General features: G+C 38.5%; 79 protein-coding genes, 2 long non-coding RNA genes, 1 other non-coding gene and 1 pseudogene across 141 annotated transcripts; 41 read left to right on the top strand and 42 right to left on the bottom strand.

Annotated features, from left to right (window-relative positions):
- The first annotated feature begins 12483 nt into the window (after nucleotides 1–12483).
- On the top strand, nucleotides 12484–23590 carry LOC110852548. 17 transcript variants are annotated; one of them, XM_035853549.1, is made up of 8 exons: nucleotides 12486–13234; nucleotides 13844–13958; nucleotides 18145–18216; nucleotides 18851–18936; nucleotides 19026–19108; nucleotides 19214–19285; nucleotides 19358–19443; nucleotides 19511–23590. In XM_035853549.1, exons 5-8 carry the CDS (start codon nucleotides 19045–19047, stop codon nucleotides 23297–23299), a joined length of 4011 nt encoding a protein of 1336 aa, XP_035709442.1. In that variant the 5' UTR covers nucleotides 12486–13234; nucleotides 13844–13958; nucleotides 18145–18216; nucleotides 18851–18936; nucleotides 19026–19044; the 3' UTR covers nucleotides 23300–23590. The 17 variants fall into 17 exon arrangements, with proteins under 17 accessions (XP_035709457.1, XP_035709455.1, XP_035709452.1 ...); XM_035853564.1 differs by having other exon boundaries at nucleotides 12484–13958; nucleotides 18145–18188; nucleotides 18933–18936; XM_035853562.1 differs by having other exon boundaries at nucleotides 12485–13958; nucleotides 18145–18175; nucleotides 18890–18936.
- On the bottom strand, nucleotides 23579–25506 carry LOC110852514. The gene is made up of 4 exons (XM_022100604.2): nucleotides 25011–25506; nucleotides 24747–24929; nucleotides 24210–24547; nucleotides 23579–24137 (listed from the first exon to the last, which is right to left on the bottom strand). The coding sequence occupies exons 1-4, from the start codon at nucleotides 25084–25086 to the stop codon at nucleotides 23616–23618; spliced, it is 1119 nt and encodes a 372-aa protein (XP_021956296.1). The 5' UTR covers nucleotides 25087–25506; the 3' UTR covers nucleotides 23579–23615.
- Nucleotides 25507–25649: 143 nt separating this feature from the next.
- Nucleotides 25650–29199, top strand: LOC110851699 (phosphoglucomutase-1). Of its 2 annotated transcripts, none has more exons than XM_035853566.1 (9): nucleotides 25650–26129; nucleotides 26805–26957; nucleotides 27071–27361; nucleotides 27433–27574; nucleotides 27665–27892; nucleotides 28036–28166; nucleotides 28244–28362; nucleotides 28438–28930; nucleotides 29001–29199. In XM_035853566.1, the coding sequence occupies exons 1-9, from the start codon at nucleotides 25989–25991 to the stop codon at nucleotides 29088–29090; spliced, it is 1788 nt and encodes a 595-aa protein (XP_035709459.1). In that variant the 5' UTR covers nucleotides 25650–25988; the 3' UTR covers nucleotides 29091–29199. The 2 variants fall into 2 exon arrangements, with proteins under 2 accessions (XP_035709459.1, XP_021955268.1); XM_022099576.2 differs by having other exon boundaries at nucleotides 25651–26087.
- A 3373-nt stretch (nucleotides 29200–32572) lies between these two features.
- On the top strand, nucleotides 32573–35128 carry LOC110852367 (G-protein coupled receptor Mth). 6 transcript variants are annotated; one of them, XM_035854078.1, is made up of 7 exons: nucleotides 32573–32959; nucleotides 33159–33276; nucleotides 33365–33584; nucleotides 33658–33736; nucleotides 33800–34216; nucleotides 34296–34516; nucleotides 34580–35128. In XM_035854078.1, the coding sequence occupies exons 2-7, from the start codon at nucleotides 33193–33195 to the stop codon at nucleotides 34822–34824; spliced, it is 1266 nt and encodes a 421-aa protein (XP_035709971.1). In that variant the 5' UTR covers nucleotides 32573–32959; nucleotides 33159–33192; the 3' UTR covers nucleotides 34825–35128. The 6 variants fall into 6 exon arrangements, with proteins under 6 accessions (XP_035709971.1, XP_035709970.1, XP_035709968.1 ...); XM_035854077.1 differs by having other exon boundaries at nucleotides 32574–32959; nucleotides 33062–33276; XM_035854075.1 differs by having other exon boundaries at nucleotides 32574–32959; nucleotides 33045–33276.
- A 1902-nt stretch (nucleotides 35129–37030) lies between these two features.
- Nucleotides 37031–39557, top strand: LOC110851986. Its single transcript, XM_022099938.2, has 3 exons — nucleotides 37031–37613; nucleotides 37737–38763; nucleotides 38834–39557. The coding sequence occupies exons 1-3, from the start codon at nucleotides 37361–37363 to the stop codon at nucleotides 39285–39287; spliced, it is 1734 nt and encodes a 577-aa protein (XP_021955630.1). The 5' UTR covers nucleotides 37031–37360; the 3' UTR covers nucleotides 39288–39557.
- A 200-nt stretch (nucleotides 39558–39757) lies between these two features.
- Nucleotides 39758–40293, bottom strand: LOC110851989 (histone H3). The gene has a single exon (XM_022099941.2). The coding sequence runs from the start codon at nucleotides 40222–40224 to the stop codon at nucleotides 39814–39816; it is 411 nt and encodes a 136-aa protein (XP_021955633.1). The 5' UTR covers nucleotides 40225–40293; the 3' UTR covers nucleotides 39758–39813.
- Nucleotides 40294–40445: 152 nt separating this feature from the next.
- On the top strand, nucleotides 40446–40953 carry LOC110851993 (histone H2A). Its single transcript, XM_022099946.2, has one exon. The coding sequence runs from the start codon at nucleotides 40528–40530 to the stop codon at nucleotides 40903–40905; it is 378 nt and encodes a 125-aa protein (XP_021955638.1). The 5' UTR covers nucleotides 40446–40527; the 3' UTR covers nucleotides 40906–40953.
- Nucleotides 40954–41710: 757 nt separating this feature from the next.
- On the bottom strand, nucleotides 41711–42205 carry LOC110851991 (histone H2B.3-like). Its single transcript, XM_022099944.2, has one exon. The coding sequence runs from the start codon at nucleotides 42143–42145 to the stop codon at nucleotides 41768–41770; it is 378 nt and encodes a 125-aa protein (XP_021955636.1). The 5' UTR covers nucleotides 42146–42205; the 3' UTR covers nucleotides 41711–41767.
- Nucleotides 42206–42467: 262 nt separating this feature from the next.
- On the top strand, nucleotides 42468–42923 carry LOC110851997 (annotated as a pseudogene).
- Nucleotides 42924–43826: 903 nt separating this feature from the next.
- Nucleotides 43827–44663, top strand: LOC110851988 (histone H1). Its single transcript, XM_022099940.2, has one exon. It carries the CDS (start codon nucleotides 43910–43912, stop codon nucleotides 44597–44599), a length of 690 nt encoding a protein of 229 aa, XP_021955632.1. The 5' UTR covers nucleotides 43827–43909; the 3' UTR covers nucleotides 44600–44663.
- A 722-nt stretch (nucleotides 44664–45385) lies between these two features.
- Nucleotides 45386–45843, bottom strand: LOC110851996 (histone H4). The gene has a single exon (XM_022099948.2). It carries the CDS (start codon nucleotides 45767–45769, stop codon nucleotides 45458–45460), a length of 312 nt encoding a protein of 103 aa, XP_021955640.1. The 5' UTR covers nucleotides 45770–45843; the 3' UTR covers nucleotides 45386–45457.
- Nucleotides 45844–46104: 261 nt separating this feature from the next.
- LOC110851992 (histone H2B.3-like) lies at nucleotides 46105–46599 on the top strand. The gene has a single exon (XM_022099945.2). The coding sequence runs from the start codon at nucleotides 46165–46167 to the stop codon at nucleotides 46540–46542; it is 378 nt and encodes a 125-aa protein (XP_021955637.1). The 5' UTR covers nucleotides 46105–46164; the 3' UTR covers nucleotides 46543–46599.
- A 757-nt stretch (nucleotides 46600–47356) lies between these two features.
- LOC110851994 (histone H2A) lies at nucleotides 47357–47863 on the bottom strand. The gene has a single exon (XM_022099947.2). It carries the CDS (start codon nucleotides 47780–47782, stop codon nucleotides 47405–47407), a length of 378 nt encoding a protein of 125 aa, XP_021955639.1. The 5' UTR covers nucleotides 47783–47863; the 3' UTR covers nucleotides 47357–47404.
- A 152-nt stretch (nucleotides 47864–48015) lies between these two features.
- Nucleotides 48016–48552, top strand: LOC110851990 (histone H3). Its single transcript, XM_022099942.2, has one exon. It carries the CDS (start codon nucleotides 48086–48088, stop codon nucleotides 48494–48496), a length of 411 nt encoding a protein of 136 aa, XP_021955634.1. The 5' UTR covers nucleotides 48016–48085; the 3' UTR covers nucleotides 48497–48552.
- A 1527-nt stretch (nucleotides 48553–50079) lies between these two features.
- On the bottom strand, nucleotides 50080–50806 carry LOC110852504 (histone H1A, sperm). The gene has a single exon (XM_022100594.2). The coding sequence runs from the start codon at nucleotides 50738–50740 to the stop codon at nucleotides 50150–50152; it is 591 nt and encodes a 196-aa protein (XP_021956286.1). The 5' UTR covers nucleotides 50741–50806; the 3' UTR covers nucleotides 50080–50149.
- Nucleotides 50807–51743: 937 nt separating this feature from the next.
- On the top strand, nucleotides 51744–55072 carry LOC110852103 (angiotensin-converting enzyme). Its single transcript, XM_035854166.1, has 10 exons — nucleotides 51744–52150; nucleotides 52209–52367; nucleotides 52463–52559; nucleotides 52622–52765; nucleotides 52850–53059; nucleotides 53241–53514; nucleotides 53845–53954; nucleotides 54088–54457; nucleotides 54546–54668; nucleotides 54757–55072. The coding sequence occupies exons 1-10, from the start codon at nucleotides 51947–51949 to the stop codon at nucleotides 55064–55066; spliced, it is 2001 nt and encodes a 666-aa protein (XP_035710059.1). The 5' UTR covers nucleotides 51744–51946; the 3' UTR covers nucleotides 55067–55072.
- A 1938-nt stretch (nucleotides 55073–57010) lies between these two features.
- LOC118436196 (probable serine/threonine-protein kinase DDB_G0277165) lies at nucleotides 57011–64450 on the bottom strand. Of its 2 annotated transcripts, none has more exons than XM_035853722.1 (15): nucleotides 63392–64450; nucleotides 63043–63313; nucleotides 62651–62869; nucleotides 62171–62195; nucleotides 61960–62073; nucleotides 61835–61859; nucleotides 61714–61751; nucleotides 61352–61369; nucleotides 61224–61269; nucleotides 60872–60962; nucleotides 60654–60791; nucleotides 60398–60552; nucleotides 60072–60319; nucleotides 59892–59956; nucleotides 57011–59807 (listed from the first exon to the last, which is right to left on the bottom strand). In XM_035853722.1, exons 2-15 carry the CDS (start codon nucleotides 63216–63218, stop codon nucleotides 57482–57484), a joined length of 3684 nt encoding a protein of 1227 aa, XP_035709615.1. In that variant the 5' UTR covers nucleotides 63219–63313; nucleotides 63392–64450; the 3' UTR covers nucleotides 57011–57481. The 2 variants fall into 2 exon arrangements, with proteins under 2 accessions (XP_035709615.1, XP_035709614.1); XM_035853721.1 differs by having other exon boundaries at nucleotides 63043–63722; nucleotides 63818–64450.
- A 12630-nt stretch (nucleotides 64451–77080) lies between these two features.
- On the bottom strand, nucleotides 77081–79098 carry LOC110851830 (mitochondrial cardiolipin hydrolase). The gene is made up of 3 exons (XM_022099742.2): nucleotides 78703–79098; nucleotides 78249–78588; nucleotides 77081–78140 (listed from the first exon to the last, which is right to left on the bottom strand). Exons 1-3 carry the CDS (start codon nucleotides 78903–78905, stop codon nucleotides 77994–77996), a joined length of 690 nt encoding a protein of 229 aa, XP_021955434.1. The 5' UTR covers nucleotides 78906–79098; the 3' UTR covers nucleotides 77081–77993.
- A 1411-nt stretch (nucleotides 79099–80509) lies between these two features.
- On the bottom strand, nucleotides 80510–82360 carry LOC118436236. Its single transcript, XM_035853847.1, has 2 exons — nucleotides 82229–82360; nucleotides 80510–82152 (listed from the first exon to the last, which is right to left on the bottom strand). The coding sequence occupies exons 1-2, from the start codon at nucleotides 82293–82295 to the stop codon at nucleotides 80690–80692; spliced, it is 1530 nt and encodes a 509-aa protein (XP_035709740.1). The 5' UTR covers nucleotides 82296–82360; the 3' UTR covers nucleotides 80510–80689.
- An 861-nt stretch (nucleotides 82361–83221) lies between these two features.
- LOC110852102 (sodium-dependent nutrient amino acid transporter 1) lies at nucleotides 83222–88016 on the top strand. Of its 2 annotated transcripts, none has more exons than XM_035854160.1 (18): nucleotides 83222–83505; nucleotides 83590–83734; nucleotides 83807–83956; nucleotides 84024–84207; nucleotides 84317–84537; nucleotides 84605–84654; nucleotides 84742–84754; nucleotides 84824–84914; nucleotides 85022–85159; nucleotides 85231–85373; nucleotides 85492–85574; nucleotides 85654–85930; nucleotides 86137–86231; nucleotides 86331–86996; nucleotides 87066–87200; nucleotides 87284–87364; nucleotides 87453–87559; nucleotides 87649–88016. In XM_035854160.1, the coding sequence occupies exons 1-14, from the start codon at nucleotides 83416–83418 to the stop codon at nucleotides 86442–86444; spliced, it is 1794 nt and encodes a 597-aa protein (XP_035710053.1). In that variant the 5' UTR covers nucleotides 83222–83415; the 3' UTR covers nucleotides 86445–86996; nucleotides 87066–87200; nucleotides 87284–87364; nucleotides 87453–87559; nucleotides 87649–88016. The 2 variants fall into 2 exon arrangements, with proteins under 2 accessions (XP_035710053.1, XP_035710054.1); XM_035854161.1 differs by having other exon boundaries at nucleotides 87055–87200.
- Nucleotides 87861–88862, bottom strand: LOC118436333. Of its 3 annotated transcripts, none has more exons than XR_004835375.1 (3): nucleotides 88767–88862; nucleotides 88365–88489; nucleotides 87861–88305 (listed from the first exon to the last, which is right to left on the bottom strand). It is a non-coding gene; the product is annotated as an uncharacterized LOC118436333 (long non-coding RNA). The 3 variants fall into 3 exon arrangements; XR_004835374.1 differs by lacking the exon at nucleotides 88767–88862 and having other exon boundaries at nucleotides 87861–88174; nucleotides 88280–88305; nucleotides 88365–88506; XR_004835373.1 differs by lacking the exon at nucleotides 88767–88862 and having other exon boundaries at nucleotides 88365–88506.
- On the top strand, nucleotides 88503–90426 carry LOC110852364. Of its 2 annotated transcripts, none has more exons than XM_022100416.2 (5): nucleotides 88503–88640; nucleotides 89227–89296; nucleotides 89397–89627; nucleotides 89698–89838; nucleotides 89949–90426. In XM_022100416.2, exons 2-5 carry the CDS (start codon nucleotides 89237–89239, stop codon nucleotides 90063–90065), a joined length of 549 nt encoding a protein of 182 aa, XP_021956108.1. In that variant the 5' UTR covers nucleotides 88503–88640; nucleotides 89227–89236; the 3' UTR covers nucleotides 90066–90426. The 2 variants fall into 2 exon arrangements, with proteins under 2 accessions (XP_021956108.1, XP_021956106.1); XM_022100414.2 differs by lacking the exon at nucleotides 88503–88640 and adding an exon at nucleotides 88782–89040.
- Nucleotides 90427–91183: 757 nt separating this feature from the next.
- Nucleotides 91184–96338, bottom strand: LOC110852255. The gene is made up of 10 exons (XM_022100271.2): nucleotides 95323–96338; nucleotides 93944–95094; nucleotides 93372–93850; nucleotides 93137–93233; nucleotides 92917–93050; nucleotides 92721–92835; nucleotides 92424–92650; nucleotides 92210–92348; nucleotides 91681–92102; nucleotides 91184–91600 (listed from the first exon to the last, which is right to left on the bottom strand). Exons 2-10 carry the CDS (start codon nucleotides 94845–94847, stop codon nucleotides 91484–91486), a joined length of 2634 nt encoding a protein of 877 aa, XP_021955963.1. The 5' UTR covers nucleotides 94848–95094; nucleotides 95323–96338; the 3' UTR covers nucleotides 91184–91483.
- Nucleotides 96339–97073: 735 nt separating this feature from the next.
- Nucleotides 97074–100370, bottom strand: LOC110851832. Of its 3 annotated transcripts, none has more exons than XM_022099746.2 (8): nucleotides 99955–100370; nucleotides 99586–99827; nucleotides 98687–99492; nucleotides 98418–98511; nucleotides 98212–98337; nucleotides 97772–98116; nucleotides 97611–97675; nucleotides 97074–97522 (listed from the first exon to the last, which is right to left on the bottom strand). In XM_022099746.2, the coding sequence occupies exons 2-8, from the start codon at nucleotides 99668–99670 to the stop codon at nucleotides 97445–97447; spliced, it is 1599 nt and encodes a 532-aa protein (XP_021955438.1). In that variant the 5' UTR covers nucleotides 99671–99827; nucleotides 99955–100370; the 3' UTR covers nucleotides 97074–97444. The 3 variants fall into 3 exon arrangements, with proteins under 3 accessions (XP_021955438.1, XP_021955436.1, XP_021955437.1); XM_022099744.2 differs by having other exon boundaries at nucleotides 99960–100370; XM_022099745.2 differs by having other exon boundaries at nucleotides 98212–98334; nucleotides 99960–100370.
- Nucleotides 100371–100523: 153 nt separating this feature from the next.
- On the top strand, nucleotides 100524–102006 carry LOC110852334. Its single transcript, XM_022100373.2, has 4 exons — nucleotides 100524–100875; nucleotides 100958–101074; nucleotides 101141–101391; nucleotides 101489–102006. The coding sequence occupies exons 1-4, from the start codon at nucleotides 100783–100785 to the stop codon at nucleotides 101898–101900; spliced, it is 873 nt and encodes a 290-aa protein (XP_021956065.1). The 5' UTR covers nucleotides 100524–100782; the 3' UTR covers nucleotides 101901–102006.
- A 1793-nt stretch (nucleotides 102007–103799) lies between these two features.
- LOC110852468 (dopamine N-acetyltransferase) lies at nucleotides 103800–107441 on the top strand. 3 transcript variants are annotated; one of them, XM_022100549.2, is made up of 5 exons: nucleotides 103800–104231; nucleotides 104568–105194; nucleotides 105419–105508; nucleotides 106246–106541; nucleotides 106691–107441. In XM_022100549.2, the coding sequence occupies exons 2-5, from the start codon at nucleotides 104838–104840 to the stop codon at nucleotides 106824–106826; spliced, it is 879 nt and encodes a 292-aa protein (XP_021956241.2). In that variant the 5' UTR covers nucleotides 103800–104231; nucleotides 104568–104837; the 3' UTR covers nucleotides 106827–107441. The 3 variants fall into 3 exon arrangements, with proteins under 3 accessions (XP_021956241.2, XP_035710056.1, XP_035710055.1); XM_035854163.1 differs by having other exon boundaries at nucleotides 104565–105194; XM_035854162.1 differs by having other exon boundaries at nucleotides 104497–105194.
- Nucleotides 107442–108586: 1145 nt separating this feature from the next.
- On the top strand, nucleotides 108587–109758 carry LOC110851776 (alpha-crystallin B chain). The gene is made up of 2 exons (XM_022099670.2): nucleotides 108587–109196; nucleotides 109321–109758. The coding sequence occupies exons 1-2, from the start codon at nucleotides 108744–108746 to the stop codon at nucleotides 109615–109617; spliced, it is 750 nt and encodes a 249-aa protein (XP_021955362.1). The 5' UTR covers nucleotides 108587–108743; the 3' UTR covers nucleotides 109618–109758.
- A 521-nt stretch (nucleotides 109759–110279) lies between these two features.
- On the top strand, nucleotides 110280–111004 carry LOC118436187. The gene is made up of 4 exons (XM_035853708.1): nucleotides 110280–110492; nucleotides 110592–110710; nucleotides 110778–110916; nucleotides 110981–111004. Exons 1-4 carry the CDS (start codon nucleotides 110400–110402, stop codon nucleotides 111002–111004), a joined length of 375 nt encoding a protein of 124 aa, XP_035709601.1. The 5' UTR covers nucleotides 110280–110399.
- On the top strand, nucleotides 110972–112312 carry LOC110852101 (probable glutamate receptor). 2 transcript variants are annotated; one of them, XM_035854177.1, is made up of 3 exons: nucleotides 110972–111528; nucleotides 111712–111977; nucleotides 112053–112312. In XM_035854177.1, the coding sequence occupies exons 1-3, from the start codon at nucleotides 111046–111048 to the stop codon at nucleotides 112294–112296; spliced, it is 993 nt and encodes a 330-aa protein (XP_035710070.1). In that variant the 5' UTR covers nucleotides 110972–111045; the 3' UTR covers nucleotides 112297–112312. The 2 variants fall into 2 exon arrangements, with proteins under 2 accessions (XP_035710070.1, XP_035710069.1); XM_035854176.1 differs by having other exon boundaries at nucleotides 111712–112312.
- Nucleotides 112313–113063: 751 nt separating this feature from the next.
- On the top strand, nucleotides 113064–114629 carry LOC110852285. The gene is made up of 6 exons (XM_022100308.2): nucleotides 113064–113612; nucleotides 113685–113891; nucleotides 114005–114040; nucleotides 114121–114238; nucleotides 114312–114388; nucleotides 114459–114629. Exons 1-6 carry the CDS (start codon nucleotides 113568–113570, stop codon nucleotides 114618–114620), a joined length of 645 nt encoding a protein of 214 aa, XP_021956000.1. The 5' UTR covers nucleotides 113064–113567; the 3' UTR covers nucleotides 114621–114629.
- Nucleotides 114630–115044: 415 nt separating this feature from the next.
- Nucleotides 115045–116229, top strand: LOC118436338. Its single transcript, XM_035854178.1, has 2 exons — nucleotides 115045–115877; nucleotides 115949–116229. Exons 1-2 carry the CDS (start codon nucleotides 115175–115177, stop codon nucleotides 116116–116118), a joined length of 873 nt encoding a protein of 290 aa, XP_035710071.1. The 5' UTR covers nucleotides 115045–115174; the 3' UTR covers nucleotides 116119–116229.
- LOC110852415 (GTP-binding protein 2) lies at nucleotides 116157–120051 on the bottom strand. Of its 3 annotated transcripts, XM_022100484.2 has the most exons (13): nucleotides 119884–120048; nucleotides 119727–119796; nucleotides 119382–119646; nucleotides 119057–119268; nucleotides 118935–118979; nucleotides 118513–118861; nucleotides 118227–118273; nucleotides 117910–118131; nucleotides 117532–117822; nucleotides 117328–117439; nucleotides 117120–117259; nucleotides 116951–116998; nucleotides 116157–116876 (listed from the first exon to the last, which is right to left on the bottom strand). In XM_022100484.2, exons 4-13 carry the CDS (start codon nucleotides 119258–119260, stop codon nucleotides 116604–116606), a joined length of 1731 nt encoding a protein of 576 aa, XP_021956176.1. In that variant the 5' UTR covers nucleotides 119261–119268; nucleotides 119382–119646; nucleotides 119727–119796; nucleotides 119884–120048; the 3' UTR covers nucleotides 116157–116603. The 3 variants fall into 3 exon arrangements, with proteins under 3 accessions (XP_021956176.1, XP_035710068.1, XP_021956175.1); XM_035854175.1 differs by having other exon boundaries at nucleotides 119370–119646; nucleotides 119727–120051; XM_022100483.2 differs by having other exon boundaries at nucleotides 119727–120048.
- A 1045-nt stretch (nucleotides 120052–121096) lies between these two features.
- On the bottom strand, nucleotides 121097–121925 carry LOC110852422. The gene is made up of 2 exons (XM_022100490.2): nucleotides 121442–121925; nucleotides 121097–121373 (listed from the first exon to the last, which is right to left on the bottom strand). Exons 1-2 carry the CDS (start codon nucleotides 121862–121864, stop codon nucleotides 121176–121178), a joined length of 621 nt encoding a protein of 206 aa, XP_021956182.1. The 5' UTR covers nucleotides 121865–121925; the 3' UTR covers nucleotides 121097–121175.
- Nucleotides 121926–122352: 427 nt separating this feature from the next.
- On the top strand, nucleotides 122353–124504 carry LOC110852499. Its single transcript, XM_022100586.2, has 8 exons — nucleotides 122353–122775; nucleotides 122884–123123; nucleotides 123202–123317; nucleotides 123378–123467; nucleotides 123539–123654; nucleotides 123729–123879; nucleotides 123980–124128; nucleotides 124200–124504. Exons 1-8 carry the CDS (start codon nucleotides 122588–122590, stop codon nucleotides 124299–124301), a joined length of 1152 nt encoding a protein of 383 aa, XP_021956278.1. The 5' UTR covers nucleotides 122353–122587; the 3' UTR covers nucleotides 124302–124504.
- A 91-nt stretch (nucleotides 124505–124595) lies between these two features.
- Nucleotides 124596–125638, top strand: LOC110852500 (UPF0538 protein C2orf76 homolog). Its single transcript, XM_022100588.2, has 2 exons — nucleotides 124596–124905; nucleotides 124967–125638. The coding sequence occupies exons 1-2, from the start codon at nucleotides 124696–124698 to the stop codon at nucleotides 125153–125155; spliced, it is 399 nt and encodes a 132-aa protein (XP_021956280.1). The 5' UTR covers nucleotides 124596–124695; the 3' UTR covers nucleotides 125156–125638.
- Nucleotides 125639–127048: 1410 nt separating this feature from the next.
- Nucleotides 127049–131079, top strand: LOC110852200 (uncharacterized protein DDB_G0283357). Of its 2 annotated transcripts, XM_035853767.1 has the most exons (5): nucleotides 127049–127819; nucleotides 127913–128048; nucleotides 128638–128729; nucleotides 128873–129949; nucleotides 130051–131079. In XM_035853767.1, the coding sequence occupies exons 4-5, from the start codon at nucleotides 129713–129715 to the stop codon at nucleotides 130924–130926; spliced, it is 1113 nt and encodes a 370-aa protein (XP_035709660.1). In that variant the 5' UTR covers nucleotides 127049–127819; nucleotides 127913–128048; nucleotides 128638–128729; nucleotides 128873–129712; the 3' UTR covers nucleotides 130927–131079. The 2 variants fall into 2 exon arrangements, with proteins under 2 accessions (XP_035709660.1, XP_021955887.1); XM_022100195.2 differs by lacking the exon at nucleotides 130051–131079 and having other exon boundaries at nucleotides 127093–127819; nucleotides 128873–129345.
- A 71-nt stretch (nucleotides 131080–131150) lies between these two features.
- Nucleotides 131151–137741, bottom strand: LOC110852097 (multidrug resistance-associated protein 4). 2 transcript variants are annotated; one of them, XM_035853766.1, is made up of 20 exons: nucleotides 137471–137741; nucleotides 137101–137394; nucleotides 136838–137036; nucleotides 136475–136697; nucleotides 136290–136398; nucleotides 136165–136212; nucleotides 135842–136091; nucleotides 135552–135764; nucleotides 134766–135460; nucleotides 134520–134687; nucleotides 133973–134289; nucleotides 133791–133870; nucleotides 133561–133711; nucleotides 133267–133497; nucleotides 133100–133169; nucleotides 132935–133029; nucleotides 132720–132847; nucleotides 132035–132589; nucleotides 131810–131957; nucleotides 131151–131678 (listed from the first exon to the last, which is right to left on the bottom strand). In XM_035853766.1, exons 1-19 carry the CDS (start codon nucleotides 137542–137544, stop codon nucleotides 131823–131825), a joined length of 4035 nt encoding a protein of 1344 aa, XP_035709659.1. In that variant the 5' UTR covers nucleotides 137545–137741; the 3' UTR covers nucleotides 131151–131678; nucleotides 131810–131822. The 2 variants fall into 2 exon arrangements, with proteins under 2 accessions (XP_035709659.1, XP_021955767.1); XM_022100075.2 differs by lacking the exon at nucleotides 131151–131678 and having other exon boundaries at nucleotides 131724–131957.
- Nucleotides 137742–138951: 1210 nt separating this feature from the next.
- On the bottom strand, nucleotides 138952–140091 carry LOC118436201. The gene is made up of 2 exons (XM_035853734.1): nucleotides 139552–140091; nucleotides 138952–139482 (listed from the first exon to the last, which is right to left on the bottom strand). The coding sequence occupies exons 1-2, from the start codon at nucleotides 139988–139990 to the stop codon at nucleotides 139187–139189; spliced, it is 735 nt and encodes a 244-aa protein (XP_035709627.1). The 5' UTR covers nucleotides 139991–140091; the 3' UTR covers nucleotides 138952–139186.
- A 112-nt stretch (nucleotides 140092–140203) lies between these two features.
- Nucleotides 140204–142242, bottom strand: LOC110852270. Of its 2 annotated transcripts, none has more exons than XM_035853732.1 (6): nucleotides 141932–142242; nucleotides 141642–141837; nucleotides 141433–141574; nucleotides 141289–141355; nucleotides 141076–141215; nucleotides 140204–140986 (listed from the first exon to the last, which is right to left on the bottom strand). In XM_035853732.1, exons 1-6 carry the CDS (start codon nucleotides 141984–141986, stop codon nucleotides 140543–140545), a joined length of 1044 nt encoding a protein of 347 aa, XP_035709625.1. In that variant the 5' UTR covers nucleotides 141987–142242; the 3' UTR covers nucleotides 140204–140542. The 2 variants fall into 2 exon arrangements, with proteins under 2 accessions (XP_035709625.1, XP_021955981.1); XM_022100289.2 differs by having other exon boundaries at nucleotides 141289–141358; nucleotides 141932–142238.
- LOC110852793 (transmembrane protein 249-like) lies at nucleotides 141986–146340 on the bottom strand. The gene is made up of 7 exons (XM_035853733.1): nucleotides 143861–146340; nucleotides 143710–143740; nucleotides 143451–143619; nucleotides 143246–143353; nucleotides 143131–143156; nucleotides 142942–143062; nucleotides 141986–142841 (listed from the first exon to the last, which is right to left on the bottom strand). Exons 1-7 carry the CDS (start codon nucleotides 143976–143978, stop codon nucleotides 142485–142487), a joined length of 930 nt encoding a protein of 309 aa, XP_035709626.1. The 5' UTR covers nucleotides 143979–146340; the 3' UTR covers nucleotides 141986–142484.
- Nucleotides 146341–146504: 164 nt separating this feature from the next.
- LOC110851687 lies at nucleotides 146505–180144 on the top strand. Of its 2 annotated transcripts, XM_035853727.1 has the most exons (36): nucleotides 146505–147472; nucleotides 147558–147609; nucleotides 159838–160189; nucleotides 160658–160910; nucleotides 161942–162055; nucleotides 166229–166393; nucleotides 167696–167808; nucleotides 168513–168814; nucleotides 170187–170514; nucleotides 171371–171494; nucleotides 171562–171602; nucleotides 173007–173160; nucleotides 173233–173337; nucleotides 173428–173503; nucleotides 173620–173704; nucleotides 173803–173867; nucleotides 173956–174033; nucleotides 174145–174300; nucleotides 174375–174466; nucleotides 174551–174628; nucleotides 174714–174818; nucleotides 175022–175231; nucleotides 175949–176109; nucleotides 176193–176227; nucleotides 176352–176379; nucleotides 176590–176666; nucleotides 176742–176808; nucleotides 176930–177083; nucleotides 177155–177226; nucleotides 177362–177402; nucleotides 177488–177576; nucleotides 177667–177706; nucleotides 177793–177809; nucleotides 177998–178059; nucleotides 178170–178282; nucleotides 178370–180144. In XM_035853727.1, the coding sequence occupies exons 3-36, from the start codon at nucleotides 160087–160089 to the stop codon at nucleotides 178675–178677; spliced, it is 4011 nt and encodes a 1336-aa protein (XP_035709620.1). In that variant the 5' UTR covers nucleotides 146505–147472; nucleotides 147558–147609; nucleotides 159838–160086; the 3' UTR covers nucleotides 178678–180144. The 2 variants fall into 2 exon arrangements, with proteins under 2 accessions (XP_035709620.1, XP_021955250.2); XM_022099558.2 differs by having other exon boundaries at nucleotides 146505–147609.
- On the bottom strand, nucleotides 179859–184016 carry LOC110852096 (glucose dehydrogenase [FAD, quinone]). Of its 2 annotated transcripts, XM_035853731.1 has the most exons (14): nucleotides 183221–184016; nucleotides 183106–183123; nucleotides 182836–183017; nucleotides 182562–182748; nucleotides 182314–182451; nucleotides 182121–182242; nucleotides 181829–181999; nucleotides 181724–181765; nucleotides 181471–181582; nucleotides 180991–181326; nucleotides 180724–180901; nucleotides 180567–180614; nucleotides 180371–180470; nucleotides 179859–180311 (listed from the first exon to the last, which is right to left on the bottom strand). In XM_035853731.1, exons 1-14 carry the CDS (start codon nucleotides 183453–183455, stop codon nucleotides 180168–180170), a joined length of 2013 nt encoding a protein of 670 aa, XP_035709624.1. In that variant the 5' UTR covers nucleotides 183456–184016; the 3' UTR covers nucleotides 179859–180167. The 2 variants fall into 2 exon arrangements, with proteins under 2 accessions (XP_035709624.1, XP_035709623.1); XM_035853730.1 differs by having other exon boundaries at nucleotides 180991–181582.
- A 106-nt stretch (nucleotides 184017–184122) lies between these two features.
- Nucleotides 184123–186599, bottom strand: LOC110852305 (solute carrier family 22 member 15-like). Its single transcript, XM_022100340.2, has 8 exons — nucleotides 186298–186599; nucleotides 186113–186225; nucleotides 185925–186028; nucleotides 185720–185847; nucleotides 185427–185619; nucleotides 184982–185353; nucleotides 184609–184892; nucleotides 184123–184506 (listed from the first exon to the last, which is right to left on the bottom strand). The coding sequence occupies exons 1-8, from the start codon at nucleotides 186461–186463 to the stop codon at nucleotides 184310–184312; spliced, it is 1557 nt and encodes a 518-aa protein (XP_021956032.1). The 5' UTR covers nucleotides 186464–186599; the 3' UTR covers nucleotides 184123–184309.
- A 238-nt stretch (nucleotides 186600–186837) lies between these two features.
- LOC110851857 (plasminogen activator inhibitor 1 RNA-binding protein) lies at nucleotides 186838–189431 on the bottom strand. Its single transcript, XM_022099772.2, has 9 exons — nucleotides 189256–189431; nucleotides 188907–189162; nucleotides 188462–188834; nucleotides 188319–188390; nucleotides 188133–188246; nucleotides 187921–188059; nucleotides 187647–187824; nucleotides 187288–187502; nucleotides 186838–187217 (listed from the first exon to the last, which is right to left on the bottom strand). Exons 2-9 carry the CDS (start codon nucleotides 189148–189150, stop codon nucleotides 187149–187151), a joined length of 1404 nt encoding a protein of 467 aa, XP_021955464.1. The 5' UTR covers nucleotides 189151–189162; nucleotides 189256–189431; the 3' UTR covers nucleotides 186838–187148.
- LOC110852095 (putative serine protease F56F10.1) lies at nucleotides 189255–194673 on the bottom strand. Of its 2 annotated transcripts, XM_035853729.1 has the most exons (9): nucleotides 193339–194673; nucleotides 191568–193252; nucleotides 191314–191501; nucleotides 191132–191234; nucleotides 190915–191050; nucleotides 190670–190817; nucleotides 190154–190585; nucleotides 189897–190072; nucleotides 189255–189834 (listed from the first exon to the last, which is right to left on the bottom strand). In XM_035853729.1, exons 2-9 carry the CDS (start codon nucleotides 191697–191699, stop codon nucleotides 189650–189652), a joined length of 1500 nt encoding a protein of 499 aa, XP_035709622.1. In that variant the 5' UTR covers nucleotides 191700–193252; nucleotides 193339–194673; the 3' UTR covers nucleotides 189255–189649. The 2 variants fall into 2 exon arrangements, with proteins under 2 accessions (XP_035709622.1, XP_035709621.1); XM_035853728.1 differs by lacking the exons at nucleotides 189255–189834; nucleotides 189897–190072; nucleotides 190154–190585; ... (2 more) ...; nucleotides 191132–191234; nucleotides 191314–191501 and having other exon boundaries at nucleotides 191709–193252.
- Nucleotides 194674–195627: 954 nt separating this feature from the next.
- LOC110852538 lies at nucleotides 195628–196366 on the top strand. Of its 2 annotated transcripts, none has more exons than XM_022100640.2 (3): nucleotides 195628–195807; nucleotides 195916–196006; nucleotides 196092–196317. In XM_022100640.2, exons 1-3 carry the CDS (start codon nucleotides 195709–195711, stop codon nucleotides 196241–196243), a joined length of 342 nt encoding a protein of 113 aa, XP_021956332.1. In that variant the 5' UTR covers nucleotides 195628–195708; the 3' UTR covers nucleotides 196244–196317. The 2 variants fall into 2 exon arrangements, with proteins under 2 accessions (XP_021956332.1, XP_021956334.1); XM_022100642.2 differs by having other exon boundaries at nucleotides 195630–195807; nucleotides 195916–196032; nucleotides 196092–196366.
- Nucleotides 196367–196535: 169 nt separating this feature from the next.
- LOC110851881 (60S ribosomal protein L18a) lies at nucleotides 196536–197890 on the bottom strand. Its single transcript, XM_022099808.2, has 5 exons — nucleotides 197757–197890; nucleotides 197408–197451; nucleotides 197160–197339; nucleotides 196848–197024; nucleotides 196536–196775 (listed from the first exon to the last, which is right to left on the bottom strand). Exons 2-5 carry the CDS (start codon nucleotides 197423–197425, stop codon nucleotides 196617–196619), a joined length of 534 nt encoding a protein of 177 aa, XP_021955500.1. The 5' UTR covers nucleotides 197426–197451; nucleotides 197757–197890; the 3' UTR covers nucleotides 196536–196616.
- Nucleotides 197891–198105: 215 nt separating this feature from the next.
- LOC110851614 (mediator of RNA polymerase II transcription subunit 1-like) lies at nucleotides 198106–204643 on the top strand. Its single transcript, XM_022099468.2, has 7 exons — nucleotides 198106–198242; nucleotides 198396–198737; nucleotides 198811–199080; nucleotides 199158–199603; nucleotides 199692–200101; nucleotides 200182–200386; nucleotides 200471–204643. The coding sequence occupies exons 2-7, from the start codon at nucleotides 198420–198422 to the stop codon at nucleotides 204162–204164; spliced, it is 5343 nt and encodes a 1780-aa protein (XP_021955160.1). The 5' UTR covers nucleotides 198106–198242; nucleotides 198396–198419; the 3' UTR covers nucleotides 204165–204643.
- An 820-nt stretch (nucleotides 204644–205463) lies between these two features.
- LOC110851615 lies at nucleotides 205464–218917 on the bottom strand. The gene is made up of 15 exons (XM_022099469.2): nucleotides 217802–218917; nucleotides 216282–216647; nucleotides 216147–216205; nucleotides 215934–216075; nucleotides 215684–215847; nucleotides 214941–215591; nucleotides 214220–214433; nucleotides 210511–211377; nucleotides 210158–210348; nucleotides 206939–207580; nucleotides 206667–206807; nucleotides 206384–206576; nucleotides 206134–206282; nucleotides 205711–205860; nucleotides 205464–205629 (listed from the first exon to the last, which is right to left on the bottom strand). Exons 1-15 carry the CDS (start codon nucleotides 218789–218791, stop codon nucleotides 205500–205502), a joined length of 5049 nt encoding a protein of 1682 aa, XP_021955161.2. The 5' UTR covers nucleotides 218792–218917; the 3' UTR covers nucleotides 205464–205499.
- Nucleotides 218918–220053: 1136 nt separating this feature from the next.
- Nucleotides 220054–223285, bottom strand: LOC110852558 (DNA topoisomerase 1). Of its 4 annotated transcripts, none has more exons than XM_035853711.1 (10): nucleotides 222741–223285; nucleotides 222553–222624; nucleotides 222434–222493; nucleotides 222266–222337; nucleotides 222056–222163; nucleotides 221941–221992; nucleotides 221702–221870; nucleotides 221114–221598; nucleotides 220550–221034; nucleotides 220054–220482 (listed from the first exon to the last, which is right to left on the bottom strand). In XM_035853711.1, the coding sequence occupies exons 1-9, from the start codon at nucleotides 222830–222832 to the stop codon at nucleotides 220642–220644; spliced, it is 1503 nt and encodes a 500-aa protein (XP_035709604.1). In that variant the 5' UTR covers nucleotides 222833–223285; the 3' UTR covers nucleotides 220054–220482; nucleotides 220550–220641. The 4 variants fall into 4 exon arrangements, with proteins under 4 accessions (XP_035709604.1, XP_035709605.1, XP_035709603.1 ...); XM_035853712.1 differs by having other exon boundaries at nucleotides 220566–221034; nucleotides 222553–222621; XM_035853710.1 differs by having other exon boundaries at nucleotides 220566–221034; nucleotides 222741–223284.
- A 995-nt stretch (nucleotides 223286–224280) lies between these two features.
- LOC110852344 (prodigiosin synthesizing transferase PigC) lies at nucleotides 224281–231206 on the bottom strand. The gene is made up of 25 exons (XM_022100385.2): nucleotides 230596–231206; nucleotides 230344–230513; nucleotides 230137–230266; nucleotides 229959–230070; nucleotides 229817–229870; nucleotides 229625–229735; nucleotides 229339–229550; nucleotides 228890–229012; nucleotides 228488–228798; nucleotides 228297–228418; nucleotides 227943–228209; nucleotides 227726–227873; nucleotides 227333–227638; nucleotides 227119–227249; nucleotides 226791–227019; nucleotides 226696–226710; nucleotides 226386–226619; nucleotides 226228–226312; nucleotides 225862–226138; nucleotides 225589–225741; nucleotides 225223–225456; nucleotides 225082–225160; nucleotides 224791–225016; nucleotides 224689–224701; nucleotides 224281–224562 (listed from the first exon to the last, which is right to left on the bottom strand). Exons 1-25 carry the CDS (start codon nucleotides 230684–230686, stop codon nucleotides 224445–224447), a joined length of 3951 nt encoding a protein of 1316 aa, XP_021956077.1. The 5' UTR covers nucleotides 230687–231206; the 3' UTR covers nucleotides 224281–224444.
- An 899-nt stretch (nucleotides 231207–232105) lies between these two features.
- Nucleotides 232106–232179, top strand: Trnai-aau. Its single transcript has one exon. It is a non-coding gene; the product is annotated as a tRNA-Ile (tRNA).
- A 360-nt stretch (nucleotides 232180–232539) lies between these two features.
- On the bottom strand, nucleotides 232540–234647 carry LOC118436189. Its single transcript, XM_035853713.1, has 6 exons — nucleotides 234163–234647; nucleotides 234053–234097; nucleotides 233756–233983; nucleotides 233526–233675; nucleotides 233207–233445; nucleotides 232540–233122 (listed from the first exon to the last, which is right to left on the bottom strand). Exons 1-6 carry the CDS (start codon nucleotides 234366–234368, stop codon nucleotides 232608–232610), a joined length of 1383 nt encoding a protein of 460 aa, XP_035709606.1. The 5' UTR covers nucleotides 234369–234647; the 3' UTR covers nucleotides 232540–232607.
- A 179-nt stretch (nucleotides 234648–234826) lies between these two features.
- On the bottom strand, nucleotides 234827–239228 carry LOC110852287. Of its 2 annotated transcripts, XM_022100311.2 has the most exons (6): nucleotides 239052–239228; nucleotides 238619–238971; nucleotides 238213–238542; nucleotides 237795–238138; nucleotides 237558–237725; nucleotides 234827–235347 (listed from the first exon to the last, which is right to left on the bottom strand). In XM_022100311.2, exons 1-6 carry the CDS (start codon nucleotides 239195–239197, stop codon nucleotides 235231–235233), a joined length of 1458 nt encoding a protein of 485 aa, XP_021956003.1. In that variant the 5' UTR covers nucleotides 239198–239228; the 3' UTR covers nucleotides 234827–235230. The 2 variants fall into 2 exon arrangements, with proteins under 2 accessions (XP_021956003.1, XP_021956002.1); XM_022100310.2 differs by lacking the exon at nucleotides 234827–235347 and having other exon boundaries at nucleotides 237160–237725.
- Nucleotides 239229–239430: 202 nt separating this feature from the next.
- LOC110852091 (transmembrane protease serine 9) lies at nucleotides 239431–242880 on the top strand. Of its 2 annotated transcripts, none has more exons than XM_035853468.1 (20): nucleotides 239431–239565; nucleotides 239633–239686; nucleotides 239769–239953; nucleotides 240040–240099; nucleotides 240201–240245; nucleotides 240320–240435; nucleotides 240514–240541; nucleotides 240617–240637; nucleotides 240736–240855; nucleotides 240982–241047; nucleotides 241129–241416; nucleotides 241501–241565; nucleotides 241635–241675; nucleotides 241766–241918; nucleotides 241989–242014; nucleotides 242094–242198; nucleotides 242271–242386; nucleotides 242448–242482; nucleotides 242558–242587; nucleotides 242653–242880. In XM_035853468.1, the coding sequence occupies exons 1-20, from the start codon at nucleotides 239489–239491 to the stop codon at nucleotides 242810–242812; spliced, it is 1791 nt and encodes a 596-aa protein (XP_035709361.1). In that variant the 5' UTR covers nucleotides 239431–239488; the 3' UTR covers nucleotides 242813–242880. The 2 variants fall into 2 exon arrangements, with proteins under 2 accessions (XP_035709361.1, XP_035709360.1); XM_035853467.1 differs by having other exon boundaries at nucleotides 242268–242386.
- LOC110852090 (L-gulonolactone oxidase 5-like) lies at nucleotides 242831–245391 on the bottom strand. The gene is made up of 4 exons (XM_035853466.1): nucleotides 244863–245391; nucleotides 244467–244783; nucleotides 243454–244376; nucleotides 242831–243393 (listed from the first exon to the last, which is right to left on the bottom strand). The coding sequence occupies exons 1-4, from the start codon at nucleotides 245003–245005 to the stop codon at nucleotides 242947–242949; spliced, it is 1830 nt and encodes a 609-aa protein (XP_035709359.1). The 5' UTR covers nucleotides 245006–245391; the 3' UTR covers nucleotides 242831–242946.
- Nucleotides 245392–245758: 367 nt separating this feature from the next.
- On the bottom strand, nucleotides 245759–252505 carry LOC110852758. The gene is made up of 19 exons (XM_035853707.1): nucleotides 252348–252505; nucleotides 252137–252266; nucleotides 251957–252067; nucleotides 251719–251866; nucleotides 251442–251653; nucleotides 251164–251368; nucleotides 250780–251022; nucleotides 250163–250701; nucleotides 249433–250081; nucleotides 249249–249346; nucleotides 248922–249163; nucleotides 248653–248810; nucleotides 248371–248531; nucleotides 248111–248290; nucleotides 247821–247994; nucleotides 247665–247751; nucleotides 246501–247583; nucleotides 246130–246361; nucleotides 245759–246016 (listed from the first exon to the last, which is right to left on the bottom strand). Exons 1-17 carry the CDS (start codon nucleotides 252503–252505, stop codon nucleotides 247371–247373), a joined length of 3708 nt encoding a protein of 1235 aa, XP_035709600.1. The 3' UTR covers nucleotides 245759–246016; nucleotides 246130–246361; nucleotides 246501–247370.
- Nucleotides 246001–246603, bottom strand: LOC110852217 (glycine-rich protein 5). The gene is made up of 3 exons (XM_022100222.2): nucleotides 246501–246603; nucleotides 246130–246361; nucleotides 246001–246016 (listed from the first exon to the last, which is right to left on the bottom strand). The coding sequence occupies exons 1-3, from the start codon at nucleotides 246601–246603 to the stop codon at nucleotides 246001–246003; spliced, it is 351 nt and encodes a 116-aa protein (XP_021955914.1).
- A 1924-nt stretch (nucleotides 252506–254429) lies between the features above and the next one.
- LOC110852552 (speckle-type POZ protein B) lies at nucleotides 254430–256622 on the bottom strand. Its single transcript, XM_022100653.2, has 6 exons — nucleotides 256402–256622; nucleotides 256146–256303; nucleotides 255790–256064; nucleotides 255536–255703; nucleotides 255136–255460; nucleotides 254430–255033 (listed from the first exon to the last, which is right to left on the bottom strand). Exons 1-6 carry the CDS (start codon nucleotides 256441–256443, stop codon nucleotides 254943–254945), a joined length of 1059 nt encoding a protein of 352 aa, XP_021956345.1. The 5' UTR covers nucleotides 256444–256622; the 3' UTR covers nucleotides 254430–254942.
- Nucleotides 256623–257597: 975 nt separating this feature from the next.
- LOC110852384 (thymidylate synthase) lies at nucleotides 257598–261492 on the bottom strand. 2 transcript variants are annotated; one of them, XM_022100447.2, is made up of 5 exons: nucleotides 261350–261492; nucleotides 260854–261256; nucleotides 260741–260788; nucleotides 260198–260662; nucleotides 257598–258230 (listed from the first exon to the last, which is right to left on the bottom strand). In XM_022100447.2, exons 2-5 carry the CDS (start codon nucleotides 261227–261229, stop codon nucleotides 257953–257955), a joined length of 1167 nt encoding a protein of 388 aa, XP_021956139.1. In that variant the 5' UTR covers nucleotides 261230–261256; nucleotides 261350–261492; the 3' UTR covers nucleotides 257598–257952. The 2 variants fall into 2 exon arrangements, with proteins under 2 accessions (XP_021956139.1, XP_021956140.1); XM_022100448.2 differs by having other exon boundaries at nucleotides 261342–261476.
- LOC118436283 (CLIP domain-containing serine protease 14D-like) lies at nucleotides 258229–259939 on the top strand. The gene is made up of 7 exons (XM_035854005.1): nucleotides 258229–258463; nucleotides 258550–258786; nucleotides 258845–258950; nucleotides 259023–259195; nucleotides 259295–259393; nucleotides 259479–259603; nucleotides 259675–259939. Exons 1-7 carry the CDS (start codon nucleotides 258409–258411, stop codon nucleotides 259894–259896), a joined length of 1017 nt encoding a protein of 338 aa, XP_035709898.1. The 5' UTR covers nucleotides 258229–258408; the 3' UTR covers nucleotides 259897–259939.
- Nucleotides 261493–261584: 92 nt separating the features above from the next.
- LOC110851770 (coiled-coil domain-containing protein 22) lies at nucleotides 261585–264866 on the top strand. Its single transcript, XM_022099663.2, has 9 exons — nucleotides 261585–261998; nucleotides 262089–262254; nucleotides 262354–262446; nucleotides 262521–262695; nucleotides 262784–263415; nucleotides 263512–263651; nucleotides 263765–263930; nucleotides 264019–264089; nucleotides 264275–264866. The coding sequence occupies exons 1-9, from the start codon at nucleotides 261949–261951 to the stop codon at nucleotides 264471–264473; spliced, it is 1692 nt and encodes a 563-aa protein (XP_021955355.1). The 5' UTR covers nucleotides 261585–261948; the 3' UTR covers nucleotides 264474–264866.
- Nucleotides 264867–265009: 143 nt separating this feature from the next.
- LOC110851708 (cell cycle control protein 50A) lies at nucleotides 265010–272780 on the top strand. Of its 7 annotated transcripts, none has more exons than XM_022099590.2 (13): nucleotides 267101–267549; nucleotides 268955–269022; nucleotides 269114–269167; nucleotides 269240–269286; nucleotides 269443–269613; nucleotides 269687–269825; nucleotides 269901–270116; nucleotides 270203–270353; nucleotides 270482–270525; nucleotides 270609–270699; nucleotides 271980–272014; nucleotides 272169–272208; nucleotides 272281–272780. In XM_022099590.2, exons 2-13 carry the CDS (start codon nucleotides 268956–268958, stop codon nucleotides 272321–272323), a joined length of 1098 nt encoding a protein of 365 aa, XP_021955282.1. In that variant the 5' UTR covers nucleotides 267101–267549; nucleotide 268955; the 3' UTR covers nucleotides 272324–272780. The 7 variants fall into 7 exon arrangements, 4 of the variants coding, with proteins under 4 accessions (XP_021955282.1, XP_021955281.1, XP_021955280.1 ...); XM_022099589.2 differs by having other exon boundaries at nucleotides 268873–269022; XM_022099588.2 differs by having other exon boundaries at nucleotides 268837–269022.
- Nucleotides 272754–275696, bottom strand: LOC110851707 (U3 small nucleolar ribonucleoprotein protein MPP10). Its single transcript, XM_022099585.2, has 6 exons — nucleotides 275417–275696; nucleotides 274285–275324; nucleotides 273892–274076; nucleotides 273536–273682; nucleotides 273235–273343; nucleotides 272754–273146 (listed from the first exon to the last, which is right to left on the bottom strand). Exons 1-6 carry the CDS (start codon nucleotides 275491–275493, stop codon nucleotides 272794–272796), a joined length of 1911 nt encoding a protein of 636 aa, XP_021955277.1. The 5' UTR covers nucleotides 275494–275696; the 3' UTR covers nucleotides 272754–272793.
- Nucleotides 275697–275763: 67 nt separating this feature from the next.
- On the top strand, nucleotides 275764–277990 carry LOC110851882 (snurportin-1). Its single transcript, XM_022099809.2, has 6 exons — nucleotides 275764–275924; nucleotides 276070–276517; nucleotides 276600–276807; nucleotides 276886–277102; nucleotides 277185–277303; nucleotides 277410–277990. Exons 2-6 carry the CDS (start codon nucleotides 276141–276143, stop codon nucleotides 277773–277775), a joined length of 1287 nt encoding a protein of 428 aa, XP_021955501.1. The 5' UTR covers nucleotides 275764–275924; nucleotides 276070–276140; the 3' UTR covers nucleotides 277776–277990.
- Nucleotides 277991–280164: 2174 nt separating this feature from the next.
- Nucleotides 280165–288524, top strand: LOC110852324 (protein Wnt-1). The gene is made up of 14 exons (XM_022100362.2): nucleotides 280165–280598; nucleotides 283638–283791; nucleotides 284092–284125; nucleotides 284265–284351; nucleotides 285623–285688; nucleotides 285761–285801; nucleotides 285949–286002; nucleotides 286407–286489; nucleotides 286573–286597; nucleotides 286890–286938; nucleotides 287007–287090; nucleotides 287245–287303; nucleotides 287430–287524; nucleotides 287622–288524. Exons 1-14 carry the CDS (start codon nucleotides 280492–280494, stop codon nucleotides 287821–287823), a joined length of 1140 nt encoding a protein of 379 aa, XP_021956054.1. The 5' UTR covers nucleotides 280165–280491; the 3' UTR covers nucleotides 287824–288524.
- A 558-nt stretch (nucleotides 288525–289082) lies between these two features.
- Nucleotides 289083–291495, top strand: LOC110852569 (protein FAM166B). Its single transcript, XM_022100668.2, has 9 exons — nucleotides 289083–289508; nucleotides 289593–289683; nucleotides 289781–289828; nucleotides 289888–290060; nucleotides 290165–290198; nucleotides 290290–290319; nucleotides 290402–290546; nucleotides 290943–291174; nucleotides 291268–291495. Exons 1-9 carry the CDS (start codon nucleotides 289426–289428, stop codon nucleotides 291449–291451), a joined length of 1020 nt encoding a protein of 339 aa, XP_021956360.1. The 5' UTR covers nucleotides 289083–289425; the 3' UTR covers nucleotides 291452–291495.
- Nucleotides 291496–292343: 848 nt separating this feature from the next.
- On the top strand, nucleotides 292344–300183 carry LOC110851893. Of its 2 annotated transcripts, none has more exons than XM_022099825.2 (3): nucleotides 292344–292537; nucleotides 296469–297796; nucleotides 299268–300183. In XM_022099825.2, the coding sequence occupies exons 2-3, from the start codon at nucleotides 296687–296689 to the stop codon at nucleotides 299484–299486; spliced, it is 1329 nt and encodes a 442-aa protein (XP_021955517.1). In that variant the 5' UTR covers nucleotides 292344–292537; nucleotides 296469–296686; the 3' UTR covers nucleotides 299487–300183. The 2 variants fall into 2 exon arrangements, with proteins under 2 accessions (XP_021955517.1, XP_021955516.1); XM_022099824.2 differs by lacking the exon at nucleotides 292344–292537 and adding an exon at nucleotides 293736–294035.
- Nucleotides 300184–300541: 358 nt separating this feature from the next.
- LOC110851779 (protein transport protein Sec24C) lies at nucleotides 300542–306247 on the bottom strand. 2 transcript variants are annotated; one of them, XM_022099674.2, is made up of 17 exons: nucleotides 305670–306246; nucleotides 305487–305597; nucleotides 305252–305374; nucleotides 304848–305162; nucleotides 304743–304766; nucleotides 304480–304659; nucleotides 304101–304388; nucleotides 303850–304011; nucleotides 303502–303729; nucleotides 303103–303399; nucleotides 302928–303024; nucleotides 302595–302768; nucleotides 302340–302508; nucleotides 302029–302183; nucleotides 301798–301968; nucleotides 301516–301715; nucleotides 300542–301419 (listed from the first exon to the last, which is right to left on the bottom strand). In XM_022099674.2, the coding sequence occupies exons 1-17, from the start codon at nucleotides 305880–305882 to the stop codon at nucleotides 301276–301278; spliced, it is 3051 nt and encodes a 1016-aa protein (XP_021955366.1). In that variant the 5' UTR covers nucleotides 305883–306246; the 3' UTR covers nucleotides 300542–301275. The 2 variants fall into 2 exon arrangements, with proteins under 2 accessions (XP_021955366.1, XP_035709471.1); XM_035853578.1 differs by lacking the exons at nucleotides 305252–305374; nucleotides 305487–305597 and having other exon boundaries at nucleotides 305670–306247.
- Nucleotides 306248–306786: 539 nt separating this feature from the next.
- LOC110852064 (S-formylglutathione hydrolase) lies at nucleotides 306787–309619 on the bottom strand. The gene is made up of 5 exons (XM_035853640.1): nucleotides 308974–309619; nucleotides 308832–308913; nucleotides 307901–308311; nucleotides 307435–307838; nucleotides 306787–307322 (listed from the first exon to the last, which is right to left on the bottom strand). Exons 2-5 carry the CDS (start codon nucleotides 308890–308892, stop codon nucleotides 307128–307130), a joined length of 1071 nt encoding a protein of 356 aa, XP_035709533.1. The 5' UTR covers nucleotides 308893–308913; nucleotides 308974–309619; the 3' UTR covers nucleotides 306787–307127.
- A 385-nt stretch (nucleotides 309620–310004) lies between these two features.
- On the bottom strand, nucleotides 310005–325945 carry LOC118436167. Of its 2 annotated transcripts, none has more exons than XM_035853639.1 (4): nucleotides 324738–325945; nucleotides 319630–319798; nucleotides 317010–317296; nucleotides 310005–314406 (listed from the first exon to the last, which is right to left on the bottom strand). In XM_035853639.1, the coding sequence occupies exons 1-4, from the start codon at nucleotides 324771–324773 to the stop codon at nucleotides 310441–310443; spliced, it is 4458 nt and encodes a 1485-aa protein (XP_035709532.1). In that variant the 5' UTR covers nucleotides 324774–325945; the 3' UTR covers nucleotides 310005–310440. The 2 variants fall into 2 exon arrangements, with proteins under 2 accessions (XP_035709532.1, XP_035709531.1); XM_035853638.1 differs by lacking the exon at nucleotides 324738–325945 and adding an exon at nucleotides 321445–323095.
- An 11718-nt stretch (nucleotides 325946–337663) lies between these two features.
- On the top strand, nucleotides 337664–350470 carry LOC110852085 (innexin inx2). 2 transcript variants are annotated; one of them, XM_035854006.1, is made up of 13 exons: nucleotides 337664–339400; nucleotides 339474–339602; nucleotides 340173–340224; nucleotides 340300–340328; nucleotides 344769–344797; nucleotides 345396–345463; nucleotides 345624–345638; nucleotides 345736–345786; nucleotides 345976–346389; nucleotides 346471–346502; nucleotides 348284–348382; nucleotides 348742–348778; nucleotides 348875–350470. In XM_035854006.1, exons 1-13 carry the CDS (start codon nucleotides 339384–339386, stop codon nucleotides 349007–349009), a joined length of 1107 nt encoding a protein of 368 aa, XP_035709899.1. In that variant the 5' UTR covers nucleotides 337664–339383; the 3' UTR covers nucleotides 349010–350470. The 2 variants fall into 2 exon arrangements, with proteins under 2 accessions (XP_035709899.1, XP_035709900.1); XM_035854007.1 differs by lacking the exon at nucleotides 344769–344797 and having other exon boundaries at nucleotides 337667–339400; nucleotides 340283–340328.
- Nucleotides 342125–344214, bottom strand: LOC118436284. Its single transcript, XM_035854008.1, has 4 exons — nucleotides 343484–344214; nucleotides 343235–343400; nucleotides 343045–343154; nucleotides 342125–342966 (listed from the first exon to the last, which is right to left on the bottom strand). Exons 1-4 carry the CDS (start codon nucleotides 343545–343547, stop codon nucleotides 342320–342322), a joined length of 987 nt encoding a protein of 328 aa, XP_035709901.1. The 5' UTR covers nucleotides 343548–344214; the 3' UTR covers nucleotides 342125–342319.
- Nucleotides 350471–358506: 8036 nt separating the features above from the next.
- LOC110852408 (sodium-independent sulfate anion transporter) lies at nucleotides 358507–363463 on the top strand. Of its 2 annotated transcripts, XM_035853791.1 has the most exons (16): nucleotides 358507–358699; nucleotides 358804–359511; nucleotides 359637–359755; nucleotides 359848–359945; nucleotides 360028–360163; nucleotides 360507–360679; nucleotides 360785–360832; nucleotides 361535–361688; nucleotides 361777–361912; nucleotides 362007–362034; nucleotides 362126–362294; nucleotides 362365–362438; nucleotides 362523–362589; nucleotides 362659–362804; nucleotides 362912–363085; nucleotides 363191–363463. In XM_035853791.1, exons 2-16 carry the CDS (start codon nucleotides 359324–359326, stop codon nucleotides 363431–363433), a joined length of 1953 nt encoding a protein of 650 aa, XP_035709684.1. In that variant the 5' UTR covers nucleotides 358507–358699; nucleotides 358804–359323; the 3' UTR covers nucleotides 363434–363463. The 2 variants fall into 2 exon arrangements, with proteins under 2 accessions (XP_035709684.1, XP_021956171.1); XM_022100479.2 differs by having other exon boundaries at nucleotides 358507–359511.
- On the bottom strand, nucleotides 363279–366079 carry LOC110852082. 2 transcript variants are annotated; one of them, XM_035853793.1, is made up of 4 exons: nucleotides 365725–366079; nucleotides 364217–365661; nucleotides 363990–364120; nucleotides 363279–363909 (listed from the first exon to the last, which is right to left on the bottom strand). In XM_035853793.1, the coding sequence occupies exons 1-4, from the start codon at nucleotides 365781–365783 to the stop codon at nucleotides 363682–363684; spliced, it is 1863 nt and encodes a 620-aa protein (XP_035709686.1). In that variant the 5' UTR covers nucleotides 365784–366079; the 3' UTR covers nucleotides 363279–363681. The 2 variants fall into 2 exon arrangements, with proteins under 2 accessions (XP_035709686.1, XP_035709685.1); XM_035853792.1 differs by having other exon boundaries at nucleotides 364217–365648.
- A 65-nt stretch (nucleotides 366080–366144) lies between these two features.
- LOC110852744 lies at nucleotides 366145–366741 on the top strand. The gene is made up of 2 exons (XR_002548155.1): nucleotides 366145–366279; nucleotides 366417–366741. It is a non-coding gene; the product is annotated as an uncharacterized LOC110852744 (long non-coding RNA).
- A 1716-nt stretch (nucleotides 366742–368457) lies between these two features.
- LOC110852080 (aldehyde dehydrogenase family 3 member B1) lies at nucleotides 368458–371235 on the bottom strand. The gene is made up of 13 exons (XM_022100056.2): nucleotides 371101–371235; nucleotides 370848–371035; nucleotides 370630–370747; nucleotides 370511–370565; nucleotides 370385–370426; nucleotides 370235–370315; nucleotides 370034–370150; nucleotides 369953–369977; nucleotides 369551–369876; nucleotides 369358–369466; nucleotides 369172–369287; nucleotides 369071–369104; nucleotides 368458–369005 (listed from the first exon to the last, which is right to left on the bottom strand). The coding sequence occupies exons 1-13, from the start codon at nucleotides 371137–371139 to the stop codon at nucleotides 368720–368722; spliced, it is 1536 nt and encodes a 511-aa protein (XP_021955748.1). The 5' UTR covers nucleotides 371140–371235; the 3' UTR covers nucleotides 368458–368719.
- Nucleotides 371236–372226: 991 nt separating this feature from the next.
- Nucleotides 372227–375490, top strand: LOC118436337. Its single transcript, XM_035854173.1, has 12 exons — nucleotides 372227–372617; nucleotides 372683–372890; nucleotides 373018–373163; nucleotides 373255–373366; nucleotides 373453–373518; nucleotides 373601–373803; nucleotides 373881–374049; nucleotides 374129–374350; nucleotides 374438–374581; nucleotides 374654–374787; nucleotides 374854–375013; nucleotides 375102–375490. Exons 1-12 carry the CDS (start codon nucleotides 372324–372326, stop codon nucleotides 375266–375268), a joined length of 2025 nt encoding a protein of 674 aa, XP_035710066.1. The 5' UTR covers nucleotides 372227–372323; the 3' UTR covers nucleotides 375269–375490.
- Nucleotides 375491–375905: 415 nt separating this feature from the next.
- On the top strand, nucleotides 375906–377314 carry LOC110852078 (glutamate-gated chloride channel). Its single transcript, XM_035854174.1, has 4 exons — nucleotides 375906–376275; nucleotides 376369–376706; nucleotides 376783–376982; nucleotides 377066–377314. The coding sequence occupies exons 1-4, from the start codon at nucleotides 376003–376005 to the stop codon at nucleotides 377236–377238; spliced, it is 984 nt and encodes a 327-aa protein (XP_035710067.1). The 5' UTR covers nucleotides 375906–376002; the 3' UTR covers nucleotides 377239–377314.
- Nucleotides 377315–378677: 1363 nt separating this feature from the next.
- LOC110852370 (probable nuclear transport factor 2) lies at nucleotides 378678–379818 on the top strand. The gene is made up of 5 exons (XM_022100425.2): nucleotides 378678–378880; nucleotides 378958–379088; nucleotides 379182–379253; nucleotides 379334–379432; nucleotides 379509–379818. Exons 2-5 carry the CDS (start codon nucleotides 378978–378980, stop codon nucleotides 379617–379619), a joined length of 393 nt encoding a protein of 130 aa, XP_021956117.1. The 5' UTR covers nucleotides 378678–378880; nucleotides 378958–378977; the 3' UTR covers nucleotides 379620–379818.
- Nucleotides 379819–379839: 21 nt separating this feature from the next.
- LOC110852369 (chitinase 4) lies at nucleotides 379840–382369 on the bottom strand. Its single transcript, XM_022100423.2, has 9 exons — nucleotides 382226–382369; nucleotides 381070–381284; nucleotides 380826–380993; nucleotides 380733–380746; nucleotides 380582–380663; nucleotides 380377–380504; nucleotides 380238–380311; nucleotides 380126–380171; nucleotides 379840–380039 (listed from the first exon to the last, which is right to left on the bottom strand). The coding sequence occupies exons 1-9, from the start codon at nucleotides 382291–382293 to the stop codon at nucleotides 379953–379955; spliced, it is 882 nt and encodes a 293-aa protein (XP_021956115.1). The 5' UTR covers nucleotides 382294–382369; the 3' UTR covers nucleotides 379840–379952.
- Nucleotides 382370–382887: 518 nt separating this feature from the next.
- Nucleotides 382888–386186, bottom strand: LOC110852251 (aldehyde dehydrogenase family 3 member B1). Its single transcript, XM_022100268.2, has 9 exons — nucleotides 385956–386186; nucleotides 385244–385336; nucleotides 384870–385172; nucleotides 384612–384792; nucleotides 384186–384327; nucleotides 383760–384085; nucleotides 383580–383688; nucleotides 383388–383503; nucleotides 382888–383300 (listed from the first exon to the last, which is right to left on the bottom strand). Exons 2-9 carry the CDS (start codon nucleotides 385259–385261, stop codon nucleotides 382975–382977), a joined length of 1521 nt encoding a protein of 506 aa, XP_021955960.1. The 5' UTR covers nucleotides 385262–385336; nucleotides 385956–386186; the 3' UTR covers nucleotides 382888–382974.
- Nucleotides 386187–388394: 2208 nt separating this feature from the next.
- LOC110852076 (sodium-independent sulfate anion transporter) lies at nucleotides 388395–391928 on the top strand. The gene is made up of 11 exons (XM_022100051.2): nucleotides 388395–388660; nucleotides 388730–388872; nucleotides 388942–389151; nucleotides 389253–389425; nucleotides 389614–389767; nucleotides 389847–390154; nucleotides 390244–390409; nucleotides 390710–390855; nucleotides 390972–391145; nucleotides 391233–391395; nucleotides 391497–391928. The coding sequence occupies exons 1-11, from the start codon at nucleotides 388395–388397 to the stop codon at nucleotides 391643–391645; spliced, it is 2052 nt and encodes a 683-aa protein (XP_021955743.1). The 3' UTR covers nucleotides 391646–391928.
- The last annotated feature ends 12596 nt before the right edge of the window (nucleotides 391929–404524 follow it).

The raw sequence follows: 404524 nt of genomic DNA, 5'->3' as shown, positions 1-404524 counted from the left end.
GTCATTCACCTCAGCTTTTGCGACATCGTCCCCTGTTCCCACGCACCATATTCTCCTCCCAGAGTCTTATCGGTAGATATGCATAATATGTACATCTCCATGTACATATGCGCATAGTGAACAAGTACACATGTATGAAATCAGTAGTACTTATAAGACGATGCTAATTTCCTTTCCTTTGCTAAGACTTCCATTCACGATGATGTCTCATGCCGTTAATGCGTCCAGAACGTTCGATATTTTATGTACGTCGTACTAAATAAATATAATCCCCACGTTAATGGCCTCCGATGCGAATATTCAATTAAAAGCACCATGTACAGTGAAAAACCGTTGTATGGAGATTATTTGCAAAGGTCCTCATTAAAGAGGGTACAATGCTTTGAGTGATTGTGCAACCAACATGGCAAGTTTCTTAAAATTATACTAGTTACGGTTTAATGGTTAGAATTACAGCCATTAACTGAGAGAGAGAGAGAGGGAGAAAAGACATAAACTTATAATGAAGACTTTAAAGTTCACATAAAACAGTTTAAAATAATAATGTTTTCTTGCAGAATATCTGCTAGCGAATTAACCCCGTTAAAAAGTTGCGTTATTATAAACTTTTTGAAAGAAAGTTGTGTTAGAAGTTGTTATAATGTGTTGTTATATATCTTGTGTGTACGTAACTGGCACTGATTGCCCGTCTAATTCGCTACAACTTTCTCAAGTTTTGCATCATTGGACGTGGGATGAAAGTAGAGTAAATTGGCAGTTATGAGTTTTGAGCTGCCTATGTACTTTCAACTTTGTCATCGTTTTTGTTGTATGTAATGTGCCTACTGCTTACACCATCCATCTTGTAATACAAATACTGCGTATTAAATATATACGGTTTGTATCAATTGACATTTATTATTACATGCCATACGTACATACGTACATTCGCTGAGCTCGTTATATCACCACGCTGTCCGCAACTCGAGTGGCAACATTCCTCTCTTGCATATTATTAAAATCCACTCGAGTGAGAGGAAGGGTTGTTCATAATGAAACTGGTGGGTGAAAGGGAGCTGGAGTTGAGGAGAAAGTGTGTCACGTTCTCACATCTCTCTACTTTCGAGTGAATTCTACTCAATCATCTCACATTACGGAAAGTATGCAGAAATGTGTAATTATATCTGACAACGGTAATAAAGTGGAACTTATTGTGTGCCAATACATATGTTACTCTGCAGGTTATGACGGATTGCAATAAGTCTTTGAGCACATCGATGAAGGGTTTTTATTGTCTGTTGTTGATAAAAGTATCAGAAGCTGGTCACGGAAAAGATTCGGATTGTGGTGAAGGTCAGCAGGTGGAGAAGGGGGTGGTAAGACGTGGATGGTCCCAAAGAAACTGTTGCTTCATCATCACACTCCTCGCTCCTTGGTTGGTTTCGTGGGCTTGTTGTTGGGTTGCTGCTGCCAACTTTCTTCTGTATTTAACAGAGAGAGAGAGCGAGGGAACACACTTTCTCCGGCGAAACGGTTGTCAGTAGTCTTCAAGAGTTTCTCTGTCCTGGTGATGGAATAAGCAACAGTTGGTCCCTTGAACTGGTTCACAACTTTCTCCAGTTTTGGCTGATCCTCCCCTTTTAAGCTGCTTACCAAAGTATTCGAAAATCCCCTGCAAAAGCTTTAACTCGACGATAACAACTCTTAAATCCGACCTAATTTCTATACATCCTCCAAGCTTTGGGGTAACGCTATTGGTCCGGTAAGCATAAATCTCCTTTCAAACGTACTAATAATTCAAAGGGAAGTTCTATTTGTGTATTTCGCATATTCATGTCATAATCAGATTGTGTGCACAATATAACATGCAAATATTTGCTACTTGTTGGACTCTGTATTTGTTACTCGGAAAATCTTCAGCCAAACTTTCAATTTGTAATCGGTTGGGGCGAATAAGAACAAACAAAGGAATGTTCATGTGTCATTGTTCGGGTTTATCATTAATTCATGAGCCTCTTGAACAAGCACACACCTGGTCGACATCATAAAAATAACGTTGCTATTATTTGCAGTAAAATAGTACAGGTCAAGTATGTTGATACTGGCGAATAGGAAAGTCTTGTCGTTTGATAAATTTTACACTTGCACGACACACACAACGCCTCTAAACAAAAGAAACCAATTTTGTCCCGATAATTATTGATTCTCATTGCGTGATATTCTCTGTGAACCAGGTCTATCATGCACCCTTGTTGTGCAACCTATGTTGCAAATCCCCCCTAAAATATGTTGATATGGGAAGATATGTTCACATGTACGCTAAACAGCGACAATTTCGTACTCCACACATTAGTTTTTGATAAAATAGGAAGGAAAATATCTGCAATTATTGTGCCGATTTATTATGTAGGCAACCGAGTATAAAAGTGAACATCAAAGGTGCAAATGGTGTAATGGAAGCTTGGCTTTGATGGTGGGGAAAATGTTCAAAAATCAACATCCATTGAGTAACAGCCAATTAGAGGTCTAGTTTGCATAACAATATCACTCATGCTCACTTTCCTTTGAAACAGGAGAAAGTTTTTGGATTCAGCAAACGTATTCGATTGTCACTTTTACCCGTTACTTTGTTGTAAATATTAGTATCTGCATCAGTCAGCGTATGTAATGTCACAAGTAAAATACTACGCAGTAGGCAGCGAGGTTTCCTAATTGAAGCAAGAAATAAATGTTCAATGTTAGTTAATTAGACAAAAAGAAAGAATCTTTCCTGGAACGAAAAAATAAATCATTTTAGAAAAAAACACGTAAAATGTAACTGCTGGTTGTGTATAAATTGGTGATGCGAGCTCTTTTTGTTGCTGTTCTCGTTCCTCTTAATTATTTCAGTTATTTGAACACATATCTAGATGTACAGGATCTATGTTTGAACATGAGCATCATCGGGTTCAGGAGAGCAGCATCAGCTAATAAGGAAAGTCACCTTTGCTGCTTCTTCTATCAATATTTTGAGCTTGTGACATATCTTTTGCCAGTTAGCAGTACGTAGGACTTCATGAGAGTAAACATTGACTAGTCTGAAAATGGGGTTTAGCCAGTTTCACAAAATGTCCGTGTTTACTTTCTTCTACAAATACAAATATTTCATGAAAAGCAAAACCTGGCTTGCAGTGCGGAATTATTAAAACTCAAATTAACGTGACGATGAAGATGTGCGTACATATTTAGACTTATTCCTTGTCAAACTGGAGCACGTTGGCTTAATTACGTCTCATTTTACTGTTTTCCAAACGGGGATTTCCAATTATATAGCCAATTTAATTATTAAATTGAATCGTATGGTTATGGAAGACAACCAAACGTTATGACCTAAATTGCAACTTATGGAGAATCATCAATTATCATGCATAATATGCATGCATGTATTTAGAAGCAGGGTTTGTAAGCAGACGCATATTTTAAATGAGGGTATTCATTATTTCTTCGTATCCTTAGTATTCTTCGTATCGTAAAATAACTTACGAAGCTTACGAGATTTTTTAACCTTATAAAAACTAATTAATTTTGACCTGGATACCATTTAAAAACGGAATTAAAAATGGTTTCTATTGCATTTGGAGGCGGATTTACTGGGGGGCAGAATACCATTGAGACCGACTTGTGGGGCGGTGATAAAATCAGTTGGGGACTGAATTAATGCAAACCGATTTTGAATATTCTACTGATGCAGTTATGATTTATTCGAGACCTGGAACTGATTCGACAACAAAAATTAGAACATAATACATTTTTAACATGAAATTGCAACTGAACCAAATGAACACACGATATTAATTTTGATAAAAAGATCGGATTTGATTTTGATAGTACTACAAAAATAAACTAAACGAATAAATCGTCATCATTCATGTCATCAATTTGATGACACTGATTTTGGGATGCATTTTATATTTTAAACAAGTTATTAGCTATAATTTTGTCCTTCAGTGTTCTGTGACTTGTTCCGATCGGTGGTGACACTATTGCGAATATATTAGCTAAAGAGAACGTTGTGATAATTTTAAAAAAATATGAACTGTATCATATTTACAACATGATACAGGTCAGAGGTCAACGCCGACCAATTTATTAGCGGCGCCAATGTTGGATAATTTTTCGGGGGCGCGGCGTGACCTCTGATGCACTTCCTCCGAGTTCCTCCCCCCACTACAACTACAACTCTAAACTCTAAAAAAATTAGTTCAGGCTTGAAGAAAAACCAACGACAAATAAGGAGGAAAGAATGGAACTGAGAAAATTTTCTCGGTCATTTTATTTTTATTTTTTCCTACACCTTATTGATGTAGCCCGGTCTCAACGGAATTCTGTAACCATACACCTTATTGGTGGAATCCGTCGCCAACGAGAAAAAGTTGGCCTACACCTTATTGGTGTAGTCCGTCGCTAAGGCGAAAAATTTGGCCTACACCTTATTGGTGTAGTCCGTCGCCAAGAGATCGAAATCGCCCTCCACCTTATTGGTGGAATCCGTTTTTAAAAGGTTAAGCGTCGTAAGATTTTGTCATCGAAAATCACGTTACTACGCTTACGATTTTTACGAAACCTGACCCTTGTTTTATCTTCGTAAACTATTTTACGATACGATGGATACGAAGAAATAACGAATACCCTCAATATAAATTTGTTAGCAACAATTTATTTTAATCACTGACGTGCAATAAGGTGAGAATGAGTGTGTTGGTATTGATTACTGTGTTAATCCATGATAATAGTAATCTCTTGATTTTCAAACCGATGTAATTTACATAGATCTGCCTCGACCCAGTAAATTAACATGTCAATAAGGGTGCTATCATCATGATCGGGGAGGGAACAATGAGAAAATGTTTAATTAAGGAATAGGAAGAAACCCTTCTAATAAAAAATTAAGGACGGTTAGAACTTGATAAATAACAAAGTTTGTCTCCTGCCCTCCTCTCATGCTTAGGATTAGGAGCATACTTCATTGACACTGGAGTTTTACTTTCCAAATTATATGTTCCCCTTCCAAACCTACGTCAGCGAGTAGAGAGGTCGAATATCGGGTTGTATAATTTATTTTTTCTGTACAGGATTGATTTGTCGTCTGATTTGATTGAATATTAAATTGAAAATTGACAGAATTCTAAAAAATTCTCAATTTATTTTTTGCTTTGTCAATCTATGTATGGTGGATTTTGTGAGAAATTGAATCATTATTTGCACTGTAACATTTATCCTGCAAACTACATTTCAATTTTGTTTCCAATATTCTTTCGTCATTGCAAAGTTACTGCGATTTACGACAAGAAAACCAACTGCGTCAGAGAGAATAGAGTTTTTTGTAGACTCAGGATTCCAGGTAGTAATGAAACAATTTTCTCCCGTAGAGCTTTCAATTTTTCAATTTCCATTTGTGACAAAACAAAAAAATCACGAACAGATCTCATGCCAGAGATCAAATGTCTAACTCAATTGGAACTGCCAATATTTTGTGACATGAAGTTGGTGCATGGCATGTGATCCCGTACAGCTAGGATTTTAGGTGCACCAATCAATTCCTATAATACATGCAGCTGAAAAACAAATTATCTCGCCACTTCTTCACAATTTTTTCTCTCAATTTTCCAATAGGAAGCCCCGAAATATTGGAGTAACGATGTTCTCATCCCCACAGAAAAGTGGTAGCCAAATGTAAATTCGTGAGGTTTACGTTCAAGCACAGAGGAGGAAGAAAACTATCTCGGCGACCGTGTCAAAAGCGAGAGAAATGAGCAAAGGCGTCACGTTGACAAGAAGTGAAAGCTGCGTTGTTGATGATTTTGATTTGAGGTGCGATGAGAAGGTGAAAGTTTCTGAACCACATTAATCGGAACACACATTTTCCAAGTCAGAAAGCAGTTGCTCAAATACATCTCAGGGCAAATATTGGCGTCGTCGAACAAACGCCAACACGACGGCAACAACAACAAACTCGTATAAGACGCTAACCACCTCGTCTAGTAGTTAATAAACCTGGTTTGTAATTGCATGGTGACTTTCCTGACGATCATCAACTGAGCTGTTTCCATTTTTGTTGTTTTCTTTATATTTCTGTGTTTCCAACAACATCATCCCCCAGAAATCTTGGATTGAGTCAAGTCATAATACGTTGTTGTTTTTTTGTACGGGGGTAAGTAAAGCAAAGTAAACTTTCCCATATTGTAAATGTAGCCATATATATGCACTTCTAACAGCGTAATTGAATACATACATTCACGTCCAGACGTAGCCTTCAATTAGGACAAAGGTAATAATAACCCAGAGTGAATTCGGCTTCCAAAATGTGGGGAAAGTGGATGTCCAGGGCGGCCAGACTGGTGAAAACAACAGGTCGTTGTATGGCAAAGGCTTTCTCTAAAGGTTTTGGAATCACGAACAAAAGCGAGGAGAACAATAACAGGGTCGACCAGAGTGGAACTGCCGAAAAGGGGGCAAAGAAGAAAAAACGCACCACCATCATCTCTCGTCTTCTGTCAATCAAAACAGGCGCAGCTCAGGTAATTAATCAGCTTGAGAGAACCATCCTTCAAAATCGTTTATCTCGAGATTCACATAATTGGGATGCAAGACGCTTTTTGGCAACATGTTTACAGGTAGATATGGAAGAGAAGTTACGTTGAATGCTTATTTTTAGTTAGAAATACTCCATAAAACCTTTGTCGCCAGCTAGCCAATCACTGAAACTGGAAATAATGGCTTCTCATACATAATAGTAGAGCTTAGTAGGTCTCGCTTACACCACTATCAGAAACCTTAGAATGCCAGGTTTTCGTTCTTTCCTGTTCTGGCACAGAAATCATGCCCGGATTTGTTCTGAGTAATAATGGCGTGAGAACAAAGTTTTAATTTAGTTAGTACGTATAATATAATGCTCTTAATAAAGGAAGCGCTTGTCTGGCTACACCCAGCACTATTTAGTAGAGCTACTATTTACTACATACGTACGTACTTATATAACCTGTCGGATCCAAATGTTATACGGGTTAGGTAACAAAGTACTTATTTATAAAACACATTAGGAAATGTTTATTATTTTGTATTATATGTTGGAGGCTGAAAACTTGTAATTTGATAACGAAGAAGGAAGTTGAGGATTGCAAAAATGTTGAACTTTACAAATTGCAATACTTTTGTTGAACAAGATCATTGACGTAAATATTTACCCTGAATCTGAAATCCTACTTGTCCTCGTCGACTTGATGTCATCTCCTGTAGGCCGACGTTCTCATTAGCAAGATTCTTTGAATTTCAACGTATAGTATGAGATTTTAGAAAAAGAGGAAGCATCGTTTGTTAATCACCAATTAACTACATAACATAAGTAAAAGTTCACCCATTCAGTTAGAGTCTAATTTTCTCCAACATAACACTATTTAGTATACGTCTGCAATAGCAAATCAAAAATTTTTGAATGAAATTACATCGACACTGAGATTTCTAAGTATGTAAATTGGGTAATTCTATAAATTACAGAAGCTCAGAAAGCTGGTGCGACTCATTCTGAAAAAAAGGTCGAAAGTGCCGGTTAAGCGATTTTACAAGTCGGCCAACGCACAACGCGGACAACAGGCTTCCCTTCGAATGCAAATTCAACTATTTGCAGTCGTGATGATCATTATGGTTCCAGAGTATTCCGAGCATCTCCACTTCACTTTCACCCAAGGCATCTTGTCCCAACGTTGTCAGATTCACCACTTTCAGTTCTGGGTGATTGTTTTGAACCTCTAAGTCAACGCGATTGATAACACGTCCACGTCTCATTTGAATACATGAACTAAACTAACAAAAAACTTTGGAATGATAACTTTACGAAAGTGGATTTATAGCAGTAGTTCATAACCTTTACAAAGATGATTCAAATGTTCGCATCGTGTGCAAAGTATTCCCCAAAGTCAAATTGTAGCTCAAGGGCAGCATATTTGTCCTGCATTCTGCGTACTTCCAAATGAAATCTGATGCTCCAACAACAACAACCCCCTGTCATTATGGCCCAAGTTATTCCTTCCTCTGAGAAGCCAGAAGTTGGAGAAAGTGGGGAGAATGAGAAAAGAGACGCAGCAGGAGGCGAGTCAGGCAAGGAAGGTCTGTCCGGGGAATGTGACACATCCACAACCAAGCTCCTTGGAGGAGGAAAGGTGTTATCCCCCGGATCCAAAGATCATCATCATGACAATCCCGAGATGACGAGAGACTGCCCCGTCGTCGCAAACTGTGACGGCTACGACAGCGACTGTCTCGTAATTGTGGAAGATGCCGTCCTTGCGAATAAGGATGACCACAATAATGTCACCTCCACCAGTCAAAGCCCAATGTCAGCATCGATAGTTTGCCAAACGCCAGAAGTAGATTGCACAATGAAAGGTGAAGCTTATGACATCAAAAGCCATACCCTTGAGACACTACACAGTCTGCCAATCCATGATTTGAAACGGAAATTAGCATTTTGTTCCGTGTGCCATACTCAATACCAAAATCACAAGCAAGCAAATCTGTGTCTCTCGAAACATGGAAAACGCCAATGCTGGTTGTGCCTCGAAGTCATGCCCAATACGAAGGACTCGTACTTTCAGCATTGTCAACGTAACCACGCCATCGGCCAGTCGAATGATATTGTGGGGTAAGAAGCTCATCCAGTAAAATATTATGCACAGGCTTCCAATTTCCATGAATAAATTAATGATTTTTTTCATGCGTATACTTATTTTTTTTACATGTGTACATATGTAAGGATTTATGTACGTATAGATGTTCATATATAGACTACCAAATTTTTTAGGTGTCCCTACTGCCAAAAGTTTTTCGACTTTCGCCAAGGCTTCAACCAGCACATTGTCAAGGTGCACTTCTCCGAAGACGTGTCATACGTGAGTACAACCGCTTGTCTCAGTCCCAAAAGTCTTGTCGACATATTCACAGGTCAACCACGAGGAAAGGAGCTCCAAGATTTGCAGGAACAGTCCGATAGAGAGGAAAACCTACTCAATGCCAATACGAACGAAGTCTCAACCACCACCACGACCAATTTGTCTCATAATTTGTCTGACAATCCTTTCGCACGAATGACTCCATCAACCAATTCATCGCAAGGAGAGGCATTCCTGAAAACAGCCAGAGTCCAAATTACCCAACCAAGTCCTACCGACCCTCAAAACGACTCCATCTCAACAGCAACATCCAACACCCACACTCGCGTGTCGATCAAAGATATTTCGAAATTACAGGAGCCAGAGTTCATCTGCAGGAACCCACCACGAATTGGGTTTGGCATGGACGGGAGCCATTCTCATAAGAGAAGTGCACTTGGGGTAACCCGGGAGAGTGTCATTCGACAAACACCTCAATGTAATTTGACATCGATCATCCGAACCGACGACGACATGCCCGAAATCCCCTCCTTCCTCCATTTCCAGCAAATCCAACCACCTCAAGCGAGCGGTGTTGAGTTGAGGGAGCAAGGAGATATTTCCACCTCCAAATCATTCCACTTTTATGGAAGATCTAATAAAATGTACCAACAAAAAATACCTTCGGCCGGAGCAGCAGCGTCAACTTACCCTCCAAACTCTCCACAATTATTGTCTCAAAATCCCAACCAGTCTCAACTAGCCATCGTCTCACCAAACCCCGGCAGCAACAATCGGTCCTCTTTAACATACGACTTTGACAGGATGGAAAATGTCAGATCTGATACGCCAGATGTAAGGTCAAGACATTGGAACGACCACCAGTACTACCAACGCAGAAACCAGTACGGTCAAGGCCAAATAGATCCCGCAACTCAGTTTAATTATCGTCGTCCAAATTCCGAATGGAGCTATCGAGGAGCTTCTTTTCTCGACGGCACACCACATGGCATTCTGCAGCAACAACTTTCTCCATCGTCCATGGACTCGACTTGCCCCCAGCCACCTTCGTCACCCTGCTTGATGGAAATGGCGAAATTAGTTCACACCACCCCAGTTCATCTCCAGTACTTCAACTCTGTGAATTCCATGCTTCGCACGGTGGCTGAGTGCAACCCAGCTGCCTCCTTCTCCCCAACCCCACTTTCTTCTTCTTCCTCGTCCTACCCTCCTTCTTCCACGTCTCACCATTTACAACTCGCCCCAAACTATTCAGACTTTAAGCCTCCAGCCACCCCCTCGATGATGTCACCGACGGACACGATGACGAACTCACGTCAACATCCCGTCGTCGAAAGACGGTCTTCTTCTTCGGATTCCGACACTTTCAAGGTGCCGTGCAACGGTGGAGTCAAGCGACGAATACTCACAAAATGGGATGGTCATCACCAAGAGCCCAAAAGTGGACTTGTTGATGTAGGAGGGGGTAAAGTGGTCTATTCTAGCGTGGTACCGTCCCCAACCACTCCCGGCATGGAGTTTGCACATTTGTTGGACCAGTCTCAAGTTGAAATTCGTACCGATCTCAATCCCATGAATTACAATCAAAATAGACGACGTAACGCGATGGGCGAGGACGCAAACTTTTGGGAGCAGATCCTCAAGGAATCGAATTCTATGCACAGAAGTCAGGGATCAATGGTTCACATTTATGATAACGCCATGACTGGACCTAACTTTGAGGCGTTGGGAGGAGGAGGAGAGGTTCAGTTGCGAGGAGGTGCTACTCTGACACCCTATTCGCACCTCCACCAGCAATACCAACAGCCACCCATGGCCGAGGTGAGCGTGACTCATGTCGTGGGCGGTGGGGGTGGCAACGACGGCGGCCAAAAGCCACGTCCAACGACAACCACACAGACCAACTATCAAAACACGACGTATCCTAGAATTATGGCAAGAGTTGACCCCAGCGGGCGACCTGTTGGCATTTTCACTGCGGATGGTCAACCCTGTTTGGTGTCGGCTTATGAGCAGGAACAACCCCAGTTGCTGACGGCTTGCGATGTTACTACTCCGAATACATGTGTTACTGAGCTGGCCGAGAGTCACTTGCAATATCAGCACAGAATTATAAGACAGATTTCCACCGAAGGGTCAAGGAACAGACAGCAACCGGGCTTTCTCCCCCAACAACAACAACAGCCCAACATGTCTCTTCGACGGAGAAAGTCCTCAATTCCTGTTCGCATCTTGCCCACAGATTCTGACAGCGTCGTTGTTCAAAATCCTTTCGAGGAGGAGGACTCGTCCTCGAACAGTAAACGCAGCCAGATTCAAGCAGGTGGGGATTTTGCAAAGATAGCAGCGAAATTATGTCATGGTCCGATTGTGCATCCAACTAGTAGAGACTCATTCGGGCAGCACACAACCTTGACAAACATTCACCACCAGTTCCACTCAGCTCAGAGCTACCATGTTCAACAGAGATTTATTGGCAAGGCTGGGCATTTCATGAATTGTCAGCCAAAATTCACTTCTGGTGGACGGATAACCGATTTTTCGGGTAGGAATCCTTGTAGCACTGGAAAAGGCAGTGGTGCCAAGAATTTCAACGTTGAGTCAAATTTTGCAAATAGATCCACACCCACTCCCAGCAGTAGCATTGGCAGTGGTAGCAGCAACATAGAAATGCAACATCAAATTGATGCCGAGTATCATGGCAATGAGCGACGTCCAGGGGTCTCAACTACAGGACCAGGGTCAACGAATTGGCCTCCGTTTGCCGTTTGTCAGAGGTATTACGAGACAACTCAAAACATTAGGACTCGACTCAAGAATCTCAATAAGCAGAGAAAGGGGCATCGTCCGTCAGAGTAGAATTGTATGGAAAAGTTTATTTTAAAAAGTGTACAAATTGTTAATACGTATGTAATGTTTAGATTTCTGAATAATTTCACCTGCACATTAGATTTTAGATTGGCGCACTTGTCAGAATTTACATACATACATAAATATTAGTGCAAGTACTTATTTAATTCAACTGAACAAGTTGTATTTTTGGGGAAAATATAAATGCTGACCAATGTAGCTTTCTTTCTAGAAGTGAACTTTCTCTGTTTACGAGTTGTCTTTATTTGTGAAACAGAGAGTCACGCACATTGGAAAGATTGCTTGTACATACATAATACATACACTAGATTATTAGACCATCATATTTGCTTAACGTGGATAATTATCTTCTTTCATCCGAATTTACATAGGGTTGTCTTTGAAGTATTTTATTCTATTCTCATTGTGGTACAGACAAATTGTTGTGCCAAAGGTCAGTTTTCGACCAGTTTGTACGTATGTTACCATACTTGTTTATGATAAATATTATTAATACCAATTTATTCTCAAATCGCAATCAGTAATAATGCGTCCAATTCGTGTACAAAGCTAACATTGTGCGAATTAAACCTTACCAATTGTTGAGTTGATTGTGCAAGGTAAGTTGTACATTTGCTATACCATAGCTTTTACTTCTATTCAGATGTGTTTCTCTCCCTAATGGATGTCTATAAATGTGTATCTAAGTACATATGAATATTGAAAATAGAGATAAGCTGGTCGACAAATCCTTTGAGATTGTTGGTGTTCATGTGGCCAAAGCAAGCTATGTTACCTTAAAAGCTCCCTCACGATGAAACGTTTACCTATGTACGATTCCCACTGCATGAGTTTTGATCTATGTATTTTATGCAAATGGGTAAAATCTACATCAAAAGGGGAAACTTTTATTTGGGAAGCTAATACGATAATAAAATGCGGTTTACTTACATATAGATCTTGTTCCATACATAGTTGAAATTATATAAGCTCATATTTTAAATTTTGGTGTCGTCTACTACTTATAATCGTGTGTACATTTAAAAATATGCAAAATATTGTCCGTCAATGGTTGCCAAAAGTAATGTAAATTTGCAATTGTTCATCCATGAAGAATTCTATGAAAATTTTCAATGAGTATCGTTCAATTTAATTGTTGGGACTCAAGCACGAAATATTTACATGCAGCTTTAACAGACCAACTAAACTATACGCTGACCAAACTGCACAACATTGTACTTATGTACACGAAGGTAAACATGTTTGTAAATAGTTCTCGCAATTTATTTTAAACTCTAAAAACTTATAAACTTACAAAATTACTCTACAAAAAAATATGCAAAAGTATTTTCTGCATGTTGTGAAATCTAAATGTAATTGGGAAATTAAATAAAGTATAATAATTTATCGTGACTTGACGTTCACCTGAATATTTTACTCCACGCTATTGAATGGCAGTTAAGATAAGCTAATTATCGGATGTAACACCAAAAACTCCCCAAGCCTAATAATTTATATTTATCATTTTGTGTCGGATTTTAGAGTTCTACAGCTTAAATTAATCTTAATGAGATAAGATTGATGGAATGAGACAGGAAATTCGTGAGGAAATAATCTTTGAAAAAATGTGAGCATAATGAGAATGAATATTGGACACAAATTCCTATATTTTGTTTAATTCAATTCCTTAATTCATTCATTTAATCATTCATAAATCTTCAAAAGCATTTACATTCAGTTAAGATCAAAACATATTAAAGATAAGATGAAAGAGGTGTCTATGGAGGGAAAATATTTTGCGATAAATAAGGAACGAGAAGTTTCTGGACATTTCAACGTCCATGACTCTCACAGGACAATGTTATCTGATGCTCAAAAATGTGAAAAGTTCTCAGGAAGAAGTACGTAGGCGTTTCCCTCAAAATATTTGGCACCTTAGACAATAATATTTGAAGAAACCTCCTGAATCGCTGCAATCATTGGAAGTTGCATTATTGTGATGGTCACTTTCCAAGGCAATCTATTAGCTTCAACTTTGAATCATACTCTAAAACTGGACATAAAACGGCGAAGATATTTAATTTTAGGAGTGCGAAGTTTTTCGTGTTACAGACGATGCATAACGTGTATGTGACTAAAATACATATGCAATCATCATAACACCACGAAAAAAGCAGCACCATGGTCAACGCAGATACAAAGAAGGTAAGCTCATTCCCTGCATGTAAGTTTATTTCATATTACGGTTTCTAAAAACGTGCAAAGAAAATCCATGACTGTTTTTATCCAACATAGAGGTTCCTAAAAATTTGTATAATAGCCGAATAATTTACTATTCTTTTAGCGCTGGTGGGAAGCATTTCTATATTTCTCTTGATAATAGCAATTGACGAGTTAAAAACTATCTTCTTTATTTCTCAGGTGCTTGTAATGTTTGCAAAGTGTAGGGCAATAAATGTATTCATACTTTTGTATTTCGGCGTTCCAATCAATATTTGTGTTACGATTGTCCATGTACACTTGATCGCATGCAATTATTTAATCGAAATTGGAATGTTTGCTTAAACCAGTAACAAAGGAATCAGCAAAGCACCGAAACCGATTTTTATTGACCAATGACTATTTCTCATATATGCCATGCACAACCCCAATTTAATTAATTAGAAAAATACTTAGTTTGGCTTAGCATAACTCAGGAAGGACAATTTTTAAAGAGAAACGACCTAAATTCTCATAAACTTAAATTTCAGATACATTTACAGGCACATGGGCAAGTTAAAAAATTCAATTCAAGCGTGCCCTTTTTAGGTTTTAGTCACTTGTACGAATTGTTGTCGTATATTTATACGAACTTAAGATTTCCGGTTCCTGTGCAGCATACATATTAGACTAATTCCGTAGTTTGCAGCACCACTTACCGAGAATGAAATTGGACCTGTTGAATCATTCGGGACTAACAAACTGTTGATACATATATACGTATCTAGGTACATACATATAACTTATACAGGATGAGTAATTGCAAGTATTAGACAAAAGCAATGGTAAAGTATTATAAAAAAATATTTCTGCTCAGGTAGAAATTGGGAATTGGGACTCAAAGTGGTCTGAAAAATTAATGATAAAAGTTGCGTGAATGTCAATATTCAAACATTCGAGTCAAATTGGCTGTGCGTATGTACATATGGATATGAATGCATAATGTGTCCAAGGAAGACGGGAGTACCAGAACCTTTCGCAAATCAATTGTAAGCCGTGCATAGACAAAGATAAGATATTGCATAATTAAAGAAAGGGAGGCCGTCCTAAACAAGAGGAGGAATAGTTTGGCCAGATAGGAACGTACACGTACACGGACTTTCCACAGTTTCACCACCACCATCACCAGAACTTAGGGCTCAAAAAGACAAAATTCACATTTTATTATCGAGTTGAACTGCTGAACACTTGACATTATTAAATATTTCTCCGCGCTCATTCGCACACATCAAAAAAGAAAAGGGAAGAAATTGCTGGATCATGAAACTAGTGAAACTTTTAGATAAGTGAACAGGAGAAAGTGAGGAAAGTGAAGTGGATCGCAACCGTTGACTTGGCTTCAAATTGGAGGAGGATAATTGAGTTTGCTCCACTTTGGATGAGCTCGGATGTCCCCCCTTTCAAATCTGAAAGTATGACGCAGTTCGTAACGCAGAGGGGTCGAAGCTCTGATATTGGAAATTTGCAAAAGGGGGAATGTTTCTCGGAAATCAGGATTTTTGAGTTCCAGAATTCATGGACGACGCAAAATCATTTCATATAAATATTCAATACATAGACAAAATGTTCAGAGGGAACTAAATATTCACCCGGATATAATATCACACAGTTCGCACAGTGTATGCAAAATAAGTTTAACAAAGATCCAGTACAAGTTACTTCTCTATGTATGTACTAATATTTTTTTATCCAATTCGCCCTCCTGATCCAATCCAACCTTCCTAAAATCACTTTGAATTTATGCCAAATCAAAGTCAGGGTAGTAGATATTTTGCACTTTAGAATATTTCACACCTTCATGTGTATTTTGTCGAGATCAAAGTATTTTGCCAACCTCTGGTAATTACATTACCACGTGGGAAAGGGGTGGTCTCTCTACTCGACTCTTTACCACGTGGAGACAATAGGACATATTTGCAAGAAAAAGCTACCTAATATAACCAGAATGATATGGAAGTAAAATTGTGTGCTACCCTATTCGTATTTCCTGTATTACACATGAACGATACAATGGGAGGGGTGAAAAACTTTGTTTGCACATAATGTGTTTTTAAAACAACATTTTGTAATTTTCATCTAGACTTTTAGCGAATTTGAGCAGTGGTCACTTTGCTATCCAATATAAAGAGTCAGTCCTACCGAGCAGGGTACTTTTGTCCTCTAAGCCTTCTCCTCCTGGATAATGCTTCCCTTTTTGTCCTTGAAGACCACACGCCTTGAAGCCACATTATTCATACCTGTTTGCGTCAGGCAGGACATGCGCCGGCGGATGCAAATGCTCAGGATTGACACGTCGCACAAACTAAACAAATCATCCAAGCAATGAAAGTACTTTCTCTTTCCTATTAGTGACATTATTGTAGTTGAGTGGCAAATATTTTCCTATGAACGAGCAGGTCGTTGGCTGGCTGGTTGGCAGGTATTTTCCTGAACCATGCATGAAGTTCCAATGCCATGTGCTAAAGTGTGTGTGGGAATTTACTTTCACTTTGTCAAAGGATTAATTCAGTTTGCTACGGGTTGTCATCTGCAAAATCGGGACGACAGACTTTCACTACATCATCGTCGTGGTCGTGTTTGTGAATAACAACAACATCAGCCATCACCTGTGAGGTAACAAGCTTATGATGGGTTTGTTTGAACAATACGTTTTTTCACACGCTCATTCGGTCCACAAATATGTAGCTAAAATAAATACATCAACCTTTCTTTCCTTGTCGAGCTTATTTCTAGAATGTAATTCACCTTAAGTCATAGCCACAAATGAGTAATTTCTGTTAACTGGGCTACAATCTGGTCATTTCATGCTTATTGAATTAATCCTAAATTTGTATGTACCACTGTACGCTACTCATTTTTCACCACTTGACATACGAAATTAGTAGGATTATAATTAAAACTTCATAAAATATAATTAGGCACATAATAACTTATCTCATCAACTAAATCAGCTTATCTACGCATTACTCAGTTTTCAGTATTCCTTTCTTGAATAGTAACTACGGCCTTTGAAAAGCTTGTTTGACACGTCTGATTTCTATTGCAAATAATGTTCACAATCTGGCCAATGTCGTATTTAGGAGGCATGAGAATCAGTGATGGAATAAGAAAGAGAAAGAGCGAAAATTTCGTTCAACTGACAAGAGACAGAAAGGTGAGACTGAGACACTAATAACTCCCATCTAAATTTATCACCCAGCTCGCATTCAACGCAATAACACTGTTCGTGCTAGTTCATTAATCATTATCGAAGATGAGAGAAAAGATGAATTTGTGAACAAAGTCTTAGCAAATAAAGGGCTCCCTTTGAGTAGAATTGCCACTTGGAAAACCTCCCCAAAAAACTCTGCAACCACATCATTGAGCTTTCTTTCTCACTCTCAATCACTTCCAACTTTATTACCACCTCGTCAAGTATGAATCTATTACGCCTAGTTCAAGATGAACAAGGAGGCGAGTAAATGTTGACCGAATAAAAAGATCGCCATTGTTACTCCCGCCCGTATCGAATGTAAGTAAATGCTATTTATTCCTCGCACGGTAACCTTCATTCAATGTGAAAATATATGGAGCTACTAATCGTAAGACAAGAAATGTTGTGCACATATTTACAAAATATTACGGAGCGTCATACGATATCGCCTTTCAATGTCCTCAACGAGGATGTTTTTGTTGGATATTTACTCACAGAAAATTGAGACTGGATCCAGCTTGTCCAGAGGAGAAAGGCTGGACCTTGGCAAACGTGGAGAACCCGAGTTTGGAAGTGCGAAGTGCAGAGTCCTCATAACTTTCCCCCATTCACTCTAATTTCAAAGCAGAGTTTATAACCTCAGAGAAATAAGTATATAGAATTAACGTAGTTTAATCTGACAACTGTTCCTATCAATTCAAATACGAATTAAGGTTGAAATACTCAACTTGTCAATAGTGAGAGTATTTAGTAGTCTACTTCCAATTCATATTTGATACTTAATTCGATATTCTAAATGCATTGACTCAAACTCGATTTACGACAGTTTTTTTTGACAAACTATTAGTTGCTATTCTTTGTGAATTGAAAATTGGATAGGAGGCCCCAATTCTAATGTGAAGGACCAATAAATAAATAGGGTATTTATCTATTTTGCAGATTCTTCAACTCTGATGACGATGGCAAATTAGTACATTCAAAATGTAAATACTTAGGAGGGGAGCTTGCGAGGTTGATAATAACAGATCTCGATGCCCTTTGGATATATGATAGGGTCTCATGAGTGTACTAAAACCCTGAAGTGGTTTGACTCCATGGCCACATTTGCGCCCGCCACACCCACTCAAAAATGCCCAAAAAACGCTTTCACTCCAGTTTTCACTCACTCAAATCCACACAAGAAATCCAATTTTACTCGGATTTTGAAATTTCTTTCACCATTACGCTCCCAGATAGTTTCTTTCTTCAATTCCATATCAAACTCAATTTTGCTGATGATTATTTCGCAGGCGTAATTTGAGTTGTTGATTACTACAACAATCCTCATTCAGAATTTCAAATTTTAAAAATACTAAAAATTTCGAAAAAATTGGGTTTGATATTGGATTGAAGAAAGCAACTATCTGGGAGTGTAATGATGAAAGAAATTTCAAAATCCGAGTAAAATTGGATTTTTGACGTGGATTTGAGTGAGTGAAAACTGGAGTGGAAGCGTTTTTTGGGCATTTTTGAGTGGGTGTGGCGGGCGCAAATGTGGCCATGGAGTCAAACCACTTCAGGGTTTTAGTACACTCATGAGACCCTACCACATATGCAAAGGGCATCAAGATCTGTTATTATCAACCTCGCAAGCTCCCCTCCTTAGATGTAGACGTATACTTTCAAACATTTGGAAATTTCACAGAATCTGAGAAAGATTCTCAATACATCTCATTGACTTTTGTCAGATAGGTAACTCGATAACTGTTCACATATCGTGTACATAATCATAATGCAAAGTTGGAAAGTTACAAGTCTTTTTGCTTATAAAATATGGGCAGTGATGACTGAGATGTGGAAATGAGAAAGAGGAGGACAAAAGTAAAAAAAATCCCAACGCAAAAGTTGCACACACCTAACAAAAGTAAGCCAACAGTCAGTTAAAAAAATCACCTTTGCTTGACTCTAAATAAATTCATAAAAATGTTATTCTATGATAATTGAAAGTCTCATATTTTTTTCAACGAAGGAAAACCTAGCCCTTGCAAAGATTCAATCATGGAACGTGATGCCCCACTAACGACTCGTCCCACTGCCACAGGTATGTGTATTGTATCAAAAACTATTTCCACATGTATTATTTTTTATACTAGACTATGTCGTATACAAACAGAAAACGCGAGCAATGAGACCACCATAAATGATTCACCCCGAAATTTTGCACCACCTGCTGCCTGCTCTGAAAAACTGAATTCCCCGGTAATTGAAATATGCATAATTGCGACTGGATTATGGAAATTATTGTTAACAGTGGCTTAAAATATAGGGAACTGGCACACCCCCAATGTCACCGACCGAGCTGCAATCGTCTCCTTCTTCTCCACTTGACACTGACCATGAAATTTCATATCCAGTGGTGCTAGAAGACTGCGATGAATACCAAGATTTCCTTGTCCGAAATGTTGGCACTGATCCGTACAACAGCGACTCTGATTCAGATAGCATAGAAATTATTTATGAAAATATATCTCGAAAATCTCGTTCATCAAGTTTATCATTGCACAAAGATGGCCCAATTCGCTCCTCTCCGCAATTGGACACCACCACGAATAACGATTCAACAGGCACCTGCTCAACCACCACTGACATGCTGGACGAAGGTAGTAAAGAATCAGAAGATACTCATCAGGCAGGCGTCAATGACGACGTGTTAGCTGGAGAAGAAACGGAAATCAAGATGTCAGACCAGACTAATTTGTCATCAAATGACCCGCCCTGCACTTTTCTGAGTGATGACAATGCTATATCCCCCATCAAAAGTGGATTTGTGCCAAAAGAAGACTCCTCGGAGGACATTGGGACGGAAGCAAAGGAAATGATGCCACCTTCTGGCTCTGTACAACTGATTGATCCCACACAACAACCCGAAGTAACTCTGCACACGAATGAGATTTGGGATTTGGATGATCAAAGCACTTTCTTCGAATTACCGGAAGGTTGGGAGGTAATAGGGGTCGTTGAATCTGCATTAACGGAGGACAGCGTGGTGGGAAATGACATCTCTTCAAATTCACTCACATCAGAGGAACACGGGTCGTCGTCCATTGGGGAAAAGGTGAACACATTTTTGGACAGTCTACTTTCTCCCGAGCATCAAAATGGTACACAAATAGCTGTCCTGCGAGATATCAATTCGGAGCACGTGGATTCAGACCTAATAACTCTTGAACATATTCACCCTCAACTTGAATTATTATCCACCGTGCATAATTCTAATTCTGCCGGGGTTGGGTGGGCCGAGACTTTAAATAGTTTGGACTTGGGAACAATGAAGGGTTTACAAGGCAATGATGGAAATAAACTCTCGTCCTGGAGTGATTCAGATTTCATATCTCAGACAATAGATCATGAAGAAGTGATACCTGCGGCAGGAACGGAGTGCAGGAATTCAGACAATGGGGAAAATGAGATTCCAATTATTAAAAAGTATACCAAGCGTCTGTGTCGTAAATCCCGTAAACAGAGGGACAGAGAACATTCTGCAGTACATTTACACATTCACAACTTTGGTGGGGAATTAGTCCACCCAAGACCACGCCAGAACTCGGTGGCCAGAGCTTTGAAATTAATTCGTCAGAGCAAACACAAATATCAGAATATAAAAATTGTAAGGATGACAAGAAAACGACGTCGTAAAAAACGTTGGGCTAAAACAACAAATCAAAATGCAAGGAAAAGCCCGGACATGCCCACAATAAGAAATATTTTATCAGACGAGGATTCTGAAATCAGTGTGCAAAAGGAACAGCCGGAGGATCTGAGTTCCGCAGAGTTTTGGAGATTGGAATGGACAAGGTCAAGAGAATTATACTCGAATATCTCGGAGGTTTCTTCGCCACAGTCAAGTGCCAATACTCCTCCCCCGTCTGAAGTTGGCGAGGCAGAAGAGGCGCAGGTTCAACCTGACCAAGTTTCTCCAAATATGGATTCAACTGGTGGACCCTATTCTACGACTTTGCAAACAAGACTAGAAACTCTGCCTGAAGAGCAACAAGTGAGCACAGCTTTGTTAGATAGACATGCAATGAGTTCCAGTGATGGAAGAATGAGATATGCTGAGAACTCGAAGGATAGCACACATCACGAGGAAATTCGTCCACCTGCAACTGTGACACTACACTATCCACACGAGCCCATAATTGATGACCCATTACCATCTAATCACCCACCACCATTGCAAATTTGGCAACAAACAGCCCACCGCCCTGTTGACTCCCCACCGCGACCCCATGCATACACGCCGAATGATAATGAAATATTGCAGCAACACATTACCGAATACCGAAAAAAGTTGTCCCAGTGTAACGTATGCATGAAGAGCTATTCCTTTCCGAGTGTGGCATCATTGTGTCTCCGAACCCACGGCAAATCCAAATGCTGGATCTGCTTCATGTTGATTTCTTTTAGAAAAGGGTCATTTGCGAAGCACAACAAAGCCTTTCACCCTTTTGGCGAGAAGTGTGGGTTTTGTCCACATGTGGATGTGGTTCTTGAAATTAATCTAGGATTCCGACAACATATGGAACGTGACCATTTTTACATTCCGGACGGTCTTTGGAGTGTAGATTTGAAGGAAAAACTGAAGTCAAAAAGAGGTCGCAAAATTACGAAAAATCATCGCACCCCTTCAGCAGGCGGTGACCAGAATAACGAGAATGAGGAAAATAAGGCTTCGGAATCCTGCTCACTGAACCAGCCTCTGGAGGTACAAATTGAGACTGGTGCACAACAACAACAATCAGAACCAGGCCAAAACTTTGAAAATATTATAATTTCGCATCGACGAAATAGCAAAGAACAAATGAGTTGTATGCCACCCATCAAACCTGGTGGACAGAATAATGGAGATCTAATTAATTTGATTCAAAATCACCCGCAATCAGGTCGAGCATCAGAATGTGTGGAAAACGACAACCCAAAAGTCTCCACGACTTCTACAAACTTAAATTCTCAAACCAATTGCACTAATAAATATTGGACATCGTCGACCCCGTCACAAGCTAGATTACCCGAGCTGTTAGACGACCCGAGACAAGGATACATCTCCGTCATCGTGCCAAATACTAGACAGCAAGAAAGTACTTGCAATGCAGCCTCTACCAGTAAGGGCAATGAAGCAGCAGCGACAAGCATGAATAACTATCATGCTAACCAAAGCATGAATATCAATAATTACAACCAGAATGATAACGATACAAATGAGGATGACCAGGAGCGTGAGATAATAGATTCTCATGCCACCTCTTATTCGACCAACTGCCAAAACTCGGGGGACGCTTTGAATGATCGACGGCATCAGTATCCTGGTGCCAGTTATCACGACTATAATCGCCACGGTCCATACCAAGAGAACAACTACCCCCAGGGGCCCACGTCACAGGATAATAACTACAACCAACAACATCGCTATGGCACGCCGGTCAGGTTTATCAGTCAAAATCAGGCCCAAGTGGGTGGTCCCGATATTTTTATATCCAATGCACATTACCCATATCAAATCTGCACTCGTGATTCGTCCCCCTATTTCTGTCCACCCATCTTAAACAATGGGAACAGGTTTCGAAATAATCAAGAGGTCCAACTTGAACAAGATTGGAATCTGGGACTGGAAATTTCGAGAGGAAATGTTGTTGTCGATCCGTCAAGCAGGCTTCGCATTTCAATGCAGCGACCATTTGAAACTTATCCCTCATTTCATGCAACTGCACAAAACAGAGCTCCCCCAGTTGTTGGTCAGGCCCCACCTGGTTCGACCGCATCCAACTATAATTGTGCCAACAAGTTTGTGGGACGATGCAAACCTGTACTCGAGGCAATTCTTAACGGAGCAAAAGTGCCAATTTTACTGACCCCGCTTGAAATAAATACCGTCAGCTCCGCCATTTCGACCTGGTTTTCCACAATCACTCGAGGACAATTCTTAAAGTTGAAGCAAGTTGGACCCACTGTTTGTGCGTTCATCATGTCTTCTGCAAATCTGCCAAGATCTCAGGAGCAACCCTTGTCAAATGATTTCTGGGAGTGTCTCCACACTCTCAACAATTGGTTACAATAATTACAATGGATATGACATTTTTAGGTTACTTAATGGTAAAAAAATATGATATGGAACGCTTAACAAAAATATCACAGCGTTCATTTTTAAGCGAATTTAGAGAATAATTTATCATTTGTCATTTTACATATCTATGTAAAATGCATGCGTTATTTGTATCAACATATTCTTTCATGAAATATAGCTGTAAGTTAATGATTATAGATCGTAGCGATTATAGATTGATTATAGATTGTATCCCAGATTGTAGCGAGAAAGACCAAAAAGTGAAGATAAAGGTTCCAAGATGATTATTTTTGTGATGATTTATTCTGGTTTATTCAATAATGGCCAATGCAATTTTCGAGTCTGCCGTCCCATAGTAGAGGTACCACGAGCCATTGAATGAGACCAGGCCTTGGAGAAACACAACGTTGTTGACCTGTCCGATAACCTCGTAATCTTTCTCCGGAGTAAAAAAGTAGTTTTCCAACCGGCTGAGCACTTGAATGGGATTGGTTGCATTGAGTAGCACTTGCCCGGCAGAGTATGTCCCCCTTGGTAAATTGGAGTCACCTCCCGATAAGGGATCCAGATTTCTACTGTTGTACACAAAGACGATTCCACGTTCTGTAAGAATAGCTGGAGGTCCAGGTTCTACAATATCGCTGTCAAATTTCCCTTCACGTGGTTCAAATATGGCCGTGAGATTGAATTCGTTTTCCGTTCCGTTTGGATCAGTGACAGGAATCCAGTTGACGAGATCATCCGAAGTGGCTGCAAAGATGCTCGTCTCTCCCCAGTACATCCAAAATACTCCATTAAGCCGCACGGCTTCTTGCTTTCCCTTTTCAGAGACCTTGACAAATAGAAAGTACAAATTTATAAGGTCACTACATCTACGGCACAAATAATAGCTGCGTCATATCACCCGTGTCACAATGGAGCCAGATTTAGACCACATTTCTACAAATTGGCCACCCTCGGCCTCAGCAAAGACGGAACCGTGTTTGGTCCAGGTTATCAAGTCCGTTGAAGTTGCAACCATCAATCTTGCCAAGTCCCCATCATATCCCGTGTAAGTCATGACATATGTTGAATTGAATTCCACAATGCGTGGGTCCTCACAACCACCCTCCCACTCATGAATGGCGAAAGAATCATTTTGTGGATAAAACACGGGCAGAGGGTATCGCTGGAAATTCACCCCATCCATGCTAATGGCCAACCCAATACGGGAAGTTCCATTGTAGAGTCCCACGTCGTCCTCTGAAGACGAAAAGAAGCCATGCAACTTTTGTAAATGCAAAATACTTATGATATTCAAAACAAACGGTACGAAAATCGATAATCATGTAAATATTTTTTGAAAGTTATTTAACTTGTTCAATAACATTTTAAACAGTTTTCGCTGGGTTGAATAATTATCGTAGCCTATGGTTGGTTAAAAACGCCAATAACTAAATACCTGCACGGTACAATATGTGGACTTTTCCATCCTTAAGAATAGCTCCAGGATTGAAAATGTCCTTCTTTTCCCAATTCACGGCTTCTTGTCGAATAGGGCAGAAGAATGTGGTATAGTTTAAGGGACCCATTATTGGATTCACCGCATCTTGTTTCACAAATGGTCCAAGCTGCCAACTTTCATCTGAAAAGGAATGCAAAATTAAAACATAGAAAATAAAAAATACTGGATTTTTAACATGCAATAATAAGCACTTTTGTATACCTTGTCCTGATATGCTCGAAGCACAAAAAATTGCATAGACCAAAGCCAGGGAGAGCACATGAGGAATTTTAGACATTTTGCAGGAAAGTGTGTACACTATGATGACTGTACAACTATGGAGGCCACAGATTTTTAAACTCAATTCGTTCCTTTAATTTACAATTATTGATCGTGTGTGATAGTTGGGAGGTCCATAACTATTTAATTTTCAAGTTATCTTTTAATCGTGTCATGCCATCATTTTATCATCAGCTTATCAGCATTACAAATAATATCAGATATAAGACAATGGATACAAAATGTTATGATTTCATAATGGCATGCGGTACAAATACCCTGGAGTCACCGAATTCATAACGTTGTATGCACTCTAGTATATTTATTTAGTAGAATTCGTTAGTTTCATCAAATGGAAAATGATACAAGTTGATGTAGGTATATTATCTTGTAAAATCACATTGCATATACACGATTACACATCCATCGTGCATTTTGCCCACAATATGCTTTGTTTCCAACCCTTTTTTGCATGTTGGTTAACACAACTTCAGATCACAATGCAAATGGTTTCGGGCATATTCGTTATAGGTTTCGGTATATGAAAAGCAATATACACTTACACCCGCCAAATACACCCGGTCTGTGGTTGTTATTCTACAGAGTGAAGGTCATCCTTAATATAACACGGAATTAAAGTTCAAGCAGCTTATCTACAGGGTGTTAAGTTAGTGTTGTTATTACTACTGCAGCCACGTGATATATACATAATTAAGGAGTTAACCTAACTTTACATACTCAAAATTGGGTCTCCAATCCTATTGCATGTATTTTGTATCAGTTCTCTACATATATGCAATCTCAGCAATCAGCTCTCTGAATCAGCATAGCGCAGCGATTAACACTTTTGCATCAATCAAATTAAGCCTTCCTTCATAGTTAAGAAACATTGAGCTATTATTTTGAGCAAATTATTTCGAAATGGTGAAATACTCTGCCCCTACCGTCGTAAAGACGGCTGCATATCAAGACCAAAAGCCAGGGACTTCGGGATTACGAAAACCCACGAAAATTTTCTTGGTAGTTTTTTTTACTCAAATTAAGAAGTTTAAGAAAATTAAGGTACCACAAGAGAGTTGGCAAGGAATTATACCACTCAGTTTGATTGTAATTTTCTCAGAAATTATAGTAGGTAGAAATTTGGTTCAAATACAAATTTTGTAAAAAAATTACTACTCTAAATTTTGGTAAATGTCCCCTTCTGCTGTTACTTATACTTACGTATTTATATCCAAAATAGTCGACCATGATGAATTTTTTTTAAAACGTCCTAGCGTCATACGGAGCACAAACCATACGGAGCACAAACGTGGGACGACTCCCACATCGTGCGAAATAGTTTTACTTGGGGAGCATAATGGGTCTCATTTCCATATTGTCTTCCATACTTTTCGAAATAGCATTTCTATACTTGCCCCTCCATATTATTTTATGTTTCTGAGGACAAAAATGGTTCACATCTCTTTACCAGACACAAATGAGCCCACAAACCGATTATACACCCTGCAGAAATATATAATGATTCCAAATAACAACCATTATGACCTTAAAGTCCATCCCCTCCATCTCGGGGAGCTCTTAAAAATGCCCCAATGCCCTTGTTGTTATGCGGAGCCGTACTTCATGTCTTGACTCATTTTCTCTAAAAAATCATGTTGCTAAGTCCAGAAAAAATTGAAATATTCAACCTCTTGTGGTACCTTAAGGATTAATAATTTATTAGTAATTTAACTCCAGGAGAAGGAAAATTACACTGCCAACTTTGTGCAGTCCATCATTTCTGCATTGCCATTGGAGAGGAAGGGGAAGGTGTTGATTGTGGGTGGGGATGGGCGATTTTATGGCCCCGAAGCTGTGGACCTCATCGTGCGAATCGCCATCGCCAATGGGGTAAAATCTCCGTCGACATCATGATGTTGCTTATTTTGCTAACTTGCTGTCCACTTTCACTTATGCAACATGTCATACAATATTTTTATGCCCATTATTTTGTGGATATTTAGGTGACAAATTTGACCATTGGGCAGCACTCAATCTTATCCACTCCAGCCGTGTCAAACCTTATTCGTCGAAGGGCCCCCAATTGTCTTGGAGGTATAATTCTTACTGCGAGCCATAATCCTGGTGGTCCTGATGGGGATTTTGGCATCAAATTTAACATCCCGAACGGAGGCCCTGCTCCAGACGCTGTTACCAATAATATTTACGAGATTAGCAAGCAACTTGGCGAGTACAAAATTTGTCAAGATGTCCCCACGATAGACCTCGCGAATGTGGGAGTCACCGAATTCGAGGTGACAACAATGAACATACAAAAGTTGTATGCATTCTTTGCTAATAAAATTGAATTTGTGCGTGAATTTAGGTGGACACCATTGGCCCAGTTCGTGTCGATGTTATTGACTCTGTTGAAGATTACGTTCAACTAATGAAGGAGATTTTTGATTTTAATTTGCTCAGAGATTTTCTCTCATCGTTTCCAGTCGTCATCAATGCAATGCATGGTGGTAAGCGGAACTTGTTTAAGGATATGTAACCTTAAGCAGATTGGGTTTGCGAGTTCTTATCCAAATTACGGTAAACACAAATTTGTTTAGTGACTGGACCCTATGTTAAAAGGATTTTTCAACAAGAACTGGCCCAAACTACTCCCAATCCAAATTCTCTATACCTCAACACTGTGCCACTCCCCGATTTTGGAGGTCATCATCCAGACCCTAACCAAACATATGCAGCCGACTTGGTCAAAATCCTTAAAGACAATCCAACCAAGTATGGATTTGGTGCTGCCTACGACGGGGACGGTGATCGAAATATGCTTCTGGGTGAGTAATGTAGAACTTGCGTAATAACTACTCACATGTACGTGCTTATAAATACGCACACTATAGAAGGCACGCAAACCACTCACGAACGATCAGTGGATTTATAAGTGACGACAAATTAAAATGTTCCTGATTTGTTTCAGGTGCTGGAGGATTTTTTGTTACGCCGAGTGATTCCCTGGCTGTGCTGGCAGCCAACTTGAATGCTATCCCATACTTTAACAAACCCAATGGGATCAAAGGTTTGGCTAGATCTATGCCGACAAGTGGAGCGGTATGCTATTAGAGTTATCAACAACAAAGGAGTCCATAACTCAACGTATGTATGAGTTTTCTGATTAATCTATAAAGGTGGACCGGGTGGGAAAAAAGCTTGGATTCACCGTGTACGAAGTTCCAACCGGATGGAAATATTTTGGAAATCTAATGGATGCTGGACAACTGTCGCTCTGTGGTGAAGAAAGTTTTGGGTACCTTAAATTTACAATTCCATTTTTAAATGTCAACTGTATTCTCATTTTAAACAAACCACGGATTTCTTGTAGAACTGGGTCTGACCATATTCGTGAAAAGGACGGGATTTGGGCATCTCTTGCATTTTTAACAGTTCTGGCTTCAAAGAAAACGTCAGTTAAGGATCTTTTAGAAAATCATTGGAAGGAATTTGGTCGCAACTACTTTCTCCGGTTGGATTATGAAAATGTGGATGGGACAAAGGCAAACCAGATGATTGGGGAGTTGGAGAAGAAAATTATGTCAACGCCAAAGGAGCAATTGACTAAAGAAATTATTGATGCCGTCAAAACGTCATCAATCAAAGATCCAAGTTTGGAGAAATATAAAGTGGACGCAACCGACAATTTCGAGTTTACAGATCTAATTGATGGGTCAGTTGCAAAAGGTCAAGGTTTAAGAATAATGTTTGCAAATGGCTTTGGAAGGATGGTGTGGCGATTGAGTGGAACAGGTTCAAGCGGTGCTACAATTCGAGTCTACTTGGAAAAATGTGATGATGAACATGTTACTGGAGACGCTTTGGTATTCAAATTTGTGTTTCTTAATTATTTAACCCAGTAAAGTTATAAAGGAAATTATTTTGTCCTTTCAGGTTGTGCTGGATGATTTGGTGAAAGCTAGTTTAGCCATTAGTCGATTACAAGCTGTCGTCGGGGTAGATACGCCTACGGTCATTACATAGCCAAATAAGAATATATATTTACATATATGCATGGGTCTAACTAACAGTGCTAAAATTATAGTCGAAAACGGTTTGTATATGTAATAAACTCGATCACTTATTGAGATTATGCATTATGTACATTATTTTTATATGCATCTATTACTTCTATATGCATAATACATTGTCACACACACATTACGCTTTGAATTTTACAGAATTCTCAACTTATTGCTTCCAAAAAAAAAGAAAAAATGGGTCAGACCGACTTCCCAAAACATCATGTAAAATGTTTAAAGCATCCGTAAATTCTGCGAATATTTTAAAAACTGTAGGTATATCTAGAGCTAGTTACTTTCTCCGATAGATTTTCAGTGACAATTTGTCACACAGCGTGTGTTACTATCTTGGGACTCCCTGACTAATGTTTTACAGGCATATTTCTATTGTGCATCAATTGTTCATGTTTTCAGCATGCAGAGTTTTAATATTTTCGATCAATCAGTGTAGATCACCCACTTCATGTAAATAACTTCAATTTAAGTGGACCCTGCCTGAACGCCTTTGACACCCTTGAACAAAAGTGGTTCGACTGCTAGATTGTAAGACAGTCGGCGGCCGCATATGACCGTTTCAAAAGAAAATTGTTCTTCAATTGTTATTCCTTTTGATAAGACATGGCCACCATAGTAATTGTTCTGGTTCAAGGAGACTTTAGACTGTCAATTGGAAATCTAAGCAAGGTTTCATAAAATTTGTAGGGCACTGTATAAGCCACAAAATTAAAACTATTCTGAATCGGATTGAACAAACTATGGCTTTCAGTAATGATCATAATGCGGAGCAAGATTCGTCAGGCTACACTGACCCTCCAGTAATTCTGGTTAATGATCTTGAAGTTGTAACATTTGAAACTCAGGATGATCAACTTGCCTCGGAAAATAATCCCGAAAACTGTATTGGGCTGAATAATTTGATCAGTGAGGTATTTATTATCCACATAACCCAAACTTTTTGGGCCAAAATTTTTCATTAGACATGATTCAAATCTGATTCAGCAATTTGTAAGCATTTTGCAATTTGTAATAAGTTTCATCTAAACTTAACAGGAACTTGTCAAGATTTTTTCATTCCTGAGTCAAGAAGAAAGACAAAAACTTCGCACGGTTTGTCGGAAATGGCAAAATGTCGTGGATATTGTTTTTGGCATGAAAATACGCGTAAAGAACTCGACCAGCGACTTGGTGAAAGTCTGTCCTCACGCAGTAGAAGTAGAGTTGAACAGCATGACGCAGCCGTTTGAAAGCGGGATCGCTTTTGCTCAAACTGTTCGCAAGCTGATGTTGACCAATATCGTGGTCACATACAATCTGGTCTCCTTCCTCAACGCATGCGCCAACATTACGCACCTGGGTTTCACCAATGTCATTCTTGATCTTCCCATAAACGACCCATGGTCGCAATTCGGAAAGGACAGCACCAACATCCCCTTGGACTCTCTGGAATCACTGGAAATTAAGTGCTTTACGTTCACCGAGGGAGTTGTAGAAATTATGAACTTTCTACATGATAAAGTATCCTTTAAGCGGCTCAAGGATGTCATCATCAATGTCCAGAATCCTCCTGTAATTCCGTATCAAGTCATGTTCCAAAGGAACATTAACCCAGCCACGACTCACCCGTTGGTCAAACTGCTCGTGAAACTGCGACCAACGCTGCGGAAATTTTTGATCGGAAGACCCAATATGCCCACCATTTTGAAATTCCAGTATCCAGAAAAGGACGAATTTCCTCCACAGTTGGAGCACTTAGAAATTCATCCCTATTTCCGAGAAGAATGGAGTCCCATCCTACGAGAGCAGAACGGGTTGAAAATCATGAATCTTGGGAGTTGTAACGTTAGTCGATGGAACGAAATTCAAGGTGCAGTCATGACCAACGCTTCGTGCCTCGAGTCATTCACAATCGGGGGGCTGAGCTTTGGGCAAATTTGGGACTGTGCCGTTTTCCAGACATGTTCACTCCTAAGAAACCTTTCTATCGAAATATCCCACAGTAATAAAGTCAACTTGGCCATGCTTCCTCTGCAACTCAAAAACTTGCACGTTTTCGGTCCCGTGCCCAAGTACGAAATTACAGCCGTTGCAGAAACTCTGGTGGGGTTAGAGTCCCTGAAATTTACGCACTTGGGAAGAATTGCTGAATTTAACAATGCAGAGGAAGACAAAGTTAATCTGGATGTGTTTAAAGCTCTCTTACAACTTCCAAATCTCAAGAGTTTGATGTTCGTCACTTGCTCAACGATAAGCATTGATTGGGACATGATTTCCTTGTGGTGCACGAGTGTGGCTGGAACTCATGGGTTTAGCTTCTCAGAAAAATACTTTCAAACCCATGGGGAATATTTTCGAAATGGGATTTCTGTGGAACTGACGGACGAGTTCAAGAGGGACGCCTTCGACTGGAGCAGCGTCCCCATGCTCGCCATCTCCGACACGGTCGACATGTCCACGCCAGACCCCTTCGCCTCCTCCATTGTCTTCCACGTTCAACACTTGGACCCTCCCGCCGTTCCCGAAGATGATGTTTAAACAACCTGATTTACTTAATTGATAATGCATATACACGAAAATTCTAGTGAAATTTAGCACAATAAATAAGAATCCAGTTGGAAAAAATTTGTTGCAATTCGTTATGAAAAGTTATGAGAACCACCAAGACAGATATATTGGAAGAAAGTGTCGCGAAAAATTATGGGAATGCAAAGCAGGTAAATGTATTTATGTGTCTGTATGCATACATTTTGTTCATAATTTGATTAAACTAATGGATTATATTGTACCCCAATATCCAATGTGTATAATATTCAGAAAACGTTTCATGCAAATGCAGTTTGAAGCTTGTGACATTTCAAGGATATGATTTCAACTCACTTCTAGGAAATCTGGAATCTGTTGAATGGGATTGTGTGTAGAAAAACAGATGCACTCAAACAAAACAAGGTTTGGTGCACATCTTGTGGTAATCGCAAGTTCGTTGGTGTTGACTGTTCGTGACAAAAGGCTAAATACGAGTCGCAGAATAGCGTAATCCCACGGCGGATTGCACTATTTACTCTAAATTACAGGTCTATGTACATACACAATTTCCGCATTTCCAGAGGATGGATGGAGTAGTCGCACAATAAAGTATAAAGCCATACCCCGTGATGTCTCCACGCGAAATGAACAACGTCCAATTAGACCTCATCTAATCCTATGTTTATTACAAGACAGGATATATATTTAATCACACTTTTTGCTCTCGGTGCTTTCGTCCAATTTCTGTATCTAGAAATTCCCAGTTGGCCATCAAATATTGAGCATTCTTTCATCCGAGTTTATGTATATCGGTTCTTTTGTCACGAGGTTAGGAAATATTTGAGTATGTTGACATTGATCTCATCCAAGCCATCGCTTAAGCTAACGTTTACACTATGATAGCAATAAATAATGAAGCAAAGTGGTAAACAAACAAAACAAAAGGCCACATCCAGTAAAAAACATAAGCGTCTGTTGTGCTCACTGCCAGTTGGACAATGGCATATGCAATAACATTTATGGAGAATTGTAGTGTATTTCGCAACACAATGGTCACTCATCCATCAGTAATGTTTAGCAGGAGTAGTGCAGAGGACGCAGGGAAATTAACATTGGACATGTAACGTCCTCCACCTCCAGGAATAGATATAAATAAAACAAAATATTTGATATATTTTGAACAACGAAACTTGCCATGCGCTGCAATGTCGAGCTTTCTAAAGGATTTCTTAAGTGTTTCAATCTTCACAAGTTGCAAGTCGAACTTTGGTTCATTAGAGTTTATGATGTGCAAACAAGCGAATCTTTCAGGTGAGTAATGCATGTGAGCCTGGAATATGTGTTCTCATTCTCATTCCATTCTCGTCTTTTGAGCGTGTGTGTATCATCTTAATAGCTCATCACGTTTTGCAGTTGACAAAACTTAAACTTAAACAATACGAACGTTTTGCAAGTTTTGCATAAAGGGCTGCTACGAGTGCTACAAAGTGATTCTCATTTTTGCTGGTAGTTGACGTTTACGCACAAGGAAAATAGTAAGCGAAATGAATTTCACTGAAAACTTGTTGACATCACGGCATTCGGAAAACAGTATTACCGGATTTGATCCCCAAGTTCCCATTACTAATGTGAGAAAATAAAATGACCTCAGTTTCACCATGTTTTTATTTAAGTATAGGTAAATAAATTTACATACAAGTGTGTGCCTTTTTATAGGAAAACTGGAAGTTATTTGTAACCTTAATCGTCTTGTCCACCGTGTTCCTGGGGATCGCTGTTACTCTGTACATTATTTTATCAGAGCGACAAAATTTGCACGGGTGGACGCAATTCTCATATCTCGTTGCATTTCTCCTGTTCAACATTGTTTTTATACCCGCACTTTGCCCAGGAATTGCTGATGGATTTCAAGCTAATTCCTCCTGCTTTGCCTTAGGTATTCATTTAACTGCACCTTTTAATTTTAATTGTTGAACTTGATAACATAATAAATATGCGGATTTACACAGCCGTGGCAAACCAATATTTCTTTATTGCGTCGAAAACGTGGCTGCTTATAATTGGGTTTGACATTTTATGGAATCTCTGGTAGGGCTCGATTTACTGGACATTTGTAATTATTTGTTAACCTATATTTTCTAATCAATACAGGAAGTTTGAGTATGTGATTGATACTGGAAAGCACAGGAAAAGGTTCGTCATTTACTCCATGCTTGGGTGGACCTTCCCACTCGGAATGGTGTGCTACGGAGTTGTTCTGAACATGCGAAATCAGTTAGACTTTAATAATAGGGATGATAATCGATGTTTATATATTTTTAATGGTTATCATCTTTTTAGTGAAGAGATTTTTGGCTCGAGCTATTCAGATGGTAGCCTCTGGGTTCGGGTGCCCGATTATGGACGCCGACATTGTCGTGTTCCAAGCTGGAACGTTTGGGAAATATTTGTATTTTCCAACTGCATCATCCACCTTCTTATGTTTCTGGTCATAATTCTGCTAATTATGAAACACCGATGCGCAGTGCAAAAAACTCTTGCCGAGAGGAGAGAAAAAAGTTATCAGTCGTACGCAATACAAATATGTTGGATAATGAATGATCAAGCGAAATATATTTTATTGACAATTTGGACTTTATTTATTTAGATTTCTCATTTTCCTCAAACTCTTTATCGTCGTGGGACTGAGTTGGAGCTACATCGCTCTTCAAGATCTGCTGAAGGCTGGTAACATCAACACCCAGCAGGGATTGGAATGGCAAATATTTCGAGTAATTTACTTCATGCAAGGAATTTTCATCTCGATCGTGTATGTGGGCAATGTCAAAACTTTCCGGCAGCTACAAGAAAAATTTCCTCGATTTAAAGGTATTATTTAGTGTTAATGACCAATATTCAGCATTATTTAAGAATTATCATCCATTTTTACAGCGCTTGTCGTTAGATGTCAAGAGAACGCGTCATGCTGTGGTCAACAGCAAGCAAGACAAACTTCAATCTCTTCAAGTTTTTCCATTCCCACATACAAGTCCAAGTGTTGTACAATTACGATGGTGGACGATAATATTCACAAAGGACACACCTTCACTTTCAGAAACATTCCTTCCATCTCCTCCGTAAACGTTGTACAGTTGTCCAATTCGAAAGAAAAACAAACCTCGGGTGAAATTGAATGATTTTAAAAATATATTTCAAACTCGCTCACGATCTTGAGTAGCCATATTAATTTCTAACAAAATATAAAGCAATTTAGTATTTATCTGTCTCATGCACTGCTTGCACATATGTGAAGCATAAATCTAGAACACGTTCACACACGCGTTGCGATTTTAAAACAATGTTTCTGTATGAGAATTGACGAACCTCTTTTGTTTGCATTTGTACCTAAGTCCTGTAAAAATAAACCAATTAACTTCTGGATAATCTAGAAGTCTGTGCTTCAGGTGCATTTTGATGAAATAAAATTAGTCCCCAGCAAAATTAGAGTTATTTATTTTAAATATTTGTAAGCACAAGTGTAATTTTATTTTTAAAAACCTACAGTGTGCAGTGTTTATATAGCCCGAGTCAGGGACAGAGTCCTCTTCCAAATGTTTGTCAAGTGACCGGTACAAACCAACTACTAATAGTAGTTGGTACCGGTCATTATGGGGAAATTTTTGTCGATTGCGAATTATTCGCAATCGTCGCTGCAAAATTGCAGCTTCTTTAACCAATTCCAAAAACCCCACTGGGTCCTCCTGGCAAAAAAATCTTAAAGTTTACTTTACATTTATTAAGCTAATCTAACCCTGCAGGACCACGCCAACTTATAGTCGTCTACGCCCGTTTTCCAAACCAATGGGGGTGACCAGTGTGTGCAAAAAGTCAGCCTTGTTGCTATTTGTTCCTATTTGCCTATTTGCCTTTTTGCGTGCCTTTTTGAACTGTATAGAAAACGCAATGAATAGCTTTCACTTTAATTTTATTTCTTCTCATCTCGCCAATTCAAGTATGACCAATTTCTCGAATATCAGTTACCAATTTTTAAAATAGCTACTTTTAGAAACGGTATGGGTCACCCCCTAGGCTACTCTGGTTCCACTTTGTTCGCTTTTAACTTGATATACTTCCATACGAGACCATTAAGTATCACCATACCGAATTTCATCTTTTTAAGACAATTTATAAAAATCGGTATGGGCCACCCCCTAGGATCGCTCCACATAAAAATTTTACTAATTTAACTTCATATTATTTCATTAGGAGCTATTAGAAACGTCAATGGTAAATTTCAGCTCAATTAAATGATTTTCAAAAATCGATATGGGTCACCCCCTCGGGTCCCTCCAGATAAAAAATTTGACCAATTTCATTTAATGTTCTTCCTTAAACCCCATACGCAACCTATCTACCAAATTTCAACTCGATATGACGATTTTGACAAATCAGTATGGGTCACCCCCTAGGGTCTTTCAAAATAAAATTTTTTCCAACTTAAATTCATACTCTTTCATTAGACACCATTAGCAACCTCAGTGCCAAATTTCTGCCTTCTATGACAATTTTGAAATTTTGATGCATAATACCCCATCCACCTATATGACCCCCACTGGTCAACCACTTGACCGATTTCGCCCATCTTCGAACTTAACTCCTCATTTGCCCCATACTACATGTGTAGCAAATTTCAAGTCGATAGGATGAGTTTAACGAGAGTTATCGTAAGACGGACAGACGGACGGACGGACGGACGGACATGATGGTTCCATAAGCCCTGACTCGGGCTAAAAACCTGTAGGGCAACTTAAGCCTCAATATTTCTAGACGTGGCATTTTATTGGATATCAATCTCCCAATATATTAACCTTGAAACAATTTTGGTGTTGGGTTCATGCATTCTGTATATTAAGTTGGGTGCATCTAAAAAATCTACAAATTTACTCTGATATGTCCGGACGCCTTCAGGTTCCACGCCACTTTATAAAACTCGGTGATATTTACACCCACCAACCACAAGACCGATTAGATTCATCTTCGAACTTATCCAAGGCAAGCCCTTGCAGTCAAACGCATTTTAAGTTGGTCAAAATAAGTCGGGCTTAGCTTCACGAGATTGTCAGCAGGCGGACATGACAATTCCATGAGCCTCGGTCAGGGTAATGTACGTAGGTAGTGCACAGCCACTATTAATTAATTAACAACTGTCAATTAATGCAGGAGCCCTAATATTCTGTTTATGACGATACTAATCGACAAGAAATTTTGCGTAAAAAGTCCACAGATTCAATAATAACAGCCCCAGCACTTTTGCATTAGATTTTCCATGCATTTCTCCTGACTATGTTGCGTTCCATACACAGGTGTATCTCTCTCTATGATCCCATACGATTAGAAAGCAGTGCCCCACACACACACCGCCAGAAATCTCTACTCTAGCAAGACTGTGTTTTTCAGGGAATGGGGAACTGAAAATTCAATATTGAAAAATTACAACAATATTAAGTTATTATTTGAAATTTAAATATTCAGAAGTTGAAACGCCAGTAAAACATGCTGGAAATTCTAACGCTTTGTGGTATTAATTGACCGTCGTGTGACAAAATAATAGTGGAAAGTTGACATTTATTTTCTGTCTACCTACAATCTGCAAGGTTCATATTAGTGTTATGTGCATAGGAACTACAATTAGTTAATTTCTAGGCGCATCTTGTATTCGGTATTCATACAACTATGGAGGGTGCAGATAACAATCGGCAAGAAAGAGACGCAAATGGGACTAATCTCACCTTTTGTTCAATTATGAAAGTGGAGAAAGTGGAGCAATATGAAGAGCAGGAATTACTATATGACTCTGTAGATTTTCCATTTGTCCATTTTCTGGATTACCCGGTGGGCAGTGCAGATGAAGTCGCTAACACCATGGACGAAGGATCATCCCATCAATGTTTGGACGTCAAGGAAGAAGCTGATGACTACAACGACGGTTAGAAAGTTGATTTATGATGACTGAGAATTAAAAATGACAGTTGATAATCAGTATTTATATACTAGAATATTGTATCTGCGAGCTTAATTAAAAATGACATCACATGCTTGTTTCCTTCAGAAACCACAAATTACTGGCCATCCCTTCTTGGAAACTACATGAAATCTGAACCACAATCTGAAAATGATTCTGATGGTGAGTTTGATGTCGGGACGTCGTCAATCGATTCAGAAAGTAGCAGCGATTTAGATTGGGATTTGGAACATGAGAAGCTTGCTAGAAAACGGAAGTGCAATGAAAGACCTGTTGGCTGCATACAAAAGAAAAAATCTGTGAACATTAAGAAAGTTCGTTGTGCACCTGTGCTGAGACAGGTCGACAAAACTGATTCTGACCGTGTGCAAAATGCCTTCAAAATGATAACTGACAGTTTGAATTTGGGAGAAAGAAATAATAAAAAACCGTTCCAAAAAATGCCAATGTCGATGATGGGGACACAAAATGACACAAAACCTAGAATAGCAAAAGACTTTAAAACTACTACTAACAACAAAGAACAGAATGAATCAATCATCCCCTCAACTGACATTTGTCCTCCAAATCTCACAATAATGTCCATCCTCTCTCTCTCTTCTCCAGACACTAAATCCTCATTGGCCAATATACCAGCAAAGCCAAATAAAACTGTAAAAGTTGTATCTCTGGATAATGGTGGCAAGCTTCCCAAAACATCGAAACGTATCAATAATAGACGAGTCAAATGTGTATTTTGTTCCCAAGTTTTTACCGTAGATTGTTTAAAGAACCATCTCAAAAACTATTTCAAACAATTCCAATGTTCAGTGTGTCTTTTCACATCGTACCAGAAGAAGACGTGTGTCATCCATGTGAAAACATCTCCCAAATGTAGTAAGGCTGATGTGCTCGTCGGCACTTTCTTTGTTTCGAAAGATCGCAGTAACAAAATAAGCAAATGCAGCAATGGAAAAAAGTGCGATAAATCAATTTCTGCTTCTAATTATTATTATCAGTGTAGTCAGTGTGAAACATTAATGAAAACAGAATACCAATTGATAAATCATTATCGACAAGTTCACCAGCATATTTATAATAACGTTGTTACACTAGAAAATCCATTATCTATGGGGTATGAGCTTTAACAAAATATATAACTCAAATGTATTGATAAGAGAAATGACAAAACATTTTCTTTGCAGATCAATTATCAAAATGAAAAAGAAGAGCTCGTGGAGTGTAAAATTGAAGTTGAAAGAATGTTCAATTAAGTTAACCAGGATGAATGAGAACGAAGTAGTAGAGAAGCCTGAGGAACTAAAAAAAGGACAACTTTCCAATCAGTTTCTTTCCATTTTTAGTCGAGTCATTCAATCGGAAGAGAGAAATAATGTCACCCTGACCTGTGGGTTTTGCTTAAAAACCTACGCCACACGTCATGGATATAAAATGCACTTGCTACGCATACACAATCAAACAGCGTCATCATCATCGGCTATGCATTCCGCTACGAGTAGTAGCGAAATTCCTCCTAGTCACTCAATAAAGTTATTCCCAGCGAAAGAAACGGGGGATTCGGTCAAGCTTGAACTGGACAACAGTTCAGCAGCAATCTGGCCCCCTCTAAGTCATGAGATAAAGATGGAAGTGTTGTGATTAGATTGCAACCACGCATTTGGACGCAAGGACCTTGATTTGTAATGCAGAAACAAAAGACGAAACATAGATCATCGTATTCTCGTATTGACATCCGGCAGTCAACACCAAGAAATAATTGAGCATTTTGATTCTGATTGATTTTTTTTCACGTTCTTTTCTTATGCTAAGCCGTTGGTGTATCGTAATATTTTTGTCAACGGATAAAACCGATAATGTGGAATCCCTGTTGTATGTATAATAAACCAGTGCTCTTTGTAGAAAGTGGTAGCCCTGCCGTTGGATTGGAAGTCTTATGCTTTATTTGACTAATAGAGACTGGCCCCATTTAATTAGCCAGGCTTTGTTACTTGTCATTCCTGCGAAATTAGTTTTAAATAGAAATAGTCGCCTGTTTTGCACTTAAAAGATTAGATAATCATTTCTCATAGTCATGGAACAGCGAGTTCAAAAATTGCTCTTTGGAGAAATTGGTGGCCCTTAAAAGGGCCGTTGGGTTGTGGTGTTTATTTTGTGTGACGACTGTTTAGGCACGTTCTCCACGGATTCGGCGAGCAAGTTGGATGTCCTTGGGCATGATGGTGACTCGCTTGGCGTGGATGGCGCACAAGTTGGTGTCCTCAAAGAGACCAACCAAGTAGGCCTCGGACGCCTCCTGCAAAGCCATGACAGCAGAGGATTGGAATCGGAGATCCGTCTTGAAATCCTGGGCGATTTCTCTCACGAGTCGTTGGAAGGGGAGCTTGCGGATGAGAAGTTCCGTGCTCTTCTGGTAACGACGGATTTCTCGGAGGGCGACGGTTCCGGGCCTGTAACGATGGGGTTTCTTGACACCTCCGGTCGCAGGGGCGCTCTTCCTGGCAGCCTTGGTGGCGAGCTGCTTGCGGGGGGCTTTCCCTCCAGTAGATTTACGAGCCGTTTGCTTCGTACGAGCCATTGTTATTCTTGGTTTGTAGATTGAGTTGTTCTCAAGAGAAAGGTGAGACAGCGAGTGATGACTGTTTCATTACGTGTTGCAGGTTTTATAGAGAAGGGCTGAGTTCTGAGCGAGAAAGAGGATTGACTGTTAGTAAGCAGTGAAAGCCCGCTCGCTCCTCAGAACTCAAGAGGTCTGCTCCGCAACTCAGCCAGATGGTATAAATTCAAGCTCGATTCCAACAAAGTCCATCACAAGCTGCTGATATCTCACTCCGAGAACATCTCTCTCTCTCCAAGTTTCAACAACAACCAACTCATCATCATGTCTGGCCGTGGCAAGGGAGGAAAGGTGAAGGGAAAGGCAAAGTCTCGATCCAGCCGTGCAGGGCTCCAGTTCCCAGTGGGTCGTATCCATCGTCTTTTGAGGAAGGGGAACTACGCCGAGCGAGTGGGTGCGGGTGCCCCCGTCTACTTGGCTGCCGTTATGGAGTACTTGGCCGCTGAAGTCCTCGAGTTGGCTGGAAACGCTGCCCGAGACAACAAAAAGACCAGGATCATCCCCCGTCACCTCCAACTCGCCATCCGAAATGACGAAGAGTTGAACAAGCTGCTCTCCGGGGTCACCATCGCTCAAGGAGGTGTCCTTCCCAACATCCAAGCCGTCCTTCTCCCCAAGAAGACGGAAAAGAAGTCCGCCTAATCACAAATCTACACGCTCAAAACCCAACGGCCCTTTTAAGGGCCACCACATTATCCAAAGAGCTCAAAAAATGCATAATTATGACCATGCGCTTTATTCGTTCATCATGCTCAACTTGGCATCATCAAAGTCAAGTTTCATTTTTTAGAAATTATTGGCAACAAAATAACGCAATTAGTACTAATGATGCACAAAAAGATGAAACGGTCATTATTTTTCCTTGTTCATTTCCAGAGCATTTACTGTTACAAATGAAATCAGTAATTTCATCCTCCTCCTTTATACGATAGTAAATATTTACTATCGTATAAGTTATTTTTTTATTTAAAAATAATAATACGCTCCTTCATAGTACTCGTTCATGTTTTATACAGGATTTTTAGCATTCTACCAATTCATGCAAATTCATGGGTGTTGTCTGCGCAGGCTCTCGTCAAAATTTCATATAAATATTTGTGTTCATTGGGTAGCAGACAAAAATTGAAACGTTGATAAAATTATAATGTTAAATTGGTTAACGGAACGGATGAAGAATTATATATTTTCAGCTTATTTAGACAGTAATCGAGTCAAAATGCAATCTCACTCTGCCTCAATTTTAGCAGTTGAATAATAAAGTGATTGCATAATCATAATAATCCAATTCGACTGCATTTTAGTGTTTAGCAGTGTTACAACATGATCTCAATTTTGTATGTGAATGACATCGACGTGAGTCAGTTCAACAATGAATAAATAAATCGACGAAAATGAAAATACATGCGATTATAGATGCGAGTATCATTTTTTAGCTCTTTGGAAAAAGTGGTGGCCCTTAAAAGGGCCGTTGGGTATTTTTTTGTGGAAGTTGTGGGTCAGTCATCTACTTGGAAGAGGTATATTTGGTGACAGCCTTGGTGCCCTCAGACACGGCGTGCTTGGCGAGTTCTCCTGGGAGGAGGAGTCGGACGGCCGTCTGGATTTCCCGAGAGGTGATGGTCGACCTCTTGTTGTAATGGGCCAGGCGGGAGGACTCGGAGGCGATCCGCTCGAAAATGTCGTTGACGAAAGAGTTCATGATGGACATGGCCTTGGAGGAGACGCCAGTGTCGGGGTGGACCTGCTTGAGGACCTTGTAGATGTACACGGCGTAGGACTCCTTCCTCTTGCGGTGTCGCTTCTTCCCGTCCCCCTTTGGTAAGTTCTTGGACTTGGACACGGCCTTCTTCCCCGCAGCTTTTCCTCCGGTTTTTGGTGGCATCTTGCAAAGTTATAGTTTGAGATCTTCTTTTGGTGAATTCAGAAAGTAGAATGATGATGGGACGGAGACACGACGAAGCTTTTATATGAGGAGGCTGAGTTGTGAGCTGAGTTGCGGAGAACTCAACAGAGTTGTGGAGAATGCATGGAACAGCAATCCGTACAAGATATGTGGAGAATGGAGGGAAAATTTTGGGTTGAGTTGCCGAGAAACTTCCTGAGTTCTCACTTGCGAGGGAACTCGAGTGGAGGGGAGAGAGAGGAGGAAAGTCTACCCGGTTCACCAACGTCCGCTCTCGAGGTGTATATAATCAATCTCATTTCAGTCAGTTTGTATCACTCGTCAACTTTGTAACTTTCATAAGTTCAATCTACTTCTCACTCAAGTAATTCAAAATGACTGGTCGTGGAAAGGGAGGAAAGGGACTCGGCAAAGGGGGCGCCAAGAGACATCGTAAAGTCCTGCGTGATAACATCCAAGGAATCACCAAGCCTGCCATCCGTCGTCTCGCTCGTCGTGGAGGTGTCAAGCGAATCTCTGGCCTTATCTACGAAGAGACCCGTGGAGTCCTCAAGGTCTTTCTTGAAAACGTCATCCGAGACGCTGTCACCTACACTGAGCAGCCAAGAGGAAGACGGTCACCGCCATGGACGTCGTCTATGCCCTCAAGCGACAAGGCCGCACCCTCTACGGATTCGGCGGTTAAACTGATCTCGTCCCTTCATCAAGCCCACCTTATCAACATCTTATAACCCAACGGCCCTTTTAAGGGCCACCACATTTTCCAAAGAGCTAAATATATCTACTAAATATATCTAATTAATGTCAATTTATGACATTAATTATAATGCGAGATTTTATCAGGGGCTCATGAATTCGTCAGCATCAATGGCACACTTCATTTTATACTAATTAATCCAGGAATCTTGGTTTAGGTGCGAGACCCATTAAGAGTTTATGTCGGCGTATAGATAAAGTACCAATCACATTAAATTGAAATTAATATGGCAATCAATGGAAACTATGCAATGATTCTCTCATAATGATATCCGACTAGATGCGAGTCGGGTGTGATGTGGAAATCTGTACAAAAATCACAGATTTTTTATGACATTGTGCTATTGGCAAGCTTCTATTCATCTCGAAGTAGATTAAGCTGAAGACGGATCAACGTGTCATGCAGGCTGTTTCACCTATATATGAGATAACTTTGACTTGAGCAAAAGGCCGTACGTCGTTTCTTTTTAGATGATCCGGCCCCTTCCTCAAGTCAAAGTTATCTCATATATAGGTGAAACAGTCTGGGGTCATGTACAAATATTGATGCACCAAACTAAACATTTAAAATAATTTACATTAAGGGGTTATTTTAATTTAGCTTAATGAGGCATGCGTTCAAAGAGAGTTGTATTAACTGCAAAGTAAATCCGATGGGAGTTTAACTGAAGTACCAATTCAATTCGTAAAACCAAAGTTCGATATTCATAAAAACATAAAAGAAATCACGAGGGAATCCATCCGCTACATGATAAAATCGCTCCATAAAGTTCTCACTTTTTCCCTCCATACAGGAAATCTTGCTCACAACTCAACCGCCACTCTGGCAACTCAGGAGGGAAAGTAGCTGCCCCGAGTACGTCGGCACTCTCGTATCCCCATCCCCTTATAAATTGAGTCTCAATCTCAAACTTGCCTCATCCTGCGTCAAATTCTGCTGTCTCTCTCACTGAAAGAAAAAGCATCAAAAACAACAAACTGATCATCATGTCCGAAGAAGCTGCGACTGCCGCCCCAGCGGCCACTCCCGCTCCTGCGAAGAAAGGCAAGAGCCCCAAGAAAGCTGGCGCTGCAAAGCCAAAGGGGGCGAAGGCAGCTGCTTCTCACCCACCCACTACTCAAATGGTCATCAACGCGGTCAAGTCCCTTAAGGAAAGGAATGGCTCTTCGCTGCAAGCAGTGAAGAAGTTCATCGCCGACACCTACAAGGTTGACACCACCAAGCAAGCCACCTTCATTCGTAAAGCCATCACCAAGTTGGTTGAGACTGGAAAACTGACCCAAACCAAGGGAACTGGGGCAAGTGGATCCTTCAAAATTCCAGTTGCTGCTAAGGCTGCTGCTGGCGAGAAGAAGGCCAAGTCTCCAAAAAAGAAGACCACCAAACCCAAGAAAGCTGCTTCCCCAAAGAAGAAGGCCGCCCCCAAGGCGAAGAAAGCTGCGTCTCCAAAAAAGAAGGCAGCTGCCAAGCCGAAGAAAGCTAAGGCCGCAGCACCTGCCGCCGCGCCCAGTGCCCCAGCGGCAGCATCTTCTCCAGCCGCACCCAAACCTGCTGCTGCTAAGCCCAAGAAGTCTCCAAAAGCCAAGGCACCAAAGGTCAAGCTTCCCAAGGCGAAGAAAGCAAAGTCCCCCAAGAAGGCGAAGCCAGCAAAGAAAGCTGCCCCCAAAAAGGCTTAAACATCATCCTCTCTTCTACCAACCAACTTTAACCCAAACCCAACGGCCCTTTTAAGGGCCACCACTTTTTCCAAAGAGCTATGGTCTAACTATTGTCCTATTTTTCATAATTTTCAGCTAATAGCTAGAGATGAATCGAGCACAATTGAAATATTTTGCTTAAAACTTAATTTACTTTCAATTGGTAGCAAAACAGCTATTCATTCAAAACATTGCTTGTTAAACCATTCGACAATTATTAATGATGACAAATGAGCTGTGTGATTGCGACAACGGTCACCAACAAGCCTCCACTATACGCCCGTTTGCAAAAATCCTTGTACCCACAAATATGTATATATGCGCGATCTTGTAAGAATTGCTATTCCATGACAAATATGATGCTTTCCCTCCAACCTCTTCGTTCGGATGACAAAATCGCCATTGCCATAATATTTAAATGCATAATCATCAATGACTCAATCTTATAGTCATGTATACAAAATTTATTAGATTTTCATCATTTACATCACAGCAATGTAATTTTGATAACCATTTCAGTTTGTATTTATTTTTCATACAAATTTTAATTTTATGTCGTTCTTTCGTCCATTTAACCATCAACCGACACAAAGCCATGATTCGTAAATTAAATCAATCCGTGCAAACTTTAACAGCATGCAGTGTGATTGTGTGATCACTAAATCGCATAAATCTCTTATTATAAGACCAACGCAATAATAACTAAACATATCTTCATATCATGTATGTATTACTACGTAGATATATTTAGCTCTTTGGAAAATGTGGTGGCCCTTAAAAGGGCCGTTGGGTTATAAGATGTTGATAAGGTGGGCTTGATGAAGGGACGAGATCAGTTTAACCGCCGAATCCGTAGAGGGTGCGGCCTTGTCGCTTGAGGGCATAGACGACGTCCATGGCGGTGACCGTCTTCCTCTTGGCATGCTCAGTGTAGGTGACAGCGTCTCGGATGACGTTTTCAAGAAAGACCTTGAGGACTCCACGGGTCTCTTCGTAGATAAGGCCAGAGATTCGCTTGACACCTCCACGACGAGCGAGACGACGGATGGCAGGCTTGGTGATTCCTTGGATGTTATCACGCAGGACTTTACGATGTCTCTTGGCGCCCCCTTTGCCGAGTCCCTTTCCTCCCTTTCCACGACCAGTCATTTTGAATTACTTGAGTGAGAAGTAGATTGAACTTATGAAAGTTACAAAGTTGACGAGTGATACAAACTGACTGAAATGAGATTGATTATATACACCTCGAGAGCGGACGTTGGTGAACCGGGTAGACTTTCCTCCTCTCTCTCCCCTCCACTCGAGTTCCCTCGCAAGTGAGAACTCAGGAAGTTTCTCGGCAACTCAACCCAAAATTTTCCCTCCATTCTCCACATATCTTGTACGGATTGCTGTTCCATGCATTCTCCACAACTCTGTTGAGTTCTCCGCAACTCAGCTCACAACTCAGCCTCCTCATATAAAAGCTTCGTCGTGTCTCCGTCCCATCATCATTCTACTTTCTGAATTCACCAAAAGAAGATCTCAAACTATAACTTTGCAAGATGCCACCAAAAACCGGAGGAAAAGCTGCGGGGAAGAAGGCCGTGTCCAAGTCCAAGAACTTACCAAAGGGGGACGGGAAGAAGCGACACCGCAAGAGGAAGGAGTCCTACGCCGTGTACATCTACAAGGTCCTCAAGCAGGTCCACCCCGACACTGGCGTCTCCTCCAAGGCCATGTCCATCATGAACTCTTTCGTCAACGACATTTTCGAGCGGATCGCCTCCGAGTCCTCCCGCCTGGCCCATTACAACAAGAGGTCGACCATCACCTCTCGGGAAATCCAGACGGCCGTCCGACTCCTCCTCCCAGGAGAACTCGCCAAGCACGCCGTGTCTGAGGGCACCAAGGCTGTCACCAAATATACCTCTTCCAAGTAGATGACTGACCCACAACTTCCACAAAAAAATACCCAACGGCCCTTTTAAGGGCCACCACTTTTTCCAAAGAGCTAAAAAATGATACTCGCATCTATAATCGCATGTATTTTCATTTTCGTCGATTTATTTATTCATTGTTGAACTGACTCACGTCGATGTCATTCACATACAAAATTGAGATCATGTTGTAACACTGCTAAACACTAAAATGCAGTCGAATTGGATTATTATGATTATGCAATCACTTTATTATTCAACTGCTAAAATTGAGGCAGAGTGAGATTGCATTTTGACTCGATTACTGTCTAAATAAGCTGAAAATATATAATTCTTCATCCGTTCCGTTAACCAATTTAACATTATAATTTTATCAACGTTTCAATTTTTGTCTGCTACCCAATGAACACAAATATTTATATGAAATTTTGACGAGAGCCTGCGCAGACAACACCCATGAATTTGCATGAATTGGTAGAATGCTAAAAATCCTGTATAAAACATGAACGAGTACTATGAAGGAGCGTATTATTATTTTTAAATAAAAAAATAACTTATACGATAGTAAATATTTACTATCGTATAAAGGAGGAGGATGAAATTACTGATTTCATTTGTAACAGTAAATGCTCTGGAAATGAACAAGGAAAAATAATGACCGTTTCATCTTTTTGTGCATCATTAGTACTAATTGCGTTATTTTGTTGCCAATAATTTCTAAAAAATGAAACTTGACTTTGATGATGCCAAGTTGAGCATGATGAACGAATAAAGCGCATGGTCATAATTATGCATTTTTTGAGCTCTTTGGATAATGTGGTGGCCCTTAAAAGGGCCGTTGGGTTTTGAGCGTGTAGATTTGTGATTAGGCGGACTTCTTTTCCGTCTTCTTGGGGAGAAGGACGGCTTGGATGTTGGGAAGGACACCTCCTTGAGCGATGGTGACCCCGGAGAGCAGCTTGTTCAACTCTTCGTCATTTCGGATGGCGAGTTGGAGGTGACGGGGGATGATCCTGGTCTTTTTGTTGTCTCGGGCAGCGTTTCCAGCCAACTCGAGGACTTCAGCGGCCAAGTACTCCATAACGGCAGCCAAGTAGACGGGGGCACCCGCACCCACTCGCTCGGCGTAGTTCCCCTTCCTCAAAAGACGATGGATACGACCCACTGGGAACTGGAGCCCTGCACGGCTGGATCGAGACTTTGCCTTTCCCTTCACCTTTCCTCCCTTGCCACGGCCAGACATGATGATGAGTTGGTTGTTGTTGAAACTTGGAGAGAGAGAGATGTTCTCGGAGTGAGATATCAGCAGCTTGTGATGGACTTTGTTGGAATCGAGCTTGAATTTATACCATCTGGCTGAGTTGCGGAGCAGACCTCTTGAGTTCTGAGGAGCGAGCGGGCTTTCACTGCTTACTAACAGTCAATCCTCTTTCTCGCTCAGAACTCAGCCCTTCTCTATAAAACCTGCAACACGTAATGAAACAGTCATCACTCGCTGTCTCACCTTTCTCTTGAGAACAACTCAATCTACAAACCAAGAATAACAATGGCTCGTACGAAGCAAACGGCTCGTAAATCTACTGGAGGGAAAGCCCCCCGCAAGCAGCTCGCCACCAAGGCTGCCAGGAAGAGCGCCCCTGCGACCGGAGGTGTCAAGAAACCCCATCGTTACAGGCCCGGAACCGTCGCCCTCCGAGAAATCCGTCGTTACCAGAAGAGCACGGAACTTCTCATCCGCAAGCTCCCCTTCCAACGACTCGTGAGAGAAATCGCCCAGGATTTCAAGACGGATCTCCGATTCCAATCCTCTGCTGTCATGGCTTTGCAGGAGGCGTCCGAGGCCTACTTGGTTGGTCTCTTTGAGGACACCAACTTGTGCGCCATCCACGCCAAGCGAGTCACCATCATGCCCAAGGACATCCAACTTGCTCGCCGAATCCGTGGAGAACGTGCCTAAACAGTCGTCACACAAAATAAACACCACAACCCAACGGCCCTTTTAAGGGCCACCAATTTCTCCAAAGAGCGTTGGTGTAGACATGATGATATTCAATTATTCAGAACAGCCAAAATTATTAATGAATTTTTTCTTCATGAAAATTTCAGTTACTGAACGAAGGGTAACTAATGTCATGCATGATATGCGTTGAAGAAAACATGCAAACATCATGAATGTTATGTGAAATTATGCGACGGCGGATGAATTTCAATGAATATGCATTGCAGCTGCTTAAAGTATGCGAAACTAGTATGTATTAACGAACTGCATAGTGCATAGTACTGCAGGTGATATAGAGGGTGTTCCGAAAGTAATGCAACTTTGGTAAAATGCATATATCCAAGGGTATCAATTTGCCCCAAATTCGAAATAGGGTGAATATTGTAGTCCATACGTTTATCTAGTAGAATCCGAAAACCAGAAGTGATATCTCTATCCGTTCCAAAATAAGGTCAAATACCACCGAGCAACTCGCAACCATCGTCTGCCACTATAACGAAAAAGTGGTTACGCGCTCCAAGAAATTGAGCTGTGTTCACTATAAAAAAGAACAAATTTCAAAAGTGACAATTTGCTGTGTACTACTAAGGTATGAGCTGCAAAAAACTACTAATCGCAAAAAAATATCTGGTCGGCCCATTCGTGTGGCAGCCCCGAAAGTAATAAACTTCGTGAAAACAGAAATTTGCAATGTCGGAGCGAAATTCGCTGAAGTACTTGAAGTTGTCACCTAACACCATACATTATTTTAAAGCTTAGAAGTTGGACATCAAATCCTAGAAGGTTATATAAGCTTATAAATATAGTGAAGAGTAAAATAAAAGTAGCAAGCAGGAGGCCAGAAAAAATCCTTGACCTGAAGTAATCAAAATTAATCAAAATTGATCGTCCTGTACAAGACGATTTACTGCTCAGATTATCAGAATGCTTTTATTTGCACATAGTACAACTCTCCCACCTTCAAGAAAACCATTTATGCAAAACTGGGAAATAAATCTAAGCCAAAGTATCCCGTTCCGCCTTAAAACGGATCAAATGCAATTAACATGGGAGAGGTGAACAACGTTCCCAAATTTGTCAAATACAAGACCTATTGAACAATTTTAGTTTTTATCCAAGAAAGAATATTGTAATCGAAAAACTTCAGTCAAAAATTTGAACTTATTTCACCACATGTTGTCAAAAATCCCAAAAAAGGTAACCAGAAACAGTGGCGAAGCACGAATGGGAAGCACCCGACAAAAGCTTCCCCAAATTGGGCGGGAGGAGATGTATGGACCATTCGAAACAAAAAGTAATTAGCTTTAACCTTTGTATATTTCTGACCAAAATTTCGCCTAAACTAATGCATTGCTTCAGTTTATATGTGCATTTGACCAAAGTTGCATTACTTCCGGAACACCCTCTACGCTATGCACTACTCATTCAATAGTTTCACATCCACAAGTCAACGGTGTTTGAAGTGACTTCATGATCTGGTTTCATTTAACAAATTTATTCCGAATATGTGCTACGACTGCTCTCAGGATAATTTGGTGGCCCTTAAAAGGGCCGTTGGGTTATGAAAGAAAGTATAGAAAAGTTGACGAAGAAGAAATACAATGGACGTATTTACTTCTTTTTGGGCGCTGCTTTCTTGGAAGCAACCTTTGGTTTTGCTTGAGCCTTGACCTTCATGGTCTTCGGCTTCTTGGGGGTGGCTGCCTTTTTCGCCGCTGGCTTAGTCTTCTTGGGAGACTTTGGAGTTTTGGCAACTTTCACCTTCTTCGGTGCTGCTGGTTTCTTAGGTGCCTTTGTTTTTGGAGACCCCGCTACTTTCTTCTTTTTGGGGGAGGCAGTTTTCTTGGGGTTTTTGGTGTTTTTTTTCGGTGACTTGGCCTTCTTCTCTCCGGCTGCAGCAGTCTTCTTAACAGCCAACTTGAAGGACCCACTCGCACCGGACCCCTTGGTCTGGGTTAATTTACCAGCCTCCACCTGCTTCTTCAGAGCCTTTCGGATGAAGGGAGCCAATTTTTCGACGTCCACGGTGTAAAATCCACCAATGAATTTTTTTATGGCGGCGAGGGAAGACCCTTTCTTCTCGTTCAGCTTGCTCACGGCTTCCACTACCATGACATTCGCTGGGGGATGAGAAGCCAGTTTGACCTTCTTGACCTTCTTTACAACCGGAGTTGCAGCAACTGGAGCAGCGGCAGCAGACATCGTTGCAATTCGAGTGTGAATTTACTTTGATGATTTTAGCTTGGGAAAGTTGAGACAACTTGGATGACGTTAGAAACAGTTATGTAATGAGCGAGGTTTTTACTGGGGAAGGTGGAGAAGGGTCGGACGTTATGGGGCAGGGTTAAAGGCAGCTGCAGGCAATTACGCTGGTTCGCTCCATCATGGTCCGTTGGTGCATTTTATTCTGTTTCCCCTCCTAAAGTTGTCGTTATTCATTTCCTGTTTCATTCCTTCATATCTGGGAAAGACGTGGGAAAAGCTCATACTTTCCTCCAATCGTATCACTTCCCTCCTCAAATGATTTGATTTCCCTGCTTTCTACGTTAATTTATATTTGCAATGTGTTATACATTATTTTGTCTAACAAAGGAAATTAGACAAAATAATGTCTAACAAACAAGGGAAACAGAATTAGCATTCTATTCGTATTGGCTAGTGATAAAGTTATGCATTGATGAACTGTATCTGTCTAAACATGAAACCTGGTTTACTTCCACACCTATGTACAAAGTGTAAAGGTGAAGGTTGCTTAAAAAATTAAATGCCACATTAATTCATGACTGATGAAACTTTCTGAACTGTTTGTCTGTCTCTGTTTTGTGTACTACTCCTTCTTATTGATATGAACTTCGGTTTCTAGATATAGATATTACAGAATAGATATCAAAAGCTATAGTGTGACAAAATTTCACCCTGTAAATCATGACCTCCAACATCAGTAGAGAGGTCGTCAAATTTTGAGTATCACACACAATCACAATTTCTCAGATGGACGTCTTTGTAAGAAGGAAAACTCTATTTCGAATGGTACAACTTGGTGTCGCTACGTTCTTGCATCTGTTTACGAATAGAGTTTCTTGTGCTATTATGCGTGCGAGATACTTCACTCAAATCTGGAAAATATTAAGCCTGATATTAATGCAGACTCACACTTCGAGATTCACAATGTTTCGCTGTTTCATGCAATGCTTCGCTCAAAAAGCATCTCCACCAAGATTAACGCCAATAAGTGCCAATTAAAACAACCACAACTTGAAATAAGTGGCTCAATCGAATTTACATGAAATATAGCATAGCCACACACACACGGATACACACACTACTTGCACTGTGCTAATAAATCCGTACATATTCGCATTGTAGAATAATCAGCTCTTTCTCTCAACAGTTCTCCCGAAAGTGAGAATGGCCAATTGGACAGTAATGAATTTATTGTTGTTTGCACTTGTTGCAATTCCTTTGTGTACAAAAATAGCCTGTTTGGAGGAAGCGTTGGCAAAAAACTTCCTCCTCAAATTGGAGACCGAAGTGCGCCCAGTGTGCCATCAACGAGCTCTCAGCGAATGGAACTTTCACACCAATCTCACTGACTCCAACCGCAAGAAATCCGTAAAAGGTTCATGTTTATAAGACAATTGTATAAATAACTAATTTACACAAAAAATAGCTGGAGTCATCCATTGAGTATTCCAAGTTTTGGAGGAGAATGTGGGAGGAGGCGTCTCATTTTGATTGGAGATCTTTTAAAGATCCAGATACACGGAGGCAATTTAGCATGATGACAACTTTGGGGGTTGCCATTCTTCCGGACGATCTCCTCAAACGAGTGGGTGCTGATCACGTTAACTGAATATACATATGCAGAAATATGATGCGGTTCAACTGTTATAATTGCGAAACTTTGTTGTTTGTTGCATTTAGTACAATATGCTAAAACAGAATATGGAGAGCGAGTATGGAAAGGCAACTGTTTGTGATTTCTATAATCAGTCAAAATGTGACTTGGCCTTAGAACCTGGTACTCTAAATTTGTTAAGACTCTATCTGGGATGTTCACCACCAAATGACGTAATGTTTCAGATATTACCGAAATCTTTCTTACCTCTCGAAACCCAGCGGAATTGAAGTTTATTTGGCTTCAATGGAGGAATGTGACTGGGGCAGCTTTCAAACAAAATTATACTGACTTTATATCTCTAATGCAGACAGTGGCTCAGATGAATAGTAAGGAAATTGCGAAGTTTGGTAGTTTGGTTCAAGAAACTAATTTTAGTCCTCTTACATGCAATCATTTATAATTTTGCGTAGACTTTTCATCCCCGACAGAGTACGAGTTAAGGTCATACGAAACAGAGGAGTTGACGATTCGCGATTTTCGTGAGCAAATTGACTCTTTATGGAGTACGTTGAGCCCATTCTACAAAGAATTGCACGCGTACGTCCGCTTTAAACTCCGGAACTTTTATGGGGATGAAGTTTTCCAAGAAAGTGAAGGGCGAATTCCTTCTCATCTACTGGGTAAGGAAATGGTAAACTATATATTACAGACTTATGTAAATTACAAACAACCATGTGCATGTATGTAAAATGTACATAATATGTACATACATATTATTTACCTACAAAGTATTATGTAGGTAAATAATAACGGCTAATTATACACGAGGATTTCTTAGAAATTGTTTGCCATATTCCATAGGAAATATGTGGGCGGAAACGTGGGAAAGTATTGAAGACATTGTTTTGCCATTTACCAATAAGCAGAGTTTTAACATCACCCAAAGGATGCAGGAATTGAAAATGACCCCGATCGATATGGCCAAATTAGGAGAAACTTTTTTTGTGTCGTTGGGCCTTCCAAAGCTAAACGAACTATTTTGGAAAAACTCAATATTTGAAAAACCCCCGGATAGTGACTTAAAAATGATTTGTCATCCGTCTGCGTGGGACCTCTGCGATCAACAAGATTTCAGGTATGCATTCTACAATATGTATGTGTAAATCTTCACTTCGCACGTGAGAATCGTAAGCAGTATGGGAACGCATCGTGACTAACAAAACCCAGTGCATATTGCTGAACATTTTTTTGTTTGTGATCTCGAACTCAAGAGTTGAGTCAGGTCAGAATTTAAATTCGATATGTTCATAAAAGCACATATAACAATGTTATTTTTTACCTGGAACTCCTCATGATCCCCGAATTATTATGAATATGCTCCTTTAGGATTTAAGAGATGCAAAATTTTTCCTTCCTCATAAAACCTTCTATTATAATCATTTTTCTGATTTACTTATTGTTTCAGAATCAAACAATGCACAACGATTAGCGAGACGGATTTACTTACTTTGCATCATGAACTGGGCCACATATATTACCAAATGAGTTACAATCAGTTACCGAAAATTTACAGGGGTATAATTTGAAGAGAGGATTTATTATTTTATTTCTATTTATATCAATTAAATTAAACATTAAAATATTTCAAAAAGAGATTCATGCTTGGACGAAAATTACAATCTTAATAGATCATTTGTGTTTGGTAAAGATGGTGCAAATCCTGGATTCCATGAAGCGATTGGAGACCTAATTGCGTTGTCTGTCCAAACCATGACACACATGGAATCGATTGGTTTAATTCAGCATTTCGAGTACGATAAAGAGACAGAAATAAATTACCTATTGCGGATTGCACTTACAAAAATAGCATTTCTCCCGTATGGCTACATTTTGGATAAATGGAAATGGGAAGTAGCCTACGCCAAGAGTCCGGATATGAAGAAATCCTTAAATTGCAAGTGGTGGGAGTTGAGGGAGGAGTTTCAGGGCGTTGGCAAACCGCACAATATAAATTATGGAGAAGAATTTCTAGATCCAGCCTCGAAATATCATGTCATATCAAATGTGCCGTACGTGAGGTAATAACCTATTAGCCTATTACACCATTGTTACAGGAATATGAAGTAAGGAGTGAGTGACGAAATACATTAAACTTTATTTTTTCAGGTACTTTATATCAATGATCCTTCAATTCCAACTCCACGAATCTTTATGCAAAGAAGCGAAGAACACGAAGCCTCTCCATTTATGTGACATTTACAACAGTAAACGAGCTGGATTAAAGTTGAAGTATGCAGGGTTCATTTACATCACCACAAATATCGTGTTTATGATTCGCAAATTACGAATTAGTTACTCATGGCTATTTTACATTCAGGAAACTACTATCTCTCGGAGCCTCTAAGCCATGGCCTGTCGTGCTGGCGACGGTTACCGATACTCAAAAGTTATCTTCGAAATCAATCCTCAAATATTTCGAACCTCTGTACAAATGGTTGAAAGAGGAGAACGTGAGAAATAACCAAACTCCAGGATGGAGAACTACCACAACATGCAATGATCGCCCACTTACAAAAATCAAGTCGTCCAAAGGTTATTTAACTAGATGTTGTAATGCCTTAAACTATTGCCTTTTAACTATTTTTGTAGTAACATATCCTTTGTGGCAAATATACTTGAAACTATAATAGCAATTTTTAATTAAGTATAACTTCATTAAACTTATTTAAATACTTTGTATGGATGATTATCTATGCAAAGTTTCACGAATTAACACATTTTGCAATATGGACTATCGTACTGAAACTAATATTGTTACACGAGTGCGAGGTCTCCTCCTCGCTAAATCTGCTGTCCTGGGTTTTGCTGGGTGACATTGGCACACTATTTGTGACAATAAAGCATGAAGATTCCATGCTTTGGGACCCATTCACTTGTAGTATAGGTCATTATGGAATAAATGATCGTAGGATATTTTCGCGCAAAAATCACGTGCCCACTTGATTACATTGGGAGCGGGGTGAAATTCAATTTAAACCTGCGATCAGTTATTCCTTACTGCCCAATAGAAGCTCTGCCATCGACGTTTGTCAAGGAAGGATGTTGAGAAGTTGGATTATCCTATGCACTTTATGGGACAAAGGAGCAACAAGGCCTATGACACTGGGTCAGAGTGGTGGTGGAAGTAGAGGTCATTACATGTCGTGCTTGTTGCTGTTGGAGTTGATCGACTAACGTACGTCTTCCTCCAAAATGTAAATGTCCTGGCATCAAAATTTCACGTGCTGAGTGTTTGAATTCCTCTAACAAACAAGGTTGATTCATCGCAGATAAGGTAGTGGTAGTGTCTTGGTTGGTCGGTATTTCAAGGTTGGTCTTTGGAATGATTCGCTCAACGTATCTTTTTACACGACCGTCTAGTCCGACCATTTGTTTCTCAACATCACCGCTATCGCTTGGCTGCAATATGTTTGATATTAAATTCTTAACTGAAATATATTATAATTGGGAGGGAGGAAGAGGATGAGTACCTCCGATGATGATAAAGTAACGTCACTTTCTGAATAGCTTCCTGGGCAGAAAATTTTTTTCAAAATATCGTATGACGCGAGGACGAGTGGTGAGAGGATGAGAGACGCTAAGATGATGATGCCCACTAAAAGAATGCTGTCCCCTTGTCCCCCGTCTCCGCGGAAAAGATGCGTCTGCTTGCTCATTGTCGTTCGATTTCGATCCATTCGATCTCATTTCATAATCTGCTTGTTTCATGCGTACGGCTGAGTTTGGGATGGGATTGAAATCGAATCGTGCTGTTTTTGTGGTTCTATGTATAGAAGGTTATTCGTAACCCATTTTAATGGATGGAGGTGGATATAGGCGAGAAGAATTGTCGCACTCTAAAAGTATTTGCCAAACTCTTAAAGAACTAAATCCAAAGTGTGAAAGCATCTGCACGATACTTTTATTTTGTAATTTTTAGTGAAATATCTGCAAAAGAGGGAAGGAAACTCCTTACGACTTGTTCACAAATTATTGTCTGTGCAGAACAAGCTTATCACTGAAGAGTGTTTGAAACGAGGGGAGTAATTTGACTACAAGCTGAAAGAAGTTCGAGAAGCCGAAAATTCGTCTGAAATATATGTCGAATTGTATACTGCAAATTGTAGTAGAGTACTGACAAACAGAGACTGGGTACTGGCAGAGATCAGGAAGCGACGATGACATTTCTAGGAATGGATTCGAGTTTTTATGTTTTGACGAAATGAGACGACGAATGAAATGGATATGATTAGAAATACAAGAGCTCAGGATTAGGAGAGATATGTGCGAGATGAAAGGTATGCAAAATAGCAAGTGTTTTTTAGGAGATTTCATTTTGCGTGCTTGTGTTTTTGTGCCTTGTGTATTAAAGGTGAAAGCTTGTTAATCGACAAAATTTGATTCAGAATTATGTAGGAAACAATTATAAGAATGCATCTTTTAGAGATATTAGTTTAAAAAACCTACAGCGCAGACTTACAGCATTGAATCATGCATATGAATGTAATAGCAAAATTAGTTTTCAAAGAGTAATGAGCCAGATAAGTAAAAGATTTTTCGTAGCTTGCGTAGACGAGTCTACTGCATGGGCGGATGACATCAATAATTTGTTTATTTTCCAGTTTGATCACAATCTCCTATCGTTGGGCTTTTAATAATAAGTATTACATTTAGATTAATTTGAGTCCTTCAGTAGTAAATACTTACATATGTGTAATACCATCTTTAAATCTAAAGTGCTTTAATAATAATTACATGCAGTTTGTAAAATGATAATAATAATAATTTGATCTTAATTATGCCTCATAATAACGAGAGAAATTTATACAAACTGTGAAAGTAACAAAGAAAAATTACTCATTAGAATTATGCACCATACTTCTTAGCATATTATGTAGCACAATTACGTAATAATATTGAAACTATCTGCAATTTTGTCAGGTACATTTAGCACTTATGCGACAGAACTTAATACATTACACAAAAGGGACGAATCGTGTAATTCATACGTATATATCTATTTAACTCGAGTATTTGGTATCCCTGTGGACATACTTTGCTAGTCAGAAATCAGGGACACTGCCACGTCTCAACTTTTTTCCCTTAATCGCCCCAGTTTCGAATCGTTCCATGGCTCTGCCGATCGATCCAGTGCAAACTCCTCCCCACGTGAACTTATCAAACTTATCTGCCGTCTTATCCGGACTGCTAACCGTGGAAGACTCAGATTTGCCCTTTCTTCTTGCCTCTGGGGACTTGCTTTCTAAATTGACACTGTTGTTATTGATCGTCAAGAAATTCAGAGGGTTGTTATTATTCTTATTGCAACTGGGAGACCTATTCCCACCGTTGTTGTTGTTGCTATCACTATTCTCTTCCAGACTTTGTGACTGAGAGAGGCTGCCCTTTGCGAGGACTGATTTGGGAACAATGGCTGGATCAGGAGGAAATATCTTAATGGCAACAGCAGCCGGCTCAAAACTTATTGGTTCCGACTTGACCTTTGAGGATTTTGTTGGCATTTTGTTGCAATTTATTTCATCAGATGATGATAATAACGATGATGAGAGAGTGTTTGTGGAACTTTTTGTCGACGTCACTTCAGAAGGCATATGAAGAATTTTATTTGGGGCGATGTGCAGCGTCACGCTGGGAACTCGGTCCACTGTCACGCCAGATTTATTGGGAATTCGTTTCTGCAAAATTTGTTCTCTGATCGATGTTCTAGGTTTTGGGGGAGCTCTTGGAGTTGGCGGATTGTTGGCGATCTTGGCCCTCGTTGATGCTGCAGTCGTTCTATTGTTGGTGGCGGTGGTATTGTTCCTCTGCTGAATGGGTTGTTGTGGGGTTATTTTTCGTACCGGAGAAGGTTGGCTTGGCTTTCGGACTTTTGGGTTCACATCGTGAAGGAGAATAAAGGATGGGCGTTCTCGTGGAGAAAGTCCTTTGGGAATCACCTTTCCCTTATTCCCCACCGCCGCCGCTCGCGCTGAAGTGTTTGTACTGCCCCCTCCTCCGTTGGAGTCTGGCGTTGCTGTCGATCCTCCATTATTGGCGGGGTCAGATTTTGTAGTGCGATCTAAATCGGTGGAAGCAACAGGAGAAGACGAGCAAGTTACTTTAGTGGCGCCCACAATAATATTCTCCGGTGATTTCGAGTTGGAACGTTCTCCACTCGATTTTCTGTGAAAAGCTGAAGGATTTGTTGTGTCAATTGTGGGACTTTTAGCATTTAATTTCATTTCGTTGTTCTGAGAATTTTTCAATATCGACTTTTTGGGTACTTTCGCCAAAGAAGAGATTGTGTGTCTTGTGCAATTTCCGGGAATGCTTCCTCGTCGCGATGACGGAGCGGAAGGAGGAGCAGGCAGAATGAGATTTGTATTTAGTTGGTAATTAAGATTGTGATGTTGGCTACTAAAATTGGGTAGTGACGAATAATCCATATTGCTATTGCTCGTATTATTATTGATGTGATGAGTTGTTGGAGTTGCAGACTTTTTGAGAATGCCTTTTAATCGAGGACCGCTTCCATTTTCAACCCCACGCAATTTGGGAGGAGAACCACTGTCCCTTCGACCACTTTGAGGAGTGGGCCCTTGAGTATCGCTAGTTGCTCCATGTCTTGCACTCACTCTCGCTGCCCTCATTTCATCCCTGATTTGCTGTGAAGACCGTGAAACTCGCTTGTTGACCACGTCACAGTCGGACTTTGACCTGACGGACGAGGATGACTCTTGCTCATTGGATGATGAAGAGTTCATTGAAAAGTGGCCAGATTCTGCAGACTTTGGTTCCTTGGTGGTGGGGATGATACTGCTCACACCACTCGTGCTGTTGTTATCAGAACAGTCGCCGAGTGAAATTGTCGTCTCCTCACTCCCATCAACTTCCAGAATGGGTTCAAACTGGTTCTTTAAGTCCAGCTTTTTCCCATTTGCACTATTTACATTTGGAACTCGGCCACCAAAGGTCATGATGAGTTCTGCCACAGATTTTTGAGATTCTAGCTCCACGGCGGTGAGTCCTGACGATGAGCCATTTTGTACATCATCATCAACATCCTCGCTATTTGTGACCAGTGATGGATAGCCTGAAGCAGGAAGCAGGGTAGATCCTGCAGAGTCAAGACTTCCAGCCATGTTCATATGGTTTACAGGTGCGGACAAGTCGAAATTAGGGATGGGAGGAGTGTTTGGCACTGAGATTGATGGCGCCAGGGGGTTGTTTGGAACGACAAAGTCATCCATCATGCATTGTTGGTTCCAGTCAAGTTCATACTGGGTCGTCGTAGCGGCAGCAGAAGTGCAAGTGGACACCACACTTATTACGGATTCTTGGCTGGTGGCTGATTTCATGCCCAGGTCCAGACTGGGAAAGTTGGCGACACTGCATGTTGATATCGTTTCATTTATAAAGTTTCTGGGTAAGTCTATAGTTTTTACATATCATAAACTATTGCAAGTTGCTTACCTGGCCCAACGAGCCGACCCTGGCAAGTTATTGTTGATTTTTTCACAACTCTTGGAAAGTTGAATCTGTATGAAGTGATCATAAAAAAAATATTTCGTCAGCCTTCAGTCAATTTTCTTGTACATAAATAATCGAAGCAATAAAAAGTAATCTATGTATATTCAAGCCGTCTGTACGCACTTTACTCTCCCAAAGTTGTTCTCTGCTTTTGCTTAAATTTTTCCTCAGCTTCCAGTTGCCTCCGACACTGTTGTCACCCGAAGCCATTTTCATTTTCTCAATGAGAGCCTCCCTGGACTTGGTCTTTCCTCCCATTTTGTTCAAATCATACGCAGATTTGCACGCTCTGAGGATGGATCGTGCGGATGGGCGTCGCCCGGCCGCCGAAGCCGTGCTCATCCCTGCTAACGCCATCGTCTTCCTTGGAGCTGAAATCGATTAATTGTTACGTAATATTCATTCTCAGCACAAGTATTATCATAAAAATTTAGTCGTGTCCTATTTACATCGTTTCTTTGGACCACTGTGGTTGATTGAACTGAAGTGTTGCGCCACTTCCGGCTCCAGTTCAGGTTCACAGGGCGGAGTTGGTGGGAGGACTTCGGGAATAAAGGACGTCAACCAGTCATGTTCCTCCATTTCGACAGGGGTAGGCCGCAACCTGCACATTTACATATATTGATTATTGATGCAGCACAGTTCACATGCAAATTGAGGAGACAGAAGATAGAGGTAAGAATAGTGTCCAATATGTGAACTCACTTTGCATTTTTTACGGCCAATTTAAGAATGAAGTCAATGGCGGAGGGACTGATGTCTTCAAAGAGCTCTTCAGGAAAGTCAATTGGTTCGTGTACGATGTTTCTGAATGTTTCTTGATCCGTGTCACCTCCAAATGGGCTTTTATAAATGCAAGATCAGATAGATGCCAAAGGGGAGACGAGATGAGATGTATTTATTTATACTGTATTTATGCATACCTAAATCCTGTGAGAAGGACGTAACAAAGTATCCCGACGCTCCACATGTCAGCCGATGTGGATAATGGTTCATACAGCAGGATTTCAGGGGCTAAAACAAAAGTCTTTATCAAAAACTTTGTGCATATTACAGTTAGGAAAATAGGCAATGGTCACTTATTGTTAGTTATTCGTAATTCTACTTTTCATCATTGGACATCATTCGAAATGCATATTCATGTTAAGCACGATTTATGTTATAACAATATTTTAAGCACATTAGGCATTTAAGGTACGTTCTGATTCCAATTAGTTCCTCAATTTGGTGAGACACACGTAAAAATGTAATACTTAAGATAATCCGTTTACTGACCCACGTATTCTGGCGTCCCAATAATCTCTTTGACTTCCTTTCCGGGCTTAATTGCAAAAAGAGAAAAATAAAATAAAGTCTATTCGTGGCTTGTTCCTGGTTTTTAGCCTTCCGTTGTGTTAGCTTACCTTAATTACTCGAGAAATCTTTGGTGATTAATCACGACACATGAAATGAAAAGAAATACAACGTTAATGATAATGTAAAGATCACATCATAAATTGTCACACTTTGCTAGTTTTTGTTGCTATCATTTCAACCGTGATAAGCAGACCCATGGGTTAACGAATCTCAATAAATTGCATGCAAAGTGAAACTATGAATACATACACGCTGGAGGTATGCACAAGTACTTAATTTTAATTCTGATGACCTATATATCAATACTGACGTTTGATCTCCGCATGTTCAATTGACAGAGACGATACATTTAAAAAACGACACTTGTTTGTTCACATATTCCTTAATTTTTAATGAATTAAAGACGTACCTCGAAATCACAGAGTTTTATTTCACAAGTGGGAAATTCTGTGAGTAAATTATTACACATTAGTTAGCATAGTCATGTTTTTCTAAGAAAAAATCAATTCCATTTCTAGAATCACACTTACCTCCCATGAGTAAAAGATTTTGCGGCTGTAATCAAAAATTCATTTTAATATCCACGCGGTCATCTCATAACAATTTGAAACCCATGATTATGTCAATGACTATGACTTAAATATGCTTATGCTACCTTAATATCCAAATGAGCAATGTTCCTTTCATGGAGGTATTTTAGAGCCTCCAAAAGTTGAAAAATATATCGCGAAGCATCCTTCTCCAAAAGCACCAAATCTGCATCAATTACCTAATTCGCAAATAATAACAGAAATTGTATGTATTCATGTATGACCTCATTGGCCTTCCAGTTCAACATTCATAGCCTAATACCCTATTTTACTTACCGTTTGGAGATCACCACCGGGGGCACTGCGGGAAAAAATTATCATAAATTATAAGTCGGCAGGCAGACTGGTCAACATATATATTCGTCGCCATAATATTTGTATCAACTACATTAATATCCAATAAAAACAAGGCTCTTCTGAATGTGATCTTAATACGTATGTAGCGTGCACTAGTCAAGCATCACAAAATTCAGAAGGATGAGAATAATCTACTGGAATTGTATTGTACATACATGTATGTACTACTGACTCAGAATTACTTCACCAAAAATTTGATTCCCGCTTCGTACCCCTACCATACTAATAGCATGGGAAGGATACCAGCGCGGGATGGAAAAGAAAAACTGAGTTGATATTAGTTAGGGTTTATGTAACTAGACTATTGACTGTTCAAGGAGATGAAGAAATCCGTAAACAACAATCAGGGAACGATAAATAAATAATTGGTAGCTGATGATTTGGGTGTGTTGAACTTACAGTTCCATGATGGTGACGGCACAGTCTTCCAAAATGAAGGCATCAATAAACGAAATGATGTAAGGATGCTTCAATTGACTTAATAGAGCGATTTCGTGAAGATTTTCGATGCACTCTTCATCGAGGGATTGTCCAGGACGTTTTCTGGGACAGAATTTTGCGGCGTAATATGAACTGGTGATCAGACTTTTGCATCGCTTCACTTGGGCATACAATCCTCTACAAACAAAGACGAGAATTAATTGTGGTTCACCATTTTCCGTTTGAACAAAACCGTGAATAGGAGGATCCAATGGACACATTCAAATTAAAATAAGTTGATTTATGTACATGCATAAGAATTGGGAAGAGAGAAATTGAAGAAATATGCAAAATGAAAAGGGTCTGCTTACGTGGCGAACGGAGCACCTTTGTCCATTCTGTACAAACTGTTAATGTCGCCCTTGTTGATCACTGCCTCCTGATTCAAGAGCAGCATCCCACGACTGTCGCAACTTGTAAAACATTTTGGACTGGAGTCCGCCTGAGATTCCAGCTTACCAAAACCACACTTATTTACGACGACCATTGTTATTTATCAATTGTTATTTTGATGGGTTCATCCAACACAAAGCATCACTTATTTAAATAACTGGGGTGAATCCATAGGAGCAATAACATTATCTGAAAGTATGAAAGTGAACCCATTATAATATTTCCACTCGTCTTTCAGCACTGGAAACACTGTTTAGCGATTCCAACCATTAAGTAATTGCATAAATCCAATCCTCAAATGTGACAGAAGTAATTACTGCGTAGATATCGGAATTTATTTTCAGAATTTAAACGCACGAGCAGAACTCTGAGATGTGTAGTCTATTGGAAATGTGTTCCATTGCGTTCCAATCCAAGTTCTCGTGTGATGAGAGTGGTAAAAAGTTGAACAATTGAGAATTTGTAATGATGTCTCCAATGAATGAATGAATCAAAGATCAATGAAAAGGTGTGGGCGATGATTTGCAGATGTACTTGTGATTTGCCTCAGTCAGCACTTCTTGTATAGTCATGAAGCCTTCTTGGAAATGGTAAAAATCTGCAGTGATAAATCTCGTGTGAACTTGTAATATTTTTATGTGAACAACTTTGTTACATATACGACATGAGTATTTTTTATGTTTTTAAACTCACAATCGCACTACTACAAATGTGTATGAAGATACTTCAAGACGTGCATTTGTTATTTTCACTGTAAAATTGCAAGTCATTTCTGAGCTCAAGTGTTTAAGAACAACAAAAATGGAGACACTTTTTAGACTAGAGACACAACTACATACATAACTTGAAAACTGCTTATTGTCGTTTTGTCACGTAATAATTAACTCCAGTTAATTTGGCAAGAATGAGCGTAAGCCAACATGGCGTTTGGTTTTCTTGACTGGTTGGCTTATGTAAAAGTTGTGTCCAGCTCGTAGCCTTGTGCGTCTGGTCTGTATATTTTATAAATATGTAAATCCACGGAACTTAATCGGAGGAGTCTTTTTCAATTTTAAAAGTAATTCTAGTCACAGTTTCACTGACACGAGAGATGAGTCTCATCTCATCACAGTGTGTATTTCCTACTAGTCATTGATGTTTTTTAAATTGATGCAGAAAATCCAATAAATATTTCCTCGAAATGTTAAATTGCGTAATGTATGACCAATAAATTCACTAAAGTCTAAAGAAAATGATCTTGGTCGTGCGTGGTCACTGCGCGATAGGACCAGAACAAGTCCACAACTGACTGAGGTCCAAAGCTCATGATGCAGCCAAAGAGCCAACCCCAACTCTGCCGACCATTCCAAGTTTGTAACAACTCACTGGTCGTTTGCATGGGTAATTTTGTGTTTGTACCTCTACAATATTTTTATTCTTTCAGACAGTCCACAGAGATTTGCTATGCTCGCGAAGAAGCATAATTAGGGAACGATCGTGCTATATTTACAAAGGTTTCGTAGATTTGTGCACCAGAGGTTTGAGACAATCGGGATTTTACCAACTGCTCAAAATCGTGTGCATGCTCATGAATGATCACTTGTAAATGTCTGGAATATTTGATCACGGAATATGTGAATGTTTTGAAATCAACTACGCGTAGGTAAGTATGCAGCAAGTGGTGGTAATGAAGCAGAGAGATAGATTTAACATTTGGCCTAGGCAACAGGGCAGGTAAGCCTGACTTGGCTTTGGTTGTCGTCCTTGCCAAGTCCATTTTTGGAGATTCTTCTTTCCAAGTTCTCCCTCGAGCCTTCATTTATTTCACTTCAAATTATTCTCTCGATGCTAAACTGTGGAGTTTCATATGTGGCAGTGGACACATGCATGCTCTGACACTGGCAAAAATTCCTTTATAATTTTATAATCAGCAACATTCAACATCAAGTAAGTAGTGGATGCGACTGCATGCATATGTATGTACTTACAACAATCGTCCTCCGCTCTCGTCAGTCATCGTCATCGTCAAATCTGTAATAAGCTCGGTCAATTTTACGTAGGTTGACTCAAACGCCAAGTCAAAAGTATCAACTACGTATGTACATATGCACGTAAATTACTATGTACAAGTAGGCTGGTTGGTTGTGGGTTATTTGCTAAAGATTATTATTGTTGTTGTTGTTGTCGTTGTAATATTCTACAGAACTGCATAATATGTTAGAAGCAATTGTCAACCTTTGCGGCTTACTTTGACAAGAAGAAGTGTTCTAAGGTTGCATTGTGTCATTGTAGGTTTGGTGCTAATTTTAATTCGCAATTCTAATATGATTGCGATCTCTACGGAAGTCGTCGTCTGTTCATTTCATTCGTATAAATTAAAAAATGACAATAATTATATGCCACACATATGTATTCTCTCACCTTATAAAATTACATGCATGACGAGTCCAAGAAATTGATTGAAACTGACATCGGACTCGTCAATGTGTGTTGAAAAAAATCGAACCAATCGTGCTGAAAGGTTAACAAAACATTCTATGCATTTTGAACCCAGCGACACAGGTCAAGCCACAAAGGGTTTGCCTCGTAGATGTGCACATATCTAAATAAATAGATGATAATCAAACCCAATAAAGTAATCGATGAATTTGCATAGAAAATACGATAGCCAAATATACAAAAGTGAATTTGGCAATAAAAATAAGAAAATAAATGATAAAATACGATTAGTCCGCTTTTTTATTCGCATGTTGAAACTTTTCTGCTTGCTACATACAGTTGAACTTGTCCTGCATTGAATCATTTATGCGAGAACAGGCGTTCACAGGAGGAAGCGAATTTAAATTCTGTTCAGGTTTCTTTTGTCGAATTGTTTCTCTGCCCACCTGAACCAGCGATTAGCTCGGCAACATGTCCTGAATCGGGTTTGGCATTTTCAACCACCACCAGCCTTCAGTTCTTCCATAAAATATAATCATCGCCACTGAACGAGTCCTGAAAACTTTCGAAACTTTGCTGCTACGGATTTGTCTCTTGCTTGAATAATTCCCAAGCCGATCATCACCGCCTTTTCCCTCATTAGGAGCATGGATTTTGGATTCACGTTCTGTTAACTAAATGGATTACTCTTTGCCGATTTCGGTATTGTTCATGAATCACTCTCATATTTTTGAACTCCATATTTCAATATTCCTGTTTGGCTATCGTGCCAAAATCAGGAGTTGCAGCAGCAGGATCACACAGAGCGCACGACGAATGTAATCTCGACCAACCTTTTTTATATTGATGCACATGCAATAAAGGTTTCTTTTCTTGTAAACAAATGTGACACAAATGGATTATCATCCTGAATTATTCCGCCTTGATGCTTCAACATGCTGAAGCTACACAGCATGCATAATCTTTTCTTATGTATTTGCATTGTCCACCATTATCCTCGACCCTTAGACAATGCACAAGCCATTGAGGAAAAGCGAACCAAAATCCTGGTTCAAGTTGTCACAAGTTGTGCACTGATTAAGGCATTAAATTGTTTCGGGCCACTCGCTATACACAAGATGAACTAAGGATCGACTAAAAATCGACCATGTTTCCAACTTTGGGAGGATGATGTTTTCAATTGGGTTCAATTTTACTGAAACTGATGTAAAATTATCATAAAATGCAAATTCTGTTAAGACTCAAAGTAATAAATTATTCGAAGCAATGTGGGTTGAAGAACAAACATGTCGCCTGGTTGACGGCGAGCACCAAGCGGACCTTATTATTTGCTGGCAACAGGTGAGGATGTCGACATTACATGGTCGATACTCCATAATGACGACAATTATAGTAACACAGCACCAATCGTTAGATATACGTGTTCAGACGTTATTTACAGTGAGTGGGGGTGGATAATCCGTCGTTGTCGCCGCCGTCGTCTGCGCATCGGTAACTTATTGGAATTTCCTTCACAATGGAATATTTATTATTCGCACAATACAGTGTGTAATGGAGTATGTAATAATCGTACTGTTTCTAAGTGTTAACTGCTAAAGTGTTAATTGTCCTTGTTTGTTTGTTTTTGATGATGCTTGGAGAATAGACCTTGTGGTTTTTAGCAAGTTTTATTCCTTCCCATTTTTGCCTAGCTCAGGGTGAATTTGACTAAATTTGAGATGACCGACGACGGCTTGCTTGACAGCCGTACATTGCATATTATCCTTTTATTATGGTTAAATCTGAAAAAATGCAATGTCCATGGTCATGTTCACGTCCACCCGCTTTTAAATATTTTACCACATTGCCAAATTAAAAAAATAGTAAGTCTAAAGTACTAGCTTAACTTGCAACATGTTGACCAAAGATTATTTTGAAATTGGAAACTGCAGTGAAACAAGTAATCTCATCTATAATGAATGTATGTACATGCACTAATCTATGTGTGTCACCGCAACATTCACAAGTCCAAAAGTGCCAAGTTGTCTGCACTCTTCACGCCCCGACCAGTCTGAAATGGGTGTGGTGTAGGTCAAGTTATGCGTGACCTGCACACGAAAAGCTATTACCCACCCGCAAATGCCCTGCATCCATCCACACAAAGGGTAAACTTTTCAATGGTTATAGCTCAGAAATTCCAAACGGAAGTAATGAGGCTGAAGAATTTGCAATGTGCATCTTTGGTAGTCAGTTGGAGTTTCAAATGCAATTTAAGTGATTACAATTGTCCCATGAACGGTCATTTCGATATGAGACCGTTATTTTTAGAGTGGGAACAAAGACTCGTAAGTGGCGTTGTCCTTACTGCGTGGTCAGCAGTTAGCGAGAACTAAAAAAGATTCAAATGGATTCAATTTTCTACAAGCAGAGAATAAAAATTAGACGATTTTTCACTTTGAACAACAAAGCAGATTCGTCGTCAGTCATCATCCATGCCCGTTTTTGGAGCAGTTAATCTTTCAACAATTATTCAAGATGGAAATACAATTCCCATTCACCATCAAAGCAGAACACGTACGTATTTACGTGGCAAAGTGGCTTATTGTTGTGGGCCAAAGCAACCATTTACATGAACACTAATTAATTAACCCCCTCGAACACAATTCTCAATTTGCTGAAGAGGTCATCACAATGAAGAAAATTTATGGAAATAGTACAGTTGAAAGATGTGCATATATGCATGTGTAGATCCTGTGAGTGAAATATTTATATTGAAACCAACGCCAATCTGATATTCGCATCTCGAAATCATTTATCCAAAACTATCAATTTGGAGAAAGTCAATAAAACTGTAAATAATTCAGTCGTGAATCATGGAAATTATGGCAAATAATTCTGGTCAATCAGGTTCGTCGTAGCAGAACACATACGTAGAGAATATGTAGTTGAGATTAGTTTGGTAATCTTATTATGGTTGCTTAAATGATCCTCCTCCATTATTTTGCCGTTGTCTCAATGAAAATAATTGTATGTTCTGAAATCTTTTAAATCGAAAAATCCATTTGCGGAAAGTGGTTAGATCTACAAATCAAAGTATAAGGAAATTAAATCTGCAATTGCTTTTCGTAAGTATTGGGATATTTGTGTGTACCCCCAGGCACGGTTGTGATGCTGATCCAACTTTATCGGGACTTTTTATGGTCTGGGTATCATCAACTCATCATCATCAGAATTTTATCGGCTTATCATATCACATCTCTGCAATCAAACTTGTCGAAATGAGACACTGCCACCGCCAACACCACCAGACAAATATGCAAATGAGATGTGCGTGATTCAATTTACAATGTGTTGTCTATATTACACTTTTTCATACTTTCAATTTGTGGGTGTTTTCTTGCACATTAGTTTTTGTCGTGAAAGCAGACAGTTTTTCAACACCATTGACGTGTATGTGTACAGATGAGACCTGCGAGGGGTGTAGCTTGAAGTATGTACAACGCCGTTATTTATTTGCTCCACGTTACACGTTTTGAATGAGCTGAATGTTTTTAATTCTGTCGGAATTAAACAAAAAAAGCATGATACCCGAGCAATTTGATACGCAATTTGTATGCAGAAATACGAACGATATCAAATCACTCGTTAATTGTTAATGGAGAATTTGTAATAAAAATATGCAAAAATTGTCCATGTGAACCTTTATGTATGTAACGAATACTTACAATTTTAAGCAGAATACAATTACGAGGGTGTAATACATAACACAGAGAAATCTAAATGGCATCCGTCTGCTTCCAAATAAAGAATACCGAAACTTCAATGTCTTAATGGCGGTTGGGCATGGTTAGCATATTCATTTTTGGACACTTTTACATCTCAAGTATTCGCCGTTAAATGTTGGAGTTGTTATCTTTTAGCTGTGTTGGTGTCGGATCACTCATCACTCGCATGTGCCTTGAACTAATAAAATCCCATTATGCATGACGTACACCTTCTTTTATTTATTTAAAGCTGTAAGCATTCTCATCTTTTGGTGAGGTTCAGGGCGATTTCGCTGTCTTGTCATATCATGCAAATGCTTACCACCTCTGCGCCATATAAGTTATGGCCATTTTCATAAATTTGCAGCCCCAGGGACAATTAATGAATTTTTGCAATAAATTTCAAACTGATCGAATATCAGTGATCATATAGATTTCTAATCAGCACAATATGAATTTGTACATGTCTCGGGGGACAATATTTAAATATGGTACATTGATTTTAATATTATGATCACTCATTTCTGCGGTTTTCGGGGATTATTTCTTGATTTTATTGTTGAAAATTGCTAGCTTTCAATGAACTACTGTCATTTTCATCAGGCAAGAATACAAAGATATCGGATACAAATCTAAACAATACATTCCTTTGACAAGTGAAAAATGGGAATTAATTGTCAGTAAATGTTACTTAGTCACAGTTAAATTATAAAAAATTCAGTAGTGTTGAGGACCAGATTGGGTTGATGTTGACTCCGCTGGATATGTTAATTTTGCTCGTTAACTTTTTAATGTGCAGGGCTTCTTTAAACTTTCTGAAGAATTTTCTGTTTTCTGGGACAACGAGTTTAAAGGAATTTGGGTCCAGTTGGTGGTCGTTTTCTATCATATGAGCTGCTACAGGCGAGGTTGTACTTTCTCTTCTGATGTCATTCTGATGTTCGGCAATTCTGACCATAAAATCTCGTTCTGTTTCACCGATATAAACAGCAGGACACGAATTGCATTGTATACTGTAAACTCCTGCTCTTGGCTTTTGCAATTTCTGTTTGGCGTTACAAACAATTGATCCAATTTTCGGACCAGGAAAGTAGCCAATATCTACATCCATTTTGTTTCTTAAATATGAAGCGATTTTAGATGTTACGTCTCCAGCCCAGGGAAGAATAATTCTTTTTTTGATTTCTTCATCTTTTTTGTTGTTGGGAGGTTGTAATAACTTAATTTTCACTCTTCTTAATCTGTCATTGATTAGTGATGGGGGATACTCATTTTTCATAAGAATGATTTTGGTCAACTCAATTTCCTCTTTCACATGGTCGTCATCCGAAAGTCTGATGGCTCGAGTCAATAAGGTGTCAATTACTCCGATTTTGTGTGCACGTGGATGAAATGACCGGAAGTTGAGGTACTGACACGTTTGGGTTGGTTTTCTGTATACGTAATGACCTAAGGAGGAATCATTTTTAGAGTATATGGTTATATCTAGAAAAGGTATTTTTCCGTCAATTTCTTCTTCTACTGTGAATTGAATAGAAGGATGAAAACTATTAATATCTCTTAGTATTTTATCTTGATTTCTTCCTCTGGCTATACACAGTACGTCATCCACGTAGCGTCTCCAAAAGTAGATAAGCCGGTTATTCTTAATTTTGGTTAACTCCAGTTTTTGTAGAAAAAATTCTGCTATTATTGGAGATAGTGGTGATCCCATCGCAGTACCATAGTTCTGCTTGTAGTATTGGTTTTGGAACTGGAAATATGAAGAGGTTGTGCATAATTCTAGGAGAGACATGATATCATTGATGGGTAATGAGGTCAATTTTTTTAGATCTGGATATTCTTCTAATCTCTGTTTGATGTATTCAAGAGTCTCTGGAATTGGAACCATTGTAAACAGTGAAGTGACATCGAAAGATACTTTCTTATCTCCAGGTCGAGATCTCGTTTTCTTTAGTTCTTCAACAAATTCTGTCGAGTTTTTTATGGAGAACTCATGTTTGGAAGCGACTTTTGTTAGAATGTTTGCTAGGTATTTAGACAATTTGTAGGTTGGAGAGTTTCGGTAATCAACAACTGGACGTAAAGGGATGTCTTTCTTGTGAACCTTTGGGGCTCCATAGATGATTGGTGACCTTGGGGTTTTTCCAATAGATGTTCTGGGAGAAGTTTGAGTTCCGTCAGTTTGTGGCACTTTTCAGCTACTAATTTGGCATATAGTGGAGTTGGATTTTAATATTGTTCACGGCATTCAGTACACATTCAATATTCTTATTTTGGATTGTGGATTAGCAATGTAAATAATTTTCAGACTTGTAAAACTTGCAAAATATCATATAGACACACTATTTCAGAACTCCATCATTAAAAACACCTACAAACAATAAAATAATGAATATGTAATTGTTTGTTTGCTAGTACGATAATTAAATGCATGTATAACATCCATTTGCAGGAGGAGTAAAGTGTTATAAAGACAAAACTGTTTAATCTTCTCGAAATCTTGTTTCAAAAATGGAAGTAGTAAAAAATCAAGTGTATGTAAGTAGCGTTGTAAAACCAAATCGCAGGGGATGAAGACCTGGGACAACTGCAGAAAAGTGAGGACTGGTGGTCGAGCTTTGTGAAAAAGAGTGAACAGTTATCTTATTCAATCTTTTTGGACATCTCATCAATTCACCTCTACGCACAAAACAGAAGGCATCTTGACAGTAGTAACCACTGAGGTGAAATAATTCCCGATTGTACTTATATAGAAGCTGCCTAGTTAGCACCAACCGTCGTCGTCACATGTGAGTTACGTTGTCTGTGTCCTAAAACACGGCCACTGGCGCCACACACATGTCCAACATTAAGCCTATTAAAGCCTAATCCTACAGATTTGTTATTTCTTTCACACCAGAATCCAAGTCAGAATATCAATTCAGTTCGTAAATGTCAACCTTTGGACATAACAATTCACTCGAATATGTAAATAACGACACAAGGTACCAAAATTATGCCAAGAATGTGTTTCCTCTTTATGGCGTCAAATATTTAAAAGTCGTTAAATGAGTACAATGCTGACATCCTTAATTATCCATCAACTTCTCCAACTCGAAGTGCAAGTCTTGTCGGGTGACGAATTCCTTTTTCAGATTGGCTGATTGCTGGTCACTTGAGTGATTCGTGTCCATTCAAATTCTGGTTTGCAGATTACACAGAGAACAACAAAAAGAAAGTAGCATAAGATTATCGACGTACAATTAGATGTACAATTTTACTCATGATGATTATGCCACTGATACTGGGAACAGGTTTAGCATGCATGTAAATTAATATGTATGTAGTTCCATTGCTAGGAAAACGATTCATCTTCAGTTTCAATTATTGTGAGACGTGGATTAGTGGATTAGTGCTGACTATTTTTTTTATTATCAAAGACTTCCACTAACAACAGCCTGATTATAAGCTTGTCCAACGGTGCGAGAAGCTTCCGGTCCCATATTTGGCAATATCACATAAACATGTACATACATTTGTACGATACATTCATGGTGGTATATGGTAACTGGAAAATAAGAATGATAATAAAATGATGGTGATGACCATCGATTGCCATTTCCAATAAATAATTATTGGTTCTGTGCCTTTGCAATTATTATTCATTTGCTTCAAGCCCATAATAATTTGCTCATTATTTATTTGTAATGTCCAGTAACCTCCTCTTAAGGGCTATCCATCCTTCAAGAAGATATTGTGGAGTACAATTTACCATAAGAATCCCTCAAAAGTCCTAAAAAAAGTTGGCAGGAGAAGACGTATAATTTTAATAGTTTGGCTTGAGCACAACTATGCTGTTCGGAAAGTGATGGGATTTTTTAGCAAAATATGTAGTATGACATTTATGACTCGATACACCTCCAATTAATATAGGAAACGAGTAACTCAGGATATTCTATAACTAGTAATCTACTTTGTACCTTTTACTGTGCATATTATGGTGATTGATCGCCCCAACTTTTTGCTAATTATTAAGGGGTGAAAACCCCTTTATGGAAATGTCTTGTCTGTCTGTCTGTCCGTCTGTCCGTCTGTCTGTCCGTCTGTCCGTATCCACGATAACTTTAGAACGGATTCGAATTTCGGCATCCGGTTTTCGCCAACGTGTTTCTAATTTTTGGGGACGGGATGAGTTCGAAGATGGGCGTTGTAGGTCGTAAGGTCACGGCGTCACGATGACGACTCCAACGGTCAAAGGTGTCGAATTTTTTGTTTCCACCGTTTTAGACGTATTTTTGGACGGGGATTTCAGAAATCGCCATCATTTCGACGTGCGACGACTCCATGACCGTGTGGAAGGTGTCGAATGTCGAAAAATGACTTTTGTCATGTGGGGTGTCTATTGAAAGGTATGGTCGTGTACGTTAGAAGTACGCGGGTGGGGTGTCAAAGCGGGGCAAAATGAGACGTGGGGTAATGTGAGACAATGACGGGAAAGTGCTGAAAGACGTTGTGGGTGTGCCACGAAGACAATTCCGTGTGTTTTCACCCCTTTGCTACATTTCGTTTGCAACGGTTTATTATATCCCAAGAACTGTACCGTAACCGTGCTAAATCAGATTGAACCTACTGGATGACTTGAAGTATCCTTTTGTACCAGCATGCATACACTCTGTGCAATTAATAATATTGTGCAATTAATTACTTCCCTGACGTTTTTAATTGCAATTAATACCATCAGAGTCTCAGAAGTCATTCAGCTCATTGTTATTTAATCCGGCACAAATGCGTATGGTGTTTATTTGCCGCTGATTGTCGCTGTATTAATGGTGTTGTATTCTTACTTACTAAATTTTCTATGCCTATTATCATTATTCAGTATCGTAATTATTGGCATTATTATAAGGAGTCAGTAACACTCTGGCTTCGCGATTGCGAATATTTGTGATGCGGATATTGTGCTATTTACATATCTACGTACGAGGGATCAATAGCAGTGCCATCGACTCTCTCAGGAAGCAACCTTCCCCTTCTACACTTGTGCCTCCGACCACGAATTTGTGTGGAGTACATGACCACTTGCCTGCGACGCCTGAAGAGATAGTGTCAAAATGATAATAGAATTATGAGAATGGCGAGTGCCCTTTACTCACAATTGCCGAGTCTCCTAACCGCTTTTTATGGGCATGGCTGACTGACGCGTTTTTGTTTATTATTTTATCAATACGCTGGATCGATAAGTTGCTGAAGCCAGCGCTAACAAAACATGTATAACAAATGCAAATCCAACACAATTAAAAACAAACTCAAAATTCTCAAGTTGACAGCAACGTTTGTATGGTCGAAGGAATCCATTTCCAAATAAGTACAAGAAGGAAGGAACTTGGCAAAATGACTAAGCCGTCGAGATTGACTTGTTGTTTTTTTCTGCAAATCTTGAGAATGAATTCAGAGGTTAAGGTCGTTTTATTGCCAGCATTATTCGTCGATGTACATAAATGATATGTGTGTGATACATTGTTATAGTTTGCAGAATGCGAACTAATTAATTTATTGGTTTCGTTTGCCATGGTCTATTATGGCTTGTGGCGAAGTCTACTTGTGCGTTACAGGAAAATGCGATACGTGTGGCAGCGAGCGACTCTCGTTAAAATTATGATTTGACTAGCATCGTCTTATTTGGCAAATATTTTTGGAATGATATTGTCACATATTAAATTGCGTTCAATTAGCCTGCACATAATTTATCCAGAGCACATGAATGATGCTCTTGAACCATTTCCTTGTTTTTTTCAGATGTATCTACTACACATTTTGTAACAGACAACAAAAAAGAACTTGGCGTTTAACTCAGTGATCAGACATTAATTATGATTATTAGCAATATATATTTGGTCGTCTTACCTAATTTGAAATGATCGAGTTCAAGCACTACAAATTATCGTTTCCTTCATGCCTTATACATATTCTCCGTCTTTTCAAAGTTCAAAAAAACTGAACATCACGAATTACACATGCATGAGATAGAAATAAATGTAATAAAATATGGATAGTAGATACGTGATTAGGCCATCCATCATCATTAGTTGGTCATGGATAGAAAGGACCAACAAAAAACTGCTAAATTCAAAAATAAAAATTATTTGTCTTTAAATAACACGCTGCTAGAAGTTAGAACTTCTAACTTAGAAGAATAGAAGCTAAAGATTCTGGTAAAAAACTGAAACTCACACCGCGATGAGATGCCAAGAATCAGGGCTCATATATTTTTGAGAGTTAATGTGAGATGCAAATGACTTGGTACATACATCGTGTATTTATTTGGTCAGGTCTCTCATGTCAAGAGCAAAATTGAGATTTGGTTTGTGGGTGAACGTATGTATGAGATGCAGGGCGTAAACTGTTAGAGATGCTGAAATGTTGAATCCCCTTTCCAATAAAACAGTCAAAACAGACTCATTATTAGCGCAATTAGAGCCCACGCATGGCAGACGGATTTGCATAAAATTATGCGTCTTTAAATTGATTTGCGACAAAAATAAAGAGCACGAGCAATAAACGCGCTACGTTTGGTCAAAGGTATCACAATTAAAAGTTACACTTGGCACCTTGCTGACTCTTCATTACTAAATATTATTCCAGAGCGAGAAAAAGTAGTTTTAGGCATGTTTAGCGACGACTGCATGGCGACTCCTCTGGCTGCTGTGGCTGGAGAACATTAATTTTCTTCTGTCATCAGACTCTTCTGACTGGCTCATTTTTAATTATGCCCACTGCCTGCATTGTGCAAGAAGATGGGCATGTTATAAATTGGAACTTCCAAATTATCTGTATTATGCATAAAAGAAATGAATTGTAAGAAGGGAGGGATCCCATTATGCAAACTTGTGGTCAAATTCATCATTGTCAAAATATGTATGTTGTCCAGCCCAAAAGCCTGCGAAAGAGAGAGAGATGGGATCAAGGCTTGGCTACTTGGGCTTCATCAGATATCCAGATTTAGATTCCACACAGGCTGGCTTCAATGTGACACAAGGTATAAGAGGATATGTATATGGACCTTAGGATTAGTGTTGCACGAGGTGAAGGTGAAGGAGATTCATGACTAAAATGCATTATGAAATGACCATTATTGGAAGAATCAAGACAAGAATCATCTTTAAAATGATTGATGTGCAGCACAGCCCACCTTTATCATTCCACTTACACAAAAACTGAATTCGCGACAGTTTTTATCAAAATTGAAGCAGAAAAAACTACGCTAGCTGAAGCATCTTTATACCTGCTGCATCATAATAATCCCGTGATACAAATACACAGAGGATTAAATGGAGTTTCCAAAGAAGGGAATAAAAAAATTGTGGTTTTGTCTCGTTTTAATGAGAAATATGTCCAAATACAGTTTACCAGTTTTCACACCACTGCACCACCAAAGCATATAAAACACTTCTTCTAGCCCAGAATGATTTCAACTTTGGCACGTATCCATCTCCTCTGTCACCAAACGACTGCGTCAATGCCTTGACAGTTAGGAAAGGCAGAGCTTGTATGCATGTTTGATTGACCGTTGCGGTCGGTGACTAATAAAGTATAGTAAATGGGCGATTGTAATTTTTGTTGCATTGTTCAATTCCATATTTGAGAGATGAGTGCATTCTGCAGTCAGAAGAGGATTCTTCTTTAGGCAAAATCTTACCACACCAAAAGTCAAATGCATAGCGACATTAATATTATAAATACCACCAGGCAAAAACAAAAGCATTTCATAATACAAAGTACTCAACAATCATTATGTCAATTCAAACAACCAAAATTGTTCTTAATGTAGAATATTTAATAACTCATTTAACAATATGTGATTAATTGAACATTTAAATTTGAATGAACGTATTTGTATTATAATTAAATCAGGAGACAGATCATTGATTTCGGAGATACGAAGAAAGAAATATAGTGCTACAGTACTATATTTGCTTAAATAACTGGATGGTGGTTCGAGGTACTACCAAGTATATGTCGGATGACGCAAAAATTACTTACATGGAGCTCGAAGGTGTGGAGCTTTAACCATATTCAATAAACAAAATAAGAGATTTTTATCATAATTATGATACGAGTAAGAAACTTGGAACTCCAAAAACGTAATTGATCGAATAAAGTAATATGCAACTTAAAAAAAACCTTTACCTCAAGATAAGAATAGTGCTTGATTATACTTTTATATATTTAGGAATCATGATTGATAAATTCCAAAAACAATTTCTCTAAATTATGCACCATCCGAGGTGTATCTGTATTATGCATTGCTGGTAACTATTATAAACTTTAGAGGAATATCTCAGTCTGACTTTTCCGGTTTGCCATGTTTCCTCCTCTGTTATTCTTGCTAATATACATTATACATATGTAAATATGTATATCATTTTCTTTAGATACTTTCTAAAAGGTTCTGTCTGTATCATAAATTTGAAGAGAAAAATGCAAGTCTGAGAAAACTGTATTTTTTAACCATACCACATATTACAAACTACTCAGGTTGGTTTTTTAGAGAAGACAATTATAGTCCAGTTCCAATTCAAATGGAATTATATTAATTATGTACAGAAGGATATCCTGTAAAAGGAGTCAGGCATTCAGGTAAAATGTTATCATAATTGAGTAAGTCTCAAATAAATTAAGGTGATCCACTTTAACTCTGCCCGTAGAAAGTTTACAAGGGAATGATTTTAATCGGCGAATACATTAGACGAGGAATACGTTACGCTTTTCGCATCCTCACATTCCTTCATTAATTTGTAAAACTCTCGAAGATATTTTTTGATGTGACGCTGGTCCGTGGAGATAACAACATTTTCCCTGTTGGCTGTTATACCCTGCAAAAAAAACAGGTATCACCATGTTTAGAACGTACTTCACACACTGCATCCGAAAAAGTTGTCAGTGAATCGCAAATGGTTATTCAAAGTATTGAAATGTCTTACGTCAAGAGTCCAATTAAGAGATCCCGTCATTACTGCTTCACTATCGAAAATTACGAATTTGTGATGCATTAAGTATTCTGCGTCGATTGCAGGGTACACTCCGACCTTGATGCCGTGTTCCCGGAACGGAGCCGCTGTGCGTTCGTTTCCAGCGACCACTTCGACCAACAGGCCCTCTCGAAATTTTTCAAAGATAACCTCCTCTAACTCTTTCAAAGAAGAGTTATAAATGCAAATTTGAATGCTAATCTTCGCCTCCTGAAAATACCACAACAATTGCGCCGTTTTGGAATTAGGATCCTTTGCCTTGTAGTCGGGAAAGAAGATGGCCGTGTTCCATCTGTAAGAAAAGAACAAACCCACAAAGTTATCAATATTAATGTAGATTGATAATCAAGTCAGTACATTAAATTATTTCGATATATATTGCATTCAAAGATATAGGTTGTCTTACAACTGGGGTGGTTTTCTCAAGTCCACGGTGTTCCTTCGTCGCTCCAAGTGGCGCCCCTTGGTTTGACCTTTGCCCCACTTGTAGATGAGGTAGCTCGTTCCTCCAAGAAGGGCTAGAGCGCTGGATACGTACAAAAAGTACTTGCCGGATTGTGGCAACTTTTCAAGAAACGACGCTGCCGTGTCAGAAACAGACGTAACCATTGTGTGTTGTGATGAACTGATGAACCAGCCATGAATAAATTTACTTCATTATTAAGTATTTTATTTTATGGCTTTACTCCATTCAGTTAAAAACTGAGGGACTTGATTAATTAAAATAATCAATTTAATGTGAAATGACACTTCACACTTCACCACCTGGTTCAGCTGACTGAGCTGACTAGAGATTCCAGTCCAGCAACATGCTTTCTCTGCTTCCATGTACACGTAAATACCAGGGTTGGCCAAAATACTATTTGAAATACAAAATACAAATTACAAAATACAAAATACTATTTTGTATTTTGTATTTTGAGGGCCATGGTTCAGATGAAAGTATTTTGTATTTTGTATTTTGAAGCTAGCCGGGTATTTTGCATTTTGTATTTTCTATTTTCTAATTTTTCGGTCGATCAATGTATTTTAAATACAAAAATACTTTACAAAATACATTTGGCAAATATGAGACGAACTCATGAGAAGAACAAGAGTTGGTCCATGCAATATATCTATTCCTAAACAGGATCTCATGGATTATTTTCAGTTTTTGGACTCTTGGCTGTGCCAGAAAACTACATAAACTATTTTATGTTTATGCAGATGATTAATTTGTTTATTTTCAAATTTCTCTCAAGTGTTAGGATGGTTATTAAAACTTATTTTTACTTCATTATCGACACTTTGCAGTGCGAGAAAGATAAAAATTAGTTAGATTGAAATTATAGCGGGCTTATCATCTTATCTTCATATTATTTTCTAGATAAGATATGACCTCACACATGCTCAGAAACATAATTACTAAATTCCCAATACCGCTGTGAAATAAAATAAGTTAGCAAAACTTTTGAAATTTGGGCTTGACTTGAATTTTCAGGGTCAAATCTGGAATTTGTATTTTGTATTTTGAAATGTATTTTAAATACGTATTTTGTATTTTGTATTTTGAAATTTCGACGATTTTGGGCAAAAGTATTTTGTATTTTGTATTTTGATGAGATTCGAGTATTTTGTATTTTGTAATTGTATTTTGAAGGTTCACACTATTGTATTTTCATTTTGTATTTTGTATTTTGAAACCCATGTATTTTGCCCAACCCTGGTAAATACTCTTACTCTTGTGTCCATTTAATCTAATACCGAATACGCAATACGCATACTGTATGCGGCATACATACACATTTTTAGTTTATTTACTACTATTTAGACTATTTGTACGTACTCTTTTTCGGTATAGTTTATTGATACAGACACCTTATAATAATGAATCGTTAGCGAAATAATTACATCTACATTGATTGATGTTATTCTGCCCAGGGTGGAATAGACTTTGGAATCCAAAGTTTGGATTAGTTATATACCAATGATACATGATTTATGGTTACATATTTAAAATATGATATTTTAGAGTTAACAAGTTTTAAAGTGATAAAATGAGTACATAAAATTAAATATTTTTTTATTTTAAAAGAAATTGGAGGAAAGGAATGCTGGATATATAAAGCATATGCAATTATTTTGTACACATGCATAATATGCATTTACGTAAGTGAGCAACATGATGGCAACATGTGAGCAACTCAAATGCATATTGCATAAGTGTACGCTTATTTAGTATAACAAGTTAATCCCATTTAATAAAATTTCAACATTGGACTTTAACAATAAGTCATAAAATTGATTAATTTCTGCTGCATGTTTTATCAGGAAAAAATGCAGTAATAAACTTTATACCCCACACGCCCCAAAATTAAGATAATCTTTAAAACTGGAATAAGAGATTTATTTTATTACTGAATATGTTTGGTCACTTGCAATCTCGGCATATTTTCATTAATCAAATTTTCATTTAGAAGCTCTTCCACAGTAAATCCAGTCATTTCCAGCCAACAAGAAATTTTCGAGCGAAAATCATGAACGTTGGTTTCTTTGCAAACAATTTCCATGATGTGCAACTTATTTTGTTTTAAAGTAAAATTTAACAGCTCGTCTGATACGTTTGGGGGCATTTGAAATCCTTTCCACGTTTCGCTGAGAAAAGTATGCAGTTTGTCCCGTTGAGATGCATGGCTTAGAGTAAAAATGTGTTGCCTCTTCTGGTAAAAGTAGTTGAGAAAGTTTTGCAAGGGTTGGGAAAAGTGATGAAGAGGAAGAGCGTTGGCTGAGCCATGAACGGGATCAAAGTTTCCATTCAGCTTGAGCTTGAACTTCTTTCTTTGTTTGTTGACCCATTTCTCCATTTTAATTGATGACTCGACAACCAGAGATCTACTCTTCTTTAAACTTTTGGACCAACGAAGGCGAGTATCATGGTTTTCATCCAATAAAAGATTTTCCACGCTGAGCATCCCATCCTGGAATTGTACATATTTGAAGAACATTTGAGACTCGGTGTACTTTTTCGGCCAGTCTGCCATGTACAATCGAACGCAGCGTTGATTTCCTGCAGTAAATTTTTGAAACCATTCCACAATTCCCTGAATACTGTGACTACTAAATAGACGGTGGGGCCAGCCTATTTTATGCCCATCCATGCAAATATTTATGGCGTACAACGTTCCGACGTGCTCGTTGCAGATATTAATGATATTTGGGTAGCAAACGTATGAAATGATATCCAGGCGTTTGATGACGTGGCTAAAGTCAGCGGGGGAAAGAGATTGCAGGGAATGGCAAGAAGTGCTTAACGATATCATTTGCAAGGATGTTGAAATCTTTGAATTTTTACCATCAGTGTCATCTTTCTCGTCGAAAGTCTCGTCGGTCTCATTCTTTTGAGAAATAAGTTGTGAAGGATGCCAGCAAATAGACTTCATAGACTGAAGGGACCCAGGGCTTTCAAACGTCACTGCATGGACATTACAATAGTCTAGCATCACGGTGGAAAAATAGACGGATAGCTCAGCTAGAAATGCTCCTAGTGAATGACCCGTGAAGGACAATGAATAACCGTTACGACTAATTTTGATTTTTTGTACAATGAGATCCACGACGAGAAAGGCCTCCGTTTTTTGGCGAGTGCATTTATTTCTTAAAACTCCAAGATAATCTTCAACAACGTCCAAGACATTGTTTGTCCCCCGATGTACAACCACATACTGCTTCGCCTCCTCGCACTCGTAAACAGCACCAAAGTACCCACAGTAGAAGGGAGCACTTACAAAACAAATTGTCCATTGATGAAATTCGGTGGAAAATTGTGTGCCAACTTCAAGGGTCGTGTCTTCAACTGTGTAGACATGTTTGCTCAGGCCTAGAAAAAGTAAAATTGTACATACTTTAAACTACATAAATTTTATTTTATTTAAGAGTAAGTTTTATTAGTTTACAAGCATATTCGTAATCTGTTGGCCTGTTGTCTCCCCTGATGACATTATTACGCGAATTTAAACTCATGTTAAAACCTTGTTTTATGCCAACTAAAACAAGCAGATTGAATAAGTAGTTGCTGAAGTCCACCACGAAAGACAAAAGTTTAATGAAATTCTATATAATTCTTTGCTGACATTTATATATGTGCGGAAAATTATTTACTCATGCATTACTACGAATGTACATTCATACATATGACATAAATATCTATCTGCAATGTGTAGTGGACTTTCCCTTTCCACACAACTCGGCACCGCAAACAAACTTCCTGTACCTTCCTGAAAATGTACGCGGTTTGGGGAACATTTTAAGGTGACGTACATTGTAAAATCTGTTTTGATATTAATTATCGTCCACTCCACTAAAAAATCCAAGACCAATGACTGTAGACATTGGCATACATGTAGGTATAATAAAGATGCATATCTAACTGTTAATTTCGCAACTATTATTTAATAGCTGCATAGTTCATTAATTTGCAAATGAGCTCATATAAAATATAATCCATGCCATTAAACACACCTCTCTGTACACTTTTCCAGACTCATGACGGTTGGTTGTTAATGTAAATTGTATACGGAATTATGTACATACGTGAATAATCTCACGTATAAAATGTCCAGATCCACTTGAAAGCAATTACCCTTCCAATTACACATACTCAAGCTTGCAAGTTAGCACTACTGCTAAATTCGGAACAATAAATTGATTAAAGCAAAACCCAACTCTGAAAGCCGCCGTGACGATTTCTTGTACCTATTGATGCCTGCATTGATGATCCTTTTTATTGCATGAGAGGAGCACATGGTTTGAAATACGCAACACGTCCGAGATCTGATGTCACTAATAAGAGCCTTGCAAATTGATAGCGAATTTTACTCGTATGTATGACCTAATAACAAATAGATATAACGACTTATTCCCATATTAAATCATTCAATACTGGTCAGTCTGGCCTGAGAAAGCAGGTGAAATTCATTGTCATCGCACATGCATATGTACATGCATACATACGTCAATACTAAATACGCTGTTTATACAATCATTTGCATGGACGCCATTCACCTAAAGTTTTTGATAGTACTCAGTTTTAGAAATATCAATAATTGCTTGAAAAACTTATAAAATAAAATAGGTACAAAAAATGGGAAGTGCACACAAAAAAGTGGGATTGAGTGAAGTAAATAATTTTCAGCACCTTCCTCTGATCTCTGTGCACCAGAATGACCAAAAGGTTCATCATAATTATAAATTCGCAATATCAATCTAGGTCTACGTCCCTTCTGTCTCAAATCACCGTATGCTTTTCCTTCCTCAGAATTGTTTAAAAGAAGCAAGTGCAGAAGAAAGTCCGGACCCCGTCTCGAGAAATCGTGCTGAGTGGTCGAATCCTGTGGAATTTCTTTTCTCATGCATTGCCTTATCTGTGGGCCTTGGCAATGTGTGGCGGTTCCCATTTACAGGTATAATAGTAGATCTAATTCGTATGATTATTACTCTATACATATTTCATGGTATAATTGAATTTCCACAAGCCTACAAGAACGGAGGTGGTGCATTCCTACTGCCATATTTTGTTGTGCTGTTTTTGATTGGAAAGCCCTTGTATTTTATGGAGCTGTCGTGGGGACAGTTTTCCTCGTATGGACAAGTGAAAGCTTGGGGTGCAGTTCCTCTGTTGAAAGGTAACGCAGCTATTAGGTAATCGATATTTTAAACCACTTGAGGTCTAAATTTATAAAATATTTTCAGGCGTAGGTTATGGAGAATTAATTGCGAGCATATGCGGTGGTTCGTACTATTGCGCTATAATGGCAATTACTGTGTATTATTTGTTGCAATCTTTTAAATCTGTCCTCCCCTGGACTGTCTGTGCTGACGAGTGGCAAGAGTGCGGAGAAAACATGACAGAAAGTATTCCAGAGCTTTACTTAAAGTAAGAATGTGTTTGCCTCTAAGAATTATATGAGTGTTACATAATATTGTAATTATTGTGGGTATGTATTTAGTACTAAATATGTATGCCCATGTATTTATGTACGTAGAAAGGAAGTTACAATGGAGCTTGAAAACATAGAAAATGGAGTTGGTGTTCCAGAATTGAAACTTGCAATTTGTCTCTTTGTCGTCTGGACTCTGGTGTTTCTCACAGTTTTTAAAGGAATCAAAAGCTCGGGAAAAGCCTCCTACTTTTTGGCTATATTTCCTTACTTTGTCTTAGTTATTCTGTTGATAAGAGGGTTAACGTTACCGGGTTCGTGGGAAGGTGTGTAACAGTTTGGACTCCATCAAAGTAATTTCTGAAGTCTTTGCTAAAGTTTATTTTTCCTAAGGTGTGTGGTACTTTATTAAACCACAATGGGACAAAATATTAGAGCCAAGGGTAATGATAAGGCTAATTTAAAAATGGAAATCTATGTACGTGTGTAATGGGAACTAAGTTTTTGGTGTTTTCATACACAACCTACAGGTGTGGTATGCAGGTAAAATCGTTAACATGTATATTAATGAATTTTCACCGTTTTCTTATTTGTTTATTTTTAAAAATGCAGCAATTACCCAGTGTCTGTTCTCGCTCTCTACCGGATTTGGTGCCACCATAATGAACGCTTCCTATAATTCTTTTACTCATAATATCTACAGGTTGGTTAAAGATCATGCACCGATTTACACATATCAAACGTATTCTAAATGGTGTGCAATAACGTAGGTCGGGCTATATGTCTAATTCAATTTGACACGTTTTCCAGAGATGCGTTTATTATCAACATTTTGGACGTATTTACGAGTCTCCTGGCCGGCTTGACAGTTTTTGCGACTTGTGGAAATCTAGCTGTTGAACTGAACGTTGAAATTTCTGATGTGGTAAAAAGTGGACCTGGACTAGCGTGAGTCATAGAACTCAGTAGTGAGTATTAATAAAGAGAATGCCCACGGTTGACGGTAAATTTCTTTCCAGATTCATTTCTTACCCTGACGCGATCTCAAAAATTAAAATCGTGCCTCAATTGCACGCAATTCTATTTTTTTCAATGCTCCTTACACTGGGAATTGGTACGGCAATATCGATTGCTAATGGGATCATTACAGTGATTTGTGACGGTAATTTCATTTATATTTATCTTAGCTCAAAAAATGCATGCTCCTGCATGAAAAAACAGCACATAAAGTAGCCTAGAGCTAATTAATAATAATAATTTTTATTTGTTCATTGTTGAAGAGTTTCCTGGCTTAAAACGCCTTGTTGTCACAAGTATCGTATGTCTTGGCGGATTTAGTGTCGGCCTGATTTATGTTACACCGGTGAGACATATATTTACATAAACCTTTTTGCATATACACAATATGCAACACAATGTACAACGGATGAATTGTTAAACAGGGTGGTCAGTTTTTGATAACTCTTGTGGATTATTATGGTGCCGGTTTTGTAATTTTTGTGATGTCAACACTGGAAATTATTGGGATTGCTTGGATATATGGAGTTGGTAACTTTTGTACGGATCTGGAGTTTATGCTGAATAGAAAGATTGGGTGGTTTTGGAAAATTTGTTGGGCATTTATTATCCCCGTTGCGTTCATCACCATTTTGCTGTACACTTTGCTAACCTCGACGACGCTGACTCATGGTGGAGTCCCATTTCCAACAATTGCGTTAAGTAAGTCTCACATGCCACACAATCCATCCATGCATTATTCTTAATTATGTAGTTTCTCCGATTTCTTTTACATATCTTATGTCATGTTCATTATTGGATATTCTGCATTTATAACATATCTATGTATATGCATGCGTCTGACAATATGCAATCTATCTTATGCGTACAATATGTATATATATATATGTTTTTCTACTTAATTTCAGTGTTTGGCAGGGGACTTGCGATTTGTGCTGTGTCAATTGTTCCTATATTTGCAATTCAAGTGATCTACAAAACTCCTGGCTCAAATCTATGGAAGGTCAGCGTGTCCATACATACTAATAAATGTTATTGTATTACGTATTATGTTTACAAGATTATCGCGTAATTCAAAAATTAACACATAATGTCACAACAGAAATTCACCAATGCCATCAAGCCTTCGTCGGACTGGGGCCCACGAAATCGGAAAACACGAGACGACTGGCTAAATTATAAACTAAATAAACAAACTCTGAATCCTGCGAAATGATAAAGAGTCAAATTTTAAGAAATGGAACTTTCATATCTAAACTAAAGTTACTTGCACATAAAACTGTCATAACTAATGACCCAAAGTCCATTATCTCTTTGACTTCATACACGTTGGTTGAACTATGAATGATTACTCATGCTATCAGACTTGACTTGAACGTAGAGAATGGTGAATAGTAAACATAGGGACTGAATTGGTTGTTCAATGCGCCATCACATACAGAACACACAATGATGTTATTTTTCCGTCCTGGATAATGCAATAAATAAGATTAGGTTATTAAGATAAGCTGCAATCCAGCCTCCACAATCCACAGCCTTGTACGCACTCCATTTAGTATATTATACATATACATAGATTTTATTCTGGTTCGATTTTATTCAGTTGAGCATTCTTACATATTCTCCCGCAAGTTAAAACCAAAAATATTCAAAGTATCATAAAAATGAGTGTTAAAGGACATCACCGCAACTATAGCACGCGATCGTCCACAGTAATTCGCGATCAAAATTTGCCTACCCAGAGGCAGTTGGACGGCTTAGAAATAAGGTAAGTCCTACATAGATATTCCATAAATTTGTTGACATGTATAACTTTCTTGAATAAGTAATATTACAGATTTAACAATTGCGTCATAACTTACAAACTACCACACATCGAGACGCAGGCCAGCAAATATCGATGGCGAAAAGTTGGAAAATCTTTGGGATATATTTTCCCATCTTTGCGAGTAAACTTTTCCGAAAGCAGCATGTATGAGATAATTAGTCTACTTAAACTAATCATTATTTGTGACAGGAACATTGTTAATAATTAAGTCTTCTACAATTAAATAGGTTTCGCAACTGCTTGTTCAATCCGTCAGATCGTTCAATTGTACATGAGCACCTGAAAAACCTGGAGACGCCAACAATTCGGTAATAATTTACCAAAATTAGGGAATTTAACAATATTTTGCCCAATACTTGGATGCCGTTAAAGACTAATGAAGGAATATAATTATAGATTTATTAACTGCAAATTTCTGAGGAGAGACTGCCGTTTTTCTGAAGCTTTAGTGAGATCTTGGAGGCGCTACAGAGGAGAATTGGTCAAGTTCGTTGGAAAAAGAGGTAACACAATACATACACTTAAGTGCGTCAAACATGTATGCAGAATTTGCATTGTAGGAGAAATCTGTAAAATTTCACCTAAATTGCAGGTTTTGCGGACGTAGATGGCGAAATAATAAGACTGAAGGATCTTCCCAAAACCATTGAATACATTATCGTCCATGGGAAAGACGTTGTCGCATAATATTTGCACAAATTTTACATTAATAACAAACTCACAAACATACGCAGCTCAAAAACAATAGACGTGTAGCTATAATATTAATATTAGTATTAAATATATGTAAGCATCTCCTGATTCTTTATTTTACAATTTTATATCAAAATACTTACAATTGTTAGCTATGCAATTGTTTCATAGTTTATATGAATTTTAGTTTTTATGTTTTGAAAAACTGAGGAACAATTAGTTTTATGTGACCTTTGGACAATATAAATACAATTTTGATATATGTTACTGGAGTTTGATCAATTTGGAATTCAATTCATTTGATTCTATCGCTTAGTGTGGTTGACTATGTTGTTTTACTTGAGATAGGACAGGACATCACTGCATAAATGAAATCGGTACCATTCTTGAGTGCCGAGGGCAGTAAATATTTGCTGTGGATATTGCTACAAATGGAGTAATATGTAGATTCAGTCAGTGGTTATGTTGATTTCATTGTTGTGCACGTAATCCTTTGCAAAAAATATCCACTAGGTAGAGGTTACCTTTACCTTGTACAAAGTGGCTATTGCCTGATCTGCAAAAATAGCAAGCGAATGATCAGACCGGTTACATTTGGTTGGCACCAGACAATACCGGATTTCGCCAAAACTGCATTTGTAGAAAGAAGCAGAAGATCGCTATCCTGGCGCATGCAATGTTGGACCTTACACATACATACTCCCATTTTGCTATATCATGGTCAGTAAGCTGGAGGCAATCTGTCAGTGACAAAGTCAAACTTTACATGGAGCATTCAAATTAGAATTTCTCGTGTACAGCGTATCAAAAAGGAATTGGCTCAATTTGATTGATTGACGCGAGATATTAACGACTCAGGGCCTTCACCATCTGGACCGATCTTATAATTAGGTAACTCATCCTAGGTTTTCTAACCAAATGAGAAATTAGACCAGGGACAATTGGAATTTTCTCAGTTTGTTTAGACAACGCACACGCACTGTATACTTGTTGTGGACATGATACATAGATACGTACTTGTATAACACCACTAAATGTCACAGATCACATAGAATTCATAGAAAACGCAAGTCGTATTATACAGGACGTCCAATCTCACGTGTTTATTTCAATGTCACAGTCGAATATCAAATGTCCAGTTACTCAATAATTTTATTGTGACAAATTGACAGCAGAATCAATCAGCGAGGTTGTCCTGCTACATATACATACTGATAAATGTATTGATAAATAATCACAATAATATATAGTAAATAACGGTGAATGGAAATTCAGAACATATTATCTCAGGGTAAATTTCTTTGATAGCTTTGTCTGATTTGGATAAAATTCCACTCATACAAATCCATAAAACAAAATCGAACGCTACTTACATATGTACTTACAACATGCACACAAACGCATTTTAATTGCTAAACTAATCCATTATTATCCTGTTAGTTTAAATTTTGCATTAAAAAAATTCTTCTACTTATAGAATCGATAACATGACGTCAAACTATGGATATATTAAAATCCTTCCTGGACAATTGAAATTACTCACAATCGTAAGTGCCCATCTTCGAAACATATTGGTATTTATTATATCCTGTCGTAGTTGCATAAATGATTGCAAAATAATTATGAATTGTGTACATAAATATGCAGACACTGGCAGGGATTATTATGGCCATGAGCTACTCGGCCTATTTTCTCTCGGATTACACCCACAATCGAGACCAGCATCGGGACAAATTTACGGACAATGAGCTACGAAGTTTGTGGCGTGAGCTGTATTTGATGGGAGTTAGCACAGTTTGCTTTATTCTTTCCAGTCTGAACCTCTGGCTGTATTGTCACAGCGTCGAATTTTACTGGAAAACAAGGAATGCGATTTACGTAATAAGCTCACATTTTTGCGACTTTTCGGTTTGTACTTTGTATACATGACGAAAATTGTTCATTACAGGACTTTCTCTATCACTCTTTTGCGGCCTTGCTCCTGGCGACATCTGGAATATTGTTCATTGTTTCAGGAGTAAAAATTTTTCAATTTAACTGCACTGGTGAAAATGGATGCCAATTATTCGAACTTAAGTTGGGGGCAGGGGTAAGTTATTTCTGTAATCAGTCACTAATCGACTACATAATATGCAGCATTTGTATGTGTATTGTGTATCATAAGCGGGTAAACGCATGTCATGCCTAATTGTTGCACAGGGTTTGGCGATGTTGACCTCTGTCATATTCGGTGCTGTGGGGTCGGTCATTCTGACAAACCGGAAGGATGTCGAGAGAGAGGCACTGATGGCTGATAAAAAATCCAACTCGATATAAAAATGGCAGTACAAAATTATCGGTTCGTGTTGTTTGTGATGACCCAATTTGTGTTTATTTCTGATACAAACTTGACAAAATTTAAAGAAAGTATTAGTTAAAGTTATCAACGTATTGTAGAAAGTGACAAAAGTGTGTACGAACAAGTTATGAATGCAACATGCTTTAAATATTAATTCAACCAGATTATACTCATTATTAAGTAGTGTCTTAAATATGTACATAGTTGATATGTTATGCAAAATTATTTTATCAATGTCCATTAACTCTATTCTTCAGGTTAAAAGTTTCAATTATCTATGATGAGACTGATGAGAGGTTGGAAATGATTTATTTAATAAACTAATGCTCCATAATCCAACATTAAAGTTTCAGCTATTTTGGTTAATTTGAAAAACCAGTACGGGTCACCCTGGAGAGTCCCTCTCGAAAAAGTATTCTTATACTTTACGTCGTTTCATTGAATTTTATTTTTTTAAACTAATTTCAAAAAGCAGCGTGAGTCGTCCAGTTCTATCTCCCGGTCAAAAAAATGGAAATTTATTTCATATTTGAATGCACCATGCTGACATACAAAATTTCAGCTTCCTATGACCATTTTAGTAAATCAGTAGGGGTCACCCTACTGGTCCCCAAAAAACTACGTACTTCAATCGTTAGTAACGATTCGTTATCCACCCTCTGGTCTACCATTTGACCGATTTTGCTCATCTTCAAACTTAACTCCTAGTTTACCCATACTGTGGATATGTTTACCAAATTTCAGGTCGAGGAATGAGTTTAAAGAGTTATCGCAAGCCAGACAGACAAATAATGGTTCCATAAGCCCTGCCTCCGGCTAAAAAATTAAATAATCTTTTACTAGCTCATTACCGAATTCACTAAACAGAAAATTTTACAAACAAATATAATTGCATAGTGCATGATGCATGGACTTTTATGCTGCTGATTGCGTGACCTTGATACTCATAATTTAGACTTCCATGCGATCAAAGTGCAAAACTTTTAATGGGGGACTCGACGGATACATCGGTGATTGTAATATTTATAAAATGTGCCTTTAAAATATTTACATTGTTCAGATTATTGTGCATAATTGATTGTAGATATGCAGCAGATTAAGGGTGTAGTAATTTGTATTTGTTTGTACTCGTAAACTTTTTGGTTTACATATTTAAGTTTGCATATGCGTATTTTGAAATCAATCAATGGTTAAACCTGGTTTATTTCAAAGGGTAAATATAAGTAACCAATGATTAAAACTTATAAGTTCGATACATAAGCGTAGGAGTATGTAAAGTGGACAAACATAATTAGGTATCAAAAGTTTCGTAGAAAATTAAAAATATAATCTCGACATTTCTCGTTGTATGGCCATAAGTAAATAAGTAGCGATCTTATAATAACTTAACTATTGACTAATCGGATGAGTCGATATCATATAGCTCTTCGTCTGGATAATTGTATGTCACAGTCGTTTCAAGTTGAGAGAATAAGTGAAGCATTTCCCATTGAACATCAATATCTTTCTGACCCTGTAAATTGAAAGCAACGTTCTTTGTTCAGAATAATTCCCAACATTTATATCGCTATGAAAGGATACATTAAATCTCACCCTAGTCAACGTCAACTTTAAGATGGTGACGGCTGCTTCCTCGAGAGAGCATTGTGTAAATTTGGCAAACACGAGCACCCTGGACCAATTCTTAAGTATTTTCTCCCTGAATGCGTCCACGGCGCAAATCCAACCAGGATCATTCTTCTCAGGATACATCCCAATCACGAAATCATCTTCCCATTCACTAAAGTACGTTGTCTGAGTGGGAGTAAAGGGATTGTTGGTTTCAAGTGCTTCAGCTAAATTCATACATTCGAACTCCAATGCTTGTTGTATACCCGACCCGGATGCGGCAAAGAGTAATAGGATCTGAACAATGACAGATTTACGCTCGGTGAGAATGCCTTTAATTTCTTGACACGTTATCTTCTTAATCGCGGCTAATTTTTGTCGACTAGTCATCAATTTCACATTGTTTCCTGTAATAATATGAAGCATTATTAAGATAGCAGATTGTATTGTTACTGTGGCCGAGTTTTCATAAAACAAGTGGAGAAACAGACAACTTTACGGCATAATTCGTTACCTGGGTGGTATTGTTCCTCCTGTTCATCAAAGTCGTAATTTTTTGAAGCATATCCATCATTATTTCCGGTCAACACTGATGGGGAATTATTCTGATAGCCATATGAAGAACCAGCTTTCCTTTGTTTTGCAAACCAAGCCTAGCATGGTAAATGGTACAAACTTAACAAATATATTTGAACAGAAAATTAACTCTGAATTAATCATCAGCATACCGTAACACCACTTGTTGAAAGACCTGTTTTCTGGGACAAGTGAATTACATCTAATACAGCAGGTTTTGGAGTTTTCTTGAAAGCTTCCATCATAATCGACTGCAAACCGCTCGAAAGCTCTGAGAAACTTTGAACTGGTTTTATTGTTGATTTGTTGTTGATGGTTCTTCCTTCTTCCATAGAAGAGTGTGAGCTCACCTCATCATCATTATCATCGTCCACTGAATCTATTTGCCAAATCGGAGAATGTACATAGTTAAATTGTCCTCTGCTTATGCATTGCTATATAAATATTACCTTCATCTAACAGTTGATTACTTGTCGAGGGAGATGCGCTTCTTACAGGAGGTTGAACTTTCTTATGCTGGTGCTCACGACTTAGGATCTTGCTTCTTGAAATTTGAAACCAATGCTGAAAAAATAGTGAAATCTCTGTTAAACTATTTGCACTATACTATTTGTTCAAGCAATGTGGAAACACCGATTAACTCACATTAATATCACGACTTCTAAGTTTAGTTTTCCTGGCCAAAGAAGATACCTCGATGGTTGAGGGATGCATATTTTTCTTGAAGAAAGTAGTCAATATGGTTATGTTCTGTGCAGAGTACTTAACACTAGTGATTCCTGAGTTAAAATTTTAAAAATTAACTATAACTGGGAGTAATTAACAATGATTATGAATGCCAGTTGTGTCGTAAATTGTAATTTACCAGATTGTGATTTATTTGCATTTCGTATGGAATGTGAAGAAGTAGCAGGTGCCGTTCCATCCAAATTCATGCGATAACGCTTTCTTTCAAACCATTCCTGTAAGTAAGACAGTAAACCATTTACAGTCGATTTAGCAGCACCAAGAATATCAAGTAAGATGTTAGATACTAATGTATATAACATATGCACTCAAAATCATCAAAATTAATTTTATCGAGAGAAGTAAAATAATACCTTAACTTGAGCATATATCAATCCTGTTTGCTTGGATAACAGCGTTAGCTGTTTTGGTGCGGGAAATTGTTCGGTTAGAAAAAAATCTTCCAACTCTTCTTCCTGTTCCTTGCTGTAAGTTGATTGAGAATTTGACTGCGGATTCCTTTGAACGTGAGAAGACTTGCCAATACTACTGGCCCCCGCAGTCAGTTTAACATCGCTATCCTTGGGTACATCTGCCTTGGTAGTAATCTCGTTATTCTGTTCTTCCACATTATTCGTGACCTCAACTGCTGCCTCTTTTTGTGCTTTATTTAAGGCTGCTTCTTTTGCTAATCTGTTTGAGCGGTCCATGATGATGCAACTGATGCTGTGCCTCAATAAGCCAGTTACATTGAAGTGGCGAATTGTTCTATTGCAGACTAAACACTTTCGTTTCCGAAAATTGGTCATATTGGCAAGGACTGGGTTGCACAGGACTATGTGGGTTTCATAATCTACAAAAATACACAGCAGCAAAAATAAATAAATTATGATACGATTTCTCAGGAGCTAATCGTGTATAATCTGAAAGCACGAGATTCATTTACCTTCATTTTTCTTGAAACTTGCAGGACAAAAAATACAAAATTGTGGCAGTGTGCCTATGGGCATCTCAATGGGGGGATTAGGATTCGCATGCTCAACGGTTGATCTTGTGTCTGATGCGATTGGTCGTTTTTGATTTCTTACGGTAGCAGCACCAGAAGGAGCAAGGTCACGATGCGTACCTTGCACATTACTGACAGGTATAGGTGGACTCAGCACGGGTTTGCAATTACCTTCATTTTCCACAAGGCGTTGTAGCGGCATTTCCTCCTCCTCCTCAGCTCTTGGCACCACTTCTGCCAGTACGACTAGCTTGTCGTTCAATTTCAGAGCGTCTGAGCTGTTGATGGATTGATTCTTGTCTTGGGACAACCCTTCGTCTGTATGCATTGTCTCATCTGATTTATGTTCAAGAGTAACATCTCCAACTGCTGCACTAGCTGCTGTAGATGAACTTGTTTCAATTTCTTTTGCATCCCCATCAGCACCGTCATTCTCTAATGTTTGCCTATTATTTCCACCGCCATCATCAATTTCCATCTCACCAGAATCAGACTCATAATTTGCAACTGACGATGTCAAAGTAATTGGAGATCGATTTTCATGTTGACTAGTAGTAGTGGCAATAGTAGTAGCAGCATTCGAAACAGGAGTGTCTTTCACCAAACAATTCGCTTCAGCAAGAATATTAGGATGGACACTGTCATTTATGGGGTTTTCACCCTCACTTGTACTTCTGGGATTTGGGTCATTACTATCCAAAGGGAGGGGAATATTTTCGCGACTGGGGTCATTACTATTCAAGGGGAGGGAAATATTTTCGCGACTGGGGTCGTTACTATTCAGGGGGATGTGGTTATTTTCATGGTCTTGTAATTGGTGTTGATCTGGAACGATACCCGTCATAGTAGTGACTTGAGGGTTGGGTGTTGGCACACTGTTGTCATTATCCTGGCGATAATTTCGAAGACGACAGTCGAGTTTCAACAACGAGAGTCGTTGAAACCCATCAAAAGAAAACTTTTGCGAATCCAGTTTGATAATTTACAAACCCAGAAACAGTAATATTCCAATTCCTAGGCAGACACTGAAAGTTGAAACAGAACAGATTGCTCTGACGGGCGACTCTCATGAACCCGGAAGGGAAGAAGTGCTGAGATTGCAAAAACAAATATAATTGTATTATATAGTTTATAATTATAAATTATAACTTCAAAGTTACAACTAGGATAAAAACAACATGAACAATAATTACTCATTGCATTGATTTTACACGTATAGTTTCAGAATCTTAAATTCAGATTTCAGTCATAACTCATAATTTTGAACAATTCTGTTTACATGTAGCAAAACAACTCATATCCAACAAATTGAAATTTACCTTGTGCTTCAACAATCGATAACCTTGAAACTAATCAGCAGCAAAGTTGAACTTTTTGCATCTTTATTTCAAAAGAAACTTGTAAGGTCAGCCAACAGAAAAAAACAATATCGTGAATTGTCAACGTGGACGATGTAGGAGTATAAACTTTCCCTCCTCGGACAAACTCTCAAACTTTCCGTGGCAGGATACGTACATCGATAAATAATAAAATGTCACATAATATTTAACGTTGTTGGTATTAAAGATGCTGGGATGACTTATATAATTATAATCACTTATCACATCACCCAGATTGGATCCTTCGCTCACTCATGTCAAGATATACGTTATTTATAAATGGTAATTAGCTGTCATACTTCATACAGCAACATCACACATTCACAAAAAAGGTTTTCCACTGATATCCTACTTACATGATTACGTACATTACATGTGCACGAGAATAAGTATGGTTTGTTTTCGCAGATTTAGCATTAATTTTGCACTTCACACTTGAGCTTGATTTGGATGCCACGGTCATTGAATCATCTAGACAAAGACGAGCACTGTATTTACATGTAAGGTACAAAACGGTAGCGAAAACTGAAATATGTATTGATAAATAGTCTAATTGAATTGAGATAACTCGAGTTAAAATTAAGCAGCAGTGGTTTTAAAGTCTCAATGACCAAAGTTGGAAAATGAGACAAAACTACACTAAAAGTTTGGGTGCACTTCGCTTACAACAACCACAAAGCGAATGCTCCGAGTAAAATCAACCATGCAGATTATTCAGAACAGTATTCAAGTTACCGATGAAGATATTATTGATTGATAGCCATCCATAATGTCGCTCTGGACAATAGCTGGGGAATAGGCATGACAAACAACGAGCTATAAAAAGTAAATGAGGACAGCCGTATCAATACTTTCCATACACAGATATTTACGCTGTTGTTGGTTTCTATCTGTTGGATTGGATTCGGAGTCTTCCTTCTGTAATAACGAGCTAAAACCATACGTACATAAGTAAGTCTACTAAATATGGTTAAAACCTCTTATGCTGATTGTGAGTAGCAGGAATAGATTTGATATGAATAATACAACAGCGTTGGTACAAAATCAACTCGGCTTTGTCTACAAGTCGAAAAGATAAGTGCTGTTGGTTGTAGTGATATGGATGCCTTCGGACTATGAAGGAAACGGCATAGGCATATAATATGTAGTGGTTGAACTGTCCACACAGTGTGATATGCAAAATATTTAATCTAATCTAATGTCCCTACTACACTGACACAAACGATTATAGAAGAAGCTATGCCCATATTATGCAAAGTACTATTTGTGCAGGGGAGCGTGTTTTGGTTGATCATTCCTGTTCCTTCCTTTGAATTATAAACTCACCGGTATAGTCGAATTCGAATTTTCTCCCCCTTGAACTGATGTGCCTTTTGCTGATTGGCTTAAAAAATTGCATAATTTATTCCTGTTGATTTGAAACTCAGGAGGAATAATCCTAAACTTTAATATTTAGATGGACTGTAGTGACAGAATAGGAAGTCATATAAACCCAAACAACAAAAATGTACAACCTTTTATTCGTTTGTTATCCTCATAAATTATAAAATCCACTACGCATACTACATACGGTTGTCTTGTCAGATAATTTATTAGAATGATGTGAACTCCTGGAAGTACAGGAATAAATATAAGCCGAAATGACAAATGACTATAATAATAAATTAAATTATGTAAAAAGCTGATAAGAATATTCGAAGAATGTATTTAAAGTTTTGAGTATTTATTAATTTTGAATATTTAATAATATTAGGTAAGACAATGTACTTGATTACAGTTACATTAAATGTATATAAATAGGTTGGTACAAAAATATACTAAAATAATTATATCTTTTGTAAGTTGCTAGAAAATACAATCAGATTAATTAATTAATTAATTACAATCATAAAATAAGATTGCACTTTGTTCCATATATATGCAAATACTTCTATATTTTTTCCATCAACTGTGTAAATCATGTCTTACTTATAGCTAAACATTTGTCAGTTTTTTATAGTAAAAGTATTATATGTTCATACAGCTTTTCTCTTATCGCTATGCAATTCGTGTACGGTTTCGTTCAATGGTCTCCAGAATTTCTGCAGTAAATCTGAAGAAAGCGAGGCGTAATATATTCTTCCGTCTTTGGCGAAAAAAGCTATAATCAAAAGAAAGTTTATTCATTCATCATATAATAATTCCACAAAACATTAGTCTAGTACTTTAATTTTTAAAAAATTTCTTACACGATGGCGGGATTGAAAAGTGAAATCTCGAACTGTTTCTTTCAAAGAAACGTTCAATATCCTCCCTGTATTAACGAAAGAATTGCTCAAATATAATTATCAAGATGTTAATGTTGTTTAATATATACGTTTAATACAGTTAATACCCAAAAACCTATTACCGTAAACAAGTAAGGGTACCCACACCGAAAGGATGTTACTGTCGGCAGAATCAAGTCGTTCAGCAATGTCTGGAGCCTCGTTTTTCTTTATTTGCTCTATAAACTTTGCCCTCCAGTTTTTCATGCATGATTTTTGAATGTCATTGAAAACGTAGCGCATCGATTTTTCCTTGATCCGAGTGGTTTCGCTTAAAAGTTTTTTCTTGAAGTCCAACTTTTCTTCCATAAACAAGCGAATCAATGTGGATGATCGAGCTTTACGATTCTCAAGTGCCGCCAGTATTTCGGATTGTGAAAAGGTTAAAATTTTCTCTACTCTGGACTCAATCTTTAAAGCAATTTGTTCTGTATATACACATAAAGAATTGTGAGATAAAGATGATTTAAAAACAAAACATGTTGCCACAAATCACAATTTATAATAGTGTTCTTTAATTTACCTGGTGTTTGTGATTTCTCTGTTCGCTGAGTTTTCAGGGCGTGGTTATCCTTTTCGTAAGGTGCTGGAACATTACGCGCCTCTTGTTCTGAATTTGTACGTGTTTCTTGCTTCGAAGACCCTGCTACTGATCAAAGTTATATTATGGATTACAATCATGCTTAGCGATTATTTATGCAAGTCTATCTATAATAACATATACATTACCTTCTGGAGGACTCTGAGATTGAGTTGTAGCATTATTTCTCGCACCCGTTACGCCTCCTGCACTTTCCAACTTTCTCTGTTTAACATACCATCCCTAAACATAATGTGTATATTAGGTCTTTATTCCCCCAACCAACAACTGTGAACTGAGTCTATTCTCGTGCTAATATTTACTAATCAGTATCAATACCTTGTTAATAGTTAACTGGTTTCAATTTCATTTCACAAATTTTTATACATGAAGTTGACACTTGAATGTGATACCATACCTGAATTTTAGTTTTTTCAAGCCCAGTCTGATTAATGAGTTCCATGGTTGTGAGTGCATTCAATTTGTTACAATTTCGAAAGGCTTGTCTTAGAATGCCAAGTTGATCTTCTGTAAATTGAGATCTTTGTTTTCTTCTTTTCTTGGGCGGTGGTGGCTCGGTCCTTCCTCCTATAAGAAGATCTCGAACCACCGGATCAGGAACCAATTTATCCATCATAGAATGGATTATCGGCATTTGTTGATGTTCACCAATCGAAGGATTTATCTGGTTTGGGAATGGTTCAAACGCATCCATTACAAGGAGGGGTGGAGGTGGGGTAGATCTGTCATCGCTATGCAAACTTTTCTCAATCTCAGGCGACACTAGAACCAATTCTTCATTTTTAGTTCGTATTCCCTCGTAAACTGAAGGATCATGATGAGTCTGGCTCGATCCATGATGATTTTTGTCTTCGTTCTCGTTGTCATTATCAGATTCCATTGAAATAATTTCATCTTCATCTTGTTTTAGCAAATTAGCAATGTTAGTAGCTTCATCATCGGAAGAAGCAGCCCCATCGTTTACATTTGTAATATTCCCAGAAATAGTAGGTGGGGACGAGTCTGCAATACGTTTTGTATTCCATTCACAATCAGATTGCCCATCCAATTGGGTAACGATCTTTGACGATGATATAGATGGTTGTACGTCGACTTCACCCTCATCATCTGTATCTGAGGTCAGGTCAATTAAATCGGGAGCGGGACGTTTGCTAATGCCCTTTACTTTTACAGGAGGGTTGTTAGCTGTTACTTGATCTGTCTCTGAAATATTTAATTCAGTAATCATATAGTTTTTGGGAGTTGTATTGTGACATAAATAAAAATAGTTTAAATATATGATATAAAACTACACACCAAATGTTTGCGGATGTTGATATGTGACTGAGCTGTCGTCTTGTGGGATTTTTACGAGGTTACCGCATCTGACAAGGTTCTCCATCTCGTCCTCAATAGTAAGCAAACTTACTCGATCCCCAATTTTGCTGTTAAGCACACAACGTACTACAGATTTTCGATCTACGGTACAACTTTGTTGGGACAGAATCTCAATTGCGTTAAATATGCTTCGACGAAGCTGGTTTACAATGTTTTTGTCCCTGTAAAAATTGATAATATAAATAATTAAACGTTCAAGACATAGAACTCGTACTCGGTGGTAATTAATTTGACTTTTAATTTGATGTTAATTATTTTTAATTTATATAATATGGTTTAAAGGCGAACCTTACATAATATTACTTGTCCACTTATGATGACTCGTGTAAGGACCTCAAGACGACAAGGAGTCTCGAATGCTAAAATGTCACATTACGTTGAACTCGTACTCCAAACTGTGGAGAAAAAACGTGAAATTTAATCAATCAATTGATTTTATTAATAGTTACAAAAAAATAAAAACAAACAAGGACGATTATATGCCCTCCCGCGAGGAGGAACACGGTAACCGAGTAAAAGGAGAGAGTAACGTCGGGGCAGGCCAATATCTACAGATTTATGGGACATGCTCTGCTCTGACGACATCCAAGGCATGCAAATTGCAAAACATCCACTTTTGTTTATTATTAAATTATAAATGCTGATCTTTTACACGTGGTATGCCGTGGTTCTTTAGTTATGCAACGATATTAATGCATAAGATTCTTGGACTGCTGAACAGTGCTTGTGGCCAAGCCTGTCAATTGAAAACGTAATCTTACTAACTGCTTTACTAATCTGCGATATACTGGTTGCGGGGCACTATTGGATAACTCTGTTCAATTAATCGTTCTTTTCTGGAACGGGCAGATTACACAATTAAACTTGTGTCTGCTTTAATCAAGCGAATATACATACGAGTATGTACATGCTTATGTTCGTACACAATATTATGCATATCACATATCACATGCGTTATTTTTCGTTTGCCTGCTTTCTATTATCAATTGCGGACTGCCGTCGATTAAGCAATCCATTTGTGCATTGAATACATTCAAACACTGAAAATAGAAATTTGCTGAACATACTTGAAAACATAAATCGTAAAAAATTAGAGTATAAGTTAATATTATCATAATGACCGACACCGCATCCTTTCCCTTCGTGAGGGTGGAAGACCCATCAGTATTGATCCCAGTTTTAGAAAAGCGACTTCCAAAGTCTGCCCTGGTAATGACATGGTCACATATTTTTAAACAAATATTCATTACCCAACCCTGTGCGTAATTGAAAGGTTGATTTACATGAACAGGTTTATAATTCGGCAAAAATGTACGGGCGAGTATTCGACAAAAGTCAAGTGTCGTTTTACACACTTTACGGAGATGTCGATGAGACATCGTGGATTATTTATCTACATTTCAGAGAAGTAAAAGTTAAGAACTTTATTTAAACCGTTTGTTGATTATGGTCTCACGTTCTACACATTTTCAAGGACTACGGTCAGGACTATCTAATTTCTGCTGATGAAGAAAAGTCCAAAATTTCACGAGATGAAGCCACTGGAATACTTTCTTCCTGTTCCTTGTTCAAGTGGGACGAACCATTTTTCTTTGCGGCTGTGGAAAAATGGATCTCTTCCATCATCCTCGACATCAGTGTCAGCATCAAAGGAAACATCACCATGATCCATCCTACCTACATGTTCTATAAAGATATCGAGGAATGTCTCACGTTGGATGTCAGGTTGAGAATAATACGTATTTTGTTTTATCTACTGTGGTAATTTTGCTGGGAATAATTTTATTGGTTAATGAATTACATGGTTGATTGATTAACTTAGTATCAACGACCATACTAAGAACGTGCAAGTCCAACGCCTTGATCCGGAGCTAGGATTGAAATTCATTCTTGACACTTGGAAATACGCTACAAAGGATTCTGATATTGTTGTTCGAAGGGCGATTGAGCTGAACAAGTCTGGAGGGGTGTACGTGGACGGGAAACCAGTTTGTGGGGTGATTACACAAGGTTTTGGTATCCTATCAGCGCTTTACACTTTACAAGAACATCGGAAAAAAGGTTACGCCAATGCGTGTATGAATTTTGCTTACAAGGAGTTGGCAAAGGAAGGTTTGATACCAACATCAACCGTAGAAATTCGAAATGAAGCCTCAATTGCGTTTCATAAAAAACTAGGATGCAAAATTGGGTACAAGGCGGATTATATATTTTTCATGAACGATGAATTTTGACAGAGTTAGAGAATTATTGTACTTCTAGGCGAAATTATTGTAGTAAAATACATCACATCTCAATAAAACTCAGCGACCGAGTGAAGCTGTCCAAATTTTGCTAACGGAACAGATCGATTTGTCCATTTGTATCATCTGAAACGTGCACAACGTATGAAGCCCAGATTGAAAAAAATTGAAGGACTCTCTCTTTCTCCCCACTCCAATTCGTGTGTCTCTTTATTCTCAATATTCCCAATTTCGTTTGTCAATACACAGCAGAAGGGAGCACAATTGTGTAGAAAACATCTTAGTTCCACCCATCGATCTTATCCACACAACACTCTGTTTGTATGAGACCCAGCATCCTCATCCATCCACGTGTGTGTTACCAATTCCGCAAAAAAAGACAGCTCGAGTAAATTCATATTTGGGAGAGTCATATTACGTATAATGTCCTCAGGGAAAGGCATAAGGACAGATACATTTATGTATTAGCTCTGAAGTTTTCCTCCCATCGAGGGATTCAATTGAGCATAGAAGCTTAAATGAAAGATACAAAAAACGAAGGTCGCGTTGTGTACAAATGTTGGGCGTCGTAGTCGTCGCCATTGGCTGGCCTATGTGGAATCGATGTGTATGTAACTATGAACTGTTGGTCCCTTCACCGTCTGTTCTCTTGGCCTTGCACCAAGTAAGTGCAGAGAAAGAGAGGAAATAAGCTGCTGGTCTTGGATGAAGGAGAACGACGCCAAGAGCTCATCATTCTCTCGCCTCGTGTAAGTTTACTACTATTTGAATTGTAAAAAGGTTTCATTTGCCCTCCTTCCGACCTCCTCGATTCGATCACCAACAGCTACTCGAGCTACCTGCTCTTTATTTCGGCCAAACCTATACAGCTTCCACGCCTATGGAGCGAAACTTATTTTCTCCATGCTTATTTTCTCCAGCGCTCTCTGCGTGGTTGGTTGCTACCTCGTATTGTTGATGTAGGCCATGCATCCGTAGGAGAGTCAACCGCAACAGCCAGTTTTTGGAGACAGCATGCAGTAAAATAATCCATCAATAAAATAGCATTAAACCCAGCAGGTTTTTACGTATCCCATATTGATTATTTTTTACCCTAGTCCATGTTGCACTTTGGAAGCAGCAGCAGGAGACGGACGTGTACAAGATGATGAAAAGAAAGCAATCACGTTTACAGGCAGGATGCTAAAGACAACTTTGACGAGAGAGTCGATTGCTTGTTTTAGTTCATTTCATGAAACGAGTACCCGTTTTATTACTGAAGAGCAAGAAGAAGACGACTCAACAAGTATCTCACTGCTCTCATTAGTAGCGCTTTCTTGGTACGATTATTCTAGCCTTTTGGCAGAGTTCTGCAACGTATCATATTCCATACACTCTGGTCTTACACCAGAAAGTGAAGGGGATTCAGACCTGAGAGAGAAGCATGAGATTTAATTAGTTCACAACTCGTGCAGAAATATTGGACTTGATGAAAAACGAAATTCTCAGCATTCTCAACCCTCATCACTTTGACCATGCATCACACGCTCAACTACGTACGAATGAAAATGTATGCACAGATTTGGCACGTACATATAGAATATCTGGTGAAACATGAGGGAGAATTTGTGAAATTAGACTCATTGAATCCTTCTCAGCATTGTTGCAATTTCCAACAGGCTGAGCCGATGGGATTGCTTTCCTCTTCTCTGTCCTTGATGGGTGCGAGTGGATACCCAGTCTAGTCTTCAGAGAGAAAGCCAGATACCAGGTTTCGCATTCGATCCCATTTCATGCAGAGAATCTCTCCCAGCCTCCTACCGTCTTCTCATCGTCAATGCCACCCACCCAGCGAGAGTGCTGATGCGAGACTCCTGACTCGCCAGCTTATATAAAAGGACCACCCGACGCTGCTTTCTCTCCAGTGTGGCGATGAACTCTGACTTCTCTTGACACGGCTGCTCACGAGTCGAGTCGAGGCTTTTCTCATCTGACTCTGAAAGTGAAAGTAGGAAACTTTCCGAATTTCCTGAACATCACCGTCGCCTCCGTCTGCGGAAATTCCGATCCCAATTATTAGCCCAGTTTACTACCACGACTCTCACTGTTTGCATTCCCTTCTGATCGTCCCACTAATATTATTTCAGGCACCAACTACGTACATGAGCATTCTGCACCAAACAATAATACCCACTAATAAAATAGCACGCCTGGAGGAAGGCTTTTGCTAGCCGAATTTCATCCAAGTCACAAAGAGAAAACTTTTTATCAGTCTCCTTTCTTTCGGCATATGCAAAATTCGCCTATTGGAGAAAGTTGTGTTGCACCAGACCCGTTTCACATGTAAGAATTTCAATTTCATCGTATTTTCTATATTAATCTTTTAGTTTCCTTCTTCGGTTCAGTTTAAGTTCGAAAGTTTCTTTCACTTGATAAATATAATGCTTTTAGTATATTAAATAAAGGTAAGAGATTACACTTGCATTATATGGACTTTCACTGCGTTCATCTCTCAATCTCTGATGTACGTGATAAATTAGTAAGAGCGAGAGATTGTTGGTTTGTCTCTCAGGATTTCACTCCACAGTTTTCTTCTCCTATTTCGTAGCGTCTGTCCTCCAAACCTGATGTATCCATCCAAGCAAAGCATTATGATGAGTTTCTAACATCTTTCAGCAGGATTCCGAGTAAATAGCTCTAGTATTTGCCACCTCATTTAAGATAGAAAAACTTTCTTCAAACAGAGCCAAGTTTACTCGATCGATTTTTCTTATCGCCAAGTCCAGCATTATTGAAGTACGAGCAAGGGACGCAACAATTTAAAACTTGTATTTACAAGTTTGTTGCTGGGTGGCTGGGAGGAACTTTAATTGGACACGGACACACTCTAAGCTTCCTTTGAAAAGCGATTCTCGAACCAGTTCAAGTGTAAAACATCCTTCGAGGATTATGGCACAAACTGCGGAAGCTTTGGTACACATGGATTCCGGGTGTTGTACAAATTCCAGTTTCGATGCAGAGTTGGAAGCAAAAAGTCGCACCGAGAGCTGCTCATCGTCTAGCGTGATGGATTCTGAGGATGTCGCGGCCACGGCGACGACAATGGCGACGACCGCTGCTGGAAATACGACACGCAGCACCAAGTCCTCCACCTCCTCCTACTCCTCCTGCAACGATATGGCAGACGAAGTATGGAACAATTTTATATTTAAACCCGTGCAGACAGAGGACTATCCAAGGGTCTTGGCGCACATGAGGGAAGCCTTTTATCGAGATGAACCACTGAATGCGATCACAGGATACTCAGTGAGTAAACCAATATTACAAATACTCAAATATGAGCAAAACCAGTATGTGAGTCCGCATCTCAGTCTTTCGATTTTCTTATCCGTTCAAGGGGGGGTCCTTTACGATATTATAATCCCCACTAATTACACTTTTGGGTTCTATATCTATTATGATTAAGTTGAAAATAATGCCCAGCTGGTCAACTAGCGTCTCTTTTCATAATGTTATTTTTAATTATTTAGGAGGAGAAAGCCCAAGATATGGATCAAATGATCACGTCATATTTCAAGGACGGGCTCAGTACTATAGTTCTGGACAAAGACACCAACAAAGTGAGCTTTCACTATTTTCTGCATAATTATGTCTGCATGATTATGATCCATGTAATAGCATCTCTTGTTGATTTCTCGAAAAGTTATTTCACGTCAGGGATTCATGTAACATCAGAGCATATGATCTTAAAATCTTATGATGAAGTAAATGTACCGACATATTTAGGACCGTTAGGAGATCATGCATAAATATATGATGGGCTACCGTCTAGCATTAGCAAATGCAAATCTTGTCGTGCATCAAATAATTGAACATGCGAGCAGGAGAGTCTCAAGCACCACACAAACTGAGACGGATTTATATTTTATCTCACAAATTGGGTCTCACTCACTGTCGTCGCATCGTCGCATCGTCGTATGGTTGCTATTACAGAAAAAAAGAAATTCATTCGAACTCGTTGTTCGAGTTCTCATTTTCCAAAGTGCACTTCATGCCACAAAAACAGCCAATTAATTTCCGCTCTAGCCTCATTTCTCTCCTCTTTTCTAAACAGAAAACAAGTGTTGGCTTTCTCTCGCTCGCTCGCTCGCTTTCAGAATTACTCAACGCGTACAAATTCTAAAGTATACCAAAGTTCTCTAGCTCTGCATGAGTTCTTTGTAGTGCTGACACCATCATAAAATTCCTAATGATACACGACGACTCGTTATGTACTGATTCGTTGCATATCTAATGAAGCAATCAAGGTCCCGGATATGTGGGACATTGCTACAATATGTTTCGTCTAAATTTTCAGGTTGCAGGTGCCAGAATAATTGCCATTTACCGACGCAATGAAACGCATAGTCGCTTGAAACTAAAGTCGCCAGAAATGTGCAAAATCATGCCGTTTCTCGACAAAGTGGACGAAGAGGCGGGGATATTCAGCCATTATCCCGACTTGGACGAGTACGCCGAGTTGTTTATGGCCTCTGTTCACCCAGAATTTAGAGGTCAAGGTTTGGCTGGGGAGATGTACCGAGGAGCCATTCGTCTTCTTCAGGCGAGAGGATTAAAACTCCTCAAAAGCTGCTTCACTTCTCCCTTCACCAGGTAAACTCCAAGTTGAGACATGTGTATCTGTACACCAAATGCCCAATAGCCTCTTGTGTTGTTTGCGCTTTCTCCGCCAAAAATAATTACAGATATCTCCTGAAATGATTGTCTAATGAAATGAAATGTCTGCGTACGACTAATTGCAGGAAAATAGGAGAAAAAATGAACTTTCGTGAGCTAGCCGAGGCCAAATTCAACGAGTATCGGGATGACGACGGGGAAATCGTTTTTCCAACCGCGAGGGACGACGAATGCGCTGTCATTGGAGTGCTGGAAATTTGATTATGTAGCTCCGTCACTGCTGGCCTGAGTGGATTACCAAAGTTCAGAATGCCATGATCATTATTCCTCTTAGAAAATCAAGGTCGAGTAAGTATTTGCTAGTAGGATTGGCAATGGTAGTTGTGGTATGGGTAGTGCTGATATTAGTGATATTAGTCTATGCAGTTGTTTTTAGCGTTTATTCGTTAATTTGTAAAGAAAATGTAATCGTGTGTCGACGCGGTGATATGAATGTTCTTCTCATACGACTTCCACATACAACAGTACCTACCATACCATTATTACCTCTGACAATTATTGTGAGTAGTAGTCCTATCTCAATTTAATACACAGAGTAGAAAGATAAATATGTAATTTTTGTAGTAAGAGTTTACGTGAATACATATGTATAACCTACAATTGGGAAACTATTTAATCTCACAATATTATTGATTTTTATGGAAAATATAACCTACTAATTTTATTCAAGTTACTAAACTAAAATTGAAATATCTCTCTTTATTATGTACTTCCAAATTATTACGTAATACGTGTATGCATTTTGTCTACCTGGAAAACAATCCTAGAATTAAAAGCGTTGAAGGTGCATAAATAAATTAAAGTTTTGGTATTGTACATTTAAATAGTTCGTTCTAATTTGTTGTTCACACAACCACACGGCATGATGCAAAGTGATAAAAATTAATGGTGTATAGAACTTCTGGAAACTTCTCGCAAAAGATGATCTCATCCAACAGTGAATCTAATGCTCAATTAAGTGGGGCACCTTTAATCCATAATTTAATTTACAACCGACTGAGAAACGTCCTAACAAGGACAAGCGCCCAAATTTGGCAATATTTACATACGTCGTCGTTCAGTTTCTCTACCACCAGATTTTTTCCCCGTCCACAAACACATAAACCTGTCTAAACTTTGTTAACCATTTAACTTCGCGTTCAACTACATTTCATGAAAGATATTTTAGAGTATGCATCACATCCCATTTTGCGATCCATAAAACCCCACGACATTCGCCCAAAATACATACTTTTTGAATGTCAGAATAAGTATGATTACATATGACGACAGATTAAGGATTAAATTCTGCTTTTGAATCAATGAGACACACCAAAAATGCTCGAATGTCTGATATTATCCCTGAACTTGATAATTGACACGCTTCTAGAATCTGCTCAATGAGCCATCAAAAGTTGACACCACAAAAACTTTTCGCATTTTGTTAATGTCATTCCCCACAAAATAAATATATTTTTGGTGCTGTTCCAAAACCTTTGTGACTCTCCTTGATGACATCCTCTGACTCATGCTGAGTATGAAAATCTATGAAAATGCCACCCACATCACGGGAGAGAAATTAATCACACAAGTATTTACAAATTAGACACATGAGTAAGCCACGCTTATTAAGCAACAAGTCAATAATGGTGATTGGGGATTAACAAATAAAAGCTAAAATGTATATAACCAGCAACAAGTCTGTTTCTAAAGTGAAATTGCATCCACCTTTTCATTCCAAAGCAAAACAAGCTCATGATGATACGAAATTGCAGCGTGGGTGTCATATCGTCACCACCAATATTAACACTTTATGCATGACACCATGCACCTACCTACACAAGTACGATGCTCAAGATCCGATCTACCCAATTTTAGACAACATGTTTTTAAACTGGCATGTTCTGTATATTGATTACATCACCGTTGTTGCTGTCCCGAAAGAGGCGAGCGAGGGTATATAACTAACCGTTTGACTTTGGTCAAAATCAGTTTCACACACAATTCCAAACTCGTCGTATATACCTCACAGTAGAGAAACATTTAGTTTTTTTGTAATTTTTGTCCAATAATTTTTTATAACTTCCTAATTTGATAACAGTGAACGTTTCTCAAATACATAAGATAACTAAAATCATCATGATCATCCCAATTCAAAGAGAAGGAAGCAACTCCGTCCCACTGAGCCACCCAACTTCCTTCAAAACTACTTCCGCCCACACATCCAAAAAATCTGTCAGAATCACTCCAAAAATTACAGAAATTGAAATGCGACCCCAGACTCGACCTGTGGTCGTCCAGCCGAAGCAGCAGGAAAATTTTAAACCTGTCAGTATTCTGTCATCATCAAAGTCTCACGACTGGAGTGACATGTCAAACTCTGCCCTCAAGATGTTTGAAGCCAGCAACAAGAGATGGGCGGCAGAGAATAACGTTGAGAACAACTTTCTCGTCCCTTCTTTCAACACTTCTACGCAAAGTTTGTTCAAGGACAACAAGTTTGACAACTTTTCTAATCGGATCATGACGCCCATGTTTCAGGATCATCCCATCAAAATTGAGACCTTTGTCACAGAATCGGATCGATACGTGGTAGGTAGCAAAATAAAAACTCTCCCATTCATTTCATATAGGACTGCTCTCGAGTATAAATACTTGATAAACAAAAATATGTACATATGAACAGGAATAAAGTAGTTGTTCTTTGAATACATAGTTAACGCTGGATGTGAGACAGTTTAAGGCGGAGGAGATTCAGGTGAAGGTGGCTGATGAGACAATCAGCGTTTCGGGGAAGCACGAGGAGAAGCAGGACGAGGGAAACTTCAGTTATCAGGAGTATTCCAGGAAGCACTCACTGCCTCCCGGCGTCAGAGCGTCCGACGTCAAGTGCGTCCTAAGTTCGGACGGGATTCTCACCATCACCGCTCCCAGAAAGGAACAACCAGCACTTCAACAAAGCGAAAGGACGATTGCAATCAAACACTCTGGACTGCCGGCCATCCGTGTTTAGCACCACTTTTTTTTCGTTTTTCTGAAAACTTATGTATTAAACAATTTCGCAATGTATATATCTCCTGTAATACTTTTTAATGCACGGAAGAGATAAATAAACTGGTACACATTACGCATTCACCAAAAGTCTTCAATAAAATAGCGACTTTACTATTTATTTATTAAATGTAACAATTTATTAGTACTCACTCATTAGTAAGTGCATTAGTACTTTTTGGCATACAAGTAGTTGTCTATATCAAGTGGATTATTAGTAAACTTGCCAATGTCGACGAACCATATTATTAACGCGAATGGAGTAACATAAATGGTGTACTTTGAACGACGAAATATGTCATGCGTCAAAAAGATGAATGAGAAAGCAGCGACATTTTTCTGACATTCTTTGACCGGTAATCAATCTGATATATTATTATGTGTCATCGTTAAAGAAATTGTAAACCCAAGAAGCCAGAGATGCATTGTCACTTGGCCAGTTCTGCATACAATGGGACTCACCGCTAAGAATGGGAAAACGTTGCAGCCGCTACTTTCCCATCAATTTTGTCACATACACCAGAAATATCCTGGTAATCCATGCCACTTGCTGGTGCTTTCGTGGTCATGAATATAAAGAATAAGGTGTCTACATATATGCACATGATACTGTGGTCTTTTCACTAACTTTTAATACGCCGGTTTGAAATATTTTACCTGTTTTCCGAGGCTCTTATTCAGAGTGGATTCAACTATTTTTGTAACTATTTTACAGCTACTCTCAGAAGGTCGTGTCGTCTTGAGATGACAAACACAACTCTTCTGTTGCGTCTTTCAGAAATCTCAGAATTGGCCAGGTCTAATTTGCATGGCCAGCCATTACGAGTTGCTGCTGTGGTTTGTACAATTTATTTTTGACTAAATTATATATTTTATTTTGAAAAACATGCCCAAAGACGTGTGAAAATAGTTTGTTTGTATATTTGCTATTCTTAGATGAGCGATGAGTACGCGTACGATACTGACGTTGTGCAAAATCTCGACGGAACAGTCAGTTTTAAGGAAAGTTTCGCTGTGGAGCTACTTCGAGCTTTGGAAATTACAATGAACTTCACGTAATTATTTTAACTTTAGAAATATGTGTTTTGTGCATTGCTGATCAATTCTTCTATTGATACGCAGGACAATACCTGTGATTACAAAGTTTTGGGGGCACTTGCTTCCAAACAATACTTGGGTTGGGATGATAGCGCTGTTATTGGACAATAAAACGGATCTCGGACTTTCATCCATTGCTGATCGGCCATTTCGAAGAGCAGTTGTGGATTTCAACATCCCCACGAATGAAATCCGACTCGCTGCATACTTTCAACGTCCGCCCGCAGTCTCTTCTCATTTCAGTGCCTTAATCAAGCCCTTCCAACCAATTTGCTGGTATGCAGTTCTTTGCATGGTCCTTGGCATGACCTTTACAGCAATCATTGTGAACAACGTGCTGTTGGACCAAGACCACAATCCTGACATCCCAGACTCTCTCCAATTTGAAAGCTCAAGCCAGAAGAAAATCGAATTAAACTGTAGCCAAACAATGACGAGCTGGATAAAAGCCTGGGCCGTGAGTTCAAGAAAAGGGAGGAATAAGCTGAGTAGTGCAGGCATTGGGAGAGATCACTGGAACGTGTCTGACTGCTTTATGTGGTCCATGACCGCAATGTCCCTTCGCGGATTCTACAAGCTACCAATAGAAAGTTCCCTAAGAATTGTCATGATAGTTGGGAGTTTGGCAGGAATTGTACTATTTGCAGCATACTCTGGGACCTTGGTCTCTTTCCTGTCAGTTGTGATTGATCCAATCAATAACATTGGACAACTGTTGGCGACGGATTTTACATTTGTCGTCGTTGATTACGAGTTGCCCTTAAAGTTTTTGTCAGTAAGTGTCACTTTTAATATTACAATGCACAGGCACATATAATATGTACAAATACATATGCATGTACATGGTTCGGTGGCTGAGAAAGCTTTCTGGACTGGACTTTAATTTTTTGCTCTCTTGAGAACGAGTGATGGTTTTTGGGCGCATTACTGGTTCACATCACATGAATTTTGATTGCAGGAGTCACCGGATGCGAAGGGTGTCATGTTGTTCAAACGGAGACGGACGGATAAGAGTTACCCTTCCATGAAGGAGGCGAGAGAGGAAATGAACAGAGGCCGCTTTGTCTTTGTGACTGACCATGCCGGAGCTTACGAGAGTCTCACGACCGACTTTTCAACGCTGGAGGCATGTCGAATACGAGAGATTGAGGTTGAAAATGGCAGACAAAAGCAGGGAACCTTGGTTCAGAGAAACTCTCCCTACAAAAGAATTATTGATTACCAGTATGTTTACAAAAATGCATTGCATACAACATTCTACCCATGCTTGCAATTTCGTAATTCTCTCCTCATTTTCAGAATTTTGAAAACTGTACAGTTTGGCCTTGTGAGTCGGTGGAGCAAAAAATTTCTCAAAAAGAAGTCAGTGTGCGAAGATGCATCCGAGTATGAAGGGGTGGAAATTGGGAGTTCTTCTTTAGCATTCAGCATCCTGCTTGGCTTTGGATGGATAGCTGGATGGGCTGGCCTTTTATTTGAAGTTTGGTCACGCAGGAGAATCAATCAATCGAATAATTGTGCCAATGAAGGATTCGTTTTGTAACTTATATATTGCTAACTTTTGGTATACACGTATCCAATAAAAATCTTATACATAAATGCATAGATAAAAAAATCCTCAGCCCATCGCCGTTCGCATCCACAAACTTAACGTGATTAGACAAACTTGAACAGCCATTGGTGTTTCATCTTGCAATAAATTTAATTACGGAGCCTGGGATCTGAGAGATACAAAACCAATCAATCAATATCATCATTGACAACCTTAATTGGTTGGGTATTGATTCGATTTATATAGATACATATTAACCTCGACTTGTTTGCTGGAATCGGTGACTTTGGCGTATGCAACGTAAATAATCAATGTTATTATAATATTTTTACAACGAGATACGACTTTGTTCAAAATATTTAACTAAAAATCGCTAGCTAATAAAAGTTGATAAGCGAATTAACATAAGGATTTCTTGTCCTCCAGTTGCGCAAAATTTTTGCTTGGTACGCATAATGCAGAATGCAGAAGGAGTAGTTCTGATGGCAAAGTTGTTAACGATATAATATGTAACTGTAAAATAAATATGTATTAACGTAACGACATACATATGTACACCATGTTGCGAGCTATATGGTTCTTGAGCGTCTGTTTACATTTCTCAACTAAAAGGTCTCGTCTCATCACAACAAGAGATCTTCTTATTCCTCTCTCTCTCATGAATCTGGACATGTCGATTTAACCGTGGATTTATATAAGAGCAAGCAAGAACGGCTTTTGGATGCTCAAATCTTTTATCTCTGAAAGTTGTGAGAGTTGTTTAAAATCACTCAAACTTGACCGATCTTTCAAACAGATTTCTTCTCTCATTCTCTCCATCATCATATTTATCATACAGTAACCAACCATGTCTGCCTAATGCATACGTGCATCGCCTGGAAAAAGGCTGCTTTTTACTTACTAAAGCATACTTGCTCCACACTTGACTAAATTCCCTATCAAATTACACAACTTGACGTAACAGAGGCTGAACCATAATATTATAGTTCCTTGGTTGGTTTTGCTTCTTCTGATCTTCATGCTGGGCTTTATTCAATATTTTCATCATCGTATCCCATCCCTCACACAGGAAGACTTCCTGTCGAACATTAGTACATGAAAGCACTGCACATGAAAGAAGTGCAGCTCGTTGTGTAAGTACATGAAACAGGCCCGGAAACCTTATTCTAGACTGACTTGTAGGTAGCTTTACCCCTGAAATTAAGAGTATTGATTGGACTCTGCTGGTAAATTGTGAATTAGTTATTAATTAAATCATCATCATGAAGCTACTAATAATTTTCACAGTTTTAATGGCTTCACTATTGGTAAGTTTCCCAAATCTTTTACCTCCTCGTGGTTATTTAGAGTGATTTTAAAAATGTTATCGTGGAGCATAGACAACAGACGCCAGAAAAAGTGGGAAGCAGAGGGGAGGTAAGAACTCGGAGGGGAATTCTACAACAATGGAATGTCTTGGACAGCATCTTCCCGAAGCCAAATTAACTTTTGGGATGACAGAATGCACCGAAGAGATTGCGATTAATCCAAGAGACCAAGTTGATAAGCCCCGAGGGAAGAAGAAAGCTATGAAGAAAAATCACATGGTTCGTTGCATATCTTTCATCCAAAAGTATAATATTTCTTTGCAAATGTTGCAAAGAGTTCAAAATATGCAAAATGAATATGCCAAAATGTGTTCACGTATCTTTCCCTGCAGTGCATTAAACTTTGTCAGAGGAAGAAGCAAGGAATTGTAAGGGCAAATACTAAGTCTCAACCCTTGGGTTCATGTCCATGAGCTTAATTTACACTTTACCCACATTTACTTTACAGTTAGATTCGAACGGGAAGCTGTCCGAGTCTGGATCAAACCGCTTCATAGAGGATTTATTCCCTCAAAAGGCACGACCCAGGATTCAGCGAGGGTTTAACAGATGTGCAGAGGATCACGGTACCTAATTATAATACAACGATGTGAAAAGCATAGGCTTGTTTGAGTTTCATGGAGTGCTATGCATGTGCAGGTGATGGATTCTCGGTTGCCAATAATTGCAAAGAATACAAACGATTCGAGAAATGCATGACCCGGATCATATCCAAGGTACACATGTCTTCACCATGTATTCTAAAAATGACTGATAAACCACTATGTACATATGACGATGGAATAGGCATGTGGGCTGAAAAACGACGGCAGAGTAAATGGCGGAGGACGCGGTGGCAAGAATGCGGCGAGACGAAACGGAAATAAAGGGAAGAACAAGGGGAACAATCGGAGGCAACAATCCGAAGACCACGTCGAGGACGATGAGGACAGTGAAGTTGAAGAGTAATAAAAAAAACTCTGTGACACCTCATGCTGCGTGGCTAACCCAACTTCCAATATTTCATGGAAAACTTTTCATTTTCCAAGATTGTTTTTTTATGTTGTTATTACTTAATTAGTTGAATCAAGTTGAATGTGTACATACGTGCAGCAGATTTGCACAGTTAATAATTTAGTAATGAGGAATGCAATGATTTTTCTGTAAAAATAAAATTTTATGAGTACGATAATTATGTAATTAACGAAATCACGTTAATTCATCGCCCGGATTCGTTGTCCAATACAAATTAGTAATATGGAGAGACATACATACGTAGATACATACACACAGCCAAATGCTTGTAACGGAACCTTCATAATGCAAACCTTGGGAAACCCAATAAAAGCCCTTACGTTCTTAATTTAGTATCAGTGCACTGCATGCTCATCATCGACGAAGCGTAATGTTGGCTGATGGTGACTTTAGACAGCAGTTTAGAGTGAATTTTAAAGTGGATTAGTGAAAAGTATGTAATGATGAACAGAAAACAGTAAAATTGTTTAAAAAATATTTTCAGAAGAATGAAATGCATTCTTTTGTTTGAAGTGTTTATCTTGTTGACTTTTGTGATACGAGGTTCAAAATCTCGAGGACCAGATAAGTATGGATTTCGAAGTTCGCGACATCGACCACCCCCGCCAAACCGATCGAGTTCTCGACCAACACCCTCGAGACATCCATCTAAACCTAGTCAGCATTACAATCAGTATTCCGGCTCACAGAGCAATAATGATGAGAACCAGTACTATCAGCATGGTCATAGACGAAAATTTCGAGAGGATAAACCCCTCCTTGACCACGGTGATGATGACGAGTTGAATTCTGGTCAAGTCTATTTGACTACTGGGACAAGGTCTAACAGCTATTATAACACGAGACGCCACCAGTCTCCACGTGAAAACCAAAGACTCCACCGGATAGGTTATTCAGAACGAGGCACGAAATTAGCACATAAAAACAGTCATTCTGAGAGAAAACGATACGACGATGATTTCAACTCTTGGAATCAGCAGTACCACGGCTACCCGTATATTGATGAGAACGAGGAGTACCATCAAATTCCCCCCCGCAAAAAAAATTGGACACAACAATTCGACGAATACGCCGCAGTCGACATCACTAACGTTCCCCCACCAACCATCACGCCTGATCGAGAACCGTTTGATGTTTCCGATATTAAAGTGTCGACATCAATCTTACGAATTGAGTACATGATTTCATTCGGTGATTACCTTAACCATTTTATAACGCATTAAAAAATTGTTCATTCTAATTACATTTTTAACCAATTTTAGCATTTCTGGGACTAATGTACGGACTTGGTTTTTTGGTCTTGTTTCAAAGTCTATGTGTACCAACAGCAAAAATTGCAGTTTATCTGGTGTACTATGCCCTTGTACGAACTGGACGAGTTAGACCATATACCATTCAGGATGCTTTGGAACAAGTCCCTCCACAAAAATGATGTGCTCTTAAGTGTGAGATTATTACTTTGAAGTTCAATTGACTTAAAACGAGTATATTTATATTTTATATATACAACGAGGCGTGTGTACGTTAATAATTGTCATCCTAACAGTAAAACTATCATTCTTTGGGCATTACTGTTGGAATTGGATATTGGATGAACACCAGTTTCATACATATGTAGATATCCAATTCCAACTTGACTAAACATTTCAAAGAAAGAAAATTAAACTACACAAGTACTAAAGTACTATGTTAAACTCATTTATCCTAAATTACTTATTAATTAAGGGAGGTAAAACAGATCTCTTATTTCACTGCACTACTTTTTCATTCAAATTTTACAAGGTATGTAGGTAGATTTCAAGCAATTTCACTCACAAAAATAAATAATTCCTTACTCCAATCACGGACAAATATACAAGTGAATGATATAATTTCAAGTTTTACTGAACTTGGCAGTCATTGATGGGCAGTTCGCTCTTATGGCAGTGATGCTATTTCGATGGGGAATACGTCAGTTACGGTTCCGAGACCCTTGGTACTTCCGTCCCTAAATAAGAGTTGAGAGCCGACTTGAATGAATTCAGGGTGCTTTATGAAACGGAACAGAACAACAGCCCGATCGTTTGTGGCAATTCTGGATACTGATAATATTTCTTCAATTTTTGTAGTTTGTCTCACATTGCCAATGTGAACGGTTGTTTGGAACCCCTTGGAGATAGCAGTTGAATGGAAGAGTACAGAAATACTCGCCTATACAAGAAACAACAGAACAAATAAATACGTCAAACACAAGAAGATATCAAGTAAATGTTCTAATAAGCTACCTGGAAGTAGTACGTAGCTTTTGGCATCAACTGAGGGCTCACCAACACCTGCGAATATATTGTAACTATAAGATAACTTTACATAATTTCTTCTTAAATGGAGGACTGGAATTTTCTTTAAAATTCAAAAAAATATGTTTTTGTAAAAATATTGGTTTTCTTTTCTCACCATTCCTTTTCTAAGACCTTTGATATCTGTTCCCAAACTCAAGGAAATACTTTGACCTGCCTTTGCGATCAAACAGGGTGTTTTATGGCGTCTAATGGTGCTGATGCACACAGGAAGGAAGGTACCGTCGTAAAATGGGCCTACAAGTATGTAAATTTTATTGAGCACCCGTGTTCGTATAAAGTTTTTTAAAAATATGTTTATATACCTAACAATAAAGGTGTCCTCTCCTTGATAACCCCTTGCTTTAAAAGACCTCCCAGAATTATTCGTTTTTGTGGAATACTAAATATTTCATCAATTTGAAAAACTGGTAGCTCCTGCGGATCGTGTTGATAATTTAATAATCATATACTTGCATTACAATCAAATGAAAACTTAATCCATGTAAATGGGCACAAGAATGTAATACCTTTTCCATACGTTCCCGATCGTTGGGGGTTAAGCCAGGCTGCATAAAGTGCAAAAGCTTGGTGACTACATCCAGTCCGGCGCCAGTGACACTGGATAAGCACAAAACTGGCACATCGTTCTCATTTGAATGTTGATTCCTAACAAAATTGATAACGTCATCCTCGTTTCCTATTCTGTAAGCTTCTTTGTGACATATCCCGCAAAGGTACTCCATCACATTTTCAACTGTGGCGTCCAATTTTTCTTCAGACACCAGGTCCATTTTCGTAATAACAACAACTAATGAGATCTGTAATCAATGAACGAATGAATTACTTGAAGTACTAATACAATAATAAATAAAAACAATTCGCACACATTAATTTCAAACTTGTACCTGCAGAGCAGCTGCAAGAGCGAGGTGATCCATTGTCACTTTTGTAAACCCTTGAGATGCACTAATTACGAAGAATATATAATGTGGAGAGTATCCAGTAATTCCATGTAGTGTAGTCCTTAAATATTTTGAGTGCCCAGCTAAATCAATCAAGGTCACAACTTTACTCGACATTTCACAAATTGTGTCTGGACTTCCTTCTTGATAATTGATAATCCGGCCCTACATAAAAAATCAAACACAAAAAAATGTATAAAAAATCATATAATATACCGCACATTAATAAAGATGCATATTAAATGATACATGCAATGTACCTCAGTGTCAAAGCCAATCATTTCATGACTAATTGAAGACGTTCTACCTGTTTAGAAACATAATTGTATTTGTTATAGATAATATGTTATATTATTTTTTTGATGGTTTAGGGATATGCTAATTATGAATTCCGCCAAATGCGAGAATTCCATTTCAGTCGTACAAATATATAACAGTAATGCTTGTAGTTATGTAACAATTAACGTATGTGTGTATGTATGTCATGCTTCGAGGAGATGCAGCAAATTCCATTAAGTTCTATTTTTAGAATGAAATTTAAAATACCAGTTTGAATTTCGTGGAGGTGTCGAAACATATTTAGCCTTGCCATTCCATGACCATCGTCCAGTTCACCTTGAGTCAAAACCCCAAGCATGGTTGATTTTCCGCTGTTCTCCATACCCATCACGGCCACACGTAGTTCTAAGCTGGGTTGGTCATCAGGTACCTTCCTTATTAACACTTCCGCCACCACCCTCGTACTTCGTTTTGTAACCCCTGAATTAACAACCGACTCCCGAAGTACCGATACTGTGGCGCCCAACTTTTTCCCCATCTCGTTGAGTGTCTTAAGGCTGGATGCCATGTCTTCTACTGAAATTCCTTTAAGCCGACCGCAGTCTTCCACCCCTAACTGAGAAGTTTAGTTTAAACATGATCAAATAAACATGATCCTGCAGAAAGAAGTATTGTTCCTCTCAAATTACCTCGTATATTGCTTCACCTTGACCTTCACGTAACCTCCAGTTCATCTATATAACATGTATAAATCCACATAAACACCAGAGTCGGCTTACAACACATCGAATTATTGTTGGATGAGACTGACCTGAGTCACTAAATGCTCGAAACGTTGGCGAGAAGGATTGACTAGTTTGAGTTTGTACTCAATATTTCCAAGTTGGGGCTCGGGAGGTAGGTCATGAATCATTTCTCCTAGTCCTTCATTGTTATTGTTGTTGTCTTCCTCAAAAGTGGATGCCCCTGGCTCATCCGAAGTTCCAGGATCAAATAAACTGATGAAAGAGTCCATAATAATGGCTAAACAGAAATCATAATATTCAAATTTGTCAGTCTAATCACAATTTGCGACATTGCGACTCACAAATAACTCAGTAGTTACAATGTAAATTTTACATTACAATTTACAATACCTCTTGAGTCTAAGTGTTAGAGCTCAACAATCCAGAAAACTTAACTTCCTTCCGGTTCCAATTCATCAACTGGGAGAATCAGTGCTTTTATACTCTGATGGTCATTTCTCCAATTAGTTTGCTTCTGTCGTCAGTGCGTAATACAAAACGTTGTCAAACTTTTGTAAATAATGACGCAACTTTTAACAACGTTTCTGTATTAACTCCCTCCAATAACAAACTGTAATCACTCTCACTCTCGATCCCAACTTCATTCTTGACTTTACTGTCGGAAGTAGAAAAGTCAAGTTATCAAGTTCAGCCTCAAACAAAATTGTTACTTTACTAATGATATTTAATATTTACCAGCAACAAAGTTTACAGGTTTGTGCTGCTGCAATCCTGTCTCGTTCGACGGGGAAGGGGGCGAAGGGAGCTGCAGTAATTATCGTATTAAATGTAACGAGTTACGCAATGACATTCCACGTTGATATAATTATTGCAGAGAGAGAAAGTGAATTACTTTTGATCAGCTCAATCTCAGGTTGCAAAGTATAAGTAAAATATACACGTTTACTTTGGCTGAGCTAAAGCTGAAATGAGGCTTTTTGCTGGTTTGTGTTGTTCGGATCTGCAATTCTTTGCCAGAAAGTGTGTCCCATCCAAGCAAGACGTCAACCGGAGAGGTCCTTATTACGATAATTACATTTGGGTGAATTTTGTACAATAACAGACCCAACAAAATTATTATTCACGAAAAGAAACAACATTGCATATTCTGTTCATTATGGATGACCGTCTAGTATTTTTTAGCAATGCGAATTGCGAATTGTAAATTGCAAGCCGTACACCCTTTTACTTTACTGCAGGATTACATAACAATTGAGTTGGTATATCACATTTAATTGTGCCGTGCTGCTGACGAAAATTATCCTCATAAAGCATGAGATGGTTCAGTTTATTCGTTGACGCTGTTGGCTGGTTATACTATTCTGATTTATATTTATTTTGTAAGTGAATGCATGTAACATGGATAGATTACAATGTTGCATACTGTCTGCCAAAATCGTCTTATGATGTTTTGTGTTCATGTACGCAAGCAAGATCAAAGTTATTTTAAGCCAGCAAGTGACACGAGTCGTCGATGTTTGTATTATGAGTCCAAGTTCGAGAGCCTGATATATATTTACCAACAAGAGGTGAATTTAATTCTGTGAATGCTGCTGCTGAGCCGATGAATAATATGTATGGGGTTATCAATGATATCACCATACATATTATTCATCGCCACCAATTTCATGCAATTAAAAATTGCATGGTAAGGGGTATAAGGTGTGGTCAATGGCCAACTATGGCTGATTAGTTACTTATCAATCATTATGTGAAATAAAATACAAGTATAGTTTTGTTTTGTGACTATTTGGCTGCCAACAACATATACGGTTTAGTTCATTGCTTGTACTTACAAGTTCAAGGTGATGCTACAATTCCATTTGTCCTTGCAAATTGCACTTCACATTTTACAATCACCTATTTATTTGGCATATATACACGCAAGCTTCGCTCGTACTGAATTCATAAGAGTGAGTGTGTATAATAATACGTGTACATATATGTATGCAACGCAAACAGAAATAATCGGATGGAAAGTTTTTTAATCTGAATACGCTCATGTAATCACACACGTATTCACGCAAAAAAATATATCCAGCAAAATATGGCAAAACAAAACCAAGTTTAGTCTGTGTGCAATTTTTATTTTTCAGCCTGCCATGTAAAAACCATATAAAAACCTTAAATCTATACGGCTTTTCATCAAATAATGTGAAGTTTGATTTGTCTGCAGATCGCAATGTTCCTTTCGTCCTTTTCATTCACACTAACAAGTCGAACTCTAATAATGGTTGACAAGGGAGGGATTTCTTTAGGAATTTCACTGATTATATGAGAATGTACAATTCCCTTTTCTTGAGGACAAGTAATGTTGAAAAATTGTCGACAAGCTCCAAATTCCTTAATAAAACACATTATCTCATTAATCGGATAGATTTATGCCTATGTGAAACAAGGGGAAAACTTACGGGCCACAGGGCTGTTTCGAATCCAAAATGTTTATCCACCAAGTGAACCCGAACCCGAAATTGTTGGTTGTAATTTTTTGTGGCAAATTTTGAAACGAGGGTAAAATTTTGATACTTTCTGATTCCACAGTGTCCAGTTTTAGTTTCTTCGCAGGGTGGAAGCATATTCAAATACATGAGTTCTGCAAAATCTACCTGGTTCGTAGCATCTTTCGTGTCACACGGTTCCACGGGGAGGTTTCCCAACCCCCAGTCACTGGAATTTGTCACAGCAGCCTCACTTCCCCAAAATGATCCACTTTTCTCCGAAGAAATATTTTTCGTATCCGATTTGATATTTTGAATGTCCTCCTGATCAAGGCTCAGGGACTGGCTAAAGACGACGCAGGCCAACAATATGACGATTGCGTTAATATGTTTCATCTTGACTAAGCCACTTGCTAATACTTATTCTAATTATGCCTCTATCCATCTACCGTGCTCTTATTTTATAGAACAATTATTGTATTGGTGACGTTATTTTTTCATGTTTTTATTGAGAGCCAGACTTGCATCATTATAATTCATTAATTGCCTTGATATCATTCCAAAAATATTGTGCATTTGCATAAATAATCAAGGTTCGAAATTCGACCTTAACACAAGCAGTGCATTAATAATTATATAAGTAGTTTCCTATGTTTTAATTACATATTGGAAGATTTTAATTTATTTAACCATAAATTGCTATGAATTCCTTCAAAAAGTGGGGACGAAAGTATTGCTACATTTTTACAACAATTTGAAAGAACATGAATAATAGACAGAAAGAACGCTTATGAATTGAAACGAGTGAAGGGGACGAAGAGGGGGTGAAGTGAGACAGCGAAATCGAGTATGTGGAGGCTTGTTGAATTTGTGCCCTCGTATTTCTGCTGTGTGTTTCTACTTACGAATTTTTTACTATCTCTCTCTCGGCAGATTTGCTTTTCGTTTTATTAAATTAGAATTTTTAAATAGTAAACAAATAACGTACAATACAAATTTAATAGTTAGCATTTCACTTTTACACGGAGTGAATTGCATTTCTATACAGTAAATAGCTGAAATATATCACTTGTTTGTGTACCAATTAACACATTGTGTTGTTTTTTAATACTGCTTGTCATGTCGAATTATTACGGGGGAGAGACCAGAGGTATGGGTGGTGGGTACGGAATGGGCCGTGGAGTTGGGCGTGGTTACGGACCTCAAAGTGGAGGGGGTCAAGGTTATCCAATGAGAGGAGGTCGAGGGGGTGGCGGCGAAGGAATGTATCCTCAACAGCATGGTCCACCGGCAATGGGAATGAGAGGGTAATTATAATAATAATAAATAGATTTGTATACTTCAATGAGATGTTGCTCAATTATGGATGTGAGTATTATATATATTTGTTTCGTTGTTTTATGTTGTATTGTCAGAGGGCCGAGTTATGACAATCGAGGTGGAGGAGGATATAGTGAGCAGTCATGGGAGGATCCTGTTGTATTACCTAATTCTAGAATGGTCCCCCCTCCAGCTGGTCGGATGTCCGATGAAATGATGCCTCCCTCCCATCATCAACAGAGACCCACCCACGCACAACCAGTCCAAGAAGGTGGTCCCCCCGGTGTGAAATATGCAAATGATTGCGAAATCATTGTAACAGCAAAAGCTCAACAGTAATGCTGCACTCATATTTACTTATTGTCGTTAATTTAAATTTTAACTATGTGTGTCTATCCATGCAATTTTTACAGACAATACGCAGAAATGATTGAGAAAGCCATTAAGGAGTTTCACTTGAAAGTAGATATCATGTTTCCAAAGCCAGATGTAAAATTGGCAGCGTTTATAGAAAATATCGCATCTACGGGTAAGCATTTTAACATCTAATGCTTTTCGAAACGTCTTGATTTGAATAATATTTTATTAGGAACAATTTTTGCTGTTGTAATCCGACCTGATAATGAAACACACAGAAGTGTGAGTGTCCATGTCCTTCGTGGATGTGTGAAAGCAGAAGGTATATGAGAATTCATTTGATATGCAAACAGGATCAGCAACATTGTTAATGTTTTATGGTGTGACTAATAGAACATCGGAATATGCCTTTATCTGCTGCGTACACGTTAATCAGGGAACGATATTTGAAGATCAAACGGAAAGAAGTTGGAAGCATTCCTGAAAATATGCGACTCGTCCTGAGGAGTGTAAGCGAAAAATACCATATGTTCATTAGATTAGATTATTGTTTTCTAATGATATTTCACTGTCACCTGTTTAGTTAATTGACGAGAAGGCATTAACTGATAAAGAATATTCTCTGCTCATCACTTTCCTTCAAGATCATAGGAGAAAACTTAAAGCATTCGAGAACAGAACGAATAATATAATCACAGAGGGCAAACAAGATGATGATCTTTTGAATAATCCTGGTATGAATGAACCTGTGCATATATATATATATATATTTATAAATGTAAATCCTCCCTACTCTTAAAATGAATTTTAATCTGAATTGAAAACACAATTTAGACGCAGATGAGCTAAAACAACGGATACTGGCAGTTTTGAATGGGAAGGATGCTGATGGAGAAAGAGTCGGCAATTTGGTTGTTCCTAGGCCGAAAGAACCGCTGGGTTCCCTTGCAGAATCTGTCCCTTTGAATTCCTTACCTCATCCTGTAAGATTCGCTGAATTAATTAATATGCCAAACTGCGAGTTAACTGTAATGATAATTTTGTCTATTTCTAGGGTGCATCGCATTTTCACCAAATGCCAGGTACAGGTATGCCACCACGTGGTTCAAACGGTGGAATGGGTCGAGGTCAAAGTTTTGGTCATGGAAATTACTGAACAGCTATATGAAGGAAAACGCCATAACTATAATTATTGTGAACGTACATCGTATGTTATTAGTTTTAAGTCGGTTATTAATCTAGTAATAAAGCCGGGATTTTGTATTTTGCATGCTTGCGGTATTACCTAAATGCTTGGAAAGACTTACGAACTCAATTTGCACAACACTTGAGAATAAAATCAATTTTAGAAACTCTTAATACTGTTAAGTGTTCAGAAGCTCGTTATTTCGTTAATTTGCTTGGGCAATCTGGGTCAGTTTTCATTCATGTAACCATCTGTTTTCACCGGCTTTTTTAATACAAACATTCTACTTGTGTAATACAAGTTGCATTGTTCTGATTTAAAGTTTCGTATTGTAGACTCAATTCCTATCCAGAGGATAATAAAAATGGAAATTGACAAGGACAAAAAGGAAGCAACGTTAACAATTCGTCTAATTCGTAGTTTCGTGCACACAAATTGGAAACCTTTCGTTATTCACAAAATTGATCTAAATTTAGTTACGACGGAGGACTTGTTCAAAATAATATATGCATCCTTGCCGCATGCCAAATTACCACCGCCATTCCTCAGCTATAAAGGATTCGATACATTAAAGGTGAAAAAAATTACAAAAAAATTATTCTGGTTAATGATTATCCTCTTATTTTTGCATTTAGGTTGAGACGCATCGCTTTGGACACAAGACGAATGATCCTTTGATAAACTGTCACGATGATGAAAAACTGCTCTTAAAGCCGGGGATGAACTTATCAAGTCAGGGGGTGGATCATGAGACTGAAATTTCATTTTTCAATATGAAGGATTACATAGCATATAAAGAAAGCAAAGGATCAACATTAGAATAGCGATAATACATATTAATTATGAAAGGAAAGTAATGAATTTTTTTTATGACTAAAATTTTGAGATAAATTGCACTTTGCAAACAACGAAAAAGAAAAATAACTGGCTTCAGTCTTATTACTGGCGTCATTTATGCATATTTGTAGATTAAGAATTTATGTAATATGCTACATATTGTGCTTCATAGTGAAAGTAACTTTTGGTAAAAAAATTCTCTAATTGTTTCGTCTAAAAAAATTTTGTATAGATTTTGCTGCACATTAAGTACATATGATATTGATAACATTGGTATTTTTCTGCATTCCAGTATTTCCAATTGATCCTAATATAAATATCCGCTTTCACTCAAGGACATCCACATTCTTATGAAGAAAAAATGCGAACAGGTTCAGGAATTTTGCACACGAGTAAAACCCGTATCTTTTATATTACTATATATCTCATTGAATAAAACAAACAAACAACTTGGATTATTTAACACGTAATTATTAGCAATTTTTGAAATGCTTCATTTGTGACATCACATCATCGGTGCTTTTCGATTTTTTGCCCTACATACTCTACGTACTTTGACTATACTAAATAATATAAGTGTACAAACAAATTCAGAAATGAGGATGAGATGAGACCAAATATATCCGGATACCTACAGAGGATGAGGCATTTTGAGATAAGTTATTACTAACGTGTGTCCTAACTAAGGTTTAAAAGTTCTAAGTAAATATGAGACCGGATATTGTTAATTTGCTCTGATAGTGATCAAAATAGTACAACAATGACTAGTAATCCAAGCCATAATTACTAAACAAGTAGATAAGCTGTTTTCAGGCCATAAGTTTGTAAAACAGTATAACCATTGCATGAAAAATATTTTAAACATATTCAATTTCTAAATTAAATGAGATATGCCATATCAATCAACACCAATGCACCCGATTTAAGGGAGATATTCCTTATTTGTCGGTACTCTCGGTACAGCTGAATCATCGTTTTATTTTTATATCATTACAAAACTAGAAACTGAAACCACAGTTGACACATGGATAGTAATTTACATCAACGACAATATACTACACGTATTCGTATGTACATATATGTACCTAACGTACTCTACAAAGCATACAAACACTAATAAATTTAAAAGCGTTTTAAATGCTGGATTTATGTACATACAAGTACACTCCCAACATCCATTTGTAGGATATTATAGATGTACCTACATATGTGCTCATGTAGATCAGGTATTAAATGCAAAAAGCAATATTACGAAGATGCGACGGCGGTATATGCTTTCGATTATGGTAATAAATCACATTAAACAGTTATAATTAAGGGGTGAAACCAATTCCTCATACTCTTTTTCTAATTCGAATAGAAAACATGCATATCTCTCAAAAACAAACTCGTATTACTTCACTTTTGGCCACACCCTCTGGGTCTAGGAGTGATCACAAGTCGTGTGTTTTAAGCGACCCTGCACCCCTTCACTATATAAGCATTTCTGGCATAATCTGATGTTTATGAGGATGTGGCCTACAAAGCTGGGTAAAGAACTTGTCACACATGCTAACAGTATAAAAACAAGTACAAGACTTTTAACGTTCGAAAGTGGACGGACGGACATAGCGTCTCATAAAGTGGCATCACCTCTTATTAATAAATATGTATGTATACACCACCACCATGACTGACAGCAATGAAATTGAAATGGAACGACATGAGATTGACTCACGTGTATTTTTGAAACCACATTATGCATATGTACCTTATTAAGCAAAACAAAAAAAACAATGGGCAAAAGCTAGACACAGAGTTAGCAGCACGATTAGCACAATGCGATACGATTGCTTCTTTATACGTATGCAAGTTGGTCATCATGAATGTCTGCATATAACAACCATCAACCGCACGACGGCACGACGACGTAAATCTTTAGATGGTTATTTTATTAGCATTAAAGTGAATTTGTGTGTAGGAAGTTATTTCTTCGCTCCAACGTTACTGGTGCATGCAAATTCATTCGCAATAACTCGTGCAGCGCAATAGTGCTGGTTGCAAAATTCTTTGCAGGAAAGAATAAGTGCGTGCTCTTGTTAGTGCGCATGTTATCTGCTAGCTAAATATTAGTTTTATACAATACATGCATAAGCATTGTCAGATAAGCATGTTAGTGCACAGACTTATTGTAGTTATGCATTTGCACTTTGCGGATTTGATAACAAACAGATCACGCAGATAAGTTAAACTCAGGATCAGTGTCAGCGAGTGACTTGTTTTTATTCTTATTGCACATTTTTATTTGTCATATCTGTACGATTTGTCGTACTATACGAATTGTTTTTGGATCTACTACAATTTAGTCATTGCCAGTGTTGAATAACTAAACTTTTAATAATGTCGGCAGGATATTCAAACAATCGTCAGTGTTTGTTTACGTGAAGAATCAACTTTTAATTTACGACGTGCAATGTGTCAATTAAGTGGAAATGTAAATATTATCTGCGTACCTCCAATTATACATACAACCAGAAATTATGACAAAAATAAATGTCACGACTCGCAGATTTAATCAGAAATTTAATCTAATCACTCAAACAAACTCTTGAACAATGTTGAGTACAGGATTTTTCAGAAAAGGATCTCAAGTAATTGCAACGACCGACATTGTAAGAAAAATTGGCAAATATTTCCATGTCTCGCAAATACTAGTTCATCCGTCCTAGTTGGTGAAGAATTGACATGATTATTACTTATTTCAGGTCGCCTCGGTATTATCGTTCATATCCATATTTTTCCTAGTTTTCTTGACCATAACTCACGGAGACCGTTTGGAAGCAAAAGTACATAAAAATGAGGATGAACATCCAGAACTTGCGGCTTTATTTGCCCTTGGACGTAAGGACATTTCACTCATTAAACCCTTGTCGCTAACAATGGCTCCTCGGCAGCTTTACGCTTTACGGCATCGTTAGCTCGTTTTTTGTGATTCTTTACTCGCATTACGTATGTACATATGTACATATATCACATCACACAGTTAGCACTCATTCTTCGTTGTACTTACTTTGCAGTTCTTTATATGCAGTTGTTAATAAATTATATTTGCATCATGTGCGGAGGTTGTACATAATAATACTTAAACGTACTTAAACTTATAAGCACAATTCCGTCTGTGAATTCAGTTCAGCACCCAATGCTCAAGTTCCTGATGAACAAAGAATGTGCGAAAACTTCCATGAGTTTGACTACAATGATTTCTTATTTAGTTAGAGTTAGTTGATAGTAATAGTAATTTTGCTACTCACTTTCTACTCACAAATTACATTAATCTCTGCACGCTAGAAATATAATTATGGATTCGAGTTAATTGCACATTTTTAAATGAATTTACATAGATAATTTTCAATTTGAGCCAACCCCATTTCATAATTAATACTTAGTTAAGAGCTAATACGACAAATATCAAGAATATTTTGTTTTGCAGGAGGACCATTTGTTCTGATAATGCTGATTCTAATGCTCATCTGCGTGTTGTACTTTTTCCTCGCGAGGTTCCTTCTATACGCTGCTCAAGAGGTGGGTCAAGTATCAAGTATTTATATGTTGAGAATTTTTGTGTATCCCTCACAATACAAACGTTTTAAAATGTTCGTGTTGGATTGGATCCATTGGATGAGACAAGGGCGTACATGATAATAAATACAATAATACGATTTCAGCGATCTCATCAAAAAATTCGCCGCTGGTGCACGATAAGCCTAGTCATCATTATCATTCGAGCAGCATTTTTCATTACGGCAGTATTTTTCACGGCCGACCGAGCATTTGTGTCTTCCTTTGGCGTGGTCGGCTTTCTCTACCAAATATTTGGCCTCTGGTTTGTACGACTTTATCAAGATCGCCTCAAAGAAGACCAGGATACCAAGATTCAGTTTATCGAGGAACTTAGTCGTGTAGAAATTCAAAATATTGGTCAATTTGAAATGTTTCCATACTCTTCCAATGCCATTCTTTATGACAAATAATTAGCCCGTTTATATAACCCATATTACATGTAAGATATTTATTTTTCAGTATTATTTTTTTAAAGTCACAAATACTCAAGTGTGTTATACAATTGTGATTGTTTATGTATGTCTCAATTAACAGTCAATAAAGTATTAAGCAAATGTTTACACTTATTATCCGGAACTGGATATTAGTTAAATATTAATTAGTAGAAAATAGTTTCTCAACAAATACATATGATGTGATCCTTAAGAGATACATATTTATTATACAGACGCCATTGCTTATTTTCAGCAATGATTGCTGCACAAACTAAATCAAGATTTGATTTAAAGAGTGTTTATATGTATTTACTTCCTTTAATGTATGCAAAATTAAGTTTTGATTCGCAGAGTTATCGTATGCATGTCAACTATCTATCTTTGCGCTATTGTACTACTGTATGGTTCGATAACTTTGATTTTGATGCGATTGTCTTTGCACACAGAGGCAATTCTATTCTCGTAGTTTAGCAAGAATTGTCTAACTCACAGACAGAGGTTATAAATGTCATGTGCCAATTTGGGAGACCTTATTCGTCATATTGGCTTTGCCAGAGACGACCAATCCCAAAAATGGGATTTCTTTTGGAAACCAATGGTGGAAGTGAGGGTCCACCACTATTCGCACTGTTTATCGCCAGTGCTGTCCTCATAATAAAATCAGAACCAACTCCCGGATTCGGTTTTCCACTTCCGTACTACTCCCTGCCCTTCCCACCAGTCGCGTATAACCACATTTTCAACCCGGTAATACATCTATATTCATTTTTCGATAGTAATTTAGCAGACGAAATATGCTGACATTTTTGGAAATTTACTCTATTCTTATTTACGATCCTTGAACCCAGATACCAAGTAATTTCATCGCATCTCAGCATTTCCAACCACTTCAAACCCCTCAACAATTTCCTCAAAACCCGACCAACCCAACACCTGCAGCAGCCACAACGAGCCAAAACCAGGGTCAGGAACAAAACACCAACAGCAAAGCGTTTCAAGACCCACAAATTGCAGATATAAGAGCACGCTTACTGCAACAACGGCAACAACAAACAATGAAACCTAGTACTGCAAACCAGGCTCTCAACAGTGGCAACAGTAATGATAATAATAGTGGCAATAATAGAAACACCAATATTGCGCCGCCCATCAATAGACAGAGAACAACGCAATTTCTCCAAAGGTCCAATGTGAACAACGCCATAACGCCCAACAATAATGGCTTCAACAACGGTTTCAACAATGGTTTCAGCAATGGGTTTAGCAATGGCTTTAACAATGGCTTCAGTAATGCAAATAATAATGAAATCATTCAGCAAAATAGTCCGAACGGCCCAGGGAACTATTTTGGACAAGACCAACAGCAGCGGACTGAGCAACCAGGTCTGGTGACAAATTCGGTTGTGCCCAACGCATGGGCTAATCCCAACTTTGGGTGGGGTTGGTCTAACGATATCGTGGGCTGGGGCTACAACACACCGTCGCCACAAACTCCCTCAGGAATGGGAGGGGACAGTTCTCCCCCCGTGATGATGGATGAGCAGGGTGTGACGACCAGGCAAAGAAATTCGACTGCGAATTCACTAGTAGAAAACGCGACAATAACTCCCAATAATTTTTCGAGCAATTCCACTGCAGTAAACTCGCTGAGTGATGCCGTGGCCAAATTTCGACGCATTGTAACACAAATAAGAGAAATCACAAGGAGAGAATTAGGAAGTTAGTACATAATATTTTTATAGCAAGCTAATGTTTAGTAATGGCTCGATTTATACGTAATTATTAATACAATAATCGTACAATTAATTTATAAATTTAGGCGAATAAAATGGACAATATATAAATTATTTTTAATTAAAAATAAGTTAACAAAGAAACTGTGAATGCAAGTTTGTCATGCTTTTTTTCACTTCGTGAATGGATTCTGTACTTACATTTACATATTTACGTCGTCTCATCGTCCGTGTTGGGAAGCCTTCGTCATTCGTGCACTGCTAGAGAATTAGTGAGTAATGGAGATTTTTTCTAATTTTCCATGTACACTGTATTTCATGAAAAAATAAAACTTTCATGGAGAAATACAATCAATGGACGATACTCAAACAAAACATAGAAGTCTATGCAATAAATTGGGGCTGTTAACCAACGAAATACTGGTATCTAAAAATCATTCTGCATTTCCAACCACTCATTTCTATTTAATGATAATGCTATGTTATATTTGTTCCTATTAGACGAGAAATAATAATGCAGACGGTGGAAAATTTACAAATGTCTTCAGATTTTCTAGGCACCGTTGTTGTCAAACAATCCGAAAATGGTGCACAACAACACGATGACGATAGAGATCAAGAAAATGATGGGTTCAAGTGTCCTTGCAGTAGTAAAGTCATGATAGCTCTGCACGTCACTATATCAGTTCTTCTAATGATTGGCCTCTGCATTGGAATATATTTCCTAGTGGAATCCAGACGTGCTAAAGATCAGGAATTTCGAAAGCAACAGATTGATAAGACAAATGCTCGCTAAAATTAAGACTTCTTTTATTTACAGTACCTACTTAACAATAATTTAGTCAAAAATAATTTGTCAAATAAAAAATATTACATTGATCACGTCTTCATCGAGCATGTAAGCTCGACCTTTCCTGAGCGATCCTCATCAACTCTTGCGCCATATCTCTTCCCGTTTCTTGAACAAAGTGGAAAAATGCACCCGATGTGTTTTGCAACAACTTGTAAGGTTCATCAAATTCCTAAAATCAAAAACAAGTAATCATTCATTTTTAGATACTCAAGATTGCATACACTATTCTATTGATAAATGCGTTACCTTAATTTCCCCTGCTTCCAGTACCATGATTCTGTCAGAGTCGATTACTGTGTGCAATCTATGTGCAACAGCAATTATTGTGCAATGCTTTTCAAACTTTTCTCGAATAGTGTTTTGAATCAATACATCCGTTTCATTGTCAACAGACGCAGTGGCTTCGTCTAGTATTAAAATTTTGTTTTTTCTTAAAATCGCCCGGCCCATGCATATTAATTGCCTTTGCCCAACGCTAAAGTTCGATCCACCTTCGTTAACGGCTGCGTCGAGACCAGAGTGGAAATCCTTTGCAACTTCAAACAAATTGACATCACGAAGAACGTCCCAAATTTCAGAGTCTGCGTACTCATCAAAAGGGTCGAGATTCTTTCTGAGGGTGCCCACAAACAGCATTGGATCTTGTGGAATGATGGCAATTTGCGAACGTAGATCGTGGAGTCCGATTTGTAAAACATTTACACCATCAATGATTATGTTGCCAGAGGAGGGTTCCGTGAGTCGAAATAGGGCAGAGATCAACGAGGTCTTTCCACTTCCGGTCCTCCCTATTATTCCGACCTGTCGAATTAATTGTTAAAACACGCAAACATAATGCAAATTAGTATGGTTTTGATTTTCTACTTAAATGACAATTAAGAATTAACTCTATTCGTATGCATTTTTTTGTATCTAAATATGTTTGTGGTACCTTTTCGCAAGGTCGAATCGTACAACAGATATTCTTTAGAAAGGGTTCTTCTTCAGATCCATACTTGACATACACGTTCTGAAATTCAATCTCACCTTTCAGTGGCCAATTCTTTTGAGGTTTTCGTTCTGCCCAGGAAATTAGATAAATAAGTTCCATGTCAATTAGTATATATTTTTAATTACACTTGTCTTTTACTAATCAAATTAGGATACCTGGGAATGATTCTAACGGTGCTTCGGATATAATGTCGGCGTATTCAACCACACGTTCAACTGCCACCAATTGATTTTCGCATTCAGCAGACTGCCTATTGCATAAGTTGAAAATTTTGTATCTTTAGTTTATCAAAGTGTAAAAAGCTATTACATTTATGTTACCTGACACCCCATTGAAACCAACTTGTTAAGGTCATGGCACTAGAAATCGCCAAACCCGCAGAAGGTCCGTCTGCATATGCACACAAGCGATATTTTTATTACAATGTGTGAAAACACGAAAATCCTCAGTCTCAACATAAGGTTCCGATGTAGAAATAAACATTTACCAAGTCCCAACACTATGACTCCATATGTGACACACGTAATGTAGAGGATTGATATCCAATCGACAACAATTCCTAGCCAGCGAGCAGATGCATTAAATAAATAAAATACTGCAGTGTGAAGATCCAAATGTGCATTGAAATCCTTTCGAAATTGATCTTGAGTTTGGAATGCTCGAATTGTTGTGAGTCCATTTAACGAGGTGCTCAAGTGACTGAATACGGGACTCCGTGCTATGAAAATGAATAATTCAGCATCTATATGATCATATCATTTTCAAAAAAGTATTTGCATACCACTTCCTTCTAGCCGTTTTAGATTTCTTGCTGTTATTTGAAAATGGTTGCGAATAAAGTAGAAAAGGATTGCAATTATTGTTGAGGGAATAAGAAATACTGCGTCAATGATGCTGACGACTACGATCACCCCAAGTACTTGCAGTCCTACCTATAAATACACATATTTTAATTCATGCATATTTATAGGAAAATTTAAGACCTAGAGTTCAGATGATTTTAAAATATACCTCAAGAGTATCAAAAAAGGTAAATGGAAGCAACTCATCTATTGTCCCAATGTCCTTCACAAAGCGATTCAAAATTCTGCCTAATCGTTAAACCAATATAAATAATAAATGCTAAATTACAAGTATTCAAACGCATCAATTGAAAATATTTGATAAATATGCAAGTGTTATGGATAACTCACCTACAGGGTTCAACTCAAAAAATAGCATGGGGGCTCTTAAAACACCGTAAAATAATTGCAAATGTAAGGCTATTGAAGATCTCATGCAAATCTTAAAAAATCCGATCGTCCGAACCAGCGTCATCAGAAAAAGAGCAATAATTAAAAATGTGTAAATTGAGATTTGTTCCGATCTTGTCAAGTCCAACCCAGCCTCAGGATTCGTAATATTTATCGAATTGTTGAGCGAGGACGTAAAATCAGTCGTTGATGAATTAAATACTTCCAAAAGTTCAAAGAATTGATTTTCCTTCTCAATTTCCTGCTCAGCTTTTATCCTACGAATTTTGAAAACTTTATTAAAATAAAATCATATTTGCATCATGCAAATTGCATGTAATAGGCAGGCCCATTTTAATGTGCTCTCTAGCCCGAGTCAGGGGTTATGTAATCGTATGTCCGTCATACGACTACCGGAGTGGTAATAGTTTGGTCGCGTGACGCAAATTTAGAAGCCAATGTGTCCCTAACTCGGGCTAAATCAAGTCGCACTGTAGGTTTTAATTACCAAAATTGGAGCCAAAAATCAGATCCAGAGTATAGAGCTTGGGTTAGTAGATTTGAAAATAGAATAAAGGAAAGGAGGCATAAATTGGAACCGATCCTCAAGTATTTCCAGTACGTACTAAATCCGATGGACCCAGACATCCTTGTTTCGTCTCCTTCTTTCTCAACTCTAAATATATCGCATATTCAACAATTCATTAATAAGTAACAATTGGACATTTATAACGAGTACTGCATAATAACGTACAGAGTTTGGTCGTCAACACTGATAAGACTTTCTTTACGATTTCTACAGCCATTATTGACGGACACAAGTGACCCGCTTAGGCTGGGACCAACGCTTGATGTCCTTTCCTCGCTTTTTAGAATATTCTCAGCGGATCCAACAGAATTTTTCTCTTCAAGTATTTGAGAAAAATTAACATCGCGTTTCTTTAAACTCCAAAAATCACCTCTTGCGACGATGCTCCCATTGTTCAGTAGTAAAATTTCATCTGCTTTAGTCAAGTGTTGCAGTTGGTGGGTGACGAGGACACAAATTTTATTACGAAGCAGATTCCCAATACAGCTTTGGAACAGGTGTCTTCCAACTTCTGTGTCCACTGCACTAAGAATATCGTCTAGGACATAGACGTCAGCATTTGCATAGATTGCTCTTGCCAAGCTTATCCGCGCCCTTTGACCTCCACTTAAAGTCATGCCTTTGTCTCCCACCGCAGTCTTATCACCAAATGTCATCAGTGCAAAATCGCTTCGAAGTGCACAAGCATCAACAACAGTCTGGTACCAAGTTGCGTTATATTTCTGCCCAAATAAAATATTCTCACGGACAGTCCCACTGAAAACCCAAGCTTCTTGAGATGCATATCCGATGCGTCCTTTCACCGTTATTGCACCAGAAAAGATTGGTAGTTCACCCAAAATGGCTTGCAGCAGGGAACTCTGTTACATAAAGGAATACCAAATTGCTCATCCCGAGGTGTTATCGTGTAATTACATATGTTGGACACATAGACACAAATAGAGTTTTAACCTTCCCCGAACCCACTGGCCCTACTACAGCAACTAACTTTCCCTTGGGTGCCGTCAAATCAATCTTGTTGAGCGTAAGATCCGAGTTTTCGCTCCACTTGGCACTCACGTTCGTCATTTCCAGACAAATTTCATTGTCACCGTCACTTTCTCCGGCGGATGTCTTGCACCCACTTCTATTAGGTGGCACATAGTCTTGAAGTAACAAGAAATTCTAAAGGCGAACAAAAAGATTTTCATTTATATGTGATTTAAATTTCTTTCCATCTGTCACTCTGCGGTTTTACTCACCTCAATTCGTTTGAGGGAAACTTTGGTTTCTGCCAAAAAACTGATTCCCCAAGGAAAGAAGATTGTCATTAGCAGGCGTACATTCTGATATAAGGCCATTGCTACGAACACTTTCTCCGCCGTCAAGTAGTTTCCCGTCAGAACATAGGCCACCAGCGTAAGAAATATTATCAGTTTCGACGAGACGTAGTAGAGTCCCAAGTTTAGAGCTCGCAGCGACATTTGTCTTCCGATCGATTTTATTTCGTCCCTAATAAGAACAAAGAACACCGTTACAATTATAATCACACTTTCGTAGATGTGTCTGATAATGTTAATCTTACTCTCTGGATTCAGCAACTATTTTGGAGAAAGGAATTTCCCAAGCGTACCTTTATTTGCAAAAATAACGACTTACTTATTAAGAATCATTCATGCAACAACTTTTCCCTATACAAATTTTGCATACATTTTAATGACACGAATGCCATTAATGATTTCATTCATGATTCGGACTCTCCTATCCGTTTTTCCAGCTACTTTCAACCGAAGTTTACTAAAAAGATGTCCCATCACACCTGAAAGTTGTTGAGACAAAGAAATGGGTGAGAGTAGGCAAAGATTTGTATCCCTTAATTCGTGGTGTTGGCCTACTTTGAAACGGTGTAAATAACAAGAGGAAGATGACCCCAGAGAAGCAAGTTGGTCCGAAGTAACCCCACAAAATCCATACTGAAAGAAGTAACTGCACCGGTCCAATCCAGAGATAGTGCACAAAATTCAGACAGAAGTCGAATCGAGCAACATCACTGGACAAGAGGTTGACCACCTGCCCAACCGTCGTCTTTGATAACGCTGCCTGACTGAGCTTTAGTGTCTACATAATTAAATGGCACGCATAAATAATCAATTATGAGAAATTGATTTAGATAATTAATTCTGATTATATGTAAGTAAATTATGTTACACCACGAAGGTGCAAGATTCATACTATCCACAAGTATTTATCAGTGATACCTTATAATATATTAATCCAGAGCAGGCAACCCTAATTTTCATGTTGAGGTGGACAATAGAAAAGAATGAAGGATGATGAGAAATTGTATAGTACATCACAGACAGGAGAACACCAGTAGCAAAGAAATATCCTTGTTTCTCGTCAAACTCTCCATTAAAGTATCGCAGCAGGTATCCCAAGAAAATTGGTTGTGCAATTCTACAAATTATGTGGATTAGATTAATTACATAATTATAATTATTTTGCTGCAAGGATCTCTTACTTTGCGAGGCATTCTTCTAAAAACAAGAAGATTCCGACAATCACCCACTCTTTTGCAAACATTCGGACCAACGCCTTGAACAAACTTGGTTTGCTTGGAACAAACTTGCCCTTCGAATTTTTAGGCTCACTTTCTTTTGATTCAGAAATGGATGCTGCTGCACCCATTTCCTTTTCCCATTCCAGCATCAACCGTTCTCCCAGCAAAGTGGCTTCGTCCTCCGGAAGTGTATTGTACAAATCTTCATATTCCAAATCCTTTTTTGCCCCCACGTTAAAAAGTGGATACAACCAACTAAGGAAAATTTCCAGGTATATGAATGTACACGTACTTTCACCACCTGAAGAAAATATACGTATAGTGAACTTACATAAAGAACATTTTGGAGAATAACGAGGCTGAAATCCGTGGGGAAGTTGCGAGTCCTTTACTGGTTGTCGCCATGATTGCGCTGGCTGGTTGACCGCTGCTCGCAGAAGTGCCTACGTGACTGATGGTCAACTGGATCCTCTTTGAACTATTATCACATCCAAATTCCACATCTTGCTAGTTAAGCAGTCTCCATTTTAATGACACGTAGACGACATGCGAGTAAACTGGTTAGGCAGACACCCGTGCGAATCTCTAAGAAATATTTTCAAACGACGACCACGTGTAGGGCAGTAGAGAAACGTTGCCTGGAACACCCGGCCCGATTGCAGTTTTCCGAGTTTTTCGCAAGCATTCGGCATTCCCACAATCCATACTTACTCAGCCGCCCCTGACCCTGGTTCGTTGCTCAATTTTTGCAACGATATTACTTACGTTTTAAGCAAGCACTTGATATTCAAAGGCGATCCTGGCTGAAATTAAGTGTATTGAAAGGATACTTGAAACTAAAGGCAAATGGATAAAAGAAACGAGGCAGTCGAAACGAGTCTATCTAATGTTCTAAAGCCTTCTCAAATTTCAATAGCAATTAGCTCGAAATAAAATAGAGAAAATAAACATGACACTCATATTTCAATATTAAATTCATAGACAAAACTTTACAGAGAGTTGAGCGTTGCGTTGCATTGCATTCCAGACTTTAACAAAGAAAAAATTCTTGCTACTTTAGCTACTGATACTCACAAAAAGCCAGTCATAAATATAACTCTGCTGGATGTATATGTACTGAACATAGATGTATATCATGTATCCTACTTCACCATACAGTTCAAAGCCATCAAACTAAACGACTCTTTGAGGCATGAACTCTCGGAATGCGCTTAACTTTCCGCTCCTTGAGCGTACACTTTTCTGTCTCGTGGAACGTAAGAAGGGTCGGTCCTTTGGATGGGTTGCTACTAAACCTGGGGAAAGCAAATCCTTGGAGCAAAAATTTTAATCCTATGCATCGTACCATTTGAGCTCCTGACTTCCAACTTTCTCCTTCAACACAATGCCCATGCATTTAAATGAGACACATTCTCACTTTGAACCCCTGCTGTGAATTAGTATGAATTGAAAGAGGAGGACAGTAGTGAACGATGAACGAACCAAAATGAACCCAATATAATACGAATGCGACCTTTATCATGAAGAAGTGAGGGCCTGTGGATGCATGCCGTTTATAATGCTCATGCTGCTGCTGCGTAGTTTCGCCAACAGTCCGATAAAAGGGAAACCAACTTTCACCATAAGTCACAAAGGATAAAACCATGTAGCTCTAGTCCTCGTACTAACCTGATTCAAACGGAAAACGTTTGATGCTACTTAACCTCTATGCATGGTTGGAGTTTTTGATTTTATGTATTGACCCTTTTGCATATGTATAAAAAATATAAATGGATAGTAGTCGAGATATTTTTTACCATTGGTTTACTTATTTATTTGAAATTTTGTAAAAATTTGGGACAATAACTCGTAACGGGTACACAAAACTGGGCTATAGTTTATGAAACAGGGATAACAAAACTATAACTTTTTGAGCGACATTAAAAAAATGGAAGAAAGTGAACCAATAATGTGGAATATTCACCAATAATGTATAACAGAAAAGGATACTTTTGCCATTTTTGACATGACCTACTCTAAATTAATTAATCGATTTAACCACTATAATTTACTCCATTTTGTTCATCACAGCTACTTTGCACCATTTTCTTCTCCCCGACTCGGCTTTGTGTTGAAGGTTTCGATTGGGTTCAAGTGCCACAGTTAACGCCTGAATTTGTTGCTGATACTCGTGTCGCAGTTTTGCCACTTCTTTCAGACCTTCCTTCTGTACTTTTGCCAATTCTTGCTGATACTCTTCCTTCCATCTCTCCATCCCGGCTCGGTACCCCACTGTAAATCCTGTCTTCAAGTGATTATACTGGTTTAATGACATCGAGACAAGCACACCCACAGCAGTTTCTTCTACAAAAGAAGAAAATATAATTAAGACGAGGATCCATCAAAAATAAGCATTATGGATTGTAAACTTACGTCTGATAATTGACATTGGACATTCTAAACGCAGTTTAACGAGATTCTCAAGATCGACTGGTTCCCTGCACATGGGGCACTCATTATTTGGCGACGTGAGGGCTTGCATCCAGGAAGAAATGCAGGCTAGGTGGAAAACGTGGCCGCAACATTTGGTGGCGACAGGAGCTGTCTCATGCAGTGGCTTATTCTTGCAGACGGTGGTGCGTACGTCAGTCACGAGTGGTTCGGGTTCAACTTCAACCCTCCTCGCCGGGCGTAGAAAGGGTGGAAAACAGCAAAGTCCTGGGTCATTTGAAGTCTGAGTTGCTGAATCAGGCTCCTGGGAAAGTTTACCCGACGACGACGTAGTCAGACACTGGAATGGTAAACGGTCCTCCTCCACGTAGGGGGTTTGGCTAAAATCCATGTAGGTCTCAAGACAAATGGCGCAAGTCATGTTTTTCTGACCTTCTTAATCAATTTGGTTGACACTACTAAATAATACGTAATTAATTATATGACAAGTCCAAAGAATTAGAGAAGTGAATAAGGGAATAAATAATAACATGAAAGTTCAAATGAAGAAAATTTCGTTGTCTGTCTGGTTCAACCCGTCGCTGTGCAGAGTGCAATGCACTTTTTGCCAATGAAAAAAAAACATGGAAAATAGTTTATCAGTAGAAAAGTTTGAATTTATTATTATTTTTAAAATGTTTAATTTAGCCAATAAAATTGTTCACAACTTACGACACAAAAATAGTACAAATTCTTTTCGCCTGTATGTACATTTGATATAACATGATTAAGAAATATCTAATAGTCAAGTTGTCACTATTTGTTATTGCATTAAAACTGTGTAGTGTTAATAGAGTAAGTAATTGGCCAAATGTAAACGAAGATACTTAATGATATCTCAAGTTTTTTTTAATTTTAAAAGCAAATTTTTTTTATTTTCCTTAACCAAAAGTTAAGGAAAACCAACTTGAAATGAAGATAATTATAATTTCACTTATTCGTTTTTAATTATGACATCAATGCTGTCTTCTCGTTCGAGGTCCTCTAAATCTTTTATAAGGCTGTCGAGAATTAAAATCTCGCCATCGCGCATCAGCTTGATGTCTGAAGGATTGAAGTCCATCTCACTTGCATATTTGTCCCGGACCATTCTCACCGTCGACGACTTTTTTGCATATATGTAGCAATTCTGTCGACCTCTCCTATCTCCTGTTTGCATTTTGAACTGCACGACCGTTTCTGATTCTTCATTAAACAATTCTTGGTCAGTTTTCTCCAACATGAACGCGTCAATATTGCAACACATCAAAATTCCACTTTCCTTAATAGTTTTGGTATCCTCAAGAATCGTATTCTCGAAAAACATTTGTAAGGACTCGGGGTCAGCTATTTTAGCTTTATGCGCAATTTTTTTCCTCAGGTCACTTACGAATTCACTCTACAAAAAAAAACAAATAATTAAGTATATAGATGACTTTTCTATAATAAAGAGTGTGTATAATATAATAATAGTAGATATTTACATACTTCATACATCATTACACTAATCTGTGCACCACCCAATGATACTGAAAATCCGAGCATTACTCCCAGGTAAGACTGCGAGTCATCAAGATTGATTACTGTATTAGAACCGCTAGCATCATCGTCCAGAATAGCATTGTTTTCTATATAACAAGAGAACGGTATTAATAATTTTCAAGCAAGTGTTTAAAAATATACTTGGTTTATAAAATTTACCATCTTCATCGTCACCCAGATCAATTTCCACTGTAGACACCAAATCGGTCGGCGGCGAATTAAGTTTCTTCTATTAAAAAACCTCTGATCAGACAACAATTAATAAATACCAGAGTCATATTAATTTAGATATTAATTTAATACTCGATTTGTTTTGTTGCACGGCAGGTGAAATTTTAAATCAGTGCTGGGAGTGGAATTCTTTCGCCCATGTTCAGAATGTAATTCGTCATCATTACCAATACCAAGCAATCTGCTATGCTCTTTTAAGAATTCGTCTACGTCACTATGATAAAATCAAACCGTTAAAAAAGTTTTATGATCGTTCATGAATCATGATATTAAATTATTACTCATAAGCACTGGTGGTTAGATCCTTATCAGGTTTTAGTACTTTTGGAGGACTCGTTTTCTTCTTGGTCTTCTTTTTTGGATTTGTTTTACCTGATTTAGCCTTACCAAATTTCTTACTTTCTTGATCTACCTTTTTGAAATCCGCTTCGGTAAAGGCCGACATGCCAAACATGTTTTGACCAATTTTAAAAACAGCTGAATGACAAAACAAAAAAAATTGTTCATGCAACTGAGTGCAAATTGCATTATACAATTAAGAATAGTTTAATAATAGCTAGCTGTAGCTAACATGCTATTCCTGCAGCCGTTCCTCGTTCTGGGGCACCTTCATCGCTGTTGTTCATTTCTAAATTGTCCAAGTAAGTTTTTCCCAAACGCAAATGAAGGACAAATGTAATTCTCCACGATAACTGATTTATTCCAAATCTATTCGCTTCAATAGCACCCAATAAAGTCGGTCAAGACTTACAGATAAAAACGTTAATACGTAGGTGCTAATAAGAATTAGAATTAAAAGTTGTGCATATCGTTTTACAAATAGCTAGAACAAATATTACGTAATTTGGGTAAAAAAGATGCTTCTTTCCGAAGTAAATAATAATATTGCTAAGACGAATAAAAAGTCCGGTTCAGCAAGCATTCTCACCCGCGTCCACCAGCCCGCTCTCGTCTCAATTGGGCTCCTCGTTTCATGAAAATTCTAAAAAATCCTTCTGTCCCTGGCTTATAATTCTCAAATGTTGTAGATCTATGCTTATTGCACTATATTTTCAACAGACTTTTTCTCCATACATAAACTGGCATAAACTTTTCATGGGTTTAAATTAGACTTGGTCGCACGGTTATTTAGTCGTATTAACAGTCAAGTTTGACGGAATATCCTTGGGATGTGCTGAGGTTGGGGGGGTCTTTGATTGCCGTTCTTGGTCCAGAGTGAGCAGGGTGGCTAAGGTCTTGCTCCTGGGCTTATCCTCCACGTGTGAGGGGCGTCGGTTGATTTTGGGAGATTGGCCGTAATTTTCTAGGATGCGTTTCACAATGGTCCCTGGTGTTTTGGAGTAGTCTTCTGTCATGTCCTCCTGTCGTGCCATGTCGACATCCTTGTTGGTCAAACCGTGGAGGGCGAGGAATTTGGTGGTGTCAGTTTCCGGAGGGGAAAGTATACTTCGATCCGCATAGTGATAGATTTTGTGCATGGTCTGCTCAGAAAGCGTGTTTCAAAAGGGACGATAAGAACTTAGCTTCTCTATAATACTTTTAATTGGATGATGAATGGTGTGACTAATGAGTTATAATTACAGAGTTATTGTCCACGTCGAAGAAATTAATGCCCATTCTGGCTGCAACTCCACCTCCAAGAATCCTCAAGGGGCCGTCTTTCATGCAAAACCCAGTGAGACGAATGTCATCAAGTCGGTATCTGCAAAAGAGTGCATTCAAAAGTTCACAAATACTGAACCGAATATATTAATTGAAAGAGATCATTACCCTCCCAAGATCAGGTAGTAATGTGGCTACAGATTGACAAAGCAATGCTAAAATCAATGTACGACACAACTGCAAATTATAGGTCATAGAATATGCTCCTGCATTATTTATTTACCAAAAGATTCGTGTCGAATTTTCGTTGCAGTTTTATGTAAATGTTGTTAATCGGCTCCTCCACCACTATCTTCTCATTTCCTTTGATTCGTAGTATATATCCGGCGTGCTAAATCATTAAAATTATATTACATGAAATGCATAGCGGATTTGTGTGGACAAATAACGAAATCGGGAGTAATATGCAACTGTATGGAGAGACTCACCCTGTTGATGATGAGTTCTTTTGGTGAAACATTCCCATAAAGACAAAAGACTCCGTAGCCCAAAACCATTAGAAAAAGTATGAGGGGAAAACTAAAATAGCCGATGATGATGGTGAATAAGGTGAAACATATTATCGCAATAATGATAAGTACTATTCCAAACGCAAATCTAAAATGCAAAATAGAAATATTTTGTGGCATCGTACATATGTACATACAGATCAGGCTTTCTGTATTTTATGTACTCAACAAAACTTACTTGTCAGACCGAATTAAAATGTAGTAAAAGCCTGAAATGTGGAATTAGGAAATCAATAACTGTGATTACTGAGCTCAATTTCAATTGAATTGGCATTTTCTATTAAGTAAAAGCTGATACGATATGTGCATATGTAGATATTTAGCCTTACCATCACCCAAATCCTGAAATGGGAAAGTATTATTGTCTTTAAGCTCAAAATAGTATCTTTCAACTGCACCCAATTTCCAAAACTTCCATTTCTTCTTTAAACGATGTATAATTTTCATAATGATTATTTTAGTTCATGGCTAATAATCCATTGCATGATAATAATCACGTTTCTAAGCTTTACTAGACTACCAAAGTTACCAGAGACACATAATGTGCTTTTGTGTGCCGGCTATTAATAAAATACTATTAAAAATCCAGCGTATCCAATGTGAGGCAGAGGTAGAAAACGGGCAACTAAATACATATAAATATGAGCTTTTGTACGTATTGTTTATCTGCACAATGACAACAAATCTATAAATTCCAATGTACTCTGCTCCTGTGTAAAATTATGTAATATTTTACTGTAGACAATGAATGCAATAATGCAATATTATAGAGTTTTCCGGAATGTCTGTGTCGCTTAACTCATGCTTATGTCACCTTAAGTTTCACATTTTTATTTACATACGTCTTTATTTTCATATTGATTCGCACGTACGCAATGCTTACAATTTAGCATGGAAAAACGCCACATTTAGCCACATGTTGTAATTGGATTAGAATATAATCTAAGAAAACGTCTGCTTATAATAATGCTGCATCTTTCCTATCATAAATCATAAATCAAGAAACAAGGAATGTTGGCTGGAGTAGTAGGGAAATAATATCTGGGGAATACAATAGAATTAGATCCCTTCTTTATCCACCAAGTTAAGACTTCCTTTTTTTGTGAATCAAACCTATGCATTTGACACCGACGGAAAAATAGAGAAATCTGTAGGATGAAGAGCCTTGATCTTTCTTTATCCACCAATATGAACTCATTACTCAACCATAAAAATAAAGGTCTCAAGCTGCGAGAGAGTGTAAAAGAACGGAGAAAGTAAACTTCGGATCAACTTCTCATTTGTTATTTCTTCTTAATTTTTCCTAGCGTGCCAAAACCTCATCACTATTATTTTGAACAAAAATTCATGAAATCTATCGTGAGTTCGATTTGTGTATTTTTTTCGGGAAGAAAATCCCGGAAAATTCCCATAAAGACCGTAAAAAAGGGGGTGTGGCCCTCCTCTTTCCCAGCAAACGCGTTTGCATGTTTGCATCACAAATCGAACTCAAAATAGATTTAATCTATTTTGAGTGACTGAAATGTTCAGGCATCCTCCACAAATATTGAGGACGAGAGGGAACCAAATTGCGTGACGCTATGTGACAAGATGGGGGTCTCACTGGTCTAAAGGTAACGTACACCCTGGGGAAAGTAGATTTTTCTTGAGTTTGAGAATGGATTTGAGGTAGATAACTTATTTATTCGCTCCACTCACTTTTCACCTTTCACCAACGAACGATGTGTTGATTTTTAGCCGTTGGTAACTTATTCAGATGTGGCGAATAATTCATGAAATACGTAGAATACGCATAGCAAGCAGCTACATTCATATCTACATTGTAGTCAATACAACGCGATTTCATCCTCGTGCCTCTCAAACCACCACAATATTTACTGTGTGACCATACATACGTATAACTATCCTGTTACAGAAACATCAATGGCTGCGTATTTTCGTGATGTTGATAAATAAATTTGATACATATACGAAGGATCATTTTCTGACAAAAACAAAGATATGATTGCAGAAGTCCAGAAATGAATACTGCATTTCGGGCTGTATGTATATAAACTTTTCCCGTAATATTTGGAAGATACGGACAGAGGAATATTTATGCTGCCATTCTACCACTGCAGTGCACTCTTAAGGGCGAGAGAGTTGGAACCCTAATACGCAAAATGTTTCTGCTCACATGTACTGCAAAAGAAGTACTCGTAGCAGGTCCCGGAAGTTCGCGTGCGTAGTATTAATAGAAAGAACTCCAAATTCGCGAAAAGTATAAACAAGTCTACCTAATAATATTGTGGAAAACAATAAAAGTCAACGTGAATCGCCTGGAGCTATTATTGAGAGTGCATAGCAGACAAACTTGGTGTACCAAACAAAAGTTATGTAACATTACAAGGAGAAACACAATATGAACATGCCACCCCTCTCATTTTTATCCATACATACGTACAGCTAAATATGGTTCTTAACGTTGGTATAGGCCATGTTTTACGATGCACGACGGTCTGCAAGCAAAGGTCCGTGCTGGAAGATCTCGCAAAATGTGAGGGCAAAAATCAAGACGGGAATACCAAACTCACAAAGGGCTAGCACAGTCTGGTCAATACGAAATATTCTCCCTGATGGCTGCCTGGATTTCACTACGAAATTCCCTTAAAATCCTCAGCGACCCTTTGCCTCAACTGCTTCAAACGCATCTTGGTTCTGCGTCGAAGGAGTTTCATTCTAAGGGTGCTTATTTGGAGTCCATATACGCATATCCATCCAGCCAACAAAGATAACAGTGCTGTTGGGAAATGAATCTCTACAAAGCTAAAAGTGGTTTATTCCTCCAAAATACTGGAGGAATTCAGTGCACGTTGCAGCAGGTTTTACCAGCCTCATTCAATAGCGTGGAGATAGCAGAAGCAGTGGGGTTGCTGGTTATATAACCACGCGATGAAGAGAACTTCGCTTCAGTCTTGCCCGAGTAGCGAAACTAACTCCGTAATTCTGTGTACCACAGCACAACGACTAAAGTGGAGCGCATCTTGGCTCCATGCCAAGCAGTAGCAGTGACACATTTTGCATTTATATTTATCATTTATATACAAAGTCCAACGCCATTAACTCCTTCGAACAGCGACAAACAGTTTTTTCACTTCATTTGATTCGCGGACAGAAATAGATCACAATCGAATCTAGCCAGGCTGCAAGCGTGAACGCCGATCTATCATCATCGGGGTCAATTCGTGGAGCTTGTTGACGCTTCCGCGCAGCCCCTTGACTTCCGTCCACTGAAGAAAGTGACAGATTTTCAACCTCGCGTGATGATCTGATCAAGATACGTATTTATGCACTCAATTCAGCACCAGTGTCTGTTATTGACAGCTTATTTAGCAAGTGACGGTGGAGAAGGGAATGGGTTTCAATTCCAGACGATATAAATTACATTTTCGCAAAACAGGACAAGCCAGCATGCAGTTATCGTGTATAATTCAGCACGACAGGAAATATATATCTCCGGAGTATATGTTGTACGGTGACTGAATTTATTATGCGATTCATGAACAGTGAACCATTAAGCGAAACCCAACTGGAGAACACCTTCTGCACAACGAGGACTCCATTCACAATCTGTCACTCAAAGGACGGATTGCAGTCAGTAAACTAGTCAAGAGACGCCGATGCTGATGTGGTTAATTTGGGTCATTGTTCAAACTACATACTCGTTAATATTGTGTTAATATTATTCCATCGTTTGTATTATTCGGTGGTGTGTAATACGTTTTAAAAACAAAAAGAACTATTTTAACAGTCACTCACTAAACGTGCACAGAATTGTAAAAAGTTGTCAAATCAAGGCGTTCTTGTGGCATATCAAATCTACAAAAGGGTCGACGACGTGTTGAAACAAACTAGCTGCACGTGAAGAGTGCAGCATGGAAAGTGGGCAATAACACGTGCAGGTGCATGCACTTAAATATTATTGTGCGTTTGTTCATACGTACGTACATGTGTACATTTCAATGCAAAAAGGGTGATATTTTGCAGCTATAGTGCATCAGAAATTGAACTGGACCACGCAGTTGTGGGTGGATGCAAAGTAAGTGTGAAAAAGTTCTGATTTCGTGGATATGCATTTTGTGCTCGTGAAGCTTTCAATGCAACTCGCGTATATCACAATTTCAACACAAAGCATAAACTTCAAACCTTTATTACGACACGATAAATCACGAAACTCATCATCTCATTTTTGTGGGTCCACCTCATCTTTCGCTAGTTCGGTGTACATTGAGGGAATGTACATCTTGAAGTGCAGAGCAAGTATTATATTTTATGTCGGTTTTACTGGTAACAAATGCAAATTATGCTACCGCAAAGGTTATTTGATACTTGACATGTTACACAGAGATACGTTTGTACCGGTGGTATCGAAATCTGTACCGAGTTCTCCGTCCCATCATCCGTCCTAGGCATCATGTTATGCGTTAAATAATTATAATATTGCAGTTGGCTCACCTTGACCTTAATCTATCCTTCTTCGTTATGAATGACGCCCCACTTGAATGAATGAACATAATGCAGCCATTTATATGCATTTGCAGAATAAATGTTGGCTTAACAAAATTTTAATGGCCTCCTCAGGAAGCTAAATTGGTGAATACATGACTTATAAATATTTGCATAAAGTCAAAGAATATTATTTGCTTTGAATTTTGTGTAATTGGTTGATAATACACTGTGTAAAATCTGATTTATATTTTCTTGAAATTTATTAATCTAAATGGTGCAACTTGAGACAGCGTTTGTTTAGGTGGTGGTCACCTTCTAGTAAACAAATAAATGGTCGTAAACTTAGGCAAGGACGAATAGCAACACAAAAAATATTACACGAGTCGCGAAGAAGCAGACTCGACATGACATTGAAACAATAGGTAGCTGACCGACTCGATGACTCAATGTCAAGTGGTTTCGATAGGATAATCTCATGGTGCAATAATAATATTGCTAACTAGATAATCAACGGAAGGAGGATTGATGATCACAATTACAAAATAATCAGCCACAACTGAAATATGTGAAAAACATAATTGCATGCTTGCTTGTCCGCATAATATCCATTTATGCAACTGCACTATATACTTGCAAGCGTACATACATATGTGCATATGTAGTACAAGAGCTTAGTTGTACGTGTACGTAGTTTAGTTGTTATTACGACGATACTATAGTACTTAGGTTAATTGTTCCATTATAATAATTAATTATTTATATTGTTTATGAGCATGTGCTGGGTTCACGCTTAGTTTTATGTGCGGTTACTATAATTTGAGCTATGAAATGAAGCATAATTTATCGGACGGTTGTTGTGTATTATAAATACGATCCAGTTTGCGTTATGGTAAATTTAACGGATATTGGACAGACCTCATAAAGTGAGATTTAAAACTGGTGAGGTTTGTCCAAAGTTTGCACGTTATTATCCTAATATAATTTCATACACGTCTTGATCAAGTACATATGTACAAATTTGTACAAATTTGTACGTGTGATATAATTGAGTCGAACCTCGTGTAAATAGAAATGAGAATTCGATAACTTCAAAAGACACGCAATAATGAAATTGCTCAGTCAATTGGTGCAAATTAATTGCACCGTCGAACCCATTTTGAGTGGTGGGTGAGTCAATGAGAGTGGAAGGGATTCCTTGGTGTTGACATTGTTTAATTGCTTTCACTTCTCCGAAAAGTGGTCCTATTGAGCGGAAACGATCCTACATCTTACCATCCACTCGCTCTTTTGTTACACGTGCTGAATATTTTTCGATGTCATCATCACCACGTTGCTTGTCTCGGGTCAGACAGTGACGCTATGATTCGGATACTTTTACTGAAACTATAAATTCATCAATTTTGTCAACTTCTCAATGATTTGAATGGATACGTCCGTGACCCTCCTCCAACTAATAAATAATTGACTCGACAATATGGGAACAACGCAGAATATTTTTTTTACCCTGGAACTGGCTGCGAGAAGTAAGTGGCGTCGCGTAACAAAGCGTATGTATTTCTTTAGCTGTCCTTGAAATTTTGGCAAGGAGTCTGCATCCACTGCAAGTACCATTACCACCAGTTGTTGTTCGTATGTGTGTAGTACCACTCCTCGTAGACACCTCTGAATAAGAGGAAGAGATGACTACGTAACCCACAATTTTGCATATGATACACTTTGTCTGAATTCATTCCAACGCAATAAGGAAGTGTGTACCGTGTTGATCTATTGAAGGAAAAATTAATAATCTGGAACAATAAAAAAATCTGCTATAAAAATGATATCTTAGTTCTGCGTAAATATCAACCGATTGTTAAACAATCGGTACGAATGTCCGTAAATTCTATTAACGGTTCTATTAACGGTATAAAAATCTAGCAGGGTATGCAACTTTGTATCACAAAATCAATTTAGGAAATGTGTGTATGTATTTCACAGGATAGAATAAATTATGGTTTACTCAGGCTTGACTTGTGTAGGAAAGGGCACCAATAAAAATAAATTCGCTCTTACGTAAATACTTTTTTCGTCTGATATCAGAATGTCGAAGTCATGCGGGGTTATCGAAGCAAGTCTGATTTGGTTCTCAGATTAGTTATTGTAAGTCTATAATCCATATCCTTCTCGTGGTAGAAAATGCCATTTGTTTTTAGATCAAAGTTTTAAATGAAATACAGCGGGCTGTTATAAAATGAATATAATTTAAGCTGCATGATTTAAGCCGTATTTCAACAGCATATTCCACAGGGAGGTGAAATAAATTAAATAGTATCCCCATATCCCATTGAATGATACGATACGATACGATACGGGGTATGTAAATATGATAGAGCGGGACTTGGTTGATCAGGGATTGCATGGAAAGGCGAACGACTTTGCGATAACTTATCTTGCATATTATACGATGTACACTATGTGCACGCAATATTCACGAAAACCATTTCCGAATTCTATTGAACCCTCTTCGTACATGTATATCTCTCTATAATAAGAATTTGAAATCGGCAAATGCTCGACTTGGTATTTCTGAACTCTAAATTCGTCTGCGAGTGTCCTTCGTTTTAATTTCAGACGGAAGAAAAGTAGACAGTTGTCGGGCTATCTGCCATGTCGATCCGGTTCGACTACGTGCATTAAGAAGCTACACACTATGTACGACTTGAGTGAAAATGAATGAGTTCAGATCTGCTGTGTTAGCGAAATACATATTGCAAATCATCATCCAAGCTGCACTAATAAAAAACATATTTGAGATAAGCACATCATTTCTCTGCAATTTTTATGCAATGTAGCCAGTGAGGCAAAATCGTGTCATTCGTCTTTTTTTAGCGTCCCTCGTCCATCTCCAGGGTCTCGAAATACTTGAAATTGTCCAATATTGTTCCAGTTGTACTTTCTCGTATTCTCCACCATTCAATTTCGATCATCGAAAATCGATGATCACACAATCCTTTGGAATTCTGTAGAATTTTACTTCTTTGGGACATTTCAGGGTTTTCGAGGGTTCTATTGTGAGATCTGAAACAAAAGGTTATTGTCATTTTAGAATGTCCCGTGAAAATTCTCGACGCATTAAGACAACCTTGATGAGATTGCAACACACAATTTTTGTTGTTCAACGGTTGAAACAAAGATAACAGTTAAGCCGTAGCTCGACTGTCGTCGGAGAGATGTGTCTGCCGTCTTGATTATAATTATGGTTTAACTTATTTCCCTTCCTTGTACTAGATCAGCAACACAACAAATGCTAATTTGTATGTGTGCCAGTTGGAGACAATCTGTGTGAGGATGTTCACATTTATTTGCTGTATGCTTTGATTGATATGTAAATATGTAAGCGAAGCCTTGCGTCGCAACAAACCGAATAAACACAACATATGCAATTAGAGGATTAACTTGAGATGACGAAGTCTTAGCTGGGAGAATCTGTCAGAAACGCTCTATATTACATGTACGCCATTCAGTGATGAAACCGAATGAAAAATAATACCCTCAATTTTATGTCGAAAGTGTAAGCAACAAAAAACCTGCGTATCTTTCTTTATTATTAAATGTGTTTACGTATTTTATATCGATGCTTCTGGGTTGGTAGTGGAATAAATTAGTATCATTAAAATGTACTACCATTACAATTTTTTCGTAAATCATGAATTGATGGTGTATGTAAAATGCCCAGTATTCGCAATAGTCGACTATCTCTCTGCTCTCTCATCAAAAACTTGGCAGGGTATAATGCTCATCTGTATCAACGTAAATAGGTAAAAGCACCGGTCTGAGATTGTTGATTTTTTTCGGTGTTGTTCATAAGTTGTTGCCATTCTGGGTTCGAAATATGTAATTCAAGCTCGTACGGCGAGAGGCTAAATTTATTCTGTAGCTACGATTCTGGATACAACGTGTTTCCATATGCAATTATATGAACAGAAAATAGAAACTACAGCATGGCACAGAATAGTTTAATTCGTTCTCCTCTCCGTTAGCTATGTAATAGTCTCGTAATAGGTGCATGCCAAAGTAGTAAACAAATGTTTCAGAATGTTCATATGTATATTCTCATTCTGAGAAATTCCGACGCCACGGTTAATATTTGCCTCTCAAAAAAACTGTGAAAAGTCCTCGAGCCAATCTTTCTTTTAGACCCAAAGTAATGAAAATAAGGTGACACGGTGCACGCCACGCGCCTCACACTCATTCATGTGACACCCACATAAAATTATAATTTTATTGCTACAAGATAATCCCTACGCTGATAATTTCAAATGTTTTGGATTGCATTTGCATAATTTACAATAACATGCATATCGCATTTCCTTTTAACCTGCATCACTTCGTGAAATTGTTTAACGTTTAATTTAATAAACATGCTTAGATATAAAACAAACACCAAGGAAAAACACTTTAGAAATTTGAACTAGCAGCATTGATGACATCAACACGGGATGAAAATCGATATGACTTGGTGGTTAAAATTGATTTTCTAATTGGAAGAAGAGTTGACAAAAGCACGGACTTTGGTCGAAGAAAGAAGTGAATGGAATAAGATATTGCACTTAATGCTACAGATATTTGAGTAGTTTTATCAAATTCGTACCTTTCATCTGCTTAGCATCTACTTGGATACAATCAGAACAAAAGGTGCATACTTACAATCAGATGATGTGACATGGATAGAACATTGTTATCGAGCAAGGAAAATCGGTAGTACTTGACAACATACCAAAGAACAAAGATATCACTGCATGATTTCAATGAAGCATCATGGTACACATAAAAGGATGAACATACTTTTACATTATATGCGCTGATAGACTTATTTGTCTCCATACACAGAAGTCCGTGTACGCAGTTACAGTATTTAATATGCAGTGAAATCTAAGACTAATTAAGACTGTATGCTGATTGTTATATATGGTGATTGAATGACTCTTGCGAGTCTATGAGGAGTGCATGTGGTGGTGTTTTTTGGTCTAATTGCATGTTTATGCAATGCTTTTTGCATGCATACAACGTATTTATTATGTGTCTTCATTTTTTGCGAAGCTGTGTTGATTGGAGGCGGAGAGATAGTTTTGGACGAGACTTTGGGTACATTTGAGGAGGCTGAATGTGGGTGTGATTTACGGTGATAATACACTTCACCAGTGTAGCTCGCATATTTTCAACGTACAAAAATATGATGCGTATCAGCAAAAATACTACGGGCACAATTATAATTTGGCAAATTATTTGATTATGTCGTCGTCGTGAGTGCGAGGAGGTTTGCATGCCTGCGTGAGACAGATACGTGCAACATTATTTGCTTTTCTGCGTTGCAGATGAATTTCATATCCGTTTACATATTTACCTAGCTTATTTGCTGAATGGACTTCACAACATGTAGGTACCCGTCCGCACATAATTGGCTCACTTGGCGAAGGATGGAAGGAGGTGGTATTATTTTGCCGCAGTGGTTTTCCACATAAAAATCCTTGATTAGTATGCAAACTCTCCCCTTTACGCACGAACGACATACAAACTATGTGCAGCACATTATATGGCGTGCAGAAATAATAAAGAATTGACTTGATCAAATTTTCATGACCAGTCGCAACTTTGTTTATGAGCGTCGGGCTGTTGATTGCGTTGTGTTGTTTTCGTAGTCAGCCAATGTTGACCACAATTTAGAAGTATTCAATCCAATCCAGCGTTGAAGTCCGTCCATGCTCAGAATAGGCTTCTTTGCTATATTTTCATCATCGTGAACGGGTTTTGTTGAATGTGGTCTGTTTTCGCACTGCTTTTACTCTTCGTACTTAAGAATTGGTTTGGGTTCACTAAGTTGACTGCTGCTTGTTAAATAACAATACTTTGTTTGCTGAATATAGAGAGCCGATGACCGATTAAGTGAGTATCAGGTTCATGGTTACCGCACCACCGTGCTAGTCTTGTGTCCAGAGAGTCCAGACCTGTTTGTTGTACACCGGCGTCATGGTCAGGGCGGTGTTCACTACACCACTTTCGTGCAAAACTTAATTATATTTACCAACACTTTTGTCTTTACGGTTGCACAAATTAAGCATGATTAGCGTGAAACGGTGATTGAATTTCATTAGGTATTAATTGTAGTATGCTAGTATGAGGGACTATATTACTCCGTTAATTTCTGTATGTATGTATGCATCATTACCGAGTCATGCCTTGTTTAGTATTTATTTTGCAAAGCCTCACGCCTCCCACGCCTACAGTCCAAAAGGCGTAAAAACCTGGGCTAAAAATTACCAATTAATGTTTTTCTAAATTCATATGAATTTATACCCTTACACCCCAAAGGAATCTAAAAATACTTCAAAATTCCCTTTTGCATAAGGTAGTTTTTTTTATTCATTCAACCCACTCAGGAGCTTGTTGGCAACTCTGCTCCCACGGGGAACGTTACGGTTATATTTAACTAACCTGCATAAATCAAATGTTTGAGGTTAATAAAACTCCCGATTCAGGGCTGCCAGTTGCTACACATCACTGTAATCGAATACAAAAACAAAGAAATACAGCAAAATCCTGCACGTGTGTATAGCTTTATTTGGTTTCTAGATTTATATGTTTTGTCATGTGTCACCCTTCCCAGCTACTTCTTGTTTATGTTGGCTTTGAATTGAAAACATAGTTTTTTCGCAGCTCAGGATCAGTTTGTTTTTGCCTTGTTTATGCGATTTATTGTTTCCAGATCTAGAAGATCTACGTCTGGACGTCTTATCCGCTGAATTTTTACTTCATGGTGCATTAACCGGAAGAGGAAACACATTTTTTCATATAAATGAGACTTCAAAAAGCTTTTAGAATCAGACATATGTTTTCACTTTCAAAAATACTTGTGAGCAGAGGAATGTGTAGTTTCTAAACACGTATTTCTTAATTTCTTGCAAATCAATCAAACTTTGAGATCCATTAATTAAAAGAAGTAAAATAACTTTCCTGCTTTGTTTTTGTCGTGTATTACACACTCGTGCATATTTTTAAAGATAAGTACATTGGAATATTGCGAATTTATCTTACTTATTTCTCAGACAGTTGGGTATTGTTTTTTTACATTTCATACATACAGACGCCATCCCTCGTGTGCAATCACGTTATATAATTCATATCATTCGTTCACACATTCCAAGTTGTAGATAGAAAGGATGTACGTAAAATAAGTATGTATGTATATATGCACAAAGTATATTTTTATAGGACCGCTAATCCGCACACTGCTCTTCTTAATAATTCACTGGAAAGGAAATGTTGTCCATTTTTTACGATGCCACGAACTTCAGCAAGCTGTGTATCAAGACTTTGCCAACTTTGATTTCGCAATGCTGTAGTATACATACAACAGCTTAATTAATTTCTTAAGTTCTAGTGAGCTTTGGTAATAACTTCATGTTGTGATTTCACGATACGAAACAAGTTGAGCTACTACTCTCGTGAGTACGAGTACCGATTGATGTGGCTGCTTAGCTTTCATATCTGATTTAATATGAGCTGAGAAAGCTTGCGAAAATTTTTAACGCTGTTTCTCACTCGCCATGATGCGATGATACCGAGACAAGGTCATCATTTGTTTTTCCCCTGTTTCACAAATTGCGACCATTATTTGTGCATGATAATATTGCAAAAACGTTATTCTTATCAATGCAACTGTTGAAATTGAAAATTTGCATGTTTCTTTGTGTATCTGGAATCTCGAAAAGCTTTGCTAGACAATTGTGTGAAACATTGTATTCAATAGTAAATTACAAAATGTTTCATTTGTAGTTGACTACACGGAACAGAAACTCTAAATTCTTATCTTTGATTATCTTTGAGAGAGCATCATAATTTTACTTGAAGGTAGTTGCATATACTTATTTATTTATAAAGTTAGAGACCGATTCCTGAAATGAATATTATAAAATATTCCAACCAAGAAATTGCTGGAATCTCTATGCTCTGGAGATTTCTGCTCCTTTTCTGCAATTACGTATCACATCAGTTCGGGATTGTGATCATGCAACAGATTAAATAACTTTTTTGCTTCTTGATTATTAATCTTTCATTATGTTGGCTGTTCAGTGTGCCATGTAACATGGCAGTTAATCACCCAATGTTATTATATATTCGCAAATATAAGACACGTAGATTATGCCTTGATTTATATCTGGAGACTTCCAATGTCCATGAACACAATGCCATCAGTTATTTTGTTCTGTACGATTCCACTCGTCACGAGAATGCTCCAAAATAGATATCCTTAATTTTCCTGTCAAGATTTCTAAAAAAAACATTTCGGCGCGACTAGAATGTAATTTATTGTTGACCCTGCGCCGGGTGATAACCTCAGTTATGATATTTGAGGAGCTGCGTGTCCTCTGAATGTTCATATTTTGAGAGAATTGAGAACGGAATGATTCTCATATTTCTCATTTGAATGGGGAAAGTTCATGGACTGGAAGTTGGCCGTGGACATTAAGAGCCGAGAAAATTACGGGGTGCCCTTTCTCCCAAATACGTAGTGCTCTGTGTCATGTGATAAGACACAAGCTGGCGGAGTCTCATTCCTGGCGAATCCCATGTCTGATGGTACTAAATCTTATGTAGAAGAGGGCGAAGCTCTAATAAAACTTGGAGTTGGTATGAGATTCACCTCAATCGTCCCGTCTCCTCCTCATCATCTTCCGCCTGGATTTGTTTAAAGAGTCAGTCGAGCTTATCTTTTATTCAAAGAACAGCCGAGGAACATTATTTTTTGAGTCCATAATAGTTCAAGGATTCCGTAGAAATTGAAGGCGGTGGAACTGACGGTTATTTATCTTTGCCTCGTTTTGTGTTCCATGAAACGGGATCCTCTCCCATTTTTCTGCACTTTCTCCACATATTGAAGGCCCACCTATTGTGCATACATGGTTTCACTCATTAGGTGAGAACGCCTTGTGTGTTTTTCATGTAACTCCCACTCTTCGCACCCACATACGCTACATAACGTCACTGTAATTAATCCGAAGCTTGTTTACACTTTGAAGAGATTTTTAACAACGGTTTAGTAGAAATAAATGTATGATGTACTTACGTATATATGTAGGTTATTAGTTGAAAGAATAAACCATCAGCAATTTACCCAGTTTGCCCCCGTAGTCTTATAAATAGGTTGACAATTTAGCCTAAAAGTAATGATTTACGATCTTTTTCAACCCTAAGCGCGTGTAAAAATTATGTATTTGTATGTATAAACTAATTTATTTGCAGTGGATAAGAATTTTCTCCTTACTTGTTCATAAATATTTCACAGATAACTTTATGTCTTCAACTGAAACAAAACTATTGTTCGAGACGCCGATTGTTATCAAAAGTCCTTTGCTTAAGTAGTAGCAACTCATTTTGTGAATGGTCGTTTTAGGGTAAGCTTAGGGGTTGAAATCGGGCAAAATTTTGCTCAAGACTGCAGATTTCTTGGATTAAGTAAGTAAAAGATTATTTTATTTGTATATTTTTGTTTAATAAGAGTCTCACTCTTATTATACTCGTAAAACATAAGTACCCAGAGATTTTGGGCATCTTCTTTGGAATACGCTATACGCAAATAGACGATGTTCTTATGTATGTCAAATTCTGTATATCTGCATTATGTGCACTTCCCAAAATTAATTCCAAAGGTCAGCATTAGAGATATCAGTTTTCAATACACTTACGATAATAAGTACGTCATGAAGTACAAGATTAACGGTGCAGACTGCAGAACTTTAGATTATGTAAACTTATGCAATTATTTATTTATGAGCTCCACATGCCGTATTTCTGTAAATAAATTTTCCAGCTCAATAAATTAGACAGGGAGAGAGAAGGAATTTCACATTTGCACAATCAGAATGCTCGACGATATTGAATTATTCGTCTCATACGATTCATACGGTCAATTTGCACACACAGTGCCCTTTGCCACTATCTTGAATTGAAAGGAAGTTGCATGTTGCGTAGAGTAAATTCACTTTGGTCCATAAGACTCCATACAAGAGTTATGTACGTATTTCTTGCGGTTTGCGCAGTACACGAATTACATACATACGTCTCATCGTGACATCATTGGGCTGAGAAAAGAGTGCAGGAAATGAGATTGTGTGTTGTTCGTCAAATGACCCAAAAGAGTCGCATTTGTGGCATCTCCATCAATCCCGCAATCAAGAGTATTATATGAGCAAAAGAAAACAAATACGTAATCCACAGACTATTTATCTCATAAAATAAGCCGTTGCATTCTTGGTTCTCGAAAATAACCATTATCTTCGCACAGACTTTGAGACTTGGTCGACGTTAGAGGAAGGAAAATGAGAGATTTACTACGGAGAAACAGTCCCCCAAAATGAGTCACATGTTGAAACTTTTTTATATTAGATCGACACCGGCATCATCATCATTCGTCACAAATGATGATCTACTTGTGAAAACAATCTTTTGAGAGACTTTATTATCTGGAGAGGTTGAGTTCAGTAGAAAATTGAGCAGAATATCAAGGTTGGACCACTTCATTTCCGTGTAAATACATAGTTTCCTCCTCCAACTACTCATTAGGATTTGGTGATCAGTAATGCTTGTAGCGTAATGAGCTCCAAGTTTCTCATCTCTCTCTATTTCCACCTAAATTGACAAAGTTCAGAAAATGGAACGAGATTTGCATACAAAATTATTAGTTTTCTCATACAATGTTCTCTCACTGACTTCTACATACATCAGCGGTCTAATAATTAAACTGGGAAATAACGCGTGGGAGGATTTGGCTACAGAGTCAGTTTGAGCTTTTTATGTGGAAGGTGACGAGAAAAAAACGAGTTTGATCGTTTTATATAATTCGGTTGCATTTATAAAACGCTGCATAGGCAACTGTTGACTAAACAACATTATGGAAGTCTTCAATTAATAAGTGAATGTTGTCTATAGCACGTTATGTAAGGAGGTAAACCATAATAATGAAATGAGGAGCCATCGTAAAACCATGTCGAGTACACCATTCAAGTCCTGAGAAGTTGACCTACGGACATGGTTCGAATACATTTTGCGGTGATATGCATACTTAATTTATTTGTGGGATTGTACGCTACTGCGGTTCTAACTATGGCCACGTAATCTGGATTTTGGAGGATAAACGTTGGGCAATTAAAATTAATGGGTTCATTCATAAAGTTGACAGAAAGTTTTTGTCAGAAATGTGTGGCTTCGTTAAATTGGTCAAGACATATTCCATTCGATTTCTCCAACCCTCCTCATTGTCACATTTCCCAATACAGACACGAGTATGCACTATGCTCTTTATGTCTATAAGGGCACCAATATCGTTTCTTGGAGCCAGTAATGAAATTGTACACGCATATCTGAATCTGTCCTGCATATATCGTAGACACACGGATCTATCTCCAGCCAAGGAAGACAATTTACAGCTGTATGTTGATCAACTTGCTGCTTATTGCAAATTTTAAGTGCTTATCAGTATACTGAAGTAAGAATGCGTGTAGCTAATCCTAAGTATATACTGCATGTATAAGATCGAAGCATCGTAAACTTATGTTTAATCACCATCACTCAATGATATTAACGTCAGCTCAGATCACGACGTCGTATATTATTATGCATGCATAAGTATGGTACTCTACTCCGTAGAGTAATGTTAGATTAGCTCCAGTGGATGAGGAGGGCCAAGTCGAAAATGACTTATTTAAATGCAAATTTTAGAACATGACTCCTCAGTGATATTTATTTATCAAATCTGTAATCAAAATATATTCGCAAATTACAGTTTCATCTGAGTCCGAAGATTCTCAATGCTGTTGGAGTGAATATGATCCAGCAAACCTTACACTTTGGACACCTTTGAAGTGAAGCTGGAGACATGTGGTCCGTGATTATTGCAGCAGACTTGCTCCAACTGCCCGACTACAAACCTAGTACATCACCATCGTCACTCCCTTTGTAATTCTTGGTTCGAAATCTCACCCACCAAAGCAATTAGTTCCCCAGTCGAGGTAGAGCAAGAAGTGTGGACATCATGTTGTTCAGGAACCACAGTCTTTTGAATCTCCTCCACCTAATCACCATTCTGTCAGGAATGGTGGCCCATGTCACCCCCAAGTGTTTGGAGCATATCAAAGGTACGTTTGATTGCGAATATCACTCTAACTTACTAATCGTCAGAGTACTATATTCGTATGCACAGGGGGCACCCTGTGCATACGAACCTGTTATATATGCAAATTGTGCCATTTTCATTCCTATTTTCGCTCACACTGGAAGGCATGAACTATAAAAGAGTTCTATCTTTGAGCATATATCGAACTATTCACAGCGTACATACTTTCTTTCTTAAAAGGCAACATTTTATGAGCAAAGTTTTTTCTTGCCGTTCTTTCGCGTCGTAATAATCGCAATAGTGTTCAAAACCAGTTTTCCACTTGTGCCGTGAGATTTTTTTCAATTTAACGGAGTTCACTTCACTGTAATGTCTATAATAGGAGCATTATGCCTGGTCTTATAAGTATATGCTAAGATGTGTAAGGTGATATTACCACTACCAAATGTGTATATATATGCAATTAAATATTCTCCTCCAATTATTTCAGATGTCACTCCGAAGAGATTTTTCCAAATAGAAAATGATATTCTCAACATTACGCTCGAAACTTCTTCCGATATTGGTCACCAACTGGTGACACAAGCTTTTGCCATATTTTTACGAGAGGTGTTAAAGTATGATTCAGTCAATATTGTCACATACACGGATCACTTCAACATCAACTCCTCCTCCCAAATTTTGCAACGACTTTCTGGGATGGACCTCCTCGACAACGGAGCTGCCCTGCTCTCCAACAGTCGGTAAGACTGATTTTATGGCTTTTCTTAATCAACCATTTATTGTCTTGGCCCAACTTGCTTGAAAACTATTGCATACGTGTGTGACATGTCATTTGGTAGAAGGTTTTGGACGAGATAACGTGCTTCTCAGGTTTCAGGTGCTCTTAAATGAATGGGTTTTATGGCTAGCTGACAACTCCAGTAAAAGAAATCCAATTACGTTTGACTGCACATTATGTGCTTATCATCTGGCATTACTGCCCTAATTTGGAATTTTGCAACGCAGTCTGAAATAAATGCAATATTGCAGCGACAAATGTCACCAAGCCACGCTTTAAAATCGCTTGGATTTTTGTGCAAGAAATATCGTCTCGCCAACTTGGTTGAACGAGTCAGTAAATTTGATATGCAGATGTGATATCTGAGACTAGCGAATAAAAATAATGGGCAGACAGATGCATGCATCAATGCCTGACTTTTAAACCTCGGGCAATGCTGATTATTATCTCCTAGGACAAACTTTTGTTTTTGACGTATCGTATTACACATACTACGTTCAACGTTTACAGATAAATGAGCAACGCTGTAGGGTCTAACGCAGAGGCGTTAGATGAAAGCAAAACAAAGCAAAATCATTTAAAATAATGTCAACAGATCGATGATTTACTTGCCCACTTATTAAGTGACCTTCAATTGTATGCACGTAGTGATGCGCTAAAAATATTAGGGACTAACATGATTGATATATAAATTATTATGTCGAGAGAGACGTTGGTTGAGGAGTTGAAGCTAGGTTATCATTCACCACAAGACGCCACTTGGTTTGCTAAACTAGGATGCAATCAATTTGGTAGCATCGTTATCTACGCATTTATGGCGTATTCCACAATTTCGCCATAATTAGCTTCATAAAAAAGCAGATATACTTTCATAGCGATAGAAATCTCATTATGTTTGGTTACCGAATTTCTTTGGAAAGCGTTGTGGGCAGTAAAGATCCACGTCAAGATTTCTATTAATAGTGATGTAATTACCTATTTGTTCATCTGCAGAGCTCCAGAGTCGCAGATTAATCTGGGAGTTTGGTTCCCTTCAGAGTGGGAGTTGGAGCGATGGAATTCTCCAGGCCTCTTGGAAAACTGCGGCCAACTTGGATTCCAAGGAAGGTAAGTATCGCCAAAAACGTGTGTTCTAACGTCATTCGTGAATTGCATGAAACTAAAATAAGTAAATTAGAGAGTTCATTTATCCATTTTGCTCGCACAAGGAAAGTGTAAAATATTCTCACTCAAAGAGGAATGTTTTTCGATATAGGGCTGCATAATCTATTAATATTACCGTAAGTTACGGTATTTCAATCGTCGAATAAAATGTGGACTTGTGTTGCAATTTTCCCCCACTGCGTTCTTGCGAGAGTGGTTTGGTATGCTGATCATGCTTGTTGTCTAGAACTAAAATAAGTTTGAAATGGGGAAATTCAAAGCATTTATAAAATTCATAATGGTTCCATAAATAATGACCAATCGGAACAATGGACTCAAATTTATTGACATCAGAAAACTCAAGCACTTGCATTATATCAATGCTTAGATATGGAGCACATATATTTATTATCTGGGTTAAGGTCATGCAACACTATTATGAAGACAACAATGGGATCCACCACCCTCTAGCTATATATTTTATTGGGTGGATATTTTTTTTGTCAGAATTGTTCAAATTCAGCAAATAGCCGATTTCCCAAAGTGGTCCATAGCTTGATCAGTCATGAAGATTATTGCAGCAGATGATGTTGCAACATGTGCGGATGCTCCGGGGTTCAATTAAATGGCGAGCAAACAAACACCCATCGTTTTCACATGGAGCCATGGAGGTTCTGGGTTATGTGAACTTTGAACCTGTCGCTATCTTTCGTTATCAATTGAAGCGTTACCCCAGAAGGATGTGGATTTATTGCTATTACAAGGTTGAGGTGAACGTGAGTGGTGAATGGGAATGACGAAGGTGACGACGACGGCTGGCTGGGTGCTACTTTTAGAACGGGAAAATTGGTGGATGAACATAAGCAAATATTTGTTTTGTGTATTGGCAATTGTCCCTTTCACTTACTTTCACCCATTATGAGAAGGTTGTTCCCATGCAATTTATATCCCTCCGCCATGCAACCTCCTCGTGCAGTTAATGAGGCATGGCTAGACAGAATGGCTCCGTCTTATTAGCCAGGAACTCCGCTTACAAAGAACATGACACAATGTGTCTCAAAAAAATAATGAAAGAAGCAGACGGAATTGATTAGGAAGGTTGTGGAAATGCTTATTTTGGGCCAATACCAACGTGAAGACGGCGTGACGTGGATAGAAAGGAAACAAGTTTCTGTTCGGATGAAGAGTCTGACGGATTCTGTCTTCCTTATGCTCAGGTATTTCGAAATTGGAACTTTTAATGAGGGTGCATTCTGTCAGTTTATACATTTTAAACTGAATTAAGTTGCATGCCCGTTGAGCGATGGACAGACATAAATGGTACGGATTTTTGGTGAAGCTTTCCTCCTACGAGGATTTTATGTGTGAACATGATTTTCGCAAGTTTCAACACGTTGTGACGGGTTATTGATAGATTTCAGAGGAAACTTCATTCGAAATCCTTTATAATCCTCAATTAATCCCGGATAGTCCTATCGTGCACACATCAACTCGATGAGTTTTGATCATCCTTCAAAGTATGGACAGCATGACGCATGGGGTTCCCAACAGAATTTTCCGAAATTACATATTCCCATAAAAAACGACTCCCAAGTTCGGAATTTCTCAACATAATCAAATAAACAATATTTCATGTTGAGTTTGATTCATGACAAACCACAAAATTTTGATATTCGCACCTTGAATTTGAAATCCGAATAAAAGTGACAAACCAATATGTGTGTCTGGGTTATGGAAATTGAATGAAAATTCTGCGATTTATTTCTGATGGGATGCAGAGTTGTTCAAGCTTTTGCGTTCTGCCTCGCCGAGGACCAAATTGTTTTTTCCTTGTTGTCGTTGCATTCAGTTATTCCCACCACACACGCCGTCGGATGGAATAATACCCAAGGGAGAAAGTCATCCTGTGTATGGAATGATGTGCTTCACGAAAAGTCTTTCCGCACAGGCAAAGCTCACACACAGGAAGCAAATGAATGATTTCAAGCCTTCGCATTTCTGGAATTTCATTACGTCCTGTTTTGGCCCATTTGGTGGGTGGCTGGATGGATGAAACCGGAGAAAGTTTCAGGTTTTTACCAACTGAATGCATTTAAATTCATGGGTAGCATCAGCCTGAGGCAAATGACTCCTGTTGTTGTTTTCTCCTTTCTCCTGTGTGAGTTGACGTCAAGAGCTCAATCTTGAAGGTTATACAATGCATGTGATGAAACAATCATCAGAATGCTGCCCCCTCATCCGTTCCACACTGCTTCCTTCCATCCACCATTTCGTGGATCTGGCAGAAATTCTATTCACCAAAATGACACATCATTTCTTCACCCAATAGCATTCGCAAAATATTACACGCCCAAGGGATTTTTGAAGTAATACAGAATGAGGTGAAAGTCGGCCTCAACCTGTGTCACATAAATACATTTCTGAAAGTTTCTGAAAGCCGCATAGGTTCCAAAGTATGCATAAAGTTTCGCATACTCAGGTTGACATTCGGAAAAAAGAAATTGCAATTGCAATATATTGCAGTTTTTACTCAAGTTTATCATCTAACGCTTGTCCGCAACCAGAATTATTTGCAGGAAGGACAACTTTTTGGAGCCTGTATAAGTTTGTTCTGATCTTATTAGACTTTATCAACACGCTGACAATGTATTTAATCAATGGTGGTTAAATTAGAGGTTGTACAGAAAAGGAATGAAGAGTTCTGGTCCCGATGGGCTACCAGCAAAGTGCACTACTTAAGATTGCCTTAATATGTGAGTGCAAAGTGAAAGTTGAGGGGGCTCGGCCACCGTGTGGTGCATATGCATTATCCTCGTTCTATAAGGCCAGGAATTTGAACACGTCGTTCGTTGGTATTAACACGCATTGGCTTAAAAATGAAAAAGGTGGGTGGTAACGAGTCTTCTCGTAAGTTAGCCGTAAGTGAAACCCTGTGCTTTCTCTTTCTCGGTGTCACGCTAATAGAGAAAAATATTCCATTTGCAAGATTTTGTTTTTTACGTGATTCAGTGCACAAGCATGATGTGTGACATCCACTTTTCTTGTATCGGTTCTGGCCATGAATTTTCATTGGTGTGGGTGTGCTCCGGGTGTGGTCATAAAGAACGCGTTCTTGTTGCTGTATTAAGTGGGCAAGGTTTTCATTAGGGCGAAGAGTAGGCCGATTCCCTGCGGACTCTCCATCTACTCCGCCACAAAGTGGACTTTGGTGGATACTTTCTTAACTTGATTTGTCACTGTCCTCCTTTCTTCCTCCTACCAACCTACCAATCCTTCTCTGCTGAACCTCGAGAAAAAGGCTTGGATAAAATACTCAACAAAAACGTTGATTCGCTTAGGACTCAAAGACAAGACACCAGAACGGTCCGGTTTTTCTTTTGGTTCTTTTCACATAAACTAAAGCTGTGGTCTAATAACTACTCTCCGTACGTATGTAACAGCACATGTTGGGAGGAGGACACAGACATCGAATCCTTTAGACCACTGTCTTGTCCCATTTATAGATATGTATGCATTCTGAAACTTGTAGTGGAACTGCCCTTCGTCATCTTTCACGAACAAATATTGTGGCCACATGAGCACTATGTAATAGTTACATACGCCTTCATTCTTTCCGTTCCGGTAGTCAGGTCATTTGCCTGTCCGAAAGTGTAACCTTCAAACTTTCTCGAATTCATTGATATCGGACAGACTTGTTTAAGTCTGACGTGCGAAGAAAGTCCAGCAGCGAAAGTCCGGCGAATAGCCTGTAGATTCTTGGAAAAAACTACATCTTGGGAGATGGAACCGGACAAATCGAGAACTTGGGTTAATATTTACCTTCGTTAGACTAAAGTATGCTTGTCTTTGTGACATCTTCTGTCTTGCCCTTGTCTGGAATTCGGAGCCATGATTCTTTACAATGTGAATATAAGAGACAGCACAACCTTGAAATTTCCCTGACAAAAAGTCATTGGATAAAAATAAAGTCTTATCTTTATTACTTTCAAACGACCACTCCCGTTTCATAAAATTCTTAATGACACAATTTATCTAATAATATTTCACCGGTTATGCATGCTGAACAACCCGGTTGCAAATATTTTTTAATTAATTTACGTAACCGAGTAAATGTTAATTGAATTGTGTCCCGAATAGGTTTGGGTGGTATATTCCGCGGATGAGTGTGGTGGACGAGAATCCCATGTTGGATTATTGGAGGACATTTAAAAGCAATGACAACCTGATTGACCTGTTTTCCCTGGACGACGAGGACTACACGACGGCCACCACACACCACGCCTGGAACGCACAAACCGAACGGTGAGACTATTTATGGATTAATCCTTGGAGGGCTACCCAATTTATGATAATGAAATACAATGAAAATGAATGAGACCGTGTATCGCAGGATGAAGAGTATCAATCAGTATTCATTAGACCGAGGACGAGTCCTAGATATTTCGTCAATCATTATTATACAGTCTTTTCCCATGAGATGCTCAATAATGACGCAATGGGATCCGAATTATGCTCCCTATTCTTAATTTTTCTTTGTGCCGACCTTCAAACTTTTCTAATATATCATCATTTATTAGACCAAAATTAGAATTATCTGGCAAGATCATGATTAGCACAACTCTTGTTATCAACTTTTTATCTTATGCTCACTATTATCATCAGATCTCTTTCTAGTAATATTTTTAGATGGAATACAAAAACATATGCCAACAGCAGTTGAGCAATGTCTTGTCTAATTCGTAGATTTAGGGGAGCATGAAATTAGCCGTTTGCTTTCACCATCTCAACTCGATACAATTCAATGAATATTGCAGAGAGCACTTGAACAAATTTGTTTGCGTTGTTTGTTTAGGATGAGAAATCCATCGCATAGCTTGAGATCAAATCTTGCGCAAGCTTCTGGAAACTCAAGTCTAATTTGCGTCAATTTTCCAAACGTAACCATCCGTGAAGTTACCCAACATACATGACTGGAGAATTAATGCAGATAGACGCAGCCAGCTTTAAGTAGATTCTGAAATTAGATTGAGACTCATGTTTAAAACTTGGAGCAATTGCATATAATTTAAGTTGACAAGGGAGGAAGTTTCATACCCGACGTCACAAAGGAGCATCATTATTTTATCAACAATAATAAATCGGTTGATTTGAGATGACAGGAAATAAATCTGCAAGAGCACTAACCACTTATCCAAAAGTGTCTGCCGGTTCGTGCTGACAAGGACAACACGATTACTTTATAGTCGGACTATTAACTTCAGTGCGCCTTCTTATCAGGGGGCAGCCTTGAAATTAGGACCATGCATCAGGTCATATCGCGTCACTCCTGATGGGACATAAAATTATAATACATGGGAGGAAACTGCACTTAGCTGTACCTGTGATCTTGAGCATTTACGAGAAAAAATAAAATAAATGATGTGCTCTACTTGAAGTCGCAGGCTTAACGAGACGATGACGACGAGTTTCATAACAAGCGTTGTCGCATCATTACACGAATACTGTGTGGGCCAGCGTATTGTTGGCCGTTGTTTGTGTATGGTTTCGCCAACTTATAATGGCTTGCTTAACTTAACTTTTCTTTCTTCACTTTCTCCGACACAGGTTTTTCTGCCAAGAATCGTTCTGCACTAATGGAATGTTCACTCCACCAAACCTGTGCCAAGAAGGGCGCAGAGGAGGACGAAAATGTGCAATTTTGTTGGCCTCGTACCCAGGTAAGTAATTTGACCCGTCACTCACCTTATTTGTTTTGACAAGTCTCCGCCGCAAATTTACACACGCAGTCGGTCAGTGGATCTTATTATGATGACATGCGCTAAGAAAAGAACCCGCTCATTCATGAGTGTGACATATTATTTAGTTTATGACACTTTTTGTATAGGCTGCTAACTTTTGTGCAGTAGTTTTGTTGTCCTATTATTATACATACACATGTATATGCACAAGAACCCAAGTTTTCCCTGGGTGTGTGCATTCCATTGTTCCCAAATGCTAAAGTTTTATGAATGAGCTTCTTCATCACAACTTACCACTTGAGGTTTCTACTAGTATTTCACAGAGAAATGATGATTCGTATAAACAAGACAAATGTATAGGGCAACTTTTTCTTTTGAATTAACAACCAACAATAATATTCTGTGAGGAAAAGTTTTACACAAAGCATTTATAATCCAATTTACCATTTCGTGAATTAAGTAAGAAATCACAGAGCCTGTAAGTCAAGATTAGTTATGTTTCTTACCAAACATCTTATTTCTCATTCCCTGTGTGCATGGTCCACCCACATAAAGTGAAAGTCTCTGAAATTGGAGAGGACTGGTTTGCGGGCGTGTTAAATAAGTTTCAAAAGAGGACGACCAACTATTCTTTTTTGCGAATTCCTTTTGAGAGCACATTTTTATTGACGTTGTGTTTCCAGAGTCGTCAATGTTCCTCCCCGAGCAAATCACGCAGCTTGGCCTTCGTGTTCAAGTGTTGTGGCTCGGACCCAACTTGGACTTCTTTGTGAAGAGTTTGGTGGCAAAGTACGAGTTAAGATCTGGGAACCGGAGACGAGCGGTGATGTTTTTTAGCTGGAAGCCGATGGTACTCACGCTGGAATTCGACACCATTAGCGTAGCCTTTCCACCCTGTGACCATGACCAGTTTTGCTACGAGTCTCGGAGTCTGGAGAAAGTCGTGAGCTCCAAGTTGAAAGAGGGTGCCAAAACTGCATACGAAGTAAGTAAACATTGGATAACATCCGACAGCGACGTTTACAGAGCAGAAACCTCATTTAAAACTCGGCTGGGTTTCCTTGCTTGAGTAACCTCACCGTCGGATTTTATGTACATGTGATGATGATGATAAGCCCGGCGAAGCGAATGCATCTATGTCCAACTAGAAAAAAAACTTGGTGTCATAAGAAATAGCCAAGGTTTTTGTCGTGCAAGTTTGTTTGCTCTGATTTTGCAAGGTATGAACATGCATGCAAGGCTGGTTGAATTGCATTATTCGCCATACATAATCTCCTGCATGCTTGGCATCTTAATCTTGCTCTTGTGCCATTGTAGACTTTTGCTCATCTGAATTATGGCAGTCTAGCATAATAATAAGTATCAAGTTGTGTGCCGAATCAGGAATTTAAATTTTTCGCCATTCAGAACTTTGGCCAGACAATGTTATGCATGCAGATTTCCGCCCGGGAGAGGATTAGAAACAAAACAAAGGCACTTGTACATACATAGTTTATCTTTCTTTATCGGTCCCATTGAGATTTAGAGTAAACTTTTGGGGGTGGTAATTGTACGGAAATTTGCATAAACACGGACGCGCATACTAAACTTGCCGGTGGAGAATATAATGAGGAATAATTTATTCTCTCCCTTTTGCATCCTCAAAGTAATTACGCCTCTTAATGCATTGTGGGAGGCATGAGCTGTATCAACACCTGAACAAAATGTGGCATATTTCCCTTGCCAGCATTCTCGAATATTTTGTAATAAAAATGTAGCACTTTTAATGATATTTGAAAAGTTTATGAAACTCTGTGGAATTTTATTGTTTGTTAAACCAAACGCTTATGCATACGTACACACATGAATACGTGAGTTCATATCTTTTTCATTGTTATGAGATTGTGCTACCGAAGCAGTCCAAATTCAAAATTCTCTTACGACACACGTCCGCTGAATACTAATTAAGTATTTTACATTACAAATAGTCTGTTTCTGTCACCACCATGGGTGAAATCAACACTTGTACTATGTAGCTGCATATGGTTGTTATTATACATGTGCATAGTAAATTGCAGTCATACGATATTCTGTGCTTCTGCACGTATGAACATATATATGTGGGTATGAATGCATTGAAAAAACAGTCTGAAATGCTTTTGATACACCGATGCAGATAGATAAGCAAATTGGAAAGTGGTGAAAGTAATTAAATGATAACAATCCAACGCAGACGAATGTATGCAGCTCAGTAGTTTGCGTAAAATCCGTCTTTTAATCCATTTATCTGTAATAATCCAAAAACAATCAGAGAATGAGGAAACTTCGTGTGTTTGTCGGGGAAAAGATAAAATGCAATATGTGCTCTATTTTTTCAGGCCGTTCACCGACTGTCCTTTTCTTATGAAGAGTACACCCAGCTTCTCAAGTTCTACATGGACAAGACAGCTCGGGACAATGAAAACTTCGTTATTGAAACGGGTGGAGGAAGCGTCATGGGAGAAGGGATTAGTCCAAATCCCACTGATGTTAGCTTGCGAAGAGACCCTCAACTCGCAGCGGAACAAGTGGCTTGTGCTTGGATGAAAATTAGCGAACATATTTGGGAAGCCTGGAAGCCAAAGGAAGGAAATGGCAAAATCCCTCTCTTCATCGGTGGCATCTTCCCCATTACGGGAACCTATACTGCGAGGGGGATTCTTATAGGTACGTAGAAAAATAAGGAAGGGCTTTAATCTGCCGATTGAAGAATTTCATTGTCACATTTTTTTTACTCCTCGGGGACTTGGGTATTTCTCAAAGTTGGAAAATTCAATTAAGTTCTAAGCCCAATTAAGTATTTGCTCCAGTGAGCAATTCCATATTTTTACAATTGACCAAGTGTCGTGAGGCTTGAGAGCCAAAGTTCCCAGCAATGGTTTCTTTTTGCAAAAAGTAAAAGGTAAAGTTTGTCGGTATGAGAAAATTGAGCAGCAGCAGCAGGTTCACAAACGATGGCCATTTTCCACCCAAACACACACGGTGAACAAATTGTGCCTATTTTCCTTGTATATTTTGCAAGAGGTTGTTTGAAATGGTATACGACAAGTAGCACATTTATCCAAAAATCAACCAACCGGGACATGACACAATTTAGAGAGACGTGGAGAATTTATTACGGGGCCAATTTTATTGTTGTTTGGAGCTGGAAAAAAACACTATGCTCAAAATTGGATTGCTCAGAGTAGTGCAATCTTCACATAAATTGAACGTCCTGCGTTTGTACGATGATGCTCAGAGATACTGTTGTGAGTGAAAGTTGAATTTCTTCTCATGCACAGTGAGACTATTTACCCTGGTATTGCTTCCTACTCCAGTCATTATTACTATTTTCCTCTTCTTATCCTCTTGAGCATGGGATTTGTAACGATCTAAAATTCTTGTTTTTAGTCTGCATAATAAGCCTCAGATCCAGGCTAGAATAAAATGTGTGCATAAAATGAACAGTGATATTTTCATGTCACGTTCCATCTGTTTCTTTTTCTTGATTGATATTAATTTGGTATTTTTGTATATATTTCAGCTGCCCAAATGGCTGCTCAAGCTATCAACAGAAACAACAGCGTCTTAAGTGACTATGATCTCAGAATGCATGTTTATGACGGCCAGTGTCGAACTGATAAAGTTATGAAGAGCTTCATTGACTAGTAAGTATTATGGCGGAGAAAGTTTTTTTCACGGACGTTGCAATCTTCAAACGTTGAATTTTTTTAGCATTCGACTCAGCAGTTTTCCGCATATGGCAGGGATTCTTGGTAAGTTGAATGTAGCATAGCAGATAAATAAGGGAGAAGGGACTTTTCGCGAAATGTGACCTGAGTAACGTGACTGAAATATGCACATATTTACGCACTATAGCCCATCCTAAACTTTTAATTAGCATCATTTGACATTAACCGTATTCATACATTACTCGCTTTAGTATTCTACTACTTACTTTAGCACATCTACGTAACTGGTCGACCTACATTCAACTTTAGAAATAATTATATAAGTTCGAGCAGCTATATTTAGTTCAATACGCGACATAACAAGAAAGGTGTGAGCGAGCACAGAAGATATTAATAATTATGTAACGTTTCCCATTATCGTCAGAACTTACAGCAGGGCAAAAAGTAGAAAGTCAAAACGTCGAAACTCTAGAAGTGCTGACGAAGGAATTCGTTAAGTTGGTACGTCTTGAGAAAAATGCCTAACTTAATATATCTTGCTCAATAAATAAGGCTGTGCAGATAGAGAGACGGGAGAAAGAGAAAGAGAGAGAATTGCACCAGGCCCGTCCTGGCAGGAGAACGTGGGTGACTTCAGCTTGGCAAATTTGGAGAAAGCAAAAGTACGATTCGCGATGTGGAGCACATTTCGAGCTTCATTCTACGCATTGAGACTCTCACGACCACAGTCTCCTCTGCACTAGGAATTATGTATATTCGAGGCTCTGCATGTGCCATAAGTTGAGAGAAAGTGGTGCATAATTCCCTTTAATGCCATATTTCAAATAGGTATGCGTGCCATGCTCTCCACGTTAAACAGTTGCCAAGTTGTCCTTCGTTTTTGAGAGATGTAAAGTAGTGTGTGGGCCCAGGAATGGTAACTCTTATCTTGCTGTACATGGATCTATGTACGAATGCCAAGATATACAAATTTTATTTAGTTCGGAGCTATTTTCTGATGGAATTTTGGTCACTAACGACCAGTTCCCACGCACTCCTTTATCATGGCATGGAATTCGTAAGTAGTAGTTTGTTATTCTGCTTGATGTGGCCGTTCGTGAATGGCCGACCGTAATTGGTAAAGTACTGAAATGATAGAAATTGTGCATCCTTAACACTGATTCCAGGAAGACTGATCTCTATGGGCTTTTGTCTCTAGCCCACACACTTGCTTGTGAGAGAATTAGCGAATCTCATTAAGGAGATTACGCACGCACTCCACTTCTACTTTTAGACATTCAATAGCGAACATATTTCCATTGAATTAGTTCAGTTCTTCACAAATTGTTGTCTTTGTTAGCTTCCCGAACCTCATCCTCAAGTATTCATGGGCTAAATAGATTATGATCACTTATTACATTGGCCTGTCACAACCAGACACAGTCATTTAACGACACTAGTTTTGTTTTAAAAAAGTTTATGTATGCCAATCGTATTGGTTTTCCGTAGGTCCTGCTTGCAGCGACACCGCTGAACCATTGGCAGGTGTTGCAACTCATTTTAAAACTGTGGTGATAAGTTACTCTGCTGAAGGGTCCAGCTTTTCGGATCGAGAAAAGTATCCATATTTTTTCAGAACGATTGGAGAGAACAAGCAGTATCAGTAAGTTCAACATTGTGTGATGTCGAAATTAGTGGGTTTGAGTTGCTGAAATTTTTACGTCACTCTTGACAGATTTGTGTACCTTTTGTTGTTTCAACACTTGGGCTGGACACGGGTCGCTTCGTTGACAGAAGAAGGTCAAAAGTATGCTGAATACGTGTCCCACCTTCAAGACTTGTAAGCGGTTACGTAAAATATTTACCATTTACACATTCACGATTACGTTTTTAAAATGCGTTACATCGACGATATTTTTAAACTTTTCAGACTTCAAGAACATAAAATTGCATTTGTGGCAAATAGAAAATTTCCAAAGGACCGACCCGCATTGAACATGTCACAGGTATTTTTTGGATTATTTTACTCGATTAAGAATACATAAGCCTGTCTACGTGCATAAATATCTGCAAACTTAAAAGATGTCGGGAATAACCAAACGTTATTTTGTACATTTTCTAGTATTTACAAGATCTGAAAAGCAAAAAAGCCAAAATTATTATTGGAGACTTTTATGATCACGCTGCCCGAGCTGTTATGTGCGAAGGTAAGTCAGCATTATTTTCAAGTACGTAGTAGGCACACGCACGAGTGTGTGTTTATATACAAAACACTATAGCTTACTCATGTTAACTTTATGCGAAGCTTATCATCAAAAAATGACGGCAAAAGAGGGATTTGTCTGGTTCCTTCCGGTCTGGTTTATGCGGGTGAGCATTTCTATTTTTCCTTCCTGTACATAAAAGTCGTGGACATGTTGTCTAATTTGTAAATTAATTTCAATGTTCGACCGGTCAGGATTGGTATGATACCGATAAACACAACTTTCAAACTGACAAGGAACCAATTCCCTGCACAACAGCAGAAATGATTCAGGTAAAAAATATCCGGATTTTGGTGCTTCTGATAAAATCACTTGACCTGAATACAAGCACAAACTATTTGACGAAAATCCGATTATTTTTTAAATCATGGTTCCAATTTCAGGCCATCAATGGGCATTTGTCTCTTCAGTACGCATATTACGCTCCAGAGAACCAAGTTATGCAGGAAAACATCACTGTTTCAGCTTGGAAGACGAAATATGAACACAATTGTGAACAGAAAAACGTAGACTTTTCGGATTACGCTGGGTTTGCATATGTAAGTTTGATTGACTGTATATATACTAAATAAAGTCAACTTTATTTAGTGTTGCGATTAATTAAAATTCCCAGGATGCGATGTGGACGTATGCTTTTGCATTGGAAAAATTGCTCAAGCAGAACCATTCTCACATAACGAACCTTCACTCTGAAAAGACAACCAAGTGCGAAAGTCATTTGTTATGCGAGTATTTATGTAAATAAATACCATGAATAGTTTTTTAATGCACCATAATTTTTTACCACAGCACATTTGTCAAAATTATAAATGAGACGGACTTTTATGGTGTTTCTGGTCACATACGATTCATAGGAGGACCATCCCGGTAAGTGCATTTTTTGTACTGCGTGCACAATAAACATTGTCACTTTGCTAATGGGATGGGATCATTTTGCCACATAAATTTGCAGGGTATCCACCATTAACATTGTTCAGTGGTTGGATCGAAAAACGAATCTTGTCGGTTATTTCAATCCAAATACGTCTTCAGCCTCAAATACCATCGTTGGTGGAGTGTAAGTTCTTAAAAAATCTTAGCTTATGCATGTTTTCTGCTGAACCTTCTATGCATAATTGCATATACATGAATACGCACAGTCATCTGGACATGCCTCATAAATTATGGAGGCTGCGAACATTTTGCAGCATTGCACAAAAAATTTGATGAATGGGTTTGGACGAGCGAAACAATTGTTATATAACAAAATGTCATTGGCAGGTTGGAACTCAATGCATCTGCAATAAAATGGTTCACCCCGGACGGGAACGTTCCCCCCGATGGTTCAGAACCCCCGCCTCAGTGCGTCCTCGAAACCTTGGCGAACGCTCTGGACGTAACTTGCGAAGTGGCCATCGTCATAGCCAACATTATTGGTTTCACGATTCTAGGATTTGTGTTGGTCGTATGCTTTGTCATCATAAAGAGGCGGTTAGTACATTGCCCGTTTTTGCTACAATTTTATTCCTCTACCAACACAGTACTACAATCATTTCAATTTGCTTATGTAAGTGAAATGTAGTTACATTGGCAAATTAGCTACCATGAAAAAAATTATAAGTACGATAAGCATATAATTTCTTCTGTAATGGTTTTTCTTGCGGAGATTTGTCATTTTACCCCATTTTAAGTGTGATGCTACAATTCGTTAGGGAGCGTCCATAAATCACGTGATCGATTAGAGGGGGGTGGGGGTCTGAAATTTGTCACCAATTATCACGGGGGGGGGGGGGGGTAGATGGTCAGATGTCACGTGACATGGGTAAAGTTTTTTTAACTTTTGTATATGCCAATAAATGTCATGAGAGTTACATATATATAAACTCTCTTGGCATACCAGGCGCACGTTATATAAATTTGATTTTCATTTTGCATATTTGGAAACTTGCTTCGACTTAAATGCTTATGTCCGACTGGCGTATTAAATAGTTATTTACAAATGTGTGTAGTGTAGCTCTAATTTGATTAATGATTTAAAAAAATATTGTTATTCCGGACAACATGATTTAATTTGAGCATCATCTTCTGTCACGTGACCGGTGGGGGGGGGTAGCGAAATTATCACCACCGGTCACCAAGGGGGGGAGGGGGTCAAAATTGTCCAAAAATCGATCACGTGATTTATGGACGCTCCCTACATGTTTTTAGGTATGACAAAAAGGTTCAGATGACTGAAGACTATTTCAAAGCTCTGGGCATCGACATTCTCTCGGCCACCAGCGTATTTGCCCTGGACAAGTGGGAAATTCCGCGAGATCGGGTTGTCATAAACAGAAAGCTGGGCGAAGGGTGTTTTGGAACCGTTTACGGTAAAATATAAATTTGGGTTGTCTCTGCCTCTGCTTTTCATGAGGCTGCGAGTTTCTAAAGTCTTTTTCCTCCCATGTCCCAGGTGGCGAATGTTTCTTTGATGACAATGGCGGATGGGTATGTTATTTTTGTTGACCTTGTGTCGCATAATGTCTGTTTGATCTATGAGTGCGCAACGAAATGTGTGACACTGGATAGTTTAAGAACTTGTAATCTAATAAAAATGAATGATGCCACGCAGGTTGCTGTTGCTGTGAAGACTCTGAAAGGTAAACTCCACTTTACGTCTCACTTTTCCACCACGTTACATAAGTACAAAGTAGACATATTTAGATATAAATATATAAATATGTACATAGAAGTCTCATATTATACAATCAAACAGCTAAAATATTGTTTCATAATTTTCACATTTCGCAACTAAAGACTAATGTTTACCTAGAAAGATTCCAGTCTTAACAAAAATTTAAATTTTCCAGTGGGGTCAACATGCGAGCAAAAATTAGACTTCCTTTCGGAGGCGGAAGTAATGAAGAGATTTGAGCACAAAAATATTGTGAGTGTAATTTGAATTGTAGGTTAGAAATTATTAAATACTTTCACCACAACACATTTTTGATTTACGCACAAGGTGAAACTTTTGGGCGTTTGTACTAAAAATGAACCCGTGTACACGGTGATGGAATTCATGCTGTACGGTAAGGACAAACATTATTATGCTCCCTACAACTTTGGATTCATGCACAAATGCCGCATACCAATGACGATATGACGTTATGAAAAAATGAGTTGACCTTTGCTTTCACTTTGTCCGAATAGGCGATTTGAAAACGTATCTCCTTGCCCGTCGGCATCTAGTCAATGAGAAGAATTGCGAAGAATCTGATGAGATTTCTAGTCGAAGGTTGACTTCAATGGCTCTCGACGTCGCGAGAGCCCTGAGCTACCTGGCTGAACTTAAATATGTTCACAGGTTCGATTCTGCTACATATTTTCCACTCTCTCATTACATATCTAAGCATATGTATAAACTATTGCATTCAGGGATGTTGCATGTCGCAACTGTCTTGTAAACGCCAGCCGTGTCGTGAAATTGGGTGACTTTGGAATGACAAGGTAAGCTTGTCGTAATTGTGATAGGGAACATATCGGTCTTGAGACCAGTATTTTGCCTCATTTAAAATTTCCCTGGCGTTATTGCTAAAAACTTGAGAGTATTTGTAACTGGGGTGAATTTTTTTACATTGACAGGGCGATGTATGAAAATGATTACTACCGATTTAACCGAAAAGGCAAGTCAGTCAGATTAGTCGTTTTTATAAAATATTTGGCTGCAAAATAAGGAAAAATACACAACTAATAGCATATTTATCTCAGGAATGTTGCCTGTAAGATGGATGAGTCCAGAATCCTTGGCTTTGGGTATTTTCACTCCTGCTTCAGATGTTTGGTCGTATGGAATTCTGGTACATACTTGATACATATTTACTTTATCTGATTGCTTAAAAAAGTTCGACGGATCCATGAAGTTTTGTTTCTATTCTTATAACTTGCAGATTTACGAGATACTCAGTTTTGGCAGTTTCCCTTTCCAAGGTATAGATAAAACTCAGGCTAAAACTAAAACTCACGAGTATCTGTAAATGTACCACCGAACTAAACTGATTTGCTTGAATTTTTAGGGAAATCCAACAACGAGGTGAGAATACCGACATGAGAGTAATTTTAATGATATTCGCCCATGTATATCATGTTTCAAAGGAGCATACTTGCATACTTGCACCCACGCGTGGTCCACTGCGAGACATGTTGTCCTGTGATATGCTGTCACATTATGTTTATCCAGTGCTGTGAAAAAAGTATTCATTTTGTGTACATTTGTCAAAGGTACTGGAATTTGTGAAATCGGGGAACACTGTTACCATTCCCACCGGAGTTGGTGCAAAGCTGTAAGTTGAAGAACATCAGTAAATAATTGTCTGCTTCCATCAGGAGAAAAGTTCCTAAGCAAACGTTGCTGACGATGATATCAAGCAACGTCTTCTTGTATATCTTTCAGGGAGCAGTTGTTAAAAAGTTGTTGGCAGTTGGATGCCCAAAAACGACCACACAGCGCAGAAATTGTTGAATTTCTGGCGAATAATCCTAGAATAGTGTCACCTTGTTTGGATAGTACGTGAACCATCCATCATCCATGTTGTCGGATCGTATTACATATTCCTTGCTAACAATATTATTTCTTTTCTGCACATTTTCTAGTTCCATTGGCTTCAGTTCAGTTGGAAGGAACGGGTCAACTTGAGATTTCGATGCCCCACAGACCCAAGCCTACCAGCAATGGTGGAGCGACGCGGAGCAGTAACGGTGGAAATAGAGTCGCCAAAACTGTCCGAACCGGAGGTGACAGAGATCCGACAGGAAATAATAGTCGCCACTTATTCGAAGAGAACATTCCATTGACAACGCCCAAAAATTCCAGTCACAACAGTAGTAATCACAACAGCAACAGTAGTGCTTACGTCTCTTTGCACCATGATCCAAAGGCACTAGATGGAGAACTGATTTGAAAACAAACTCGTCAATTTGAAACTGTTTCTACTATTAATACACGCATCGTGTATGGTTGGGTTGAGGGAGCTAGATAGTGGAGGTAGGCGTGTGAAACTTGCAAGAAAAGCATAAGTCAACGGAAATAGATGGAATTGCCGAACAGTGACATGGATCACCTAATGTGACATTATTGACATGGGTGAAGTAATCTCAGTGATATTATTATTATATACGTAATACGAACTCAACGAACTAAGTCCCAAAACCATTTTGTTACATACGTTTACGTATACACTACAATTACTTAAACATGAAACGCGAGATGCGTCTTCACAAATGGGTAGCGTGGTAATAATTGTTAAAAAACCATGTGCTTATGTTTGTATTTAAAATACACGTATTTACAATCACGTTATGAGACAATTGGAGAACAGGTCATATTCATTCGGAGGATTGGATAGAAGTGGGGTTAACCAAATTTCATACCCATTTTCTATGTGTATACATTTTCTGTAATTATTTCCTAAAAGTTGAGCAACAACTTGAGGTACCTTTGAGCAGTGATCTTGTTATTTAATGAGCTTTTTGTAACTTTGTAACTGTTGCAGTGAAGGACATACTTGTCCCACAGAAACTGAACATGTGTAATCTGCGTAGTCATGTCTTACGTAGTCTTAGGTATTCTTCTTATCCACATATTTGTGCAGAGTTTAGCCAGTGCGGAATGGTGATATTTTCACATTAAAAGAGGGGTTTAATAGTAGAGAAGTGTTTGATACATATGTACGTTTAGGTCAAGGGTGAACTGTACTCCTTACTCAATCTCAAACATATAGAACTTTGTGTATCCTTAGTCATTAGTCTGATAGATAAATGGATGTGAGCCAGAGATACGCATACCAAAGGTTAAAAGTTAAGCTGTTTATCGTCAGTAATCATCCTTGATTGAAGTATAAAGAGGCAAAATACGTATCCAGACCGTGATCATATTATATGTTTGAGTGAACCTATATTTAAGTGATACATTTTGAATCCAATCCATCCTTCAGTACGTACCTTTCACAAAGGTTTTAACGACTCGTTTTATTTCCAAACTAGGTGTTTCACTTTACAAGAAATAAGTATAAACAAATGTCTTACATAAACTATTCAGAATACGTACATATTTATATTTACAGATATATATTTCCAGTGTGTGTCAGTGTCTGTGTATTGTTTGCTTATATATTTATATTTGTTAACTTTTGGAGTCAAACTTATGTATGGCACATACTCAACAAACAACAATACGTACCTTAATTATCTCAAAGTTATATACTCCTCTTCTGGTACTACTACAAATATGTCATACTAGCAGGTGGCTACATTGTTGCCAAAAATGACATTATTTTGATAACATGATGATCTGAAAATAAGTTTTGAATTCTGCAACTCACTGTATTTAATTAATACTAAGAAATATATATTGGAGCAAATGTAAGCTACAACGTGTGGGAGGTTGTTGCAATTATTTCCTCGGGTCTACTGAGTAAACGGGTTTCTCAACGGTGGAGTCTGACACATCGTCATCCAGTGATGATGAGGGTTGGCTTTCACCACCACCACTGCTTTCTCCCCTGCTTTCCCAATAACTTAGAACCATTTCAGCACCCTGCGATTTAAAAAAAACAGGTAAAGCTTGGACACAACAAGCAGTACTATTTTCCTGACCTTTTCTCCAATCATCATTGTGGGTGCGTTGAGGTTTCCATTTGTTATGTGTGGGATCACTGAAGCATCTATGACTCGAAGGTTTGTGGTGTTGACGACTCTGTTTGTCAGTTTGTATATTAGATGTGCTAACGCATTAATTAGTGTTGTCTCTCAATGCTCCACACACAAAACTATGCCAAATATTTATAAGTACCTCAGTTGAGAGTTGACCACAGAAGAGCTTTTCCCTTCCATCCCCATGCTTCGTGTTTCAACATAATTTAGCCAAGTGGGAATTAACCATGCATATTAATCAAAGAAACCGAATGAAATACAGCATATCAATTATTGGGTCACTCCATATTACGTACCTGCAAGTGCCACAGGGATGATATACTGTCAACGTATAACTTCGGACGAAGCACTCCCAATACTCGTCACTCCGAAACTCAAATGCTTCACATAAAGGAAATTTGTTGGGAGCCAATTTAGCACCCAGTTTTTTGTAGGTGGTTGTGTTTTCATAAATGTTCAGGGCAGCCTTGACTCCTGGTAATGTAAAGTTTACGTTATATTCGTCGTAAATATTTAAGGTGATTGTTGCATTTAAGTTAGTTCAGAAATCTGACTTTGCATACCCTCGACCATGACTCTGACATCATCCGGGTGGCTCAAGTACTTGGGGTCGATGTGTGGGTAGACTAATGGATTGCTGCTCTGGAGCTTAATTTCACCAACACTTTTCGTTTTGCCCAAATTCACAGAAGCAAAGTAAGCATCTTTTCCAATGTGCGGGGCGTAATATTTTTCCATTGTGTTGGAAGAAAATCCAAACACTTGATCCATCTCTTTACCAAGGCTGGCATGAACTCCGACTCCAACGGGATTAATATAAATGTCGGGATAGTTGTTCTCCGAAATGGAACTGGAGAACAATCCCAGGCCCGACACGCCAGAAACCGAGACAATTGGACCTACATACGCACGTAGAAATTGAATATACAAATTAAATGGAGATACAAAATCTAAAATAAACAATTCGACTCCTTGTTCAGCATCCAGTGACTGGATAAGTTTGAGTAAGCATGAAAATAAATATGATATAGCCAAAAATGTACCTGACCCATTAAAAAGAAAGTCTGAAAACGTCTTGAGGTTTGTATCCCTGTCTAACACGAAGGATTCCTGTTTGTTGAGCAAAAATGGGCCAACGACGCTAAAAATGTGATCCTAAAAATGGAAAAAATGTGTGTCGTGCTTTAGTGGAAAAGTGGAATAAACAATTCTCAACTCAAGTTCTAAATAAATAAATCCACCGACTGGTGTTGAGAGCACGTTTTTATTGTTCCGTTCTTATTTTACGATACGAACCTGTAAATTCTTGCCAACTGGTAAATCGACAAGCGTCTCAATCTAAAATAATGTGAATTTTTATTACATTCGCAACTTGTGAATCTTGGAATTTAAATTCCTAACCCCAATTTCAGTAAGATGATCCCGTGGTCCAATCCCTGACAACATGAGAAGTTTGGGCGAGTTTATGGAACCAGCACTCAAAATAACTTCCTTTGACACTTTTGCTTCCCTTGTAACACCGTGTCTCATGTAAGTAACGCCAGTGGCTGTGTTCGTGTGGTCCAAGTGAATCTGCATAACAGTAATATGCACGTCATCCTCTCAAAAATCCTGAGGTTCATGTTTGTACTCGTAACCCAGCCCTTAAAATGAAATTTGATAACCTATCAGAGTAGTAAATATGGGTCAGTACCTTTGTAACCTCAGCGTATCTGTAGATCTTTAGATTTCTTCTATCCAGAATGGGTTTGATGTAGCCGGAATATGTGCTAAATCTCCGACCGTTTTTCATCGTAACATCCATTCCCCCAAACCCTGAACGGTGTATAAACGACATGGTAAGAAATCCTAGTTAAAAGTGATGCAAAAATATCGTAAAATATTACCCACGCGTTGATACCCATTCGCATCAATTTGGTCGTAGCCCAACTCTTTGCCAGCCTCCAACCAATGCTCAAGGCCGGGAGCAAAGCGGAGTTTCTCAATATGCATAGGACCTCCTTTTCCGTGATATTTCGCAGATTCTATCAGCACATCCAACATGGTCTCACTTTAGCAGTCACCCCATTCAAGTCGAATGTCGAAGGTGGTATGGACGTTAGCAAATGTATGCATGTAGTTTAGTTGAGTATACCTGGAGTCTCGTATCCGTGATAATCCTCCAGCTTTTTAAAGAAGGGAATCACGTTTTCATAGCTCCAACTGTCATCTCCCGTCATTTCCGCCCACTGGTTAAAGTCCTCAGGGTTTCCTCGCAAGTAAAGCATAATATTCTGAACCGAACTTCCTCCCAAAGCCTTCCCCCTCGGCCAGTTGCATACCTGCGAGTAATGCAAAATTCAGTATGTTTCCAGCATGTTTGATATGTTGACATGTGACAGGATTATCTAAGCTTTGCACTCATGTACCTTGTTCCTTAAGGCGAAGCAGGCATGTTTCTGAGGCACTGTTTTATACCCCCAGTCAATGATGGGAAGGTTAAGGGTCACAAGGGAGGTCGTGGGGAAGTAGGAGAAGGGGTGCGGATCCCCCCCAGCTTCGAGGAGCAGGACCGAATATTTGGCAGACAAACGATTAGCAACGATTGCACCTAAGTACCAAAAAGAACAATATTTCCTTCATTGTGGGTAGCTTGTGGGTACTTTTGAGTACGTCGAGATAAGCATAAGTACACTTACCTGCAGAGCCTCCCCCAACTGCGATGCATAGCATTACATAAAATCAGATTTATTGAGATTGATTAGAATAGCACAGAGTGGAGCCCTTACCAAATTATGAATCTGCCTGACTTACCAACAATAAAATCAAAGAGGTCGACCCCATTATCATTCCGAAAGTAGTCAGAACTTGTACTTTTTATGAAATCCACATAGTAAGAACTGGCAGCAAGAAATAATACCAACAATGGGATGACTGTAGAGGTAAACCACGCTGTCAGAATAGGAAAAGGGAGCCGGTGAGTAAATATTCTTTGCAATAGTAAACCAAACAAGCTTCTTGACTGAAGTGTCCGAATTTGTGGGGGCATATTGCACTGGCAACAAGTTGTTCCCTGTTTTGATTGTACAATAAAGAAAAATTTCAGTTTACAGATACATTATTATTTGATGGCGGTATACGTAAGCAAGTAAGTAGGTGCACATATCTGCATTTACTGATGCAGACATGTCTCAAATTGTTACTAACAATTAAGTTAACTATGAAACTATGAATAATACTTACTAATAATCACATACATATGTACATGCATACTATTTACGATTAGACAATCATTCATGAAATTGATGAGAGATCATTGGCAGTGATACATGACTCGTAGTGGAAAAAGTTCACCTATTGGCCTTAACTTTGTTGGCTACTATCAACTATTACATAATATAGAATTATTTGTAGTAAATGCACACATTTAATTGCAATCAGAACTGTTTGTCTATTTCTCGTCCCCAAATTACTGGTTGTGCACTTTTACCTATCAAAAGCATAGTTTGGCCTTATAATCAAATCATCAATTGCTCAGTACAAACTATATGGCGTAATTTCTGCTTCAACTGGTTTGACGAACTGACCATGTTTCACACGATCTCTATCCATTCTTTAACAGGACACAATTGCAGTGAGGAGGATTGAAGTGAATACACCTCTTCACTACAATCGTTTAACTTGAGCAATAATAAAACAATACAATGAGGTGAATATTGATGATCAAAAAATGAATTTTTATTATAACCACAACAGATAGAAAATGATGGAAAATTACTCAATTCTCAAATATATTATGACATTAGATTATGCATCTTCATGCGTGGATCAAGTTCACGGAAAAAGTAGTAAAAACGTTCACTGTCTGTACGAATTGTACGATACATGTCTGCAATTTTTTAGTCAGTGTTTTAGATCACCACCACCAGTGCTCAAACGTCGAAGGTTGGCAGCAACAATTGAAATTATGCTGAGTTTACGTCCTGGTTTATTGATCTCTTCTATCATGGGTTGACCTTTGGTTTCCTTTAACAAAAACGATATACTTGCCCCAAGTAGAGAGCAAGCTGCAAAGGCAAAAAGGGGGACAGATGGCCAGCCTATGAAAGACATATAAATTGATACACATAATAGTCCCACACATTTAATTGTCTGATTACATTTCAATTAGTAAATAACTTAAGAATAATTGGTCAACGTACGTGATCCAAGATATGCCAACTGCGGTGCAACGAGACCAACGAGCGAAGCAGACACCCCCACCATTCCGAACCCCATATTTCTAATTGACGTTGGAAATGATTCTCCAGTTAGCGTTCGAGCTGACGCACGAGCCGCTGCAGCAAAGAGTTTGCCGGTCAAACACAGAGCTAAAACTATCGTCGGTTCTTGCGACAAGTCCAAAAATAGCTGCAAAATTGCAAGAGCGCAGAGAAAAACTGCGGCTCCGGTCATAAATCCGGCTAATGACTTTTTCCTTGAACACCTGTCGATGGAATTATTAGGAGATATTAAACATATGTCGTAAATACGTAGATGGGCATTGAAATTGAATAATTTCGGTATTTGACTTGCATAGAATTGACGAAATAGGAGCATGGGTATCCCACAGCATCGCTGAGCCCCATAAAAATCATGTTGAGATATATTTTGGACCCAATGTTTTTAATGTTGTAACCAATCCCAAAATACATAACTGCCCATGCACTCCAAATCGCCATTAAACAGAGTGTTGTAAATCTGGTATCCTTATTTTTGAAAAATTGCACGTAGCTAATTTTTTTGACGTTTTGGTCCCCCGAGTTGCCGTCAAGGTCAGCAACTTTGTACAATGTTTCAATGGTCACTGGACTGGTTTGGTTTATTCGAGCAATGTAGCTGAAAACTTTATGGGCTTCTTCAACTTTCTTGGTTCGTAACAACCACCTTGGGCTCTCTGGAAGCAATCTATGAAAATTTATGTACGTATTATACATAGCTTTTCATATCAGCATTTTTACATGAGTTTAATTAATTTTACGGAAAAATGATGAAGATGAGAGAGTATGGAATGGCAGAAACAAGCAAAAGTGTTCTCCAGGAGTCCTGAAAATAATATCCGAGTACGCCAAGGAGCATAATTCCTTCGCCGAAGGGTCCCACACTGGAACATATACTTCGCCAGTCCGGAGTCATGAACTCCATTGCATACGTCATCGACAAAAAGATATACCCTACAAAACAGTTATTCCGAGTCAGGTAGAGTTTATATCTAATGTCATTTTTCAACTAAAGTGCATAAAATTCAAAAAGCATTAAAAAAAGTTGATGTACCTGAGAATCCAATACCGCAAATAAGTCTTGCAACTGCATACATGAATACATTCGTGGAAACAGCGGACATAATTGTCCCGAATGATAACACGCAGACGTTACCCAGAAGTGTCCAACGCCTTCCATACCTGTTGTACATAAGCACAATGTAAGTGATTTATAATATTATTAGTTTAACTACAATTCAATCATTGCATATATGTACCAATCTGCACATTGCCCAGTCAAAACGTTGCCAAAAAACATTCCCAACATTTGCAGGGTTGTGATAAAATCAGAGACCCAGCCAAGGTCACAAATCAAGTTCCACTACAAATATATTAAGCTCCAGATATATAAATCGGACGACATTTTGCAAATAAATTCATATTATTAACCCAGAATATGTACTACCTCTGAAACAATGGTGGAATGGTGTGAAGTTAGTGAGCAATTGTAACTACAAAATTCAGGATCACTTTTAAGAATGGTTTCATTTCCACACTGCCACTCCGTCGGTGTCCCTCCTAACATGCAATTAATAAGCATTATGTATTTTCAAGTTTATATGCATGGGGAAATTAAGTACTTGAAGTTACCAGTGAATACTGGAGAGAAAACTAAAAATGCTGCTGGGACTTCGAGCGAGAGTAACAAAATTAAAATGAAAACTTGAAACTTCCCGAAACCTCCAACCATTTCGAAAATATCGTCCACATTTTTAATTTCGTTTAAAGTACTCGTGACAGTGAAACTTTTAGCCATGATCTTTGAATGCCAGGTGCATTTACTGTGTAATACAGTGAAAACAAAGTGCAATGTGGCAAGGTCGGATTATGAGTACAGTAAAACCGAGCACGACGACAATCTTTTCCTCATGGCACCGAGACAAGAGTTATAAATACGTTCTTCCTGTTTATAAAGAAAACCCGAATCTCGTGGCCTGCCTTAACTTTTCTCGTGATGGAAAATTTGCATCGTTCTTGAATCATATGACATGATCTGAAGATAGGAACAGTAGATTGAATGACAAGAGGCTGATGATGGTGATGAAGTGTGAATGGGTTTCCAGCATGATAATTACATTGTGGTAAAACAATGCGAGACAAGATGTCAAACATCAAAGAAAAATCTCAACGTTTTGTTTTGTATTGATCTGATTTATTGTTGAAGTTAATAAATCTACACTACTGTTGTTCATTGAAGTGTATAAAATCTAACTGCTAACGAGAGATAATGACAACTTGTTTCTATAAATGAATTTAACCATGTAAAAATGGTTGGGCAAAGTAGAATTATTTATGGGTTGGACATAGTTTAGAGCTTCAATCGAATAAATTATAGATATATATGTTTCAAAACATTTTATATAGTTGGTTATTGCAATTAGGAAAATTTTTAGTTAAGATAATCTAAGCACAAATGTTGCAGTTAGCACAAGAGATTTCATTCAACATATTAAACTTGGCCATTCACGTAGGTCATCAGTTCGTGGGACATCACGTGGTCCTTGCTGCTCCTAAAATACAGATTGATTAATAGGATCGTGTAAGGAATTAGTTAAATCATAATCAAGAAGAACAACTTACTCTACCACCACGGAATCCTCCTCGAGACCCGCCACGGCCCCCACGACCGCCACGACCTCGCCCACGGTATCCAGTACCTCGAGCAGACGGTTCTGAATCCCCGTCTCCATTTGCACTACGCTCACGGGATTCTTTGTAACCCCCACCGCCCCTACCACGGAAAATTCGCTTTTCTTCTCGGTCCTCTCGAGCAAAATGAAATCCAACATCAGCACCTACATATGATAATGATATGGTGTAAATATATGCAGAATTATAAATAAGTATATGACATTCATTTCATTCATAATTTATGTTAGCTATACTCTTAAATAACAAGATCCTACATTTACTCAATAAATAATTAGCCAATTTCTTACCCGTGATTAGTTTCTGCCGTCCTGCTCGTTGAGGAACCCAAATATCCTCCTCTTCATAGATCACTTCATCACTGTCATCAAGATTTTCTTTCTTCTTCAGAACCAAGTTCTTCCATTTCGTAGGATCCTCTCCTTCATTAGGTTGACGGATGTTGAAGCTTGGAGATGGCTTTGGTTGCTGATACAGTATAAAAAATATAATTAGAATTATCTTTCGCAAGTTGATCGTTAAACGAGTACACTCAAAGAAAATATAAGGAAGCACATTTTTTACCTGCATCGCTTTCCATTCGTCAAGAGTAATCGTTTTGGGCTCTTCTTCTTCCTTGTCTTCAAACTCCAGCCCATGCATATCCAAATCATTTTCAGTTGATGGTTGAGTCCAACTTTCAGTTTCAGTTGTTTCAGTATTCCTGTTAACCAAAACCATAATCAAAACTGATAACTGAGACTAGTTGGATACGTCTTATGCAATAAAATACACACGTTCCATTGTTGTTTAGTCCAGCATTGTCCCCTTGACCATTTTCCGTTGAAAATGGGTCCACCTCTCCTTCACCATTTAAATTCAGTTCGTCGGACTGAGGCTGTGGAACATTGCTAATAAAACAAAACAAAATATTTCCCATTCGTATTTGTTACATCGTTGTTTAAAAATAGTAAAATAATTACCACATTTCATCCTTGTATGTTCCCCAATTGTGAGCCCCAGCACCATTTCGCTTATCCATTGACTTGACACCACTTTGTAGACAAAAACCAATGTTAAAAAACATTTCACAAAAGCGTATGTTCAAGTCTTTATCTATTCTTGCCTTCTGTCTGATCCTGAAGTACGATCAAAATCTCGTCGGCGAGTGAATCCATAGTTGTTACTGCCCCCACGTCCAAATCCACGACCACCACCACGGCCCCCTCGACCACCTCCATACCCATATTCTCGGTGTGGCTCAGTAGTAGTGGGACCACCCTCGCCCCAATCGTCTCCAAGCATTGAAGTTTGTCCAGCAGGGTACCCATACCCACCCCGGCCACCTCGATTTCCACCTCCTCCACGATGGTAATTTCCCCGAGAATCCCCTTCGTAATTTTCCTTATCCCGGTCGCCATCTCCCCGAGCATTGCGATTTCCTCGAAAAAAGATACGAGTACCTCTATCGTAAAATCGACGTGGAGAGTTGTTGCGCCCTGTGGATATAAATAAAATAACATTAAACAACGTTCAACGTTATAAAAGCTTAGCTTTAAAATTTTGCGTACCTTCGGTTTGAGGGGGGACACCTGCTACGGCTTTCTTGTCCACCTCTTTTTCCTTCGGGTTCTCCTTTGGAGGAGGGAGCTTATCAACCTTCTTGTTGTTGTTATTACTCTTATCCAGAACTTTCTTTTTGTTTTTCACCGATGGAACGACGGCAGGAGCCGGCTTCTTCCGCTCCACGACAATGTCGGCGACATCATCATCCAAAAAGGCGTACCGGTTCGTAATCCCAATACCGTACTCCATCGTGTCTTTTTCCTGTTAAATGTTAACATGTCATAATTTAAAACTGTATCCGTTCACTTCTATATAAGTTTAAGTTTTAAATAACTGAATCATTTAAAAAATTACCAAGCAATTCCTCAACACAACACCAACAACACCCAACGAGTAGTTACGGTTAATTATTTATGGGTGCTGCCGTGTTAGTTATGCCCGCATGGCAAAGTCAATTAAACACAAAGTCAGTTAGTATATGATATTTAATGTTGATAAATTAAAATAAACTACAATTTCGATTTTTATAAGTCAGAGAGAGAGCGAGAGCAGAAAGCGAGCGAAAAAAAAGATCGCAGCCGAATGCGAATGACAAGCAGAATCTACTTTCTTTCGTAGATGGCGACCAAGGTACCTCTGTGGACTCCTCGTTCGAGTGAGATTTTTAGTTTTTAGTGAGACTGATCAACGATCAACCACAAAGTATTCACGACAGGAAATGAGATTTATTAGGATTTCTTTAGATACATTAAAATAGGTCAAAGATTTTTGAAGGATTTTCATAAAACTCTTTGACTTGAGGGAGGCAACAGTTTCCGCTGGATAACCATGACCCAATTATTGACCCAATCTCCAATTGGCTCATTCGAAGTGCGGGTGGATAAGACATTCCTTCAGGCTTAATTTCTCCCGTATTCTTAGCAAATGAGGCTCCTGCAAAATGCAGACTAGTCAATATTCTTCTTTACGATGCTTATCTATACGGTTTACCATACCTGGAATCAAATAAGCTCGGTTGCAATTACCAACTTCAGACTGTGTTGTAACAGAAACATTTTGAAACAAATCATCCGATCCGGTGACAAAAACTGCACATTTAGAAGGAAGGCGTCGACTCCCGTGAAGTTGGTTGACCTCTTGAGAATTATGTTTCATTTGTTCAGATGAAATACTATAAATTATGATGGAAAAGTTAATTATTAGCAATTAGGAATACAAATGGGTGTTTGTTCATTCTAATTATAGCTCCTACTTAAATAGTCGATTACACATTTCTTCAATCGTGGTCACTATGAATTGTCCATTGTCTGACATGCGGAACCCAACGGGTGTTCTTATCATTGCAGTTTGAGAACATCGCAGCCACATCGTTTGTCTTTGTCCACTAAGTACTGCTGGAGAGTCCCAACTTGAGTTGTGCAATGCCCCAATGACCTTGTCGAATCTGGCTTCTACACAGGGTTGTTTTGAGAAGGAGCTTATCTTTCGTACCTCCAAAGCCGAACGTTCAAAATGGGTGAGGTTTGTGCTGTTGTCTTCCAACGCACGACACATCTTTTCCGTGTTGTATGAAGCATTTGGGTCTGGATCGTTTGTGGACATTACGGTTGCAATAGTTCGGAGAGACAAAAGTCGCAGGGTGGAGATATCCAACGCGTTTTCTTGATCAATGTCGCCACATAAGCTGCAATAATCAATAAGCATCATTCACATGAAATAAATAGCACAACTATGCACAAGTACATAAAAGTACATCTTAAATAATTACTTGAACATGTTTTTCAAATCCTTGAAAACATGACCTTGACATTCTTCTCCTTTCGAAAGTCTTTCAAAGCATATCAACGTATCATGTATGGAATCGTAACATTCTGGGTGCGAAGTATTCAAAAGTTCAACCATTTTTTCGACGTACTCTGTAAATATGTATTATGTAGAATTCAAGGTTCATTGTTAATACATTTTTCGTTCATTTTAGATTCTCAATAATAAAGGAGCAATAATAATGCACACCTGGGACTTCATAACGATACTCAACCGGTGCTGAGGAGATGACGCCAATGTCAACGACACCGTCGGAATAGGTGTTCATCACGTCGAGCACTAAAGAGCCGATTAGGCCTGAACCGAACCCCACAATTTTAGAATTCTGTGCACATATATAATCCAGACAATTTAATAATTGCATGGTATTCTTTATATCATTTTTATTAATGCATAGGTTTTGCACCGTAAAATCGGGTTGTCTTTTAAGCCAACGAACAAATTCTGCATAGTCTTCTCTTTTTTGCTTCAGACTTAAATATCTGCGGAGGTTTTCCTCTGAAAGATCTCTGACGAAGTTGAGAAAAAGTGAGGTTGTTTCCATTTTCATAAAAATTTCTCATCTGAATAGTCGATTTTAGTTCTTACAAAGTTGGGCGACTCCGTCCGTAGTACCTCGATTCCAGGGCCACGAGGTTCGCACCTTGTTCCTTGGCGTAGGTGGTCATGGATCCAGTTTGTAAAACTGTAGGGCTAAATGGACTGTGGGTGGGGCCTCCGTAGTACACGAAAATTGGTCCTCCAGGTTTGAAGAATTGGCGATTCTCAAGATATCTCTAGCAAATTTAATAATTACACATACATATACTATGCACACTAAATACTAATCTTTGTATACTTACCTGTCGCCAAGTAGTGGTGCTGCTACTATTTTCGTGATCCAATTTTTGTTCGAAAATTTTTTCCTCAATATTTTCCTGTGCTACCACAACATGTAATATTACCAATAAACTGACAACATTTTGGAAAATCATTTTAAATATCGAAATTTTTAAATACTGCTTTTAAGCATAAGACAAAATGAGTTTTATTCTGGTCCTATTCGCTAGTCGACACTATACGAGCATTTTTATACGAGCTAAGATTTTAATAAAGACGGAAAAATTTGGAGTAATTTTAATTGGGTAAAATAACAATTGCGAGGAAATACAGATAGTTCACTAACGATGTACAACTCCATCAATTGGAGGTATAGTGTATGTAAATAGTTATTAGAGTGGCAGTCAAGCGTATCTTCCTTGAGATCTGTGTGCATGTATGTGCATATTCTCACAGTAAATGCCAACTCAGAAATTACAAATATACTTATCAATAAACCTTGGTGCTTCTATTTGGAATTAATTGTTGGTTGCTAAAAACTTTACTATGCCTTTTTCATGTAAAACTCATAAAACACAAATACTCCAGCATTTCCTACAATTCTGGACGCGTGGACAAGCTGCTTGATACTAAATGTATAATAATATTTGAATATTTTCTTGGAAAATTGCTGCTATTATTTAATTACTACCACACTATCGGGTAATCAATGTAACCATCCATGATTCTCAACCTTGCGCGAACTCGTCTCAAAACTAGTGTGCAGAAATTCTTACAGTTCCTTAAAAATCGCCTCGTTATAAGTCTACCTGATCCTCCAGCTAAGATCTCAATCAAAAATACCAGAAAAGAAACAAGTATTTGAGGTGCCAGCCCAATTATCGTTGCAATTACATCGTGAGCTACAAACATTGAGTAGAATTCGCCGATTTGACGTCCATTCAGGCTGTCCTTCCGTTTCTCCAAATGATTCCTTGACATTTTTTGTTTCAGGAACTTGGCCATTTCTGTTTCATTCATCTCATGAATTTTTATTAAACTTCCATCCTCTCTAAATTTGGTCGATGGCATCTCTTTCCAATAATTGTAAATTCCAGACTCCACAAGTTGAGATACTTTTCTACTAAAAATATCCAGGAAGGGGAAATCTTGGTGAAAAACCAGGCTCATGAATCGCATTGCTCCAAGTTGCCTAACTTCCAAGCCATGGTCAGCAAATCCTTGGATGGAAGTTGCACCCGAGTTCAAGCTCTTGGGGAAGAACCCTGACACACAGATGTAATAAGTGTCCAAATCCTTCCGACTTGGCTTTTCAAAACATTCTCGGGGTAATTTAGTATTCTCCATTTCAGATTTCAGTACTTCCAAACCTTTTTGGTCCTCTTGGTTGTGGCTCAAGTTTCTCCAAAACTCTACGTCCACCATGTTCAGGATTCGTATTTTCTTTACTTTCCCATCCGCAAGCATTCCCGATTTTGAAAGTCTTACTATGTCAGAAAGCTGCCGAAGCTCTACAAAATTTTTGGAAATAATCATTTCTGACAAAGGAATTATCTTGAAGTGCCAAATTAAAGTGATTGCGATGCAGCACAAGGAAATTAGCATCAAAGAAGCCGACTGATTTTTATTATGCGATTTCCAATGTGGTAGGAATCGTTGTTGAAAAAACGTTGGTGCCATTTTCCAAGTTGTGTTCCACACCTTCAACCTGAACAATATGATTATTATTACTTGCTAATTTAAAATCTACTCGTCATTATTGATTGATGGTAATAATATTCTATTTTTTTTTACCAAATTTGAAATATTCTTGTATGCAGGCTCATCTGAGATGGTGCAGTAACAATATTAATAGTCGTTCGTTGTGGAAAGAAGGTCTTTTTACGTAACGACTGTCGAAAAATAGTATACGCCGCAGTCGCAAATGCCAAGCTAAGCAATACTTTGATGGGTAATTCAAGCCTTTGTGTCACCGTTGCCCTCTGGTCTTCGAGGGCAACTCTGCGATACATGAAAATCCCAGTTTCATGCGTGTAATAGCTGGAAAGTTGTAAGCCCCAAGTGGCAACGGGGTCAGAGGTCAGGCATCCAGAACCAAGGGTTAGCAGATTGCGACTGAGATGACAGTTCATCCTCGCGTGAAATGAGACCCCCTCCGAATCCTTGCTCAGCAATGACACAAACGAGCTCTTGTTCAGATTATAAGTGAAATTTAGGGCCGAAAGCACTTCTCGCAGAAATGGGATCACGGGATATCTGACGAGCTTTATATAACTTATTGTCGATGTATTAACACCGGATTTGGTGAAGGTTTGAGTAAGAACCGTGTTCATGAAGGCCTGATGAAAGTTTCTGGGCATGGCACCAAAAAATAAAGGCTGGTACTTCCTGAACCCTTCCTTCGGGTGAAAGCCTCGACTTAGGACGATATCTCCTGGGTGTGGGCAGTACTCACAGTAACTGAACAGTAAAACCCTTCTCGACCTAAGATCGTGATGGCGAGGAGGACCGTTTGCCGAACAGAGGACCATTTCCATTTTGTATGGAATGAGGTTAAGAGGTGGCAAAGTGAGGATCGTATTATGCTTCTGCTGACTTTCAGATCGAGGTAACAGATTTAAGAATATTACTTTTGCACTGTGCAGTGGTTTTGGAGAAATTTGGGATCGAATAACATTCAATATTTGTGGCATGACACACTTTTTTGTTATCTCGACGATGAATAGGTTACAGTCGCTGTCTAAGAATTTAAGGGGAATCATTCTTAATGAAAGCGTCCTGGTGCTGGCTAATTGTTGAACGGGTATTTCAAAGCCGGAAAAGTGGTCAATCGGATATTGGGAGAAAGATTCATTCTTATTCCTTTCTGGAGAAAGGACCGTCAGAGTGCACCGTGCAAAATTTTCTGAGATCAAAGTGTGTGCCATGGAGTACAATTGCTGCAAAGGTGACGCTTGATCTAATGATTCGCACCTGCCGGCAGTAAAGATCAAAGTTACCAACAGATATATATTGATGCCAAACATTATAGCAAATTGCTTTATTGACTAGCTGATTGGCACGTCCATCTACCTACAGTTCGTTTCGTACACTGATTAATGACCAAAGTCTTCATGATGACTGCCTGAAGGTGAGTTTATTTGATCATGCAGGGTGTGTCTGAAGTTTCAAATTCCAAAGGATTTTTCTCATTTTTTTTATAAATTGAATTTCAAATCAATAGCCTCTAACCATATGACAAATTTCTCAGCCTATGGTACATATATGTACATACGTATATATGCCTGGAGCAATTGTTCTTGATTGATTAGATTACTGATGTGATTGATTAATTTATTACCGTGAGACAAAATACTTGACAATTCATCCATTGCCTTTACAGCATACAGTCAAAAACTTCATGGGGTTTTTATTGTTTTTATGAAATGTATCTCCCGTCCCAAGCATAAATAATTAATGACCATATATGAAATTAGATGGCTGGACAGATGAACCAATTCACATACTTTTAATTCCCTTTTTGAATGACACACTTTTTATTGCATCCATCTGATAATTGAGGAACATCGTCACTGCTGAGGCATGCACGTCGTCATGCGTCCTCAAGCGACAGGCCGCACCCACTACGGATTCGGGGGCTCATTATGTACAGATAAAAGTAGGACGACAACAAAAAAAAACAGTAAACGATCCTTCTTTCTCCAAACAACATTGATTGGTGCTGGCTATATATATGAAACATTAGGATGAATTCTAAAAATCCGTTAGACCAGAAGACGATTTGAAGATCAAATGAGTACAGTGTTGATGGTTAAAATTAGCACCTACAACAGGAATAAGTCTCTCCTACATAAATGAACCCAATGTATTTTAATTTGTACAATCAGCTCGGTTGTAATGCAATGAAATGAAATACAAACATTTGCACATCAAATCTTCATGAAAAGTAGGTCTTTCACCATTCGCAGTAGTTCGCAATAGTCTTCATCCCTCACCTACACCTTGTTATTTCGAAGATTAAGTGCTCAATAGCAATTAAATCCACCAACCAGAATAAAATAAAATAATGTCCCACTTTTATAAAGGGGAGAGAAAGTCAGCTTCGGTGACATTCGCATTTCGGAGCACATCAATCATTCACGCAGAACTGAAGGCTGAGACAAAATGACTTGGACTCGTGCATTTCCAGAAATTTTGCTGGTGGTCATGTTGATTGTGGTGTCATCGTCGCCACATGGCTGTTTATCCGCTGCTGTAATTCCGGTAATCAGTTGGTCATTTTATTTAAGTTGCATATAAAGTTTATACAACTTCTTAATTTTAGTTTTTATCAATAATACTTGAATTTTTTTTATATAAAATACAATACAGAGCGAGACGAGATTAACAGCTCACAGTTTTCTCCAACCAACAGCAGATAACATTTCTCCCAACAGTGTGAGAACTCCGAGGAGAATGATGGGTCAGAACAATGAGAACAACCACGTTGTACATATTTACTCGTCGGCTCAATTTTGCAAATATTTTATATTTTTTATATTTTGCAGAGTCGATGAGTAGGCTGATGGAGTATTTCCGGAACACCAACATTTTCGCCAGCATCCGCGCCATGCTCGACAACAACAATGGAGTGCGGAAGGAGTGGGTACCGCTGGGAAGCCTCATGTTCAACAGACCCCTTGGACAGAGAACCAAATAGATAATGAAAAATTTGTGAAACGTGAACAACAATTTACAATAAAATTATAATTTAAGTGAAACTGTTCAAAACCATTTGCTCATAAATAGAATGTAGTATAGTAAACTGTAAAATAGTTATGCACGCCGTTTGAACTCCTGGATGAATTAATTGCATATATATTCATGATTTTGAGTTCTAAAAGAAACCCTTTCGTCGTTTAGTCATTTCAACAGTATTCCCTCATCCATTCACATTAATTCGCAGGAGCGAGATAAGCATAGTAAATGAGGTGTCGAGAACACAATAGGAATTCAACAAGACCACCTTTATTACCCTCCTCAAATGATAGGTGACAATTAAAATACGAAACAAGTTTAAATCATTCCAGGAGTTACATAAAGTAAGTCTTAGGTCGGACATAGGAGAATTTGGGTAATGTGTGCTTTTGTTCGATCCTCTTGGGCAAGGGGAATCGAAGCTTGGCGTCGTGGAATTGTTTCACAATTGGGCGTCTGCATTTCGAAGCCTGGACTTCTTCTACTCGGATGATCTGTAGAAAGATTTCAAAATTACTTATTAGTTAATTGACGTCCTCTACCGAAATTACAAATACGATAAATACCTGGATTGAGTGAGCACGGGCACGATGACGAGCACCCATATCTCTATAACAAGCAGTTACAGCTGCGGTTGTGCTCAGCTCTCGGTACTCGCGGTACATGTTATGAGTTCCGGATCTGGAATCATATCGCAACCAGATTCCAAAGTTCTTAACTCGAGTTGGTGAGGTTTCAGGGATCTGTAAGCAACAAGCAATACATGTTGTATTAGTATGTAAGATGTGATAATAATGCAGTTATACTACACTAGTCCATCATGGTAGAAAATACTAAACATTTTTTTAAATCATAAATATTAAATGAAAATGAAATACCTGTTTAACAGAAACAATTTCACCCGTCATCTTCTTGAACTTTCGAAGTTGCCGTAAAAAGTACCAGAATCTAGACTTTGCAACGATCCTTTCTGGGGCGAAAATCCTCATCTTGTACAAAGGAGGATTCTTTTCCTTCTCAGAAGGCAACTTTCTCCCGATGACTTCATACTGCTTCAACTATAGAAATCACACGCAACAATTTTACTCAATCATCAAGTATGAATATCATATTACTGTGAGCATACCTCTCCTTGGGCCTTCATTGCTTACAAAGATCGGCCTGACAATCCTGTAAAACGGGTAACGATTTAGAAATGTGACCAAAGCAAATCATGCTTATTAACCACAAATTATTCTTCATCTTGTAAAAAAATAATGATTCACACAATTTGGAAACGTATGTAGTGTCCATTAATTTGCAAGGAAATTCTTAGTTATAAGATAACTTACAATTTGCAACTATATAAAACAAAATAAACCAATAAAATGAACACTTTTCGCTTTAAAATTAATGTCACCCTGCCAAAAACCTTTAAAACTCCCATTACATAAAATCACGACTTGTTTGAAATTTGGAAATTTCAGAAAACTTACCAATTTTCCTAAATAATGGGGGACCAGTTTGTCAGTCAGCGTGAGAGAGTGGTGGATGGATGCGGCGTGGCGAAAGAACCAAAGTTTTCCACTCTCGTGCAAATCCTTACCCAAGCGCAGACTTTAGATCCTCTCAGGATCAGAACTTGGACCACCTTATCAATTACCACCAGAAGCAGGCTAAAATTGAAATAAAAAAAATATTTCGTCATATACACACATACGTTATGATGACCTATGGCTATTACAACGTCAATCCCTCGTACTCAGTTTAATTTCGCCAATTTTAGGTCAATGCATGAAGCTATGCATCAAATGAGACGTTATTTTGTCAAATTGACCATGTCAGAATGCCCCACGGAGGATGTGGACGTGGCGCATCTGCTCAGACTCTGCTATTTCGGTCGATCAACCCATAAATACAAATTTACGAAGAGAAAGCTCGAAATTAAAAAAGTGCAACTTTGAATTTCACACATTTATTTGGTAAGCTTTAATTAATAGAAATGTTGTACTTTAATTTCTACATGCAATTTAATAAGTTTCCGTTTAATTCCATTGAATTTGCTATTGTTTTACTGAATAGATTCGCATTATCTAAACTTTTTTTAAATATTCAATTTATGTAATTCCCCATAGGTTTCCAACGTGGTGGGTGGGACGATGGAGGTAGGGCAGGTTACAACAACGGCCAACTCGTCCCGGTCAATTACTTCGATGGACACATCAACGTCAAGTGCAGCATGTACAACAACAAACGCAATAACTAACGGTTCTTCCCCTCCTGGAATATCCCTTGCGTCCTTACTGGGGTCCTCGACTGTTGGCCCCAGTAGTAATTGTAACAGTAGTAGTAGTGGCAAGGAGGGGGAAAAACCTCCAAAATGGCAGCTGGATTTGCTGATGGAGAAATTGAGGCAAAAATCAGTCCAGTTGAAACCTTTGGTGGACACATCAAAAAACATTCGTCAAGCACTTATGGTAAAATCAATTTAGACTTTGTATGCATTTTAAATAGTTTGTAAATGAGTATCTATTTTCACTGACACAATAGGAGAGGAGGTGTATAATTGATCAAAATGACAAAGGAAATCTTCAAAAGTCTTTGGACTCGTTGCAACAGTCTCTCCGAGTGAATTCGCTGCAGAGCATGGTGGAGAGGCTGGAAATGGTTGCAAGACAGTTGGGTCTACGGTTTACCCCTGGGGGAACCGGCCACGAGTGGTTCATTCATTCCGATATGTTTTACTTGGAACTCTTGATTGACTCTAATGGAATGGTCGAAGATGTTAAAATTCAACATGAAGGAAAAACTGAACAACAGGTTTGTGTCTGTTTGTCCATGTTTGGTTTGTACTATTTTGTACTTTAGTCGACTTATTTTGTTGTATTTTGTTGTAGAGTTGCCCGGAAATTGTGGAAAGTCTGAAGAAAACAAACTTTCAAGATTTTACAGCACATTTGGAAGGACTAGTTTCGATATATCAGCTTACTGCGGATAAGAAAATCAAAAGCAAGGCTTATATTGCCCTTCAGTGCCTCGAAGCCGACTTGGCTTCAATATCAACCACGTATTCACACATCAACGAAGCGGATACTGTTATTATGAAATGTTTGCTGGGTCTACTTCAACCAAGGAAAGGTGGGCACCCTGTGAAACTTGTATATTTCATTTCACCTTACGAGTTTTTGGACGTTACCACAAAATCTATGCTTTCAAATGATGTTAACACCGTAATAAGCAACAAACTTGGGAGTTCTGCCACCATTCACATTCAAGCTTCATCATCCCACAAGCTTCAAATGAGTACAACCGTTAACTTGACCCGAACACCAGATGGGAAAACGTATGTAACAAACATTAAAATAAAACCAAAATTAATGATAATTACTTACTATAAATGACGAGTCTTCACAAGTTTAATTTTTTTTCAGCATACCGAGGTATGGAGTTCTCAATGCCACAAACAGCACGGTTCTGCCTGCCTGCTTTGTCTTGAACTTTGGAAAGCCTATGCCGATATGCATAGATCTACTTAAAGCAATTCATGCAACAACTGAAATTGAATCGTTTGATTTGACCGACACCCAGCCAATTTTAAATCTGGTGACTCACCAGCTATCAGACGGAGCTTTGAACTGTTCAGAGCAAGGCTTGTTTGTCGCTTTACCAGATCAAGTTCACTGCTATTTCATGACAGATACTACATGTTTGGAAGGAGTCATGGTGTCCTCAATTTGCTTTACATTGGCTTCTCAGCTACCACAAGTGGTGGCTATTTTGCGCCAACAATCAGCTTTTAATACCCTCGTGGGGAGCTGTGTTAGAGTTGGTAGTAAACCAGGTTAGTCAGTAAATCTACCAAATCTTCATATTATTAATTTTGGTGATTTTTTAAAGTAAATTTTGGCTTGTTTTAAACAGAATTGGATCACATCGTGTTTGAAGTGAGCGCCTTGTCCCACCAGAAGCTGTCAGTTTCGTTTCAACATCCTTTGGACGACTCCCTGGTCACGCTAGAATTTGATTTAAGAGATGTTACTCATCCTCATTGTCATCTTCATGCGGTGGCCAATGTTACTGATATCATCCCAACTCTGGAAGAACATGCTTGCAAAGTTGTAAAAAGGTAAATACGTGTACCGCAACTATTCCATTAACAATACGATTGTGCTACTTAAATTAACAATTTGATGATTATGTTTTCTTGCAGGAGCATGTCAATACCAATTACTCTTCGAGCTGTCATCCGACGTTGGCAGAGTATGAAAGCAAAAGCGGATCCTCCAAATCCCGACTTCAGCGTGGCTGTTGGAGGAAATGGATTAGGCAACTTGGATGTTACCCGAATAAACGACAGGTCTTGCGGAGCAGAATCGGCTGACCGTAAATCAAATGCGAGCCATCAAAACGTTATGGTTCCCCCTGGGATAATGAACTTCAACAATGTAGCAGCAGGAAATGCCACCAACAAGCCTCCACCGCCACCACCACTATCTGCCTCGTCATCCTACAGTATTTCACCGGTTGGCAATTATGCGAGCCAATCTCCACAGAGTCCAATGGATATTCTTTCGTATATGAATCCATATCTGAACCAGATGAACCTAGCGGCTGGGGGTCCTCCATTTCCAAATATCACTCAGAATATGGCCATTCAAATGATTGCTTCGCAGATGGGACAGAATCCTGCAACTCCGTCTCAAATGCTGATGGGTTTACTAGATCAAGTCGGTCAGACACAGAAAAGACGAAAGCGAAAGAACACGACGGACAATTTGCCATCCCCTAAAGTTAGTCCGCAATCGATTCGACCAAGCCAGTCTCCCTCTAGACCTCCTCACAGTCCTATGCGACGCCAAAGTGACAGCTCGGATGGGAGTGGAGCTGCTGTTGACAAATCATCAGCCATAAATATGCTAATGACTGAATTGGGCATGGACCAACTTCCTGACTCTCGATGGAATATTGACATTACACCTGTGAACACGTCATCGGAAAGCATAGATGACTTGGATTCCTTCAAGAAACAAATGGCTATTAAAAAGACAACTCCCAAACGAAGCTTATCATTAGATTCACACTCTTCTGAGGACATATCCAGCATTCAAAGTCTTATTGAGGGACAAGACTTTAAACCACTGGTTACCCCAAGCCTCAGTATTACACCAGTCTCAACAACCAGTAGTAGCGTCACCTCACTCTTAGCATCCATTCGACCAGGCATCGAAATAATTCCTCTTCCTCATAACAATCCAGTTTCTATTCCAACATCTTTGACAGTAACTCCAATCATGTCAAGTGCAAAGTCCAATAACAACAGCAATAACAACAACGAGAAACAGGATAAGCCCAAGAAGCCAAAAGATCGGACAGTTCCTGGGAAAAGAAAGTTTGATCCTTCAGCAGGAGGAAGCGAAGGAGATGGTCGACCAACAAAGCTCCCATTTCTGGACAACAGAGGCAGAATATCTCCAAATATCAACTTTACAAAAAAACCTACTTCGCCCAACTTGCTTCTTAACAGTCCCTCTAAACCAAGTGTCCCAACCAGTCAAGGCAAACCAAGTGTTTCTACACTTAAATCAGTCTCATCGTCATCAACACCAAACTCTCCGAAACTCGGAGAAAACAGTGCAGTTAAGCAAAAGATAAAGAAGCCCAACACAAAAGGACTTAAAAGCTTTATGGGAATGGGTAACATACCGCAGCTGAAGGCACTCTCGCCCGCTGCAGTTGCGGTACCCTCATCCCCAGTTAAGCAGCAAGGGACGGGAGGGGACAGCAATAACCAGCTAATTGGTGGAATGGAGGGTTCAAGAATGACGACCACAGATGCCAAGTTAATGAGTCAAGCAAATCAAGCCGCAGTTACTGCATTACAACAAGCTGCTGCCACCTTGGTTGCCAATGCTGCTCAGAAACCTCATGCTGCTACCAACATTGCCAAGAAAGGTGGTCTGGCTGCTGTAATTGATAAGTTAAAATCCGTTCACTCCTCCACAGAAGTACCAAGCATTGGTGGACCTCCTTCCTCATCATCATCTTCTTCTTCCTTGGACAAGAAGGAATCCTCCGCATCTTCTGCTGCAGCAACAACCATGAGTGCGAAGGACTACTTGAAAGTATCCTCTGCCATTACCAATGATGTAATGCAGCAAAAGAAAGCTCTCACAGCAAATTCGACTGTGCCCGGACAGGAGTACATGGTAAAGGGAGGTCAAGGGTTGAAACTGACCATAAATAAGGCCAAGCTGAAGGATCCAACAAAATCCCCAAAACCTGGTGGCCTCGGACTTAAAAGCCCACTCAGCGGTGTTATAAAAAAAGGTATTCCTGGTATGAAACCCTTGTCCCACTTGTCCGCCTTGTCTGCAAAATTGGCCATTGTCACTAAAAAGTCGACCCCGATCAACAAGGATCTGATGAAAGATTTATCATCATTGAAACCTGGAAACACGCCGTCCTCTAAAGTAAAGGATGGTAAACCACCCAGATTGGAATCTGAAGATTTGACCAAAAAGCTGTTTCTTCCTGGTTCCGTCAAAAGCTTGGAATCGGGAACTTTCGCATCCGCTCCAATTTTTGATCCAAACAAATTCCAAATCCCGAAAAAGTCTCGAGGTGCAAGTAACGCATATGAAAATAATAGCAACTCCAACAAGACGACCAGCAGCAGCAGCAGTATAGAAAAAGATATATCTTCTTCTTCGTCAACTTTGACTAGCAAATCTGGCAAATCGACTCCACCTCCATCTCTCACGTCCAACTTTATGGACTTTAGTTTGGCTAAAGAAAAGGCTTCAACATCATCTACTGTGCCAGCAGCATCTCTTGTTGGAGCATCGAGCTCAATGGAAATGGATACGACGGCCCCACCAGAGTTGGTTTCTGAAATATGTTCCACCGCCACTAGCTCGGATGGCTCGTGGCGTTCAGAGCCTCCGGCCCTCATTGAAGTTAACAGTATAGCACCTTCAGTCCCTTTGTTCATGGAGAAATCAAAATCTGAGGATTCTGCCATCATGTTTACTCAACCCCAAGCGCCGCAAGCAGTAGAACAAGCCAAAGGTTTATTGGCCTCGACGTCACCACCACTGGGTCACGGCATAAACAGGAATAATAATTCAGGAACCAATGAGGTTTCCAGTATGGATTTTACTTCCCCTGAATCTCCTGACCCCGTTAACCTTGTAGTGAACAGTAGCAGTGCTCCACAAACAATTCCTACGAATCCCGTTAGTAGCCCAGGCACCCCTCTTAACGCAGATGGTCCAAATGCCGTTCAGGCGCCAAGTGGAATGAATGTGACTCCACCCCCAGAAACAGCAACTCAACAGCAGCAACAGTCTCCTGCTCGCATTCCAACTCCTCCGCAGATAATGAATCTGCAGACACAGCCACCCCCTCAAATCCCACCTGAAGACGTAGACGAAGATCGACTTATTATTGATGATGGGCATGCTAACAGCAATTATACCTCTGCAGTACCAATATTAAAAGAAATTGAAACTGTCCCTCCAAACTCAGCAACAAGTGTATCATCGGAAACTGTTGAAAAATGTGTCGAAGAGAAATCAAAGTCTCCAGAAATGCCTCCACCCCCAGCTCCAGTTGATCTTTCCAGTTCATCAAGTAATTCGTCTTTTGCTTCTCCACAGACAGTTGTCTTTGCTCCTCCGGCGTCACCGAAGGGAGTGCCAAGTCCCTTGGGAGGGGTTGGAGGAGGTGGTGCGACCATGTCCATCGCGTCAGTGCATATCGTCCACTCGCCTCAACCTAACTCGCCCTCACCTGCTCTGCTACGGAGTCCTCTGGTTCAGATGTCTGCCTCCCCTGCTGCGTCGCCTTACCAAATTGATGACGACTTAATGGACGAAGCCCTAATTGGGGGCAGTTCAAAATAAGTTTTGTACTACTATTATTTATCTACGACTAATTTGTACAACTATCATGATTTTATTTCCTATGGATGAATTTTAAAACTATTTATTGTGTATTCCTCCAATATTAATAATTATGTTTGTAATGTGTAGGTCTTTTTTATTGCATTGATATCGTGTATGCATCGTAGTATGGAGGGGTTTAAGTAAAGATTATCCTGTTTTAACAACACAACATATTTTGCAATTTCTCTCATGATTGTTTCATGCCAATGTAAAACTTTCCACTGCTATTTATAATTATGCTAAAAGGAGAGATCTGGGTTGGGAATGGTAATTTACCGCAAAATATGTAAGTTAACCGCATAATTATGTAATCCCTTTAGATTAGATAGTGTCGGTATATGACAATAAAAGCAGTTTATAATTTAACAATCCAAACCAATCTGCAAGAGATTTAGCGCATAAAATTCAATAAACACAGAAAATGCTTCCCAATGTCATTTTATAAATGCATACACATCGTTATTTGCACTTGTACTGTGTACTCCTGCTCAATAATAATTATCGTTTTGCAATGCGAAATTCGCATACAATCGAATACACTTTAAACTAATAATTACTGCATTAAAATAAAATTGAATCAAATCACTACATTTGCATATTGAAAAATTCGTTTGCCCAACCAACCCGACTTTTATAAAATGCCCGTGATTAACCTCAAGTAAGTTTTAATTAATCTTTTATGCGATAAAGAAAAGGTTTAAATCAGTGGTGCCCTTAGAATGCGATCAAGCAAGGGGATGGAATGGTGGGTAGTGGTTAGTGGTATGCCGCAAAACCATGTTGATAAGCTGCAAACATTGAAACCTCAATCCAACACAATTAGTACTTATGATTATCGACCAGTGGACAGATTCTTGGGTTCCGGGGTGCAGACGTACGTCACTTTAACTTGGAGTGAGCTTAGCACAGGTTACACAGAATTACAACTTACATAAATACATAGTTAATATATAGTTGCAGTTAGAAAAGAGGCATTAATTTTAAGTAAATTTTGTTGTTGAAGACACGACTGCACCGGTGGTCAACCTGAACCCTGTTTTTAACTTATTCGACGATTTGGGATATCGTGTGGTGGCAAGTAATGCAATGGGGGCTGATGCAAAAAGTGGAGATTTCAAGTTTCTCGTGTGGACTTTTCAAAAATAAGAAGCAAGAGACTTTACATGTCACACACCAAGTAATAGATAATTTTGTCAGCTTTGTAAAAAATCACATCTTTCAACAAGAAAGTGATGTAAAAAGAGTGAACTCAGTCAGTATTCAAAAAATGTCTACGTAGTTTATTCTCAGATATTAAAATTTTTGAAGGGCATCAATATTTTTTTGTGCATGACGAAGAATATCCACAGGTACATGACGTCTCAGCAGCACGTGGAAAGATGGCTGCGTCATCAGCATAGACATTGCAGTTTTAGCCGAAGTCCTGCACGAGACAAAATTTGTTAAAAAGTTAACAGTTTCTTTTTAAGTACATACAATCGACGGTTTAGCAAGGATCCAATACCTCGTTTCCAAACTGCCCTCTTGCAATAGTTTGCATAACATTGGCAACAATCTCTCCGACAGCTCACCAAGACATCGCTCCGGTCCCACCGTGCTCACCAACTTTGCAGTCAATTTCGATGCCATACATCGCACAACTGGGTTTCGATGTCTGAAAGTAATCAACCCATAATTACTTGAAGGTCCAAGGTCATGTCCATGATAATATAATTGTCTTTTATGAGTACATACATATGTATGTTAGCATATACAGATGCATAGCATAAATATACGTAAGTGCTAGCATATTACTGGCAAAAAAATATTGCAGCAATTATGATGGAGTAGAAGTAGTAGGAAATGGGGAAAGTTTATTCTGAATAAACTTTGGCATTGCATGGGCCCAAGTGATTTGTATTTTGTGAGCTCAAGGAATGGGAATTACCTCGTTCCGAACAAATCCAAACAAGTTAATCCTTTCAGCGGAGTCACATTTATCATCATGGCCTCCAATGCCCTTCCCGACGCTTCTCGAATAAATTTGTTGGTATCTGCCGACTTGTCCAAAAGTTTTTCGGCGATTTTTTCACAATCCTGAAGAAAACAAATTAAATAAACTCACTTGAATCTATATTTAATCCACCCGCATAAACAAGAATACGCCAATATTTATATGTAAGTATGTAAGTACGTACCATTTCCATTGACCTTCCCAAGTGGGTAAATAACTCTTCAAAAAATAGGATTGCCGATCTGCAAACTTGTGAGCGAAGATTAGACAAGTGCTTGATTCCAGAAAGGTTGATATTGTGGAGGTCATTTCTAATGGCGTCTTGATCGAAACGAACCATTCGAACCATTTGACGAAAACCGTCCACATTTGTTTCCCTAATGAAATTGGATGATTAACTTTCCCGTCCTCAATAATGGGCGCAATTACCTTATCCATAATGACACATATTACCCATATTTACTTACCAATCTGATGACTCTAACTGGCCTAGTGCTGTAGGTAGAGCGTGCTTGGGAGATGTGACTGGCTTCAAATCTGAGGGGAAAATTTCGTTTCGGGTGGAACCGTTGGACGCAGCCTTTTTACTATTTATTTCCCGGAACGATCTAAATAAAAAATTTACAAAACACATTCGTAGATACACGAATTACTAATTTGTTAATGTAATTAAAAATCCTATCCATACAACACAACAGGAAATTACGACAGAGGTTTTTATAAGTATTAAATAAATTACCCTTTGTAGACTTTCGTGGGTACAATTCTTCCCGTGGTAGCTTTCGAAACAGGGTTTCTTCTGCTTGGTAGCGTGGTTGCTCCTTGATCGATATCGTCATCAATGGAAGCTCTCACGTCGCCAAAGGGTCCTTCACGACGTGACGACAGCCGCACTGTTCTTGGACCCTCGTCCTCTCCAACCTCGAAATATGTAGACTTGGAGGCCGGGATTCGTGACCTAATAACGTCCGTGTCTCGTGTTAAATTCCCAGTGGAGACGGAGTTTCTCAGTTCGGGAGGAGACAGGGATGAAGATTTGGAGTAGGAATTATCCACTTGGTAGGAGTAGACGACATTGTTATTTTGGATGTAATGACCCCCATCTTCATCATCATCCAAATGATCACCTGACCCATTTCTGTCGAATGGCTTTCTCCCCTCATGGTCTCGGACCGAGTTTCCAGAGAACTTGTTCATGCGGGGCAGGGAAGACTGCTCATGCTCGCCGTTGACTTGGGAGGACGACGTTCTGGTCACAGACTGACCTCGTCTCGCCAAAACGGGTTTCCTGTGGACGGGCATGCTCTCCTCACTCGCGGACACTTGGGCTGGTTTTGGGATCTGGGTTTTGATGCGACTGGAACTGCCTGACCGATTTCGCCTGCGAATTAGTTCAAATGAAGTATTTAAAATAAATGAATCCTCATCGTGAAGTTTAGTTTAGCTTAAGTTAGCTAATTTTGGCACTCAATGTGCATCACAATTATGCAAATGATGAACGGAGCTTAGACTTGTATGGAATCTACTCTCTCGATCATCAACAAGTGAGAGTTAGCACGGTTAGAAGGTAAATGTTTATTCATCAAGTTAGCACATTTATGGATTTAGAGTGCACCTTGTTAAGTTGTTGGCATACACGGTTTTAGATCTCACGAGTAAACAATTAATGATGATCATGACTCTGAGAATCAGTTAAGAGGTGAAATATTTGCATATGTAAGCTTCTTCACATCGCTGATGAGGTCATACATTCTGAGGACTTAATTATCAGATAGGGTTCTAGTAACATAATGAACTTCTAATTTCCTATATTTTATGAGATATCACTCGTAAAGTCCTAACGTTTGTCCAAGCATTGTATATTTGGTATACCTCGATTATTATTCAATAATTGTATTCTTAACTCTAATAATTTCTAATTGGACGTATTTTTAAATTTTCCATAAGTCTTAAGTAGATTACTATCAATTTAATGATTGATTAAGGAGGGAGAAAATAATTGAATCCACAATTCCTGGTTGACACTAATCAAAATTGTCACAAGAGAAAAAAAGTTTGGCCTTCATACTGACATTCATTAATAGTCTAGTCATTACCATAAAGAATGAAGCATCGTGAATGACGCATGTCCACCAAGAAACTAATAAACCATGTTTGAACTGCTTTGTTCCTCCAACACTCCAACTGACGATGAGAAACATGATTTACAATATGTAGTTTATGCATTGACAGCCCTTGAGTCATTTAGGAGACGACCATGATGACGACGGTTGTCCGAGTGAAAGTAAATCATAATGTGGAGAAAGCAGCTCTACGTCTGGACTGCGTATTCTGTGGAGCAATAGGAGACCAGGTTTTCTCGTGTCGAGTGTGTGCATAATATGTAATGCCATTGAATTTTATTAAATCGATCACCTTTTTTGCGACGCAACGACTGAACCATAATATAAAAGTGGATTTGCAAGGTTGAATATTATGCACATGGATGAGAAGAGCAAATAATGGGAAATATATTACTAGATGGAATACGTTTGAGGAATAAATCAATGCGATTGTTTGGTATCTCGTCCAAAAACTATGCTCTCGTACATATGAATATTAAACCTTATCAACACCTTTTCATTTCTTGATTGCCTCTTCTCTACTACAATAGCTCAACATGCCCAGGTGTTTGTGGAAATGGGTAAAACATTCATCAAAGAGCAAGAAAGTAGTCCAACTGGCTTATCGATCTCAGCGGAAAGAGTGTGCTCCACAATCAGCATGAGAACACGCCAACGCCAAAATTAGCCCCCACGAACACAAGCTGTTGTGTATTGGCAAATCTATATAATAGTTTTTGCGAATTTATTGTTTCCTTTATGTGCATTGCATTCACAAAATAAATATGTGCTTGCGACTTATGTACATATTTCGTTGACATATATCTTCATGACCAAGATCATTAGCAACGTCGCAGTATTGAGGATATTGTAGCTCGGACTAATAATTATCTTAAATGCCATTTAATCTGTCTATGTGTATTGAGATTTGTCATTAGTCGTCCATGTACCTGGGTATTCTGCGCGGTGATACATCCGTGATCGAGTCGCTGATCTGTTTACTGCTTAATGACGACGGTGCTTCTGAAGGATGCGATACAACGAGTAATAATTTCTTTGCGAAAAGCCTTTCTTTTTCACTAATTGGATGAAATTCTAGCACTGGGGTGCTCACTTTCACCAGATCATTAGCAATGTTACTGCCTTTGCTCCAAAGCTTCTGGAGCCCAACACAGGTCCCAAAACAGCACATTTCGATGGTTTGTAATTAGTTTCGAAACAAGTAACGAAATATGTAATGTCGTGAAACTGAGTCGTAGTGCCTTGTCCAAATTGGCTGGATTACACCATTATTTTGTTACTACCGATTTTTTTAACCTAATAAAAAATCTGCAGAGAACAGGAGGTTCACATGACGTGCGGAAGTGTAGAAAACATACTGACTTTCATTTCAACTATTTCACCCATCGCCTGACAAATTCACCGGGGACGTTCACTCTCGGCATCAATTTATAACGCTCCTGAAGAAAGAAAGTCGTTAATAAGCTGTGAAACGATATTCTCAAACACAACTGCATACGACGGCTTATTTCCCTGCCTACCTTGTCATACGTGGCTGTCAGTTTTCCAATAAAACGTGCATCTTTTTTCAATAACGGCTTTTATGGGTGGGTAGGTACATAGGCGACATTTCATATATATTTACTAATATTCTGCCTGTCAAAACAGCCATGCACCAGCCCGTCTTTTAAAGAGTAGGTTTTGCAAATAGCATAAAAGCCATTGTCAATTCTGTGTAATAACTAAGTTTTTTTTTAGAATTTTGCATATTTTTGTGACGCACATTTTTGTGAACAAGTTAAAACTATTGATCGTGGGATTATTAGAAATTAATGCTAATTTCTGGCTCAACTTACTGCAATGTCTCCAAATTCCTCTCAGCGTTGGTTTCGAGTGGGACATCCGGCGTACTTTGCCAATTTCTATTCAACTGCTGCGTCCTGGCGTCATGTACCGCAGCCTGTTCCCGCTGTGCCGCCGAGCTGTTTCTTTGACTAAGGGATGGGTTTTTGTGATGAGTGGGAGGCGTGTTGTGAACAGAGGGTGGCTGAAATCCATAAAACAATCATTTCATAATTACTAAGAGACTGATACAGAGCTAGCGAATAAAACTTGCATGCAAGCAATTAAAGCATCCGTACGGCGTAGTATACATGCATATGTACTTTCTTCGATTGTCTGTTGCACAACAGGCTTTGCGTTGACTTACCGTTTTGGAACCACCACCAACACTTCCCACACTGACACCGGAATCTCTTGTGTGATTAGACCCAGCGCTGTCCGCATCTCCTCGTTTGACCATGGGCGGTAAAGATGACCCCAGAGGAGCGATGGGGGAACGTGCTGCTGCTGCTGGGTCAATTTCGACCCTGGAATTATAAACATGATACTCTCGACTCACTCCACCGTGGATCAACGTTTCAGTCTGTCGCCTCACGGACACCTCGTCGTCTTGCGAGGTCACCCCGTCACGCTTGTTGCCCTTGCTGATGTTGTCAGCATGAAGGTTGGTTGGGGGGACCATGGGTCTGGGGGCAATGGGAGGTTTTCTCGACTCTTGGTTAACATTTTGGTTCCGTTGTTTCGGGGGAGCAGGTTTCGCTGCTGGTTTTATGTGTTGGGATTCAGTCTTCTCATGCTCAGGTTCCGACTCTTCTTCAGTCGCCCCAGATTGTTGGGAGTCCGACCGAAGCGTCTCATTTCTCCTCGCCGACTCGAAAAACTTTTCACGCAGACTTTGAATGGGTTCGAGGGGTTTGGGTTTCAAATTTATTTTAGAAAGACTTCCCAAGTCCGAGTGCCAACTTCCTGTCGTCCCCACTGAGCTATCACTGTAAGCATTGGACACATATGGGTTGTCGTACGCGCCTGGAAGTAGAACGTGAGGGGAAACTAGGTCGTGACCGCCTCCCCGATATTGATTAGTGTTTCTCATAACTGTGTACTTGCTGGGTAACAAATTGTACGAGGACTTTGACGAGAATCGACTGCTGAGGGGATCAGAAGTATTCAACACGGCACGAGGCGATACAATGTGACTCGTGGGAGGGTAGTAGTAACGACCCAGGACGGGCTCCTGCAACCAAATACAAACCGCAATGTTGTACTTTTCTCATTTGTCGATATCGAGTAGATCTGCTATCTTAATAAGTACAGAGCCAATATATTGTATTTTCGCGTGTTTCTTCAACCCACGCATTAAAAAAATACTTGTAGACGTGTTTGAATTACTAGGAATGCCTCGAGTAATGACGAAGACAGAATCTTTATTCCTAACTTGGGGTATATTAATTCTAAGAAAGAATATTTCCAAAATTATGCCATTTACATCTGCGTATTTAAGCAAACATGCATGCATCCCCTACGCTTCATCAGTCAATACCTTTCTTTCTCCGCTAGATTATAATTAAAATTCCATTAACAATATTAAATGTTTAACCTGTGAGTTGGCGATGTCTGGATGAATGTATTTAAATTCCTGATTCCAAGACATAATCGGCGGAAGTTTATCGCCGTGATTATTGGACTGATCACTCGTATAATTTGGAATTTCGTCAAGATCACTTGACCCCACGAGCAGCGTGTCGCTTACCAGATGCCCCTGTTTCAAAGGAGGATATCGAGGATGTCGACCGTAGCAGCCCCAAGGGTGGTACATTTGCGAATACATCATTATGCTCATACAAGCTCAACTTTCACCAATTTCACGCACCGAATACCCCATTTGGGATAGATTCACGTGTCAAGCGACCAATTTATTTCAGTATCGTCGAACTTACACTGACAGAGAAAGTACTGTTCATTTGATGTCATAAACCGCTAAAGATGATTACACAATTATCCGCACCTTGCGCGACTCTAATTATTGCAACACAGAGGAAAACGACAAATTATTCAATGGAAGAGTTGTTCTATGTAGCACCAAATCAGAACTAAACCCAGAATGAATGCATACGACGCAAATGGTTGATCAATGACGGTAAGGTTGACCTTCCAGTTTACGAGAAGGTGTTTCAAGCCCAATCAGAGTCCTGATAGATGAAGAAAAGGAAACGCAATGGGGAAACTATGAGACGATTAAGTTGCTGGTCTCGACTTGTATCAAACGGAGCAGAGTTGGACGCAGAAGGAGAAAGTTGTTCTTTCATGCAAAACCAAATGTCCAATGGTCAGCGTGTGTACGAGAGTTAACTATTTGCTCTGCTTTGCATATAGCTCACCATGTCGATAGAATGTGTGGCTCAGCTCGCGTGCAATTGCAACATACGTAACTGTAACGTACATGTTGTATGAATGTGTAACGGGGGGTAACACGGGAAAGGACACCTGAACTAAACACAAAGCAGAACTTTCTTATTCCACTGTGGTCAAGCAAATCTACGTGGAAAACACAACTGTATTTTTCTTTCCTCCCAAAGACACCAGTAATGCTCCTTCCAGCAGAATTTCCCACTAACATGGAAAGGTAGTGAATTGACGCTTTGTTTGCTTTCGAGTAATGTTCGTAATATGGAGCAGGAGGAGTCGTCGAGTCATAAATTCTACTGCAAACATACGTACACGATCATGCTCTACTATCACATGGCGATTAGCACAGTATCAAATATTTCTTTGCTATGTATCTACGTCTTCTGAGACTGACTTAATGATTGAGAAAACCAAACCAGACCAGCGATATTTCACGAGATAGTCTTTGAAAGACTAACGAACGCTCCATCCATATTTATCAGTTTGACACACAATTTGTACAATTGGAAAGTCAACGTTCTGTGAAATGATGAGGACTGGAGTGGAATAAAACCAACTATTCGTCAAACAAAAATAATAAAAGTAGTGCACCCTCTTTCCTTTGAAGAGAGAAAAAGAATTGATTATCTGTATTGCTCCTCTGTCAACCTAGATAATTCTACAAGTATTCTCTTAAAAATTTCCCCTTTCTCTATTGAGTTCACATTCTGACATGTGCATGTACACATTAACGTACGTATTTTCTCTGCTTTCTTTTTTTTGTGCCTGAAATTACTCTGGATTGGGTTGTTAAGAGGGAAATGTGGAACAAATGCTTGAAATGAAACAAGAGCACTACAAAAAACTCTTTCATCGTAATTTGTGTGGACATTATTCCTCACATGTCGGAATCGGAGCAAGTTATTATGCGCCCAAGCATATTTGTCCCATCGTAATGTCCAGCCAGCATTTTTACTTTGTACGCGTTTTAAGTGGGTGGTTTTATACCAAGGCTCAAATTGCTTAGGCACAAGCATCGAGTAAGTGTTGTGTCCATTTCCTAACAATTCTCTGTGGTGGCTGAAATGGAGTGCTGGTAAAATATTTGATTGTAATATGCATGACCCGACCCAGAAGTATTGGCCTGGATGAAAAGCGCTGTTAATAAAGCAGGCGTAATAATAGTATTGCGTTATGTATTATTCGTGTGAGTTCAAAATCGAGGTGTTCCAGTTTCTCCACATTTGCTCGCTCACTTGCTGCTTTCACCGGGATGGAAAGGGGAGCAGCGGAACCAGCGGTTTGACAGTCATTTGGGTCAAGTGAACCGTGTCGTGCTCTCCTTCCTCCGAATAAAACTTAATACAAAACACTGTTCCCTCATGCAATCATAATCCAATAAAATATTAACACTTTCCTCTCCAAATATCCACTCACTTCACATTTCAATCAAACTTAATGGATTATTATGAACATTTCTAAAATTATTCGACTGCAAAAATCAATAGCTAGAGAGGATTTCCGAAATATATTGCCTATGCATGTACGATATGAGACTGGCCTAACAATATGATTAAAATGACGGTGGCTTATATTGTATATGTGGTCGGTTATTGTAATCATAATTACCAATAAAATTTGGTTGATAAATGGATGTTAAAAGTAGACACATGACCAACTGTTGCTCATACCTGAACAAAAGAATCCTGGAGCAGGTCGTTCCTGGTGCTGTTGATCCGTTTCATGTTATTATCGCTATTGTTGCCTCCTCCGAGAGTCCTTGTTTGACTACTGGCAACAGAACTGCTGAAATCCGACTCATTTCCTGATTTACTTCCCAAATTATTGTTCCACTGCTGATATTTTGTTGTCCCTGGAGCAAGGATGCTCAACTCCTTTGGTAACCTAAGCAATAAGTTGGCGAAAGTTAGCCCAGCGGAATTGGTTGTGAAAATGGTGGATTTATGTAAAACAAATAATATCGGCGGTACTTCTTCAATGGTAAAAATACCAACTCTAATATTTCGGGAAAAACGCAATGGCAATTTTCGACATCATTTCTTATGGCAAGCCAAAAGTTTAGCAACACGATTTTAATGCTGAGATACGAGGTGTAGTGGATGCGCAAGGAAGCAATAAACTTTATTTTAATTTGTGAAAAGTGAAAATGTCAAGTTTCAATTCAAAATTGAAAAAAAATTGTTAAAGAATTGTCAAAAGTGGGAGTCAATCCTTAAATCGCAAATTGCCTCATTCTGAAAACTGGAAATTGTAATCTTGTTTTGTGTTAGTTTTCCTCGAAAGAAATACTTTCGACACATGATAATCGAAGAAATGACGATAAACAAATGTAGTTTCGTTGCATCATTTTATATGTATAAATGATTTTAGTATATGGCAATATCCACTCACATTGTTGTAGGGTCACACTTTTTGACTGCCCCCGTTCCGTTTAAGATCCACTCGACGTCCGGAGCAATTATGAATTCTTGAGAACCGTCATTATTATTTCCGCGCCCGTTGCGACGACCTCCACTCGATCCATGAGTACTTAATATGGGGTCCAGTTCCAGTAACGTGTATTCAATGTTGCTGACGCTACTACAACTTTCCCCACCGGAAGATAGCCGTTCTCGGAGCGTGTGTCGCACAGCCCCTCCTCCGCCGGAAGAAGATGCATCTCTCACGTCGTCATCACAGGATTCTTCCTGTCCTCCCACTTTGAGAGATTGTCGGCTCAGGAGTTGGCAGTTGGCTGGTATTTTCACTCCATATTCGACCAACTCCTCCACATTTGGGGATGGTAGAACATGTCTGGAAATTCGGGCCGAAACTGCCGAAGTTGGGTTAGGACGCCGAACGGGTTTCGCTGGTGATGTGGGGGCTTGAATCTTTTTGGGAGAACTTTCAGTCTGAAGTTTTTGATGGGCTTCTGAAACTTTGATTGGAACCGGGATTTTGGAAGGAGGTCCAAAGATTCGAGGGTCGATTTCCAGTTCTGAGTCGTAGTGGCTTGCAAAATCCACTAGCTTTGAAGGTGAAGGCGTCTCTTCAGAGTTGAGGCTACGCGAATTAAACCAAAATTATTACAAGTATTCGAATCACTTAGCTTTCTTATGATTAATCGAGCTATGTTTCATTTTTTCACTTTTTACCTGTTATTGTTAACTTCGGAAATCAAAGCAAGTTCTTCCTCGGATATAAACTTTCGAAAAAGTGGAAGAGCGACTCCGGACGTCAAAGAATGCGCAACCACTGCGAGACATTCCAGTGCCGCTTGCCTAACCCTGCGCTTATTGTGAAGAAGACAATGACAAGCCTGCAAAAACATACATATCCATAGCCTTTAACAAACCATCATTTTACGAAATACGCATGCATAATAAATCACATCGTGTAATTTACCAATCTGGCGACCACTTCCAAATCAAATGCATCTCTTGGAAAAGTAAGCAGGGCGAAGGTGAGAGCGTCCAGTGCCGTTGCTTTTGTCTTCGGAGGACCGCCAGGAATTCCCGTCGTGGTCACAATGTTCCCACTGCCCTCTCTTTTTATAAATCACATTGAATAAATTTATATAATTATTCTGATCACATGGCAGAAATCATTTTAACTCACGGCCTCTTGGGAACTTTTTCATCCTCCCCCAAAAGAATTAGTAAAATAGGTTCGCATATCTGAAAATTACACAAATGAATACCCGTTATACATCTTGATTTGTTTGTTGAATCGTAAAGTTGATGAGGAAAGTACCATTTCTGGGCCTGCCGCTTTCACCAGCGATGCCAGGGCTGCAGTTCCTACACTTTTTAGCACAGATTTGGAAGATTCTGAGGAAACGTCACATAGACTTCGCACCAACCAGGTGAGGTCCGCTTGTGGGAGTATTTTTAGCCCTGTCTGAATTTTACAGTCTTTCAGCTTGTCGGAAAATACGTTGACAGCATTGAGTGAAGATAATTGAGCTCTGAAGCTCGGCTCTGTCAGACTTAAGAGGGACGTGATGAGGGGGATGAGTTGTGGAAGATTCGACATCACCGTTGAAGGAGAAACTTGACCAAGGTATGAAGTCAGATGGGACGAAATGTTGGCTAAATGGTCTTGTCGACTGGCATTCACCTGGAGGAAAAGAAAAAAATAATGCATTCATATCCAATACGTAGCCTATTTTTCTGCTCATTTTAGGAGAGTATTTTAGGGTGCTGTTAAATTTTAGTATTTAACCAAACAAGCAGCAAACCGTTTCAAAACCAACGCTCCAGACTAATCTACATATCCACAAATCCATCGTCGATAATAAGTTATTTAAGAAAGAGAAAGCCCGAGTAGAGGAGTGAACGTTCTCGTCTCAATTGCACTGACCAATATCAATAATACTTGATGCATATTGAATTTTGCTCTTTTTCACGCCATAATAACATTATTACTTTGACCATATATTACAGACACGAGTTCACACATTTATCATGTTTGCAGAGTAAACTTTTCATCGCGTAAGTATTTGCATGTCCAGGTCACTCTGTCCAGGTGGTCATTTCTTCTCGCATTCAGCAAATAAAATGGGTCACAAGCCGGAACTCATTTCTTGCATTATTATTCAATATGAATAACACTACTGCGATGCTATTGCTGGTATTTTGACCCCAAATCGTTACAATGGAGCATTTCTATCTATAGAATTCTAATGGCGATAAAATATGTACTTTGACTTTCCAATAACAATTTACCCAACACTTGGTATGTCGTCCTGTGGGAATAGTAATGCACACTAATTTTCCTAATTGCGCTATAAATTGAAGTTTGCCAGGCACAGGATGACAATTCAAGTGAATTTCAATGCATTTACTATGAAAGGGTTGTGGGGGTGATAAATTAATCGAGACGAGTTACGATTGTATAAAAATAATAAAATAAGTGTGCCTATACAACACTGTAGTTTTACATGCATACTTATGTCGTGACATTCCATATGCATGCACAAACTCAGTTACCCTAAATCACTAAATAAGTCCAAGTTAACATCCACAGCGACGGTACACACTGTTCAAAAATACATATACCAGTACATGCTACATGATTTTAGAACAAAACAAATAGCTCCCCTCCTCCTTTTATTTTCTGAAATGATGAGCTGTCAATCTCAGTCACTTTTATCGCACTAACGCATGAATTCATCTACATTACTAAATAAAGGTGGTGGCTAACACAATAGTTTTACATTCAGGTTGAATTAGATGTTAGTGTTTATTAGCTAATTGCTAAATAGAGCTTACCTCAGATATGCTCGCTCCCGTGCCGGCCAGCCGATCCCAACTGTGAAGTTCTGCAATTATGTCGTCTAAAATACTGGCAAACTCTGCATCTATATTCGACATTGGAGGTTCTTGGTTATCATTGTCGCTGCCCAACTGCCAAGTTTCAACTTTCTCGACCTGTTCCATTGTGGGGGAGGCGTTGATAGGGCCGTCGGCTGAGATACTTTCCGCCTCATCTTCGACGTCAGGGTCTCCACTTTCATGGCTCTCGTCGTCGTCTTCTTCTTGGATCGTCGAGCTTTCGTTGGCTCGAGTCGAGTGGTCAGAATTATTTTTTGAATACTCGGACGATTGCGACTCTGTTTCAGATTGAGTGACTGAACCTGCTCCCACAAATTTTACTCTACGATCCGGCGACCCAAGGGGAGACTTTGATTTCAAAATTGACTTTTGCTGGTCATCAGAAGGATGATTCGAAGGGTCGTCCTTCGTTTGACCAGTCTTGTTTTTCCTGACAAGGCGAGAACGTGTATTTTTGTGTCTGTTTCTGCTACGGTGCACCCCAGAGGCCTCCGTCCCTGCGCTGGACGGAGGTTCCGTGACCTCTTCCATGGGAGTGAGAACTCCAAGTCGTTCTCTCGCATGGAATCGAGTATCCTTCTTTTTTGACACATATTTTGATGAGTTGTGCGCCTTCCCACTCTCGTCCGACTGATAATCCACGATGGGAGGGTTGTATTCGGGAAGAGGTGGGTAGGCCATTTGCCTGTAAAGTATCTCCTCGTCGTCAATATCCGGCGACGGCCGCGATTCAAAGTCAGGGTCGTCATCCTCTTCTTGTGGAAGAAATATTTCCTCAGATGCGTCCAAATCCTCGTCATCTTCGTTCCCAGAGTCTTGACCGGTCGTTCCCTGCTCCTCGTAGTCCGACTCGTCCGTTATCACTGCCGGTGGAACAATCCCACCGTTTTCGTATCTCGTATACTTATTATTTCCCACCAACAGCATGGTGAATGAATTTCAATTAATCTTATCTTGATTACTTTAATGGCTGACAAGTGTGTAATAATTGGTGTAAAATTGTTGAAGGAGATGGATAAATATGTACGATCTCATTATGGCAAAGTCAGAGACGTGACTGACGTAGTCGAGAACAGATTCTGGGATAAATTGCTTCTGAGGAGCAGGTGAAAGTAGGAGAAAGCGAGAACATGTAAACGTTCACCAACCCACAGTCGCCACAATTCCAACAAAATACACAACTATTTCCACTGCTCAGTCAATGCTCTACGGAGAATCATGGGATGGAGTGAGCTGAGCAAAGCTGAGGGGAAAACAGCAGCAAAGAGGGGAATATTTGGATCCGTTGACTTTCTTCAGCTTGTGGCAATAGTGGCATGGCGTAGCTACACTTAAGGAATAAATAAGGCCATTTCGTGCATGTACCTGTACAGTGATGCACAGTGGCCAAAACTGAGAAGGGTTGGAGAAAGTGCTCATAATATTTAGTGCAATCTCAGAATTTATGTAGGTGAGCACAAGCTATGTGTATATTTTGGCGTCCACAGCACAGAGTTGCTCCTGTTGTTTGCAAAAGATGCCGAGTTTTAGTAGGTCGCCAGTGCATGAATGAATGTCGTGCTTTTGTTCAGTTTTGTTCGTGCTAAGACGAAATCCATTAATCTGATTTCTTCCAAAGACGTGGGTCAGGCCGACATACATATTTCGTGTGCTTTTGTATACATATGCATGTAGGCTGTGCTTGCATTGTACCACACCGCACTGCACTGATGACTGAGGAACCACACACAATGGATTCCTGACGGAAGAAAGCAGAATGATAATGATAGTTTTATAGATGTTGTGTACATAAAATAATTTGATGGTTGTGCATACACACATGTCCTTGCAGTTATTGTCACTGAAGACGATTAGACATATCCTTGCTGTGCCATCAACTAATAAATCAGGAACTTCAAAGATATTTAACTACCCCGTATGTACATGTAACTCATTAGTGCTGACGCGACATATGTAAGTAGTTAACATGGAATGAGGAGCAAAGTTTATGCGCTGGCAAGTAAATGTACAATTATGCACGTTCTTCTCATCGATAACTCTGTTGTTTCATGTTTCATGTATGACAAAAAAGAAGGGAATGACAAATGCGATGCAGAACCACACCTGCCAATGTCAAACGATTTATGCTCGAATATTGATTTTCACCTTATAATTTCTGCATGAAATTCATTACTACGTTGTCTGAAAGCTAAGGTTTATACAAACTCTCGCCTTTTATTTATATAGGGGGCTTAAATACGGGACAAAATGTATACATGCACATTTATTGATGTGTATAATTATAAAACTTTGGTTCTCACTGATATTTATGCATCAGAAATCAATTGAAATTATTGGAAACTTTTTCCACTGTAATCATCGTCTCCGAATTTTCTCGGTGGGCAGTAGAAATAGAGTAATGATTAGCCTTCATTCTATGCAATTCCTTGTTCACGCTTGCCATCACCGACTTGGATTCTACGAGGCGGATGGTTTTCAACGGGCTCAATCCCATGTCCATGATAAAGTTGATGCTGCACAAAAAGGGGACGAGGCGACGCTCACCGTCTGTCCAATAGCTGAGTTTCAGAGTTTCCAGGTGTTGTTGTTTTAACAAAATGGTCAACTCTTGATGCGGCCTACAAAATTATTAGGATTTTCGCGGTGTTGCAGAGTAATTATTCAACTGATTTCCAAAATTCTTACCCAAGATTAGGCTAACCTGAGGCAAAAATGTGCTAGAGAAAGCTGACGTAGGTTTGGAGGTAGGCTTCCACAAGTCCAACATGTAAATAATATTATTTGCGAGATTCAATAATAGCCAAGTATTCGTCGTAATGGTCAATCTTTCCATCAAAAAATGACAGGGGGGGATTTGGAAATTTATCCAACAGATCCTGAGTGTTGGAAAGGCGAGGAAAAACGTGTGCCCTATCTTTGGGTCTATTGGAATCCCAAATCTTGACGAGCTCGTTCCGGCCGATCTTGAGGGGGAGGTCCGTGAGCTCGTCCAGAGTCCAATATTTATTCTCAAGGGATCGATCCCAGTCGGGGTCGAAGGTGATGAGTGGAATCCCGTCGTTAGCATATTTAACCGCTTTCGCCTCCAACGACACCGATCCTAGTTTGCGAACTGGGGTGATAATGTGTTCCTCAACTCCATATCTCTTGTTAAACGCTCTGGAATGTTTCTGTTGGACATAAAAAAATGTAAAATTATTGGGAATCGATCCCACCAGTATTGATGAATAATGTGCTAAATGTACATACCATAGCAAATGACTCTGCGAGTTCCCTTGTGGTCCGACTCTCGCACATGCGGTACATGAATTGCCACATACTTTTGGGGTTGGGTTTTGCCAACTTGGACTCCAGCCTGAATTTTGAGTTCTTGTCGTTGGGATGATTGTCTCTAACCCCCAGAAATCCTTGCATATGTCCATTATGCACTCCTGTATACAATTTAGACTCGGATGTCCTCGATCCAAGTGGGATGGGTCCCATGCGTGGGTGCCAGGTGAAGTAATCCACTAATTGTTCCTCTGTGCGGTTGGAAGCGCACCCAATATAAAACACTTCTAACTCTGGAGCGTCATTGTACCTTTTGGTTTTAGCTTGTCGAATCCTTGCTCGATTTTCCTCTTCGTCTCGGACGCGATTATTTGTAACACCATCTTTCATGGTAGTCAGCGCCCGAGGCCCCGCACTTTTAAACTGTGATCCCTCCTTAATGTAATACCCGGTAAACTTATTCCCTGTAACACAAACATTGCCAAATTAGTTACCCCATACATCGATAACAACAATGGGACCGCTCCCATAAGCTATGCAGACATAATCTAACCATATTTGACTTACTTTTGCCAATGGGTGTTTTTGCGAAGAACATTTCTTGTTTTTCACCGTATCGTGCATCGTATTTAAGTTGTCGAAGAAGGTCGTCATCTCTTATAAGAGTGGAACTGGAACGTTCGTAGAAATCCAACAGCTTTTCTCTCGGAATCTGAAGACCTTCTTTATTGGCCAACTATAATGATGCAACATGTATAAATATTTTATAACCACACCTAAAGTATGTACTTTGTCGATATACTAACCTTGCCGAACTTCATGTGAGGTTTTTCCTCCTCTCCGGCCCCAGAACTAGTCCTGAAATATGTTGATAATTAAGGAACAATTATCATAAGTATGTATACTTTGTTCTTTACTTACCCAGCTGTTGGTTCCACATTTTTCTTCGTCAGTTTTTCTGGGGGCGGATTCTCGAAATCATCGTCGTCATATGATACATCTTGAATGTCCTTGTCCTCGCCATCAGAACTAAGGCACAAATTAGGTATAGTTTCACTTTAGAATATGAACATATGGGATCGATCCCCCTCGCAGTAAATAAGATAAGACAATGTATAAAGATTAAATTACTCAACATCTTCATCTTCGTAATCATCATCCGAGTCGTTAGCAGTTGTCAATGATGATGGAGCGCTGCTTAAACTAGGGAACATAATAAGTTGACATTATGTATGTGCATATATTACATCGTGGGAGCGGTCCCATTAAAACAAAACATGGAGTGATTGAGGTATTTACCGTTCATCATTTAAAGATGCGATGGAATCATCTAACGACGACGTCGTGCTCATGTCAAACCTAAAATAAAATAAAGTTTCAGTAAAGTAGATAACAACTTGTTGCACTGTTCTTCTTACCCGGAATCATCGGCAACATCGACTTGGTCACCGTCGTGGAGAGCGGCTGACGAAGATGACGCTGATGAGCTACTAATTCCATATAACAAACCATATTACACGTAGTCAGACAGAAATAAACAGAAATTAATGGGATCGTTCCCACATTCAAGAAGATTAATGTCATTAGTTTTGCGGTTTTTTTTTACCTGGGAATGTTGTTTGGCTTGAAAAACGATAATATCGTTGATTTGGGGGGAGGTTGTTTAGCGGCCCACTTTGCAAACGAATCTCCGCCCATTTTGAAATTATTATTTTTTGAAATTTTTTTTATTTTAATAGAATAAACTGTAAAGCTCTTTTGTCTGTTTGTGAAGAGTGAGCAAAAAACGTGTTGCACAAAAAAGATTTGAATGAGTTCAACTGTGTGCCATAGAGCGCGAGAAAAATGCGAACATTTGGGCGACACGGAAGGTGGACTTATCCTCCTGTTGACGAGGTTGATGAGACAATGACAAGAACTGTAGGGCAGTGCAGTGTCGAAGAAGGCTCAGATCCAGCGGCCAATTAGCACAATCTCCCAATTGCGACGATAAATTGATGACCACCAATGTTTGGAGGTGGTTGCTGCATTTTTGTACAACGTCAACTGCAAGCTGGCTCCAGCTAATGGGATGAATTGCTTCCAGAACTAGTTTTTCCAGACTTTGTTGTGCAGCTTGTAATAGTTTGTGCCATTCATCATCGACTCTGCCGTCAATAATTTTAGAACGAAATGTAAAATTGTAATTGTAAATTTTCCTCACTTTTCTAGTTTTAAGTTGACATGTTTTAATATCGGAAACGATGAAATATTTGAGTAGAGACCAAGTGGCGTATTTTTCAACTCGTGATTCGACAAAGCGGAAGACTGCTTATCAGAACATGAGGAGTTTTCCGCTATGTGAACGTTCACATGCAAACTACGAAGGTTGGAATAAAGGGCACATTTAAGAAGTTTATCAACCAGCTCAGTTGATTGGTCGACGCTGCAATTAATTCGCAGGAAAGGTCCAGTTGTCATCAGTTGATTCAAGCCAATCTCTCCATTGATTATAGTTTCCAATAGATCTGCGCCATTAGATATGTGGTTTGATCAATCGGAGCGTATTTAGTTTAGCATACACTCAAACAATGTAAGGTTGCCATACCCGGGTCTAAATCGCAAATATTCCCGACGTCCTTCCGGGCTTGTCTGCTCAAGATTGCCAACGTCTGAAGTGAATTGAAGTCCAACAGACCATAAACTTTTCTACGTACCTTAAATTCAATATTATAATACAAATTATTAAACAGTCTTGATCAACGTTACATAGTTGTGCAGATGTAGTAAATGAGGATTTCACGCTTAAAATTCAAATGCATGCAAATAGCATCCGCACATTTTGTGGGAGGTCAAGAAGACCTATAGACGTTCCATTATTATTATTTAGTTGAGCCTCCTCGGAGAGAATTTCGACGGCTGCGATTGGTACACCTTCGTGGTCAATAACCGCTTCTGGAACCACCTTCGAAGGCTTCATCAAGCAGGAAGACAGTTTCCTCATCATTAAAGAAAGTCTGCCACACATTTCACTAACTTAGAACACGACATGGTCTCGTGAGATAATGCAGTTCTAATTCCAAACGTATGCAAAATTAAACACATCAAGTGGGTGCTCGTGCTCTACTGAAATATGTTGCTTGGAGAAGATTGGTTATTAAACACAATTTTATAAAACGTAATGCGACGTAATGCGACACTTTTATTTCTAATTGGTAGCATTATTATTAATTATTACAACTTTACTTTGAACACACAATACTACACTGGTAACTTTCGAAATACAAAGGAAAATTCATGGAAAATTGATCAATATCAAAGGACCTGTTTTTTAACATTGCACTTTTGAAATTGTACCCATACTCGTATCCAAAACAATTTCATCTCCAGACTGGAATATCTTTGTGGCATTGACAGCTCCAACGATGCAAGGCAAGCCATACTCTCGACTTGATTGGACAGGGTAGATTAGAATTCATGCGAAAATAAGGAGAATCGCAAAATTAAACAGGTAATTAAACTAACTAATTGTAAGTAAGGCAGGTACTTAAAAAGTGTGAAAAACGATTACTTACGCAACAACAGCTCCTAAACCCCCCAAAAAACATTGTAAACATTAAAACATTAGTACTAGATATATAGAAGTTTGTATATTGACGGATTAATTCCTCACTGACCATGACTAATAAGGCCACCCAGTTCAGTGACGACTCCCCCGAGCATTGGAAAAAATGGTGACCAAGCTATGTCAGTCCCTTTAGTGATCAAAATGTCCCCATCTTCCAGTTGGCTGGAGGCATCTTCCACGCTTAAGCACACTTTGGCAATTCCTCTGATTTTTCCAGCGCTTACTGGAGTCCCCTTTACCACATCACAGGTCTCAACTTGCTCGGAATTGTTGAACTGTAAATTAATAATATTTGGTAAATACGATAACTATAGCGTAAAAAGTATCAGTAAATTTGTACTGGTTTTGGGATTCCAACGGAAATTTCTGGAAACTCCAGGGCTTCCATGGTCGGATATAACCGCATTCTTTGAATCGCGCTGAAAATACAGTCACCTATTTGTAAAGAAGCCACTGCAAACTAAAGGCTAGTTTTTATTACCGATTAATAATGGATGAACTGGAGTGGTGCTTGTCAATCAAGAGACCCATTTCATGATGTGTCAAATGTTTTATCAAGTTCGTATCCGAGATGATCTGTTCCCTGACCATGGCTTCTGCTAAAATTTGGTATGCAAACTTGACTTGTTCTAAAACTTTGACCAGCAGTGACTTGGTTCGCTCTCGATAAGTTACAGTTTGGCGACAGTAGGGAAGCAGAAACTTGAGAAACCACCTGAACATGAAAAAAACAATATTATTGAAGAAAAATAATAAACAATATTATTAAAGAATTATTAAAGAATTACGGAATTCTATATAGAATTCAAGATTTTCTCTTTGGCATAAATTAGTTCTTTTTAGATACCTTCCACTTTTTGTTAAAGGTGTCTTCAAAGACCTGAGTAACTCTTCGTCATTTGGCAAAACCCCTGGAATTTGATTGGCAGCTCTGGATGGATTTTTGATCTTGTTTCCAACAATATTCTTCAATAATTGAATTAAAGGAGCAGGGTCAGTCCTGTTAAGCATGTAAATTCATGTAGTAACGATAAGAAATTAAAGAATAACCAATAAACAAGCGTACGAACCAATTTCTCATTAAATAAATCGTCACTACCAAAAGTCGTACTTCACTTACCGCCAAGTATCCTGCCCAATATCCAATTCAGCGATAGAACGGTGACCATATTTTGCCAAAAAGGTTTCTAAAGCGTTTGACAAATTATCGTCTGACTCTAACCAAGAAATTGCTTCTTTTGCGGACTTTGTGCGTATAAAGGTGTCCGTGTCGGCATGTACGAGAATTGCTTCCCCCAGTTTTTCCATGTCAGCAGGCAATTCGGCAGACTCGACGGACGCATAGACTGACAACATCTTTCCAACATCTTCATATAATGAGGGAGACCAATGTTCAGCTGCAATTTTTAAACAATTGGCATGCATAAATTTGTACTTATAAAGGGCACACCCACTATTTCGGGACAAGAAGTAGTTAAAATATTACCATTTTTTCCTTCAGAAATAGTCAAAAATGCAAATATCAACGTTATGCTACTTGCTTCTGACATGGCGCAGTGGTGAAGAGATACCTTGTCATTTTAAAAATAAGTAAATACTATTATTGTAAAAGTATTTAAAAATTAATCCATAATAATTACGCACATCATGAACCACCATCAAATCCGCTGTAATTTGATCATATATTGTTCTGGCTGAGATTGGCAGACCGCTTTTGATTCGAAAAGTCCAGCTCCCGTATTCCAAGTTGGCTTGGTCTAACCGATTGTGTGCGTTTTTAATTAATTTAATGGCATCTAGTGTGCTAAATATTTTCGATGACCGAGATGACACTCCATATCGCTCCAGCGCAACTGAGTGAACCTCTTTGGTGATTACCTGTTCAACGTTTGCCAACATTAAATGCTATATGTTTTCCTTCATGTGAAATGCAAAGATAAGTGAATTTCCTTACGGGCCTTCCGAAAACCTGATTGTTATATTATATTTATAGATTAGAACAAATATAGTTTTCATATTATGCAATGAGTAAAAATGGTTTTTCCGTACCGTTAAATCGATGCAACAAACGGGTGCATTAATTTCAGCATCAATCCGTTTGTATAAAGTTGGATATACGGAGATGAAAAGTCTACTCTGATACAAGGGACACGATCTGGAAACGACTGAACAGACAGGATTTCCGGTCATGGTCCCCGTCCTGTCTTGCACTCCGACGTCCAAGTTCCTTGTCATTGACTGAACGGAACAAGCGTACACAGGCTTCGGCATAACTTCCCTGAAAGTCACATAAAATGTCAGAGTGCTAAAACCCTAAGGCAATTACTTGCAAGTCTTAATAGAGTGAAAGTGCAGAGTGATCTGCAATTTTCCTTACCCAGTGTTTGCTGTAGTCAGCAACTCAATTCTGGTTCTAATGGACGTGTCAAATTGATGAGCAATTTCAAAATCATTCCACACATTCAGAGATGTCATGGGTCGACATTGAAGAATAAAAATATTTCCATCCTGTACATAGAAGTTAATTATTTTACTCTCAACTGTGTAAATTGTAAAGATGAATTTGAATGGCCAAGTGAAGAAAAAGTCACCCCGGTAATGGCCCACTCAATATCGACAGGCTTTAATTGACCAAGCTCATTTTCGACTTTTATGGCAATGAATCCCAATTGCAGCATTGAGGGCTCCGTTAAACATAAACGGTTCGAGTCAACGTCGCTTAAACTTTCTTCTTCGACTGATTTTCCTCCTGGTTTCAAAATCACTTTGGACTTTTTCTTTCCAACTAATTTTTGGTGGATTGATAAATCATGTTTACGACATTTTTGTCGTGATTTAATGGAACGGTGTCGCTGAATGATTATGGAATCGGGATCACAGGTCGCACTTACGACGCTCTGTGCGGTACATCGATAAATATTATAGACAATTTACTAGCAACACCATATTTGAAGACGTATGTTTTTCAATTCAATGATATATACCTCTCCAAGACCATAATTTGCCGTGATGAGCATTTGAAATGGATTTCCTGTGAGTGGACACGCTGTAAACAAAACCCCAGCAGACGCGGCGGTGACCAGTTCTTGAATTACGACGCCCATATGCGTAACCGCTGGCTGGCCATGATTTCTACAAGTTGGAATGATAGTATTACATCACTAATTAAAAAATGAGCTTCCTTACCACATATGTACTTACAGTCGATAGATAACAGATTTATATGTAAAAGCCGAAGCCCAACATTGTACAATTTTATCTGGAATAGATGCCTCATCAACTCCTAAAAATGTTTCATTCTGCCCAGCACAAGATACATCGGATCCATCTTCCAAAACTCCGGAAGATCTCACGGCAAACCGTAAGGTTGAGGGGCGACTTTTCCCAAATAGTTGTTGCAAGTGTGACTCGACCAAAGGGCGAATATCTTTCTCAGCAGTAGCACAACTCATTACAAGTTCAGTTGCTCTATAGATTCAAAATAAAGTACGTCTTTAATCTGGTGTGCTACTGCTAATAAATACTATTTTTATGCAAATGATAAACTATACTTACTGCAAACATGACTCTTCCAAACTTGTGGTTTGCTTTTCAAAAATCTCTTTCAAACTTTGTTCATGAACCATTTTCCTAAATAAGTTGGTCGTTGCGCAAAATCCTTGCGCAGTTTTAAATTCCTACATATATACAACAGTTACAAATTATTCAGTGTGTATTATGTATTTAGCGAGCATTTACTACATTACGTTGACAGTTCTATTCATCCTAGCTAATTTCGCAAGAGACGCTCCCTTCCCTCCAACCAGATTTGTATTCTGACAGGCATCAGCTTCCAAAGATATAGCAAAGACGTCGTTTGAATCGACTGATCTCCAATTTTCTACCCCCGTTGTATGACTTGAGATGATGGGGACTGATGGATTCGAGTTTCTGAGTACAATTCCGTGTGATTCCTTCCCATTTATTTCCATTTGCAAGAGAAGTAAATTCAACGAATCGTCCACATTAATGGCTTCGTAGTTTGGCCAGATTTCAACTCGCATAGTTGACTTTTCGTCTATTGAAATAAAAAAAGACCCAATAAAGTTATTAATAAGACAAACATCAGCATGGACCGGTGTGATCGTTAACGTTATGTTCATTTGTACCTGTCAGCTCAAACAATTTAGGAATGGTCGAGTTTCTTTCGAAACATGTGGCAGCAGCGTCAATTTCTTGCGTTGGGTACAGACACGTTGAACTGTAGGACGCCTCCCCATCAACCCAAGATCCTGTTTTAAACAAATATTATAAAATTAACTAAAACGTGTGGTCCTTGGAGTGCAAGATAAATGCAAATTGCACACACGCAGAATATGGGTGCGCTGCGCATTACATATGAACTAGTGTAGAAGCCCGTCAATCGACGTGCAAAATAGGCTCGTCGATAAGCCAGTTACCTCAACATTAGTGAAGTTAGCCTCTCCTGTTCCCTCTGCAGAGTGGAGAGAGAAAAGGAGAGGCTAACTTCTCAACTAAGCCACCGACCCAGCAGCGATACACTCGCCTGCTTTATATAGTTTAGATATTATACATTGACATTTCATGATTTTCTCACCATTACGACTGGTCAATCTGAGAGCATTTCCATCATTATCTTGCATTCCAAAAATTTCGATCGTTTCATCGTTTGTGTTAACCCCAAGAAGTAATTGTCGCCTGGTACGATTTCCATACAGGTACAACGAATCTTCTTCAATGTTATCCCCATCAATTTTTACTATACCGTGAAGTACGCCGAATTGGTGATAGCCTTTTGGTATCATTTCTCTGAGTATGGTTTATTATTCAATCACTATTTTATCCATTTATGTTTAAATTTTGATATTAAATGCCAAATTTACTTGATATTTGCAAAATTTTGTCCATAAGATCCATTCCAGGAAAACACGTCAGCCAGTAGAAATATGTTTGCATCTTTCCGAAAGTCTTTGGCGTAATCCAGTGGTTTCCATCTGCTCGCATGTTCATACATACATATTTACTATGGTTGAATTCAAGTGAATTTAATAAACAATGAAGTTACAACAGCTTACAAAAAATTGAGAGTAACATGAACCAGGTTTGTAGTAGGTGGTGCGCCCTGCTTTCTACGTTTTCGAAAATCAGTCATTTAAATAACTTTCCTCAAATGTAAACTTGCTGGTTAATATCATATTTTTAGGGAATGATGAATACCGCATGTAGCCGTTGAACCACACTCTCCAAGCTCGAAAGGGTTCAACAAGCTCCAATTTAAAATTTCCCAAAGAAAATTCCAATTGATTATTTGAAGCACCTTCAAGCTCAACTACATTTTAAAAAAATCAAAATAAGTATCGTTTTGAGTTTTAATCGCTCTCTTGTGTACACAAACCGGTAAAGTTTTCGCCATTTCTCCTCAGTGCCAGTGATGCTCTGCTCATGTCATTGTGATATCTCGTAATCCTTCCAACCAGACAATTTCCTTTATCATCGACTCCATGGATGATCACGTCATCCGCTTCCTGTTTTTAGTTTAGTTTATTATTATGTACATATTTACATAAATAGACCTTCTCGTCATACGAAATTCCAGGTTAACCTGATTAGAATCCAACTTGCAAGGTTTTTCCAAATCCCATTCAACATCCTGAGCCAAAATTCCAGCCTCCTTCGCCGTTTTTGGGGTGCTGGTGTTATAAACGGGGATAATTTGTGGCAGTCCCTTCACCCAATTAGACAAGACGAGTTTATTAAGAGCCCTTTTCAGTTCTGGAATTATAATTTTACTGTGAACGTAGTTTGTGGAGTATGTAAATAAGCATGGATGAATCAATTATATATAATTTCATACTTTGAGGGCAGATATCGTTGGTTATTCTATTCAACACAAATAGTCCTGTTATCACGCTGCTGAACAAAAATCCAAGAATTTCCAAAATCATTGTTCCAATTAATTATATGGTGAGACAGCACTTGAAGAATTTATTTGTCGGTTTGCCGTCTTGTGTTTTATAGTGGAGAGAAATTCGAAGATGAATGAAAATTCATGCAATTAAAATTTAGGTTTTCTAAATATGTGTGTAACAATTACACCAAAAGAAGGCTTGGTTATTGTTACCACTTATGAACACGTGTGTGTTACATGTATATAAAGAATAAACTTCTGATTCCCGAGATATAATTATCCAGTCTATCAGAATTAGTGTTATCTTTGAATTGATGGCACAAGTGGTATTGCATCATCACAACACACAACTAGTTAACCGTGCGAGTAGCTTTCCATGCACCTGTCTCTTATCAGCTCTAAATGTTTGGAGTAATTTAAAGTGATTTTCAATTTATAAATGTGACACTAAATTCTATTGTCTTAAAATAAATTAACTGATGTACTTCAAGTTCATTAGTTGAACGTGCTTGGGGCTCTCAAAGAGCTGCCGGTGCAGTAATATTTAGATATGTATTTAGCATGACTACATTGCAATTGCATTGCAAAATAGCAAAAACACAATCAACTTCAAGGTCACAACAAGATTTTGTAATGTTTGCTAACTTTGGTCCATCGTTAACTAATCCGGTCTCTGACCTGTTGGAATACCTTAGAATTAGAATAATGGACTCATGCATAGCCAAAATAGGCACACTAACTGCAAATAGGTTTCAAATCTTTGTGCATAATCATTTAATGTTTACCTATTTACTTACAACTACAGAATTACATAAATTGGGTGGTAATACGTTTGACTGGGTTTGACCACGATAAAAACCTCCATTTTGATCTTAATTTAATACTGTGCACAATTCGATCACGTTTATTTGGCTTGGCTGGACAAAATCCTTGAAACCAGGAAGAATCGCAGTCCATAAGGGACATTACATTATTCCCGATCCGCGTACACAACTCGAAGACAAGGACTAAAATGGTCACAAATGACCAATTAATCCTTCTACCTTCTTAAGTATGCCTCTCCTCCAATCCCCTCCAATGTTCAAGCTTATATACAAATCCGGCGAGTTGACTATTTTTTTTAATTGCAATTTTAGAGTTTTAGCACTTCAAATAGTCAAATGATACCTGGAATATGCAAAGTGAGATGCAAATGTTGAGACTCTCAACATTTACATGTCTCAACTTGAGACATGTAAATATCTTGTACAACATTGAACTTTACACATTCTCAATCTAGCAAAATGCAATTCAAATAACAACTCTAGATGCATATCGTTTCGCTAAACAAATATCACTTATTATCTGTTTTCAGAAACCGCATATCTTGCTCAGCAAGGAAGCATTTTCGATAACCTCCAGAAAATATTGCTGTCATTTACATATTGTGCGAAAAGTTGCATATTGACAAGTCGTCGGCCTGTTAGCTCAGTTGGTTAGAGCGCCGTGCTAATAACGCGGAGGTCTTGGGTTCGATCCCCACACAGGCCATTATTTTGCTCCCTATCGTACCGTTTTGGTCTCATTTTCATTGCTTCATGTCATTTTCATCCTCAGAGCAAATAACTATATTATAAAATTAAGAGAATAGTTTAATAGTATGCTATCCATTAACATATATCAGCAACGTACACGATTTGTTACCAGTAATCGACAATACTTGCATACTCACAAGAAATTCTGCACATATTTGACCTAAAGCCAGTTTGCATGTAGGGACACTTTCACGCAATTTTTCGCAATTTTAAATGTATATGTTTCATTTTACTCAAATCTGTAAAGGTTATTTAACTAAACTGAAATTAAGTACAACCAATTTTCGTATAGACAAATAGTTAAAAAAAACTAAACTTGTGTTATCAAATGCTCAAAATTTATTATTCTGCACGTGTCATCATTATAGGTTTACTTTAACTAGCTTAACACCATTTTGGTCGATACGACGATCTGCTGACCTTATTCTGGTTGTTGCTACTAATATTTTTATGGGATATGACGGGAGGTCTAAATTTTGTGACCGCCTGCTGGACTAGACGATTTCCGGGCTGGAGATAATCTTTATTGACAATCCCCCTCGTCCCGTCCTTTCGGGTGAGGGCAAGCCCCCCTCGAGGACCACCATCACCACCAACACCAGCCCTCAACGCCATACCACCACCACCCACCCGGCGTTGTTCACCAGTTCTCGTATAGTTTCCTACCTCCATCATTGCACCCGCCTTCGCGGTCTTATTTATGGCGAAGGATCGAATTTCACTCTTGGTAGGTTTGACTAAATTGGGCCCTTGTTTATGTCGATGGTGACCCTTGCGCAGTTGAGTAGGAGGGTAGTGGAAGGGGGTAAGGGGTCGGGCATTATTGGGCGAGAACGAGTCGGAACTGACTCCTCCGTTGAGATGGTCCGACTCAGATTCAGAATTTTGTTCTGATGGAGCTAGACAAATGGAAATGAAAGTGTAAACGGGCACTTGGCTGAGTGCTAAATATGGGTTTAATTACTAAAAGAAGCTATGTAAACCTTGAAATAACCCTTTGAAATTATTGCTATGAAATTTCTCCTGATATCGAGATGACCTCTCGGTGCTTCTATCTTTGTCGACTAAGCTTCTACTCCTGCTCCGATTTCTTCTAGTGGACAGCGAGTTCTCGTATATGCAAATAGGGTCTTTTTTCTCTGGAAGGTTGTGGTTAATTTCACCAATGTCTTGATCAGAGAGGGCAAGGTCAGCATCAGATACTTGCAGATTAGTTTCGTGCCTGAGTGGACATGTGACCATTCAGAAATTGTTATGCACATAACTAAATACTGTATAAATTAAGTAGAATGCGAGACCCACATGAGGACTCCAAGAAGATCTGCATTGTGCTTCGTGACCACACGAACGATGGACTGTCTATTTTTATGAATACGCCTCAACTCCTCAAGTTCTGACTCCGTCGGACCATTCATATCCTCGAGCTGTTGCTGTTTTATTTGAATATCTGCCCTGCATTGAAAAGTGGAGATTGGAAATCTGGTCATGAAAACCAATTCAATTTACATATCCCAGCTACATTGTAAACTCACAAACAGCTTTCTGTTTCTTGCTCGATGGTCTTCAATTCAGCTTCGCATGCTTTCACTTTCTTGCGAATTTCTGCCAACTCAACTTTAAGCTCCGTGTTTTCAGTTTTCATAAAGTTGAGCTTTTTGATTCTGGAAAGTTGAGCGGGGGTTGGGGGGATGAGAACGGGCCATATTCTTGTTAGGGTCACGGGCTTGGAGCAAATGGGACACGGGGCTGATCCGACTCGACTGTCAAATTTATTATTAATTCTTAAGGAATTTTAAGGAATGTAAAAGTTTGCTAAATATTGAGCATACTCTAAATGGCTCTTGACATGGCTGCGTATACAACCCATATGAAACCTGTGAACGGCACAAATAACTGCATATATTATGGGAGATTGCCAATTAATTCCTTATGCACTCACATGTGCCCACATTTTGTCGCAATGGCCTGATACTGGTCGATGTCAACGTGGTTGTTATATTCTGTATGGTCCGTTTTTCTTTTCATGGCTATATTTTGCTCTGCGACCATTTGCAACACGTCCTGTGGTAAACAGGTCTGCATGCTGGACAGTGGTTGAGAACATATTATACAATTCAGCTCCAGACGACGTTTCGTGACTGCCATCACCTGAAACCCAACTTTGACGAAGTATATGCACTATTTTATATCCGGATAAAGAGTCGTGGATTCTCAGATCTGTATGCAATTCGGGATTGTTTGAAAATCTAGATGTAGGTAACGACTGCTATGCAACATTGTGTGCCCGGCTACGATAGGACATTTGATTGACCAAAAGTATTTTTGTAAGACGTTCGGCAAAATAAAAAAAAGTATAGTATTTTTGAATCTGAGCACTTGCATTTAACCCTACGCTGTTCATTTGGTAATGTAATTTACCACGAGGAATTTTGAATTGAGATTAGTAGAAATTCAACTTGCAGAGTGTATTTTGTTGCTAAGTGTATGAAAAATGCATTAACCGTCACACAATGGAAGTTGCCTTGAGTTAAGGATAATGAACATGATGACAATTAACAATGATAAGGAAATTGGAATAACATGTAAACAAGTAAGGAACAGTATGCCAGCTTAATATATTTGTTTATTTTACGTGCATGCAAAATTCAATTGACAAATTTTTTATATAGTTTGGTGTGTATTTCCTTCCATCCTCTGTTATTATTTAATATCCTATTTTACACGGTTTGGGAGGACATTTTTTTAAAAATTTTGTTATATTTGCAAATTTTACGTACATGCATTGAACATAACTAAAAATAAATCCCAAAATGAAATAATATTCTCTTTTTAGCAACTTATTGTTGGTACGTGCTTATTTAGTGTTAAAATAGCGTGTAATGAATAGTTTAAAGGTGTTACACATAACAATCGGGCTACTGTTAAGCTTCATCCCTTGGAGGCAATGTTTGTCAATTGATAAGGAGTTGGGAACGAATCAGGCTATTGATGTCACCTCAGATCAAGATTACGAATTGCTTCCCTCTTTGGAAAGTTGTGGATTTACGTCAGCAAACGAGAGACCCAAAAGAATTGTTGGAGGGCGACCTTCGTCGTGGACGAAATTTCCTTGGATGGCACAACTCTATTTTACGAACGGTACGTTACGAATACGATTGAAACTGCGTACATTGTACAGGAATCTATTCTAATCTATTCTATCTAATGATAAGCACACTTTTCATTTAAAGTGACAAATGGGAATACGACACTTAATTGTGGAGGGACTTTTATTACAAACAATGTCGTATTAACAGTAAGAAGAACTAACTAAATATGCATGCGAAAGTGACTTGAGGAATTATAATCTTAATTTACAGGCAGCCCATTGTCTCAGCAGGATTACAACCGGAGCGAGTTTGTAAAGACAATTAATAGCAAAGTTAATACAAGAAAAATTACTAGTTACATCTTAACAAAGTTATCTCTTTCTCCAGTATGACGGTAGCTTTTGGTCAAAGCGACAGATCAAAGATAAAGATGTGCAAGTGGGAGAAGGAAAAGTCAGAAAAATGTTCAAAAAAGTTTACAAGACGTGTCAAAAAGTTTAAAATTCACGAAGGATTTTCGGAAGGGAATCTCCAGAATGACGTTGGCCTTGTGTTCCTTAATAAACCTGTAAGATTTAGCTGTAGGTGCATGCAATTAACACAAAAAAAATGTAACACGCATTGTGTTTGAGGTAATGGTCACGAGCAAGCAACATTAATTTCGTTTTATTTTCCAGCGAGAGTTAGACCCATTTGCCTCCCGTATTCAGAAGAGCTCTTGAAAGGTCATTTTCACTTGACACGTATTATTTATGGACATTCAGAAGAAGTAGCAAAATATAGAGTAAAATGTATAGGTTGGGTGTCTACAAAACTCCGCATTGTTGGCTGGGGTTTGATGACAAAACTAGACGAAGGCCCAAAAATTCTTTCAAGCAATGTCCTCAGTGTTGAGACTCATGTTCGAAAAAGAACCTATTGTGATCAATTTCATTCGAGGCAATATGGAATATTGGGAGGAAATCGGGTAAAATTATAAATCGTGCAGCTTGATAAATTTGTAGCAAATATTTATTTCCTTGCATAAAATTCTGGTCATTGTTGGTTTATAGTTTTGTGCTGGAGGGGAGCCTGGTGCCGCAAGTTGTAGGTACATATGTAAACTTTTATACACTTTACTATTACGGAGTATTAAATACGATATGAAACGTACATATTTTCACAGTGGGGACTCTGGTGGTAAGTCATCAATTGATACGAAAATGTAAAACATAATTTAAAGTGCCTATTCTTGCTGTAACTTTCGAAGGACCGCTTCTTAAAAAGTTGCCAGTCCCATTACTTGATGGAAAAGAACGCGTCTTTCAATTTGGCATTGTTTCCTCCGGAACTCCAAACAACTGCGGCTATGAAGGACGTCCAGCAATTTATACGAATGTGCTTTATCACGTCCCATGGATTTTGAAGAAGCTGGAAACGAGTTATTCATTGGAGTCTGTGGAATCATTTTCTGCAGAGTTGAAGAGTCTTTCCTCCAGAGAGCAGAAAAGTTCAGAGGAGAATCAAAATGCTACCGATCAAGACGAATACAAATACGAATTATCTACGGGGCGAGATGTTGACATCATGTCACACCCAAATTTGTCTAAACTTCCATCTTTACAAGAATGCGGCAATATTCCACCTGTACCAAAAAATCGGACAGTAATAGACAGTGAAGATTTCGATGATTCGGTTGAGGTGGAGTATGACGACGATAATGACGATGATGGCGACGAAGAGGGGAACAAGCCGGAGGAAGACGGAAATGTCAATAAGAAGCGTGCAAAAAGAAGGTCTAAACGCATGGTTGGGGGAAGAGTTGCAGGAATCGGGTGGTTTCCTTTCTTGGCGCAGATTTACCTTAGAGATGGTGGGAGATTTTTTGGTACTTGTTTTCATACAAAAATCAATATCAATATACTTTTGTATTATTTTTTAAAGCAATGACTGGAGAGGCGGAATTGCGATGCGGTGGATAGACACATAAATCCTCTGCTCTACCTAACTCTCGATCTCTCTGTTTCAGTCCCTCGATCTCTAATTGTCTATCTTTCTGTCTCTTCTCTGTAATGCGTTTGTATTCCCTAGCACCATCCGTCGCCCCTCCGGTCAGACGGGCCTTGAAATCTGGGGTGTTGCTCCACCCAAAATACCACATATCCCGACTTATGATGGTGTACAAAAAGGTCCAGCCTTTCTCTGGTTGTTGTTGTGCTGCTGCTTCTGTCCCTAACAAGTATTCTCCACAAAAAGGGTACCTGACCTCCTCCCTCTCCTCTTTGGTCAAGTGGCGACGAATCTTGAGCTCTATCCCCAACTGCTTTAGTCGTGCATCGATCTCACCCTCCATGCCATAACACAAGGGGATTAAATCATCCAAATTGATGATGGGTTGAGATCCGGAGGCGAGTTTGATAAACATTCCAATTGTCTAGAAATAAATAATGATGAAGTCACAACTCATTACTCAAGACATTAGTGTCGAGACAATTTCACTAACCGATTCAAATGATAGCATCCTGAGAGCCTCGCCTTCGTTGTTAAAGTGGTGCTTGGATATAGATTTGGGGATTGGGCGAATTTTTAGGTCCTTCGTAGCACAATAAATTGCCCAGTGCGGGTACCCAGTACATAGGTGATGTAGATTCAATTCTATTTCTTCATCTCTCTTCTGATTGGACACATTCGAGGATACAGAGAATGCTGACTTCATGTGAAGAAGCACCAACACGTCCCTTCGATTGTAATCAGTAACTTTCATCACGGTATAGATGAATTCGGGTTGATGTTGCATGCATTTGGGGAGGACATCACTTGCAAGAGTTGAGTTGTATTGGTAACAGTCTGATTAGTGAGAATGACACCTTATTTAAATATATGTCAAAGATACAACAAACATCCACCTTAACTATGCTTACTTGGTCTTGTACAAATCCTTGAAGCTATATAGGCCAATCCTCCTTTAGATCTATACGGTGTCTCCAAACATAAATGAATTAACCCGGTAGTGGGAGCCTTGTGAATAATTAAAAACCATCCTGGTTTGTCTTCAACCTCAACACGACCTCCTCTGCGGAAAATCTCTTGGAAGAGAGCTTCCCTCTGTCCAGCGGTCAATCCCTCATCCTCCTGGGTTAAAACTAGTTGTGGAGACGCTTGAAAAACATCGAGGTCAGACGAAGTGGTTTCATTCGGAGCTAGCCCAACTAACCGCAGAATCGTTTTCTTGATTTGATCGACCCCATCACCTATACAACATGTTAATGTAATATATATCATTTATAATATTATTCAGTATCATGCAAGTGGTAATTATTATATTACCTTTGACCGTTGTGCCAAGTCTCGTATCCGACGAAGCCACGTACCTTATTTGGAACTCTTCAGCCAATTCCACATCGTCCACAACTCTAGGAATAATCCCCCTCCCATCCCTGAATCGCATCTCTACCTCCTCCACTTCCATCTCCTCCTCACCAGGAATGTATGACCACGGGACGGGTTGGAAAGTCTGGTCTGCACGGGCAAGACTTGTAGCGGTTTCCGACTTTCTCTTCTCCTTGTCCTTCGTTCCACGGGGGTTTAATTCCCCTTCGGCACAGTTGGGAGCTCTCGTAGTCTCCACGGCCAAATGTTTGTTAGGATCAGGGGTAGCAGTGGTAGATGTAGCAGTGGAACTAGCAACACAAATTAAAAATATTGATTAAATATTAAATACAAAGTTGTGAGGGGAGGAGGAGGAGGAAACTAATCTAACAGCTTTGATTTAGCAGCAGACGTAGGTGGACCGGCTTTCACTACTTTCGCCTTTTTCTCAACGACCTCCGGTGTCCCCCTCCGCCTCGTCCTCTTCTGTGATGTGACCAAATCGTCGTCGTCGGAAAATGACTCGTCCGCTTCCATTGTTATTCAAACACAACTCAAGTAAAAGTGTCACAAAAAATTAAGTTGTTGCTGCTACTGTGCGAGAAGTAGTAGTAAAGAAAGAGGATTACATATGTAGTAAATTTTCCACCGTGGGTGACTCGGGGAAATGTGAGTATTTCACTATGATTAATGTGAGATTCAATTCAATATCTGATAGTGCCGTCAATATCCGAGTGTGGATTCTCCAGCGTTGTCCCACAAAAAAGTCGTCGCAGACGGAAGCGTATCGTAGGAGGGAACGCCGTCGAGGTGGGGGCATATCCATGGATGGTCCAGATCTACCTTCATAATATTTCGTTTGGAAATGCATATTTCCACTGTGGTGGGACCCTCATCAACAAAAGGTGCAGATGTAGTTAGGTCTTGCTGGATTTATGGCCCTTGTTATAAATGCGCGTATAAAATATCTAGGACGGTCCTTACGGCTGCGCACTGCATCACACGGATCACAACTGCCACAACACTGCAAGAAGTTTCATCTTTTCATGCTAAATATTTTTAAATGCTGTCGATTCTATAAATTTATCTATTTCTGATTGTTAACCAGGAGAGCAATAACGGTTGGAAATATTGATCGTCGCCAGTTATTCGAGTGTGATAATGACAATACGACCTGCACAAACTCAACACAATTTGGCATCGAAGAGACAATTGTTCATGAACTTTATGCCGAGGGAAACGTTCGAAACGATATCGGAATGATACGGTTGAAACAGGATGTTATATTCAATGGTAAAATGCTAAATATTTGCAGTATACTTTATTCATAATTTTGTATTGCGTGTGTAGAGTTAATTTTTCTGTATGATTTTGTGTAGACTTTGCAAGGCCAATTTGCTTACCATATACTGAAAACATATTCAAGAAATTCAAAGATGGTGTGACATGATAATTTCAAACATGGTTTCATATTTATGTTTATTAAATCAGGCACAAGATGCATGTGGGCCGTACATACTTATATGTATTCTAATCATAGGAAAACTGACAGTGATTGGTTGGGGCACACAAAATAAAGCGGACGGTATTTTATTCCTCTAAAATTCCCAGTATATTTTTTTAAAAGCTTCAGCTAAGGTTTGATTGATTCTTTTGCAGACGGGAAGCCCAGGGTGATCTCATGGAAGGAACAGGAAGTAGAAAACAATCTCGTGTCGCGAGAAAACTGTAACCGATTTTTCAGCAGGACCACAGGCAAATTAGCTTATTCTCAGGTTAGTTTTTACGACGTTCAGAAACACATCAGACCACTTGTGTAATTCGTGTTCAAGTTTTAATTCAAGTCGAGTTAGTTATGCGCAGGTGGTTATCCAGGAAAAGGTATATCATCACTATTACTAAATATTATTACACAGTATCTTATTATTACGCATTACACGATACATATTATTACAGGGGACTGTCAGGGCGATTCAGGTGAAGCGATGCAGATTGCATCATGCAGTTAACAAACCTGAATAATGCAATTTATAAATAATGAAATGACCGTTGTGATGTCTTATGAATAAATTAAGGAGGCCCCCTTTTCAAAAAGCTACCTGTCGAAAGCCTACAAGGAAGTAATGACACGATAGAACGATTTTTCCAATTTGGAATTGTGTCCACCGGAGCAGTTGTCGAATGTGGAAAGCAAGGTGCAAGAAAAATTGAAACTCTAAATCATATGCACACAATAACCTTAACACATTTAGCATATTTACATTTGCATGCTGAAGATTTTGTAAATATTCTTCTATTATTATACAAATGTGATTGAACAGGCAAACCATCCGTGTATACTTCCGTTTTGTACTATCTGCCTTGGATTTTGGACAACATTATTCCGAGTAGGGTTGCAAAATACGACTTCATGGATCACGGAAACAGACACAATGATGTATAAATGAAAACAATTATTAATTTTATAGAAGTAAAGATTACGATATGCAGTAATTGCACCGTAACAAATAAAGTGAAACCCTCGGAGGAGTTGAATACAGGAAATTCTGTGGACGTGAGGGTGTACAAAAATGTAGAGTTGCTGCCAAAATTCCCTGACTGCGGTCCTCCCCCAGCAATTCTGCCCACGGTGATGGCCGGAACTGGATCGACCGGAAGTGGGGCAACGGGGTTGACGAGGGTCAAGCGAGTGGTGGGAGGACGTCCTTTTGGGTTGGGATCTCTCGCCTGGATGGCGCAAGTTTACGTGAGAAATAGTGAGATTTCAATTAAAAAATAAATACAGTATTATGAAAAGTATTCATGTAAGCTATTCGTGAGTTGTTATTTTATCCGTTCAGGTATTACGCTGGATCTTCACTTGAGATGCAGCGGATTTATTATTTCCTCCCGATATGTTATGACGGTAAAACAATAAATGTCCCAATATAGACAATAAGGTTTGCGTGTTCCATAATTCATTGTTCTTTACCAGGCTGCGCATTGTGTGACAGAAATTGCATCGCCCTATGCATTGTAAGTTGAATGGCTTGAGAATTAAATAAGTACATGTGCAGACATACCTGTGCTAAAAATTGCTGCTATATTATATTGAACCAAATTTAGGGATAGCATCGTGATTGGAAACTACAATAGGCTTCAACCGAAAGAATGTATTGAGGAGGAATGCAATGAACGAAAATTTATTCCAATCGAGGATGTAGTAGTGCATGAATATTTTGCGAAATACACTCATGAATATGATGTCGCCCTCATTAGGTGAGCTCTGACAGATTGTAAATCATTTCACAAAATTCAGGGTATGACCTTGATTTATATTTCGTTACAGACTTCCAGAAGAAATAAAATTTGGCAGTAATTGACTTAATGTTATTATTAGTACATGCAAAAGGTTGCAAATTTATGAAGGCAGATAACAATTTATTGCAATTAGAATTCCTTCAACCAATCTGCCTTCCTCTTAGTGAAGATGACAACCAGGCTTGGACAGATTCAAAATTTACAACTGCGGGATGGGGGAAAGTATCGGGCGAATCAGGTTTGAATTATCTACTTTTAAATGCACTAAAATTCAGAAATTTTGCAGTTTAACAACTACGCATTTCAGTAGAAAATGGTGAACATAGGCATTCCAACATATTACATGCCATTAATATTACTCTTCAAAGTCGGAAAGCTTGTGATTTCGTCTACTCCAGGCAAACTGGGGTCCTTGATAAGTCAAGGGTTAGTAAGCACATGACTTATTAATTAGTATTACAGCTTAACAATTTTGCAATTTTTATAGCTCTGCGCGGGGGGCGATGCTGGGAAAGGCGAATGGTTAAACGAATAATTATACTTTCTTTCATCCATAAATCACCGTTTTATTTCCTAATTTTATACGTTGAACCACAGCTCTGCAGACACAGGTGGTCCGATGATGAGGTAGACAAAAATGTGAAGATGAAAAATGACGTGGCAAATTTCTAAATGGTGTTTTACCTTTGTAGGTGGATTTGGGGCCCAGGTCCAGATGGGCCAAGATCCATTCCACGTTACTACGCCTTTGGGATAGCTTCTTTCGTTGAATGTGGCGAGCAAGGCACTCCCTCCGTCTACACAAACATATTATTCCACATGCCTTGGGTATTGAGAAAAATTGAACCATAACTTTCCACTCGTACACGATTTTTTTGGAATACAGTTTAATAAATTAATCAGGCATGCGTTCTGGTAAATCAATGTAAGTATGTACAGGAACATGTATACACAAATCGTATTAGAAATGTATACATATTTCAGCGCTAAGAAAATTGTGGAGCTGCTTCTGCGTCATCCCCTTCAATAGTTTCGGAATGAAACGAGTATTTCTCGATAGCTTCATAAATGGATGTCAGATTGGTAGGATTGTAACTTTTTATTGTGGGAGGCAGAAATCCAGCACCAATTTCGTTGCAAACCGCATACCCGTTGACAATTGTGCACTGCTGCAGCGGAGCACAATCCGAGTGCTTGGAACAAATGCAGTAGTCTTGCAACGCACAACGTTTCACACTTGGATCCACGTCCATCTCTCTGGACACACCGAGCAGTCGTCGACCGAACTTGTTGAGAAATAGTCCTTGTGGGTCGTATGCCTTCATGACCTTTATGAAAGCTTCTCGGTTTGGTGTGGTTGCTTTGATGATATCAGGGTTGGAATAGTACAGCCCGTTTTTCCCCCAGTGAGGACGACCACCGTGTTGTTTCACCTTAAATTAAAAAAAGATATGTGGAAAAATACTTTGCATTTGTAAAAATAAGATGAGTACCATCGCCTGTAGAATTGCTTGATAGGCTCCAATACCATCGCGGGACGTTCCATAAGGGTCTCTTCTCATGGGAGTAGCCCACTCTACTGTTACTGTTCGGCGTCCACTGGAAATTGCCATGAGTGCGTCAGAAGGGGGCGAAAACCTGATGAATACGCCAATCATGGTAAATGTTGCTTGGATTTGGGATAAAATGCTCTTCATCGTTTTTATGACTCCGGGTAGCTCTTGGATTTCAAACGCCATTGATGATTCTTCTGGATTGACGGAATTGTTCCCGTTGTCCCAAGGACACTTGTTGGTGCACTTATTTGATTGCAATTGCCATGCATAACCTGTAGCTGGGTTTTTAATAGTTCTTCCATCCTCGGTAAAGAAAGCGGGTTTTCCTACTACGTCTTGGTAAATTGAAAACTGAGTAAAATCCTGGATAGCGTACAATCCCCGTTTATTTCGAGTTCCTTGAAGAGTTTCAAACGCGTCCCGTGCACTCATGATTTCTGCGCTGTTTTGGTCGGGGATTAAATTAGTGGTAGCATTTCCAACAGTTTCCAAATCACTGGTGTAGTTCCCTTTCGATACAACGACGTTCTTTGTCGAAGGGAACCACCACATTTCAAACCAGTCATGTTCTTCCGCCATTTTGATTGCTTGCCCATCAAAAAGAATATTTTCTCCTTCTACATAATTTCTTACAACCATTTTGAACAGTGGAACGGTTTTCAGAGTTACATCAACAATTGCACCTAAAAGGCCCAAGTGCACTCGGAACGCGTTGACCTCGTGGGGATCATCAATGACTCGAATTTCTCCTAAGCCATCCACAATTGTGAGTCGCACGATTTGATCTGAAAGAGACGGGGGGTGGAGTAGCGAGGACCCGTGAGCTCCTGTCCCGATTGCACCAGCCACCGTTATTCCCCCTGCGTAATTTTTATTCGCTTTGTTTATTATGAATGCTACTTAATTGTGCATATGATTGTGCATGGGAAGAAATTATTTACGATACGTACCAAAAGTTGGAACATGAATTAGAGTTCGATTCCTAGCGTGGAGAAATTCCAAGACGCTTTTCATTTCCGCCCCTCCGCCAACCGTGGCAGTTTCATCGTTGTTGGCAATCGTGTACTTTATATTTTCCATTGACATTGGAATCCCGTCAGTGCAAATCACATCGGTTATTGAATGTCTGCTCCCAACGGATTTTACGGTGTTCCCATTTTTGATGGCGTCTCGTATTATTTGCTGGACTTCTGTCACGGACGTTGGATACAGCATGGGAGATGTGGCAGAGCAGTAAATCGAACTTTGATATGATCTGTACGAGTTCCTGAGGAAGTAAAACTTAATTTAATTACAGTTTATGTGGGTTTGAGACGTGGAAACATAATTTAAAAAATAGCATATACTTTGGATCAGATTGGTTTGGAGGAGCTGGGGCTAAGCCAACTTGATCTTTCTTTTCGTTGTTTTTCTCATTATCGGACTGGGATTCAGCAGAAATTTCTACTACGAAGAATAATGTGGAAACAATAACGGGACCAATTCGCATATTGAAACGTGCTCGCAGGTGTCAAAAAGTATGAAAATACGTATGGATGTGTACGATTGTGGTGATCGCAGCGAAATTGGTAACCGTTCAAGTCATCCAGCTTTTATATATGGCAGGCTTCATTCTCGTTTGAATAAAAGACAAAGGCTTTCCAAATTACTTTAAATTGGTTGAGTTGAACTCATAACGAAATGCTGTTTACTTATAGAAATGTACGCACTATGTGAATGTAGTTTGGAGATTTATCTCTTTTAAATATTTATGGCATGTTGGGTGTGCGACCAATTGAAATGCATAAATATTTTGATCCAATGCCCTGATTTCCCTGTGGACTTATTAAATTGAATTTCAATAAAAACAGTCTGGATACAAATGTCAAACTTAAAACCTGATTTGCGAAAAATGAAAGTTTGTACTTTATGCATCTCCTACCAAATAATTTGATTGGTACACATGCTTCTAGACTTTACCAAATATGTGTGTATTTATTCAACATTTAATATAATAATTTTTGCCATGTCTAAAACTTCCTGCGACTTAGAATTGTCTTAGAATTTGCTAAAAATGAAGTGCCAAATGGTAGATGCTCATGGTCTCATGCAGTTGAGTTAATAAGAAGAGAGATGGATGAAATAATGATGATGGTATTAATATGCGATGTAAGTGCATGTGTGCGAGTTTCATGGACGATGAAATGCAATGGACAAAGTAATGCATAACCGAAATAAATCCACATTTAAACAAAACCAAGAATTTCATTCAAAGAATAGGATATGTTGAGCATTTAATAAGATTCTCATTAGTTATTTGATCTGAATTACAGCAGATAAATCGTCAAAATAGGTAAAGATCAGAATGAATAAAATATTTGTAAGTAGCACCACTTGAAAAATAAACTCGGAAAGATTAAATAATAATTCTATGTAATACGGGGACAGAGGAAGGCAGGTCTGGACGACGCGGATGTCACGCCGATGTCACAAATGGTGAGATGATTACTTTCCTCCAAAGCTGAAATCATAAATAAGTAAAAAAAAAATTCATTAGGATGGGAATCCAATAATTGAATCACGTTCACTTCGGTGCATAGCGAAAGTATTTTAAACTGAAAAGTATCTACTCACCCTGATCCAAATGAATTCGCAGCTGCCTGGGAAGCAGAGAAAGATGTTCCCGAGCCTGGGAACCCTCCGAATCCGCCACCTCCGCCGAGGGACGAGGAGCTGGAAATAGCTGCAGCGTTTGCCTGACTGCTTCCGACCCCAATGCCGCCTCCAGGATAATAACCTCCACCGTAACCTCCTCCTGGGTAGTACTGTCTCGCCCCCCTCAACAGTGGCACCGACGGATCAACATCTACAACGCACAAAACAAAACACACATAAGTTTTTACTATTATTTCGATCTTCAAATTCAAATCAAAGTGTCAGTTTTGAAAAAATTCTGAAATTTTCCGAACTCTACTAGAACAGATAAACTTTGAATACTAACTTACCATTGTTAACTTGGGAAGTTCCGATCGGTTGGTGGGGCAAAGCAACAGAGAATGTGAAGAGACAGACCACGAGAAGGAAGCAAACGTTTGTTCTGGATTCCATTTCTGTGAAATGACGATAAGGTTTGTTCGGAGTTTTGAGTTTAAGATGTTGAAAAACTTTGTGAGCTTTCAAGAACGAAAAAGTGAGTGTGGTCACAGAACGAGGTTTCCTCTTCTTTTATACCTGCTCAAGAAATTGTCGTTTGTTTCGGTCATTCCACTTTCTATTGTGTGATCGAGTTCAAACTGAACTCTGGGGTTTTCCAGACACAAAAGGGACAAATGCCCTTAATAGCGTAACGTGTGTATGTGTGTACACATGCATCTCATGCCGACGTTAAAATGGTATAATAAATCTAGGAACTTGGGTTGGGGAAGTCCAACCAAACCATTTTGACGTTCATTGTCATCAGCATATCTGTAAATTCAAGTGCATGCAGACAACAGTGTGCTTGTCCAAATAAAGTTCAAATTAGAATAAACAGAAAGCTTTAATTTGGATGAGAATTCCCCATACGGTTTGGGTTCAACTAAAAATATTGAAAAGTCGATGTTTCGTTAATCTCAAAAACCGTAGTGAATATTATGATATGGTAATTCCATTCCTTCCAAATTTAGTTTTATGCAGCCATGTAATCTCAATTTATTCAAATGTTCATGCAAACTTCCAGAGTTCATATAGTTCACCATGTAGCATACGGAGGAGAGTAGTCAAACTTACATTAAGAAATTAGATAACTTGTCTCATTCAAAAACAAAGATTTTCCTAAGCTTATCATATTTAATTCAATTTATGAAATTCTTTGATTTTATGAAATTAGCAATCAATTAATTTGCCATTCCTGATCGAGTTGATTTCGTCCTTCCATGTTCGTCTGTGTGCGTATCTGAGACTTTAGCCGACGAAGCACTGGCACTGGCACCACCACTTTTCATGACGCTTTTCAGGTTTTGCGACCCCAACGTACTGGCATCACCCGCAGAAGTCTCCTTTTGACGTTTCTTGTACCCAGGAAGAAGTGCTTCCATCAAAGAGTCAATCTAAACATGCGTGCAGAATCAAACATGCAGTGACCAGTCATTCACTAAAAGTTCATCATATAATTTATTCAAACTAAAAACCTGAGCTCCTCGTCCAATTTGAGGTTTTGGAAATTTTCTCAATCCAAATATATGAACACCGCCATCATCGTCTCCAATGATTACACTCTGCACATATCATGTAAAGATTCATTTAGCTAATTTATAACATTTTTGTCCACATGTACATCCACACACATTTAATGAGCCGTTAAAAGCCACTTTTCTCAAGCCCAAATCATTATGCAGGTGTTGTTGCACCGCAGGTTCCAAGGTATTGATGGAAAGGTCCCAAACTTCAATGTGAAATTCTGCACAACAAATAAATATCGTGGAAGAATAAAGACTGCAAGCCACGTCAAAAATCGTTCTCTGGAATAAATTAGATAAGAGTTCTCCCTGTTCATTCTATATACTGACTCATTTGCATATTTACAGTAAATGCAATCCCAAATTCAATATGCCAAGAATTGCAATACACAACTCACAAGTCCAGTGTTCATGGACAGTAATGGTGTCGGGTGATCCGTTTTCCAAATGCGAATCGTCCAATCTCCACCACAACTTACAAAAACTGTCTCGTCGAAAACCGAGAAGCAGATTCGGTACACGGGACCAGTGTGACCAACATACGTGGACACGTACTGGTCCTTGTAAGCAGTGGAACACTGAAAGAATATTGGAAACGTTGACAAGCATGTTAGCCTGCAAAAATTTGATGATATAATTATTTGCATAATGATTATACTTTGTGGATAAATCCCTCTTCAGTCCCCAGGAGAAAAAGCTCTGTATTGTCCGAGAAGAAGCAAACGGTATACGCAGTGGACAGTGTGGTGATGAGGGACTCGTTTCTCTTTTCTCTCCGCCCAGGAATTTGCATCGTAGATCTCATCACCTTCATTACATCTAAATAAACACATGTACATAGTGTTACATAATAAATAATAAGCCAGGGCAGGAATGAATTGCGTAATAACGAAGGAAAACATTTGTGCTGCATTAATAGCAAAGCATTTTCTAGCAGTACCGACAGATTCTAGTCCTTTCGCCATACTCCATCGTTTCAAGTAACCATCATCCCCCAAGGAAAGCATGGACTCTGAGACGGATAGCTCATTTGCACTGTCCTCTTCTACCAACCAGTAAATGACCCAAACCGGTCCTAAATGTCTGTCCTCTTGAGCACTGTCACATTATATAACGAGAAAATGAGCACATGAATTTAATAATAAATGTGTGATTCATAATAAAAAATTGGCAGTCAAACTTGTGTTTCGAAATGGAAACAGCACTTACTAAGTACTCCACAATATGGCAGGGTCGCTTTCCCTCACGTCATACATTACAATATTTCCATCCAACATCCCAACTGCAAGAATGTAGGGCGAAAATTCGGAAAATGCGAGCGTCGTTGGAGGTGATTTTAGAAAATAAGTCCTTTCTGGACTTCGATTATTTTTTGCGTTCCAAACGCACACCAATCCTTCGCTGGACTCTTTCCCAAATTGAAAAGTGCCATAGGACACAGCAATCAGATTCTATAAAATTGGTATACAACTATAGAATGGCAAACCTATTGCAAATATTCATGTGCATATGTATCACGTCACTATGCATAATTACCCCATTGCTTGGATGGAGAGCAATATCAGTGACCTCCTTTCCCCTTGTAATCTTTGCATTAAACTCCCAAAATTGTTTCAAATGTGGCCCATCAGTTTCTAAATATTAGACCAAGTCGAAAATATATTTGATTTTTTTAATTAACAAATTTTAACAAAATTATGTGTGATTTGATTATTTTTACCCATTAGTGATGGTATTTCTGATTGAGCTGTCTTAAGAGCAAAGTGTCGACTTATCGAACTTCGTCTTGCGGACAAGTCCTTGAATGCAGCCACCTCGGCAGCATCATCTGGAGAGAGGTTGTCTGAAGAGTCCTCGACATCCTCGTCGAATCCAACATGATCCGAGAGTCGAGAATCTTCATCTCCATCACTTTGGTCTGAAACATCATCTTCCTGCTCTACCATGGCGGCCTCCTGCGCCTTGATCTCCTCTGGGGTGGGGACTTTTGGAATCTTGACAAGGTCAGGAAACGTGTGAACTAAGCCTTCAAACATTTCCTTCTTTTCTAAAGCTATCTCCGCAGGGTCGGCCGGAAGCGTGGGTGGCACGTACTCAATATCATCATCATCATTCACGGATGGAAGGTTAAGTTTTTCTTCCACAATAATTTCTTCAGCGGCTTTGGCTTCATTAAATTCGTCGCGGAAATCTGTTTCTCGCTCAGCACTGTCGGTCCACTCGCATCGCAAATTCCCAAGAACAACTTGTCCTCCTCGTTCACCAGAGAGACGACTGCTCATACTGTCGTAATCATCCGCGCCGAAACGCTCTAAATACCCGCTGCGATCTTCAGTATCTTGTCCTCCGCCACCTTGCCGATTTCCACCCTGTTCATTCATTAAATTTCATTAATTAATGCATATGTACATACCTCAAAACCGTAATCAACTGTACATCTATGCACACACCTGCTCGTCCAAAAGCGCGACCATACCATCATCATCATGTTCCATTATGGCACCATCGTCCAGAGCCAAGTCAAAGGCGTCCTTCTCATCGTCCTCAACGGTGGTGGCAGTGATCGTGGGTTCCTCCACTTTCGAGGCAGCGTTCTTGCCTCCACCAGCCATCTCTGCATCCTCGTCTGCACCCTCCTCGACAGCCTCAACTTCCGCTTGCATCCGGAGAATGTCTGCCTCCGTAATCTCTCCTGCTTCATGTCCCCCTTGGTCACCCTCGGGTTTCTCCAGCTGCTCTTGCATTCTGTGTTGCTGAATGAGAAGGTCGACCATGACGTCTTCATCGACAGCATCGCCGACCGCCTCTTCCACTGCAGGTCCAATCACTATTTTGACCTCTTCTTGAGTGAACCCTCTCATGTCTGCTTGGTTTTCCTGTTGTGAATCCATACAAATAATTCGTTCCAGTGCAATTATGGAGAAACTTATGTCCGGATACATCCGCAGCCCGCGATGCTTATTGTGGTGACGTTTCCGGTCATAAATAGCTGAACAAAGTATGTGCAACTTGACAAATACTTAGTTCTCCGTTAATTTATATGCACAGATTGTAACCAAATGCTTACTTTGTAAGGGGAGACGGATTTCAAACTCATCGTCATCGTCGCTGCTCATTGGTATTTCATCCGCACTTGCTTCATCTATCAATATCTGCTTCTCCTCATCCCTGTCTTCGTCATCCTTGTAAAGTGAGAGGTCAACTCGAACGGTGGTGTCCTCCTCATCCCCAGAGGAATCCTCATCCGAGTTCTTGACTTCTGGGGCATCTTGAAGAGCTTTCTCGGTAGCCAATCTTGCCTGTTGCTCTTCTGCACATATGTACACAAAAACATGCATACATTATAACATCTCTATACATTATAAGATTGGAAAAAGAAGGAGTACATGGTCATACGTAGTACATAAAAATTGTAAATTCAGGCAATTCGTTGTATTTAATGATTCCATACCATTTTCACGAATCTTTCTCTTAATTTCCTCTGCAGCAACTCGTCTGTACTCGTCTTCAATGTAGTACATGTGGCATTCTGTCCCAATATCTGCACATCCTTGAATTTTGTAGTCTGTGTACTCGCTCAATTTGTAACTTTCAAAAGTTTGGCTGTAATCATGAGCCAATGACGCAGTTGCAGGCACGGAGTGGCGTTGAATCACCTTCATCAAGAACGACCACGCATTCATGTAAATTGTGAATTTGAGAAATTCTGGAATATTACTCTGTACCCACCTCGTCATATTTGTCATTTCTTTCTTTAATTGCATCAATGTTAGCATCATTTTCAGGGACCCAAGAACCCACAATCTCAATAAGAAATATTGTCGGTGTTTCCACTAGGTCAATATAGAGTCTTGTTTTAACTACGAAATCTCCATTCGGCTTAAATATCTTGACTCGTCTCTTTTTCACGCGGTCCTTTTTCCTTTCCCGTGGTAAAATATCTATGAAAAATTGTCATTATAATGAACTGACGAACCACTTATAACGCATTTACTATACATCATACACGCCAATTTGCTGGTTGGAAAATTGATAACTTCCTGGAAAAAGCAATCTTCTTCTAAATCAGTTAAACTTGGATCCCAATTCAGAGCCGGACCTCGATCACGATAAAATGCAAATAATGCACTGAATGTTTGAGGTCTTATTGGAGTCTAAACAAAGAAATAGTTGATGATAAAGTTACGTTTTACAAAGGAAAATAAAGACATTAATAAATTGGCGTCTTAATTTAAGATCCTCACAACTTGCACAAGGTCGTCTGATTTGTCCAAGTAGGAATCATAGTCAAGTACAGGAATCATTTGCTCATACAGCGGCACAGGAGTACATTCTAGGAAATCTTCATCGATGAACTGTCAAATACAAAGAGGAAAAAGAACTTCAAATTCAGGAAAGTCTAATAGCATCTTTTTTGTACATACATCCGGTCCCAATTTGAAAAACTTCTGTCCAAGAATTATGCTTGCTTTCCGAATATCTTGAGAAATTGCTGCTTCATCCTGTTTTACTTCTTGAAAGAATGCGGCAAGTGCGTCATCATCTTCGTGCGTCCTGTGATATGCAAATTATAATTTGTCATCTTGATTAAAAAATAAGCTGAATCCATCTATAAATCCAAGTGGTGGCCGTTACCCAGCAGTATCACCACCACCCGACGGGGCAGTTGTCCCAGCAGCCGAAGCACCAGGAATCGAAGGGTTCCTACTACTCTGTTTTCTCCGATCAAATGTTTTCGTCCCACGAATGTCGCCACCACCTCCTTTCACGTCAGACTTCCGCGTGACAGGCATTTTAATTCTTAGCTAAATTGTTCCCGAGGTCAAAATCCGAATCCTGCGATTTATGTATACTCACAATGATAAAATTATAAAGTGAACCCAACGCAATTAGACGCTTATTTAGCTCTGATTATAACGTTGTGACGATTCCTTAGATACTTCAAAAATCCTCATTTTTTGGGTTTTTGCAGCAAGTATCAAATAGGAATTGCCACCATTAATTAATGTAGAATTGTGTTAGATTGGTTCGGCGAATTTTGTGTTATGCTCGGTGGGTGAACGTTGTGAACGAAATCAAGTTTGGTCAATATATCTATTTCTCGATGTAACACATCGCCCGAAATCTATGAACAGTTTTAGCCCGAAATTGTAGTACACAACAAAAGAAATGTATAATGGATGATATGTATATTGTAAATGCAGAATATGATTTTAAGCTATTAAATGTAATTTGAAACGGGTTCTAATCCTAAGTAAATTCTGGGCACGCATTCAATGTAAGATGCAATGTTGCTATTAGACCAACTTGGTATTAAAATGTGCATCCTAACAAGGCCATGTATGAGTTCCAAGATCGACAAAATCGGTCTAATGGTTTACGGGTGGGGTGATGGGTGATTGCTATTTCAGCTGTAATTTGGTATGGATGCTAAGAATAACTTGAGTAGCAAATACAAGTTTGAAAGTTCTAGCTTTGAAAGAAGCGAGCCCCACTGGTTCTCGTAGTTACTGGGAAGGATTTGTACACACTTCGAAAATTTGGGGCAAAATAATAGAAAATATTTAGCAACCAATCGACTATCCCCACCACGGGGTCGTCCGGTAAATTTTGACACAAATTTAGAAGTGGACTCTGTCCCTGACTCGGGCTAAATGAAGTCTACACTGTACGTAAATTAAAATCTTCTACACTAAACACCCATGTCAAATCATGGAAACATCAACTAAATCCAAGAATTGTGTATTATTTATGAAATAGAAATCCATGAATGACAAAAACAATTGATGTCTAAATGAGTTAAATCTCCGGCATGTTGTCAGTCTTTACCATGATTTCACTTATACTGCTGTTAGCAGGATTCAGCTCTTGCATGAATATTATAGGAATGGAAATCTTGGAAATGAAGGACCTCGCCTTGCTTGAACCACCATCAGAGGTGAACATATAAAACAATTACTGCACACTGGTTGTATATTTTAAGTTTCCATAATTTTTCCAGGCTGGGAACCTGGAGCATGGCGACCCTTGCAGGAACTCTGAGGTTACAGATATAACCGACGACGTTTGCTTTCACTCAAACCCATTTCTTCAGTGTGTGGGTGGGACGTGCAGATGCCTCATGGTCCGACTGACAGATACCCATGTGGAACAAATGGTATTTCAGGACGGAACTTGTAAACGGCTTATCAACTGGCCATGCAACTCTACTGAGCAATGCAGTGCAGGTCTCACTTGCCAAGACGCGAAATCCACAAAGGTGGTCGAACAACACCCCAATTCAGGTTCGTCTTTGGGCCGGATACAATTCCTCATCGAACCGACACTAGAAAGCAATCAGTCATCAAAAATTTCCTCCGGCACGACCGTGTTACCAATTCATCATTTGCGAGAGAGAGTGGAAAGGGCACTTCGTGCAAGATTTGCCCATGACGAAGACATCCATAAAAACGATGATACTCAGGAATTCCTCGCCAACAACGATTTAATAACGAATAACACGACTACATTGATAGATCTTAATCAAAATGGCACTGCTAATGATCTGGACTCCAGTAGTGCCAATTATAATGGTGGGTTTGGTATCGAACTCAATTTGGGGGCCGCCCCCCGCAGAAAGTTATGTTTGCCTTCCGCGACCAAAAGGCTGACTCCTCCGCCATTTTCAACGGCAGGAACGCTTATGCTAATATTAATGACGCAGCTCGTAACAATCTCTCAATTTCATCAGGCATGCTGAATGTATTTATTTCACAGCAATATCTGTGATGCTAATGAATGAGAATACAAGCTTGAAATATATATGTTTTAGTACATTCACACGCAATAAAAACAATAAAAATGGTTCCATATAAATATGTACGACAAATTGTAACATTCGATGGCTCTCTAGTGTACTTAAAATTCATAACAAAATATCTACTCGAAGCTACATTAAAATTTTAATGTGCACTCATAGCACACACATACAAACAAACAAAATTAGAAGCAAATCATTCCTGCAACTATTGTAAAACAATAAAAATGTGTAAATAAAATATAATCTAATCTAAGACGCTTTAGTGACTTTTACTTGTTTATAATAGCGTTAAAAAATATTAAAATAATTCTGTAACTACATATTAGCTTTTTCTGTTGCAAAATGGCAACGTGGCTGTGGCAGAAATATTGAATTATGTATAAAGCATTAACTTTTATAAGGATATTCGTGAGACTGGATAATTATTGGGGTTACAGATTGTACAACTGAAACATAAGTTCGGGGTACCGTTGTGTAAATTCATTGAATGTCTCCGTATCAGGAACGACTGTTGATTTGTGCCTGCAGCAAATATACATGATCAAAATTTAAAAAACGACCATTGCTTATTATATAATCTACATTTTAAACCTTTTGGCTGCACAATAAGTATGTACAACTCACATTTTTAGCGTCTGAACAGCTTTCTCCTTGAGGACCTCGCCGTTGTACATGTCGCCGATCATGTACATGCTCATTGCATTTTGATAGTCAATATTTTGGATGAGAGCAAGTTCACATTGATTTTTCAGCATTTGAATATCGTACTTTTCCGCAACTTTAAACAAGTCAAGGCACATGTCTTTCATATTTTGAACTTGACCACAGTACAGAAATCGAAGTAGTTCTTTAAGAACGTTTGGGGTCATGTCATCAATTACTACTCGTCCTTCTCTCGTCTCTGTCATCATTTCATGTTGGAACATTTGTTTGAAAACGGGACTTTTGCCTATATTTATTTTTTAAAGCAATGAATCGTTAATTGAATTATATTACGCAAATAATAATGCGTCGGCTAACTTACACGATAAGATAAATCGATGAGCCGGAAATACTTCATTATTGCAAACAAACATGGTGTCGGACAAACTCTTGGATAAAAACAAATCACTCGCGTCCAGCTCCAGGGGGGAAGTATGCAGTTTTAGCTTATTGAAGACACTTTCATTTACGTACGGAATCACACTTCCCACTAAAGCAGAGGATATGCAATTTTAGACCCATAAATATTTATATTTTTTTCTGAGGTTCAAAACAAATAATAATTTCTGATGTTACATTCTTGGTACTCAACACGGATCGTGAGCTTCATGAGATCAATGGTGTCATCCCAACTGCCGTCAGTGTTTATCCAAACGGTGGCATAGACATTGTGAGGATTAGGAGCGTGGGACATGTCGTCGCAAGCGAATCTCAACTCCTTTGTGGACTTTAGGCTATTTTGAGAAAACAGTTCCAATTTTCCCGTCCGCAGAAGGTCATATTTTTTGTCCTTAGTTTTGCTTTGAAGAATCACGTATGCGTTCACTTGGTTGGAGTAAATGGCAAACATCCTGTAATTATTATATGCATTAGTGGCTCACGATGTTATCTATGTATATATGTGCCAATTATTTTTAGGAAACACCACTTACAACTTGTGATACGCATTTGCAAGAAATCCGGTTTTGAACTTTAAGTCTGAGAATACAAATCCTCCACCCCCTGAAACATCCGACATGTTCTGTTTAATACGGCTGTGAGGTGGAATTACAAAGTCCCAATCGTACTCCGCCGACATTTTGTCCCTGATCTAAGACAGCAAACAAATCACAAAAATTTTGATATATTTAGAGAACATATTTCAAGAAAGAAGAAAAAATGTAGGCGTTAAAAAGCTTTACTAAATACCTGAAGCATCGATGTCTCCATTTTTTCCAGTAGCATTGTCATCGTCAGTTTATAAAACGGCAGTTAAAATTGAATACGCTGAGAATGTTTTGACTTGTGGTACGTTATAAATTAAGAGTAATGACAAAAAGAAAATTTGGATGTGCAAAATCACAAATTTAATATGCTGCTTTTGTGGTGGAAGACAGACTGAGGATGAACTTCGAGCAAACTAACGAGAAATTAAGGAATCCATGGGGCATAACCTTTAAAGGTTAATTACATTAGACTAGTCCAAAAACTATGTAGATAAATACAATTTTCTAATGTTTTGAGGTATGTGCCTTAGTCCTGCATATATTGACAACAAAACTATAATTTCCTCCCTATTAAATACATGCATGCATACATGTGTATGGATCATAGAAATGGAATTCATTCTACTATTTCGTTCTCAACTTCAAGATCTGCATAGGGGGTATATTAAATAATTATTATTCAAATGTATTTGGATTCGAGCGATGCTATCTGTATGACATTGACATACGTACGTCTTGTGCGAGTTTATAATTATCAATATTGCAAGCATTAATCTTTATTCAAATGAAGGTGAATTTGGGTTCGAGTTATTAGTTATCGGTCACTCCTTGATCTTCATCTTTTTCTTCAAATGTGGTCTCAGTAGTTGAAACAAAATCAGCATCCCCATCGTCCTGACTTTTAGTTGTACTCTCAATATTGGAATTATCATCTTCCTGACTTTCAGTTGTAGTCTCAGTATCGGAATCGTCACCTTCTGAAGACTCCGTTGTACCGTCGTCGTCTTCATCAGATCCCATAATTTGGTTGTCAGGAAAGGATTCTTGCTGGAGAGCAAAGTATTCCAACTCTAGAGGACTTGGAACAAATGGACGCACCAGTTGTTGCTCCGATAATTGTGGCTTTTTGCATATTCCTTGATAACATTTGAATGCCCGACGAGCTCGGTTCAGCCGAACGGCCTCACCAACTGCAAAATGTGTGGATGCAAAACAGATTTGTTCATTTACTGCAGAATTTACGATGTCAGTCACAAAATCAAATTGCAAGGATAGTGCAGATAAATAATGCTGTACCTGGTGCAGTAGACGAAAATAAACTGCAACTCAAAGTTATTGCACAAACAGTCGTCCAGAATAATTGCTTGTAAAGAATATGCTTCATTTTGAACTTATATGTACTTAGCTTCCTTGTTTGACAATAACTTTATTACTTCAAATTCTAAAGTTCACAAATAGCTCAAGCCAAGTGATGTAATACTTGCTTATTTTGTCCTGATTTCACTTTTATGAATACATTATGAAAACCCTTACATAATAAGAGACGCATTAACAATGTAATTTGAAAGAAGGAGAAATTTTATCAACTCTATTATATGCACACTAAATATTACGTATCAATAAAAAAACGTTTCATTACGATAATACAAAGTTTGATATCAAATTAAAGACTATATTTAAATAGTTAAAGAATACAATATTTTTTAGTGATCAATGAAGACACTTTTTAATAGTTTGGTGAAACATTAGAATTTTAAACGGCCATGGACATTTCGATTTTTCCATGAGGGTTGTATCCTTCTAGGATAAAATCATCGACAGTAAACATTTCAATGTCGGAAATTTCGCGTTTGAATTTCAAGGTAGGCAGTGGTCGTGGAGCTCGTTCAAGCTGTATTTTCAAGGCATCGACATGGTTGGAATACACATGAGCATCACCAAGCGTGTGGACAAACTCAGCCGGAATCAATCCAGTGACATGAGCAATCAGTTTCGTCAACAAGGCGTAACTGGCAATGTTAAATGGGACACCTGCAGCAATAAAAGACCAAATTATTTTACACATGTCAATTAATATGCTATATGAAGGCAATAATTATTAAAAATGATTTGGTCGGAAGAAGCCTCCCCGGTTTTTGTTCTGTTTTTCTTTTAACTTAATTTCACCACCAACCGACTTCGTCCAATTTCGAGTCATTATTTTTTTAGCATGAACCCGACAGTATTAATCATAGCAGGAGCCCTCCTAATCTTTGGTGGAATAGGTAAGTTTTAGTTAATTATCATCAACCAAGAGAAATTCTAGAATTGAATGTGACGAATAAAGTAAAATGCGACGCTTATGACGAAGGTGTGACAGAGGGTAACGAGGATGCACTGGTCCCTGGCTCAAAAGAACTAACAACCGGAAAAGGCATTGATGTCACCCAGCATAAAAACATCCTCTTGCTTCCCGCAGAAGAGGAATGCGGCTTTGCGGATAAAGAGGATATTGCAACTTCAATGCAACAAAGTGGCAGTAAAGTATTTCTCACGAAACCGAATACCCCTTCAAAGTATCCGTGGATGGTCCGAGTAGTCGTGGAAGGTATGCATATATATATTGCCGTAGAACGAGAACGACTAAAAGCATAAATATAATGCAGATAACAAGGGCGTAAGATGGCCTGTTTGCTCTGGAACCCTAATTAGTTCCCGATATGTATTGACTAGTGCAACATGCCTAATCGGCCTCAACAGTGCAGTCAAAGTGTATACTACTTAAATTTCAATAATTCTTAAGTATATGTCTCATGCTTTGTCTACATAAATCCCATCCCGCAGATCGAATATCGTACTTGGAGGACATAATGCACATTGCGACAATGGAAAGTGCTTCCCGATATCCAAGGTTGTGGAAGTCAGCGACACTGTGATTCATCCTGACTATGTTCTCCCAACAAGACAACATGACATTGGTCTTGTGAAGTTGGCAAAAAGCGTGACAGTCACTGAGAGTGTGTTGGAGTGGTTCAAGATATTTCTTAAACTTTCATATGTCCAGCATATAACAGGAAATTGCACACATGTTTTTATATGACAATTGTTTTGTTTAGGTTACATGAGACCAGTTTGTTTACCCAAAGCAGAGACATTGTTCGCTGGTTTTAAAAACAACAAGACCGTTTCAGTTAGTTGGGGAAAATTGGAAGAAGGTATCAACGATTTATGTGCAAACATATGTACACGATTATTATCATAATTAGTATTAGACATATGGTTATGTCGAAATGCGTGCAGGTTCTTTGGCTTCTTCGTACATGTTATATCCACGCAATCTACGAGTAACGGAAATGACGTTCGAACTGAGGGAATATTGTGATCGATTTTATAAGATATCTCATGCAAAATTTGGACCTGGAAGGGTTACATTCTGATCATTATGAAATTAATGTAATAACAACAAAAACTGCAAATTAAGTGTGCATTCTAATAGTTCTGTGCAACCAGCACTGCCAACAAAGGAATTTGTTCTGATGAGGATGGTGGACCACTACTTAAACCAATCATGATACCAGAGAGTGACCAATCAAGAATTTATCAAATTGGAATCGTTTCTTTCCAGAACAAATTATGCGGCCAGCCTGGAATCCCTGCAGGTTTCACAAATGTAATTAATTACATGTCATGGATTTTGGACAATATGTCACTAGACTAAACAAATAATATACTAATGCTATTAGTATTTAATCAAAATTACAAAAATGCATAAATAATAAACCTATAGTGCAGACTTCATTTAGCCTGAGTCTGAGTTCTATTTTAATTCTAATCACCAGATCGATCATCATCGAGCCCGTTCAAGGCCTTGAAGGGATACACACTTTAAGAATAAGTTGGTTAAAATCTGTTCAGTGGTTCCGCTAGCGGGTCACAGCCGGACAGACAGAAACAGACCGATATGACGTTCCCATAAGCTCTGAGCTGACTCTGCTAAAAATATAAATAAACTGACATACCAAGCCCAACATCTGCCGACCGTTGATACATTTGACAGCTCAGTTCCTTCTTTGCAGGATTTACATAAAACTGAACAAAGCAATGGCATGGAGGAAGTGCCATGAGTGGAAGATCACTAGGGTTCCAAGCTGACATGATAATTCTCCTCGAGTATGGGTCTTCTTTGATCATCCGAATCACCTCCTTCAATTGGTCAACACCTTGCCCAGAGTAGTCATCGTGCATTGTTTTGTATTCAGCCCCAAAATGACGCCATTGATACCCGTAAACTGGGCCAAGGTCACCTTCCTCTCTATCTGTGAATCCTTGATTGTCTAAAAATTCTCTGGACGAATTCCCATCCCAGATGTGGACATTCTTTTCATTTAGCTCATTAGCGTTGGTACTTCCTTTAATGAACCAGAGCAGCTCTTCCACCACACCTCGCCAAAAGACACGCTTCGTGGTCAGTAGTGGAATCACGTCTATATTACATATATATTACATACGCACCTCAAATAATGCTGATTTGAAATCGACAGGAACCAAACTTTTAAGCTAACCATTCTTCAAACTGAATCTCAACTGGCTCCCAAAAATGGAAATAGTCCCTAAATCATAATAATTCCAACTAAACGAATACTAGCTTTTTAAATAAAATTTTTATTTTTATCACCTGTCCCGGTACGGTCATCCCGAATCGCTCCTTCGTTCAGAATTTTTCGAATCAGATCCAAATATTGCTGCTCATCTACAATCACGTTGCTTCCTTCTTGATTGTCCCCCTTGCCATTGATGACACCGGCCTCCCCGTTTTTCACCGTAATTGGTAACATATTTGACCCCTTGTCCTTAATATTCAAGAGCTCGGGAACTTGTTCGGGAAACAGGTTTCGAGACCCCTTGCCATTTGCCTCAATTTTTACGGAGGCCGTCCCAGTATTGGTACCGACGGACGAAGTGCAAGGTATCGTCATAGGACTTGTACCCACTGATGCATATCTGCTGGCAGCGTCGGCGAGTTGATCGTGACCCCCATTTTCTCTACTCATTTCTGCTATGCCCGGTCCCCTTTTACGCTATTATAAGATCGAGTTAAACAGCTATCTTCACAAACCAATTTTTATAAGGATATGCACCACATCATTAAAATGTGTAGCTTACAAACAAACCTGCTAATACTGACTGGAGGGAATCTTGCCAAGGTCTTCAAAAGTTTGCTGTACTGCTTTCACCTCAACGACTTGAACAGTTCAAGTTGAACTGCAAATGACAACAATATATGCACACAAAGAAATGCTGGCTTTTCGCTTGTTGGGCGCCAACTGCTCAGTTTCACAGAGTACTATGAGAATCATGTGGAATGGCCATCAAGCTTTTCGCATGCAAAATCTCTTGACAAGACTTCCCTCCCTCCGTGTAATAAAACCGGAAAAAGTTCTCCAATTGCCCAGCCTGGATTAGTTGGTGGCAGTCGTACACATGTCAATAATAATAACACTGATACAGAATAAAATCAAAAATCGTTCATCTTTTTTTATTGTCGAAACAGTATCAATTTACAATAAATTGCTACATTCATTAGGCTAGTACCGTACACCGTAATTACTTATTGTTCAGCATTATTTAAATGCGAATAAAGTGTACATTTTACACACACAAACATTAAATAAATTTCATCAGGTTTAGGGAATATTAAAGGGGAGGGTTTTACTATTATTTTAATTTTAATGATCTTCGCTGACCCGGAGGGAACGGGACTAGGATTAGGATGGATGAAGTTGACGGAATTTTAATTTATACTTTAAAACACATTGGATGGTACGTTGGGTGGTGAATTTGATGAATATTTGTGTAATATTGAATTGGGGGTTAAAATTTGTATGTATATGGATTTATTTTTGTTTGCAGTGAGATTGGTTCAAAAGTATCTGAACTTTCTCCACCTCAGTTCATACAATGTGTGACTAAATGCCTTCAACTCAGTCGTCCTGATGCAGATGTTCCGGATTTCGATTGCAATGTATCAATGGCAGTGCGATATAAAGTGGCCTCTCAAATTGCTCAACTTATCACGGTATTATAGTTTACATCTGAATGTGATACAGTGTGAGTGTGTGAATTTACACGATAATTAAACTTTGATGTATTGTTGCGAATTTATCCAATCATCTAGGATATTGGATACTCTGAAGAAATTGGCTGCCAGTCTTTTCTCTACCCCACGGAAGAGGAAACAAGGAAAATTTTGATATTCATGGTAGAAAAGGTAATATTTACTACTTAAATTGTGTCATAAATTTAATTAACTAAGCTGATTATGATACATTTCTTTACTTAAAGCTGCCCAGAGACAGTGAAGTTGGAGATCAAATTGAGACCTTGTTGTCTAAAATAGCAGTGGAAAAGGCATCAAATCAATTTACTGATGGGAGCGGAGATGGTTATACGAATGGAGGTCTTCAGGTGGACGGGATCAAGCTTCCAATCGCTGTCGATGTGGACTCTTTGCCAAAGGGTGACATAAAATCGATTAATAACTACTACTAATTGCATGATATGTATGCGGATACATTTACTAACAAGGGATTTGGGTAAATTTTCAGAAACTCTAAAATTCTATGCTAGTCATCTTGCGGACCTTACATTCGAAAAACAACGTGAAAAATATCGCAATAAAGTAGATGTTAAACCAGTTGTGCCACATGTGATTAAAAAAGAAGACTCTGATGATGATTTTGGTGACCCCGATATCCCAGAAGAGGAGAAACATGTTATACTTGAGAAACCTAAACTGCTGGATAAACCAAAAATAAAACCAGCAATACCCGAAAAACCAAAAATTGACAATAAAAAGGAGATTGAAATTGCGGACAAGAAAAATCGTGAAGAGGAAGAAAGGGCTGCAGCAGAATACATTAAAGGTTTACAAGAAAAATCAAAGTCCAAAGCCAAGTTAATTAAAGAGAAGGAAAAAAATATTCGTGACCTCACTGAAAACTCTATAAAACTGCAGCAAGAGATAAATCGAATGCATCTAAAAATGAATGAAAAATCCAAACAGTTGGAAAGACTCCATAAAATGGACCAACTACTTTCTGGGGACGATGCTTTAGGGAAAGTTAAACATGCAGTTGATTCACAAGTTGAAAAATTAACGAAACTTTCCCAACAATGGGAAATACATCGACAACCATTGATTGATAGGATTCGCAACAAGAAATCCGTCGAAGAAATGGTATGCATTCAAACATGTACTGCTATCAGCCATTATGGACCAACTTGTACTTTTTTTTTACTTTTTCTAATATTATGAAATTACTACTTTAATTAGTCGGAGGCTGATAAAATTGTGGAGGAAGGTAGACATCTTAAAGCGACGTTAAAATTAATGGGACAAGAAGCTCGAAACAAGGAAGCCATGTGCAATAAGCTACTGATTGAATATGAAAAACTTCCCAAGGATCTCAGCAGGTAATCATTCTACACGAAATTCATAAACTACTGACAGTTTATTGTTCCTCACTCACGCCCATATTATGTTGACAATAAAAATTATTTTGATCAAAATTATTATTTATTTATAGGTCCTCATACACACGACGAATTGGGGAAATTATTGGAAACATTAAAAAACAGAAAAAGGAAATAGCAAAAGTACTCGGCCAAACCAAAGAAATTCAAAAGGATATCAACACATTGTCTGGTCGATTGGATAGAACGTTTGCTGTTGCAGACGAATTAATTTTTAAAGTAAGATTGTGCACTGTTGAAATTCTATTTATGTGTACATATTTAAATATTTATTCTCTTTTATCTTAATGTGCATATTACATTTTAGGTCGCAGACAAGGATAAAAATGTTGCCCACTCCTATAAACTTTTAGTTGCCATTCATTCTGATTTTTCTAGGTAAGAGTATCGGTTTAATTATTTACAAGCAATTTGTCTAAATTCCAATCCATCAAGGCACCGACCGATGATTTACTTAATTAATTAAGAATTTTTGCTCTTCTACATTTTTGCATACAAAATTTTGTACACAAAATTCCCATAATTAGTTCCTGACTAATTTATGTATTACTTTCATTGTCTAGAATTATCAAGACGTTGGAAGAAATTGGAAATTTAAAAAGGCAACAACGGCAAGAAGAAGATAAGCTCGAGTTTGAAAAAGGAAAAAGTGTTGAAGATAAGTTGAATCGGTTGAAAGCTGATATGGCCCAAATGCAACATGAAAACCGCATATTAGAGGCTAAACTAAGAAATCCAACATTGAAAAGAAATACACAATAATAGCTCCACCAATTGCATTGAAGTAATTGGTATTTTATAGTTTGTTTTGACACGATGGCATCTGACTTTAAAAGTTATAGACCTTAGAACAATAACAACAATCTCTGGCTCATAAAGTGGTCTCACGTTGTTTCAAATTCCGATGCCATATTTCGCTTTATTATTTTAGAGAAAAATTTAAAGTATAAATTTTAGGTGCACTAAATATAGAGCCTATATGTCCTAGATGACCACACTACGCGATATTTTAATTTACACAAAATTGTGGTGTGTTCTCCAAGAGTAAACTATATAGTAGTCTATGTGTGCTGTGCACCAAAGTCATAAGATAAGCTAAACATTAGGCCTTTGTATGCTGTTTTTAATGAATAAAAAACAAAATTGCAAGCCAAATATAACAACATAACTATTCATACGAAACGTACCTTGACAGGATATGATACAGGATATATAAACCGATATGGTACTTTATGGTACTGTAGGTACTATAACAACGAATTTATCGTTGGTGCAATCATGCTAAAGATTTTTGAGTTGGTTGAAGAGGGCGAGTACACTCGAGTCAATTTTAAATAATAATATTAAATATTATTAAATTTTAATAATTTATAAAGGAGAGCATGAAGCTTTTAAGCACAAAAAACAAACGACCTGGTTAGTTATATCTTGAGAGCCAAATTAACTCGTTTTATATATCTAATTCTCGTTTCTGCATGTGTAATAATTACACATGAAAATAATAATTATTTTCATAGACTCGCTGTTGAGTCAGCAAAAGCTTCCCACTTGGCAGCCCATAATCAATTTCCGAACTTCATGGAAAATCTTTGTCGGAGTGGGTGTGGTTATCACGGCTGTTGGAGTTGCTCTCGTTAATATTGTGCTGGCACAAAGTGAAGACGTTGTGGTCAACTACTCCAAAACCGAAGCCTGCATTGTTTGTGAAAATCAACTCATGGTTTCACAAGGGCCTTGCTCATCTTGTTTAACAGGCGAACCTTTTAATTGTCAAAGGAAATTCCAAATTCCAAATGATTTACAGGTAAAAATCAGATAAATCAGTTATGTGTCACCAGAAGAAGTGACGACGTTCTTCTCCCCAGGTCCCAGTTTATGTATATTATGAGTTGGATCCCTTTTATCAGGTAGAATTATGTATATCGACTCGCACCCTTGACTTCTAATTAATTCCAAAATATAGAATCACAGGAGTTATGTAAGCAGTCGAGATGATTTACAACTTGCTGGAATGATTTTTAATAACCCAGAAAACCCCACGAAAATTAACAAACCTTCTCATGACGGGTGCAAGGATCCATTTTTGGGCAATAAAGGTAAGCATAACAAAATTAAATACTCAACAATCTCCGGGAAAGTTGACTAAATGATGCATTCCAGCAGAAACTGATCAGTATAAGTACTACTTCCCTTGTGGTGCAATTGCAAATTCCATGTTCAGCGATAAATTTAAACTAATGCACGACAAATCAGGAAAAGAGATTGCTTTGAATTCAAACAAGATTGTGTGGCAAAATGAAAAAGATCACAAGTACAAAAACCCTCCAGGAATTAATATGGCTAACTACAAAGGCAGTGCAACTCCCCATCAAGAAATGTTTCAAAAATTTTTCATGAAACCCAGAGATTGGACTGAAAAGGTGTATGAGGAATGGTGGAAGGGAGGTGGAATGAAAAATAATCACTTTATCAACTGGATGCATCCTGGTACATAGTCGTTCCTTTCAGTTCCACAGTCAACAGTTGCTGGCTGGTTATTCAGCTTATAAATTTTGTAATTTTTACAGCACCAATGGCACGTTTCCGCAAATTATATGCAGTGATTACGACTGGATGCGAGCATGCAGAGAAGACTCTTTGCTCAGGAAACTACACACTTCACATAGACTATAGTATTACCAATACATATATGCATCTAAATATTATTATTAGCAAATATTCCAGTTATCAACAAATCCCTAATAATTTGTATTACCCATCTTCCTCAGATTTTGCCGTGGCACGTTTCAATGGGACGAAGTCCGTTGTTTTCTCTACGACCACTTTTCTGGGTACCCGAAAGCCTTTTGTTGCATGGTTTACGCTTGGCTTGGGCATTGTAGGCGTCATTGTGGGGTTCCTGTTTTACTTCCTCGACAGATTCATCAAAGTCAAGTAAATAATATTTAATATTTTAGAATTGCTTCATACGGTCAGCATACAGATTACTAATAAAACCCTCATTTGAAACAGAGTACATCCTCGCAGGAGCTCGTTCATTGAACGACATACAAATGATGTGGGAGCACAAACTTCCAGACTGTACGTTCTAAAATTATGCATATAGATATTTATTTAAAGCTACAAATTTCTACAAGTTTTATAGTTTTCTTAGCAATGAACCAGTCCCCACTTGATGACGTGCAGATGGTGATTTTTCTTTCTTCTCTGGGGTTAACTGCTGAAACTTGAAGAATTACAAGAGCATTTTCTTTCATTGTAAAAATTTGGAGTCATATTTGAAATAAACGTTCATTATTGGTGAAAGCATAGTTTCTTTCCATTGCCCTGCGAGTTGCACAAAAAAGCACACAAAACCCCATGGATGTATAGGAAAACCCTGACACTGAGCTGGGCTGAATCGTCGTGTGCTAATTTTGATATATTTTCTGCAGTATTTAGCATGCGCCAATGTTGCCCTTTACTATTTACTATCGATATTTCACTGCAGCAGCATTTTAAGGACGAATTACAGGCAGTGTTGTTTCCGTGAAATAGAGCTGATACATCCATTCTATATCACAGTGTTTAACAAATTACTAATATTTGAGCTAGGAGGACGGATTAATAATCAACTAGTATGATGTGTACGTATTAAATAGGAGTATACTGCACCACAATATCGCATATACTACATAATACGTGTGTACTATAATTCAGTGTCTATAAATCAGTCCTTCAGTTTAGTTAGGTTTATAAAATATAATTCCTTTCTACACTCGACTTTAATTCAATAAGAATAAAAATGTAATAACCTCTAAACTTTTATTATCGGATGCCAGACTTATTTTTAAATAAGGTAAGGATTTACCTATATCGTTTTAAAGCAAAATTTGTGATTGTTAATAACAATTTGTTATACCATATCACATATTATATCATATAATATACAAGATAATAAAAATTCTCAATTAATATGTCCTCCGATACCGACTCAAACCATACGAAACGAATCATATAATATGGTACAACAATTTAGCAGCAACTTTGCTATAAAAATAAAAGTTGCTGCTTTATAGCAAATTCACAAGTTGACAGAATATTATTACTCATACCGAGTAGTGAGTACTGAATGTACTGATCACAAAAATTTTAATTTCGCATTTAATGTGCAGGTCAAACGAAGGCTGATTACTACTTTTTAGCCCGAGTCAGGGCTTATGGAACCGTCATGTCCGTCCGTCTGTCTGTCTGTCCGTCTGTCTGTCTGTCCGTCTGTCTGTCCGGCACGATAGAGCCAAAACGGCTGAACCGATTGACTTGAAATTTTTACCACATGCATATTGGACAAAATTAGGAAACGAGTTCGAAGATGGGCGAAATCGGTCCAGTGATTGACCGGTGGGGGTCATCGGAGTAGGTGGGGTCTTATGCACCAAAATTTCAAAATTGTCGTAGAAAGCTGAAATTTGGCACAGAGGTTGCTAATGGCTCCTACTAGATAAAAATGACTTCAAGTTGGAAAAATTTTCATCTTGAGCGACCCTATGGGGTGACCCATACCGATTTTTAAAAACCATCATATCGAACTGAAATTTGGTGGAGAGGTTGCTTATGGGGTTTAATGAAAGAATATGATATGATATTGGTAAAATTGTTATCAGGAGCGACCCTATGGGGTAACCCATACCCATTTTTAGAAATTGCTTTAAAAAGATGGAATCCGGCACAATGATACTTAATGGCTTCTAATTAAAGAATATGAAGTTAAAAGTGAGCAAAGTGCAACCAGAGTGACCCTATCGGGTGACCCATACTGATTTTTCAAAATCGTTATATTGAGCTGAAATTTGATATGGAGGCTGAAAAAGTGAAAACCACTGCTGGATAGCACATGCATACAGCTTAGAACTTCATGATGTTAAAGAAGCCCACTGGTCATGGTGGTCAAGGCACATGATTTGTAACTAATTCAAAAATTTGGTACCAAATAGTAGAAACTATCTAACAAACTTTTAACCATCCACAACACGGAAGTTGGTGATATTATGTCGGTCGGAAAAAAATTAGAAGTGGGCTCTGACTTATTGATTCAGGGACTATGTCCCTGACTCGGGCTATATGGAGTCTGCACTGTAGGTTTTAGTCAATGTTATTGACAAATAGCTTCATGACTTGATAGTTGAAAACGGTCCGGAGAAGCCGTTTCAAGCTAATCTGCTAGAATTGTGACATTTTGCTACTCACCTTTGAAACAAGAACAGAATGGAGATGACCTCGACAGATAGTAATGGAAATGGAGGGGATATCAAGGAGTCCAAAAAGCCTTCAAGTAAAGTCTGATAATTATTTACTAGCTGAAAATATTGATGAATTATTAGTAGACTTGATGAATTATGTTGGATTATTTTATTGTTTTATAGATTCAGCCTTTAAACAGCAGCGTCTCACGGCGTGGCAGCCCATCCTTACTGCAGGTGCGTTATATATATTTTTAATTGTACCAGACTGTAATTTTAACCTTAACTGTGCCCATTGTTCCCAAACAGGAACAGTATTACCAACATTCTTTGTGATCGGAATTCTATTTATCCCTGTGAGAATTATTTTGTCTTAATCGATTTTAATTTTAGTTAATGGGGCATTCGCCCTTTGTCTGGCTTCCGGGGCCTCTCGTAACGAATCATTTAAGGATTATGCCCTTTATCACATTTTTTGTGGCTTAATTAATTGATTAATTACTTATCAAAAGGTGGGAATCGGTCTTTGGTTCTTCTCCGACAACGTGAAAGAAATAACTGTTTACTATACAACTTGTACAAGTTTGGAAAATAGTTCAACCACTTGCGATCAAGTGTTGAAGGATAATCGACTTGCAACTTGTTCTTGTGAAGTCGAATTTACGCTTCCAACGAATTTCAATGTAAGAACATTTTAGAAATGCGATAAAATTGAAATTAAGAATATTTCAAAGACTTCTTGTGCATTTTTTTCAGAATCGAGTTTATATGTACTACGCCTTGACAAACTTTTACCAAAATCATAGACGGTATGTAAAGTCGCGAGACGATAATCAGCTGTGGGGAGACTTGTCCTCCATTTCTTCTGACTGCAGTCCGTTTAACATGGACAAAGGTAATAAACAGCAAAAGTTGGAGGGCATTAAATATTCGTGTGCATTGTTTCATTATCTGGGTTCATGTCTTGCAGATGGGAAGAAGATATTTCCCTGTGGAGCAATCGCTAATTCCATGTTTAACGATGAAATCGCTCTGCAATATCATCCTCCAGATCAAAAGGTGAAAAACGTGAGTTTGATCCGAACTGGGATAGCTTGGGATTCGGACAAGAGGTTCAAGTTCAGGAATCCCACTAATTTTGGAGGAAACTCTAGTCCAATTTGGAATGAGTTTACGAAACCGAAGGGTGAATATTTTTAACTACGTAGTAGTTTCATATGTAGTTATTTAATTGATTTTAGTAATTACATTGTCTTTTTAATTTATGTATAGATTGGAGAAAACAGTTGTGGGAACTGGATCCTGATAATTCTGAAAATAATGGAGTTCAAAATGAAGATTTCATCGTCTGGATGAGAACAGCAGCGCTGCCCAACTTTAGAAAGTTGTACAGAATTGTCAATTCTACTGCAGATGGATTTCGGTATAATGAAACATTAAAACGAGATTGAGAGATAATAATTTGCTTTCACTTTGTTAAAAATTAACATATTATCTACTGTCCGTCTATCTGTCAGGATAGGGATTTATAATAATTCTTACTCTTTCTAGGGGGGGTCTACCTGCTGGGAAGTATTCACTGCTAATCAAATATTGTAAGTTCATTCATATAACAAAAGACTTTGCGTACAATACGTTAAAGGATAAATCGGACTAATTTATAATATTGTTTTTTTAGCATATGAAGTGAATTCATTCCATGGGACAAAATCGATCATTTTATCGACAACGTCTTTGCTAGGGGGGAAAAATCCTTTTTTGGGAATCGCGTAAGTGTGAAGTGAAGAATGCTGAGGATGAGTCCTGAGATGAACATACTGATTTAGTTGAAGGTGGTTGAAATTAACATGTTTATTAGAAACAAATACAAAGTAGGCCGTATGAAGTACAAGAGGCTACTCTAAGTTCGATTTTTTGTGAAAAATCTTACTTTGATTTGGGTTATCTTGAAAACTATGATGATTTATGTTTGCAACAATTGCGATATTAAACCATTGCAGGAAAAGGGGATCGTTTATTAAGGGGTGAAAGCCCATTATAAGATCGTTATGTCCGTCTGTCCGTCCGTCTGTCTGTCCGTAGCTCCGATAACTTTTGAACGAAAAGACATAGACACTTGAAATTTTGAACGTAAACTCCTAACGTCAAGGGACAGGACGAGTTCGAAGATGGACACTGTGACATCGTCACCTGTGACGATGACGTCGTCACAGTGACGAAAAGTGACGAAAAAGTGTCACTTGTCAGTTTTGACATGTGACACATCATTTTTAACTAATTTTCAACGAGGAATTCGAAAATTCAGGTCATTTTGTGTTTGGACGTCACCTGTGACGATGACATGGTCACGGTGACGAAAAGTGACGAAAAAGTGTCACTTGTCAGTTTTGGCATGTGACACATCATTTTTAACTAATTTTCAACGAGGAATTCGAAAATTCAGGTCATTTTGTGTTTGGACGTCACGGTGACGAAAAGTGACGAAAAAGTGTCACTTGTCAGTTTTGGCATGTGACACATCATTTTTAACTATTTTTCAATGTCAAATTCAATGGTGACCTCCATTTTGACCTCAGAGGTCATGTAAAGGTCATAGGACATATCTATTTCAATTTCAACTGAAATTTAACCCCGAATTCAATGGTGACCTCCATTTTGACCTCAGAGGTCATATAAAGGTCACATAAGGGTTATCAACTGTTAAATTTGACACAAATAAGACACAAAAGTCGAAAACACGTCAGAAGTGTCAATCTTAACAAATTTTCGAACAATTTGATATTCACATTGACGTATGACACTCCTTTCACCCCTTGGTTACATGCGTTGTAACGGTTTATTTTCAATTCAGTTGATCCTAGGTCAGAAAGCAAAATCGATATTGGAAAAATCCGTCAATTTATGAATTTACCTTATGAATAACTTGAACTACGTATATTAATTAAGCCACCTAACATATTACTAGTATGTTCCTCAGTTATTCAACGGTTCTTTATCATATATTATCTTTATTCTATGATTTCATTAGCAAACATCTTTTTTCATGTAGATACATCATTGTTGGAACCATTTGCCTTGTACTTGGTAAGTAGCAAACCTCAGTGATGCATTGGTCTCAATTCAGCGACCACCACCAAATACATAACTCATTTATTTATATTTATTTCATCTCATCTGTATTATTATTATTAAACCTAATTCCGTCTCTCATTGTCGAAATAATTTCGTATTATTGCAGGAATCGCATTCTTGTTTATCCATATTAATTATGGGAAAAGGTGACTTAATTTTAATACCTCGGTTCAATAATTTTGGTATATTATTCTGAATGTTTTTTAAATTTAATTTAGCACTTGGGAAATGACTAACGTGGACCCTAGGACTCCATACTAGTCTAATATGTGGAGTTCTGTTTGTTAATAAAAAAAATAGGTCATGTTAGATTTTCAGCCAGCTTTTTGTCGATTACTTGAAAATATCATTATTTAACTACATAGAACAGTATTTTTCTTACATTTGACTCTTACATTCATAAGAATATACTTTGTTAGCTATATATATAATGCAAAATGTAATATATTTTCTGCCTAATCTGCCTTTTGAAATCTCTAACAAAGATCATGGTTCTCATAAAATATCCAACACAGTAAGCACTTACTGTAGTAGAAAAAGTGTTTGACTCATATATTTACTAATGATAGAATTTACCTAGACTTCTCATGCACACACGTCGGAATAATAAGACAATGTTAGATGCGAATACACTACCTATATAATAATGCACTGTAATATGTTCAATATTTTGTAATAAAAATGTAGTCTGTTTTTTTGGCTTAACAATAATTAATAACATTGATTTATTTTCAGAGTTTATACTTTTTGACTGATATAACTTTGGCATCCATCGAGGCTTTATTTTTCTTTGCAACTTTGCTAATGTGACTGGAAACTTGCTCCTGAAGTTTAGCAAAAAATGCTTTAGACGATTTGAGTTCTTTACTGTTAAGAAGATTGCTGTCGTCATTCGTTGCTCTTTTCGATTTTTTAACGACAGATTCAGCTAATCTGATGTTCCTTAGTCCCAATCCCTTTGCTCTAGCTTTTTCCTCTTGTGATAGTCTCTTCAAATGTTGCTTCTTTTTCTTCAGTCGCCTTTCTCTCTTTTTATCAGTCGACGTACGTTCTGATTTCCCTTTAATTTCACCCTTCGCTGGTTCTGCAAACATACACAAGATCCATAAAAATTACATGACAAAATACAAGAATTTCAATAGTGAAAATTGATAGTATTGTTTATTGCATACCCAAAATCTCTTGAGGAGCAAGTAGCATTGCTTCACTAAATGTCGACGGGGTAATTTCTTCCATAGATGTTGCTGTTGCATTCGTGATGGTTTTGATTTCAGGCACAGGCTAAATAATTCATAAAACGCGAATCAATTATTTAATTGTCGACAACTTTTTAAGTAAGAGTTTAGTTTTATCATGTGTCAGCAACGAGGAATTCCACAAAAATGTTTCATCAAACGAATTATGAAGTGTTATGTCATCATTTGTTTTAAATTATTGACAAAGGATGAAATAATAGGAAAAATAGAAACTAACCGCTTTCGGAGTGTAGTTAAAATGGGACAGTGCATCTAATTTTGCAAATAATGTCTGCAGATCTTTTTTAATTGTTTTATGTTCTTCTGGATCTTTATCTTCTTCTGTGGTGGCAATCCCCCCATCATTTTGTTTTTCGATATATTCCTAAAAACAAGTAAACAAGAAATTATTCATTAATCAGCAATCTATGTACTTATATTTTCCTGCCTAAATTAAATTATTCAATTTAAATATCAGCAACGAGGAATTCCAAAAAAGAGATTCACCATGAGTTGTAAGATTGGAGTTATCATCATGTATGCACAAATCTTGTAATTTTGATTTTCAACAAGATGCTTAAGTAAAATTCTCACCTTTTCATAAATTTCTGTTAAACTAATTTTACTCTTCTCAGCATCTAGGACGAGACGTTTCTTATACTCGGAAATATTTTCGATCGGTTTAATTTTTCTAATCACATCGTCCCAGGATTGGTCTTTGACACGTTGCTTGATTATGTCCTCCAACTTTTGGGTAGTTTTTGTTGTGATTTCCGGAGCTGCAAGAAATTATAGTTTCAGAAAAACGAGATATTTGTATGAGATAGTTATACTTTCGGATTTCTCTTGAGAAATTAACTGCTTATCAGTAACGAGGAATTCCAAAAATTACTTCACCATAATGTGTAAGATTGGAGCTATCATCATTTTAGCAAGCTAACAAACAAATTGTAAGAATATTAAATGGCATTTAGAAAGCAACGTTACCTTGTCGAAGTAAATGATCATAAAGAAGATGTTCTTCCAATAGAGAATTTTCTGGCCTAGTTTGTGCTGTTACTTCACCCGTGAGCTGCCAGGACTTTGGTTGCAGTGCTTGTTCTTCCATTGCTTCGATATTTTCTTCAATTCTTCTTCGTTTCTTTTCAAAGGTTGATAAACTAGCAACTACATCTTCCTCTTTGACGCTATTAGGTCCTTCATCATCATCATCAGTGGTGTTGGATTCTTCTTTCATTCCATTCTCCTCATCATCCGTTGCATTTTCATCCTCCTCTAAGTTAAACTGAACTGGACGGTTTGTTCTATCTTCATTCCTTGATTCTTGTGTTACTCTCTCCTCTTCGTCCAGCGGTGGATCAAAGAAATCTTTGTAGTACAAGTCCTCCTCCTCTTCCTCATTTTCTTCGTCACCCTTGAAATAGTCGACCTTATCGTTATCATCATCATCCTCACTCTGACCCTCTTCAGTATCCATTTTATCGACAAATTCTGTCATCTGGGCCAAATTAAAAAACTTGTCATCCACAATTGACTTTGAGTATTTGGTCTGTTGTTTGGATTTCTTCTTTCTAGATTTGCTATCACTTTCAAAAAAGTCGGACAAATCATCTTCGTCCTCTTCCAGGTTGCCGTTTTCAGCACTTCCTTCTTCCAAATCCCTTAAAATGGTTTCATCGTCATCGTCATCATCGTCTTTCTGAGCCTTTTGAGCTCGAAACTTATGTGCCAAAACTTTGGATATTGAGGAGACTAGGGTTTCATAAATGAGCCCATTTTGCAATTGAATCTCCTCCCAAATTTGATCTTGGTCAAAGTTATCGGTGATTAGTGTTGAGAGAGGGACTTCCGTTCGAGAAAACTCGTTCTTTTTTGTACCCTTTTTCTTGGGCGATTTCTTTGCTCTTAGGGTGGGGAGGTATCTTTGGAGGGCGCTAGATGATGATGCATCGTTTTCGGCAGACTTGGTCAGGTCATAAAGTTCCTTCAGCACGAGCAAACTATTCGCAGATATTTTATTTGAAGCACTACAATATAAATCAATATAAAAATAGTAATTAATATATATTATAATACGTACTGATCAAAATAACGAATACATGGGGTATATTTATCTTACATTAGAAAGTCTTCAGGTTTCAATTTCTCTGTTGAACTTTCAATCTTTGTTAACCTTATCGCCACGTGTTTCTCCATAATAATGTTCCTATCGCCTTCGATTCTGGTGCGATTATCGGAATATCACTATATCACCGTCACAGCAAAGGCAGAACTAGGTAAAAATAGATAATGCTGTGTTGAAAATTTACTTTTTACTTGAAATTATTTAAAGAAATTTTAAAGAGGAGAGCACTTTATTTATTTTAGCTGAATGATGGATGGATGGATGGATTTCTGGTGAAGAAGTGGAAGCATGGTCAGAGCGTGTTGAGCAGAACCAATCTCTTGTAGCCGCTCACTTCAAGCAAGCGAGACGATTCTCTTCTCAAAAAGTCAACCGTGCACGGATCAGCTTAATTTCACGCGACAATTAATTAATAATTAAATAATACAGCAATTTCCTCAACATTGATCCCCCTTTGTGGGTTGACTAGTCAGCAAAATACTTGGGTGACGACGTGACGGTGGTAAGCCAAAGTTAACTATGTATATTATAATAATACGACATAATAAGTATTTATTTTAACTCGGAAGCCCGGTGGACGCCGAAACTGGATGAAAGGTTGTTATTAGCTCACTAATATTAATTTGATTTATTTAATATTTTTCCAGGTTCATATTCTGAACGAGGATAAGTCTAAATAACAGACGAAAAACGATTGTACGGAAATATTATACACAGGATGCAAGAAGAACCAGTCGTTTCGCCACTTGGCCGTGGTTCTGGTTTCATGCGACTTGGAATTGCAAGAGGATTTTGGAATGGGGCTGTCACCTCTTTTTTAAACAATGAGACTGGTAGCGTGTTTGGGGGAGGATGTAAAGAAGACAATGAAGTCCAAGAAGGCCAATTTGACAATGACTTGGACGAAGAAAACGAGCTGTGTGCAGATCAAGAAAACATTAGGAAAGATAAGAAGAATGGCTATGATGTACCTGATTTTTGTGATAAATCAGAGCCAGAACAAGAGATCAATTTTCGCAAGTCAGTTAAAACTGGATATGATCCCAAAGCATCACAGGAGAAACGTCGCGAGAATCTACTTAACGTGCAAAAGCAGTAAGATTCTTGTAGTAATTTATTATAAACGATATAAATACGACATCGCAAGAATTAAATGTACATGTTATATTTTTAATAGGAGACGGGATGCAATTCTTGATAAGATTAGACAATTGGAGACATCGAGTGACAGCGAGTTTGAAGAGGACGAGGATTTCGTAAGTCTAGTCAAGGAAAACAAATTGCAAAAGATTTCTGAAGAAACCAACGAGAACGAGGGGATGGACACAACAGGTGCTCCACGAGAGAATAGACCAGCCAGGCGGCGCTACAAAAAGCCAAATAAGGTTTGTTTAATATTAAAATGCATAAGTATATATCATAATTATCATTTCATTGGGATGATCACGGAAATATTTTCACAGAAGCGCAATTCTCCTTGTCGTGTAATGTTGTCTGAATGGTTAGTTGATAAGCCCACTGATTTTTATGAAAATTGGATGGGAGTATTTTGTCCAGTTGGAAAGCGCTGTCTCGTCGTTGCTAGTCGAGGGAAGACTTGCGTCTTTTCTCGTACACATGAATACATGGGAGTGTTTCAATCGCACTTACCTGGAGGGAGCAAACTAAATAGCAAGGATCGTGAGTACCTCATGTCTTTCAAATGAATTATAAATAACACGACTCTTTTTTTATTACTAATCAGTTGTGTTTTAATTTACAGCCGAAATTAAGAAAAAGAAAGGTGTTACTATTCTTGATTGTATTTGGTCAATGGAAGCCGAAGTCTTCTATGTTCTGGACATGGTTTGTTGGGCTTCACAATCGTACAATAACTGTGATGTAAGTCTACCAATCACACATATTTTCTTGGTACATATCTAGTTGAATTGTATTATCCTTGTTAATGGTGTGTTAACTGAAAAGCATTTTTTTACGTGTATAACAGAAAGCATATCGCCAATTTTTTCAAACATCGAAACTCTCTGAAACTCCTGGATTGCTTGAATCATCATTTTCAAATCCTTACCCGTTTTTGCCGTTACCTTCTTTTGACTGCGGTGACATTGCAGAAGTTATGATGTCATCTTTGCCAAGTTTCAGCCAAAAGGTTGACGGTGTCCTTCTCTTTCATAAAGAGTCATTCTACATGAATGGTGTGAATCCTTTGTGCCTTTGGATATATTTGACTGAGATGGAAGAGAAGATTCAAGTGTCTGTGGCTCCTGAATTGGCAGAGTTGCAAAGGACGAAACGTCCTCGAGAAGAAGAAAGCAACGTTGAGAAAACAAAACCTATGGAAGTTCAAACTTAGTTAGCGATTGAAGAAGAAGGATAGATCTTGTAAGAAGAAGAGGGTGACTACAGAATTTTTCTAGCATATTTCTTTTAGTTTTATTTATTTTTGGTACTTGACACTTGTTTGAATTTATTTAATTGAATTGCGGTTGTTGTTATACTCTGACTATGCAATAGTTACTTATGTACTAATAAAAACACTCATGTAAGTGCAATTAATAATCCACTCTGCATAATGTAATCCTATAAATATGCTCATATTTTTATCGCGTATCTATCAGATATCAGACCACTAATCCAATTATTTTACATTTTCTACAAGGTCAAGTTCAGTAATTGGTGGTGGGAAAAAAAGTTGTAAATTTTAAAAATTGGGCTGACCAGTGATGAGTCACGACGACTATCGTGTCCAACATTCATTATTTGCACATTTATGAATGTGCGTCGGTCGGGCACTACTCACTCGTTAACTGAATTGGCCTGTTTTTGGGTATTGTGTGGATGACTTTTCCTGTTTTTATTGCATCTCGTTTATGCAGTCAAGTATTAAATTGTTTCGGGGGGATTAGTGCAGCCAGCAGGGTTTAACGGTTGATTACCTTCCTCAACTAATCCATTTCATTCGTGACAGAGTTATGGGTTGCATGTATCGTTTTCATGGAACATGAAATTATTTGACCAGAAGGGGAAGTTTAGTTTAAACCTTCCCCACCAAGAGACTAGCCTTCTGTCCAGCCGTGTTCATCACACAATGGGCAGCGGTGGTTATTCACTTTCATTGGACTCACGTTTGGATTTCTAGGGTGAAAACAATTTCATCCAAGTCAACAACACAATCCGATAACATAATATAAGGAAAAACTGCTGCTCATTTGTCTCATGACAAATCCCTTTCAATCAGAAATCCTCTCCCTTAACAATTCTCTATTTTCTCTTATTTCTACCTACCAGCCATCAAATCACAAATACAAATCCTGCCACCTGCAGTAAATAGGTGTATGGCCATACTCATGAAAATTGCAAATATCTAGGCATGAAAGTCTCGTGATCTGCAGCTACTCATGGAAAAACATGGTGAATCATCCAAATTTGGGAAGAAATTATTGTGTTTTGTTCCGACTGCTTAATTGTAGGTTACTGTTTCAATTACACGAAATTGGCATCCCATCCGCCTATGACGCTGGTTTCTACCCACACACGATCACCTTTTGCTCAAACTTATTATTACACTTTTCGTGTCATGGGTTGTCATTAACATTCCCATTCTTACAAGGTTTGCAAGCCGTGTAAAGTGTCCTTGCAGTGTTGTGCAAATCTTTATTTCGATTTCACCTGCTGAATACGAGTATGTCTGAAATTATGCAATACGTACGTTGAAACTCCATATCTGTGCGTTCTAAATTGGCTGTTTATATACTTAATTTCAATGGAATGGTCAGAAGATGCGTCTCTTTTTATCTCGAGCTTTCGAAATCTATCTGATTTCTTCAACAGGAGTTTTGTAATGAGCAAAAGTCTTGCATTTACTTATTTTGAGTGTGAGATATGTATACACCGAACTTATTTGCATGAACACGGAGGGTTGATTTTATGGGACTCTCAACTCTGCATATGTCGCACTTGCATACATACGGCCGGTACATAAATTGTTTTCCTTTGTGCATAAGGGTTGAAACTTGATGGTAAAGTGCGTACCAGGAAGGATTCTCTCCTTCGACTGAAAGAAATAACACCACCCTTCCAACAACTTTCATCCGCACGAGAATCCCGACATTTTATCCATGAAACACAAAACGAAGGGTGCGTTTCTGTGTAACTTTTTGTTTTACTGCCCCCTGCCCCCATTCATGCAACGTGCAACGAGTTTCCCGTTTCCTATGGGAAAATATAGACAATATTTCAGTGTCCATAAAACCCGAAGAGATTGGAGTTCAGAAAGGAATCTGTTGTCTTGTCTCAAGTATAGACGAGAGAAGACGTCCCCTGTCTCACACACATCAAACCGCACCGTCGTCGTCTCATCCTCAGTTTCACTTACTGGGAAGGCATGAAACCGAAACTGATTATGAACAAGGATGCTAAAACATTTGCCCACGGGTTACAGAAAGTTATGTACATGGACATGTTTCATGGATTCATAATAAAATCTGAGAGAGCACATGTTCACGAAAACTAATAATTTTATGACGGCTCAACAACAAGCAGCGGACGAGATACGGTATGTCCACTGCGTTGGTTGTTTGGCTAGAAGGAGTTGTAAATAAGACTCGTAGTAAAATCTAAGAATGGAGGAACCACGAAGAACATCTTTATGACCACACGGTCTGCTGTTGCTGGTCTCTCGATCTGCTTAACTTTGGAGGAGGAGGGTCCGTCTCTTTCAACTAAAAGTCCGACTTGGGTCCGTTTAACCCTCAGTCAGCTCAGGAGTCTCAGTCAAAACGCTCTTCACCAACTTTTACTCCTCACTCGCTCCAAGGAAATCTCTCTGAGATTTTACAGGAAATCCAACTTGGACACTTTTTCACAGCTTTCTCCTCTCGTGATTCGCTTATGCAAAGGCAAACCATAATCAATGTGAGAATCTGACGACAAGACAGAGCAAGAAATGTTGAGCACACACCCACCCGGCCTGACTTGTCAAATCTCATCCTGCAACCAAGTTGAACAAGACTTTCTCCGGTGTTAGCGATTAAGAGAACTTGCTGCTCACGACGAGAAACGATTTAGTCATGGGTGCGAAAGAAATCGGATATAATCACTTGAAAATACTCGTGTTACTACCTTTTGTGATATCCAACCTGGCCACGGGAAGCGTACTCAATGAAGGCACTTGGTGGTAAGAGAATTCGTGTCCGTGATAACACTGTCCTATTATTGGCCATTCAATATATTTACTTATTTCATCGCATATGAGTGCATGTTATACGCATTTAGATGCTAATATTTCAGATTGGGGAAATTGAGACTCGTATCAAAAAATTCTACTCTGCAATAATATTTCAGGGTGAAATCTAAATAAGATTATAATTCAATTTGACTTTGTGTATGCAATTCAATTTACTGAACGAAAAGAATGAGGTGAAGGTGTTGCCCAACAAATTAATCAAAGATCGGATCATCCGACTTCTTGAGAGAAATCTTGATAGGAGTCAGCTTACAGGGCTGACCAAGAGATCCCATTTTTTTCTTCTTCAGTCAGCAAAGTTGATGTTGATTAGCTCACGGCAGGACGTGAAGGGGTTGTTTCGATCCATTATTATTATGATTACAAGAGTAGCAAGAACAACAAGAAAGAGATTACACGCACACACAGTAAGTAAAACACGATGCAATCAGATCATCATGGCTCGTAACGACCAATACTTGACTTTTAAAACCAACCGTGTACGATACCTATTCAGCCTGTAGTAAATGTACGGCAGATGTTCCCATTTTCCTATTTGATGGCAAATTGAAAATTCTTCCCATCTCCAAGAACTAATCGGCTGTAAATTTTTAACAAAGGGATCATATAAAATGTTTTCTGTGGTTTTGTGGTCAGAAAAGGGTTGGTACATACGTGCGTACGTACATTCATTCGTATGATTGCTCTTGTTCCATTTCAGTTTATTGGTTCACCTTCTCAAAGTAATAAATTGGAAGAACACGGACAATAAGGATGATACTGCGATGTATTCATTCACAATACACCACTGTTATTGGTACCTACTTTCATATATGTAAAACGTTGTTTTCATATTACGTCTACAGTCGGATTATTATTGAGCAAGGAGAGAAGAATAATAAGCAATATACGCATTTTCTAAATCTTTTTCCTCGTTGCATTGTAATGCAAAAATGTACTTTTACCGACGACTGACTGCCTGCGACTACTTTGTTCATTCACAAAACAAGCAAATGAAGAGAATGTTTGTGTGGATAGAACGCTAAGCACGAGATTATGCCACTTTCAAAGCCTTCTCATAAACCATCCCGTGCACACATAAAAGTGTCAAGCAGTAAATGAGTCGGGAAAAGGTTTTAAAGCTTTCTCGGCGAAGATCAGCAGATCAAGCGAGGAAAAATGTAATGTCGCAATTGCAAGTATGTGGAAATCAGAGCAGTAAAAGTACACAGGAACAAGGATTCTATTAAGTAATTCATTCTACGCATGTTGTAGATTGGGCGATATATTATTGGTACACGTCGAAAATTTATTCCGCGATATGCACACTTAAATACTTTGTTTAAAATAACAAAGGTGCAATCGCTAGTAGAGTACATTTTGTCCGGTATTTAGAATACTTACTTTTGTTAGTAATTTTTGAACGGGTATCGTGGATGACATTTTTACAAACGTTGTATTTTTCCTGCTTACCAAGTAGCATATTTCATGCATTTACCTGAAATTTCCATAAAAAAGTATACATTATAATTCGGAAGTATAAATAACTGCACGCACATTGACAGTGAACGAATTGTTTCAATGAAATACAGGTAGTCAAATCACATCGCTGCTTTCAAGGATTGTATGTATTGCGGAAATTAATATTCATATTTCACATTTCGTTTGTTTTGTGGATAACACACCACATTTACCGTAGAATCACGTATTAAACGAATGAATGATTTTAGCCATATTGAAAATACATACATAAAATGATAATATGTATGAGTTCCTGAGTAGTGGGTTTCACTGTTACAGTAAATGTCTCATGATCAAGGAAATTTAGCCAAGAATATTATTGTTTCTTCTATTATCCCTCCAAAACAGAGCGGTTGATGCGCTTATTTTTACCCAATCTGATGTAATCGAACGCAACAGACAAGTTTATTACATAAATACCATGTGTAAAAGGGAAGCGAGGACCGAATGAGCTGATTTCATCTCAATCCGAGCTGCATGTAATTGGAAATGGAAGATTTGCTAGAAACATATACTTTCCATTGCATGGGAAATAGTCGCAATATCTGTATCACATCAAGGGGGATTGGTTGTCTTATCATTACACCCTCTTATCCCAGGTTTATTTAACCACGCATTGTCTTGCACCGAGAAGTTTTGTCCCTCCTGGGCTATTTGAGCTTATCTGAAGATGAACTGACCAAGGGAAAGTAGAGACCGAGAGAAAACAGGAATTTCTTCCATTCTGTACACATTGGAAATTAGGTATATAAATACATTACATGGATTAATTGACGTACAATATCGTTCAAGGAAAAATGCCGTGATGGTGGTATGGCAGCATTCTCCAGAGAATTTTAATGGCCAATCATCAACAACTTCATTTGTTTGATTTGATATTTCTATACGTATACGATCGTCGATATATTCTTATTTTCCCCTCTTTCCCCCATCATCTGGAGGACCAAATCTCTGCTAATAACGATAAAATTGCTTAGTCAATGGAGCACAAACCCCATGCGTTTGCTAGCAAGCCATGACCATGACCATGATTTCGGTGGATGAATTGTTCATTTTTTCAAACTTATTGAGAAGGCTTGTATAAAGAGGCGTTCCAAAAAGACGGCATTAAAACAACTCTAGACTTACAGGTTCGTGTAAATTGGGGATTTAGTTTCTTAATAACATAATTAAGCTGTTGCTGGGCCGTTTAAATGGGATAATGTGCACTTATTGAGCTTCATCTCCCCAAAATTCGTCTCCTTTTTAGTATTCAATGGACACCCTTCTTCTTCACCATTACACCCGGCTCACTTAATATTCAGCCTTCAACGGAACAGGCTTCTCTCACCCTCTCGATGATCCTTACTCATATTAATAACCAGCCACCTATAATAAGTCTCATTACCGCACAAATGCAGGATAATGCAGAAAACGTAGCGGAATAATGCCTACAATAATTTAAACTCGTTAATTTTGTGATTTCCACAGGTTATTAGGTACGGACAGACAACATTCCACCCACCAGCACATGAGCGACATGGCCCCTGGATACAAGTCCCCCCAACACAACAATTGCTCTGCTGTCACATACCTCAGTGAACGACAGAAGCACATGTGTCAGAAGAGCGACAGAGTTTTTGACGTAATAAATCCACTGATTACTTTCCTTCTTACGTTTTAGTGCTATTTCTCCATCCTTGTTTGGCTTTTAGACATAAAAAATATCCCAATCGTAAATTTTCGTCATTGGTCTTGACTCTTGAGACCATCCACGCAGGAGTTGATATACTAAATGTGCAGTGTACATTATTATTTCTTTATATTGATCGAAACTTGTGGACTTGAATTTTATTTCTTTACTGCTTATATACTTTACTTGCTAGGATGCTACATTATAAACTAGTTTTAATTAACATCGCAATTCTTTATCATGCGTATGCAGACAATCAGCTCAGGAGCCAAATTGGGGATTGAAGGTAAGAAACCACCTAGAAAATTATGAGAAAGCGAGAAATTTTGGCCAAGGGAAATGTTTTGAGCTGGAATTTCTGTGGTTGAAGTTGGATTGACTAACAGGAATGTAATCATGTCTGTAAAATTCTTTTTTATTTGAAGAATGTCAACATCAACTCCAGTCGCACCGATGGAATTGTTCCGTCATTCGTGAAGCAGCCAACGTCTTTGGCAAAGTGCTCGATATTCGTAAGTCGTAAAAGTTGCAGTTGAACAAATTTCCTTCCTGTTTCGTTTCTCGTTTGGCTGTTGAGTTCACCAATATTGGTCAATTTATGTCAAAAATTATTTTGATTATCGTGAGGGATAAAAGTCTTCAGTGGGCAGAAGCGTGTTTGTTATTGATAAATAAAACTTGCATTCAATCAAATGGGAAGTAAATTTAAAGTTTTTGAGTTGTAGAATGCCACTTTTTGGAATATGCGTTGTGGAAGAATTGCACGTTGTGCATTAATTTAATGAGGTCCTCAGAGATCAAAGTTTCACCCAAAAAATTCTCAAGTATTTGATAACCCCCTTCCATCATGTTCTGCTGCTGCTCGCGTTCTCCAAACGTATGAACATAGACCACATTGCACAGAGAAGATATCATTATGCACGTATTTCGTTAATTCTGAACCTTCGGAAAGATTTCTCCCTTTTGCATCCATTCAACTGCATATATTTTGTACTAACCAACTCCAAGAGCATTGGCTGCTATGCATATTTCGTCTTGAGCGTGTATATTCCGAGAGAGGGAATGAATAGGTGGTTCAATTTTCCATTCTCCCCACGAAAAAAAGACTCCAGTACCGTCGTCAGTGGGCGAGTGGGTAATAAAATCCTCAACTTTATTTAGAAGTGCACGTCAGAACACTCAATAAAATTGGCCAGGGAGCTGAGTTGAGTACACTAATAAAGAAAGCAGGCATTTTCGAATACCTGGAACTTATTTCCATATCCAATGTTTAAATGCATATGCGTCGTTCGTTCTTGTGAGGGGTAGTTCTTGCAGGGGTTCATCTCTCAAAAATCTGAGCAGAGTTGTTCCTTCTGCCACGTCGAATCAGACAGAATTGAATTCTGCCGAGTGGTCAAAGATGGGAAAAATTTAGACCTCGTTTTCTTTTATGGACGAGGAAATAAAAGCGGCATAAACATGCATACCATCACTGCAATTTATTTTACAAGCAAGGAAAGTGGTGTCCACTCTGCAATGGTCGTCGTAAAATTGACATTCGACATTTCATTTATTTCTACTCAAAACCCTTATTCTGATTTCCTCGATCATTTCAGTATTGCCCATTTATTAGGCACAGCTAAAATAATACTATCCCGTTGAGAGTCACAACTCGAGACGGGATATCATACTATAAGACCCATTCGCCGAGTTAATGCCAACGAACCTGGGAAATTAAACATTTTATGTTATTTCGTTTACCTAATTGGAAAAAATCACGTCATAAAATGTGTTCTATTAGATACGAGAGAGAAAGCATATGTCCACGCAATTTCTGCGGCGAGTTTGGCCTATCAAGTGACCAAAGGTATGAAATCCTACTAATTTTTTTCAAAATTAATTAATTCTGCTGATTAAGTAATGATGGTTTTGGTGATAGCTTGTGCTAAGGGAGAATTACAAGACTGTTCCTGCGATGAGGTACCCAGATTCCACACACATGATAACTTTAAAACAAAGAATTTTATCTCAGTTTTTGGCAACTGACTAACGCCAAGAGATAATGCACAGCAGTCGTTTTGTATAAAGTGAATGAAAATAATAACGTTGTTTTTTTCCTCCCATGAGACTGTGAGGTCGAGAAGTACGAAGGGGCAGTGGCAGTGGGGCGGATGTTCTGAGGTGAGTGTGAAATATATTTAATAACGACGGTTCCACCCTTTTTAGATACAAGTGCTAAAAATTCAAAAATGAATAGATATTGAAATAACTGAAAAGGGTCTCAGTCAGTTGAGCTGATTTCGTACCAATAAATATGTATACTAAGGAGTAGTGAACATAATTGTATAACGTATACGTGTACATAAATCTTTGACGTTAATGTGCTCTTTATCCGACTGTTGGCACTTGTCTGACATGGTCGACCCCCTATTTTTTTCCTACTTATTAACACAAACAAACAAATACTTTAATTTTTTGCTCAAATGCATATACAAAACTGCATCACCGCCAAACAAACTTACACTTTTCATGTGTTTAAAAACCATCCTTGACTTTGTGCACGCTTCTTTATGTTCTTTGAAAAGGATGTGAAATACGGCGGATTGTTCAGCAAAGAGTTTGCCGACTCAATAGAAGACGGTACGTCGCCCACTGGACTGATGAATCTGTAAGTTGTTTGCATCATTGGGCACATTGCTGTATTCCGAATATACAGAAAGAAAACTTATGTATGTGTAAACTCTGCTGCAGATGGAATAACGAAGCTGGTCGAAGGGTAAATTAAAATTTTACTATTCGCCCCTTCCTCAAACAAGGATTATAAAAAATCTCCGGTATTAGAACACCAAGAAAGTCATCTCCTCGAGTCAACATATACTTAGCAAATCCGGATAGATTTTATTTTGTTTAGACAGCTTCCTCCACTTCCTTTGAAGAGATTACTTATTTACTCGTAAAATTTCCCGTCTTCTTAAACCAGTCATTTTTCCTCCTCTTGAGTTTGACTTGGAGGAACATTAAAAAAGTTATGCATTTCAAAAAAATGATCCTGGGTGTAATTAATACAGTTGATGAAGAATTCGATGAACATGTCGTGCAAGTGTCATGGCGTGTCAGGTATAAATAACAATTTTGCAAAATATGAATGAAATATTATTCACACGTCTCGTTTTTTTTAAATTTAGGTTCTTGTACAATGAAAGTGTGTTGGCGAGTGCTCACTCCGTTCCGTTCCATTGCTGAACAAATTCGAGAGAAATTTGATGGAGGTTAGTGAAGGAAGACGCATGTTCATTTGAGATTTTTGCAAAGTTCAACTTTTGTATCGCTTATCATTGATTATGAATTGTCCGGTACATTAAATTGTGTTACATTGACCAGCAAGTGGTATCAAAATTCTCCTGTTTTTCTGCTATATTTCAGCCTTCCGGGTCAAAGCCGTGAGACGGAGTGTTAATAAAAATGGGAAAATAAACAAACTGGTATTTGCCCAATTATCGTTTGCAACATGCACTGAATTAATATTAACCTCGAGCAAGAATGACTCAGATAAATAAATTCTTAAACAAGATACAAATTTATTTACAATGACTGACTCTTGGTTGCAGAGACTCAAACCCGTTCTCAGAGAGATGAAGAGACCTACGAAGAAGGACCTCGTGTTTTTGGACGATTCTCCAACTTACTGCGAGAAAAATGAGACGTGAGATGATTGATTGATTCCTTCACTCGATTCTTAATATGCACGAGAACGATCTTAGTTTTCTAGGAATTAAGATATTTAAACTTTGTGTCTGCAGGATGCAAGTGTTGGGAACAAAGGGTCGCGTGTGTAATCAGACCAGCGATGGGCCTTCTGGCTGTCTCATCATGTGCTGCGGCCGAGGTTATCAAACGATGCTGCGGGAAGGGGTGGACTCTTGCAACTGTCAATTTGTCTGGTGTTGTCGAGTCGAGTGTGACAAATGCCCGTACAAAAGAGATGAACACATTTGCAATTGAAATAATTGACATGCATTACTCGACTTCGAATACATGTTAAATCTCACAATAGTCAATCAAACAAAACTACACCAAAAATCAATGCAAACATATTTTCTGTGTTCAGTATGCAGGCAAATTTAAAACTGATTCGTAATGGTATTTGTACTTTAGATTTAACTATAATGTTCTTGTACGTATAAAATGCACATATATTATTATGAATAGTGGCTTTATTTGTAAAATGCATAAGACAGAATGCATATATGTACAGATTTACGTGCATATTAATTCCATAAAATATTGCAAATACTAGATTGCAATATGCACTATTATCCATGTACTAATCCATATATGATAGATACTTAAACCCTAAACGTCGATTATACCACTGGTTTTCAGTCTAAACTGATTGTTGTTAGAATTTTGTATTTGTGGTGTGGTACGTGTACACACTTGATGATAAGTACTTTATGTCGTCGATATAGCGTAAACTAATATTGTATTTAGTTACTGATTTCAAAGCTAAAGTAGAATTCGCCGTTCTCTTGTAATGAGGTGTAAAAAGTTACCACTTGCCAAATTACTTTGCCGACCACCTCCTCATTCCTTGAAGTGTGTCAATAAATACAACATCCTAAAAGATGTACATTTTTACGATTGAGTTTTATAAGCAAAAGGTGTGCTGTTGAAATAAATCTGTAATTTATTTCTCTCTTTAACAGAAGTGTTTATTCAACGTTACATCGTAATTCTTCGTCATTTTTACAAGTTTCCAGTCTAAATGAGACAACGAAAATAACAGGGAATGCGAGACGAAAGGGTGATTTTTGGCAAGTCCCGTCCAACCAGCCAAGGGTGGGCTTGAAGGTCAACTAAAACTTCGATGGGTGGTATTCTCGATGTGCAATGCCAGACATGCTCTGCTTTCATCTTTTTCAATAAGCCAATCGGGTTAAAATAATATCAAGCCGACTGAAATGCCTGCCTGGTTCCATAAACACACTGCAAGCCACAAGTCAATCAAGCCAAGTTTATCTTTAAGAAGGTAATAAATTGAGGTGGTGAAAGACGTGGTCTTGTCATCCTCCCGTTTCGCCATTTGCATGCAACAACAATATTATAAATACGGGAGGAATGTATACACATACAAACATACACTTCACTACTGTTTGGATTACAGTTTGGTATAAGGCATCATCAATAAATAGGTTAGTGTATTTTTTATTTTATCAATGTGTTTGTGTTTAATAAATCCAATTCGCTTCATAAATGGGTTAGCAGATCATGTCCACTTCATACATACAATGTAAATATTATTCTGATGTGGAGGGATGCAATTCTCGGAAATCTATGCCATAAATAGTCGTTCGACTCTGAAATTCTCAGATCCTATGCCTATCAGAAATTCACCAGAATAAGTTGCATAAGAGCTATTTATCGCCATGCCACTGGCCGGATCTTGATTTGTGGAGAAAGTTGGGCAAGAGAAGAAATTTTTGAAGAATCAAATATTTTTGTCTATCACTTTCCTTTCTCACTCTACCGACCAGGTCCACTTAAGAATCTTACCGACTCCCTACAAAATTTTTTTGTGTAATCTGATTAGTCAAAATCTGCAAAATGAACTGTGTGAAAAGTCCTGCTGCTTTCACCAACCCGAACGCATCTTCTCTAGGCACCCCAGAACCGCATTACATTCCTGGGTCAGTGAAATGACAAAGACAACTGAGACATAAAGCGACATAGACTAAAGATTAATAATAATAAATTATCATTGGTCCATCCAGATACGTTGGGTATGTTCCTCAGGCTAAGTATCGTCCCGGAAATACTTATGGAACAACAAGTCATCGGGTCCTGATCGACCCTTGCATTCATGTAAATAATTCAGAAAAATTCTTTCCATTGCATTTCTGTAGATAACCTCTAGATGACTGATGTGAATATCATCATTAAATTTATTTCTGTCCTTTAGATGAGCCCTCGTTCCGTCCTGAACAATATTCATCCCGAGCATTGCACCGTATGGAAATTTATATATTTTCTGACCTTTGTAAAATATTGGTTGGCATGCCATTTTAGGACGAATTCGGTCGTCCGGGATTGGGGACAGACCCATTTCTTTCCTCGCAAATGGCATTAGTCAACAGTCGAGTAAACAGCTTAGGTCGTCAACAGTATCAGCCCAATATGACTCCAGGATACACAGGATTTGTCCCTCGGTTCCAAACCATCCTCGGGAATACGTACTCTCCGTGAGTTAATTTATTCTACAATTATTTTTCTGAGTAATCAAGCTCATTATCGACTATTCTGTTCGAGTATCCAAAATAATGTGAGTATAAAATTAATCACTCAGGGCGTGTAACCGAGCACTTGCACGTTTCGAGCAGGTAAGAATGTTGAAAGGAATTTAAATGTATTTCATTCTTTGCATCTCCGTGAAAGAGTATTTTACCAATGTTTCTCTTCCTTCTAACTTAGGATCAATGGCGAGACCGGCTTTTCACCAAGGTACATATGAATGAGTGCAGTTTAATTATGATATTTCAATTGGAATCACCTAAATTAAACTAAATACTAATCATTGTTTCAGGAACTTGAAGCCCTCGACGGATGGCGATTCTGCTACAAGTCCAAACCCTGGGAGACGAACGAAGTCACTCGACCTGGGAACAATGACCTCCAAGAATTTGCTCGTCCTCCTCCCCGATCTCAAGCCAGTGGATGCGGATGCTCAGGTTGAGTGAAAGTTTGGATATCAACTTGACTTTATTAATTAACGCTACTCAATAAGAATGCGATAATAACTGTAAATAATTGGATTAAGGGTCGAACCATCGCAAATAAATCCCCTATTTATTTATTATCTCTTTCCTCCGTGCACCTAGTCGATCAACTTTCGTCGTTAACATGCAAAGATTAAAAATGTCTATTTGATAATTATACAAGTCAAAATTAGACAATTATAACAACAATTTAAAACTATTTGCTAAAACTAATATGTGTTTGTATTGTGTCAAGGTAAGAGTTTTTGATTGATTCTGATAAAATTATCATTTTCAATTAATCAGGCAATCGATGACTTTGGTTTAGTATGCCTATCTTCTCAAATTTTCCTTCTTGTGCAATTGCAGGTGGAAGTAGCAGTGGTGGGTTCGATGGTCCCATTTCTCCTGCAGTCACTGGACGGAGGTCTGGTCCAGGTGGATGTGGAAATCCCCAGGACTTTAGCATTTTGTCGTCTGGAAGATCAGTTTGCGACTATTCTCAACGCAGAATGTGGGCTGCAGCAAATGAACCGAGACTCAAGTCAAGTGTGACCTGCGGAAATGTCATTCCAAAACTCAATTCCCACCGTCGAACAAGGTTAGTCATGAGTTTTATGCAATTAAATATGTCGTGTTCAAGTGAGTCCAATCAATGTTCTTCGAGTAATTATCCAACTGTGAATGCACATAGTTCGCCAACCGGAAGAGTTCAGACCATCTACCAACATTGTGAAGGTCTTATTCCATACTATGGAGGTCACGCCCCCGGTGAACAGTTTCGAATTGGAGTGACGTACGGGACGGCTACGCGAAATGCCAAAAGCGCAATTCAACCCGCTATGCTCAAGCCACTCTGCTATCCACTTAAATTATGAGTACATATTTGGATTTAACTCGCAAATTATTTACAAACTAACCTTTCGGTGGAGTGAGATTCAAAATTCTGGTCACAAAGCGTGAGGATGTTTTCAAAATTTTGTACGTAAATATTTGGGAGTCGGTCGGACACCAGAATTGACAAATAAAAGTATTAATCGGTCGTAAACCAAAGATCTTCTCACCTTAATTATTCTAAATAAATAAATAATGTTTCATAGTACCCAAATGTGGGTATTAGGTAGAATAAAGTCTGATTAATGTGAGAAAGCTACCACCATAGCATAACATTTTTTAGTAACTGTTTTCTGCGTACTCCACCATGAAAAATGCAGTGTATGTGAAATAAAGGTGGGGCTGATTATATTAGAGTTTTACTTGCTAGATTTTATTATCATCCGGTATGACGATGAAATCATGCATGATTGCAAAACAGTTTCGCACCTTGCGTGATATTAAAGTTTTAGGATTAAACTTTGTGCGAAACGGACCGAAGATATTATTAAAACTAGAAATTTCCATATATCCTGATTCTATAAATACCGAGTATTACATATATGCGTCAAAAGCTGATTAAGAAATCTTTGTTGGACGAAGTCACCATAATATTTATTGGTTTGCAGCAGTAAATCTGAGGTTTCAAAATTCAGCAATGTTATTAGTCATTTACTCCATGTGAGTAGTGTGTAATCCCAGTTGGTAGAATTCAGAGAAGACCATCATCACATCGCATCCTGTGCCACATTCTGGCGTTGCAATTACATTGAGTTCAACCAACAATTGCCTGCAATCAACAATGCTCGAGTCCTTTCTGCTACATATTCAGCTTCGTTTTACATGTATGTAGTACATTTTTTGTTATTTCACTTCACTAGCCTCGATTTTTCTTGGTTCCTTTCCAGCTCTCACTTGGTTTCACATTGTTGACTGCGATTTCGATTCGGCAGTTTGGAGAGCAGTACAATAATTTGACCACATTCAAATACCCACCAACCCAGCGTACCGTTTTCTAGAGAGGATCACAGCAGCAGCAGCAAGACGCGATTGCAAAATTCATATTGAAGAAAATGGACATATAGTCAAAGGTGAGTGCTATTTATATTCTGTTATTAAATTAGATTAAATTCCAAATTCCAAATTATAAGTTATGCAGAATCCTCAAACATCTTGATACAATTTGCTTGTATTATTTGTGTGATTTAACATAGCTAAACCAACGCAAACACATAACTATAAATTTACATACGTGGCTGGGTACAATATTTAAGCTACGAATGTTTGATGCAGGATGTTGCACTCATGATTAACGCACTCATCCTCAGCCAAGTTCCTTGCCCTGGTCCAGTGGGATTCAGTATAATTATTTCTGCTCCAGTTAAATTACGCTTCAAGAAGGCAACAATCAAGTAATAAATAAGATACATAAACTAGATGTGGTTGTGCGGAGTCCCATTTTTATAAGAAAAAGGAGGATACGAGTTTCTTTGTTTCCGGCAAGTCGCTTGGAACGATTTTTTGTATGTATTCCAAGTCTGGACGTGTCTGAGGACTATTCAAAAGTTGTAAAAAGTTTTAATCCCAAAAATGGCGTGTACTGCATGACAAGCATTTCACCTGCCAGTACATTCTCGTGTAATTAAAAGATCTAAATTAAAATGCAGATGCAGTGGATGAATGCTTAGAAGAATAATTTTTAAGTTGTACATGTGTGAAATTTTGTAGTTTCGCATAACGATTTATCGAAATTAAATCTTAAAATTGCAGATTGAGAAGTATTTTGTTAGCGATTTTATTAAAGATCTAATTTATCGTATATAAAGAGTAGACTAGGAGAGCACCCCATCCTGACCGTCTTATTCTCAAACGTACAAATGCATATTTGCAGATTTTTTATAGAATCATCAATTGCACACAATTTAGCCAGGTGCTTAGTTATTTCTTCCGCATACGCACATATGCATACACATGTCGGTTTTCTTCTTGATTATGAAAATGGTTTTCCTGGTTTATTTCAAGTCCAACAATCTGTAGTACCATTTTCCACTCGCACAGAAAATCCCAACAATTCTTCAACCTTAACCAGCTCTCACCAACCAATGATATAATCGTCTCACCCGTCTTGCTGAGCTCTACTTCTCGTTTTATGGTTAAAATAAAATATCAAACAGCGTCTACACGGCTTGTCTAACAAGTGGTATAGACTATTTCCACCCAAGAACAAGAGTCAGTGCCACAAACTCACGTAAAATAAACGCTGGTGGCTCAAAACGTGGTTGCCAGCATAGAAGAGAAGCATTCGTAAATAGAGTTTCTTGGCGTCAAGTCGCTCTCGTCTTTGTCTTTGGCATCTTCATTCGCTTGTCTTGGTCCTGGCGTTCCTGCAATTATGTGAACCGTTCAAGTTTTATCAAGCATCTTTTCTCACGACATTTGAACAAGTGTTATTCAGCGCAAGAATTCAGCTCCAGAATTTTTATAGCTTCTCTGTAACGGAGGTTGTCAAATTACCAATAGTGCAAATTATACCCGACGGTTGCCTTCAAGTTTGGAGCTTATCTTTGCTACCCATCAAAACCATAAGCAGTAAGTATACAGCTAATTCATGCCTGTGGCATTTTGTCTTTGGGTTTTAATGGAACATAACTCTGAAGGATTTTCACATATATGAATTGCTAAAATTATACTGAATTAAGTGCAAGTTCTTGTTCGGTACTTTGTTGTACTGCCATTTTCACAGTCAATATTATGCGTATGAATCAGGAATTTTTAACTTTGAACTGTGCAAAGTTCTTGACGAATCAATATGCATTCTTTTACCCATTGTAATTTTTCCACTGGAAGAATTAATTTTCACTGCTACATACTACTTTATAAGCATGATTTAAAAAAATGAAGAATATCCTTGTCCTCCTAACTCGCTTTATTTGGTAATTGTATTATCATATTCGTTATTTTTGGCAAATTATCCTACATCATTTAATTTAGAGCTCATCGTGCAAACCCATCCACACATTGTCCTTTATTGTTGGATGACCATCGTTCTACTTTGATTGAGCATGTCATGTATAAAAAGAATGTACATATTTAGGTACATTACGATTATTGTTTGCAACACGAAAGACAGACCATAATTAAACTTGTGGGTGTTTTACCTGGCGCTAATATGGCGTGAGAAGCTCCTTGACTTCTCACCTCATTGTGGTTATTACATTTAATAAGTTATGGTCCAATTTAGTGCATTATATTGTACTCTATCTAGTTCAGAAATTAATCCCAAACCAAAATCCTCACTTTTAGATCTATGTATGTGGCTTGTAATCATGTGTTCATTTGCAATTTTCAAGAATTATGTCTGTGAATTTGCGTGTATCGTCTTTGACACATAATGAAAAAGACTTTGAGCATGTTTAACAATGAGAATTAATGATCGTTAAATAATAGTGACCATTGTGCAGTTCCATGATTGTGGAGGTACTTTAATAGCCTTAACTTTGAAACACAGGGTCTATTTATTTTAGTCGTTTAATTATAATATTATTACACCCACGCCTGCTTTCTGGTAAATAGAGGTAGTTTGAATGTAATCAACAACACGTCCGTCATCCGAATTTTAATAAGCGAGGTGTGTCCTCCGAGTCTGAAATGTCATTTGGCACCGTCAATTTCAGGAAATGTTCTCAAATCAAGTTGAGGCACGGAAGGAAATCATATGCATTACGCATGCATACGCTTAATATGTATGGAGCAATTTAATTTAATGAGTAAAATATGCAAATTAGCCAACTAAGTTTGCATATTGTTACCCATTGTTTTACTTCAAATTAAAAATTAAAGAAATTGGAAAGAGTACAACATTGATACTGACGGTGAACTTGACTGGAATTATATTTTATATTGCAGTTGCATCAATTTTCTTATACGTGGCCATAAATAACTTTTCATTTTTCCGTTTCAATCTTGCACAACAAAGCACATATTTTAAAAGTGGTAGATATTATGAGGACTTCTACAAATAATAAAAACAAACACTGATAAAGAGGGAAGATAATTTGAATATACATGTTAAATTAGACACAAAAATACCATTTCATCATAGCGGAGTCTAAGTATATTTTGTCATCGTTATAATTATGTACAAAAAATCGCAAATAGATATGACCCCAGAACGAACCAAAGCATCACGTACTCACAAAATCACTACACTTTCATTTTTAACAAAATGCATAATAATTAGACAATTTGAAGGAAGCTGTATTTTTGTTGGTGGCAAAAGACATCCGGATTTTCCGGATGACATTGCACTATGTACACATGCAATGCAGTAAGGACGCCGTGAAATAATGTGCATAATAAGGACGGCAGTTTCAATGCAAAATTAATTTCCTGTGACTTGTCGACAAAGTAGATTTTAATCGCATTGAAGCAATGATCATCTTTATGGCTATTGCATAATAGGTATGTAAGCATCAAAAAGCTCACAAAATGTAAATATGTTTAGGTACGTAATAATAAGAGAAGACGCATACGCCATTCTGAAAGCCGAATGCTCACTTATTTATTTTGTACGACCACAAATGATCTTGAATCATGATCGTGATTTAATTTCAGGGTGGTTTTGCAACAAATTATTACAGTTTTCTTACACAAATTATGTACATATTGAGATTGAAAAGTACAGTAAAATCCTTACTAGTTTACAGAAATTTTCTACATGTTCATAACAATTTTGACAAGTCAATGACACAAACTAGCACGATGGCTGTCACAAATGTTGACGAAAAGGAAATAACTGTTTGCAAATTTTTGACCTATGTATGTGCATGAATCTTACCAGATTGATCAGATAGCATACACATCGCGTGTCTCTGTCGAAATAAATGCAAATATGCAGGATGTCCATTATGCATCAGATGCAACAACGTAGTATACATGCTAACAATAATAATAATAATACCGGACATAGTCAGATAATTTCAGGCCGTTTAACTGAACCATCTCACTCTTTACTATTTGTAGGAAATCAGGATTCACAAAGCACGTCCAGACCGGTCGTCATCCGAACACATCAATTTATATTACTTGGTTGAAAGAGTGCACACATATTCATTTGCGTGCTGGGTTCTTTTCGCAGCTCTGACTTCCCACAAAAAATAAGAGGTTATTCCACCTTCAAAATCCACAACAGGCACACATCCCAAATAACCATCGGCCTTGGTTATTTTCACTTTTCAAAAATGTTGAAACCCAAAAAGCACTTGATCATCCTCTTCTTATCATTGCTTCAAATCAATGCAAGTTTAAGTGAAAACCTTTCCCAACACCATCAGTCCTTGGAAGACACGGGAACAAAGAGTTACTCCGAACATGGGGGCAGAAGAAACGCTGTATTGCTAAAGCGTCAAACTGGTTCATTCGGGTTCCAACACAACAGTCTTCCAACCACGGGAAACTACTACCCCAGCAGCAATTTCGGAAGTGGGAGTGGGCGTTATGACCCTGTTCGTGGCAATGGTCTTGGCTCCAGTCCGAACAGTTTGAGGGGTGACCGGGACTACTACCCGTCTTCATATCCCAGCAGTGGTCGCAGCAGTGGGGGCAGTAGTGGCATTATTGGTGGTGGCTACTACGGGAATTATCGAGATGACTACAGAGATCGGGGAGATTATCGGGGAGGAGATCGTGACCGGCAACCATACTACGACGATTATCGATACAATGGTTACCAAAGTGCTAGGGATCGAGAAGCAGCAGCCGCACAGACTCAAGAATTCGTTATGCGCAATGGGCAACAACGCCATGCAGAATACCAGAAACGAATTGGGCAGTCAGGTCAGGAATATTATGACCCCTTCTACTTCATTGGGCTTCGCAACAAGCAGGCCGGACTGGATGCTGGATTGCCACCTTCTTCTTCGTCTGGTGGTGGCCTTGGAGGATTCCCTTCGTCATTCCCTCCCCCACCATCGTCACCCTCGTCGTCTTCATCATCCTCTTCTGCTTCATTGGGAAACGCACTGATTTCGCCCACGTCCGCAACCTCTTCTTCTGGCCCAAACGGCCCAAACTCCAATTCAAACCAACCATCATCACCTTCTGCACTTGCCTCCCATCCACTGAGAAACCGGAGGAACTCGCAGCGCCATCGACACCACAACGATGACGAATTTTACAATAATGAGCTCAGCGGCGACAAATACGAATTGATGAGTGCGCCCAAAAATGCTTATCCGACAAATATGATGATGATGCAACAGCGGAACAGTCATCGTGACCATCAGCACCACCACCGTTGGGCCAATCTTGACCAACAGTTCTTGACAAGGGAGCAGCTTGTTAGACATCCCGTAAGTTGTCATTCTCATTTATTCCCCTTCTTCTCCTGTTAACTAATCTAATTACGTCAGTCGTGGAACGGAACAGTGAAGAAAGAAACACAGATGTGAACTTCATGTTTTGCACAGACAACAGTTTTAATGGGTGTAATCTTCAAAATGAATGCACGGGTTGATACTTTACGTATTAGGTGAAGGACTCTTCTGCACTCGGATAAATAATCTCGGTTCGATGCATGTTAGGACTTGCACATTAGACTTGATATACATATGTCTCTTTCGTACCTATTGGTCATCTTGACCTCATAAACCATTTTCATTACACTGTAATGATTACAGTATTCTTTTGTAGGAGTGGCAGTACGAAATTGCATGGGGTTGGTTTATATTGCACACCAATGACAAGATAGTAATGCACATCATATTTATTCTAGGCTCAATTATTATTACGGTTTTAAAAACTTGAATAAATAAAGTTTCAATAAATAAACTGATAAAAAGCGTCTCGTCATGTAGCAAGTATTTGTGCCATACTGGGTCTTGAGTAGAAAGGAAAAGAATGACCAATCACAGTTATTATTGCGTTGGAGAGCATAATTGCATCCAAACAGGTCCTAATAGTTGCGGAATCGTGATTTTGTTATATTTTTACACGGATTTATTTTCTTCTGAACTTGAATAACCAGCTAAAAACTGTTTCAACAACATTTTATTACACCCGACCCGAATGACATCATCAATTTCACAACTTCATACTCACTCATTTGATGGTGATATGTACACAAGCGATCTAAATTCATCGTTAGACTGGTTTAATATTGCAGAGATTTGACATGCAATTGTATTCTCAATTTGAATATGGATTGACACGAATAAATAGGAGTGAGTAAGTTTTATTTTTATGATTTACTGGAATGGAGAGAGTTTCCATTTTTTGAGGTTGTTGGCATTTCCATTTGAAACAATTTCAACTCATCTTTTCTCGATCCCAAATGATCCAAATTTTTGAACAAAGTATGTGACACAAGCAAAAAAGAGCAGACTGTGACCTATGTCGGCTTATGCAAATTGATATAAATACCTAATATTTAAAAAGCGTGTCACCATTGCCATCCTGTCGTGTCATGTCATGCAAAGCAATTTATTTAGTATCTTGTACATATACTGCGATGCACAAATCATTAAGCTAACCCTACAAAGAGAGATGAATACGTTTAAATTCTTGTGATCTGAGGTACAATAAAAGTCCGTTTTTTTAGACCAAACAGCGACGGCAATATTATTCATTATTCATCGCTGAAACCGGAAGTATAGAGCTATTCATTATTCAAGTAGTCAGACGACGAACCCAATTGTTAATATAATGGCTTATTTGGCCCATATGTTTTGCAACAATCTGCAAAATGAGCAAACCAGTCCCGTGTTGGGGAGGTTAACGTTTACTGAATTTGTGTGCACTAATGGACCATGAATATTATTTTAGGATTCCAGGGTACACTATCCTCCGCACAACCGCATAGACCGCTACGGATCTTCCATTTCCGCTGCGTCCGGCCAACCATGGAGCGTGCGGATAGGAACGCAGCTGAAAGTGAACGACGATGGGAGGTCACCACACCCCCACCGTTTCTACGTCAGGGACGAAATCAACCCAGGCAGGAACAGATCTCGATATCCAGGTCCCATATACAGAAAAAAGTGAGGATTATGTACGTACATAACCCGGACTGTGCATATTTTATAGTGTTTTTGTAACATGTAAGGCAACTATTTAGCGAGTAGTAGTAGTTTTTTAAGTACGTTATTTTTAATACATAGATTTATTTAGCTTACGTCAAAATTGCAGTATTTCTGACAATTTATAGCAAAATGTGATCCCTCCATTGTACATAGGTTAGACGTACATACTTATGCATACAAAAAAGATATAATAGGTACATGTAACTACAAATTCACAGCACATTTCAACCCATTCTCTCCCGTACAATTGCAATTTTCATTGGATTATGATTACTGTAAGCATCTTTGTAGGGGGGATAATCTGGTAGCAAAAAGGTGAGCATTAAATTTTCATGGTGCTTTTGTACATTAAATAGCAATCCCTGGGATTAATAATACAATTAACTACTTATTGTTAGTTATAGGAATATTATGACGTATGTTGTAGTGAAATTATGTTACCAGTATTATTTTATCTGTGGCAGATTTTATACAATCTGAAACTGCAATCTGACAGAATAAGTGATACACATCTTCATTTCTGTGAATAACTTCAATGCATACCTTATTTAATTAACTTTTTGTTAAAGGAATATATATTGTATTGTGTTAAATGTGTGTATGTATCTCCAAACAAAAGGACAATAAACTTGACATTGACATAGTCATTTTTAAATTTGCGTCTCAAATTGATTTCCTATTCCATTCCTGCAAACTGAAAGTATGAGTGAATCACGAATGTGATGGACGAGCAAGGAAATTTCGACCAAGTAAATGACTCGCTCGCCCTTCCTATCATTGTTTTCTTATGAATCGTTTCTCATCGTGCGAGAGTTTCAAAGTACTGGATATGCCTAACCAATATGAGAGTACATACACTTATCAATTTTCGAATCTAATTTCACGTATTAGAGTTGGATTTAAGATTGCGTTATTATGAAGTTCGACTTTTGCCTTACTGATGAATTTAACTCCAGTGAGCGGAACGGAATTAAATGAGTAATGCTTGCTGCCACTAGGAACTGGCCTTGGCAAATCTTCTTTTTGATAGATTAATTTATTTTTTATTGTATCTGTGTATGCAAGATTTAGTTCGAAGATGGATAACAATCATAATTATATTAGGAAACGAGCAATAGACAGTTTTTGCACATTTCGATAATATACGTAGAAATTAATTACGTTACTTTAAAGATATTTTAGCACCCCCGGGAATTTAATCATAGACTCGATACGAAATATCATGGGAGTTATTATTAGAAATCTAACAAACACGCAGATACGTAAAATATAATGTCGACACCAACTAATAAACTAAGAGTAAAAATTGTTGGGATCGCAATTAGTGCGAATTTGTAAAGCTAAATACAACGAGGTCGCCTACTTTTTCTCTATGTAATTCAAATGTAACAGTTCAAATATAATCTATTTAAATATTAAACGGTCGTAAAAATTTATAACTGGGATAATATCCTTATGCGATTTCTTCTAGTAATAAGTAACACAACAACCGATCATCATTACAAATTCTACACAAATTATCTGGATAATGGTGTTCATTTTGGCATGATCAAATTTGAGTGGATCACGATCACGCCAGCAGACTTAGCAAACAATCTTTAAGGACACTACATTTTTCGAAATTGTAAATTTCTTGATTCGAGAAATCCTAAATATATTTTAGCGTTCAGCCGATAAATTGAATGATATAATTCCAAACATTTGTGTCACGACATGGGAAAGAACACGATAAATTAGAATAGAAAAATAAACTATTGATTTAGAAGAGCTCTAATTTCCTTATGCATATGACATAAGAAGTCGACGTAGGATGGTTGGCCTTCGGATCCACGGTCTTCAATCAGGAATTTATTCATCACCGCTTCCATCTTGTCACGCTGCCTTACGATAGTCAACTGTAAGAGAAAAACCATAAATTTAAAAAAACTCATATAGATAGATTACAGATTAGCACAATACCACCAAATTTTGCAAGACAATTATAAACATACCCGCATATGTCTCTGTCGTTCGGTTCGAATAGATCTAATCAACGCTCGGAGTCTTAAAGACTCGTCTGAATTTACATGGTCTGGAAGTTCTGTTATTACTTCTACATTTATTTGGGCTAAATTGGAGGACCCAAAAATGTTTTGTAACCATTCTCCGCTAACCGCGGATCCAACCCACATAAAAATATAAACACCGTTTTCTACAAAAAAATAGCATATTAGTAAATCACATAATATATTGTAGCAAATTTAGTAAATAAATAGAAACCATGTGTATATTACCTAAAAGGAAGGCATATTCATCACTCATTTTATCTCGGGAACATCTCACGGGTGTTGGGTTGTCTAAAGTTATTCCAGGGCCGGCGATGGGTATCAGTTTAGGGTAAAAATAATGCACCGATACATTCACACCCATGGTCATACACATGTACATCAACCAGGAACGATCATCTGTGATAGGGTAAAAAAATCATTCCAATCCATTCCGTTTGATTAAGCAATTAAACTTACCTGGTGTCAGTTCTGCAGTCCCTGCGACAGCATCACTTCGCAGTACACAATTTGCATACAATGGCAAAAGCTTGAGACATTCAGGTAATATCAATTGGCCAGGCATTGAGGGATTCGCACAGTGTTTACGGTATGTCGCCAACATTTGGGAACACCTGTTAATGCAAATAATAATAATAAATTATTATTAATATACGATACCAAGTCAAATCACTTTTATACAGCTATTGAGCTATTTTATGTTATGAGTTGAGTTATGATTTTCGTTTGCTCGACAAAAAACTATGGGTTTAAATACTAAATTCACATACCGATTTATGACACTGTCCTTAAGGGCCGCAGGGGTCGAATCCACAGATTTCGATATGCCTTGTTTGGCCAGGAAGTTTATGATTGTGTCCAATTCACAGTTGCGATACAAGTCAGCCATTTGAGTACAAGTGCTAAGTGCAATATTGTGAATTCTAAGTTTCCTTTGGCCTGTAAATTTTCATATATAATATTAGTTTTTATGCAACTTACAAAATTATAAAATAATGTACGTTAAATATAAGTACATAGCTTACCGAAAATGGAAGTATACAACAAAGCAATTTGAATATAAACGCCATCTTCATCCGTGAGCTTATCGTCGTGTTTAATTTCAATTGCAATCGATTTCTGAGAGTCGCAGGCTGCAAGCTCAACATCTGTTGTATTGGACATGTAGTAATGACCGTAAAAGTCCACCGGTCTCACACCTAGTAATTAAAAAAATATATTAATTTATACATAAAAGTGAAACCATTTCTTTTGATGTATAATTTAGGACCAAAGGGATTGGCTTATTAGTTAAGGTTAGAAGAGGTTTATGTATTAGTCTAATTAGTAAATAAAGAGTAAGTGTAAGCGGTCCTTACCAGTTGATGTTCTGACTCGCATAACACAATCGAAAGCAACGGGACGAGATAAATGATATTGTAATTCGCCAATTACTCGTGGACCGTCAATGTCAGCCTGAAATTCGGATTAAAAAGTTAATTAAATTAAATTAAACTACACCCATCGTTAAAATTCAACAGCTTCGTTCTCTACCTGGAAATAGGTGTATTTGTTGACACTGCCTCCAGTGATTCGTGCTACTTGCCCAATAGTTGCAACATCAATGTATGAATTATTGAACAAATACAAATCGACTGACACTCCAGCCGCGACACATTCTTGTCCTAGATTATTGTAGTAGGTGCTCTGTGGTGTTAATACCACTTTTTCTTTATCTGTTCCGAGCAATTTTCTGTCTGCCTCTCTATTTTTCAATTTGGCATTAGGGATTGAATCCGAAACTGGAAGAGACGAATGGAAGGTTAACAATTTTCCAGCGCGGTCAGAAGCCTGAAATTATTACACGACAAAAGAACAAAATTATTATATGATTATTTGCAATGTAATTAATTTAGTCAATTAAAAAAACGTTCTATTGAAGGTTTTATTTACCTTTAATGCTTCAGTGCCTGCTACAATAGCGGAACCAAGCACTGCATCGGTTTCTTTAGTGTCACCGAACATTGCTGGTATTTGTTCCATGAGGACTTCGATGGAAGAAGCGGCCTCAGCCCGTGGGACTAAGAAACCTGTCAAGATTGGCATAAACATATCCGCTACATCTGGAACGATGACCATTTGGGGCTGAGCAAGTGTTGGATCGATGTTATAAAAATGCACCTTTAGTAAAACAATGTTTAAATTTTAGAAATTATTCCCTTGTAATTTTCTTCCAATCAATGTTATTCAGTGACCAATCATCACTGTATAAAAATAATAAACATGTCAAGATGTACATACTTTTGAATTGTAAGTGATGAAGCCCACAGGTGTGTGTGATGGTAGAGCTTCAACCAGGGATTTAATGTGGGCACATAACAAGTTAACCAATCCAGATTTCACGTTATTGTAGGAAACATCAATTACAAAGATGTAGGCAGGCTCCTTCGGTAATACGTTGTTCTATAAAAACAAATGGTGAAAATGACAAGTTTTGCAAATTACTATTACATTCATATGTAACGAACGTAAAATAGAATATACAAATGTACCCGACAATATTCTGCAGTTGCGACAAACTCATAAGACCCTCGTAGCAATTCAGGTCGTTCATACTTGTCCAGTCTTTGACCGGTATGATCCAGGTGTTGGAAATATTCGGCTGGGACTTCTGTGGTTGCCTTGCATAGAAGACATTGGAACCGACGCCCTCCATCAATGAATTGCATAAGGGGAGACATGTAGGCTTTGCAACGAATGCATCGAACAGGTCCAATCGATCCCAAGTCGACACATGCTATTGGTTGTTCATCCTTGGCAGGGGATTCGAATGGGTTCACCTAACATGGATTGTAATTAATAAGGATTTTATATAGTCTATCCAGCATTGATCCACTTATAAGTACAAAAGAGGATGAGATGTGTACTTACGATCAATGCAAATGGTATTGCAGTTTGTTTGAGCATGTCAGGTAGAGCAGGCACGTTGTACATTGTTGACCGAATGAATCTCGGACTTGAATTACCTTGATCATCAACTTGAAACTTTGTTGTTACAAGAGGAGGGAGAAGGCCTTTGGTATTCGTTACAAACAGTCCCCCACGAGCTTGCTGGTGAAATATAATCAAAGTCTCAAGTAACCACGTTTTGTGTACGGATGTTAGGATAGCGTAAATCAATCAACTAAATTTACCTGGTCTTCTTGCATTACTTGAATCTAAAATTTACAAAGACAATTAATTAGCACAAAATCAACATTTAAACTCGTGAAAGACAAGTAGTAGTGATTCGTTCGTACAGCTGATGGCATTTGATCAGGATCTAGTCGTTTCGGCTGTTGCTGCGTCGGTTGTGCGTAAGCTGGCTGACCAGGCATTCCAGACTGAGGAGGTTGACCCACGGGTCCCGGTTGCTGAGGGTATGAAGGATATTGTGGTTGCTGTTGACCTGGTGGTCCCATCATCGGTTGGCCTGGTCTAGGAGGACCAGGGGGTGGTCCATTAAACTGTGGCTGTCCTTGATACGCATTTATCTGTTGTGGTGGTTGGAACTGATTATAGGGTTGAGGAGGAGGAGGTTGACCACCCATTGGCGGAGTTGGTCCATTGGACATCTTTAAAGCAAATGACCAAAAATCAAAATATAAACACACGACAGTACCAATGATAAAATATTGGTTTATTTTTTGTGACGTTTTCACACCTGATTTTGCATCGGGGGAGTAGGTCGTGGAGGCTGTCCAGGAGGAGGATATTGATTGTTAACCTGATTATAAGGTGGTTGAGGGGGCTGGCCAACCATTGGCAGAGTTGGTCCATTAGACATCTTTAAAGCAAACGAGCATATTGACTATGATGACTATAATTGTATTTATAATATTGCTCTACAAACAATGTATGATAGATACATTGCTGATTTTTGCGACATTCTTACGTACCGGATTTTGCATAGGGGGAGTTGGACGTGGGGGCTGTGCAGGAGGAGGATATTGATTGTTGAACTGATTATATGATGGTTGAGGTGGTTGGCCTAAGGGTCCATTTGACATCTGGAGATAAATTACAAAATTTGACAAATTAAATGTAAGTAGAACATTTTAAACTTGAATTTATTTACGGACTTGATTTTGCATCGGGGGAGGAGCATGGGGCGGCTGTGGTTGGTATTGATTTTGGTTGCTATTAATCTGATTAGGTGGGCCACCCCCCATCCCGTGTTTTGGATCAAACCCATTTTGCATAGGTGGTGGTTGTGACATTCCTCCAGGTGGGTATCCAATGCCAGGCCCAGGCATTTGTTGTGATTGACCGTATGAAGCCGCACCGTTCATCATTGTTGCACTTCACCAGCACCAGAAAAGGTGTTTCAATGGCACTATCAAATCAATTATTGCTTTCTGTTCCTTTATCTGTTTATATATTTTTCTCTTTTTTATTAACTTTTTGCATTTATTTTAGTTTGACTATTTATTTCTTGGCGACGGTGTGAGAACTAGTCGAATATCATGCCAAATAAAAATGTGACTTATCGGACAAAATGTACCACCAAGTGAGACAGCCTTAAGGGACGTGTAAATTAGGACTTTAACTTTTTGGGACAGATAATGACTGACAAGAGTGATGGAATTGACAATCTCCGCAAGTTTAATCCACGTCAGCTCTCTATTTTGCTGTGCTGCTGACTTTCTCAAAATCCTCACTTCACGAGAAGATTCGCCAACTCACTTTCCGGGAAATCTGAAGAACAAACTCGATGATGAAAGGCCAACTCGCCCCCAAAAAGTGACACCTCGACGACAAAACTCTATCACTGCGTCTTGTCAGGATAACGGTGATCTCGTTGAAATGCTGACCCCGATTGCTCACCATTTGCAAACTATATTAGCAACAAATTTTGGAGTGGAGGGTACAAAAATGCTTGAAAGTAAATGTCCTGGGCAAAATCCATGCGTACTTAAAACGTATGGTTTGTTCTACACATACATACATAGATCTATATATAGGCTCTACATATGTATGAATAATGCAAGGCAGCAATGGATGCGTAACAATTTTACGCCACCCTCGAGGAGACTAATCGATCCATGAAATTAAATGGGCTAAACTTGCTCCACTTATATTTCACGTCCATCCATCCACCCCAAAGCTAAAACTAATATTAGTAGGTCATTCATGATTCTCGATATTCTTTTAATTCAGCCAGGGATAAAATACACGAATAATTGATGGCAGAGAATGTGAGTTTGTATGTCTTTCTTTATTTGCTGGATGTACATTTATGAATCAATAAATGGCTGGAAGTTACGTATATTCGTTGAACTTTCATCAATATAATACATATCTAGTAGATATTATCTACCTACATACGTAATCTGTAGATATGCTTTTATTTTTGTCCAGGTACACTGCTAAAAATTTAAAGCCAACATATTAACATAGCACATTTCTTTGAACATCAATAGCTATGTTCATAATACAACACTAAATAAATAAATACAAATAATAATACTTTATATTGGCAAGATAAGATTATCTATGTTCATCAGATTCTTCAATTGATGGATTTTTTGAAGAGTAATTTACATTGATGTATTATCTAGAACATTTTTGTGGTATATAAGATGGTTTTCTATAAATGACGCCACAAAATAGTACGAGTGATCATATCCTTCTCGCATATTGAGGTCAACAGTTACACATGCATTCACGTTATTTTCAGCACACGTTTTCAATCTTTTTGGAAGAAGGAAGTCCAAATATTCATCCTCACCACCCTGAAATAAAATTGACGTAAATAGTAAAAATATGCGTGTATTCTAATTAGCAAACCTATTAAATATGATGTTCACATGCTGAAGCTTAGCTAAATTTGGCAAGGTTGAATACCTGGTCCAGCATAATTTCTCTGGTTGGTCCATTATATTCCCGAATTACACAAGAAGCATCAAACTTTTTCCACTGTTCTTCGTCATCTCCCAAGAATTTCCTAAAAATGAGCTCCTGACCCCAGGAGGTTGGATTGCAAGATGGAGCTAACAGGGTGATACATTTGAACATTGAAGGGTTTCGAAGTCCAATTACTACTGCACCATTGCCACCCATGCTATGTCCAATAAGACCAAACTGTCCCGTTGTGGGAAAATTATTCCTGATAATTTCTGGAAGTTCTTTACTAATGTACGAGTACATGTTGTAATTCTTATTCCATGGTTCTTGGGTTGCATCTAGGTACCATCCTGCTGATCGTCCAAAAATTGGTGCGTCCCGATCCCCAGGGTACTCGACCCCACCTAAACAATTCAAGTCGATGTGCTTATGTGTATTTATCAACCATCAAGAATATTGGGCTTACGTGGACTTGTATCTGCTCCAACAACAATCAGATTTTGTTCACTGGCATACTGTTGGAATCCCGTTTTCAAAAGAAAATTTTGTTCATTGCACATAATTCCAGAGAGAAAAATAACGACATGAAATTTTTGGTTTGCGTCTTCCGTTTCAGGAATGTAGATGGAAAATCGCATGAGACAATTATTCTCCGTGCTATGATGCTGGTAAACCTTCTGTCGCCCATTCAAACATTTTGCATCCATTATGGGCTTTAAATTCGTTCCTGGCCCCACTTTTGTGCCACCATTGACAGACGACGAAGGGAGCTTACTGCAAGATTCATCAACTTTGAGCATAGAAGAGTCATCCATTGTTTTCCGATTTCCTGCACTTCGTAGGCGTAAGTCCGTTGGGAAGATGTTCCGACTGATCGCTAAAAATTGCAAATAAAAAGAAAATCACTTGCAACTATTTCTAATGTCTAGCAACCTTTTGTAATTGCATATAAATACCCTTTATGTAACCCATGTACCCCTTTTTTAGGGTTATGTAAATATTATTAGTAGTTTGTACGGTTTGGGAGGACATTATTTAATAATTTATTGATTTTAATTTAATTTATGAGCCCGAAGCAATCGGGGGAAAATTATGACGAATTATTAGAGTAGTTCTTTTACACATGTTAAAACCTCTGTTAGCATGAAAAAAATTACTAAATACATGTTAATACAAATAAACCCCAGTGTGAGCCGATTTATGCATTATGTAGTGCATACATACGAATAGTTCACGCTGATTTATGGCATATACATATATAATTCTAGACTAATGAAATGTTCACAAATTTTTCACACATACGCAATAATTTATATGTACATACAGAGCAGCTCAAACTACAAAGTTATTGACCGCAATACAGTACCGGTGGAAAATCTTGTGGTTGGTTTTCTTACCCGTCATGATGTCTTCTTGGTCCATGCGCTGGACAAGTTCTCTTGTGATCTTGACACTCATTCTTAGACTTTTTTGTCTCTACTATAAACAATAAACTAAATACTAGTTTTGGTTAAGAAAATGTATTGAGATTTGTTCTACTATTGAAAAATATCCAGAGAGAATTAACTGTCCTCTTCTTCCTTGTTCGCTTTTATAATCAATAAATTGATAGCTCTGCAATTTGCAAGAGATGAAATGCCACAGTTTCCTCCTTTTATAAAACAGGCAGTGCAACTTTTCCCAAATATTGAGTTGTAGAAATCAGCAATTATGACTAATAACTGTAAACGTCAACACACACGTATGTATACCTAACCAAGTTTTTCAGAATTAACTAAAGTGAATGAAAGTTTGGACTTTGAACTTAATCACACCAGACGACACAGAGGTTTTGCACATGTACTTTTATGATGCGTGTTGTAGGATTACTTGCATTTAAGCCTTTTCTTACAACACTTTTTGCATGTAATGATGACACATTTCCACCTGATTGGGATGAATGGATGTGAAGGTCAATAATATGATCCGGGTAGCAAGTACACATGTACAAACCGGCAGAAACTGAGATTTTATTTGTACCTAATCTGTCCTTTGCACAACCCACGTAAAGAATATTCGTGAATAGGTAATTCACAAAAGCATAATTATTATGCTTTTGTAATACAAAATTTGTATTACTATGAAAGTCGGATGGGTTCCAAAAGGTAAAGAAATCCACATAGATAATTTTAACATAATTGATTTAGCCAAACTCGCACGATAAATGACGTCAGCGGATTGCTGCACTAATCTGCAATTTGTCTGCCTAATAAAGCAGGCCCGACTGGGTTTAGGTTTAACCCAGTGCACGTACATATAATTTCATATGATTATGATCATCGGTATTGGAATAATCCAGAGAACGGGGAAGAAGGAAAGATTATTATTTTTTAAGCACTGATGAGATAATAGTATTTTTAACAAATTTCTACAAACTAGTTTTGCAATCCATTTTATACGAGGTAGACATTATTTTATTATTCAGGTGCAGGTTAATACTAAATATTTAAATGAGGAAGACCAGAGAGACAATTAATGCACTTGCGCAATATTTACTGGTCACTTTCCTGTTGGCTTTGAATTCATACAAACTTGATGCAATGTTGTAATACTATTATTACGTTTATTCGGTCATATTCTTGGTGATATTTGCGACATAATTTCAAATACAGTATCATAACGTACTTGATAATAGTGTTGGCTCACAGGCAGGCACGCGTACATACATTAACATACCTACATACATATATCAGCTATATTCTTTAGCATACTTCCATTCAACATCCAAAACTCATGCATTATTTATTATATGAAAATATATTTAAAAAATACTCCATATTTTTTAACTAAATATAAGTTGTACAAGATTACAAGTATTTTAAGCACAAGACAATAACAAAAACAGTAAGAAAAAAAGTAAAATGATTTATGTAACACAGACAGATACGACCCCTCCCATTTTATTTATTACGTAAAAAAGGTTTGTTTGCTACGAGAAATCACTACAATAATGCTCATTATTAGTGCTTATCCGTCCCTTCTCTCCGCCGTGGCAGTGGTGTCAGTATGCTTGCCCTCTGACCACGTCACGCTTCCTCTCGGCCTCGCACCCAGCGTCTTAAATCTCCTTCGATTCACCAAATTTTGCTGCGGATTTTGAAACTCGGTCGGCGGTGCATTGACATTATTGTTGAATTGATGTGGTGGATGTTGAATCTGCTGAACTTGTGGAATGAGCTGAGGTCGTGGGGGGAGGGGGACGTTGTGGGGGTGACGGTAACCCATGGGGCTGTGAATGGGTGTACGTCTCATCACGATGGGCGGCGGAGCAGGACGCATCATGTACTTGGAACGGTCAATATTATTTTGAAATTGGTATGGACGATTTTGATGATGATGTTGTTGTTGTTGCTGTTGTTGCTGTTGATGAAATTGTTGATGCTGCTGCTGTGATTGCTGTGCAGGAATTTGCATGGGGACCCGTTGAATTTGGGGTTGATTTTGGTGAAAATTATTATGAGGTGGAATTTGAATTTGCTGGACATGATGGACATTGTTTGCATTATTATTGGACTCGTCCCTGTCATGGTGCTGCTCGATTTCTTGCGGAAACTTCAATTTTCCAGATTCTTCCGAGTGTATATTTTGGTCATGAGTCGCATCCCAAGTCTGTCCATCAATTTGCTGTTTTACAGATTCCTGCGATTCATTTTCTTCATGATGTGCGTCTTCCTCGTCTTCTTCTTCTTCTTCTTCATGATGATCTGTTTCACCACTAATATGGTACTGATTGTTGATGGAGTTTTCACTGGCAGCAGTACTCAAGTCGATCATTGGGGCAATGGTGACTACGGGTTGCCGTGCAATTAGCCGATCTCGCCAGTGAGATGTGGGAGGAGGAGGATGTGAGAATAGGATTGTTGCGGGTCTGGTTGGAATTGGTGCAGGGGCAGTTGGACCACTGTCGTCGTCTCCGTCGTTGTACACGAGTGGTCGCCAGCCGTCCTTGGATTGATAAATGGAGTCTGAAGACGGTGGAGAGAACGTGTACATGTTTTCATGAAAGTTGACTGGTGTTGGTGGCACGAATCCATCTGCAACATTGCTTTTATTTTCCTCTGATTTGTCCGGTTCGGAAATGGTGAACTCACTTCCTGGTCTTTCCGTTGTAGTTGTCATCGTTGGGCTGGTTGTGGTGGAGGAATATCCAACCGGAAATACTTGAAACACGTTTTTGCCTTCAATATTTTCGATCGACCCTGACCCAGAGTGATCAGGGTACAAAGTTTCGTCCAAAGTACTTATTGGCTTTCTTTCAACGACCACATCGTTCTCATCTTCAGAATTTGGGCTGACTTTCACCTCCACGGAACCGTCTTGAGGATTATTATGACCAGCACTGTCATGGAGGATGTGATACTTTTGTTCTAAGGACGGTCCTTGCTGTTCCATAGAGTTGTTTGGATCCGGTCTGGACCACTTTCCTGGCCTTTCGCCCGACCCAATAGAGCCAACGTCCATGACACCACTTTCACCACCCTCAAAAGACCCAGAACCGGCGTAAAACTGTTGTTGGCCTTGGTCATGCTTTTCGTTGGCTTGATCTTTCATATCTTTTTTATCCAGAAGATAACTCTTCCGTCTGAAATCCTGGGTTTCCTCCTGGTCCGACGCATGTTCCTGTTCAGCACTGTTATCCGATACTTCTTCATTAATGCTGCTGGAGTTGGGGACATAAGAGTTTGTAGCATAGAAATTTGGTCTATTAGTTGTAGTTTTTACTATTATTGGTGATGGGCCTGTATTCGCAGGGTTGGTATTGTTATTATTATTGTTGTTAAGACTTCCTCGTTGTCTTATGAGTGAGGGTGGGATGTTGCGAGTTGGAGTGTTGGAAAATACGGGTCTATTTTCACTTCCTTTCATTTCCAAGTCAGTGCTTTCGGCGGCATTAATAATGGGTCGTCGAATTCCGTCACCCCGTCGTGTTGGCAAAGGTGAGGGTAGTGATTGTGGTGGTTCCACAATTTGCTTCCGGATCTCAGATCCGCTAGCATGGTGAGTTTCCCCATATCTTGTGTACGGATGATACGTTTCGTCCTCTTCTTCCTCTTCTTGTCCTTGGTCCTGCTCAATAACCACTTCCGACGAGGCATCTGAATTTATTTGCAACTCAATGGAGTGACTCGGGCTCTTTTCCGGTACTTTTTCTCTTACACCGTCTCCCACCCCGATGCTGCTACTGCTTCCACCACCCATCAGCTCATTTGGATCTGATAACGTTTCGCTTTGAACCATGTGATGTTCCACTGTTTTATCATTGTCCTTGTCATCATCGTCGGGGTAGTATCCATAAATATTTGTGCCACCATTTGGCGACTCATAGTGGAAACCATTATTGGCAGGTCGAATGTGTTCATCGGTCACCACAGCGTCCGGCACGATTGTGGTTGTCATTATGTTTGAGGGGAGAATTGTGTTAATGTTGGCACTTCCGAACCCATTGTCTACTTCTTGGTTGGTGGTTTCATTCTTGTTCTTCTGAATTTCCTCCTTTCCTTGAGAACTGACACCTTGGGGCAGCGTCAACTCGCCCCCAGGTCGCTTGAGAATGATTCGTTTTGGATTATAATCCTCGGGTGGCTTTTTCTCCCCCGTGTTTCGAATCCGGTTCATTGGAAGCTTGTTGAAAAAATCGAAAATTCCTCCCAACACGGAAGAAGAAGCTGATTGTTCGGCATCCTTTGTAGAAGATTCGTTATCATGTTCACTGCTTTCTTCCGAACTTTCTCCAGACTCGTTTTCCTGCGGGGCCGGGTGGGTAGTATTTGTTAGGATGGTGCTGTTATTTACCGCAGGTGGAGTATCATACCAAGGAGGAAGAATTGCAGATGTGACAATCCCATCCTCAGTTTCTTTCGTAACCAGCGTTTTATGATCCTCACTCCCAACCAATATGTCCAAAAAAGGGTTTTCTCCACGAGAACCGGAAGAAACATCTTCTTGCGCGTCCTTATTCTCTCTGTTTTTGCTCAAATTTGGGCTTTCAACGGTGTTGAGACCGTACTCACCACCAATGTAATTCGTGGTTGAAATCTCTGGAGTCGAAGTCGTCACCGCAAAAGTACTGCTGCTACCACCACCAAAGGTGTAGCTGGTTCCCCTCTCTTTCGACGCTGAGTACCTTTCTTTTGACGATTTTCTTTCCGTGGAGTCATTTCCTCTGCTCAGATTCTTCTCGCGACTGGATATCGTAAAGTCGTACTTGTGACTCCCAGAAGTCATTGTCGTTGTTTCAACTGTACGATTTCGCCCCCATCTCGGTGCAAGATTTTTAATAATCCTTGCCAACGGATCTGAGGAAGGTGGCGACAGATTGAACTCTGTAGATTTAGAGACATCTTCTTGACTATTCTTTGAGGATTCGCCATGTCTTTCTTCTCCACGCCCATGCGGTGGTATTTCGTCCAGCAGCATTTTATTTAGTTGGGACTCTTCAGCTTTATAAGTTATATTGTCCCGATCTGCAGTGCTGGAGGAGGATGTGGTCACATAGTCTCCGTTTGTCGAAGTCCGCAAGTCCTCATTTTCACTGGCAATCGGAGGTCGATTCCCCTTGTCGTCTGTTTCATGACTGGAATTGTCTCCATTTTCTGAGTCCGACTCTAGCGATTCAGTCGACGTCGTGAAGGAAGTTCGTTCTGGCGAAGGGAATCTGGTGGTCTGCAAGTGTCGCCGAGATCCAGTCGTGGTGGTCGTGAGTGGTGGAGATGTAAACAAAATGTGCTGCATTATTGCAGGGCGAGAAGTCGTGGTCAGATATTGGGGATCTTCTTCCGAGGAACTGGACTCTTCCCCAGTTTCACCTGTTTTGTCCGCCTCCTGGTCCGTCGGCGTTGGATAAGACGTGGTCGAAGGATGTTTTCCCAAGATGGCATTTCGTTCGCTGGATGTCGACTTTCCGTTGGGGTAAAGCGATTGAAAGGGCAGGGGCTGAAAATAAGAGAATTATCGAAATCAGTATCATAATTCTCTTGTTAAAACTTTCATATTTTTTTTTAGTTTTAAGTTCTCAAGTTGAACTGTAGCGATGCACAGATTTCGTATTACAGATTTCATATTAATCATTATTATTTAATTAGAAATCTCAGGAATGATTGATGCATGTGTTTAATAATATTTATGAAGTGCCAAAGGATTTCGCTCAAAATGTAAGATGTCTAAATCAACATCAACACACAAATAAATTCAGATCGCATAAACATCGTATGCACACATGTGCATGTTCTTTGCATGCGTTGTTGTATTTTGGGCATCAAATCCCTGTACATTGTCCAACCGAAACAATTAAGGCAACTTTTCAGAGTGCAACCAAACCAAAGTGAAAAAGTAGGTTTGGGTTACCTTTTCTACCATCTTCTCATTATTGCATTGTTATCTGATGTTCAATCCGTACCTCATATACCTCAAACAGCCAAAAGTGTATATAAATATGTGTGTGCTCCGTTTATTATCGAGCCAAGTGAACTTGTAGCACTGCCATGTCTGCTGTTACTTACAAATTATTGGTACTGCTGACAGATGTGCAGGACTAGCAGAACAAAGGAACATTGTCAGAATGGTAAAGTTGAAAGGTTCTGGTGCTAAACAACTCTCGGTGGAAGGCCCATGATCGAAATCAGAGATTTTGCGAATTAAGAGCGTGGCCGTTCTGCTTGATGATGCTAATTGTGTGTGATTTCATGCACTCTACTCATCATTCACTACTTTTGAAATGCCCAATAGCCTTCATTTTGTTTTCATTTCTGCTTAATTTATACATATAAAAAATCACATCTTTTTCTTCTGATCAATTTGCTGCACTTGTTTCAACTAGCGTGCATCCTGATGTCAACTTATAATTGAGACATCATTCCGCCATCGGCCCAAACAAGGTGTTAGATAATAAATAGACCGGGCTCAATGCGAATTAATTTTCAAAGTGCACTTTATATCAATATAATTTTGAGTAAAATTGATGCATTCTTAATCAATTGGACAATGAATACAAGTTGTTACGTATGGTGTTCATATGTAACATCGGAATGAATTAAATTCGAACAAGGCAGTCGAACAGTGGAAATTCAAAGATTTCAAACATTCTTTTGAAGCATGTTTGTACTGAATGTCAAACATTGAGTACGCCAATTTATTATTTTTTTACTCGACTTATTTCATCTTTTACAAATCGTGAAAAGAAATTGGAGGTGTGATACTAGTGACAATTGGGGTGATTTCTCCTGCATCCCAATAAAAATTTCTTGTCACTTTCATTCACGAAGAATCATAGAATTACTCGAATTTGTGAATTCTTTGAATGCATGAAGCATTTCAATCGAAACTGAAACTTTGTTCACGATTTGTCGCTTTGCTTTTGAAAGAGCAAAATACATCTTCAACTTCTTTTAAAGAATGTACAAAAATTATGTGCTGATATTATTATTTTTACGTTTCCTGTAATTTTGAAAATTTCGCTAGCTATTGTAAATATTACGTACGTATTTCCAATTTTCCACTTTTTGTGACACCAAAATCAATTAGAATTGGGAAAAATTTGAAACATCTAGGTATCTGCAGATGAATTACCGTCCGGTTAATTACCCACAATATAAAATGCACACAAATATCATTAGAGATGAATGTTAACTTTTAATTAGCTGGATTTATTACTCGTATAAATGCATAATTAATGGACGTGAAGTGCTATCTTTTACTTTCAGGTTCTAAAAACAATATGGCCAAGAGCGTAATTACTAGAGACGGATGCGCATCGTTTATCTCACTTGAGCCCGTGTAGTAGTACGAATAGTCCATCCATTGCAGTTTCAATTACGAGGACGCTTTATCGCACCCACGAAGGAGCGAGCGAGAGGAAGTGTGCAATTTGAGCCAGCAAACTCACCGAGTCTGTGTCATCGTCATCTTTTTGTCCTTCTTTCATCAGATTGGAAAAGTACGACAAATACAACACTTGAATGAGACAACCAGGTAGTTGACGAGATGAGTAACAAGACAAGTGGAAAAGAAAGTGGTTACTTTGAGTTGGTGGCAATTACTCAAAGAATTTTTTACTGACTTGGAGTTGTCATCAAAGTTTGGGTAATGTAAAATGTAATGCAATGTGGTGAACTGTATCTCCGTGCATCGTTCGTGGTATGTACGTAGGAGTAAAAGATGGATGACTATGATTTTCTAATTCGTGTCACTATAAATACCAACTTCCATGTCATCCATCCAGAGAATGAGTTTGACTTGATGAATGGATTTTTACTTGTATTTCGTAGCATAAGGAAAGTCGTTGCACGTTATTATTATTATCAACCAAGGAACATGAACAATAACAAAGCTCAACAATACGGGATTAACAACGACGAGCTGAAAGAGGGAATGGCACAGTGGGCAAAGTAAACCACAACTAATGCATGTGTAATTTTCCTCTCTAATGAATTTCTGGTTCAGAAATTAAATTGTGGAAATAAGAAATTATCAGGTTTCGAATAGCTCAATTGCTACGAGTCGAAATTATTAAAATTCACAAGGTGCAAAAAACGTGTTACCTCGTCTTCCTCCGACTCTTTAAAAATCTGGTGAGGTCCTTTCCTCGATGGCGGAAATCTCGTGGATGTGGCAACTGACATTGTGAACTGGCGTCCTCCATTTTTTGACACTTCGCCCTCTGACGTAGTCCGTCCAGGTGACCCAGATGATTCTCTGGATGACGAAGGAACACCGGAGAAATTTATGCTACTAAGTTCTGTGGTTGTGTCAGGGAGGTGGAAATTTATCCCATTATCTCCGTCGAACAATAAGTCAAGCTCGCCATTCTTTGACATGTGGTTTTTACCTGAAAATCAAATGAATGAAATTTAAGTACACTTTTACATATTAATTTGGAATTTTATTCTCACAACTTAATTACATTACGTGTTTATGAATGTTTCAAATTTTCCCCTGTACATCTCACTCTGTCACTTTTTAAATTGTTCCTAATTACCCACTAATTTCATTTCATCCCAATTTGAACCATTAACCTCCTGCTAAGCGACAAGCGAGGATCATTCTTATTTATTTACATTTGCATGCAAGCACGCAACACGTTCACTCCATTGTTAATTCATCGCGTCTCTTTGTTTAACTGGATCTGATTGTTTTGCTGTCAACACCATCACAATGAAGCACCGAGGAGCATGCATGTCATGAAAGTCTTTCATCTTTTATAGTCAGTCGGTCAGGTGCCGGTCTAGTGCATCCCGATTTCAGTTATGTTACAAAATTTCAATCAGACACCCTCAATTATTCAGCATTACAAGGAACAGTGTGAATTTCAATTAAAAGATTTCTCAGATCAGTGGTTTGTGTTTGCATAGCGAAGCTGCATGAAGTTACTTGCAGAGTAATGATAATGCAGTGTTATGGTGGATTTATGTACGTACATTCGAATAATGTACGTATGAAGTAAGTGTTGAGCAAATCAATGGCAAATGTTTAAACCAAAGCTCTGCAACAAGGCGATGTTTACCGTTATTAAAGATTGAGGGAGTCGCTTTTATAAAACGGACAAGTAAACACATTGCTCCTCGCTATTTCTATTTTGCACTCAAACAGGATAAAGTATGAAAGAGCAGTCTAATAAATAAAACAAGTGTGACCTATTTCACCCCCATTTTTAGATTACGAAAATGTCACGCTCAGTCAGTGGCTTTAAAGCACCTTTTATTTCTATATGCGTACATGTATCAATTTCTCTCCAAGAAATGGATGGAGGAACCATGTTCAACTAATTGAAAGTTGGTTAAAATAAACTACACTGAGGAAATTTAAACTGACAACTGACTTAATTTAGCAGGAGCATATAGTCTAAAGTGGGGTATCAATTTGCAAAGTTCTTTGCTATTGTTGAATTACTTTCGCCCATTATTTGGTCGTACTTTGTCCGTTTCCTAGCCCGATTTGTCTCAGTTTTAGGTGAAGAGTTCCGAATTGCATACATAACTGGTACTGGTCGTCAAAATAATTTCAATATTGACACGATACGTACCGGGCAAAAACTTTCCCTGCTGATTATTTGCTGTTCGAACTGTTTTATGGTGAAAACTCATTCATCCATCACTCGCTTCCTCCTCAGTTCTCTCCATGCTCACTTTTCACCAGCTACATACATATGTACTACCATGAGCTATGTAGCTATTTACGCACGAGGACGAAGCGTTATTACGATGAAGTGAGGAGGAGGTGATCGTGATTCTCGGAATGCAAGAATCTCATAAATTTTTAATGAATATCAATATTTTACTGTTTATTGTGTTTACGGTCATCTCCGCAATCTGTGCACTCAGCTCGGGTGTAAAATTCAAATAAAGCTTTTAATTAACAGTTCCATGCACGAGCTTCCAAAATCCACTCGCTGCCTCGACCTGCTTATGCATTTGCTTTCACCTGCTCCACGGTGCTCTCGTGTATCCACCCAGTTCCAGCCGGGGCTCTGGGGACCAGTATAAAAGATGCAAGTGTAGCAATCCTGTCCAAAAATACCCGTAGTCAATCCATCATATATTCTTCATGTTCCCACTTATACAAATGCGTTTGATGATGCGAACGTATAAACTCGTTCGGATTATTTTCAACTTCGCATGCGACGCATACTCCTCCACAGAATCACAATATTTTTGTAATTTAAATGTAAAATTTCGATGCATTATGCGAAACTCTCTGTCGTCGTGCCGTTGTTACAGCCGACAGGGTTATACTTACATACATATCTCGGAGCAGGTTAGCACATTTTCTTCAATGAAAAATGCACGTAACACGTGCGGTGTTTCAACTGATGTGGTATAAATATGATGTGCTCAATTCAACTATTTTTCCTGGCAACTGGTCAGTTTTATTTTATAGTGTACTTTTTTTTAGTTCAGTCATGTCATAGTCAGTTAAGCAGGTAGGTTTATGATGATGATGATGATTAATATCTCGACGTGTTAAGTAGTTTTGAATTTCTTCTTCGTGCCGATAATGAGCCTCTCTAGACTGCAAAAGTTTTACTAATTCGACTCAAAATAAGTAAGTTACTCTTTCCAATAGCTTGTGTGTAATTGTAATTGATAAATATTGCACAATTGCACCATTTATAACTTCATATCGGTATTGTACATTGAATCATCGCTATTTGGTAAAACTCACTTTTAAGCAGAAAGAAGACAGTGAGGACGATAGAGGCAGCAAGACCGATGAGAATAATGACACTAAGGAACCAGCAAAAGATTGCGGACATTCCTCTGCCTTGACAGCACTCATCCCCCTGGTCAGACCCATACTCCTCCTCGTAGATCGCGTCGTGGAATGCCCGTTGCTGCAATAAAAATCAAACAGTTTTCATCAATCAAATCATACCAAACAAGACCTAACTAAATATCGACTATCGGGCGACTAACAAAGGAACATACCGAGGTGTCCAACGAGTTGAGGGTCGACACCTATACCAAAATGACCACAATACATGACTTGTTAAACAAACTGAAGGAATTTCCGTGTAAAATTCACTTTTCGTCAAGTTGTGACGATATTTGTGACGAGCGCATGACCTCGGGTCGCCAGCGGGAGAGGTCGGCCGCTGAACGATCAGGTCGACCACAGAGAAGCGTCGTCGTCTTCACAGATTTCGAATTCTTGCATATTTTGAAATTTTGAACAAATTTTGAAAACATTTTGAAATTTTAAAAACATTTTGAAATTTTGAAGAAATTTTGAAATTTTGAAGAAATTTTGAAATTTTGAAGAAATTTTGAAATTTTGAAGAAATTTTGAAATTTTGAAGAAATTTTGAAATTTTGAAGAAATTTTGAAATTTTGAAAAAATTAGAGGTGTGTCGAATCGAACACATGTTGTCTTCAGAGATTTCAAATTTCAAATAACTTACACACCTCTATTTTTCCAAAATTTCACAATTGTTTCAAAATTTCAAAATTTCCAAACTTTTCCAAAATTTCGAAATTTCTTCTAAATTTGAAAAAGTTTTTCTAAATTTCAAAATGTTTTCAAAATTTCTTCAAAATTTCAAAATAGTTTCAAAGTTTGAAAGAATTCGAAATCTCTGAAGCCGACGTGATCACGACGACCCTTCTCTGTGGACGACCTGATCGTTCAGCGGCCGACCTCTCCCGCTGGCGACCCGAGGTCATGCGCTCGTCACAAATATCGTCACAACTTGACGAAAAGTGAATTTTACACGGAAATTCCTTCAGTTTGTTTAACAAGTCATATATTGTGGTCATTTTGGTATAGGTGTCGACCCTTAACTCGTTGGACACCTCGGTATGTTCCCTTGTAAGTAATTAATGAATGTCGGATAATTAATGTTAATCAAGATTATGCATATATTTAGGTATGCGGCATTTGTATTATTTCTAATAATCACACAACCGCAATGTTTTAATTTCCATAAAACTATGCAGTGTGTGTAGTAACCGATGAGCAAGTGTGTTAACAGAACATGCAGATGGGCAGACTATTCTTCTTTGATGTTTCACACCATGGATTATTATCTTCTTCTTCTGATCTTGCGATATTTTGCTAATGTGCTGCTGCTAATTTATTATTTTCGAAACAAAGCAGCCATGCATATGCAGGCATAGCATAATGGAGGGGAAGCCATTCCCTTGCATGAGTTGGGAAGGTCAATCAAAACCAAACAACTGGGCGAAATCCGAAGGAGCAGGAACAGTGCAGCATTGCTAAACACTTTGTACGCCGGATCAAAATCAGATGAGTGAGATATAGCCGATAAATCAAGATGAGTGACGGATAAGAAAATAGGTGGGCCAGGTTTGGCTGGCTCCTTGTCTCTCGTAATCCAACCTAATAAAGCAAATTCTCTCCTCCTCCCCTGCCTCCCGACATTTCAGCAACTAATAAATTATATTAAAACTCCCTCAGCACATGTCTCTACACAAATTAATTTTAATTTTAATGTTATTGCTGCAATAATTCTCTCCTACTCTGTACATGATGGGTGTTAGCGTCCCAAATCCGGTGGTGGGGTATTGACGCTGGTTATGGCTGGCTGGTCCATTACTGTACCCACCACTGCTACCTCCACTTCCTCCCTGATGGCAATAATCTTGATATTGGTAGGAATTTCGATTTCGTCGATTGTTGCTGTTGTAAGAATTTTGGTGGTAGTAACCATTCATCCTCCCAAAAGTTTTTTTTTAGGTTGCGTGGTTTATATAAATTGACATTTTCTCCACTTGGGAATAGTGCAGTAATAATAACGATACTGGTGAACATAAGATTTCATTATTTTTTTTAAACTGGGAGTTTTTTTTCAAAAGTAGTTTCTACTTGCTTTCCAAATGAAATATAATAATTTCAATAAAACAAACAGTACGAATATAGCACTTTATTGAGCCCATAATAGTTAAGTTATTAGACCCAACCGCAAATTAGCCATAAGTGCCAAGCATAGATATAGGAACTGGCAGAATTAAAATAATGGCAAGTAGCTTTTTCAGTCATTTTTTGACACAATTCTTCTTCGTCGTAGTGGTAGCTGTAAATTTTTACGGCTGACTACGTTCAGCGATAAAACTGCAAAAGTTGATAGTAAATTGGGTTTTCCTGCACATGAGACACTTTTGCATGTATGTATAAACTCTCGTGTGATGAACTATTTTAAGACTTAAGATTTAGGTTTTTAAGCCCATACGACGTATCCCGTCCCATCAAATTACACACGCAAATTGTGCTGGTATTAGTTCCCGTGTGATTTATTTAGAAGGTTTCTTCACGGCAGTGGCCGACAAAATTTATTTTTAAGGATATTGGATGGATGTTTATGCTTGCACTCAAACCCCCACAATTTTGCCTTTATGTACATAACCTTGCACACAACCCAATTCACTTGGGATTCACTTTACTGCTCCAATCTTACGTGCTGGCAAAATTATCAATTGGTTTCAAATTAAGAAATTCCCAGAACATCTTCACAAAAGATCGGAGCGGCTCAATTAGTTAGGAAAAAGATGTTGGTAGTAGTGCTGATTGCCTTAGTTGTTTGTCCGATCTATGTATTCACTTTCCAATAAAAAGAGTCCTATTTACATGCAACCAGTGCGATACTCACTGCAAAGCAAATCACTTCATTATTAGTGTCTATTTTATTAAAATTTTATGCTAAAATAATCCTTTGTCAACAACTTGAAAATAAATACAGCACAAAAAACGGGTGTCACAATGAGCTCAGGACTTGCACTACTCTACTGCTTTCGCATTCGTAGTTGTCACTCTACTGTTCACTTTGGCAATAAAAATGAAAAAAAATCTTGTACGAGTCACTTCTTGTTCTTTGAATGAAGATGAGACACAAAGGGGACAAACATTTGGTTCACCAACTATTATTCTAATTGTTTCAATCAGCCCATCCCAATCAATGCTCCGGATGCCTGGTTTCCGTACGTGTGAGTGTGTACGTACACTTGTGCATGTGCATATACTCGTAAAATTGAGTTCACTGCAGTTATTCAGTTAGAACATAATAGATTGGAAACTGAAATTAAAGGCTAAGACGCTGGCAACAACAAAGTCTCCGACGAAATCCAATGTGCCACTTGCCTTGAATCGCAGCTTTGATTTGAAAGGGAGCTTAAACCTTTTATTTGATTATTACTATTGCATTCTGAGGTTGATGACTAAATGGCTGCGAAGGGTGAGTGTTGTATTAACGAAAGTTTGATACTTTCCTGTCTGAAATGTCCTTTTTGCACATCATTCATTATTGATAGTTTAACAGCACTGCAAAAAACGTTGACGAGACACATTTGAGACAAGCATCATGTAAAAATTCTCATTTGTATCCTCAATTTGACCAGCTCAATATTACATTTACATTATTGCATACACACCACCCAACGCAATGGATTACCTTCATTGTTATGTGAATAAATAATTGTTGTAATACGTTATGATTCAATTTGCGGTAAAACGCATGGGAATCAAATTTCACTTTTAGTCCATAAAATATCTCCTGCAGTTTTGAAAACTGTGATATTCTGGTTATATGCCATATCTGCGGTGTGACAAGTGTGTACAGTAAAAATTACGACAGAACGCATCAACGCATACATACGTATCAAGTATTCCTACGCTGTTATCCTGAATATGAGTTAACATGTCTATCTAGCTTCTCGTGAGAATCGGAAGGAAGTGGATTTTGCAGAGAGTGAGAGGAAGCGAATGGGTTAGATTGAATAATTTCATTATACATGCGGTCGGATTAACTGATGATGAATCCATTGAGTGACATTTACATACGCAGCTATGACTGAAAATGCTCATTGCAAGTGATAGCTCGTCCGTATTTTGTTACAGTGGAGTTAATGGATTTATTAATTAATTGGTTTCATTTGACATTTTCATTACATTTTTGACGAGCCCAATATACGGCAGCACGGGGGAAGGAGGCATTATTAAGAGGAGTGTTATTTTATAGCAGTGATGGACAAAGTTCGCTTAACTATTCAAGTATTCAGCGTTTCTGAAGGCTGACATAATTAAGAAATTCATTACACTGCATGCGAAATAGACTTCCCATTACTCTGCTACCAGGCGAGGATACACATGCATGACGTGCATGACGCGACACATAGGTGGGACTTTTGTGTGACATACCTTTTCAAACATTTTTTATACCCAGAGAGGCAAAAGTGGGTTAAGTTAAGTTACAATTCCGTGCACCCATAAATGGGGACCGACCGATGATTCGTCATGGTGCTATGTATTGACACGACGACGACGACGACGACGAGTAAAAGGACACCTGCACCTGCTCCCTTGCACTTTCTTCCCTCCACCGTTTTCCCATTTCACTCAATTTGACAATTATAATTGAGCTTTAGCTTGACAGCAGCCCGATTTCAAGTTCACCATTTAATTCGAATTAAACAGATGTCCGACTTAATTGCTGACTATTATCTTCCAATTTTACTCACAATCTGTACGTTGACAAGCGACTAACTAATTGGCCACAAAGCGACAAGACAACAGAGCTTATTATGGTAAATGGATTAGTGGGTTTCTCGTCGTCTTTTAGTTTCACTTGACGCAATGGCAAAAAACAAACTTTTTTATAAATATAATTCGAATGCAGATCATTCTGATCATGCAGACCAAGTATGCGTAAAACAATGTATATGCCAAAAACGAGAGACAATATTAATTAGTAGTCGAATTAGCACTCAAAATATATGTATGAGCTATATAATGATATGGAATAAATAACGGCATGACTTACTCGTACGGGAAACATCTGTCCGCTCCGGCCAAACATTTTGACGTAATTAGTCTTCAATTGCAATGCTCTAATTTCTCAGTTCCTTAATACAAAAGTTTAGCGAGGAGATTTGGCTGAGAATTCCTTTGACTAATAAAATTCACCGGAACAGCCACGACCACCAAATTTCAAATTTAATTGAATTTATGACAATGTAAAGCTGAAGATGTACGCGCGACAGTTGCGGTTTCATGTCCACGGCGAAGACGATGCTTGCAAAAAAGCTTCAGAGCATTCACATCGAGCATCACTAAATTGTTCTTTCATTTTCGAAAAAGAGTAGAGTTTTACATGAATATTGTAATTTGAGAGAGTGAAATGAATTTAATATTTTGAGACTGCTAGCGAGGCTTGCCAGGGACAATGAGGTGTGGTTGGGGCGATTAAATGGTTGCAGTTCCGTCGATTCTCGTTTTCATTCTATGCAAATAGTATCGTCATTTTAATTTTTCTTATAATAATCACACTAAACTTGTTACAATGCAAAAATTTCACTCTCCAACAAGGATCAATTACAGTCAGTTCCCACGCGTTTCATTTCTTCCCTTTGTCTCAATATGTAATATGAAATGTGGCGTTCGAGCCGTGTGCATGGGTTGTTATCAGTCGTTTTTCTGTTAAATGATATCGACTCAACCCAGCATTTATTCACACTTTATCTGTTTATGGATTTCAATCCCAAGTCTGTTAGTTTTTAATGGCTTTGTCCGAACTGATTTAGATTTTAAACACTGTCAAACACTTTAAAACTAAGTTCCATGATTATTATTTAGAGTGGGATTCACCATTTTAAATTTTAGCTCACGGATTTTGGAACAGTTTGCAAGTATTTTAAAATTGTGAATAGCTTCGATTTGATTTCTAAATTCACACGCACTTATGTATGTACCTACTTTCTCGAACAATTCAATAACTTTGATGTATTTTTATTTGCTGTTTGATAATTTGCAATTAAAAATAAATTTGAATGTCTCGATGATGATGATAACCACCATTTAGTTGGGGTGATAATCCCTCAATTAAAATTGACACACACGAGTTGGGGACACCCACCCACAAAACAGTCTTTTACGTGATGCTCATCTATCAAGGGCTAAACGTGCACTCATCAAGGAGACGTGGTGGTGCAGTGGTTGAGATTTAATGAAACGCCGAGTCTTCTTCAAACTCATCATCATGTTTACATCTCACAACACTTTGATGAATGAAATGTGGAGTAGTAAGGCACAAATCGGAGGCACAGTTAGAGCCAACAATTGAATCAACACTTTACACTCGGAGAAGAATCACCCCTAAAAAGAGCTACATGCATTATTCTGCAAAAGGGGAAGGACGCGAGTAGTGGATCGAGGCACACGTGTCTGTACTTCTTCGTTGGATGTGACTCTTGTAAGTCTTCCTTCAACACAACCAACCAAATGCCATTTTTAGCAAATCTTAAGGAACAACATGCATAGGTTTGTGTCGTGGTGATAATAATAATGCTCACTGTGAATGAACCACGTACCACGTTTCTTCCTCTTTATGTGCATACTTTAAAACCCAAATAATTATTTGTTTGTTATTTTAAGCTGCATCTTAAGCGGTGTATCATGGCCTATTAGTTACCTGCTTAATTTTCTTTAGTTTGCATTGCTTTTTGTGCCAATTTTGAGCAAATACGACGCCTTGTTTTGTGTAAAATTAAACGTGCATCGTCTTAAACGCGAACTATCGTTGAATGGTTTTACTTGAATCTTTATAAATATTATGCTAAAAAATGTTTTAAGAATTTCTCGAATGACTAAGAAAACGAAAATTTATATTTTCGCATTTTCTAAATTGCATTATTGACTTTTATCCTTATATTTATTTGTGTATGCCTTGTGCTAAGTACATCCAACCAAACAGACCATGCAATGCAGCTACTGTGTAGCACTACCATCAGGTTAACATAGTTTCGAATAAATGCACTTCTTTTGTAACCGGTGCATTATGTGCACATCAGTTTAGGTCCTCTTTTTGTCTGCAGGTAGTGAAATTCTGAATCAGTCTTTCATTTTCTTGCCCAGAAATAAGTGGAGCTTGGGTTAGGGGCCATTTAAATTGGAGGAGTTGAACTGAATTTACTCACTCAGTGTCATGGGCTGCTGCACTTGAATCTTTGCATCTTCCCATTTCGCACAACTTATTTGCTCACTGACTTATATAAAGCAGAATTTCATAAAAAGAAGAGATCCTCTACGCAATAACGACAGACCTCAATTATTATTACTTTACGGCATAAAAGACGCTAAAGCAAATAAAAGTGAGGAATAAGCTCATGCTGGTTTATATTTAACATTATGTATCACTCGCCTCTCCTGCTGCTGGCTTCATTTTGATTAATAAAAAACTAGGCTCATCATCATACGGCGTCTTCTCAGGTATGTTTCCATCCTTCACCCCATTACAAACATGTACGTGTGGGTATAAGGTGTACGTATGTACTGCATATTAATAGCCACAACAATCTTGGTCTACTTTTAATTGTTATGCATATTCATTGTGTGTGGAAATGAGGGACTTTTATCAATTATAAACATTTATATCTTTGAAAATGATGATTAAAGTGAATCCTCATTATGCCTGGTGGACGAAGAGATGCATTTTGGAATGCTAATTGTGCGAAATGAACTACATAAAAAGCATGGTATGATTTTAGCCAGACGAAAAATTTGAAACTTGCCAAGTTGTGAGGTCTGAGGGTGCTAATTTGATATCATCGTATGTACATACATATTAGTGTTTTTCGTACAGATTTAGACCTTCCTTAATCTGCACGTCATTTGGATTTTTTTTGCAAAATAGATTCTCAAAATTTAAGCGGATAATTCGCACATTTTGAGTGAATTGAACATTTACTTTATGCACCCATGTTATAATTGAGTTTCAATGCTTGACTACTCACACTTAATTACTTACATCACTGGCGGCTTGAACGGGAACCGCAGAACACGCATTGTTGAAACTTTCTCAAATACTTTTCCATTTACTTAAAACAATAGACTCGTCGCACTTCCGAATCTTTGCCAAATCGGTCGATAGATCAGTGAACTACAGTAAACCCTCTTCCTTCCAGTCCCACCACCTGGATTGAGACTCGTAATTTTTCATTCCATCATCCAAGATACTCTGGCACGGGGGTAATTCTCCGTTTCAATCCAGCATCAACGACGTCCAAATCCCTGGATACAAATTGAGAACGAAATCTTTCAAAAGACGTAAACAAATGAAGATCATAAAATGGTACAAAATGTCTCAAGCAATACCCCGTATGTTATTGTGAGTAGGAGTTGGCGACACATCGCAGCAGTGGTCTTCTGCCACTTGTCCACTTTTCCGAGCTCTCCAACTGTGAAATGTCGTCAAGTCCATCGCCACTTTGACACCTATTTATTAACTGGGTCACACAAGTATTCAATAAATCATCAACTTTTGCTTATGCAAACTTCACACACCTTTATTCTTTGTGTTACATGTGTGACACTACGTATGAATGTATGTCCATTCTGGCCCATGTTCGCCCATTTCTTTCTTTCGTTTCCTCTCCATTTGCATTCCGTCGGACCAGAAACATTTGTGTGTGGCACTTGCGTACGTGTTTATGTACATTCGTACGTACATAAGCCTGCAGTTAAAGAAGGTGTGAGAATGTTTTATAGCTTTGTTGTTGTGATATGGATGACTGGCATTGGCACACGAGAGAGGGATGATGACAGCCAGACCAGCTCAGTGGGGGTGCACCACTCGAAAATATCCCGATCTTCTTATGTATGGTGGATAGCCAGGCAAATGTAGTGGTCAACCTCCCGTCATACATAACTGCTCGAGTTTGTTGACTTCTTCTTTAGGTCAAAATATCAAAACTGGACCATTCCTATTTTATAGAACTCAAAAGAAACTAATAACTTTCTTTTGCAAATGGTAACAACAAAACTTGGAAATAGCCATGTTCAACTGTATTTACATAAACTCGTCATCGCATCGCCGGTAAACATTTTACACTTGACTTTGGGAACGAGTCATGATAAAATAAACAAAAGTAAACATTAAATCCATACATGTCTTGTGATGTATGTGCTTGCACAGTTTTCTCCCATAAAGAAGGAACAAAGGAGCATATTGTGGCTGGGAACTCCGGAAGTCAGTGCGGTGTGTCTTATGCGAACGAACAATAAGTTCAAGGTTTAGATGAAAGAAGGGACGAGTGAGATACAAACAACATCACTTTTCCCTTTCTTCCCCCTCGGCTATTATTAGCCAGCCAGCTCTTAAGTCGCTCTGTGTAAAAGTGACCAAACTTGGATCATCCCACCCAATAACCAGCCCCGCATTTATTCGCGGCCAACCTGATTATGTTTCGTTGGTGGGGGTTGAAGTTATCAAATTTATCTTGATGATTATGCCACCTATTTACTCGTCCGCTTGTAGGACGCGGTGTGCATGATCATCCTCTCCAATCCGTGCATTAGGATTATTGCTTTCCAAGTGAGGACGTCGGTGGGAAACAAATTGTGCTGAAATCGATCACTCTTCTGCACGGGGTTGTCAGCCCTTATTAGCGTTTAGCATGCAGACTGACTACTGACATCAGATTAACATGATTTATTCCTCGAGTCATGGTTTTAGGGTATATGTACATAAGTCCGTACATTCATATAAATAAGGTGCATTTAGTGGGTTACTTCCCCTCAATATGGACCAATTGCAACGGGTTATCCATTTTCACCGCAAGGAAAACAAAATCACAAAATCATATTTTATGTGGAAAAAAACATCAAGGCAGGTTACGCTTAGTGGTCATTTTGTTGCATTTTTATTGCGGCTGATTAGGAGGGCACCCTAAACCGGAAAGCAGTGATGACCAATTATGGGTGTGCATGATATATTTGTGCACTCCTGTTAAGGTAGGGATTTCTGCGTTGATATGATAATTATGACAATAATAACTTTATTGATGAAATCGTCGGCGGTTGGGTAAATTATTGCCCAGACTCATCACCATCATCCTCATTATTATGTCCATTAGTTTAAAGAGTCCAATCCAATCGGGTAAATCAAGCCGTGTTATTCTCTGGCGACTGTATCATCATAATGCACAGCGTGATGTCCTCACTACAAATTGCATTGGAACGACATGGTCTGGTTGGTGTTTTGGTGTATGAGAAAGGCAGTACGTACATAATTGCAGTAAACCACAATAAATTACATTTATTTGATTTGATGACGGGATTATTAGCATTTTTTGGACGCCCGAATTCAACCTGCCCCCATTCAAGAAAGCATACATATTAATGACGACCATTAAGTAACTCAATTTGATAAATGCGATGAATATGATTGATTGAGTGTAGCCGAAAATGAAGCTAACCGCATATTAAATGGCAAATTAGAGGCCTTGTTTCGTGATAAATTATTGTTCTTGGACAAGGCTTTCATAATAAATTAGAGTGGCACATGGAAATGCACCTCCAATTTTCCAATCATCTTCGTCTGTCTGTTCCCTTCAACTTATTGCAGCCGGCGCTATATATTGTCTTTGACATGACAAGTGATGATTGCATTTCACGATACGATGGATGATTAGTTTGCGCATATTGGATCCGTGACGTATGCATTGCTGTAGGTTCACGTGTGGTGGGAACCTACTGCTCATATCTATGTCTGAGGGGTCATTTATTTGGGTTGCCCTCCTTGGTCCCGTCTTCATTCATTTGCTCCCTGCCAAAAATGTCCAGCGCACAAAACTTTTATTTGATTGAATGACACTTTCTTGGCCAGGAATTGAGTTCATCTGTCCATTCCAGTCCCACACGATCTCCACCACAGTCTCCCGGTTCGCCGTTCAGCTCCCGAAAGTGACTCTCCGCTAAGAATGAAGAATATTGCATGTCTACACCTTTTTGTGAGAAAGTATGTAATACTTCCTATTTTGTGTATGTAGGTGAAGTATTCTTGCACACGGTGACAATGGGAACTTTTGTTCTAGTTGACTTTGACGTGAACACGACACATTCGTAAATTAAGCTTATTATAGCAATTCATCATTGTTGTGGTCAAATCCGTCAGCCAAAAATGTATATTTTTATACAGAGTTTATTATTGACAGACGCAACCACGCCACCAAATGAACATATATATTTAGTATCCGTAATTAAGTTCCTTGCTTGCACTAGGTCGACTAGGCTAAACGATGGATGTACGCAAATAGGTAGGAGTGAGACATACTTACTTAAATATGAAGAGATAAATATTATTATGTAGTCGTCCGGTGCAAATGACGTTCGCTTTTCGATGTATGTGTTTCGCCTCTTGGAAAGGTTGGGAAACCAATTGTCACTGTATAAACCATTCCAATTAATGCCATTGAAAATATTGATTTTATGGAAATGGGTCGATTTTGCAGTATTTATTGCATTCGATACTTGCAGATAGATACGTCCCATATTTCTGTGTTTGCTCTGCATTCCCCTCAAATTAACAGACAGTATGTGCAAGGGAAAACAAGTGGTTATTTTTAGCCGTGGCGTGTGTACTGAACTATTCAACAATGGCATTGAGAAAGTAGGTGTAGCTATTGTGTAAGAGCGTTGGTGGCGGAAAACTACGCGTTCGACACATTTAACTTTTTCTTTGCTTACACTTTTCTCCCATTTATTCCTGCTGAATGTTATGTTGTTCCGCTTATCCATCCACTGTAGTTGGCAAGAGGATAAGTGCCAAATAATATTCTCGCCTTGATGTTAAAAGAAAACTTGGGTGATTGCCGATATGGAGAAAATTTTGATGACTCCCAGTACTCTAAATATTCAATAATGCTGCCGACTAGATCACGCCAAGCGAATCAATTTTGTCGAAAGCATAACTTAACAGCTGAACACGTCTCAAATTATCTGCTATCACAAAGCCACAAACATTCTTTCATCTTCATTTCTATATTATTCAAGCAAAATAAAATCGAAGTTTAAAATCCTTATGAATATAAATCCAGATGTTTATTTTATGACATTGCATATTTGCTACACTTGGTTTTGCCAAAGTTGTAGGAGCTAATCCAATGGGGAACTGACCACAATTGGATTATGTCATCCCTTCTCACACCAATCAGGGTAATACATACACGGCATGGCTGAGCGGAAGTAAAAGTGCTGATTTATTTTATCGCTTAGCGGACAAAGTGTCGCCTCTACACATATCTTAATGTACCTTTTTCCCCGCTACAACGAACCAATTACGGGTGGTCAGAGGAAGCAAATGAGATAAAGAAAGACTGTTAGCATAAAGCATAAACTGGTGGAGAAAGGCATCGTGTGGGAGAAAGCGACCGGCTCATGAGGCGATGTGGAAGGAAAGCGTGTACATAAGTGCTGAGATATTGATGACGACGAGCCTCTAGCCTCGTGTGGTACACATGTTCGTACATACGACTGTAGGTACTTGGGTGGCTCTTCTTTTCCTGATAATATGCGACAGACAAGGAAGCAGCAATTCCACATGTAGCGAGTAAATAAGCAGAACCACAGCCCGTGAAGAAGAAGAAGAAGAAGAAGGAAGGATTGACAAAGTGGACTAGTTGGACTACGCTCATTTATTATCTTCTTCGTTCACTCACTCCAAGTACCAAGAATTTTTTTTAGTTTATTTCCATCAAGGAAAACCTGAGCGTTGGGAGAAAGTTGAACCGCAGAGTCACCGATTTCCTTGCATGTTTTCTTGTGATCGAGGCATAATATTGATCACGGGATAATATTCAATATCAAATATCACGCCTACCTGCCAACCGAGCACTTAATGTCGGGTTTTCGAGCATTAGTTGTGTAGGTAGACAAAAATGAATAAGCAAATTTGCATGTTGTCGTCAAAAATGTATTAACATTAAAATGTATGGGTTTATATTGATGCCGTTTTTAGGTCGCCAGACTTTTTGGCGTTTTTTATTCGATCCAGAATGAATGAAGAGAATGAAATCCGTGCAGAAAATTATTTTTCATCCGAATTTCTCTAATAAATAAGTTGGCATGAAAAGTGGGGATTTTAGTAATAAATAGCGTAGCATCTGCAGTTCATATTTCACGAGTATTTGTATCTGTCCATCAAACGGAGAGAAGTCCACCCTCCTCTAATCCCAGACACAACACGTTCCTTTCATGGCGTGGCATGGAAATTAGGATGGGTGTGTACCGCGAGAGGAAGGGCACCAAAACCAATCCAGCCAGCCTTACCTCCAATAAGTGTGTGTGCATATGTACGTAAATACGTCCGTGTGTGTGCGGTGTGTAGTAAAAAGAAGAAGAAAGTATCGCACAACAACATCGACTGAATTTGGAGAACGAAAACGAGTCGATAGAATTGAATCGACCTTTCATTCAAAGGAATAATTCACTCCGCTCTAATGACCCAGTTCGCTTCTCTCCTGCTTTATGCAAACCCGACAAGGCTCCGTCCACGCAAAGGAAAGAAAGAAAGGTGGAAATTATTATTGGGAGGGAGTTGCTGGTGACGCCAGGTTATACTTTCGGCCTTGTGTATTAAGAGGCATAGTTAGAGACGATGATGCTGCTGCTGCTTTCTCCTTATGACGAAGACAGCAATAAGGGCAGGTGTTGGTGGTGATGGTGATGTGTCGATGGTCTTGCATGTACATATTTATGAAACAAAATGCAAAAGAAGCACCGTGACTGAGGCGTATAAATTGCTGTGTAATATATTTGGTTTTAATGCCACACAGCGTCTTCTTAAGCTATAAGTCCTTCAATTCAAAAATATAGAGTAAATATACTTTGCTACTGGTTTGGCTTTCACTTTGTCGATCTGATTATGCTGATTATTCCAACCCAAGCTTGTCTACCCATATTGACGCTTATCTTCCTTTCTTGCAAGCCGACAGCACCAGCCAAACAATTGAATTGACGACGTACACACATTCATACCAATAACAATGCCACACATGCACACACAAACCCTGCCACAATTTGGTATTAATAAGTCCGCACCTCAATTTGAAGATGGGCGATAACCACGAAAACACTTTCCCCTCTACATAATGTTGTCCCATGTTGTTGCCGACGTCTGCGTAGGCATATATCCACTGATCTTGCCTTCCTTATTGTCGGGATTAGTGTCCTGTGGGTGGACTGCCTACTTGAATAGCAGTGGGTGCTGTTTGAGTAGTCACAGTCGATGCATACCTGCTTGGTCTACTTTCTCATCCATTCCTGCTGCCTTACTTACGCACTATTATTTTAATGGGATGAGACCAGCGAGGAAAGGAAGCTATCGGGCGGGGACAGTTTGCTTGATTCTCCTTTGACTGAGGACTCAGACCAACAAATGCAATTAATTTAGAATTTGTTCCACCTGATTTAAGGTGGGTCGGTCTTTCTTACCTCCTTTGACATAATTTAGGACAATAATCGATGGTTACCTCAATAAATAAACAATATGGTTGGATTTAGGCCTCTGAGCAATTTAGGGATGACTTCTTCGCTCTAGCAAAAAGCCAAACTCAGGACGACCTCGTTGTTTCCACATAAAGTCAATGTGCCCCCAATGGGACGCTGGTTTATGATCTGGCATTTCCACATTGCGTTTGGGATGGGAGTTGGAAGCAGCGAAATGAAACGTCGTCTTTGTCCTATATATTTCCTTCGTACGTATGTACACCATGCCACTTATTGCTATTCGCCATTATTGCTGATGGCCGTCTCGATTCGAAGTACGAGACGAGTGTGATGTTTTGTTTGGGCGGCAATACCATTCCGTCATTTCGCTCCCAAGACAGAGACGAATTTCAATAATTTGATTGAGGTTTCCATTCTTGTTTGTGAGCGTTTTGAAGGTAAATCCGAGTACGTCTGCTGCTCGAGATAAGTACGTGTTATCTATCTGCCAGAGTTGTGGGTGGTTGTCATTAAATTTCAAAGAGTTAGATTAGGACCATTATTAGCCTAACCGAGTTCATCATTTCATTCACTCGTTCGTTGTATGTACTACTGACTCAGAATTACTTCACCAAAAATTTGATTCCCGCTTCGTATCCCTACCATACTAATAGCATGGGAAGGATACCAGCGCGGGATGGAAAAGAAAAACTGAGTTGATATTAGTCGTTGTGCACTTTTTTTCCTCCTTTTTTCCACCATAACAATGTGTGTACTCGGCTTTCTCCGCTGTCCACCCCCTCCCTTGACGCTCGTGTAATCCTGATTCTCGTATAAATATTTATAGAAAATGCTTTATTTACATCTCAATAGAGATTAGGTAAGTGAAAGATAAGATTAAGCATGGATGGAGGGGAAGACACGGCTTGTTGTTATTGTTATTACTGTGTTATCAGAGCTGGACAGGTTTTTGTTTGAAAGGTCCGTCTGCTGCTGTGTACAATACTGTCTTCTGACCCTTATTTCTGACAACGGTATCGTCAGCGGAGACCCAATAATAATACATTATAGACATTACTCAAGTAAACTGACACATACACACATGAGCTATCCGCGAGGACGACGTTGTTGGGCTGGACATTGGCATGTGGCAGATAATAATAAGAAAATGTCTTGTATCAGTCGTGGTTTACATTATGCTTTCTCCTCTGCTAGGCTGCTGCCTGAGGAGGAAAAGAGGTGAACCATCCTTGAAATTATTTATGGCACTCTTTCTCTCTTCACTCTCTTCTACAACTCTCTCTCTCTCTCGTCCATAAGTGAGAGTGAGGAGAGAAATTTGGGAAATCCGTCCAAAATCCAAAAAAAAGTTATTCCCCTGCCTCGGCTCAACAACTAGCATTCATTCCATAACACATAGCCCCGGCCACAACCACCACCTCAACCAAAGTGAATTTCGTGGTTTGGGTTTAGTTAGTATGTAAGGAAAAATATATATAGCAATGAATTCGTTTCGCATGGCATCAGGGCGAAAAACCTTCTTCCTTTGTCCATTTATCACTTCTGGTCTTGCTCGTCTTGCCTGAGAAATATGGAACGATGGTGTACATCAACCTAGACCAAACTGGACGGATAATAGACTGGCGGATGGACAAATGCACCCAATTCATGTCGAGTTTCATGTCCAACCAGCCAATCCAGTCCACTCAAAGTGGTTGATTCTATGACTCCAATACCAGAAAATGTTTGTATTGTGTTTCACCCACTGGACATACATACAGACATTCACAAAATACATACGTACGGACTGGCGGAGAAAAAAAAAGTGATTGAGGGATGAACCTTCTCAAACCGACAGCATGCTGGCTTCCTACCTGTGCTCCTGCTACTGCCACTACTTCAGAGGTATGGCCAAGAACTCCCTCCTCGTCTGCTGCCTCTGTGTACACATGTACAAACAAGTAGCCGAGCCATCACCTTTCTTCTTGTGAGGATTAATGCGGATTGGATATGACTCTGCAATGGATGCAGCGATATGGTTCAATTTATGGCTCCGAGGCGGAAGGAAGATAGAGAAAGAGAGAGAGAGAAAGCATGGAAAAGCAATCTATGAGAGCCAGAAGCATTTAATAAAAGCTAATTCCTCACCAGACGGCAAGTACTCGCCCTTCCTCCTCTCCCGGCCTGCCTGCCTATATTTCAATATCATTTCCATTATCCATTCACTCAACCAGACCCACCGACCGACCGACCGACCGATCAGTCTTCTACCCACCTACATTCAGACCTATTACCAGTATTCATATGCACACACACACAACTGGCCAATATATTCCATGGAAGGAAGCCACCAACTTTTTACAACCGCATGCACCCGTCCTCTCACTCACTCGCCTCTTATCTTACTTTCAGAAGTGGCCCTACTTTCTCCATCCCATGTCCGCTAATTCACATTTTCCCAAGGACCAACTGGAAATTTTCAGAGTTTGCATCATCAAATTCCCCACTTGTTAAGTAATTGCATCCATCGGAAGAGCATGCTGCTTTGTTGGAGGGAATAAGCAGTGGACAAAAAATTGGACCGTACTTATTTGTCTCTTTATATGTCAAACCACTTTGTATAACAACAACAACAAACAAGACAACTCGTTTCGTGGTGCTAAAGTGTTGTTGAGTTTGGATTTTGTGCTGGTCCGTGTGTAGTTTGGAAGTGGAGTAGGTGTCAGTTTTAGTGAAAGTTGGTCTGTGTGCCGACTCTGGTTTTCCCCACTGCCACTGTTTACATGGGTTGGTTATCTCATCCAATTCTCAATACAACATTATCCCACCATCACAATCACATCAACCCTCGGACAGGTTAATGAATTTCACTTTGTTCCCACCACTACTCGCCCAATATGAACCTTCTCATGTTGTGGCCTAATGTACTGAGGAGCTGCAGTCTCTCTGATGTTGGAGTAATGCAACCCTTTCCTTCTCTCTCCCCGTCTCATAATAGCAACACAAACAAACAAGAGCTGGACTGATTTAGATTACAATTTCATATTACGTATTTCCTTCCTCCTCCAACGTGTAAAAGTAGTCAACTTCCTCCTTCTCCTCCTTTTTCCTATGGCGCGATGATGGAGACAGTAATATGACGACCCAGCGTTGTTGGAGTAGACACCCTACGTCGTTTACGTGCTGCAGCACAAGCAGAGGAACAAAGGTGACGAAGGAAATCAAAATTGGAATTGTTATGGAGAACCCCCACCACTCCCAGACGAAAAATAATGAGTGTCCTCCCACCAGGTGAAAGTGGAAGTGTGTACGATACAGCTAATAAGTTGAGTGAAAGCGAGCGGGTGTCAGGCTCGCCTCCCAACTTCACGTTACGAACTTAGTAACCCATTGCCCCGTATTGTTACCAACCTCTTTATACCAGCAACCTCTTTTGTTTCCGGATTTTATTGTAATATTTTGTCAAAGTGCTAGTGAGTGAAAGTGAAAACAATGAGTGGTAACAATAACGGAGAGACGGAATTAATCGGAACCTGCTGATGACCATGCTAACCGTCCGTCCGTGCTACAGAAATACACATTTCTCATGTTCATCTTATTCTATTCTGAGAACATGAACCGTACAAACAAAGTGACCAACAAGGCGACGATGATGAGGACAACCGAGTACGTGTAGCACACACGGAGCTGACTTGTGGGCCAGTCAGTATTTGTCTTTGATGTGGTGGTGGTGCGACAAAATAATAACGTGCGAATGTGTGGGAGGGCGTTAAGTGGAAAAATGTTTAATCCGTGGGTTCGTTCTGGCATTATGCTCACTTTCTGAATGGACACTTGCCCCAAAATTTGTTCACTCGCCCCTCATCCATCGCGGTGGTGAAAGTCGGAGTAGTTGTATCTGATTCAGCGTCTGGTTTGTCTGGCACGGTGCTCCTCTTGCATGGTTCGTGGTGGTCGTGGTCGTGGAGGGAATGCAGCTCAAACACACTAAATCTTCTCTCTCACCTCACACTCAACTCACTCACCTTTCCTCATCCCATCACAACGCATCAACCAAGGGTCGGGGGAGAGAGAAAGCGGCTACAACCCTGCGTCTCCTCTTTCACAATCCCAGCTAATTCACTCGCAAGTGTGTCTTCTCCTAACTAACTGACTGACTTACTCCTCGCCTCTGGCTTCCCAGACTCAAGTTGGTTTCCATTCAGTAATAAATAAATAATTACAAAAAATCATACTCTGATTTAAAGTATAAATCGTACAATGAGAAGACTTGTAAAAAGATAAGATCAAAGTGAGACAATTTCAGCAGGAGGGAATCTGCATGCACGCTAGCTGTCATGTGTGCCGTGGTTTTCTTGTGGAATTATCGAGTGAGCATGGAATAATAGTAAAAATCAGAGCAACGAGTACCACTACAGTCTCGCACACATACTTGAACCCCCACTTTCCGTCGAAATATCACTTTCCTCCACTTTCACAACCGTGTCTCTTGGTTGCGAGTGAATAATAAGGACTCGACTCAAGTAGTGTTCACTTTCTCGCCTTCTTCCCCATATCGCCTGGCCTGTTCATTCACACAAAACTTGATTCATTTGAAGAAGGAAGGAACGTTCTGGGGATTTGTTGACACTTTCGCCCGGTTTCTCATTTTCCCAGTCCGTTCACAATCTTTGTGTTCAATACGTGTATCAATGAGCTATCAAAATCACTGTCAATTTCAACAGCAGCCAATCCTAACTACTAATTAATTACAGAAATATCATCAAGTCCTGGACAATGGGGTCCATCAGTAGTAAAGCGTGAGTCACATTCGGAGTCCACAATAGTTTCCGCCTGGGAGAAGATAATGCAATTAACGACACTGCATACATTTGTCACCTTTTTTCTGTCCAGAGTTGTTGTCCAGTGCACAATAAGTACGCAATAGTTCCTCCTGCTCCCCTTCCTTCGCTGCCGAGGTGAAGGGGATGAGGGGAAGCGAATCTGATTTCCTGGACGAGATTCATCAGTTAGCTGGGCAGGCTGGTAATGTGGATGCTGAAAAGACAAGTGAAAGTTGAACGAATTTCGCCATGACGTGAGACATTTGTTGAGAAATCGTCATCAGAGTTGGACCGTTTCTTGAGATGAAAATATCTTAAGTGTGAACAGAACGGTTGAATGTTTTGCTCCGGAGTGACTTTCAGCTGTGTGCGTGGGATTAATAATGATCGACGTTTTTGGGTAAGTTCTCTTTGATACAAAACGCCACGTGATGCGTGTGGTTTTCTTCTCAAGGGTTTCATTTGTTTCACAGGTGCATAAAAGCATTGGTTAAGCTTGAGAGTATTTGCATCGACAATATCGTATTTCGGTTGCACTACAAAATAACCGTGATCTTACTCATAACGTTTTCCTTGCTGGTTAACTCAAGACAATATTTTGGGTAAGTATGTACGCTATTTATCGAGTGTGTAAAATTAAGGTGGATCATACGGAAGTAAGTAAAAGGAGGGTTGCAGTGGTGATCTCTATGACCGTGGTTAAATTAGTCTGAGATTTCAATAAATCGTCTGATAAATCGTGCGCTTAGGAGAAAGCTTCACTACTTGGCACTCTCAGATTTTGATGCCCATTGTATGTGGTTTAGTATCATGGGTGCACAAAAATCCCACACCCACTCTAAAGAGATATAAGAATATAATTGTGAAAGAATTTTCAAAATCCGAATAAAAGTAGAGTTTTGGCGAAAGTTTTGACAAGTGAAAGCACTACTTTCTCCGTTCTCTGGGCATCTTTGAGTGGGTGTGGCGGGTGCAAGTGTGGTCATGGAATCAAACCACTTGGGGGTTCGTATTCATTCATGGGATACTACAACATCTACAAAGGCTATCGAAATTTGAGCGTGACAAGTAGTGAAGCTTTCCTCCATAGTTAGTTGCACCTTCTTAACACAACATAAATATGTATGTAATTCTAAATATGAATGAATTGTCATTTCTCATCTAATCCTCAGTGACCCCATTGATTGCACATCGACTAAGGAGCTGGAGAGAGTGATTGACACGGTAATTGAAATATTGAATTGAAGTTGAATTGAATTGAATTGAATTGAATTGAAATCAGTACTGCTGGATGCACAGCTACATCACATCGGGTACCACTGGAGACCGTAAGTCATTATCTATTTCCCTTCACATGCACACTTTCACAAACAATATTTCTTCTTGCTCAAACACACAAACCAATAATGCTAAAAAACATAAGATTAGTGGATTGCAATCCACCATGGGACAATTTGATCGACTGGGATCGTTGGGAACTCAAATTAAAAATTCCGCGGATGAAATTTTTTTCTCATCCGAGGTCAAATTTTCAAGACCTACACCACAGTGGTGTAGGACGGTCTCAAAGGAATTATGTAACTATACACCAGTGCTGCAATTCGTTTTTATGAGGTTAAAGAATATTTTGTTTAAAGAAGTTTTATATATAAATTTAACCAACAAATGTAGAGAGAATAAAGAATATTATCGACTTTCTCCCTAAAAAAATACCATTTTTGATCAAATTTCCCTTAGTTTCCATTGGTGGTTTTGGGCCCCCTTTTTTGGGAAGTTTTTTATTTTATTATTTTTTTGTGTGGTTATACAAAACAAATGATAATCCCATAAATATGTTATTGCATGTTTCCATGAGCAATGATTGGGTTGGAAAATGGGAAGAAAATTAATTAATGATTGGCAATGTTTAGCGTTATACATATATTTTAGTGTTTAATTAAGGAGTGACAAATGGGTTTTTGGCAAGGTAGCTATGACAAATCTTGTCCCCCTATAGTCCTATAGCAACTATAGGGGGACAAGATTTGTCATAGCTACCTTGGGTTTTTGGAGTGTAAAAAACGCATTCCTTATTCAAATTTTATAATTTTTTATGTGATGTACGCTATATCTCAGCTAAGGATTTTTATCCCCTTGTGCTCCAGAAACGTATTTTATTCCAGTAGAACGAGCTTTTGCCGCACGCTCGCCATAGCTGCTTCGCCACGCTTTTCCGCAATTTTATTAATAAGATTTGAGATGACCATTCGAAATACTGCCAAGTTTTTCGGTGGATTCTTTCAATTGGAGTATTCCCTCTTTGGTAATGCCCAAAAACTTTCAATTGGACAATAAGGGTTATATTGGGAGCGTTATCCACTTCCTCGTCGAAATTCGCTTTTTTGTCTCGAAGAAAGTCAGTCACAATTCTCTGATTATAACAAACTGCCAGAACAAATCCTATGTTTTTTCGATAACATAGGTCAACCTGTTTATGATACAGCCCTTTGGCCAACGTTTAAAATTCAAATTCTTCAAAATTATGACCTATTTAAAAAAATCTCCATTTTAGTCGATTGCGAGCAAAATTAGGCACATTTCCTTCCTTTTGAATTTATATTTTTTAATATATATTTTTTCTCTCCCTATGAGTTATACTTTAACCTAGTATCACTGTCAGGATGATCGGTGTAGTATGTTTCGATATCCATGATGATAAACTTGGCTGAGTTTTCCTCGTAATGTTTTTAAGAAAAATTTATACCGTTAGGCTTAACTCCTCGTGTTTCATTTGAATCGTATTTTAGGGAGGTTGTACCTGGATTATCTGTGAAGCCTATCTTCTTGACTTTAATTTGGTGTATATATCACCTACAAAATATCACCTTGAAAGCGTCAGCTCCAACAATAATATGTCACATCTGTTGGGTGCACCCCCACTATCCCCAGCCAAACCAGATGATTGTGTTAAAACGGTTGTTTACATTTTTATATGAACGTCGCGGGTGTAATTTTACTCTGACACATGACGTGTTTTGCAATTACCTTAATATTAAAGTTCAACTTTTATTTAGTCGAACTATAAACATGACAACTACTATGTGAATAATGGAATTGAGGCATTCTGAGACAGTTGTCGGTGATTAGCACTGAAAGTTATTTATTTATTTCCATATTAAGTAATGTAGTACAATTACATTTGCGGAGTTTATTAATTCAAATAAATCTTTCTGACAGACAACTGAAAAACTGAGTATGTTGAAAAGTAGGAATACAATAGCTGATTAAAAAGAGAAATAATTCATACTGTGTTAATATGTGTGATGAATAACATTCTTATTTACTGGGTATGTTGGTTGCGTCGGCGTAGGTTCTTATAACAATGGCGTGCACTGTTGGTTGTTACATGCCCTCTTGGTTCGAGTCCAACATTAATACCCGGAAAGACGTCCGCAATTATTCTCCCAAATGTTGCCCGTGCAATTGTTGGATCTTCTGTACACCATCTTTCATATTGCTCGTACACGTCTCCTTTCAAGATGTACTGATTATTGGTATTGTTTCCAAGTTCGTAGTTTTGATGAAGCCAAATCCTTGCACGCAAAACAGCTCTTGATATTGGGTAGGTTAAATTGCGAAAACCGCCTTCATTTTCATTATCTTCAGGATTGGCCTGCATGAATAACCATTCGTTTCGACAGGAGAGTGACAGTGTTTCTTGCTCTTGGTTCCAAGGGGTTGATTTCGGTGCAGCTGGATCAGTCGTGTAGACAGTTCCATTCGGACCTCGGTGATACTCCCGGTACGTTACGACGACTGCTACAACGAATCTCGAAAAGGGAGTCTTATTGGCCAATGCATCAACAGTTGGGATAATTGGGCGTATTTGCGGAATCGTCTTCGAGATCTGAATAATTTGTGCAGCAAATGGAAGCAAGATTCTGAATGCGATTGGTGGACAAAGGATACAAACAGCATCCAGAAACCCTACATAAATTTTAGTCAATCTATTAGTAAAATCGCACATTATCTAAACAGGAAAACACTATCATGACAAAATCATACCTCTTAGCCCCATCTTTGCCATCTCAGCTGATTCCATTGTGTAGGCGTAAATTTTTAATCCAAGGGCTTCATCGGGCAGATAGTCCATCTCGCCGGATTGCAGAAAAAAACTAGGAATACAAAACATACATATCTACTTGCTATTTCTAATTACTGTTTTTATAATGCGTGAAGATTTTATAATACTTACCCTGCTCCACAACCATCGCAGCCAGTGCTCTCATCTAGCCCTTTCATGCTCTGTATTCTCCGTGCCCTTGCTTCCTCCTCAACGTCCCCGGAAGTAAAGTTAACCAGAATATGCCCGTTTAAAACTTTGTTGCGATCACGTAAACTAACGTACCATACTTGAAAAGCTGAAAAAATTGTAGATGTTAGTCTCCAAAAGTTTTTGTACTATATTATCTTTACGAAAATACAAAGACTTTACGTTTCTTACGTTTGTTCTCCTTTTCTCCATCTTGGTATAACAGTATGCCATCCTTGTAGACTTTGCACTTCATGTTGAAAATGGGACGAAAAGTTGTTGAGTTGCTTTCAAAGAAAATATATTTCGTTTATTAATAATAGTTTGGTCGAGCAACAGACTTCTTCTCTCTTTGCCGTCCAGTGAGAGAGTGATGAAGATCCACGGCGAGCTCATCGCTTATATAGCGGCTAGTGGATAGCATTGTTCCCACATTGTGGGAACAATCAACCGTTCCCACAATGTGGGAACAATCAACCGTTCCCACATTGTGGGAACAATCAACCGTTCCCACATTGTGGGAACGATCAACAGTTCAACAGGAACAATGCTATCCACTAGCCGCTATATAAGCGATGAGCTCGACGACGACCCATCCTTGACATGCCGGACCTCTTCTCGTCACCCCACGTCCTCTCAATGAACACATCAGTCTAATAACTTCGCTTCGAACACAACGGCCCTTTTTAGGGCCACCACTTATTCCTGAGAGCAGCCTGACCCCACATTCAATTCAATTCAATTCAATTTGCTTTTATTCAAGTGTCATTCACATTCAGTTGACACGTAAATCCTTCCTCCCAGTTCCTTCCCTCGTTGGACAACTATTGGAAGTGCCCTTCCATCAGCAAAGGTGATGGGAATCCCACGGTGACCCTCGGTGTTAGATTGGGGGGGGGAATAGTGGTGGAGAGAACAGTGGAAGAATGTTGTGTCTTATTTACGAGTAATGGGAAGTTTTTATTTCTCGTGGTTTTAACTTTCCAAGATTTGTGCGTGCTCTACTTTTGTATTTTTATAGTAGGGGTGGCTTGTTAGAGTGCTTTTGAAACTTTATTTTCACTCACTCTTTCTAATTTTAAGAATTAAAAATATTCCAAAAGGGCTGACGGAGTAAACAAACTACCAGGGCCGTAGCCCGCCAGCCTCCCCACATTGACAGTGTATCTGCGTAGCTTCACTCTGCTACTGGTTTAGGGTGTTAAAATTATGGACCTAGGTTCTGTTATGTAATTCTGGCTCGTCGTTCCTAAGAAATTCTGATTCAAAATGGCTATTGTTTGGCTATTGCTAATCCGTAAAATAGTGTGAATACAGAGATGGATATGCGTAGGATAGAATGGAGTAGTTGGCAAATAGTTCACTTTTTAAATTGACAACTATTGTTGGATGCATAGGTTAGACGATCATGAATTATGATGAGTACCGGAGCTGGTAAAAAATTCCTAAAACCCAATTGTTTTTTGTTTGTGTGTAGTTATATCACTGTGGGTCAGGCTGGAGATCGTAAGTCAACATCCTTCTTTCACGCTCTCACACGAACAAACATATCTTGCTGGTCAAACATAGAAACCAATAATGCTAAAAGGAGATAAGATTAGCGGATTGTCATGTCAGTTATTATTGAGTCATGATGGCGGTCGTTGCTTTTTCTATTATTAACTTCCGCCAACGTGCGTTTTTTTGTCAACTGGCAGTGAATAATCCAAGTTCAAAGTCAAACGTCAAGGCAAGCGTGACAATGTAATCCATCGCAAAGCAGCCAAGTCAACAAACATGCAGAGAAAGTAAAAATGCTTTCACTCCTCGTTCTTGGTCCTGCATGTTTATGCTGCAACACGTTTGTGAAGAATTTAGTGGCGAGAGTGTATCATGTTTCTAATACCCATTTTGAATTAGGATTTCTTGAAAGCAAGGAAATTATGCATGTTCTTGTTGTGACGGTTATGACGTCTTTATAATTTGATTAGATTTCTCTGGACCGGATTTACATACTATATATCACATTTAACATATGCTTCTCGAAAATTTTCCAACACGAATATATATCATTTCATGATAACAATAAGTTAATTCCTATCAGTGGGAAATATTTCTGTTTCAGAACAAGGTTTGGAAGTGCCCTTTCCTGGAGTTCGACCGAAGTTCCCCGGTGACACAGAAAACTATCAGGTGAGTGAGAGGAAGTGATTAAAGTGAAAATTAGTGTTAGAACTTTAATAATAGCGTAAGTATTTATAGCGTAAGTATTTAGCGTAGCGTAGTATTAGCGATACTTTATGGCATAAATGAGGCTAATAATATGAATTTTATTTTCCTATTGCTGCGTTAGCGTTACTATCAATGGGTGAGTCTTTTTATAAATTGAGCTTGAAATTTCTGAAATTTTAAATATATATTTCGTATGTAGCAAGATAGCTAATGTCATGTTTTCTTCGTCTTAGGTCGGCTTCTACATCTTTTTCCAAGCATGCACCTTCTTCTTGCCGCGCTACGTAAGTTGCTACGTTTTGTTTTCTCCATCATTGGTAGTGAAATCCGAATAGGTTTCTTATTCAAAGGACATGATAAAAACTTTTAAAAAATCCACGATTCCTTAGTTAAATCTCATCTCAAATTTAGTAGAACCAGGTAAAATGTGGTTGACGATGGTTGTGAAAGTGGCTGTTACATGCTTGGCGCAGGTGTGGCGCTACTGCTGGGAGGACGGGCGCATGAAAGCGCTGGTGGCGAATTTGACGTCTCCCATCCACACGGACTTTGAGCTGGTTCGGATGAGGCAGCGGATCATTATCGACTACTTGTACTCGAACGTGGGGACTCACCAAGCCTATGCCTTCAAGTTTTTCTTCTGTGAAGTGTTGAACTTTCTAAACGTAATTTTTCAAATACTCTTGACCGACGCGTTCCTCGGATATCAGTTCACGACTTATGGCTTCGAAGTAATGACTCATTTAAGGATGAGTGAAGAGCCTCCAGAAAAACGGACTGATCCAATGTCACGGATTTTTCCTAAAGTCGCTCAATGTACGTTCACGACTTTTGGCCATGCCGGCTCGAAGAACACTTACTCTGCCATTTGCATCCTGAGTATTAACGTGAGTCTTAACTACGGATCATTATTGGGTACAAATAAAATTATTTTTCAAGTTATTTATGTAAAATATCCCATTTTCCAGATTCTCAACGAGAAGATTTTTATCGTTGTATGGTAAGACCTCGTTCACTTTCTCTCACTCATTACATGTCACATTGTAGCATTATTTAGTTTTGAAGATTATTAGCCATTAATTTAATTGAAAGTACGTATGTACATGTCATGGGGTGATCTGCACACGGTTTTAATACAACCATAAAGTCTTCCTAATTATCGCAGTAACAATTACCCCAGTGACATGTTTGTAGTTTATCGTGTGTAAGATGCTCCAGGCATTTACATAATTGGAAATAACTCCTTAAAAGCATGCGATCTGCATAAAATCTTTGAGATGTCTATAAAGTGAAAGCACTCAATATTTTGCACACTTTCTGCATATTCAGCACCAGGATGTTTCGTGTCTCTTTATTTTATCCTACTATTTGAGAAGATCAGATGGCTGGATCTGAAGATCTGTCGACTGTAGCTGTTAGTGGGGGATCACATTATGCATAGATTGGAAAGTTTGCTTTGTTTGTTTATTTTACGCTAACTTGGTCTCATCGTCTAACCAACGTGGAGGTTCTCAGATTTGCGAATTGTGCATATACACGCTGTTTCGGTTTCATTTCCCTTGATTGTGGGTTTCTTTAAGGATTAATGATCAGCGGGGCGAGAATGAACAATGCCGAAACCATTCCAACAAACCACGCAGAGAAAACCAATGTTGGTTTGTCGCAACCAACCAACAGCACCGCCGTATAAATATGTATGCTTTGTGCTTCATGGTGATAACGTCACAATAATGAACACACTACAACGGGTGGATACATTACCACTTTCCGGCCAAACTTATTACTAATTTATTTAGTTTGGGTCCACTGCTTCCCCTCTAATTTGATTCAAATCAAGAACACTGATATGAAATTGAATACTATCCCAGATACCAAGTGCATTTATGTATAAGCAGCTAAATTGGGGCACTCCTTTCCCCTCGCCACTTTCACCACTCGGAGGGAGAGACAGTTCAGCCACCTTCGCCCGATTTCATTTGAGACTCTTAATACAAGTCATTATTGCAGCAAAAATGTATTTTTCAGAGCACTTTCACGTCCAACGGGGATGTCAGCAGACGCTGTGCTGTGCTAAAGATAGACTTCTTGCGGAATTGCATTCAGTCAATTTTTTATAAAAAGAAAGATCTAGCAGAGTCAGAAAGAGAAGGTTGTCTCAACTTGAACTATGAATGAATCCACGAGAGATCTCCAGCACGATCACAATTTCTTTAAAAAAAACAAGTAAAATAATTCATCGTTTTGATTTGAAAGTGAAATGAGGGAATCACACGAGAAAACAATAGAGATGGATGGTCTCGCTCGCCTTGGACACGGGAGCGGAATTAATTACAATCTTTCACAATCTGAGAGAGGCGTCTTTCGTCAAATTTTGTTGTGAAACACCGAGACGAGCGTGGAGACATTGTGATGTGTTGAGCTGCATGGAGTTTATAATGTGCATATTATTTTTGTTGGGGATTAAACAGTTTAATTAATAAACTCGTCCAGGAGTATTCAAGGTCAATATTATCACGTTCTGTTTGCTTTTCTCGTTTACTTTCTCCAACTTTCACCACCACAAATACTCACCTGACGCTACTATGCATACGTTTTGTATGCATTTTGTTATTTTTAGCCTGAAACTTATAAATAGAGTGGTTAAATTGTAATCTAAATTTGTATCGTTGTTGGAGGAATGCAATACTATTTCCGTATTTCACGACACAAGTTTTGCTTTTGTTTTGAAAAGCCGGCATAGTTTAAGGAAATGTTTGCTGATTCTAATTATATTTTGTGCAGGTTCTGGTATTTAATCCTGGCTGTCATAACAGGAAGCGGCCTGATCTTCCGTATCCTAACAATAGCCTGTCCTCCTCTTCGAGTCTGGCTGCTGACAAGGTAGGCCCTGCTCATATCCTAATTAATCCTGAGGTGCACTTGAAAACAAATATGCAGCGGTACAACACTACGACGAACTTCAACATAAATAGTTTTAGTAAAAATTAAAGGGTTTATTACAAATGTATTTTAGTGTCCAATGTGTACATTGTCATTTAGTCCTTAATTCCAAAATCTGGCTTTCTTCATAGAAAAAAGCTTAATTTTGTCCCACTCATCTAAATATGTACATATGTAGAGCATTTATAATGAGCAAAGTAAACTTAAACTAAAATCATACGCCCAAAATGTTAAACTTTCTGGGTGAAAGCTTGATAACAGCGATTTAACATGTTTGGTGATTTGTCTAAACCCGACAGGAAATCTCGTGCAGTAGAATCCTTTGTGTTCACAAAGGTAAGTTTTATACGGTTTGGTAAAGACTGGTGAAGGGAGGAGAATATTTGAAATAATTTATTAACACGACGTGTGACACTCGTTTTTGACCCACAGTTAGCGAACGAACTCAACATAGGAGACTGGTTTATCCTCTACCAGGTGGGCAAGAATTTAGACGAACTTGTATTCGGAGAGCTGCTGAAAGGACTAGCCCACCGATTTGGATCTTTACGGAAAACCAGCGTTTGATGGTGGGCCCCAGATAAGTCCTGATTTCATGCAATACATTTACTATTATTATTCTTATAACTAATTAAGTACGTAAATAAGTAGAGTACATTCTTAACATTTTCAACCAATACTGTACCAAGTGACGACATATACTATGTAATAGAATGGTAAATATTATGACAAGACAGAGCCCTTCTACATTTGTGCAGGCAGTTATCAGTTCATGTTAGTCCTTCTGAACCACTTTTTCCGTATTATTGTGTTACATATATTCGTGACATGATCAACTATTTATGTAGATTACGATCAAATGTCTCTTCTCAAACTTTCACTTTTTTCTTTAGCTTACTCTACTTTTTTAGAAACCAATAATTGTGCAATTGGCTTACTTGGTCTTTATTTGTATTTATAGAGTACAAACAAAAAGTACACTAGGGTCAGGAAATTGTGCATTTTATAAAAATGTGTTAGAGATATTGTAGCGTAATGTAATAACCCAATGACTTATATTTTTTCATACGAATCGTCAGTTCCACTTTGTTCATCCAATAAGCCAACTAGTTAACATTAATGTGGTCATTCTAATTGTAGTTTAAAACACCTTTTTCCCCTGTGTAAAATTACGAAGGATTGAAACAGAGGCGAGATATCTACTGTTTCATAGACGATAAGTGTATCTATCAACACGGTGGCCGTTTGTGGGCACCTCGAGTCCGTGGAATTACTATTCTCGACCAGGCGACACTGGTAAAAATATTAGTCCCGTGCTCAAAATAAGGAGAGGACGGGAATAATCCAGGGTGAAAGTGATTCTGATTCAACTCCCAACCCCACCACACACTTCTTCTCGTATACTTCTGCTGCCGAACTGTTATTTATAGTGTTAGATAAGTAAAAGTAAAGCTACAATAACTGCCGACCCACCACCACCACCACCGCCGCCACGTAAAACTGACCGCCGCTTGTTCGCAGACTTCCATTATTCCCACTATGTGTTACGAAAGAGGGGAAATGGTCGGAAGGCTCTCATGGTGAAACGACTTTTAGCTCACTTTATTGTCCTCCCGAGTGAAAAGCTTTGTCCAGCATGGCAATTTTTATCTGAATTGTAAAATCCCGCTAAAATTTTTTCATATGGTCAAAAATTACCAATAACTTTTTAATGTTCAATTTTTAAAGCCGATTCAATAATTTTGCAATAAAAAATATTTTATTGCGTTCTCATACGATTTTTTTGTGCTGCTTGGAATGAGTGCATTTATGTATTTAGAGAGAATTTTGACCAATTCCCTTCGGAAGCAAGCAACTCTCGTCAGTCAGTCAGTCAAGTCAACGAAATTTCTGTAATAACAAAGGAAACCAATAATAATCTACGCATTATAATTACGCTGCTGGTTGGGTGCTTTTGAGGTATATAAAAGTGAACGATTTGAATAAGTAATAAACTTGGCTATCTTCCAATACATAGAGCGAAAAATATGTAAGCAAACTAATTCTCCAAATTTACTTGTTTCAATATTGAGACAGCCACGCATCCTCCATTTACGTACGTATCCACCTTTATGCATACGTTAATATAGCACAGTGGGTTTGGGCATGCCATATTTTAGATTTAGACGGGTTGTGACAATTGTTGGATTGGACTACATACGCATAATAATCATATTGACTTGTGGGTATTTTTGTTTTTCGCGTAAAAATCCAATATCATATTGCATTTTAGCATATCCAAGTGGAATATGAAGTTGACTCCAATCGCCGTCTTGATCAAGTTGTACAGTGAATTATTGATGAATACCGTCAACCGTTTGATGATTTGTAAATTCACATGACATTTTACGGCCGTGAACTGTAAATATTTAAGACAACGACTGGCTGCTTATCAGGCAAAAATTGGGACGAATAAATATATGCATATATAGAAAAAGAAATATTTCTTACATAGCTAAAACAAACCCGTTTATTTTGCAGCTGGGGCAAGTAGATGTTCTACAGAAATAAGAACATTGCGACATTACATAATTGTAATAATAGGGTGTCGCGTTTACACAGTAAATCAGATTTCGGCGTGATTTTATCCCCTTTGTAATGACTGATTAATACAACTTTCTCTGGTCTACTTCCTTTCTGCGTCACCGATTCCTGTCTTCCTGGCCCGAATTAGTATTAATGACGCCTTCCTTTAAGACAAATTAATAATCGAAGCAGCCGATAATTTCCTGTCCATAATTTATTACACCGTTCAAAACTAATGCAGCAGAATCATTTAAATTACATTTATACGAACCGAGTTCCTTCTCTAATAATAGTTCTGTCTGACAAGGTTTATTACTCACTTTATGTTGCATAAATCAATAGGTTTGAGGTCCTAAAAACGAAATCAGTTTCTTAACATGACGACTTTATAGTTTGATGAAATTACAAAAATATAACATAAAAGTTTTGATTAATATAAATCGATTAAATTACATGAGCACCAGGATTGGCAAACAAAAAGAAATGCGAGTAGCACAATACAGCCGATGATCGTACACACAGAGACACACGCTGTACGTGTGTGTAATTAGGTTAATTGATCGCCTTTTCTTTCTCCATCCGCTGTGTTGACCATTGTACTATTAAAAATTTAGGTGGAATTGCGATAAAACTGAACCCAGCAAGAATTACGATAATTGTATGGTGGAAAAGGTTTGGTCATCTTTAAATGCGAAATTACAATGCATTTGTACTATTACATGATTCTTGTTCATTGACGAATGTATGTTATGAAGGATGTTAAACCAAATGTCGTGAATGTCGAGGTTGTAGTTTTGGCTGGTTCACTTGAGGAAATTTGCCATTTGAGATTCACATTTTTCCTTTGTAGGTTAACGAGGTTTTTCAACAGCACGTGATACATCCATACGCGCTGACATTTTGTACAACATTGATGACAGGTTTTCACAATACACTGTCCAGGGCTGCGTCTAATTGAACACTTTCACCCGCAAATCTGGTGAAAGAATTTGAAAGATATTTTATGGTCACTGTAAATGATTATTGCCAGCTTTGTAGTGCTGATAGTGGAAGGCCTGCTCCTTGAATTATTGACAAACTAGCCAGCGCGAATGAGAAAAGCGCGATAACTGCCACGGATTACACAAATGTTCTATTTTCGTCCAAGAGTTCTTAATTATACCGAGACGACTGTCCACCATGCAGTGTCTTCCATTTGCATGTTATAACTCTCCAGCCGACATATGGCTCGCCCCTACACTCGTAATACCAGAAAGTTCAAAAGTCACCAGACATTTGCCAGAACACTCACTAATCATTGAATCAGTTTTCGTTCTGGTGCGGTATTTTATGTGATACTTATTTCCTACTTGATCGGGTATTAAAAGTTGGAAAATTAAAAAAATTGGTTTTTAGTGTACGGTTTTAGGGTTTGGGAATAGTGAGGTTAAAAAGTTGTTAATGGCAAGTTTATGCAAAACCACGATTGATAATTACAAATTCAAATTAATTAAAACCATCGCACTCAAAATTCAATTATGACAATGTCGACTTAACGATAAGAACCGAAGATGAGTAGATAATAAGCAGATAGATATGTAAATATATCGAGATGTCAAACCAGTTGCATATTAGTGAAAGTTTGCATGTACATATATCGCAAGTCCACCTTGGTCAGAAAAGAACTTACGACTTCTTCCCGTTGTCTGTTCCAAACGCAACCAATCACAAACGATATTTCATGTTAATTAAATTTTGTCTCGAAAAACAGAACTTCTAGTTTCTCTGCTCATATTCTTCCAAGCTAGTTGGCACATGCATTAGGAATGTGTACGTACTGATTGATTTTGACTGCTAAAAGCGTCGGTACTTTCTCTTCACCTGTGTCGTCCGTTCTGGGAGGAATGAGCGTATTACTGCTCTTGCACACCCCATTTTTCCGTGGTTCACTTCTTTTCTCCATTGACACCCCTTTTTATTATGTTTGTAACACACAAGAGGAAGGAAGTGAAGTTTCATAATGACAGAAAAATCGAGTCGAGTGCAACTTAATACAGTTGACGACACAATATAAAAAAGCGATGACTAAGCTAAAGGATGTCGGCGAGGCAACTTCTCCTCCTTCCCCTCCACACACACACCCATCGAGTCGTTGTCATAAGAGTGCAAAGGACGTGTCGGCCGTAATAATATTTTACTTTTATGAACAACTAGTGTCAATATTGAATTCTAAATTGATTCCAAACTATTATTAGACTACTCGACATTCCCACAACATGAATGAATGCCACCGAGCTGTGTATCTTGTAAAACGAAACGATGCAGTTCCCCAGCGTCTTCTTTTACATATTTATTATTATGATCACACACACCGCCGAATACCACGTAACCTTAATGCAAGCACCCTCAAAACTTTACTTGAAATATAAGGGCAAATATACATATGTAATGGCGCTATGGATTATAAAAGGAGACCAGAAGCAAGGTCACTTCGCACGGTAAGGAAACCGTCCACTTTTGGTGCATATACAAGACATGAAAATTTAAGCGGTCTTGGGCCTCGAAAGCCTAAATTTGTAATTCATGTTTTGACTGAAGTTTCCTTGCCTCGAAAGGCTTTGAAACACACTTTGTACATAAATTCGGATGCAGTGGGGATGTGTATCGACACGCCACTTCAATTTACAAGATTATTGCACAGATCGATTCGAAGTCGATGAAAATCAGAAATCACCAGTAGTCAATTTTTGTTTTGTTATAAATTCAGGTGAGTTGGCAGGCAGGCAGTCCAGTCAGTCAGGCATTTATTGTTTCACATTCTTCAGCTCTGCCAACCTACCCAATTATTTGTCACGAGTATTGATTGGTGCGCGAATAATTGTTTGTGGATAGAAATGATTTGTTGAAGGCGATTTCCAATTGCACGGACACAAAAACCATAGCGTACAACAACATAACTCTTGATTATCGCTTTGCATGAGAGTCGCCCCCAAAACAAGGACAGCGGATGCAACATTTATAAGTGAAACACAAATTTTAGTAGGTTGTAGGCAGTCATTACGGGTCTTGTTGTGTGTTTGTAACGAAATTTGATAATCGATGATATTCTGGGAAAAGAATTGTAAGCGAAACTTTCATTAATCACACTTTTTCCTGTCCAAACGGAAACTGACCTTTTTCCGATGTTTCAATTTATTACTACATCAAAACTTTCCAAAACGAGAACCATAAAATTATGTGCATCTTGAAATACGCCTGAAATATATTCTTTTGTACTTTTCACTTTCTCCACCCTCACCGTTATCAATCAGATGACAAACATTAGTGTCAAAGTGAAAAAAAAATCATTTTTCAAAATTACCAGTCATGACGAAGTGTTTTGGTTTACGGTTGGAGATATGTTTTCATTCAAGGTTGCATATTGCATACGTGTGTAGGTGTTGTACAACCAAATTTTAGAATAAATACATGATTCCGTTGAGAATATTTTTGGTTCAAAATGTACAAAAATGCATGTATAGAAAATATTGGATCAACCAAATTTACACTCCATAATATATTGCATATAAAAAATATGTACCAGGCGACATTGCGTGAGTGCAATGCACGGAGAAATCAATATCAAATACTTTCAAAGTCGTGAACATTTTGATTCTAGGGTTTGCGTCAACATTGAAAACGCAATTTTTGAATATATTCAGTAGTACATCCGCCGAACGAATTAGTTTGTTTGAATTATCGTATTTCTCACATACGCCAAAATTATTCTGAAACGAGGCACTTGTGGACATAGCTACGGCAAAAGTTCTTTGATGTTCTCTACATAAACGATCGACCTCACAATGATATGACTTTTCTTATGTGTGACAACTTTCATTTTGTCCAAAAGGGAGAAAACTTGCTCATTTGTCAAACATTGCGACGACACGAGCAACAAAGGGGAAATTCATGCTAATTAATTGCACATTATTCAAGAATGTCTCAGCAGTGCAAATGTTTGGAAATGTGTGTTATTTAACAAATACAAGTTTTATGTCGAATTCAAAATGAATAAAAAACCATTCACACAGAAATTACATAAGATTTGGGGAAAAAATAGAAAAACAAATTTCCTCTCAAAGCAATAAAGAGGTACTAAAACGTAATGAATATAGTTTTAATGCTGGAATCGCAGAACGAAGTCTCCTTTCTTTGCTTTGTGCAAAAGATTCTGGATTAAATTAGAATGTGTCGAAATAAAAGGAGTGAAATGTTTTTTTCTTTCGAGCTGCAGGATGATGTCATGTCATGTGGCTGGGATTCACAATTCTTGCAAATTATAAGCACTGAATTGAATTCAAAGAAGATTCAATATCATATTCGCCATCCTCGCACATCGTCGCTTCACTGCAAAACTACTTTATTACAGTTTCTTTTTTCATTTTCGTTTTGGAGTGACAAATTACGTGTAGTTCTTTATATTTGAAACACGATCAACAAACCCTTTCCGGCTTTGCCTGTCGTTCCCATTGTTCTCCAGTCTCAAACGTCTTGAATTGTTATGGCATTGTCTTCGCATAATAGGAGAGCCCAGCATTAACAACCATCCATACAAACACACGCCGCCGGTGAATGGCCAATTTTAATACAAAACGCATACACACCTCTTAAATGAACTAAGAATATAATGCCTTCAAAAATAAGCACGCCACCACCGTAATCACATTTCCTCAGAATTTGAATTGACAAAACTATGTCATGGAACACAAAGACACGTTTTCAAATTGGATTTCGTAGTCTTTCTCTTCTGTGGTGACGACAAAATGTGGACGACGACGACAGCATTGTGCAACAACGGGTAAATTGAACCCATGTACGGCATTTACTCGACAAATTTTGGTGTTTGCTAATATCGGATGAATATTTGATGTGTCTTTAGCAAAGAAGAATGATTTAGTAAAAATTGGGATTGACAAGAAGAAAGGTCATATGATTAACTTGTGGAGAAAAAGAAACGATTTGCGCTATCCTCATGTTTTTTATATGTATGCAGAACGGTGTACAAAAAATATACGGTGCAGTCTTTCAAATACACTATTTTTACACCTCACTTGAGAGTGGGATTGTATGCACACGGAGTAACACGACGGCAACTTTCACAAGTTGTGACATTTAACCCGACAAGTGTGTACTTTACTCAGCACGAGGAAAGTGTGTAAGAGTTCTGTTCGTTTTTCAGTTCTATGAACATGCTGAGGACTAGTTCAACCTGCCTTTCACTAATTTTATATTTTATGCTTGAGATCATTAACCAGTGCATTCATACCATTTCAATTGATGGCACAATCCGCCTTTACTCCTGCCAGGTCGTCTCAATGAACGACAAAGAAAAACAATGAAAAGCGTACGTACTTAATTGCATAACCAATAGGATTCGTATTCCAAAAATGAGAAGGAAGAGCGTCTATTGGGTTATAAAAATACACCATAACGCGATGGATGAATAGCAAATGGGGGCATGAGACATGTCTGACTCGTATTACGAACAAGTGAGTAGAATAACAAGTCAGTTTCCAGTAGAAATCAAGAACCATCTCATTAGCTTCTTTTTGCATTTTCGAAATCAAAGGCTTCCTTCCATGAGGGATGAAATTATTTTATGAATCAGCTCCGTCCGTCAAATTGATAATATTTTTAACATCTGCCCACCGTAATTTTGACCAAGAATGATCCTGTGACCTTGTCGAAGAGGTCAAAAAGGGAAAAAATTCCGAAATTATAACATTTTATCTAACAAGGTAACCTGAAGTACTGTCACATCTCGATTTCCTTTCGGATGGTCTTAATTGATAGATAATTTAGTGTAACCAAAACTTTGTCGTAGGACATTCGGTGCAAAATCACGCTTTTGTGAAATATTTGGCGACAGCTGCACCAAAACGTGCAATTTTTCTAATGCTTTTAACATAGATAACAGTCTTCGAATAATGAAATGAAATTTATAAATTATAATTTCACTAGCGTATAGCCCGGCCAAGGCCGGGTTCTAGAGTTCCAGTGGGGGGTGTGCCCAAAGCGAAAAATCCGTCATGCTATACTTTAAATAATTCCCAGTGGAGACTTCGTCGTACTACATACATACATCAGAGTGAGGGTTTGCCCCAGTCATACTGCATTTTAATTAACCTGGTCACAGTACAATTTGATTTCCCCCTGTGGGAGTAGTTGAATAGCTAATTACTTAAATTCCCGTCGTGTGGGAGTAACTGCATAGCTAACTATTTATATTCCCGCGCTTCACGCTCCCGTTCAGTTCCATAAACCCCAACTTCTATAATTAACGTCAAACTATTGACGGATTCGGATTCAGCGTCAAAAATACATTCGAATTGATATGCGACATCACGGATAAGCCATATTTGGCTGCCACGGTCACGGGAAGGTCACGGGGGCCTCGGAGGTCAAAACCATTAATGGCTTTGGATTCAGCGTCAAAAATACATTCGAATTGATATGCGACATCACGAATAAGCCATATTTGGCTGCCACGGTCACGGGAAGGTCACGGGGGCCTCGGAGGTCAAAACCATTAATGGCGTTGGATTCAGCGTCAAAAATACATTCGAATTGATATGCAACATCACGAATAAGCCATATTTAGCTGCCACGGTCACGGGAAGGTCACGGGGGCCTCGGAGGTCAAAACCATTAATGGCTTTGGATTCAGCGTCAAAAATACATTCGAATTGATATGCCACTCGCTGTGGGTGGAGTTTCTCAAACTAAAATAATTAATTAATAGTGTTTATCACGATCACTTATCATGATAACCACTATTGATGAGTAATGATGGTTGGTTGATCAGTTGATGTATGTATGGGGTAGCAGTTCATGCATTCATGCATGCAGTGTTTGCTCCGCTTCCTTCTTTGTCTCCTCTACGGGGCGACTTGCATTGACTTACGGACCGACCCAGAACTTAACACTGTCATTTTATGGTAGTGATGTGATCACCAATATGCAAAATAATCATACGGTGGACGTCCTATATATGCCATAGTGGAGGGACCCCATCAGGTCCCTCCCAGCTGAAATTTTGTCCAGTTTTCCAAAAAGCTCAAAATCTCGAACGAGGTGTGGAAAAGTTATTTTGTTGTATATGTTAAAAGCTGACGATATACATTTCCAAAATTTTTTGCCACTTGCAAAAACAAATATCTCCAACAATTTTGAAAAATACGTAAAATAGACTAGCGTTGGTCATTATGTCGTTTTTCATGAAAAGTTGTGAGTTTCAATTTTTGAAAATTTTTGCCCATTTTGTTGAAGAAAAAAAAAATTTGAAAGCTTTTTTGCAATGCTTAACTAAAAGAAGTTTAACATTTAAATTTTATTACAATTTCAAAAAACGGCGAAATTCAAATTTAGAAAATTTTGCAGATTTTCGCAATTAAAAAAATTAGCCATTGTTTGTATGATTATTTTGCATATTGGTGATCACATGAAATTATAATTTATAAACTTCATTTCATTATTCGAAGACTGTTATCTATGTTAAAAGCATTAGAAAAATTGCACGTTTTGGTGCAGCTGTCGCCAAATATTTCACAAAAGCGTGATTTTGCACCGAATGTCCTACGACAAAGTTTTGGTTACACTAAATTATCTATCAATTAAGACCATCCGAAAAAAGGAAATCCGAAAAAAGGAAATCGAGATGTGACAGTACTTAAGGTTACCTTATAAGATTTTAAACTTTTGCTTACTTCTACCACTTATTTCACCTCTTCGTTATGTCCAATTGACAGAATTTATTTCCTTTTGTCTTCTAAAAATAGGAATACCTCGCATTCGACAAGTGATATACATATTGACAGAGCAGTTTAAGGTGTCATTGAGGAGACCTTACTTAATTCTTATATAACCAAAACAGTTCTAACTAAGTTAATGATATTCAAATTTAAATTGCAACATTAAATCTACAACGCCTTTGAGCGGCCACACAATTCAGGCAGAAATACATTTGTTTAATTCCAACCAAAATATATACGAACTTCTGAGTTTGCATTTAAATGACACGGAATCAATAATCATAATTGTGCAATGCTTCCATTACCTCATGGCTGCACGTACATACGTATGAAAATAAATTTCACTTGCTTGTCGTCTCTGAATAACTTTAAAGATCATTAGAGAATGGAGTCCGAAATGGCCAGCATAAAGTAATCAGGGTTAGAAACTCTCATCTGATGCTGCATATTCACCATTTCATCTTCAAACTTCACTAAATCATCATTCTAAAAAATTGTTCCGTCCACGTTCAACGACTGGTTGAGCGCAGAATAATTTTGACAAATTATGCGTACTACGCTTATCCACTCGGGAAGCAGTGCATCTTTGTCGTCACTGGCCCCACCATCCTCCACGCAAATTGGTGGCTACGGAGACCGAATTTCCGGTCTGCCAAGCATCGAGCAATCTGGAGAATATGATTTCACTCCTCAGCCCAAAGAAGAGAATACAGGATGGCTTAAGCATAAATTCAGGTATGTCTGGCAGAGTTCAAGTCATGCTTACTTATGCATTATGTAGCTTTCACTTGCTCCCGCTCCATGATCTTATACCCACCCGCAATAAAATAAGAATTAATTATGCCGGCGTACCCACACAGGAAAAGTAACTTGGAGAGGGTCTTTCCCATTCTTATCTGGGGACCCAAATATACCCGACAAAAAGCCATGGCGGACTTAATTGCTGGAGTCACCGTTGGTCTGACTGTACTTCCGCAGGGTAAGTAATATTCCCTGTATTTTTGAAATCATGAACGAAGTATGTAACCTCGACTAATGGAATAAATGCAATGATAATCATTGTAAAATTAGGGTTAGCATACGCAACAGTCGCCGGATTACCTCCAATTTATGGACTTTATTCCTCATTCGTGGGACCATTCGTCTACATTTTGTTTGGAGGCACAAAGGTAATTTGTTGAAATACTACATTTTTTGCCATCAATATCTACTCATCTTAATAAATGGTGGTTACGTATGAATCCATTTTAGGCAATCACTATCGGGCCAACTGCTATCCAGTCCATCCTTACCAATAAGTACACTTTTGGAAAACCTCCAGAATACGCAGTGTTTCTCTGTGCTGTCACGGCAGTCGTAACGATGATCATGGGCGTCTTCAAAATGGGTCTTTAAGAATTTCTTGTTCTTTTACGTCATACTAATCAGGGAACTGCAGCGTATCAGAGTTTTTATTCCTTTTCGGGAGAAATGCGTAGCGTATATGCACGTGTATGTACTGCTACATACTTGTGCACGTACGATAGGCTTTCCCATTTGACTTTTCTCCTTTTACTCTGTAATAAAACTGCACAATCATGTTGATCATCATTACTTGATCTTCAATCTACGAGAGAAAGAGAGAGCGTGGCTGTATAATTCAGACTTTTATGCGTGTTTCATGAGCCAAATGTCTAATTGAAGTGATAAGTAGGGAGTGGCGAATTAATCGGTTTTATGACCCTTTTTAGGATTTATTGCCAACTATATCTCCTCACCAGTAATTTCTGGATTTACATCTTCAGTCGCAATTACGATTGTGGCTACCCAGATTAAAGCTCTGCTTGGTATTCATTTCGATCGAGAGGGATTTCTCCCCACGGTCTTGGGACTCGCTGACCACATTGAAGAAGTTAAAGTTCCGGTATTATCATGCATACCCATCATTACATGAATAAAATCCTGCAAAAAAGTGCACTCAGTCTCCACTAAGGGGAAAACAGAAATAACAATTATCATTATTCTGCAGGATGCACTTCTGTCCTTGGGATGCTGCATCTTTCTCCTCATTATGAAGGTAAGTATGGTATTAAGAGGGGAGGTTGTTTACTATCAACTCACGGATCTCGATGCCCTTTTGATATGAATGAACAAGAACCCCCAAGTGGTTTGATGTCATGGCCACATTTGCGCCCGCCACACCCACTCAAAGGTGTCCAAAAAACGGAGAAAGTAGCGCTTTCACTCATTCAAATCCACACCAAAAATCCAATTTTACTCGGATTCTGAAATTTCTTTCACCATTATACTCCCAGATAGTTCTTCTCTTATATCCAGCATCAAACTTAACTTCTTGAAATTCTCAGTATTTTTGAAATTTAAAATTCTGAATGAGCATTGTTGTAGTAATCAGCAATGCAAATTATGCCTGCGAGATAATCACCAACAAAGTTTTTGATGTTGGATATAAGAAAACAACTGTCTGGGAGTATAATGGTGAAAGAAATTTCAGAATCCGAGTAAAATTGGATTTTTGGAGTGGATTTGAATGAGTGAAAGCGCTACTTTCTCCGTTTTTTTGGGCACCTTTGAGTGGGTGCGGCGGGCGTAAATGTGGCCATGACATCAAACCTCTTGGGGGTTCTTGTTCATTCATGAGAAACTACAACCTATCCCAAGGGCATCGAGATCCGGGAGTTGATAGTACGCAACCTCCCCTCCTTTCTAAAATTTCTTGTCTCATATTTCTTACTGAAATAAATTTGCATATTCATTTCAGTTTCTAACCAAGATAACTCAGACATGTGGAGTGACCAACAAGAAATTTTTAAAGTTTTTCTGGTTCATTTCCACTTCGAGAAGCGCAATTGTAATTTTTGCAACTACGATTTATGTGGGTCTGAACTATCCAGATCAACCTTTCTCTATCGTTGGTATTATTTTACTACTACTCATTTTATTACGCTGTGTCTGATTACTGATATTTTAATTATATGCGTGGTCATGTTTATGTATATGCAGGCAAAATACCACCTGGAATACCAGCCTTCAAGCCACCCCCAGTGACAATTTATGATCCAGCAGATAATCGTACGCATAACTTTCTTGACATCCTGCAAGAAGAGGCTTCTGCACTTTTGGTTCTTCCACTTCTGGGGTATAAGATACTCTATTGATAAACATTTTGCTATGCCATTTATGCAATACGCAATGAATTAATACTGATAGCAATGTATTATTTTTTGTCCTAGCGTAATGGGTCATATAACGATAGCGAAGGCAAGTACTTAATATCAGTATTAGCTTCATGGGGTCAATAGTATTCCTTCTGGGGTTGGTTATCACTTATGATGAACCGTTTGTACCCTAGGCGTTCGCTGGTTCCAGCAGGGTTGACTCCAATACCGAAGTGCTATGTATCGGGATTTCTAACGCAATTTCTTGCTTCTTCAGTTCTTATTCCATAGGAGGCTCCTTCTCGCGTACCACGGTCAACAGTTTCAGCGGGGTCGAGTCCCCTCTTGGGGGCTTGTATACAGGTATAAATAGAAACAAAAAAGAATCAATTTGTGCATTATTTGCATAATAAAAAATGTTAACTTGTTCCAGGAATAATGGTTTTGCTCGCCCTCCAGTTTCTAACACCGTACTTTTTCTTCATCCCGAAAGCCAGCCTGGCAGCTGTAATTTTTTATAATTACTTTTTGTAATTATCTAACTAACATATTTTACACTAATATTTTATTACTAATATTTTTACTGAACAGGTCATAACCTGTTCAGTAATATTTATGGTCGATCCATGGATTATTTTGCCGTTGTGGAGGTCAAAGCGTGAGTTAATTGTGGCGATAATTTAGTTTTCTAAGAGTAATTTGCATTTATAATTAATTGTGCTTCTAGGAATGGACTTGGTGCCTTTCTTCTTGACATTCTTCGTGACATTGCTGCTTGGTTTAGAATTTGGAATAGGAATTGGACTGATTAGCTCTACACTCTATCTTTTGTATTATTCCGCAAGACCTAGGGTGCAAATTCTTCAAGGGGAGGTGAGTCCACGAGGAATTGTACTTAATTCATACTGAGGAGAGTTTGTAGAATCAGTATGTTCGTCACGCATTGCACAATCGCATTTAAATTTTTAAACAATTAACAGACATCGAGTGGTCGTGGATTTTGCTTAATTGTTTTGGACAGATCGCTCACTTTCCCATCTGTTGACTATTCCACGTATGAAATTAGCAAAGCATCATCGAGATATGCTAATCAACGCACGCCCATAGTTATCGACTGTCACCACATTCAATTTGCCGATTTTACAGCAGCCGAAGTATGAACTTATTAATATGAACTTATAAATAATACGTGCTAATTATGCAAGTTGATCATAATTGGACTTGATTGTTTAATTTTCACTTTCTTGTTTCTTCTCAAGGGAATTCGAGACATGGTTTTGCGTTTGAACGAAAACGGCTACAAGATAATATTTTACAAAATGAAACCTTCAATTTTGAAAATCTTGATTGGAGTGATGCACAACTCGGGTGCCAAGTTTATTCACTGCGAAACGGAAAGAAAGTTGGAACAATTGATTGAGGGTTACAGTTTCGGCAAATCTACTTCCACGATTTTTACAGAGGATGACTTAAAAAACGAACATATTTCAATGACGACGTAATAAAGTTTTTGAACTAATTGTGTGTACTAATTTTTCCAATATTGTAAATTGAGCATTATATTCTACACATGTTCCAATAACAAATACACGTTCCTTGGCTGGCTATAGAAAATTGTTCTATACGCATATGTACATACCATCAATTTATCACAGAATGATGTCACTAACAATAAGTATTTGGATGTACATCAAGGTTTAACATTCCAACTCTGACCCCAATTTTATTATTAGTAACGAGCTTTATGCATTCAAAACGCCATAAAATAGCAACTGGACGGAACGACCATATTTTCATTTCTGTTACTTATCGAGACCAAGTTCTTGTACCAATTTTTGCACTTGATTTGTAAGTTTGGCAAATCCTCCTTTAGCTTTTCAATTCCCGGTGGAGTCAACCTGTAACAAAGGCTGATATCCAACAGTACTACTGGACTCGTGTAATATTTTCCAATGTAGTACAGTGAAAAGTTGGTGATCTATGTAGATAATAAATTACAATTTTATAATACATTGAAAGAGGAGACCCGTGAAAATAACTTGTGAGTATTTTACTAACCCATGTTTTAGGAATTGTAAGATTGTTGAGCTCTGGTAGAAATCTAAATCCAAAAATTATGGAAACATTTGATATGCGATTCTTTGGGACGCTTTTTTCATCACTTTCCGTTAATTGAAACACACGAAGTCCTGTGAATAAAATTTGAATAAGTAACGCATAAATTCATATATGTATATTATGTTACAAGATAATGTGTGCACGTCTTAAGCACTAGTTGAACTCACCAGTTAAATATGCAATCCAAGGCGCATCTTTCCTTAATTCTTCGACAGAATTAATACCATTTGGTAGTTCACATTGATTTTTATACAGTTCTCGACAAATAGCCAAAGGCAATCCCGTAATGCCTTCGTCAGTCACCACCGAATCATCGAATAAGGACAATTCTGTAAAATGTTTCAACTTGTCAGCATTTCCTGCCTTGTAAATGGACTTGAGCGTTTCGTCATCTGCAGTCAGTTCCAAGCTTCTCAACTTTGAGAATCCCTCTAATATTTTAGGCAATGCACTCGAGTCAATTAATCCCTTTGGAAGCGTTAATTTTTGCAGAGGATGAACTGGGTATGCATCAACCAGTAATTTCGGTACTAAATTTTTTAAGCTGAACAAATCGCTGGTAACTTTCCCTAAAATCAACGTTTTTAAATTTGGTAAGGACTCGAAAACAAAATCCAAAGGTTGTATTTCGCTGAGAAATGTAGTTTCAAAGTATTTCAAGTTAATGCCAATTGTTCCAAGTGGAATTAGTGACTCAAAGTAAGAAAATTTCGATATGGTCAACTTTTCCAATGTTCCTCCAACTGCTGCCAAAAATTCTTGTTGCGCCCTTAAATTGACATTGTCTGTCATAGACGATAACATTAGCGTTCTTAACTTTAAATACTTTTTTGAAATTTCTGTTAGTTCAGCTAGGTTTTTATGATTAATTTCTGTTCGATTTTCATCGCTCACTTGTATTTCCAAATTTTGCATCTTTAAGAATGGATACGTCTCTTGGAGAATATCTTTCGATAACAAGCAATCTAAGAGCCCTGCATGAGCTCCTATGATTTTGAGCGTAACGACGTTTGGTACAGCTCTAAACAAGTCTTTGAAAAATTGTGGTACGAATTCGGTACGATCCGTTGGCAATTTTAGAACCAATTGAATAACGTTTGGTAAAACTGGATTGAGAAGAGTGAATATTGTTTTTGGAAAAAGCCACGGGAATTCCAGATACCCGTATCGTGGAAAAATCAATTCAATCGATTCACACTGTGGCAAATGAAATAGAATTATTTCTCGAAACGTAGAGACCTGAGTATTATTGAGCGTTTCCGGAGAAAAAGTCACGTGCGAAATGGGGCTGAAGAGATGGAAAAATTTGTTAATATACGGAACGCCCATATCAAGTGCGTATTCTCCAAATTTGAAGCGGTTGAACGGAAAATGGTCCTTGAGCGATGGAAATGTTAAAGACGAGTCTTTGATCTTGAGGATATCGTGAATTCGAAATTGGACTTTGTCTTCGTACATTCCCACAATGTTTACTGGAATTATTGGACGATGACGAGTTCTCATCATTTTGGAGCCCAATATTGCCCACTGGACACAGACCAAACGAACTGCAAGTAAATCTTGGATGTTGCTCAAGTAGTAGAAAATTTTCTCCAGAATCTGCAAGTGTGAACTTAAATTCGTTATCATTAGCTTAATAACTTAATAACGGATATTGTATAGCAAGCATTCTTACCAGTTCGTTGTTGAGGGGCGTATTGGACTCATTCGAGATCTTATGTGGAGTTTCTTCATTCAAGGATTCACTCAACAATTTCGGTACAATCTCCATGTTCGAACCGTAGTAATTTATTGTGTACAAAAGTGGACAGTATAAATCAAATTATATGTTATGTAACAGCGTTTGAGTAAGAATTAATGTAGATTATGATTTGCAGACAAAATACACATGTTATAAATGGTTTTATCTTTGTAAATCGGACTAAATGCTTTATAATAAAACATGTCAGTAATTTAAATCATGTTTAAAAACTATTTGCCAATATACACAAATCACGATCGTGTTGTTCCAAACCTCCGTTCTTGCAAGAGTCGGAAGTCAGGAGAAATTCGGAAATTTATTTTTAGACTCGTCGTTTCAAATCAGCCTGAGCTTAAAAAACTCATCTCATTGTAAATACGATTTATCATTGGCATGAAAAACGAGAAAGTTTAATCTCGAAATAGTTAAATTAAAAAATTAACAAGATCTAAAACAATTACTGATATCTTATCAATAAGTAATACTGAAGTAAGTAGGTATTGTTGTCAGTCTATTTCGCTTTTTAATTATTATTAGCAATTCCAGCATAAAAATTACGACTGCAACAAAGCACAACATTAAACACAATGCCAACAAACTACTAATTTTACCCCTTAACCCCACAGGTCGAGCTTCAGAAGAGAGAGCAAATGTTCGAGACTTGACTCGTCCTCCAACTACCATTGTGCTGTTGTTCCGATCATAGTACTTTTTATACAACCCATAAATTCCAGAGTGAAAAAATTCTTGCAGTTTTCGATACAAATGACCAAAGTAAACTTTGGAATAAAATGAGAATACCCAACCAAAACTAGTCTTCAAAAAGTCATCATTTCCTGACATGAATATAATGCTATCTTTCCTTAAATGGGCTTCAGTTTCAAAATACTTTATAAATGATTCAATTCTATCGCCCGTATCAATAAAAGCTGTTTTATTACAATTTGCTATGAAATTGTAGAAGGCAGTTTTGTTATTAATATTCCAACCCTGATGTCCATACGTTTGATTAAATAATGTGAGAAGATACGGGTAATTAAATTCTGACAAGATCCCCTCAGATTTAATCCTTTTGACAGCAATGCCCAAGCTATTTCCTAGTTGAGTGCGTTGAAGTAAAAGTGCTGGTTTATCAGTATCTTTCCAGTAATCCAACATTGTAGGAGTGACAAATGTGAAATTTACGAGTTGCACAATCTTACTCCATTTCGATGTCGGTGGAGGCAGCACAATTTCCACGGATGTGAGAACTCCTTTGTACAAATTGTTGTGGAAAAAGAGATAAATCAGCCACGTAGAAAACAAACAATATGCTACGGAACTAAACTGTTTTGGTATTATTGGATCCATGTATTTTGTCAAGTTTAAATCACTCCCATTTTCCAACAAACTGCTCAAACTCAAGTGAAAGTTAAAAGAGAAAGACCTCAACTTGCTTGGTGGCAGACATCGCAAAGAAACAGATAGTGATTGCGTCCAATTTGCAATCGCTCCGATAAGCGCAGGGATGAACAAGAGTAAAAATAACGTCACAATCCACACCCAACAACCGAATGGAGAAAAGAAAATTAGAATATCGGAGTAGAACGTGTTGGTATAAGAATCGGTGGTCACTCCGTCGCAAGTGATAAAGTCAAATGAAATGTCCGTGGCCACAATAAATTGACTTTTATAATTCGCCGTTAGTTCGCTTCGCAATTCCTTAAACTCAATTGAAGGTCTCTTGTCAATATAATTGTCTGGTACCTTGAACCTAAACGCGGTAGCATTCCAGCCCCAATTAGTCATTAGCTCGTCCTGGATTTCATGAAGAGACTTTAAATTGAGTGATTCACGTAGAAAAATCATGGCAATATTTTCCAATATAAGTCGGCTATTCTGTTTAAATGGTGATATTGTAATGTTTGCTAAAGTGTCCGATCTCCCACGATTTTCAACGTGAAGCAACTTGAAAGATCCGTGAGACTTTAGGTCAATGCAAGACCTTGAACCGTAACCATAAACCTTCATTTCAATTTCGTTCAAATAGTGGAGTGTATTTCTAAAATTTGCTGGGAGGACTGGGATTTGAACATCCATGAAACCCTGAGTCAGACAATACTGACAAATATAAGAGTGGGAGACAATTCCAGTCTTTGGTGTCAAATGAAAGATGAAAATGGACTGAACAAAGTCAGCTCTGTACGACTTTAAGTCGAAATACCACATTCTGGACTTTTTCCTTGTAACAATCAGCAGGTGATGTTTTTCCAAAAGCTGTTGGTTTGTAAAGACACTAGACTCGGAAGAGCAATTCTTGCAATGTCCATATCGAGGGGCCGTTCTGTACAAGACGAGTGGTATCCAACGAGTGTCTCCAAGTCTTGATCGGTCACGCTGTTCTGGAAATACCAACAGATTTACGACATGAAATCCTTTTGCTCTGTAGAATACTAGACGGGTCAAAAACTCCAATCCATTGTTCAATAGGAAAGGTCGGGCCCCAGGTTTGAGGTGGATTTCCTGCAGAAAGCGACTACTCCTGTCAACATCTTGAAAGTTGATAATGTTAATGAAACAATCATGGCAGCTTGAAATCAACTCGACAATTTGTGGTTTTGATGATTTTATTGGTTTAGATTTTATTGTATGGGCCCCATGTATTCGGAAAATCACAAGGAGTGCAAATACTTTTAGTACTTTATAATCCATTTTTACGTATTTTACGTATAAAGCAGAAGAAATTTATTCCGTTGACTAACAACGAATGAATGCCAAGCATTAAGTGATGTCGGTACATGTATTGTAACTTTTATAATAATTATAACAGTTTATGACAATATTTACAATTTATGTGTACAACTCGAAAAAACATGAGATCAAATTAAACAAATTCATCATTAGATAACACCACTATTAGATTGTTATTTACTTTCCCCACTCTTGGGAGTTACAAGCCCAAGTATTCGTAGAGTTTGAAGTGCATGATACAAAATGCAAGAATCGCTCCAGCCAGGAATACCACAAAGTAGGGGACGGCTTTAAAGGGGTCCACGTACAGGTGGTCAAAGTGCTTCAGAGCGTTGTACAAAAGCTTGTACTTGAATTGCGTGTATGGCGGGTATCTCGGAGTCATTGAATGAATATTTCCGATTGGGTCGAACATTCTGTGCAAGATTGCACGATCGTAGGAGAACGTATCGTAGCTCCATTTCCCATGATATCGTCCCATTCCACTAATTTAATAGTTTTTTTAAAAATTAATTTTTGTCTTTTAATGTGTCGTTTAAATTTTACAAACCTTTCTCCTTTTCCTCCAAACGGTATCTCAAAGACTTCAATTTAAAAAAACAGTGGCTTATCAGAAAAAAAACATCCGAGTCACATTGAAGAAAACCATACCTGAGCAATGATAAATGCAATCATTGATGTCGAGAGCACCGCTCTGTGTTAGATTCTTAAATTTTTTCACAGTATCGCTTTTCCTTGTGTACAAGTACAGTGCGAGAGGAGTGTCTCTGTTAATATTTGATTACTTTTTATATAAGGTGGGCATAACTATTTGATTACATGTACGTATTTTTTTACCGCTTGTTGATAAATGCGATAGCTTCATCAGCGGAGTTGACATTTAGAATTGGTAACAACGGGCCGAACAACTCTCCCTCCATTAACGAGTCCGTCTCTTCCACATTTACTGTTTGTGTTCAATACCGATTCATAAATGTGTACTTACCAACAACAATTGGAATACATTAGGTTTTGCATATTTTCAAATCACCAATAACAGTGGGACTAATCCATAAGTCATACTCGTCCAAGTCGCCCCCAATCACAACATCTCCTTTCGATCGCTTCAACAACATTTTGAGACGGTTCCAATGGCGAGCGTTGATAATTCTGGCGAGATCAGTATTCTCCTGCATGTTTTCTCCGTAAAACTCTAGCAGTACTTTTTTGAACTCTTCAACAAGCTTGGTTTGCACTTGTTCATTGCACATAATGTAATCTGGAGCCACGCAGGTCTGACCCAGGTTGGTAAACTTTCCCCACAGAATCCGTTGTGCTGTCATGTGGTAGTTGACGGAATCATCCACATAGACGGGACTGGAAAATAGTTATCAATTTAAAATGCATTAATAATAATGCAGTAAGTCATTTTTTTGCGAATGAATGCATTTACCACTTTCCACCCAGCTCCAACGTCACTAAAAATAGCATTACTATCATGAATTACTATTAAATAGCAAACCCAAAGGTTTACCTGGAGTGAGGTACTTGTTTGCAGCTGCATGAATAATTTGCGCAATGGGAAAGGAGCCAGTGTAGAAGATATAGTCAAACTTTTCCTTCAGCAGTGCAGTTATCTCACTCGGTCCTCCTATTTATCATTTATACCAAACAGCACAATTTACAGTTGAATATATGTACATATACTTTCCTTGCTTAATTATCAGTTACTTACCTGTTACAACCTTGTAACAATCATTATCCAGATATTTCGGAATCAGCTCTGCCACAACGGCTTCACAATTGACGCTGACCTCTAAAATAATATAAAAACGCTATGTATAATACTAATGAGTAAATACTTTGGCAAAAAATTACTATATACCAGAGGGCTTGAGAATTGCGCAATTTCCTGCTGCAATAGCTCCTACAAACGACAAAATTTGTTATCAGAATGAAAGCATTTCCATCCTACTTATTGTCAATGCAAAAAGAAATAACAGAGCAATACCAACAAGCGGAGACAAAACGAGATGCACGTAGTTCCACGGTGCAATTATAAGAACCTGGACAAAATTACAAATTTTTGCTGCCAATTAATGCAGTGAAAATACTAAAGACCAAAGTTACCACTCCATGAGGATCATGATTAACGCTGAATGAATCCGCGGGGCCTGTGGTAAGGTGCATGGGGACTTTTGTGGGTCGACTCCACTTTTTAAGATTCCATGCCGTGTGTCTTATATCCCTTTTCAGAAAGTAATTTAAATCGTGTGATCATAATGTTTGCTTAATGAACTTCTTCTGATAGGATTATTTTTAATGACTAATGAACCATTATTGAAAACCTTTTGAGAAACATGAGCTCCGTCAGCATGGCTTCGTGCAACGGTTTCCGCATATCTTTAAACAGGGCATCGTACAACGAGTCATAATTTTCTTCGACAAGGGCGAGGAGTCGTTGCAATTGACTTTTCCTGAATTGCATATCCCTCGTTTTTCCAGACAGAAACACTTTCCGCATGTCTTTGACCATCTGAATGGGTTTTTATGATTACTTTATTAGATTAGATTAGCTAATTTAAAAGTAGTATTTATTACCTGTTGGTAGGATTTTTCCTGTTCCTCGGGTTTTTGCATTTTTCTTGCTTATTCACGTATGCACACCTATTATTAGCAAGTCGGTGTAGTGGCTTTAGTTTAGTAGGATTTCTGCACACTCGAGGAGTGAACGGGTTTATATGGGAAATGATTATTGTTCTGTTTATAAAATATGCAACTATAACTCATGCCAAATTGTGACCCTAGTTTGCAACAGAATATGTTCATGACGAAAATTATTGGAATGTGGTTGTACTTTGAGGTTTAGGAGCAAACCAGAAAATCAGCAATGTTCAGGCATATGTAATTCAGAATGGTTCCGCCTTGAATTATTTATATGTTTAACTTTATATATTTTAAGGAAAACAGTTCTGTAAAATCGATAAGTGGTCGCATCTATTTACAACTACTGAAGAATACTTTGTACGACTACATATGTATGTACATGTACATGTACAATACTTGTGTTTTGGAAATTCTGTCTAATTATTTAATTGTGCTGACCTCTACTAACTTAAATACTAATAAGTCCTGCAGAATTTTAATTCCACAACCAACTAGAGAAAAATAATCACGGATTTGTAAAATAAAATCCAATGCTTGCTTCCAGTTCTTTTTGGGGTAAAACTTTTGAACATAATGAATAAATTAGCCATATCTAACATATTTATCAATGTCTAGAGCAAATAAACAAGAATTATTATGACTTGACTTTACGAATTGACTTTTGCGATTTATGTCTTTGTTGTTCAGAAGATTAATCTTTTCTTCTAATGCATGCCTTATTTCTCCCAAACTAAAATACAGTAAGGTTGACAATTATCGTCTAATAAAAGCATTTGCATATAATACACATCCTTCACAAATATATTTAGCATAGGATTCATATTTTGACGTGCAATTTGCGAATAATGACGTCAAATTAGACAAAACTATAATACCTGCTCAATTCGCATTTCCATAATTCTCAATTTTTTATGCCGTCGTGTGCAAGGTCACTCGGACTGTTTTTGGTAGCTGCCATAAATATATTTATTACAATATGTGATTGATTAAGATGCGTGACATGCTGGACATGCAATGTTTTATTATCAATGAAATTGCACCTTCCTAAACCGGAAGCTATGTACATACATACTTTGCGAAACAAATTAATCTCTCCCGTCACTGCTGCTGGTAGTCCTATTTCTCATAATAATTTAATTAATTTCGTATTTTCTATCATGACTGCTAAATCTATGTTCCCAAATACAGTTTTAGTTTTAACGGTTATCATACTTTGCAAAGCTTTGGCGAAAGATGAGAACCATTATGAACTGCCCGTGATCGAGGTTACACAAGTGTCCAAGACCGATGATTACTTTTCCACAAACGTGTCACAGTTGGCGAACAGAGGCAACGACGAGTATTATTCGATAATAGGACAAGACATCATCGTTGGAGAAAGCACGTTGGGAATAACTCTAAAATGTTCAGCATCATACCCTGTGTATTGGACAATGAATAACACAATTGAGGTAAACCAGGAATTTCGCTAATTTTGAAATATGACTGAAGTGCTATTATAAACAATTATTTATAGATAATTGACGATAGTTTAGCAGTTTTTGATCTTTCTGAAATCGAGACTTATACGACCAGGGAGGTTGACGTTTTTGGGTCAACAGAAAACCAAAAGCATTCCGCAATCATAAAGTTCTGGAGCATTTCTCCATCAATGACAAACAATTACACTTGCAGATCAGTTAAAAATAACTACATTCAGAGTAGCAGATACATTTATGCATCAGGTAAGATTGCGAATGAATACCGTCAACTGTGGTATGCAATTATTTGATAACGCTGCGGTTTCTACTGTATTAAAAAATCATTATTTTTCTAATAAATGATGTTATCACGTAAAAACATTTAATTCAGGATATTCGCAAACGTACTTGGTTTATGCTGGCCAAACTTTTACCATTGGCATTGGTTCAAATCAAATGGTGACATCTCCTTGCAAAATCATTACCCCAAATGTTCATGATATTCAACTGAAATTGTTCAAAGAGAGAAACGTATTGGTATGGATTGTTTTTTATTATTGAACCATACAGCCGTTTATCATAAATAGTTGGTAACTGCTGAAATTCGATGGCTCAATTATGCATACAGGGTGGCACAGTTGACTCTGAAAATTGGGAGTTGCTCAATACCAACGAATCGATAAGTTACGATCCACACTATGGATATTCTTTCAGAGTCGCCGAACTTGCAGGAATATTGGGTAAGAGCAGAAATATGTAAACTGAAAATATATCCAGCTCCTAAAATAATTATATGTACGTCCATATTTACACATATTTTGATAAGGATGGTACAAATGCACAGCCGACGATTCTAATGCGCTAGATGTACTTCATTTCGCAATTGTGACATGTAAGCTGCATATACGTAAATGCGAATGTGATAGCGCCTTGAATTTTTATTTACCACTTGTATTATCATTCGTCGTTTGTAGCAGAGAACAAAACATCGGATGCCAGTAAATTCGAAATCAGGGCGGTTTTGAAGGGTTCAGCTGCAATCGAGATTAACAATGAGCATGGTTTAATGAAATGCTGCTCAAATGGAGAGAAACCACCCTTGATGAAAATTTTATTTTGCAACAATCCACCAGAATGTGACATAATCAAGTCTACAGCAGCACTTGGAAAATTCTCGGCAAGTACACGTCGCAGGATATGTCATTTACACGAAGTCTGTACAAAAATAGTTAATTTATATAAATCGTTATATAGCGATGGGGGTTCTTTGAATACGTCAAAAACTGTTCTGAACAAAGGTTCTACTCATGGACATCTTTCTGGTTAAAGTGCGAAGGGGATGGAATTGATGTGTTTGATTCTTATTCATTTTACTTTCAAAATTCCTCTCAAGATTTGAATTATCATCCAATTTATCATCCATGTATGCACATATTTACGATCTACTATTTTGCATGTGATGCTGCTGGAAAAAAACACTGGTTAATTATATTGGTTAATAGACTCCCTGTCAACTCAACAGATACCTGCGGAACGTTTACTTTATGTCACAATCCAGAAGGACTACCACACTAATTTTCACAGCCAATTTAACGATAATCCACTGCATGAGATATTTTCTGGTGAAAGTTTTACGTTCATCTGTTACAAGTCTGCATATGTGTTTTCATCCGGCAGCTTTTGGAAGGTATCCTTTAAGAATGGGACATCCAAGAAATTGTCAGGTTGACTCACACTCTGTAACATTGCTTAACTAAACTAAATGCACTCTAACATTGTAAGTGTCTCTGTGATCGCATCTATTGTTGCAGGGACACACGGATATTTCGACCCTGGAGAGCAAGAATTGAGGTTGACACTTAAGATGGAGGTCACAATGGACTCTGTAACCTGTTGCGCTCCTGTGTGGAACAGCACAGAGTGGGTTTCGAAGGCTTACAAAACGGAGGTCCAAGGTTTACACTCAGATTATTTTATTTAAGCGATAATGTGCCATGGATCATTCATTGGGATTTTCGGTTGTAAAGAATCATCTCGACCTGTGCCAAATAATGGAGACACTGAATCCATCAGGTGGACCTTGAATCAGACTGATAGGGAATTGGAATGTAATTTTTTGGGAACGCCTGTGCCTCAAATCCAATGGTCGAAGGATGACAAAGTAAGTATCTACTTGACAATTTTAACCTTTGAGTTAATTATTATTGATATGATTGCTTGAATTTAGATTTTGGAATCAAATGATATTTTTATAATTCATGTTAACGGGTCAAAAAGTAGAGTGGAATTTCTCCACGGGGTTTCTCATGAGGTTCATGGGAAATTCGTTTGCAATGGTACGAACGTGGCTGGAACATCATCAAAAGTGTTTTATGTTTACATCGAAGGTATTTACATAAACTTGTAAACATTATAAAGTTGAATGTATACATTAAGAAAGTGTATTTCTTGAAATGTGTGCACATATTTATGCAGAAGACGATACGTCCCACACCATCGCCACCGTCGTCAGTGCCAGTCTCGGTCTTGTATCAAGCCTTATTTTGGTCTTCGTAATATGGAAGTTTATCCAACAAAGGAGACTTCGTACTCGGGGAGAAGCTGAAGGAACAACTTATCAGTCTGCTGACCAATGTCCTTAATTACAAGTCCATTGCTGAATTTATATAGATAAAAAATTAATACCCATACAAATAGCATGTTCTTTAGCAATTTATGTGAGATACGATAATTTGGCACTTTTACGATGACGAAAAAAGGAAATAGTAGACGAACAGGAGATCGATTAAAAACCTTTTTGCAATTAAGTATCCAACTACTTTCCTACACCATTACATTCCTAATCGATAAATTAATGAAATAAATATTTGTATGTACTATTATTTGTTTCTGCTATTTGCGTAGACTGGTCGGTATATTTTCGCATCAAATATTTGGTTGCAAGACTATCGATTGCCCCCGGAAATATTTGTATTTGAGCTTATTATAGAATTTCAACAAGATTTTAAAAGCAAAATATTTCTTGACAAAATGATTACCATTATTTTTGCGACGCATAATACAGCAAAATTATCGAGAACAGTTTGTGCAGTTTTAATGTTGCTAAATGTTAATTATTTCAAGTCCATGTCTTTCGCTTCGACGACTTCTCAGCCTGTGTCAACAATTCCGGACGCCCAAAGAGCTGTGTTTGCCATTTTGTCGTCACCTTCTTATTCTAAAGTAGTTCGCCCAGGTAGTCGTACGAATGCGACGCTCGTAAAGGTCAACATGTTCGTAAGGGAAATTAATAACATTGACGACTTGAAGGTTTCATATTTTAAATTCAATGGTCATTTTTATACGCGAGGAATTGAATGCAATTTTTGAACAATAGATGACCATTTCTCTACAAATAACACTTCGTCAAATGTGGTTGGACCCAAGGCTCCGGTTTGAAGTGGACAATGATCTGATTGAGTATGTCACTTTGGATGATTCTCTATTCTCAGGATCCGCTGTAGGCTTGTGGAGCCCTGACATATTTTTCGCAAACGAAGCCTCTGGATTTGTTCATTCCATCATGAAGCCAAATTCTTATAAACGAGTATTTCCTGACGGGAGTGTCATGTGGAGTACCAGGTTGACTTCAACGTTCTCATGTCCCATGGTCTGCTTTAGCATATAAACTTACCTTAAGCATATGAATTACTGATTATTTTTTTGTAACAAAGTGTCCCAAACAATAAATATCTATGTTTAGGACCTCCGCTACTTTCCATTTGATAACCAAATCTGCACCATTCGCATGGAGTCTTACTCCTTGTCCAGCAGGGACCTCATCGTCAGATGGGTGAACACGAACTCTGTTACATTTATGGACTCAAAAGGACCACGCTTCTTAAAGTTTGACTTAACGAGACATGAAACAGGAAACTGCAGTTTACCCACCACAACGGAATTTAGTTGCATATTTCTCAGCATGTTTCTCCAACGTCAACCTTGGGTTTATATTAGTTTGGTGTATATGCCCACCGGGCTGTGCGTCTGCCTTTCTTGGATATCATTCTATCTTGGCCCAGCAATCAGCGCTAGGTTGAGGTCAATACAAACTAATAATAATGTCATCATTATCGAATCATGAGGACAACGATAATAATTGATTCTTTCCGAACAGCCTAACTCTGACCCTTCTTCTGACCATGGCCACCCAAATTCATGGAATGAGTCAAAATCTACCTCAAGTGCCATACGCGAAGGCGATTGATACCTGGACAGGATTTTGCTTGAGCTTCGGTGCCCTTGCCATCTTGGAAACAGCGGTGGTGGCGTATTCTCTCCAGCAAAAGCAGAATCAAATTGGCAACTTGATCCCAGGTAGATACATAGAAGACACCTCATTACGCTTTAGTATTTGTTATATACACGCCAGTAACTTTTCCTGCTTGCTATCTTCACAGAGAAACTAATTAACGGAAGATCTTCCAAGGCTCGAAAAACCTTAATGTTGGATAAAGTGTCGAGGGTTCTATTCCCGGTAGGATTCTGCTTGTTCGGCTTGGCGTATGTGTTGATCTACATTGTTGGGGACAACTACCCCACAGTGGGTGGCTATGAACAAAAGAAGGACTAATCACTAAATAGATTCAAATATTCGCTTATACTCTAAATTAAATGAAGCTAGTCTAATAAAAACCCTTATCTCACTGCTTGATCGGATGTACTCCATACTATAATTTGTAGTATAAATTATACGTATAATCTGCAATGTCTAAATCAGAAGGAACAAGCCCATGAAATTATTAAGGGGTGAAAGCCCTTTATAAGATCGTTATGTCCGTCTGTCCTTCTGTCTGTCCGTAGCTCCGATAACTTTTGAACGAAAAGACATAGAGACTTGAAATTTTCAACGTAAACTCCTAACGTCAAGGGACAGGACGAGTTCGAAGATGGACACTGTGACATCGTCACCTGTGACGATGACGTCGTCACAGTGACGAAAAGTGACGAAAAAGTGTCACGTGTCAATTTTGGCATGTGACACATCATTTTTAACTATTTTTCAACGAGGAATTTGAAAATTCAGGTCATTTTGTGCTTAGACGTCACCTGTGACGATGACGTCGTCACAGTGACGAAAAGTGACGAAAAAGTGTCACTTGTCAGTTTTGGCATGTGACACATCATTTTTAACTATTTTTCAATGTCAAATTCAATGGTGACCTCCATTTTGACCTCAGAGGTCATGTAAAGGTCATAGGACATATCTATTTCAATTTCAACTGAAATTTAACCCCGAATTCAATGGTGACCTCCATTTTGACCTCAGAGGTCATATAAAGGTCACATAAGGGTTATCAACTGTTAAATTTGACACAAATAAGACACAAAAGTCGAAAACACGTCAGAAGTGTCAATCTTAACAAATTTTCGAACAATTTGATATTCACATTGACGTATGACACTCCTTTCACCCCTTGGTTACATGCGTTGTAACGGTTTATTATAGGGTGAAACCCTATTATGGATGTGCCTTGTCCGTCTGTCCGTCTGTCTGTCCGTTCGTGCTCTAACTATTGAACGGATTCGAATTTCGATATGCGGTTTTCGCCATCGTGTTTCTAATTTTAAAAGTACGGACAAGTTCGAAGATGGGCATTGTAGGTCGTAAGGTCACGTCGCCACGGCGACGACGCCAACGTTCAAAGATGTCGAATTTTTTGTTTCGACCGTTTTAGACGTATTTTGGGGCGGGGACTTCAAAAATCGACATGGTTTTGACGTGCGATGACCGTGTGACCGTGTAGACGACAAAAAATGTCGAATTTTGTCTTTTCAAACGTTCTAGACGTATTTTGGGGCGGGGATTTCAAAAATCGAAATGGTTTTGACGTACGATGACCGTGGGGATGGTATTTACGTAAAATATTTCTCTTATAAAAAGTTATCTCATGTGGTTTCACCCTATTGCTACATTTCGTTTGCAACGGTTTATTATGAACAAAGACATCGTCATCATAGATCATCATTTTGGTCTCTGTCGATACCCCGGTGGCGCGGCTTAGTCAACTGCCAGCCAAACCAACGGAACCAGTAGACAAAAGCAACGTATTTGTTTTAGAGTGGTGACAACAACGGGAAATTCTCTGACAAATTAAAAAGTTAAAAGTTAACGACAAGATTAACTTGTTTGGATAAGAAGGAGGAATAAAACCATATTCACGGCACAACCAAAGTCTTTACTGCCGTGGGTTGCCTTACAAAACTTGAAAGAGGTTTGACTTTTTTGATTTATCATTTCAAACTTTCAATCTAGTCGTAATTAACACAATCTTCCATTGTTTTACGACAGAATAATCAGCAGGGCGAAAGATGGCAACTTTCAACCCACAATACGACACTATTGGGAAGGCCTTTGCTCAGCAATACTACGCTATGTTCGATAATCCCGTGACACGTGGAAATTTGCTTGGTCTTTATCACGTAAGGATGATAATATAATTGGCGTATTGTTTTGATTTTGTATCTGCTGCTACTCCTATTACCATTTTTAATTTAATTAATTCAAACTTTCAGCCGACCGAATCCTTAATGTCTTTTGAGGGACAGCAATGTCAGGGAGCTCAAAAAATTCTTGAAAAGTTTCAGGTATTTATTGATGTCTTGGACAATTTGTTTAATTTCGTATCTGCGTAAAATTTAAACGGAGCTGTTCATCATTTTTTCAGAGCCTAACCTTTCAAAAGATTCAACATTTGATAACATCGATGGACTGTCAGCCAATGTTTGATGGAGGAATTATCATTAATGTCATAGGACAACTCAAGGTATGTCACATTACGTTTTATTCTTATCGTCACTTTGATTACATTGATAATATACAAATAATAAAACTGTTTACAGACAGATGATGATCCACCACTTACATTTAGTCAAACGTTTGTCTTGAAGCCATCAGAAGGAAGTTTCTTTTGTCAACACGATATCTTCCGGTTGGGAATTCACAATGTTTAGAAACACAACCTGCGCTACTTTCACTGACCACAACTGAATAAAAAACAAGCATTTCCCAAACAACCGGAGCGAGAGAAAAACTAATTGAGATGCCAAGAACCTATGTATGGACCGACGAATAATCTTGAAACTTTCATTTCAAATATTAAGCTTTTTTTGTGAAATCCATATCGCTTGAATAAAGTGATTGTCAAAAAAATGAAAGTTGTACAATACGCAGTTGTTTGACAGATTAGCAATATGAAGGCGCTTGGAAATTTTATTTTGCGATTTTAACGAATGTTGACAATTTCAAAAATATATGTATTAACATTACGGAGGATATGAAGCTTATTAATTGTAACAGCCTCGTTCGTCTCCATCCCCAGATAGTCCGAATGATCTCCTCACAATCTTGTACATCTCATACCTGTGTCGTGCCTATAAAACCATTATAAACATAAAATCATCCCCTTATCTGATTCATTCAGTAAAGACTTGAATTCAACGTGTTTATTATAACTCACAATATGCTGATTGGGTCCATCGCATTCCAAACCACCATTTATCGCTCTAAATAATCAAATTGAAAATTGTAACTGGATGCAGAACATAAATTAAACGATTTGGCAATGTTACCGTGTGGATGCCCCGAACATGCCTTGCTGGACGCCAGCAGCATTGTGGACATTTTGCATCCAAAACCAGAAAGCCTGCGATATTTCATAGCAAATTTAGTTCAATGGAGACGAAGCTTTTAAATTTAAATCATTCATACCGTGTCCCACGCGATAGTTTCCTCCCTGGCCACCATATCAGAGTCCCAAACTAGTCTCTCATCCCCAAAGAGGTACATAGAAGCCGGCCGATAATTGTAACACCAAGATAGTTGAATATAACCTCGACCTATATTTTTTAAGTTAATATTACGTAATTTAGTAAGTATGTTCTAAAAAAATACTTAAATAATTTTATTGACTGACCATAGTACCATTGACCATTAGCATCACATCCCGGAGTTCTATAGGAGTCTGGACATCCATTCTCAATGCAGGCGTACTCACGCTACAAAAAATGACCAATTTAATTTATAATATTGCAAAATAATACGAGAAATAAACATTGTATGCTTACCTTTGCTCGCAGACCTATAATTTTTTGTAAGTAACACTTTTTAAAACTTCTTATCAGTGTTACAAAATCAATGAAAACGGTGAGTCTACTTACCATCGGATTCATGCATAAAATGGGTAATGGCCATTGCAGCTTCCTGTTTACTGGAAATCTGACCTTTTGGGCCAGCAGAACTGACAAAGGCGTTGTATTGCTGCTGGGAAGGTGTTGGATATCCGTTGTTGGTCACAGCCTGTGAGAATTCTTGGTAGCTGACGAGTCCTATAGAAATTAATTATATGCAGATGGAATGGATGAGTATTCTGCAAATGTCTCCACATGTTAATGGTAACTTTACCGTCTCCGGGGTCGCCACCGATCGTTCCAACAACAACACCGGGATTAAAAGTGATCGGCCCCGTCCCTGCTTTCAACCAGCAAGTTCCCCCCTCGTAACTATTCCATGCATAACCTCTACATCCTGAAACTGATTGACAAATTCCGCAGCAATCTCCTTCTGGTCGGCCACTGTGAACTTGAAGGTCAGGAAGCCCAATATCAGAGTTTTCTTGCCTGCAGAGTTGTTTTTAATAAAATTATGTCAGTTTTTTTTATCCTCAGTAATTTTTTTATTACCTCAAAAGTATTTAAATATTTCATTTCTAAATACTTGAATATTTGAGTGGTATTTAAGTATTAAATACTTAAATAACTGAATTTATTTTAAATATTTAAATACTAAATACTTAAATACTCGTATTTTGACTAGGTATTTAAATACGCAATTACTTAAATACCTGAATATATCTTAAGTATTTAAGTACTAGTTATTTAAATACTCTTTAAATAGTATTTAAATAGTGGTAACATCTGAATTACCAACTCTTAATAGTTTAGATCTATACTTTCAAGTAGAATCGCCAATAAATAATATGAGGTAGCCTTAAAATAAATCATTTGCTTAAAAGATAAGCTTTAAGGCTTGTTTAACTACTAGAGATGTTTGGTAATATTTGTGAAAATTAGACTAATATGTGGAATTAATAATTTATGTTACGAGCTGAAAATGAGTAACAAATGTGAATAAGCATATAAAAGCTAAATACAAATTATTTCATTAAATTTTCAATTTAACTAAAATTTTCACCCATATTTGATTAATTTTCAAATGTTTTGAGACACAAGTTGCAATAAACTACTTGATTTTGCTCCTATAAAATTAATATATACATCAGAACACAAAATGAATGCTATGAATTCGTTAATTAATAACGTCAGAAATCCGAGTTTTGCATCATGTAGAAGAAAATTAATATTTAAATACTTGCAATATTTAAAGTATTTAAATACTAACTAGTTAAATACATTTTATGCACTCAGGTATTTAAAAAATAAATACTAAATACTTGAAATTCAGTATTTAGATTTTAAATAATAAATAATAAATACTCAAATCCGGTATTTAAATACTGATCTTAAATACCAAAGTATTTAAATATAACAACTCTGCTTGCCTGGAACACTGTCCTAGGACCGAGGTCACCGTCAGAGCCAAAACGAGTAGCACCTTGTTTAAGGACATCGTATTGTTTCCTTGTTCGCAAAGCAATTCAAATTGGAAAGACTAAGTTGGACGCCAGTGTCAGCAGACTTTATATGTGGCTCAAAACAAGTGATAAGAACAGGGGTGTTGCTTACCGCATGATTGCTATAATTAATGGGCCCTTGTTCCATTGAATCGTCAATCATTTTTAGGTTGGGTTTTATATATGATTCGCGATAATGTATAATCCCCACTTTTAGCTGTCAATTACAATCGTTCAAAATCAGTCACAAAATAGATGTTGTAACTGTGGTTGAGTCACTTTACTGAAAATATCATCACTTGTAATTATAAAATCTAAGCCAATTGACATTGACCAGAGTGCACACGGTACTTGTGTATCCATCAATCCTCAGTTATTCAACAAAACGCTGTCAATTCTGGAGAATACCGTACAGACAGATGTACAGTGATCAATCATAGTTATGTACCACATAGAAAATTGCATAGTTTCATGATCTTTATCAGTGTACTCTTTGAAACAAATTCAGTACATTTGTCCCCAAACTGGATGCATCAATTGAGCATAAAAATATCCAGGTATGTATGCAATAATCACTCATATAAATGACACTTGTTGTAAGCATGTAATTTATTTCTCAACAACTTTGGTCATGCACTGGACAGGATCATATACTCACAGTATTAAAGCTTAACAGGCTAACTTTTGGCTTCTGGAGTATTGGACTGGGCTTCAAAAATCTGGAGAGTATACATAAACAAAAGTCCTAACACGAAACAAAGCAAATATGGAACAAACCCCATTCTCAAGTAAAACTTGTCATAATGTCCGAGGCCGATGTTTAGCATTTTGTACTTTAAGTCATTGTACGGTGGGTAGCGGAACTGGTAATTGAGCTTGTTTTCCAAGGGGGAGAAACTGCGATGGACAATGGCTCGGGGACGCGTGAAAGTGTCAAAGCTGAATTTGCCATGATATTGACCAAGACCAGAATCATTGGTTCCTCCAAAGGGCACTTCGGCGACTGTTAAACATACACAAAAGTTAGGCAATCTTACCGGCATTAAATTGATAAAAATAGATGATCAGTCTGAATATTGTGTATTCATACTGCTTGTGTGATAAAGAGCATCATTGATGCTGACGCCTCCACTGTTTGTCTTTTGGAGAAAGGACTTGATCACTTTGGCATCGGTTGAAAAAACATACAGAGCCAATGGATTGGGTCTAAATACGAGCATGTTGCAATAATTAGAGCTATAATTAATTAATTCAAATTAAAAGCGTGTAGATCATGTTTCACCTCTCATTTATGAAATCTATCGCATCTTTATAATTCTTTGTGCGATAAATTGGTAACAATGGTCCAAAAATTTCTTCTGTCATCAACGGTTCATGCTCATCTACTTCAACTGCAATTTACGCGTGCATAAATGGTAAAATAAAATTGGCTTTACAAGAATTTCTCCAAATTCAACGTTACCAATTATGGTTGGTTCAATGAACAAATCGAACTCGTCCACTTTGCCCCCAACAACAATTTGACCTCTTGTTGTATCCAGGAGTTGTCGAAGTCTAGAAAAATGTCTCGCATTGATGACACGGCCCAAATCCTTACTATTTTGAACGTTTTCTCCAAAGAACTCTTTAATCACTGCTTTCGCTTCATTTATAAATTGCTGCTCAACATCCTTGGCACACAAAACGTAATCTGGGGCTACACAAGTCTGTCCGAAACATACACATTTCGCCCAGATAATCCTCTCCACAGCCATTCGTATGTTGGCCGTGCTGTCAATGTAAACTGGGCTGTGCGTGATTTTCAAAAAAGCAGAAATTAGTGCTGCTGTGAATTTCAGATTCGCAATGATAATATGCACATGCAAAACATGCTGAGCACCACACTTACGACTTCCCTCCCAATTCCAAACACACAGGTATTCCCATTGATGCAGCTTGCATATAAATTATTCTTCCAACTTGCGACGATCCAGTGAAGAAGATAAAATCAAATTTTTCTTGCATAATTTTTTGCGTCTCAAGAACATCTCCTGCATAAAAACAAAAAAAAGTGACAGGCACTCAAAAATAAAATTGATACGTTGAGAGAGCGAGAGGAGAGAGAGAGATTTGCTGGGAAAGCAATTTACAGATATGCACAAGCTCTCATTAATCAAAATCACGCTTCGTACATACATATTCGCAATATGAAATTGCAACGTTCCTTCAACCATGCATGCAGATAATGATCAAACTGCTTGCAGTGTGTGTGATAATATTCGTACTTTCTGCTACACTGGTAGTTGCATATAAAAGTTCGTAATGACAGTCATACCTTGTACAACTTTGTAACACTCTTGATCAAGATATTTCGGAATCAGTGCACCAAGCAAGGCAGAGCAAGCGCTGCTGATTTCGCTTGGTTTCACGAGAATACAATTGCCTGCTGCTAACGCGGCTGCCAAGGGCATGAGCGTCAAATGTAGGGGATAATTCCAAGGACCAATTATCAAAACCTAAAGCAGGGGTATAAATCTTGACAGAATCACCACCAGCCACCCACCTTGAGTTATCTTAAATATTATGTGCGTACCACTCCATGGGGTTGATGATCATAGTAAATTTTGTCACTTAAACTTATCAAGTTCCTGGGCAAGTGTTTAGGCTTTGCCCAGCTTTGAAGATTACTGATGGTGTTCTTTACATCTCTGGAGAGCAGGAGTATTTCATACATGTGACTCTCAAAGTCTGGTTTTCTAAGGTCCTTCTTTAATGCGCTGATCAGATCGGGTCCATTTTCTTGATACATTCTGGCTAAATTTCGCAGTTGACCAAGGCGGAAGTGAATGTCTTTTGTTCGCCCTGTTTCATATGTGAGTCGAAGCCCTTTGACAATCTGTAGGTGCACGTAAATGTGTAATTATGTTGAAAATAATGCAAAATTCTCAAGTATGTAAGTATGTATACCTGTCCATAGTCGGCCATTGTCCCGTGTCCGTCTTCAGGATTAGGCGTTTGGCGACAACTTCAGCGATTGCTTAATATTGGTGAAAATTAAAGCTAAAAAACAAAAGTCAGTAGAATGAAATGTGAGTAATTGTATTGTTACGAAAGGTTCATGTGCGAGTGAGAACGGCTATGATAAATATTTCAGATTTCGAATTTCTCATCTCAATTCTACAAGCATCTTCGTCTCAATCAGCTCAGCTACGTATACGGATATGTGTAGAGTAACAATACTTGGATTAATGCACATACATAGATTTAGACGTATGTACTTATGACTTGTTGTAGAGAAGATGAATGCAAAAACTTATGCGATGCAATTGCATGATGTCGATTACAATTGTTCTATGCCTATAATGGCTTCTTTGAAACAGCACAAATTAATATTTGATTGGCTTTATGTGCTGATACATGGACTGATAAATATGTACGCATGCATGTATTTACTTGTGGCTGTGATAAAAAGAAATTGTTTTTGCAATGTTGCTCAAGCGTTTGTATGTGCTAGGAGAGTCAAGTGCATTTTTGCAGCAGCAATATGAAAAGTTTCACTCAAGATGCACAAATTGCATTGAAAACTGGTTTGTTGAGCACTTAAATCCGTATAAACCATTATCAGCACTGCACAAAAGTTACCTCGATTAGATTTCTACTAATTGAAGGAGACACTTACGTATTGTGCCATTGCGCAATATTCGATTTTGTTGGTGCAAAGGACAACATGAGAAAATTAGTTATCCTCCCTTTCCGTCGAGATATTGCTGCTAGAATTGAATGTATTAACTTGTCACCGCACTGGAAAATTACATTCTTGAATTATGATGTGTAAGCTTAAAATGATAAAAATCACAATGTTTACAACACAGAAAGTTTGAATTTTATAAATTCATAGAAAAATGGAAACAAGCATGTTGCGACCAGAAAAGGTACTAAATATACTGCGGCGAATCATTTTCATTTAAAGTAATAAGTAGAAGGGGTGAAAAAGCATAAAGTCATGCAGTCATCATAATGTACTAACGTAATATACTCCTACATATTTACCTATGTACATGGGTGATGTGCCTACCAAACCAAGACAATAGCTTATGAATGCAATCCATCTACATACTTATCTTATTCATATTAGTGAATTGTGTCTCGATGCACAAAAAAGATTATCCATTCGTTCAGCGTCACAACAATGCTAAATACTAAGATAATTAACCATGCATTCCAAAAAGAATTTTTTACTAATATGAGAAATTGGACAAACATGAATTAATTAATTTTGAGAACTATGTAGTGGATAACTGTTCCAACCACTTCGAGCATCTTAATGTCATGACTTACACACAATCTGCAATTTACACAACGATTTGTTCTCAATTACTGGTAAATCAAACGACATTACTCGACCATAATAATATTGCGGTAATAGGAATGTCGCAACAAGTATATGTAGATGCTTGCGCTATAGACACATAAACAACCGATTAACTGATCCACTTGGAATAAGAAATCGGAGATTTTGCAATCTTGCCACAACTCGACTTACAAGGGAACCTTAAGTACTGTCCCATCTCGATTTCCTTTCGGATAGACTTATTTGATAGATAATTTAGTGTAACTTAAACTTTGTCATAGAACATACGGTGCAAAATCACGTTGTCGCGAAATATTTGGCGAGAGCTGCTCCAAAACGTGTCATTTTTCCAATGCTTTTAACATACATAGATAACAGCCTTCAGAATGATGAAATGAAGTCTGTTATTTCATGCTGATCATCAATATGTAAAAAAAACGATGTAAACATTTGCCATTTTTTCAAATTGTGAAATTCTGAAAAATTTTCTAAATTTGAATTTCGTCATTTTTTGAAATTTAAACAAAATTAATATGTTAAACCTCTTTCAAGCATTACACAAAAAAGTTTTCAAAACCCAATTTTTCCTTACTTCAACACAATGGGCCAAAATTTTCAAAAATTGAAACTCACAATTTTTCATGAAAAAAGATAACATGACCAATGCTAATCTATTTAACGTGTTCTTCAAACTTGTTGGCTAAATTTATATTTGCAAGTTGTACAAAATTCTGGAAATTTGTATCCTCAGTTTTTGACATACTCAATAAAATAACTTTTCCATACCTCGTTCGAGATTTTAAGCTTTTTGGAAAACTGGAAAAATGTTCATCTGGGAGGGACCCCATAGGGTCCCTCCAGGACTGTGGCATATATATAGGACGGCATCAATATAGGGCGCCCTATATTGATGCCGTCCTATATATATGCCACAGTCCTGGAGGGACCCTATGGGGTCCCTCCCAGATGAACATTTTTCCAGTTTTCCAAAAAGCTTAAAATCTCGAACGAGGTATGGAAAAGTTATTTTATTGAGTATGTCAAAAACTGAGGATACAAATTTCCAGAATTTTGTACAACTTGCAAATATAAATTTAGCCAACAAGTTTGAAGAACACGTTAAATAGATTAGCATTGGTCATGTTATCTTTTTTCATGAAAAATTGTGAGTTTCAATTTTTGAAAATTTTGGCCCATTGTGTTGAAGTAAGGAAAAATTGGGTTTTGAAAACTTTTTTGTGTAATGCTTGAAAGAGGTTTAACATATTAATTTTGTTTAAATTTCAAAAAATGACGAAATTCAAATTTAGAAAATTTTTCAGAATTTCACAATTTGAAAAAATGGCAAATGTTTACATCGTTTTTTTTACATATTGATGATCAGCATGAAATAACAGACTTCATTTCATCATTCTGAAGGCTGTTATCTATGTATGTTAAAAGCATTGGAAAAATGACACGTTTTGGAGCAGCTCTCGCCAAATATTTCGCGACAACGTGATTTTGCACCGTATGTTCTATGACAAAGTTTAAGTTACACTAAATTATCTATCAAATAAGTCTATCCGAAAGGAAATCGAGATGGGACAGTGACTAAGGTTCCCTAGTCAGTAAATGTTGGTTCATCCGAAAATGGATGACATTTGGTGAATGTTGACTAAAATCATGAGAAAAAACATACTAGACTGACACAAGTCACCGATTGAAAGGTTTATCTTTCATAGTCTGGGACAAATGTAACAATTTGTCCCTCCTCGAAATCAGAAAATGCGATCTTTTTCCTTGTCTTCGGAAGATACGTTCGACACCGTGGAGGAAGTTGAGGATCCCGGAGGTCTCTCGCTACCTGTGCCAATTCCAACCATCAGGATAAGCCCACCTCGAAGTCCAAGTGGAAGCAATAATACAATAAAGTATCATCCAAATAGCCCTGGAAAAGTTGCACCAAGCCGAAAGAACTCTGTTAAAGGGGACGACCGAGTGACATGGTCCAAGAAAGAGAGGCTGGAACTCTTTTTGAGACGACATTTTAGGTATTTTTTATTAAATTGAGTAAATTATTTTACTAACCGATGTAATAATAATTTTGCATTCAATAAAAGGCGAAAAAACTTGGAGAGAACGTTTCCGATACTTAAATGGGGTCCGCAGTACAATGTCCAAAAGCTGATTTCGGACAGTATTGCTGGTTTCACTGTAGCCTTAACCCTTCTGCCGCAGGCCTTGACCTACGCAACAGTGGCTGGTAAGACAAATTATCAGAGTCCTATCGGAATTTTGAGTTGTGATCTTAATGTCTATACATTCTTTCAAGGGTTGCCTCCAATTTACGGACTTTATTCTTCATTCGTGGGCCCATTTGTTTACATAATATTTGGAAGTACTACTGCAATCAATGTCGGCCCTGCTGCAATCCAGTCAATCGTCACTTATAAGTACACGGCAGGGAAACCTCCAGAATATGCTGTTTTTCTTTGTTTCGTCACTGCCGTATTCACTTTAGTGATGGGCATATTTAGGCTGGGTGGGTGCAAATAACAGACGCTCAAATATACTTACTACTCTCCTTAAATTACTTCAACTACCATTTCAACTGAAAATCTATCCGTGTATGTATGTAAATAGGTTTTGTGGCAAATTTCATTTCCGCCCCCGTGCTCTCGGCGTTCACATCAGCCGTTGCATTAACAATTATTGCAACACAATTGAAACCATTACTTGGCTTATCATTCCCTGCAGACGAATTTGTGGAAACCCTTCAAGGACTATCTCAACATATTGATGACATTAAACACCATGTAGAATTCGAATTTAGTACAATTTCATACTGCATACTTGTAAATATGTGTATGTGCCACTTACAGGACGCACTATTGGGTTTGGCGTGCTGTGCAATTCTTCTTATTATGATGGCAAGAAATTGAGAATATTGATCCAATTTTACGTCATTATATCATTCTGAGAACTTTTGTAATAATTTAAATAGTACATGGAAAAGATGTTTCGATGCATGACTAAAAATTTTCCCAGAGTTGAGAAGATTCTGTGGCTGTTTTCCGTCACAAAAAGCGCTATCGTAATGTTGGGGAGCATGATCCTCGTGGCGTGTTGGTATCCTGATCAGCCCTTCTCAATTGTGGGTAAGCAAGTCAGGAATATTCTCTTGTCAGGCGAGCCTTTTTGGTGTTGACAATTCTTTTAAATTCTGTTCATGTCCAGGTCACATATCACCCGGATTACCTTCGTTTAAGCCTCCGCCGTTCGAAATTTTTAGCCCCAAGGACAACAGAACCCATTCGTTTAGCGATATTATGAAGGAGGAAGCGTCGGCCCTCTTTGTGGTGCCTCTTCTGGGGATCATTTCTCACTGTACGATTGCCAAAGTTTTTGCAGGAACCAGCCGTGTTGACGCTGCACAGGAGATTCTGGTCGTGGGAATTTCTAATGCGATTGCCTGCTTCTTCAGCTCCATGCCCATTGGGGGCAGTTTCAGTAGGACGATTGTCAACGTTCAGAGTGGCGTTAAGGTATGCCAGTTGACACAAAATTAAAGTGAAAGCGTATATTTACATACATACATATATGCCCAATTTATGCTTATTTATTTATTTTGTAGACGCCATTTGCTGGCATGATCACTGGTATCATAGTCATATTGGCGCTCGAGTATTTAACTCCGTATTTCTTTTACATACCGAAAGCCAGCATTGCGGCGGTGATATGCATATCCTGTCTCTTCATGGTGAATCCGTACATTATCCTCCCGTTGTGGCGGACAAAAAGTAAGCAACAAGTTTATTACATTGTGATGAAAGTGAAATAGGAGAGAATATCCAAAATCTCTGCCCACAAACTTTTATCTTTTACGTCAACCTCAGAAACCATGATCAATACGGTTTATTTCTGCTTAGGATTATTTAGAGGAGAGAGCTTAGCCAGAAGTTATTTTCTAAGTTGAGACTAAAATTGAGCAACGTTGATCAACTGTGCAAAACTTTTAGTTGTTGATGAATTAACTTGATACGTAAGCATTACTCAATCATTTTGTCATCAGAATTTCCTTCCCTCTCACTCAATTTCAGAAATGGATATGATACCTTGGGCTGTGACATTTCTCGTGACTCTATTCGCCGGTCTGGAATACGGGATCGCGATAGGGATACTAATCAGCGCTCTATTCCTTCTATTTTATTCGGCACGGCCCAGGGTCAAAGTCGGAACACGACAGGTGAGACAAGGGTTATATGTAGAGACGTGATCATTACTTACGACTAGTGTGCTAGCCTAAGTATGGTGCATGAAAGCTAGAGAGATTGACGGCTGGTTTCTTATTGCTATACACAGACGCCTCAGGGAACCGTTTTCATTCACATTTTGTTGGACCGATCCTTAACTTTTCCATCTGTTGATTACATCAGTAATCAAATAATAAAAGCTGCGTGTAACTGGGGGAGCACCGACACGCCAATCGTTATCGACTGTCACCATATCCAATACGCAGACTTTACGGCAGCTGAAGTATCTAAATTAGCCAAACATATCGAAACTAATGTGTAACATGCATACTTAATGAGCATTTGATTTGATTACGTTCTAATTATTCAGGGCATGAGAGACTTGCTCACCAACATGAGCAACATGGGGTACCAAGTCTTCTTCTGGAAAGTTAAACCCTCCGTATTTCGAGTTATTAGTGGGACGATGCGGAATTCGGACCTCCCGTTATGCAGATGCAACACGGAGGAGGAGCTGCACGCGGTTTTGGATGGTAGACAATTTCGTCACCAAAAATTACTAATACATAATATAATACACGCGTAAGTAAGGAAGGTTTCAAATGTACAATAATTATTGCATGAATGTGTTTAGGGGTCCACCGACGACTCTCCATGTTTCACCCATTTGTCATACGAGATGGTCACAAATTGCCATCATTTTCTTATTCCATGAAAAACAAGAAATCTTCCTCAGTGGCTAAAACTGCTGCATCCGCAGTGTCCACGGGAGTCTTCATATAAAAATATTTTCAACGATCAGCAATTTATATAGTTGTGAAAAGAATCAATAGAAAATTAAAGGGCATATTGTTTACTCCATAAGTATTTCTCTCCTAGCTATGTACAGATATATCCTAAATCTCCGTCTGAAAAAATCTTCCCCATAATCTAATGTACATTCTTTCCAGATTTTCTTTTCAGATTTCGAGCATCCAGACACTTTATTCCGTTTCTTGAGCTCTATATGGTTCCGGCTCATACGCACTCTGAGATTTAACATGTGAAAGGACTTTCACCACCAGCCAGTGAAAGGTAATTTGTGGAAATGAGAGCTATTTCCCGAGAAAAATCTATTTCCTTGAAGAAAGTAAACTACAACCACTTAAACGGATTGCGCACTTAATAGTCTCCACAATGACGATTGATGGAGTGGAGTGCTTGATCCCTCCTTCCTGCAGGCACGGCTGGAGGTAACTCCTAAAAAACGACTCGCTCGCTGCAACATAAGCATCGTGGCGATGAGAATGACCCTTTCTCTCTCGTTCGTGTACTGCACGGGGGAAAATGAGCAGCGTCCTCAGTTTCACATGTGCAAGACGAGAATATCCCACCATCATTGTTGATACTGTGCGATTAACTTTGGTATCCATTCCAAGCAGACGATACTGGGGAAGGAAAAAGGCTTTCACATCTCTCCATACCGAAAATTAGGATAAACTGGATCCGGTTTCCGGTTCTGAATTGCCTCATAGCTAATAGAGACACACCCTCTACTTAAACTAAAACATTCACGTGAAAGGCATTTGTTATTTATTTGCATGCAAGTGACGGATTTAATTTAAATCTAAAAAAAACATGTTCAATTGTAAACTGGATTAATCACTGAACTTCTTGATTTCCATATGCACGCAAATGATACAATATCTATCCGCCCAATAATAAGGAATACAAAGTTCTCATAGAATACACTGACGAAAAGGAGAATGAAAGTGGTTGCCTCCACGAAACGCTGCGCTCTGGGTTGAGCACCATGATGAACCGCTCGTATGAGAACGGAGGGGAAAGTAGCTCATTAATCACACTCTTCACAAGTTGACAGACCTCGCAAAATCAACTCTCCCTTCTAATTTCATAAATAGTGCACTTCTTCCAACTTACGCAACCAAAGAAAAAAATCCTCCGTACGAAATTGTGGTATGAAATGAACGAGGATGAGCAAGCACATTGCTCCAATGCATATGTTCAGGAGGAAAATCTAATTTTCGTGAATTTTTAGCTCTAAAGTATTCTATTTTAATGGGGAAAAACATTCCAGCCCTGCTCGACATTATTATAACTTGTATCTTTCCATATTCAAGCTTTTAACTATTCTTAGTCAATTCTTGCGTCAAACTATGCATTAACTTTCTGGGCTTAGATAAGCTTCATGATTTATGATGACAAGTTTGTGTTTTTTCTTTCTATGCCAAGATTTGCTATTGTCTTATCTCACACTGCCACACACACCAACACAGACATATTGCATTACTGGTTTTGATTGACGGGGCTGAGGAAAGAAGCCAAAAATTAAACATCAAACTTTTCGCCAATTAAACAAACTTCAGTTTAAGAAACTACTTAAAATCGGAAAGGGTAAGAAAAAATAAGTGCTTACATTTCCAACTGCACAAGTACGCTAGAAGTGTTCGGTGGGCATAAAAATTTGCATTACAATTCCGTCTGGAAACTATTGATACAAATGCAAATATGTAAGTTATATCAACAAGTTTTAAATTATTTAAAATGAGCGACACAAACAACTTTTGCAATATATAAAGGAAATTCCCCCACGATTTCCTCCTCTGTCATTCTTTATTCCTTCCTTCCTTCCTTCCTTCCCTACATATTTATGCATCGGATCAGTGGCAACTGAACAAAGGGATTGCTTTCCAAACACAAAAGCCATCTTCGCCATCATCATCATTAGCAGTCACATTTTCTATTTAGTAAATCAGTTTCGATTTGAATGCTCTTCCCACCCTTTCCGTCTTCCCTTCCTTCCTTCCCTCTCAGCCTTATTATTTCCATCTTACATCATTTCTTCGGATTGGATAGCCAGCGAAAGGACGGAATATTATTTTACACCATGGCATAAACTTTCCTTTCCTTGGTAAATGAGAAAGTTGGGCTTTCGAGGAAACAACCCCTCTTTCTTGATACGACGCTGAGGGTTTGTCTATTGTGGGAGAAGTGGAAGACCTTTTATTCGATGGAGTGAGAATTGTTGCAACAGAGCTGCAAGTGCTCATAAGGTTAAGATTTAGTTTCCCCAATCAAGCTCAACCTCCAGATATTCTCAGCTCGCAATAGATGTGTTTCACTAAGATTCGATTCTAATCTATACAAATTACAAATTTATCAAGATTCAAGAGTTTCATGAAAATTTAGTACAATTCCAGAAATGCCACTTGTGACATATGGACATGTCTGGACATGTATAAAAAAGTTTCCTAATTCAAATATTTCAAATCTTAAACATATCATAAACATCGATCCCATTAGAATTCCATCAAGCAAATTGCTTTTTTCAATTAAAATTCACAACTGCACAAAATGGATTATCATGATGACTGACTCATTAAAATATATCACTTTCCAGTGCCTGCCATCCTGTGCGTGACCAATAAAAATTACTCGAGTTCATTCATCCACAGGAAAAATTGCATCCTTCCCTTTTCTCCCTTTCTCCAAGAATCTCACTCCATCCGACCAAAAGACTCCGAGAACTCTTTAACTTAATTTTCAACAGAACCAAATCTCAACCCTGTAAACACCACACCCTTGATAAGCATCAAATGAATTCTTCTACAACGCGGAAGCCATGCCATCTTCTACACGAAAAAATCCATTAACTGAAAAACCAGTGAAAGCTGCTGCATACGGTTCTTTTTTTACTCGGGAATGTCGAGAATCTTTCTTTTATCAATTCTCTATGGGACACAGTGCGCCTGAGGTACCGAATTCCGATCGAGGTGCTGTGTGCAGATAAGCCGGAGGTAAAATCATTTTTCGGCTCAAGTAATTCGAGAGTTTCTCGGACGAGTTGACTAACTGGAAACAAATTACACAATCTTCCCTCACAATTGTCAATATCAAGAGAGAGGATGGGTCGATGATTGGTGAATAAATGCAATTGGAACGATTTAGTAAAACCTATTTGGCTAGCCTGTGGGGTCAAGATGGCGGTTTTGTTGGGGGATGAGGTAGTGGTCGATCACTAATTTTTGATTTCCAGTTTAACTGCAGCTACAGAATATAACGCGTCTCAATTTAAAGGTACGTAATTTCAGCAAAGGTGAAAACTTGTACCGAAATGACCATCTGAATTCTAATTCTATATATATGACAATCAACTATCAAGACAATCTAAATTCCAGATACAGCGGCCCTTCTTTAACTTGAATCAAATCGGAGAAACATCTCTAAAATTTGATTGAATTAAAAAAAAATAGCAAGAGCGCTATACATATTACATAACCTACATATAGGAACAGTGATATGCCTTGAGAATGGTAGCCCTCTCTTCTCGGGACCATGTTTGTTCCTGGGAAAGCAAGTCAAGTAATTGAAAGCAAAGTCACCTCGGCTCGACATTTCTAATTCTGATTCTAATGTTCTGTAACAGAAAGATTTATTGTTTGACACTGGTAAACCATTCATTCATTCCCTTCAAAGCTCCCAAACTTGGTCGTTAATAATGCCTAATGATTGGGTTGTTGTTCCAAGTCCCACAGCCAGTTCATGATTCCACCCAAAGCCCACCGACCGTTTTCTAACCAGCAAACAAACATTCGCCTCAAATAATGAAACTTGCATATATCTGGTTTATATGCATATGTACCTTAGCACATGCACATGTAGTCCCTATATTTCTGAGGTCACATCACATGCATAAATGGGAAATAAGTTTAGTTGGGGGGCCGGAGTGAAGGGAGGGCGCAAGTAATGAACAAATCATCTCAGGAAATAAATTAAATTACTCCGAGATTGGAACTGAACTGGGAGAGGATGCGATGGGGGAAATTCCTCTAATAAAGCAGGAGACAATTTTTATGCAGGTTTCCCTCCATTTGTTAGAATTATGTCGAATCGAAAATGGGACCTGTTTTATTGTCATTTTGGCAGCAGTGACAGCATAAGCTTTATTTATTTATATGCTTGCACCTGAAGTTATGAACGCATATATTTAATGCTGGTTGAAATTACACTAACAACTTTCCATTAATCTGACAGCTCAGTTGATCGATCCTCTCTAATTGCTTTGCAATTGTGGTAAATAACATGTGTGCTTTTCACCATGTTGCAGTTGTACACATGTTTTCCATAAGTATTCCCTGCTATAATGGATTGTGTGATGTCTATTCAATTAATTCTGCAATTGTTTACTCATAACTTCATTCTCGACAGTGGCAAGTTTCTGACACTATTTGTTGCCGTGTTTGGCTGTTCATTAATTCATCTACTCCACTTGTTGTTGTGAATGATTTTATTAGCCAATGATAATTCAACATTAATTTTACACGGTTGGCTGAGTCGGAAAAGTGTGTGGTTTCCCAATGCTCGTGAACTGTACGTACGAATTTGTGATTTGATATTCCGCAACAATTAAGAGATTCTCCAAGGCGTGGGTACTTTAGTTTTACGACGATAACAGATTAGAAAGTTTATACGCTTGAAGAGGAGAAATGGTAGAATTCACAGCTGTCATTTCAATTTCTCGCATTATTGCAATATCCATTTTGCGGTGCACCGTTGCGTTCATGTGAAAGCGGTGGTGTGGTGATGGTGAAAGTTTTATTTCTCCGAGATTTTGCCTCCAGGCCGACTTTATGACTGGCAGGATGAGTAGCAGCACCAGCAACACGGATGAAAGCAGAGGGGCGGTTGGAGGAGGAAATACCAACCTGGAAGAAATGAGAAAGCAGAGGAGATAGCAGGACTCTTACTGCCATCCTGCTTCTCCAACGTGTGAGCTAACTGACGACGACGACAGGAAATAAATGCAGACGGCAACTATCCATATCCCTCGACGTGAGAAGGGACTGACAGTTTCTTCAAACTCCACTTCCTGCCTTTGAATAGAACACTTGAGAGCACCAGGTTTCCCAGATAAGGGTGACATCAAGAAAAATGAGATAAGACACTAAGGTAGGAAATCAAGCCGTGTTGAACCATCTGACTCTCTCCAGAATATGAGTAACAAGCCGTGAAATTATCATTTTCTCATTATTTTCCCACCGTTGCCTCGCCAGAAGACATGAGGCTTCTCCTCGCAAAATCGCTTTCTCCGTTTTCGCATTAAACACTTTATGCACCAAAGTCTTATAGTTTCGAGATTCAAAATTGCGCCGAGGTATTTATTACTTTTACTTCCATTATTAAATCGTCTCTCTCACTCACGCTCCGTCTCGTGAAATGTGATGATATGACACTTGGCTCAACTCTTGGAAGTCTTACTTCTCGAGTTATCCGAGCTAATCGCTCAACAGAGTGTGGAGAAAATAATCTGAGATCTGCGTGTGAAAATCCCATTATTCCAACAAAAATCTAAATCTCTGGATAAAGGAATTTAATTCAGTGTCTGTTGCTTCAAGTGGGGTATTAAAATGGATTAAGAATGTAGTTGAGTCGACCTATACATGTGTTTAAATTTATTATATTCTGACTGAACAACCACATATTTATTTATGAAATGTGAGAATATGTAAAATACTTGGGATTAGTTGAATCGCAATTCCTTGAGCGAGTGTAAAATTCATGGGGAACCGTTGAATGCACCCTCTAATTGTAATATGTACTTGTGATCGTGTAATTATTACGCATGGGGTTGATGTTTCTTTATAATATTGAATATTTCAGCTCCCTATTGCTTTAACCAATTGGAAAAGGGTAAAGTATTTAAAATATCATTCTTTCGATGAATTTTCCAGGATGATACAAAGCCGGCGAGGAGGATCGAAGAGTGTGATTCGCAGGAAAGAATGAATACTGAAATGTTCAATCCCTGTTGAAAAGAAGAAACTAAAGTTCTTCACTTGGCGACTGTCTCGTATTTAGTGTGCAGTCGAGTGCGGAGAAGGGTCCTCACTTCAATCCCACTTTCATCCTATTTGCATTCATTTTGTGGTTGAGCAGGAAGAAGAAAGTTGGGTCGTTGAGATATATTTAGAACATGACAGAGCTGCCTACAAATATCTAATAATCCCGAAACGCAAGAGCATTGCATGCGAGGAATGACACTCCAAATGGTGAAAACTGTGTATGACGACACCTGAGAATTTTTACAAAGAATTTTAAATAATCTTGTCTAGAATCTGAATTTTGTCGTAAGTTCAAATTGACCTACACCGTCATTCCTCGGACGATTTTTTAATGTTAAATATTCAGGGAGATCTCTAGAATTTCCTTTCTTCACACTCGATACTTGGACCGTTATATTTCATGTCCACCGTTCAGCTCACTTTCTCGTCAGAAGAAGAAGAAGGAAATTGTGTGATGCATTTGAGTAAAGTTCTTGCTTGCTGCGTCGTGCCGTACAATCATCATTCACTCGAGATCCATTCACAATTTGTACACGGTCGTAGTCAGTCAGTGGTGGTGGTGGATGGATGGAGAGTAAGTTATTGGGGATGTAAAGAAAGGAGGGTGAGAATTCCGCCTTCTGCTCTGCAAAGTTGAGTGGAGACAGTTTTTGTAGTCACCAAGGACGGGGAGGAAACGCACTTGCTTTCCCACACCAAACTTGTCCAACTATTATTCTAAGCTATGGATGGGATTTCGTAGGGGACAGCGTCGACGACGATGGCTCGCAGACACGTTCTTCTTACACATCTGAGCATATTATGGGCACTATTAACCACGATTACACTTTTCCTTTTACTTGATAACTTTTTGAATCCAGATTCAATATATGTGTACGTAGCCATGCACTTATATAAGCAGAGAGCTGGTAAATTTTTCCCCCTTGAATTTGTGTGGGGGTGATCATGCCCCACCATTCGTCGTATGAATTACGTAACTAACCAAACCACTGAAGAACAAATATTGACTGTCAACTATGCGGTCGCTCGCTGCCTCACTCATCTAAGTCCGTAATAGAGTAGACTATATGGAACATAGGAAACAAGTTTTGAAGAGTAAGAAGGTTGGGGGATGAACCCCAGTAAAATGGAAGAACGTGAAATAAGATCGAGTAGTGAAATATACGTGAGGATTGTATAAGTAATTGAGATGGGGGAGTTTGAAATCTAAAGATTCGTCGCTGACTTGTTACCCACAAACAAGTCAGAGAAAGCAAGTAAATATGAGGGTCATAAGAAGAATATCTGGAAGAACTGGTGTCGAATACGGACATCTCGATATCCATCGGATACTTTATCCTTCATCTAGTTTTCCACTGTATTTGGAGTCAGTTTTATGGGATTATTATGATGAAAAATATGATATGAACTCATTACAAGTATGACCTCAGTTCTATAATTTTTAACTTTGATCACAATAAAATATTCCTTGACATCAAGTGGGAATCATCAAGTGTGGTGTGGAATACGATAAGCATGTAGTTTTAGGGATGTATTAGTGCATGTGTAATTCAATGCTATTCCTATTATTGCATGGTCAATAGTTGGGACAATTTTTTTGCATTTTGAGAAGCATTAAAAAAATGGGAAACTGAATAGGCATGCTAAGTATTTGATCTTTCTCGATATTTCCATTTTCCAACTTCCGAATTATCTCTCCAACCTTGCCTTTGTTTTCAAACGAGCAATCCCATATTACTCACTCAGTTTTCTATTTTATCTCAACTGTCAGTTTGACATGACCCTGGCCGGCAGAAGGAAGCAAGAAATTCAATGGTGGATCTACGGTTGACCGTGTGTGATTCTCCCTCAACTTCGATTATGAAAGATGAAAGTTTCCTCTTTTCTCTTTTGTGATATTTTCTGCTCCATGTTAAAAATGAATTGGACTTTTATCCATCTTCCTCCCTTGTTTCTTTTTGACTTATTTTCTTCATCTCCTCCCTTCATCTGGGATTTCTGGATTTAGATGTTGGCTTCTGGGTGATTTGTGAGGTTGGGTTAGACGGTCTTGGTCATTACGCAACCCTCTCCTCCACCACCTCGGACCGGGCACTTTCACTTGCGGAGAGATCTGACTGACAAGACTGGACGGATAAAAATGACTGATTTGATCTATGTGGAATAAAGAGCTTTTGCTTTGTACTACTTTCACTAGTCCCAAAGTGCAACATGGCAAATCCAACTTTGCACATCGGGCTTTAAAAAAAGCATTCACATTTTTCTCGCTCCTGCTTCTTGACTCTGTTCCCATTCTTACTTTCCACCGTATAAAAATGTGCATGCAGGGTAGTCAGTCTCCATTCTGGATAGTAAACCCACCTCCTCATTCTCTTTTATTTTATTTCATCGACAAAGTCACAAATAGCAGCTCTATTTTCCCCATTTCATCCTTTCTCCCTTCGATTTTCGTTTCCACCGACCAGAGCAGATAGAGTCCATATTGAAGGTCCATTTCTGTTGAGCCAGCTCATCTCAATACATCCATGCAGCCAATGATAGTGCTGTACTTTAAGCTAAAAGAAAGATCCTTCAGAGAAAGAGAGTGGCAAAGTTGGGCCATCACTTTCTCGACTTCCAAAGATGTATAGCTTATAAAAATGGTGGCGTTCGCTCATAGCGAGCGATGGTGATGGCAGTACTTCTTTCTTCCCCAAAGTTGCTTCCACAGGAGGAATATCGCCATTGGAAAGTATTTCCTTTGTAGACATTTGTATTATCTCTTTCAATCGAATTCCAAAGCTATAAATGCAATAAGGAAGATCTGATGTTCTCCAAATCCCATCACCTTTTCTATTGCATTGAATATAGCACCAACGCCACGTCGCTCCTCTCGCAGTCACTCACTCACTGAATATCATCGCGGCTCAGATCGGAGTAAAGTGTTATTCAACGCTCTAAAATCCACGAGATTGAGATCATTCGATGTGAGAAGAGCTGTAAATGAAGTGAAATGGCTTCTTTACAGTGGAAAAGTATCGGATTTTGAGACTTAAGCTGTGGAGAAAGCACATCAAGCAAGGGTGAAGAGGAGCAGAAAGCAAAGGTCGTCCTCGCTTGTCAGTCAGTACTTTGGGATGATTGCAGTTGTTAGTCCGATGCTCATATTTGATCCATAAAAATAATCCATCAATCACAATTTAACTCTTTACTACTCTAATTTTTACTCCTCACTTTCACCTCCATATTTGTGCAGTATTGTTGTTATTGTTGTATCCAGATTGATGAAAATGACATTAAGAGAATTGGCAATTATCTCTGTATATCGTCGGCAAATACAGAATAAGAATGAAATGGGAAGATGGTGTGGAAGACAGTTTGGAATTATGTCAAAGATAATTTTTTCTGTGGAAAGAGAGAGGAGGATCGACATCCATCTTGAGACAGGAGAAAGTGGAGTAGTGTTGAGAGAGAGAGCGCGCGAGGGAATGTGCCATATTATGGATGGAGTGGAATAAAAAGCTTACATGCTTACATTTTATTACAAAAGCGACATGATATGATATGATGATATGGTTTGCAGCTTGAAATGACATAAAGTGATAAGAAATCATGAGTACATTCATTCCAGCCCTTCCAACATTTTATGACATCGTCATCATCAACCCTTTTCCCATAACCACAAAACCTTTCTCCATCGCAGTGAATTCCATCCCATAGCTAACACAACATTTGTCCACGTCCTCTTTTGTACATGCATACTTTTGCAGCGGGCAGAAGACTTTCCAACGTACGTAAGGAGAGGGAGGGAAGAAAGGCGGGATGGACATGGTTGTATATCTGTGTATGTCACTGCATGGGCCGTAAAGCTAAAAGTTGGTTATGGATGGCAGACTTTCATTTCGCCTTGCTTTTCAACTATTTAACGAAGGAATAACTAAAAAAAAGTTTTGGTGTCGTTTTCTCCAAACTTTATTTGACTCTGGGAGAATCCGGCTGTCCCACCCACCACCACCACCACCACCACCACCACCATCACCACCACCCACCGTCCTATATACAGCACGGCCACGGATAATAAGGATAATAACAGAAATACTAATACTTTTTCTACTGGTGGGTGGGTTGAAATGGTGATCCATGATTGTGCAAGGGTGACATTGCTGCTGGTATTCACCAGACCTTCGACGCCGACAGCCGCTGCTCCATGTGAGACGCTTATCTTTGTCTCTTTTCTCGCCATATGACTGCCCCCAGGTCGTGACCAACGTCAAAATTGTCTCTTTTCTCCTCCTCCGTATGCTTCTCTCTGTCGTTTACTGTCCTTGAGTACATTGTTCTGATGGGATGCAGAACCTCACGAGAGAGAGAGAAAAAAAAGACTTGGGCATTATTTCGGAATCTCATGTAATATTGTAATTGCATTTGGGGTCGTTTGACTGCTTGTGGCTTCCCTCCTACTCTTTGAGGTTCTTCTGAGGGCAGATTTCCCTTTTTATGACCGCAATGAAATCATCGAGACTTGTAGCAATCCAGCCTCATCGTCTAAATTCGTGTCTGGTATACACTCACGGTTAGTTTCCAGAATGCTGCCATTGGATAAGTCATAATTATCCACACTTTCCCAAATAAGAACCATTTTATATTTAATTATACTTTCATCGACCTTTGCTGAAATGCCAAATGTGAAGCAATAAGGAAGTGACCTCTGTTGCACATGACCCGCCAACCAGTCTCGTGATAAGTTTTGTAAGGGTTTGGGTAATTTTGTGTATCTTTGCGTAAGACAAAAGGACGACATCCTGTTTTCTTGTAGTATTTAGTGAAAGGAGCCGGATTGTTGGTGGAGGTGCATCTGAGGACGAGGAGAGATTAATGGGTTAGTAGTGGTGGCTGGGGTAAAGTTGAGAAGTGATACGACGTTGATAACAACACCAACTTTTTGTTTCTGGTCTTATCGTAGCCATCCAGTCGTAAAGTGAAGTGTGTTGGTTATGGCTGGAGGAGGTCGACAGTCGTGTCTCCACATGCGAATTCTGAGGAAATGTTGATTACATGAATCTCTCCCTCTCGTCTCCTGCCTGTTTTCAAGCCCGGAAGAACTGATACTGCATGCATGCTCACTGCTGAGGATGATACGATTTAATATTCCAACCAGCGTTGGCGTCGACTAAATAAGTAAATGCATGTATTTGCTCTTTTGCTTGTGATATTTTCCTGTGTGGTTGAACAAGCAGCCTTTCAAAGAGATATCACATGAGCTAGAAATTAAATTTTAACCCAAGTGGATAAACACTGCCTCTCCTTTGATACGTATTTGTGAATGTTTACGTACGTACGTATATGCACAGGCTGACACACGAGTGCGAGTCAGCAGTATCATCGGTGTTTATCTACCTTTCACTTTCATATACTTTGCAAATTCATTATTATTGACCATGGTTTATGTCTCTTAATTACGTGACGACATGGAGTTTCCTAATGAGTGGGGGATGATTTAAAACAAGTGGTCTGGCACACAGGGTAAGCAAACAATGAGTCAATAAATGTTTCATTTATGTCTGCATCTGCACGTATTTATTTATACACACATGGACAACGTATGGATGGATGGATGGACTCATCACTTTATTATGAATGTCGTTTGTTCTCGTCTATGATATGAAATGTACAAAGTGAATTAATTACGAGGCGAGTGTAAATCATTTCACTTGCATTGATGGAGTTGGCAAGGGCTTTTATCTGCTCAAAATGTGATATCATTCTAACTACGCACTGTTGCTGCTGTTGTTTCATTAGTCATGTTTCGGTCTTTGTATATCATACGCCGGGTTGCAGAAAGCGAATTGTCTTTGCTCTGCACTAACTACAATTTCAAGATTATATTAATGGGGAGGAATAAAGGTGAAATGATGACTCTTCTCCTCGTGATTTATTATTGTTAATATGATTTCTAGTAATAAACCTTGAGCCTCGTGTGGAGGTGCAACCTTTTCCTGTTTGTTTTGTCGTGGAGAGGAGTAGGTTAAAGTTGCTGATGTCATGAAATAATGTGTTGAGGACCAGCCAAGCCAGGCCAGGAGACACAATAACTCACTTATTAGTTGGTGAAGAATGTTTGCATGTTCAAAGTAAACTTTGTGCCTAATCTTTCAAGTTGTGCTGGCTCCATTGCAAATGTTGTAAATGAGAAGTGGCACCAGGACCAAAGTGCTTATACCCACTTATACCGCATTTTCATCTTCAGCTCTCATTCCTGGTCTGGCCAAAAGTCCTCCTCGCCATTCTGTTCCTGGCATAGTTTCCTCTTCCTCCAGTTCTCAGGACCAGCAGCAGCAGCCAACAACCAACCACACGCCACTTACCATCCGACCAAGTCTTTTGTTAAAACTGTTTGCTCTCTCAGCTCAACTCCTATTAAGATCTGGTTCCAGGAGAAGATGAACAGAAAACAGCTCAGAAATGATATGAACCAAAGTGTCGGCTTTGCAGAGTTCATGGTGTGTTGGTCTCCGTCGTTGTTTTGGTTTTTGGTGAGTGAGTGAGCGTCGTCGTGAACTCACCAGAACCATTACCAGCTAAACTTGCTAATAAATTCTGATTTTAAAGTGAGAGTCTGAAAACTTTGTTAATAAGTTTACGTACGCTCTGATACGAAGGTGAAGCTGCTGTCCGGCGGTGAGGTCTGGCAAAATGAAAGTGGATGATGGAACAAGGAAACCATGGCAGGTCGTCGTGGCTCCAGTTTCGCTACTTCCGTTTGATATGATGATATCACATATTAAATGAAATTATACAAGTTGTTTATGTTCACTTACGCTAAAATAAGGTTGTGCGATAC

The sequence above is a fragment of the Folsomia candida genome, unplaced genomic scaffold (genome assembly GCF_002217175.1).
Source record: "Folsomia candida strain VU population unplaced genomic scaffold, ASM221717v1 Fcan01_Sc007, whole genome shotgun sequence".
NCBI classification, from domain to species: Eukaryota; Metazoa; Arthropoda; class Collembola; order Entomobryomorpha; family Isotomidae; genus Folsomia; species Folsomia candida.
This window is presented reverse-complemented; position numbering and strand designations above follow the sequence as displayed.

Bases quoted from the DNA above. Each gene is read 5' to 3' on its own strand.
- LOC118436167 (XM_035853638.1), bottom strand. From the start codon at position 321,639: ATGAATGGTTACTACCACCAAAATTCTTACAACAGCAACAATCGACGA. The intron at 319,799-321,444 runs GTAGGAGAGAAT...TTTTTATTGCAG, and splicing joins TAACACCCATCATGTACAGA to CAACGGGCATTCCACGACGC. The intron at 314,407-317,009 runs GTAACACGTTTT...TCTTATTTTCAG, and splicing joins AAGAGTCGGAGGAAGACGAG to CCCCTGCCCTTTCAATCGCT.
- LOC110851708 (XM_022099590.2), top strand. From the start codon at position 268,956: ATGGAGATGACCTCGACAGATAGTAATGGAAATGGAGGGGATATCAAG. The intron at 270,354-270,481 runs GTATAATGAAAC...TACTCTTTCTAG, and splicing joins TCTACTGCAGATGGATTTCG to GGGGGGTCTACCTGCTGGGA. The intron at 270,526-270,608 runs GTAAGTTCATTC...TTGTTTTTTTAG, and splicing joins TTCACTGCTAATCAAATATT to CATATGAAGTGAATTCATTC.
- LOC110852217 (XM_022100222.2), bottom strand. From the start codon at position 246,603: ATGGAATCCAGAACAAACGTTTGCTTCCTTCTCGTGGTCTGTCTCTTC. The intron at 246,362-246,500 runs GTAAGTTAGTAT...TGTGCGTTGTAG, and splicing joins AACTTCCCAAGTTAACAATG to ATGTTGATCCGTCGGTGCCA.
- LOC110852500 (XM_022100588.2), top strand. From the start codon at position 124,696: ATGGAAATTGACAAGGACAAAAAGGAAGCAACGTTAACAATTCGTCTA. The intron at 124,906-124,966 runs GTGAAAAAAATT...TTTTGCATTTAG, and splicing joins AAGGATTCGATACATTAAAG to GTTGAGACGCATCGCTTTGG.
- LOC110852270 (XM_022100289.2), bottom strand. From the start codon at position 141,986: ATGAACAACAGCGATGAAGGTGCCCCAGAACGAGGAACGGCTGCAGGA. The intron at 141,838-141,931 runs GTTAGCTACAGC...TTTGTCATTCAG, and splicing joins AACGGCTGCAGGAATAGCAT to CTGTTTTTAAAATTGGTCAA. The intron at 141,575-141,641 runs GTAATAATTTAA...ATTTTATCATAG, and splicing joins CTAACCACCAGTGCTTATGA to TGACGTAGACGAATTCTTAA.
- LOC110852082 (XM_035853792.1), bottom strand. From the start codon at position 365,820: ATGGAGATTGTACCGAAATTGTTGAGTGAATCCTTGAATGAAGAAACT. The intron at 365,649-365,724 runs GTAAGAATGCTT...TCACACTTGCAG, and splicing joins CGCCCCTCAACAACGAACTG to ATTCTGGAGAAAATTTTCTA. The intron at 364,121-364,216 runs GTGAGTTCAACT...TTTTATTCACAG, and splicing joins TTGGATTGCATATTTAACTG to GACTTCGTGTGTTTCAATTA.
- LOC110852085 (XM_035854006.1), top strand. The intron at 344,798-345,395 runs GTAAGTCAACAT...TTTCTGTTTCAG, and splicing joins TGTGGGTCAGGCTGGAGATC to AACAAGGTTTGGAAGTGCCC. The intron at 345,787-345,975 runs GTAAGTTGCTAC...TGCTTGGCGCAG, and splicing joins CCTTCTTCTTGCCGCGCTAC to GTGTGGCGCTACTGCTGGGA.
- LOC110851993 (XM_022099946.2), top strand. From the start codon at position 40,528: ATGTCTGGCCGTGGCAAGGGAGGAAAGGTGAAGGGAAAGGCAAAGTCT.
- LOC110852200 (XM_035853767.1), top strand. From the start codon at position 129,713: ATGTGCCAATTTGGGAGACCTTATTCGTCATATTGGCTTTGCCAGAGA. The intron at 129,950-130,050 runs GTAATACATCTA...CCTTGAACCCAG, and splicing joins ATAACCACATTTTCAACCCG to ATACCAAGTAATTTCATCGC.
- LOC110852091 (XM_035853467.1), top strand. From the start codon at position 239,489: ATGGTCCAGATCTACCTTCATAATATTTCGTTTGGAAATGCATATTTC. The intron at 239,954-240,039 runs GTAAAATGCTAA...GATTTTGTGTAG, and splicing joins ACAGGATGTTATATTCAATG to ACTTTGCAAGGCCAATTTGC. The intron at 240,436-240,513 runs GTTAGTTTTTAC...AAGTCGAGTTAG, and splicing joins GCAAATTAGCTTATTCTCAG to TTATGCGCAGGTGGTTATCC.
- LOC110852095 (XM_035853728.1), bottom strand. From the start codon at position 194,570: ATGTTTGGCATCAATATATATCTGTTGGTAACTTTGATCTTTACTGCC. The intron at 193,253-193,338 runs GTAAAAAAAAAT...CATATTGTTCAG, and splicing joins ACAAGAATATTTCAAATTTG to GTTGAAGGTGTGGAACACAA.
- LOC118436338 (XM_035854178.1), top strand. From the start codon at position 115,175: ATGAAATGCATTCTTTTGTTTGAAGTGTTTATCTTGTTGACTTTTGTG. The intron at 115,878-115,948 runs GTGATTACCTTA...AACCAATTTTAG, and splicing joins TGAGTACATGATTTCATTCG to CATTTCTGGGACTAATGTAC.
- LOC110852324 (XM_022100362.2), top strand. From the start codon at position 280,492: ATGGGTGCGAAAGAAATCGGATATAATCACTTGAAAATACTCGTGTTA. The intron at 284,352-285,622 runs GTAAGTCGTAAA...GTGTTCTATTAG, and splicing joins TGGCAAAGTGCTCGATATTC to ATACGAGAGAGAAAGCATAT. The intron at 285,689-285,760 runs GTATGAAATCCT...TTTTGGTGATAG, and splicing joins GGCCTATCAAGTGACCAAAG to CTTGTGCTAAGGGAGAATTA.
- LOC110852415 (XM_035854175.1), bottom strand. From the start codon at position 119,260: ATGGACTCTTTCATCAGTTTATTTGATCCTGGAACTTCGGATGAGCCA. The intron at 118,132-118,226 runs GTACATTGCATG...TTTTTTATGTAG, and splicing joins TGATTGGCTTTGACACTGAG to GGCCGGATTATCAATTATCA. The intron at 117,260-117,327 runs GTATATAAACAT...ACATACTTGTAG, and splicing joins GAGGACACCTTTATTGTTAG to GCCCATTTTACGACGGTACC.
- LOC110852096 (XM_035853730.1), bottom strand. From the start codon at position 183,455: ATGCCCCCACAAATTCGGACACTTCAGTCAAGAAGCTTGTTTGGTTTA. The intron at 182,749-182,835 runs GTACATGAGTGC...CATTACTCGCAG, and splicing joins GCTTCGCCTTAAGGAACAAG to GTATGCAACTGGCCGAGGGG. The intron at 180,615-180,723 runs GTACGTAATATG...TGAAACACGAAG, and splicing joins CATCCCTGTGGCACTTGCAG to CATGGGGATGGAAGGGAAAA.
- LOC110851615 (XM_022099469.2), bottom strand. From the start codon at position 218,791: ATGCTGTTGGTGGGAAATAATAAGTATACGAGATACGAAAACGGTGGG. The intron at 214,434-214,940 runs GTGAGTGGATAT...CTTATTGCTTAG, and splicing joins AAGTGTGACCCTACAACAAT to GTTACCAAAGGAGTTGAGCA. The intron at 207,581-210,157 runs GTAAGTTGAGCC...ACTAATTCGCAG, and splicing joins AGGAATTTGGAGACATTGCA to GCGAAATCGGTCAGGCAGTT.
- LOC110852101 (XM_035854176.1), top strand. From the start codon at position 111,046: ATGGTCCTTGGCATGACCTTTACAGCAATCATTGTGAACAACGTGCTG. The intron at 111,529-111,711 runs GTAAGTGTCACT...TTTTGATTGCAG, and splicing joins TGCCCTTAAAGTTTTTGTCA to GAGTCACCGGATGCGAAGGG.
- LOC110852251 (XM_022100268.2), bottom strand. The intron at 384,328-384,611 runs GTATGACTGTCA...GTTTTTATGCAG, and splicing joins GTGTTACAAAGTTGTACAAG to GAGATGTTCTTGAGACGCAA. The intron at 384,086-384,185 runs GTAAGTGTGGTG...AATCACGCACAG, and splicing joins TTGGAATTGGGAGGGAAGTC to CCCAGTTTACATTGACAGCA.
- LOC110851857 (XM_022099772.2), bottom strand. From the start codon at position 189,150: ATGGAGTACGGTATTGGGATTACGAACCGGTACGCCTTTTTGGATGAT. The intron at 188,835-188,906 runs GTACGCAAAATT...TTATATCCACAG, and splicing joins TGTCCCCCCTCAAACCGAAG to GGCGCAACAACTCTCCACGT. The intron at 188,247-188,318 runs GTAATTATTTTA...TTGTTTTATTAG, and splicing joins ACATACAAGGATGAAATGTG to CAATGTTCCACAGCCTCAGT.
- LOC110851882 (XM_022099809.2), top strand. From the start codon at position 276,141: ATGCAAGAAGAACCAGTCGTTTCGCCACTTGGCCGTGGTTCTGGTTTC. The intron at 276,808-276,885 runs GTTTGTTTAATA...ATATTTTCACAG, and splicing joins GCTACAAAAAGCCAAATAAG to AAGCGCAATTCTCCTTGTCG. The intron at 277,103-277,184 runs GTGAGTACCTCA...TTTAATTTACAG, and splicing joins CAAACTAAATAGCAAGGATC to CCGAAATTAAGAAAAAGAAA.
- LOC118436283 (XM_035854005.1), top strand. From the start codon at position 258,409: ATGAACCCGACAGTATTAATCATAGCAGGAGCCCTCCTAATCTTTGGT. The intron at 258,464-258,549 runs GTAAGTTTTAGT...CTTATGACGAAG, and splicing joins CCTAATCTTTGGTGGAATAG to GTGTGACAGAGGGTAACGAG. The intron at 259,604-259,674 runs GTTACATTCTGA...GCATTCTAATAG, and splicing joins CAAAATTTGGACCTGGAAGG to TTCTGTGCAACCAGCACTGC.
- LOC110851986 (XM_022099938.2), top strand. From the start codon at position 37,361: ATGGAGGGTGCAGATAACAATCGGCAAGAAAGAGACGCAAATGGGACT. The intron at 37,614-37,736 runs GTTAGAAAGTTG...TGTTTCCTTCAG, and splicing joins AGCTGATGACTACAACGACG to AAACCACAAATTACTGGCCA. The intron at 38,764-38,833 runs GTATGAGCTTTA...TTTTCTTTGCAG, and splicing joins GAAAATCCATTATCTATGGG to ATCAATTATCAAAATGAAAA.
- LOC110852370 (XM_022100425.2), top strand. From the start codon at position 378,978: ATGGCAACTTTCAACCCACAATACGACACTATTGGGAAGGCCTTTGCT. The intron at 379,089-379,181 runs GTAAGGATGATA...TCAAACTTTCAG, and splicing joins ATTTGCTTGGTCTTTATCAC to CCGACCGAATCCTTAATGTC. The intron at 379,254-379,333 runs GTATTTATTGAT...TCATTTTTTCAG, and splicing joins AAATTCTTGAAAAGTTTCAG to AGCCTAACCTTTCAAAAGAT.
- LOC110852408 (XM_035853791.1), top strand. From the start codon at position 359,324: ATGCGTACTACGCTTATCCACTCGGGAAGCAGTGCATCTTTGTCGTCA. The intron at 359,756-359,847 runs GTAAGTAATATT...TTGTAAAATTAG, and splicing joins TCTGACTGTACTTCCGCAGG to GGTTAGCATACGCAACAGTC. The intron at 361,689-361,776 runs GTATTATTTTAC...ATGTATATGCAG, and splicing joins TCAACCTTTCTCTATCGTTG to GCAAAATACCACCTGGAATA.
- LOC118436201 (XM_035853734.1), bottom strand. From the start codon at position 139,990: ATGACTTGCGCCATTTGTCTTGAGACCTACATGGATTTTAGCCAAACC. The intron at 139,483-139,551 runs GTAAGTTTACAA...CTTCTTTTGTAG, and splicing joins TCCAATGTCAATTATCAGAC to AAGAAACTGCTGTGGGTGTG.
- LOC110851830 (XM_022099742.2), bottom strand. From the start codon at position 78,905: ATGGTTACGTCTGTTTCTGACACGGCAGCGTCGTTTCTTGAAAAGTTG. The intron at 78,589-78,702 runs GTAAGACAACCT...CTTTTCTTACAG, and splicing joins TTGAGAAAACCACCCCAGTT to ATGGAACACGGCCATCTTCT. The intron at 78,141-78,248 runs GTAAGACATTTC...TTTTTTTTGCAG, and splicing joins CTCTTAATTGGACTCTTGAC to GGTATAACAGCCAACAGGGA.
- LOC110852090 (XM_035853466.1), bottom strand. From the start codon at position 245,005: ATGCGAATTGGTCCCGTTATTGTTTCCACATTATTCTTCGTAGTAGAA. The intron at 244,784-244,862 runs GTATATGCTATT...TTACTTCCTCAG, and splicing joins CCAAACCAATCTGATCCAAA to GAACTCGTACAGATCATATC. The intron at 244,377-244,466 runs GTACGTATCGTA...AAAATTACGCAG, and splicing joins AATTCATGTTCCAACTTTTG to GGGGAATAACGGTGGCTGGT.
- LOC110852076 (XM_022100051.2), top strand. From the start codon at position 388,395: ATGCGATCTTTTTCCTTGTCTTCGGAAGATACGTTCGACACCGTGGAG. The intron at 390,155-390,243 runs GTATGCCAGTTG...TTTATTTTGTAG, and splicing joins ACGTTCAGAGTGGCGTTAAG to ACGCCATTTGCTGGCATGAT. The intron at 391,396-391,496 runs GTAGACAATTTC...GAATGTGTTTAG, and splicing joins GCTGCACGCGGTTTTGGATG to GGGTCCACCGACGACTCTCC.
- LOC110852552 (XM_022100653.2), bottom strand. From the start codon at position 256,443: ATGACAATGCTACTGGAAAAAATGGAGACATCGATGCTTCAG. The intron at 255,461-255,535 runs GTAAGTTAGCCG...AAATAAATATAG, and splicing joins TCATCGATTTATCTTATCGT to GCAAAAGTCCCGTTTTCAAA. The intron at 255,034-255,135 runs GTGAGTTGTACA...TATTTGCTGCAG, and splicing joins GCTGTTCAGACGCTAAAAAT to GCACAAATCAACAGTCGTTC.
- LOC110852097 (XM_035853766.1), bottom strand. From the start codon at position 137,544: ATGGCGACAACCAGTAAAGGACTCGCAACTTCCCCACGGATTTCAGCC. The intron at 137,395-137,470 runs GTAAGTTCACTA...AATTTTCCTTAG, and splicing joins TTCTCCAAAATGTTCTTTAT to TTGGTTGTATCCACTTTTTA. The intron at 136,092-136,164 runs GTAAGATTAACA...TGTTCTTATTAG, and splicing joins ATAGTTGCTGAATCCAGAGA to GGACGAAATAAAATCGATCG.
- LOC110852548 (XM_035853564.1), top strand. From the start codon at position 19,045: ATGAGAAAGAGGAGGACAAAAGTAAAAAAAATCCCAACGCAAAAGTTG. The intron at 19,286-19,357 runs GTATGTGTATTG...GTATACAAACAG, and splicing joins GACTCGTCCCACTGCCACAG to AAAACGCGAGCAATGAGACC. The intron at 19,444-19,510 runs GTAATTGAAATA...CTTAAAATATAG, and splicing joins CTGAAAAACTGAATTCCCCG to GGAACTGGCACACCCCCAAT.
- LOC110851989 (XM_022099941.2), bottom strand. From the start codon at position 40,224: ATGGCTCGTACGAAGCAAACGGCTCGTAAATCTACTGGAGGGAAAGCC.
- LOC110851988 (XM_022099940.2), top strand. From the start codon at position 43,910: ATGTCCGAAGAAGCTGCGACTGCCGCCCCAGCGGCCACTCCCGCTCCT.
- LOC110852558 (XM_035853711.1), bottom strand. From the start codon at position 222,832: ATGGGCGGAGATTCGTTTGCAAAGTGGGCCGCTAAACAACCTCCCCCC. The intron at 222,494-222,552 runs GTAAGAAGAACA...ATTTTATTTTAG, and splicing joins GATGTTGCCGATGATTCCGG to GTTTGACATGAGCACGACGT. The intron at 221,035-221,113 runs GTATGTACATTT...TATGTCCAACAG, and splicing joins TCGCAGAGTCATTTGCTATG to AAACATTCCAGAGCGTTTAA.
- LOC110852078 (XM_035854174.1), top strand. From the start codon at position 376,003: ATGACCATTTCTCTACAAATAACACTTCGTCAAATGTGGTTGGACCCA. The intron at 376,276-376,368 runs GTCTGCTTTAGC...ATCTATGTTTAG, and splicing joins CAACGTTCTCATGTCCCATG to GACCTCCGCTACTTTCCATT. The intron at 376,707-376,782 runs GTCAATACAAAC...CTTTCCGAACAG, and splicing joins GCAATCAGCGCTAGGTTGAG to CCTAACTCTGACCCTTCTTC.
- LOC110851994 (XM_022099947.2), bottom strand. From the start codon at position 47,782: ATGTCTGGCCGTGGCAAGGGAGGAAAGGTGAAGGGAAAGGCAAAGTCT.
- LOC110852102 (XM_035854160.1), top strand. From the start codon at position 83,416: ATGGGAAGTGCACACAAAAAAGTGGGATTGAGTGAAGTAAATAATTTT. The intron at 83,735-83,806 runs GTATAATAGTAG...AATTTCCACAAG, and splicing joins GTGGCGGTTCCCATTTACAG to CCTACAAGAACGGAGGTGGT. The intron at 83,957-84,023 runs GTAACGCAGCTA...AAATATTTTCAG, and splicing joins TGCAGTTCCTCTGTTGAAAG to GCGTAGGTTATGGAGAATTA.
- LOC110851990 (XM_022099942.2), top strand. From the start codon at position 48,086: ATGGCTCGTACGAAGCAAACGGCTCGTAAATCTACTGGAGGGAAAGCC.
- LOC110852080 (XM_022100056.2), bottom strand. From the start codon at position 371,139: ATGCAAAAACCCGAGGAACAGGAAAAATCCTACCAACAG. The intron at 371,036-371,100 runs GTAATAAATACT...AAACCCATTCAG, and splicing joins AGGAAAAATCCTACCAACAG to ATGGTCAAAGACATGCGGAA. The intron at 369,978-370,033 runs GTAAACCTTTGG...TGCTATTTTTAG, and splicing joins AAACAAGTACCTCACTCCAG to TGACGTTGGAGCTGGGTGGA.
- LOC110851687 (XM_035853727.1), top strand. From the start codon at position 160,087: ATGTTGTTCAGGAACCACAGTCTTTTGAATCTCCTCCACCTAATCACC. The intron at 173,868-173,955 runs GTGAGCATTTCT...TCGACCGGTCAG, and splicing joins TTCCGGTCTGGTTTATGCGG to GATTGGTATGATACCGATAA. The intron at 175,232-175,948 runs GTTAGTACATTG...ACATGTTTTTAG, and splicing joins TTTGTCATCATAAAGAGGCG to GTATGACAAAAAGGTTCAGA.
- LOC110851991 (XM_022099944.2), bottom strand. From the start codon at position 42,145: ATGCCACCAAAAACCGGAGGAAAAGCTGCGGGGAAGAAGGCCGTGTCC.
- LOC110852758 (XM_035853707.1), bottom strand. From the start codon at position 252,505: ATGCCTGTCACGCGGAAGTCTGACGTGAAAGGAGGTGGTGGCGACATT. The intron at 251,867-251,956 runs GTGAGGATCTTA...TTCTTTGTTTAG, and splicing joins CAGACGACCTTGTGCAAGTT to ACTCCAATAAGACCTCAAAC. The intron at 248,532-248,652 runs GTACTGCTAGAA...GTGTTTATTTAG, and splicing joins GAAAGGACTAGAATCTGTCG to ATGTAATGAAGGTGATGAGA.
- LOC118436284 (XM_035854008.1), bottom strand. From the start codon at position 343,547: ATGAAGTGCAAAGTCTACAAGGATGGCATACTGTTATACCAAGATGGA. The intron at 343,401-343,483 runs GTAAGAAACGTA...CAATTTTTTCAG, and splicing joins TGGAGAAAAGGAGAACAAAC to CTTTTCAAGTATGGTACGTT. The intron at 343,155-343,234 runs GTAAGTATTATA...TTGTATTCCTAG, and splicing joins TGCGATGGTTGTGGAGCAGG to TTTTTTTCTGCAATCCGGCG.
- LOC110851996 (XM_022099948.2), bottom strand. From the start codon at position 45,769: ATGACTGGTCGTGGAAAGGGAGGAAAGGGACTCGGCAAAGGGGGCGCC.
- LOC110851707 (XM_022099585.2), bottom strand. From the start codon at position 275,493: ATGGAGAAACACGTGGCGATAAGGTTAACAAAGATTGAAAGTTCAACA. The intron at 274,077-274,284 runs GTAACGTTGCTT...AATTTCTTGCAG, and splicing joins TGATCATTTACTTCGACAAG to CTCCGGAAATCACAACAAAA. The intron at 273,344-273,535 runs GTTAGTTTCTAT...TGAATTATTTAG, and splicing joins TTAACTACACTCCGAAAGCG to CCTGTGCCTGAAATCAAAAC.
- LOC110852364 (XM_022100416.2), top strand. From the start codon at position 89,237: ATGACGTCAAACTATGGATATATTAAAATCCTTCCTGGACAATTGAAA. The intron at 89,628-89,697 runs GTAATAAGCTCA...TGTTCATTACAG, and splicing joins AAACAAGGAATGCGATTTAC to GACTTTCTCTATCACTCTTT. The intron at 89,839-89,948 runs GTAAGTTATTTC...ATTGTTGCACAG, and splicing joins AACTTAAGTTGGGGGCAGGG to GGTTTGGCGATGTTGACCTC.
- LOC110852285 (XM_022100308.2), top strand. From the start codon at position 113,568: ATGAAGCTACTAATAATTTTCACAGTTTTAATGGCTTCACTATTG. The intron at 113,892-114,004 runs GTTCGTTGCATA...CTTTCCCTGCAG, and splicing joins CTATGAAGAAAAATCACATG to TGCATTAAACTTTGTCAGAG. The intron at 114,041-114,120 runs GTAAGGGCAAAT...TTTACTTTACAG, and splicing joins AGAGGAAGAAGCAAGGAATT to TTAGATTCGAACGGGAAGCT.
- LOC110852384 (XM_022100447.2), bottom strand. From the start codon at position 261,229: ATGAGTAGAGAAAATGGGGGTCACGATCAACTCGCCGACGCTGCCAGC. The intron at 260,789-260,853 runs GTGATAAAAATA...ATTATGATTTAG, and splicing joins GGATGACCGTACCGGGACAG to GGACTATTTCCATTTTTGGG. The intron at 260,663-260,740 runs GTTAGCTTAAAA...TATGTAATATAG, and splicing joins GAGATTCAGTTTGAAGAATG to ACGTGATTCCACTACTGACC.
- LOC110852344 (XM_022100385.2), bottom strand. From the start codon at position 230,686: ATGATTTTGGAAATTCTTGGATTTTTGTTCAGCAGCGTGATAACAGGA. The intron at 230,514-230,595 runs GTATGAAATTAT...TTATAATTCCAG, and splicing joins CAACGATATCTGCCCTCAAA to AACTGAAAAGGGCTCTTAAT. The intron at 226,313-226,385 runs GTGCGTAATTAT...TAAAATGACAAG, and splicing joins ATTTGATGGTGGTTCATGAT to GTATCTCTTCACCACTGCGC.
- LOC110851832 (XM_022099744.2), bottom strand. The intron at 98,117-98,211 runs GTAAATTAAAGA...GTGTATATACAG, and splicing joins AGAGAAATCACAAACACCAG to AACAAATTGCTTTAAAGATT. The intron at 97,676-97,771 runs GTAATAGGTTTT...TCGTTAATACAG, and splicing joins GGTACCCTTACTTGTTTACG to GGAGGATATTGAACGTTTCT.
- LOC110852422 (XM_022100490.2), bottom strand. From the start codon at position 121,864: ATGAAACATATTAACGCAATCGTCATATTGTTGGCCTGCGTCGTCTTT. The intron at 121,374-121,441 runs GTAAGTTTTCCC...TGTTTTATTAAG, and splicing joins TCGAAACAGCCCTGTGGCCC to GAATTTGGAGCTTGTCGACA.
- LOC110852064 (XM_035853640.1), bottom strand. From the start codon at position 308,892: ATGAGTGTCAAGATCACAAGAGAACTTGTCCAGCGCATGGACCAAGAA. The intron at 308,312-308,831 runs GTAAGAAAACCA...TGCAATTTTTAG, and splicing joins CCAAGAAGACATCATGACGG to CGATCAGTCGGAACATCTTC. The intron at 307,323-307,434 runs GTATTCAACCTT...ATTTTATTTCAG, and splicing joins GAGAAATTATGCTGGACCAG to GGTGGTGAGGATGAATATTT.
- LOC110851770 (XM_022099663.2), top strand. From the start codon at position 261,949: ATGGATGAAGTTGACGGAATTTTAATTTATACTTTAAAACACATTGGA. The intron at 262,255-262,353 runs GTATTATAGTTT...CCAATCATCTAG, and splicing joins AAATTGCTCAACTTATCACG to GATATTGGATACTCTGAAGA. The intron at 263,416-263,511 runs GTATGCATTCAA...TACTTTAATTAG, and splicing joins AGAAATCCGTCGAAGAAATG to TCGGAGGCTGATAAAATTGT.
- LOC110852499 (XM_022100586.2), top strand. From the start codon at position 122,588: ATGTCGAATTATTACGGGGGAGAGACCAGAGGTATGGGTGGTGGGTAC. The intron at 122,776-122,883 runs GTAATTATAATA...TTGTATTGTCAG, and splicing joins CCGGCAATGGGAATGAGAGG to AGGGCCGAGTTATGACAATC. The intron at 123,124-123,201 runs GTAATGCTGCAC...CAATTTTTACAG, and splicing joins GTAACAGCAAAAGCTCAACA to ACAATACGCAGAAATGATTG.
- LOC110851776 (XM_022099670.2), top strand. From the start codon at position 108,744: ATGATCATCCCAATTCAAAGAGAAGGAAGCAACTCCGTCCCACTGAGC. The intron at 109,197-109,320 runs GTAGGTAGCAAA...TTGAATACATAG, and splicing joins CAGAATCGGATCGATACGTG to TTAACGCTGGATGTGAGACA.
- LOC110852569 (XM_022100668.2), top strand. From the start codon at position 289,426: ATGAACTGTGTGAAAAGTCCTGCTGCTTTCACCAACCCGAACGCATCT. The intron at 290,061-290,164 runs GTGAGTTAATTT...TTAATCACTCAG, and splicing joins CTCGGGAATACGTACTCTCC to GGCGTGTAACCGAGCACTTG. The intron at 291,175-291,267 runs GTTAGTCATGAG...GAATGCACATAG, and splicing joins AATTCCCACCGTCGAACAAG to TTCGCCAACCGGAAGAGTTC.
- LOC110852367 (XM_035854078.1), top strand. From the start codon at position 33,193: ATGAATTTCACTGAAAACTTGTTGACATCACGGCATTCGGAAAACAGT. The intron at 33,277-33,364 runs GTGAGAAAATAA...GCCTTTTTATAG, and splicing joins CCCAAGTTCCCATTACTAAT to GAAAACTGGAAGTTATTTGT. The intron at 33,737-33,799 runs GTAGGGCTCGAT...TAATCAATACAG, and splicing joins GACATTTTATGGAATCTCTG to GAAGTTTGAGTATGTGATTG.
- LOC110852255 (XM_022100271.2), bottom strand. From the start codon at position 94,847: ATGACGGGTATCGTTCCAGATCAACACCAATTACAAGACCATGAAAAT. The intron at 92,836-92,916 runs GTGAGTTAATCG...CTATTTTTTCAG, and splicing joins TTAGAAGTCGTGATATTAAT to CATTGGTTTCAAATTTCAAG. The intron at 92,651-92,720 runs GTAATATTTATA...TTTGGCAAATAG, and splicing joins TAATCAACTGTTAGATGAAG to ATTCAGTGGACGATGATAAT.
- LOC110851779 (XM_022099674.2), bottom strand. From the start codon at position 305,882: ATGATGAACGGTGCGGCTTCATACGGTCAATCACAACAAATGCCTGGG. The intron at 304,767-304,847 runs GTACGAACGAAT...TGTAAATTTTAG, and splicing joins CTGATCAAATGCCATCAGCT to ATTCAAGTAATGCAAGAAGA. The intron at 302,769-302,927 runs GTAAGGACCGCT...TTTAATTACTAG, and splicing joins GCGAGTCAGAACATCAACTG to GTGTGAGACCGGTGGACTTT.
- LOC110852305 (XM_022100340.2), bottom strand. From the start codon at position 186,463: ATGGCTAAAAGTTTCACTGTCACGAGTACTTTAAACGAAATTAAAAAT. The intron at 186,029-186,112 runs GTAGTACATATT...ATATATTTGTAG, and splicing joins ATTCCACCATTGTTTCAGAG to TGGAACTTGATTTGTGACCT. The intron at 185,620-185,719 runs GTACATCAACTT...ACTGTTTTGTAG, and splicing joins TTGCGGTATTGGATTCTCAG to GGTATATCTTTTTGTCGATG.
- LOC110852514 (XM_022100604.2), bottom strand. From the start codon at position 25,086: ATGTCTAAAATTCCTCATGTGCTCTCCCTGGCTTTGGTCTATGCAATT. The intron at 24,930-25,010 runs GTATACAAAAGT...ATTCCTTTTCAG, and splicing joins TTCGAGCATATCAGGACAAG to ATGAAAGTTGGCAGCTTGGA. The intron at 24,138-24,209 runs GTGATATGACGC...CTATTTGTCAAG, and splicing joins CTGGCTCCATTGTGACACGG to GTCTCTGAAAAGGGAAAGCA.
- LOC110852287 (XM_022100310.2), bottom strand. From the start codon at position 239,197: ATGGAAGCGGACGAGTCATTTTCCGACGACGACGATTTGGTCACATCA. The intron at 238,972-239,051 runs GTTAGATTAGTT...TTGTGTTGCTAG, and splicing joins TCTGCTGCTAAATCAAAGCT to TTCCACTGCTACATCTACCA. The intron at 237,726-237,794 runs GTTAGTGAAATT...ATTTATTTCTAG, and splicing joins GGATGCTATCATTTGAATCG to ACAATTGGAATGTTTATCAA.
- LOC110851881 (XM_022099808.2), bottom strand. The intron at 197,025-197,159 runs GTATTTCATTTT...TGTTGCTTACAG, and splicing joins AAATTGTTTCTGTTAAACAG to ATCCCTGAAACCTCACCAAC. The intron at 196,776-196,847 runs GTATTTATCGTA...ATCTTTCTACAG, and splicing joins CCCGTGCTCACTCAATCCAG to ATCATCCGAGTAGAAGAAGT.
- LOC118436187 (XM_035853708.1), top strand. From the start codon at position 110,400: ATGACAAACACAACTCTTCTGTTGCGTCTTTCAGAAATCTCAGAATTG. The intron at 110,493-110,591 runs GTTTGTACAATT...TGCTATTCTTAG, and splicing joins CATTACGAGTTGCTGCTGTG to ATGAGCGATGAGTACGCGTA. The intron at 110,917-110,980 runs GTGGATTTCAAC...GTCCGCCCGCAG, and splicing joins GGCCATTTCGAAGAGCAGTT to TCTCTTCTCATTTCAGTGCC.
- LOC110852334 (XM_022100373.2), top strand. From the start codon at position 100,783: ATGACCGACACCGCATCCTTTCCCTTCGTGAGGGTGGAAGACCCATCA. The intron at 100,876-100,957 runs GTAATGACATGG...TTACATGAACAG, and splicing joins GACTTCCAAAGTCTGCCCTG to GTTTATAATTCGGCAAAAAT. The intron at 101,392-101,488 runs GTTGAGAATAAT...TGATTAACTTAG, and splicing joins TGTCTCACGTTGGATGTCAG to TATCAACGACCATACTAAGA.
- LOC110852468 (XM_022100549.2), top strand. From the start codon at position 104,838: ATGGCACAAACTGCGGAAGCTTTGGTACACATGGATTCCGGGTGTTGT. The intron at 105,509-106,245 runs GTGAGCTTTCAC...CTAAATTTTCAG, and splicing joins TGGACAAAGACACCAACAAA to GTTGCAGGTGCCAGAATAAT. The intron at 106,542-106,690 runs GTAAACTCCAAG...GACTAATTGCAG, and splicing joins TTCACTTCTCCCTTCACCAG to GAAAATAGGAGAAAAAATGA.
- LOC118436236 (XM_035853847.1), bottom strand. From the start codon at position 82,295: ATGAGTTTAAATTCGCGTAATAATGTCATCAGGGGAGACAACAGGCCA. The intron at 82,153-82,228 runs GTAAACTAATAA...TACTTTTTCTAG, and splicing joins AACAGATTACGAATATGCTT to GCCTGAGCAAACATGTCTAC.
- LOC110852504 (XM_022100594.2), bottom strand. From the start codon at position 50,740: ATGTCTGCTGCCGCTGCTCCAGTTGCTGCAACTCCGGTTGTAAAGAAG.
- LOC110852103 (XM_035854166.1), top strand. From the start codon at position 51,947: ATGGCCAATTGGACAGTAATGAATTTATTGTTGTTTGCACTTGTTGCA. The intron at 53,955-54,087 runs GTATAATTTGAA...TGTTTGGTAAAG, and splicing joins GTTACCGAAAATTTACAGGG to ATGGTGCAAATCCTGGATTC. The intron at 54,458-54,545 runs GTAATAACCTAT...TTATTTTTTCAG, and splicing joins TCAAATGTGCCGTACGTGAG to GTACTTTATATCAATGATCC.
- LOC110852538 (XM_022100640.2), top strand. From the start codon at position 195,709: ATGACTTGGACTCGTGCATTTCCAGAAATTTTGCTGGTGGTCATGTTG. The intron at 195,808-195,915 runs GTAATCAGTTGG...AATACAATACAG, and splicing joins TATCCGCTGCTGTAATTCCG to AGCGAGACGAGATTAACAGC. The intron at 196,007-196,091 runs GTCAGAACAATG...TATATTTTGCAG, and splicing joins AACTCCGAGGAGAATGATGG to AGTCGATGAGTAGGCTGATG.
- LOC110852369 (XM_022100423.2), bottom strand. From the start codon at position 382,293: ATGTCCTTAAACAAGGTGCTACTCGTTTTGGCTCTGACGGTGACCTCG. The intron at 380,172-380,237 runs GTAACATTGCCA...TTGATTATTTAG, and splicing joins ATGTTCGGGGCATCCACACG to AGCGATAAATGGTGGTTTGG. The intron at 380,040-380,125 runs GTGAGTTATAAT...ATGGTTTTATAG, and splicing joins ATGGACCCAATCAGCATATT to GCACGACACAGGTATGAGAT.
- LOC110851992 (XM_022099945.2), top strand. From the start codon at position 46,165: ATGCCACCAAAAACCGGAGGAAAAGCTGCGGGGAAGAAGGCCGTGTCC.
- LOC110851893 (XM_022099825.2), top strand. From the start codon at position 296,687: ATGTTGAAACCCAAAAAGCACTTGATCATCCTCTTCTTATCATTGCTT. The intron at 297,797-299,267 runs GTAAGTTGTCAT...ATATTATTTTAG, and splicing joins AGCAGCTTGTTAGACATCCC to GATTCCAGGGTACACTATCC.
- LOC118436189 (XM_035853713.1), bottom strand. From the start codon at position 234,368: ATGGCAGTCACGAAACGTCGTCTGGAGCTGAATTGTATAATATGTTCT. The intron at 234,098-234,162 runs GTGAGTGCATAA...TGCCGTTCACAG, and splicing joins GCGACAAAATGTGGGCACAT to GTTTCATATGGGTTGTATAC. The intron at 233,446-233,525 runs GTGGGTCTCGCA...ATGTCCACTCAG, and splicing joins GATCTTCTTGGAGTCCTCAT to GCACGAAACTAATCTGCAAG.
- LOC110851614 (XM_022099468.2), top strand. From the start codon at position 198,420: ATGGAGGTAGGGCAGGTTACAACAACGGCCAACTCGTCCCGGTCAATT. The intron at 199,604-199,691 runs GTATGTAACAAA...ATTTTTTTTCAG, and splicing joins CGAACACCAGATGGGAAAAC to CATACCGAGGTATGGAGTTC. The intron at 200,102-200,181 runs GTTAGTCAGTAA...TGTTTTAAACAG, and splicing joins TAGAGTTGGTAGTAAACCAG to AATTGGATCACATCGTGTTT.
- LOC110852793 (XM_035853733.1), bottom strand. From the start codon at position 143,978: ATGAAAATTATACATCGTTTAAAGAAGAAATGGAAGTTTTGGAAATTG. The intron at 143,620-143,709 runs GTAAGTTTTGTT...TTTGCATTTTAG, and splicing joins ATTTTAATTCGGTCTGACAA to ATTTGCGTTTGGAATAGTAC. The intron at 143,063-143,130 runs GTAATGATCTCT...ACTCTTTTGCAG, and splicing joins TACTACCTGATCTTGGGAGG to ATACCGACTTGATGACATTC.
- LOC118436196 (XM_035853722.1), bottom strand. From the start codon at position 63,218: ATGGTCGTCGTAAATAAGTGTGGTTTTGGTAAGCTGGAATCTCAGGCG. The intron at 60,320-60,397 runs GTAAATAGGACA...AATCGATTTCAG, and splicing joins CAGTGGTCCAAAGAAACGAT to CTCCAAGGAAGACGATGGCG. The intron at 59,808-59,891 runs GTAAGCAACTTG...ATCAACATGCAG, and splicing joins GGGTCGGCTCGTTGGGCCAG to TGTCGCCAACTTTCCCAGTC.
- LOC110851699 (XM_035853566.1), top strand. From the start codon at position 25,989: ATGGTGAAATACTCTGCCCCTACCGTCGTAAAGACGGCTGCATATCAA. The intron at 27,575-27,664 runs GTAAGCGGAACT...AAATTTGTTTAG, and splicing joins CATCAATGCAATGCATGGTG to TGACTGGACCCTATGTTAAA. The intron at 28,363-28,437 runs GTACCTTAAATT...GATTTCTTGTAG, and splicing joins TGTGGTGAAGAAAGTTTTGG to AACTGGGTCTGACCATATTC.
- LOC118436337 (XM_035854173.1), top strand. From the start codon at position 372,324: ATGACTGCTAAATCTATGTTCCCAAATACAGTTTTAGTTTTAACGGTT. The intron at 373,164-373,254 runs GTATGGATTGTT...TTATGCATACAG, and splicing joins TCAAAGAGAGAAACGTATTG to GGTGGCACAGTTGACTCTGA. The intron at 374,582-374,653 runs GTTTACACTCAG...TCGGTTGTAAAG, and splicing joins TTACAAAACGGAGGTCCAAG to AATCATCTCGACCTGTGCCA.